The sequence below is a fragment of the Mastigoproctus giganteus genome, chromosome 11 (assembly GCF_048544385.1).
Source record: "Mastigoproctus giganteus isolate SK-2022 chromosome 11, ASM4854438v1, whole genome shotgun sequence".
Taxonomy (NCBI): Eukaryota; Metazoa; Arthropoda; class Arachnida; order Uropygi; family Thelyphonidae; genus Mastigoproctus; species Mastigoproctus giganteus.
This window is the reverse complement of record NC_143585.1, coordinates 136,608,343-137,082,280: the sequence shown is the minus strand read 5'-3', so window position 1 is coordinate 137,082,280 and position 473,938 is coordinate 136,608,343. Positions and strand designations below refer to the sequence as shown.

The 473,938-nt window shown below is 37.8% G+C and overlaps 1 protein-coding gene across 1 annotated transcript; it reads left to right on the top strand.

Moving 5' to 3' along the window:
• The first annotated feature begins 10,020 nt into the window (after positions 1–10,020).
• Positions 10,021–452,469, top strand: LOC150078459 (neuroglian-like). The gene is made up of 26 exons (XM_090385067.1): positions 10,021–10,163; positions 52,089–52,153; positions 115,597–115,690; positions 173,389–173,561; positions 210,368–210,588; positions 234,045–234,232; positions 243,551–243,704; positions 258,135–258,295; positions 273,487–273,592; positions 285,106–285,293; positions 301,566–301,697; positions 310,436–310,585; positions 321,110–321,261; positions 328,285–328,405; positions 343,577–343,858; positions 351,963–352,150; positions 357,916–358,095; positions 362,580–362,817; positions 371,941–372,059; positions 396,338–396,524; positions 398,083–398,205; positions 417,903–418,091; positions 427,877–428,008; positions 433,422–433,580; positions 445,278–445,491; positions 452,218–452,469. Exons 5-26 carry the CDS (start codon positions 210,383–210,385, stop codon positions 452,426–452,428), a joined length of 3,780 nt encoding a protein of 1,259 aa, XP_090241193.1. The 5' UTR covers positions 10,021–10,163; positions 52,089–52,153; positions 115,597–115,690; positions 173,389–173,561; positions 210,368–210,382; the 3' UTR covers positions 452,429–452,469.
• The last annotated feature ends 21,469 nt before the right edge of the window (positions 452,470–473,938 follow it).

Below are 473,938 nucleotides of genomic sequence, written 5' to 3'. Positions count from 1 at the left end.
CTGGATTATATTGGTGTTTAAAACTTATTTTATTTTATATTTTAGAAGTTTAACAGCCACAATCCTTAATGAACTTCATTTTGAAATGTGATATAATCAGTACAAATCGAGAACTGCCTGCGATATCTTTTCCCCTCCTTATAGTTTAGTGTATAAAGATGCTGATAGATGGCATCACTAACCCATGTTCTACCAATTTGAAAACAGCTAATCCGACCACTATACGTTTAATGTAATCAGCGTGGCATGTCCACACTGATTTCATTAAATTTATAGCACAAATATTCATAATGCCCAAGCCATTTAGGGAGAGGGAGTTACGAGAGCTGCAGCCCTGGCTTCAGCTGTGATAGAAGCTCCAAAATGGGTTCATGTATTCGGGCAATCTAGGGCCTTAAACTGTACCCAGCCTCCGGCCCCCAGAGTGTTTAAATAGTGCTTGCATAAACAAGAGGGCAAATAACTCCAAGGTCAGAAATGTTATAAATCTCAGTAAGGGAAGAACCATTCAGATTATACTGATACTGTATCTTAGAATGGGTACGATCGGAACTGCTTGGGAAGGGTGGGGATAGGCGGATCAAAGAATTAATATTGTAGCTATCCAGTCCTTGTCTGGATTCAGTGCCTTTTCAATCTGCGGTTCGTATGTTTTGCACCATCTACACCTTCCTTTTTTAAGACCGGCCCAGACTATAGTAATCAGTTACACACAACATTTATCTATGTGACGAAGTAACCCATGTCTATATACAATCCAAAAGATTATTGGCATCGCTTACTATTTCATTACCATCACCTATATCAGAAATAGACTGCTGTAATTTCTAACATCAGCAGATTAGGATTACCGGAGAGGACAACGTAAACTCAATAAACTGCTTGTGTTGTTTTCTGATCGATTTGCCTGTTTTAGGACAAAAAAATTTAGGACTCTGGGTCAGTCGGTCTCACGCGACGATCGCCTGAGACCGACTGACTCAGCCACGCTGTAAAAAAACCCATAAAAGGCCTTCTCTTCATCGACCGAACTGTAACTCTAGTCTTTTTTACACAGCATCAGCATAGGTAAGAATTTTTGTTCTGTCTGAAAGAAAACTCCTCGCTTTAGCGGACTACACATACTGTATATGGGGGGTTAGTGCCCTTCCGGTAAAGCCGCTTGTCCATTAACGAACTCAATTTGCGTACAAGATTGTAAGAAATAACTGTGCTATAGGACCACAGGGGTATTTCAACGCAGCGGGTGAAATCAAATCAAAATTTGTATGCTTTTCCTTCGTTCGATTTCGATCGTGGAAAGAATGTCCACCCTAACTGAAGACATAGCAAGAAGAATGCTGTTTATCTCTAAGTTGAACATAAGACTCGGCGCTAACGCTTTGGCTTATGTTCAACTTGGAGACAAATATATTCTATCTCCAAGTTTGAACACAAGCCAAAGCCTTATCAATGTCAATAACAAGTTCCCTGAACTTGTGGTTGACATTCTTATATATGACCTTGTTATACAGAAGTTATGCCCAGAGAATGTTAATTACCAGTGTGTGTATTGAGTTCATTAGTTCTATGATTTAATGAACACCGAAGTTAAATTTTCAGTTGAATCCAATCCCGATTTTATATGTTGTATTTATCCAGAAGAGAAATTATAAATTCTGTTCTCTCCTTCCTCTCTAGACTACCGAACAAATTATTATTATTATATTAGGGTTGCCCGTAATTGATTACATAAACCCGTATTCGTGTCTGTAAATTGCGTGTGTTCTCCAATCGATTTGCCTGTTTTGCTGGATGAAAAAACCCCAATTTCTGGCGGAAAAGATCTTGCTGTCAACGCGTGAGACCGACTAACTCGGCCACGGAGTGAAAAAAAGCCCATTAAATTTCCTCGCGTCATCGACGGGATTCGAACCCGGTGTGCCTTTTCCACCTGGTGTGCGGAGGACAGTAACGATACTACTGTGCTAACCGCACAGACGAACTGCGTGGACCAGAAGAGCTTGGTAATTTTGCCGTATGGTGGAGTAGTAGTGTAAATTCTAAACCATGTTCTTAGTTCCAAGAGCTCTTCAGTATCGGCTGAAGATTCAGATGACTCTTTACTAATGTCTATAGGGAGTCATCCCAAGGATGGAGTATAAATTGACCGCACTGCAGGCTACAGAAAGATGACTGTACGGAAACTCTTGACAGTAAAAATATTTTAACTGATGGTAACTGTCATCAGACTGAGGCAGCTATGTCTACTTGTTTTGTCTTCAGTACCACTGACCTATGGTAGTTGGTACTGAAGGCTATCATGTTGTATTTATCCAGAATAATTGTACCGATTTCCATTCCTTGTTCTGAACAAGCCCAATAACCTGCCTACCTATTCCAGCACTCTGTGGGAATCCACAATAGATATCTCCATAGCCACATGATCCATTTCCAGCAATATTTCTGGGTGGCAGGTCAATGAGGCCTGGACCACCTCAGATCACAGAGCTATTACATTTCAACTCACGAGATCCATTGATCTAACTCCACCACCTCACTACAATATTAGTCACTATGCCATTAACAAGGCCAATTGGGAAATCTTTTGCTCCACGCTGCAAACCATGATCCAGGACTACAACTCTTCTGATCTTCCAGCACTGGACCCCGACCAACATCAAAAGCTCACAACAGAAATCATCATCCAGGCCTGCAATCAATCAATTAGAAAGAAAAGACCAATGCCAAATGCCGTCCCATGGTGATCCTCAGAGCTGGAGCACCTTCGCCGAATTGTACACTCCAAAAGAAAAGCCTTTCAGAGAGCTCGTAGCTCTTGGCCCCCAAATAAGGTCAACACCCTCCGTGAAGAATATCGAAGAGTCAGAAACGACTACACCTCCCTTATAATGCAGCGTAAAAGATCATCTTGGGAACGACTCGTGAAAACGACTGGCAATACTGAACCCTGGGGGGTGGTGTATCGCATAACCACCAACAAGCTCCCCAGGGGCGAAGTTATCCAATCCACTCTCACACCACAGGGCACTATGACTACATCGTGGGAGCAATCTATGGCCAATATTCTGGACACACTTTTTTGGCACAGATACTGATCCTCTGACAGTACAACAGCAAGAAATATGCCAGGTAAACAACACCTACTTTAACAATGCTGTAGAAGACCAATTTACCACCGATGAACTGAGCAGGCTCTTACCAAAATGAAGGAGAAGGAAATGTCCCGGACCAGACCTCAATGAACCCGAAGTCCATAAAAAGACCCCCCAAATCAACGTCCAGTTTCTACTCGACCTCTTCAATAAGTGCTTGTCCCATGGATCTTTCCCAGAAAAATGGAAAAACGCCAATGTAAAACTGATCATAAAAAATCCGTCTAAACCGCTCCAACAACCAGAGTCATATCGACCCATTGCCCTTTTATCCATGGTCAGTAAACTGTTTGAACGTCTACTCCTAGTACGGCTCCAAGACCATTACACTAAAGATGGGCTCCAGTCCAACTTCCAGTTTGGATGTCCACCGGGTTGTTGCACAGAAGACGCTGCAAAGGATCATCTCTGCAGTCTCAACTTCTACCTTCAAATGCTACCTACTAATAGCAATAGATTTTGCAGGAGCCTTCGAGAGGCTCTGGTGGGCAAGTATCCTTCGCAGACTTAGGCAAGCAAATATTCCATTAAATTTATACAAATGCATCGAAAACTACTTATCAAATAAGAAAATTACAATTGCCTCAACGTACCGAAGAATCACCAGGTCTATCTACAGAGGTTGCCCCCAGGGTTCAGTCCTTTTTTGTGGAACATTGTCCTGGATGAGCTCCTTGGACTGGACTTAGGTCCTGTAGCTATACAAGCCTTTGCTGATGATGTGACCATCTCGATTGAGGCTGACAGCAGAGCTCCTCTGGAAGCCAGAGGAACCTGCCCAGTTCTGAAAGATTTGAAGAGGAAACTTCAAATCCTTCAGAACTGGGGAGCCCTACACAAACTAAGACTCTCACCCCCAAAAGACACAATCCATTCTCCTGAAGGGATCACTGCAGCCTACTAGAAACCCCACTATCAAACTTCAAGGCCAAACCATCAAGCTAGTTTCTACGTTAAAACTACTGGGAGTAGTACTTGACCCTAAGCTCACTTTCTCTCCGCATCTTGCACACCTCCACGCGAAAGTGAGAAACTACACTGCTCTCATTGCACGGGTGAGTCGTCGTGATTGGGGATTGAACCGATGCACACTTAAGGTTCTGTACAAATCAATCTTCCTTCCCTTCATAACGTATGGATCAGGGGTCTGGTTTCGCAAGGCAACTCTTTACAACAACAAACGTAAACTGGGAACCATCCAGCGCACCATCCTTCTTACTATTACAAGGGCATGCTGCACCCAGCCTTTCAGGTTCTTGCGGGCGTCCTTCCGCTTGATCTGGAGGTTATTCGAAGGGGCTTCCACTACTGTGTATCCAGGGGCATACAAGCAACTATCCTTGGACACTCCATCAATAACCGAACGAAATCAGGCAGGAAAAGAAACAAATTGCCACCCTACTACTTCAGACCTGGCAGGACAGATGGACTGCTACCGACAAGGGCCCAATTACCAAGAAATTTATACCTTGTGTGAATGCCATATTTCCCAAATCTCCAAATTGGTTTTCTCCTGGTCTTTATACCACCTACCTCATTACTGGACACGGATCAATAAACCATAAACTAACATCCATGGGAATCATTGACAACCCCTACTGTGCATGTGGTGAAATAGAAGACTGGAGCCATCTAGTATATACCTGTCAACACTATGAGGACCTCCGCAGCATCCTGTTTACTCGTATACAAGATAACCCTCAAGGAAAAGAACACTTTTTCATCACAGAAGAAAACTACTACTATGAGTTTACCAAGTTTGCACAAGCCCTCTTCACAAGACGGAGCACCCTATTGCCAACACAAAATAGGAACAACCCAACCGATCTTAACCTGGATAGGATCAACTGGCGTACGGGCCACCTGATTCCTCAGTGGCAACTTACACGCAGCTCTCTTGCTTTGTCTTATTTATCGTCCTTCCCGGGTTCCCCTTTCAACTGATGGCGCTTATTGCTCCATTGATAACCTGGAGGATGCCTTCGCCTACATCCTCCATATTTCTAGCTATACCCTCCTTTATTGCGTACACTCTGTACTTCCCCGACTCTACCTTTTTTTTTTTGTCTCCGTCCAGGAAGCTCTGACGACCCTGGCGGAGACAAGCCAAAGAATAATGGGCAGACTGGCTACCTCCTAGTGGTGTGTGCGGGCAACGTGGAGTCCCACCAGGGGCCCTGCGGCCAAATGTCAGGACACACAACAGAACCTAACGCAATATGTCATATACAGCACACAACACTTTTCTGGCATTTACAGTATTCCTTCACAGCGAACATATGGCGCAGATGTGGGAAACCACAGGTGGTGCCTGACCCTAATACTATGCACACTATGTACCGATTTGCAATTCTTGATACGTCAATTTAAAATCGCACTGTCACAATTTTTTTCACTAGAGCAATTTATTTCAGCTTTCACATTGTGTGGTACAAACGAATAAAACGACCTCGGGTCCGAAGTGGAGGATTTGGTCCATTTTCAGCTATTACATCCCACTGCTGTTCTAGACCTTTCGATTGTCCTCTCCAAGGCCAGAGAATGACTTATGTTGTAAGTTACACAACTTATCCATCTCGTATAATGACATCATTGAACTCACTGTTGATGAACTGCAAGCCTTTCCCATTCGTGGCAGAAATGCTGGGATCATTGATGCTCTTAAGAATTATATTTTAGATAATAAAAATGGTCCACAGGCGGTCGACTGTGGACCATTTTTATTATCTCAAATATAATTTTATTATTTTTATTATCTCAAATATTTTTGCTGAAGATCTGCTTTCAGCCACACGACTTCTGTCATCTAATTAGTATGCTCTGAGCTGAGATTGCTGCCCAATGTTTTTCACCGTTTCAAACAGATCAAACACCTAACCTTAATATAGTTGGCTGCATTAACTAGCACGATTAATTCTGGATTCTATTTAAAGAGAACCGCTACCTGTTATTTTTCTGCTATGTCATCACCTGAAGCTTGGACCTTCACTACACAGTAGGAGGAAACGTCGATGTCTTTATGTATTCAAACTCACATCCCCAACCACACTGGATTAGATTGTTTCTATGTTTATCTCCAACCACAAATAAAAAGAGTTCTGGAATTAAGCGAAGTCACTCATTCCAGATGATTCGTCGCTGCCGCTATTAGCGACCTTCACACACGTATGTGAAGGTCGCTAATAGGGCAATCAAGTATGTTTATGGGGAGCCATATGCCCCCCATAAACATACTTGATTGCCCCATCAGAAGAGATCACTAATTCTGACTCTTTATCAAAGTTTGGAATAGTGTAGGATGATTAAGAAGAGACACGATTGCATAAGCTCAAAGAACCATCAGGTGTCAGTCCATTAAGGTCCGAAGTCTTCTGTAAAAAAATGCCCGCTGGTGATGTGTTTTAAGCACCAAAACAAGCCACAAATAAAGCCATGAAATTGCCATTTTTTCGCTCTATTCAGCGTTGATGAATTTTGCATTCGTCATATCTAAACTGTGTGCAAACAAATGTCCAGGGGCCGACTTTATCGACAACCTCTTCTTCAAATAGTTTTTCTCATTCATTCCTAACATTATTTTTCAGTTTTGTAACAAGTGCCTTTCCACCAGTCGAAATGCCACTTCCTGGAAGCTTGCCATCATAATATTAATTTTTAAGTACGATAAACCTCTGCAGGATCTTCGTTGTTACAGGCCAATTTTGCCTTACTTTATAAGAGAGGATACCAGAATAGCTTAGAACTCTGCGGCTCTTCACTCTACAGATCAATGAAAATTGAAAGTTTACATTTCAGTTTGGATTCGGACCAAATATTGATTTCGAGAAACAACGCCCACTACACAAACGTAGCATCATACTCATCCCTGGCCATTTTAGAAATTTATGATATCATCACAGAGAACTATGTGAATTATAAAGAAGATCCGGTAATTCTATGACAATGGTTTATGGGCGATTGCGATTCTATTTGTGCTCTTTGGATGTAATCTGGTACATCTCTTCGTATGATGCCCCTGCATGTTGTGCAGAGGCATCATACGAAGAGATGTGCAACTGCTCATTGTGCAACTAATGGTGTCTCTGTACGGAATTGTTGCTTCAAGAAAGATCTGCTCAAATTGGTCTTCAAAAACAAACTGTTCAATCTATCCCTGTGCTTTGGAGAACCTGTTATTGACACATGATTTGGACCCAAGCTCCTACTGTGACTTTTTTGTTTAAGGACATATATATGGAAGGACTCTGTATGGAACATTGGATCCTGTAATCGAGTGCTCCAGTCTTCCGATTAAAGACTTTGAAAGGCAAATTAAGACTCGGCGCTTAAGACCTGACGTAGCCGAGTGGTCATGAGCGTGAGTGCAGTAGCACGCGCTCTTTGAGTGCACCGGGGTTCAAGCCCGTGACTACTAAATACGATTAACATTTGTATTGATGATTTATTGTGAATTCCACTGACCTGGTGGTCGTGCCGGAGTATAAACAAGAACATTTATTATTTAATCAATATTGGCCTTTGTACATAACAAGGGGTTGGGGGCGATAATTTCACTGTTTGTGCATTCAGAGTGGTATTTACTCCATTTTCATCCCATTGTGATTCATTTTCACAATGATATTGTAAAGGCTATCACCAGCCTTCCAAAATATATACGAGGTGTGACAATAAAGTTCAGGGACTGGTGCTATTGTGGTCATGGGCGATGAATTTAAAATAAATGGATGAAATCGATGAAAATAAATGGAAGTGTTATGTTGTAGTTCAAACTTTCTCCAACAGATGGTGATGCAGAGATTGTCCAGTAGGTTGACAGGTTGCAAGTAACAACCAGTTTCGTTAGTAGCGTTAACTTTCAGTGCTACGATTTTGCAATGGAGCGACGAACGAATATGAAATTTGCTTTAAATTGGGAAAATCTGCAATAGAAACGTATGAAATGTTAAAAACTGTTTATGGTGATGGAACGTTAAGTTGTACCAGTGTGTTTCAATGGTACAAGCGGTTCAAAGACGGACGTAGCAATGACCCAAGTAGTGGGCGTCCGTTAATCTCTCGAAATGAGGATAGAGTTGCAGAAGTTCGGAGGTTATTGCAAGAGATCGTCCATATGACCTTCAGAATGATGGCTGATAAGTTCGATATGAATAAGCAGACTTAGGGAAAATGAAGATTTAGGGAAAAGGAAGGTCTGTGCAAAAATGTGTGCCGCACAGTCTTTCACGGATGAGCAGGGGTAATGATGTCATTATGTGAAGATTTCATCCAGACTTGTCAAGACTCCTAATTTCCTAAATTAATCTAATCACTTGATATCAATAAAACCAGATGTGAAGTATTTTCACTGGAGGTGAGTGTTGGGTGTTTTAGTACGATCCAGAAACGAAGCATCAGAGCATGCAGGGAACTTCAAAGTTATTACCAAAGCCCAAAAAGTTTCCTTTACAGAAGTCCAGGATCAGTATGGTGTTTATTATGTTTTTCGACGAATAGGCTGTGATTTACAAGGAATTTGTACCTTAAGGGAAAAGAGAGAGAGAGAGAGAAAATGCTGCGTTCTACGCACAGGTGCTTCAAAGACTATTGAAGCCCATTTCGACAATTTAGAGAAAGACAGCTGGTTCTTGTTGCATGACAATACCTCCCCCATTCAGCGCTTGTTCTGAAGACATTTCTGACAAAACATTGCATTGTACAGATCAACCATCCACCCTATTTTCACCAGCGGACTGCTTCCTCTTTGCCAAGGTGAAAACTGGCCTCAAAAGAAATATTTTATGATATTGAGGACAAAAAGAAAAGCGTAACAGGCAGAACTGAACATCATATCTTTGGATTCCTTCGCTGACTCTTTTCAGAAACTTTTAGAACGGTGTAATAAGTGCATCCAATCAGGTGATGCCTTTGAATAAAAGTAAAACCGTTATTCAGCTCCTTCACTTTGTGTTCTTTTTATTACACCAGTCCGGGAACTTTATTACCACGCATGGTGTATTAAAAAAAAAAAAGGCTCACACGAGCCCATTACAGCAAACCCTCTGTGTATGGGTGAACATACTCACTGTATAGCTTAAATTTCTTAAATAATATCTGCATTAACAGATGGAATTAAGCAGATTTCGTGCCAATCTCCAAAGACATTTAGCTATGTTTAATTAAAAATCTTTCTTTACAGTATATGTGTGGAAAGGGGAGTACCCATACCCTCATTTTCGATTAGTGTATTTAGGAACAATCACCAAAGTGGGATTCAGTGTTTTTAATAAATAAAACGAACATCCAAAATTTTCATGTCGGGGAGGAAGAATCGATGATTAGGAAAAATTATTAATTACTTAATAATTTCGCTCCTTCGATCTCCTCCTAATTATTAATTAGGAGGAGATCGAAGAACTTTCAGAACACGCTTTCACTTCTCCATAACACCTGTGACCTCCCCCCCCCCACCTTCTCCGGTAATCATTTAACAAAATACTTCAACTTTAAGGATTTTAATTTAATTAAACACATCATGACAAATATTTGATCAACAGACAGATGGAATCGAAAGAATCTACCATGATAATAAGAATGTGTCATTCAGATGTAACTTTTTAGTTTGTTGAGCGTGTAAAATAAAGAAGCAAAAAAAAAAAAAAATTCATATTTAGTATCTTAAAGACCTTATTCATATCACGGGGCCCCGCCCGTCCGTCCGTCCGCCCTTTCCGACCGAATAATTCACTCCAATTTAACATGTTTACTCAGAATCGCTCGAAGCGCTGTCTAGCCCTCCTTCGCTTCTCTCCCTCCTTCCCTCCCCGTCCCTGTGACGTCACGAGGAACGTCTCGTGCGCAGAGGGGAAACAGACGCCGTGCTGCTGCCGCACCCGGCTGTTGTTGCAGCGATCTGCGTGTACAGCTAGTCAGTTGGGAGGCAGGGTGTTGTTCGTGTGTGCTCTAGTGGTGATATACTCGGACTTGGACAGTTGCACATCTGCAATAACACAAGTGCTGACTTCGCCGAAGGTAAGTGATGTTTGCGGACTCGCTTTTCTCGACTGTGTCTACTCAGAGGGGGGGATTCCTAAAGGCCCTTCCAATAGCTTCCAGAGTAAAAGGACCGTGCATCTGTTGCGGGCCTCAGTGATCGGCACACGGCCGCACGTTTTGCGTGAACACAATGCAAAGAATGCGAAGCATTCGTGACTGTGTGTTCTCATGTCTCTTCCTGATTTTATTTTCCAAGACAGATGCGGTTTCCACAGCTTGGTTGCTAAGGTCGCGGAGTTGCACAGTTCTGAAGCTAATGGACTACACCTACGGTGCCGTTGGTCTTACCCACTCTTAGGAATCGATAGTGTCGGATTCGTTTGTTGTTTTTTTTTACTCCCATCTCTAGCTTACTACCAAATCCTCAATAAAAACCCTCTTAAACAGAATGGTTTATTCCATTGCGTGCCTGGAATTAAATGATTTGTTGCCCATTTAATTCTAACTAGCGGTGAAGTTATCCAACTGTCTTGTAGTATCACTCTTGAGAGGTACTGGAGTCTTGTTGTTGCTTTCTGGGATGTGTGAATCTTGATGGGTGAATTGTTTTCAAAATAAACTCCAATATCGTTTACAGATGTACGATTTCAATCGAACGTTTAAAGAAACATACGAAGTGTTTTCTTTATCTCCGTTTAAATGAAAATAAACCAAAAAACAATTATCCGGGTTTAAAGACGGATATGATGAGGGTGGCAAGTGATCTCAGATGGAAACCTAACAAGTCCTTCGAGTTTAAAAATGTTTATATTCTCAATTGCACGTTTTAAAATGTCGCGTAGTTTTTAAAGTTTCCTTCTGTACAATACTTAGTATTGTACAGAAGTAAAAACAACAAACATGGCGATCGATTCACGCTCTTACACATTCGCAGTTTATGACAGCTACTTCACTCTTGGCAACCGGCGGCGTAGCAAGACAAAGGCGATGGGAAGACTTCCCTGGACGCCGAAGCAACGGGGAAGGGCGACAAGGCTAAGTAGAAGTGCCACGATTACCATCGTGATAACTCCGGTACTGCAGTCTTGGCACATGTCGGGTTTGTCCAAGAAGTTAAGATTCCTCGCGATTAAGTACGGACGTCGACATCAGCGTCTACGATGTAATAGGAGGGTGCACGAACTGAAGCGTGTGTAATGCAGGGTGTCAGAGTGAAAGTTCTATAAATGAGAATCCGCCATAGTGATCTGACAAATTTTAAAATACAAGACGGCAATGGAGAATGCTTTATTTATAAGAGATGGTCAGCTGAGATAATCACGTCGGTTCAAATTCGAAGCTCTTGCAGACCATGGCACATTCCAAGCAGGCTCTTGCAGACCATGGCACATTGCAGACCATGGTTCATTCCAAGAGATTACATGGTTCGGAAACAAATGCTGAAAAATATCAATCGACATGAGTTACTGTCCCATCTTTTTTACCCTACAAGATGATTATGCAGTCTGGTTCATACCCTTAGACGTCCTCATTCATAGTACAGACTTTGCAGTCAAACTCGCTGTTTATAATGAATCCGAGGACACACGAATAACACAATATTTTCCTCAGTAGTTTACCCGAAATTATTCTACACATCAAGAGGTCTCATGAATAAAATAAAAGCAAACATTCTTCAAGGCAGAACACTTGCTATGGACATTAAAAAATCAAGCAGCTATCCCCTTCTGCCACCTAGCATTGTATCCAATGAAAGAGGTTCATATTCGTTTAACCAGTGCGAACACGCAACCAAAGCCCATACCGACCCGCCGAGTGTGTAATGCATCGGCTAACCACTAAAGAGTTCATGTTTTCTTTTGAGCCACGCAAGCTAACTGGCAGTGCATACAAGCCAGTTATATACATACATATTGATCCCTAATATTATATTACCGTATTACAAAGTAATACTGTAAGAGGAAGGGCAGGATATCATAAGATCAAATTGACTCCCAGCTCAATTACCACACTTCGTTAACATAAACTTATCCAGTCATGTACGTGATGGAGAGCTAATACCTCTTCTCCTCGCCGTGTCTGTTTAGAATTAAAGAATGTCTGCTGCATATATTTAAAACAACTTTTAGTATCCCAATGATTTTTGGAAGCAAATTCTTGTGTTCATCATCCTTTAAATTCATTTATGCTATTACTTTGGGCGAATTCCTTAAAATTTTAAAACTACGTTACCACTCTGCCCTACAAAACGGGAGACAAAATGAATAGTGATTCTTTGCACGTCTATCATCAACGTGAAACCTTTTGCCAAAAATCATTGACGGCATCGCATTTCAAAACAGATTAGATTCTTTAAAACCATAATGGATCTGAAATTTGATTGTAAGATCTGAATGATCTTTAAATCCATCATGGCTTCCTTGGAGTTCACTCGACCGACTAGTTTCTTGATCATCAATATTTGCCAGAAGAATATTGGATTATAGTCTTTGGTTAGATCATACTGGACGTCTATACTGGTCATACTAATGGACACATTTCAGTTGTCTTCTTTAATATGAACAGACTGCACGACAAGAATCGATGGATGTATATTTCCAGAGTAAAGCAATAGAGCTTTAAAGCTTTTGCTTGAATTTTCCATGAAAGACTCCATTCTTATAGATTGTGATCAATGCCAATTTCTTCATCAATCAATCAAATCAAACAACCAAAACGTTAGCGAAGGAATTCTGAAATAAGTACATGCACATGCACATGAGCATATCTTTCTGTATGTGCAAGTATACTGCTGGAATCTAGTAGATTTCATTATATTAAACGAGATGGCAAGAGCTCTGCATTGGATTTTGTTAGATCCCAGTCGCTCACTAAGTCTTCCAATTTTTGCTGATTAGGGAAATGTGTTGCTTTACTTGACCAAGTCTCTGAGGAGATGCCAATTATCCTGTTCATCAGACTCATCGTTCATTTCTGAAACCTCTTCTGTGGAAGGTGGAAGGTGGAATGGGAACGTGGCAGGTCTTTGCTGTGTGGAACTGAAGCATGGAAGGCATAAAGGATGCAGCAATGTTGGGATATAGTACAGCTTTTTGATCCTCAGACTTTTTAATCTTTGGTGTATCTACCATACAAAAATAGTATTCGGCATATGGTCTCTATTTGTCTATACAGATACGAGTATATATATATAGGGTGGTTATAAAGTCCTTATGCAACTTTAAACTTTTAACTTTGGATTTACGCGTGGTAGAAGCACACTATAAATGCCATATAAAAGCTGAAATCTTAACGTTTTAAAGAAATACAGTTCGATTTTTTAACCTTCAGCATAACAGTCATCATTTTTGACACATTTTTCAAACCGATTTTCCAAATCTTTGAAAACATTCCTTAGTTGCTGCTCGGTAATTTTGTGAATTGCATTTGTGATCTTGACCTTAAGTTCATCCAAAGAACACGGTTTTGTTGAGTATGCAACAAATTTAACATATCCCCATAAAAAAAGTAGTCCAGTTGGGTCCAGATCATACGAACGAGGTGGTCAAGCAATTGGTCCAGCTCTACCGATCCACTTGTCTGGGAAGGCGTCATCGAAAAACCATCGCACAGTCGTAGAAGGATGCGCCGTCTTGTTGAGAGAAGGTGCAGTCTGAAAGATTTAAACGTCTTAGTTCAGGGATGAGGAAATTCTGCAGCATTTTTAGATAACATTCACCATTGCTTCTTTAAAAAAGAAAGGACCGATAATACATGACCTCCTGAGGGCGCACCAGACATTGATTTCGTGGGAGTTTCTTTCACACTGCCAGACTTCTTGAGGTTTATCTATTCCCTAAATGAGGAAATTGTGGCGGTTGACTTTGCCACAATGTGGAAAGCAGCCTCATCGGAAAACGTCAACTTTTCAAGAAAATCGTGGAAATTGTTCATTTTTGGTTTCATCTGTTGACATTTTTGATTTCATCTGTTCATCTGATTTCATCTTCTTCCTGTAACATTTGAACCACCTGAATTTGTAAGAATCTTCGTGCAGTTTCAATCTTAGAATTTTGTGCACTGTCGATTGCGGAATATTTAGTTCAGCAGATGTACGCCACACCGACTTGCGTGGACTCCTTTCAAATGCTTCCTGGACTACGGCCAATGTCTCTTCGCTGATTCCTGGCCTCCCGGATCGTGATTTGTCATTCACAGACCCAGTTTCTCTAAACTTTTGCATCCAATTGTTAACTGAGTTCCTATGTGGTGCATCTTTCCTGTAATGAGCAGTGAATCTTCTCACAATTGTTATGGACTTCATTTCTGCGAACCATAACATACAGTTGACCTTTTCTTCTTCTGTCGGCCTTTTCAATCTTTTGAAGGATCTGAAAAGAAAAAAATTAATTAACTCAAAATTAACAACACTAATACATACAAACTTTAAGAATTCACCTTTGATATGCCATTTATAGTTGGCTTCTATCTTGTGTGTACATCCAAAGTTATTAAAGTTTAAAGTTGCACAAGGACTTTATAATCACACTGTATATAATTTTTTTTGACATTTTTTATGGTATTAAGTTCGACAGTTTTGTTTCTTACAGCATTAAAAGAACGAAGGAAACTGTAAGAATGAAATCGAATGAGACTGCAAAAGATAAGCCGATGATAATGAAAAATCAAAATTCCTACTTTTTTAACAACGTTCAATTTTGATCATGGGAAGGCTTTTCTGCTCTAGCTGAAGAGCGAGTCCTCGGTTTGGCTTATGCTTAACTCGAAGACAAATACTATTATCCACGGTTCTGCCTAAATTGCTAACATTTTTGTAAATTGTATAATATCACCTGATTTGATTAATCCGCTATACATTTAAAAATCTGAGACACATCCAAGAAGCTGTTTTGAAGTTTACTCGCTTCTCATCAGCTGGTGATATAAGAAATCTCATTATAAACGCTCATAACTTACACTGAGTGGCTCTTTTATTAAGTACACACCTACATAGCGAGAAGGGCTCCTCTCTAGCCCGCAGAACAGCTTGGATTCATCGTTACATAGACTCAGTGAAAGATAAGATAGACAGCGTGGCAGTAGGATCTTCTCAACTGTTCGCCACAGTTGCGTATTTCCACTTCGAAGAGCTCGTCTCATATTCACTCAAAACGCGTTCACTTTTTTCTCTGGCGCTTGACCACTCACCTACTGAGGTCTTTCAACTCGAAACAGGAGGGATCGGGATTCGTCAGATAAGTTAACGTTTTTCCAGTTCTCTCCTGTCCAGCGTTGATGTCCACGAGTCCATTGTAACTGTGCTTTTTTTTCTTCTTTTCTGGTGACCTGCAATACATTGGAAGAAAGTAAACTATGGATTCCCTATATTGGCCTCCAGGATTAATAATCAGACCATTTACAATCTACACGAGTACAAATAATGTGGAGAAGAACGATAGTTAGCAATCACGGTGCAGATACAACTCTTGTTCTTCTCTTTTGCAGACCTCTACTGTTTCTATCGATATAGGGACAGGCGTTGATGGCTACCAGCAATCTCTTCATATATATTATCAGAACTGTACGAGTCTAGTGAATAAAATTGACAAATTCAGAATCTTGCTTTGCTCTCTGGAGTTTGATGTATATATCTTCACAGAAACATGGCTACATGATGGGATTCTGGATTCGGAAGTGACAGCAGTGGGCTATACTTTCCTCAGAAGAGACAGGGGATCTGGAGGAGGTGGAGTCGCTTTCATTATCTCAAATCAATTTGCAGTAACAATGCACAGGATTTTCCATAATATCGAAGAAATCTTTTGTCAGTTGGAGGTTCATAACAAACCTGTTCTCAATGCAGCTACCTACCATCCGACCCCGGTCGATCTTCTTGTTATGGATCACAAAGCGCTGTCCCAAGCGCTCTGTGAGTTTGAAACGTTTTTTCACCAGTCGGATGAGGTTTACTTGTTTGGAAACTTCAATATTCAACACTCTCCACTAGGCATTGAGGAGTCATCCGCTACAACTAGGCTGCTGTATGACATCATGTCTGAACTGGGCCTCAAGCAGTATAATAACATTTGTACTAGAGGCAAGGCGTTGTTGGATCTCATTTTTTCATCCAAGCAGATCCTTATTTTAGAAGAAGTTTCATTTCTGCCGTCTGATCACAATGCTTTAATCTCTCAAATAAACATATCACAGAAAAGTAGATGCACTACTGTTACAGCCAAACTGAACTTTAGGAGAGCAGACTGGCAATTATTAGGACGTGAACTTGATTGGGTCTCCTTCCCATAGATTAATGATATTGACGCAATCACCGCAATCATTTTTATTAGCACAATCTCCTCTATCATTCAAGACTTCGTACTTCTCAGTAAAAATTACAGGAACAGATTCCCCTCATTGTTCACGACAGACATAATTGCGATGATCTGAGCCAAAAAACATTTCAGAAAACACTTCAGGGCGACACATGATGAAGCATATATGCTACTGTTCAAGGAACATAGAAGCAATATTTAAATGGATGATAAGAAATCAGTACGCTCGTTTCACCGTGAATGGAGACCTGAAACCATTTTGGAACATGCTTAAAAATTCTAATAAGTGATCAACAGGAACCAGGATCATTGATTCCGATGGCAAGCCTACAACCTGTGGCCAAACTAAAGCAGATCTTTTTGCAATCCTTTACTCCTCGTTTTCCGAGAAAACTGCAGCTACGGCTGCTTCAAGTTATCAATTTCAAGTCATTAAGGATGGCACACTCAATAATATCTCGGTGGACACAGCCGATATCATTCAAGCGCTTCGGAAACTTACTAAAGATTTTTCAGCTGGACTAGATAAGATTCCATTTATCTTGCGGAAGAAATGCTTTCCACAACTTAAATATATAACATTGCATATATTCAATCTTTCTGTTAAGACTGGTATTCACCCACTCACTTCAAAACAGTCAATGTTATTCCTGTCCCAAAGAGCAGCGCAGTCCACTAACTAGAGAATTACCGTCCCATCTGCCTTCTAAACTCGCTGGAAAAAATTCTGGATACTGTCATTCACAACCGATTAATGGAATATGTTCAGCACTTCATCTGCGATAGCCAACATGGCTTCACCAGGGGCCGCTCAACTACCACTAATCTTCTCACTATCTGGCAGCAGTTTATAGACACCGTCGATCGCAGACGACAGGCTGACGTGATCTACGCAGACTTTACTAAGGCTTTTGACAGTGTCCCACACAATCTACTTGCTAAAAAACTAAGCCACTATGGAATACTTGACCCTCTACTATCCTGGTTGATGACACTCTTTCACTAATTGATTTATATTTCACATTGCAAACATAGGGTGGTCATCGGACAAACGTCAAGAGAATTTTTTCCATCAAGAGGAGTACCACAGGGACCATCTCTTGGGCCTCTTTTATTTATCATATTTTTCAATGATCTACCGCAATTTGTTGAGAGATGTGATATTAAGATCTTAATGTTTGCCGACGATGTGAAACTATATTCACACATCAACAGTCAAGATGATGCAGTTAACCGTCAGGCAGCTCTCAACTCTTTCACTAATTGGGTTGCTTTGAATGGTCTGGAGATTAATCCTAGAAAATGCAGCTCTATTTCCTTTGCAGCTTCGAGGAAAACTAAGGTTTTAGATAACCAATATTACATCAAGGAGATGCCGATTTCCAGAGTTTCCTAAGTTAAAGATCTGGGAGTTAATTTTACCGCTGGATGTGGATTTGATAAACATGTTAGAAATATATTAAACCAAGCGAAAAAACAAATTGGCTTCATTAAACGGCAGACGTACAGATTTCAAGATCCTCAGTTTTCTGTGCTCCTATTCAAAACAACTGTACTCCCTATACTGGAGTTTGCTTCTCCTATATAGAACCCACACTATGCATACTTGATACAGAAAATAGAATCGCTACAAATGAAATTTATCCACTATATTTCCAGACATAATCCCATGTTCTACCAAAGAATTTTCTACCGGAATCTCTGTTCCTACTTCAATCTTCAATCTTTGGAAACTCGGCGAACTGTTCTTGATCTCAAACTGTTGTACCATATCTTCGCTGGTTCAACCTTCCTGCTGGATCTTTTATGCCATATTGATCTTCACGCTCCAGCGGTGGCTACTAGACAGAAGACTACATTCCACATCGGTAACTCTAGATTAGAGATATCCAGGAACTCCTTCAAAAGAACATTGGCACTCATGAACAAGTTTGATCTGGGTATGGCTGTGAACAGGAAAGAGTTTCACAGAAATATTTGTAGTAGGTTGACTGGATGATGAATGAGTTCTGAGTTAATGACGTCCTTCCTGATTCGTGTGTACGTGATCATATCTCCGGCAGAAACCTGCTCTCTGCGATTTTCTTCATGGCGCTGGACTTGATGTCATAAATACCTTTTATTTCCTTGAATTGGACTGTTCCCTTTTGAGGAACTCTCATTGTACAAAGTGTGTTATTCTACTATTTATTTTTATGTTTTGTACGATCTTTGTTCTGTTATCTTTTTTCTGCTCTGTTATACACTTTAACTGGGCGCATGCCTGTTGTAAATATTATATGTTAAAAAATCAATAAATATGAGTGTACTGCGTCTGGATGATCACCTTGCATTCCGCAATGAAGTGCTGGAATTTTTGTGACATCAAGGTGGCATCATCGACATGGATCATCTGCCATCACTCCTGAGTCCTTGGTGATGTGTTTTCTGTAGTTCTTGGTGTTTGATTACCTGGTCTTTGATGGCGAACATGGATGCTTCGATCTCCGGGAAGGGGGGCGTCTCGCTGGTGAGCTGTGCGTTGGAAGCGTCCTTATCTGGTCTTCATAGAGGTCATTGTAGTGCTTGCCATGGAGTGCCTTATTTGCCCATTTTTCTGTCTGGGTGGGTGGATGGGGGTCTCATCATTCAAGTTGAGCGGGGTGTGTCGTTTGTCTATCGTCCTTATATCCTGGCAGATCGGCGCTGTATTTTTCTGGATGTAATTATTATTTTAAAATTGGATAGTTGAAATATACCTGATTAATTTAAAGTATAAATTTAAATGAGGTTAAACACATAGCATAATAATAAATTATATATTTTTAATATATAATTATAAATAAATTAAATTTTTCAGCCTGGTCTATGCTTGTTGATAAGAAAGACTGCTTCTACAGGGATTGGGTACACTTAATTAGAAAGGGTGCAAGAATATTTGTTGATGCTATCGAGGCAGTGTTAGGTGGTTCGGAAAACTGCTAGCTTGGGGAGTTACACAGACTAAAAAGTTAACAGTGGCCGCAGGCAGAGGCAAAAGTGATTTTTGCACTGCTTTTATTACAACGAGCAGCAGCCTGGAAAGCAAGGCAATGGAGATTACCAGGACTGCTTGGGGTCATAGTGGAACAAGTAAATACATGGGCTGTGTTAGGGTAATCAAGAGTAGGAACAGGTGAATGTATATTTGTATGTACACCAATGCTAGGAGTATAGTTAATAAATTCGATGAGCTTGAAATGCTAGTCAAGACATCAAAAGCAGATATTGTTGGGATATCAGAGACGTGGTGTCACACAGATATAAGGACTGCAGAACTGGAATTTGGGGAGTGCAATGTGTACAGAAAGGACAGACAGGACAGGAAGGGAGGAAGGTTTATGCTTTTAGTCAAGAAACACAAAATCTTAGGAAGTGCATCCAATTGATGTTGGTGGACAATGCAATGTTGAGTCTGTTTGGTGTGACATAAGCACTGGGAAAGGAAAAATGAAAGTAGGTGTGTGTTATAGGCCTAATGAATCTGATGAGTATAATCGTCAATTGTGCAGAGAAATAGAGTGGGTCAGTAAATTAGAGTGTCTTATAATGGGGGATTTTAATTTCCCAGATATTGAATGGAATTTGTGGGTTGGTCACTCGCATACTAGCAAGACTTTTGTGGATTTATTGGATGACTGTTTTCTACAGCAACTTGTTCGAGAGGCAACCAGAGGAAGTAATATTCTTGGTCTGATTATCAGCAGTGATTATTCATGCATTAAGAATTTGCAGATAAAGGACCCACTGGGTAACAGTGATCACAATGTATTGATGTGGGAATTATTTAAAGATGTAACTACCATCAAGGGTAAAGGAAAGGCTTTTGTTTTCATAAAGGTGACTACAGAGGTCTGAGACAGTTTTAAATTCTGTACAGTGGGATCAACTGATGATGTTACCAATGTTGAATTCTAAATGGGGACTTAATTTTGGAGGCTACTAGGCTTTTCATTCCAACTAAGAAATACTGTTCAAGGTTTAGGCCTAAATGGATGTCAGATGAATTAATGAGGCTCGTGGCAGAGAAGAAAAATATATGGGATGCATATAAATTATCAGGCGACACAGAAGCCTATGGCAGATACAAACTAGTCTGTAATCAAGTCACAAAAGAGGTTAGGCAGGCGAAGGCAGATTATGAGATATTTTTGGCAAAGAATGCAAAGAAAAACAGCAAAGAGTTCTTTACTTATGTAAACTCTAGAAGGAAAGGGATGAATCAGATTGGATCACTTAAAATAGATGGTTTCACTATTGGTGATCATGCTCAGGTAGCTGATAAACTGAATGAGTATTTTGCATCTACATTCACACATGAGGAGTTATTCAATGAGGAGTGCCAGAAGTTTATCAAACTCTAACAGGGAGCAAAGTGATTTTGTAATAACTGAGAGCAAAGTGGAGGAGAAATTGTTGAGGTTAAACATAAAAAAGACACCTGGAGTTGATAGGATCCATCCAGTTATATTAATGGAGGCAGCAAAGAAGTAAGCAAACCCTTAGCTGGCCATAATTATGAAAGCTTCCTTGGACTCGGGGGGGAGGTCCCCATGGACTGGAGGTGTGCAAATGTATCACTAATTCACAAAGGGGATTCAAAAGGTAGCACAGGTAGTTTTGTGTTCCGGGCAAAACAATGGAATCACTGGTTAAAGAAGCACTGCAGGATCATCTAGGCAAGTCTACAGTAATAGTTAAGACACAGCACGGGTTTGTTAAAGGGAGGTGTTGTCTGACCAATTTGATTGGATACTATGATGTGGTCACAAAGGAACTGAAAGCCAAAAATAATTTTGATATCATATATTTGGATTTCAGGAAAGCTTTTGATACTGTTGCACATGGAACACTGCTTTCCAAATTGGAGAGGTATGGCATTAAGGATAAGTTGCTACAATGAATAAAGGGATGGTTGAGTGGGAGACGACAGAGAGTTGTAATCAATGGACACTGCTCTTCGTGGACAAATGTTATTAGTGGAGTTCCCCAGGGTTCGGTGTTGGGCCCATCGTTGTTTTGTATATTTATCAATGATATTGGTGAAGGTATATTAAGTTTAATGTCCAAGTTTGCAGATGATACAAAATTTGGAAGGGTTGTTAACAACAGTAAAGATAGTATGCTACTCCAACTGGATCTAGATAAGTTGGGCAAATGGGCTGAAAAGTGGCAACTGAAGTTTAAGATTGACAATTGCAAAGTACGGAATATGGGTAGCAATAACTGAAGAGAAACGTACCAACTGTGTGGTACTACACTCAGGGAAGTGGAAAGTGAAAAAGACCTGGGGTAATTGTGCAGTCAAATATGAAGTTCGCTGAGCAGTGCAGAGGGGCTGCCAGGGCAGGTCATGGAGTCTTGTCAATGATATATAGGAATTTTGCTAAAAGGGACATGATTATCCCATTATACAAGGCAATAGTCAGGCCACACCCAGAGTACTGCGTACAGGTCTGGAGGCCTCATTTTAGGAGGGATGTAGAGTTGCTAGAACGAGTACAAAGAAGGGCAACAAGATTGGTGAGGGGAACAAAGGGGTACTCGTACCAAGAAAGGCTTAAATTCTGCAAATTGCGGCGCCTGGAGAGTAGGCACCTGCGAGGTGATCTGATTAGGTGTATAAAGCCTTGAATGGGTTGAGCAATCTGAATGCTGATGGGATTCTTCCTCTTGCTCACACTAAGAACCTGAGGGGGGGGGGGCACAGTTACAAATTGAGGAAAGATAGTTTTAGAATAGATGTGCGGAAATTTGCCTTTAGTCAGCGGGTAGTTGAAGTGTGGAACAGACTTTCGTCTTTTGTTGTGGAAGTTGATAGCCTAAATAAATTTAAGGCTGAGCTAGACAGACATTTGGAGCGAATGTAGGGGTGAAATGGGAGGTTTTTTTTTTTTTCTTGGCTGATGCTGCATAAGCTTGCTTTCTTGCATCATATGCCTCTACTAATGCTAATGCTAATAACTGCACAACAATCGTTAAAAAAGTTTTCGAGCAACATCCAGATAATTAGTGCAAGAATTACTTTTAATTTTTCCATGAAATGTTATCTTCTGGGACTATAACAGAAATATATTTTGGACAGTAAATCAGGAAAATCCACCCTGTTCGTCACTAACTTCTTCAAGAAAATCAAATCTAAGAATTTCGTTCGATTAACAAAAATTAAAAGTTGAAAATGAATTCATTGTTTTTGGAATCGTAATTTTTGTAAACTTAAATCGAAAGAACGTAATAAGCTTAACCTGTTCACTGGTGATATTTAACATCTTAAAAAATAAATTTAAAAAAGGTTAATGTTCGCAGTGCGTTACATTCCAGGCGCATTTGACTTTTTTTTTGTTAAATTAAATTATATTTTTTCATTTTCTGTGGCAAACTTAAATGAAAAGTATGTATAGCTATCTCCTTATCAATTAATTACTAAATTATAACTTAATAGAATACTTAATAAAACTCTATAGGTTCACGTTCTATAAATCATTTAGTTTAATTTAAACTAAATAATATTTATTAGTGTTCCTCATATACTTTTACGTCTCTTTTCTCTGTTCACAAGTGACATCACATTCACGAGCCTTGCGTGAGAATACACGCGCGAAGCATTCACGGACTGTCTGCATTTAAAACTATATTTTATCTATGGATTTTTTTACGTACAAATTAATACAAAATACGCCATAAAATAATAATAATATTATTAGCCACATAGTGAAGGAAGCCTGAGGCTTATGCTGCACCAGCCAAAAAAATTTCCGAGTTACCCTGAGAAAGAGAGAGAGAGAAGAATGATGATCTCCTACGATAAAAATGAAAGAAAATCAGTGATACTTTTTTTGTGACAGCCTACGTATTCGATTTTGCAATATGCGTACCACTGTTCATTTACGTGCTGAAGAAATTGGTCATCCACATCGCTCCATGAAACTGGATCAATGTTATGAATCTGACACATCTGTGGCAAGTATGTCATTTGTGAGACCTCAGTATTGCCCTTTGATCGACAACCTTTTGACGTTAAATCCCATCCAGCTTCTTTCCAACATATAATATTTTTAATTTAAATATATAATCTGTGTAAATATGTATGTTCTTCTCCTATTTCCACCTTTTAGAGTTACGTGCATGAGATTATTCATATTATTCTCAAGTGTAATCATGCGCTCATGTGATAAATAATATCGTTTCTAGTACTGCCTGTATCATGCTTAGCAATGACGATTATTTATTCATTTAAATGGAACAGAAAAGGTTAATGCTACTAAACTGGTTGCTAGGTTATATATCAGCCATCACGATGTTCTCTTCGGTTTAGAAGAATGACATTGCATTTGGGTGGGTATCTGTACTGTACTATAACACAATAAAATGCAGAACACTACAAATTCCCTTCCTTCTCCATTAGCAATGCAGAATGCGTTCCATATCGTTCCCAATATCGGCATCAGTTGTACGACTTGTTAATGTTAAAACGCGCCATATTGATTATTGGTAACCATTATTACTCCAGTAATTTTGTGGAAGCCCTGATGTCACTTTCTTTTGCTACTAAGCTGTTTGTTTCTTATTTAGTTAGTTTCTCTACTTCACTAGAATAAATCTTGATGCTGTTGTTTTTATTTACTGTAAATCAACAACAAAAATCTTTTTCTTGAAAGGCTGTTCATCACTTGAATGCCCTGGTGTCTGCCGACATTAACTGAACTTGTATTCTACAGTTGGATATCCTTTCTGATGACCGCAACACCAAAGTACTCGAGAGACCTACGGTATTTCCTTATTGGGCTATTTCTTTTTTGCTGTTTAATGCTATTTCTTATTTTCTCTTGATACCTGTCTCCTTTCTGATAACTTTTAACTGATAATGGATTTAAACGACGAGTTAGATAATGGTGACATTCAAGATCACTTTAGCATTGCTTCATGCCGTGCTTCCACCGAGTGGTTATGAAACACATGTTGACAGTTTATTTACTACTCACTTTAAGGTTACTCCACTTTAATATAATTTTCATATAATCCTTTTAACAGAAAATTCAGTTGTAGGCATTAGTATAAAGGATTGCAGTTGGAGTACCAATCATGTTTTTTTCCCCTGTCATGCATAAATCCATATTGTGAAACCATTAAACATCTGGTATGTTTCAAGGCTACCCTGTTCTCTTTCACCCTCACCCTGGAGTCCCATCCATCGCCTGATTCACAATGTAACTGTATTGTCGCAACCCTGTGAGTTCACCCGAGTTATTATGCGGTGCCAGACTGTCTGCCTAGCCCAGAGTGACTAAAGCCACGAGTCTGGCGTCAGGCAGAACACCCTCCAGAGTTCGTAATACGCTGTAATATTTGGCAAATGAAACGGTGCTATTATTTGGATACTTTAATTCGTATTTGCACTGATTATCAATCGTGTTGCTGGTTCTGATTTCCTCTACTTCAGTAAATTTCTGAGGTAAGTCTGTTCTTTCTATACTTAGAGGCGTCCAACATTTTTAGGCATGTCATCCTAATTATGGTATTAATATATTAGATCGCAAGCTGCATACAAAATGTGTTCTTGAGGTTTTCTGAAGCTTTTACTACTCCAATCATAGTGTGCCAAGCCAATTCATGTGGTCCTACAGAACTTTCTTTCTCATTTGAGACACCCTGAAACAGCCCCTGGTTTGGCGAAGGCAGTGTGACCAGACTTCAGAGTAGACACATTAACAGTCAGGTTATGATGTTAATGTACTCTGTTATGTCATAATTATTTGATAACTTTCTTAACAAAAGATTAAAATACGATACCTCTATCACAATGTTAGAAAATATTAGAATTCACACTTTTATGAAATTATCGGGACTACATGTACAGCTGTTGGGAAGAGTCCGTACGCAGAGTTTTTATGATTAATTTTTAAATAGTCTCAGCGTGTTCACGGGGGGAAGAATTTCTGAAAACTATCCAATTTTGTTGTCTTGCTCCTCAGAGATCCTGAAAACCTGGATCCAGTGGTCAATTTAGGAGCATTATCTTATCAGTCAAGGCATTACCAGGTTTTACAATGATCTGCTATCAAGTCCTCCTTGACAGTATAGTGGTTTCGGCTTCTGGGTTCGAGTCCCGCCGATGAATGGAAGAATTTCTAAAGGCCGTTTCGATCGAAGCCGATCTCAGGTGGTGGAAGTGGAGTTTTCTCCATGATTTATTGCAGATTTTTCATCCCATATAACATGGAAATTGGGCCTGTGAAGATATCCTTCTACAGACAGGTACATACACCAATATGAGCGACAGATCCCGGTGAGGTTGAAATAATTATTTGAATTTGTGCTTTCAGCTCCTGCGTACAAGGAGTCAGTTCTGCTCAATAGTCTGAATAACCATCTAGGAATAATTTTATAACCGGAAGATAAATAAACTTAATAGTTTCGATTAGAGTCTGTATGGATGAATTAGAGTTTCTATTAAGAGTCTGTATGGAAGTAAATTGTTAACAACCGATGTGTGTTAAAGGAATAGGCGAGTAGACCTCTAGAAATATTCATACAGGTTTTTTTTATGCAGTAGTGTATTAGTTTAATTATGTATTAAACATTATCTAGACAACGTTATTGTTGGTGTGAAAATATATTACATCTACCCTTTAAATAAATGTAGTCGTTGCCTGTGTGTTTTCACGATGGCGCATATTTAGGCAACAAGGTGTTTTAAATTTATACCGGGTGAACGCCCGTTCAATACGATCGTTGCGACTCCAACAACGGTGCTCTGGGGAACTTCGGCGAAACAAAATGCTTGCACGTGTGCACTGGGTTTTTGATCGATCTGAAGGAATACACTTTGGACCGAAGCATCCAGTACTGCACTGTCTTCCGTAACAAAGGACTTACGAGTGTTAAGTTTGAAATATAAAATAAAGGCACGCTGTAAATTAAGCCTCCAGTGACTTAGTAAATCGTTAAAATAAACAAAGTAAGATATCTTCTTTACTCAATGATAGGAAAGATCGATAACAGCATCCATTAATCTGACGAATGAAATGAGGTATTGATGGCCAAGGTTCTGATTTTTTTTGTTGCAGTAAGCTTACGTTACTAACTGGTTAATTTTTCCAGTACTCAGGTGAAACATCTCTCTGTTGCTGCTCAACCGGCGAAGGATTTAAATTGATGATTTAGTTAAATGTAGTAAGTTCGTGTGGATTTCCTTTCTGTGAATATGTTTATGGTGAGATTTGGCATAAATTCGGCATCAGGGCCGTATTTTTGCCAAATTCTCTCAATCAAATCTTACATGAATGATTTTTGAAAAATCATTTAACCTCTTAGAGGATCGCGGTATCACAAAGTTGGAGAATCCCTGGTCTAGGGTCTTTAATTCGATAGTCCCATATTCTGTTTCGTTAATTACATTAATCAGAAATCTTTAGAAATTAGGCAGGTGTAAGGGTTGCTTCAGATCAGCGTGTGTACACTTATCATACCATTTTAAAAAATAAAATCGTGAAATTAGCGTTTCATGAATCATTCTTTAAAACTTTTTGCTTGCACCCCTTTTGTAATGGCCTTTGTGGGTGTCCGTTCGGGGAGTGTGCGTCAAAAGTAATGTAAAAACAGCAAAAAAAAAAGAAATCCCTCATAATAATTTAGCCATATTTGCATTCACAAAGACACACCACTCATTTCCGGAACTGAGTACTTTTTAAGCTGGTGGTTTGCCAATTTTGAATTTACTGAAGCAGCCTTCAGATTTATTAGTCTTGTGGATAAATTATTTCTTCCAGAAGTCTTAACCTAAACTAAGATTACGATTTTTTATGAGAAACCCGAGCATGAAAGGTATTAGAAGCTACAATAATTTAGTACTACATGGGTGGAAGGTTGAGAAAACGGAAGATTCTTTTTGACATCGGACTTGAATTTCTGTAGATTGTAGTTTTCGGGAAATGCACGAGAAGGAGGGTTGTTCCAGAGAACAGAAGGGTTATGAGGAATAGAAAAAGTTAGTGATGAGTTTGGAGTTGGACAGTGAATAGGTATTGACTGGTCGCAGCATGGACTGGTTTGGAAGACAGCGATATAATTGCAGATGCCAATTCAAAAAAATAATGCTTATGAAAGTATGTCCAGAAAAGGCATGGAGCTGAAAGTGAAATGAGGAAAACAATATTTCAAGGCAGAGCAGATTTAAGATTTGTACAAAGCCTTTAAGATTTGTACGAGCTGTTTAGAAAAAAAATTGCGCTGAGAGTGAAAAAGAAAACCTAATTTTTTTTTATGCGCAGAAAGAAATATTCGTAATGTGCATATGCATAGATTAGAAGTCAGGATAATTCTTAATAGAGATATATGATTTTGTCTATAAATCTGAGTGTTATCGAGACTCCTTGTTTTGTAGACCCCTTTTTTGTGAGTATAAAACAGGACTGAGTTAATTATCTTCTCCCAATTGGAGAATTACTTTGAGATCGGCATTTAAAAAATTTCTGGTGGATAATCGAGAAGTTAAAGTTGTTCGGGCCCAGCAAGGTTTTTCAAACTGGAAGATGTATTGTAGTGTGCTATTATCAGAATAACCATGAATGGATTTCCCCCAATGGATGGTTACTGTTAATGTACAAAGGGAAAAGAGTGGGATAAGCAACTGAAGTTGGTGAACACTAGGAGCAGTTGAGAAGTTGGAAGGCACAGAGCTGTTTACCATCTCCTGCAGTCAGGAAAAAATTGGCTACTCAATTGCAAAAAAGCAGTCGGCAAACCAAAGATGGAATCTTGCCTCAAAATCTTAATGCCAAACACGATAAAAAGCCTTGGAAATGTCTTAAGCAACTGTTTCAGTTTCACCAAACTTTTTCATCGAATTTTTCAAAGATGAGTGACGTGCGCCGATTCATCGCCAGTGGGTGATATATAATTTTATTTTTAATAAATAATAATAAGGTTAATAATAAAAATAAATATTAAAAAAATTAAATTAAACATCCTGGTAGTTGTCAGCATCAACTACCTACGGGGTTAACTCATTATTACAGTAATCAACAACTCGATGACTAAACTTTGTACAATCCAGTCTAAATCATTTTTCCCTTTATGGCTCCTAGTTCTGGAATCATTTATAACGGGGAAAATTTCGCCTTCGTTAATATATATGTATATATCCTAAAGACCTCAGTCAGAGCCCCTTCAAGTGTTTATTTGCTCTATAGCCCACATATTCGAAGTCCTTGCAAATCTCACCAAGCAGGTTGCTCGTCTTTGGACCATTTCAAGAGCTCAATGTCTTCTTTAGGTCTGATATCCATACTCGGACAAGCTATTCCAAGAACGGACTTATAATTGCCTTACACAGTGGGATCATGACCTTCCTTTTTCCGCAAATGACTTCTTTGTCTGTTCAGGGAAGTGGATGTCAGACGTTTATCAAACTGTAACAGGGAGCTAAATTATTTTGTAATAACTGAGAGGAAAATGGAAAATAAATTGCCGAAGTTAAACATTTGTTAATTAGTTTTTTTCCTGCCTATATGGTAACAATGGTTGTTATCTAAATACGTAATGTGCTATAGCTTCAGTATTATTAATCTTACATAGTTAAAGAGTGATTAATTTAATTGAGCTGTTCATTTATTGATTCTTTTATCCCTTTATACTGCTGGATCTGTTGTTACTTTTCTACCTATAATATCCTGATTTACAATGTCACTTAGTCTTTTACGAAAATGCATTAGTTTCGTATTTAAAAATTAATTAATGAAATGAAGTTGACACTGTCATAATCCATCGGATTATAGTGTATATATACTCTTTATTGTGTGCCAATTTGGTACAATAATTTAATGACGTCATGGTTAGAGGCTGATATTTATGAATAATCCCACCATTGTTTTATATTTCCTCCTCCCATCCAACTAATTGAACATACAATGCTGAAGGGTAACAGAACACATTTACTACTTAGTTTAGGTTTACAGCTAGTTACAGTACAAATTTTTAATTCATAATTTTTGTCATTTTCTTACTGATTCAATTGCTTATTATTTAGAAGTCTTAAGTGACTTCAATTAGATTTAATTGGAAAATTTTGTTTTAAATATTTTCCAGTTCTTTTTGTAGTCCATTTGATAGTCTTGGCATTCCCTCAGTTTTGTTGACCCAGTGAATTGTCTTTCCACCTTTTCTGTATTCCTTTGGCTTTGCCATATTTTTGGTGACATCGTAACCTTATCTCCACTGTCAGAACTATACATTATTCAGAGAATATGTCAACCGGCGAGATATCTGTGGCGTAGAACCCTGCTGTTGAAACCAGTTTGGCGTACGAATTGGTTTGCAATAAAGAATTCGTTCTATTTTTGCTGGTGATAGCTCGATGTATCACTAGCTAAAATAGAAATAGTACGAATTGCATAAGAATTTAAGTTACATGAAAGAGAAAGAAAACTAGTATTTGACATAAAGGACTGATCGAAAAGTATCCAGACTAGTTCTACACACCCATAAATCGCACTTCGCGGCTTCGATGAATGTCTGTTAATATGTCACTGGATATCCAAGCTGTGCAACTCTGTTCCCTTCCTCTTCTATCGGTCCTCGTGGGTGTAGCACAGTGGTTATAATCACCGTCGTCACAATACCGAGTGGTAACGACCTCAGTTCTAATCCTGCCTTTTTTGTTACCGTGTCTGTATGACTATAGAGTGATAATTTGGAATCAAAGACCACGTATCGAAGCCTAAACCACTATGGTATACCACCTAGTGGGTTTAGGGGATTTATTTTTTTAAAGTGAAGATTATTCGTTTAGACGTCAGTAGATTGAATTAAGACAGGTACGCTGCAGAATTCCTAATAGTTATATTTAAGATAGATGATTGTTAAGATCTTGAGGCAGTCTGCATAACTGAAGTTATTGTCTCTTGGATGATATGAGTGGTGCCATGATTCATGAATAAATACTTCCAACAGTGCAATTCGCTGTATTACACTTCCAGTGATAGTCCACGACGACAATAAACATGTTCAAGGGTGTGACTATAGCCATTTTCTGCGAGAATTCTCATGTAGCAAGGAATCGAGAAACTAGAGGGTGTATGGAAACTAACTGGACTGCATAGTCTTTTATTTTCTTAATAAATACATTATTGCTCTTGTAAGTGACGTTGTGTGCTCCATCCATTCCAATAAGGACCATGCTGAGGAAATGTCGCGAGCTAGGCCATAATGTCTATGTGTCTGCAATTCTGCCCAGACACGATAGGAGGGATTATATGTTAAGAGCCTTGTGGATTAACTCAAGACTTGAAGGAATCTGCAAGGCTTCAGGGGGTAAATTTCTATCAGCATGGCCCACACTTGTAGGTAGAAGGAATTTGTTTTGTAGAGACGGGATACACTTAAACAAAGGTGGTGCAAAAGTTTTTGCCAGTATTATTGAGGATACCTTAAAGGCTCAGGGAAACTGCTAGTTAGGGGGGATGTGGGTAATACTGACACGCGTTTATCTGATAATATTGGTCAATGTAACTCTTGCACGTACCTTAAGAGTTCTTATCTGTTACCCCAACTGGACGTATTATCTAGATATTCTGGGGGCAAAGACGTTTCACGTGAGCAGGTAGCTAATATCAGGGAAGAGAGCCTAAAAAACTTCAAGGGTTGTGTTAGGGTTGTTAAATATACAAGAACAGTAAATCTTAATTGTTTATAGAGTAACGTTAGAAGTGTCGTCAATAAAATGAGCGAATTCGAACTGCTGGTTAAAACAAGTAACGCGGACATAATAGGGCTTACAGAGACGTGGTGCCACCCGGAAATTGGGGATGATGAGTTTCAGTACGGATTGTATAATGTATTTAGGAAGGATAGAGTAGATAGAAGGGGTGGTGGGGTAATGCTTCTTATCAGAAGCAGCCTGAGTGCGACGATAGCTTTCCCAGATTCAGACATTTCACATGCTAGTATAGAGTCTGTATGGTGTGAGATAGTTGGAAACAAAGGTACAATGCGAGTAGGCGTAATCTACAGACCAGGTGATTGTGAAGACTATGACAAAAGCCTCTACATGCAAATGGAATGGGCAAGTAAGCGTCAATGCCTTATTATGGGTGATTTCAATTTGCCTCTAATTGATTGGAGTAAATGGGAAGGAAACTCGACATGGGGAACAAAATTTTTAAATCAACTAGATGACTGTTATTTGTATCAACATGTCAGGGAAAGTACTAGAGAAAAGAATATCCTAGACCTCATCATCACACATGAATCAGATGACATAACAGGGCTGACAGTAGAGGAACCAGTAGCAGGAAGTGATCACGGAGTTCTACGGTGGATGATGACGAGAGAGGTAGCAGAAGTAAAAGGCAAAGGAATGGGTTTTAATTTCAGAAAAGGAAATTACGATGCCTTAAGGTACTACATGGCCTCTATTAACTGGGTAGATATCGCGCAGAGAATGAATACAATTGAACTGTGGTACGCTTTTAAAACATTAATCACAGATGCCTTGAATGCGTATATACCATTAAAAAAATACTCCACGAGAAGGGTTCCAAGTTGGATGAATAGTGAAGTTGCCACATTACTTGAGCAGAAAAAGGTGGCATGGAAACGTTACAGAGCAATAAAAAGTACTGAAGCCTATAACAGCTACAAGGTGATATGTAATAGAGCCACAGAAAAGGTTCGACAGGCAAAGGCAATTTATGAGAAATCACTAGCAAACAGAGCAAAGAGGGGGGATAAAGAATTCTTCACATATATAAATGCGAAGAAGAGCAGGACAAACCAGATCGGACCTTTACGTAAGGGAAAGGGGATAGTAATAAATACACCAGCTGCCGTTGCAGATGAACTCAACAGTTATTTTGCATCGATATTTACAAATGAAAAGCCTTTTGTGGCAATGGGAAATTGTGGGAGCGAAGTTAAAAAATATGTAATTAATGATATTGAAATTTCGCAAGATTATTTAATGAAAAAACTTTCAAGCCTACAGACTAGTAAGGCTCCTGGAGTTGATGGAATATACCCTATAATCTTGAGAGAGGCGGCAAGCGAGTGCATTGAACCACTGAGGCTGGTTATGCGAGCATCACTAGACTCTGGGGAGATTCCCTTGGATTGGAAAAGTGCAAATGTATCTCCCATACATAAGGGTGGCTCTAAAAGTGAAGTGGGAAATTATCGACCTGTCAGTCTGACTTCAGTAGTAGGGAAAATCATGGAGGCATTGATCAAGGGTGGAATTCAGGATCATTTGGATCGAATTGAAATTCTCAAGGATACTCAGCATGGTTTTGTAAAGGGAAAATCATGTTTAACAAATCTGGTTCGCTATTTCGAAAGGGTCACTCACGAGCTGGATTTAGGGAATAATTTCGACATTGTTTATTTAGATTTCAGCAAAGCTTTTGACTCAGTCCCACATGAGCGGTTGCTTTATAAGCTGGAACAGGTTGGAATCACTGGGAAAATCCTTAGATGGATAGAAGGATGGCTTCAGGGCAGGAGGCAGAGGGTTGTGATAAATGGCTATTCCTCAGATTGGGTTGATGTAAGAAGTGGGGTTCCCCAAGGATCAGTATTAGGACCACTGTTGTTTTTAATTTTCATAAACGACATTGATGAAGGGATAGAGGGCGTGATGTCTAAATTTGCAGATGATGTTAAAATTGGTAGAGTAGTTAATGATCACTGTCAAGCTGAGCTTCTTCAGAGAGACCTAGATAGACTTCAAGAATGGTCAGAAAAATGGCAGCTGTGCTTTAATCCAACAAAGTGTAAGGTATTACACCTGGGAAACAGTAATCCCAAAATAACTTATTCACTTGGTGGAGCTCAACTAAACCCAGTACTGGAGGAAAGGGACTTGGGTGTTACGATACGGTCAGACATGAAATTCTCTGAGCATTGTAAACAGGTTGCAAGGAAGGCCCATGGTGTCCTATCGATGATCTATCGAACTTTTGCAAGTAGAGATAGGGACGTGATAATCCCATTATATAAGGCCTATGTTAGACCACACTTGGAATACTGTGTTCAAGTATGGAGACCGCACCTAAAGAAAGACATCGAGCTTCTTGAAAGGGTGCAAAGAAGGGTAACTCGCCTGGTGAGATCGGCAAAAGGGCGTCCTTATGAAGAAAGACTTCGAATATGTGGGTTGCAGAGTTTGGAAACTAGACACCTTAGAGGAGATTTGGTTGAGGTGTTTAAGGCTCTGAGAGGCATCAGTAAAATGAATGAGGATAAAATTTTCAAGATTATAAATGATGCTATAACTAGGGGACATAAATTCAAGTTACGCGGGGAAATGTTTAGATTGGACTGCAGGAAGTTTTATTTTAGCCAGCGAGTTATAAATTACTGGAATAAGTTGCCGTCATGGGTGGTAGAGGCCGGCAGTTTGGGGAAATTCAAAGGTCATCTGGATAGTACTTTCGGGTAAGGGAAGCGCATAGGATGATAGGATTAATTTCCTTTTTATTTAATTTTTAATTTCATTTTATTATTTTTATTTATTTATTAATTATTATTATTTATTTATTTAATTTTTGTTTTTATCATTGTTTTGTTCGGATTTTTTTTTTTTTTTTTGGCTGGTGCAGCATAAGCCATAGGCTTTCTTGCACCATACGGCCGTTACTAATACTAATACTAATAATTTCTACTGCTCCCAAAAAGGAAGAGGAAATCATTCGCTTTAGTCCACTCAATCCACGTTAAGATTTTTGTATCCGCTCAGTCCATTTCCCCGAGTACAGATTTCTTTCTTCTTTCTTTCAGACTTCCAGTTATTCCAAATTAAGGTGAGCGAAATCCGAACCTTTAGAGTTGGTTGTCTGTTCTTTAATCCTTTGAGGAAAAATGTATCTCTGAGGCTGTGGGTTGTTGCGTTCCCACCTGTACTCAACAACTTAACTTTGATAGCAAGGCCTGTGTTAAGTTTCGTTTCCATAAAGGCCTCTTGCCTTTATGGCCCTCAATAATGTTGAATTTTTTCACTGCAGCGACGGGTAATGATTGTGGCACACGGCCACCATATGATAATAAATGTTCTATCGGTTTTCTCTTACCTCTGCACTCAAAAATCTCATCAGAGCATGTTGGGCTCTTTAGAATTTCACTGTTTCCGCTTGCCCATATCCGACAACACTATTCTAACAAACCTGTCCCAACTGTTTACTTCAAAAGTCTGTTTTACTTGAAAGATCTTATATGTTGTGAGAACTTGTTTTGATATTTAGAATAGGATTATTTTATTTCTGATTTAATTATTTGCGTGGAAAATGTTATCCCCAAGTCTCTTTTGCGTTGCAATGTTGGCATTTTAAATTTAGTGGTGCCTGTACAGTATTCTAAAACAAAGGGTGCACTGACGACTCTATTGACTCCATCACGGTGATATCACTTCTACTTTTTAACTGGTTGAGATGCATTTTGACGTGAGTCATTACGGCTGGAAATCATCTACGAAGATAGAACTTATTCGGTCGTTGCTTTGGCATCTAACCGGTTTTGACTCGCGTGGGATCTTTTTACCTTAAGAATCAAAGCATCGCACAGGACTCCAGGCTATACTATATTGCTAGCTTTTGTTGGAACACTAGATATCGCAATAGCCTAACTTAGATGAATGCTATTTCCAGGAAAGCTATTTTGTATCTTTAATATAAAGGGTTACCGTAAAATTTGTTCCTGTATTTTGAGTGACCTGTAGGTCTGAAATCTTTATGGATTAAAAATGAATAAAAATGTAATCATTTCCTATGCCCAATTAAAAAGAAAACGTTTGAAATATGTATAGTAGTAATAGAACAAAAATATCGTGGGCAAAGGTTTGTATGACTGGACTTTTGAGTTCGGTATTAGGAGCTTTAATTCGACGGGAGATGCAAAATGCGATTTTAATAGGAATTTTAACAGACAGAGTAAGAGAATATATAATACGATTTATAGAGAAGGTTGTTGAAAAAAAAAAAAAAGATTGTTGATAACACAAGTAGAGGTGTAAGGTGTAAGGTGTATTTAGTGTCAGACGGCACCAGGGGTTTCCCCCATCTCCGTGTTGCTTTCATTGTGGGTGTACCAGTTCACTGGGAAATGCCAGAGATTTAAAAGTGTGTGGGCTTTGTATCTGTGTGATGTCCTGTACCGTTGTTCATCTGGTCGTTTAGCCGCTGGACCCCTGCTGAGGCCCAACGTTGCCCCACCTTCGCCCCGTGGAGGCAGACCAGGAACCCAGTAGTTTTAGTTTCACTCTGGCAGGTCCTGCCACCTAATTTCCTGAGATTTCAGAGGCTAACACAAGTAGAGAGAGTGAGTGAGAGTGGGAGGATTTATATCCATTAGAAAAACATATAAATACGCAGCAGAGAATACAGTGGACAAAGGAACCCCGCTGAACGTTTGACGAATATGAAATTGTTGCCTGGTCCGACGAATTCCGGTTCCAGTTGTTCAATACTGAACATCTTCCGTGACAGCTTAGTTGGCATGATACGTCGTTTGGGGAGGTCTGGGTTCGATTCCCGTCTATGACTGGAGGGATAGTCCTCGTCAATCGAGGCAGTGTTTAACTGATCTCAGATAAAGGGTGTGGGGTTTTCTTCATGAGTTGCTCCCGGTTTTTCAGCCAAGACATACAGATAGGTCTGTGAACACACGTGAGCGCACGCTTTGTGGGGGGGGGGGGGTTGTTAATACCAATATTTATTTAATGTCCAGTGACGACTGCATTGATAAGACTATGGCGATAGTAGACGAATCAGTGGACTCACATGAAAAGTGGCAACACTGAAGGCTCGAGATGAAAATTTGATGATGGATAGTTTTGTATCACACTTTAGGCTTCCTGGTACCGGTGAATCAACATATGAATAGCAGAGCCTACTTGAATATTGTTGGTGACCATAAGCATCCTTTACACTTACAGTTAATCCACGTGGCAACGGTTACTTTCAGAAGAATAATGTGCTATGTAACAATACATGCGGGGGGGGAGGGGATTGCTAGATGTGAGTCTGCATGGATTAGCATTCCTCTGGAACACTTTCATCACCTCATGGAGTACAGGCCTGACGACTTGCGGCTGTTCGGAGGAATAAAGAGAAAGGCTTAGTTTGGTTATTGTGCCTAATAAACTGGCTACTTAGTGTATGAGAATAAATGATTAACCTATAAAAACAGTAAGTTATAATACGACCACGTGAGCATGACAAGGCATCCAGGGATGAACGAGAGGTACGTCCCGGATCCAAGCCATTCAAGGGTCGTCTTTTGGAGTTCGTAGGGGCCTACGTAATCTTCATCCCAAGATCTATGTAGTGACATTACATCAAACATTTAATATGCCGTTGCGTTAATAATTTTCTGTTTTTGAAGAAATCCTGAAGCATTTTTATAAATTTGGCTTTGAAGTTACTTCACAACAATTATTTCAGCACTAACTTATTCACAGTACGAACTTTGATGTTGTTAATGATTTTTATAACAGAAAAAAAGCCAAGGATCTATGGATGGAATAAAATCGTTGGAGTTCAATTTGAAATTATATTTTTTCCTAGTCCCGGTTTTTTTTTTTTTTTTTTTTTTTGTAGGCACTAGACACAGTGCCTAAGTGAGGCCCGTCGTTTTCCAGTTTTACAACACCACCGGTTTCTTTGATAACGATTAAAACATATATTAAATTGAAATCTCACTTATTCAAATGAACTTAATGGCTGCCAAAATATCCTGTGGAAAAATGTCTTCAGAACTTCGGATTAGTGAACCATGCGGGATATGCATGAGTAATGGCAATATTCATAGTTCATTTGCCACTTCAGCGTGACCCGTTAGCACTAACGACCTGCTACAGTCAGGAAACACTTCCCGACTTGTCTGAGAACAGGCTGAGAGTTCTGAGAAAGGAAAATTCAAGAGGTATGCTATACTTATGTAACTGCCTCAATTCCGTGAGTGGAAATAACAGCTGGCGTAGGAAACACTACAGATATTAAAGTAAAAGCTCATTAAGTTACTGCAACCAGAATGGCCAAATTCGACACTGGAGAGTTAGGCCTCTGTAGCCTTGCGCGAGTAAATCTCCCTTCCCCAACGTTTTCTTTTCGAAAATCAATGGAACAAAAGTAAACAAAACTAGTCTGTAAAAGATAAGCTTTGTTTATTGTATCCATCCGTAGATATAGTGGAGTATTCAAGCTATATATCCATTTCTTTGGATTGCCCAGATATCTGAAAATAAAGCCCATACCCCTTTTGGGTCCTTGAACTTCAGTGAATTTAAAAGGTAAGAAATTAACAATATGTAAATTAATTTCGGCTTGTTCTCGAGACGGCTGACACCAGAAGAAAGGAAGTAAAAAGGATTAACTTTCAAACTTATCGTGAATAAGTGACCAGTCTGGAAACCAGTGAATGGTAATGGAATTTTAACTCCTACAATGCAGTAATTTCAAGATTACGGTCAGATAGTTTTATTGCAGTACTTTATATAAATAAATAAATACATTTTACTCATCTTCCATTAAATATTTATGTTATTTACTACCAAAAACCGATTTTTTTTAAGTAAGCAGAATGGCAAATTGCGTATCCCTTGGTCCGTGTAAATCTGTACAAGTGCTTCATCCTAGTTTGTAATTGTTTTCCAAATCTTCCATCCAAAATAGAAAACGGTCAGACAAAGCAATGGATAGTAAATACAAAAAATGTACTTTAAAATAATTGTGATGCAGCAGTTGATATAACTCTTTTTTAGATGCACATAATTCCCTCAGCTTACACGTTTTTGTGACTGTGTTAGGTACAATAAGCCTCTGTTATAGTCTATTGCATTAAATAGCATAAAGGTCTTAAGCATTGTTCTTAACAGTGTGATTAAGACCTTCATCTTCTACTTCCCTTATGCTAACACACCATCTGCAATTAGTCCAGGCGTGTCTTAAAGATGCTCCAGACCCTTGATCTTCATTAAAATGTCGCAACATTATTTTAAGAGGCTCTAATTATCTGTTTATTGGAGACCTCGGTTATGCTGAACGCATGAAACGGCTCCTTTTCTTGAACGCCCACATTTTGACCCTGAAAATCGTCCTTTTAAATTGTGTCAAACTCTGTACATCTACAGTCTGTATTTGCGCGTGGCAAACACTAGTTTGAAAGTAAGCCATCTGAACGCTGTTGGCCAGTGAATGAAGTCAGAGGTCACGACTGAGTACACACCGTGTTCTTCATCACTTTTCATGTTCCGTCTGCGAGTGGCGGAGTAAGCAATTGTAGCGGGAAGAAGTCTGTGTGTACGTAGGTGGGTGGAACGCTAAGAGCTTCTAGAATGGTAAACATACTCTTTAAGTTGATAACTTCCTCATTGTACCTCACAGGCAAAGTGAATTAAAGGTTTATGTATAAAACCGGCTGAGGAAACATAACTACAGTGAAGGGAAAACTTAGGGAAAAATTCAGATACGATTCCTTAAAAATAAATGAACTGGAAAAGAATTTCCAATTCATTTATTTTTATATAATTCATTTGCTTACTAAAAGCGAATTTTTCAGTATTTTAGCCGTGCCCTAGCACATTATTCTTTTTATATAATTTTCTGCCTGATTTTATAACCGTTTTTAGCATTGATTGATGTTTCTCTGTAACAAGAAAACTCAAGGTCTCTTCCTTCAGCTTGACGAAAGATTCAGAAACGTTGGTTCAAATTAATTTGGTAAGAGACTATTCGGGAAAAGAATGTTTTTCATGGTGTTTTCTTCAGTTTGTTTTAGTTGGGGTAGGTAACTCAAATAGCTGCAGTTGTGGGTTATCTTGTCCAGTGAATTGCAAGCCGGAAATTATTTGATTAACTTAAAAATGAGAGATATTTGCTTTCATGGATCGTCATTTGATAATTTTGCAAAAGAAGCATACCAAATTCGTTCCGATTGTGTTTTTCCAAATTCTTGTGGCTTCATATGCGAAATTTATCAGGGAAAGGTGCCATTGCTCATTAATAAAAGCATTAATAAATGCCCAAAAGAAAAGCAGAAAAGATTCTACCAAGGAATGCGAGCTGCATCCTTAAGCATTCTAGTAAGCTGTTTTCGGAATAACAGTAAATCTAGAAGCTTACGAAATTAAAAGAGGAAATACGTGCATATTTATCTCTCTGCATTCTAAACATCGTTCGTATACCATCAAATTATGTTTTTAAATATGTCCGCACGCGATATACAGTATCAGAATTATGCCTATGGCAGTATTGTATTGAAAATTGAATTGCATTTGATGAAAGCTGATATTGCAACGATGCCCAGTTCCAAAGGCGATATTTTCTTGACGATTTGAAATGGAGGCCGGTAGCAAGGGTGGATGGAGGCTGTCCATCACGGAACCAGACAATGCATGGCTTAAGCGAACCAAAGAGACGTGTGCGAGTTGTTTAGCGGAGAGAGAGAGAGAGTCCACAGCACAGAAAGAGTTCTAATGTAGCACGAAAAGAACAGTCTAAAGCTACTATCCTTTTGTTACCCGCATCTGTCAACAGCAGGGGCTCGATGCATTTAGTAGATTAACGTCCTGTCACCTAATATTTGTTTCAAATGCAGCCACAACAGCCTTAAGGCTTCCATGGCTGCATTTGAGGTCTAGTAAATGCAGCTCATCACCAGACATTCAATAGAACAGAAACCATTTGCTGGATTAAAAGACTAATTCATAATAGAAAGCAGTTCGCCGAAAGTGAAAGTACAGGCCAAAAGAAGAGGATTGAGTCAGATGTATTGATTCGCCTCCCTTTTTGGAGCTTAACAGTTCTATAGTCTACGTTGACCACATCCTTTTTAACATTTGCATAAACAGTATTGAGGGAAATACCACTCCGTTACCAACTGTTCTGTGAAGATTGCGTTTAAAAACTGGAATAAAGATTCCAGCTGTAAAGTATATTGCTTTTTATTTAAAGTGTATGCCACTACCCAGACCCGAGGTTTCTACTCTGACTGTAGTCTTATCCGTGGGCAGGTAAACATTTGTAAAGACCTGGACAACATAGTGACGAGATATATCCATAATATGTGAAGTGCAATTCAGTAAAGTGGATATAGTTACGTATAGGGCAAACGCAGAATCGAAATCTGGGTATGGTTAGTGGCATACACTTTTAAATAAAAAGCAATACACGTCTCCATTGGAGCAGTGCTTTAATTAGATTAATATAATACCAAGGCGTGGTGGTGGTGAAGTTCTTCCACAATATGATATGATGTACTTAAGTTGCAAATCCAGTTTGCTCATAGTGTTACTACTATTAAATACAGCATTCTTTTCCACAGAGAATAATATTCATCTTTATTAACAAAATTGGATTACAGTTATAGTTCCTCTCACAGGTTTCTAGAGAGGGATCTCACAGCTCAATAACAACAAGTATCTAAAAATGAGTAAAGATTGCTTGCAATGAATAGATTGTTCCATTTTATTTCATTAGTTCTTGAACTTCTAGATTATCTCGCATCATGGGATCATTGAACCACATATTCAAGCCAAGTGGCATGATACTTGATGTGAAAAATGTGGCATTTGGAACCTATCTTTTAAAACTAGGCTGTGTGTTCCGCTTGGGTCAAAGTACTGGCAAACTTTTAAGGTGTCTTGCTGTGATTCTCCGACCTACAAATATCCCAGATGTACGCGTGGATAGGTTGAGGAACGATTTCATTTTCTGTAATGAATATTGTGCGCTGACAGTTTGGGCACAGTGTTGTCTTCGAATCTGTGTATATGGAAAGTGTTCCATTTAACACCCAGAACTCGAGTCGAAACGTTCTGCGAGATACATTGACTTTTAGCTGATCAAATCTCTGCGTCACTCTTCGGAATCTTACAGGCTTGCAAGGAATTCTTCGTGAACAAGAAATTTTACCAAGACAACCAAGGCCATAAAGGAGCGGTGTATTGCCTGCAAACTTCGTATATTCCACTATCGGTCTGCCTGTTTGAAAAACCGGGTAAAAAAATTGTACAAATCTCGCTCGAAACTAAACAAATCGGTTACTGTATAATAAAAATAAATTCCTTCTACCACGTAGAAAAGTTCTGAGATTTGAATCCCGGCCCTTTCCACTTAATAACAGCCATTGAAATCACTGTATTTGCTAGAAGAGTTACAGCTAAAAGATACACTTACCATTAATGATATGTTGCAATTCAAAACTTATATTTTTTTGATGTGTCCGGATTTGGGCATAGTCCAAAGAATTTGTCTTTCTCGAATTTAAATTTGTCTTTAAAAATTTTGTCTTTCTCGAGAAAGACCAACTTGTTTACGTACCGATTGCGCATTTGAGCGTCGCTATGCCAGTGTTTTTGTCGTTGTTGGATATGGTCTAGATCAGTATACATGAAAATTCTGAATCAACTTATGTGTTCTGATATATGTACGGTTTTTGTTGGAAATCTGATATACACTTACTCATACAACCATGCTAACTGAAAAGTTGGCATGGTTGTACGTGTAGGTGTCTAGATAGAGTAAGTTTTTATAGCGCACTTTTCTAAGATGGAAGAGTCCGGACGCCCTCTGACAGCAATTTTTTTTTTCGATTAGCCATATGAAAAAAAACTTAAGATAGGCCCTATTTGGAACTTCTTGCTTTATAGTATTGAAGTTAATGTGCCACATTTCCCATCCATATTTGATATTCTTATTTTCATCGGGCTTTTAATAACATAAAACTTTATGCTAAGAAAAAGAAGCCACGCTTAATGATTCATATCCTATTCAACGTTCGTTCCATTACCTCTTCCGGTTCATACAACAGAGCTGTCTCTCCACCCACAGCAGTCTGTTCAGAACACTTCAATTAACAGTTAAAACTTCTAATACTGGGATCGCCAACCTTTACCGAACAGTATGTCATTTTTCACTATAATATAGGGGCTTGGGTGTTGGATTCACTCAGTAAAGGGACTTTGGGGCTAGTAGCACCATAGACCCAGCCGCGACTGAGACCTGAATTATTTCTATTTTTCTTTTTCCCTTCTGCTGTAAGCTCAAAGTCCTAGTGCAGCTGCACCCCATCCTTAACATAAGATGATATGAACTGTTTTTGTCCTTTATAAGTAGTGTATTTCATTTCGAGGAAAATGAAATATTAATAACGGACCTCTCAGCAAACTACAGTATAATGGCGAAAAGCACCCACCACCCGGACGAATGTATGCAGACCATAACAGTTCTGGCAAAATACCGGAAGTTATTAAGGAACATAACGTCAGATCCTCTGCGGTTCCGAAGGTGTACCCTAAATATTAGATGGAGTAAGTGGGTGCCATTATTGTTGTCTAACACGGGCCTCCTCCCGACAGGATACTGGTAACACCTGGAGGAAGCAGACTGTATACGAAAAGTGACGAGAGAGGGCTTGAGGCGTTTTTTTTTTCCCCTTCATTCTAGGGTAAAGAAGAAAAAGTCCGGAAATGCTGGTATTCCTGAAGTTGGCGTTTATCTTTTGTTGGCTTCGAGGATTTGTTTTTCAGACACAAAGGCCGTTCAAAAACAAAGGTTAAATATTTTTCAGCTTTACCAAACCCCTAATTAAATTATGGTTTAATTAAAGCGTTTCCACACCAAAAAAAAAGAAAAGAAAAAAAAAAGTGCAGTATCTTTTAAAAGAAATCTTTCTACAGATTTAATTAATTTTGCTACAGATACCAACGCAGATATAATTAATATGATTTTAATCTTGCTAATACATTTTGAGTTTTAATGTGTTAAAACTCAAAATGTGTTAAAAGATCAACAAATGAATTAGCATTTGAAAGTACCGTGAATATTAGCAAAAGTAAAACCACTAAAATTTAATTTCAACACTCTTAAAAATTCGGTCATATTAAGCTGGCGTGAACTTTAGTTTAATTACGATATTACTCTTAACTGTAGTAATGTAATTAAAAGTAATATTGTAATTAAATTAAATTAATTATTTACTGACTCGGATTAAATTGCGAATAGTTGTACTAAACTGTAAGAAGAATGTTGACTGGGATTTTGCTATTTAATTCTGGAAGGCCATTGTTGCGTCTGTTTTTAAAAATTAATTTGAATTCTGCGCATTCCTGCAAATTTTTACAAAATTTTCAGAATTAAATTTTGTAAAATATACTTGCCCGAACAGAGCTTATTGTTCGTTATCGCATAGTTTCTACGTGCCTTTAATTTAATTAACGTTACTTAACAGTTTAAAAACATAATTATATTCTAATAAACACACTATACTAAACATGTATAGTGTGTTTATTTATGACGCTATTAACAGTTTATTATCAGAATTTCTTCTGGCTCATTATATATCGTCTCTAATTTGGTTTTAAACTATTTGAGAGATTTTAAGGACATTCTGTAGTAATAATAGGTTACATTTCAGACGCATTAGCACGTAGTTTTCGAGAACATTTCGTTTCTGCGCATTCACCACATTGCTCATTCATTTCTCCAACCAGCGCATGGCAACAAACATAACCAGTGCCTCAATAACAATATATATGGATATGTATGGGGGAAAATAATAATAATTGCCATATTTCTAATGACCAAATTTTTAATGAATTTTTTTTGAAAGCCTAGAAAAATATAAAATTTCAAGAAAATCCATCCATTGGGACTCGAGTTGTTACAAGAGGATGGACGGAAAAAGAAATGATAATTTATGGATTTCTATTGGCCCGATTTTAACGAAATTTGGGATCACACGACATATCTTTTTTTAAGGCCCAAATATAAAATTGCATGAAACTCCATCTGCTGGGAATTGAGTTATTACATGCTGACGGAGAGACTGCTTACACTCCGGGATGGCTTTTCTGCGAAAAGGAGTGTTAACATACTTCTGTTTCATAATCTACCTGTCATGAACTTCCATCTCATTTCCCTCACGAATATACCAGAAAGCTTTAACCGTGTTTTTCCCCCTGAGTCGCACGTGTTACAGATGGTGTGTGACTGCCCAAAAATGCTGTTCCGTTAGCTGTTGTTAGTAGCAAACCCTGTTCACATCGATGTGGTTGTAATTACTGTTGGCGTGGGATAATCGAAGCTGGTAAATTACTCCTAATATTGTTAGAAGTCGACGTTGCGAGGTACAAATCGTTACACCAGGTTCGTCCCTGTTATTTCGACAGAGAAAACTAGCAGGGTAGGTTGGAGTCAGCAGAATACGCGGCTAATTTGCTGGCTAATCGCCATTATTTTCTCGTTAGAAGAAAGGTCGAATGATTCATCCTACAAACCCCAAACGACTCTGCTGATTTTGCTGATAGTCTGAGTGATTCAGTAGTCGAATCTTTTCTAGATGCCACGTGTGATTCCAATGAAGGGATGGTTCGTTAACAAGTTTGTCTTCAGAACGACTCGATGACTTGGAGTTGCAGTTTTCTCCCCCGGAAAGTCGAGTTTTTGATCCAGAATAACTGGCAGAATGATCATAAACTACAAGCAGTCTACAGACAGAGCCTGATAACTTCAGTTTCTGTGTTGAAGATTTAAATAATGATTGTATTGACAGTTGCATGGAGATGAGTAGCATCGGTGACAAATTTACACTGGTCCAGGGCCTTCATGTCTGACTTCACTTTCTTCGGGGAAGGGGAAGAAAGGTTGTAAGTGAAATTTTCCGTGGACTCTTTTATCCCTCGCAATGCCACAAGTTGCAGCTGTGTATACGGTGATTATTTACGCCACAAATTGATGGGATTCGAAAAACAGCATTTCCACATGGTGTAGTAGAAGAGTGATTATAACCACTGCGACACTTTCGAGGAGACCATATGTGTATTGTAATACTGGCTGCGGTTTTAATTTTCAGGAATATTAATGATAACATCTGTTTAGGAGATTTCCGGTTAGGAAAGGCGTGCTTGGCACTCTCTTCCAAAACGTATTGGGATGCCCCATCCCTGGGAAGTAATGGTTAATTTCAGAGGTAAGATGACAGGTAAATAGCGGTTAAATGTAGGTTATCGAAGGTAACAACGCACGCTAAAACGTAGATGGAGTAGAAAGGGATGAGAAAAGAACCTTCAAATAGGTGTGGTATTAAGTTGTCACACAGGTATGTTTTGTAACAACAGTTGAGAACCAGAACGAGACGTCCTAGTTCACGTAGAGCATTAACTGCAGCCTTATGGAAGGATGGAGCAAGATTCCAATCTTGACATACCAAAAATTTGTAGAGAAGAATCCCCCACAGAGGGTTACCTATGCCATTAAAGCCCTTAGACGTCCTACTCTACATTAAAAATGTCTTTATTCTGAACAGATGCATTTCATGTCATTTTTAGTATGCGAATAGTAATTATTGTATATCAGTGGAGTTGAAAGCAAAGTGGATTAACATCTAAAATTAAAGCAGAAAATCTTATTCTAAATAGGATATAATTTTCTTATCATAAGGTGGATTAACCTTTCAGAATTCACGCGTGAAAAAATTATGCATTATCAAGATTACTTTAAGGTTTACATCACAAGAATCAAATTAAAGAAAACCAGTAGAATAAAAAAAAAAACCTTTGTTATTGTTTAAATAATCGCTTTGACCAGCGACACACTACAGAGATTTCTTGTAAACATTTTTTAAAGGTGTGTGGACATGTGTATATATAAAGGGCGACTCCTGGGAACGTTTGTTCAACTCCGCCTCGTATCTCTGTGAAGAACAGTAGCACTACAAATGGGCCAGATATGTGTGTGACGTCGGTTTGTGTGTGTGTTCTGTTGTTCTGTTCTGGCCTCTTGGCTACCCAGAAGCATCAGTCACCTGGACAGATGATTCTGGGTTCTCGTCCACACCACGGGAAGGTGGGCTAGTCCATGTAAAGCACGTACTGTCTCAAGAGAGACTCTGACCCACCTGATGTTGTCAGAAGGTAGGCCAGGATCCTCTGGGGGCCCATTCCAGAGGAAAAAAAAAAAGAAAAAAGCCAAATAAATTAGAAAACAAAATAAAAAAGTGGTGCTTTTTTTTTCTTTTTAATATATTAAAAAAAAAAAAACGAGAAAGAAAGCACTTATTTTGTCTGCAGGCCGAGGAAAAATTTCACTTCTTGAGGATTTGAGTTTATATATTATTAAAGGGAATCTAACCAGCTATGCATCAGCAGGACCATTGTGCTGCATTCTGTTGAGATCTGTCGACACTGAACGCCTTCGAAGAAATATGCTTTGAGCGAAAGCCTGAAGAATCTAATATGACTCCGAGCTTTGAAGCAGAGACGACTCCTGTCCTGGTTGAAAATTAGTAAGTGCATGAAGAGGAAGTCTGAGATCATCATACAGGGAGCAATGAAACAAGATGTGATCCCAACTCTCTGGTGATCCACACGAACAGAGGTCTGTTTGTGATAAATTGAACCTAAAAAGACTCTGGTTCATCGATCCATGTCCTGTCAACAGGTAGGACGTGAATATGTCCATGCAGAACCACAATCGAACACGTTTATCAAGGAGAAATGAAATTTGTGGTATAAATTTTCTCGTTGTTGCACCAATGGGAGCTGTATCCCATCGAGACTGCCAGATGTTAACTAACTCGTTCCACAGTCTCCTCCTTCTTTCTCTTTTAGCATCATCTTGAAGGTTGATGGTTATTCCAAGAAATTCGGTCTCAATCTGCTTTTTCAGTCTGTATAAATCCTCTATAAGTAACTTGCAAGTCTAAAGGTAATGTTCCGACTAGTACTTGCAGAGCTTGCGTCGAGACTGTCCTGCATGCCTTAACACCGCAAGATGGTTCTCTGCAATGAGGCGAGTTTTGCTTTGAAGTGTTTGAGCCGTGCCCTGTGAAACCATGCACCGGCAGAATATGTGATTAGAGGGAGGAAAACTGCATTGTAATAGATCCTTAAAGTTTTTCTGGAGAGCCCCCATTCAACACGGGACACCCTAACAATTGCACCAGTAAATCTACGTATTTTAGATAAGTTTGTCAAGTGAGGAATAAAATTGAGACTGGAATCAGTTACCACTCCTAGAACCTTGTACTCTTTAACTATGGGGAGACGAATGTTGTTTATCTTGACCAACGGAGGACGAGAGATATCCAACTTTGATCCAAGAATCATCATCTTTGTTTTTGACAAGCTGATTTTAAGCTTATTGGCCACTGTCCAATCGTAGAGATCCCGGAGAACAAAATTTGCGGTAGTTTCAAGATCGGCCCTAGAGTTACCATTTACCAAGATGGTGAGATCGTCTGCATACGCTATTATCTTGACGTTATCGAAAGATCGGGAGAGCCACTGCTGCAGCACCATTTTCCATGTAAAATGACCCAATATAGAGCCCTGTGGGTACCCTCTAGATACTGACCTTGAACTTGGCTATGTTTAGCCCTGACTATTATGGTTCTATTGGCAAAGTAATTACGGATTAAAAGGTAAAGGTGGTTGGAGCACCTAGCCGATCGCAGACGCTCCAGGACGCTCTCCCACCAAAGGGAGTCGAAGGCGCCCTCGAAGTCGATGAAAACGGCCAGGGTATATTTATGTACCGAGTTTTGAACTGAAGAGACAAAAGTCCACAAGAGCATCCTCGCAGGAACGTCCGGGACAGAACCCATATTGACTCCTTAAAAGCAGATCCTGTTCTACCAGTAGGGTATTGCTAGAGCGACTAATGGCCATTAGTCGCTCTAGCAATTTACCCAAATTAGCTAGCAGAGCGATCGGCCTGTACGATTTAGCCGCTCCAGAAGGCTTATCCGGCTTTCTGATCAACTTAACTAGAGCCACTTTCCAAATTTCCGGAAAAGTTTCTTCCTGAAGGCATCTGTTGAATAAGTTCAGAAGAACATAAGGTTTTAATTTCAAGACTCTGATAATAAAAATGTTTTCTACAAGATCTAGTCCTGGGCACTTCTGAACATTAACTTTATACAAGACAGCCTGCAGTTCATCCAACGTAAAAGGTTCGGTGGTTGTTGAGGACACATAAGATTCATTGTCTGATCGGAGGTAGGATCATCCAACTGAAAAAGAGCATCTAAGATTCCATTTGCAGATTCATGCCAGTTCAGTGTTTCCACGGAGTCCGCCACAATTGAGCCAAATATGTTAGAACCAGAGGTTTTTCCTCTTACAATCTTGTATAGAAGACCCCAAGGGTTAGCATTTCCAGAGGTGTGAACGAAATTCATCCACGTTTCACGCTTTCGAGAGGCAATGACCTTCACGTAGCTTTTCCTCAATGAAGAATACTGCTGGTAAAAACGATTAACGTCTGCTTGGGGCCAGTTTCTATGCCTTTGGTAATACCTACAGGCTCGATGAACTTTCCTTCTTAACTGGGATAACTCCTGCGTCCACCATGAACACGTCTTCTGATTAACCCTCTTTTTCCTGGAAGACTTATATGACGCTTTTATTATAGCATTTTGAATATAGTTCACTTGATGAGAAATAGGCAAGGTTTCAAAAGAAGCAAGTTTCTGTTCATCAAGGTCCAGAAGAATGGAAGAGTCAAAGGCATTCCAGTCAATATTTCTGATGGAAAATCTTATTAATTCTGGCTGTGAGAAAGTGTGTGAAGATGGAATGGCAGAATCAGGGGAAAGCATATAATAGATGACTCTATGGTCACTGGTGCACCAGTCCGTATACACAGTCCAGTCAGTAAGCAGCAAATCGAAGTGAGAGTTTGTCATCGTTATATCTATATTAGATTCACCTGCATAACTTGGGAAAGTATGAGGGTGATTAGGCTTGTTGTGAATTGAAACACAATGATTAATTATGAAGTCCTCCAAGAGAAGGCCACGTGCATCTGTAGAAAAGCTGTGCCAAAAGTTTGATTTTGCGTTGACGTCCGATGAGATCAATATATTGCTATTCGGTCCCAAACTATTTATCACAGTCTCAAGGTAAGCTAGAGAGTGATTAAAGTCCTCCGATAGAGAGAAATTAAGTAAAAATTCATTACGGAGTGTGTGACTAGAACGCAGGTAGAGAATTGAGTTCAAAATCCACGAAGAACCGTGATGTCTAAAGAGCCATTAAGAATTAATATACAAGATTTGGGGTTCTGGTCAACAGGCTGTATTATTCTCATTTTCAACGAGTAACCCAGGATTTTAGACTGTGGTCCAGACTGGACGCGTGCAAAATAAGGCTCTTTTATAGGGACAATGTCAATACAATTTGTCTCGGCAGAAAGCCTAATCTTGTCAACTACTGCCCGAGATCGCTGCCCGTTTATCTGCATAATCCTCAGACGCCCTGTCTCCCTCACTGAAGAAACTGGCGTAGAACCGTTTAGAGAAGTAGTGTTGTTTTCATTATGTACAGAGTGATGAGCCAAATTACTCATAAGCGGTCCTTATTCTTGCGGTTTCTAATGCTCTTTTATATTCAGGACATTCACTGTCCTTTACAGAATGGCTGTACTCCCGTTTACGTCGCTTGCAGTTTGCGCAGCAAGCCGCCTCTTCCTTATGAGGCACTCAGAGAAAACATGACCACTGCGGGCATAGTGACCGCACGAAGGGGATTCGTGGGAACAAAACTGTGTAGTGTGCCCATATCCTAAGCAAAGGTAACACTTTGTTACAATTGTAAACCGACGGAATTTGTGAGAACTCCAAGATAAGAAAATCCTTTCTTGTGACAGAAGGCGTTTGTACATTCTTGGCGGGAAGCTTATTACCCAATTCACAAGTGACGACGATCTTGCACGGGTAGTAAATCTGAGAGCAATTTCCTGTTTACATTCCTCTAAGGAAAATCCATTGTCAGCCAAGTTTTTCACATGAAGATTTTCGATTATTTCGTCTTTAGTTAAATCCTTTGGAATGTCGTAAAGAAGCAAAGACGGGTTTCCCATGCGAGGGAGTCCGAGAGAGACGCCAGCCGAAGTAAGAGACTAAGAAGCAGATAAATTTTCTAAGCAGTTTCTATAATAATTCCTTTATTTCGTATCATGCGTAGGGACTTAATTTTAAGTCTTAAGATCAGACTTGAGGGTCTTAGTAACGAGATTTTTAACTTCGCCACTTGTTTTGCATCCACTGGTGTCTGAAGCCCGAAGGATAATAACATTATCAGTTTTAACTTTCGGTTGTCCAGTATTTTGTACCGAAATTCGAACAGTGTCTGCATATGATCTTGGAAAAGGAGAAGCAGGTAGTAACCCAGAATGATTAGGTTCTGAACATGACAGGTCTGGTTCCCTTATCAGCTGAGAATCGATAACCTCGGATCCCATCAGATCCTTTGATTTCTCTCGTCTGGCCGCATCTGAATTCATCACAAAGGCCGGGCAGGTATTTTGTATAATCCTATCAAGGAGATCTGTTCTGTTTTGTACCACCTGATTAAGTGCCTTTAGTTTTTCGTTATCAATGAGAAGTGTCATTGTCACGGTTTCCAAATTGTGCCACTTTTCTCTTAGGATGTTACCAGCTGTTTTAGTAATCTTGTTTCCCTCTTGGGAGAGAAACCCAGAAAAATCATTATGCAGTTTAGATATGGTTCCCAGAATGACAGGTGCGTCCATTTCATTTAGCTTTGTTTGTAAGTTCAATTCACCTTCGGAGCCTGTATCCAACTTGTCATTCGTTGGCTCCCCCCTTGAGATATCACTGTCCAACTCTGATTGTATATTTTTAGCCAGTGTTTTTTGCGTTGCAGAGTCCTGCAATGAGCCATTCAATTTCATTTGTTCAGTGGAAAAAGATTTCTGACGAAAAGTTTCATCTTGCGAAGACTCAGAATCATCCGATCCCTCGAGGGCAACTTGTGGATTTAATAACCCAGAACCTTCAGCCGTAGATACTGCCGGAAGAAACTCCTCAGTATTAGGAAGTTGTTTGTCATCCATGTGTAGGTTTAAGCGGGTTAAAGAAAACACACGAACTAAATGCAGTTTAGTTATGTCCTCTTCAGATGTCTTCCACTATAAAGTTTGTCCCTTGAGGCACACAAAAGGCCACAGATTCCTAAAATATCTCACAGCAAAGCAACTTCCTGCCTATGAGACTAATAGAAGAAAAGTACAGTTGGGGTGGGGAGGGTTTAATCCCTAACTTTGTTGCCACGTGACGTTGTCCTTGACCTTGTCAACTAATAGACTGACTGTTCATTACAACAAAAAACCGAAGCATGCATGCCTAAAAATTAAATATTACCTGTCCAGGATTCCTTTAGCAGACTCTATATCCAAATTCCAGTCATCATAAGCTCACTGTCAATATGTAATTCGTGTATAATCCTTTCAGGTTTACTTTGATATTTGAATATTTTATCGGAGCACTGAATTCAATAACTCACTGTTCACCGCCACCTAGCCTTTTAAAGGTGTATGTCCATTACAAATTCTTTTGTCACAATGCAAATTGTTTGAACAACAACAGCTCTAATACGACTGTGTGTGAACGACTAACGATACGCAATGACCTTGTAAAGGGGGGGCAATCACGTAGGGTAGAAGGAAGTCGCAAGGTCGCTTTTGCACTTAATTTTGATTAATTTTCCCTTAAACCTTACCACCTCTGAGTTACACCGTGTAAGATTTATAGCCTTGATACATTTTTACTGCTGAGATTGCTGCAATTTTGAACGCGTTTTCTTTAATTAATTTCTTCTTTTCTTTCTCTCTCTCTCTTACAGGTGGCCACCACGTGTAGATCGTTAGACAGAGTGGAGCGCTTTTGGATAAATTTTTGAATAAAAAGGTGAGGTCTGTTAAAGCTGGTCTAATTGTTTTCTTCTCTTTGTGACGAGCATCTTGGACTTAGCAGACACGGCATGATAAGAAAATCTTTGTCTTCATAAATATTTTGCTATTTAATGGGATTCTCCCTTTAGGGAGATGGAGTTCAATATTGAAAACTAAAGTTTCCACCCACTGGTGATGCCAAAATCAAAGAAGGTGTATTCTTTGATTTTGGCAGATGAGAGATTTATTGAAAGATGAAACATTGCGAAAAAGTATTAAATCCTTTGCAACTGGATACTTTGAAATCTTTCAAGACAGTTTGTGTTTTGTTGTTGCCCTTTTTTTGAGCAACAAACAAATATACAATTATTAAAAGCTTGATTGAGAATATATTATAAGGCCACCAAAACACAGTTGCAATGTCTTAAAAATACACTTCCCCCGTTCCCATTTTAACCGTCTTCCCAGATAATCTTGAGCACGTTAGTGATGGATATGATGAACGTTTTCATTGCCACCTTGAAAAAACATTACCAAGAAAGGTGGGCCCAAGCAATTGTGCTGGCTTGTGGACATGTGCTGTATCTTATGTAGGGTGGCTCCAAAACATTTGTTCAACTCTCTCTTGGTACACTGATAATGCATAACTGAAAGCTGGCCAGAAATGGGTGATATTTTTTCTAATTTGGCTACTACCAAGAAGCAGCGATTTCCTGGACAGTTGCTTCCCAGTACCCATCCATGCCTTGAAGAAGCAGACCACAACAAAATCATACAATTTAAAAAAAAAAAAAAAAAAATCCAACTTTCATGTCGTCGGTTGCATACTGATTGTCCCGAAAAGTGGCAGCCAATGGGATGCCATCAATGGTGGAAATCCAAAGGGGTCCATCGATGCAAATAAAAGATTAAATAAATAAATAATACTTTGTCCTGAGAGAAGAATCTCACTTGGGCCCACAGGTTTCCCGAGCCTCTAGGAGCTCATGTCTCCTGAGAGAAGTGTAAAGATTTCTTTCGCGTCCATAAGTTTTTGTTAGTATTAGTATTAGCAATGGCCACACGGTGCAAGGAAGCCTATGGCTTATGCTGCCCCAGGCAAAATAAATAAATAATAATAATAAAATAAATAACAATAATAATAAAATAATAGGACAAGAATTTTGTTCTTGTTCAGTAGCACTTTAAATAATTTTGATATCATATACTTGGATTTCAGGAAAGCTTTCATACTGTTGCGCATGGAAGACTGCTGTACAAATTGGAGCAGAATGGTATTAAGGGTAAGTTGCTAAAATGGATAAAAGTGTGGTTGCGTGGGAGAAGACAGAGACTGGTAATCAATGGATGCTGCTCTTCTTGGACTAATGTTATTAGTGGAGTCCCCTAGGGTTCAGTATTGGGCCCACTGTTGTTTTGTATATTTATCAATTATATCGATAAAGGTATATCAGGCTTAATGTCCAATTTTGCAGATGATGCAAAGGTTGGCAGGATTGTTAATGACAGTGTGCTATTGCAACAGGATCTAGAAAATTTGGGCAGATGGGCTGAGAAGTGGCAACTGAAGTTTAACATTCACAAATGCAAAGTACTACATATGGGTAGAAGTAACCCCAGAGGAACGTACCAACTGCGTAGTACTACACTGGGAGTGGTAGAAAATGAAAAAGACCTGGGAGTAATTGTGCAGTCAGATATAAAGTTTTCTGAGCAATGCAGACAGGCTGCCAGAGCAGGGCATGGGGTATTGTCAATGATATTCAGGAATTTTACTAGTAGGGAAAAGGAGGTGATTATCTCTTTGTATAAGGAAATGATCAGGCCACGTTTTGAGTACTGCGTACAGGTCTGGAGGCCTCATTTTAGGAAATGATGTAGAGTTGCTTGAGCGTGTACAGAGAAGGGCAACAAGATTGGTGAGGGGAATGAAGGGATCCTCTTACCAAGAGAGGCTTAAGTTCTGCAAATTGCAGCGGCTGAAGACTAGGCACCTGTGAGGTTATCTGATTGAGGTGTATAAGGCCTTGAATGGGTTGAGCACACAGAATTCTGATGGGATTCTTCCGCTTGCTCAGATTACGAGCCTGATGGGGCATAAATTCAAATTGAAGAAAGACATTCGTAGAATAGATGTGCGGAAGTTTGCCTTTAGCTAGCGGGTGGTTAATCGCTGGAATAAACTTTCTGTTGTTGTGGAAGTTGATAACTTAAATAAATTCAAGGAGGGAACTGGACAGCCTTTTAGAGTGAATGGATGTATGAAATTGTTTGGTTTTTTTTTTATTTTTGGCTGATGCTACATACTTCCTTGCATCACATGCGTCCATTGATACTACTAGTAGTACTTATGTTAGGTACCGTGAAGTGAAGCTGCATGAGGTCCAGATAAAAGTAATGGTGGTCGATAAAGTGAGACCAATAATCCTCCAGTTCCCCTGAAAGGCAACTATCAGTGTCAGAGAGCTCCAGTTGATGTAGCTTGTGATTCAGGGATCCTTGGCCAGACAGGAGGTAAAAACCATATCTGTTTAGATTGTGCCAAGTTTTCGCTTTTGGACATTGATCAGGGAGGATCGTGAACATTACAAAAGAAGCACAGAAACTTTCATTTTTCTCTAAATCTCTGCGTTTAGGCAATATTTGATTTCAAATTTGGATTCAACTCATCAAAATCCCCATATGTACCATATTTCGGAAGACAGAAACTAAAAGCTTAAAATATGTTGTTCAATATGATCAATTAGAAAAAAAAGTACTTGGTTATATCTTCACATTTACGAAGCCCGTGCAACTTAACATCGCTGGACTGTATTCATCAGTGTGCAAAAAAAAAAAAAGAAAAAAAAAAAAACGCATCATTAATCGCCGTGAGTCGACACAGTTTTTTTTTTTTTTTATGTCAGCAACAGAAAATCAAAGGCACCGTCTTTAAGGAATATTGCTGTATCATGTGAGATCCGCCGTGTCCCTTCGTTTTATTTAAAGATAATTAATCAGAGCTCACCGTCTTCGAGAAGTCTTTAATGAAAGCACTGAGTAACATTAGCGGTACGCTAAATTTGTAAATAAATTTAAAACAGTACCTGAGTCACAATAAAAATTTAAGTTGAACACTCAACATAGTTTAAAAGGCTATTAATTTTAAAATTAAAAGAGCGAGTTAAAATAAAATATGCGTTAAGTTGCACTAAGCATATTTAAAAACACAAAATTGAAGGGAAATCAAAGATTTATACGACGAAACAGAAAATATATCGTAAATTAAATCTCAGATCAATAATCTAATTAATAAATATGCTCGGGTATGTTAGTTATTTGTGGATAATGTATTAATGAGTAGCGAGAATGATTTTCTCTCCTGCTGGAAATTTTAAGTCACTGGGGCCATTATAGTGGAGTTATGGCGTGCCGCGATATCTTATGGTATGGCCTAGGACCTTTCATGCGTAACTCATGAACGCTTAATATTTTGGTGCTCCGTAGGATGTGCATTTAATTGGTACACAGATCCACGCTTGTTTCAACAGGATAATGCCCCATACATTTCATCCTTGGCAACTTTTTCCGAAGACAACCTCACCCCAGCGGTTCTACCGTTGATAGAATTGCTGCTGCAAACTGTGATTAAAACGCTGCTGGAATCACGAGTAGAAAAGATTCCTCCAGATATGCGCGAATCATTGTGGAAATCATCTATTCCAGCATGAGGACCTCAGTAAACGACTTTTCATTCTTTGGCTTGTCAACCTGCACTATTATAAACAAGTTGTAATCAGTTATAACGAAGAAAATCGATACGAAAGTCAGTTGGAAACAATTTTGCCTTTTATTGTGCGGAGATAATTTTATCCGATTTCTAAGAATCTTGAAAAGGAATCGAAGAAACAGAAAGATGCATCGAGAAGGAGATATTCAATTTTTAATGACTCGAATATTCTTTTCACAGTCGCTGTACACGTAAAAACTGATCTCGGTCTATTGAGTGTAGCCAAGCGAGACTTCCCAAGGTCGGTTAATTCTTCATTACAAATCTCCCTGTAACAAAACCTTTTCATTCCTGGTATAAGTTACCATTTTGCGTGCCCGAGCACAAAGGTAGGTAATTTCTGAAGTAGTTCAGGGTAGCAATTGAAGTGGCACATACGCTGCAGCAAAATATATATATCCATCCCACCCTATATAATGCATCACGTGACAAGTTGTTCAGGCGACTCTTTCTCCCACACACACTCTGAGAATAGTACCTTGTTTCAGAGGGAAGGTCGTTTGCTGTGCAGTTCGTACCAAGATGCACGCACACACGAGTTTGTTAAACGGAGAATAGGCGGAACAGTAAATCGAAGAGTACTGGTTATTTCCGGACATGACGTGCATGAGACTGTTAATCTGTCCCCTACAGATGGTATAACCTCAACATATATTGAATTTATCCACTTCTCTCTGTACACCTTCGATCTCGTTTTAATTTCAGTATTGAACTCTACTGTACGTTTATTAAAACCGTTATTAAATGCATGTTGACGATATTGGTCACGAGTCTTGCATCAATAATTAGACTCGTTTTAAGCATTTGCCAATATTGGCTATTATGGTAATGATTATTGTAATATAATAATATTACAATTGAACAGATAATAGTTATTAGTTATTATTCAATAATTCCACGGATGTAGTCTGAGATTACTGCTGGAAATCAGTCTCTCGTTTTCTTTTAATAATACCTGAAACCTCAGTTTTATTGAAGTCAACTCCGAAGTCCAAGGAAATCCATCACAGATGTTCTTCAGGCCTCTCCCCTCCCCCACCGCCGAATTATTTCAAACTATGTGAAGCCCAGAAAATTTTAAACAGCGAACGCGAACGGCACGTGCTTTCTGTTCTGCAGCGTTAGTGCAGCACTATTTTGGTATATGATCCCTCCAGTGCACTCAGCTTTCTGTGTCTTCAGAAAGTTCGAATCACGAGAGCTTGCTTTATTGTTACTGCGACCCGGCTTTGGTGTCGTCATTTAATACTCGCCTCTGTTAAACGATACGGTCCAGATGGTGCCAGATGTTCACCCCCTTTTACAGTAGGTTTGCCTTTCCTGCCTCTGTCGTTCCGGTCTGCTCCACACTGTCCCTGGTGAGATCTGCTTCAGGGGAAAAGCGATAACTTAAAACCAAAACTTTTTGTTATCAGATCTGTTACTTCGTTGGCTGATAAAACTTAGATAAGATGATTATAAGATTACTGAACGATTGTCAGGCTATGAAACCTACTTCAAATTTTATTATTTTTGGATACTTGAGTAAGTTTCTTCGTTAATTTACATCATCTAGTCTTTCCATTGAGTATCTCATATGCGAATAGCAGAGAATGAGGATGATATTATTTTAACTGGAGTATTATTTATTTTTAAACCATTTATTATTTTAAATACAATAATTTCAATGCTTATGGCCTTCAAAGTACTCTTCAGCCGCGTCTCTGCAGCGCTCCATTCGTGATTTCCAGGATCAAAACAGCAGCGGAAGTCCTCGGAAGAGACCGCCTTTGATTGCTGCATTGTCTTCTTCTGAATGTCTGCTAAGTCCTCAGATCGTTTTCCTTTTAGATGGATTTTAATTTTCGGGAACAGAAAAAAGTCGTCGCAAGGCGCCATGTCTGGTGAATAAGACTGGTTCTCCAATGCTGTGATCTTGTTTTCGTTAAAAACTCTCTCACTGCGACTGAGGAATGACCCAGCGCATCGTCATGATGAAAAACCGTTTGTCCGGCCGAATATATTTCGAATTTTTTCACAAAGTCTCCCTAGAATCTTAATGTAACGTGTCTGATTTGGCCTGACGAATTCATGGTGAACAACACCACGGCAATCAAAGAAAATGACAAGCATGGATCCTCGATCGACACAGCCTAGCTTTCTTTAAATGGGAAGAAGGGGGAGTTTGCCACTGCAGGCTTTGACGCTTGGTTTGTGGATCATACTGAAAGACCCAGAATTCACCTCCTATTATCACTGAATCCAAAAATTGAATAACGATTCTTTGTTATGCCGTAGGGTTAAAACACTGATTCACTTAAAGACGCACAGTTCAATCAAAACTTAACCGATTTCAACGAAACAAAAGCTGATCTGTACAGGATAAAACAAGCTACAGCACCATATGAAAGCTGTCAACATGTGTAATAGTAAGGCGTTGGTAAGCAACGATTCTCGTTTCACTTTAGCCTCTTTGTATAAACAGTAAGAATTTAGTTAAGCCCTGAAAGTTTGTAACAAAACTGTGGACATACCACATAATTCAAACTTAATCTTGAAAGGCTCAAAAATCCAGAAAGGCACAAAGACTGCTCGACCATAGATCAGTAATAAAAACAAATAATCTTTATTGGAAACTCTCTCTTGAACCACAATCTCTTGAATATCAGGATGTGGAAATAATATTTTTTAAATTTTCCCAATGCTATTTCCAAAAATTTTGAAAAGTTTATTCAAGAATAGCACACCTCGTTCTGAGTTTCTTAAGTTTTAAATTACTGACAAAGCTGACCATTCCTTGTGATGGAATATTTGACCGTGTTAGGTGAGATGTTCAGTTAAACGATTCTGCAGTTTCTCGAATTGGTTGAGGTCAGGCGTCGTGGATACCAGATATAGTTTTATGAGAAATTTACTGTCAACTTCACGGGAGTCCAAAGTGGCGAATTGCACTCCATAATCAAAGCATGCAATCAAATATAAATATGCTGTTTTATGGAAATTATAAAATGTTATGCTTGTGAGAGGATTTAACTTTAAGTCAGTTTTTGTAACTATTTGTCCAATAACAGTGAGTATTTATTTAGCAATAGGTAATCATTCATAGAATGGAAAGAAGTATAGATTTTTATATCATTTTAGGTTAATATTTTTATTTCACAGCTTTATTTCGATTACTGTGTCATTTTGATAGATTGAGAATAATAATGGCCCGAATTCTCAAATCCTTGAGAATCATTCTTGGGGCCATTATACTTCTCGTTCACATTTTATAAAGGTAGGACTTTGGCCCAATACTTTAATGATAATATTGTTTTATTATAAATTTTCTTAATCAGCTTAATGAAGTCCTTCTACTCCTGTAATTTTTCTTATAAAATATTATGCTTGGCAGACTCAAAAGCTTTAGAAATATCTAGATATATATAACATCTTATTGAAAGCCATTTTCCAAATCTATTTTGAGATCAAAATCAAATTTTAAGCGATTTAAGAATGGACCTACCGTGTGTGTAAAACCATGGTGGTTTAGGAGGTGATTATCCCCTTGTACAAGGCTATGGTTAGGCCGCATTTTGAGGACTGCATACAGGTCTGGATGCCTCATTTTAGGAGGGATGTGGATCTGCTTGAACGTGTGCACAGAAGGCCAACGAGATTAGTGAGGGGAACAAAAGGGTGCTCTTACCAAGAAAGGCTTTAGTTCTGCAAATCGCAGCGTCTGGAGACTAGGCATTAGGCATGCGGAGATCTGATTGAGTTGTTTAAGACTTTGAATGGATTGAGCAAGCTCGATGCTGATGGTGTTCTTCCTCTTGCTGCTCAGACTGCACACGAGGGGGCACAAATTGAAATTGAGGAAAGACGGTTGCAGAATACATGTGCGGCAGTGTGACTTTAGCCAGCGGTTGGTTGATTGCTGGAACAGGCTTCCATTTTCGCTAAACTATTACCTGCGCAGGTAGGACCATAATTATCTGGTTCTGATTTGTCTCCTTTTTTTAAATTAGTTTGAGAAAACTGTTAAATAAACTAAGTGGTATTGTATCTTTTTTTTGTTTGTTTTAAATGAATGATTAATAAGATTTAAGGGCTGATTAGCCACATCTACAAAGGAGTGCTTCCAAAAACAATTGGAATCAAATCGGACACATGATCGTAGCGCAAAGCTGCTTTTTAGAAAATTAATTTCAATCTTTCGCAATCAATATCCTACTTAGAAACAGAATCAGTTTTCCTCAAGTAAAATGCATGTTGCAAATTACTTCCGATATTTGATTTGGAATATAGATTCTTATAATAATTTAAGAAATCCTTTAAAGAAGGACTATTATTTGAATTTACATTTTTGTCTTGGTTAGTAGTAGAATTCTAGTATAACCAAAATCAATTTAGATTTTTCTGAGTTAAAGCTTACATAGTTCGCGCAGTTCTTTATCAATAGATTTTTTGGATTTTTTAACAAAAATCCCAGTTATATTACGTCAAAATAATGATTTTAATAACGATCAAAATAATTTTTCTTGAATTCATGGCTGAACTTTGATTTTTCTGTGAATTCATTTGTCATCTAGAATTGTCTTGACTATCTCGGGTGGAGTTTCAAGCAAATATTTCGGGATTGGATTGGTCATGAAAGGAGCTATTAACACAAGCATTGAAAATAATTTTTCTGCTTGTACTTCATCAAAGATTCTAATACAGTGTGATATAATGAAGGTAAAATAAACCAACAACATGAAAGCTAGTTGAAAAGTCACTGATAAATTCGGGCATATGTGTCACCGATGAAAACAGAAACAAGAGTATAGTGCCAGAAGGAACTAAGATACTTTGTAAGTGTTGAAAACTCTGATACCTGCTGTAGCAGTTTCTCTTTCTGTCAACTGAGAGTTCACAAAATAAAACAAGTTCATCTCTGATTCACTGATTAATTTCCTTCGACAGTGTACCCATATTTATTTGGTTGGTGACACTCCAAGAGTATTCGTTAATTGTAACCAAGAATTATAACTGTAAGAGCCAGTAAGCAAAAGTTCAGTCTAAAATGGAAGGAAAATTTGATTTAGGAACCTTCGAATAACTCTTGTCCTATTGTCAACGTGTATAGATATATATTCTTTAGTATGTTAAGTAATGGATCATTTTTTTAATACTCTAAGACGTCGAGAACTCCCTGAGTTCTAATCGCACTCACTCTCTCTCTCCACTTGAAGAAGAATGTGTATTGCGGCATTTTTGGCACGAGCGTTAGCGTGACACATCAGCTCTTCCTCCCTCTCTTTTTTGCAGGTCAAAGAACTGTATACGATGACTGTATTCCACGTTGAAGCTGTTGTTTGCAGAGAGTTAATAGTAAAGATACGGCCTTTGATTATAGTGACATTGGGGATCCAAGATTATACGCTGCTAACTTTAATTAGACAGTAAGAAAGGGCCAGAAATTGTTTCTTAATTGGCTCATTAATTCGGTCAGCGGAGAAAAGTACATTAATATTAGGTGACGCTCCTTTTATAGTAAATGATGCAAGAATACTAAACAGACTCGGTTAAAATTCTGGTTTTAACGTTTCCATGTTCATTGTGTGTGGGACCTTGTAATTCTTGAAATAAAAATTAAAAAGAAATGGACATTTTGTCTTAGCTTTAGAAATATCAAGGGAAATTTGCCATATGAATTGCTTGTCAGAATGTAGTGACAGTCACGAAATGGAGCACATCGATGGAATCCCTTTAAATACGAAAGTGCAAGTGGATGATCTTTAATCAGCATTGTAGATTGGCTAATCGAAATTGATTTCACTGATGACAACTAATTGTAAAAAAATGATAATTCACGCGCACATGCACGAATCACGACACACTTTGTTTTGCACTGATGGCAGGCAGAAAATGTCACGAGAACCTCACGAAGCGATGGACCCTGCTTTCCTTGTTAAGACAACCCAAACATTTTGACGTGGTATCATGGTATGGGGAATGTTTTGTTGGCACGGACTGGGTCTGTTGAAAGGTCGAATGTCATCCAGAGAGTACCTGAATTTTATATAAGATCTTCTGCACCCTCAACGTTACACTTTTATCCCGAAGGTGATGGGCACTTTATGGATGACAATGCATCGTGTGAGAATCCTACCGTCTTCCCTGGCCCCACATTCACTAGATCTCAATGCTATGGCGGATGTGCGGAATATGCTGTAGAGAGCTATTCGGCAACGAAGTCTCTTCCTTCAACTTCTTTCAGCTACGCAATATTTGCTGGCAGAATGGTTACAATTAGACCAAAGCAGTAAAGCACCTTATAGAATCCATGCTGCGCCGCACACTTGCTGTGAATTCTGTATTCACAGAATTCACAGCAATGTTTCGTACAGGAGGCTATCGAGTAGCCTAGGCGGATGATGCAAACTGTTTCTAAGCTAGTAGAGAAATTGTGGAGGTGTTTGGAAAAGAATAGTATAGGTATGAGTTCCGAAGGTCGCGCTGGAAACGCGATATAGAAAACGGTGTTCATTCCATACAAGTACAACGGTCAACCAGTTTAGTGCATAGGGGTCCAGGATGTCATCTTTATAATTTTGTGGTCAGTTCCTCTCCTCACTCGATATGCCATCCAAAGAGATTCTTATCCAAACATGAACACTTCCCTCTCACTGATACGTGGCCCTTTCAATAACTCGTTTGGGAATTCCATCTCCTTGGCTCCTTCCAGATGAATATAAGTCTGGAATAATTCTGTAGATCAAATCGAGACTCATTTGGAACCAACACACAACTAATTGTCTTGGAGACATTGTGCCCGCACCCTCCGTCAGAGAGAGAAAAAAAAGAGAACAGATATCATCAGTTGCCTTGCATAGAGAGCGCTTTCGTGTAATCTCCTTCTTATGATACAGGAGATAGAGATGTTTCTGTGGTAGACATGAGGTCCGAACTCAGTCGAAATTACAGCAACTGTGTCCTGGTGTCAATAATTGATCTCTTGCGGTTAGCACAGTGGTTATAGTCGCGGTACTGCCACAGTGTGTGCGTTGAGGGTCAAACGGTACCAGGGGTTTCTCCCATCACTGCAGTCCTGCCACACTGCAAAAGCCTGAATTCGAATCCCGTCTCCAATTTTTGTAATTTTTTTTCACATCTTGGCTTATTTAATGGACCTTTGGCGCAGGTCGCATGGTTTTAAATGTCTCGAAATCTAGGGTTTTCATTCAACAAACAGGCAAACCGACAAAAAAATACACGTTATTATACTGACTCCTCACAGCCATAGTCGCTTTGGTGTTTAACATTCCACCACCTGATTGCAGCAGTGGAAGATATTTACCTCCAAGTCGCTGATACGCCTAAAACCCAGCAACAACAACAACATATTTATCTCCATTCAAGTTTGTTGCCCTAGGCTTACTTCCACCAGATATTCTGATACTAGACCGTCGCTCCTGGAACCTTCTCCAAAGCCTGTGGACATTCCCACGATCAGCATTGAGCCATCTGACTACAGCTACTTGGAATTGACCAACTTTCATCCCTTCGGAAGGGACTTTTCGGCTGAAAGATTCAATGACTTGATTCCTTTCAGACATTAACACACTAATCCCGACGTGATTAGTTGGTTCGCTTAAAGAGGGTTAAGATTTCAGATCGTTTTCCTTCCCGTTCGCTTATAAAATGCTGTTCCAAGTGGCCGTGGAGTCAAATCACTAATTTGCATTCATTCTTTTTTCATTTGCATTCAGATTTTTCAGTCGTAAATTATGAATATATATATACATACCGTTATTGAGATTAATATATGTGGAAAATAATTTTACTGAGTAGGTGCTTTGCTTAAGCTTTGTAAAAGAATGTATTTCTTGCTTTACACGGGAATGAATCAAAGCATTTCCAGACACGTGCTAGTAAAAGAGAAGAGACGCGAAAATGCCATTCACTGCATCTTCCTGTGTAATATAATATTAGAGGCTTCATATTTTCTTAATAACCGGCTCGGGAGAAGAGTCAACGCCCATTATCTTTCATCGCAGGAAATGCGGCGAAAATAAATTTTAAATGACAAATGGCTTTCACGCAATGCGCAGTAAATTTGTAGCACAATAGATTTGTACCACAGACATGTACAGCAAAGTAACCTAACAAAGTGGTGGAATAAAAATATAAACGAAAAGAACCCTTAACTCATTTTAACAATAACGACTGGACCTTAAAATGCTTTTAGTTGGTTGGACTCTGCTGACGCCTGAATGATTGCATAATGCTTTGTGTCACGCAGCTTTAATGCACGGTTACGTGTCGAGTTCAACAGGAAAGCAGCGGCACGCAACCAAATATAATTATCTTAATCTCTTCTCACTGGATATTTATCCAGTTGCCTGGAATGCCAGGTTAATCAACACAGTCTGTGTATTTGTGGTCAAATGACCTTTCTTTTCGTCCTTATAATGCCAGTGAACTTCCTTCACCTTGTCATACGATACCGAGCTGTGTATAAATACGTTTCGTTGCGTTTTGGTGGATAAAGCCGTTTCGTGGAGCGATTCACAACCGATACGATGAAGTTTATTCTCAGAACACTTCTGGATTTCGAACTCGGAATTCGGCATTGCTGCCCACAGACAGATGGGACCACAATGCCAGCGGAGATAATTTTAATTGCGCATAGTTGATCAAATACAATGAAAGGTGTCCATTTAATTTTGTTTTCCACCTTGTCTTCATTCTCATCGTATTTCCTAAAGGATTTAAAGTTTTAATGGCCGCGTTTGCGCATTCAGCACGAGAATTGCTTATTTCAATAACGAGATAAATAATAAAAATATAAACTATCAAACTATTCCTTTAAAAAGCAGATACACAGCTTGTTGTAGAACCAATAGAAAACATTTGAATGGTATTGTATTCAGGTCTCAGTCTACTTTGCCTTCTGAGAAGCACTTCAGCCTACGTCTAGCGCAGTGATTTCCAATATATCTTCAGGGATCGCTTTTCCTCTTATTATGATGGTTGTGAGTACACCATGAAATGATCGAAGCGAAATCATTTTGTCATATATGGATATAAGATAAATGCCCGGGGTAGGATCAGGCCTTCCAGCCACCCATATGTTCATTAATGTCGCGACGTCACTCCCTTTAGCTTAAATCTTTCACGGAACCCCGCAATTAACAGCATTCTTTCTGTGCACTTAATTGTTTGCAAAAGATTGTTGAAGAATTCCCAACATTATTCGTGGAACCCTCCCCCCCCCAAAACAGTGTTTCTCAACCTTTAATAGCCGTGGAGCACCACAAAGTATTCTAATTTTGGCGGAGCACTAGAACAAATACATATATAAGATCTCGCTCATATTTTGGCTTGAACGAGCGTTTTGAATAAATTAATGCTATTCACAAAAAAAAGAGGAACAAATATTTAATAAATAAATATAGATCCATTTTCCTTTCTTGTCATTTTTTAATTCCATTTTATTTTAAATATTTCAATAAAATATTCTTTATCACTCCGTCATATGTCTTAATACCATCTTATTTAGCATTTATTCGCTACAATATGAATAAATATGCTTGTTTTCTTTAATTTAATTCTGGAGAAATTCTCTTAGATTGGAGAAGCGCCAGTGTAACGCTAATACAGAAAGGCTGTTCTAAGAGTGAAGTGGATAACTATAGACCAGATAGTCTAACTTCAGTGGTAGGGAAAATCTTAGAGCCAATGATTAAGAGTGCAATCCAGTGATATTTAGATAGAAATGGTGTCCTGATGGACACACAACATGGTTTTGTTAAAGGAAAATCATGTTTAAGTATCCTAGTAAGCTATTTTGACATACTATTCTAACAATTACTCATCAGCTCGATGTTGGTGACATGTAGGGAAAATTTCGACATAGTTTATTTATATTTTAGCAAAGCATTTGATTCAGTTCGTCATGAGAAGTTACTGTATAAGCTGGAACATGTTGAAAACAGATCAATGATTCGGTTCCTGTTTCTTCAAGGGAAACATCCAAAACAATCCACGAAATGGTCGCTGTTTATGGAGAAGATTGCCTAGGTTATAGTGTTGTTATATATTTGCATAAACAATTAAAATGTGGAAGAACCTCACACGATGAAGAAATCCCAGGACGTCCAGCAACTGCTGTAACAGAAGAGTGTTGCAAAAATTCATGCATTAATCTTGGCAGATCGCCAATTAGTGTCAAAGATCTAGTTACAGAGCTCAAATTAGTGTAGGGTCTGTGGCGAACATCGTCCATCAACAGTTGCATTTGGAAGTGTCTTCTTGATGGGTTCCCAGACTTCTGACCGCTTACCAGAAGAAAGAAAGGGCACAACGTGCACATGAAATGTCGTCGATGTGCCAGGAAAAACTGAAATATTGCTGCATCCTACTTATTTCACCGACCTTGCACCCTCGGATTTTTTCCTCTTTCCTGCTCCGAGGTCCTTTCTTGCGGAAAACAATTGGCTGCTGATGATGAGATGATTTCTGCTCCGAGTCTTGGTTTGAAGGACAGGCAGAGGACTTCTACAAAATTTTCTTGCGGAAGTGTATTGAGATGTATCAAAAATGTGGCATTTTGTCTGGTAACTATGTTGAAAAAGTGTAATACATGGTGTTTCTTTCAACCTTTTATCACAACTACTTCTGGGTGAATACAAATCTTTTTGAACCCCCTTCGTTGGTAAAAATGAAGCTTCAATATATATCTGAAGGCAAACCAAAGGATTAAAATTAATATGAGGTAGCATTCATTGTTTGAGCTCTTCGGTTTTAACCGATATAAAATTCAACATTCCGTCTAGAATTATCCTGAATTCAACCATGTTCATTATAACATTCTACCATGTTCATTAGCAGAATATGAAATAAAGAGTCATCTTAATTGATTATTAATTTGCTAGATCAGCATAAACGTAATTCATTTTCCACTTGTCCGATGTACTCATCTCACTTAAAGAATATTTATTTAAGCCTAGTATAATTCAGTTATGCATAATTTATAATGGTGTACCTGAACTTGTATGTCTATAATCACTGTTTTTAAGTGTACTTAATTCATGTTTAACGTTGTTTACAATTATTTTAACTTTTAGTATTGGAAAAATAGATTATAAATATTTATATTATGGTTATTTTTAATATTCATAACGTAATATCGCTAATTTTTTCCCCAAACCACCTTTTCGTCTTCTCTCCTCCTCCTTCATTTATTCTTTCTGTTTTTATTTTTTGGAACCTCCCTCTTTTGAATTTCATTGTATCTCTAAGCCGGCTTAAACCTGTAACGTACAGAAATTAAACTGAAATTCAACATTGCCTTAAAAAAGGCAAAGTTGAATTTCAACTTTGCCTTAAATCCAGCGCGAATAATAACAAAATGTGGAATTAATAACGAAACGAAAAGTGAACAGCGTAAAAATAATGTACACATCAGTCATCTGTGAATAAGGACATTTTAGCGAGAGAAATCGCACATTTTTATAAAAGGGAGAACTCATGTAATTCACCATTGCCTTTCACACGCCGGTCTTTGAACGATGAACATTTGTTTGACTTTGAAAATTCGGTCTGAATTTTAGGTGAAACGAGATCAACAGGTAGCCCGTGTTCACGGCCTCTGAGTACTGAAATAACTGCGGTGTAGCCTTTCAAGGGGGGGCCCCACCTCCCCGTGCACATCTCAAGGTTCAGCGCGTCGGTCAAGGAAGTCACGTAACGCAGTAGGCATGCACGTGTCCGATGGAATAGACATGCACAGGCGGGATAATCGCCTCTAGCTCACTATTCGTGTCCGGCTCTTCACTCTCTCCCACGCCAAAAACCACGGCATCCAGCAGGTGAGGTAGCCGTTCATACTCACGTGAATATCCCCGGGATGTTTGCCGTCGGAAGGCAACCCTCTTTCCTGGCCACCCCTCTGCACTGATTATGCTGAGTCGTGATGTCAGATCACAATCTCGGTAGACTGGTTTCGCCACACTCGTATCAACCTTGTGGCGGAAGGTGGGGGGAGTAAAAGAGGGCCGGAATAAGTCATGGATCACCTTTTAATTATTGTTCGGTAACATCAGGTAAGGAACTGGCGACCAAGCGCGGATAATGTTAGCCTCAGACCACGTGATGGTATGTTTACTTCTTTATAGACTCGGGAAGTCGAAGTCTTCCTGTTAATGGCTGCGTACGATGAACGCTTGTCATTAGCGACGTGCACATCTGAACGGGACCGTGGATTATCCGGTTTTTGGACGAGGTAACATAGATGGGGTCGCGCATCGCGAGCACTCCAAGTGCATCTTGAAGCGCTCGTATCTCTCGAACCACCAGAAATATAATATACCAGGTCCATTGTTCAGTTCCAGAAAACAAATCCCTGCAGCAATAATAATAATCGTAAACTTCTTTTAGATTCTCAGTTTACATTTTAACCCTGATTATCTTTTTTATACAGTAGATTTAGACCAACTTTGCAACAGACCAAACAGAAAGAAAGAAGGGTTAATGAACTTGTAAATAATCACTTCTTGACTATGCTTTTTTCAAATCTGAGCGTTACCTTCCTTGACTATTTTCAGCCGATATGACAATAATAATGTCAGACATAACCTGCTGGAAAAGCATGTGTTATTATTAATTTAAATTTATTGCCAAAAGCATATCGTTCTGATGAGGGTTATATATAGTATAAGGTCCCACAATGGTAATTTTTAGTACCAACAAGCACTATTTATTCTAATTAGATTTTTAAAAATGTTTAAGTAAACGCAAAAGGCAGAGTAATTATTCATCCCTTTATGGCAGGTGGACTATCAGACATTTCTTCCTCTCCTTGTCTGACTGTCACTAGGTTGGAGATTAGTCTCCTTAGGCTGAATTTAGAACCTGACCAGTGAGTTAGATCAAGTTTGTTCCCTGAATTTTTTAAGGACACGGTATATCAGAATCTATTTTGAGTGGTTATAGATATCAAGGACGTTGGTTGGAATGGTCAAACTTTTTAAGCTGGTTCACCCGTTCATTTTGCAGCTTAATGAGATGACTTGATTCTTACATGATCAAAAAAATAGGTTTTAAAATCGTAAAAGGAGGAAGAGATCGTGCCTGTTAGCCATTATTGTCCAATTTTGGCTTAAAAAGCCAAAATTCTCGGGGAATTCAGATATATAAATAGACATGGAAGGAAGTATTACACAGCTATTTGTTTTTACGATTTTTACGGATTCATATGCAAGTTTTAAAAATATTTGATTTGATTTTTGAATTACTTCTCTGTAATATTGGGCAACTAAGCCAAAATAAGAACAAATTATAATTATTTAATTTGAAGTTTTATAACTTTTTTTAATAATTATATTTATAATTTTTAAAAGCATTTATATACAAAGTTTTCACTTTACGGAATCTTGAAAATTTCGAAAAACTCTTCTATTAGGGCCCACACAGTGTTTAAACCCACTCGTGAAAAGGTTAATCCGACCAATTGTGGATGGAGACCATAATCCTGATGAATACTCTCTAGGACTGGCAGATTTATCATACAATAGATCTTAACCATATTGTTATTATCGCAAAAGTCTCTAAAGCAGTGCTTCTTGGTTAATGACAGTAATCAGAGAATGTTACTGCAAGAGATCTACAAAAATTAAACAAATGAGCCGAGAAGTGGTACTTGAATTTTAACATTGAAAAAATGTTAACATTCAAGTTGGCAATGGTTAGTCCATATTTCGACTACTGCATATAGGTCCAGAAGCCTCATAGGAAGAATATGGATCTGTTGAAACGGGTTCAGAGACCAACTAGGTGGTATCCTCCAATTGTATCTCCCCTTGACCTCAAGATTACTGAGAAGAACAAAACGGTGCTCTTACCAAGAAAGACTTCAGTTCTGCAAATTGCAGTTGGAGGCTAGACACTTGCGAGGTGATCTGATTGAGGTGTTTAAGGATTAGAATGGACTGAGTAAATTCACTGATGGATTCCCTCTTGCTCACACTACGCACGTGAGGGGACATGAATTCAAATTGAGGAAGGATGGTTTCAGGACAGATTGTGCAGAAATTTATCTTCAGCCAGAGGGTAGTTGATTACTGCAACAAACTTGTGGTGGTAGAGGCGGGTAGTTTGAATAAATTCAAAGAAGAGCTAGATAAACTGTTAGAGAAGATTAACAGGTGATATGGGAAGTGTTTTTTTTTTTTATGGTTGATGCTGTATAACCTTGCTTTCTTGTATCATCTGCTACTAATACTAATATTTTCTTCTTGAGAATACCAATATGCCACTGTTCTTAATAAGACTGCATACTACATGTATATCTGTGAGCTCGGCGATCCAAATGTATATTTATATCTAGTTTTATGAATCTAGATAATTCTTTTCCCTCTGCTGTAATTCAGTGCTGGTCGCGATATAAACGATTTTGCATAGCCTAAAGTTTGATTTTCTTACAAGAAAAGCAAAAGTAATTATATCGATCGAAGCAATGGTTGTCTTGTTCAATTTTCCTCCACTGCCGCTTAATACTATGACCCGATACAAAAACTCTAAGAGTTTTGCAAGTAGCATACGATTCCAGATTAGACAGTAACTGGGAATTTTCCCAGTGATAAAGGCGAATAATGTGGATACCCTGTTTCCTGTGCCACTGAACAGCGCAAGTTGAAGAGCTAGTTCAGTTAGATGAGCCATTTGAATATTGTGGACCATTTTACTTTGGCAGGGGAAGGTTAATTTCTCTTCTTTTCTTTATTAACTTTCTAGTTTCTACCAGGGACTGCTTTTCTCGTTTATCGTGAACTAAATCTATGGAAGTTACGAATAATAAGAACTAACGAGGAACCTATCACATTTCCCTTTCATCCTGTGATGTGGCACACTTTTAATCAGGGGTCGCTTCGTGATACAGCGCTTATTTCTAGAAGTGTGTGGGAAGGAAATGGAGAGAAAGGGGTTAGAGGCAGTCTGGACACTGTCATTGCCGCTCTGGTTCATGTGGCACTTTTCCTGGTAACCTAAAAAGACATTTTCGTATCGGAGATTAAGCACCGTCCTCATTTCCGGTGTCAAAGCAACGAATTGACGGAGGCTTAAATTACCGGAGATAAGGTTCTTGATTTTGTTTGCGTTCTGTGAAACACAATAATGGAAATATAACCGCTTTCTTCTTTCCAATTCAAGATCCTTTCTGCTGTCACGATGATGTGTGCGTGAAGTCCTTTGAAGCAGCCAACATTCTGATTATCTTTGTTTCATTTTTTTATCCTTTCACGTGTTATATTTCTGATTTGACTGGGCGTAATTTTGGGAAGGGGAGGAAAAATAATGCTGATTCAGAGATAGTTTTGTCAAGTTTTGCGTAGTTTTCGGAGAAGCAAATATTTGCCCAGTATCCATTTAATGCAAGTCAAAAAATGATGTCTCTGAATCTCCTTATTAATATACCATGGTTCTGATGTTTCTAGACGGAAATCACCCGATCCTTATCGAATTTTGGTTCTGTTCATTTATTCAGAGAGCCTTCAGAAAATAAATCGGATAAGGAAAAGATATCTTTGGTTTGCACATGTGAAAAGTAAACAGCTTAAAATTTCTTTTAAAATCTTCCTTTTTGTAATACTTATTCGCTTTATATATCCACTTGCAATCCTCTTTCCTTGTATACATAAATCCTGACGAAACTGAGTACTTTGAGTTATTTTAAATCGTATTTTCTGCATATGGTTTTAAATTCTGTGCTTGTTCAACTTTGTAGTCGTATAGAGATGCCAAAAATTTACTTTTTTCTTTTAAGTTAGGATTCTTCTTGTTGAGTTCTTTCTGGAAGTGACGAATTTTTGCACGCTGCTATCTGTATTGAGCTTATCTGAAATAACTTTTGCATTTATTTAATGCTTATTTTTATTTATTGTGCTCTAATTTGATTATTGCAAAATGAACTTTACAATCTGTATCTTCGTGCGATTTTTTTCTTAACTTATTGAAGTTTATGACTCTTCCGCCATCTGTACAAGACATAAATTATGTATTAAACTCAATTTATTGCCTCCCGTGGTTAGGTGACAAATGAAAGCGGCGGCTTCTTTGAGCTCTTAAAAGATGTCCTTCCGTGCTAGAGACTAATCAAAACTCTTTGAGAGAATTTGAAAATTGAAACTCTGAGAGAACAAAATCTGTGACTTGGCTTCAAACGAATCTAAAAAGACATTTAACTACGACTCTTTAATGCAAAAGTATAATAATGCAAATGTGCCTGCAGAGAATGATCAGTTCCTTCCTCATGAATTAATCAACATTCAAGTGTCCAGTTGACATGCAAAAGAAACGGAAAGGACATACGCCATTGGCGTAGCAAACTGGTGCAAAGCACCGGGCCACCAGCCAAAGGATTTCCCCAAACGCCCCTGACACCCTTGTACTGGACCGATAAAATCAACGGTAGGTGACTCCAAAACCAAGTTTTGGACTGAAACCCCAGTGCAAATTTCGTGTAGAGACTACATCTCACTGTGAGTCCCTGGAGAAACTGGGAAAACCTGTAAGTGTTTCCAGGAATATGGAAAGCTGCACGTTATGCATTTTCATGGAAGGGCTGCATCCCAAGAAGGTACACCGAATCTAGATTGTGGGTCAATGGAAATCATGTCTTGTCGAGCGAAGAATGACATCTCTTGTGTCAGGACCATTAGAAGCCATGATCTGTGGTGCAGAATTCCTCATTCCATTATTCAATGGAATAATGAATTCTCCGTACTACATTGATGTTTTGGACAATTGTTTGCGCGTCCCCCACATTGTGACAGCTTTATAGGGAACGGTCCTTGCACCCTTCAATACATTGTTCCATGTTACACAGCAAGGATTGCAAATTCGTGGATTGAAGAGAATAATATTGGAACATTGCTTTGGCCACTACAGAATTTCGATGTCAATCCAAATGAATGTCTTTGGAATGAATTTGAACTAAGAATTTGGTCAAGACAAAGACGATCTTTGTCTTAGCTGCGGCTTATAGCTTGGACAATTCTAAAAAGAACGATACCTGCTACAATCGTTAGATTTATGAATAATTATCTTAAACTTTTATGGACTAAAGGTGAAAATAATGAATAGGTTTTCGTCAAAATGTTCTGCCCCAGTCTCATACGATAACTTCTTTGGCACATTTTAAAATCATGTTGCAGAAGAAATAAGATGTGAATAATTTTATTTCGTCTTTCCTTCTGCGCACTGATGTTCTCCTCCCCCAAGCTTTCCTGTCCTGCCCAGATGGAGACTTGGCTTGAAGTTGCTTCATTTCAATGATTATGAATTCTCTGACGATGTTAAGGAAGGAAAAAAAACAAGTGTAGTGTGTGTTAACACGCAAGTTCATTTTAATTCTTTAAAAAACTATTCGATTTTTGATTCGATTTTTTCTTGAAAAAATATACGAAGTTATTAGAGCGTATTTTAGCATTCTATGAGATATATTTTAACTCCTTTTTAGAGCTTAGCTTTTGCATAAACGTAGTTTTTTTTTAATGCATGTAATTCTCTCTTTCTAATCGTATATCCAGCTGTTTACTTTGCGTCGATGCAGAAGTGATTTATGCCAGGCTGGTAAACTGTTTCAAGTAGTATGAGTTGGGAGTAAATTTATAATGACTTTATCAGTTCTGTGACCATGAAAAAAAGAAAAAAAAAATGGAACTGATATAGTTTTACGTTCTGTTTGACCGAGCTTTACTCCAGACGGGTTGTGACCGCGACACTATGGACTTCCGGGAATTATCCTTTACGTCCGGTTTATCAGTCTATTCCAGGAAGTCGATTAAAAAAAGAAAACTTCTAAATATACGAAACAAACACGTAATTTTATAGACCTGGGTATGTTCATTCTATATTAAAATTGCAAATTGTTTTCATCTGTGGAAGATAGAGTTATTTACTACTGTTAAACAGAAAAATGAAAGAATTGTTTAGAAACTAGATCTATTTCCATGCTGTGAATGCGACAAGAGATGTTTCTGCCTTTTATTTATCTTGACCTTTCTTATTTTTTAATTATTTATGCTGTAATTGGTTTTTAAGAAACATTGATTTCGAGTACTGCGATATTTCTGTAGGGAATTCCAACTTCTCTCTCTGTGTGGACAGCACTGTGGCAAATTGATTGTGTTAAGGTCCTCAAAGTACCTTGTAAAGCAGGATTTCCGCATATGTATATACAAAACTATGCCATTATACCTTACGAACAATAGAAATCCTATTTTTCTGCTGGAGTGGGATGAAAACTTGTCTTGCCTGAGTTATTTCAAATGTGTAGCTTCCGACTTCCCATTTCCATGGGCCGAATAGGGTTAAGGATTTCGCATGAAGAAGATACGAAAATTCCTCCTTTATTTCTTTTTCTAATGAAGGACAAGAAGACTCCTTCCCCTCTCCAAACAAATGTTCTTATTTGGTTCGAAATAAGAATGAAGTATATTCCAAACTGCCTTACAGCAAAATCTCCAAATCCTTTCCGATTAGCCTCTGCAAAGGCTATTTTCATTTATGGTTGCTGGTCCATTGCACTCGCATTTGGATAATTCATTTCCGTAATACAGTTGGTTTTATTCTTTGTTATTCGAATAAATTACTGTTTTATAATACAAAGAAAAGTGTTTTTGAGTGTCTAGAAATCAAGATTCGTTCTAAATTATTTTTAAAGGAATATGCTTTTCTAGATGTGAATTTCAGAAAGAAAAATAGTTAAAAACCAAGTAGCAGTTTAAATCTTATGAACAGTACCCCGAATTAGTTCAACTTATGGTAATTTCATTTTGATAATAAATGATTTGAAAAGTCGACTGTAGTAAAAGATATTTGAGAATGCGTGTTATAAATGTTAAACGTTATTACTATAATTACATAATTAGTGTACTTCTACAAACACATATGCAGAGCAATCATTTTGCTTTTAGAGAAGTATGTCCAGATTCTGTGATCGAATTACTGTGATACCTGTGGTCCAAGTTGATGGGAGAATGCCGTTGAAGGTTGTCTGCAAAGGTAAAAAAATAAGGTTGCAGGGGTTCAACGGTTAGTTTATTTTATCAATAAATTTCCGCCCTCGTGGGTGGAAATTTAAGGGTCCTCAAAGTACCTTAGGTTGATATAATCACTGACCTCCCCGCACCGGGGATGAAAAAGACCTTAGTTTCTGATGCACCTCTACATGGACAAAAGCAACGACAGCATTAAATTTCCTTTCCGATGACATGCTGTTTTATTTATATCGCTTCGTCCAATATTTCTGATCAATCAATCATAGAGTAAACAGGCATTGCATTAATAATTCAATTACTATCGCTGTGTTTATAATGTCCTGATTTACGATGCTAGTTTGTCATTTACGCGAATGCATCAGTTAATTTCTTAATTAAAAATTCTCATCAAATTCTGGTTGATATCATAAACTCGATCTCTGTTTGAGACATTTCGAAAGATGTCTGATTTATTTTTATAGATGCAAAATTCACTGACAATATCGTGAAAAAACAAATATCCAAGGACAGTTTGATAAGTAATAGATTAAACGAATTACGTATTTTAAGACATATGAATGAGCACACTAAAGAAAATACCATAATGTTTATTATGGTAGAGTTTGCATTATACATGAAAATCTTTTTCTGTCGATTCGGATAGAGAAGATTTATGAAATACCAGAAGCTCAATTTATGAAATACCAGAAGCTTTGGACTCAATGAAAGCTCGTACGTTTCACAATGGAATGAAACTTCCACCTCGTGGTATGTGAAGGCTCGTTACTACACTCTACCACGATCCTTTTCCATGTTTTTATATCTTTATGGTAGTTTTGATGGTCCTACATGCCACCCTAGATGCTCTATGAAGGTCAACTGACTAGTCTCGCCAGGTTCCGACAACAGGAAAGTGCCGGAAAAGAAACATGCTTCTGACAGATGAACTTTCGCAAGAAGCTTAGTACATTTGTGAACTTTAGGCATGATGAGAGGATTTTATGGCCAGAATAAAGTAGACGTGATTTTATAGCGAAACAATCAATGGGTTTTGCATATCGAATTTCCATGTTGGAATTATTTCATGAAATTTAAGAAAGACATTTAAAAATCGGTGAACTGCACGAGACAATATGAAGCGTTTGAATCTTGTAGGAGTCGACAGTGTTCAAACATCCAAGGAGGCGATATTATACTTTTGAAGATTTCAGCGAATGTATAACTTCTTTAGCAGCACTCCATGAAGATGGGAGATTTTAAAGAAACAGTATAAAAATGACGACAGAAATATGAGAAGGATATTTCACACGAAATATCTGGTGAGCTGGTTCCTTTCCCAATTATATTACAACTGATTTTTATGAAGAAAATTTACAGGAAAAAACTTTAGTCCAGAACTAACTCCAGCGAATTTGTTACAGAAAAAATACTGGAAACTAACCTAATTGAGTTGTTTCCAAATTTCTCTGTAGACTTAGAATATTTTGGAGTCTCCCCCGCTTCTGTTGCTTCCGTGGAAAGAAGTTTTAGCGTCATGAAGAGAGTGAAGTGTATTAACAGATATACAATGTCTGAAGAAATGCTAAATGGATTATCAATTCTTCACTCTCTTATCGCTTCCAGCACGGGTACTCCTAACAGGCAATAGATTTTTTCAAATTTGCAAAAAAAAAAAAAATAAATAAATAAAATAAAATAAAGCTAGAAAAGCATTTTTAAAATACTGTAATTTTAATTCCTTTTAAATTTCAATTCGGGTAATGTTAATCAGATCCTCAAATTGTTTATCAAAATAAATGTAAATTTTGTGGAAATTGTGAAGCATTGTAATCGGTATGATAAATGATTTTTGTTATTTAAATTAAAGTTTCTTTTCATAAGTGGTGAAAAATCTGTTTTTATTTGTTTTGTTGATTTTATTCATATATATTTATGGATTTTGGAGTGGGATGGGATGGGATGGCATTCCATATAACTGGCCCTGGCTTCATCTCACCTCTCTCAGGCCCTGGGTGAAGTTACTGGACTGGTGTTGTTGCGCTCGTGTTATGAGTTCGAAAATAAATGGAAGTGGTACGGTGTAGTTCAAACCAGGTGGTGGTACAAAGATTGTCCTGGCTGATAAGTTGCAAGTAACAACCAGTTTCATAAGTAAGGTTAACGTCCCGTGTTACGATTTCGCAATGGACCAACGAACGAATATGAAATTTTTAAACTGAGAAAATGTGCAACAGAAACGTATGAAATGTTAAAACCCATTTATGGTGATGAAACCTTAAGCGGTTCAAAGGCGGATGTGAGGATGTTCGCGACGACCCTAGAAGTGGGCGTCCCTCAACCACTTGAAATTATGACAGAGTTGCAAAAGTTCGGGAACTTGTGGCACGAGGCCGTCGTTTGACACTCATAATGATGGCAGATGAGTTGGATGTGAATAAGAAGACGATTTGTCAAATCCTGCATGAAAAGGAAGGTCACTTGGCATTATACAAATCAACCATCCAACCGTACTCTTCAGATCCAGCACCAGCGGACTTCTTCCTCTTCCCCAAGTTGAAAACTGTCTTCAAAGGAAAGAGATTTCAGGATGTTCAGGACATAAAGGAGTACGTCACAGTCGAACTGAACATTACCTTTTCGCTGACTCTTTTCAGAAGCTTGTAGAACGATGTAATATGTGCATTCAATCGGGTGGTGATTACTTGGAATTAAAATCATTAATGACCTCCTTTACTTTGCGTTCTTTTTATTGCACCATCCAAGAACTTTTTTGACACATCTCTTATGGAGCTGAATCTAAACAGCTGGAATACCTTTAGAATCAGTGGATTGAGAACAATACTGTGAAAACGTGCCTTAACCACCCAATCGCTCGCTCCTAGTCCAATTAAGGAACTCTGGGATGATTTAGAACAAAAATTTAAAATCACTTCAAGACTGAACTTCTGTGGATGAACTGCAGGCTTGGGTAGGTGGTTTCGGATAAGCACTGAGGCAAGGCCTTGATGGGTCAGTATGCAGTGTCTGTTAGTTGACTGTAAGGTGTGGTTGGTTTTAACAAAATTCAAATATCGAATACAGAAATTTATGAGAATGCACTCCGTAGGATTGCTGTGGTCTTTGAAACCCGTAGCGACCATTCACGATTTAAAACTTTTGCTCTTCTCAGTTTATGCTATTATCATAATTTAAGGTATCAACAAAATTTAGTGCAATTATTATACCAAATGCAAGTGTGATGACAAGATCTGAAATTCTGCATAATTCAGACCTTTAATAGTGAGTACAATTTTTTGATAGTGAGGAAGTTCGTTTCTTTACCGATGAAGGAAAGGAGATTGCTATTTATGTGTAGCAAAACAAAATCTTTTCATAGAAATACGCATTTATATGAAAAATCCAATCAAATAACTACCTCACGCAAGATTTGGCTAAGAGAATGTTGGACATACAGCCGTTGATCAATAGAACATCAAGTGGCGCATGCACTGTATGCGCATACGCAGAATGGCACGTCACCCAACCATTGATCGTTAAAACTCGACCTCATTTGCAACCGGCTGTCCCATTGCATGTCACGTGTGAGATAGTTATTTTTGTCTTAGTTAATATCAATTTCAAGCTACCGGAATATCGAGTGCATTTCGTGTAGATATATGTAAGGAAACAAAAAAGCACTTTAGTATTTTAGTATTGTGTTTGTGTTCTATTTGACTAATTTCTCTTAAGTAGTCAAAAAATCCTAACAAATGGAATTAAAAGAAAATAAGAATCCTAATAACGAAGCTTTTTTTCTCCAGTGAGCAAGAATGCTGATATTAAATCATTCGCTAGCTCAATAATCCTAATAACGAAGCTTTTTTTCAAGAGTGATTTCCATCCCGGTGGTATAGAGAAATAAAAACAAGATAATTTTGCTAACTTCTGTTACATGAATATTTTCTGATTTTCTCTACAGTCTAGTACCTAAATAATTGTCAAATTTAATATCAACTCTGAGGCTGGCTTGTTGTGAGAGACTGTCAGTACTAAGCGATCAAACGCATGGACTTAGGATGAAGAAGCTGAATGTGAAAACGATCTGAAGAGATGGTTGAAAGAATCTATGAATCCACAAAAAAAGAGTAGATTTTCTACCTTTCTTTTTCGAAAAGCTGTGTTCCTTAGAGATCTCTGGAGTAGTAATTGGATCTGCAATGCTACTATGAAGTTTCAAAAATAGTCTAATTCCGTATCTCGTTAATTCGAAAGTGATTTCTTTTAGCAGTGCAAATTTATCTCCCACGTGTTTCCTTTTCTCTGCTGTAATTTGAGATATCTACTGTTCTTTGGAAAATTTTCTCTAGTCCGTGCTTGTTGTGAAAGAAAAAAGATATCCCTGTTATCTAATTTCCTAAAGTTTTTTCGTTGTTTGAAAGATCTCTTTTATATTTTTTAAATCTACTATTTATTGAGAATTTTTGTAGCGTTGGTTTGTGGAAAAATAAAATTGTTTTAAAAGTATAACTACTTACTATGGACAGGTTTCGATATTTTAGAACGAGTTTGGTTTTTCATAAAAAGGCGAATTCAATTAAGAAAATACATTGATCAAGGGTTTTCAGATTTACCCGTATAATGAAACAATTACTAATAGTGTATGAGAGAAAGACCAGAATGACCAAAAGTAATTTGACCGAATAATGAAGCAAAAGGAAGACCATTAGTGGAACCTTTTTAGATCATCGATCTTGATCTAAATAGGTTCCACCAGTAGACCGAACTGTGCCATTTGGATGGAATACGAATGTCAATCCACAAAAAAAGTAACTGGCATTTTGTTGGTATGGTGTTAATAAATAACAAATAACCATTTTCTTCTAAATGCTGACGTTGCATGGCCTTTTATTAAATGAAAATCATTTTGAGTAGAGTATTCTCCTTGCTTCCCCTTACCAAAAAAAAAAAAAAAAGAAAGAAATCCCTCTTCAATAAGTAACGCTGTGATGCTTATCCAGAAGGGCTACTTGGCTTTTCGTGATCTAAGATGAGCGGGTAACAGCGCTTCCGTACAACTCCCAGCATTTTCATCGTGCAGGGTGAGTTGCTGGCACGTGTCCAAAGCGCCATTGGAAGTGCGTTTCTAAGTGCGACACGCGTCTGGTTACTAGGCAGCGGAAATCGGGGAGAATCGAAATGAGCACAAAGGCTTCAGTTGGAGACATTCCTGCGAAAGTCCTTAGACTTTAAGGGGCCGGCTGATTTACAGAGCGACGACCACGGTACAGAAGGGCAAACAGTTCGAACATTAGCTCCATCGCGGGATCGAAGAATTCATTTTCTTCGTTAACTGAAGAATTCCTTCATTATTTTTACCCTGAGCATTGTAATCACATCCGTGACTGAAAGGCTTTAAGGAATTTTGCGATTTTTAATGTTCTTATCGAAAAGAATTAATTCCCAATTAGAAAATGATGCTGCATGTTAATTTTATTTTATATATTTCTTCATTCACTCATTACTGTTTACACCTTATATGCTTTCGATTTTTAATTTATAAATGAGAAAAAATATATTTTCTTGTACAGCAAATGTCTCCGTGGGTATCATAGTGATTGAACCGCTGAAAGAGGCCAGGGTTTGAGGTCAGTCAATGATGGGAAGAACTTTTATGGACTTCTTTTTTTTTCACAATGTGGCCAAGTTAATCGTTTCCGGGGGTTGCAAATTTTTTCTCCCGAAAATTCGGGTAATTTTCTTGAAATTTTCTTTGGGATTGATTTTCTGAAAATGAGATATAGACTTGAAGATTAAAACATGCTTTTTGTTATCTTCAGTATAGACTAAAAAGGGTTTAGAGATTTATGTTTAAATTCCTTCAGTCTCTCTTGTCAACAGCTTTGTTATTCGTAACCAGGTGACAAGCATTTTTTTTGTGTGCAAAATCTTTTGATTTATTCGCTTGATTGATAGGTACTGGGTGTTGATAATTTGAACGAGTACAAAGGTAACAGAGTTAAAGGAGAAAATAATCAATCTGTTCTTCCTCGATGAATAAATCTCTCGAACCGTAACTGGCAATTTTTACATCGATACGTTCATTTCAAAGTTAGTTTTTCTTGCCTTCTAACTATAACTACCATTTCAGGGATTGCACTCTCATCTTGTTTCCCTTTCCATTAGTGCTAAAAGCTTTCTCCCGTTTATAGAACGATACAAGTATTTTCTCTTGTAATTCAGCTCTGTTGATGCTTTCAACCGTTCTGCCGTCCAAACGTTTTAATTTTACTTTAAGTAAGAAAGAACTCTCACCCGACATCTGACAATGCAAATTTTTCTCCGGTAATTGCAAATTGGCGATGGTGCTTGCAAGATCGAACAACGTAATGCCCATGGAAGATTGCAGCAGTAATTCCCATAATCAGTACGACGTACATCAGATTTAATTCGTCCTCAACTCGGATGTCTCTGTTAATGAATATTTTTACTCATACGAGCAAAATTATAAGATGTGAAGAATTGCACGAATATTGGTAGTAGACGTAATTTTCAAGTATCCTGAAGTGACTTTGTCGTTAAGCGAAGTATAACTTTTTAGTTTCGAGAGCGAGTCACTTTTCAAGTTGGTAACTTGACTACTTTCAAGTTTGGTAACTTGGTAAACCAAGACTTTGTTTTCATATAGCTGCCGAGGATTCTAAGACTTATGTTTCAAGTTTTGGGGAAAATAAAATGTTACCATACTGCAGCATTATAGGAAAAAATCAATACTCGGATTCTGAATATTAGTAATGTCGCGGGCTGCTCAATATATTACTTATGTATATGTTGTTTTTCAGCCATTTTTGGTCCTGAAGAAGAAGAAACCACGCAACTCGTGCTTGAGATCGACAAACGCTACCACTGTGAAAAAGCTCATAAAAATCTTCATATTATTGACAGAACTCAGGTCTTTTCGACCTGATGATTACCGATGTGCCTTCAGGGCCGTTCATAGGAAATTACACTGGCACACAGCCATTCATAAATACACTTACTGGCACAAAAATTAGACACCTTTATTCAATATCTAGTGGAGCCACCTTTTGTCCGAATTGCAGCCTGTATACTTCGTGGTGTGGATTCTGCTAGGTGTCTGAGGGAGTCTAGCTCCAGGTTTGATTATTCTTCCATCAGGATATTTGTCATCTGCTGTATTGTAGTCGGTAGAAACTGCGAAGCCGAACTGCCCTTTCCAACATATCGCAGATATTCTCTCAATTGGATTCAAAAGTGTAGAATTAGGCGGCCAGGGTTGATGTTGGAAACCTTGGGAATGTTCCTGGAACCATTCAGATACAGTTTTTGCACTTCATATGAGATATTTGTTGTCTTGAAAGACTCCATTGCAATCTGGGTAAAAGTGAAGCACTGCATAATGAAGTTGGCTCAATACGACAGAAAGATATTCATTGCAGGCAACGCCACCTTCTAACGATATGAGCGGACTCAGGCTACCAACAGAACGTACCATGACGCCACCTCCAGCGACTTGAATGTTAAACTCGAGGCAGTCTGGATGCATGGCTTCATGACGTTCACGCCACACTTTCACCCTACTATTGACAAAAAAGTGTAAACCAAGACTCTTCAGATCACGTGATCTTTTTCCATTGTTCCACAATCCAGTTTATGCGCTGGCGGTGCCATCCCAGTCGAATCTTTCGAGATTTTTTACAGAAAAAAAAAAATGGATTTTGTTGGGACACATGACTACCAAATCGCACCCCAAATATCTCCTTTAGAAATGGGTCGTTGTTTGCATAAACTTAATTTCTAGGTCTGGTTCCTGCTGAACGTGCTTGCTCTAACTTCTCTGAAGATTATAAAGATCACCTGTCTTCTCCATGACCGGACCCATTAAGAAGCCCCAGGAAATCGCACAGTATTCTCTGATACTGCAGAACTTGTAACCATACCACGTGATACCATATGTTTAAATGTGTCTTTACGCCGATTGCAAAAGGTTTCGCACTCGTGGGTAGCACAGTTGGTAGGATCGCCGTCCTCCCCACACTGGGTGAAAAAGACCTGAGTTCAAGACCCGTCCATGAGGGGAGAATTTTTATTGGTCTTTTTCACAACATGGCTGAGTTAGTCTCAGGCAAGGGTAGCATGGTCTTTCATTGCAGAAACTGTTGCTGGGTTTTTCGTCCAGCAAACAGAAAATCGACCTCAGAACACACGTAATTTACAGACAATATACACGGAGCAGTATGACCTTAGTCGCTGATGTTCCTACAACACAACAGCAAAAGGTTTCTCATTTTTGCCCAGTAAGTTTAGCTTATACTGTGAAAAGTTTTTTATATTTTTATTTTAAAGCAGATTTATTTTAGAAACCTAATAAGTTTTTCGTCCTGCAACACAGGAAAATTATTATCTGTATTTATTTCAGCTTATTTGGTTTAGACTATGAGAAAAGAGCTATAACTACAGAAGCAATACTGGCTCGGTGTGCTCATTTCCACGTAACAAGATCTGGTTTATACTCTGGCAGACAAATGCACAGACGAATAAGAATATGGGATAGGAGATTAACCGTGCCGCTCCAGTAAGTTGAATAAACCAACTGGGAGGAGGGACAGATGAAGAAACTCAGAGAACAAAGGTCCTGCTAGAGGCACAGTTAAATTGGCGTGATGGACTGATAACGAAAAGTAATCCGGAGTTCGACAGACTTTGGGCCCCAGCTGCTGTTGCCAACACTCTGCTCTTCGTATCAAATTCATAAATAAAATGACCACTTAACAAGTCTTTCCTCTGTCTGAAATACAAAGGAAACTGTCAGCGCTTTCTTTTAACTAAGCTTCATTGAAAGATATTATTTATCCTGTTGTGATTCATTTCTGTTGAGTAGTTGGTCTAAATTCTAGGACTTGGTTACACAGAATGGGCTAGTGGGAGTGCCGGGCGAGACCTTGAGGAGTTTCTCTTTTAATAATAAATCATTCTTTGCTGGCGAGCGTCTGGAGTTTCATTCACAACCACAAACAGAGACGACTTTCATGGGAGGCAGACACTATCCACTACAATATTAATATTCGTACTGGACTTCCCTTCCTCTCCCACCGGTTATTATCAGGAGTTTTTTTTTTTTTAAACAATTTTCAAGATACCGCTGCCTGTTGTCTGGGGATTTGTGGAACGAGTGCAGCATTACTTTTGTCAGACTGGGTACAAAATATTTGCACTTGGTGAATTCGAAAAGCCCTCTTTTTGCAATTCAAAAAGTCGTTTTTTTTTAAGTAGTAAGAGGGGTGCTAACGGCATAGCTAAATGCAGTATTGAGATGTAGAAATGCAGAAAGCAAAACTATGCGAAAATTTTAGATGGGGTGTCTGTAAACGACAGTTTTCAGGAAAAGTAAAGTTTGTTGGAGTTGGGGTAGTTTTTTTATCAACCCAAAAATGAAAAAACAGACTTTATCTCTCTTATGCTTTCATAACGAACACAGAACAGATCCAAAGAATGGGTTTGGGTGTAAAAGAACAAATAACGAGTTTTCTTTACAGCTTGGAAAACAGTTTTTCAGAAACATAGCTCGTTTCAGTCTTTGGAGAAGTTTTATCAAAGTATAAATATTCAGATGGTGCTTTTGATGAAGCACTGTGTCTAATCGAGGATTGCAGGGGATATTTGACCACGTGTCTGTTCGAAAGTTTCCGGCCAGAAACTTAGGAACAGACCGTTGAAAACAGACAGGAAGATAGCCAGGTGGTCCTCTTATCTACCCACGGAACTTACTCCTGCGACCTCATTTACAAAGATGAAATTGAAGCTCAAAGGAAAGAGATTTAATGGATATCTTGTAAGTCTTTGTAGTATTACTTAAAAAAAAAAAAGAATTTTAGATATGCTTTCAGCATCGATAAAATCACTGGGTTCGGTGCATTACGTTCCAAGGGGAGTACTTTAACTCGGATATGGTTCATTATTGGTAAATTAAACAAATCTTTGTGTTTAAATAGGTTCTCAAGGGATTTTTCGTTGATGACGTCCCCATCCAGTTGGACTAAGCTTCTACTAGTAGACATCCTAACTGATGTATTTATTCCGCCATTTTTAATTCTTATCGGAAATGTCAGAATGTTACCTCGAAGCTAGAACAGAATGTTGGATGGTTGTCCATCTCAGAGATTAAATTTTATTCTTATAGCGCTGTTTCAGAGTTATGGGAGAAGCTAATTCCTAGTTTTCTAAACTACGGATTAGGGAGAATTCAAAAAATTATTGCTAAAAAAAGTATTTATCTATTTATTTTCATTTTTCTTTAGGCTGAGGTCTCTGACATGTACAAAGAACTGTTCACTTTATCAGTTAAGTCTGTTGCATTTTTCAATGAACAACTGTGAATGATTGCTGAACTGCATCTGGTTGTTGAACAAAACACGTAGGTCAGAGCAGTGTTTGACCAGGAAGATGAGTACCATATCCAGGTTGAGCGTTATCTCCATAGTCTGTTTTAGTGAGAATTGTAGTTATTGTAATAGGAGCATCAGCGACTAAGGCCATATTGCTTCGTGTATATTGTCTGTAAATTGCGTGTGTTCTGAGGTCGATTTTCTGTTTGCTGGACGAAAAACCTGAGTTTCCGGGAGAAAAAAGCACGCTACCCTCGTCTGAGACCGAATAACTCAACCACGTTGTGAAAAAGGCCATAAAAATTCTTCCCGTCATCGACGGGACTCGAACTCAGGTTTTTTCCAACCGATGTGGGGAGGAGGACGATTCTACCAACTGTGTTACCCAGGGGACGTTTTAGTGAGGAAAGAAACAATAATGGTTGATGACTTCGGTTATAGTTAATAAGTTAAAGTAGCAGATTGTTGCGTGCTACAGCCGCTACATATTCAAATTGTCAGCTTATGCGGCAATTTACTGAACTTCTAACTCACTGAATTGGAAGTCATCTTGGGTCCTGCTTTAGTCATTGCCTTATATCGGGGGTATAGCGTATGAATTGTCGTCTTTCTTGTAGAAATAGCGGAAATTGAGCAGTGAGCAAACCGTGAAAACACACACAGTTTGTTCACTGAAGTTTACCGAGAAAGACATGGCTGATCAAAAGATGTGTTTTGTCCCATAAGAGAGGTAGATTATCCTTCTGAAGTGCCGCCCTTCATATTCGATCTTATATGTTCTATCTTAAACTCTTCTGATCCTATCTGGATGTCAAGGAATATAAAGGAAATTTTATTTTAATTCGAAGTTAAAATAAACCCCAGAAGGTGAAAAATTCCTACGCCTGAGACCGACTAACTCAGCCACTCCTTGGCTGAGTTAGTCGGTCTCAGGCGTAGATAGCAAGGTTTCCCCCCCAGAAGCTGGGGTTTTTCGTCCAGCAAAACAGACAAATCAACCATAGAACACATGCAATTAACAGACATAAGACACACAGGACGGCAGATGAATTTAATTATTCGGGTGGCCTAAAAACAGTTGTTGTTGTTGCGAGGATCAGAATATGGCGAAAACAGTATGAGTCATTGGAGCCATCCTGAGAGGTGTCAACAATGCAGGCACTGTAATGCTGTTTGTGTAGGGGAGTATTTGCGTGGTGCACGTTGGGCCTCCTTGATACCAGCGGAGCGCCGACCGGGCTAGCCGAGTGGGTAAAGTACCTGCCTGGCAACCCAAAGGTCGCGGGTTCGATTCCCGCCTCGGGCTTGGATCAAAGTACTGCAAAAACCTTGGGAGGTGCAATATGGCCACAGAAGCCGATGCGCCAACAACTACCAAATCAAAAAAAAAAAAAAAAAAAAACCAGCGGAGCAACACTTGGATGCCATAGGTAATCTGAAAAGTGTCGACTAGGCGCATCCCTTCGTGGCTACTGTATATCCATCTGAGAACGGGTTCATCCAACAGGATAATGCGCCACATCACAAGGCCACAATTGTTTAGAACTCGTTCCAGAAACACGAGAGTAAGTTCAGCCTCCCCTGTCAATAGATGTCATTCTAGTTGAGCACTTGCATGATGAGGTGTAACGAGCTCTTCAGAGTAGAGATTCGCAGCCATCCAATTTGCAACAACCGTCGGAAGTAATTAAGCCAATATGGACCAACGTCCCTAGGAGACGCTTTCGATACCTCGTTGTGCCCATGCCACGATGAATCGAGGCTGTTCTAGTGCTGGAGAGGTGGGGGACCTTACTTGCTAATAGGTTGGTATGACTAACGAGTAGAGTTTTGGGCAGGTTTCATTGTGTACTCGTACTTTGAATTCTCTGTGGCATCAACTTTAGTATAATATTTTTTTTCATGCTGTTGAACTCAATATCTTAACTATTGCACACCATGCGACCATAGCGGCTCTAATTAAAGGTAGGCGTGTCTCCTTCTTAATTTTGATTACATAAGGCAGATTTTTTGCGCCTTATGTAATTAAAATCGTAATATAAATTCTTTTTTCACTTTGAACAGTCTGGAACATGCATCTACACAAAAACTATTAATATGAGTAGTTTCTGAGCTAGTAATTGAGGTGCTTGTGTAAGGTTTATTCCTTTTAGAATTTCGTCGTATTCGTATCCTTTACAGTGGTGTTCACATCGTTCTATTCGGACCTGCCTCGGTCTTTCCTTTGAATGGATTTGCGGTACCAGACGTGCTGTAGCGAATATCATTTCCTTTTCCCCGCAACTCTTTATTAAATTTATTCGGACTATTTAGGTGGATAAGAATGAGAAGTTACTGAACCGTGCCTTGTTAGGAAGCTCATTAGGTACTTCCTTTCTTGGCTGCAAGAAAATTCTTAACCCAGGTAAAAAGGAAGCTCTTTAAACGTCTCATATTACTAAAGAGGCTTCACTACCAATGAGATGATAGTTCGGTAGCTCCAAATGAAAGCCTTGAATATTTTATTCAGTTCAAGTTTTGAACGTTACTGCTCTCGCACTGAAAAGAAAGAAAGGTTATCAGTATCCAGAGTATACTAAACGATGCACTAAATTTCTAAAAGTATATTTTAAAAGAATCAATAATCAACGCTTTCAAACTCGCCCGCAATAACTAAATATCTGTTCTATAAAACGTATTTTTAGTTTTATTTTAACGCTGTTTGAAATAATATCGTGGCTCCTTCTGCTGTTAATACCATGGCATTACCATGGCAACGTGAGACGTTTAAACTGGAAAAGCTACGAATACGTTAACTATATTTTCGTCTAAATAAACTTTTATGAAAAATTATTCACGGTGTAAAAATATCCGTATTTGCCAAAAGGTTTTGCGTGAAGTGAGTAGTTCTTCAGTTTTGAATTTTCTGCTCCTCTGCCCCTGCTTCCTTTTTCTTGTTCCTGTCACTGAACAGACACGGTGTATATCTCGAGTTTCTAAGCCCTCGATTTTAATATCGTTCCTTATAAAAGTCGTAGACGGTATTTGCGCGATAAAAAATTCACTCTTCCGAAAAGGGCATATTGGAAACGCCCTGACAGCAAACATTCGCTAACCAAATCATAGAGGGAGCAGCTATCGGTTTTCGGTAACCATAGAAACGCATGCTGTGTTGGCTTCGCTTTCAACAACACTCGAGATATCAGCTAGTTTCGAGTGTTGGAGACCTTAACTGCGCGGGTAGAGTTACATTTAAAATTAGTAACCCGCTATTAGAGATAGTGTCGTCCTCTATTTGTGACTCTGGGTACTAGCATGCTTTGCGCATGCGTGCTAAAGACACTGTGTAGTTTCTTCAGTATCCACGCTTCGTTTATTGGTCTCGTTTCTGATAAAAACGGAGATGTTACCAGTTTTAAACAGGCATCATTTTTAAGTTCCTAATTACATTTCAAAACAAAATTATGCTAATTTACCTCTCCTAATTCAATTGAATTAATGTGTATGGTCGTTTACAAGTGTCCTGAGAGTAATGAGAACAACCGTCTTTTTTTTAAAAGTTCCTTCTTTTTTTATGTATCAGGGCTATCACTAAAAACAATTTGTATATTATTATTGTGCATTACTACTATTTTACATTCTATTGCTGCTTATTACTCGCTGTTTTGTAATGTATTTATTTATGATAGCTATTAACCCGCTTGTCCTTCGCGCTTGTCATCGTGATGGACAATGCTGTGTTTTAACTGCATCGCAATAAAAATTTATTTTATTTATTTTTAAATTTTAACTCATATATTCTGGAACGTACACGTGATAGGTTCTGACTTAGCGGTTTCTTCCTTGTATTATGGGGTGTATTATAAACGGGTTACTCGGGGTACATTAGTACTGTTTTTATATTAATGAGGCCAAATGCTGCAAGGAAGAGAACTTATTCTGTATCAGTCAGCCCTCGAGGATAGTTGGTGAGTTCGCTTTTCCTCCCCGCACCGGGTGGAAAAGACCTGAGTTCGAGTCACGTCGGTGACGGGAGGAATTTTTATGGGCCTTTTTCACAACGTGGCTGAGTTAGATTGTCTCAGGCGAGGGTAGCATGGCTTTTCCTCCCGGAAACCAACAGAAAATCCACCACAGAACACACGCAATTTACAGAAAATATGCACGGAGCAATATGGGTCCTAAAAACCCTAATACAATAATAATAATAATAATAATAATAATAATAATAATAATGTGTCAGTCAAAAAAAAAAAAAAAAAAACCTCTGAGTTCATCATGGTTCATCATTTATAAATAATAAAAAAAAAAATTCTAATAATAAGGATCCTATTCCGCCCCGAAACTTGTCAGATTCAACTACACTGAGAGGCAACTTGTTTCCAGTAATTATCAACACGCTGCCCGAAGGTAATCTTCATGAGATTTTCTATTACGTACCAAAATTTTGTTTGTGTCCTCTTGTTCTTCTTTCACCTACCAACGCGAAAAGACTCTCGTTAATTCTGTTTATTCCTTTAAGGACTTGAAATACGTATGTCAGGTCACTTCTGAGGTGTCTGGTCTCCAGTCTTTGCTGTCTGCATCTTCCAAGGTGCTGTGGACAACTTTCAAATCCAATCTAGTTGACCTCTCCCTTGATTATGCTCCTTTTAGGCGAGGATTCGTGACCTGAATACAATATTCTAAATGAGATCTCACCATCGTTCTATAAAGAGGAATAACAGATCCTTCTCCTTGCTAGCAAAGATCCTATTGATCACTGATATAAACCCTAAGCCTTCCTGCCCGCTGTTTACGATATAAGAAAAACTTCTTATCTGCTTGTATCATAACCCTTTAATTTTTCGCATCCTGAACCATCTTTGATCCTTTTTTCCCTGTACTGTAGGTCACCACCGCAAAATTGGGCAGTGTTCTCTGTACACCATCATCAATATTGTTCAGGAAAATCAGAAACGAGGCCCCCAGTTCTGAACTCTGTGTCTGAAGAATGTCCATTAATTAACATTCTGAACCCTGTGTCTGAAGAATGTCCATTAATTAACATCCTCTCGTTCTTCTTTCACTAAGTCTACTTGAGAATTTTCCCAGTAATTCCAGCACCCTTGCATTTCTTGTCGATATGTATTTGCCTCCTTAACCACCGATTACATTATCCATTACCTTATCTCACTTAGCCTTTTTCCTGAATGAGCTAGACATTTGCACTACTCCAGCCCAAAGGGATCACTGGATTCAACAAATCTGTCCCAGGAATCTTACACTCTTTCAGTAGTTTCTCTGAAACATGCTTTTCATTGTAAAAAAATAGATGAAAATACTTATTGATTCGTCTGAAATTCCCATGTGATGTTATCTTTTCGGACTTGGAAAAGACCCGTATGATTTACCGCTTTATTTATTTATTTGCATTAACATACGAGAAAAACTCCTTATTTCTCTTCTTAGTTCAGTTATATATATAGAAGTGAGAAATAGCAGAAGTGAAAAAAGTGAGCAATAGCAGCTGATAACGCGTCAGTTTCCCCTCAGGTTTGAGAACTCTTACTGTCCGGCGTGGAACTGAACCAATAAGAGAGTGAATAGTTACTGCAGATATTCTTTCTATCCACAGAATTTCGAAGTGGTATTTCGACTATAACACAAATATAACGTTGCATAAACAGGGAACTGTTCCTTTAACGATACATTACACAAATGAGAGATCGAAGTAGGGAAGTTTTTATAATTTACTCTTTTCTCCAGAATGCTCTTGTTGTTATAGGGTTTAGGAGTATTAGCGACTGAGGCCATATTGCTCCGTATATACTGTCTGTAAATTGGATGTGTTCTGTGATCGATTTTCTGTTTGCTTGATGAAAAACAAGATTTTCGGAAAGAAAAAATCGTGTTATCCCTGCCTGAGACCGTCTAACTCGGCCACGTTGTGAAAAACGCCCATAAAAATTCCTCTCGTCATCGAAGGGACTCTTTTCCACCCGGTGTGGGGAGGACGGCGATTCTACCAACTGCACTACCTACGATGGATTTCCAGAATGCCACTCTGTGTTCGGTAAGACTGAGATCAGGAGGCAACGAGGGCCAGGACATCTGTTAGAGTTCACTGTTAGCTTTTCAAACAATTCATAATTTTTTTGTTTCTTATGGATCCCAAAACCTTGTTGGATTGTTTGAATTTGTAGTCCTGGAAGATTCCATCATTTGTGAGAGAGAGGAATATCATCCTACGATGAATATGGACAGATGAGGTGTCCAGGTACGTTTGGGAAGTAACCGAACAGATTCACTGCTGTGAATTCCCTGTTTATGCACCTTTATATTTATGTTCTAGTCAAAATATTACTTCAGACTTCTGTGGAGGGAAAGAACGTCTGTCGCATCTTTGCCTATTTATCGCGGAAACTCATTAGACTTCGACCATCCCTACCATCGAGCTTAGTGTTTCTGTCAGAGTCGTGCTTGCTATTGTACGTTTGTGGAATGTCTTTTCCACATGAGGAACGCCTTAGAGGCTGTCTTCAGTGATGCATCAACTAAATTCGATGTAGCATGAAGATTTTCACCCAGATTCACCAGTACCTTAAACTAAGCTCCTTTGGAGGTCACTGTCACCTGTTTAACCCGTGCTGCTTATCATGAATGGCGGTTTGCCACTTAGCACACTCTTATGTACATTCGTTGAGTGCTGTTTACTTTGCATTAAAAAAAAAGCACGTGTGAGGATTATTTTTGTCAAACATCGCTGATTCTCCATTTCTTGTCTTGATACTGTATACGAAAAATGGGATTTGCTGTATTAGATTATCCTTTTGAATGCTCCATCTCATAAAATGGAACTGAAATGAAAGTCAAAAGATTAATTATGATAAACTCAATTGAAACAGTTAATAAAAAATAGTTATTTTAAATAAACGATTTCGGATAAAAAATTATCCGAGAATTATCCAAGACTGCGGAAATTGAAGCGTGATTTCAATAGATCCAAAAATGCGTATTTCCCCTGAGAAACGTATTTTAATCCATCCGAGCTGCACCCATTTTATGTTATTCCTCCTCTTCCGTTCTCTTCATCCTTGACAATGAGAGTGAGAAAAGGGAAATGATATTCATTGTATTAGTGGGCCTTCAAAGCATCATTTTGATCGCTTCCATAAACTTGTAAAATAAGTAAAAGATGCTTCCTAAGACGTATTACTTTTAATTCAAGACCGATGCATTGACTCACTCTCTGATGCGCACCCTCCTTCTGCTGTTGTATTCACGCTTTGCCATGGGCGAGTCCCATTCTCTCATCTAATTTCTTGCTGGAGCTGCTAAAGGGGAGATCAATATATCGTCGTCATGCGTCACACGTGCTTTGCTACGTGGCTAAGGCCGACAGGGCATCCGAGTGTAATTATGTTGGAGGCGTTTGCTTTACCGTCGTGTGCCCGTCTACGATGATTGCTTTGGATGGGTCCGAGCGTTGGTGTTCGTCCTAGGAAATGGTGTGTGTGTGTGTGTGTGTCACGTCATGCGAGAAGAGGTCAGTCACAGTGCAGTACGACTGTCGGTTCGGGTCTGCTTTGTCAAGAAAAAGGGACAAACTTCCAATTATATTTCAAGGGAAAGCTTTTCAAATTCTTCTCTCAGAGCGGCGGTCTTGCATTTCAAATGCGATTTGCTAATCTTGGAGAACAAATTACTAATCTCTCTCTTTTCTGATCTTTCTCTTTCTGCTGCTCTCTTTTTAAAGGATTTGCGACCCATCATGATGAAAGACGAGGTAAGAAAGTTCGTAGCCGTTGGGTTTCGAAATAATGGGATAAATTCTCAGTCCATAATAAACGCCGATATATTTCCAACTTGTATTGGAAACTTCACACTGGGAAGTAGCGGTTAATTCCAGAGGTCATATGACAGGTATAGAATGGGATCAGAAAAGGATCTTGATTCCATACGAGAGGTCTGACACAGGTGTAAATTTTCACATAGTTCATTTGCCACTAGCATAAATAACAGCCCAAAATCAACTGTTGTTTGCATCGGACCCCAGTGGATGAGAAGAAAACGTTACCATTCTTCCAAGTACAGCTAAACTACTATTAATTATTCTCAAAGCATATCGGAAGATTAAACGGATATTGAAATGAACTCAAAGAAGCACCATTAATAAGCTAACCCACGAATCCGTTGGCAGAACTGGTATAAGCGTAGGACAAATAACCATAGCAAAAAAAAAAAAAAACACGTTATGGGAGTTAGTTACCATGGTTGCGCATCTACTCGGGGGCCAACGGTCTCCCAGCAGTAACACGCCTATCATCCTAATGCAAAGATTGTAAATATTGGACATTTTAGTTGCAGAATGTGACATGGAGTGATAAATTTAGGCATCAGATGAATGTACCTGTTCTAGAAAACGGTTTCATTGTATTGCACTAACAATGAAGTCTTGTATTATAATTCTAAGTATGTGATCTCCTATAAGTACCAAAGGTAGCAGCAAAGCAATCGAAGCAAACAGGAATCGAGATTTGGTGCCTACAACGCACCGAATGAGGACCTTCCGATCGCTTCGCTTGTTCTAATCCACGAAATATGATAAAATTCTTGTACTCTCTATCTTGTTAATTGTTCTCACCCTACGTGATCATCCCAAAATACAGAGACAATGTATTCATTTCTTTTTATTTTCATTATTGGAAGCTTGAGATGGCTAAACGATGCTTCGACTTCAAAGAAAAAGCTGTGTCTTTCCTTTTATCTCTTACCTTGCAGTTTGCGGCTCTTACTAAGAAAGGCTTCAGTTCTGCAAATTGGCAAATTGCAACGTCTGGAGACTAGGCACCTGCGAGGAGATCTGATTGAAGTGTTTAAGGCTTTGAATGGATTGAGCAAGCTCAATGCTGATGGCATTGTCCCTCTTGCTTAGACTATGCGCATAAGGGAACATAAATTCAAATTGGAGAAGGATAGTTGTAGAATAGATGTGCAGAAGTTTGCTTTCGGTCAACGGATGGTTGGTTGCTGGAACAAGCTTCCATCCATTTTTGTGGGAGTAGATAGTTTGAGCAAATTCAAGGAAGAACTAGACAAACTATTGGAGGGGATGGATTGCTGAAATGGATTTTTTTTTTTTGGCTGATGCTGTACTGTATACGCTTGCTCTTGCAGCATTTGCCGCTACTAATACTAATACAAAATTTTCTAACGAGATCTCAACTCTCAATTTCCTTAACCACCGCCCATCTCCTTATTTCTTGCTTGGATTCCTTACATACTCTTTTTATTTTTCAATTTTATTTGAATCTCCGTCAAGTGTCCCATTTCTACAAATTATTCAAGCATTTTCACACTCTTTCCTTGGAAAGATAATCAAAATGTGTTCCAAATTTCTAATAGCTGAAGTTTTTGCCTTTACTTATTAATGCTCTTATCGGTCACTTTTAATCTTTTTATCTCCATTACCACTTTCCTTCATACTCTTTTACAGATGTTGCGTATATAAAACTGTACTGATAATCTCTTCATTCAAACGTTAGGTACATTAGATCTCCCCGCATCTGTCAATGCAGTCTATTTGAAGTACTAAGTTATTCCATATTTCTGAAATGCAATAATACGTTTCAAGTGCCAGAAATTTCATTACTCCCAAAACAGCCTTCAAGGGAGTTGCTATCTATACGCACATGTGAATCTAAAGAACATATCCATGCGGACTGTTCAGCTGAATCACATAAATGCCCATACTGTAGAGGACCTCACCCTGCCTATTCAAAAGAATATGAATAATGGAAAATTAAAAAAAAAAGACTTTATAATTCAAGAACCAAACATTACTATCTGCCAATGCGAAAACATCAAACAAATGTTTCCTTTTCGTTGACCACTCGGCTATGGAGGCCTCAATTCAAAAGGCGGGGTTGACACTTACAAAATTAGCCCTGATGCAAATATATGTAGTTATCATCAGTTATCATACAGTACATATATGTACAGTATCATCAGGTATCTCTGAAAGAATTCAGTCTTACTATTAATTCAATAAATCTTTACAAAAACATGCAATCTACATATAACTTAAAATTGCAAATATCTCATTTCCAATGTCTCTGTAAACAAAGGAGCAGTATTTGACAAAAATCTTTAAATTCTTACTATTTGCATTCTCTGGTAATACTCTGACTTCTACTCTCTCTCTCTCTCTCTCTCTCTCTCTCTCTCTCTCTCTCTCTCTCTTGACATAAGCACATCACAAATATTCCTTCCTCATCTTCTGAAAAACTACGAGGTTTTTCTTTTTAGCTGTGGGAGTTTGCTTCTAAACAACTATTTACTCTGTACACATCTCAGATCCGCCTCAGACTCTATTCAAAAGAAGGCAGTCAAGTTAATTAATGACTTATTTTTTTACGAAACTTCTCCACCCAATCTCTGTTTCACAGGTCCAGTTTCTGCTACATGTCTGCTTTATAGATACTTCCATGAGCACTGTTCTTCTGAATTGACGTATATAATTCCTCCTTTCTCTTCCAAACCGGTCGGAACACATGCCTCGACCAATCAGCATCCGTTCACGAGTACCATTCCAAACTCAGAGAACCGACGTTCTCTCTCTTGTCCATTTAGCCGTTCTACTTCTGTTTTCCGGGACGATCTTCCTTCTCACATATTTCTCGAAAATTGCAATCTACAGAAATTCAAGTCAACAAGTACCTTCTGTCTCAGCATTCAACCCAAGCATGGTAATAAGTATTATAGGTTCTAATACCTTTCATCAGGCGTGGATCCCCCCCCCCGCCAGGGATTTTCTTGCTTTAAGGTATTAATTTGTAAGGTATTGGGTTTCAGGTAGCTGATTAGCAAGCTTTGTTTCCCCTATACAATATCCAGGCAACGGTTTTATAACAACTTGAAAACAAAGCCCCTTTAACAGATCACCAACGAGCCATGCTCTTGGCCAAGATAACTTCTGCATTCACCAAATATACCTTAACATAACAGCAGTTCCCAACAGAGAAAATTCAAGAAACTAGGAACAATGTGACATCAATCTTTTCCAGATTCACGAAAATATATAATCTTTAGCAATGATAAATCATTGCTAAAGATTGATCATTTCTCAAGTATACAGTAATCAAATTTTCAATCAGACGAAAAGGAATTCAAACAGCAGCAATTAGTTAAGAAGCACCTTCATCGACGGTGTCGTTGAATATACCTTTTATGAGCTTTTTTTTCAGAACTGGCTGAGTTAGTCGATTGCATGGTTTTATCTCCAGAAACTCTGGTTTTTCATCCAGAAAACGGACCTAAGGATATACGCAAATTCCCTTAATTGCTTAACACACACTTAACGATGTTATAATTTAAATAATGTTGTGTACATGAATTCTTTTCTCTTTGATAAATAAAATAACAAGTTAAGAAATCAATTTCTGTTAATAAAGCGTACATTTTCATACTTTTTTTTTTAAAGTGAGAGTAAGAGAGGATATAAAGTTTCTCTTACCCTGCTGCTAATCGAACTCAGTTCACATAATTTAAACGAAATAAAGGCAGATGCGCAAGATAATGGCGAGGGCTACATGATTTAGAGAAGTTAATGAATTTAATAAAACCATTAAAACTGTCGTGCCGTGAACTGAATATGGGCGAATTAATCGTGGTATTTTAATTGATAAGACCATGAAATTAAATAGTTTAATTGTCGCCCTGCTGTTAGTGACATTATTTAAGCATCCTAACTACTGCTACAACTTGCTTCATTATGTAATAAATATTAACGGCCTCACGTGATATTAATCTGCTTAACTAGTCTCATAATATTTCCGTTATTTTATTTTAACTCTTGAGATGTCAGAATTGGCCATGTGTTAATAATCAAATGAATTAATAATGACAGATGTCGCTCTGGTCAGAAAAATAATAGCCTCATTAAGGCAGCAAGAAGTGCGAGAATTCACTTGGCAGCACGAATGCATTTTTCTCCTATTGTTTTTAAGACAATAATACCATTAAAATAGCAGCTGTAGGAGCTTTTTAGAAGAATAATTAATCAGCTGACCTCTCAAAGGACAGAGCGTTTTGCTTATAATGCGTCTTATTAGGGAGAGGTAGTCGCCCTCTTTAGGTTAAAAATAAATGGAGTACTTCTGTTAGACGTGACAATGAAGGTACTAAACAAAACTACAGATAAGTTAGCAAAAAAAGGACGCTGCTTATAGAAGGAGAAGGCGGTGTACTTGTAAGTCCACTAAGCAAAAACAAACAAAAAAAAAAACAAGCAAACTGAAGGAAGCGCATTTAGAATAAAATAATTCTATCGCCATATTAGAAAATCACTCACGTTCTGTTTGTTGCTACTTCTTGTGAAGGTTTTGGGGTAGTTTTGCTTCAGCAATGGACTGAAGCAGCCATTTTGTCCATCATTGGACAAAATGGCTGCTTCAGTGCATTGTTGAAGACTATTTCCACTTGGTACTGCAAGGGGTGGTCGTTTTGGACTTGCTCTAATTATTTTTTTTTCCAATTCACCCCAAAAATGTTGAATACGTTTGAGTTCTGAGCTCTGTACTAATTAATGTAATGGCCGATGTTTTTCTCTTCAGGCCAAGTATTAATAAAATTTGCTTTGAGACATGAAACATTGTCGTGTTGTCAGGTTCTACTTCCATAACAATTTTTACAATTTATTTAGGGCATATACACGATTGCCGAGTACATCATTTAGCTCTCGGTATTCATGGTTCCATGCACACCTTCCCCAAGACAATGACCCTCTCAGCTTCACAACTGAGACACCACAGTTGGAAAAATAGTTGGAACGTGATTATGAACACTTCCGTTGGTGATAGCATTTATAATTCCAGTAGAGTGTGTATCCACAAGCATTCTAAAGGCAAATGCCGTACCGTGAGTGTGGTAATATACAGTAGTGCTCAAAAAAACTGCGATACCTCAGTTTTTTAGGTTGTTTGTCTTTATAGTGGCAGCTAATCTTTTAGAAATAGCTGAAAGGACACATATGGAACTATTCATTGCAGAAAAATTTACTTTTATGCCTTATGAGTAAATATACAATGAAATAAGTGCTTTTCTCCAAAATAACAGCGCGTTACTTATGGTTCATATAATAACAAAACTTCTATGACAGCAGTAATTGTTTTCATTACTTTACTTATTATAGGACAACAGGCAACTATATAACTAAAAAAACCAACAAAATGCGCACTAATATTTCTTTGCGCCACCCCTTGCTTTGATAACTGCTGCAAATCGTCGTAGCATTGACAAGATAAAGTTCTGAATGTATTCCTGTGAAATTTCTTCGTATCAAACACGTATCGATGTCTCCAGCAGCTCTCTGAGTGTTTTGGTTTATTTTGAATTACTGAAACACCCATTTTGTTCCAACAATTTTCAATTTTCAACTGGATTGAGGTCTGGACTGTTCCCAGGCCACTTTATCGTGCAATCATTTTGCATCTATGGACAGTAAAGATAGCGAAATTAATTATATTTATTTAAGCAAGAGTGCAACGTTTCATAAATTTAAAACATTTCCTAATTTTATGGTTTTGGTTCTATGACATGGAACAGAGTCCTCCTGAAAAATGCAATTGGCAATATCACCATGGTGATCTCTAATTTGGGAAGTAATTTTTCTCAAGAATGTCCTAGTAACCTTTAAAAATTCAAGACGACCAACTCCTCTATGTGAAATACAGCCCCATATCATTTTGGTTGCGGAATGTTTCACTGTGGAGACGATAGAGTCAGGATGAAATTCTTCGCCTCTTCTTCGTCTAATAGTCTCTGGCCGTCCGACCCATGCAAGTCGAATTTCGATTCATCAGAGAAAATAACACGTTTCCTCTGATCCTCAGACAACTAGCATGCTCTTTTGTCCACTTTAGACGCTGGGTTTTTTTTTGCACTAAAAGTAGTTTTTTTTTTGGGCAACATGTTACTAATCCCTATTGGAAAAGGCGTCTACTTATTGTAGCAGTACTTGCCTTCACTCCTGTATCTTCCTCCCATTCTGTTTTGAGATTTATCAATGAAATGAGAATCTTCTGTTTTGGACACACAGACCGAAAATCTGTCCTGCGGTAAAGAAGATATTCGTGGACGCACACTTCCTTTCTTTCTGTTTAGACTACCAGTTTCTGATAATTTTACTAATAAACGAACTATGTTGACTAATTACGGTGAATCATTTTAGCTATTTCGTGAATAGAATGTCCCTCTGCATTCAACGCAGTGGCAACACTTTTCCTACGTGGTGTTAATCGTGCCATTGCAATAGCGCAGAATGCTGGACTCGTGGCATATGCAGTGTATTTATACTGCCTCTAGGGTTATGTAATCATGTGTGGCACGTGACATTACCCAAGAGAGCTTGCTAGAGATGGATGGTTCCATAGCGTAATGCTATTAGAAAACATATGATATATTGCCAAATTTCCCACAAATTCCGTGAATTTTTCAGGTGATGCACTTTTTTTTATCACCATTGTATAAGTAAATTTCGATGCTAAAAGAAAAAGAATAAAATTATCTTTGTTCTTTCAGGAAACAAAGTATGGTTAATCTGATGTGATCATTGTTTTATTACTATGAGTAATCCATGAGTAAGGAAACTGTTTTGCATAACTTCTGGTGTATAAGTTATTTGAAAAATAGTTTATAAACTTTCTTTTATTGTTTCAGAATAAGTTGAACATAGGAAAATTACCATAACCCTTACAATGAAGGTGAGGATTAAAATTGTAATGGGGCATTCAATGCTGCAGAAGTTGCACGGCAGTTCAAGTCTTTTTTTGACAAAAAAAACCATCCACAATAAAGACCATAAAGCAAATTGTGAAGAAGTTTGATGAAGTGGAAACAATGTATAATCTACCAAAACCTGGTATACCTGTATCTCAAAGGCATCTGCTAATTTGGAAATTCTTAGAGAGGACCTGAAAGAACTCCACAATAATCTCAAAAAAAAAAAAGAAGTTTGGAACTTAACATACCTAAAACAGTATTAAATACTAGACTCATCAAAGTTTATCGTCCCATGTTGACAATGTTGGAATGAGGACGACCAACAGAATTTGGAACTTGCCCAACGGTTTTTGGCCGCGAGTGTCACAAACCCAGATTTCGTTTAAAATATTTTGTGACGAAGTCGCATGTAAACTGAATGGAACTGTTAATCGATAATTGTGTTTAACACTCTCTTAACACTGCTGTCAACAAGGATTTAAGCGCTCCTAACTTGACACTCTTTGAATTTGAATTTGGACAGGAGATATTCTCCGATCTTTTTTCTTTGAGGGAACCGTGATAGGAGAAAGCTACCTGAAACTGCTAAAAGACGAAATCATTCCCTTAATTGGTCAAAAATCAATCTTCAGCATTACTTTTTTGTGTGGGATGAAGCACCAGTTCACCATGCAAAAAGTTTCCTCGAATCCTTAGACGAAAAGTTCCTAGGTTTCCATTGAATAGCTCCTTGAATTCGATACAACCTGCGATTACTTTTTTGTGGGTATTCTTAAAGTATTTAGTAATAAGCACAGTTCTCTTCTGGAGGTTCAGAAGTCAATAGTTAGATCATTGGAGAATTTTCTTAGGAATTGTGCTTTTGCTGATTATTGCTATCTGCCGAGAAGACTACAGTTTTGTAAAACCCAAAAACGCCATATTTAATAGATGTAAATTTTTTTCTTTAATTTTATGTATGCCCTCTGTATTGTGCTAGCATTAATTGAAACATGTTCTTATAGTGTTCTTGTTCGCTGTCAAACACGTTTCTTTATTTATGGACTACCCTGTACAGGTGTAAACAACTGATTATTCGTTGTGAACACCTTATAACCTCTGAGAATTTCGTGTTGAATATAACGGTGCCACTTGAGCCTATTGTTATATTCTCGCTGGAGCATGTCGACACTCGACTACTCAATAATATGTTCGCTGAGGCCAAGAAAATGAACTTGTGCAATATAACCTGAATTTTCCTAAAATATATAGTATTATGGACTTATTACAAAGAAGCAAGAGTTTTTATTTAAAGCGATAGTCCAGGTTATCTTGAAGATTTCCTGAAAACAACCAGTTTAAGCCAAATTACGAATTTTAACAAACATAACGTTAAATAGTTCTTTGATATAAATTAAAAGCAGTCTGGAACAGTGCGTTTTCCGGTGTCCAGACACATGGATTACAGACGAGGAGAGAGCACAACGACCATACAGGAGCCCTCAAAAATTATAGCGCAGAAAGGCGAGAAATGTGTGGAGAGCCACCTCTGCAAAGGAGAAACTTTAATGACAATACACTACGCTGTAAATGGTTTGGAAAATCGTTCATCCACCCCCACCACTAGGCTCATATTCCCTAAGATAAATTGCAGAGAATACTTCGTACATAATGTTCCTTTTGGATGCGTCGGAGATGTCTGCCCTGGTTGACAGATCATTTTGAAGTTCATGGAACATTCCATCCACTAGATTCGTCCCGCCTGTTATACGTTGCTAATAAATAAAGTATTGAAAATAACTTTTTTCCATGATTTGTTTGAAAATCTTCGTTCTGTAACAACATAACCCAAAGGAGAATCAACTTGTCCCGCGATGAGAGATATATTTTACTAACCGCGCTCTCGTAAAAAAACATTTCTTGCTCAAAATTGCGAACTAACTTAATTAAGCTTTTTAGTAACTAATGACAAATATCTAGTGTTCGAATGAGCACATCAAGTAGCAACGCTGTTAGCATATCTGAGAAAAAAAATATATATATATATGAAAAGTGAAACGACTAGTCATCATTGCGCCAGGCTATGATTATTCGGTTTGTTGGTATGTTGCGAAACGTTCGTTTGAAATTCCTCTGAGACGAGACTCGAACATAGACCTTTCCAAACGCATTCCAAGTGACAAAACCAGCGCGTACTGACATAAATATTTTACTAAATAATGAATAAAGTAATTAATTATACGAGAGTACTTTTTCCTTTTTTAAAAATTAATAACTCGAAAACTGTCGTGTTGAAAAACGGGTTTTGCATTGTAATCAGTAGACATCAGATAATATGCACTACAATTTTTGCATTTATTACAATTAACTGAAACACAATTTCTTTGTATTCAATATATTAAAGTAATGAAACTGTTTATGAAAAGTTTTAACGTCCTTTTTGAAAGTTTTCCTTTTTAAACTCACAGCTGGATTAATTTTTGTTACAATACACAATAATATATTTCTCAAAGTGGTCAATTGCAAATTTGTGGGGTTTATTGGCCAAGATCATTTTTTTATCGGCCAAAATCAAGGATTGTGCTCTAAAATATGAGCTTCTGACTTAAAAATGTGAGCTTTTCAAGCCTCTACTTGAAATGGAAGGTTATTTCCTTTCCTGTTTATAAATTCATTTATTTTCCTTAAAGTGTGAAATCCTGAGTTATTTTCTAAACCATTATGATGTTTTCTTCTTCTGTGCCTCCAGTCACGGTTGAAATTTACAATTCAACTTTTTCCATTTCTCCAATTGCGCTGCTCAAAGAAAGTTCTCACTTTTCAAGTTCTGTTATACAACTAGATAGCATATTTCTGTAATTTGCTATTCACGAAGGCGCAGTTAAGTTAGGCGATATTGGAGTGCAAGTATGTGGAAAATGGCGACTGATAATTCGCTCTTCCGTGAAGGTTACTCTTAGGAGCTGTTTGATATTATTTTCGGTATGGGGCATCCCGCTATCCTGCACAAAATGCTTTCATGTGAACCATGTTCTTTTATAATATGAATATTTTCCACAGTAGGCTATGATATCGTGTGCCATTAATCGTTCGTCTCTCAAAATGTCCTCGATTGTTAATGATTTCAAAGATAAAGGGACAAATAACAAAGCCTAAATCCACCAACCATACTATAACCTTTAATGAGCGGAGAAATCTTTCAACGTGCACATGAGAGTTTTCTCTAGCCTAAATTCGACCGTTTGTGCCATCAGAGATCCATCAAGGTGAAAATGTGCGTCCACGTATTGTGACGTTGATGGACCCATTTCTGGATTTAGGAGTTGGGTAGATTTCTTCGAAACGTGTTACAGCATTTAATAAGGTTTGATTTTTTGAACAACGAAGCCTGGAAACATTTTTCAGTCTTCGGCAACGTTTTAGGCAACGTTATTTAGGCAACGTTTTGAAACGAACTTAACTTAATTTGGTTACTTCACTTAGGGCTACGACTTCAGATATTTTTTTATAACTAACTTTTTTGCTAATAAATATTTATAAATATGATTCACGTGATTTGGTGTAGCTTGCATAGTTATGTCATTTAGGCATTTTATAAATAAGTAAACTGCGTACTTGGAGGATATTTGTGTTGAAGAATCCTACGAATAAAATATTAAAATCTGTAGTAGCTATTTTAATGTAGACATCTTAATAAGGTGTTTATGAAATAGCGTGCTAATCAGCGATGTGACTAATCTTACGCTGTTTCAAAACTTCTTTCCTGTATTCTTAAGAACAGATTTTCTTTTTCCTGTTTCGAGCCCATAACGTCTCCTAAAAGTGCACGGATGACGTACAGCCACCTAACGTCAGAGACATTACATTATTGGAGTAGGTGGCGCTAACGTGATATGATGGCCACCGGCAGATCCCACACCCGAGATAATGAGTAGACGTAATGGATCGTGCGACAGCTCATCTGGTGTATAAGTTCCGGTCTCCGAGGAACGGAAAGTGATTCAGAAGTTGAGGGCGGTTCTGAAAACGTTTCCTTCTAGGATTAGAAATTAATGATGGACGAATACCAGCGCTGCTAGCATGATGCATCCATCAACCAGAAAAGAAAAAGTCAGTCATGAGGAATTCTGTACCCGCATCGAATATATTGCAAAGTTTTGTATTAGTTTTCTGGCACGAAGTGCACATCAACCTTCTGCACAAGATGTTTAATGCCAATCTTCTCAGCTAAAAATAAAGACGCAGAATGAGCTGGTAAAGTACAGTACTTTAGACATTTTGGATGGTGGATTTCCATAAGAGACATGCTGTTGGGGAGTCACTAATAGAATTATACTTAAGAATTTTGTGCTCAAACATCAGTATTAAAAGATTCAAATTATCCATATTTTATAGTATTCAAAAAGTGGGTAATATTATTTCTAGGTACGAGTACATGAGTACGTGTTTTCAATTATCTTCGAATTTCATGCCCTTGTTGGTGGTGAAGAGAGTTTAATCACCATCCTCCTACAAAAGGTCTGAGCATTGGAATCCCGGCAATGACGCCAGAAAGTTTTATAGGTTTTTTTATTTAGTTTGTGTCGTGCGAGGGTTGTATCGTTTTTGTTTTTTTTTTTCCTCCCAGCAACTAGGGGTTTTCTTGTAGCAAATCAACAAAAGAATACACGCGATGACACACACAGGGATTATTAATTATACCCCCGATAACCTTTTTTTAGACAGCGCACAAGTTTAAAAGAGGTTTTGAGCACACCACTCTAGATGTAAAAAGAATACTCCATGGTAGAGTGGATTTATGATTTTTAAAAAGCCAGTAGCTGTATAGAATGAAACTATTGCAGAGAGTATTAACAATTTCAAGTGATACAAGTTTGTAATATGTTTATGTGAAGAAAATTTAGAATTCAGAGTTCCCTCCTTTCTCCAGTAAAGATATGTGATCTTGTCTAGAAATCTAAGTATTTCGTATTTTAGATCAAGATGATCTAAAATATGGTTTTCGAAAAACTTTTAGCTAAAGCTTTAAAAGTTCAGATAAAGGATGACATCCTTTATCTGAACCATGTATTTTTTCAATTTTTTTCATACGTAGAATCATTTCAGTGATGCAATCTCAATAGATATTGATATGGGACTATTCAGTGCAGTAGTCCAACCAAGGAAGAGGAGTTTAAATCTCGCAGATCATCCCTTTTCACGTTATTATAATTTCACCGACATGAATCTAGGAATGGTAGTGAGTTGAAAGCTTCATGAGGAGAAGAAACCACCATACATCTGAGGAACCTAGAAGAACAACTAACGTTAACTTGTCCTTTGAAGTGTCATTGGTGAGGAAACAACGAGGTTAGAGGCAGAGCCGGACCAAGGTATTTCTGCGCCCTGAGCAGAAAGGTTTTTCCGCGCCCCCTTATTAATTATATGTATTTGCATATTTCTCGCCTCATTGTTCTTCTGTTTTTGGCACCCCTTAAAGAATGGCGCCCCGGGCAAGGACCCAACTAGCTCGTGCCTTAATCTGGCACTGGTTAGGTGTGTGTGTGTGTATGTGTGTTAAACGCCAAAGAAATTAAACCTGTAAGGCGTCAGTATATTGTGATTGTAATTTTATAGATCCTCTGCAAATTTGCTGAATGAAAAATACGATTGTCGCATGAGACCGAATAAGTGGGCCACGCTGTGAAAACAGGACTATAAAAATTCCACGCGTCATTGACGGGATTCGAACTCAAGCCATTTTGTGAGGAAATAACCATAACCAACAGTGTTGGTGTATGTGGTAAGGATTGTCTTATATTCGGTAGTTAAAGGAAAATAGGTGATTTTCAGTTTCGGATTATATTCCAAAAATGAGTTAAATTTAGTGTACACGTTTCACACAGCGAATTTCTAAATATGAGGCAAATCACCTTAAGAGTATTTCATGGTGTGGCCACTAGCAAACCGTAACTGTAGATGCGGCCAAAAGTAGTAAGCCAATCAGTTTTATGCAGACAAAATCAAAAGTAGGTCCATATTCCCAATGACAACTATTGTCGTGTTAGCTGCTGCTTTATAGAGTTAAAGGCAGCAGCCCAGAGAACGATGTACTGTATATAATTTTATTCTTTTATTCTTGTATATAGAAATACTATAATGATTAACAAAAGGACTGAAAAAGAGACCAATATACCTGGATATGGAAATTACTTTTAAAATATTTGAAATGCATTCCTTTCTTGTTTATATCTGGTACTGCTTATATTCTAAAAGTAAACACTTAAGATATCTTGAATTTTAGTGCTTTTGCAATTAAATTCTACACGATATGCCCCTTTTGTTTATTTTCAGGATTGTTTCGCTTTAAATACCAAAGATAAGAGGAATGCAACACAAGAACTTGGTTTTTTTTTTTTTTATTGGGCTGCTAAAAGACGAGTCTAATGTAATGAAAACCAACGTCTAGACACTTGTTTTGGTTTTTTTTTTTTTTTTTTTTTTTGGTGGCTGAATATCAAAAGCCAAATTTTTTTGGTATTTAGAGCAAAACAGTTCCCGATCGTTTTTAAATAAATAAAAGGGACGCATGTCTTGGAGTATTTGGTTATAAGAGTTCCAAAATTAATTACATCTTATCGTGTTTTAAATGAGCAGAACCTGTTATCAACAGGATGGGTAAGAGTTTCAAATAATTTTTAAAATAAAGATATAAATAATTAATGTTTAAAAAAATATATGATATTAGGGTCCTCCGTAAATGATTACATCTACCCATAATTTATTTGTCTATAAATTGCGTGTGTTCTCTGGTCGATTTGCCTATTTGCTGGACGAAAAAAAAAAAACCCAGTTTCCTGGGAAAAAACCTTACTATCTACTACGCCTGAGACCGACTAACTCAGCTATGGAGTGAAAAAAGACCATTAAAGTTCCTCGCGCCATCAATGGGATTCGAACCAGGGCCTTTTACACCTGGTGTGGGGAGGAAGGGGACGATACTACTGTGTGCTACCCCCACAGACTAATTAATGTTTAATAACATTTGAAATTGCTAAAAAAAAAAAGGGTTTATGGTTGAACGCCTCAGAGTACGGAAATTTACTGTAGCACAATGATTATAATTGCCGTCATCCCCAGGCGCCAAAACTTCACAGAATGGGGCATACCTTTCATCTCTTCAGGAAATGCAATACATCAAAGGCATAAAATTCGATATCAGTAAACGAACTCTAGAAAGCTTGCCCTCGTGGGTAGCACAGTTGGTAGGATCACCGTCCTCCCTACACCGGATGGAAAAGACCTGAGTTCGATCCCTTCGATGACGGGAGGAATTTTTATGGGCCCGTTTCACAACTTGGCTGATTTAGTTGGTCTCAGGCGAGGGAAGCATGGTTTTTTCTCAATGAGACTTTTTTCTTACAAAAAACATAAAATTGACCTCAAAACACACGCAATTCACGGACAATATATACGGAGCAATATGGCCTTAGTCCCTGATGCTCCTAAAATCCAACAACAAGCAAGCAACAACTAGGAAGCTTCTAATAGTGTCAGAAGAGAATCGTGTAGAATTGCCCAATTCTACACGATTCTCTTCTGATACTCTCTTGATTCTCTTTTTAAGGGAGAAAAAAAGCAAATATTTATTAAATTCAATTTTAATTTGCTTTGACTTCATTCCTAGAACTTTGTAACCACGCCTACGTAGTTGTATAACCCTAAACACCTATATTCAGAAACTACTCCCCTACGGCGTGTGTACAGTAATGTCATATAATAGTAATTACATTAATGAACCCAGACTCTGTATAATAAACTCCTTTCGCTTTTTCCTGCTGTCGTTTCAGTGAATAGCAGGACCTGTGCCGTTGTTGACCTATGCTTTAGAATGGGGTCAGTTGCCCTCACTTTGTACTGCAAACCGGTGAGCTGTAGCTGCGAAGTTATCAAGCCATCCTGCTTTGACCTGAACCTCCAAAGTGGGAATATGCAATGTGGAATTTTATATTGACAGAGTAGAGGTCAGCCCTTTTGTTCAGAGTCTGAAACGAGAACAGAAAATCGATAGGAGGCCAGCAGGCTAAGTACTTCTTGCAGCGGTCGATACATCCATCAGCAGACGCTGCGCCCACGCCCTTGTATAAATGGAAAAGGGTTTAAAGAGGCATTCATAAAAATTGCGAACCATGTTTCATCATTTCGGAGTGAATTTCTCGGTCTAAAGACTAAGAGCATTAGAGAAACTGAATCCAGTTCGACGAGGACTGCATCAGCAAAGGATTGAAATATATAATAAAAATAACGAAAACTCCTACTTAAACACTAGTTCCGGGACTTAGTTTTTTACTCTAAATAGTCTAAAACATTTCTGGGTTCGTCAGGCTTTAAACATTCAGACAACTAGTTGCTGTAATCATTGATATTCAAAGTATATTTCGTTAACTTCTTGTAAGAATGAACGACTTCAGTATGCTTTATCTTGAGACTTAAATACTTCTCAGTTTCATTTTTTAAATTATGGGAGTGATTCAAATGAAAGCAAATTTTAAATACATAATACTTACAATACTTATTAAAGTCGGTGGTAAGGAACCTCGTAATTTTTCAACATACTGTACACCTTTTGCAAGTACTGTCCAGTCAAAACGTTATGACCACCCTGTTATTTCAGTAATCGGCTGTTCCTTCCCCGGCTGGTGGCACACGTGTCGCGTCGAGAACTGGTAAATGTGATGCTACAAGTCATACGATGCAGTTGATCCACACAGGCAAGGGATGTGATCTGACGAACTTCGAAAACGGGACGATTGTCGGGTATCGGTTGGAGGGCTGCAGTATTACGGAAACTGCGGATCTTGTGGCCTGTTCGCGGACTGCTGTAGTTAAGTTGTTTCAAGAGCGGATGGATAGTGTGACAGAGCAGCGTGCGCCCATTCTCATCGATAGTCATGATGAACGTAAGCTGTCTCGCTTTGTGCGAGCCAATGGGCGGAACTGGTGATCGTGGACTTTAACTAGGGCGCGACCGGCAGTGTTTCCAAGACCACGATCCAACGAATCCTCCTCTTCCATATGGGCCGCTGAAGCAGACGCCCAGTCAAGGTACCCAGCTTTCGGCCACCCATCGCCAAAGACTCCTAAAATTTGCACCTGAACAGCATCGTTAGACCATTAACGACTGGAGAAAAATTGACTTTTTCCGTTGAATCACGTTTTCTGCGATGCCATGTGGACAGTAGTTGGAAGGTACGGCGATCAACTGCAGAGAGAGGAATCACTCCGATATCCTGGTCCAACAGAAACAGCCAGGTGGCTGCAGTGTTGGGGGACGTTTTCCTGAGAATCTTTTGGAGCTCTCATACCCCCCAGACCGCACTCTGAATGCAAAAAACTGCTTATTCGTGGTGGTTGAGCAGGTACGCCTCTTCATGGTGCTGTCTTCCCGGATGGCATAAGGACGTTACAGCTGGATAATGCGTTCTGCTACATTGTCTGCTTGGTTCGAGAGAGGTTTGCCGAACATGAAGGTGACTTCCAAGTGCTACATTGGCTACCGAATTTTCTGGATTTGAATCCCATGGAACATCTTTGAGATTAAGTGTATCGACAGATCCGGGGTTTAGATCCTCCACTACTGACTATCGCAAATGTGCGGGACGCAATCCTGGCGACATGGTGCAACATATCTCTGCTGAGTCTGTCTAGAAGCAATGTGTACAGAATGTGCCTTTTCATATTTAATGAACATAGCTACTCCTCTTCTGGAACATGAGCAAGATGTGAAAAAGGCCTATACTCCGCAGCTTCGGTAAACACACAGAATTGTTTCTGCACTGATTCAGGCCAGGTTTCTGTAATGCAAACTGTCTGCCATTTCAGAAAATAAAAATAAATTAAGTTATTTTTAGGGTTAAACATATAATTTTAATTAAAATACACAAGCTAGTATACCACCAGTGACCGTGATATACTGGCTTGTCCATACTGTGTTTCATTGATTAGATGGAAAGTTTCTAGATAGTCTAGGAGTTGGCGGTTAATAGATTTCTCTTTTACTTTAGAAAGAGTAGGAGTAAATGCAATGGGAGGATGATTGGATGGGAGGGATTTAGATGGGAGGGATTTAGATTTTAGAGGACTTTCTCTCGAACTCCCGGTTCACTATCCTGAACAGACCACACCAGATGCCTACATTTTGTAATACCCTGTGGGAGGCGACTATTGATGTCACATTGTCCACGAGAAACCTTGCAGGTTACGTTGATGATTGGATCGTCAGAGACTCGTGGACGACTTCCGACCACAGGGTGATTACCTGCCAAATCAGAAGATCATTAAACAGGCTACTGATACCTAAACAAACACTAAATCGCTTCGCCATCCGCTGGGCGAACTGGGAAAGGTTCAGAGAGGTTTTAATGCCCGCTGCAGCCCTACACCTGGAAACAACAAACCAGAATGGGGATCCAGACGAGAATCAAAAGAGGGTAACGGAAATAATACTTGCGGCGAGTGAAGCATCAATGAAGAGGAGAAATCCCAAACCGGGAGCAGTCCCGTGGTGGACTCACGAGATCCAGCAACTCAGAAAGGAGACCATGAGAAGAAGAAAACTCTTTCAACGGGCAAGACGCACATGGCCTGCTGCTGAGGTCCAGATACTAAAGGAGCACTATAGAGAAGCAAGAAACAGATATACGGATGCGATAAACAAGAGCAAACAAAGAGCCTGGGAAAACTTGGCAGGCATAACAGGAAATAATGAGCCATGGGGGGTAGTCTATAGGATAATCACAAACAAACTCCCCAGGGGGGAAGTTATTTCTACCACATTGACACCACAGGGGAGCCAAACCACCACATGGCAACAGTCAATCACAAATATTCTGGGCACTATTTTCCCGGAGACTGCCATGCCTACTTCACCTGAACAGCATAGAATATGCCAAGAAAATGACATATACACCACTGACTCCCGTGAACCACCGTTCACGCTAGATGACATCAAATCCGCGGCAAATCACGTAAGAAATAATAAGTGCCCTGGCCTCGATTATCTCGAACCGGAAATTGTCAAAAAAGTAACGGATCTGACCCCCGAACTCCTTCTAAATCTGTTTAACAACTGTTTGCATCAAGGCATCTTCCCAAGAAACTGGAAGACTGCGGGACTGAAGCTGATCCCAAAAACACCCACGAAGCCTCCACAACAGCCAACCACTTACAGACCGATAGCTTTGCTACCAGTGATCAGCAAACTATTTGAGAGAATGCTATATGCCCGAATTGACACACATTACAAGAGTGCTGAACTGCACATGTCTACCCAGTTCGGCTTTAAGCCTGAGTCTTCGACAGTAGAGGCACTTAGACATCTGCTGCACGGTGTGGCCAGTTGCAACAGTAAATACTACCTAATCATCTCCATAGATTTTGCCGGGGCTTTCGACACCATTTGGTGGCCAAGTGTCCTGGCAAGGCTAAGGCGGGCCAACCTTCCCTGCAATTTGTATCTCACTATCAAGTCTTACCTTACCGACAGGAATATTAGTGTCGTGGCACCCTATGGTAGGGTAATCCGCCGTGTCTGCAGGGGTTGCCCCCAGGTTCCGTCCTGGGGTCGTTGTTGTGGAACATTGTCTTGGATGAGTTCCTGGCCATGGACCTTGGTGACGTCCAAACCCAAGCTTTTGCCGACGACTTAATCTTGAAAATTGCTGCCGACAATAGAACCCAGTTGGAGGTAAAAGCAAACCATGCCATCAGGATACTACAGGACTGGACCATCTTACACTGCCTAAAAATCTCACCAACTAAGACATCCTCAATCTTACTGAAAGGCTCCCTTGACCTGCACAGGCCACCTCAAATAAAGGTGAACAACACCACAGTGAAACTCCAAAGCCAGCTTAAGTACCTGGGGGTGATATTAGATTGTAATCTTTCCTTCAAGCAGCATCTCATACATTTAAGAACAAAGATAAGGAAGTACTCTGCACTGTTAGCACGTGTGGTTCGTCGGGACTGGGGACTTAAACGTCGCGTGCTCTCCTTATATTATAAAACGACATTCCTACCAGCTATAACATACGCCTCTGCGGTTTGGTATCACAAGGCATCAACCGCCGTAAATAGACGCATAATCGACTCAATCCATAGAACTATCCTGTTAACCATTATCAGAGCCTGTAGCACCACTAGCACTGTTGCCCTACAGGTCTTGGCCGGAGCCCTTCCCCTTGACCTGGACATCATACGTACTGGAATAGCCTATTATATAACCAAAGGAATGCCTTGCACCCACCAAGACTACACAGTGGATAACAATGCAACCCACAAGGCTGAAAAGAACAGGCTGCAGAAATACCTAAAAGAAACCTGGCAATACCGCTGGACAAACACAACAAAAGGGAACATCACCAAAAAGTTCATCCCGGACGTAGACAGAGTATACCCCATTCTTCCAACCTGGCTGCAACCCGGACTTTACACGACCTACCTCCTTACGGGTCATGGGGCTTTCAATGCAAAGCTTACAGCATTGGGAATAGTGGAGGATCCGCGTTGTACTTGCGGGGAACAAGAAAGCTGGGTGCACATTATGTTTGAGTGTGTCCAATACGAAGACCTTAGATGCAGACTAATAACTAGAGTTCACTATTTACCGAGGGATCTCGAGTCACATCTACTAGATACACAAGAAGAATATTTAGCCTTAACTGATTTTGCCCAGGGATTATTTAGCAGGCGCCAAACACTAGCCGCCATATACCGAAGACCTTAACGGAATGAGACAAAACAAAACTGCAAATAGCAGCGAGACGACACAGAGGAACCGACTATACAGACCTTGGACTGACTACAAAATGCACTAGGAAAAGACAAGTGACAATAGATTGTCGAACTACAAGAGTCATGATTACCGCCAATAGAAGCGAAAAAACACCTTTAAATAGTCGTGACATCAGAACAAAGGGACACTGCCCCAAGACCTTGCAGCATAGACCCACTACATAATGACAAAAGGTAGTGTAAGGACTAGCAAACATCACGGAAGGGATAAAACCCCATAATGACAGCCAGTAGACTTGATTATGACCCCAAGATAATGACCAGAAAATAAGCCCCAGACCACATGCAGTCTGGAAGGATGACATCCAGATTTAACCCCCTATTAGTGTCCCACCTAGATGAGACTCAACGGCCAATTTTTTAGGGCCTGCAAACTGATGGAGACGACATACGTGGCACTCTCCCGCCGGAACAGCCTATTGGCGACCCAAATCCGCACTCTCTTGAGCGGATCTTTCTTTCCAAACTCCTGGGGAGGAGAGGCTTGCCTCCCCAATTTTTTCACTCTGGTGGGGCACGGGCATGCCTCACTACCTGCAGGGGCCATCTACTCTGTCGGCCCCTTATTTCCAATTTCTTCCCCCCAGTCTTCATCCTCCCCCCAAACTTTTGTCTTGCACAGCGTTTAGCCCTACATGTCAAAATCAAAAGAGAACATCAAAATTCTTGCCCGAACCTATTTGGTTTTTAAAACTCACTTTCACCGCACAGCCCCACGTCGCGCACTATTAATACTAACTTGTAAAGTATCACTAATATCAACCTCGATTTTTTTTTTTTTTTTGGTCCTAGCCACTAAAATCCCAGGAAAGTAAGTGGCAAGACCAGCCAGAGTACAAATATTGGTAACACCCGGCCGGCCTCCCTGTGGCAGGTATTGGTAACGTCGGGTCTCACTAGGGGCCCGGCGGCTAACAGGCCGGACGAACAATGGGCACAACAAACTACACAGTACATATCCCACACACTTTTAAATCTCTGGCTTGTCCGATACAGAGAACATACGCGGAGATGGGAGAAATCCCAGGTGCCGTCAGACCCCGAACATACCTAATACCTAATACCTAATATAGGAATTATAGGAACTGGCTGCAAATGAGCAAATTTCTAAACAGAAGGAACACACCAGCTTAGGCAAGAGACCAGAATGCTCGATTACCGTTTGGACATGATACAAGTTTTCTACTCTTAGCCTTTTCAACATCTAATATGAAAACAGTTTTCCATGGTAGGTCGGATTTGAGATTTGTAGAGTGATTAAGTGTTTAGAAGAAAAGTAACGCTGAGAGCGAAAATAAAAACTATTTTTTTTTTTCGATGTATATAAAGTGATATTTCTGATTATGAAAAGAGATTAGAATTCAGGGTAATCCATAGATATGTGATCCTGATCTATGACTCGACTCTGAGTGTTTTCGAAGATGATCATAGCAGCAGTATTTTTGCGAGAACTAAGCCAGGAATGAGTTTTAGAAGTATTGAAGTTGACTAAGTTTTCTTTGCACTATCTAAAGATTATCTGGAGTTCGGTATTTAAAGATCTGGTATTGGATGTTCGGGAGGGTTGTGCTGTTTATGTATGGCAGGGTTTCTCAAAGTGGAAGGTGGAATGTAGTGTCCTCTCATCAACAAAACTTTGGATAGGATTTCCAGTCAGTGGAAGAAGATCGTTAATATACAAAAAGAAAAGGGTGGGAGAAAGATGTCTGCTATCAATCGGAGTGAGCGGTCAGAGAGTGAACTGGATACCCAATTGCAAGAAACAGCATGCAATTCATGCGATGGGAGCTTGTTTAGAAGACCTTTATGCCAAAAGCCTCATAATATCATGATCAAAAGTATCAAGCGTACCTGCTGGAGTTTCAATCCCTTATTCGATTTCAAAATTTGATGACATACGGCAATATATCACCAGTGGCTTGACACTGATGGGATCTATATGGGTGATTGTTGATTAGATGGGAGATTGATATAATTTTAAGTATTAGCTTTTGATGGATTTCTCTATTACTTTGAAAAGAGAAACTAAGGGGAGGGATTTGTCGCTTTTTTTTTTTTTTTTGAGAAACTAGCTAGCTATGAGCAAATTTTCAATCAGAAAGAAAAACGCCAGTGGATTTTTAAAAAAGTGCAATAAGACAGCACAAAACATAAGCAAGCTCGAGAGCACGGGTTTTGAAAAAAAATGGAAAAATGTCATCAGGGTCTGAAGTTTCTTTGCATCAAGATTGTGTATAATTCTTCTAACCGTCCTTTTGTTGTAAGACTAAGGAGGGTATTGAGTGGAGTGTACTAGTTGTGGTAGAAGTTTTTTTCTTTTTTGCTAAGATCGTCATTACAAGAGTTAGAAGAAAAGTAGGAAGCTAGTAAATCGGCTTTATCTTCAGTTGAGAATGCAACAGAACCATAGGGTTGTGAGGGTTGATTTGATTTGATTTGATTTTGGTTTTTATGGTGCAAGGGCAACTAAGACCATGATGCGTCCAACTCCAGGTTGTAAGAGAGGTGGGACTAGAGATGGAAAGAAGTTGCGGCCAAAGCATATTTCATTTGAAATTAAAAAAAAAAAAGTTTCTTTTCATTTGGTTTTACGATTATAAAGTTTCAATAGTTCTTAAGCCAATATTTGCTGAATTCTAACACGTTGAGGTAACGATACTTAACGAATATTTTTCACTGCTTAAGCGAATCAGTATGATTCAATAAAGTACTATAATCCATTAGTGATTTTTATTTTGTTTTTCATTTTTATTATTTTTTCTAGTTTGAACACCCTCATAGGGTGTATGAGGTGGTATTTCGAAAAGGTCATTAATAGAACTGTACTGGATCAACTGTTGGCAGTTTCTAGTGAATGAGTAAGTAGTATGCATGTTTTCAAGTTTCTTTATTCTGCTGTGTGATTTATATGACCAGTTTGAAAATTTGATGTTGAACTTTTTTCACAATTCAAAGCTTTTCAATCTGCGTTATTTGGGGCTTCGACATTTACCTGATCATTTCGGTTGAGAACAGCCCAATATTTATTCTCTGAAATACTTAGTTTCTCACAAAAAATGTTCAAAAAGATCGCCATCGTGACCATGATGAAAGTCATGATTCATCATAACTGAATGCGACGAAGCATGTCCGAAAACATTGCCCGTTGCTGGAACCACACTTCAACAATCTCTTCCTCTTCAGCGAGGTGCTCCAGTAATTCATGGACTGTGTCAATATACTACGGAGAAGTTATGGTTTTTGTGAACAAGATATTCCAACAAACTTACGGTGTGTCATTGCACGCTTCAGTCTTCACAGGATGTAGAAGAGTTTCATGTGTTCTAATGGAAATTTTCCGCTTCGTTATTTATAATCTGAGAGTTTACATACCGAATCATATGAAATCAGGCTTGATCAGAGAAGAAAGACCACACTAACATCTGAGGGTCTTCATCATCGTTAACTTTTTCCAGTAACTATCCACAGTAATGGCTTTGTTTTGCAAAGTCTGGTGGCAAAAGTGGCTGAATGGCTTTGTACGGAAACTGTTTTAATTTCTTCATCGCTGCATGAGAACTTCCATACCACATACCCTTTTGTTATGCAGGCTCTCCTTAACCTGGCTAAAGGTTACTCAGTCACAGTAGTTGGAGTGAACAACACTCGCAACGTTCGCATTCCCCCTCTTCCTGAATATTTTTACACGCTTCCATTCGGATTTTGAGGGTGCCTTGCATCGGAATTAGCTACAACTGACTGATTTAAATTGAAGGTGATTGTCCACCATGAATACATACTGAAAATGAGATCATTTTCTGCTTGCATTGGCCATTTGTAGTTTTATAGAATTTGCTTTTTGAGAAAACACCAAACACGAAAGGTAATAGTACTTAGTGTGCATAGATTTAAGACTAAAAAGACAAAAGTGAAGAAGATAGGATAGCGAAACCATGCACAGAATAAAAAATGTCACTTGTAAATTCCTTATCTCTGAAGTTATTCCATTATCGATCGAATATTAAGTATGTACAGCCTTTGCAAAACTGCTCTTTTTCTCTAGCCACCTCTTTCTCCAATTGTAGAATAACATTTATGCGCAGTGAATGTTCAGTTGTAATAATATTTTTAAAAAATATTATTATACTACATGCAAATGTAAATATTTTACATTTGCGTGTAGGTCCAGACTGACCTGTAGCCGAATAGGTAGTTTCTCTCACACCATTCATAGCAGAGTCCAAAGTTTCGTTTCCATCGTCAAACATAATTTTACTGGTTAGTTTTAGCCAGTCCTGAATCAATTGATAACAGATCACGAGTCCTGCCCTACACCTTCCTCGCCGATAAGCTGTCCAGGAGATTGAGACCAATGATGGTGAATAAATCGATTTTTAATTCATTCAAGATTGTTAAATTTTCTCTAAAAACCGAAAAAAAAAAAAAAAACATTCATTTTAGAAACGCAATATTCAGAAAATTCCAAAGATTACATAATCATCGTCAAATACCAAGAAGTCTAAACATCAGTTGAACGAAGGGAAGGTTACATGGAGTTGAAAACCAGCTCTATCTCAAAATAAGTCGTAATTAGTTGGTTTCTTCCGACTTAATCGACTTTTATATCGCCAAGACAAGGTTGAAAATGTGTCCTACCTGTTATTGATCTCTGTAGGGTAAAAAAACAGAACATGAGACCGTAACCTTTCTGAAGAAGGTTAAGAGTCTCTTACACTCTATAGTAATCAACGAAAACTGTGCTTGATGACATCTTCAGGCCACTCTGAAGCGTATTTATTGACTCATACAAGATTAAGTAAAATTATGCTATCCGAGTTTTTGTGGTTGATCTGTTTCTTACGGAATATCTATTAAGATAAGTGACAATTATTTTTCCATTCATATTATCTGACATTAACTGAAAAATAGTCGCTTTTGCGATTGGCTTGAAATTCGGTTGTCAAGGTCTTAACCTCAAAAGCTTGTTTCCCAATTACCATTATAAAGTTCCTAATATGAGATCCCGTGGAGTCTGCAATAAGAGGGCCCTCGTGGGTAGCACAGTTGGTAGGATTGCCGTCTTCCCCACACCGGGTAGAAAAGACCTGAATTCGAGTCCCGTCAATAACGGGAGGTATTTTTATGGGCTTTTTTTACAACGTGGCTGAGTTAGTTGGTCTCAGGCGAGGTAGCATGGGTTTTCACCCGGAAACTAGGATTTTTGGTCCATCAAATAGAAAATCGACCTCAGTCGATTTACAGACAATATACACTGAGCAATATGGTCACTGATGTTCTCTAAAACCCTATTAAAATAACAATAACTCCTATAGGAGTTATTGTTATTTTAATAACAAATTCATGTCAGGAGAAGTTATTTTTAAGTAAGCAGACGTTTATTGTCACAAATCACAGGTTTCAGGATAAAATTCACTCTGGGAATGTAAATAAACTTGTTATTTACGTTTCTTTCTGTAAAAAAAGATTCCTGTTCTTCACTCATACCATAACGTACACTGAGCTTTCTCTTGTACTGTCGCTATCTTACTGACGCTAGTCCTGCCACCCTGGCATAAACAAGGAATATTTAAGAATTTATTAATAATTAATATATGTTGTGATAACAGCACGTACAAATATGGATATTCTCTGTGTAATAAATTTCTTAAAGATCAAATAAATACTCGCTTTCATTGTAATGTTATAGAAAAAGGGTCTAATATTCGACTACCCTTACGCTATAAATTGCAAACTTGTTAAATATTAGTGACTTCCTCAAGGAACTATTGAAACACAGCAGTGAACTGGCAGCAATATAGAACACCCGTCTCCTTGCAATAATCCCAGACAAGACTAGCGCCACTGTGACATTCGTGTCTAAAATGCCATTCTTCATTTTCTGTTTTTTCTGCCTCGCAGGTCTCGATCTTGGAAACCGAAAGAAGATTCCGTAGTTGGGCGCCGTTTCCAGCTTTATTAGCTTATTTAACGTTCACCTTATTCATTTATTACAGATGCATCCTTTTCATCGCATTCGCAACGTAGCTCCACTCACTCAGATCGATGAGTTTAATTTTCCTATGTCATAAAAAAGATTTGGAGGAGAAATTCCCCGATTAAAATAGAGAAGAGGCAAAAATTGAAACGGTCTGAGATTATTTAAAATGAAGTGCGTTGCGAGATAAAGAAAAATGAATGTTTATTTCGTTTTATTATTTTAGTTTGTTGGGAAGGACGGAAGGTAAAGTGAGAAGATTCTTGCATGTCTGAATTGAATAATGAGAAACAATACGGAATAAAAGAACCATTTCAGGTTGCACGCACGCGTACTTTAATGACAGCCTAGGAACACACACAAACGCACAACGTCTGTGTATGTGTCGTGACTGCGTGCACGATTCTCCGCACAATTATTAAAGTAGGAACGTCCATTATGACATATTTCTGTACACCGAACTTAAATTTGCTAAATAATTGCCCAATCCCTTGAACATGCAATCGGATTCTAGCTTTATTTGGACCGATGCATATATGATGGTATTAAAGGGGCTTGTAGTTGATTATTAATAGTATTAATATTGGCAAAACGATGCGGGCTGCGTAAGGTCAGGAAAAAGTAACTAGTGTAATCCTCCTTCCTCACCACATTTTTTAACTATTTGTCCAATACCTCTAAGATCAACTTCAGCCTACACAAGGGAAGAGGAAAGTTTGTTTCAATAGGCAATCACTCTTTGATTAACGGAGCAATTTTAGGAAATCTCTATGCCCTCGGCGTTTACTGAACCGGTTTGAAGTCTTTTATATCTCCATCAACTCAATCCATGCCGGTTTTCAAACACCTCAGAGAACTGACGTCTCTCTTGATAAGAAATCCCATTTTGTACCATCTTTCCTTTGAACCTTCTCTAACTGATAACATCTTTCCTAAAATTGAGTCGTCAAGATTATGTAATATTCAAGGATTGATTTTGAGTTGTTTTCTCCCTTTGGCAGGCGTATCCCCATATAAATAACTTAAGCATTTTTATATAATAGAACAATCCTTGCCTTAGCAGAGTTCCTCTGTATCATTAACAGAACATTGTGAGTTGGCCTAATAGCATCTGTGTACTACTCTGGGTGAAACCATATCAGCAGGAATGTCCCAAGCAGGTACACTATCTGCTCTGCTTTTATCTTCTTTAATCCGCCACTACTTCAGAATATCTTCCCCATAATTGCTGGCGTAGATGACTTTAAGATATAGTCCACCTTTCATTCTGTGGAGGAAGCTAGAACAAATAATGATTTTATAAATGAATATCTAGATACTATCTACAACTTCTTTATTTCGGTCTCGCTCTAAATCCCCAAAAGTCTGTTCGTCTCTCTGTAATTACAAAATCTGTTCCACTTCAGTTTTCTCCGGTCATTGGCATCACTCAATTTCAAAAGGTTCCAGCACATAAAGACCTGGATATATATTTTTACTCTAAGCTCACTTTTTAACTCTGTTTCAAAAGCCTAAATTTAAATCCCTTAAGTGCGCTTGGAGTCTTAAGCGAATTCTTATTCATTTTACCGATCGAATCATAATAATGAAGTACATAAAAACTCACTTGCATCCATCATGCTTTATGGCTATCATTTGGCTTTCTGCTGCAAAATCCAGTCTTTCTCTTCTTCTGTCATCTAAATCTCACATTTTAAAATGGGCTAGGCTAACGTTAAAGTCGTAGACTTGTTTACCTGGCCTAGATCAGAAATGTTTAAAGCTCAAACTATGCTCCTGTTTCCAAATTAATCGTTCTTGACGCTCTGAAAGTCTTTGCTTCCGTTCTGTTTCCATTTGGGATAAAATTGTGGCATCAGAGAGTCATTCAGAGAAATACCATACGTGTCCATTACATAACAGAACCAAAACGTTAAGATAAATTTTTCTCCAATCCGATACCAAATGTTGTAGATGATTACTAAATCGACGTTTGCTTTGCAACTGAAAGTACATAAATCTAGCAATGTTGCCGAGATCCTTGAACAATAACTTGTCCAGGTATTTCTGTATGATATCTAAATTTAAATTGAGACTCTTGTATTAGTGGTACATGTATACGTAATCTCCAAAGTGTTAAATTTGGTTGATGTAAATATTTGTACTAAAGTGTTATTTATTTTTGTAATATTAATTTAGTTGTAGCCCTTCTGAGCATGTACCATCCGGGTCTGGTCACTTAACTCTGAGAGTGTTATTTCTCCATGATTTGTGAATAATAAACTGATGTTTATTTTATCTTGTGTTTGCCTCTGTGCCCAAGGAGTTTGCAAGTGTACCACAGCGGTTATAACCACCAGGTGAAAAGGCCCAAGTTCGAATTCTGCAATTCTCGTACATTTTGCGATTTATACCATAATAAATCACGTGGTACTGTACTGGACGATTATGAATTATTCGATACTATAGAGATCTCATTTTCGAAGTAATAGAGGGTCGCTTTACTCTTTGTGGTGTGTAGAAAAATGTGATGAAACCTTTATATTAAAAAAAAACCCTGTATTTGAATTCATACCATTAATAAGAACATACGTATTTCTCCAAAATAAACATTGCCAGTTAATCCCAAATTCCGATCCAGAAATGCACGACCCGTTGTCAACCGTTGTGCTAGTATATCGGCAGCAATAAAACAGTTGCGAAAGTTGTAAACTCCTTTGGTCCCATCGGGTTCAAACGGAAATTTATTTTAAGTTTAGGTGGAGCAATATCAGCCAGAAAATCAGTCTGTGGTTTGATCACAGGTTTCAACGGCTCTGTTTTATTGTTCGGAACTAGTTGGTGAATCGAATTATACGAAACAAAGGGGCTGTAACGTGTCAACTGAAAATGAAAGGACGAAATTCTCGGCCACCAAACACAATTCAGATCAATAAAAACGTGTAGAAAAGGGGAAACTTAAGAATAGCCGAAAAGTTTTGGAAATTTATAGGAAAGACAAAAAAAAAAAAGAGCAAGCCCAATAGAATGAATATTTAGAGCAGTCACGAATAAATCAACCTGCATTTGTCAAATGAGACACTAGAACTAAGTGAAAAGCGATTAAATCAATCACATGGATTAGCTGATAAGATGAAAAAGAAATGGCCAGAAAATTTAATAACACGTCACAGTTCTTTCTTAAAAGTATTCGTTATAACGGATGCTCGTTATATTCAACTTCAGTTAAGAAAGCACAAATTGAAAAAAAAAATTGACTTCTAATCTCCACCATTATAATAATAATCTTTATTGTAACCACGTTTGAAATCAGAAAGATCTGGACGCCGGCCCATTCTTCCTCGCAGACTCTTAAAAACTGATCGTCAAAAATTAGTATTGTGCATCGTCTTTCATCAGTTAGCTGCTGATTTGAAAAGATAGAAACCGAAAGGCAAGTCCTGTTATATTTTATCTATACTTTCCTACGCCCCTTAAATATCCGTTGCAGTCTGGGGCTGTCAATTTAACCTTCTCGACATGTAGAAATAACCTCAATACTTTTCTTTTAATTTCGTTGATCGTGCTAAATACTTCAATTTATTCAGCATTTCTGAATAATTCTAAACGTCTGCGCAGTAATTTTATATTTTATCGCTTGGGGCGCTTTTCAACAAATCATCTATGAGTATAATGGAATTAAACTCATACTAGTTATAGCAGAATTCTCCATAGAATGAACTAAAAAACTAACAGAACACACCGTGAACACTGGAGTCAACTCAAGAAATGTTTGGTTTCGGCAGGACTGTGTTCGGCACATAACGCTAATCTTTCCGTGGACACCTTAAAGGAAAATGTTTCCAAATCACATTATGTCTCGTTTTGGCCGCCATGATCATCCGACTTATCTGCTTGAGATTTCTTTTTATGGGGTTTCTTAAAATGCAAAGTTTATATAAACTGTCCACGGAAATTTGATCAATTGAAGGAAAACGTTCGTGATTAAATTAAAAGGATACCACCAGAAACATTACGCGGAGCAATGGATAATGTGAGAATACGAGTAGAGGATTGTGTTTGCATTGGTGGTGGCCATTTAAGGGACATTTTCGAGATGATGGAGTGCAGAACCAAACAGGCTCTTATTCGAACAGCCACATCCATTTCGTGACGGCTTTCCCCTTGAGATAACATCAATTGAATGCCGTGGTCATTCCAGTCGCCATATACAGGACGTGCGGGGTGACTATTAATGACTCCCACCGAACAACGCTGCGATGTGTTCCCCGAGTTTTTCATGGGGAAAAACGAGAGACGAATAAATATTTGTGTCTGGCACAAAACTGCATGAACACGACTTCCATAGTGATGAAGTCATGACGATATTCGATCCTGTTTTAATGTACCAGGACACGTAGATCCCTTGGATGAAATGAGGCAGAAATCTCCGAAAATATGAACCGTTTCTCCTTACAGAAATCCGTTAGAAATAGGTTTTTGTAAAAACCTCTTTCTAACGGGTTTCTCGTTTTAAACAATTTTCCAAATGTCTGATTTGAAAGTGAAAGTTCAGGAAATAGTACTGTCTGCACAGCCACCTGTTAGTAAATCATATATGATAGTTTCGATATTTTTCTTTCTTTTATTTGACACAAGATTAACGAATTTTATGCGCGATTTCATTCCTCCAACCAGCCATGGCAACAAACATTGTATCCAGTGCTTTGGTGACATTCGTATCTGGATAGCCTTTGTGATATGTTTGAAATAATAAATAATTGCCAGATTTCTTGGTCCGATTTTAATGAAATTTGGAAAGGATCGACAAATCGTTCTAGCAGAGCGAAATATAAATATTTAATAAAAAGCTTCCACTGAGAGTCGAGTTATTACATGCTGACGGACAGACAGACGGAAAAGAAATGTTTTTCAGATTTCTGTTGGCCCAGCTTTAAAATTTGGGATGGCCTTGATAAATCGCTGTAAAAGGCCAAAATATAAAATTAGGGCCTTGAAACATTTTGATATTCTTAAACCGCTTGTAAAAAAGTTTTAACATTTTGGTGTGTTCATAAGCGTAGACTAATGTGCCAGCTAAAAACAACTGGTGTGTGTGTGTTTTCTGTCAGAAATTCGAGTATTTACTGAGCAATAGTTTATTATCGAGACTCGCACTTCCCCATTGTTAGCGACTAGGTTTCGTACTCACACAATCAGCTTCCTACGGCTTCCAAAGGTTAAACCACTTGGTGTAGCTTATCGTTCATTAATCTTTGCTAAAGAAAGCTGCGAAAGACGTCGTAGGCCGCTGTCAACCTCAACACACAACCCATGTAAGCTGTCCCGCTTGACTTGGGTGGTGGGGCTGGTCTCTATTGTGAACAAACCGGACGTTGATGCCCAGTGGAAGATAAACTCGGCAATACAACAGCGACACACTTGGCACGCGCACGCTCTTTCTTTCTCTCTTTTTCTTTCAAAGAACCTAGTAAATAAAAGAATTCTGAAGAGAAACCATATGCAATTCCGATCTTCAAAGCCTAAAGTTCTGCTTTATTCTCACGTTGTAAAATAAAACCTACGAAGTTGTCCGATTTAAATGATCAAACGAACACAGGATTGAGAGAATAGTCTGCGCTCTTTCTATTTCTCATAAAATGCTGGAATGACGTAAAACTACCTTTTGGTACGCGCTATAAATTATACGAAAACTGCAACACGAAACTCTCGTCCACTCGTGTTTCTGCTGAATCTTTCAGAAGACACTCTCGCAGATAATTCAGCAACCACAAAGAAGTACCTCGCTATTTATTTCGATGCATATTTAAAAGAAATGATGTTCAGCAACCCGACACTAAGAGAACACGCTCACGCCACCTAGTGCAAAATACAGCCCATGCATTAAGTCGGCGGTGAGCAGTATTATCATTGATAATGACAGTAACCAACCGAGTTGCCCTCTTGTTTTTATTGATTCTTCGAGCGGGCAAGGGTGCTGAACTCCGGGTTTATTTCGCTGTGTACAGCGGCCGGGAAATAAATTTCTACGTGTGGAGGTAATTAAAGGTTTAAGTACTGTGAGGGCGCCAATATTTATAGCTAGTACTTAAAGTCTCGATGAGATAAAACTAATTGAATATTAATTAGCAAAGGGTTGTTTCTTTTTCTTTTCTTTTTTTTTTCGAGGTGAGCTCTAGAGGCGGGAGCTTCAAGGCTTCGATGATACGCTTAAAATTAAAAGACAAACGAAAGTGAAATTTAAAACTATGAAATTAAGAATGAAAGGTGTGTACATAGTTTAAAATTAAAATTCGTGAGCTTTCAGAATCGGACACATGTTTATAGAAACATTTCTTCACATTTCAGGTCCTGAATCGATCCTGAACGTGGTTATTGTTGTTGTTGGGTTTTATTTGCAACTAAGGCCATATTGTTCCGTGTATATTATTTGTAAATTGCGTGTATTCTGAGATAAATTTTCTGTTTGCTGGATGAAAAACCCGATATTCCGGGAGGAAAACCCATGCTACCCTCGTCTGAGACCGAATAACTGAGCCACGTTGTGAAAAATCCAATTCGACCATAAAATCACGTCATCGACGGGACTCGAACTCGAGTCTTTTCCTCCCGGTGTGGGGGAGGATGACGTTCTTACCAACTGTGCTACCCACTAGGGCGTATACAGAGTGATTTGCAGGTGTGCTGTTAGAAATTTCTTGAAGTTTAGGTTGGCCGTGTAACTCAGTCAAGAGAAATCTAGTAAGCGGCATCCAAGTAGGGATCGTTTTCATTAAAATCGTAAGAAACAATGAATGGAATGCCTCGCAGTTTCATTATAGATAAAGAGCACTCATCCTAAGAGAAATGTGCGGATATTTATTTGTGCTGCAATTCCCTACCTCAAACTGCCGTTTCGGTAATCATTGCCATCTCTTGAGTGACAAATTGGGCAACTTATTGTTGTGCAACTTATCTGTGGAGTTAGTCGGTCTCGGGCGAGAACAGCATGATTTTTTTACTGAAAACTCGGGTTTTTCATTCATCAAACAGAAAATCGAGCTCAGAACACACACGCAATTATCGTAGCCGTATCCCCCACAGAAGGAGAAAGTGATGCCACATTAAAAAATTTCCTCCAAAAAAAAAAAAAAAAAAATCTGTAAGAAGCGTATGTTTTTTTCTTAACTTTTTTCTTAATTTTACTCTTTAAGAAAACTTCAATATCTTTGGATTTAAATGTAGATTACGTATTTCCAGTGAATAAAGGAAATTTCTTCGTTAATGGTCCATTCTCGTTAACGATCTTAAATTATTAAATGATTAATTTCAGCCTCTTCCTCCCCCGTGGTTTAAAAATGCGAAATGACAACAAGGACGTGGCCTCCAAATTAATTCGGAGAAAATATGGCTTCGATTAGGAAATGATTTTGGGTTTGCCTTTTATCGATTGTACCGATTCTCGTACCATCCCTCTCGGGCAAAACGTTAATTAAACCGATATATCCATGTCCGAAGAATAAAAGCGGTGCTCTCCACTCACCCAGCCCACCCCCAATTACGAGGGTTGTGTCGTCAATAGACTTGTAAATTGGATTGGATAATGTAGAGTAGACAATGGACTCTAATATGATTCCTGCAGTGACCCTTCAATTGTAACGTTGTCCTTGGGTTGGTACATTTAATAAATATTATTTATTTATTGTTTTTCTCGCGATATTTCATACGTGAAGACACTCAACTCGCTGTCCTGGCTCCGCCCGTCAAACCATATCGCAGCTTGCGTTGCTCGATTTGAAATTCGAAAGTGAAATTCGCTACGCCGGTCCGTTGACAGTTGATGGGGACGTCGTCTTCGCCGAACTGTCATCCAGGCGGTCCGATTCGTCGAAAGCTACGTCGCTATTTAGCGGTGGCCGCCTAGCCAGGTGCGAACGTCTGCTAGCGTCGACACTTCGCCATCTGCCACGCACCACGGTTCATTGACCACTTCGTCGGATATTAAAGTAGCGGAGATCGATGGCAGCTGTAAACAATCGATGCAGCCATAAGCATAGCAGATGCTAGCACGTGGGCTATTGTTCCCCACATCAGTGCAATGCGTTGCTGTAGTTGGCCAGAGCAGATTTCCATTGGAGGATTTCAAATTTATTTTAGACTTGGGAATCTCTTTTGTCACACACATTTAAATCTCCTTTTTCTATGAGAAGAAGACTCTCTTCACAAACTTCTGAATAACACAAACGACCCCAATGATGGTTAGTGGGGCAGGCCCATGCCCCACCAAACTATTATATTTAGACCACTCGACTAATTAAATTCATCTGCCGTGCTGTGTCTTATGTCTGCCAATTGCGTGTGTTCTATGGTCGATTTGTCTCATCTCTGTATCCTTCAAATATCTACTTCTGTAGGGCGGATCTGTTGGACGACTTAAGATTCCGTATCATTTTGTTACAGGAACTTGGGAGTTATCTGACATGCTCGATATATTTATTCCCTACAGCTTTGAGAGCATTATAAACAAATATAGTTACTAGTTGAAGGCCACAACTTCGCCCTTGTTGGTAGGATCGCCGGCCTTCCCCCATCTGTTAGAAAAGACCTGAGTTCCAGTCCCATCGATGATGTGAGGAATTTTTTTAGGTATTTTTCAAGGCTCAGTGGCTGAGTTAGTCGGTCTCAAGCGAGAGTAGCATGGTTTTTTTCCTGAAAACTCGGGTTTTTCATCCAGGAAACAGACAATCGAGCTCAGTACACACGCAATTTACAGACATACACGAAGCACTATGGCCTTAGTCACTGATGCTCCTAAAACCCTACAACAACTTCAGCGGATTACAACAATGTTATCCATTGGTGGAATTACCATACCACTAAGTTCGCCACCTATGAGAATAAGTGTAAAGTGTGTTAGTTGTCAGACGGTATCCCCCTCTCCGCGTAGTATACATTGCCATGTGAAACTGAACACTGTTGAGGCCAAAGATTTAAAGGTGTGTGGATATTGCATGTGTTGTGTAGGTAGTGTATCGTTGTTCATCGGGCAAAGTTAGTCGCGGGATCCAACGTTGCCCACACTTGGGTCCGTGGAGGCAGACTAGGTACACCAGCATTTTTATTTTATTTCACTCTGGCAGGCCCTGTCACCTAGTTTCATGAGATTTCAGTCACTAGGGCCTATAAAAAAAAAGAGGGGCAAGCGCTAGAATCTAATTAGGCCGAAAAAGATCTATATGTGCGGTTTGAATTTGAATATTTTAAATTTTATATTGTGTGGGGCATTCGCTAGCAATACAGGTAGAGTAGGGTGTAGACTGAAGACTGGGGGGGGTAAAGTTAGAAGAATGGGGACGAAAGGGAAGGCGACCCCAATGATGGTTAGTAGGGCAGGCCCGTGCCCCACCAAACTATTATATTTAGACCACCCGAATAATTACATTATTATTCGGGTGGCCTGCCGTGCTGTGTCTTATGTTTGTTAATTGCGTGTGTTCTATGGTCGATTTGTCTCTTTGCTGGACGAAAAACCCCAGTTTCTGGGGAAAAAACCTTGCTATCTACGCCTGAGACCGACTAACTCAGCCACAGAGTGAAAAAAGCCCATTAAAGGTCATCGACGGGATTCGAACCCGGGCCTTTTCCACCCGGTGTGGGGAGAATTGTGACGATACCACTGTGCTACCCACGCAGCCATGCCCCACCGTATGTTGACGTACGTAAGGTGGCAGCTAGACTTAAAGTCCATCTCCACCGTATAATCAGTATCAAGCAGAACATCTACCAATAGAAAAAAAAAAAAAAAAAAAAATCACTCTGCAACCGGGGAGCAAACACCAAATTGGCGATTGCCTCCCGGTGCCCATCCCTAAAGCCGAGTCTGGGTCAACTGTTCCTGTCTGTGCCATGCGCCACCAGAAGGAAAAACGGGTGGGGGGACGGAAACCATCCCCTACCCCAGAGAAAGGGAAAGACAGCAGCCAGGCAAGGTGCTCGGATCAGAACGCCAATATAGCGTGTTGGCAGCAAGGCTGCGGTGTCTGATCTGTGGAGTCCAGTTTAGCGAGGCACCAATTCCAGTGTCTGTCGTAGGTCAGTTGCTATCCAGGAGGTGATCAGGGAGATAGCTAATGCAGATTCATTGTCTTGTCCAGGATTCTCTCTCTTTGTTCACGGTTTCAGTGTGGTCGAGTCAGATGTTGGCTCTGTTCATTGGTAGTCAATCAGAGGAGGCTGGGCCGACCGGGCTAGCCGAGTGGGTAAAGTACCTGTCCGGCAACCCAAAGGTCGTGGGTTCGATTCCCGCCTCGGGCTTGGATCAAAGTACTGCAAAAACCTTGGGAGGTGCATTATGGCCACAGAAGCCGATGCGCCAACAACTACCAAATCAAAAAAAAAAAAAAAAAAAAAAGAGGAGGCTGCAACTTTGCTGCTCCTCCTCTCTTTGTGAATATCTTGTTTCCTGGGCCGGGTTAGGATGGAGTATTGAGTTAGTACTACAGAGTCAGGTGAAAGTCAGTGTCTGTTTTCCGAGGGACTGTGTCGGTTGTGGATATGTCCTTCTTCGGGTAAAGAGATCCTGTGCATATTGCGTTAAGGCTTTGTAGTTGTCCTCACTTTCCAGGAGGTAATATTCTTGGTTTTGGGTATGAAGCGAAGTCTAGTGATGAGGCAGCATCGTAGATCCTCGTAGAGAGTGCAGTGGTGCATGAGATGCTCCCAAGTCTCTGGAGAATAAGCAAACATTTCCTAAGTATGAATACTCATTTTCCAACTCTGCTACCCACAAGGGCATGTATTCATACATGCCCTTATGGGTAGCAGAGTTGGAAGAATCACCGCCATTTTCACACCGGCTGGAAAAGGCCTGAGTTCGAGTCCCTTCGATGACGCGAGGGTTTTTTTTTTGGGCCTTTTTCACAATGTGGCTGGGTTAGTCGATCTCAGGCGAGGGTAGCATGGTTTTTCGTCCAGCAAACAGAAAATCGACCGCAGAACACACGCAAGTTACAGATATTTTATACGGAGCAATATGGCCCTAGTTATGCAAAGTTATCATTATTTTGTAAAATAATGATTTTGTAAAATAATGATAACAAACGATGAAGGCATTACAGTATATGCAGGTTAAAATTGCATTCCCCTTTGTCCATTATATACGCAATCAATTGTAAGATTCTTCTGGTCATCTATGTACGGAATCATTAATGTATCAAAGTTAATAAATAGATTGTGAATACCCTAACGCAGATAAATCAGCCTACTTACATATGACTTATATAACTAACTTAAATGACTGTAATTGGTTCCTTGGCTCCGTCGGTAAACTGCTTTTCCAATGGTGACTCATGGACCCCTTTGATATGATTCGCCATTCAGTTAAATCCGTTTAATGCGTGATTTTATTCGATGAAGTTACTCCTAAGACTTCTTGAAATATCTTAATCTAACCGAATATCACGGACATTACTTTTTTAGGATTGGTTTTGTTGTGTTATGATAGGTAAATGTGATTAACGAATTCACAACGAACGTGCAATCAATAGTTTGGTGACATGAATCCTTCTCTGTGTATTTGTTTGCCAAATTTCTTAACCTAACCTAAAGAAAAATATCCAAGGATGTGTTTGTGTGTTTTACGTTACCATCCACAATAACCATCTCAGAAAACATTCTGAGATGGTTATTGAACAGCCAAATTTAAAATAAACCTGATATTCCTTTCCTAAATTTTATCCATTTCCCCCCTAATCAGAGGACTACACCCAACCATACACATATTCCCGAAGGGCCGTGGGATGGACAGGAACAACTCGCTGTAGGAATTTATGTATTCCTGAGACGTTATGAGGGAGAGGGTGGGGCCAGAAGAACTCTCAATGCAGGTTTATAACTTGACAGAATGAAATTATGAATCAAAACGATTAATTGACAGATATCGGAAAAAACAAATTGTGATTGAATACGGCCATTTCTTACTTCACGGTAAAACACAGCATATTTGGACAGATTCAGAAGATAAAAATAAAAACTATCCGCTTCACCAAGAAATAAAATATATCGAAACGATGTGCTGGTTTTCCTATCTCGTACAGTATCTTTATGTCTAGCTAGTCTGTTGAAAGAATTTAATTCCTAAAAATGAAATCGAAAATCTCCAAGCGCTATTTATCAGGGAAAAAAAAAAGGCTAAGCTTCTTTTATTACAGCCCTCTATCCAGAAATATCTTAATTTCAACAAAGAACACTGACGCTAGATCTTCCCCCAACCCCTCCACCCCGATGACTTCATCTTAGCCGAGCTCCTTTGTCGGCGCCTCTGCGGTCCAAAGCTTATCTACTTACGATAATACTCCTGTAGTCTTTCTCTCGTAAACTCCTCTGACCTTCTGTAGTGGTCCTGGAGTATAAAAAATAAAATAAAATTCCACAGTAACTCTAAAGATAATCCAGACATTTTTAAGCCATATTAATGCATAGAATTTTTACTTATACAACGCAAAGGTTTATCCGGCATTGTATTTATGCTGTTGAATCCCCTGAAAGGTGACGTTGCTATAGAGATCGCCAAACATGGCTGCCCCTCGAATGTCCATCAGAATACGGACATTCCAAAGAGATAGCTATGCAAGGGCAATCGTGTAGATCGGTATGTCCGTTATATGGCTGACCTGGCGGCCAAATGCGCTGCGAATAGGCAGCACTGTCCCTATATGCCTTCTATAGTCGCTTATGGCTGTTTCCAATAGTCTCCACGTCGCATACCAAGAATTTAATAAGGGCAAGCTGCTTCTGACGGATATTTATGAATGTAGCCATTTTAACTGATACCATCTGAGGAAAGAGAGTTTAATTAGCATTATAACATGCAGGTTTTATACAGCGCATCACTGCTGTATAATAAATATAACTTTGTAAAAAAATAATAATGTAATTGGATTACTTTTGGAGTAACCTTCGCAAGCTCTGGAATGGATAGTTTTATTTATTTCTTTTCAATCCAACTGACTTTGGCTGAAAGGGTACCATTAATATATGCTTCTTAAAATAAACTGGTTGTTTATCAATATCCCTATGGCCTTAGGGATAAGGCCATAGGAATATTGATATATTGCGAGTATAAATTGAATGACAAACACACATCCCTTGCCGGATACCAACCAACTCGACGGTATGGCAAAACGTCCATAAAAATTTCCGGTATTTCCCGTCCTGAGGTATTTCTCAAATCCAACCAGTAACGGAAATCGAAACCCAAACGTTTTAGAACTAGAATAACGAAGTAAAATACAGTGTCCATAAAGTCCTTGTGCTCTTTAAAAGTGTAATAACTTAGGTTCTATGCGAGATAAAAAAAAAAAAAGATCTGTACAGTTAGTTTTTATGCACAAAAATAATTACATAATTTATTCTAACTTTTATTTTTATTTTTTTAAGATAATCTACTCTACAAGAGATGGCTTCAATAGAGGAGAAAGTGAAATGTGTCCTCTGGCTAGCAGAGCTGAAGTCGATATCAGCGGTTAAAAGAAAATTTACGGCTCATTACTCAAAGGAAGCACCGCACAAAAATTCAATTTCAAACTGGATGAAGAAGTTTAAAGAGATTGGTTCCGTTAATGATAAGTCGCGAACCGAAACGCCCATGAAAATCACTAAGACGGGCATCTCTGGAACTCGATTCTTAAAGCAACAGTGCACAAAACTAAACTCAGAGTGAAATTGCACAAGCGACCTTACAAGATTCAATTGCAACAAATGTTGGAAGAGGACAATCTGCAAGGTTAGCTTTCTGTCGCGGTTTTAATGAAAACATTGAAAGCGGCATCTTCGCAATTTGAGGGAGGATAGAAGAACCACAAGAAGTAAAGGAACAGGAAAGGGATTTCCCTAAAGTCACTCTCTGGTGTGCCGTGGGAAAAACACCTAATTGGAAACAGTTGTTAATGGCGATAGTTATCTTGCGGTGTAGGATTTTTTATTCCGAACTAAATCAATTAAGAACTGAAGCCAATACAGTTTTTCAGAATGATGTTCAAAGAATGATCAACAATTTTGAAACGAAATCTTCCAAACAGATGATTATTCGGTAGAGGTAGGCCAATTGCCTGGCTAGATCGTTCATTCGATCTGTCCCCCACTGGACTTTTTTCTATGAAGGCACATTAAAAGTGTGGTTTATTCCTCAAAACCTCGCTCTTTAAACGATTTTCTTACCAGGATCACAAATGCCATTAACGTAACTGAAACAGGGATAAATTACCTTTCCATTTCATTTTATAGATTGCTTTTATCTCACACAAAACTTAAGCTGTTGTGGTTTTAAAGTGCACAAGGACTTTAAGGACACCCTGCACAAGAAACATTTTGGAAGAAATAACTGGAAGACGGAAAATCAAAAGCAAATCATTTTATAATAAATTCTATTAGGTTTAAAGTTATTTTAAAGCAAATAAATTTACAAAATCAGTTTAATTATCGTTAAAATTACGATAAAATTTAAACCAATTTAAAAATTTGTAATTTAAAACAATTAAAAGTTTAAAAAAATTTAAATATAATTACTGCGCAACAGTTATGGTTAATATGAAATGTGTTTTTAATTTGTTTTGCCAAAATTAGACGCTTAACTCATGCTACTTGTAATAACAAAAATAAAACAACCCTTCATGGCGGCTTTAAAAAAGTTCCAAGGTTCAGAATTTATTTCATGTATAGTGCTTTCGTCATAGTTAATCCCGACCATAGCAGTCATCAAATAACACCCTTCCCACCCACTTTTGCGGGTGGAACCTTGCAACATTACATTTTCTCTCATTTACTTTGACGTAAAAAGGAAACAAAGCGGCTCTTCAGTTGTCTCTGGGGGTGGACGCTTATCCCTCCCCCTCCACCTTCCCATCTCGCTGTTGCCATCACCGTAAGCGGTTCCACCCTGTCTATATGAGACTTTTACGGTTTCGTAGGATGCATTTCCGTAAAGAATGGATTAAGAAGGGCGGCGATTCATTACTCCAGCCTTCGCGACGACTAATCGCTGACTTGCATGACCTAGGCAACAGTATACACCACTCTAGGTCAATGTACTGAGCTCTTATAAGCGCTTCTTTCAACTCATAGCTTCGTTTGAGTTGAAACGCAGTATTAATTGTTTTCATGCACTTTTAATATCCTTTTCGTTAGGCCTCTTCAAATCAAAAATGCTTTCATATCAGATTGTCCATATTTGTTTTGTTTAATACACTTTTTGTGAACATACACTACGAATGAACGTTTATAAATAATAAAAACAAAGATAACAGGAAAAAATAAATAAATTTCGGTGAATGCCTTACACAAATTATCTTTTACTGTTTTGCATTCAAAAATTATCCCAATTAGATAACCTCCAATATAATAATTCAAAACGTAAACCGTACTCGCATAAACGTATAAAAATATATCGACTTAAATTTTTATTAAAATAATTACAAATACTAAATAATGTAATACAATTGCTGTGTTATGTTTTAAAAACTTCTTTTAAATTTACTTATTTATTTGAAGCTTCCATCAGCCAAAGACAAATCTGTAAGTTTTTCCACTGCATGTAGAGAGCCGCACACCATGCATTTTCATGAGAGGTGCAGCCCAAAAACATTTAATAACAAATATTGATGTTCACCGTCGATTAGCATACTGCAAAGTCACACCGAATCTGCATTGCAATAGGAATCGGTCATCTGGAGCGAGGAGTGTGATATTCCAAACGGTTTCATGGTTCAGAGGTATTTCCTAGTTGATAGTCGCGATACACAGAGCTGAGAACACTATTATACATTGGTGTTGTGGACAATTCTGTGTTCGTTATATTGCGGAAGTTTTATGGAAGTGGCCCTAACACGGTCCAACACCATAACGTGCCATGTCACAAAGGAAGAACTGTGGTTTGGAAAAGAATATCGTGGAAACATAACGCAAAATGAGGAAAAGACCAAGGGAGATCCAATTAGATACTCATGAATCCTTTAAAGTAAGAGTAGAGAACAATACCATCAGCTTTCTTCCAGAAATAAGAAGAAAGTATGACTCATTAAAGTAATCCAATGTTGAGTCAACAAGCAATTGGTTTTTCTAAAATAAATACATGTTTTGTTTATAACTACAGTTATCCCATGACTTCTGCCAGGGCTGTGTATATTTAGGGATTTTATATGTGATGAATTCCTATTGCGCCAAAGTTGGGACGACTCCGGTAAATAACGTTTACCAGGCATCCGTCAGACGCAAATAAGATCAGATAGGAACGCCATGTACACTGTTTTCCAGTGTTCTACAGGCCAACTACAATGTGTATTATGTGGTGCAGATTTTTATGTATCGTACTTGTATTAATACCAGTTCATGTGGCTTTCCTGATCTTCTGTTGACAGTATTCAACGAGGATTGATGGAATCAACTACTCCTCTGAGCATCCTCCAATCTTTCGTCAATTTTTGCTGTCACAACATTTCCTAGCTGTAGCGGCATCATGACGTTTTTATCTGGTGATCACGTCACTGTTAATCTCAGCTAGGTTGTTGATAGCCTCCCCCCCCCCACTGAAAGTCACTAAGCTCAATGTCTCGACCCATTCTACTGTATTTAGTTCATCATCGTGCCTCTAGCATGAACGCAGTTGCATTCATACCTATTCCTGATACGTGAATGATTCCTTTTACCTATTTTTAAATTTTTATACATCTTACATTACTTATATTAAGATACAATACACACAGTGGCCAAAGAAATACGAATCTTTGTATTAAGAGATTCACAGAAAGAAGAAATGCGAATAAATGGAAATAGATGCAAAGAAAACTGTGAAGTGGGGTGACGACGTGTTGCCTCGTTGAGTACAGACTGTACAGACTGTTCGACTACAGTAATCTGAAGCCAGAATGGAAAAAATGCGTCATCTGATGGTGGGTGCACGTTTAGCAGGAGCCACGATTCAAGAAACTAAAGACATAACTGGTTTCTCAAAAACATTCATCTCAAAGGTTTTTAATGAGTGGAAAGCAAGCGGTTCTATCACATCTCAAAGGCGTAAATGTAGAAGAGAAACAATACCTGAAGAGAGAACCCGTCGTACTCTAAGGAGGACTGTACGGAAAAATAGGACATCCAGTGTGCTGCAAATAACATCTAAATTCAACAAAGCTAACCAACCAACCAGAACTGCCCTATTTCAACCCTTACCATGCGCAGGGAATTGAATGGAAATTGAGTATTGGCAGTCGCTGCCTATTCGAAAGTCACTTGTTTCAGAGAAAAACAGAAAAATCCGGCCCTCGTGAGTAGCACAGTTGGCAGAATCACCATCTTCCCCACATCGGGTGGAAAAGACCTCAGTTCGAGTCCCGTCGATGATGTGAGGAATTTTAATAGGCCTTTTTCACAAAGTGGCTGAATTAGTCTCAGGCGAGGGTAGCGTGGTTTTTCTTCCCGGACACTCTGGTTTTACGTCCAGCAAACAGAAAATCGACCACACGCAATTTAAAGACATAATAAATACGGAGCAATATGACCTTAGTTGCTGATGCTCCTAAAACCCTACTACTAATTCATAATGAAAAATTCTCTTGCACTGGTGCCAAGAACATCATGATTGGACAGCAGAACAATAGAAGAAAGTTACTTGGTAAAGCAAATCACGATACACTTTGTTTTGCAACGATGGTAGGCAGAGATAATGGCGAGAACTGCACGAAGCGATGGACCCTGCTTATCTTGTTAAAACAACCCAAGCATCTAGAGGTGGTATCATGACACGGAGAGTGTTTTGTTGGCATGGACAGGGGTCCGTTGGTACCGATGGTAGGACGAATATCATCCAAGGAATACCTGAATATTATGTCAGATTTACTGCTCCCTGCAATGTTCCACTTTTATCCCGAAGGTAGTATGGACGACAATGCAACAGCGCATCGTGCCAGAATGGTTCGAAGAACATGATATGGATTTCCACCATCTTTCCTCGCCCCCACATTATCTCAATCCTATTGAGAATATGTGAGATATGCAGGAGAGATCTATTCGGTAACTAAGTCCTCTTCCTTGAACTTTGTCGTAGCTAAACGATATTTTGCTGGAAGAATAGCTACAATTAGACCAAAAGGCACTAAAACATCTTTGAGAATCCATGTCGCGCCGCACACTTGCTGTTATTCGGAACAAAGGCAAATCTATTCGATACTCAATAAAGGTTCGTATTTTTTTGGCCAGTGTGTGTACTATCATCCAACATAATTTACTCAGTCGCAGTGCCTGGAGTTCCTCTGCTTGCTAAAAAAGAACAGGAAGCAACGTGTGTTGTGAATTCTTCTAAAAACATTAGAAAAAAGCGCAAAAAATAATGGAAAGAAAATAGAAAGTAATAAAAGAGATTAACAGTATAATTGCTGTATGGAGTGGCAAGATAAGTATTATGTTACTAAAAGGCGACTGAATTACTGTATGAAATAATAAAAAAATAGACATGAAAACTGTACCATATATGATGCAAAATGCAATTTTTGTCGTAGAGAAGAAAAGAGAAAAAATAAATAGAATGAAAACTACGTACCTGTTAGTTTTTATAAGAAGTGGGATTCTCCTTGGATTGGTAATGGGAACACTGTTTTTCATCTTTTTAAATGACATCGACTATGGGATAGAGGGCGTGATGTCAAAATTTAAAGTTGATGTCAAGAATGGTAGAGTAGCTAATGATCAACACCTAACTGTTGTTCTTCAGGATGACTTAAACTTCAGGGATGGTGATAAAAGTGCAGCTATGTTTTAATGCAGAAAAGTGTGGTGGGATTGAACTAAAAGCAGTGGAGGGAAAAAAGGATTTCGGGGGGGGGAAGTTATGATACGGTCCAACGTGAAGTTCTCCGAACAGTTTAGACAGGCAAAAGAAAAGGCCAATGGCATACAATCAATGACTTATTAAACATTTTCTTGTAGATAGAGAGGTCATAATCCCACTGTACAAGGCAAATGTACCACACTTGGAGTACTCTCTTCAAGTATGGAGGTTGGACCTAGAAAGATATCGAGCTTCTTGAAAAGGTCCAAAACATTGACACAATTATGTCTGAACATATCCGTACAGATCTGAAGCATGCTGCCTACAATGCTTTCCACAGGTTGGAATAGATGACGGTTGCGCGCCCATACACCTCCCTTCCCATTTCAAAACATCCCACATGTGTTCAATTCGACTGAGGTCAGGCGAATTTGAAGGCCAACCAAGATGGGTGATATCTTCATAGTTTTCCTCGAACCAAATTGTGTACAGTGCGGGCCAGATGATATGGGACATTATCGTCTTGGGAGATCCCATTTCTGTCCGCGAAAAAATGCAACAACGGGAGAGCGTACATTGTCTCCTAAGAGCTGTTGGTAGACTTTATCAGTGAAACGTTGGTACAAAAAGCACCAGGGGGTTCTACTTCTTGCCAGCAAATCGTGCTACATATTAAGCAACTACCCCCCACCTGCCTGGATAGTTGTTTGTTATTTGGTTTTTAGGAGCATTAGCAACTAAGGCCATATTGCTCCGGGGATATGCGGTGGTCATTCCCTGACCTTTCCGCATCCTCCGTATTTGGTGGTCACGGGCTCGAATCCCGGTCTAATCAAGAAGCGTGTGCTACGCACTGCTGCTCCTGTCCACCTGGCTATGGAGGCCCCTACGCCTGGAGAGTGGGCACCACCATGCACGATGGCATCCATGGGCGTGTTGCACTAGATATTTGGATTTGGACTCATCCGACCAGGACACTCGCTTCCAGTGTCCAACTAGCTTGTTCTTGACGTCACAGCATTCGCCGTCGACGACGATCAGCGGTGAGGAGAGGGTGTCTCTTGGATCGTCTGCTGTGGAACCCAATAACCCTGAGTATGCGGCGCATCGTCATTTGGGATATTGCGATGTCAACTGTCGCACAGTGACTGCTGTTGAGCCCGTACAACTCGCTGCACTGCACCCATCGCTCAACACGACCATCCACCTTGTATATTCCTTTATAGTTCATCGACGGGAGGTGGTTTGACCCGTTCGACACCATTCTTTGTATACCGTGTATATGTACCGTTTCCGATCTGGAAGCACCCGACGCAGGAGCCCCCACAATCCAATCCTTTTGAAACTCCGTGATATCTTTACTACGTCCAACAACTGCTACTTTATAACTTCGACTTCGACGAAATGCAAATTACCAGTGCGCCGCTGTTCGGCTTTTTTTAAAAACTGCGAGCAATGCGGCATAGTCCATTGCGGATGGGGTGGTCATAATTCAGTGATCACCGAGTGTGTATATATTTTACGTTTATAATTCCCACCATTCTGTCAAAGAAGCAGAATGTTGGAAATAAGTGAACTAACATGCATTATTTATTTCAAGTTTCCATAATTGATGATCGCCGGGGCAGCTTATTCGGCACCATACTTGGCTTTCGGCTACTCATTTGAAGAAGTCTATGGATTATTTTTGAGGTAGTCGTTTAGGGAATATTCTCTAGTCATATCAATTCTTCTAGTTTTCACTTGGATTTCGTATTCTTGCTAACCATAAGATGGTTTCCCTAACTGAAAATTCTTTAAAATGTCGCGTGTATTTATTTATTTATTACATAATTAAGGAACCAAATTAAACTACTTCAGCGGAATTTGCGTTACAATATCCTACTTATTTCAGTATAGGATTAAATTACTTTACAAGTGTGCTTAAGGGAGGAGGAAGGCATACTTGAAATTACTTGCGAACAAAACAGCGTCATAATCCAGGCGACATCCCGTTGAGATGTTTGAAAGTCGGTTGACAACCAAGCCTGAAGGAAGGGGACGATATTCCCTCTATGGTCTTGTGTGAAGGGTTTCTTCGGAGCTAATGATCATTTAATTAGCAATTTTGACTTGTCATTCAAACGAGCCAGTTGCCAAAGAGCTGTATAGCTGCGGTGGTTATGATGTGATTTATTTAGATTTTGGTAAGGCTTCTGACAATGTCTCGCCTAGAATTTAAAGATTAATATTTAATAAGTTCGGCGTGGGTGATCATAAAATATTCTTTAGTTAAAGGGAAGAGGACAAATAACAGGATGCACCCTACCAGTTAGTTAGGAGTCTATAATATTATAACTATAATATTTAACTAAAAACAGCAAGACTGGTATCGTTTTCAAAACAGCATGAAATGGAATGAATAACATTTTTCTTTAGAACGATTCCTATTGGTTAGTTATTTTTTAAATGTCAATATACAAAGGTGGAAACAAATAATTTTATATTGTAATATAAAACAGGTAACGTTCTTTGCACTGAGGCAGAAGTAGTAAGTTCATCACTCATCGTAATATTGAATAAGTTGGTAAGCCACCTTCATATTAGATGGTATTGTTAGCTTGTGGCATTAAGATGAGATTCGAGGAGAAGGATCAGGGACAGGGAAATACAACTCAAGGATGCGCCGTCTATATCCCTTGTCACAAGCAAACTTATTAAGGTCAACATCCAGTAACTGAGCACACGAAAGCAGCGGTAAAGGCAGAAATCTATTGGACAAGTGAAGGCAGCTGAGATGTGGGCACAGAGTTTGAGTCACTCTGAAAGAAGGTCAAGGGACTCTCCAAGAGCACAAATCCCAGTCGGAATTGTGGAAATCAGGCTAACGATCATTTTAACAGCCGTGTTAATAGCAGTCGGGTTCACCCTAATCAGCGTGGGGAACCACTGAATTTGTAGCAAACTGGCCATTTCAGTTGTCCTTAACTGTGGGGGAAGTTTATGGCCCATTTTAAGAGCCAAAACTCAGCAGCGAAAAGGGACCTAATTGTGCTAAGAGCAGCAGATGTCCACATCCCTGCAGCATATAAAAGCGGAGAGTATACCTTAATTTTTATATTTTTTCTGGTAGTTGTGACTTCATTAATATACTGTGAATGCTGTTTGGAAACCCATCGGAGTCGAGCTGCCTGGGTGGGCAGCTTGTCCATGTGGTTACTGAAGCAGAGCTTAGGATTAAAAATAACCCCAAGATCAGTATTGAGGATGGCTATAGGAGTATTACACAGTGTTGACTGAATATAGGAAGGCGTTTCCTTTAAGAATATCATAAATTCAGACTTTTCTGGGTTTATTTTTAATCCGAAATGGTTGAGCTAGTTTAAAAATTCCAGGAGTGTATTATTAAATGATATTGTTATTACAATATCGTCGTGTGGAGCAATCAGTCCGGGGAGCTTCATATCATCAGCATAACATAAAGTATCATGTCTGGACTCAACAAGTGTGGAGATAAGCTTTGTAAACAAGGGTCCACATAACACACGACCATATGGCACGCTTGTATGTTCGCCCATGGACAGCAATCCAGATTTTTCTATTTTGAAGGAGTGAGAAACCGTTTCTCCCTTGATCTGATAATGGTGTGAAAGTAGCTTAAGCATGGCAAGAACGTTTATAGAGTCTAAAGCTTCTTCGAGGTATACATAGTTCCGAGGTTTGCAAGCTCCGCTTGAGATTCAAACGCAGAGAGGATAAAGCTGGTGGTGGCTAAGAGGTTAGTCACAGTGGATCTATGAGGAAGGGAGTAATGGATTTCAGGAAGATGACGTGGAAGAAGTTGTTTAGTTAGAACTGAGAGGAATACCTTCTCAATGAGTTTTAGAAGACTTGAGCCATTGGAGATTGGCCAGTAATGCTTAATAAAAGTAGGAGATTGAATTTTGAGTATAAGGTAGATATTCCAGTGCTTCACAAGGTAGATATTCCAGTGCTGGGTAAAGAAATTACTTGAAAGAATAGTATTAAAATAGTTAGAAGGGGATCCAAAATATATTGACTAAGACATTTGATAACGAATTGGGGGATTCCATCTGCACCTGCCGTAGCAGAAGCTGGCATAGAATTAATGGAATCAATAAGCTCTTCTCTGGAATCTCGCCTGACACACTGCAGTCGGTGTGTCAGGCGAGATTCCATTTGTTGGTGTATGAAGATCAGAACATTGTTCCGGGTTTTCGAGGCAAATCTAGATATAAAGTCAAGTCATGTTCAAGATTTAGGGAGAAATCATAAGACCGCTCAGAGTAGCGCCATTTTCCTTTACGAAAGGTTATGTCCATATAATGCTTAATTGCTTGAGATTTGTGCTTGTTAAATGTTGCGCGTCTCTAAAGTAAGCCATCCTGTCTTGAACAGTTTGCGGCTGCTCCCACATTTTGTACAGATGCTGTTTTAACTTGAAGCTCATATTAAGATACGGAGTCCACCATGCTCTGGACCAAGGCATAATGAAAAACCTCTTTGATGCTGCAAAGGTCGCAATCGTCTTAAGCCAACTAGTAAGCAAATTCACTGCATTTTCAAGGTCACAGTTTTCTAAGCTGATACACTGGCACTTCTTCAGTCCAGAGGAATATCTCAGAAGTCCAATGATCTCTCATAATTAATCTTAATGGTACAATGCTTTTCGTTCAAAAGCTGACCACAGGATGGTAGCAGTAGCCTCAACACATTCAATAATTCTCAAGAATCTGGGATTAACTATCACTCTAGTATTATTTGAATTCACAACATTGAAGTTTGGAGCAGGTATGTGTAAAAGAGCAACAATTGGCTTGTGGTCCGAATTGAAATAAGTCTCTGGCAGGTAGTTAAGTGAGCAAGGAAAAGAGTGAAGGATGAGATCTAGTTAGTTGTTACCTCTGGTCTGATATACCTTTACAAAACCATTCTCTGTGTATCATTCTTGTATATATAAATGTTCCTACATTGCACTCTTTATCACTGCTGCCATGTTTTTCTCCTATCACTTAAATCATACTGACCTGTCTATAGTTATCCATTTCACTCTTATAACCGCTTTTGTGCATTCGCGACACACTGGCACTTCTTCAGTCCAGAGGAATCTCTCAGAAGTCCAATGATCCCTCGTAATTAACCTTAATGGGTTCAATGCTTTTCTTCAAAATTACTGGTGTATGCCATCGCCTCCAGGAGCCTCGACCTGCCTTTAGTCTCGAAAGTTTTGCTAATAAACAACGATCTGTAATTCCAGTATCCTCTTCATGGATACATTGCAGCCATATAGGATGTATCTGGTTGAACAAACATTCCAGATAACCCGTAGTAGTCAAATATTGCGCTCCACCGGTATCAAGGGGCTCACCTACATTGTTAACACTTGGCAAGGTGAGTCCATTGACTCATGCTCTTTTCCCCCATATTATGGTCCTTCCAAGAAGTAACAGTAGGAAGAAGGATTCCTAAAATTTAACTACGAAATAATAATAATATTCTTTATTAATCATAGGTTTACGTGGGTGACAAAGTAAACCATAATTTAATTATTCACTTTAAGTTGTACTGAAGGTCTGTTAAAATACTCGTACAAAGCATGTCCGTTATTTTAAAAAAATTACGAACACTGATGAATGAACACTGAAACATTTTTGAAATAGAGAGACTGTTCGCTTTGGAATCAAGAATGGACTTAGATGTAGAGCGGAAGCCAAACTGACCATACAGGAGAAATCCAAATCGATTGACAAATGCGTAGTTCATAAGCTGCAGTGTTAATTTGAACTAACTATCAGCAAGCTGAGGAAGTAATCACCGTGAAATTCATTAAATTTCGCTTCGCTGCAAATTCCCATTCATTACGGAGCTATTCCTTTGAAAATGTCTCCGAAGCAGGTTCAACAGTTATTAATATCCGAACACACAAAATACGATTGCACGTTTACATCGGAGTTACTTCGCTCACACCCGAGACTAATTAGCGCACTTTATAAGTTTCACAAACAGTTACCTTCACTTGTACGCTGTAACAAATCTCTCTCTCGAATAGATTTAATTATTACTGTTAGAGCGGATAAATTATTTTGTTTACAGCATCGGGCTCTGTTCTGCAACTTCGAGGCAAAAGTCTCTTGCAGCACCCGAAGCATAAAGAGTGCTGTTGTTATTATAGAAACCAATTGAGAAAATGGAAATAAAGACAGTTAATTAAATGTGCAGTTATTTCTCTCTTAATTCATATGTTAATTTAAAAAATGCTACGTTTATACTCTGGCACGTAGAATAGAGGCATTTACATCTAGTTATATGACAATATTGTTATTATTACTCGTATCACGTGAATATTTGTAGTCACGTGAAATCGAATCACTGAAAGTGTAAACGTTTGTACTACTGTACTTTACCTCTGACCAGCTGGCTACTCCAGACGAAGTGCAATGAAGTTAATGATTTCTTCTGTTGTTACTGGTACAGTACCTTTGCTAAGGCATAAAAAATATATATATTCGACAATTTTAAAGTTCTGTGAATGGAGTATGAAAGACATATATCTGGATTAACACATGAATTAGCTTTAAATTCTCGTTTTTTGTGACTTATTATGGGGGAAAAAAAGATCCTTGAGCATCCGGAATCATGTAGGTAAAATATTCTTTCAACCACCAACTAACACAAGTCCAAAAAAATATATGAACGTGGGCGTAGTCGCTCGTAACCTTTGTGGTTTTGACGGCTACTTCGCGCTATCTTATATTTTTTCAAAACATATAACACCACAAACAATCAATGACGAATAAAAGATTTTGGGCATCTTTTTGACGACGTTAAACATCGTCTTCTTGGACTCATTCATTTCTTGCCGTTCCACTGCAAAAACTGCCATCAGTGTTTCAGCTGCCTGAGGTCCGTAAGGGATTCTTTCCTCATGAATTCCACAAGATTGATACTTTAGATTATGAGGGTGCATTACCCGATCAAAAATATTTTAAGCCGGAATTCATGACTAAAGAAACCAGGACGGAATTCGAGTTATGGTACCAAAAGAAGTCACGCGAGACCTACAACCTGAAGTGCGAGGTCTTGGCATATGCCCCAGATGACGTTAGGGTAAATGAAATATAATGAAATAAAATGCAATTAAGAACTGATAAAATAAAATGGATATAAACACAGGAAATATAGCAGCAGTTTTCGAGATAGAGTGCCTTTATTTCTCAACTCTAAAGTTGACATGATATTGATCTCGCAGTCCCTGGTTTGAGTAGATCATGGAATCTAAGCGTCTTTGCTGGCCAATAAAAATTGCGAGCAGTGAAAACATCGATACCTTAATCGTTTCAATTACTAACTTCTTCAAAAACTAAAGTCAAGAAGTTCTGGTTAGGCCTGCAATATTACGGCACCAAAATGGTGGAACCATTTGAAATTAGATCTTGAGTCTCATTGAAACACCTCCTTTTAAGCAATGTTTTTAATGTGTCTCTTTTGAACCGTTCTTTGACCTTAATAAGGCCAATACCAGTTGGGAACAGAATCTGCCAGACACAATCAGGTCACTGAATCCAACTTGCAAAATGCCATGTTTGAGACGTTGTGTAGGAATTTGGTTTTTGTACTGGACCAGCGGGCGTGTGCAGTAAAAACGTGTATATTACGTAATGTCAAAAAATTAGAGCTTTTTCTTTTGTTTGAGATTATAATCTATTAGTAATTATTAATACTGCCTACCCTCATATCAAAATAAGCCTCCTTTAGTATTCAGTTATACGGCGAAGTTTTTAGGTCTTCTACTATTTTTTTTGAGTTTATTTATTTATTTATTTTTATTTTGGGCAAAGCCATTTTAACCATACAATACAGTGATTTCTCGAATAAAGTCCTTACGTACTTCACTGTTGTTATACAATCTGATCATATCATTGTACACATTTGACAATCAAGTACATTTCAGTACAATTTACTAGATATAGTTTGAGTATTATTCAGATGACTTCATCGATATATGGCTTAAACACAACATTAAAGGCTATTTAAAACGTGTATCGTGTGTACTTCATTTACAATATTTGTAAAAGAATAAGAGAAGTTTACCTCAATCAATTTCATTTACAATATACAATTATTACAATATTTATATTTATACAAAATATGTACACTTGACACTAATTACATTATGCATAATATATATGACAGTGAATACAATGCGAGAATTGGTAAGATCCAAAATGGGGAATGATGTGCCGTCCATATGGAACTAAAAAAAGGGATGCTAGAGGCAATCTACTAATTGAATTTTTGGAGGAACAAAATTTGTTTATCGTGAACTCCTTCTTCAAGAAAAAGGCCCAACAAAATTGATGTGGAAGATCCGTCTTGTAAATACTAGCGAACTTGACTTCATGCTGACAAACAATAAAACCATATTCACTGATTGCTCATACTTGAACCATTTTAATGTTGGAAGCCACCATCGCTTACTGAGAGCAAAATTCAAAATTGATTGTAAGAGAAAAAGAACGAGATAAATTGGTCAAGTCAACTAATGTGAAGAAGATCGACACTACCAACTAGTGAAAAAATCGTCAAAACTCTGAACTAGAACTGTCCAATCGTTTTCGTTGGTTTGCAATATATTCCTGACACAGATATTTCAACCGATAATGGCAAATCCATTGATATTATTGTAAACATTGTCTACACTCTTGCTCCTACTGTAAAACAAGAAAAAACAGAATATCAAAATAAACAATTGCAGTGATGAAAAAAAGCGAAGAGAAATGAACCAAAGTGGTAACATAAGAAAAAAGGTAGAATATGTAGAAATGTGCAAGACCATAAGAGAGCGCATAAAAGAAGAAATGTGCAAGTTCAACTTTGCTCTCGTCAGAAGAACATTAGAAGAAAATCAAGGGCGAAAGAAAGCAAAACGAAAAATGGTTACATGCAAGAGCCAAACGTTTGCTTCGAAGCTTTAGGAAGACACAACAACAAATACTAAGAGTAGAAGGATAAAAAAAAAACAAAACAATAACTGGATCCAACACCAGATGCAGAAGCTGCACCAGAAATTTTGATAGAAGAAGTAGAAGGTGCTATAAAATCAGGCGCCTCCATAGCCAGGTGGGCAGGAGCAGCAGTGCGTAGCATACGCTTTTTGATTAGACCGAGGTCGAGCCTGTGACCACCAAATACGGAGGATGCGGAAAGGTCAGGGAATGACCACCGCATATCCTCGGAGCAATATGGCCTTAATTGCTAATGTTCCTAAAAACCAAATAACAAACAACAAGCTATAAAATCAATGAAAACTGGAAAAGCATCAGGACCCGATAAAGTCACTGCTGAAAGCTCGAGGCCAGCCGGTATGTAAAGCTCAAGCCAGAGTATTTTCAAAATGCCTTCTACTTAACAAAGTACCTGTCGCACGGAAAAATGCAGAAAAAAAGTGTCAATGCAGCTTTAAAATACTACTGACCAATAAGCCTATTGCCAGTTTTCTACAAGGTTTTCACATTCTCGACAAGAACAGGCGCAATATGGCCAAAGTAGCTCTTGCGCCAAAAAAACCCAACAACAACAACAACAACAAGGTTTTCACAAAAACACTTTCAAGAAGAATAGGCACAATGCTTGAAGCTGCACGACCCAAAGAACAAGCAGGTTTCAGAAGCGGCTTTAGTACAATGGATCGCATCCAAACAGTGAAGCAAGTTATATGGCGACACAATATAGCTTTCATTGACTATGAAAAGCATTCGACTCAGTCACAAAAAAGCAATAATCAATGCCCTAATCAACCCGTGTGTAGTAGACAGAGCTTACATCAATATTCTCCAATCAATATACAAAAAGGCGACTGCATCAATACGGGTCAACAATGATGAAGTTCAGATTAACATAGAAAAAGCCTTCCGACAAGGAGGCACAATCTCTCCAAAACTATTTTCTGCCTGTTTAAAAGAAATTTTTTGCAAGCTAAATTGAGATAATAAAGGAGTGAAAATAAATGGAGATTATCTGAATCACTTATGATTTGCAGATGATATCATTCTCTTTGCCAATGATCCGGGAAGAATTGCTGAAAAACATTGAAGAACTGCGGCATGAAAGTAAAAAGTTCAGTTTGAAGATGAATATCTAGAAAACACAGGCTAAGTTCAACAAATTTACCAGACCAAAGAAAATCATGGCTGATGGACAGGAACTAGAAGAAGTGAAAAGGTATGTTTACCTTGGATAAGAAATTTCAACAGATGGAAATATCAAAATATCATAATGGAAATTGAACGGCGCGTAAGATTGGGATGACAAGAATTTGGAAAGATTAATATAGTTTTCAAGACAAATTTTCCACTCTGTCTCAAACGAAAAGTTTTTGATCAAGGAGCCCGGCGCTCTTGGCCAGAAGCTGAAGTAGAAGTCATGAGACAGCGCTACAAGGCTGCCAGAAACCTGTATACGGACTCGATCAGAAGAAGCAAAGGAAACTCCTGGGAGCAACTCGTCTCCAACATGGGAAACACAGACCCCTGGGGGGTGGTATATAAAGTTAACACCAACAAACTCCCCAGGGGGGAAATCCTTACTACTACCAGAACACCGCAGGGGCTGCTTACAACATCGTGGGAGCAGTCGATTGAAAACATCCTCAACTCCATCTTCAAGGAGCAGGTTTACCCGCAGTCCCAAGCACAACGCAGGCTTTGTAAAGAAAACGATGACTACGCCACTGACAACCAGGAACGGCCGTTCACCCAGGAAGAGCTTCAGAGCGCTGATGCGCAGATAAAAACTAGGAAATGCCCGGGCAAGGATATGCTTGAACCGGAAATCATTAAGGTGTTGTGGATTTAACACCAGGACTCCTACTTCGACTCTATAACTGTTGTCTGAAACAGGGGTACTTCCCCAAGGACTGGAAAATTGCCAATACTAAATTAATCCTAAAAAATCCTAACAGAAACCCAACTCTTCCGACCTTCTATCGGCCCATTGCTTTGCTGTCGGTCTTGAGCAAGCTCTATGAAAGACTTTTATACAAGCGGATTCAACAGTACTACCCCACAGCAAACCTCGAGGCAGCAAACCAATATGGCTTTAGGCCGGGACTGTCAACAATCGAAGCCATCAGGAACCTTATAAATACTGCCAATGCATTCCAAAGTAAATACTTTCTGGTGATCGCTGTGGATTTTGCTAGGGCGTTCGACTCTCTCTGGTGGCCGAGCGTCCTTGGCAGACTCCGCAAAGCGCATGCGCCCATAAACCTTTACAGTACTATCAAAGCATACCTGTCCCAAAGAAGAATTGAAGTCATAGCGCCCTTCCAAAGAATAACAAGAAATATCCATAGAGGATGCCCGCAGGGGTCCGTTCTTGGCCCCCTGCTTTGGAATATAGTCTTCGACGACTTCCTTGACATCAACTTGGGGGAAGTAAAGTGTCAAGCCTTCGCAGATGACCTTGCACTGATGGTGGCGGCAGACTCCAGGGCCCAACTGGAGATACAGGCAAACCATGCCTTAGAGATCCTACAACAATGGGCAGAAGAAAACTTCCTACAAATTGAACCGACAAAAACAACGTCGATCCTTCTCAAAGGATCATTAAATATCAGAAGACCTCCGCAAATTAAAATAAAAGGAAAAACGATAAAGCTTACCACCCAAATGAAATATCTAGGTGTCATCCTTGACAACAATCTCTCCTTCCAACCTCATCTCAAGCAACTAAGAATAAAAATTAGAAACTACTCTGCACTGGTTGCCCGTGTTACAAGGCGTGACTGGGGCCTGAAAAAGCAAACACTCTCTCTCTCTACTATAAGGCTACATTTATACCAGCAATCTCATATGCTGCTCCAATCTGGTTCCACAAGACAGCCATGGCCGTAAATAAAAGAATTCTTGATTCAATCCAGAGATCAATCCTTCTAACAATAACCCGCGCATGCAGGACTGTCAGTACGCATACGCTCCAGGTGCTGGCGGGTGTTCTCCCGCTGGACCTGGAGATTGTCAGGTGTGGCCTATCATACTACCTATCTACAGGGATGCCCGTCACATTCATGGGGTACACCATCGAACCTAGAAATGACAGAAAGACAGAAAAGACCCGATTATTGGGGCATCTAAAACAAGAATGGCAAACCCGCTGGACAAACAGCACCAAAGGAGAAGTGACAAGGAAATTTCTTCAGGACATACACAAAGAGTACCCTAAATCACCGCCTTGGCTCCACCCAGGACTGCACTCCACTTACCTCCTGACGGATCACGGACCTTTCAATGAAAAACTTGCAGCCTTTCGGTTTGTGGAGGACCCACATTGTCCATGTGGGGAACGCGAGAGCTGGCAACATTTGATGCACCAATGTCCACTGTACGACGACCTACGTGGAATCCTAATCACCCGACTAACTTACTTACCTCAGGACCGGGAACACCATCTCCTGGACAGCTTCGATGAATATAGTGCGCTCGCCAAATTTGCACAAGACTTATTTGCAAGAAGGAGAACACAAATTGCAATCAATAATGCACGCCGTTAGCCCAGGGCTCTCTGCACATGAGCATCCAAACTGAACCAGACTATGGCCGTTATGGTGGGACCTCACTCTCTCTCCTAGGATTGAACATCCATCGCAAATGATAGACGATCCGACACCATACATGCGGACTCCTACTAGACAATGATCTCTCTCTGGACGGGATTCTTTCTCCCATGTGCAACGCAACGACTGGACCACATGACCACAGCAACTCTGCTGCAGCACGTCGCCTGGCGTTTTGAACTGGGCATCTTTTCCCAGTTCACTTTTAAAACCCCATACCTAGGCAGGGAAGGGGAAGAGATGGGCCTCTGTCTCACCCCCCCCCCCATTTTTTCTCCCTGGTGGGACTTGCTCCACTGACACTCCTGGGATCGCCTTCTCTTTCGTTCCCATACTTCTACCTGTTCCCCCCAATCTTCAGTCTTCCCCCACTCTACCTTTACCGACCATGAATGTCCCACTGCAAGCTGCTAAACTTCAATGTGAAAAATTAACCTAACCTTCATTTAAAACCTATCTCGGCCTTATCTAAATCTTTAGCGTCTACCCCATTTTTTTTTTTTTTTTTTTTACATAGGCCCTAGCCACTGAAATCTCAGGAAATTAGGTGGCAGGGCCTGCCAGAGTAAATAATTGTAATACTGGTGTACCTGGTCTGCCCCCACGGGGCCAAGTGTGGGCAACGTTGGGCCTCAGTAGGGGTCCAGCGGCTAAATGACCAGATGAACAACGGCACACGACAGTACACATGTACAATATCCGTACACTTTTAAATCTCTGGCCTCAACAGTATTCTGTTTCACATGACAATGTATACTACGCGGAGATGGGGGAAAACCCCTGGTGCCGTTTGACACGAATACGCTTTACACTTTACTTTACTTGATCAGTGTATCCTCCCTCTCCTAACATATGGTTGCGAAACAAGGACATTGGATGTCAAAACTTTACAAAGACTGAAAGTCACACAGAGCAGTATGGAGTGCCGAATTTTGAACATAACCAACAGAGACCGAAAAACGTGTGCATTGATTTCAACAAACCAAGGTCTGTGACATCACTTAAAAACAAAGCATTTAAAATGGAAATGGACAGGTCACATATCAAGAAGAATTGAAAATAGAAGGACCAAGCGAATTTTGGAATGGATACCGCTTGACTCTAAACGGCCAAAAAAAAAAAAAAAAAAAAAAAAAAATACCAAAGTTGAGGTAGATTGATGAAATTGTGAAATTTACTGGTGGGCAATGCCAACAGAAAGCACAAGACCGCAGTTGCTGTAAATGTATTTAGAAGGCCTTCAGCCTGCAGCGGATTGACAATAGCCGAAGATGATGATGGTGATAATATATGACAATATAAATTTACAAGACTCAACCCTTTCTGTCATCCATTAGACTTCCTTCTTTTAAAAATGTTATCTACAAATTTTTAAAAAAATTCCCTGAAATACTGTTCACAATTAATTTACTAAGGTTTTCCTCTCTATTACCCTCGACCATCATATTCGGATTAAACCTCATGTCACTAATTCGGGCATTAATTCATTACACATGAACTAGACTTAACCTGTTCACAACACCATAAGTCGCTTTCTATCAAATTAAAGTATTTCAAACTTTCCTTGCTCCCCCTGACCAGTTATTAAAGTCACCATACTGGTCTCTAATACATATCACAACCTCTTCCTAAGTTCGACACTATCAACCTTAGAAATGAATCTGTAAGTGTTCCTTCCCTGATACACTTGATCCCAGCGATCCTACCATAATCTAAAAATACTTTGAGAAATTTTATTCCTAGCTATCTTTTTGAATAGGGTATGCTCCAGCTTCCCCCCCCCCCTCCCTCCACTTCTATTCCCATTAGCGTTGTCACGATTCGCTTCCTCATTGAAGTTTGAAGATATTGAAGTCACTAACAAATGTGGTGGAATCTTTCCGGATAAAACAGACATGCAGAGCATCATTCGATGAAATTCCGTTTATCGTAATTACACTCATTAGGGCTGATCTTTGTGCAGCTAACAACTGCCTTCTTACTGCAACATTATCAGCTTCGTGTACCCGTTCTCGGTCTTGTACTGTCGTAAAATATATCAAAATAGTAATCACTAACACATCTACAAAATCATGATGTAAGTAAGCAGCTTCCGTTTTCTCCAATCACTGTTTGGTTTTACTGCATTGGTCACCATGGTCAAAAGAAATCCAAAAGGAACTAGAGGTGAGGAGAAAGAATCATCTCACATTATAAGTACTAACTCATATTTCCTAAGACTTACCTTCTTATCTCTACTTAAATTATTAATAAGTTTAGTCACTGAAGCAATGAAAACAATTTGATAACTAGTACAAATTCTCTTTGGCTTCGAGAACTGGCGAGGTTTCCAGTAAGAAAGCACACCAATTCCAATTTCCAACAGAAGATTTTGTATCAGCAAAACCTTCGATCGTGTGCAAGCATTAACCCATGTTAATTTATCTTTTTCCGAATTGTTTTCTGCACTTATTCATGTCTTCTGTTGGGTATAACCATCTTGTTGGATAAGTAATATAAGGTCAGTCGTCGCTTGCTGACTTCGTATCTGTGTTATTTTTGCACTGAATGTTACGTTTTTGTTTCGAATTTGCGCAGAGACAAGTCCATAAAGCATTAGGATATCGTGTTTGTAAATTGCTCTTGTTTTCTGCTCTTGTTTTGTTTTCTGGATGAATACGACGAAATTCGTATTAAGCCTTTTCCCCATCCGTTGAAGGACAGCGATTATAATCAATGTGATAGCTACTGGATTGTTGAATATACTGTTTTATCTCTCCATATCCTACTGCATTTAGGCATAATGTTTTAAAGCTCAACTGCGAACGTTCGACCTGCCTTTAGCCTTTTACCGGTTGAAAGATAGAAGCCAGAATATCAAGTAGTAGGAATCTAGCAGTGGCCAATTCAATTTTCTTCTCTTTTTTTTACTTTCCCTGTCTTTTCTTTTTCTCTGTGCTTTGATACGAATATTTTAAATGTGCATTTGTAAATGTGAAGGAAATACTTCCCTTCCGGATGGGAGAAATGTTTTTTTTAATTCACGTTGGTCTTGATTAAGTATTATGTGCTTCTTTCTCCGAAAAACTGGAATTTTTCTCTCAAACAAAATAAGAGAACCAATCATGGAATGCAGGCAATTTATTAACGCGGTATTGCGATGCTTGGTGGCTTTAGTCGCTTCTGCGCAAATTTTGAAAAACTCACAACTGCCCACGTTCTATAACCCAATTGCATATCACGTCCTTCATCTATTCTTGCGTCTGGTCGTTCCGTTTACAGACTCAAATATAGGGGCGAACCTCTACATTTGAGTCTGTGCGTTATCATTATGTTTTCCAGGCGTAGCATCCTACTTGTCACAACTGTCACGTGGGAAATGACGCATTATGGGTGGTCATAATCTACCAAAGTAGTCGGCTGTATGTGCTTTAAACAGAATCCAACTCACGAAGATAAACAAACAAAAATTCCCCATCCTGTGAGGAGTAGATCAAGAACTTCTTGACACTTCCTATGAATCCGTGAGCAAGATAAATTCTTCTATTTTTCGAAGTATTCTTTCCTTTATACTTGAAGAAAGAATAAATGACATGGAAAACTGGTTCAGCCATTTCTCAGCGAATGTTGGTTTACTTTTCGAATCCGGAAATATGAAAAATTCTTCGAAATTTGAAATATTAGCCTCTTTTTTTTTTTGTCTTTCTGTTCTATGTCTACAATATTGATCTGGAAATAAACTGGAATCGGAAATGATGTTTTTACGAAGTATATTTTATTACTTACAGTGCAGTTTTAACTTTAGAAATGTTTTATCTGGAGCTGGAGTTGTTTAAAGTACATGCTAGTAATCAAAAAAATTTCTAATTTTTCTAGTTTTTTTCAACTTTTCAAAGCTAGAGAGGGCGCACGAAATTTTGTATTTATAACCTGATCTAAACCAAATTTACGGTACATTTGAGAGGAAATCTTGGGAATATCCAAATGGAATGTTTTTATTTCGATATGCCATTGTGAAACAATATGACTCTTGTTCGTGCTACAAACTAACCACTAAAAAAGAGGCATTTATACTCCTCAACATATCAAACTTCATATTCAAACTTAGCGTTTGAATTTCCTCGGGCCATCTTGAAAGAAGTTTGAAACAGCTTCCATTGTTCACCAAGGTTGAAATAAATTACGATACTGCTTTAAAAAATCGGTACATGATGAGGTTCGGTCTTGTTTAAAGATATAATAGTTCGTAGTACTTTGACCTTTCTCTGCATAAAAACAATGTAAGATAAAGTTGGTAATATACCGTGAAGCGTTTAAAAAATACTGGATTCTGTTTGTCCGATTTTAATGAACTTTGCAATTGCTCGAAATGTTTTTAAGTCAAATGCAAAATTTCTTAAAAATTCGCTCACTGGGCGTTGTGTTCTTAAGGACAGTTAGAGTAAATACCTTTTTGGAGCTTGTGCGATTAGGCCTGATGTAGCCGAGTGGTCAACGCGATGCTACAGTAGCACGTGTGTTTCAATTGACCTTTTGTTCTAGTTCATGTGACTGCTAAATAAGGTAATGTTCTTTTATCTTGTAAACTCCTCTGGCCCTGTTGCCATCTTGAAATATGAATAGAACATTTTATTTTATTTATTCAATATTCACAACAGTGTAATGTGAGACTGCCTGGTAGTGTCGTGTTCACCCGATAATTATATTGTGAGGAAATTCTTAAGATGAATTGTTTTGGAAATTTGTATTCCGATTCTTTTGAAAAATTGAGTTTATCTAGAGAGATGTTGGATATTAACAAAATAATGATTAATTAAAATACTAAGCCATAAATAATCCTTTTTTTTTAATGTGTGTGTGCATGCATGCGCATAGTAGAAATAATCACATATTTACCAGAATGGCAAGCTCTGAAAAGCATTTCCAAGTATCGCAAAAACACCGATCATTATTATATAAAGCTCTAACAGGACATCCACTCATCTAGGGAATGCGGGGAGGGCAGCACAAAAGAGTTTAGGATTCAGTAACAAACTGCATTTCCAATTGGCTTCCCAATTGATAAAGTACTTTAAATGAAAAGCGTGTGTCATAATAATTCTGAATTAGTTTATAACGCGACCATTAGTTCATTGAACCTTTGATGGATTACACAACTCCTTCACGCGGCGGTTCTAATATTTTACAGGATCTCTCTCTCTCTCTCTGTATCCCCCCTTTCTCTCTTCTGCAGCTATAATACTAATAAAATGAAGGAAAATGCATCATGTCAGCCTCGAGGTTGCTTTCAGACGCGTTGCTTCTGTTGCTTGGCAGAGAACGCCCATGCACACAAGTGCCAATCCATACCATTGCCGACTTCACCAAGAGCCAGTGGGGATGAGAGTGTGGGGGTGAGAGAGAGAGAGAAATATGTTCTCCAGCTGCAATGGAATCGCCTGCAGAGATACCCATTACACCGCTGTATTTATCGATTTTGAGCACGCTACAATACTTAGAGGCCAAATGGGAGGCTTTGGAAGACACAGCCGGGTTTGCAGACGTGATGAAGTTCGTGAATTCGTTTACAGCATTGTGGAGAGTTTTACAGAGTAAAAGATAACAGCGAGCGTACAAACTATCAAAAAGCTTATTGAAGTAAAGCACGATAAGTAATAGACAAAAAGATTGAGAAGAGAAATTTTATACCAGCAATGTTAAAACGATGCTAACTCATACGCTTCAAATCACTTGCCTGCGTCCCACAGGTAGATCGGAAGTCTACAGAAATTTTTCTTTACTATAAATTCTAGGATGCGCGATGATGGTTTACATTTATCAAGTTTTATAGCCGGGGAGACCTCTTAAAATAGAAATTTATCGTCTCTATGAAAAGAAAAGAAGGTTTTCTTATTTTGTTCTAGGGGATTTTTTTTCCTGGGCATTTGAGAAAAAATATTAAAAGCGGAAAATCGAACAATCAGCTTCACTGTCAATATGTGCATCGCCCATTATATGTGTGAAATAGTGGAGAAAGAAAGAACTCCTTCGAGAGAATTTAAGGCCTTCGACCTAGCCTTATTTCAATGATCTGATTCTTATTCCATCTCTCTCAACTAGAAACGGAGTTCAAAATGGCCTCTTTTATTCAAAGTGATCATCTTTGAGAATGAATTTTCATCCGTCAAAGTATAGCAATAAATTTCTATCTTTGTTTTTTTCCCCTGTGGCGTTGCATATTGTGGTGATCGTATTAAAATGTTTATAGAGATTTTCCTGTTTTAAAGACAACTTATCAATTTAAAAAATTAAACTTTTTTTCCACTTAATAAGGTTTAAATTAGATTTATACATAAATAAGGATACAAATATTAAAAGGTTTATAACACAGTCGGTCTCGATGCCTAAATTAAAATGAAGTCATTGCTGATTTCTGTCATCTGACGAGGTTTGGGTTCTGAGAACGTCTGTAAAGAATATCTTGGTCAAAGTTCCTGTTAGCTCAGTCCTCTGTGAGAGCTTAGTTGGCACGATGCATCGCTGCCACTCTGGATTGCCCTCGTGAGTAGAACAGTTGATAGAATCTTCCTCCTTCCCACAACGTGCAGAAAATACCCGAGTTCGAGTCCCATTGATGATGTGGGGAATTTTTATGGAAACTTTTCACAAGGTATCTGAGTTAGTCGTTCTCAGGCGAAGGTAACATTGTTTTTTTTTCTCCCGGAAACTCAGGTTTTCGTCCAGCAAACAGAAAATTGACTAGAGAATACACGCTATTTACAGACAGTATATATAGGGTGCAACAGTAAAGAGTATATAGGGAGCAATAGCAATAAAAACAACAACACTCTGGGTTCCATCCCCGTCGATGAGTGGAGGAATTTCTAAAGTCGTCTTCAGTTGATGCTGCAATGAAGGAGTAAGGTTTTCCTAGTGACTTATTCGGGGTTTTCATTCTGCAAGACATGCAGATCGGCCCCTGGACATACACTTCCATTAACAAATACACAAGCCAGATATGAGCGACGTGCTCCGGTGCCCCATAAACATAATATTTATTTATTTATTAGCTATTAGCGTATTGAAAGTTTCGTTCATTGCTGCCCACTTTTAGGTTCATCAATTCTATAAAGTTATTCAAATCAGAAATTCTAGAGATCCAAACCGTGGCCCGATGACAGAACTCAGTAACGTCGCCATTTTTAATTTGATATTGGAAATGAGCGGATCGAAAATGTGATAAAATTTGATCGATAAAAATTTTATCTTGGCTTACCAGTAAATCTAATTTAAAGCTGGAAATCTGATCTAATTTAAAACTAGAAAAAAATGCATTCTTCTGTAAAACTATTTCAGTATTACCACGCAATGTCCTTTTCAATTTAAATTAGAAACTTGTCAGGTTTAATTTAATTCTTTGTAAAGGCAGTAACTCCTGGACTCGAGGAAAGTTACACTTAAAATGAACATAATGATATATCTTTTACTGACGACACAAATTTAAATTAAATAAGGTTGGTTGTAGAATAAATGTGAAAACCTTTGCTTTCAGCCAGGGAGTAATTGATTTTGTGAATAAATTTACACCAAGCGTTGTGTGAACGTAAGTAGTTTGAATAAACTTAAAGATGAATTGAAATGTTTGTTTTTCTGGTGCTTTAATAAGCCTTGAAAAACTTCCCTTAATTTTCATATTTGAGTTTGTTCAGTAAATAAGGCTTTCATAAATTTTTCTGTTGGTCGAAGACTTCTTTTGGAACACTTCCTTCCTGTATATCCCATGGGAAATTGCTGAAAATTCTCTCAAAGTTGATTAAAGATTTTTATTGATTTCGTTGTGGATAAATATTTATTGATATGTTTATTCGCATATATTCTGATGAATAGCCAGTTAGATGAATATAGGATATATGCGCAGTTTACACTTTGGAGAGCCATCTTTTATTTCAGTATTATTATGGTATCCTTCGTCTTAATAATATCCAATCACTGGGTTTTAACAAAGTCAGAGGACTTCACGGATACAAAAATATCACCATATTTGATAGTATCACACGTATTTGAACGCATGGAATTCGTAACTCTATACCTTACCTGACTATTCAGCTACGGTCTGACTACTGAACTCCCTGTAGTAGAAGTGCAAGAAATAAACTTTAAAGGTAAACTTAAATCCCGATTTTTGAAATAATAACTGTCTTGCAGATTTTCAAAGAAACTATCATAATTCGAAACTCTCATTATTCTGAGATGAATTGGAAATTAACTGCACACATAATTAAAGTATTTACCATTCTTGTCTAAGTCCTTTAGAATCTGCTTATTTAATTCTTATGTGACACGCAGTTGAAGTAATTTATTGGATCCAGCAGACTTCGCATTCACTACTTCTGAACCTGGTATAAGGCTGAGTCTATGTGGCGTGGCCATTGCTCCTCTCCCTTGTCAATTGCTGACTTCATACTGTGCTCTCCACCTTTACATATGAAACATGGAATTTTAGTGTACCCGATTGTTGATTCAACAACATACATAGAACCTTCGGGTCTCCACAAAGTAGTAGTAGCCAGTTACGTCCTTAAAAAATTATTAAGAAGAAATATGAGGTTTCATACGTCTCCTTTCAGAGAACCGAGCGTGCAGTTGAAACTAACAGAACCATAAATGTTCTCACTGTGAAGGCAACTGCCTATCAGGCTAGTTTTGGAGGAATCGATAAATATTCTCCATCCACTCAATTATCATACAAGAACTCTTCTTAAGGCAGTCATTAATCCTGATATTGCTACACTAGACAAGTGAATCTTCCTGATTGAAGTATTCAATGAATCCTTTTTCATGGCCTTTGCATGTAGTAACTCGAGTCCAGTGGAAAGATTTTCATGAAATTTTATATTTTAGCTTTTTAATAACAAGAAGGGTGTGTATATATATATATATATATACAGTTTACTGAACATATAAATCATGAATTATTACTATTTGCGTATTATATTAATCAAAACAGAAACATAAAATACGTCTTGTGTTTCAACTGTTATTAAAATCCAGAAGGAAATAAATAAAGACATTCCAAAACATTGAATGAATATCACCTTTTGAGGTAAGTTCTCTTAAATGAAAACAATTACTTTTATGTACTATTAGCTAATTAATTATCAATGAATGGTAACAAGATAATTGTTATTTATCCTTCACTTTTATTAATCACATAAAAAGAAACAATTCAATTAATTTAGAAAATAAAAATCGAACGTGCCTGAAGTGTAACGCACTTCGTACTTTATACTTAACTTGTTATTTATTTTTGGCTGGCAACAGCACGCCAAGATCAAACATAATGCAGTTGATTAAATAATTGCCTGCTGCACGCAGCTGCAACGGTTTAAGGTTCACATTATCTGTTTAAATAGTGTAAACATCTGAGCGTCTTCTGATCAAAGAGGGTCCAGAGTGAATGGATATCTTTGATAAACCAACCGCCCTGAGCGCTGCTTTGATGATCGTCAGCGCACAATGTTATTTCACATTTAAGTATGTTTATGGCTTGCTAGGCTGCTTCAGTCATCCACGTTCGGCGTTTGAAGTCCCAGCGTTTTTTGTGATGCGCCGCATTTAGCCATTTCCGAAAGTCTGCACGTTAATCTTAATAGTATAATCACTACTAGGATAACACTATTTGCTAATTTTTGCATTTAAATCATTTGATGAAATTAGCGTATAGAGATACATGACCGATACCACGATTCTTGTATGTGGCTGCATCGTTGTAGAGCGGATCGAATATCTGTCGAAAAACATTTTGGACGACATACAACCCTCAGATACGATGAATCGGTAACATACTACTGCTGGAAATAGAAAGTTGAGAAGAAATTCTAAGAAGAATAAATAAAAATATTCCACAAGTTAATCGGCCTCCATCGCATTGGATATTACACCTTCGTGGGTAGCACAGTTGGTAGGATCACCGTCCTCCCCATACCGGATGGAAAAGACCTGAGTTCGAGTCCCGTCAATGACGTCAGGAATTTTTATGAGTCTTTTTCACAACGTGGCTGAGTTAATTCGGTCTCTGGCGAAGGTAGCATGGTTTTTTCTCCCGGAAACTCGGGTTTTTCGTCCAGAAAACAGAAAATAGATCACAGCACACACACGTAATTTACAGACAGTATATACGGAGCAATATGGTCTTAGTTGCTGATGCTCCTAAAACCCTAATACAACAACATTGGATATTACACTCTGTAACTCTTTCCTGAACTGAAAAAAATCTTATGAAGCAAAAGATTTGAAGATTTGGATAAAGTTAAACAAAACTCAACGGAACAGCTTTTACAGATTCCAAAAGTTGAGGGTGAAGAATGTTTCCAATATCGATAGAAGCTAAAGCGGATTAGTCTACTGTCCACGAAGTACAATATCTAAGGAACGGTTCCACTCGGTGATATGAATTTTATCCACGATGAAGTGGATAAAATTCACGCTTGTATTGTAGAAATTCTGTGGAGAAAGTTTGTTTGTTTTAGTTAGTTGTTGGCGCATCGGCTTCTGTGGCCATAATGCACCTCCCAAGGTTTTTCCAGTACTCTGATCCAAGCCCAAGGCGGGATTCGAACCCGCGACTTTTGGGTTGCCAGGCAGACACTTTACCCATCCGGCCAGCCTGGTCGGCCAGTGGAGAAAGGGATTCCCAACTGTATCAGCATGCAATGCCTCATGTAAACCAATTCAACAAATTTTTGCGCTCACTGCAGTGAAAGAGGTAGTTTTGCTAGCCCAGAACTACGACCTTAATCGAATTAAATACTCGTGGGACATTTTGAAGCTTCAAATAGAAGCCAGTCTAACTTTTTGGAGGTATAATCTGTACTGAACTAGAGGTATAATATGTTGAAGAATTTCGTTGCCTAAATAGAGAAGATTTTTTTTTCCACAGGAATTATTAAGCTCATAATGGTAGCACACGATATTATTAAATTCAGATTCTGTTAAGATTTAGAATAGAAAATTTTATTTCATGTACTTGCAGAAATATATTTTATAATCCTTTTACAATCATCGGCTCCTGATAAAACCCGTTCTTTTATAAACGAATAAATAACAGTAAATAAGCTTAACTTAATATCACTACAAGATTGGCGATTTACTTACTCTGGTAAGCGAGAGTGATTTGCAGTGAAACACTCTTTACGAGGGACAATTTTGTCCGGAAAAAAGGGTTGTCTTGAATAATAACAGAAAAACAGTCAATTTATTTATTTATTATTTGTTTGTTTCGATAAGGGAACTAATTATAGAGAAATTAAATCAAGTCTATTGTTATACATGTTTGCAATCCTCTCTCTCTGATTTCAATAAGGATGTAGTTATGTTGGAAAAGTTGCAGCGAAGAGTATTGGTACAAAAAGTCATTCAGAGGGTTACAAAGTCTCGAGATAAATGTCTGTGTGCAAACTTTAATTGAGGTATTTAAGGTTTTAACCCTTGGAGGTTAAAGCGAGGAAGAAAAAAATCCCTGTTTACTTCTACTCGTGTACCAATACAGCCAGCCACTGCTTTTGCGAAACGTGTGTTGGACTGGGATTCTACTTGGGAACAGGACCTCGCTCTCTGCAATCCCTTAAATATTTGTTTTATCGGTTATGTGATCGTGTTCTGCGAGCCTTTGTACCGGCAGAATGAGGGCACGGGTATGGGCGCTCTTGTTAGTACCTCCATTTGCCAATATTATTATGGAATCATTGGAAGAAAAGATATTTCTGAATGTGTCAGTACCGGCGAGGCTCTGGTGGAGATACAAATTTGTATATGGACGATGTGTTCGCGATCATTCCGTGGACCAGAGGTGCTGCTCCTCCAATATCTGAATCCCTTGTCACCCTATATTCAATTTACCATGGAGCCAGAGGGAGACCATGTTCTTACATTTTTATATGCCCTGGTTCAGCGAGAAGGTAACCGATATTTACATCAGTTTACAGAAAGCCCATGTGTAAAGGGGCGCCAGATGGGCAGGAGCAGCAGTGCGTAGCACACGCCTCTTGATTAGACCGGGGTTCGAACCCGTGACCACCAAATACGGAGGATGCGGAAAGGTCAGGGAATGACCACTGCATATCCTCGGAGCAATATGGCGTTAGCTGCTAATGCTCCTAAAAACCAAATAACAAACAAACCATGTGTAAAGGATAGTTTACGAATTGCAGATTAGCGCATGTCACAGAGCAAAATTGCACTACCCGTTCATTATTTAATCGAGGGTGGTCACATCGCAGTTCCATGGTTGACAGGAACAGTGAGATTTTCAGAAAGGATTTGCTGAAAAGTTGATATCTCCCTCAAGTTCTTCATAGATTTCAAATAGGGAGTGGCTAATCTTCTCACTTGAATTCTGACAATGAAATAATAACATTTGGAATAATAATAACTCTGAACGTCTTGCTGTTACAAGAAGTTACACTTAAAAGGTTCTCGGACAGAACCAGTTATCCCAGGGAAGATCCATTTATCAGATTATGTGCCGGCATTGTGGGACACTTATGTGGGTGTAACTGTCCAGAGGCATTTAATCAAATCTCAGACATGATGGGGCTATCAGTTGAGCTAATTTTGCACGTTCTGCTGTTGCGGAGCATTACTGCATGGTGCAGTAATGCTCCGCAACAGTTACTACGGTTAATCTTAATCCCAGATCTAAGTTGAGGTTTTGGACCATGTATATGACTATCGCCTTCTTTCGTGGATGGAAGCACTCCTTTTTTGTGTGACGGGTCCAAATGTTAATTAATCGAAACCGTGGGACCTGCATAAACCTTATTACGAAGACCGTCATCCTGCAGGATGACGAACTTTGGCGAATATCTTCTAATGTGGCCAGTACGGGTCGTCCTCTTTCCTCAGAACCTGACTGATATTTATTGTTTATTATATTATTACTGTATTGTTAGGATTTTATTTTTATTTTATTTTATTTACTTTTTTTTCAATTCTATTTCCCACAGTTTTTTCTCTCTTTCACCCTCTTTTGTACGAGAATTGTCCCAAAAGCAATGCATACTATATATGCCTTTGCGACAAACAGTTAGCACGATAATAATTTGAAGTTTAACATCAATATTGGTGCTCTGGAAACACAGTTCCTGTACTGAATGCTTGTGCTTCGGGTCAGATTACAGTTTGGATCAAAAATCTTTCATTAAAATTGAAAGTTTTCGAACGGAAGGCCGACACAAATTTATCAGTTGTTGCAGGAAGTGTGTGGTGAGTCAACAATAGATCACAGCACGATTTCATGTTGGTTTGAAATGTTTCGTCAAGGTCAGACCAGTATTCAAGGCAAGCAACGCTCACGTAGACCGAGAACATCTACAAACAACACATTGGCAGTCATTACCATTTTGAAGAAATAGCCAACCAATGTGGAATATCGAAATCATCTGTTCGCTGAATTTTAACTGAGGTGTTACAAAAATGAAAGGTCGCCGCCAGTTGGGTCCCGCATTTGCTGTCAAATGAACAACGAGGGCAGCAAAGTTTCGCATAAAGCGTAAGGAAGAAAGCATCTAAAAATTGGAATTACTTTCACGTTGTCGATAAGAACGTGAAGAGTTTTTAAAACATGTTGCAGCCATTGATGAGACATGGACACCCGACATGAGCGAAGCTTGCGATGCTAAATCATTCTGTGAATGAGCAGACTGGATAAAGTAAGCCGAAATTTTCAGATGATGTCGGTCGAAGGGTGAATGAATCAACTCCATGTATGCGGGTGGATGAGAATGAGAAGATTTGATACGCAAAGATGTGTGCCTGCAGCACGGATACTGTCGATCAACGTTAGAGATGATAATGCAGAAGATTCTGTTGGAAGCGTTAAATCACTCTTCAGACTAGATGCAGCGTATCAAAAAGCGCATAACAGTTTTTATGATTACAAGGCACCACATCGTAGACATTACGCAAATCTAAGAATAGTCCAATTTAGTCATATTGCGCATTCGTGAGAGAGAGAGAGAGAGAGAGAGAGAGAGAGAGAGAGAGAGAGAGAGAGAGAGAGAGAGAGAGAGAGATTAAGTAACATTTGCTGCTGTTTATTTTCGCATATATTTTAAAATAGAAAATTTCTGCTGTCTTGGAACTCTAGCTGAGAGAGTGATTTCAGGAGCATCTAATTAACACAAAAGGACGACTGTGGCTCCAATTATCAAATATTCTCCTTCCCTAAAATATTTGCGATCCAATTTCTTTGCGCACGTAAGATAAATTTTCTTTTTCAACAGTTCTTCTCTCCGTAAAAATGTTTTATTCATATTAATGCAGTTTCTTGAGAAGAAGTAACTAATTATGGCACACCACTGACTGCATTTTAAAATGCGTGCGAAGGAAATTCCCAACCCGCATTTACGGCAAGACAATCAGGCTGCAATCACTATTTCACAAGAAGAAGAAGAAGAAGAACTCTTTATTATATTTTCTGTGGTAACGTTTAATTAACTGCATGCAGATTCTCCTGTTTTGAACTGCATGGGAAGTATTTACACAAGTATCTATCTGATAATCGTTTCCTCCTGATAAAAGCTGTTTCGAAGTTCTCAAATTTAACGTTGATTACAGCAGTCAATGACTCCGTTAGATCAGAAAATAAGGTAAATAACCTTCTCACAGATGTCTCTAACAATGATATCTCTCTTTGGAAAAATCTTGGTGGCTAAGTTCAATTAAAGAGCACTTCACTGTTTGTTTTTGTTGCTGATTTCGACTTCAGCACACCAATCCGTGTGAAGAAAAATCAAGGCACAAGCAGAATCTTGGAATAATCTAAAAGCGATAGTAATTGTTCATAGATTACCGACACACATTGCCCAAAAAAACTTGGAAACCTTTATTGAATAAGGCCACGCACGGATTCCACTAGGTGTCTGAGAGAGAGAGAGAATGGCCAAAAATTCAGATTTGACTATCTTTCCATGAGGATATTTGCCAGTTGCTTTATTGTGATCGGTAGAGAACGGCGAAGCCGAACTGCCCTTTCCAACATATCCCAGACATTCTCAACTGGATTCAGATCTAGAAAATTATACAGCCGAGGTAGATGTTGGAAATGTTCCTCAAATTATTCAGTGTTCCACGTACCATATTGAGGTAAATTTCTCTTATTCTTCTACAAATATTCAAATTATTCAGATACAAATTTTGCACTGTGGATAATTGCGTTGTCGTCTTGAAGGAATCCATCGCAATCCATGTAAAAATGAAGCATTGCATGGTGAAGTTGGTCTGATACTACAGAAAGCTTTCATTGAAGGTAATACGACCTGCTAAATGGTTTGAGAGGACGCTGATACTCTCAGAAGATACCGTTACCACAGAATATATCCCATTCCTGGGTACCACCTCCAGCCGCTTGAGTGGTGAACACGAGACAGTCTGGATGCATGGCTTGATGCGGATTACACCACCCTTTCACCCTAACATTGGTGCAAAAAAGCATCAATTGAGACTCGTCAGACCACATGAACTTTTTCCACTGCTGAACAGTCCACTTTTTTAGAGTTGGCGGTGTGTTGTGTGTTTAGAGTGTGTTTAGTGTCAAACGGCACCAGAGGTTCCCCCATCTCTGCGCGAGTTGGTGGTACCACTCTAGGAGAATCTTTTGATTTTTTTTACAGAAAGAAGTCGCTTTCGTACACAACTACTAAATCTCAGATCCGCATAGTTCGGTTGGAAATGGATCTTTCTTTGATTCAATTGAACGTTTCAGTTCATTTTCTGAACATTGGACCTTTTATTGTGCCGCACAATTGGCTGTAAATTCTCGCGGTCGTCTCCTTCTTGTGGTACCAGCTTTCTGCTTACTTCTTTCTTTTAGAGCTGCATTTTTCTTTTATCTTCCACTTATTGTATGTTTTTCAGATGTTTGCTTTCGACACAGTCGTAGCATCTGCTGAAAGTGCTCCACCGACAACAACTTTCAAGAAATCGGAACGATCACCTGTGTTTCTTATGACTGACTGGATCGACTAAAAATCTCTGAAATGCTTACAAGATTTATCTGATACAAAGGAACTTTGTGATCATAAAATGTGACAACTAAAATTTGCATACTGTATTTAGTTATCCATTGGCACCAATTGCAAAGGGTTTCTAATATTTTTAGTGTATTTTAATCTTAGGGAAGGTAAGGCATACTTTATAAATCCTTCCCTAACTGTTAAAACTTTCAAAGAACCTTTTGAGAAATTTAGTGTTTCTTTTACAAATGAATTCACGGAAGTGCGCATGTCTTCTATAAGGATGATTCAATAAATAAGATGAATTTTCATTTTTCAAGGTTAATATATATCCGCATATACTTGTCATACTGTTATCATTGCATATCCTAACCTCATGATGTTATTGGTACGGTTATGCACTTTTCAAAATGGCAATAGATTTTTTGCATCACCAAGAAAAAAAGCTGGCATTTGTTTCAAATGTACCTATTTATGATATTTGTCGATTGTTCGGTATTGTGGCATATGCCTAAATTAGCTAATTATTGCGGGTGAAGAGCTCTTTTGTCCTCTCCTGAGTATCACTGTAGCGCTAATTAGTAACAGCACCATAATTTTAAGCCTTTAAATGAAACCACCATCGCTGTTAATTATAAATTCCACTGCTTATAATTTTCCTTTGATGCACAGTCGTATTTTTAAGCCGGAATGAGGTTCAGTCCCATTGCACGTAATCAGAATGAGTCACTTCAGTTTCACATATTTTTTGTATACAAGATGAAGAAGCACTATAACTGTGAAATATTGCTTTTCCATCCACGATCTTTTATTCCATAAAATTTAATAATTCAAATGCTCTTATTATTCATAGAAAAGTTTATTTTGATACCACGATGAGTTTTCGAGCAATTAGAAGAAACTCCTATTAGTATTCTTCATGGCTATAGAGGATGAAACATCAACCAACCGGGAATTTTCAGAGCAAGTAGATTTGTACCGTATGCACCATTAGATGACCTAAATGCTTTTCTGATTCAGCGGCGACTGTCGCGAAGCAGAGACGCCACAGACGAGCTCGTTTTCTTCATCCGTCTTGCGTTGCCGACCCCGGACCGGTTGACAGCGTTTCCTGTTCTTAAAACTAGAGTGAGGGCTGCAGAATGAGTTAGTAAGAACCGTCTATTCTCAACTGGTGGGAACGGACAGCTCTGAAGAGCTAGGAGATAGTCGTCGAAATAAATTTATCTCCCACGAAGTGAAGATAATGCCTAAAAGCCTTCACTCCTCTATGGCCTTAATTATCTTGGCACAAAATCCCTCTTACAGCCTTCGTTGCCTTGGGTTGACGACATATTGGCAGTCCACTCCAGAACTGTTGGTTAAGCAACTGCCACGGTAAACCTTGTCGAAATACGAGCTGAGATTGCGTAATGGACGGTGCCCTGTCCTGCTTAAATGTTTTCATCAAGATTTAAGCGTCAACAGTGGCATTAACGAGTTTTTCAACGTAGACAAATGAGTGTCTACGTTCACAAGGTCTCCAAAGAAGGCCTTTAATACCTTCACAAGGCCTTCAAAGAAATCAGAAATATATCTAGGTGATATTGCTGCCAAAATCTGGTATTACATCTGATAGAGTTTCATGAAGATGTTTATTTTTTGTCCTTTCAGAACAGATTTCGTATTCTAATAAATCTCACATTCATCAGAAATAAAAACTTTGCTGCGTTTTGAAAATTTGTTAAAGACGAGAGGTAGGAAATTTTTTAATGAACTGGAAACCAATAGGCAAGCGAAGTAGAGGAAGGCCAAGAAGAAGAAGAGGGAAAGATGATCTCTCCTAAATTTAACAAACTGAAAACCAATAGGCAAGCGAAGTAGATGAAGAAGAGGGAAAGATGATCTCTCCTAAATCCAAGAAACAGTTACACTTAATGGGAAAAAGAAGAAGTTAAAGATTTAAGGAATTGGGCGCAAACATTCTGTCTCTCTCTCCTCTGCATGTGGTCGTAACTAAGTTCTTTTACAAGTGATTTTCGAAATGGGTTGAAGCCAAAGCTCCGTAACCTTTTAGGTTACCTCTCGAGGTCAGCGCGACTTCTACACACTTCTTCTCGTGTATATATGTCGTTCAGATGTCGGGTTATCTATTAAACGTTCCTTTTTTCCCTTACTATTTTCATAGCTGACACTGCACCATGATCATACAGGGTAGGATTTCTTATACTATATAGTACGTAATTGCTCAGAAGAAGATTGCACAAGTTGGCCTGCTTCCACGGGGCTGGAACGGTTACCAGACACATACAGTTGTTTGCCGCTGTTGTCTGGTCTAAGTGACAAGTAACTCAGTACGAACAACATAACACAACAGTACATAGACGCTACCTAATTGGCTGGCTTTATCTAGTACGATATCTACATATTTTACACTTCGGATTTTTCCTGCTGGACCAGAACCGTTTATATTATAAAAAATTTTTTAAAACTATCGTTAAGACTACTCTTTAAAAAAAAAAAAAACCTTCTTGTGAGAGACAGCGTTATTGAATCATGCTTAAAAGTCATCTCTGAAGTATTTTATTGTCTTGCCGTTGATTACTGGGTCACAAACCCACTCATAGCTTGGTCTTTAGTACTGTACTACGACTGGACTGCTGTTCGTCAAATTTAAGACCAGAATCAAAACAGACAGAAACTAAACTAAAAATAGAATATAACAGAAGTGAACGAACCAATATCATATTGGGGGTAATTGGACTTTTGACGCATATTGTGAAGACAGCTCCTAAGCTTATAAAGGAATAACACGTGCCTCAGTGTCTTGTCTTCATGTCATGTGTGTGAGTACAGAAAGCCTTTTCGATGTATTGCTCGCTTATGATCAGTGATTATGCTCAGTGGTTAAGATTACATTTGATTTCCAAATTGTGCAAATAAGTTTTAATCCTTTATATCAATGGTTGCCAACCTTTTGGGCCATATTGAGTGGTCGGACCTCGAAATGAATATACGTGATGAGGAGCGTGTCCGATTTGGAATATGATAGTCAGATTGGAAATTTTTAATGTGGAGATTTGTGAGAGATGTGAAGTAGATTTATCGCGTTGTTTACAGAAGTTGATGGAATGAATTTTTTATTATGAATAAAAAAAAAACATAACCAGAAGCTTTTCTCCGCTTATATAAATAAAAGAAAGACGCATTTTATTTCTTCGTAAAGATCTGCGAGGCAAAAATTGCTTTTTCTGCATAACACGAATAAAAATGATCATTTATCATTTGGCTTGCAAAATATGCAGAACTCCTTCGAAGCAAAAGGCTGTAGTTTAGGTTCTTTTGAAGCGGGTTTCTTTTAATAACTTCCTTTCGCACATGCCTACCACCTCTCCAACGTTTTCTACTTAACTGGTTGACTATTGTATCCATGCTGCGTGATTAGTCCATTGATCTTCTAGAAGTGTGTACCAGATTCGCGCAAGATGCATAATCTGGCTCACACTTCATCTCAAACATCGTTTCTCCCACTTTTGAAAATCTTTTAATGTTCCAAAAGCGGAACCTCCCCATGTATGCGAAATATTCCTTGATGGTCCCTTTGCTGGATAGTTACTGTCGCGTAATGTAAGTCTAATTACCGAAGAAGTGGCACGTGCGTACGGTTTCTCAATTGCTATATCGATTTCACAATTGTCTCCTAGTTTGATGGCGGTCTGCGAGGCTTCTTCCATGACGTCACTAGCGAGTGCACGAGAAGGAAATAACACGTTGGAGTGAGCTTAGTTGACATATCGAAGTCCTTGTAGTAGTATGGTAGTTGAATGACTCGTGTTTCCGCATTTTTATGCTTGTGTGTATGTGTGCCTGTGCCTGCATTCGTCTGGGAAGCAGAGATGTGCCACTCGTATTAGGTAAGACCTGCTTTGTGGCTGTGTTAAGGTCACTAACCGACACCCTCTAATGGGGTGGAGCTTGTAAATTGTTACTTGCTCAGAACCGTGCTTTAGTAGAAAATTAAGTGTGTAATGAACTGAGAATTTGATGACTTATTATTAGCATGAAAATAACGAATTATGGTGGTAGGAGCAGGATTTATTATTGCTCACTAAACTGCTTCCAACTGCACACTGCGAAATATAGTATAACTCTATTTTGTTACTCTAAGAGGCAGATCCTTTTCCAGAATAATTCGTTAAATTTGGAATTGCTGTACAACTAACTATACTCTTACCATTTGTTATAAATTATTCATGCTGGTTATGCTGGAAAAAAAATCGAAATACAGTACTTTTACAAATGGCTTGTATTCTTGATTAGCGTGTGCGCATTAAGCACCGAGGAACTAGGCTCTGAGTGAGTATATTGGGCCTGTAAATTAAGTCTATTCTGTGGTTGAGTTACTGGAGGAAAAATCCTAATTTCCGGGAGAAAAAACATGCAACCCTCTCCTGAGATCGACTGACTTGGCCATATTTACAAAAGCCCATAAAATTTCTCCCGACATTGACGGGATTCGAATCGAGCATTTTCAACCGGTGTAGGGAAGATGATGGTTTTGTCCACTTCGCTATCTGGGAGGGCTGATTAGCGTTTTTGTTGTAGTAGAATTATAGGCGCATCGATGACTAAGGTCATATTGCTCCATGTATATTGTCTGTAAACTGCATGTGTTCTGAGATCGATTTTCTGTTTGCCTGACGGAAAATCCGAGTTTCCGGGAGAAAAAACCATGCTTCCCTCTCCTGAGACCGACTAACTCAGCCATGTTGTGAAAAAGGCCCATAAAACTTCCTAGCGTTATTGACGGGACTCGAAATCTGGTCTTTCCCACCCGGTGTGGAGAGGACGGAAATCCTACCAACTGTGCTTTAGCGTTCATTGCCTCGAAAAATGCAGACCCGTTATGAATTGTGGTTCCAGAGAATTCTGGCTGCCCTTAATCCAATATATATATACTGTATCTCAGGTGGAATCTCCCATATTGATATTTTGGAGAACATCTACATCTCAATTTGCGATAATGGTCTGGATTGGTCGCGAATAGGAGGTGCAGTTGCTTTTATTTATTTATTTATTCAGGCAAAAAAAAAGTTACATCCACCCCTAAACAGCAATCAAATGCTAGGAGGGTAAACACAGCTATAAAAAATTCATACAATATCCATGTTGGGTAAAATAAAATATACAGTGATCAAGCCAATAATTAATTACAGAAATTAAGACAGATTGTATGCAACATAATATTCTAAATACATACTCTAAGTACATTCAACGTCTGTCCAAGAAGAGTGCGGGGATGCCGGAAAGATGCTTCAGGAGAAGGAGCGCAAATCATCCTCTAACATAGAAGCCATGTAAGCGATGGTGAAATGAAAGATCTAAAAATGCAAGATTGTGTATGTATCAGGAAAAACTTTTGATCTGTAGGCTTTCTCCACGAAAATCACCTCAGGGTTGATATTTAGGTCGTTGAGGAGTCCAATCGTTTTTGCTGGGAACATATGGCTGAGCGAGCTGATTTGGTTGAAAGCGGGTCTAATCATAGATGTTTGCCGGTTAGTTATTCTGCTGTTCTTCATGGGCAGGATGATGAGGCTATTGATGCTGAGAGTATCCAGTCTACCCGAAATGAGCTTGGAGAGGGTAATTGTGTTGCGAGTGGTGATGATTTGCTTCCAAGGGGTCATTCCATGCAGCGAATGTAGTATACCCCTAGAGATAGTAAGGGGATGTCCTGAGGGATCAAAGAAGCCAATGCTCAATCCATAAGAACTACCGCAGGTAGGTTGGAGGGGCAGAGACCAGATTTGCGATGCGTATGGTGCTTCCGGTACCACGCAAGTTCGGACAAACCTAGTTATCAGCTTCCTGTTGCCGTAATCCACAAGTTCCTGTCTAGCTGACCAAAGGGCTTCGAAGAATTTGTTTCTTGCTTCCTTGAAGTGCTCCAAAAATAGACAGGTTCGAATCCCAGACCAAACCTAGGTCCTTGTGAAAGTTCACAAGTTTAATTTGATGTCCGTTTATATTGACGTGCATTGGATTTATTCTTCACCTCTTTGTAAACGTCATCTGGGCAGATTTTTCGGCATATAGCTCAAGACCAATGTATTAAAGAAAAGTGCTTATCTGAGAGATTTGCTTTGTTGCAGCTCTTTGAAAAGAGCGCGCTTGCTCCGGCTGTTCGTCGATTAGAACCTGTTTTAGTTGGTTCTTCTAGTGAAACTTGCACAAATTCTAGAGGAGAGGCAAATTCTATGAGTGGAAGGATAAGTGCTTTAAAAAACGAGGGCTCATGAATATGATTGTTTTTCTGTAAATGAATCCTGGTTGCTTCTTTTCTTGGAAAAGTATATTTCTGATATGGTGGGCTAATATTCGAGAAAAACCTTCCAAGATCTCTGGTTTCTGAAATCATGACAGTACTAGTGACACTGAGAGAAAGCATTTTCTAGTATTCACAGCGGTCTGCGCGTGTAGTACAGTGGTATCATCACCGTCCTTCCCACACCGGGTGGAAAAGGGCCGGGTCCGAATCCCGTCGATGACGCGAGGGACTTTAATGGGGTTTTTTTTTCACTCCGTGGCTGAGTTAGTCGGTCTCAGGAGTAGATAGCAAGGTTTTTTACCCCATAAACTGGGGTTTTTTCGACCAGCAAAACAGGCAAATCGACCAGAGAACACACGCAATTTACAGACATAATACATATATGGGTGTATATAAGATTTTATGGGTAGCCCTAATATAATAGTTTGAGTTTGTTTTAAGTATTCACAGCGAGCCTGTCCTCGTTAGCAGCTCAGTGGGTGGTTCCTATGATAGCAGTTATGTTCACAGGCCTGAAATTTTTGTCGTTGTCAGCCTGGATGAAAATCCGAAGTTTACTTGTTCAAATAAGGTTATTAACAAAGACATTGACTAGAAGAGAACCAAGAGAAAACTATTCATATTCTCCTTTTTAATGCTTAAGGACAGATTTTGCATAACTAAATTGGAAGATAATCCGGCCAACGCAATGAAGGTGTAGTTTTAAAGAACTTTATACCAATAATTTTCATATTTTATGCCGAATGTCTTGAAATATAACTGTACTTGACCCAATGTACTTTTAATTATTGCGTTAAATGTTAAATAAAGTAATTTAATTTTAATTTATTTGGAAATTTTATTTAATAGCGTATCCTTTTTATATTGCTCCTTCTGAATATCATTAACAATTTATTATTATATTTTCTTTTTATAGAAAATAAAGCAAATGGATGTGAAAGCAAACTTCGTGGTTAGACTACAATGAGCAGCAGGTATAGAAATAATCATTCCCATAGCAGCTGTTTTTTATAGATTGCTCTGGAAGGAAAAACAAAACTTTAAAATAATTTATCACCGAAGGTGAAGCTTCCTTTGAAGTAATCTCAGGTAAGAAATTGTATTATTTATTGCAACAATTATTCGATTTATATTATATTATTTCAAACAGTTAGAGACAATTTTATTTCTTAACGAAGTTTTATCATTGGTATGGATAGGGGAGGCAAATTTGTTCAAAATATTTATAAATAAAATAATTGCTAATCTAAAAACAAAAATAGCAAGAACTTTTTAATAATTCACGTCATAAGGTGTGATGTGAATTACCCTAAGGGGGTACTAACCTATGATATATCACTGTTCAATGTAGAACATTTTCTGTGAAAGATATATACTGTTCTATCAAAAATCATGCACATCTCTCTGATTACAGAAAACTGTGTGTGACTACGAAATAGAGTAATAATTTGGCCTATAAAAGTGATCTATGGTTAGTCCTGAATTCCTTTCAGACTTATGCACTGAAATGAGCAATAGTTAAGAGTTTCAAGGGAAGTGAATATCATATGAAGAAATTGTCTGTGCATGCCATTGTGCAGAATTACACTGATGTTCAAAGAAAGTGCATCACCCCTTGAAATTGTAATTGTCCGAATAACGTAAGTATATGGCAATATTTCTTGCAGATTGCATCAGATAAGATTGACACGCCTCGATGATGATGTAATATTGCATCAGCTATTACTTTCAGCTATATAAGCACGCTCTGCAAGAGTTGCAGTCATTCCTTGCTTGTGTCAGGATGGCGAGGTATATGCAGTTGCAGAAAAATGTTCTTCCCGTCATATTGCTTATAGAGTGTCTTGTAATCAGTTGACAGTGAGTAGATTTCTTTCCAAACTCAAGAATACTGGTTCTGTTGATAGGAAAAAAGGAACCGGACGCAAACGAGTCTCTATGCAAAAACAGGACCGCGTTTTAAGGCGCTTATGGCTTAAAACGCGGCACTCTGGCACTCCCCTCATTCAATATCTCCCCATGCAAAATACTCATTCAGTTTATCAGCTACCTGAGCATGATCAGCATCAGTCGAACCATCGATATCAAGTGGACCAATCTGATTCATCCCTTTCCTTCTAGAGTTTACATAAGTAAAGAACTCTTTGCTGTTTTTCTTTGCATCCTTTGCAAAAGATTTTTCGTAAGCGGCCTTCGCCTGCCTAACCTCCTATGAGACTTGATTATAGACTAGTTTATATCTGCCATAGGTTTTTGTGTCCCGTGATACATTATATGCATCCCATTCATTCTTCTTCTCTAACACAAGCCTCATTAATTCATCTGACATCCATTTAGGCCTAAACCTTGAAAAGTATTTCTTAGTTGGAATGAAAAGCCTAGTAGCCTCCACAGATTAAGTCCCTGAAGGTTTCCCATTTAGAATTCAACATGGGTAACTTCATCAGTTGATCCCACTCTACAAAATTTAAAAACTGTCTGAGACCCCTGTAGTTACTTTTACGAAAGAAAGCCCTTCCCTTTAGCCTTGATGGTAATTACATCGTTAAGTAATTCCCACATCAGTACATTGTGATCACTGTCAGCCAGTGGTTCCTTTATCTGAAAATTCTTAATGCATGAGTAATCACTGCTGATAATCAGATCAAGAGTATTATTCCCTCGTGTTGCCTCTTGAGCATGTTGCTGTAGAAAACAGTCATCGAATAAATCCGCAAATGTCTTGCTAGTGTGCGAGTGACCAATCCACAAGTTCCACTCAATATCTGGAAAGTTAAAATCCCCCATTATAAGACATTCTGATTTACTGGCCCACTCTATTTCTCTGCACAATTGCTCATTATGCTCATCAGATTCATTAGGCCTGTAGCACATACCTACTTTCATTTTTCCTTTGCTAGTTCTTATTTCACACCAAACAGACTCAGCATTGCATTTTTCCTTTTTTGGAAAGGAAAAATAATGCTAACCCTGCCTCGATAGCATCAGCAAATATTCTTGCACCCTTTCTATTTAAATGTAAACCATCCCTATAGAAGCAGTCTCTCCTGTCAATAAGCACAGACCAAGCTGAAAAAAAAAAAAAAAATAACTAGCTCCTTTGGGACTAGCACATTAGTAGATATGTTGATTGAAAATTACAGAAAAATGGGATGCAGCATGTCAATCAAGTTTCATTATTTGCATTCTCGCCTGGATTTTTTCAAATCTAATCTGGGCAACGTTTGTGAGGACAAATTAGTGCAGTGCTTCTCAAACTTTTTTGGATCACCCTCCCCCTAAAAAAAGCCGTCGCCAGGGCTTTTTTTTAGCCCACCAATATAAAGTGAAGCTAAATAACTGAAATGAATATTTGTCTGTTTGCCTCCAAAAACGTAAATGCAGCCCTGCATGTATGTGTGCGAATTATAAAGAAAACTATTTACTGCACTTTATTCCTTCTTCGTAAAAAATTACAACTACATAAATAAAGCCAGTTATGGTCACTTAAATTAAGTCGTAAAAATTAAAGTTAATTACATAAATAAGTCAGGATATTAATGGAAATAGTTAATTATATTTTAATATTTAATGCGATGGATGGGCTTGGTGGAGATTTATTAGCTTATCAGTATTAGGTTTAATATCTGTAAGTAGAGGTCGTAAATCGCCACGTTTAACAACATCCAGACAATTTCTTTGTTTTTTCAGCAATTGAGATACAGCACTGAAACCGGTTCCGACTAGATATGATGTTGGAAAAGAAATAAGTAATTTTTTTACAATTCCCACAATGCAGGATAATGGTCAGCGATTTTCTTTTGTAACAAAAATTCCTGATATGAATTTTGAAATTTTGGCTTCAGTTCAACTTCATTTTGTAACTCAATCAATTCTTCTTCTACAAAACGTTCACCATCGTCATTATTTAAAAAAGGATTTATAACCCAATCTGGAATTGTCAAATTAAGGAGATCTTCGAACCTTTCCTGCATATCTCTGTGCAACATTTCTAGATGATTACAAAAAGTTAGTAGAGTTTCATCAGCTATTTTTTCTTTTTTCTCTATTTCCAACAGATTTGGAAATTGATACAATTCACGTCGTCCTACGTTGCGCGTAAAAAGCTTTAATTTTGAAATAAGTGCTGAAATTTAAGTTTTCGCCTTAATAAGAGTTACATCTTGTCCTTGTAAATGTAAGTTCATTGAGTTGAATCTAGTAAATAAATCTGCAAGATAAGCAATATCAGTTTTCATTTTCTTGAGGTCATTACTAAGGTCGTTGTTCCTATCTTCAAAAAACTCGACAACAGTATCAAAGAGTTCATAAAATCTGTTGAGAAGTTGCCTTTTGACAGCCACCGAACCTCCGAGCGAAGTAGCAATCGTTCAAAATCTTCACTGTTTTGATCACAAAGCTTTCGAAATATACCATCATTCAAAGAATGTGATTTAATTTTGTTTACAGCAGTAATAACAATTTGTAGAGAATTGTGCAGTTGATCACCAAGTTTTTTCGCAACTAAATGCTGACGGTGAATGACACAATGAACAGTAATAATATTTGGCACAGCATTTTTTAAATAAGCCATAAAACCCTTGTAACGGCCAATCATTGATGCACAATCATTGTTGGTGCTCCATCCGTCTCCTGTCGCCCCCTTTCATGCCTAACGCCCCCATGGATAATTCAAACGCCGCCGGGGGGGATATCGCCCACTTTGAGAAGTACTGAATTAGTGTATAGACCTGTATTACACTATTATATAGAGAAATTTTGAAACTTAAATCCAGCACAAACAGTTGCTCCAGTCTCATCTGAATTCAGCTGAACCACATTTTTTGGCAAATCATTTTTAACTTGTACTGGTGGGAATGAAATCCACATCACTTGAAGTGCTGGAAGCAAGTGTGAAGGATAACGGCTGAATCTGTAAATATTAAACGGAAAATATCAGTAAAGTTTGCGTTAAGGAGTTCGATTGAGCTACTGAGCTTTTAGTTATATACCGCAATTGGAAAAATTGCATATTTACCCTTCCTCCTTCCAACTTTAATCTCACCTACGTAAGTGCGCTGTGAATATTCAAACTAAAATGTACCATGGAAAAAGATGAGCTATAAAAAAAATGAAATTTCTTCAAGACTTCTCAATTCATTTCAGAAATATACATGGTCTCAGTCCTAATATTATAATAATGTCCATTCCGCCTACAACCGTCTAATCCCCACTTTTTCTGTTCTGGAAGAATTCACCTACATGTTTCCTCGATCACACTCATCTTTTGTGTCCTGATCAGTGCCGGAAATGGGAGGAGACGGATGAACGCCGCCCTCCACCCACCTCATCTAAAAAGCTGTAGTGACTATATACTGATAGACAAAACTCTTGTTACTGGGAGTTGGGTCTATCCTCCTAGAGCAACGCAAGTAAAGGGTCCATCTAGTTCTGAAAAGTCATTTCAACTGGTCCTAGGTCCTTGCTGTGCGATTCCTCTCGTTTTAAAGTTGGTATACGTGTATATATGTCTGCTCTCTTAATTTGCCAGAGATTTCTTAAACTATTATCTCCTGTTGTAAAAAATCACATTTAATTTAAAATCTCCTTACCACATTCTCTCAAATTCTTGTCTCAATCGCTCCCGCGACGTGACAAGTTACTCAGAATTAATCGATTTCCTTCTTTGAAAATGTATTTTCTCCAGTCTGACTTTTCTAACATTGAAATAATTTTCCCAGGTGGATGTTATATTCAAAACCCCAGCTGGCTTTAATTTTCTAGTTGTAAAGATGCTGAGCTTTTGTTTACTAGGATATTAGACAATCCGAACCACACAGCCATCACACTCAGTTATTTCCTCACCAGTAACTCATAAAGGACCACAATTAATATTAGACACGTTCTAGGACTTAAAATCACAATTTGGCAATAATTCTTCTCCATTGGTACCTCTGGTCATTTTCAGCCACATGACAGTTGTCATTATAACAGTATCAATAGTTGACCCCAGTAATTTCCATACTAGGTTGTTAACTGTTCTTAACCGCCTGATTCAATACTTAACTCATCCTACTGAAATTTTCCTTTTAGAAGTGACTTTCTTTATTTCGTATTCTATTCATCTATTTCGTATTCTTCATCTAAACAAACGTTTTCTAGAAAAATGCTAAGGCTGTTCGGGATAAGAATAAAGAATGAGCAGTTTTTACTTAAACTAAAGCTCTCAATAATAATTAGTTATTAATATGGTTCGCTCTGTTAATTAAAACGCGATTTTGAAATCTCTGAGAGTAGGAAATTTGCTTCTTGTTCAAATGGAAATCGACTCTTCTTGTCTCTTTCCAGAATGCTGAACGAGATGTCTGTATATGCATTCTTCCACCTCTGTTATCCTGATGTAATATCCAACCATATTCATTTAAAGATAAAGCTGACTTACTAGCATATTACTCTTCCTCTAGCTCTGTATCGACAATAAATCTCCTCCTATCAAACCAAACACATCCCTTCGTTTTCCGACAGAAGGTTATTAGAAGAGTTCTGATACTATATCTTTACTCTTTTATATAAAAAACTAGTCGATAGTTAACTCCCGTTTTTGTCGCATTTTTGCGCTCATAATCCTTCTAGTGTTTTTCCTTTTACCTGGAAATTCCTTTTTATTCATCTTTGGCCTAAAAAAAAGGCTGACAAATATCTCTGATTCACTTATTACAATCATGTTAATATTTAATATTCTTCATCAAACTCTTATAAATATAATATATACAAAGTGTTCGATGAGTATGAAAATAAACGGAAGTGGAACAAAGGAAATTTGAACTATCCTCAAACAGATAGGGTACAGAAATTACCCAGTAGGCTGACAGGTTGTAAGTAACAACCAGAATATGAAATTTCATGAATATGAAATTTTGCTTTAAACTGGAAAAATCTGGAGCAGAAACGTATGAAATGTTTATGGTGATGAAATTAAGTCGTACCAGTATAAGCGGTTCAAAGAAGACGGATATGAGAATATTCGCGATGACCAAGAAGTGGCATCTGTCAACCTCTCGAATTGAAGACAGATTTGCCAAGTTCAGAAAATTGTGGCAAGAGATCGTCGTTTTACCCTCAGAATGATAGCTGATGAGTGTATGATATGAATAAGGAGACGATTCATCAATTTCTGCATGAATATTTAGGGAAAAGGAAGGTCTCTACAAAATTTGTACTGCACAGCCTCACGGATGGGTAGAAGCAACGAAGAGTGTCATCATGCGAAGATTTAATACAAATTTCCTCCTAATGACAAGCCTAATTTCCTCCACTGTATTGTTACTAGAGATGAATGTTAGATCTTTCAGAACTACCTAGAGACGAAGCATCAAAACGTGCAGTGGAATTCAAAATCATTACCAAGGCCCAAAAAGTTTCCTTTACAGAAGTCTAGGATCAATATGGTGTTTATCATGTTTGACAAACAAGGGGTGATTCACAAGGAATTTATACCTGAAGGAGAGAGAATCAATGCTTAGTTCTATGTACAGGTACTTCAATGACTATTGAAGCGCATTTCCCAGGTGCGAGAGAAAGGCAGAAGGTATTTTTGCACGACAGTTCCCCCGCCCGTTTCGCACTTTTTTTTGTGAAGACATTTCTGGCGAAACATGGCATTTATACAGATCAACCATCCAACCTGCTGTCCCAATTAGCAGCTGCGACCTTCTTCCTCTTTCCCAATGTGAAAAACCGCCCTCAGAGAAAAGAGATTTCAGAAGGATGTTGAAGACATAAAGAAGAACGTAACTGCCGAACTGAACATCATTTCTTTGGACACCTCGTGTATGCAATATATATGAAGAAGTTAGATGATGTACGCAGTTTTATATTTTAGGCTCGTTCGATTATCAGTTAATGTCTGTATAGTTAAAAACTTCTGTACTGTATTCGAAGTACAGTCTTTTAAATATTCCCTGAAATTAAAAAAAAAATGGAGTTACTGTTCCAAAAATCCTAGTAATGTTTATGTAGGGGCAGGGAATTAAGGAGGAGGGATTATATGGAACCGGACCCAAAACCTTCTGAAGGACAGTATATACCAAAGATCTGGTGTCGGATCTTAAATATACTTTCATTTATATATGTATAGATTTCTGTGAGGGGAGGGGGCGAGAAGAAGGCTGTGAAATTGCAATTGGACTAAAATGCTTCCCGGTTCCGAAAGAAATGTATGATCATCCGAAACTATATTCAGATTTCTGTATTGAGGGAGGGGTGCAATTGGAATTGACTCTGGAACCTTCACAAAGACTGACAGTACATACGCGAGAAATTTTGTATTTTATTTAACGAATAATGGCCAAAGGTGCAACGTACACTTCCCTATATACAGGGTTGTTAAAATTAAAGTATCCCTATGTAGAAGGCTCTGGAGCGAGTTCTAAGGCTCTTAAGGAAGAGAAATTTGGATAACAGGTACAATAAAGAATGCGCTCGTCATTTATTGGAAAAAAAAATTAGTTACAAAATTTGTCATTGTATGGCGCGTAAATATCTTAGTTACGATTATGCAAATAACGTAAGTTCTTTGCATAATCGTAAGTTGTTGCCACAGCGTCATTACTCAGCTCTGCTGTACTGTATAAAAGCAAAGCAGTCTCTCTTCAAAATCATACAGTAGATGTTGCCTGCATTACAGCAGCAGCAATGCCAACGTTGCAGGAAAAGGCGCTATTAGGTGCTATTATAAGAATAGTAACAATGCAGCTGCGGCTATCATAGAATTCCGGCGTCAGAAGCGATTAAGGCCCACGTGGACCTATGACTGTCTGTGCTCCCCCAAAAATTTATTGCTAAATTTGAAGAGACAGGACATCTTGGTGTTCAACCAGGAAGAGGTCGAAAACGAGTGGACTCCTCTCGTGTTGAAGATGTGGCTCTGGCTGTCGTGGATTTATCGAGTCAACTTCCGTGTGATAGTGCAAGTGTGCCAGCTGTTTCTCGAGAAGTGGACATGCCGTATTCCACTGAAAGGCTAGTAATGCGTCAGGTAAGGCTAGTAATGCGGTACTATCCTTACAAGATGCACATGCTACAGCAGCTAAAGCATGATGATGCAGATATTCGTTTCACATTCGCACTTCAGTTTCTGGCGCGAATGACAGTGGATATCACTTGGCCATGGAACATCCTTTGTAGTGATGAAGCCCACTTCTGCTTAAGTGGACAAGTGAATACGCACAACTGTCGCATTTGAGCAACAGAAAACCCTCAGTTATCCAAGAGGTCCCGTTGCATTCTCCAAAAGTGACAGTGCGGTGTGGATTTACAGCCACATTCATGATTGGGCCATATTTTTTTGAACGGGTAACACCGACTGGACCCGCACCTGTTCCGTCACTGGACAGCGATACAATGAAATGTTGGAAAATTTCGCAATACCAGAGCTGCAACAACGTGGGTGCCTTCAGGATACCATATTCATGCAAGATGATGCGCCACCCCACATCCACCGTTGAGTCCAAAGATTGCTAAGGCAACACTTTACAGACGAACGGGTCATCAGCCATTGTTTCCAGATATCTTGGCCACCCCGATCACTGGACTTCACTCCATGCGACTTCTGGTTGCGGGGTTTTTTGAAGAACCAGGTGTATCGGGATGTCAAACTCTGGCAGATCTGAAAGACAGCATTAGATGTTGTGTGCTGGCTATTCCAGTTGACATGTTACGTTCTGCTGTAGAAAATGCTGTTCTTCGAATGGAAACTGTTGTTGACCAAAATGAAGGACACATTGAACAATTGTAGCGCTGTTCAAGTGATTTGTATTGCCACAGCGCCATATAGTGACAGATTTTGTAACTAATTTTTTTTCCAGTAAATGGCGAGCACATTCTTTGTTGTACCTGTTGTCCAAATTTCTCTTCAGCACGAGCCTTAGAACTCGCTCCAGAGCCCTCTACATAGGGATACGTTAATTTTACCAACCCTGTATATAAAAATAGTTCAAAATTTTAAGTAAAAAATTCATTTTAAAAAATAAGAAAAAAAATTGCCAAATTTCTGACGATCCTATTTTAATGAAATTAACGAATCTTATAAAAGGCCCAAATGTAAAATTTTATGAAATTAGTCCTTTGGAGCTCGAATTGCTATTGACACTTTATTTATTTGCGGACGCCCCCAAAAGAGCACCCCTTTCTTAGAAAGGGGTCGACAGTAATTGCTTCGTGCCTTTTCTACAGAAATTTCCATATACGCTGTACTTCTAAATTCCATCTATTTCGAAGCCAATTTGAACATTTACATCGTCTGTTAACTAGATACACCAGTTGAGCTCCTAATTGGCCAAACTGACTTTTTTCTTTTCCTTATTTATCCCTTTTACCTCTATTCTGGAACAAACTTTTTTATTATGACTTCCCTGAAAATTACAAGTACAGTCTACAAAAACTGAAGTCCAACAGGTTTCCTGGGTTCTCAAATCCACGCATGGTATAGACCACAGGTTCCCATAAATATTCTTCTTTGTAATTACCTTAAAAAAAATAAATAAACAAACAATCTGCCTGCGAGAGAGGATATTGGTTATATGTTTTTATACTGACCATACGGTTTGAAGACTACGTGGTCCTTAAACCGTATGGTCAAAAAAATGCGAAGAAGACTACTGTTATTTTTTTTAAAGTGTTCCACATCGCAATAGGCAACGTGGAACATATCTGGGATGTAATAAAATAAAATACTTGCAAAATAAAACAAAAAAAAAATTTTTTAAATGCGATATTTTCTGCATTTAATTTTCTGCATTCGCATGTGTATAATTCTTCCATTATATCGTATGACACACACGTAAGTTTATAATATTATTTATTTGGAAGGAATGTCTTTTTGACACGCTTCAGCTGGATGACAGACCTGTATGAAAAGTCTTCTGGATTCTGATTTCTAAAATTTGGCAGTTATGCCACTTTTAGAAATCAGAATCCAGTAAAAAACCCTAAATGAGACCAGATCACTACTGTGGAAACGTCATTAAAATGGGATGGAAAGAATAAATAATCAGGAATGTAACTATCTAGTTGGATGAAGCGGAATCGCTTCTAGTTCCAATCCCAGGGGTCCAAAAAATAATAAATAAATAAAAAGTGACAAATAATATTAAACTTTATCATACAAAGAGCCTGCATATCAAATACCGAACAGCGACTAAGTATAAGAATTTTCTCTGAATAATGATAATAATACGCATTTAAAAAAAAAAAATGTCAAAGCATTTCTCAGCCAGTTACTTAAATTAGTTCATGCACTGCAGAGCTGTTAAAGTGCATGGTTATTTTGTTCTTCTACACTCCCCATCATAATCATAATGTGATAATTATTTTCTGAGCCTGCTGATGGTTGGATAATTAGTCTTTCTCTCTTTAGCACTTATCGATTTTTCCAGTTACTAGAGCCATCACCAACCGCCCATGCTACTGATAAGATGTTTTCATTTGTGTGCTGAGAAATAAAATCCGATAACATCGCTCGTGGTGTTACCATTACTAACCGTTTTTATCTGTCAAATGAAGAGACCGACATTCGCCAAGTGTTACCTACACCCAAACATAGAAAGGAATCAATTAATTTAAGTGGTAAATTATTAAACTGAGAATATCCTTATTAAAGTACAAGTTAGCTTCTATTTTCAGAGCTGTTTTTGTGATAACTTTCCTTCTCGGTTAGTAATAAATTGCATTTATTTCTAGAGAGAAATTACACTATTCACAACTGATTACAGAAGCACCATCTGTTATTTTAGAATCGATTATCAACTGGTACAATCGTTAGTAGAAGAAAAATCGAGAATTATCAAACTTTGGTGCTTAATAGTCCACTAAAGCAGTGGATGTTCAACCCAGAAGTTGGCCATCACTGCTATCAGGTTTTTCTGTGGACTAATGTTATTAGTGGAGTCCCTCAGGGTTCGGTATTGGGCCCACTGTTGTTTTCTATATTTATCAATGATATTGATGAAGGGTATATCAGGCTTAATGTCCAAGTTTGCAGATGATAAAAAGGTTGGCAGGATTGTTAATAACAGTAATGACAGTGTGCCACTGCAACAGGGTCTAGTAAAGCTAGAAAGATGGGTTGAGTAGTGGCAACTGAAGTTTAACATTGACAAATGCAAAGTACTGCATATGGGTAGAAGTAACCCCAGAGAAACGTACCAACTGTGTGGTACTATACTCAGGGTGGTAGAGAATGAAAAAGAACTAGGGGTAACTGGGCAGTCAGATATGAAATTTTCTGAGCAGTGCAGACAGGCTTCCAGAGCAGGACATGCTCTGGTCAATGATATACAGGAATTTTAATAGTAGGGATAAGGAGGTCATTATCTCTTTTTGTAAAGCAATGGTCAGGCCACGCCTTGAGTCCTGCGTACAGGTCTGGAAGCCTTAGTTTAGGAAGGATGTAGAGTTGCTTGAACGAGTATAGAGAAGGGCAACAAGATTGGTGAGGGGTGCGAAGGGATCCTCTTACCAAGAAAGGCTTAAGTTCTGCAAATTACAGCGTCTGGAGATTAGGTACCTGCGAGGTGATCTGATTCAGGTATATAAGGCCTTGAATGGGTTGAGCAGGCCCAAATCTGATGCGATTCTTCCACTTGCTCAAATTACAAACCTGAGGAGGCATAAATTCATGTTGAGGAAAGACAGTTGTAGGACACATGTTCGGAAATTTGTCTTTAGCCAGCGGGTAGTTGATTTCTGGAACAAACTTCCATTTGTCGTTGTAGTTGATAGCTTAAATAAATTCAAGGAGGAGCTGGACAAACTTTTAGAGGGAATAGATGTGTGAAGTTGGTTTTTTTTTTTTGGCTGATGCTACATAAGCTTGCTTTCTTGCATCATATACCTTTACTACTACTATTAGCAATGTAACGTAAAAATAAAATTAAATGAATGCAAGAGATGTTTGCTGTTTTCCTCGTGAAGATATAAATATCACTTACGAAGAGTAGGTGAGCATGTGGCCGAATTAGCTAGAGCTGTGGGTTGTACTGAGTGGAGTGTCAGGGCTCTAATCCGACTACCGATACTGTATAAACATGAACAATAATCGTTATGTGGAAAGAATTCCCTGCCAAGGCTTCCCTGGATTCACCGTTTTTTTGTTTTTTTTTATATTATTTTATTTTATTTATTTATTTTTTCTTGTTTTGTATTTTCCATCTGTTTTGATTTCTTGTGATTCCAATCAATGTAATCAACTCGAATTTGCATGATGTACACCCTTCTAGCCGAACGAGACTGTTCCTGGAGTGCCCACTGATGTGGAAATAAAATTATGTTAATAATACAGTAATACACTAATAATATTTCTTAGATAACTCATATAAAATATACGAGTTATCTAAGATAAAATTATGCTGTTTAGCAGCATAATTTTATCTCAGCCAATTTTTGATTGGCTGAGATAATTTTATCTCAGCCAATTTTCGCATGAACATTAGGAAGTTCATGCGAAATTACTCAGTCACTTAAATGAATTGCGCCGTAAAGCCCCCAAACAAACAACGACACTTAAATGAAAGAAAGTTGGATTTTATTACAGTAATTAGTTTTTCACCTGAACAAATCAGCAGCGATCGAGCTGCACCCTTCGATGTGAAGAACGGCTTAGAAGGTGCGGACCGCACAGCATGGCAACTAAACACCTCGGGGAAACAGGATTCTGATCCAGGTATCAGCCTGGAATCAGCAAAGTGAACGAGAAAGAAGAGAACCAGGGGTCACAAATACAGGATTTTGAGGAGTAACAGAAGACTCAATCTCACGAAGTTTACTTTCGGGCAGCGTGTTTTAGATCATTTGAATAAATTGCCTGCCAACTGGGGCAGATTTTTCTTTTTTTTTCAGATTTGTTTTTGCATATGCAGAAAAGTTTACTTACTTGCGTCATTTAGCCATTATGCTAATAAGGAAGCTTTTCTGATAATGGATATTCGTTGATAACACTAATAGTCGTTAAGCAGCAATCAAAACTGAAGTTTTTACCTTAACTAATTCCATCGCTGACGAGTTTAGGGATCACACTATTTTCTTTCAGCCGTCGGGTGAAATGTCTATAGCCTCCATGATTAATGCAGTGTTATGTCAATTGATTAACAATTTTGTATTAAACCCTCGTACATCATTTCTGTGTGCGACAGATCTGCTACAGTATTCAAGACATGCTAAACGAAGTAAATGGGAAAGTAGCAGAACACCTCGCTAATCATTTTTAAAGCGTTCTACTAGAGTTTCATTTTTAATACCTTCGCCCGAGTGCTTTCCACAAGAATAAAAAATAATAATAATAAATAAATAAAATCTGTAGCATAAGACTGTCGCTTTGGTGTTATTTTCCTTACTTTGAGTGATTGACCCTAACTGAAACAACTTGGCCTGATGACTGTCGAGAAACGGGTTCTATCGGCTAATACCTTTAATTATTTCATAGTGGTTGGGGGGGGGATACTCCTTGCTTAGGTTAAGTGGGGTATACCATTTGTCTAATCATCCTTATGGCCTGCTGCTGTGTGTTTCTGGAAGTAATCTTTCAGGTTAACTATTCAGACAGCGAAGGTTTGTGCTTTGCTGCAAAGTTACTTGTAAAGCAACAAATTATCTTTGTAGAAAGGCTCGCCATTGCATGGTTCGATGAATTAAATCTCTGTTCTGTTAACAGACATTGCAAGTGATTTTATTTATTCTTTTTTTTTTATTATTTTAGCAAAACTAATAACATTCTTTACCTGCTTGTTGTGTCGTTTTTGGTTCAAATTCGAGGTTAGGAGTTGGTTGGTTGCATATTTATTTCCCCTCCTCCACTTGATACTCACCAGAATTGGGATTTGTTTGAGCAGTTATGCAGCCGTAGCCGACTGGTCAAGCGCGTGGGCACAGAAGTTCAAACTCGCGTGACTGCTAAATACGGTAATATATCTTTATTTTCTCTATCTTGTGATCTCCTCCGACTTTTCTCCCAGTCGTCCCAGAATATAAACAAAAATTTTTATTTTTTAAATGTTATTTTGCGTATCGTTGTTATTGACTTCATCGATGCTAAATTTGAATCTTGTTACGTACCTTTCATTTACAATACGATTATCAATGGAGAGAAACCTAATACCAAGAAGTATAAACCTCATTCCTTGAAAAAGTAAGAGTACTGAGTTTAGTTAACTAAACTACATTAACAGGATTTTCAAAATTAAGCAGAAGTTATTTTCTATCTTTAAAAAATATATTTCGCAAAATACTTATACATTTTATTCTGCAGTCTAGATTATTTTATTTGTGAAGCTTCATTTTTCAATTATTTGAATGATCATTCAAATAGTAGATCTAATAGTAGACTAAGTAGATCATTCAAATAATGAAAAATGAACAGAAAAAGGAAAATATTAATTCTTCAAGTTGAAGTCTAACTGGACATTTGCGAGTAAGAGAAGAGTGGCATCGGAGAGTGCTTAGACTATTAAAAGAGTTCAGAACATTTCATATGGGGGGGGGGGGGGTAATTTCTGTTTTTTTTCAAATTAAGATAAATGTAGACTGAATGTTAAAAAAATAATCAGAAGTTATCAATTACTGGAAGAAGCTATGGAGCCTTTCACAGTCGCAAAGTTTATGCATTTGAAGAGGGATTAGGAACAAAAAACATAAAAACTAGGGAGACGCTTTTTTATGATGAATGTTACATAATTTTTGCTTTCTTGCATTGCTTTGCCACTTTTAAAAATACTGTAATCAATAATCGAACAGTTAAGGTGATGACAATTATGACTCTGGCATATTGACCGAAAAAGTACAATGAGGAAACACTACGACCCCTTCTACAAAATGTCCTTAAATTCCGTCCGAAAATCTTGAAATGGTTGTGGCCACCGTCCTGATCCTGCATGATAGTGTGATGCCACCTAAGGTTGCTACTGTAAATGATCCTGTGGGAAAGTATGAGTGAGAGTTCAAGTCTGACATCAGTCCATTAAGCTTGATTTGATCCTTACCACTTTTAAACTTTCAATGTATATATTGTTATTATTATTATTATTATTATTATTATTATTATTATTAGCCATGTGGTGCAAGGAAGCCTAAGAATTTTGCTGCACCAAACAAAAAAAACAAAAAAAATTAGTTTCCCCCAGAGAGAGAGAAAACAAGAGTCAGAAACAGAAGGGAATCACCAAGAAGAAAGAGAAGAATGTTGAAATATCCAGCTCAGAGAAGGAAGAAAGAACCTTTACACCCTCACCCACCTAGGGTGTGCCAAGTCGATACTCACCAGATGTGAGCCCCTGGGGTTAATATATTATTAACTTTGCTCTTATATTATTTCTCCCTTATTGGGGGTTCCACCTCGTGACGGGTATTGCTACCAAGTACACAGGGTGATTGTTGTTATGTCTGGTGTTACTGTTGGTCGAGGAACTCTGTGATTGTCCTACAGGTGTTCAGAATTGCGAGGTGTTTGCTGGGAGACCTATTGGTGCTAGGCTGTTCTGTACGATCTTTGGCACCATACCTATGGTTGACACGACGTTACTTGTTGCATATGCAACATCTCTTTGATCTCCTGTCTTAGGTTCGGGTACTTCCTTCCTGATTTTTTTCCCATGGGTTTTCTGCAGGTTGCCAGTGTTGGGTACTGCTATGTCAATCAGAAAGGTAGCCTTTTCCTTCTTGTCCACAAGGGTTATGTCTGATCTATTGTGCGGTATTGTCCTATCCGTTATTATGGCGCGGTCCCAGTACAGCTTGTTGATTCGAGTACTGCCTGGGATTCGTACTTGTAGTACGGTACACTTTCTTCGATTATCCTGGCTACCTGGTCGTGTCGATGAGTGTACTCAGTCTGGATGATCACCATGCATCCCACGTGATGTGTTGGATCGTTTCTGAGGCCAGTTGGCATCGTCGACATGTGTCATCGAACACTCCGGGTTCCTTGGTGATGTATTTTGCCCCCCCCCCCCGCATACACACTACTCGGACTCCCTCCAGTCACTATCTGGCAGAGTAGAGGTAGCAAGATTATACACTAGCTGATCCGGAAGCCTCTTAGAGAGTTACCAATAGGTTCGGTCCGGTGTACTAACTAGCGGCCGGCCTGCGCACACCGTTTTAGAGCTGTACCCTCGAAATGTAAGGAATATTGGATCTCGCCACGATGTTCATCATAACCTCAAAAGTCATCAACATACTGCATGATGGAAGAGATGGGGAAGGGTTGACTGGAACTTAGCTCTAGAGACTAAACATGGGTTCCACCACTTTAAGCCTCCAATAAGCAAAGTGGTGGTATTGCATCGGTTGATGATAGTCATCTACCACTTAGTACTGCCTGGTAACATAGAGAGGCGGCATTCTTCCATGTGGTGTGGGTGCTACACTTCGACCCCTGCTTACGTTGGTTCACACCTGGGTGGTCACCCACCACGTACTTGTGCATGGAGGTTATACCCAGGATTACCAACAGTCCCACCATCGTGAAGGTGCAAGCAGAGGATTTGGCTGTCACAGACCGTCCGGACTTCGCAGAAATTGGGTCCACTTGAGTTGAGTGTCACCCGAATATCAGTTCCATCAGCGTTTTAGACTCCCAAGTAGCAAGTACAGCTTGTCTGGAATATCTGAGAGAATGTCTGTGACAACCTCAAGGACCTCGAGTTACCCTGAGAGAGAGAGAGAGAGTTGTTGTTGTTGTTATTTGGTTTTTAGGAGCATTAGCAACTAAGGCCATATTGCTCCGGGATATGCGGTGGTCATTCCCTGACCTTTCCGCGTCCTTCGTATTTGGTGGTGACGGGCTCGAACCCCGGTCTAATCAAGAAGCGTGTGCTACGAACTGCTGCTCCTTCCCACCTGGCTACGGAGGCGCCGAGAGAGAGAGAGAGAGAGAGAGAGAGAGAGAGAGTCAGAATTAGAAGGGAATTACCAAGAAAGTGAAGAATGATGATATCCAGCTCAGGGCCCCAGGTTTGCCAAGCCCGTTCTCACCAGATGAGAGCCCCTGGTTGATATGTGTTAAATAAACGGATCACATATTATAGACTTAGGAATAATGTGGCATACTAATATCTCCTTCATTCTCCATTTCACTTTAATGAAGGAGAAAACGTTTTTGCTGAACTCCACTATTTGGATACCCCTTGTCACAGAGTAATAATATCTTTCTTCTCTGTGCCCCTTGTTTCTTGTCGTGGTCGCAGAACGGAATGATTGTACAGTCGAGTTCTGTGATTGGGTGATTACTATGAACGTGTAATTTGTCTTTCTGATTGTTTGATTGGATCACAGAGAAGTAAGATATGTTACCACTCTGTGGATTGGATGTAGATCCTCTGATTTGGAGGGAAAATGCGAACTTATTTTGCATTTGTCGAAAAAAAAACAAAAAAAAAAAAACACCATCTATGTCATATAAAGAATGTACTGACTCCTTATTCACTTAGCGAAGTTTAAAGAGCTATCAGTAGTACTGAATTCTTTGGAATTTCCACCAATGCAAACAACCATAAATCGGAGAACTCTCTCTCTAGGGGTCATTCAGAAATTTTTTTTTGGCTGTTGCAGCATAAGCCACAGGCTTTCTTGCACCATATGGCTAATAATAATAATAATAATAAATACGGTTCAAGAAAAAACAGAACAGAACATTTAAGGGAATTTTGTGCTACCGTTGATATAGATTGTAGAGTATAGAATATACTCTCTCGCTCGTAGACATTATTTCCTGCCATTGAATGAATTTTAAAAATTTTTAAAGGTTTGAAATCTTGTTTTTTTTCTTCATCCGAAGAAGCTTTGCACACCCAGGGCCTGAGCTGATATCATCATTGTTCTCTTTCGTGGTGATTCCCTTCTACTTTTCACACTTCTCTCTCTCTCTCTCTCTCTCTCTCTCTCTCTCTCTCTCTCTCTCTCTCTCAGGGTAACTTAGGAATTTTAGCTAATAATATAGCTAATAATAATAATAACAATAATAATAATAATTATTATTATTAAGTCGTGTATTGTGCTGCGGTAGCAGCCACGTGGATTAACAGGAGAGAAGCAAGAGACCAGCAGCAGAAGAACCGAAAACAGAAGGAACCACCAGCTTGGGAAAGAAGACTGCAGCAGAAGATAGAAGAATTAAGAGTCAAGATAGGCCAATTGATCCAGTACCAACGGGGCAATAGGAGTAAGAAATTGATTGGAAAGGTGAAGAGCATCCTCAAGAGAGACAGCGTCCACAGCAAACATGAGACAAAAAATTAGAGAATAAGAGAATACTTGGACACATTGAAGCAGAACCTCCTTGAACTCAGCAAGAGACTACGCCGATACAAAGAGAGCTCCCAGAGGAAAATGAACAACCGAATCTTCTCCGAGATTCCTTCTACAGGAATCTCGGAGAAGGTGGGAAAGAAGGGAACGGGCCACCCGAGAAGAAGACGATTGAGGAGTTCTGGGGAAACATATGGAGCAGGGAAGTAAGACATAACAGCCGAGCGCCCTGGATAGAACTAGAACGCAAGAAAATCAAGGATGTACAAGAAATGAGAGGGTGAGAGTTCGGGAAGAAGTAAAACAGACGATCAAGAACTCTCACAACTGGCGAACTCCAGGAATAGATAACGTCCACAGCTATCGGTACAAGAAGCTCACTTGCACACACACACACAAGCACCTGGCAGAGCAGTAGGTGATATCAGACCACTTGGAGAGCCAGAACATAATAGCCAAGCAGCAGAAAGTATGCAAGCGGCTGATGCAAGGAGCAATTAACCATAGATGCCGCGGTTATGGAGTAAGCCTACAAGAAGCGCCGCAACATGTACTCAGCCTACATCGATTACCGCAAGGCCATCGATTCCGTGCCTCATAGCTGGCTAATAGATGCGCTATAGATCTACAAAGTCAATCCGATAGTGACAATCTTCCTAGGAGAAACGATAGCGAAATGGAGTACCACCATTAAGATCGAAAACATCATAACCAGGCCAATCCCCATCCGGAGAGGAATCTTTCAGAGAGATGCCCTGAGCGCATTGTGGTTCTATCTAGCACTTAACCTGCTATCCACCATGCTCAACAATAGCAAGTACGGATATAACCTCAAAGAAGGAAAGAAGAACCTGTACACCCTCACCCACCTGATGTACATGGATGACATCAAGCTCTACGTGGGAACCGAGAAGCACCCCCCGCAACTACTCCAGATCACCGAAGAATTCAGCAATGATATTAGAATGGAATTTGGTCTAGACAAATGCAAGACCCACGGATTGCACCAGGGAAAATTAGTCAACCGAAACTACCAGCTGCAGACTGGTAAAGAGATCGAAGCCATGGCAGAGGAAGAGACTTACAAATACTTGGGGATGGTGCAGGCTCAACATCACAAGGAAATTAAGGCCTGACTGACCGAAAAATACCATCAGAGGCTCAGAAACCTGCTGAAAGCAAAGCTGAATGGAGGGATCACAGTTAAAGCCATAGACACCTGTGCAGTCCCAGTGCTAACATACTCCTTCGGGGTCATAGATTGGACTAACACTGAGCTGGAGGATATCACGAGAAAGACAAGGACGATGATGACCAAGAGCCGCCAACACCACCCAAGATCTGCCGTGGAGAGACTGACAATTGTCCGGGAAGAAGGAGGAAGGGGCCTGATAGACCTCATTGAAAAACAGAAGACAGCGATAGTTAACCTGAAGGATTACTTCCAGAAACACACAGCAGCACTCCACCAGGATATAAGGAAGGAAGATAGACAAGCGGTATACCCCTCTCAACCTAAGGTGTAAGGTGTATTTAGTGTCAGACGGCACCAGGGGTTTCCCCCATCTCCGTGTTGCTTTCATTGTGGGTGTACCAGTTCACTGGGAAATGCCAGAGATTTAAAAGTGTGTGGGCTTTGTATCTGTGTGATGTCGTGTACCGTTGTTCATCTGGTCGTTTAGTCGCTGGACCCCTGCTGAGGCCCACCTTCGCCCCATGGAGGCAGACCAGAAACCCAGTAGTTTTAGTTTCACTCTGGCAGGTCCTGCCACCTAATTTCCTGAGATTTCAGAGGCTAGGACCTAAAAAAAAAAAAAAAACGCGCGCGCTCTTTTATATGCACGTACGTACAGATAGATACATATATCCATCATCGTCGGTTTGATGATCGTTAGGTCAGGGGAATAATGCTTGCATAATAAAGGTCGAAAGAATGGGCGAACGGGAATTTTGACATAATTAAGTTTTTGTGTGTGGGACATTCGCTAGCATAAAGATAGAGTGGGTGGGAGACTGAAGGCTGGGGGGGGTTAAGGCAGAAATATGGGGATGATAGAGTAGGCAACCCCAGAAATCAGTGAGGCAGGCCTATGCCTCACCAGGAGAAAGAAGGGGACGCCGGGGGGGACCGTCCCACCACCGGCACAGAGGAGGGGGTGGAAAGGCACCAGGCAAGGGAGCCCGGTGCGATCGCCAACAAGCGTCTGCAGGAAAACTATACAATGACCCTGTTGGTGGTGTCCAATCTGGTGTCATGTCCGAGTTGTCATCCTTGGGACCTGGGTCCCGTCCATGTTAGTCCTTTACCTTAGTGTGGTTTATTTCCTAAGCTTTCCAGTTCTCGGGAAAGTTTAGGGAAAGCCTCTCAACCTAAGCGAGGAATCCTCCCCAACCAGGAGGTGTTGATTACCTGGTCCCAAGACCAGGTAATCAACACCAGAAATTATAGAAAATACATCGCCATGGAGCCCGGAGTGTCCGATGATACATGTCGACGATGCCACCTGGCCTCAGAAACGATCCAACACATCACCGCGGGGTGCAAGGTGATCACCCAGACTGAGTAGACTCATAGACACAACCAGGTAGCAAGGATAATACATCAGTAGCTAGCGAAGCTAGCACGCAGTTGACCAGTCTGCGTGGGTAGCACAGTGGTATCGTCACCGTGCTCCCCACACCGGGTGGAAAAGGCCCGGGTTCGAATCCCGTCGATGACGCGAGGAACTTTAGTGGGCTTTTTTCACTCCGTGGCTGAGTTAGTCGGTCTCAGGCGTAGATAGCAAGGTTTTTTCCCTCAGGAACTGAGGTTTTTTCGTCCAGCAAAACAGGCAAATCGACCAGAGAACACACGCAATTTACAGACACGAATACGGGTTAATGTAATCATTTACGGGTAACCCTAATATAGTAATTTCATACCAGTTGACCAAAGAAAGTGTACCATACTACAAGTACGAAGCAGAGGCAGTACTAGAGACCACAACCCACAAGTTGTACTGGGACCGCGCCATAATAACGGATAGGACAATCCCGCACAACAGACCAGACAAAACCCTTGTGAACAAGAAGAAAAAGACTACCTATCTGATTGACATAGCACTACAAAACACTAGCAACCTGCAGAAAACCTATGGGAAAAAATCAGGAAGTACAGGAACCTAAGACAGGAGATCAAAGAGATGTGTCATATAGAACAAATAATGACCATCCCAATCATCGTGTCAACCATAGGTATGGTGCCAAAGACCCTACATAACAGCCTAGCAGCAATAGGTCTCCCAGCAAACACCTATAAGGAACTCCAGAAAGTCGCAATCCTGAACACCTGTAGGATAGTCAGAGTTTTTCGACCAACAGTAACACCAGCATAACAACAACAACCCTGTGTATATTGCAGCAGTACCCGTCACGAGGTGGAACCCCTAATCAGGGAGAAATAATATAAGAGTAATAATAATAATAATAAACGCCTTCAGTTTTTATTGAGGAATTTTTTAATCATCCATTGGGGGAAGCATATTTGTGGACTGCCCACAGCGTTCTCAGTTTCTCCAATTAGCAGATATTAAAAATTATATATATTTTAGGGGTTAAAATAATTGTTGAAGAAAGGATTAAGATGTTAGATAATTGAATATGTGATCAATTTCTGCCATTTGAAGCTAGAAAAATTATTCAGTGTGTGATATAGAAAGCCGAAGAGTTCATAAGTTTATTAAAAATGAAATTATAGATTTTTTTTTCGACGGCTAAAAATTATTTATAAAATTGGTCGAAAACAATTCCAATTCTTAAACTTGATGCTAATGAAAAACATTCCAAAATGGGATATAGCTACGGAATCATTTGAAAAAAATTGAAATGAAGTTTGATGGAAATTTATTATATGACCAGTTTGGAGTTTTAAAAAAAATGCATAAACAAAGTCGAAAATAATAAAGAATGGAATACACTGAGTTGTGTTGAAAAATGAACAACATTACTCAAAAAATCGAATTCCTTGAACTAAAGAGTGACTTTATTAGATTATGTTCATATTTATTTGCAATTCCGGCTCAACGCTGGCTGCGAGCGAATATTTTCTCCCGTTATTAGTCTTTTGGGGTAATTTTTACCCGGTATAAGTTTTAACTAACTTATTCTATACTTTTTGCTCTATCCACAGAGCTGAAATTTTCAATAGCTGGAGCATGAACTGTTGGATAGAGTAGAGAATATAGAAATAATTAGTTAGTTCCAGGATGGTAATTTGAAGCCAAGCCCGACAAAAACGTTAAAAATGGACGGTACTGAAGCAGGGAATACAATGGACCAGAGGCGGGTCGTCCGAAGGAGCCATGGACGAGAGGCGGGTCGTCCGAAGGAGCCATGCACCCGGGCGCAAACGTTCAAGGGCCGCCTGAAAACCTGAAACTTACATATGAAGAAAGTTTTAAAGGGAGTGCCAAATTGCGATTGGAACCCAGGCGACACATACCCCAGGAACGCCCCTGCAATGGACTGATCACTGATGAGCGTAATAGGTTAGAGAAGTACAGTTAATGCAATTATTACATGTGTTTTTAATTTGAGAATTTTAAGAATAAAATTAAAAATAACCAAGATCTGTTAAGTGCTCTGCTAAACATATTAATAAAAAAAGTTTTCATATTTATTGCATAAATTTGTTGTTCAAATTTAAGAATTGTATTCTGTTTTTGTTAATTCTACGGTTTGAAACTAAAAATGAAAAAAAAAAAAAAGTATTTTTTTATTAAAACAAAATTCCCTCACTGTTTTTTTTCCGACAGATGGACCCCCCCCCCTTCCTCCGGTTACATCACCATAACGTAAGCGTCCCGGTTTCGTGTTCTTCTAATAGGAACACCCTAATTGTAGGTGACTTGTTCCAACTTTCCCACAAAACGCTGGCGTAAAGTAAATTCTGTACGATCTGCTATCGCTCCCTAAGATTTTGTAGCTACACCCTCTGGCAGAGGCGGACTGGGTCAAAAATTCTTATCGGAGAAAACAGTAGTGGCCTCATACTAGTGCTTATGGCCAAATTCACATCGGCATCTTCCAACCCCGGCTCACATGGGTTTCTCCGGTAAGTCTTATGGCCATTCCGTCTTTGTATTCCGGTTCGTGTCTCATTTACCAGTAAAAATATTCTTCCTTCGTTTGCTTCATGAAGAAGTTCAGTTTGTCTGTTTAACTTTGAAAGATTCTTTGAATTTTTGTTAACTTACTGTTCTAATGTTCGGTTTCGCTCGCCTTTAGCAATGCATATCCTGTATCCATGCGTTACGCTATTACCCCTCCCACCTTTGAACTTTTCGATGCGCTTTCTCGCAGAGTTGAATCTCCAGTACAATTATTGCCCGACAGACGCTAATATAGTTAGGTTACATAACCTAACTGTTTGTTATATTTTATTTCTTATGTCCGAAATCAGGTAATTGAATGAGCATTAAAAAAAATTACTATTTTCGCTTCTCAAAAGGAATCTTGTTTTTTTGGCGAATTCCTAGAGAATTTAAATGTGTTAATTACGACGAATACGACCGTCTATGTTAATTAGGCTGGTTACTAGAAGAGCATCGCATTTTTACGATTTTTTTTTTTCGCTCGTTTTACGATTTTTTTTTTTTTCGCTCGTTTTCTTGTTCAAGTATAGTTTGGTTTGTCCTTCGTACTGCTTCAAACTGGCCTAGCTAATAACGTTGTATTCATTTTTGATCGTTGGTGTATCCAGGGCCGTACTTATGAACAGGCATATGAGGCGATAGCCTCTGTAATCTCAAAATTTTAAAGTGATTTCTTTTTTTAACGCCCTGATCTAAACTAGAGCCCACTTGTACCTACCATGTAAACAGAGACAAGTGAAATTTACCGAAAGTGTGATTACCCATTTCTGCGAAAGAACAGATTAAATTACAGAATAAAGGAAAATATTTAAGTAAGACTCTCTCCTAATTCTCTAATAGGGTGTAACGGTACAACACAAGTTGACCACAGCGTATTATCTGCATTAGGAATATATTTTCTTTTCCACAGGCTATGAAGACAAGAAAGCAGTTGACCAGCACAACTTCTCAGAACAGTATGTGAAGTCAGTGTTGAATGCAGAGTGTTTGCACTGGGGAGGAGAATGTAAACTTCGGGGGGGGGGGGGGGGGTACATGTAGTATATTTTTTTATTATTATTTAATATTTACAACATATATATATGTTACAAATAAATCTGTATATTTATATTTTTGCATAAATATAAATTTATGCTATATAATATCAGTGTAAAAACACCATAGACATCTCCAAGGGGAAAACTACGATAGTAGTGTAAAGGGCATCATTTCAACTGTATCTCATATTGTGCTCATCCTTCACGACGAGTTACCATGTTTTGCACTACCTTGAATAAGTAATGCTTCACTAATAGAGAAGACTATTGTTACTTATTCTTAGTGGGCACCACCACCACCCTGACAGAACCATTTCAAGGGTTGTTTGTATATGTGTGGGATAATAACTCTACTATCCACTTGTCCCTATTAGACTGCAAAAAGTAGAGGGAAAGTTATAGTAGGAGTGGAAGAAGAAAAGAAATGGTGTAGAAGAATGAAAGGGACAGTAATTCCAACTCACACCACTCAAAAACTCATAAATTCCTCAAATAGGCAACACTTCCCCAGTAGAGAAGACTGTTGTTACCTATTCTCAGAAACTCCGTAAATATCAGGCTCCCTGGTGACCGTTTCAAGGCTTGTTGGCCCCTTATTGGTGGATGGTCGGGTACCCTGGTATTGCAAACATGACAACCCAGTTATGAAGATAATCTCACAATATGAGAGATACCAAAGGTGTAGGTGATCATATTTAAGTAAGACTAAATGCAACTAGGCATAATATTTTTAAGAGTTTTAGGGCGCCTCCATAGCCAGGTGGGCAGAAGCAGCAGTGCGTAGCACACGCTTCTTGATTAGACCGTGGTTCGAGCCCGTGACCACCAAATACGGAGGATGCGGAAAGGTCAGGGAATGACCACCGCATATCCCCGGAGCAATATGGCCTTAGTTGCTAATGTTCCTAAAAACCAAATAACAAATTTAAGAGTTTTAATTATCTATATAATATTGGTGTAAAAACACCATAGACAACTCTTAAAAAGGAAAAAAACTACGATAGTAGTGTAAATGGCATCATTTCAACTGTATCTCATGTGCTCATCCCACCCACCGATGAAAGGCCATCAAGCATTGAAACAGTGCCATCTGGGTGGTGGTGCCCACTGAGAATAAGTAACAATAGTCTTCTCTATTAGCGAAGCGTTACTTATTCGAGGTAGTGCAAAACATGGTAACTCGTGAAGGATGAGCACAATATGAGATACAGTTGAAATGATGTCCTTTACACTACTATCGTAATTTTTTCCTTTAAAAGTTGTCCATGGTGTTTTTACACCGATATTATATAGATAATTATAATAGGCAATAATTATCTTTTATATCAAGATATTTATGCCTAGTTGCATTAAGTCTTACTTAAATAAATGTATGCACAATATGTATAAATATACAGATTATGCATATTTGTGAATGTTATAATAAGAGAATATGAGGAAACAAAAGGAAATAATTATTATTTAACATCTAAATACTAGTAGTCAGTTCACAAAAACCACATTACTGAAAATAATGAGGTTTAATATGAAAATCACCAATTTTAAAATTTGCAAAAAAATCATAATCAAACATACAAGTACCGTATTGATATAATGTTATTCTTCTTTGCTTTTTCTTTGCATGTGTATCAAACATTTATTAATTTTTCCGATAACTCATTTGGGCCCTCAGCTTATCTTCTTGCAGTATTACAGTACAGATGCATATATAATAAAAAGGTTATAAAATGTATTGTTTATATTCTGCAACCAAACCGTCTCTTTTGCGGTATACAAAGGAAGAATTAGCCACAGGTATAATCTTGCTGTGAAAAAAAAAAAAAGGAATGTGAAAACCATAAAGTGAAACTACTGACAATTGAATTAGTGGCTGCAGACTCCCCTGAAAGCTGTGGGACACTTAATAATTACAATTACAATAGCATCTGTCAGAAACTAATTCAGGTGAATCTATTTGCTGCCTGCAATCTTGTTTGCAATATACAAACAAAGAATTAGTCACAAGTAGACCGTTTTAAAATTTATCATAAATATAACTAAAAAACTTACATTTGTACTCAATTAAATTTTTTTCTGTTTCGGGCAGTGGGCCCCCTTTTGGTCATGGGCCCCAATGCACCTCATTGGCATAGTTATGTCGCTGGCCATAGAGCTTGGCAACCAGGCACCTCAGAGGTGACCTGATTGAGGTTTATAAAGCTCTGAGAGGGATTAGTAAAGTGAATGAAGGTGGAAATTTCACTGTTATAAAGAATTCCAGAACTAAGGGTTGTAATTTCATATTACAGGAGTTGTGGTTTAGATTAGATTGTAGGAAGTTTTCTTTTAGCCAGTGAGTCATTTGTTACTGGAACACGTTGCCCTTGCTCATAGTTGAGACTGACAGTTTGAATAAATTCAAAGGTTACCTATATAGGGGGAAAGCATATAATTTGTATTTTCTTATTTACTTCTTTTTTTTTTTTTTTTTTTTTTACCACTGCAGCAAATAAATGCTTGTGGCTTCCATACACTATATGACAAATATTATACAGTATATTACTATTATTAAGTCAGGTAGATCCCTGTAAATGACCTCCATAATAAATATGGTCTACACTTGAAAAACCAAACATTCAACTATCAAACTGATAGGTTTAATGTTTGAAACAGAAGGTGACTGGAACTCTCATAGACTCTTAATTAACTGACTTGAGACAGTAGCCAGAACTAGGATTAGTGTAGGACTTAAAACCATCAGAAAAACACTTCATACAATGGATTACCATTTAGTTTTGCCCCCACTTCCTACCAGTTCACTGCCTATCATGGTACAGAAAATGGAAGCATTGGATACTACAACATGAATGGCAGAATGATGTGTCACATTGCACAATTCAGGCATCAGATGGACGAAGTTGGATGTGGCATATATCCAAAGAAGAGGTTCACCCAAATTGAAATGCACTCATAACGCAGTTCAGGGGATTGATGGTGAGGCCCTATTTTTTTTATTGTTTGGTTGGTTGTTAGGAGTTTTATGGTGCATCAGCATTTAAGGCTATTGTGCACCTTATTGTTTGGAGTTGGTCTGATAGTTGTCTTTGATGGAACCCTGTTTGCAGTTGTCGTTGTGGTACCGTAAACAAGTTTGCCTTACCTGCATTGTGGCAGCTATTTTGAAGCAGTCATATTTGTATCAGCGTGACAATGCTCCATATCAGAAAACACGGTCAGTACATCAATGGTTTAAGCAGAATTATTGTGAATTAACAATTTCCAGCTCACAGCCAAATTCAGATCCAGCTTGAACACTTTTTGAAAAATAATTGAGATGCAAAACTAGGCATCCTAGTTTAAGCAGAAAACTAGCTGTGCTGTTACGGGTGGAGTGGAGCAAGATTAAGATTCTGCTCTCCACATATTAAAATCTTATAAAAAGTGTTCCTCCCCACAGATGAATGTTAAAGTCCATGAGGATTTTACTCAATATTCAAAATTTCTTTTTTTCATTTAGTGTCTCCTTTCGTGTTGGAGGACGTGTATTTGTTAAACTTTTTGGTATTCTACGAATTTTGTTATTGATGTGAATGAAGTTTTCATTTCAGATCTTATGCAGCATACCTGGCCTTTTCAAATTATGCAGTATGAAGGGACTATTCATATAAAGGGATTGATTTCAGTTTTCCTGTTACAACAGCAGCTTCTTTTTTCCCCATTATGTATTCTGCTTACTGGATGTAGGATAATTCATCCTCATGGCCTTCCTCTAAAGTAGAGTGGTGATGCTACAGTAGAATCTGTTCAAACAGTGAAGTAAATGTTGTGCCATGTGGCCTAATGCTTAAAAAAAAGAACAAAACGATTTTATCTCATTGTGATTTAACATGTTAATCTCTGGTACACCATAATAGAAGTACTGGAATTGCTAAGAACATAAAATAAGAGCATACATGGGTTGTTCCACGAAAATTGAGTAGGAAGATGTTTTGTGTGGTTAACATCTGGATGAGCTTTGATCCAGAAAGTGAATTTAATTTTAATGCCTTTGTTCCTGTCTAGGAATAAGAGTGTTGTTGGAGTTGCCTCCCTGACCCTGTGGCAGAGAAAAGCCTATATCAAAAAAAACCCTGGCTTGGACACATTGGGATAGGGAGAGAAACTTGCCAAGGTCCTCTAGTTCTTTTTTTGTGCATACACATGGCAAGAAGATGGTTGTGGATGACTTTGTCTAGTGATGGGCTATTTTGTCTGAGTTGGTCTTTGGCAGGGATGGCAGGTTTTTTTTTCTGCACACAGAAAAACAAAGTAATAGTTCTATGGCTGCCCTCGGAATATGCAGCCTGATTTTTGTGTGCCACTTACAGCACCAAGGAGTGAAGTGACATATAATAATGAAAAAACGAATGCCAAATGTATGCTTATAGTCAACTTTGATGTTACATTGTCTAGAGCAATTTCAAGAAGAAATGATTTTATAGTTATGATGATAATACAGTAAAGCAGACTCGGACCTCCTTCAAGAAAAGTCTACACCACAAATAATTGTCTATTATAAAGTAATATAAGTAAAGGGTGTTGCAAATAATTAAACCAAACTAAAATTCAAGCATTATATCCAAAGGTATTGATTCCTGTTGTGCAGAGGTTACCAATTATAAAAAATGTAATTCATCATGATCCATACCTTTTTAGACATAAAATTAGCAAAATGCAAACATATAAATACATGTATTTTTATTTCCTTGTATTATAGAACACTTACTTGTTATTACAGAATGGGATGAATTATTGAATTTTTAAATGTGTTAAAGCGAAGTAACTAACAAAAATGCAAAACTAAATAATTAGTTAACTAAATCTGGTCTGTGAAAAATTGTTTGTACCTAAGTGACCCCTACTGTAGTTTTTGTTAGTTAAATTTGTGCTGGCCCTCACCCACTGCTTACCCAAATAATGTGAACAATGTATTTTGACAAAATAAATGTTATGTTATTTCATTATCTGCATCATATTGTATGACAACAATTAGAAGGAATTCAGTGATGCCTCATTTTGCCCAGTGGAGAGCATAATAATTGTCTGCATCACTACTAATCATTACATTTCAGTATATAAAATATAGTACTGTAAAAACTTAAGCTAAAGTGAAGCCCTAGGTCCATTTCAGCTTAAAGTCAGCTGTCATGCTGGCCTACTACTTCTATATTTGCATGACCATGCTCTGTGAATGTTTTCATTCATTTTTTCCACTACTTTGGGAAATAAATGTTTTGCATAGCATTGATTTTTTTAAACAGTGGCAGTGTTTGAGATAAAATTTATAAGTTTTATTTTTGCATTCCTAATTCAACTGTACCAAAGCAGTAAATTTTCTAGCCTGTAGAATTTAAGATTACCATTGTTTAAAAAAAAAACCTCCAGATTCATGTTATAAAAAATTCTCTTTACTTCTCTGAAATGCATTTATTGACAAAACAAATTGAAACATAGTATATCAAACAGTTTGTTTAACATATATTACTGATAGTCAATGAATTGTTGGTAGTAGCAATATTTACACATTGCTGCTGCTGCTGCAACACACAATGTTTTCTTGAAATAATCTCTTAACTGAATTTGAAATCAGCTTCTCACAGGATCACTGTTGATTTTAATGAATTCCTCCAGGGCACTTTCTGGAATATATATGCAAGAAGAGGATGTTAAACAACTGATGAAAATGAACTGTGAAATGAAAAAAATTATTTGGAGTGATAAACTTAATGTTTTACAGTGATTTTTCAATCATGATTATCCAGTTGGTTGTAGTTCTAGCTAATAAATATTAAAAAAAAATCTACAAACAAAAGTTTCTGGAAATCTGAACTATACCTTCACCTTGAGTGAGCACTCCATCATGTACATCATTTTATATTGATGTTGTTAGAGACACAGCATTTGATGTGTCTCTAACAACAACAATATAAAATTGAGAGAGACAGCCCTGGTTGAGACCTTGTATGTTTGATATATTACAGCCTAGTGATTCTGCAGAAACCAAATACATCACCTTCTGTGCTAATTGTAACTGGTCATAAACACTTTGAAGAACTGATTGTATAGACATATTTGTTTAATTTAAAATTTTTGAGGAGTGATTCTTTGTTATTTGAAACACACACACACACACAGTGGTGGTTACAGGATTTTCTAAAGGCTAAGAAGGCTAAAGCAGTGTTCAGACAATCAATAAGCTTTAAATTGATATTATTTTTATCATAATAGAGTTGACCATAGCCCCTACCTGGGATCACTACAGCATATATTTTTTTTTGTTAGTTGTTGCTGCATTGGCTTCTGTGGCCATAATGCACCTCCCAGATTTTTGCATTTACTCTGATCCAAGCCCGAGGCGGGATTAAAACTCGCGACCTTTGGGTTTCCAGGCAGGCACTTTACCCACTCGGCTAGCCTGGTCGGCACTACAGCATATACACACATGCAGAGAGAGAGAGAGAGAGAGAGAGAGAGAGAGAGATCATCAATGTAAATTTGTATGAAATATTTAATAATTAAATATTTCATCAAAAAGGTTTCATCACTTAAATTTAGACAATAATATAAATAAATAAAATAAAATAACAAATGAAAATTCAAGCTAGCTGTTGACCTAACTCACCAACATTAGTTAGTCCCCTCTATGAAAATGTGCCAGGAATATTCCATTTCTGTACTAGGAAGAGTCATATCATAGATGAAATTTAAACATGTATTACTGTATTATTACTGGTCATATATTCCTCTATATATGGGGTTGTACACAAGCAATTAACATTATACAAATAAATCAATTGGCATCTATATCAAAGTGAAAAAGAAAAATCTGCACATGTTTGAGATAAGAAAGTTATTCATTATTATTGACTATTTTGACTCTTGATTTTTAAGGAGTCCTTATGTGCTGTAATGTAATGAATAGATTGTAGGTATAACTTAGCTTCATTTTTCAGCACTCACCTCATAGTAATCCGCTTAGTTGGTGGAAGGTTTTACCCCATACATAGTGGTTATAAGATTCTAATAACTTACGGGGATTATGGATTTAAAAACTAAGTTATGGGGTTTAAAAATTTTGCTAAGAAAGGAAAGTGCACCTTCCATTCTGTGGTTGCCTAATTAAAAAAAAAAAAAAAAAAAAGAAAAAACAACTTTTTTTTTTTTTTTTTTTTTAATTAGGCAACCACAGAATCCCCCAGGGTTCAGTGTTGGGTCCATTGTTGTTTTCTGTATTTATTAATGATATTGATAAAGGTATGTCAGGCTTAAATATCCAAGTTTGTAGATGATACAAAGGTTGGCAGGGTTGATAATGACAGTACGCTACTGCAACAGGATCTAGAAAAGTTGAGCAGATGGGCTGCTCAACAGATCGCCTGGCAAGTGAAGTTTAACATTGACAAATGTAAAATACTGCATATGGGTAGCAGTAACCCCAGAGTAACATATCAACTGTGGTAGAGGTGGTAGAGAATGAAATAGACCTGGGGGTAATTGTGCAGTCAGATATGAAGTTTCCTGAGCAGTGCAGGCAGGCTGCAAGAGTGGCTCATGGTGTCTTGTCAATGATATACAGAATTTTTCTAGCAGAAATAAGGAGGTGATTATCCCCTTTATAAGGCAATGATCGGGAAAGGAAGATATTAAGGAAAATCTTTGGCCTGGTAAAAGTCGGGGAAGAGTGGAAAATAAGGACAAACCAAGAGCCAAAGGAACTGTATGGAGAACTGGATATAGTGGGAGTGATAAAGAGCTTAATACTTAGATGGGCAGGCCATGTGATACGAATGGAGGAAAACAGATAGCCAAGGAAAGCAATGGAAGGGCAACTAGGAGGAAGAAGAATGAGAGAAAGACCAAGAAAAAGGTTGGTGGATGACATGGAGAACAACCTATGACAGCTTAGGGTGAGACAATGGAGAACAATGGCCAGGGAAAGAGACAGCTGGAGAAAAATCGTTGAGGAGGTCAAGGTTCTACAAGGACCGTAGTGCCGTGGAGTAGTAAAGTATAAGGCAATGATCAGGCCACATCTTGAGAACTGTATACAGGTCTGGAGGCCTCATTTTAGGAATGATGTAGAGCTGCTGGAATGAGTGCAGAGAAGGGCAACTAGACTGATGACTGGAACATAGTTTGAGCATGCTCAATGCCAATGGGATTCTTCATCTTGCTCAGAATAATCAGCTCAGAGGGCATAAATTCAAATTGAGGAAGGACGGATGTCGGATAGATGTGCGGAAATTTGCCTTTGGCCAGCGGGTGGTTGGTTGGTGGAACCGACTTCCATCACTTGTTGTTGAAGTTGATAGCCTAAACAAATTTAAGGCTCAACTGGACAGGTATTTCGAGTGAACGGAGGGGTGAAATGGGAGTGGTTTTTTTTTTTTTTTTTTTTTTTTTGGCTGATGCTGAATAAGCTTGCTTTCTTGCATCATATGCCTCTACTAATGCTAATGCTAAAAAAAGGATAGGTGGAATTGCACCAAGGTGTGTCTGCCAGGGGCAAAAGTTGATGACATTGTAGTGCTGATGTCGCCCTTTAAGGGTACAGAGGGTGATATTGTTGTTCATTGAAAATAATAACATTAAGAATCGGAGATCTGCAGACTTACTTAGCAAGTACAGAGAGAGTTTGAGAAAAAAAAGTTATGATTTAGGGCTAAATCTGAAAGTGTCCGCAATTCATGCCTGGACATGAAATCAGGAAGTACATAGTGAGAGCCTTGTCAATCAATTCAGCCTTGGAGATATTATGCAAGGCTTGTGGAATAGAATTTTTCTCATAGTGGTCTATGCTTGTTAAAAGGAGAGACTACTTCTACAGGGATGGAATACAATTAAATTAAAAGGGTACAAGAATATTTGCTTATGTATTCAAGGCAATGTTAGGTGGGTTGGAAAACTGCTAACATTGTAGTGCTGATGTTGTCCTTTAAGAGTACAAAGGGTGATATTATTGTTCATTGAAAATAATTAAATTAAGAATCGGAGATCTGCAGACTTACTTAACAAGTACAGAGAAAGTTTGAGGAAAAAAGTTATGATTTAGGGCTAAATCTGAAAGTATCTGCAATTCTGCCTGGACATGAAATCAGGAAGTACATGGTGAGAGCCTTGTCAATCAATTCAGTTCTGGAGACATTATGCAAGGCTCGTGGAATAGAATTTTTCTCATAGTAGTGTGTGCTTATTAAAAGGAGAGACTGCTTCTACAGGGATGGGATACAATTAAATAGAAAGGATACAGGAATATTTGCTGATGTGTTCAAGACAGTGTTAGGTGGGTTGGAAAACTGCTAGCATGGGAGGATTCACAAACTAACATATTAACAATAGCTGCAGGCAGAGATGAAACTGATTCTTGTACTGGTTCTTTTGGAACATGCAGTAGCCTAGAAAGAAAAGTACTGCCAATATTTAAGGCCTGCTGTGCATTATCATGGAACAAGGAAGTACATGGACTGCATTAGTGTAACTAAGAGTAAAAACTTATGGTGTCACCCAGATATAAGGGATGCAGAATTTACAATGTTACTGAAATGACAGAATAGGATGGGTTATGCCTTTAGTTAAGAAACGCACAAAATCTAAGGCAGTGCACCCAGATGACATGGGGGCAGTGCAATGTTGAGTCAATTTGGTGTAACATAAGCACTGGGAAAACAAAAATAGGAATAGGAATGTGTTATAGGCTAAATCACTGGAATGAGTACAAAGAACAACTGTACAGAGATATGGTGGGCCATTAAATCAGCATGTCTTATAAAGGGGGGAATTTTGAGATGGTAACTGGAATTTGTGGGTTGGTCAGTCACACACTATCAAGTCTTTTGTAGATTTCTTGAATGACTGTTTTCTACAGAAGTTTGTTAGAGAAGCAACAAGAGGAAGCAATGCTCTTGATTTGGTTATCAGCAGTGATTCTACATGCATTAAGAAAAAGTAAAAGATCCACTGGGTGGTAGCAATCACAGTGTACTCATATGAAATTTAATTAAAGACATAACTGTCAGGGGTAACGGGAAAGGCTTTTACTTTCTTCAGGGTGACTACAGTGGTCTCAGACATTTTTAAAATTCTATGCAGTAGGACCAGCTAATGTTGTTGCCAACAACAATTTCAAAATGGGAAGCATTCAGGGAAATAATCATAGAAGCTACTAGACTTTTCATACCAAATAAGAAACATAGTTCAGGATTTTAGAATTAAATTGATATCAGATGAACTATTGTGATACATGGCAAAGAAGAAAAATGCATGGGATGCATGTAAACTCTCAGGTGATACACGAGTCTATGGTAGATATAAACTGGTCTGCAATCAAGTCACAAAGGTGGTTGGACAAGCCAAACCAGAAGTCTTTGACAAAGAGTGTCACGAAAAGCAGCAAAGACTTCTTTACTTATATTAACAGTAGATGGAAGAGGCTGAATAACATTGGTCCACTTGATGTCGATATTTTAACTGTGGATGGTCCTGCTCAGGTTGCTGACAGGCTGAATAGGTATTTTGCATCTATATTCACACATGAGGGAAGGGAATGTCAGAAGTTTATTAAACTCTAACAGGGAGCTAAATGATTTTTGTGATAACTGAGAGGAAAATGGAAGAGAAATTCAAGTTAAGCATAAAATAGGCATCTGAGATGGATGGGATCTAACAATTATATTAAGGGAGGCAGCAGAGGAGGTAAACAAACCCTTAGCCATAATTATGAGAACATATTTGGATTCAGCAGAGGTTCCTGTGGAATGGAGGTGTGCAAATGTATCCCAAATTCACAAAAAGGGATCAAAGGGTGACATGAGTAATTACAGACCTGTTAGTTTAGCTTCTGTTCTAGGAGAAATAATGGAGTCACTGCATTATTTCTGCAGGATCATCAAGACAGAAGTGCAGTTATACTTCAGTCACAGCATGGATTTGTTAAGAGCGGACCTTGTTTGACCAATTTAATTGGATACTATGATTTAGAGGGGATTTTGTGTGACCAATTTGATTGGGTATTATGATTCAGAGGGGATATTGTGGGACCAATTTTATTGGGTACTATACTTTGACTGGGTACTATGATACAGTGACAAAGGAACTGGATGAAAAAATAATTTTCATACTATATACTTGAATTTCAGGAAAGCTTTTGATACTGTTGCATGTAAAAGACTGCTATACAAATTGGAGCAGTGTGGCATTAAGGAAAGCTATTACCCACCATAAAGGGATGGTTGAGTGGGAGAAGACAGAGAGTGGTTATTAATGGACACTTCTTTGTAGACTAGTGTTATTAGTGGGGTTCCGCAGGGTTTGTTTCTGGGTCCATTATTTTCTGTATTTATTAATGATATTGATGAGGTTATATCAGGCTTAATGTCCAAGTTTTCAGATGATACAAAGGTTGGTAGTGTGGTTAACGACTGTAATGAAGGTATGTTGCTGCAACAAGATCTAGATAAATTAGGCAGATGGGCTGAGAAATGGCAGTTGAAGTTTAACATTAGCAAATACAAGGTACTGCATATGGGTTGCAGTAATCCCCAAGTATGTATCAACTGTGTTGTAGTGGAAAACTCAAGGTAGCAGAAAATGAAAAGAACTTGGGGATAATTGTGCAGTATAATATGAAGTTTTCTGAGCAGTGCAGATAGGCTGCCAGGATAGCTCATAGGGTTTTGTCAATGATATACAGGAATTTTGCTAGCAGGGATAAGGAGGTGATTAGCCCATTGTATAAGGCAATTGTTAGGATCTTAGTCACATCTTGTGCTGCATTCAGGTCTAGAGGCCTCATTTTAGCAGCTGCTATAAATGGGCACAGATAAGGGCAGTGAGATTGATGAAGTAAAAAAGGAATCCTTTTATCAAGAAAGTCTTCTGAATGAGGTGTTTAAGGCTATGAATAGCTTGAGAAAATTCAGTGCTGGTGGGTTTCTTCCTCTTGCTTACACTATGCACATTGAGGAGGCATGATTTCAAATTGTGGAAGGATGGTTGCAGAATAGATATGCAGAAGTTTGCATTCAGCTAACAAGTGGTTTATTGTTGGAACACGCTTCCATCTGTTGTTGTGAAAGTCATTAGTTTTAATAAATTCAAGGAAGAATTTTACAAAATGTTGGAGAAAATAGATAGGTGAAAACAGATATTTTTAGCTGATGCTGTATAAGGTCCTTTCTTGCATCATTTACCATTGTTAATACAATGCTAATCACCTTTGTTTGAGTCTTCCTTCTTGATTTGAATGGTTTAGTGTGATGAAGTTAATTTAAAGGTAATGATTAAATTTTAAAATGATAGTATCATCTATCAATACCTAACAATCCTCATTTTGATTTCTATATTATCTAGTTAACATATTTGACTCTTTACATTTAAGATATTAATAAATGTAATTAATTAGAAGAAATAGTATTAATTAGTCATTTCTTTGTAGGTAAAATAAAGAACCATGGTCTCAGTATTAGAATCAACTCTGCAGTTGTATATATCATTTATTCTTCTTTTACCAACATTTGCAATTACTACTGTGCCATTTCCACCAACCATAATTCTTCAGCCACCACACGAACAACTCTTCCAGGTTCCTCAGACCCAAGAAGAACCTGATAAACCATTTATGCTAGAGTGCCAAGCACAGGGTAATCCTGAACCAGAGTAAGTAACATATGAAAATCATATAAGTAACAGATTTTATTTTATAAGATAAAAACTGTGTTAAACATAATTTTATCATGAAGAGCATATTCAACTTTAGGTTTACTGATGTATGTGTTATTATTATTATTTATTATTGTTTTTTATTATTAGCCATATGGTGCAAGGAAGCCTGAGGCTTATGCTGCACCAGCCAAAAAAAAAAAAAAAAAAAATTCTGAATTACCCTGAGAGAGAGAGAGAGAGAGAGAGAGAAAGAGAAAAAACAAGAGTCAGAAGTAGAAGGAAATCACCAAGAAAGAGAAGAATGATATCTTTCCTTTATTCAGTTATGCCCATCAGCACACCAGGGTCTTGAGCTGATGATATCCAGCTCAGGACCCTGGGTGTGCTGTAGGGCATAACTGAATAAAGGAAAGGAAATGCTGATGATAAACATTTCACTGTGTGGTGAGGGAAAATTACTATGTTAATAAAAAATAACTGCTCCAGTAAATAACTTTAGCTAAATTTAGGAAACACAGTTTTAAGGAAAATACAAACAATAAGTCATTCATTGCAAGCTGGCTTTCAGCTCTTCTTTGGTGCCAAAAAAAAAAAAAAAAAAAACGCCTTTTGCATGATGTATAATCATGTCTGTGTGCTCCTTTGTTTTCAGATGCTCTGTACTTGAAGTAAAAAAAAAAAAAAAAAAAGACTTAACTGCTGAATGCTGTGAAATACTTGCAGTCTAATAATAAGCACTATTTTTAATAATACCGGAATAGCCACTTAGCCATGCTTCATTTGGAATGGGTTGAGCTCTGAATTCTTTATTAATATTTTCCTAATATTTGCTCAGTTCATGTCACTGAAATTATGCTTGCAGGGATGAAATCCTTGATTCCTCATTTCACCTTTTGCCCTAAACTCCTATCCTTTATTTAAATCTATAATTTTTCAAAATATGTGTTAAGCTGTTCATGATAAGAATTTGCATATCACTTTTGACTTCTATAGAAATTGTTTTCTTCATTTTTTGCTTGTACTAAAGATTGCAAATAGATTATTAATAAATCCAGACTCTTTCTGAAAAGTCTTAGTTTAGGAAACTTGTTTCTTCTCCATGTGGCAACTGTGCCTTCTGATCTCTTGACACAACCATTGGCTACTACCTCTCTCTTATACAACTAACTTACTAACAAACTGACCTCTTTTTATCACTGGTGGCAGGAAATGGCACCTTTCCTGCCTATATATGGCAGGGCTGGAAACCCAGGAGGAAGAGTCCTTGCTCCTGAGGCCTCTTAAAGGAATGGATACATGAATGGAGCCAACATTCTCCTCCAGGACTTGAAAATACTAAATGGATTACAGAAAGACCGGATGGTTTTAACCTACCTCGGAAGATCTGGACCAAAATAAACTGAATAAGAACTAGACATGGCAGGTGTGCAGATTTCCTTTCTCAGTGGAATAAGAGTTATACTTCACGATGTGACTGTGGTGCTGATAGACAGACTGTACAACATATTACCCAAGACTGTATCCCGAGAGCATTTTGCGGAAAATCGGAAGATTCCTGATACTGACTCCGGCATCAATTGAATATGTTATTAATTTGGATATACAATTGTAAATATATGAGTTTTTTTTTTTAATGCTGTCTTCCTTTTTTGTTATATGTATTCATTTATGTGTGTTTTTTTTCTTTTTCCCATACGATAAATAAATGCTCCTGAGGCTAAAAGGATTAAATATGAGAAAACACAAACATTTTGTTTTCAGGCCTATGAACCAGATGTCTAGACAACAGGATGTTCAGAATCCTTCAACTGTCAAACATCAAAAGAAAGATATGATTTCATCCAACTGGTCGTCAAGCTTTTCCTATTTGTAATACAGAAATGTTTAGAAACACTTCTGGCTTGTAAAAAAAATGGTGTAACATCTAAGATCTGGAGATTTACTAATATAAACTGCAAATTCATACATTCAGAAGGATTTATTCAGCTGACTGTCTTCAGAGGAATCTCATTTGAGGTCATTTTGTGTCTCCTGTGGATTTGCAGAACATATCCACACAGAATGTCCTGTAAAATCCTCATAGTGTCCATTCTGCAAAAATGACCATGCTACATGTTCAAATGATTGTGATATCCTTACCTTGCTCAATTCTGATGCCCATCTGGAAAAAAGAAAAAAAAAAAAAAATGGTCCAAATGGGCTAGAAACAAAATGAAAGTACAATTAAATATCCTAGGAAACTGCCCTTTAAAAAACAAAGAAGAAAACAATTGCAGTTGTTTTCTGCATAGGTTGTTTAAGTGCCAAAACATATTTCTCTCTGAATATATCCATATCAGATTGGGCCCACTCAACAACATCTTGAAAAGTATACACTTGTTCTGTCAGTCTACAATCAAGCTCCCAGTACTCCAATCACTTCCCCACCCCTCCCCAATATAGGTAACTGTACATGGTGCAAGGACCTCCCAGTAATGCTGCTGGTCCTACTGGTTAGCAATACTGTGATCCAATGCCCTCAACCTAGGTTCCAAGCTAACACAACACTTAAGAATCTGGGGTGTTAACCATATGCTACAATCCATGGAAACTCAGAAAGAGGAGAACCTGGTGTTTGAGGAGTCCAGCTTCAACACATCTCTTTTGCCCCTGCTTTGACAAGACAGGAGTTTCTGGGATCCCAGGATCAGTCAGCTAGTATATTTGTCTTTGAGGATCAACCATGTCATTGTCACATCCCTACCCTTGTGGTCCAGTGGACAAAGTCAGGTTGATGAAGGTGCAGGTATGGTACTTGGGTAGCCCTGGTAGGTGATCACCAATATCACATACTTTCAAATCACCAATGTCTCAGAATTAAGTTATAGCTGGGTACTTTTGACTGCCCAATAATGCCATATGTATCTAACTCACTAAATTTTTCAAGTTCCAGAAATATGGCACTTGAAAATAGTACCTTTATATGCACTCAATAAAGCACAAAGGACACAATATTTTCAGTTGTAATTACAGTATGTTCAGCCCCAAATCCACTGGTGAGTATGCCAAAGGGAGAGGGAAGAAAACAAAATAGACCTATGGAAAGACCTGAACATATCATATCAGGAGGCAGGAAAAGTGGTGAAACCTATAAATAGCAACAAACCTTCATACACTCAAGTTGCGGGGAGATGTTCTGTTAGAACATAATCTGAAATGATTGTTCCACCCAGAGTCATTTACTCCCATGGCACACTGTTTATTAACCCTGCACTGCTGGTGCAGGACAGTAATATCCTGCCCCAACAGCATATCTTCTCAAAAATAGGAGGATCATGTCAACTGATATTCGAAGATAAAAATCCATGATTTTCTCTACCTTTCTAAACATAAACAAGTTTTTACTTGGTATGTTTTTACTTTTCATGCATAGTAAAAATTAGTGTGGACTACTGATGTTATGGTACTGATACTATGGAGCTGTGTGTTTGTTTCTGGTTCAAGTTATATTATAGAACTCTCATGTGATCTATCAACATAATCGATAAGAGATGACACATCCCTTAAGTCACAACTAAAAAGCAAGTAAAAAGTGAAACAAAAACAACCAATAAAACTGCATAATGGTAATAATCCTTCAATGTAATTGTAGAATTTCACAATATAAAAGAATTTACATGATCTTATCGATCGATAAGAACCACTGGCATATCCTTACAGGAAACTTATTTAAATTCACCATTAAAAAGTATGCTGTCTTTAGGTAAGATAGGAGAATTAATTCACCACTCTGTGTAGAGGTGGTGGTTCTTGTTAGAAACAACCTTCCATCAAAACATCTCTTCAGACTCCCTTTTAGGTAGTGGCAGTCTACACTGTAATTGGTATCATTCACAATAACTTCTGTATATCTCCCTCCTAATTTTTTGTTCTCCTCAGATATGACCTAGAAAATATAGCCCATCTCAATTCTGCTTACTTGGAGACTTCAATGTTCATCATCTGCTGTGGGGATCTCCAACAATCGATAAGAGGTAAACTAATAGAATCCCTTCTTGATGCTTATCAGCTTACACTGTTGAACACTGGTGAGCCTACCTCTATTCATTTTTCTACAATGGATCCATGAGGGCAGTTTTTTCTCCCTCCCTATATACCAATACAGCGTGATCAGTTCTTGATAACCTGCTAAATAGTGATCATCTACCAAGTCTCTGCAAGCTCCAAACATGGGTAAACTTGTCTTCACTTGGAAATTTTGTACAATACACTGGAAAAAAAAAAGTCTATGTCCAGTTTGATAATGAAATTAGCATTAGCATTAGTTGAGGCATATGATGCAAGAAAGCAAGCTTATGCAGCATCAGCAAAAAAAAAAAAAAAAAAAAACCTTTCCATTTCACCCATCCGGTCACTCCAAAGGTTTGTCTAGTTCAGCCTTAAATTTATTTAAGCTATCAACTTCCACAACAACAAATGGAAGTCTGTTCCAGCAATCAACTACGTGCTGGCTAAAGACAAACTTTCGCACATCTATTCTACAACTGTCTTTCCTCAATTTGAATCTATGCCCCCTCAAGTTCTTAATCTGAGCAAGCGGAAGTATCCTATCAACATCGAGCCTGCTCAAACCATTCAAAGCCTTATACACCTCAATCAAATCACGTCTCAGGTGCCTAGTCTCCAGATGCTGCAACTTGAAGCACTTAAGCCTCTCTTGGTAAGAGCATCCATTTGTTCCTCTCACTAATCTTGTTGCCCTTCTCTGTACTTGTTCTAGCAATACACCTTCCTAACTTGACTGCACAACTACCCCCAGGTCTCTTTCATTCTCCACCTCCCTGAGTGCAGTACCACACAGTTTGTACGTGTTTCTTGGGTTACTGCTACCCATATGCAGTACTTTGCAAATAGTCCGATCCCAACCCATAGGTAATGTCACTGAACATATAACTAACCAGATATTACAAGCTACTATCTCTGCAATACCAAAATCTTTGCGTGGAGATGCAAACACAACATATACTAGTGGAATCGGGATTGCGCACATTCTAAACAGAAAAAAAATAAAAAATAGTGCTTGGAATTTCACAAATTTCCTACAACTAGTAACTTAATTAACTTTAAAAGGCTCAAAGCCAAGTTCTCCCAAATATGAAGAAAAGCAAAGAAAGATGCCTAGATTAGTTTTTCCTCAACTATAAATAAGGATATGGACACACTCATCTGGAGGAAAATTCACACTTACTGGCAAATATGTGAAGTCCCCAGCTTCAATAATAAGTTAAGAAGGGAAAGTTGTCCTCATCGGGAGAATGCTTTAGCAAATGCTTTAACCTGAATCTCTTGCCAGTGTATTGGCAGTATCCACCTAAAACCCAATCTTTCAGCAAATTAAAGAATCTGCAGAACAGCATAAGATAAATTTTTCTATGATGGTTTTACACCCATACAACCAGCCATTCATATTAACAGAACTATTAGAGTCTCTCAATCAAATATCCAGTAGTACTACTGGTCTAGATGAGATCTACTACATAATGTTAAAACAACTACACAACTGAGCAAAAATGACATTTTTAAAATATTACAATTTTTTTTTTTTTATGAAAATCCCAAACATGAGAGGTATTATCATTATCAGCCATATGGCGAAAGGAAGCCTGGGCTTATGCTGCATCAGCATAAGCCAAAAAAAAAAAAAAATTCCCGAGTTACCCTGAGAGAGAGAGAGAGAGAGAGAGAGGTAGAAGGGAATCATCAAGAAAGAGAAGAATGATGATATCCAGCTCAGGACCCTGGGTGTGCCAAGCCCATACTCATCAGATGTGAGCCCCTGGGGTTCTTTATTAGAACCCATAGTACTTAGTACTGTCCATGTGTTGGAGGTTGAGAAGACAAAAGAAGATATTTATTGACATTAGATTTGAACTTCTGTAGACTGTAATTTTCAGGAAATACTTATAACGGACGGTTGTTCCAGAAAACGGCAGTTAATTGAATAAACGAGGAAGATGAAAAGTTCATTTTGTGAGTTTGAAGTTGGACAGTAAATGGATGTTGGCTGGTGGCTGCATGTGTTTGGAATGTTTTGAAAGAGAGAGCAAGAATTATAGAAGCCAATTCAGAAGAACAGTGCCCATGGAAGTATCTGTAATAAAGGCATGCAGCAGAAACAGAATGTATTAGACAGAGAGTGGAGAGACTCTGTTAGAGATGAGTCATTAATTAGCCTAATTGCCCTCTTCTGAATGGAATCTAGAAGCCTGAGAGAGGTTTTGAGGGCACCACCCCAAATGTGGGAACAATATTCCATGCTAGGGCAGATTTGCGATTTGTACAGAATGAACAGCTGTTTTGAAGAAAAGTAACGCCGACAGAAAAAGAGAGAAACAAGTTTTTTCGATGCAGAGGAAGCTGTATTTGTAATGTGCTTGTGCCAAGAGAGATTAGAAGTCAGGGTACCACCCAAAAGAGATATATCATCTTGCCTAGAAATCGGAGTGTCACCAAAGATAAGCATAGGAGCAGAAGAATCCTTTTTTGCGAGAAAAAAGACAGGACTGAGTTTTAGAAGGGGTGAAATCAACTAAGTTGTCATTTCCCCACTGAGAATTGCCTGGAGACCGGCATTTAAGAAATTGGTATTGAATTGGCATTTAAGATATTCGAGAAGTTGAAGTTGATTGAGCAGGGAGAGGTTCCTCAAATTGGAAATTGGAATGCAATGTACTACCATCAGCAAAACTATGGATAGAATTTCCAGTCAATGGAAGAAGGTCATTAATATATTAAGAACCTGAGGGTGCATAGATTCAAATTGAGGAAAGACAGTTGTAGAATAGATGTGTGGAGGTTTGCCTTTAGCCAGTGGGTAGTTGATTGCTGGAAGAGACTTCCATCTGTTGTGGAAGTTGATAGCTTATATAAATTTAAGGCTGAACTAGACAAACATTTGGAGTGACCGGTTTGGTGAAATGGGAATGTTTTTTTTTTTTGCTAATGCTCTATAAGCTTGCTTTCTTGCATCATATGCCTGAACTATGCTAATGCTAATACAAGAGGAGAGGAGTGGGGGAAAGAACTGAACCTTGGGAGACACCAGCATTAGTGGAGAAGTTAGAAGATAGAGAGCCATCTACCATCACCCTCAGTGAGCAGTCAGAGAGAAAACTGGATAACCAATTACAAAAAACAGTTGGAAAACCATAGGATGGAAGCTTGTGTAGAAGACTTTTCTGCCAAACATGATCGAAAGCCCTTGAGATGTCAAGAGCAACTGCTTGTGTTTCACCGAACGTTTCCATTGAATTTGTCCATAAATGAGTAACTATATAATATCGGTGTAAATACACCATAGTTAACTCATAAATTTGAACTACGTATGTAGTGTAATAGGTATCGTTTTAATTATATCTCATATTGTGGTTGCCTTCACAACGAGATAGCTGCTATTGCATTACTTCAAATAAATAATGCTTCTCTAGTAGAGAAGACTGCTGTTATTTATTTTCAGCAGATACCACCACCCAGACGATTGTTTCGAAGCTAGTGGGCTTCATCATCAAGGATTTTGATGAATCTTGATGCTAAGAAAGCTCCAGGTCCTGATGGTATTTCTCCATTTGTTCTCAAAGTGATGGCATTCGTGAACATTAAAATCAAGGAAACTCACCTCACTGTTAAGGAATTTGGACTGATTAAAGTCAGGTTGCAAAGAGAGGAAGTCAAAGAGTTCCAAGTGATTAGTGGAGTTGGGAGAACAGTAGAGACAACAGATGAATTTGACAGGATGAGGTAGAGAGATTTTAAGCCAGAGAAGATCAAAAAGAGGAGATTCCAAATTACCAAGTCCCTTACAGGATATATCGGAACAGACATATACACAAGTACCACCTTTGAGGCAAAAGGAGTTATGCAGTGAATAATTTGGGCAACTGAGATGAGTAGTGATTGAATCACCCATTAACTGAGATACTGTCAGAAAAAGTACTTTGGGTTTGGCAGACTGTAAGTGGAAATGGATATCACTGAGTGAAACAAAATAGAATATTTTTTTAGAAAACACTGACCCAAATTCCTGGTGTCAATTGTCCTAGCTTTCCTGAAGCCAAGAAAGGATTGCACCTTTCCACATAACTATGAGTTGATTTCACTGACCAGCTGTTTTGTCCTTTGGGGGGGGGGGGGGGGGGAATGGTTCACAGGCAGCTAACATGTTCCTTGGAAACTAAAAGAATTTCAAAAGAATTGGTCTACTTTAGATGTGATGATAAAAGCAGACATCTGTAATTCTTGCATTAGAAGTTGCATAATTGCATAAGAAGACATCCGGTCATAATTAATCTTGATCTTCATTCTTTTGGCTTGAGAGGTCAGTTACCCCAATTTATAAAAACATTTTCTATGCCACAGAGCATTTCAGGTTCGATATATGAACATTCAGCCAAATCATTTGAACAAGAAGGAAGGTGTACTGCAGGGTTCCATCTTCAGTGCAACATTTGCAATGGAATTACAAACATGACATGGGATGAACCAAGTACAGTTGAATCATACATTTCTGCTGAAGATCTCATTATCTCTTGCCAATCACAAACTATGAGTACCATTGATGGGCAAACTTCAAATTTCCAAAGCCAAAATAGAATCATGGGTGCTGTGGAATAGTTATTCCTTAGAAAAGAAATCCACTGCAATTCATTTCTGCAAAAAATGCAGACTACGTTCAAATCCAGAATTATATTTAAAAAACAGTCTTATTCCTCTTAATAGCAATTTTTGTTTATTCTTCTTACTATAACTTCTAAGTGTAACAATTTTTGTGTATTGGGCTTATATTTAGATAATGAACTATGTATAAATATAGTGCAAATGCATCAGGAATACATAGCTATATCTGAATAAATCAGATTATTAATAAAACGGCATCGTTTTAAGTTATATCTCATATTGTGAATACCTTCACAACGAGTTGCCATGATATTGCACTACTTCAAATAAGTAACGCTTCACCTAAGGAGAAGACTAATGTTACTTATTCTCAGATGGATACCACCACCCAGACGACACCGTTTCAGGGCTATTTGGCCCTTCTTCGGTGGGTGGGTAGGTACCCGAGTGATGCAATGATGGCAAAACAGTTATGAAGTATAACTCCACAATACTTCATAACTGTTTTGCCATCATTGCATCACTCGGATACCTACCCACCCACCGAAGAAGGGCCAAATAGCCCTGAAACGGTGTCGTCTGGGTGGTGGTATCCATCTGAGAATAAGTAACATTAGTCTTCTCCTTAGGTGAAGCGTTACTTATTTGAAGTAGTGCAATATCATGGCAACTCATTGTGAAGGTATTCACAATATGAGATATAACTTAAAACGATGCCGTTTTATTAATAATCTGATTTATTCAGATATAGCTATGTATTCCTGATGCATTTGCACTATATTTATACATAGTCTAGACTCCTTCATAGCTTGAGGCTTATGCCCTAAACGCTTGAGTTTAGATAATGAACTTAATTTTACTACTCATATAGCTTACCTTCGGACAGTTTGTCTTAAAAAATTAAACAGCCTAAGAGCCAACTCCGTTATGTCCTGTGGTGCTGATAGAAGCTCCCTTTTACATCTCTGTAGAACCTTAATTCACCCCTGCTTGGATTATGGATCACCAGTCTCACTCTGCTAGGAAAAGTTCTCTATATATGAACACCACCCGGCATAGTGCCCTTAGAAAAGCTGTGGCAACCTTCAGAATGCCTCTAATCCATAGCCTATACAGGAACTCCCCAACTTACGTAATACTCAACTTGTAGAAATTTGACTTTACGTAAATTTTTTTTGGGCCAGCGCGAACTTAAAAAAATCGTGGAAACATATTTTGCATCCCGTAGGAAAAAACATCATAATGTAAATAACACATTGTTTTTTTTTTTTTTTTGTAATTCGTTCCAAGTCCTTGGAAGTTGAAAATTTCGCTATAGTACTAAACTATTTATCTCTCTAGAAGGTCATATTTATAATGGAAATTGCATTACCCTTTCATCGTTGTCATATGTTTCCGTTATAAGAATCAATTTTGAATGCCTTTTGTGATATTTTTCTAAAGCATGTTTCTGTGGAGGTCATGACCAAAAAACAGTAAAAACAATTTGCCCTTTCCAGTTTATTGGGCTTTTCTGTTAGTGCATCTAATTATAAATGCATAGTAAACTAGATCTTATTGCATTTGCAATAATACCGATAACTGCAATTGTGTCGGTTTTTATGATGAATTTCTCTTCCACTGAAATCTTTAATCATATAATAAACAAATTTGCAGAAACTTCTGTTCATTCCTATTTGCGTATTACAGTGATGAAGGGAAAGCGACCAACGAAAAGTGCAAGTGGTGGTAGTGCCAGGAAACGAAACAAAATTGATTTAGAAATGAAGATGAAAATTATTAAGATGTACGAAGCAGGACAAAGTTTGTCATCTATTGCAAGGAAATTAGGTCTCGCTGCTTCAACAGTGAATACTATTTTAAAGGACAGTGTGCGTATAAAAGAACATGTCAAAGGATCAATGCACTTAAGGTATAATAACCTCTGAGTCTAATGACCATTCAAGCAAAAGCAACAAGTATTTATGAAGATATTAAGGATAAGTATGGCGAACCCCAACCCAAGTTCGTGGCAAGCAACCAACGGGTGGTTTAATAGGTTCAAGCATCGGGCTGGTTTCCACAACATTAAAGTATGCGGTGAAGTTGTCAGTGCCGATTCTGCAGCTGCAGAGAAATTGTGTGATTTGTTGGAAAAAATTATTGATGAAGGCGACTATTCAACGCAGCAAATTTTTAACGTTGACGAGACTGCTTTGTATCGGAAAAAATGCTGGATCGAACATACATTGCCAAAGAGAAAAATACAATGCCAGGTTTCAAGACATCAAAAGATAGGGCCATGCTCTTGCTTAGGGCTAATGCCGTGGGAGATTACAGATTAAAACCACTGCTTGTGTACCATTCTGGAAATCCTCGTGCATTTAAGGGCATCAATAAAGCCACCCTACTCATGCATTTCCGATCAAACCAGGGAGCATGGATAACAATATCTCTCTTTGAGGATTGGTTTAAATGCTGCTTCATTCCCAAGGTTGAAAAATATTATAAAGACAATGACATTCCTTTCAAGATTTTGCTTCTATTAGATAATACTCCTGGACATCCTATGCATCTAGATGATTTCAATTCGAACATGAGCATCATATTTCTGCCGCCAAACACGACTTCACTTATCCTACCTATGGATCAGGGTGTTATTTTGAATTTAAAAACATGCTATTTATGCACAACATTTGCTCAGGCATTGTCTGCAGTAGACGATGAGAATAATTTTACATTAAGAGACTTTTGGAAATGGCCGACCGGGCTAGCTGAGTGTGTAAAGTGCCTGCCTGGCAACCCAAAGGTCGCTGGTTCGAATCCCACCTCGGGCTTGGATCAGAGTAGTGCAACAACCTTGGGTGGTGCATTATGGCCACAGAAGCCGATGCGCCAACAACTAACAAAAAAAGAAAAAAAAACTTTTGGAAATCTTACAATATTTACCACACCATCTTAAACATTAATAAGGCCTGTGCAGAAATTACTAAAAGTTGTTTAAATGGCGCATGGAAGAAAATATGCCCACGGCACGTAAAAGGCTTCAAAGGATTTGAAAAAGACGAATCATATGAAGAGGTTATAGATAAGATTGTAAAGGTTGCAGATCTACTTCAGTTAGAGGTTGATGCCAAAGACGTGGAGGAGTTAATAGAAGAAGAAGAGAAGGAATTATCTAACGAAGAACTTATTGACTTGCAGGCAGTGATAGTGAAAGAAGAAAATGCTGACGAAGCTCAAGATGAACCAAATGAGGAGCCGAGATGCTTTATCATCAGAGAGATGGCAGTGGCATTCATGAAATTGCATCGGCAATGGTGAGGTTTCAGAAGATGAATCCTGACAATGAACGATTCTTAAAAGTTAACAGAGGGGTGAATGATGTTCTTGCTTGCTACAAAGAAATCTACGATGAAAAGAAAAAAGCCACCATCCAGTCATCTATTAATATATTCTTTTGTAAGGTTGAGCGGCCGACCCCTTCTAAATCTCCACAGTCCTCACCCTCCGCAGTGGCATATTTATGAGCTGAAGATATCGATTCTTGCAATGATGCTCGAGTGGTAAAACTTACTGACGTTGTGCCTGTCTCCTCTTTTTTTTTATTTTATAATTTTGAAATTTTTTTTTTAAATTGCACGCTTTTGTAATTTTTCCTGCACATGAAATAAAAAAATTGAATAAATACAATAAGTAATTCTATTTACATGTTTGTCAAACATTTCTTTTTTGATTCAATCAATTCAGCGAGCACAGTTGCGAGTGCTGCACGAGCATGGGGGAAATTCTGACTTACGTAGTGTTCCGCGGAATGCAACCCTTATGTAAGTCGGGGAGTTCCTGTATATTGAGGCAAATGAATTCCCTCTGCATCTCTATAGAAAAACTGGCTAAGGTAAAGAAAGCCTGCACGAGAAGCACACAAAAGTTCGATGAAATTTACCAGTAAAAGTACTTTGCTGTAACGGCATTTGTATTGTTGCTCGCTCGGTAAACAGACGGTGGGTGTTATCAGTCTGGAGTAGAAGTTGAATCCCACGGGGAGCTTGAAACCCCTCCAAAGTGGAGGGGGGTAATCTGACCTTTTTTCTTTAGAATCACTAATTGAATCACGAACAGAGTCATTAGAAGTTCTGGCATCGTAAAAAATGTTCGTAACGTAGTTTCACCGGTAAACTTTTTCAAAAATTGCCGTGCTTCTCGTGTGGGCTTCCTTTGCCTTTTTTTTTTTCTTAATAAACAATTTATCCACTAGTTCACCCGTGATTCTAAAGAAAAAAGGTCAGGTTACCCCTTCCACTTCAGGAAGGTTTCAGTCTCCCATGGGATTCAATTTCTACTCATGACCGATAACACCCACCGTCTGTTTACCGAGCGAGCAACAATACAAATGCGGTTATGGCAAAGTACTTTTACTGGTAAATTTCATTGAACTTTTGCATGCTTCTCGTGCAGGCTTTCTTTACCTTAGCCAAAAAACTTTACTGTATAACTATGCAGCAAAAATTAAAAGTATTCCATCTCACCCCAGCTAGCAGTACTTGTTTGATCTTCAGTATGCCATGCTGTACCACAACAAGCCTGATGAAAACCATCCCCATGGGACTTCAATTGCAAGCCTCATTCTTAGTTGGGACCTTAACTTTTGGTACATTTTCTATGACATTGCCACTCCTGCACTTCCCTGGACTTAATTCTCACCTCTTTGCAACAATTCTTTTCTGAGATGGGGAAAATGTTCTCTAGCACACACACCAACTTTCTGCAGCTATATGAAACACATTCCCTGGAAAACTTTGAGAAAGTCCATACTATACTGATGTCTCTAAAACAGAGATGAAGTTGGTAAGTTCTGCAGCAGTTTCTTCCACCTTCTCAGTGGCTGTCTTTCTTCCAATTTAATGCAGTATCTATACTGTAGAATTGTACATTTATGTTTATTGCTTGTTTATGTTATCTAGTTCTAGATAACATAAACAAGCACCATATCAAGCAATCTCTGATATGTATACAGACTCCTTAAGTGCAGTCACTGCTAGTTATTCAGTCTGCTTTTTCTCTCCCTCATCCTGCTCTTAAAGATGCAATCTAGATTGTCACTATCAAACATCCAACTAGAAGGTCACCTTCTGATGGATCCCTGGTTATGTTGGCATCACAGATAATGAATATGCAGATGACACTGCTAAACCTGATGGTTAAAGATGCATTGCAGGATCATCTAGACAAGACTGCAGCAATAATTCAGACACAGCATGGGTTGGGTCTTGTCTGACAAATTTGATAGGATATTATGATGTGGTTACAAAGGAACTGGATGCGAAAAATAATTTTGATATCATATATTTGGATTTCAGAAAAGCTTTTGACACTGTTGCGCATGGAAGACTATTGTACAAATTGGAGCAGAATGGTATTAAGGGTAAGTTGCTACAATGGATAAAAGGATGGTTAAGTGCTAGAAGACAGAGGGTGGTAATCAATGGGTGCTGCTCTTCTTGGACTAATGTTATTAGTGGAGTCCCACAGGGTTCGGTGTTAGGTCCACTGTTGTTTTGTATATTTATCAATGATATTGAAGAAGGTATATCAGGCTTAATGTCGAAGTTTGCAGATGATACAAAGGTTGGCAGGGTTGTTAATGACAGTAATGGCAGTGTGCTACTGCAACAGGATCTAGATAATTTGGGCATATGGGCTAAGAAGTGGCAACTGAAGTTTAACCTTGACAAATGCAAAGTACTACATATGGGTAGAAGTAACCCCAGAGAAACGTACCAACTGTGTGGTACTACACTTCAGGTGGTAGAAAATGAAAAAGACCTGGGAGTAATTGTGCAGGCAGATATGAAGTTTTCTGAGCAATGCAGACAGGCTGCCAGGGCAGGTCATGGGGTTTTGTCAATGATATATAGGAATTTTGCTAGCAGGGAGAAGGAGGTGATTGTCCCTCTGTATAAGGCAATGGTCAGGCCACGCCTTGAGTACTGCGTACAGGTCTGGAGGCCTCATTTTAGGAAGGATGTAGATTTACTTGAGCATGTACAGAGAAGGGCAACAAGATTGGTGAGGGGAATGAAGGGATCCTCTTACCAAGAGAGGCTGAAGTTCTGAAAATTGCAGTGGCTGAGACTAGGCACTTGCACGGTGATCTGATTGAGGTATATAAGGCCTTGAATGGGTTGAGCACGCTGAATTCTGATGGGATCCTTCCACTTATTCAGATTACGAACCTAAGGGGGCATAAATTCAAATTAAGAAAAGACAGATGTAGAATAGATGTGCGGAAATTTGCCTTTAGCCAGCGGGTGGTTAATTGCTGGAACGAACTTCCATCTGTCGTTGTGGAAGTTGATAGGTTGAATAAATTTAAGGAGGAACTGGACAGGCATTTGGAGGGAATGGTGTGATTTTTTTTTTTTTTTTTTTGGCTGATGCTGCATAAGCTCATACATTTGCTTTCTTGCATCACATGCCACTACTACTACTACTACATCCTGAATCTGGATATTTCTGTCAACTGAAAGTGCACTATACTGATTACAAATCCATTATTAAAACAACATGTAGGAAACAGTGGTTTCAATTCTGGCATAATCAAATCAATAATAAACTGCTGCTAAAAAAAAATAATAATAGTAACATAGCTGTGGGTATTTAGTTTCAAGCGAAGTAGGCAACAAGTGATTCTGGCAAAGATTGTACATTGGTCACTCACATCCAACTCGTGTATTTATTTATTAGCATTAGCATTAGTAGAGGCATTTGATGCAAGAAAGCAAGCTTATGCAGCATCAGCCAAAAAAAAAAAAAAAAAAACCACTTCCACTTCACCCCTCTGTTCGTTCAAAATACCTGTCCAGCTGAGCCTTAAACTTATTTAGGCTATCAACCTCCACCACAAGGGATGGAAGTCTGTTCCACCAACCAACCACCCTCTGGCTAAAGGCAAATTTCCGCACGTCTATCCTACATCTGTCTTTCCTCAATTTGAATTTATGCCCTCTCAAGTGATTATTCTGAGCTAGAGGAAGAATCCCATCAGCATTGAGCATGCTTAAACCATTCAAGGCTTTATACACCTCTATCAGATCACCTCGCTGGTGCCTAGTCTCCAGACACTGTAATTTGCAAAACTTAAGCCTTTCTTCGTAAGAGCACACCTTTGTTCCATTCACTAATCTTGTTGCCCTTCTCTGTACTCGTTCCAGCAGCTCTACATCCTTCTTGAAATGAGGCCTCCAGACCTGTATACAGTACTCTAGGTGTGGCCTGACCATCGCCTTATACAATGGAATAATCACCTCCTTATCCCTGCTGGAAAAATTCCTGTATATCATTGACAATACTCCATGAGCTACTCTTGAGAACTTCATATCTGCCTGCACAACCACCCCCAAGTCCCTTTCATTCTCTACCACTGTCAGTGTTGTACCACAGAGTTGATACGTTGCTCTGGGGTTGCTGTTTCCCATGTGTAGTACTTTACATTTATCAATGTTAAACTTCATTTGCCACCTCTCAGCCCATCTGCTCAACCTTTCCAGATCCTGTTGCAGCAGCATAGTGTCAGTAGTGTCCTTGACAACCCTGCCAACCTTTGTATCGTCTGCAAACTTGGACATTAATCCCGATATACCATCATCAATATCATTTATAAATACAGAAAACAATAATGGACCCAACACTGAGCCCTGAGGGACTCCACTAATAACATCAGTCCACGATGAGCAGTGTCCATTGATTACCACTCTCTGTCTTCTCCCCCTCAACCACCCCTTTATCCATAGCAGCAATTTGCCTCCAATGTCACACTGCTCCAATTTGTGTAGCAGTCTTCCATGTGCAACAGTATCAAAAGCCTTTCTAAGATCCAAGTATATAATATCAAAGTTATTCCCTGCATCCAGTTCTTTTGTGACTGCATCATAGTATCCAATCAAGTTGGTCAGGCAAGACTTCCCCTTAACAAAACCATGCTGTGTCTGAGCTATAACTGAAGTCTTGTCTAAATGATCCTGCAGTGCTTCTTTAACCAGTGCCTCCATTAATTTTCCTGGAACAGAAGTTAAGCTCACAGGTCTATAATTACTTATGTCAGCCTTTGATCCTCCTTTGTGAATTGGGGTCACATTTGCACATTTCCAGTCTATGGGTACCTCCCCTGAGTCCAAGGAAGCTCTCATAATTATGGCTAAGGGTTTGCTTACTTCCTTTGCTGCCTCCTTTAATATAACTGGATAGATCCCATCCACACCGGGTGCCTTTCTTGTGTTTATCTTCAACAGTTTCTCCTCCACTTTACTCCCAGTTATTTCAAGATTCTGTAGCTTACTGCTAGAGTTGAATACACCTCTGGCATTCCCCTCGCTGAATAACTCCTCATGTGTGAATGTCGATGCAAAATATTCATTTAGTTTGTTAGCTACCTGAGCAGGATCATCAACAGTTGACCCATCAATATCAAGTGGACCAATCTGATTCATCCCTTTCCTTCTAGAGTTTACATAAGTAAAGAACTCTTTGCTGTTTTCCTTTGCATCCCTTGCCAAGGATTTCTCGTAATCTGCCTTCGCCTGCCTAACCTCCTTTGTAACTTGGTTGCATATCAACTTGTATCTATCATAGGCTTCTGTGTCATGTATTAATTTGTAAGTATCCCATGCATTTTTCTTCTCTGCCATATGCCTCATTAGTTCATCTGACATCCATTTTGGCCTAAACCTTGAACAATATTTCTTAGTTGGTATGTAAAGCCTAGTAGCTTCCAAGATAAGTTCTTTGAATGCTTCCCATTTTGAATTTGCTGTTGGTAACATCATCAGTTGGTCCCACTGTATAGAATTTAAATACTGTCTCAGTCCATCGTAGTCGCCTTTACGGAAGCAATAACCCTTCCCTTTACCCCTAATGGTAGTTACCTCTTTGAGTAAATCCCACTTCAGCACACTGTGATCACTGCCACCTAGTGGTTCATTTATCTGCAGATTCTTAATGCATGAAGAATCACTGCTGATAATCAAATCAAGAGTATTACTCCCTCTAGTTGCCTCCGGAACATGCTGATGTAGGAAGCATGTTCCGGTTATGAGAGGAACCCTCTTCAATGTTGTTTCTGCCAGTTCCAGCTAACAATATAGCATATCCTCACAGAATATGCTGATATCACAAATCCATTATTAAAAGAACATGTAGGAAACAGTGGTCTCGATTCTGGCAAAATGAAATCAGTAATAAACTGCTGTAGGAAAAAAAAACAAAAAAAACACAGCTGTGGGTATCTAGTTTTAAGAGAAGCAGGCAAGAAGTGATTCTTGGAAGATTCCACATTGGTCACACCCATTCAACTTGTATATTTATTTATGGGAGAGAATCCTCCAGTGTTGTCTCTGCCAGTTCAAGCTAACAATATATCATATCCTCACAGACTATGTTCAATAATAAACAATCTGAAAATCCAGCTTTAGCTCCCTATCCAACTTGCAGGAGCTCTTAACTTTAATACATATTCTTGGCAATAATACATAATTTAAAGAACTGTTTTACTATTTGAAATGCATATATTTTTTGATTGTCTCTGATCATAATAACATGTAGGCTTAGGCATAAGATCATCAACAGGCACAATATGTCCCATGAGGCCCTTATGTCGAAACCCCCAGATACAACAATCAAGCCATTGTATGAGATTGCTTTTTCACCTCCACGTTAAAGGTGTGCAGCTTGTCTGTTTATGTTAATTTTAATGGGTTGAGCGTTAATCAAAGGATTTATTAACATTAACTTGCTTTAAATTAATCTTTTGCAGTTTAATTTCATTTGTCTCCTGATATTTAAAATATCATTATAAGCCACATAGAATGTTATTAATTCCAAGCATGAATCTATCTCTCTCTCTCTCTCACAACATAAAATTAATGATACACCAATCCAGTACTAAAAATTCTCATTTTAAAATGTATATTAATTTTCAAGGTAGTAAATAGAATCGCTGTTATTTTTGCTTTAATTACAGATCTCATGGGACACTTTAGATGTTTAACTGTTGAGGAGGAAAGTTTCGAGCTAACAAAATAACTGATATTCATTATGAACTAGCTATAGCCATTCTAACTGAAATCTTTGCTATTTTAAGACTTTGGTGGAACCATGCTATATATTTCAAGTGGTTGGAAAAAAATCTTGTATACAAAATTTTAGAGATAATCTATCTGTCACTAAAATCTTATGTAAAATCTGTCACTGTCTTTGCCCTTGTTGGCTTTTTGAAGTTTAACAAAAAAAAACACACAAAGGTTATTGATTTCTATCCTTCAAAGGCCATAGCTGGATTGGATGGATCCTGATGTTTGTCTTCTGAGTTTCCAGCTTCTATCTTGTGGATACTCTTTTCAGAATTCTAGAACGGTGTTTTGTTTTTTCCTTTCTTTTCAATGCGTTTCCCATTTAGTGATTTCCATTCTCATACAACAAACTGTCAGTTAGGCATATCAAGAACTCTTACTGATTGTCCTAACTCAGTAATCCCTGATTTTCTTAAAGATTATAGAAAAAAAAAAATATATATTTTTTTGCTTTATGCCTAAAAATAGACATCGGGTAAATTCATATGATGGGGGGGGGGGATACTAGATAATTATCTGAGTTTCTTAATAGTAATAATAATGGAGGCATCTGATACAAGAAAGTAAGGGTATGAGCTTATGTAACATCAGCCAAAAATAAAAAAATAAAAAATTCACACATCCATTCCTTCTAAAAGTTTGTCCAGTTCCTCCTTGAATTTATTTGAGCTATTACCTTCCACAACAACAGATGGAAATTTGTTCCAGCAATTAACTAACCACCCGCTAGCTAAAGACAAATTTCTGCACATCTATTCTACAACTTTCATTCCTCGGTTTGAATTTATGCCCCCTAAGCTATGTAATCTGAGCAAGCAGAAGAATCCCATCAGAATTCAGTGTGCTCAACCCATTCAAGGCCTTGTACACCTCAATCAAATCACCTCACAGGTGCCTAGTCTCCAGCCTCTGCAATTTGCAGAACATAAGCCTTTCTTGGTAAGAGGACCCCTTTGTTTCCCTCACCAATCTTGTTTGGGAACAACAATCTTGTTGTTCCCAAAATGAGGCCACCAGACTTGTACGCAGTACTCAATGCGTGGCCTGACCATTGCCTTATACAAAGGGATTATCACCTCCTTTTCCCTACTAGCAAAATTGTTGTATATAATTGACAATACCCCATGATCTGCTCTGGCAGCCTGTCTGCATTTTTCAGAAAACTTCATATCTGACTGCACAATTACTCCCAGGTCTTTTTCATTTTCTACCACCCTAAGTGTAGTACAACACAGTTGGTACATTTCTGTGAGGTTACTGCTACGCATATGCAGTACTTTTCATTTGTCAATGTTAAACTTCAGTTGCCACTTCTCAGCCCATCTGCCTAACTTTTCCAGATCCTGTTGCAGTAGCATGCTGTCTTTACTGTCATTAACAACCCTGCAAACTTTTGTATCATCTGAAAACTTGGACATTAAGCCTGATATATCTTCATCGATATCATTGATAAATATACAAAACAACAGTGGGCCCAACACCGAACCTTGTGGGACTCCACTATTAATATTGGTCCACGAAAAGCAGCATCCATTGATTACCACTCTCTGTCTTCTCTCACTCAACTACCCTTTTATCCAATTTAGCAACTTACCCTTAATACTATACTGCTCCAATTTATATGGTAGTCTTCCATGCTCAACAGTGTCAAAAGTACTGAATTGTGGCCACCTACCTAATCCTGTGTTGGGCTACAGTTCTCATGGATAACAGTGGCTATTCGCCTATGCATTGACCCCGCTAGACATCTTTAGACATATAGTGTAGACATGTTAACAGAATTTGTGGTTTTGCTCACAGTTCTCTGATGCATTCGATGCAATTATAACAGGGGTCTGCAACATTTTTTTGAGTGAAAAGCCATTTTTGGTTTAATAAAAAAAAAAAAAAGAATCCGAAGAGCCACACTTCAGCTCTGGGGGGGGGGGGGGGAGTTTTTTAAGAAATGGAATAGTGGGAAAATGTTTTATTAAAAATATATATTTTTTGAAATATTATTTATTAATGCTCACGATACACAGGCAAACTAAACTGAAAAGTGTTTGCAACTTAAAAAAAAAAGTCAAGTGCAGCCATTATCAACCCACTGCAGGGTGGAAGCCTCCTCAACAACTCATGCTGAGGGAAATGGACCATAACACTAATGTTATATTTACGTCACCACCAGTGCCTGCTCTGTGGCGGTCTTGTCATGTGGGCTAAAATTTAGAGCTGCAGTTACATATTCAAAGAGTCACAGGTTGCTGACCCCTGATTTATAACTTCAACTTTATTAGTTTTATTGAAAACTTATTTTCATATCTCTTGAGTGGCGCCTCCTTAGCCAGGTGGGAAGGAGCAGCAGTGCGTAGCACACGCTTCTTGATTAGACCGGGGTTCGAGCCCGTCACCACCGAATACAGAGGATGCGGAAAGGTCAGGGAATGACCACCGCATATCCCGGAGCAATATGGCCTTAGTTGCTAATGCTCCTAAAAACCAAATAACAACATATCTCTTGACAAGTGTTATAGTTTAACTGCTTAGAAAAGAATTTGTGCAATATGACAGCTGTTTACAAGCAGTGCCATCCTAGAATTTTAGAGGTATCTGTAGTAACAGTGGCAGGAGAATCTTTTGCACTTTTATGTACAAAATTCAAAGCAAAAGTAAACGAACACTATCTCACCTGCTTATTTGTAATATTATCAAACCTTACTTATTCATAGCTTTGGTGATTCCTTTTATGTAAGCTATTAGAATTCTTTTCTAATCAGTCAAGCTGTAGCATTCTTAAAAATTGTTCTATAGCATAGATTCCTACATATCGCATTCAATTTTACACCAGGGGCTCACATCTGATGAGTATTGGCTTGGCACACCCAGGATCCTGAGCTGGATATCAGAATATCATCATTCTTCTCTTTCTTGGTAATTCCCTTCTACTTCTGAGTCTCTCTCTCTCTCTCTCTCACACATGCACACACAGAAACTCTCAGAAATTTGGTTTTGGCTGATGCAGCAAAAGCCTCACTATTATTTTCATTTTTTTTTTTTTTTCAAAACTTTACTTCTCATTTGCAGATGATATCATTTATACCACTTAGCCACCCTCAAGGAATTGAGCCAAGAAAATGCCATCCTTTTAAACAATGTTATCCCATTTTGTAAACTACTTAAAATTCTCTGGGATGATGTCCATTAAACCAAACAAATTGAATCTTATTAACATTAAATCTTTAGCAGACTTCGCCTTTTGGTTATGGGTATCCGTAGCGAGTGGTCAGGAGCGGTCAGTAGCACACGCTCCTTGGGTATACCTGGGTTTAAGCCCCTGACTGCTAAATACAGTCGATCTGTTAATCCGCACCAGATGAGCATGGCAGATTATGGTCTATTTCCCTCAACATGAATTGTTAAGGAGGCTTCCATCCTGCAGTGGGTTGATAATGGCTGCAGTTTACCTTTTTTTTTTTCACAGTCTGCTAATCACCAAGATGAAGAATAAATTCTTAGGTACTGATTGAAAATCTAAGCTGGTTAAATTCTTAGGAGCTATCTTGACCTTGTAACTCTCATTTAAGTCTAATTTAAAAATATTATGCACTATATAGACAAGGAATTTTTGGCCCCTTCACCAAGACTTACTATATGTCAATAACTCACATATTTTAGTCTTACTTTTGTTTTTCTTGATCTACTTGCATGTACACCGATGATAGAAGTATAGTAAATAAATTTGATGAATTTGAAGTGCTGATCAAGGCATCAAAGGCAGATATTATTGGGATATCAGAGACATGGTGTCTAACAGATATAAACACCGCTGAATTGGAATTTGGCTGATGCTGTATAAGTTTGCTTTCTTGCATCATATGCTTCAATTCATGGTAATGCATAAAAATATTATGCAGTATATAGATAAGAAATTTTTGGCCCCTTGACCAAGGCTTACTGTGTATCAATAACTCACATATTTTAGTCTTATATTTACTTTTGTTTTTGTTATCTCTCATTTTTTTATATCTCTGAAATTTATAATAAATCCAAATGCAACGAGTCATAATATTATAAGAGTGTAAAATAATCTATTAATTAATGGTGTAGATACATCATAGATAGCTCTTAAATGAAAACTACGAAAGTAGTGTAAAGGCATTGTTTCAACTGTATCTCATATTGTGATATCCATCACAACAAGTTACCATGTATTGCACTACCTCGAATAAGTAACGCTTCACTAATAGAAAAGACACAGATGGCACCATTTCAAGGCTTGTTGGCCTATCATCGGCGGGTGGGCAGGTACCCTGGTATTGCCATCACGACAACCCACTTGTGAAGTTAATCCCGCAATATGAGAGAAGTCAAAAAGTTTGTGATAATACTATAATAAATCCAAATGCAATGAGGCATAATATTATAAGAGCTTAAAATTATCTATGATACACCATGGATAGCTCTTAAATGAAAACTATGAAAGTAGTGTAAAGGCATTGTTAGAGAAGAATAGTTTTCTCTATTAGTGAAATGTTACTTATTCGAGGTAGTGCAATACATGGTAACTTGTTGTGAAGAATGATCACAATATGAGACACAGTTGAAACAATGGAAAAAATTTTATTTATTTATTTATTGTGTAAATGAATATTGTTTTCTCTCCTATATTTTCAAAGATAAGATTCTAATATATTATTAACTTTCATGGTTTAGATACAGGTGGACTAAAAATGGAGAGGAATTTGACTATACTTCATATGATAGACGCATCAGTCAACAGCAGCACAGAGGAACCTTACTATTCACTAAACCTGATGACATAGATGAGGGTTTATATAGATGTTATGCAGAAAATATATATGGTACTGCTGTTTCTAATACTGTCCACCTCCGCAAATCAGGTAAGCAGTAATTATGGACAGAATATGTCCACACTATATAAAGGAGATGAAATAAAATTTGAAATGATTTATGCATGTCTGAAATGTGCATGGGTGAACATGCACATTTCAGGCACATATATATATATATGCTTGAAATCGGCTTTAGATGTTTTGGAAAGCATCAGAGCATTTTAGACATCCTATGTGGAAAAACATCTTAAGTGGGTCAAAGTATTTTCGGCCAAATTGCATTTTGAGACTCAGAATAGGATTTTCATTAATTACCATATTTGTCGGCTTATAAGATGCACTTTTTTCCCTTATAAATACCTTTAAAAATTGCCCTGCGTCTTGGAAGCCGAAAGTAGCAATACGGCACATGCGTAAAACCGAGAGTTAACGTATAGTAGTTAACGAATAATTACCTACTATAGGTTAGTACACTTTTCAGTAATTATCCGGCTGCTGTTGGAGTAACAAGTGAATTCCAGTTATACATTTAAGCCCTAATCAATGGCACGCGCATCAAGAAGGCAAAATTATACTATTGGATTTAAGCTTAAAGTAGTACAATATGCCAAAGAACATGGGAACAGAGCAGCAGAACGAAATATTGTGAATGGGTGCTGAAGTCATGGCATGATGTTAAGACTGAAATTGTGGTCAAGCCCTATAAAAAACGTGGTATAAGTAATGCAATAAATAGATGATGCAGAAGATCATTTATGCTCAGAATAATCGCCTGAGAGGGCATAAATTCAAAATTGAGGAAGGACGGATGTCGGATAGATGTGCGGAAATTTGCCTTTAGCCAGCGGGCAGTTGGTTTGTGGAATAGACTTCCATCACTTGTTGTTGAAGTTGATAGCCTAAACAAATTTAAGGCTCAGCTGGACAGGTATTTCGAAAGAACGGAGGGGTGAAATGGGAGTAGTGGTTGTGTTTTTTTTTTTTTTTTTTTTTTGGCTGATGCTGAATAAGCTTGCTTTCTTGCATCATATGCCTCTACTAATGCTAATGCTAATTGTATGAGAGTGACAGTGATACTAGTGAAGAGGATGATGATAACGATGATGTTGAGGATAATGATGATCAAGTCAATTATTCAACTTCAGGTGCCTCCATAGCCAGGTGGGCAGGAGCAGCAGTGCGTAGCACACGCTTCTTGATTAGACTGGGGTTTGAGCCCGTTCCCACCAAATACGGAGGATGCGGAAAGGTCAGGGAATGACTACCGCGTATCCCCGGAGCAATATGGCCTTAGTTGCTAATGCTCCTAAAAAAAAAACCAAATAACAATAACAATATTCAACTTCAGTAATCTGAAGTTGAATAATACTAAAATAATAAGAGTAATATTCCAAAACTTTTCATTATTGGCTTTTGTGTTTTATTTTTATTGAATTTTAAATTTCCATTGTATTAACAATAAATTTTTTTCAAAAGAAGTTTTTTTTTTTCTTAAATTTACCGTTCCAAAATTAGAGTTCGTCTTCCATGCCGCAGCGTCTTATAAGCTGACAAATGCGGTACCAATCAGTTGTGTACTGTTATAGACTGTGACACACTAGTCAAGTTGAACAGACACAGTTGACAGAATTGGCAATCAGCTAACACACACACACGTGCACCCACACTTTGAGATGTATTACGCTCTTATGCTATTAAAACAGTTAGTAGTATAGTAAAAGTTGTTATCCAGCACTCAGATAACCAGAAAACTCTAGTAGCCAGCACATTTATATTCTGTACTGGGGTCACCAATTACAGCAATTTTATTCACAGTCCATATTAAAAAAAAAAGTAACTTATCACAGTTATTCTTATTTTTACATATAAAATTTCTAAACATTAAGTATTATAATAGTATATGTTATTTCCTTTTAATAAAATATGCTCTCATAATAGCATATTTTATTTAAAGGAAATGCTTATTATGGAACACAGACTATGTTATACTGAGGCACCTTGTGCCTTCAGTATAACATAGTCTGTGTTCCATAAAAAAAGTTGCATTCATTAGAAAGTATGACTGATTTTTAAATGTCACAATCAAATTAAAAAACTTCAAAATGAAAATAATTACAATAGAGTGTCAGTTATCCGGAATAATTTACATATTCAGATAGGTATTTTACTGCAGAATTTATATAGAAAAAATTTTAAGTAATTTTTTAAAATAACATTCGATCGTTTTTTGTTTTGTTTGTTGTGACCTATTTTTTGCTGCTAACTCTCTCCAGTTAGCTTAATGATATCATTAATTGCTTAATGATATCAATTTGATTATATCACATTCTTCCTGGTTTTCTGCCCATTTCGGTACTGTTTCTTTTCATTGACATTTTACCATAAAGAAACTGAGAGAAACAATAAATCGCATAGTTTTGGGCCGATATTATTCTTACCAAATCTGGAGCTAAACTAAACATAATATGAAATGAAGAGAGAAAAATATGTCATGGAAAATTGGGTTCACTGAAGAGAATGACTAAACTCTATCACTCATGATTTCCAAGAAAACCCATCAGTCCTAATCCAATATTTCAACAGATATGCTCCTTAAAAAAACAGACAGAAATACTCTTGTAGCATAATAAACATTTGTCTAAGATACCATAAATAAAAAAAAGAAGAAGAGATAAAATCAGCCTTTCAAATTATTCCAGATAACTGACTTCCAGATAACCAATGTTCTACTGTGCTTACTAATTGGTGTCTGTTATATAAAAGATGTTATTGTACAATAATTGAGTTTTTTAATAAAATATAAGTAATATATACATTCGGTTGTTTACAGTATGGTGTACACTGGTAAAACAGGCTGTTATACATTCAAAAATTTAGTTTTGCTATTGTCCATTGTTTTTTTTTTCCCTAGGTAAGCATTAGTAGAGATTTATAATGCAAGAAAACAAGCTTATACAGCATCAGCCAAAAAAAAAAAAAAAAAAAACACCCTTCCCATTTCACTCATCTATTCTCTCCAAAAGTTTGTTCAGTTCTTCCTTGAATTTATTTAAGTTATCAACTTCCACAACAACAGATGGGAGTTGGTTTCAACCACTTGCTGGCTAAAGGCAAATTTCCAAAAATCTATTCTACGACTGACTTTCCTCACTTTGAAATTATGCCCCATCAAGTGTGTAATACAAGCCAGAGGAAGAATCCCATCAGCAATGAGCTTGCTCAAACCATTCAAGGCTTTATATACCTCATTGCCGGTCTGTCTGTCTTCTCCTACTAAACCATCCCTTTATCCAAAGCAGCAACTTGCCTTTAATGCCATACTGTTCCAATTTGTACAGCAGTCTTCCATGTGCAACAGTATAAAAAGCTTTCCTGAAGTCGAAGTATATATCAAAATTATTTTTTGCCTCCAGTTCCTTTGTGATCACATCATAGTATCCAATCAAATTGATCAGATAAGTCTTCCCCTTAAACTCATGCTGTGTGTGAATTATAACTACAATGTTGTCAAGATTATCCTGCAATGCTTCTTTAACCAGTGACTCCATTATTTTACCTGGAACAGAAGTTAAACCAAGAGGTCTGTAATTATTTGTGGTATGCTTTGATCACCTTTTGTGAATTGGGGATGCATTTGCACATCGCCAGTCCATAGGGAACTTCCCTGAATCCAAGAATGCTCTCATAATTGTGGCTAACCGTTTGCTTAATTCCTTTTCTGCCTCCTTTAATATAACTGGATAGATACCATTCACCCCAGATGCCTTTCTTATGTTTAACTTCAACGATTTCTCCTTCACTTTGCTCTCTGTTATTACAAAATCATTTAACTCCCTGTTAGAGTTTGATAAACATCTGGCATTCGCTTTCTTGAATAACTCCTTATGTGTTAATGTAGATGCAAAATACTCATTCAGTTTGTCAGCTACCTGAGCAGGATCATCAACAATTGAACCATTGATATCAAGTGGATCAATCTGATTCATCCCCTTACTTCTAGAATTTACGTAAATGAAGAAGTCTCTGCTGTTTTTCTTTTCAAATCATTGCCAAAGATTTCTCATAATTTGCCTTTTCTTGCCTAACATTCTTTGTGACTTTATTAGACTAGTTTATATGTACCATAGGCTTCTGTGTTGCCTGATAATTTTTATGCATCCCATGCATTTTTCTTTTCTGCCACAAGTCTCAACCTTGAACAGTATTTCTTAGTTGATATGGAAAGCCTAGTGACTTCCAAGATTAATTTCTCGAATGTTTCCTATTTATAATTTGCTGTTGGTAGCATCATCAGTTGGTCCCATTGTATAGAATTTAAAAACTGTCTCAGACCACTGTAGTCACCTTTATGAAAGCAAAAACCTTTCCCATTATCCTTGATGTTAGTTACATTTTTAAGTAAATCTCACATGAGTACACTGTGATCACTGCCACCTAGTGGTTTATCGGGTGTGGGCAGCTGTGCGCCGCGACATGTGGAATTCGGAAAGGGGGATCATGGTGGTCGAGGGGCCCAGCCTTAATACACCACTTTGGCTCCTGCTTCGACAAGACGGGTGGTCCCGGACCAGTCCGACTGGGATCAATCAGCGGGTGGTTCTTACTGCTTGGGCCAACTGCGCTCCAATAAGTCTCCCTCCCTTTGGTCCTGGGATGGGTTAAGGCTTATTGGAAATGTGGGTATGGTGCTCCTAAGCTAACTTGGCATCCCATTTGTGTACGCAGGACCTGCTAGTTCACGAGTGGGCGTTCCCTCGTAGGGCTCCGTGGTGGGTTATGTACTTAGGGCATTTGAAATTTTTATCTTACTCATATGAGTAATTTAATTCCTATTTCGTCTAGGGCCCCAACAAGGCCCCTACCTAATCGAGATGATGACGCAGAAAAGAGCCAGAACTGAGTATACACCACCATCAGTGACACTGCTCTTCCTCATTCTCCATTCGACCGGAGAGCAGTCAATTGGGCACCTGCCAACCCTTCTTTATCCAGAAAGGATTAGAAGTGTTGGCAGGATCACCCAAATCTGTAAAACGACTGCTTTCTGGCGACCTTTTGGTCGAAGCTTCTACCACAAAACAAGCGGCAAAAATCATGAACTCTACATCCATAGGGGGAATGCCTATCACCGTAACCCCCCACAAAACTCTGAATTCTTCACGAGGTGTTATATCAGAGTGGGACCTTCTTCATGTCTCCGAAAAAGAAATCTGCTCTGAATTGAAAGACCAAGGAGTGACAGCTGTCAAGAGAATATCGATACGAAAGGATGGGAATTTTTCGTCCCTACCCGAGCTCTTATCCTCACGTTCAACACCCCACGGCCTCCAACACCCCACTTTCTCCGAAGAAGAAATCTGCTCTGAATTGAAAGACCAAGGAGTGACAGCTGTCAAGAGAATATTGATACGAAAGGATGGGAATTTTTCGTCCCTACCCGAGTTCTTATCCTCACGTTCAACACCCCACGGCCTCCAAGTTCCATCAAGGCAGGCTATCTAAACTGCCCAGTGAGGATTTATATCCCAAATCCACTGAGGTGTTTTAGATGCCAAAAATACGGCCAGTCACAAACATCTTGTCGTGGTAACCCTGCCTGTGCTCGATGTGGTGTTAAAGACCACAAGAGCAAGGAATGTTCCGCTTCAAAACCGATCTGTGTGAATTGGCAAGGAGAGCACCCCGCCTACTCTAGAGCATGTCAGCGTTGGAAGGATGAAAAAGAAATCCAAAAACTAAAAACAGAGCTGAATATCTCCTATCCAGCGGCCAGAAAACGTATCCAACCAATAAATAGCGGGAAACCTTCACATGCCCAGAAGGTTTCTGCTAAGTGTACTATTGGTACACAAGCTGAGATGACTATACCACCAAGAGAGTCATTCACTCCGATTGCACGTTATTTATTGAGTTCACAAAAGCCAACCAAAAAAACACAATCGGCTGCCACTCCTATATCCGTACCTCCTAGTGCTCAACCACTACCAAAACCAAGTGGTAAAGAAAAGCTAAAAAGTTCGGAAGAGTCACCCGTAATACCAGAAACAATAGATGTAGAGAATAAGGAGGTACCGGACGAATCAGTCTTGGAACTCTTTGCGGAGGAAGAAATGGACACGGGACAGTGTCCATTCTTCCCCAAAAAAGAAAAATCCAAGACTGACAAAAGTTAGCCCTCAGCACCTCGGAAGCCGCCTGATGGACTTACCAAGCCAAAATAATGGCTAAATTCCTACAATGGAATTGTCCTGGATTCCGGCGAAATACTGATGACATCAAGGTGCTCCTGCAAAAGCATGAGCCAGTTTGCTTTTGCTTGCAGGAGACTTATCTAAAGGCAAATGATGATCCCACCATGCATAACATCACAATTTTTCGTAAGGATAGAATTGCGGAATTGTCCTGCTCATGGAGGAGTGGCTATCCTTGTGGGCAACCAGACCCCAGTTCAGCGCTTGCTAGTTATAGAGGCTGTTGCAATTCACCTTACAGTGGTATTTTTATTAACCATCTGCTCTATTTATTTGCCACCTGGGACTGACATCTCCCAGGAAGATCTTGATGATCTTGTAGTTGCCTCCCCCTTTCTTACTTCTCGGGGATTTTAATGGACATAACACCCTGTGGGGTAGTGCTAGCATCAGTAGAAGGGGACGAGTCATAGAGCGTATGCTAAATGACAGTGACCTTTCCCTTCTAAATATTGGAACAAACACCTTCTTCCACATGCCTACCCGTACATTTTCTGCCATTGATCTCTCTATCTGCTCCCCTTCTCTACTCCCTTCACTCACTTGGGAAGTGATCACTTCCCTGTGATAACCTTGTTACACAGTGGGAGACCGTGTCTTCCTTTCAGGTTACCACAGTGGAAGACTGATCAGGCTGACTGGACTGCCTTCCAACATCAGGCAAATTTTGACCTCAGTACCGTCAGTCAGGAGCCTATTAATGATGCAGTAATGTACACTACAGAAAATATCGTCCAAGGAATGCCATCCCAAAAACATCTGCCCAGTTTCCGCCATTTCCCAAACCATGGTGGAATTCACAATGCACATCAGCAAAAAAGGCTCAAAACAAAGTGTGGGGGATATTCCACCGATATCCTACCACAACCAACCTTATAGCCCTTAAACGTGCACGAGCCAAAGCACGCTACATCTGCTGTCAGAGTCAAAAGGAGTCGTGGATTCGTTTTACTTCATCAATTACTCAGTCCACTAGTACTAAGTTGGTCTGGGATAAAATCCGGAAAATGAAGGGAAAATATACATCCCACACTTCTTCAATCCTAGATTATAATGGATGCGCTATTGCAGATCCAACTGCAATAGCCAATTCTCTTGGGGAAACATTCTCTAACATCTCTGCAACATCTTCGTATTCCCCAGAGTTCCTGATCCTGAAACATAAAATCGAAAAACAGGCACTTAATTTTAAGTCTAAGAGCGTTTATCCCTAAAATGGGTCATTCACTATACAGGAACTGAAAAGAGCTCTCATTCTTTCCATAGCAAGTGCTGTTGGACCAGATGGCATCCATTATGAAATGATTAAGCATCTTTCACCAAAATCTATGGATCATCTGCTCTTTCTATATAACAGAATCTTTATTGAAGGGCAGTTTCCGGATTCCTGGCGCAAGGCAATCATTCTTGCCTTTGCTAAGCCAGGAAAGGATCCAAAAGTCACTACTAATTATCGTCCTATTGCTCTGACTAGCTGTCTGTGCAAAATCCTGGAGAGAATGGTTAATTTTCGTTTAATATGGTATTTAGAATCAAATGACCTTCTCTCCAACATCCAGTGCGGCTTCCAAAGGAACCCGTCCACTCTGGACCATCTTATTAGACTGGAAACATCTATCCGGGATGCTTTCCTAAAACATGAACATTTGGTGTCTGTATTCTTTGACATGGAGAAAGTGTATGACACAACTTGGAGATTTGGCATCTTAAAAGATTTGCATAGCCTTGGTCTTAGAGGGTATCTCCTCATTTTTATTAAAAACTTTTTAGCCAATCGATCTTTCCAAATTCGTGTGGGTTCCTCACTCTCTCGTTCCTTCAGCCAAGAGGAGGGAGTACCACAAGGGTCAGTATTAAGTGTCACGCTTTTTCGCCATCAAAGTAAATTCCATCACAGAACAACTTCCTCCAACTGTAAACAGTGCCCTCTATGTTGATGATTTTAGCATATTTTGTCAGTCATGCAACATGAGGGTTATTGAAAGACAACTGCAAAAAGCCATTGATCGCCTAAATTCATGGGCACTATCTAATGGATTCAGGTTCTCCCCGCAGAAGACCGTTTGCATACACTTTTGTCGTAAGTGTAATCTTCATCCTGAACCTGAATTAAGGCTTGGACAAAATGCTATTCCAGTAGCGGCGGACACAAAATTCTTGGGACTCGTATTTGATAAAAAGCTGACCTTTCTGGATCACATCTGTCAACTCCGTACAAAATGCACAAGAGGCTTGAATATTCTCCGCTCTCTCTCCTCTACATCTTGGGGTACGGACCGATGCCCTCTTCTACGGCTTTACCGTGCACTTGTACGAACCAGGCTAGATTACGGGTCCCTGGATCTGATAGAGGTGTATAAAGTCCTGAATGATTTGAGCATGCTCAATGCCGATGGGATTCTTCCTCTTGCTCAGAATAATCACCTGAAAATTCAGATTGAGGAAAGATAGATGTAGGATAGATGGGCAGAAATTTGCCTTTAGCCAGCGGGTAGTTGGTTGGTGGAACAGACTTCCATCCCTTGTTGTGGAAGTTGATAGCCTAAATAAATTTAAGACTCAGCTGAACAGGTATTTCAAACGAACAGAGGGGTGAAATGGAAGTTTTTTTTTTTGTTTTTTTTTTCTGGCTGATGCTGCATAAGCTTTCTTTCTTGCATCATATGCCTCTACTAATGCTAATTTAAATAAGAGTGCTATTTATGACAGCATACCTGTGCTGACCAGTTTATATTGCTCCACTTATACCATGTGCTAATATGGTCATGAGTAGATTAAGGCTCTGTATTCTATTATTTCAGCATGGGAGAGAAGCTGGTATACTGCATTTATGCATTATATTTCTGTTTGTATCTTTAAAGTAATCTGTGCATATATATATATAGATAGATATATATATATTTTTTTTTTTTTTTGCTATTTTAATGTTCTTAGAAATAATGTGTATATAAATACCTCCCTTCATGTCAACTGTATGCATTACTTCCATTATTGGAAATACTTTACTGTAATTTTCAAAAGAGTTCATCACTACTGTGCTGTTTAAAGTAATAATGAATACTAAATAACACTTATTAACTAATTGATTTTATAATCTTCTCTACTTTAATTACAGAACTTAATTCCTTTTCTGATGAAGATCCCAAAGAGGTATATGTGATGGAAGGAGATCCTCTCACTCTAGATTGTAACCCTCCTTCTGGTTTTCCAAAACCTACAATATTTTGGATTATTCAGTCAAATAGTGGAGCACTTCGTAGTATAAATAGGTAAAATAAAAAGTTCTTATGGAAAATATTTTTCCCTTTATAATTATAAGAGCTTCCTTTACTCTATATTTACTTATCCTTTATTTTTACTCCCCCCATTTATTTCTGAGTTATATATGCTTCAGTGATATCTAAATATATGTATGTGTTTATAAGCAAAGCAGAAAATATTTACTACAAGCCATCTATATATAAATGTATACTGGCCCATCACAATAAATTCCATCATGTATTGCAGTGAGTATTGTTAAGATTTATAAAGATATAGTTTTTGTTGATCCCAAATCCATTGTACCAATAAGTTATTCTTACACCCATTGTTTACCCAGTGATGTGTTTTATTTACTTAGGTAAATAATGCATTATTTGTAGGCATGATAAATGGCATGTCACCTGATTAATTGCAATGCATTTACAATCTTGATACCCTTCTTTAGGGAAGAGTGTCCAGATTGGTGAGGAACTTCTAGAATGTCCTGTAACTTAACCCCGGGGGCTCACATATGGTGAGTATGGGCTTGGCAAACCCAGGGTCCTGAGCTGGATATCATCATTCTTCTCTTTCTTTGTGATTACTTTCTACTTCTCTCTCTCTCTCTCTCTCTCTCTCTCTCTCTCTCTCTCTCTCTCTCTCTCTCTCTCTCTCTCTCTCTCTCTCTCTCTCTCGGGGGTAACTCGGGAATTTTTTTTTGGCTGGTGCAGCATAAGCCTCAGGCTTCCTTGTACCATATGGCTAATAATAATAAAACTTCTGTAGAATTTATAGAAAGGGTTCAGACCTTTTCTTCAATTGTGGCATCCAGGCCTAAACATGATATTTTAAATGCAGTCTCATCATCATTTTCCCTACTTGAAAAAGTCCTATATATATCATAGATAAGAAACTATGTGCCTTCCTAGCCAACACTGTGTGGAAAATTTCATGTTTAACTGAATTGTAATTCCTAAGTCTTTTTTGCCATGGACATTTTTAACCCTACTTCCCCTAATTTGTAATTTCTGTTCCCTAGGTGCAGAATGCTATTTTTAGAAGCATTAAACTTCAGTTTTTCAGACCATTTGTATAACTGCTCTAATTCATTTTGAAGAAAAATGTCTCATTGTGGTCTTTAATCACTCTTTCTAACTTTAAATTTTCAGAAAACTTTAAAGATAAGAAACAGAAGTGGTCCCATCACTGAGGGATGCCACTTACTGCACTGGTCCACCCTGAAGTATGTCCATTTATCTTCTATCATCTACTCTATTCTATCTTCTCTCTTTTATCCAGCCCTTGATACAATGAAGGATCTTGCCATTAATCCCAATTTGCTCCAGTTTATATAATAGCCTTTCGTGGGGAATCATATCAAAAGCTTTACAGAAGTCAAGGTAAATAATGTCAATGTTTCTTCTTGCATCCACTTCTTTTTTGACTTCATCCTAATAATTAACTAGATTGGTCATCGAGTCTTTCCTTTCATAAACCCATGTTGCAATCCATTAAGGACACCATTCCTGTTGAAGTGGGCCTGTATTATATCCTTAATTAGAGACTCTGTGATCTTACCCACAACTATAGACCAGTCAAACTGACTGGTCTATAGTTGTCTGTCATATCTTTGTGGACTGGGGAAACACTACTACTTCTCTGGGCCAGGTGGGGTGGAGAACTCCTTGAAATCTAATGATGATCTTGTTAATATTCTCAATGAGATGACACACTCATGCAGCATTTTTATTTAATTAATGGATAACAGAGCAGCAATGGCTCAATAAATTCTACGTTATAAGTAAATTAGTTTAAAAATGGAAGAATTATCTCCATGGTGTTTTGCAGAACACTTCGGTGCTAATACACTCCATAGTTGGATAACTATACGAATCGATTAATTGTATTCCACTCTCTCGTAGACAAGATCAGTGATCCAATGCACCACGGAATCGGGAATCCATGGACCCCAAGCCCGACCCCAAAATACATCAAACCACCACCCCAATCTTGAACGAGAGAATACAAAACATCCGTATTTTTAAAACAATTTAATTGCTATGGGACCAAATAGATACATAGTGAATGTATACTTTTAATACTTTAAAACTAATATTATTAAGACATAAAAACATTAAGAATCCTCTGAAATATTAAGAGGCTAAGGAATTTTGCTACTTCCCTGAAGCAGACGGGGCTTTTTGACACAGGAAAGTGAAACCGTGGGTACTGCATTTCATTTATAATGGGTTACCCCTACCCATTATAAACAAAAATAAGGATACAAGCAATAAACAGATTATGTAATACCTCTCCTGCTATCAACAATAATAACATAAAAAAATATTTTATTGCTTTACCATATATTGAACAATGGTTCAAACAACTAAATAGTATTTTCAAAGACACAAAATTCAAAATCATAGCCAAACCCACAACGAAACTACATGCTGCCCTAAAAAACCATGAAGTCCAATCCACATACAAATTCCAATTAAATGACTTAGTCTACTATGTATCTTGCAAGGATTGCAACTCCTCATGCCACGGATCCACTAGTACTCAATACAAGAATGAGACAACAGTCAACATCTGTCCTCTCATCCCACTCCTCGGCTTCAGAACTCCATTCCATGCAATCAGTGAAGACCACATCTTTCTATTCAACGAAGCAAAAATTCTCAGCATCCAACATGATTACACCAAACTATTAATTTCGGAGACACTTGAAATTAAATTATATCAAAAGTCAGTCAATGTATGTCGGTCCTACCCCATCTCAGATTCATGGTCCTTCACGCGCATGCACCAGGATCGCAACTAATCTCCATGCTATAAAATTCCCCCCCCCCCCCAATACCTGCAGTTTCACTTTCCTGTGATCATGACTCTCATTGAAAAGTCCCGTCTGCTTCAGGGAAGTAACAAAATTCCTTAGCCTCTTAATATTTCAGAGGATTCTTAATGTTTTTATGTCTTAATAATATTAGTTTTAAAGTATTAAAAGTATACATTCACTATGTATCTATTTGGTCCTATAGCAGTTAAATTGTTTTAAAAATACGGACGTTTTGTATTCTCTCGCTCAAGATTGGGGTGGTGGTTTGATGTATTTTGGGGTCGAGGTTGGGTTCATAGGTTCCCGATTCCATGGTGTATTGGTTCACTGATCTTGTCTAACCCCTTGCAGACCCCTGATTCAAATGGTCTTTCAACAGTAAAGATCATTTCAAAGTACTTATTCAACTCATCTGCCACTTCCATGACTTTTCCAGTTGGATCAAATGAGAGACCTATCCGATTCTTCTCTTCCTTTTTGTATTAACATACAGAAAGAACTCCCTCCATTTTTAGCTCTCTTTACTAATGATTTCTTGTACCTAGCTATTACTTCTCTCATGGCCATAGTGGTTTTATTATATATATGCTTATAATTCTCCATCATGTAAATCAGTACATTGTAATATTGATTTCTGTGATTTTTTTCCCATGCTGTTTTTTTTTTTTTTTTTAGTTTGATCATACCCTTAACCTCTCTGCTCATCCACTTGGGCCTTCTTTTGTGGAACTTGTGCACTGGAACAAATGTAATGGTTGTTCCCAAATAAATCCCTTGAATACTTTTCATATCCAACAGCTTGCAGTTATTTCTCCACTTAATTGGAGCCCAAGAAATACTTCAATTTGTTATAGTCTCCTCTCTTCCTTTTTGGACACTACCCATTTTATGATGCTGCAGTCATTACTGTAACCTGTTATCAGTTACTACACTGTCAAATTTTGGATGCAGTTTGGATCCTTAGTGAGAACCAACTCAAGGATATCAGAGCACCTTGTACTTTCTCTGATATGTTGGAATAAATAACAATCAACTAAATTGCACAGAAATCTGTTTTCCCCATGGTGTTATTGCCCATCCATGATTTCAAGTCTATAAGAGGTAGATTGAAATTTCCAAAAATAAAGCAACTTCAGTTGTGAGTTTCAAATAGAATACATAAAAGTGAGATGGACAGTATGGAAGCCATATGAGCAAGTGATCAACTCTTCCTCCAAATCTGTCTCAGTTATCTTCCTCCCAATCATAATGACAGAAATATAATGGAGTTGCTAAATGGCTAGCAAAGCAAACTCTGCCAACAGTAACATTGATAATTGTAGGGGATTTTAACATGAATATCCCAAAGCATGCAGAGGCCAAAAAGGAGTTAGATGACATGTTTGAAATGCTTGGAATAGAACAAGAGACTGCGCCATTAATGAGATATGGCCAGGTGCTTAATCTTTTGTATCACAGCCTTCCCAGAATTGACCTTATACTCTACAGTTACAACTTCAAGTCAGTTCACAAACCAATAGTAATAGAATTTTCTCTGATGAGTGCCATGTCAGTCAAGTATACTATGCTGGCAAGATCTCATGATACCAGAATTGCCTTCAAATTCAAGTTATCAAACCTGAGGTTATCATTATCATCTTTATGCTTTTTTACTGGGACAGTCTATGCACAAAGCCAGTGGAAGAGGTAGTACAATGGCTGGTGGATGAGCTAACTAAAATTTCCATAAAGAGTGCACCCAAGAAAATTCTCATCATTCAGAGAACAAGCATATGGTTCCACAGAGATATTCACAGAAAGCAAAAAGAATAATAGGGGAAAAAAATTAACACTCCCTCAATAAAAAAAATTATGAAATTTATAGGAAAGAAAAGACAGAATAAGACAACCAGTACACAGAGAAGTAGCCATCTTGGTCCATAATCACATGCCTTTGAATACTCCAGAGGCAGTAGCTATATCTAGAGGCAATAACTGTAGGAATATGATTAAAATTTAGGGTAATCATATTTAATTTAGTGTACTTTCTACCAGGACCAGATATACCATTTGAAGAAATACAAGTAACTCCTGCTGTCCTTCTGTACAATGGGAGACTTAAATGAAAATAACCCTCTGTGGGAAAATGCTGATGTCAACAGATGAGGGCAAACTATAAAAAGATTAATAGAGCAACATAACCATTTTCTAGTAAAAATGGTAAACATACCTATTTTCACTTTCCCAGTCATATAACCTCAGCATATGTACACCTTCACTTCTGCCATAATTAACCTCCTCAACATTGGCACCTGTACATTGGGGGTTAAATGCTCTTGTATAGTGGAAGTGAAGTAAAACTACTCATGTATGGTGATGTGAAGTCCAGCAGCATCATTGGGAGGTTCCCTTCCCAATGATGCTGCCGAGCTTCCAGATTAGCTTCACTGGAATCCATTGCCCATACTTTTTTACCAGGATTACATCATTGGAATCCAGCATGTGCAGCTATGCACCATGGCCAGTGGAAACTTGGAAAGGGGGATTCTGGTGGGTGAGAGACCCAGCCCTAATACACTACTTTGACCCCTCTTTGACAAGATGGGAGGTCCTGGACCAGCCCAACTGGTATCAGATCGACAAGTGGTTCTTACTGCTGTGGTCAACTGCTTTCCAATAACTCTCCCTCCTTTTGGTCCTGGGACAGGATCAAGACATTATTGGAAATATGTGTGAGCCACATTTCTAATAATGTATCTTGGTAAACTTGTATGCCAAGTTTGCTCTAAGTAAACTTGACATACCATTTGTGTAGCAGTACCTTAGTTCACGAGTGAGCATCTCCTTTCAGGGCTCTATGGCAGGCAAGGTACTTAGGGCATCAGAAATTTTTATTCTGATCCTATGAGTAGTTTAAATCTCTCTTATTTTTCTAGGAGTTCCAGCAAGCCCCTAAAATGACTCAGAACGGATGATACAATATCACCAACACTACTTTTTCCTCATTCTCAATTTCAGCAGAGAGCAAGCAGTCAGAAAAATGTCACTCTTCTTCATCCAAAAAAAGATTAGAGGGGTTGGCAGGATCCCCAAAATCTGTGAAAAAGCTATCTGGAGATCTTTTATTAGGAAGCATCATGTGCCAAACATGAGGCTTCCACTAAACATATTCTGAAAGCCACATTGATAGGAGGAATACCTATCTCTATAAATTCACCCCCCCCATAAAATTCAGAATTCTTCACATGATGTCATATCAGAGTGGGATCTTCTTGTCTCTGAAGAAGATATCTATTCTGAATTAAAAGATCAAGGTGTGGCAGTTGTCAAGCAAATATCAGTGCACAAGAATGGGCTCCAATTCTCATCCTTACATTCAATACATGGTCTCCAAGTCCAAGGCAAGCTACTTAAACTGCCCAGTAAGGACATACATTCCAAATCCACTTAGGTGTTTTAAGTGCCAAAAGTATGGCCACTTGCAAACAGCCTATAGTGGCAGCAGCATGCTCAGTGTGGTGCCAAAGACCATGATAGCAAGGAATGTCCAGCTTCAAAGCCAATTTTTACATTTTGCCAAGGAGTATGCCAACACTGGAAGGAAGAAAAAGAAATTCAAAAACTGAAAACAAGAGCTGAGCATCTTCTATCAAGGGTCCAGAAAAATGCATCCAACCAATAAATAGTGACAAGACATCATATGCCCAGAAAGTTTCTGGGAAGTTTCAGGATCATATACTCCTCTCTTTCCATTTATTTGAGTTTGCTAAAACCAATTCAAAAGGCCAATCAGTTGCCATACTTATATCCATATCTCCTACACTACCACAAATGAGTGAAAAGGAAAAACAGTTAAAACTGCTCTCATCTCATCAACCACAAGAACAAATGAATGTAGAGGATAATGAGACAACAGAAGACTTGGTCTTGAATGCTTTATGGAAGAAGAAATGGACATGGGACAGAATCTGTATCTACCCTTTCCCCCACCAAAAAAAAAAAAAAAAAACCAAGACTGAGAAAAATAAGCCAGCAGCACTTCAGAAACCAACTGACAGATCCACCAAGCCTAAGTATTGACTAAATTGCTATTGTAAAATTATCACGGATTCCAGTGAAATACTGAAGACATCAAGGCACTTTTGCAAAAGCATGAACTAGCCTGCTTTTGTTTACAAGAGACTTATCAAAAAGCACATTACACCAGTATACTTAACTTCCCTATTATTTGTAAGGATAGAATTGTTGATGGCCATACTCATGGAAGAATCGCTATCCTTTTGGACAACCACACTCCATTTCAGCCTTTGCTAATTGCAGCCAACATAGAGGTGGTAGCAATGTGCCTTACTGTGGGGTTTTTATTAATAGTCTTCTTTATTCATTTGTCACCTAGGACTGACATCCCCCAGAGAGATCTTCATGAACTTTTAATGCAGTTGTTTCCCCCTTTCCTTACTTCTTGAAGATTTTAATGGACATAACATCCTGTAAGGTAGTGCTGACATCAATGGAAGGGGACAAGTCATTAGAGCATATGCTCACTGATAATTACTGCTCCCATTTAAGTGTGAGAAATGGGACATGTTCTTCTACATGACTGCCCATATGTTTTCTGCCATTGATCTTTCTGTCTGCTCCCTTTGTGCACCCTTCACTTACTTGGGAGGTGGAGGAGAACCCGTATGGAAGTGATCACTTGTCTGTGATAACAACCCTAATTAGTGGGGACTATATCTTTCTTTTAGGCCAGTGGTAACTGACCAGGCTAACTGGAATGCTTTCTAGCACGTGGAAAATTTTGACATCATTATAGTCAGTCAGAAGCCTATCAATGATGCAGTCACCTATATCACAGAAAGTATCATCCATGCAGCTGCAATTTAAATTCCAAAAACATCTACCTGGTTTCCACCATTTCCAAAACCATGGGGGGAATTCAGAATGCATAGCAGCAAAAAAGCACAAAACAAAGCTTATGGAATGTTTTGACGATATCCTAATTTCATATCCTTTAAATGCACATGCTAGCCCTCGTGGGTAGCACATTTGGTAGGATCGCCATCCTGCCTGCACCAGGTGGAAAAGGGAAAAGACCTGAGTTTGAATCCCGTCGATGACAGGAGTAGTTTTTATGGGTCTTTTTCAGAACATGACTGAGTTAGTTGGTCTCAGGCAAGGGTAGCATGGTTTTTTTTCTCCCAAAACCTGGGTTTTTCATCCAACAAACAGAAAATCGACCTCGGAACACATGCAATTTACAGAAAATATACACAGAGCAATATGGCCTTAGTCGCCAATGTTCCTAAAACCCAATAACAACAGCAACACATGTGCTAATGCATGTTATATGTGATGTCAGAGCCAAAAAGGAATCGTTGATCTGTTTTACTTTTTCTCTTACCCAGGCAAGTGGCTCTGAGGTGGTCTGGGACAAAATCTGGAAAATGAAGGGAAAATACACAGCACACCCCTCATTGGTCCTGGAATATAATGATTACACTATTGCAGACTCAACTGTGATAGTGCAATCTCTTGGGGAAACATTTTCTAACATCTCAGCAGCATCTCACCTTACTCCCCAGAATTTATAATCCTTAAACACAAAACTGAGAAACAGGTCCTTAATTTTACATCAAAGTGTATTTACTCATATAATGGGCCATCTATCACATGAGCTGAAAAAGCTCTCTCTTATGAAGGCAAGTGCTATTGAACCAAATTATATCCATTATGAGATGATTAAACACCTTTCACTAAAATTCATGGACAACCTACTCTTTCTATAAAACAGAATCTTCCTTGAAGAGCAGTTTCCAGACATGTGGCACAAAGCAACTATTCTATTTTGCTAAGAAAGGATCCTAAATTTTTAGAATCTTTTCATGGCTTAGCAAAACAAATTATTGCTCTGACTAGCTGTTTGTGCAAAATATTAGAGAGAATGGTCAGCACCATCTTTCATGGTACCTAGAATCAAAAGACCTTCTCTCCTGCATTCAGCACAGCTTATGAAGGAACAGGTCCACTGTGGGCCACTTAATTAGAATGTAAACATCTATTTGAGATGCTTTCCCAAAAAGAGAGCACCTGGTGTCCATCTTCTATGATATAGAAAAAAAAGTGTATGGCACAGTCTTGGAGATTTGCAGATCAGCCCATGGAATACAGAAAAAGCAAGCTGAATAAACAATATCCACAACCCCAACTTGTTTTCTATTTCACCCTTTTTTCCTGGTGGATCACAAATTGCAAATCACAATAATAAAGTTTGGAATAATTTCTGCAGGTATCTTACAACAGATAATCTCTTAAAATATAAACAACCACAAGCAATGGCTAGGTATACCCGGAAACAAGCCAGAAAACCTACTGGATGCAGTTTACTTCTTCAATAAACAGAAATAAGCACACAGATAATATGGAATAAAATAGTAACAGTAATAGTATTCACCTATAAATAATAAATAGTAACAGTAATAGTGTTATTCACCATATAGTGCAAGGAAGCCACAAGTTTTTGCTGCACTGGCAAATATTTGGCTAGTAAAAACCAAACAGATAACAAAATACAAATTATATGCTTCTCTCCTCTTATAGGTAACTATCCAGTTGGCCTTTAAATTTATTCAAACTGTCAGCCTTAACTACCTGCAAGGACAACTTGTTCCAGCAATCAGCAACTTACTGGCTGAAAGCAAACTTCTTGCAATCTAATCTAAACCCCAACTCCAGTAATTTTAATTTATGCCATATAGTTCTGGAATTCTTTATAATAGTGAAAATTCCACCTTCATTAATTTTACTAATTCCTCTCAGAGTCTTATAAACCTCAACCAGGTCACCTCTGAAATTCCTGATTGCCAAGCTCTGTAGCCCACATAATCAGTCTTTCTTTGTACGGTTGTTCTTTTTCCGATCTCACCATTCAAAATTGCCAATTTTTGGATCCTTTCAAGAAGCTCAATGCCTTTTTTCAGATGAGATCATCATACTTGAACACAGTATTCCAAATGTGGTCTTGCAATTGCCTTATACAGTAGGATTATGACCTCCTATCTCTACAAAGTAATGTTCTATAAATCATTGATAAGACACCACAGGCTTTTCTGGCTGCCTATTTACACTGTTCAGAAAACTTCATATCTGCCTGTATCATAACTCCCAGATTCCTTTTTTCCTCCACTCTTTTTAATTCAATCCCGCCAAGTGTATAATTTATTTTGGGGTTGCTATTCGACAAGTGTTAAAACCTTGCATTTGGCTGCATTAAAACATAGCTGCTACTTCTCTGACCATCTTTAAAATCTGTTCAAGTCATCCTGAAAGAGCAGTGCTGATTATTAACGACTCTACTGATCTTTACGTCATCTGCAAATTTTGACATCATGCATTCTATCCCTTTGTCGATTTGATTTACGAAAATGAGAAAAAACAGTGGTCCAAGTTGTTGTTGTTGTTGTTATTTGGTTTTTAGGAGCATTAGCAACTAAGGCCATATTGCTCCATGATATGCGGTGGTCATTCCTTGACCTTTCCGCATCCTCCGTATTTGGTGGTGACGGGCTCGAACCTCGGTCTAATCAAGAAGCGTGTGCTACGCACTGCTGCTCCTTCCCACCTGGCTACGGAGGCGCCTAGTGGTCCAAGAACCAATCCTTGGAAACCCTACTCGTGACATTACACCAATCTGAAGAATATCCATTAATCACAGTGCTCTGCCTTCTGCCCTGCAGCCACTCAGCAATCCACCTTAGAATTTTTCTAGTAATCCCAACCTGTTCCAGTTTATACAGTAACCTCTCATGAGGGACTGAGTGAAATGCTTTGCTAAAATACAAATAAACTATATTAAAATTGTACCCTGAATCTGCCTCATGAGTAACTGTGTCAAAATAGCCTACTGTTAGTTAAACATGATTTTTCCTTAACAAAACTATGTTGTGTGTCCTTCAGAATGCCATATCTATCTAAATGTCCCCAGACTGCACTCTTAGTCATTGCCTCTAAGATTTTTTTCTACCAATGATGACAGACTAACTGGTCTGTAATTACCAACATCACTCTTAGATCCACCATTATGTATTGCTGATTCATTTTTATTTCTCCAATTCAAAGGAATCTCTCCTGAGTCCAAAGATGCCTTCATAAATTTTCGTCGGTTCAATACTTTCCCTGGCGGTCTCCCTCAAAACTACTGGGTATATGCCATCAACTATGGGAGCCTTTCTTGCCTTTATGCTCAGAAGTTTTTCTAATAAATGGTTGTCTGTAATTACAAATTCACTAATTTCATATGGCTGAGCCTGACTTGTACAGCCTCTTCTCCTCAGCATGAAGGGTCTTTCATCGGTAAAAACTGATGCAAAGTACCTATTCAATTCATCTGCAACATAATCTGGGTTATCTGAGACTGTCCTACACAAAAATAAGACTTTCCACTTTCCTGCACTAGGACTTTCCCACACAAAAGAGTGGGAAATATAAAAATTAACCATCCTTAATATTTGCTGTAATGGAGAAAACATTACCTTCCCATTAGAGATAGATGATCTATTGGGAGAAACCTTTGTCAGAGTGTCAGTCATAGTCACACCACAGAATAGTTTTTGATTTTCAAGTAGAAAACTAAGAAAAATGGACTTAATTTTGATATAAAAAAATTTAATCATGCAATTGTGGTGCAGTAACATAAGCAAGACCAAATGCAGTACATTGTACATAGATCTGCCAACTGTCACCATTACAGTAGGCAGCCATACCCTCTTTTCAAATATTACTTCTTATAACATAGAGGAAGTTACTATTTGTCTTTTTTTTACAGTTTCTTTTATAATCCATTCTGTATATTTGATAATTGGGATTAATATCTCTCAGACCTTTATGATATAGCCTTAGATGCTAATGCGCCATAAAACTCTAAAACAAACAAACAAACAAACCTTTATGATCTCATTGGACAACTACCTTTTCTGTTCTTTGATTAGATAATTTTACTGTCCCAAAGGTTATTATGTTGGTATCTATTACAGTGTAGATACTGATGGGAGGGATCATATAATAGAGTGAATACTTAAAAATAATGCGAAATGTGGATAAACACTATCTTTTTAGTCTGCCTGAATTTTTTTTGCCATTGATCATCTATCTACTTCCTTTCTCTCCCCAAACTCTCTTTATTTACATAGGAGGTGGAAGACAATGTTTAAGGGAGTGATCATATCATTGTGGTATCCACTTTGAGACAAAGACCTTCTGAGCCGTCAAATATAACATGATGGAAATTTGTTAATGCTGACTGGAATGCCTTTGAACAGCTAGCACAGTCTGACATCACAAGAGTTGTCCAGGATCCTGTCAATGCTGAAGTAACATACATTACAGACAGTGTTGTCCATGCAGTAGTAGCTATAATTCCAAAAATATCTACACTTTCCACCATTTCTAAAACCATGATTAAACTCAGAATGTACAGCAACAAAACAATGTGTAGAAAATATTCTGATGATATTCCTTCACTGAAAATCTAATATACCTTAAATGTGCAGGTTCCAAAGCATGCAATATTTTACATCAGATACAAAGGGGATTTTCAATCTATTTCACTTCATTCATAACTCCAGTCCAATAGGACGAAAGTAGTCTGTGAGAAAATGAAGCAAAAATATCCATTATCATGGCAAGATCTGCAACTATACATCCATTAAGTTTTATAATTACCCTTCAGTAATCATTAAAACTTAATGGATGTATAGTTGCAGATCTGACTATAATTGCAAATATTCTAGGGAAGACATATGCTGGAATCTTTTGGTAAAAACATTTTGTAAAATCTCCACAATAATATTACCATCCCACAGTTGCTGACTCTTAAACAGAAAAGTTTTATGGGCAGCAACTCTGAAAGGCTTTTGTTGTGTAATGAGTATTGTATAACCAAGTTTTCTGTTGACATGGAAATTTAAAAAAAACACTCCACACAGTGCCAGAGTTATGTAGTTTGGGTTCCTGGCTTCCATATTTTTAGAAGCATTTTCTAATGTTTGCTACACAGAGTGCTTTTATATGAGTGGTATATGAAATAATGGATAATAAATAAATAGATTTAATCACAATAAATGAAAAAAGCAATAATTATAGTAAATGAAATGCATTTAAAAGCTTAAAAACTTCTTAATTTATTACAATAACTGCATTGGTCTGGAGCCACTGTATCCCAGAAAATCTGGCCTCAATTTCACAAAAGTATCTCTGTTGATTTACATTTTACTGTGTCTAATATTATTGTATGCTATGTTGTATTAATATCACTATTATTATATTTTCTCAGATGCCTCATGCACTAAAATAAGTATTGCAACTCCAAGTTTTAAGATATAAAAAGAAAAAAACAAAATTATGTGACTATTTTCTGCCAGCAGCACAATTTCCAATTTTTTTTGTGTGCTCTTGAATCGTTCTGTTTTTTCATTGTGAAATGCTTACAACGTGCCTTTAGTATTCATGTTTAGTAGAAGTTATATACAATACCTGACACACCGAATTGGCCCAATACCCACTATTTTTCATTTCCACTGGGGAGCAAACAATATCAGTGTTGTTACTTGTTTGTTTAATTTCCATCAAAAATCACATAATCTTATTTGAATGAATAATGAGCATTGCTAGGAAACAAGAATGTTTATTTCCAAAAGAGAGAAGCTTAAATTTTCATGCAGCACAAATTCCAGTGTTGGTAATAACTAGAAGACTTCTTTTAGGCTATGGCCAGATGGTCAGATAAAAATGCTGAAGTTAGTAAAAACTGTTAGTAAAAATGCTGAAGTTAATAAAAACTGTTAGTAAAAATTCTGAAATTAATAAAAATGCAGCATTTTTATTCTCTTGTCTAGCATCAGAAGAAATCTCAAGTTTCAGATTAAATTTATGAATAAGCCCCGTACCCAAATTTTTAGCTCCTCTTTTTTTAGAAAAAATAAAAAAAATAAAGGCTATTCAGAAATTACAGCAATAGCATTTATTGGTTTGAACAATAAATGCTTCTCTATGATACAGTATTTTCTATCATGATTTTATTTTTTTGTTACTAGTTTTTTTTTTTACTAATGACTTGTATTTGTGCAACAAATACAAGGCAGGTCCTGTTGAGCTTTCTGCTACAAAGTCATCCAGGAAGTCAATTCCTAGATGACTTACTATAGCCATAATCTAAAGCTGGTATAGAAAAACCCAGTTTTACTATAAATACAAATATATATATATATATATGTGTGTGTGTGTGTGTGCTTTTATAAACTAAATATTTGTACCTTTGTCCTGAATTCCTTTGTTTTATTTTAGTTAATTGTACACTGAATTTTCTATTGGGTTAAATATTTTTTCATAATTGAGTTTTGAGGGTTTAGTCTGAGATTCACATTTATGGATTGAGATATTGCAAGGACTTTTATTTTATTAGCAGTAATTTATTATTTAATACTGTGGAAGTGCCCCTCTTAATTTGTGTATATATACTTTTATAATATTAATATTTATAATTTTATAAAGAATAAAATACTTAGAAATACAAATTGCGATATATTTTTTGACCCCACCTTTTTTAATATTTATAGAACTGTAATAGTTTTTAATTCTCTTTTAGTTCCCGCATCACAGTTGATCCAGAAGGGGACCTCCATTTTACAAACGTAACTCTTACTGATGCTTTGGATGAAGCCATGTATGCATGTAGTGCTACTTCAGTGTTTAGAAATGAATATAAACTTGGGAACAAGATCATTTTAAGAGTGGAACCTTCTGGAAGTATGTACAAACAATAAAATATTTATATATTCTTGTTTAACACATTCGTCCCTACTATGGGTGCATTTTTAAAAAATATTTACATTCTAGCAGAAAGTTTTTTTTTTTATTTTTTTCCTTTTGATGTACTTAACTCAAAAATGAGAGATAGCATGATTTTGCATTAAATAACCATTAATTGCAACAACTCACTGATGAGTCACCCTGCCAGATGAATTTCACTAATGTATTGGTTGATATTAGCAAAGGCACATGATGCAAGAAACCAAGCTTATATAGCATCAGCCAAAAAAAAAAAAAAAAAACCCCTTATTTCACCCATCCACTTGCTCCAAATGTTTGTCATGTTCTGCCTTGAATCTATTTAAACTATCAACTTCTACAACGACAGATGGAAGTTTGTTCCAGCAATCAACCACCCGCTGGCTAAAGGCAAACTTCCGCACATCTATCCTACAACTGTCTTTCCTCAATTTGAATTTATGCCCTCTCAGGTGATTATTCTGAGCAAGAGGAAGAATCTCATCAGCATTGAGCATGCTCAAACCATTCAAGGCTTTATACACCTCAATCAGATCACTTCACAGGTGCCTAATCTCCAGACACTGTAATCTGCAAAACTTAAGCCTTTCTTTGTAAGAGCAACCCTTCGTTCCATCCACTAATCTTGTTGGCATTCTCTGTACTCATTCCAACAGCTCTACATCCTTCTTAAAACAAGGCCTCCAGACCTGTATACAGTACTCAAGGTGTAGCCTGACCATTGCCTTAAACAAGGGAATTATCACTTCCTTATCCCTGCTAGAAAAATTTCTGTATATCATTGACAAGACACCATGATTTAACAGATATTTATTTAAAGTATACCCAGTAAAATAAAATAAAATAAAATATTCTGGAAATATTTTATTTTATTTTATTTTATTTTATTTTATTTTACTGGGTATACTTTAAATAAATATCTGTTAAACTATGGACCCCAGTACTCCAGGCCCATTTGTCACTAAGACACCATGAGCTACTCTTGCAGACCATCTGCACTGCTCAGAAAACTTCATATCTGCCTGCACAATTACCCCCAGGGCCTTTTCATTCTCTACCACTGTCAGTGTGGTACTACAGAGTTGATGCATTACTCTGAGATTACTGCTTCCCATATGTAGTTCTTTACATTTGTCAATATTAAACTTCATTTGCCACCTCTCAGCCCATCTGCTCAACTTTTCTAGATCCTGTTGCAGCAGTGTACTGTCATTAGTGTCCTTAACAACCCTGCCAACCTTCGTATCGTCTGCAAACTTGGACATTAAGCCTGCTATACCATCATCAGTATCATTTATAAATACAGAAAACAACGATGGACCCAACACTGAACCCTGAGGGACTCCACTAATAACATTAGTCCACAAAGAGCAGTGTTCTTTGATTACCACTCTGTCTTCTCCCACTCAACCATCCCTTTATCCATAGCAGCAATTTGCCTCCAATGCCACACTGCTCCAATTTGTGCAGCAGTCTTCCATGTGCAACAGTATCAAAGGCTTTTCTAAGATCCAAATATATAATATCAAAGTTATTCTTTGCATCCAGTTCCTTTATGACTACATCATAGTATCCAATGAAATTAGTCAGACAAGACTTCCCCTTAACAAACCCATGCTGTGTCCAAGCTGTAACTGAAGTCTTGTCTAGATGATCCTGCAATGGTTCTTTAACCAGTGCCTCCATTAAATTCCCTGGAACAGAAGTTAAACTAACAGGTCTGTAATTACTTGTGTCTCCCTTTGATCCTCCTTTGCACATCTCCAGTCCATGGGTAACTCCCCTCTCATAATTATGGCTAAGGGTTTGCTTACTTCCTTTGCCACCTCCTTTAATATAACTGGACAGATTCCATCCACCCCAGGTACCTTTCTTGTGTTTATCTTCAACAATTTCTCCTCCACTTTACTCTCAGTTATTACAAGATTATCTAGCTTACTGCCAGATTTGAATACACCTCTGGCATTCTCCTCCCTGAATAACTCCTCATGTGTGAATGTCGATGCAAAATATTTATTTAGTTTGTAAAGTGGAACTGCTTAGACCTACATAGTAATATCAATGACTTAAATTATTTACTTTTTCAGATTAATCCAGTGGCTGTATTTTTACAGGAAACATTTTGTCCCTGCAAATTTCTTTTAGATTTCAGAATCATACTCTGTATAGTTGAGATAGGAGGTACTGAGACTTCTGCTCATGATGAGGTTTCAATTCTCTTATTGTGCCTTCCAGACATGTTCAGTTACAGACTTCCTTAGATGTTATAATAGTTCTCATTAGAATGTCAGTAACCCTTGCCTTCAATTTGTATTCCATGCATGATTCCTATAAGTTTCTGAATACCATCAACCAATTTTCAGTGTACTCTTTAAAATCTGGCACCCTCAGAGTTTGAGAGGTTCTGTATTTTAGCAAGGTGTACCTAGTGGTAAGAGCAGTTTTGGAGATGCAAGTCATTGAATATTAAGCATTAACAAATGAATGTATTTACATTGGTAAACATTTATAAAATTTATAAACATTTATAATGGTAATGCTAGTGGTTTAAAATGTAAATAAAAATTTAATTTGTTAAATAAAACAGTCACAACAAATGTTCTGACTTTGTAACCTTTTCAGAGATGTAACCTTTTCAAAGAAAAAATACTTTTTAAATGGAGAATAAAGAAAAAGTAACTAATCTTCTTGAGAGATAATTATTATAATGAAGCATGCTTTATCAATTTATGTGACATTTGTGGACTGTGGAAAATTTTCAATCAATTTCTTGCATGTAATAACAAAAATCATTCAATTTTATATTTGCCACCATTTATATCTATAGCAGAGAAAAAAGCAACAGGTGGTCAGGGTCATTCACCTGGCCTCTTTCATGGCATTAGTATAGAGCGAGAAGCCAAGTGCGAAGATGCTTGTTTTCTTCCTGTTTTAATCATGCACTGATTAAAGCAGGGAGAGAATGACCAGCTATAGGACTAGTTATAATGGCAGTAATAAAAAAACCTTAATTGTACAGAATTAAATAAATTGTTTGTTCACTTCAGTAAGTCCTTATTTATGGAAGAGATTAACCATAGATTTAATGAAAATACATTTTTAGGGATGTTAACATATGTGTGTAAAGTGCCTGTTCTCTTCATCCTGTCTATCCATCAAGTAATAACTTGATGCAAAAAGCAATAACTTTTATGTGCATAATACTCAATTTGTGCATAAAAGTTGTTGTCTTTTGCTTGTGTTTTTTATATATAAATCATGTATTATTACTATTTACTAACACACTTTAAATGTAATATAGTGCATATGTTAACTTTTTGCACCTGTACCTGCATTGGGCTTTTTTCAATCTCTCTCTTTGCTCGTAGCTGTCCTAAAGTGATGTCAAGGTCACCAGGCATGCATTTACAGCCACTCCCCAACTCCATCATCAGCCATTTTCAATCCACTGCAGGATGAAGGCCTTTCCAGTTCCTTCTGTTTTGTGCAATGGCCATCCATTTACTACCCACAAACTCATGAATTTCATCTGTCCATCTCTGTTGTTGTTCTCCAGGTTTTCTTCTAGCTCCTCTTGTGTCTCTTCTTCCAGTCACATAGTTCCCTGAGGAGCTGTTGTGGCCACCAACAAAATCCTCCAACTGCATCGATCATATGCTATACGAGCGGCATCACAAAATGTCACACCCAAAAGTTCACTGATCCCATCCTTCCACCTAGTTGCAGGTCTTCCTTTAACAGCAGTTTTTGGAGTTGGTTTTGTTATGGTCTCTGTGGCATCAGATAATGTGGTGGTATGCCACTGTCTACCACATGGCCAATTTTGAAAGGGGCCGGCTTTAATCATAGGAAGAGTCATCATGCATCCCATGAGATGCTCTTGAAGAGGAAAGGTGACTACAGCAGAGCTCCACTTAGTGCAGAAGGCTGATTACAACTTGTTTTCAGAGGTCATCTGACTGTATTATATCAAAGCCTCTTTCCCTTCAATCTTGGGTACCATTCTGTTATTTTCTTAGTCCATCTGTCATCATCTCTTTGAGCTATATGTCCTGCCCAAGACCATTTTAGTTCTTTAGTTTTAATAAGAATATCCTTTACCTGAGTTTGCTGCCTAATCCATGTGTTTCTCTTCTTATCTAACAGTCTGATTCCCAATATAATTTGTTCCATTCTTCGCTGTGTAGTTCTCAGCTTCTCTTCCATTCTTTTGGTGAGTGCCCAACTTTCACTTCCATAAGTCATGGTGGGGAGTATACATTGGTTCATTATTTTACGTTTCAGACAAATTGGGATATTGCTCCTCAGTATGTGACTATATTTCCTGAATGCTATCCATCCAAAATTTATTCTTCTCTTGACTTCCAGCCATTTATCATTTTTACAGCTAATGACTTGTCCCAGACAAGTATATGACTCCACCTTTTCAATTACTGCTCCTTCAATCATTATATCCCTTTCTGTGGCATACTTGTTCATCATTACTTTTGTTTTAGCCATATTCATCTTTAGTCCAAAATCCTTACTAACTCCCCGCATAACTGATTAAGATTTTTCTCTCCTAATTCTTTGGGATCGGGGCTTATGACCACAATGTCAACTGCAAATTGTAAATGGTTTAGGTACTCTCCATTCACATTGACTCCTTTCTGCAACCAGTCTAATCTTCTGAAAGCTTCCTCAAGGGCAGCAGTAAACAACTTTGGAGATAGTGTCGCCTTGTTGAACTCCTTTCTCAATTTTAAATTTCCTACTGTCTTTGTCTAGTCTAATAAAGGAGGTAGCATTCTCATATATTTTCTTGTGTATCTATGCCTTGTCTTTCCAGTGCCCGAAACATTGCCTTATGCTGTATGGAGTCAAATGCCTTTTCATAATTCACAAATGCCAGGCATAATGGTGTTTTACATTCATTTGCTTTCTCCGTTAGCTGTGATATTACGTGAAAGGGATCCATAGTTGAGGATCCTGTCCTAAAGCCAGCTTCCTCTTTCGGTTGATTCTCATCAAGTATTCTTTCTAATCTGTTAGTAATGACCCTTGTGAACAACTTGTAGATGTGGGATAACAAGCTAATTGGTCTATAATTTCTGATTTATCTCCTTTCTTATGCAGCAAAACTATGATTGCATTATTCCACTCCTTAGGCATCACACCTTTTCTAATGCATTTTGTGAAGAGTCTTGCCAGTTTTTGTGTCATGTCTTTTCCTCCAAATTTTAACAACTCTACAGTAACTTCATCTTCCCCCGGGGCTTTCTGATTCTTCGTTTTCTTCAACGCTTGTTCTACCTCATCAGGAAGGATATCAGGTATGTTGTATGTGTTACTAATTTGCGATCCATCTGCCCTACTGCTGGCATCATTCCCTCACTCCTTGTATAACTCTTTATAGTAGTCTCTCTGCTATTTGAATTATGCCTTCTCTTCTATTTATAAGTACATCATCACTGTTCTTCAGTCAGTATCATTTGTCTTTCTGTATTACTGCTCATGGCTGCTGATTTAAATCCTTTGTTTTCCCTTAATACTTGTTCTACTTTTCTTGTGTTAAATTTTCTTATGTCCTCTCTGAGTCTCTTTCTAATGGCTTTGCATAACAGCAATACTCAATTTTTCTACTTGTCAGCGTTTTTCTTGCTCTTCATTTGTTGTCTTCGGTTCATCATGACAAGTGTTTCTTGACTAATTTTTTCTTCTTTGGATTTCTTTTTACCTATAGGTTTTTTGGGCTTTATCACTTTCAGAAAATTGTAATATTCCTCATCGATATCTTGGTCCTGAGCAGTCTGCAGAAGCTCAAACTCATTCTTAAGTTCCAGTACATATTGCTTTTCTCCTCTTCTGTTATCTCAAAGACCTTTGTATTATTTACTCAAGTCAGTTTTTTCCTTTCTTTTCTTACAACTATATCAAGTGTGCATCTTACCATTCTGTGATCACTTCCAACATTTACCTTGTTCAGGACAGTAACATCATTCACGATATATCTTCTGTTAGCGAGGATGAAGTTGATTTCATTAGTTGTTAATCCTTTGGGCTCTTCCATGTCCACTTTCTGTTCACCCTTTTCTTGAAAAAAGTGTTTGTTACTGACATTCCTCGAGATTCTGCAAATTCCACAAGTCTTTCACCTCTTTCATTTCTTTCACCAATTCCAAAATTTCCTATAGTTCCCCTTTCTTTGCTGTTTTGTCTCTTTCTAACCTTAGCATTGAAGCCCCCCATAATGGGCACTCCATAGCCAGGTGGACAGGAGCAGCAGTGCGTGGATTAGACTGGGGTTCGAGCCCGTGACCACCAAATACGGAGGATGCAGAAAGGTCAGGGAATGACCACCGCATATACCCAGAGCAATATGGCCTTAGTTGCTAATGTTCCTAAAAACCAAATAGCAATAATAACCCCCATAATGATAGTGTAGTGAGTTTTCTGTTCATCTAGAAGACTCTCAATTTCTGTGTACATTTCTTCAATGTACACCGAATCATTATAAATCATTATAACCTTTAGTTTATACCTCTTAGAAATCCTGAGTAGTAGTCTTGAAACCCTTGGTGAATTACTTTTGAATTCCAAAATGTTGTTTTTTATATCTTTATGGACCAGAAAGCCAACTCCACCTTCAGTCCTTTCACTGTTTCCATTGGTGCACAGCAGATTTCCACTTGATAAACTTATAAGTGATTCATTTCTTCTTCTTGTTTCAGCCAAACCGATAATATTCCAATTCACATTTTCTAGTTCCTTTTCCAGCTCTAATATCCTGTCTTCACTGATGAGCGATCTTGTGTTGTAACAGGCCAAGATCAGTTTCCGTGCATGGCAGCCTGGTCGTACCCAGAGATTGTTAGCACCCTCTGCTTCCACTCTGATCTTCTCGCTGCCATAAGAGAGGGAGTGAAAGCCGCTGGGGACTGAGGGCCATTTGTTTTGTTGTGCTGTCATGTGCTGGAGGGTTTGGTCTCTTCCTCTTCACTCTGACTAGGCGTCTTGAAGAGAACCACTCTACACATTCGTTGCCACTTAAGTGACGTAACAGGGCTTATCATTGAGAAGGTGTGCATGAGTGGATTTTAGATGATTAGATGATTTTGTAATAACTGAGAGGAAAGTGGAGGAAAAATTGTTGAAGATAAACATAAACAAGGAAACCGGGGTGGATGAGATCTATACAGTTATATTAAAGGAGGCAGCAAAGGAAGTAAGCAAACCCTTAGCCATAATTATGAGAGCTTCCTTGGACTCAGAGGAGATACCCATGGATTGGAGATTGAAGATGTGCAAATGTGACCCCAATTCACAAAGGAGGATCAAAGGGCAACACAAGTAATTATAGACTTATAAGTTTAACTTCTGTTCCAGAGAAATTAATGGAGGTACTGGTTAAAGAAGCACTGCAGGTTCATCTAGACAAGACTTCAGTTATAGCTCGGACACAGCATGGTTTTGTTAAGGGGAAGTCTTGTCTGACCAATATGATTGGATACGATGATGTGGTCACAAAGGAATTGGATACAGGGAATAACTTTGATATCATATATTTGGATCTTGGAAAGGCTTTTGATACTGATGCACATGGAAAACTGCACAAATTGGAGCAGTGTGGCATTTGAAGCAAATTGCTGCTATGGATAAAGGGATGGTTGAGTGGAAGAAGACAAAGAGTTGTAATCAATGGACACTGCTGTTCATGGACTAATGTTATTGGTGGAGTCCCTCAGGGTTTAGTGTTGTTGTTTTCTGTATTTATGAATGATATTGACGATGGTATATTAGGCCTAATGTCCAAGTTTGCAGACGATACGAAGGTTGGCAGGGTTATTAAGGACACTAATGACAGTATGCTGTTGCAACAGGATCTAGAAAAGTTGAGCAGATGGGCTGGAGGTGGCAAATGAAGTTTAACATTGACAAATGTAAAGTACTACATATGGGAAGCAGTAACCCCATAGTTACGTATCAACTCTGTTACTACACTGACAGTGGTAGAGAATGAAAAGGACCTGGGGGTAATTGTGCAGGCAGATATGAAGTTTTCTGAGCAGTGCAGATAGTCTGCAAGAGTAGCTCATGGTGTCTTGTCAATGATATACAGAAATTTTTCTAGCAGGGATAAGGAAGTGATAATTCCCTTGTTTAAGGCAATGGTCAGGCTACACCTTGAGTACTACTGTATACAGGTCTGGAGGCCTTGTTTTAAGATGGATGTAGAGCTGTTGGAATGAGTACAGAGAATGCCAACAAGATTAGTGGATGGAACGAAGGGTTGCTCTTACAAAGAAAGGCTTAAGTTTTGCAGATTACAGTGTCTGGAGATTAGGCACCTGCGAGGTGATCTGATTAGGTGTATAAAGCCCTGAATGGTTTGAGCATGCTCAATGCTGATGGGATTCTTCTTCTTGCTCAGAATAATCACCTGATAGGATATAAATTCAAATTGAGGAAAGACAGTTGTAAGATAGATGTGCAGAAGTTTGCCTTTAGCCAGTGGGTAGTTGATTGGTGGAACAGACTGCCATCTTTTGTTGTGGAAGTTGATAGCCTAACTAAATTTTAGGCTGAGCTGGACAGGTTTTTGGAATGAATGGAGGGGTGAAATGGGAGCGGGTTTTTTTTTTTTTGGCTGATGCTGCATAAGCTTGCTTTCTTGCATCGTATGCCTCTACTAATGCTAATGCTAATAAACATTTAACTCCATGTAGTTTTAAGCCGAACTTTTATTTGTTGAATTTGTGCAAAGTTACAGATAAATCTATCTGTATGCATTTGTAGGAGCCAGACATTAGCATTAGTTGAGGCATATGATGCAAGAAAGCAAGCTTATATAGCATCAGCCAAAAAAAAAAAAGTTCCCATTTCACCCATCCGGTCACTCTAAATGTTTGTCTAGTTCAGTATTAAATTTATTTAAGCTATCAACTTCCACAACAACAAATGGAAGTCTGTTTCAGCAATCAATTTTTTATCTCCTGCTGGCTAAAGGCAACCTTCGGCACATCTATTCTACAATTGTCTTTCCTCAATTTGAATCTGTGCCCCCTCAGATTCTTAATCTGAACAAGCAGAAGTATCCCATCAGCGTTGAGCCTGCTCAAACCATTCAAGGCCTTATACCATTCAAGGTGTATAAAATTCAATCAGATCACCTTGCAGGTGATTAGTCTCCAGATGCTGCAACTTGCAGAATTTAAGCCTCTCTTGATAAGAGAACCCCTTTGTTCCTCTCACAAATCTTGTTTCCCTTCTCCGTACTCTAGCAACTCTACATCCTTTCTAAAATAAGGCCTCCAGACCTGTATGCAGTACTCAAGGTGTGGCTTGACCATTGCCTTATACAAGGGGGTAATCACCTCGTTGTCTCTGCTAGCAAAATTCGTACATATCATTGACAAAACTCCATGACCTGCTCTGGCAGCCCATCTGCACTGCTCAGAGAACTTCATATCTGACTGCACAATTACCCCCAGGTCTTTTTCATTTTCCTCCTCCCTGAGTGTAGTACCACATGTTGGTACATTTCTCTTGGTTACTGCTACCCATATGCAGCACTTTGCATTTGTCAATGTTAAAATTTAGTTGCCATTTCTCAGCCCATCTGCCTAACTATTCTAGATCATGTTGCAGTAGCATACTGTCCTTACTGTCATTAACAACCCTGAAACCTTTGTATCATCTACAAACCTGGACATTAAGCCTGATATACCTTCATTGATAAAAACGGCCTCCGTAGCCGAGTGGTCAGGAGCGGGAGTGCAGTAGCACATGCTGTTTGAGTAGACCGGGTTTCAAGCCCCTGACTGCTGAATACGGTAGATTTGCCAACCCGCACTGGACCAGCGTGGCAGATTATGGTCCATTTCCCTCAGCATGAATTGTTGAGGAGGCTTCCATCCTGCAGTGGGTTGATAATGGCTGCACTTTACTTTTTACTTTTACCTTCATTGATAAATCATCTCAGCACCGAATCTCAGGGGACTCCACTAATAACATTAGTCCACATAGAGCAGTGTCCATTTATTACCACTCTCTGCCCTCTCCAACCCAACTATCCTTTTACCATTGCAGCAACTTGCCTTTAATGCCATACTGCTCCAATTTTTAACACAGTCTTCCATGTGCAACCGTATCAAAAGCTTTCCTGAAATCCAAGTATATGATACCAAAATTATTTTTTACATCCAGTTTCTTTGTGACAACATCGTAGTATCCAATCAAATTGGTCAGACAGGACTTCCCCTTAACAAACTCATGTTGTGTCTGAACTATTACTGCAGTCTTGTCTTGTCTAGTGATCCTGCAGCACTTCTTTAAGCAGTGACTATTATTTTCCCCTGAACAGAAGTGAAACTAACAGTTCTATAATTACTTGCATCACCCTTTGAACCCCTTTTGTGAACTGGGGATACATTTGCATATCTCCAATCGCTGAGGACTTCCCCTGAATCTAGGGATACTCTCATAATTATGGCAAAGGGTATGCTTACTTCCCTCACTGCCTCCTTCAATATAACTGGATAGATTTCATCCACCCCAGGTGCCTTTTTGATGTTTAACTTCAACAATTTCTCCTCCACTTTGCTCTCCACTATTACAAAATCATTTAATTCTATGTTAGAGTTTAGCAAACTTTTCTCTCCCCTCCTTGAATAACTCCTCGAATGAATGTAGATGCAAAATACTCATTCAGTTTATCCGCTATCTGAACAGGATCATCAACAGTCGAACCACCAACACGAAGTGGACCAATCTGTTTCATCCCTTTCCTTCTAGAGTTTACATAAGTAAAGAAGTCTGTTGTTTTTCTTTGAGGCACCTCCATAGCCAGGTGGGAAGGAGCAGCAGTGTGTAGCACACGCTTCTTGATTAGACCGGGGTTCGAGCCCGTCACCACCAAATACGGAGGATGCAGAAAGGTCAGGGAATGACCACCACATATTCCCGGAGCAATATGGACTTAGTTGCTAATGCTCCTAAAAACCAAAATAACTAACTAACTGTTTTTCTTTGCATCCTTTGCCAATGATTTCTCGTAATCAGCCTTCGCCTACCTAACCTCCTTTGTGACTTGATTACTGGCTAGCTTATATCTGCCAGAGGCTTCTGTGTCACCTGATAATTTATATGCATCCCACACATTTTTCTTCTGTGCCTCGAGCCTCATTAGTTCATCTGACATCCATTTAGGTCTAAATCTTGTACAGTATTTCTTGCCGACCGGGCTAGCCGGGTGGGTAAAGTGCCTGCCTGGCAACCCAAAGGTCGCGGGTTCAATTCCCGCCTCAGGCTTGGATCAATGTACTGCAAAAACCTTGGGAGGTGCATTATGGCCACAGAAGCCTATGCGCCAACAACTACCAAAAAAAAAAAAAAAAACAGTATTTCTTAGTTGGTATGAAAAGCCTAATAGCTTCCAAATTAATTCCTTGATATCTTGCCATTTAGAATTCACTGTTTTTAACATATAATCAGTTGATACCACTGTATAGAATTTAAAAAGTGTCTGCGACCACTATAGTCACCTTTACGAAAACAAAAACCCTTTCCTTTACCCTTGATGGTAGTTACATCTTTAAGTAAATCCCATATTAGTAAACTGTAGTCACTGTCACCTAGTAGTTCCTTTATCTGCAAATTCTTAATGCATGAATAATCACTTCTGATAATCAGATCAAGAGTATTACTCTCTCTGGTTGCCACTCGAACGTGTTGCTGTAGAAAACAATCCTCCAATAAATCCACAAAAGTCTTGCTGGCATCCAAGTGACCAACTCACAAATTCCAGTCAGTATCTGAAAAGTTTAAATCCCCCCATTACAAGAGATTCTGATATACTGGCCCACTCTGTTTCTCTGCACAATTGTTTGTTGTACTCATCAGAGTCATTAGGCCTATAACACACTCCTACTCTCATTTAGCCTTTCCCAGTGCTTATGTCACACCAAACTGACTCATCATTGCACTGTCCACCCATATAAACTGGATGCACTTCCTTAGAATTTGTGCTTCTTAACTAACTAACTCCTTTCCTACCCTATCTATCCTTTCTGTACACATTGTACTCCCCAAATTCCAATTCTGCACTGCTCATATCTGTGTGATTTCTCTGATATCCCAACAATTGTCTTTGATGTCTTGATCAGCACTTCAAATTCATCAAATTTATTTACTATATTTCTAGCATTGGTGTACATGCAAGTATACATGCACCTGTTCTTGCTCTTAGTTACCCTAACACAGCCCATGTATTTACTTGTTCCATGATAACTCCCAGCAGCTCTTGAAATCCCTAGCAACCTGCTCTCTAGGCTTCTTCTCATTACAATAGCAGCTGCAAGGATCACTTTTGCCTCTGCCTGCGGCTACTGTTAATCTTTTAGTCTGTGAACCCCCAGGCTAGCAGTTTTCCAACCCACCTAACACTGACACGATAACATCAGAAAATATTCTTGTGCCCTTTCTGTTTAAGTGTACCCCATCCCTGTAGAAGCAGTCTCTTCTGTTAGCAAGCACAGACCATGCTGAAAAAAATTCTACCCCAGTCATATTAATACTATTATTAATATTAATAATGGCAAATAATCTAAGACAGCAAGCATATAGAGCATCAGTCCAAAAAAATAAAAATAATAAATAAATTCCCGTTTCCCCTATCCATCTTCTCAAATAGTTTGTCTAGTTTTTCCTTGAATTTATTCAAACTATCCACTTTCCACAACAACAACAGATGGAAGCTTGATCTAGTAATCAACCACACGTTTGTTTGTTATGTTTGTTTGTTATTTGGTTTTTAGGAGCATTAGCAACTAAGGCCATATTGCTCCGGGATATGCGGTGGTCATTCCCTGACCTTTCCGCATCCTCCGTATTTGGTGGTGACGGGCTCGAACCCCGGTCTAATCAAGAAGCGTGTGCTATGCACTGCTGCTCCTTCCCACCTGGCTACGGAGGCGCCCCACACGTTTGTGGAAGGCAAACTTCCACAAGTCTATTCCTCAACCTTCCTTCCTCAATTTGAATTTATTCCCCCCCCTCATGTGCATAGACTGAGCCCATCAGTATCGAGTTTGCTCAAGCCATTCAAAGCCTTAAATAACTCAATCAGATCAATTCATAGGTGCCCATTCTCCAGATGCCTGCAATTTGGTGAAATGAAGCCTTTCTTGGTAAGAGCACCCCTTTGTTCCTCTCACCAATCTCTTTGCTCTTCTCTGTACCCACTCTGGCTGCTCTGTCTTTCCTAAAATGTGTCCTCCACACCTGTATGCAGTACTCAAGATGTGACCTGACCAATCCTTATGCAATGGGATAATCATCTGCTTATCCCTGCTAGAAAAATTCCTGTATATTGTTGAAAAAACCTCATGAGCTGCTCTGGCATCCTGTTTGCACTGTAAGAAGAACTTCATATCAGACTGCACAATTACCCCAGGTCCTATTCATTTTCCATTATCCTGAGTGTAGTACCACACAGTTGATATGTTACTCTGGAATAACTGCAACCTATATGCAGTACCTTGCATTTGCCAATGTTAAACTTAAGTTGCTATTTCTTATACAACTCAATCAGATCACCTTGTAGTGCCCACTCTCCAGATGCCTGCAATTTGGTGAAATGAAGCCTTTCTTGGTATGAGTACCCCTCTTAGCTAATTTTTATAGATCTTGTTGCAACAGCATACCTTCATTACTGTCATTAACTACCTTGCCAACCTCTGTATCACCTGAAAACTTAGAAATTAAGCCTGATGTACCTTCATCAATATCATTAATAAATACAGAAACCAACAATGGGCCCAGCACTAAACCTTCTGGAACTCCACTAATAACATTAGTCCAAGAAGAGCACTGCCCACTTATGCCCACTCTGTTGTCATCTACTCAACCATCCCTTTTATCCATAACAGTAACTTTCCCTTATTGCCAAACTGCTCCATTTTTTACAGCAGTCTTTTCTGTGCAGCAGTATAAAAAGTTTTCTTTAAATCGAAGTATATGATATCAAAATTATTTTTTGCATCCAGTTCCTTTGTCACTGCATCATAGTATCTAGTCATATTGGTCACACATGATCTGTCCTTTACAAGAAGTATAACTGCATTCTTGTCAGGACGATTCTGTATTGCTTCTTTAACCAGTGACTCCGTTATTTTTCCTGGAACAGAAGTTAAGCTAACAGGTCTGTAATTACTCTTGCCACACTTTGATTCCCCTTTGTGAATTGAGTATACATATACACATCTCCTGTCCACAGGAATCTCCCCTGAATCCAAAGATGCTATCATAATTATGGGTGAGGTATTGCTTACCTCTTTTGCTGCCTCCTTTAATACAATTGGATGGATCCCATCAATCTCAAGTACCTTTTTTTTAATGTTTAACTTCTACAATTTCTCTTCCACTTTCCTCTCTGTTATCACAAAATGTTTAGCTCCCTGTTAGAGTTTTATAAACTTCTGGCATCCTCCTCCCTAACAAATTATTCATTTATGAATGTAGATGCAAAATACCTAGTTAGCCTGTCAGCAACCTGAGCAGAATCATCAACAGTTAAACCATGAACTTCCAGTGGACCAATGTGATTCATACCATTCCTTCTACTGTTAATATAAGTAAAGAATTCTTTACTGCTTTTCTTGGCATTCTTTGCCACAGACTTCTCATAATCTGCCTTGACTTTTGTAACCTCCTTTGTGACTTGATTGCAGACTAGTTTATATCTACTTTTGTATCACCTGATAATTTATATGCATTCAATGCATTTTTTTTCTCTGCCATGTATCTCAGTACTTCAGCTTACATCAATTCTTACTTCTTGCAGGATACCCATCTTTCTAGACTTCATTCAAATTTAGAAAGGAATTTAATGTTGTCTTAGATGAACAAGGTTTTTCTGTTTAATTGGAATTTGTAACTTTACAGAAGTTCATATAAACTAATAACAGTTTTGCTTAAAATGGCATGTGTTCACATGATTATTTGTTTTAGAATTTACAATAAATTTACTTAGACAGGAAATATATTTGTGATGATTTATTTAGTAAATAAAACAGCATAGATAATTCAGCATGAAGCTGTTAAATTTTAAAAAAGCACTTTTTGCTAAAATTTCCTAACTAATAATTATTATTATTTTCTTTTTTTCCTAGCTCCAGCACAAGGTGGCTATCCTCCAACAAAACAGTATGTGTCTTCTCCCAGCATTATTGCACTCAGAGGAAATAAGCTGGAATTGAGTTGCATATTTGGTGGAACGTAAGCTTTTTTTAAAATTGAAATCTACATTCTTTATATTTGTATGAAGGTAGTATGAAAAGTAATGCCTCTTGTTGCATAACTCTTGAAGAAATCAAGATAAATCACAATGAAAAAAAAATAATAGTTAACCCCAGGGACTCACATTTGGTGAGTATGGGCTTGGCACACCCAGGGCCCTGAGCTGGACATCATCATTCTTCTCTTCCTTGGTGATTCCATTTTCTCTCTCTCTCTCTCTCTCTCTCTCTCTCTCTCTCTCTCTCTCTCTCTCTCTCTCTCTCTCTCTCTCTCTCTCTCTCTCTCTCTCTCTCTCTGGGTAGTTCGGAAATTTTTTTTTTGGCTGGTGCAGCATAAGCCTCAGACTTCCTTGCACCATATGGCTAATAATAATAATAATAAAATTTGCATCTAAAAACATATTTGACTATCATTTTTGATACTTTTGACCAATACTTTTTTGACCAATTCTTAATAAATGTTTTTTATGTTCAAGTTAAATTCTTTTGGCTTAATGACTATCTTTCATGACTGCTTTAACTTCTTTGTTAGAGTCAGCAGTTGCTATATTTTTATGTTCAATTAGCATTGCTATATTACTAGGCCTTGTTTGATTATTATTATTTTTTTTAGCCTGTTCAATATCTCAGTGTACTGAATTGACTGTGTTCACTTTTTTTGAAACTTCAATGTTATCCACACTAAAGTATTTGGAAAAAGAGACTAATTCAAACCCACAGTCAAACAGTTTGCTGTTTTCTAGAATTCTAAGGGAGAGTTGCTAGATGAATGGTGTTCCAGCTAATTCCAAAGCTGAAGCAGCATCAGCCAGATCATTCTGAGGTGTCCAATTCTTAGGCTTAGAATTCTTCTTGGATGTGGAGATGTTTTTTGTGATATTATTTGAACTGTGAATTGCATTCTGGCTTACAGTCTCCAGTCAATTAATTGTCTTTTCATTTCTTTTACAAACTTCTTGGAGACCTGGTTCATTCATAATCTTTTTCACCCTAGCTCAGACAAAGTGTTGACCACATTTATTTGAAATTGCTAAAGTTACAGTGATATGTGATTGGTCCAATTCTGACAAACCCTGCTGGAAAAACTTTTATCCCTTCTTATAAATGGCTAGTACTCAGTGACAAGTCTGACATTTTTAACTTTCAGAAACTCGGTAACTGCATGTTGTTTGAACTGCATATTAAAAGGTGCTTCTTTTAAAACCATATCATTTGCGGTATTTTTAAAACAATATCTTGCAGTATCACTTCTGTATTGTAAATAAACAACACAGAAATGATACTGCACACATTATGACTAGGAACTGTTAGCTATTTGGTAAACCTAGTTGGAACATACTGTACTATACTTTAATGTATACAGGAAGGACAGACAAGACAGGAGATATGGAGGGATTATGCTCTTAGCTAAGAAGCATATTAAATCTGAGGCAGTGCATCCAGTTGACATAGGTGACAAGTGCAGTTAAGACAGTTTGGTGTGGTATAAACACTGGGAAAAGAAAACTGAAAGTAGGAATGTGTTGTTGGCCTAATAACTATGATGAGTATACCAAACAGCTATACAGAGAAATACAGTGGACCAACAAATCAGAATGTCTCATAATTGGGGATTTTAACTTTCCAGATGTTGAGTGGAATTTGTGGATTGGTCACTCACACACTATCAAGACTTTTGTGGATTTCTTGGATGACTGTTTCTACACCAGAATGTTAGAAAGGCAACAAGAGGAAGCGATATTCTGTGATCTGGTTATCATCAGTAATGACCATATCAAAGATAACAAAGGGCAGTATTGTATATATATTGAGGCAGATTCTTAATGACGATAACCAGGTCACTCTGTGATCTGGTTAATGATCTGGTGATCTGGTTGTGATCACCAGATCATTAACCAGATTACAGAGTGATCTGGTTACCTGACAGAGTGATCTGATTATTATCAGGTAAAAGACCTATTGGTTGGCAGTGAACACAGCATACTAATGTGCAATTTAATTAAAGACATAACTATTGTCAAGGGTAAAGGGAAAAACTTTTGCTTTTGTAACGGTCATTAGCATTAATAGAGGCATGTGATGCAAGTAATCAAACTTATATGGCATGAGCCAAAATAAAAAAATAAACTCAGAACTAGAAAGGCAGAACTAGACAAACTCCAAATGTTTGTCTAGTTCTGCCTTTGGAAGTTTGTTCGCAGTCAACCAACCCCTGGCCAAAGGCAAATTTCTGCACATCTATTCTACAAGTCTTTTCTCAGTTTGAAATTATCTCAGTTTGAAGTTATCTTGCCCAGATAACTCCCCTCACGGGAGTTATCTGGGCAAGAGGAAGAATCCCATCAGCATTGAACTTGCTCCATCCATTCAAGGCCTTAAACACCTCAATCAGATCACCTTGCAGGTGCGTAGTTTACAAACAGCAATTTGCAGAACTTTAGCTCTTTCTTTGTAAAAGCAACCCTTTGTTCCATTCACCAGTCTAGTTGCCCTTCTTGGTACTCATTCCAGCAGCTTACATCCTTTCTAAAATGAAGTCTCTGGACTTATATACAGTATTCAAGGTGTGGCCTGACCTTTGCCTTATACAACGGGATAATCACTTCCTTATTCCTCATAGAAAAATTCCTGTATATCATTGACACAACTCCATGAGCTACTCTTGCAGCCTGTCTATACTGCTCAGAAAACATCATATCTGACTGTACAATTACCCCCCAGGTATTTTTCATTCTCTACTACAGTGAGTGTAGTACTGCAGAGTCAGTATGTTACCCTGAAGTTACTCCTACCCATATGCAGTACTTTACATTTGTCACTGTTAAACTTCAGTTGCCACCTCTCAGCCCATCTGCTCAACTTTGCTAGATACTGTTGCAGTAGTGTACTAACCCTGCCAACCTTTGTATCATCTGCAAACTTGGATATTAAGCCTGATATACCTTGATCAATATCATTGATAAATACAGAAAACAATGGGCCCAACACGGACACCTGAGGGACACCACTAATAATATTAGTCCACGAAGAGCACTGTCCATTGATTACCACTCTGTCTTCTCCCATTCAACCATCCTTTTATCCATAGCAGCAATTTGCCTTTAATGTCATATTGCTCCAATTTGTACAGTAGTCTTCCATGTGGAACAGTATCAAAAGCTTTTGTGAAATTCAAGTATATAATATCAAACTTATTTTTTGCATCCAGCTCTTTTGTGACCACATTATAGTATCCAATCAAATTGGTCAGACAAGACTTCCCCTTAACAAATCCATGCTGTCTTTGAACTGTAACTGCAGTCTTATCTAGATGATCCTGCAGTGCTTTTTTAACCTGTGCCTCCATTATTTTCCCTGGAACAGAAATTAAGCTAACAGGTCTGTAATTGCTTGTATCACCCTTTGATCCCCCCCCTTTGCCAATTGGGGACACAATTACACATTTCCAGTCCATTTGGATCTCCCTGAATCCAAAAAGGCTCTTATAGTCATGGCCAAGGGTTTGCTTAGTTTCTTTGCTGCCTCATTTAATATATATATATTCCAAGATTAGTGAATGGAACAAAGGGTTCCTCTTGCAAAGAAAGGCTAAAGTTTTGCAAATTACAGAGTCTGGAGACTAGGCACCAGCGAGGTGATCTGATAGAGGTGTATAAAGCCTTGAGTGGTTTGAGCATGCTCAATGCCGATGGGATTTTTCCTCTTGCTCAGAATAATCACCTGAGAAGGCATAAATTCAAATTGAGGAAAGACAGATGTAGGATAGATGTGCAGAAATTTGCCTTTAGCCAGCGGGTAGTTGGTTGGTGGAACAGACTTCCATCACTTGTTGTTGAAGTTGATAGCCTAAACAAATTTAAGGCTCAGCTGGACAGGTATTTTGAACGAACGGAGGGGTGAAATGGGAGTGGTGCTTTTTTTTTTTTTTTTGGCTGATGCTGAAAAGCTTGCTTTCTTGCATCACATGCCTCTACTAATGCTATATAACTGCATAGATCCCATCCTCCCCCAGTGCCTTTCTTTCAACAATTTCTCCTCTGCTTTGCTCTCAATTATTACAAAATCATTTAGTTCCCTGCCAGAGTTTGATAAACTTCTGGCATTCTCCTCCCTGAATAAATACTCATTCAGTTTGTCAGCTACCTCAGCAGGATCATCAACAGTCAAACCATCGATGTCAAGTGGACCAATCTGATTCATCCCCTTCTTTCTAGAGTTTACATAAGTGAAGAAACCTTTGCTGTTTTTTTTGTTTTTTTTTCATGCATCCTTTGCCAAAAATTTCTCTTAATTTGCCTTTGCCAGCCTAACCTCCTTTGTGACTTGATTACAGACTAGCTTTATATCTACCATAGGCTTATGTGTTGCCTGATAATTTATATGCATCCCATGCATTTTTCTTCTCTCCCATGAGTCTCATTAGTTCATCTGACAATATTTCTTAGTTGGTAGAAAAAAGCCTTGTAGCTTCCAAGATTAAATCCTTGAATGCTTCCCATTTAGAATTTGCCGTTGGTAACATCATCAGAATTTGCTGTTGGTAACCACTGTATAGAATTGAAAAACTGTCTCAGACCACTATAATCACCTTTACGAAAGGAAAAACCCTTTCCTTTACCCCTGATGGTAGTTTCATCTTTGAGTAAATGCTGCATCAGCACACTGTAATCACTACCACATAGTGGTTCCTTTATCTGTAGATTCTTAATGCATGAAGAGTCACTGCTGATAATCAGATCAAGAGTATTACTCCTTCTGGTTGCCTCTCGAACATGCTGCTGTAGATAACAATCATCTAATAAATCCACAAAACCCTTTCTAGTGTGTAGTGACAAACCCAGAAGTTCCAGGCAGTCTCAGACAGTTTTTAAATTCTTAGCAGTGGGACCGACTGGTGATGTTACCAAAAATTCTAAATGGGAAATATTCAGTGGAGTAATCTGGGCAAGAGGAACAATCCAATCAGCACTGAGCAATTAGCATTAGCATTAGTAGAGGCATTTGATGCAAGAAAGCAAGCTTATGCAGCATCAGCCAAAAAAAAAAAAAAAAAAACCACTTCCACTTTACTCCTCTGTTCGTTCAAAAAATACCTGTCCAGCTGATCCTTAAACTTATTTAGGCTATCAACTTCCACGACAAGGGATGGAAGTCTGTTCCACCAACCAACCACTCGCTGGCTAAAAGCAAATTTCCGCACGTCTATCCTACATCTGTCTTTCCTCAATTTGAATTTATGCCCTCTCAGGTGATTATTCTGAGCGAGAGGAAGAATCCCGTCAGCATTGAGCATGCTCAAACCATTCAATGCTTTATACACCTCTATCAGATCACCTCGCTGGTGCCTAGTCTCCAGACACTGTAATTTGCAAAACTTAAGCCTTTCTTCGTAAGAGCACCCCTTTGTTCCATTCACTAATCTTGTTGCCCTTCTCTGTACTCGTTCCAGCCGCTCTACATCCTTCTTGAAATGAGGCCTCCAGACCTGTATACAGTACTCTAGGTGTGGCCTGACCATAGCCTTATACAAGGGAATAATCACCTCCTTATCCCTGCTAGAAAAATTCCTATATATCATTGACAATACACCATGAGCTACTCTTGCAGCCCGTCTGCACTGCTCAGAGAACTTCATATCTGCCTGCACAACCACCCCCGCCGACCGGGCTAGCCGAGTGGGTAAAGTACCTGCCCGGCAATCCAAAGGTCGCGGGTTCGATTCCCACCTCGGGCTTGGATCAAAGTACTGCAAAAACCTTGGGAGGTGCAATATGGCCACAGAAGCCGATGCGCCAACAACTACCAAATCAAAAAAAAAAAAAAAAAAAACAACCACCCCCAGGTCCCTTTCATTCTCTACCACTGTCAGTGTAGTACCACAGAGTTGATACGTTGCTCTGAGGTTGCTGTTTCCCATGTGTAGTACTTTACATTTGTCAATGTTAAACTTCATTTGCCACCTCTCAGCCCATCTGCTCAACCTTTCCAGATCCTGTTGCAGCAGCATAGTGTCAGTAGTGTCCTTGACAACCCTGCCCACCTTTGTATCATCTGCAAACGTCGACATTAAGCTTGATATACCATCATCAATATCATTTATGAATACAGAAAACAATAATGGACCCAACACTGAGCCCTGAGGGACTCCACTAATAACATTAGTCCACGATGAGCAGTGTCCATTGATTACCACTCTCTGTCTTCTCCCCCTCAGCCACCCATTTAATACTAACAAAGAAATACTGTTCAAGGCTTAGACCTAAATGGATGTCAGATGAACTATTGAGACATGTGGCCGAGAAGAAAAGTGCATGGGATGTGTATAAATTAAATAGGTGACACAACACATATGATAGATATAGTTTAGTCTGTAATCAAGTCATAGAGGTGTTAGGCAAGCTAAGGCAGATTATGAAAAGTTTCTGGCAAAGAATGCAAAGAAAAATAAAACAGCAAAGACTTCTATGTTTATATAACAGTAGAAGGAAGGGGTTCAATTACAATGAGCATCTTTATGTTAGTAAGTTATCTATTGATGACCCTGCTGTGGTTTCTGAGAAATTTGAATAGGTATTTTGTATCTACATTTACACATTAGGAATTCTTTAGAAGATTGTATGTCTGATGTGCATCAAAATCTAATGAGAAATTAAATGACTCTGTGATAAATGAAAGGAAAGTAGAAGAGAAATTTTTAAGACGGACATAAAAAAAGGCACCTGTATTTGATGAAATCTGTCCAATTATATTAAAGCAGGTGGCAAAGGAGGTAAGAAAAACCTTAGCAATAGTTGAGGTATATGATGCAAGAAAGCAAGCTTATACAGCATAAGCCAAAAAAAAAAAAAACACCCTTCCCATTTCACCCATCCGGTCACTCCAAATGTTTGTCTAGTTCAGCCTTAAATTTATTTAAGCTATCAACTTCCACAACAACAGATGGAAGTCTGTTGGAAGTGTCTTACTCAATGTCTAAGTGTACTAACATCTACAGTATCATCACCGTAAACATTTTTGAGACATGTATGGATTTCAATTGGTGTCACTTCTTGGTAAGAAATTCAATCACCACTCTTTGCTTGATACATATATCTGTAACATCCACCATTTTGAACTATCCTTGTGCTGCTCTCATGAGACTGATCACAGCGCCACTCAGTATCATGAAATTCTAGACCACTAGTGACCACTCAGTGACATAAAATGACCTATGGTGCCTCATTTGAAAGCAAAAAATTAGGAGGCATTACTTTCGTACTGGTCCTCATAATTTTACAGTTAACAAAGGTGTAAATTTACAGGTTTTTTACATTTGACAAACATATCCTCCTAGATTTCCACACTATCAAACTGACAGGACTATAGCATTTATCCTTGCCAAATTTATCCAAGCCATTAACACTGAGCTGTTATCTGTATATTATTTCTTTTCATTCTGTAAGCCACTTCTGGTGTATTGCTATCCAAAGCAGATCTATGATAGTGGTACTGTATGTAATTACTGTACTCTATTTCACATACGTCCCTTTGTTGTTTGGTGCACTATGGCCATAGTTGCCGATGCACCTAATAAATCCCCATACAAACAAACCTTTGTTGTTGACATGATAGTTATTTATTATTTGAATCATGTGGAAATAGTATTAGTAGTGGCAGATGACGGAAGAATGCAAGCTTATAAAGCATCAGCCAAAAAAAAAAAAAAAAAAAATCTTTCTGCTGCCAATTCCTTAAATGCTGATCTATGGTGTACTGATATGTGTGAATTAGTTGTTTGTTGATAAAAAACCAAAAAGTGTTGACTGCTCATATATTTTTGTAAAATAACAAGAGAAGTTTACTTCAATATGTAGAACACTTCCTTTATAATACCCTCCAGAAATTAAAATGAAAAAATCGAAAATCTTACATCAGAGTAACAAATAATTAAAAATAAATTTAACACAATTAAAAATCAATTTACACTGTGTTAAATTGATTTTTAATTGTGTTAAATTGATTTTTAATTATTTGTTACTCTGATGTAAGATTTTTGATTTTTTTCATTTTAATTTCTGGAGAGTATTATACGGAAGTGTTCTACGTACTATATTGAGGTAAACTTCTCTTATTATTTTACAAATATTGATATCAACATAGAACGTATTGAGCATTACAGCTCTGGTTTATACTATCTAATTTTATAAATAAAATAAAAGGCATTAGTTGCAATAAAACCAGAGCATTTCATTTCCTGTAATTTCCCTTACAAACATTTACATCCAAATATTCTACTTTATATTAAATCAAAAGTTTTATATCAAAAGTTATATTAAAATACATTGTATAGAAGTAAGACTAAAATATATAGATTCAACATTTTGTTGCATTTTGAAATATAAAATAATTTGTTTTTAGTAAACTAAAAATAATGTGAGCATTCTTCTGTGTGAGCATTTATCCGTGTGAGCAATTTTTCATGTAGCATTTATGACAGTGGGGGTTTTTCTGTGCAGAATTTTCGCGTGGGCTTTTAAATGTGTGCATTTATCTGGTCTCTGTCTCAGTAGTTCACCTGACATCCATTTAGGTCGAAGACTTGAACAGTATTTCTTTTTTTGGTATGAAAAGCTTAGTAGTTTATATGATTACTTCCCTGGAATTCTAAATGAGAAGCATCCAGGGATGCTTCTCATTTAGAATTTGCTGTTGGTAACATCATCAGTCATTCAGTTATTAAAGGAGGTGGCAAAGCAACTAAGCAAACCCTTAGCCATAATTATGAGAGCATCCTTGGACTCGGGAGGTCCCCACGGACTCAAGATGTGCAAATGTATCCCCAATTCACAAAGGGGATGAAAGGGTGACACGAGTAATTACAGACCAGTTAGTTTAACTTCTGTTCCAGGTAAAATAATGGAGTCACTGGTTAAAGATGCGTTGCAGGATCATCTAGACAAGACTGCAGCAATAATTCAGACACAGCATGGGTTTGTTAAGGGAAAGTCTTGTCTGACAAATTTGATAGGATATTATGATGTGGTTACAAAGGAACTGGATTCAAAACATAATTTTGATATCATATACTTGGATTTCAGGAAAGCTTTTTACACTGTTGCACATGGAAGACTATTGTACAAATTGGAGCAGAATGGTATTAAGAGTAAATTGCTACAATGAATAAAAGGATGGTTGAGTGGGAGAAGACAGAGGGTGGTAATCAATGGGTGCTGCTCTTCTTGGACTAATGTTATTAGTGGAGTCCCACAGGGTTCGCTGTTGGGTCCACTGTTGTTTTGTATATTTATCAATGATATTGATGAAAGTATATCAGGCTTAGTGTTGAAGTTTGCAGATGATACAAAGGTTGGCAGGGTTGTTAATGACAATAATGGTAGTGTGCTACTCCAACAGGATCTAGAAAATTTGGGTAGATGGACTAAGAAGTGGCAACTGAAGTTTAACCTTGAAAAATGCAAAGTACTGTATATGGGTAGAAGTAACCCCAGAGAAACGTACCAACTGTGTGGTACTACACTTAAGATGGTAGAAAATGAAAAAGACCTGGGAGTAATTGTCCAATCAGATATGAAGTTTTCTGAGCAATGCAGACAGGCTGCCAGGGCAGGTCATGGGGTTTTGTCAATGATATATAGGAATTTTGCTAGCAGGGAAAAGTAGGTGATTGTCCCTCTGTATAAGGCAATGGTCAGGCCACGCCTTGAGTACTGCGTACAGGTCTGGAGGCCTCATTTTAGGAAGGATGTAGATTTGCTTGAGCTTGTACAGAGAAGGGCAACAAAGAAGGTACAGAGAAGGGTGAGGGTAATGAAGGGATCCTTTTACCAAGAGAGGATTAAGTTCTGCAAATTGCAGTGGCTGGAGACAGGCACCTGTGCAGTGATCTGATTGAGGTGTATAAGACCTTGAATGGGTTGAGCAAGCTGAATTCTGATGGGCTCCTTCCACTTGTTCAGATTATGAACCTAAGGGGGCATATATTCAAATTAAGAAAAGACAGATGTAGAATAGATGTGCGGAAATTTGCCTTTAGCCAGCGGGTGGTTAATTGATGTAACAAACTTCCATCTGTCGTTGTGGAAGTTGATAGGTTAAATAAATTTAAGGTGGAATCGGACAGGCATTTGTTGGGAATGGTGTGTTTTTTTTTTTTTTTTTTTTGGCTTATGCTGCATAAGCTCATACACTTGCTTTCTTGCATCACATGCTACTACTACTACTATTCCCACTGCATAGAATTTAAAAACTATGAAATCACTATAGTCACCCTTACGAAAGTAAAATCCTTTCCCTTTATCCTTGACAGTAGTTAGGTATTTAATTAAATTCACATTATTACACTGTGATTGCTGCCACCCAACAAGCCTTTTACTTGCAGGTAATGCATGAAGGATCACTGCTGATAGCCAGATCTAGAATGATGCTTCCTTTTGTTGCCTCTCTGACATGCTGCTGTTGTAGAAAACAATCATCCATTAAATCCACAAGTCTTGCTAGTGTGTGTGTGTGTGTGTGTGTGTGAGTGACCAACTTACAAATTCCAGTCAACATCTGGAAAGTTAAAATCCCCACGTTTTACGACATTCTAATATACTGGCCCACATCTTTCCTTTGTATCGTTCTTTAGTATACTCATCACTGTCATTAGGCCTATAGCACACTCCTACTCTAAATTTCGTTTTTGCAGTGCTTATGTCACATGAAAGCAATGCACTAGTCACCCACAGCAACTGGATACACTACCTTAGATTTAATATGCTTCTTAACTAAGAGCATAAACTGTCCACCCCTCCTGTCCTGTTTGTCCTTCCTGTATACATTGTTCTCCCCATATTCAAATTCAGCATCACTTTTGTCTGAGTGATACCATGTATCCGCTATCCCTGCAACGTCTGCCTTTGATGACTTCAAATTAAACAAATTTAATATCATTGCTTCTAACATAAGTGCACATACACATTGTATTACTCTTAGTTACCCTATCACAGCTTATGTATTTACTTGTTCCACAATGAATCTTAGCAGGGACTCTAATCCCCAACACCTTACTTTCCTGGCTGCTGCACATTCTAATTGAACAGTGCAAGAATCACTTTCACCTTTGCCTGTGGTCTAGTTAATCTATTAGTCTGTGTATTCCCCTAAGCTAGCAGTTTTCTGACCCACCTATCACTGTCCCAGTTGCTTCAGCAAATATTCTTGCACCCTTTCTATTTAAGAGTGCTCCATACCTGTACAGTTTTTCTGTTAACAAGCACAGACCATGCTGTGAAAAATTCTACCCCATGAGCCTTGCAAATTCTCTCCAGTGTCTCTTTGTTTAACAAGATTTAGAATTATATGGAAAGCTGTTAACTGGTGATGCAAAACATGATTTTTCATGTCTGCTTACCATTTGACTAGGAGACATGCAGCCTCATACCTTCCTATAATAGAATTGTTTATTATAACATATGATTACTTCTTATATTATATAATTCTGTATTTTTGCAGGCCTGTACCTGAAATTGCATGGAGCAAAAAAGGTGGGAGCTTGCAGTCAAACAGAATGATATATGCAAACTATGGAAAAACACTTAAAATAAAACAAGTAGATTTTCAAGATGAAGGTACCTATGAATGTACAGCAACTAATGGAGTTGGAATAGCACAGACTCAATCTATGGCTGTAAATGTAGAATGTGAGTATTAGAAAAAAAGTTATAATTTTGAGTAGGCTATCACTGCCTTACTAAATTTTTCACTGATGCTTTAGTGTGTTGAAATTAAATATTAAACATATTTTTTTAATATTCATTAAATTGTAATTATACAGTTTCTAAACTTTTTGTATTTTTATTTTGGGAAATTGTATTTGAACATATAGTTTATTTTAAGATAAAAAAACAAACAAACTATCAGTTGAAAGTTATACCATAGATGCTGTTTAGTGATCTGTTTCATATAACTTTAAGTACAATATTTGGTTGGTGAAGATAATTTTGCTGTGTTGCTATACAGCCCACAAGTGTAATTTGTATTCATTCTTATTTTTAGCTATGTATGACAAATATCTACTTTAAAGGAGTTTGAATTCTGTTTTGTTATACCATCTATTTATTTACTTATTATATAGTGACATTTAGGTATTTGGCTTATTTGCAATGAACTAATGCTTATTATTCTATTGAATGAGGGAGTTTGAATTGGTTAGAACAACTAATGCTGACATAATAGAACTATGGAAACTTGGTATCATCCAGAAATAGGAGACAGTGTAGTATAGGAGACTTTTAGTATAGCATCTATTGAGAAAGGATAGAAAACAAAGAGTAGTACAAGGAGTGAAGTGGTAGGGCATGCTTCTTATCAAAAGCACACTGAGTAAGGAAAACACATTTTCAGTTTCTAATTTTGCATACTAGCATATGATTTTGTAGTGTGAGGTAGTCAGTAGCAAATGGAAAAATGACAAATCCAAATTATTATTATCATGGCACTAGTGTTTGTAACTCCTATAAATATAAGTGTATTTGTCTATAGATCTTCATGGGCTTTTTGAAAAATCCATGAAACTCAATAAAACCCATGAAAATTTATTTAGATTACAGCTTCTACAATACTAGATGTACATTTATTCCAACAATCAACTAGAGTTCTTTTGTTTCAACTGATTGTTGGAACAAAAGAACTAGCTGAAAGCAAATTTTTTTTGCATCTATCCTATGGCCTTCTTTTTCATTTTAAATATATATCCTCTTATGCATGTGTCGAGTAAGGATGTGATCAGCATTTGGTTTATTCAATCCATTTAAAGCCTGAAACACTTCAGTCAGGGCTCCTTGCAGATGCCTAGTTTTCAAGTGCTATAATTCACAGAACTGAAGTCTTTCTTGGCAAGAATACACTTTTTTTTTTTTCTTGTTTTATCTGGTTGCTCTTCTTTACACTCATTTCAAGAGATACATTCCTTTCTAGATACTTCATGTATCCAGTTTAAAAATTAAACTTTAATAATTAAAATTTGAAGAAATTGAGCAGTTTATACTGGTAAAAGCAACTAGGAAATCACAGTGTGTGCGCAAAAATGTGATTTAAAACAGAACAGAAGAAATATTCATTATAAGATGACATACACACCTTATTATGTAGTTGAAGATGAGTTCCAATCTGTGAATGTCAAAAACATTTAAAGCAGCTCAAGTGTCAATGTAATTGCAGCCCTTATTAGAACATGACACATCTAGAAGCAAAGTATTATAAGCATGTAGGAACAGTTTCAGCAACATTGCAAATGACATTGGCACGGACAACAACTTTAGTAGGGGTGTATGGCCCCAGCAACTTACAGTTGCATATTTTGCACCTACAGTGCATCAATAAAATCAAGGTATCAACAAGTTGCTGCTGGCAGGCTCTTCACTATTGTGTAGGTGATTAGACCGGGGTTCGAGCCCATCACACCAAATACGGAGGATGCGGAAAGGTCAAGGGAATGACCACCGCATATTCCCGGAGAAATATGGCCTTAGTTGCTAATGCTCCTAAAAACCAAATAACAAACAACAACAAACTATTGTGTAGGTGCTGTTTTGTGTCACTGGATAGTCCAAATAAATTTTAGTATGTTTTCATAGGACATCCCAGATGTGCTCAATGGGATCAGGTCAGGAGCAGGCAGATCAATCCATATGAATGATATCCTCATCCTTCAGCATGTTGTTGATCAGCTATGCCACCCTATTGGGTTGAGTATTGTACTGATGGACGATAAGCTCCTTGTCTGCAGTATCAGCATAGTGAAGGACCGTGGTTTTCAAGCTCTCACTTCAATATCCCCTCCCCTCGATGTGGGCTCCCATACATGGCAAGGGGCTCTCACTGTTGCAGCTGGTCCACCAGATTAGCATCACTGGGATCCAGTATTCACAACCATGGTTCCAGGCAGAAATGATAGGAATTCGGCAGGTCTGCCGTGTACTGCAACATGTGGAAATTCATAAAAGGGATCTTGGTGGTTGGAAGGCCCGACTTCAACATTCTGCTTTAGCATATTTGAAACAGCTTGACAAGATGGGAGATCCTGAGATGGCTTGCTCAGTATCAATCAACTAATAGGTTCATTTACAAGGGTCAACTGTGCAGTGCAGTATCCCTACTCTGCTGGTCCAAGGGGCAAGATTCAGACTGGTGGGTATGGATATTGTACCGAGATGACCGTAGCACTCCACTCCCAAGTATTTATTGCTTGCCAGGTAGTATATGTCTCTTTGCTCTCTGTGGTGGGTAGGGAGTCCAAATAATAATTATTATTTATTATTAATATATTAACAATGTCACTACTCTGTATGGTTTTTGATGTCTGTATACTAATAGCTGTTTTTAATTGGGTTTTTTACTCTGATTTCAGAAATGAAATGTTATTCCTTTTTTTTTTTTTTTTTATCATGACCCGTTTTTTTACAAATCACTTAAGTTGATGTTATGAGTTGTATTATTGAAAGTATTAAGTTAGGAATAATGCTGGAAATATGTAAGCAGAATCATTTGTTTCTTGACCTTGACAGTTTTATGTAGCGGTGTTTATCTGTGTGAGTTCATTTATTTTTGAGGTTATTTTGTCAAACTTGTGTTGAAAAGTGAGTAAAACATCTTCATGCAAGTGTAGCATTAGCATTAGTTGAGGTATATGATGCAAGAAAGCAAGCTTATACAGCATCAGCCAAAAAAGGAAAAAAAAACCTTCCCATTTCACCCATCCAGCCACTCCAAATGTTTGTCTAGTTCAGCCTTAAATTTATTTAAACTATCAACTTCCACACCAACAGATGGCAATCTGTTCCAGCAATCAACTACCCTCTGGCTAAAGGCAAATTTCTGCACATCTTTTCTACAACTATCTTTCCTCAATTTGAATATATGCCCCCTCAGGTTCTTAATCTGAACAAGTGGAAGTATCCAGTCAGCGTTCAGCCTGCTCAAACCATTCAAGGCCTCAATCAAATCACCTCGCAGGTGCCTAGTCTCCAGATGCTGCAACTTGCAGAACTTAAGCCTTTCTTCATAAGCACACCCCTTTGTTCCTCTCACCAACCTTGTTGCTCTTCTCTGTACTCGTTCTAGCAACCCTACATCCTTCCTCAAATGAGGCCTCCAGACCTGTATACAGTACTCAAGGACGTGGCCTAACTATTGCCTTATACAAAGGTATAATCACCTCCTTGTCTTTGTTCCTCTCACCAACCTTGTTGCTCTTCTCTGTACTCGTTCTAGCAACCCTACATCCTTCTTCAAATGAGGCCTCCAGACCTGTATACAGTACTCAAGGACGTGGCCTAACTATTGCCTTATACAAAGGTATAATCACCTCCTTGTCTTTACCAGAAAAATTCCTATATATCATTGACAAAAACTCCATGACCTGCTCGGCAGCCCATTTGCACTGATCAGAGAACTTCATATCTGACTGCACAACTACCCCCTGGTCCTTTTCATTCTCCACCTCCCTGAGTGTAGTACCACAGAGTTAGCATTAGTAGAGGCATTTGATGCAAGAAAGCAAGCTTATGCAGCATCAGCCAAAAAAAAAAAAAAAAAAACCACTTCCACTTCACCCCTCTGTTCGTTCAAAATACCTGTCCAGCTGAGCCTTAAACTTATTTAGGCTATCAACTTCCACGACAAGGGATGGAAGTCTGTTCCACCAACCAACCACCCGCTGGCTAAAGGCAAATTTCCGCACGTCTATCCTACATCTGTCTTTCCTCAATTTGAATTTATGCCCTCTCAGGTGATTATTCTGAGCGAGAGGAAGAATCCCATCAGCATTGAGCATGCTCAAACCATTCAAGGCCTTATACACCTCTATCAGATCACCTCGCTGGTGCCTAGTCTCCAGACACTGTAATTTGCAAAACTTAAGCTCTTTCTACGTAAGAGCACCCCTTTGTTCCATTCACTAATCTTGTTGCCCTTCTCTGTACTCGTTCCAGCAGCTCTACATCCTTCTTGAAATGAGGCCTCCAGACCTGTATACAGTACTCTAGGTGTGGCCTGACCATTGCCTTATACAAGGGAATAATCACCTCCTTATCCCTGCTAGAAAAATTCCTATATATCATTGACAATACACCATGAGCCACTCTTGCAGCCCGTCTGCACTGCTCAGAGAACTTCATATCTGCCTGCACAACCACCCCCAGGTCCCTTTCATTCTCTACCACTGTCAGTATAGTACCACAGAGTTGATACGTTGCTCTGGGGTTGCTGTTTCCCATGTGTAGTACTTTACATTTGTCAATGTTAAACTTCATTTGCCACCTCTCAGCCCATCTGCTCAACCTTTCCAGATCCTGTTGCAGCAGCATAGTGTCAGTAGTGTCCTTGACAACCCTGCCTACCTTTGTATCGTCTGCAAACTTCGACATTAAGCTTGATATACCCTCATCAATATCATTTATGAATACAGAAAACAATAATGGACCCAACACTGAGCCCCGAGGGACTCCACTAATAACATTAGTCTACGATGAGCAGTGTCCATTGATTACCACTCTCTGTCTTCTCCCCCTCAGCCACCCCTTTATCCACAGCAGCAATTTGCCTCCAATGCCACACTGCTCCAATTTGTGCAGCAGTCTTCCATGTGCAACAGTATCAAAAGCCTTTATAAGATCCAAGTATATAATATCAAAGTTATTCCCTGCATCCAGTTCCTTTGTGACTGCATCATAGTATCCAATCAAATTGGTCAGGCATGACTTCCCCTTAACAAAACCATGCTGTGTCCGAGCTATAGCTGAAGTCTTGTCTAAATGATCCTGCAGTGCTTCTTTAACTAGTGCCTCCATTAATTTTCCTGGAGCAGAAGTTAAACTCACAGGTCTATAATTACTTGTGTCAGCCTTTGATCCTCCTTTGTGAATTGGGGTGACATTTGCACATCTCCAGTCCATGGGTACTTCCCCTGAGTCCAAGGAATCTCTCATAATTATGGCTAAGGGTTTGCTTACTTCCTTTGCTGCCTCCTTTAATATAACTGGATAGATCCCATCCACCCCGGGTGCCTTTCTTGTGTTTATCTTCAACAATTTCTCCTCCACTTTACTCTCAGTTATTACAAGATTCTCTAGCTTACTGCTAGAGTTGAATACACCTCTGGCTTTCCCCTCGCTAAATAACTCCTCATGTGTGAATGTCGATGCAAAATATTCATTTAGTTTGTTAGCTACCTGAGCAGGATCATCAACAGTTGACCCATCGATATCAAGTGGACCAATCTGATTCATCCCCTTCCTTCTAGAGTTTACATAAGTAAAGAACTCTTTGCTGTTTTTCTTTGCATCCCTTGCCAAAGATTTCTCGTAATCTGCCTTCGCCTGCCTAACCTCATTTGTAACTTGGTTACAGATCAACTTGTATCTATCATAGGCTTCTGTGTCATGTGTTAATTTGTATGTATCCCATGCATGTTTCTTCTCTGCCATATGCCTCATCAGTTCATCTGACATCCATTTAGGCCAAAACCTTGAACAGTATTTCTTAGTTGGTATGTAAAGCCTAGTAGCTTCCAAGATAAGTTCTTTGAATGCTTCCCATTGTGCATTTGCTGTTGGTAACATCATCAGTCGGTCCCACTGCACAGAACCCAAACACTGTCTCAGTCCATCATAGTCGCCTTTACGAAAGCAATAACCTTCCCTTTACCCCTAATGGTAGTTACCTCTTTGAGTAAATCCCACTTCAGCACACTGTGATCACTGCCACCTAGTGGTTCATTTATCTGCAGATTCTTAATGCATGAAGAATCACTGCTGATAATCAAATCAAGAGTATTCCTCCCTCTAGTTGCCTCCCGAACATGCTGATGTAGAAAACAATCATCCAATAAATCCACAAAAGCCTTGCTAGTGTGTTTGTGACCAGCCCCCAAATTCCAGTCAATATCTGGGAAATTAAAATCTCCCATTATAAGACTCTCTGATTTACTGGCCCACTCTATTTCCCTGTACTGTTTCTTATTATACTCATCAGAGTCATTAGGCCTATAGCACACTCCTACTCTCAATTTTGATTTCCCAATGCTTATGTCACACCAAACTGACTCGACACTGCACTGTCCAGCGATGTCCACTGGCTTCACTTCCTTGGATTTTATGTATTTCTTAACTAATAGCATAACCCCTCCTCCCTTCCTATCCAGTCTATCCTTTCTGTAGACGTTGTACTCCCCAAATTCCAGTTCTGCATTCCTTATATCTGTGTGACACCACGTCTCTGATATCCCAACAATATCTGCCTTTGATGTTTTGAGCAATACCTCAAATTCATCAAATTTATTTACTAAACTCCTAGCATTGGTGTGCACGCAAGTATACATGCACCTATTTCTATTCTTAGCTACCCTAACACTACCCATGTGTTTACTTGTACCGCAATGACTCCCAGCAGTCTCTGAAATATCCTGCATCTTGTTTTTCAGGCTTCTGCTCATTCCAATAGAAGCAGTGCAAGAATCTCTTTCACCTCTGCCGGTGGCTACTGTTAATCTATTCGTCTTTGTCTCCCCCCAAGCTAGCAGTTTTCCGACCCACCTAACACTGCCTCGATAGCATCAGCAAATATTCTTGCACCCTTTCTATTTAAGTGTATCCCATCCCTGTAGAAGCAATCTCTCCTGTTAACAAGTACAGTCCAGGCTGAAAAAAATTCTACCCCTTGAGCCTTGCACAATCTTTCCAGGGCTGAATTGATCGACAAGGCTCTCATCATATACTTCCTCCTATTGTGTCTGGGCAGAATTGCAGACACTTTCAAATTCAGCCCTATTTCACGGCTTTTTTTCAACAGTGACCTGTACTTGTTAAGCAATTCTGCCGGTCTCCTACTCTTGATATCATTAGTGCCAACGTGTACAACTATATCACCTTTTGTGCCCTTAAAAGATGATATCTGCTCTACAGCGTCATCAACCTTTGCCCCTGGCAGACATAAAACAGAGAGAGAGAGCAGACAGAGTTGGTATGTTTCTCCTGGGTTACTGCTACCCATATGCAGTAATTTGCATTTGTCAATGTTAAACTTCAGTTGCCACTTCTCAGCCCATCTGCCTAACTTTTCTAGATCCTGTTGAAATAGCATACTGTCTTTACTGTCATTAACAACCCTGCCAACCTTTGTATCATCTGCAAAGTTGGATATTAAGCCTGATATACCTTCATCGATATCATTGATAAATACACAAAACAACAATGGGCCCAACACCGAACCCTGGGAGACTCCACTAATAATTAGTCCACGTAGAGCAGTGTCCATTTATTACCACTCTCTGCCATCATGTTCCCACTCAACCAACCCTTTATCCATTGCAGTAACTTGCCCTTAATGCCATACCGCTCCAATTTGTACAGCAGTCGTCCATGTTCAACAGTATCAAAAGCTTTCCTGAAATCCAGGTATATGATATCAAATTTTTTTATATCCAGTTCCTTTATGACTAAATCGTAGTATCCAATCAAATTGTTTAGATGAAACTTCCCCTTAACAAACCCATGCTTAGTCTGAATTATTGCTGCTGTCTTGTCTAGGTAATTCTGTATCACCTCTTTTACCAGCGAATCCAGGTAAAACTAACAGGTCTATAATTATTTGTGTCACCCTTTGAACCCCCTTTGTGAATTGGGGATACATTTGCACAGCTCCAATCCATGGGGGACCTCCACTGACTCTAAGGATGCTCTCATAATTATGGCCTAGAGTTTGCTTACTTCCCTTGTTGCCTCCTTTATTATAACTGGATAGATTCGATTCACCCAGGTGCCTTGTTTATGCTTAACTTCAATAATTTCTCCTCCACTTTGCTCTTAGTTATCACAAAATCACTTAGCTCTCTGTTAGAGTTTGATAAATTTCTGGCATTCCCCTCCTTGAATAACTTCATGTGCTCCTCATGTGTTTGAACAGTCTGAACTCATTTTTTTATATTTTGTGGAAGTTATGTAATCCTCAAACAAAAACAAGATATTAGAGAATTTGTAAAAATGTGTGTTGTGTTTATTTTGGCGTGAAACTCTGTGACCAAGATAAATAATGGTCTCCACATAAAGTTTGCTGAACCTGTGTTGAAGCACCGAGATTGTGGTAAAATAGTAAAAAGAAGGCTATACCATTTACAATTCGCACGATTTGGCAGGAACCTACAAGCCACTGTGATGACTGCTACTTTTGTTTGTTAATGTAGAGAGATAGAGTGCAAAGAGTAAAAAAGGTATTGTGTTTCCTAATATTCCGTATGCCATTAGACCATTTGTCATTTGAATGGGCCTTCATCCATATGCTTTGAACTGGTTGCATATGGCTTCCACCCATATGCAACCCATTCTCGGAAGTGACTTGTATCTCAATCTTTATCTAAGAGATGTAAATTATTAACTGAATAACAAAACATTCAATACAAGTTAACCTCAAAGTTCAAAGAACAAAAGAGATAGAACAACCATTTAGCATCGCAGTAGGGACAGTGTCCCACCCTCACCACGAGTAACCGTCCCCGCCATGAGGAGGTAGGCCGCCCTATCTACCTAACAGATCCGCGTGAATACATACTCTTAACATATTTGACAAATCTATCAAATAACATAAAGACAAAACAAAGCTCCACAACCGTGAGATATGTGAGGATGAGCATCCCACCCTCACTCAGAGGTTTGTATATTTTGGGCAAGTCAGCACGATGTGAAAACCAGTTTCCAGCTCTCCACAAGAGCACAATTCCTAGGGCATGAGGCCCAACTGGTGTAGCCTCAACCTCAAGCCATGTCCAGTCAGGACAGAACCAGATGGCCAGCCCAAACTGGAGCCAAGACCTTTTCCAGCTCACAGTATGAATGGAGGGGATAAAAGCATCATCTGCCTGTCCAACCAGGGCATGACCAGATGCTGAAGAACAGTCCGCAAATCCCTCTCTTCAAGCAGTACCTTAGGTGGGCCCAAGCTACCTGCAGATTAGCCGGCAACGTGCCGGCTAATACACACAAAGCATCAGTGGCAACTGTTCTACAGGACCTAGTTATACCAAGAAGAGCAGGTCTCTATGCAAAGAGAAGAATGCCATTAGAACAATCCCACATGGAGATAACTTGTTGTTCAGATTTCGTCTGAACAACCTCCACTTATATTATAGTAATAATAATGTATGTATATAGTGCATAGACTTTTGCTGCACTGGAAAAAAAAAAAAAAAAAAGAAAAGAAAAATTATATGTTTCCCTCCCCATACTGGTAACTATCCAGTTGACCTTCAAATTTATTCAAACTGTGCCTCAACTACCTGTGGGGGCAACTTGCTCCAGCAATCAACGCTTGCTAGCTAAAAGAAAACTTCCTACAATCTAATCTAAACTAACCCTTGCAATTTGAATTTTTGACCCCTAGTTCTGGAATTCTTTATAACACTGAGAATTCCACCCCGTATTCATTTTACTAAATTCTCTCTCAGAGCCTTATAAACCTCAATCAGGTCACCTCTGAGGTGCTTGATTGCCAAGCTCTGTAGCCGACATAATCAGTCTTACCTCATACAGTCATCCTTCTGCCAATCCCACCATTCGAGTTGCCTGCCTTTGGACACTTTTAAGAAGCTCAATGCCTTTTTTCAGGTGAGGTCTCCTTATTTGGACACAGTATTCCAAATAATGGAATACTAAGCTAATGGTCCTATTAGCTGCAAGTCAAATTTGGCGAGGTATTGTCCACAACAGAAACATATAGCTGTCATGCTTACAAGTACATATTTTTTTTTTTTATGTATGTTGGGTTGCACACTAATCAGACAGGTCATATAGCACATACTTCCTCTCGAGTGCCCACTCGTACACCCATGCAGCACCCTGAATATAAAATCGCATACATTTTTTTTTTTTTTATTTACTAGCCACAGTTCAGTCATACCAACATATGTGACACCTAATTTACAGCCACAAATTATTTCTCATCACAGTGCACAATCATAACAGTCAAAAGGATACACTCAAGTATTCCTTCTCTCAGATGAATTTGTAGATCTTGCACACAACACTTGTCATAGCCCTCTGAATATAGACAGCACACACACTTTTTTATTCACTTCTGCAAGTTAGGAACAGATACATAATCATACTCTCATGTTCCCATCTGCACTTACTCCAGTCATTCATGCATGCACAGGGACATCCACCACATGCCAACAATTTGGCTACATATACAGTCAATTATCAATATCAATCACACACTTCCACTCTTTCATTTACAAGCAGTTATTTACAAACGTTCAGTATGCACACAATCCTAAATCATACTCTTATTTGTACTCTTACTCATATTCACACATGCCTGTCTGAGCAAAGCCACCCAGGCTAGCAGCAAATCCTGCCACATGCACTTATGGAGTCCAAGCACACAATCATTCAGCTTGCATACTTACATTTTCATTGTTGCATATCACCTTTTGTGTACAATATACACTCAATCTTGTAAAATAACCAACATGCATTCACTGATATACACATGAGCAGATTAATCATTTACAATCTTCCATTAATATACACAATATACACACAGGTTTGTGGGCTTACTCTCAACTTCCAGAGTCCTTCCATTCCTGGTTAGTGGTCTCATCTTAAGCTCCTAGCTTGTGTATTTATATCACCCATTACTTTCAATTTTCACTCTCATGTGTGCAGAGGACATAGTGTTTACTGTCTTGCGGCACTGCGATTCCCCCCAACTCCATCTAGTGTACTCTGTGTTGCAGTACAAACTCTGTAAAGGCCAGAGATGGTGTGAGTTATTGTGTAGTCTACATAGTGTAGTGTGGGTTATGTTGGTATGTTGTTCCTCTGGTTGGAGAACCACCACAATTCCAGACTTGTGATAGTATCCAGACATTACAATATATATATATGACAAGACTACGAATCAGCAGAAAGTATTTGTCAGATGACGAATAGAAAAATCCAAGAATTTGAGAGCTACCTGGACTGCATTGGACTTTTTATTAATTTACAGAAGTCTGCCCAAATGCTTGTAACTAACAAGCTGAAGAAAAATGCCATCTCAATCTTTGTGAATGAATCTAGTGTGGCAAAAGTGCACTCTCTCCTGGACCAGGGTCTTAAGTGGGACGACAGGCTCACATTTGCTCAACACTTCGCTCACATGAAGTCAAAAATATACACTGCATTGTGGGCTACTAGACAGGAACTTGTAGGAATTAGGGACCCTCATCTAGGGACCAAGTACATTTTAAAGTATGGCCTTCCAATTCCGATGTATGCCTCTCAAATTTGGTCCTCAGCTTCTGACTCACATTATAAGTCTATCCTTGGGATCGGGTACTGGCTCTTGAGATGGCTTAACAGAGTTTCTGGCCACCCTTTTACTATCTCAAGGTCCATTCTCTACTCAAATCTCAGCATCACACCCTGGATGCAGTGGACAATCAACAGGAATATACACATTCTCACACAAATGCTCACAGGCAGATTGGACGTGACAGCCCTTAATAGTATTCTAGCTAAACCACGTGCCAAAGCTACACATTGCAGAGGGATAAATCTGCCACTTCATCCAATCCTCAACAATCTTAGTAGCCTATGAAGATTCTTCCCACCAAATACAGTAAAAATATTTTAATCTCTGCAGATAGATGCAGGAAAAACTCTGTGAGGATGCAACATACCAGAAAGAGATCTTCCAGAATTCTTATAGACTTACCAAAATATGAATCAGCTGTAATGCGACAACATACCAAAGAGTTGTGAGTAAAAGAATTGTGTTTAATGCATCATAAGCGAAACTTTCTTCTTTAAGAAAAAAAATAATTTGTAAGCTATTGACTGGAAACATGCCCTCTTTTGCAATTGTGTAAATATATAATTTAAATATGAAATTACTGACTTTTAAATGTATAATTGCATAATAATTTTTTCAGGATGAGACTACGTGCTCAGTATATGTAACTGATTGCCCTTAGTATCTCATACCCTGCATAGTATCTCATGCCCTGCATAGTATCTCATGCCCGTAGTATCTCATAATTAGCACCCTCCTGGCACTTTGCCATCCTGGGGTGGTTTCCTTTTGTGAAATAAACGGATAATAATATTAATACTGTCCTACATATTCAAATGAATGCAAACAATCCTTTAAAGTTGTTTATAGGACACATCACACCATTACCCCATCAGACCTCTTGAATGATAGAGATGCAATGGTCTACAAGCAAGAATTTGACTATATTCCAATATATACAGATGTGTATATAGTGCAATCTAACTCAGGGGTGGGCAACCTTTATAAATGAAATGCCAGGCCAAACAAAATGTCTGTGAGCTACATGCGGGCTGAATAAATAATTTTTTTTAGCTTTCCATCATTTTTAGAATTATTGAAATGGTGTATAATGAAAATTTTCATAAACAGTTTTATGTTATTGTAATATTTATACATACACATACATCTAATAATTAATTTTATTAATAAGAAAATTTAAATACAAATTCAAGACGAAATTGCAAAAATACAATTATAGTAACAAAATACAAATAAAATTTGTATTTTTATAGTATTTAATGAGAGATTTGATATTGTTTATTTTTATCAGTAAATTGATATGTGGATTGATATTTGTCATAGCAATGCACAGTATTTTCTAAATTTACATTAGAAATTCCATTAATTCAAAAATATATATAATAAATGGCAGGCCATTTATTATATAAATATTAATAAATATTATATATTTATTATATATAACCACTGCAGTCCGATTTGGGGTGCCTGCCAGAACATTATACACTCCACATGTACTCAGCCCATCTTATACACCAGTCATACTTATATATACACAAGTGAACATTTCTGTTTAGCTCAAAAACTGATATATGTTAACTGCCAAGGAGAATGTCATACCATTGAGCTGGCCAGTGGTGGAAAGGAGAAAATAGCAATAACCCTACATATGCTCAAAATGGCTAAAGGAAAGTTTTCCATCAGGACACAGATTAAAATTATTGTTACACCAAAGTAATCATTCATTCCCATTGCCTGCTATTCACTGAGTTCCCAAAATCCTGCACAGAAAACCCAGTCATTTGCCACTCCAATATCAGTATATATTCTAATATTCCATCTCTCACTATCAAAATCCAGTGATAAAGAAAAATCACAGAAAGTTCAAACACCAAGCATAGTACAGGAAATATTGGATGTCAATGTACCTGAGGACTCAGTCTTTGAGCTCTTTGCAGAAGAAGAAAGGGACACAGTTCAGTAGCATCCATTCTTCCTCAAAAAAGTAAGATCCAATTCTGAGAAAAGTAACCCCTCAATGTGTTGGAAGCCAACCAATGGGTCCACTAAACCCAAACAATAGCTAAATTCCTTCAGTGGAATTGCCATGAATTCTGGCAAAATAGTGATGACATCAAGACTCTCCTGCAGAAGATCTAGCCAGTTTGCTTTTGCATGCAGAAAATATACCCCTAAAGGCAAATTAAAATCTCTTTGTGCAACATTACTATCAACTGTAATGGTAGATTTGGGAATGGACATGCCTATGGAGGATTTGCTAACCTGACCCAGATGTGCAACCAGTCCCCATTTCAGCCTATGCTACTCACAGAAAAATAGGTTTTTACTAACAGTGCACTCCATCTATTTGTAACCTGGGACAGACAAACAGACCTTGATAATTTCATTATGCAGTGACCTTCTGATATGCCCATGTCACTTCTTGGTGATTTCAATGGATATGACTCCCTGTGAGATAGTGCTGGCATAAATGGAGAGGGATGTATCATAGAGCACATGCTCACTGATGATTCCTCTCCCTTCTAAATGTGGGAAGTAACGCCTGTTTCCATATGCCTACCCATATTTTTTCTGCTATTGATCTTTTGTCTGTTCCTTCTTTCCTCCCTTCATGTGGGATGTGAAGGAGAATCCCTACGGAAGCAATCACTTTCTTACCTGTGATGGCTTTGCTATTTAATGGGAGACCATGTCTTCCCTTTACATTATTTTGGTGAAGGATTCATCAGTTGACTGGAATGCCTTCCAACATCTGTCAGCGTTTGACCTCACTACAGTCAGTCATAAGCCTATGAATGATGCAGTGATGTATGTCACAGAAAATATTGTCCATGCACCTGTTATTATGGTTCCAAAAACATTTACATCAGTTCCACCATTTCCCAATTACACAATAGCAAAAAATGGCTCAAAACAAAGGTTGGGGAATATTCTAAAGATATTCTATCATATAATCTTGTATTCTTTAAATATGCACGTTATATTTGCTGATAGAGCCAAAGTAAATCATGGATCCATTTTACATCCTCTATTGCCCAATTTACCAGCCCTAACACATTCTAGGGCAAAATCGGGAAAATAAAGTGAAAATACACATTGCACCCCTTCATCAATCATGGAATATAATAGATTCACTATTGTAGATTCAACTGCTATAGCCAATGCTCTTAACTGCAATAGCCAGTGCCCTTGTGAAAACATTTTATAACATCTCTGCAGCATTATCTTACATCCCAGAGTTGCTGATTCTGAAAGAGAAAAATGAAAAACAAACATATAACTTCACATCAGAGCATTTTTATCCATATAATGGGCCATTTACTATATGCAGTTAAATACATCTCTAACTCTTATTGTGACATTTTTATGAAATAACTTCAACCAAAATATATGGATTATTGCTCTTTTTATACAGGATGATCCATAAGTGTGTTACCACTGTAATTGTTAAAAATATAAATACAAAATGCTATAAGCTATAATTCTTTTATTTTTTATTTTTTTGTGTATACTTATTTTTACTTTATTGCACACAGAATTTAAAAAAAACTTTGACATCGTTCTAATGTAAGCTTTTTTTTTTTTTTTTTACTAAAAGCAACAAGCTGAAACAAACATTCCAGTAAGAGTGGTAACACAGTTACCACTCTTATGGGAATGGTAACACATTTATGAATCACTCTGTATAACAGAATCTTTCTTGAAGAGCAGTTTCCAGATTCTAGTACAAAGCAACTATCCTTGCCTTTGCTAAGCTAGGCAAAGATTCTAAAATTCAACTAACGCTCTGTTGCTCTGACTAACTGTCAGAGCTATAGGACAATAGTGCACAATTCTGGTAAAAAATAGTAAATGCTTGTCTTATGTTGTATTTAGAAGCAAGTGGCCTTATTTCCAACATTCAGTGAAGCTTCCAAAGAAAGAGATGACCATTTGATTAGGTTGGAAACACCTGTTCAAGATGTTTATCACATCTTGAAAAGAAATTTGGAAGTGTTTTGTCATCCAAGATGCTTTCCATATCTTGGATGACAAAACAAAGTATTGTGACACAACTTGGAGATTTGGTACTTCAAAAGACCTTTATAGCCTTGATCTTAGAGTTCATGACCCTGTTTTTATTAAAAACTTTTTATCCCTTTAGTCATTTGTCAAGAGAAGGGAGTGCTCCAAGCATCAGTTTTAAGCATTGTACTTTTTGACATGAAAGTGAATTCCATTGCTGTACAACTTCATCCAACTGTAAACAGTGTCCTGTATATTAATGACTTCTACATATTTTCCAGGTCATTGAAATTCAACTGCAACATGCGACTGATTATCTTAACTGCTGGGCAATGGTTGATGACTTCTAGTTCTTGCCACAGAAGACCATTTGCATACATTTTTGTTGCAAGTGTAATCCTTATATAGAGACAAAATTCTTGGACCTCATATTTGATAAAAAGCTGACCTTGCTTCAGCATATTCATCAATCGTGCACAAAGTGCATGACTAATGAATATGCTGAAAAAAGAGTTAAATTATTGCCAAGCTCACTTTTCTATTTGGGGGTTAATTAATTATTTTAAGGGGTTAATTAAATACATGAAATATAATTAATTTTCTAACTTGTATTTTCTTAGCTGCACCATTTTGGATTAATGCTCCTAATAACACAAACGCTGCAGAAGATGAAACAGTGACTTTTGAATGTGTTGCTGGAGGAGAGCCTGCTCCACAGATTTTGTGGTATATTAATGGAATACCTCTTCAAGGTAAACATTCTAGTATATCAAAAGTATGTTACTGAGAACTTACAAACTGTTTAGTGCTGAGAAAGAGATTAATTGATTAATATGACTAAAATAACATAAATATTAGATGTAGTGAAAACAAAATGATGCTCTTAATCTTAACTAATTACTGGTGTGCTCACTAATATATGTAAGGTTATAGCAACCCCAGGCAAACTTTTATTATTGAAGTTAAAACTTATAACAGGATAAGTAATTCATTTTCTAAAAATGCAATTTATAATAGCCTACCTTTAATCCACAAGTCATGAAAAAGAATATGGTTTTGTCATGCATTTATGTAATAATGATTTTTTCAGTTTTTTTTTTTTAATTTTTTCATTCACAGGATACTTGCTGTTTTGCTGTTCAGATTGCTGCCTCTTTCTCCAAGATTAAATAATGCCATGTATAAAAGAGAAAGCACATAAAAAAACTATCAGTCATGATGAGCCTAATATTCAATACTAAATTTAATTTCACAAATGAAATTATTCAATTGTAGTTAAAGCTTATATTCAGAGGATGTAGTGGGAATCTTGGCCTGAGTTCATTAACTCTTTATTTATTTATTTATTTTTTAATCAACCAAACAGTAATATAGGCATAAAATTGTGTAGATAAAATATTTAATTATCTAATTTATATTTGTCCACAATAATTTAATATAAAAACAAACAAGAATGACAAATTCCATGTGTGCGATGAAATCCCTATTTAGGTTAGCATTAATAAATAAATAAATTTTCTGTTTATACTCCAGGACGACCAAACGGTCAGAGGAGTTCACAAGATAGATAGATAGAATACAAGAAACAGCACCGTATTCATTAGTAGAGGCATGTGATGCAAGAAAGCAAGCTTATACAGCACAAGCTTAAAAAAAAAAAAAAAAAAAAAAAAAAAAATCCCATTTCACACATCCATTCACTCTAAAAGTTTGTCCAGTTCTTCCTTGAATTTATTTAAGTTATCATCTTCCACAACGACAGATGGAAGTTTGTTCCAGCAATCAACTAGTCATTGGCTAAAGACAAATTTCTGTACATCTATTCTACAACTATTTTTCCTCACTTTGAATTTATGTCCCCTCAGGTTTGTAATCTGAGCAAGAGGAAGAATCCCATCAGCATTGAGCCTGCTCAACCTATTCAAGGCTTTATACACCTCAATCAGTTGTTGCCCTTCTCTGTACTCGTTCTAACAACTCTACATCCTTCCTAAAATGAGGCTTCCAGACCTGTATGCAGTACTCAAAGCATGGCCTGACCATTACCTTATACAAAGGAATAATTGCCTCCTTATCGCTACTAGCAAAATTCCTATATATCATTGACCCCGTGACCTGCTCTGGTAGCCTGTCTGCACTGCTCAGAAAACTTCATATCTGACACAATTACCCCCAGGACTTTTTCATTCTCTACCATCCTGAGTGTAGTACCACACAGTTGGTACATTTCTCTGGGGTTACTTCTACACATATGCAGTTCTTTGCATTTGTCAATGTTAAACTTCAGTTACCACTTCTCAGCCCGTCTGCATAACTTTTCTAGATCCTGTTCCAGTACCATGCTGTCATTACTGTCATTAACAACCCTGCCAACCTTTGTATCATCTGAAAACTTGGACATTAAGCCTGATATAGCTTCATCAATATCCTTGATAAATATACAAAACAACAATGGGCCCAACCAAACCCAGAGAAACTCCACTAATAACATTAGCTTGTGAAGAGCAGTGTTCATTGATTACCATTCTCTGTCTTCTCCCACCCAACCATCCTTTCATCAATTGTAGCAATTGCCCTTAATGCCATACTGCTCCAGTTTGTACATTAGTCTTCCATAATAGTATTAAAGTGAAATCCCACATCAGTACGTTGTGATCACTGCCACCTAGTGGGTCTTTTATCTGCAGATTTTATTGCATGAAGAATTGATGCTGATAATCAGATGAAGAGTATTGATTTCACTTGTTGCCCTTTTACATGCTAGTGTAGAAAATAATTATCCAGTAAATCCACAAAACTCTTGCTAATTGTGTGAATGACCAGCCCACAGGATCCAGTCAATATCTGGAAAGTTCAAGTTCCCCCATTATAAAAGATTGTGATTTACTTGCCCACCCTATGTCTTTATAGTTGTTAATTACAATCATTAGGCCTATATCACACTCCTGCTCTCATTTTTGTTTTCCTAATGCTTATATCATAATGACTCAATATTGCACTGCCCACCCATGTCTACTGGATACTCTACCTTTGATTTTATGTGTTTCTTAACTAAGAGCATAACACTCTCTCTTCTGTCCTGTCTGTCTGTCTGTCCTTTCTGTATCACAATGCAATTCTTTTGAAATGCATTGTGATGTTATTCGAGAGGATAAAGAGTTGGAGCAATTTGCAGTGCAGACTGTAAATTCGGCTAGATTCGACTTGGCCTTTTGTGCCAAGGTTGATGACGTGAACTGGGGTACTTTGAGTGTTGTTCAACATGTAGAAAAAGTGCAAAGTATTTTGTACACTGCCTCTAGGGGTAGTATGTGAGGGAAGAAATTTAGGAGAAGACCTGTAAATTGGTGGAGTAATGGTTTAAATTTACAGAGGCATGAATTGAGGACTGTCAGGAAACAATTCAGTTTTATTGTCATGTCGGTGGCGTAATAATGAGAGATGTATATAGTTTAGAGTATAGGAGATTATGCAAAGAGTACGTTAGAGCCATTTTTTTGGCAAAGGAAGCCTCATGGAGGCAATATATTAAAGAAAAAGGATCAAGAGACCCATAGTGTTCTATTTTTAAGTTATTGACTGATAAAGTTAGTTTTAATAAAGTTTGTTATACTGTGAGTAACAGAAATGTTCAAGCATTAAACTGGCACGAATCTACAGACATGTTCCTGAGTGGGCTCTTTCCAAATTTACAAATGAAGTGCAGCCAAGCATTGTCAGAGGTAATGCTTCATATCAGTCCCTGCACGAAGAGCAATCATTCTCATATAATGAGGTCTCAGATGCGATTGCACTTGCAAAGGATGACCAATTGCCAGGCCTTCACTTAATAGAGGTTAAGGTAATGAAGAAGACTTTTCAGTTAAGATCTGATGTACTAATACAAATGTATAATAAGTGTCTGAAATGGGTTTCCTTTCCCCTGATTTGGTGAATGGCACTACACGTATTGAGATTGATTATCAAAAGTCCTGACGAGAACCCGAGTGAGCCTGGAGCATACCATACAATTGCTTTAATGTCAGTAATGGCAAAGACATAAATGACTATGCATTAACAGAGTAATAATTATGTATATAGAGAAACACATGTCCTCTGATAGCCAGTTTGCTTATAAGAAAGGGAAGTCCATAGAGGATGCTATTTACCAGATGGTTAATTATATGCAAGAGTATGAGGGGTGGTATGTTCTAGGTATATTCATTGACTTTCATGGTGCATTGGACATACTATGGTGGGAGGGGATCCTATCCAGAATAAGGATTACTGAATGCTCAAATAATGTTTTCTGTTTTTAAGTAGTATTTTTGTGCGAGGAAAGTTATTGTTAGAACAGCATAAACAGAAATTATGAGAAATGTAGTTAGAAGTTGTCGTCGGGGCTCTGTGATTGTTCCTCATGCTTGATGCAAGACACTACATGAGTTTTTGAAACAAAATTATGTTGGAGCTGATATGATGGCATATGCCAATGACGTGCTAATATTAGTTTATGCAATGCATGATCACAGATAGAAGACTGTCCTGCACAACTACTAGGAGATTTTCTTGAATGGGCTAAAGTACATGGATTACAAATTTCAGAGAATTTGCAAATGTTGCTAAGGGGGCACTTAAGTATGAATAGGCCTCCATTAGTGAGGGCATTAGGAATGTCCATAAGATATAAAGCTGTTGGCATGTATTAGGTGTGAGTATAGGCTGCGAATGGAAAAATTCAGACACTATATGCCAAGCTTAAGCGAGTGATAAGGGTTGATTGGAGTATAAAGGACCGAGCATTGAATTTACTATATGATTGTCTGTTTGTCCCCATCATTTCCTATGCCTCTATAGCTTGGCTTCACAGAATGTCTTGCATAAAAAATATTTTATGCAAGATCAAAGATTTGCTCTCTTATCCATTAAAGTGTGCCGTACAGTTTTGACAGAGGCATTACAAGTGCTCTCTGGAAGATTACCAGAAAATCTGCAAATCATTTTATCAGCACTATTGTATTGCACTAAAAATAATTTGAGAAGGTCAATTTTGAACACAAGTTTATGTCCAGATCAAGAAAGGCTGTATACAAGACAGGATGTCAAGGAAGAGAAGAAAAGAATTTTGAGCTAATTGGTACAGGTCTGGCAAAGGAGATGAGAGATCTCTGAGAAGTGGCGAGTGACATACATGTTCTTACCCTGAGTGGACTTCTTGGAGGTGAGAAAGAAACCCTGGCAGCAGTTTGGGCTAAATGCAGCCTTTCTAATAACAGTCCATGGGTTGGCAAAGAGGCTTTTCCACCTAGGCCTTGTAGATAGTGAAAATTGTACTTGTGGAGAAGAGGAGACATTGGTTCATATAATGTTTCAGTGTAACAACTATGTTGACATTAAGAGTCAATTAGAATTATCTTTAGGAGGATTGGAACAACAGTTCCTCTGGAGCATGTTTGTGGAAAGGTTCAAATTTACTTACTTTAACAATTTTGTCGTTTCTATATTTAAAAGTAGAGGGCAGTTGAAGTTAGATAGTAGAGCTTGCCTCCCAGTAGCAGGGATGGAAACCTAGTCCATTGAGATGGGCAGGATATGCAATGGTTGTCCGGTCTAATTCCTCTTGACCAGGGCCAAGTGGCATGATCATTCTCTGAAAATTGAGTTGTGTTAAAATTTTGAAATTTCTTTTAGTTGTTAAAATGTTTTAAACATGGCTAAAGTTAGAATTGAGATGAGTCGTAAACCACATAAGCTACAGCTTGGGTGGTGGATTTGCTTAATCAGTATTTTGAATGTGTCCTTTCTGTATACATTGTACTTCCCATATTCAAATTCAGAATCCCTTATATATATATATGAGTGACACTATGTCTGTGATAACCCTACAATGTCTGCATTGGATGACTTGACCAGTACTTCAAAAGAGAACAAAAAAATAATAATAATAATTTTAAAAAAAATTGCAATAATTGTAATTCTGTAGACACTTAATTCCAGTAGAGATTATTATGTAATGTATAATGAAACATGCCACATCAGCAGTTCCAAATAAGATTTTCATATTCAATTTATCCATATTGAATTACTAAATTGTTGCTAATGTGTTACAATAAATATTTATTTATATTAAATGTCCCAATATATTGGACGTAGAACATAGTTGATACTCAGCACAATGCACAATAAAAAAAAAATCAGTTCTTTGTATGTGTTTTGCTTTTTATGGTGATCTTACGCACATAGGGTATTAGAACCTTTAGTATTCAAGTACTGTGTATTGTTTGAAGATTGAGAATACAGAAGATATTTGTTGATATTGGATGTGAATTTCTGTGAAATGTAATTTTCAGGACATCACATACAAAGGTAGGCTGTTTCAAACATTAGGCAGATTGGGTAAAGGAAGAATATGAAAATTAGTTGGGGAGTTTGGAGTTGAATAGTAAATGGGTGTTAACTAGTTGATGCATGTGTTTAGGCTGTTCTGAGAGAAAGAAGTGGAATTACAGATGTTAATTGAGAAAAGCAATGTCACTGGAAATATCTGTAGAAAATCCATCCAACAAAAACTAAACATCTGTGATGTACAGTATGGAGAGTTTGTAAGTGATTGGTTCATTACTCTTCTGGACTACATCTGGATTTTCAAGACTTCGATTTTTCTTTTCAGTAAGATATTATTTAGAATTTTTTTAATGTTTTCTTTTGGAAAATAAAGGGATGCATAGAATATAATTTGTTTGGTGTGGTAAGAAGAGATGCAAGAATTAGAGGGGAAAGTAAGGTGCTAATAAGTCAGCTTCATCTTTAGATGTGGACTATATACCACATATTCTGCCTATTATGTATAGCAGAAGTTGCAACCAATATCTTCAGCAAAATATCAGAAGGCTCAACTACAATTTAGATATATAAAGCAAGTTTCCTACTCTTAGATATTTTGAAATAGTTGATTTATTAATAAGGTATTTTCAACTGTTGCAAACTGTATTGTAGACAGAAATGAAGCTAGCAATTTGGATGCAAGTCTTTTGCAATATGCTGTATTCTTGTGCAATCTTAGCACTTTTATTGTAAACATGGTAGAGATAAAGAACAAGAGTTAGAGAGGAATGGGGAGAAAAGGATTTCCTCTCTACAAGTATAATTTCACTGACACTAAAAATACTAGTATCAGAAGATTTATAATAGTTGTCCAATGAAGAAAAAGTGAAATAGAAATTGTAGAATTCATCCCATTCTGCACACTTGTGATGCCAAATGAAATATGAGGCTGTGAATGGAGAATGGCCATAGGACTTCAAATTGGGAAGTTTTCATTGGAGATATGACCAGTAAATCAGAGGCTTATTTCACTGTCCAAAAAAAAAAGTAATAAACATTAATAATTAAAAAAAATAAATAAATATATAAAATATAGAAAGAAAATAACAGTGTGTTTCTCCCCTCATGTAAGTAACTGTCCTTTGAATTTCCCTAAGCTATCAGCCTCAACAACCCACTGAGGTAACTTATTTCCACTTATTAACAAATTGCCAGCTAAAAAAAAAAAAACAATCCAGTATAAATATAGTCTAAACCTACAGTCCAGTCTAAATCTCTTCCTCTAATTTGAATTTATGGTTTCTAGCTCTAGAATCATTTACAACATAGGCGCCTCCGTAGCCAGGTGGGAAGGAGCAGCAGTGCGTCGCACACGCTTCTTGATTAGACCGGGGTTCGAGCCCATCACCACCAAATATGGAGGAAGCGGAAAGGTCAGGGAATGACCACCGCATATCCCGGAGCAATATGGCCTTAGTTGCTAATGCTCCTAAAAACCAAATAACAACAACAACAACATTTACAACACAGAAAATTTTGCCTTCATTCATTTTACTATTCCCTCTCAGAGTCTTATGGACTTCAGTGAGGTCCTGTCTAAGGTGCCTGGTTGCCAAGCTTTCCAGCTCACACATTCAAATCTTTCCTTACGTGGGTGCTCATTTTTTGAAAATCTCACCAAACGTGTTGCCCATCTTTGGACTCTTTCAAGAAGCCCTATGTCTTTTATTAGGTGTGGTCTCAATACCGACACTGCTTTGAGAACTTCATGTCCAACCATATCATAATTCCCATATCCGTTTCTTTCTCTGTTATTTTTAATTCACCCCATCAAGTGTATAAGTTATTTTGAGGTTGCTGTTTAGATTATTAAATTATTTAAATATCATTGGTTTCACATAACATGTTTGAGTACAAACATGTAATTGGAGTAACCAATTAGTATACAGTAAGATCCCCCCGTATCTGCAGGGGATACGTTCCATGGCCTACCGTGGATGGCTGAAACTGCGGATATAAGCGAACACCTGCTGACCCCACATATAATGTGATTTTCTTGTACATACATACGTGTATAATAAAGTTTAATTGATAAATTAAACACACAATAAGACATATTACCATCATTAAATATGGTAATAATAAAGTCCAGCAGACTCTTGATTTACCGGGATTGGATTAACCAGGACTCTTCAAGACTCGAATTTAAAAAAGAAAACCAAATCAACCAGAAGTCATAAAATTCAAGTAATAACTAGATAGGTATAAACAGATATTTTGCAAGTTGTAAATAAGCAACAAGAACCGGTGTTATAAGTCATCATTGGGAGATTAGTGTACCTATTATCTTTCAACCCCTGCTGTCTTCACACCTACCTCTCAAAACAAAAAAAAAAAAAAAAAAGAGACAATGTTTAGTTTGTTTTAGTGCATCGCATCGATTGTTGTATTCCGTCGCACTTGAAAAGGACAAATTTTGTTTTGTTATTTATGCCAAGGATGTCGGAATTTTTTTTTTTTTTTTTACAGTAACTTTTTTTTTTTTGTTTAGAAATCACGAAAATGATGGGCAAACGCAAGAGTTGTGTTTTCAGATTAAACAAAAACTTGAACTTATTCAAAAGTTTGAAAACGGTGCATCTGTTAAATCTCTAAAGAACCATTATAACGTTGGTGACCAAACCATATGTGACAAAGGGAAACTATTCCATTTAAAATCAACATCATGAAAAATAACGGGAAGCATCGTATTGGACATGCGAGTAGTACGTGTTAAGTTTTTTTCCCGTGGTTAACCATGGGTAACTGAATTAGCACATAGGGGGGCACAACTGTATTAGCATTTCAAAAAACTGTTTTGAACGGTTTAAAAAACAGAAATTTTAGTTTTATTTTAAAAAGTAAAATTATTACTAGCCAGTTCATTTGAGTATGAATGCACCTGATGGTTTGCTTATATTGCATACGTTGTAACCAAAAATTTGTTTTTTCTTGATATTTTTTTTATTTCATTTGGGAATTTCATGTTTATTAATAGTAAATCTCCCTATTTAATTGATTTTCTATAATAATTGTTTAATAAATAATAATAAAAAAAATCAGAGTGAAATTTCAATGGCTAAATTAGGTTTATATATGTGGACTAGCTTCACTGTTCCATGACACTTGATTTCAATGTTTATTTCAGATGCAGAATCAAATCCTAGGAGAAAATTGGACATCCGTAGTAATATTCTTACAATAGAAGATCTGCACAAGTCAGACACTGCCGTATTTCAGTGCAATGCTTCAAATGCGCATGGGTATACGTTCCGTGACTTCTACCTTAATGTTTTAGGTAATGAGTTTTTTCCCTCATTATGTTATTTTTCATGCAGGTTTTTTTAACCTTTCAGCAGTACATATATAGATTTATGTGTTAAAGATCACTTAAAACAATGTGTGAAGTTTAAATATACACATATACACATTTTGCTAATATATGCTGCTGTCTCTTGTCTCTAATTTCAATTAATTGTAGACAGTTTATAAGAGATGGCAGCATGAAAATAGTTTTGAAAATCAGAGGAGGAGGAGGAAATCTTATCTGTTGATTTCAATTGTCTGATTTGGGACTTCAAAGCAAAATTGTAGAATTTCTGTGGATTTTAGATCCAGAATTTGATAAAAGTGGTCAAGTAATACATAACTAGATGTAGAAGATAATTTTGCACTGAAAAAAAAAAAGTAAAGTGGTTTTATTTACAAAATTATTATTGTCATTTAAAAAAATCATTTTTTTTAAAAATGATATGTTTAAAAATTCTGATTTTATTTTTGACAATTTCACTCTAGGGCTGAACTTTGAAATCAAAATAAGAAGAACTCATTGATATTTTAAGGCATTTATATACAAAGTTTTAAATTTTTACAAAATTTCAAAATTTCAGGAAAAAACTCACTCCACTGAGCTATCAAATTCACTGTGAGGAATCATTGTGCAGTAAACTCACCTTCAAGGGTCAATAAGAAAATCTAACAATTGAAATCAAATTCTAATATGTTTGCAATTATGACATAGTTAATATACATTAAGAAGAAAATATATAAGAAATTATATAAATATTAAAAACCTTCTAGGCTATAAACTCTCACAGTATGAAAGTCCATATTACTGTCATTCTATGTGGACTGGAAAAAACAAATTACATTTTATTGATACTTTATAACATTTACATGCATAATATCAACATTAAATATTATCTGGTTACATTTCAGGATTCTTTTTTGAAGCCTGTACTCTCTGGACACCAACTCTAATTAAAATGAAAAATTGTGGCCTTTTTGATAGCAGGTTCAGAACTTGGGGCTTCCCTTCTTTCTTAGCTCCCACTTTAAGTTTAATGATAAGAAAGAATCCAGAAATGTCACCAGCTAACTTAGTGTGATATTGTGTTTGTAAAAACAACTTTACTATTTTTATTCCATGTTATCTGATGTAAAATATTTGCACTATGTTATTAAAACTAATAACATATATAATGAAGTATTAACATATTTCAAATCAGTAAAATTGAGAATAATATGGTAATAGAAGAAACAGAGGAGTAACAAAAGACATGATCCAAAGCATTAAAGGGTACATAGCTGATATGAGGAAAACCTTTAAAAATGCTTTTGGAGATTTTCTGGAAAAGAAATAGAAACTCTAGAAAATTGAGGGGTAAAACTTTTCCCAAAATCAGTATGAGTTAATATCGCCACTTTGAATATTTATAGGTGGCTGACCATTGTTGAAAATTTTTGATATTTATAGTGTGATGATCTTGTTTAGTTTTTACCTAACACTGTTAACCTTCCCATTTTCATTGTCAGCATGCAACTTGATAAATCATGTACCTTTGCTGCTTACTGGCTGATTTTCTCAGAATCATCTTGCCAACATTTCTTGTAATGTGGATGCATACCCAGAAAATACCCAGATTTTCTGTATATATCCTGGATGAGGATAGTTCTGGCAACTGTGACATTCAGGTCTGTGTGATTGTCATGCTTCTCCACATTTTTCTCTCCTGTACTGTTTGTATAGTAACCTTCTTATGTAGCACTTGCTGAAATCATTCACTGCAGTAACAGCTTTGGTTCTTGTAGCCAATGTTTCCCAAAAGTTAGACTGTTTCTTTAGTGAGCTTTTGAGCTTCTTGTTTGGCTGACAAAGAACTGGTTCTTATGTTTTATGACATAAAAGGCTTTCTTGTTACACATTTTGTGCCTCATGGAATAACTATGAATAAGAAAGCATACTCTGAGGTTCTCAGAGTCAAGCTTCACTGAGTCATTCATGAGAAATGTCAAGAACTTTCCGATGTGAAGTGGTTTCTCCATCAAGACAATGCCAGGCCTCATACGGCTAATATTGTGCAGCCAGTGATCACTGTCATGGTTGCCAAGGTTCTTCCACATCTCCTTATTCACCGGAATTAGCCCCATGTGATTTCTTCCTATTTCCAGGTCTGAAGAAAACTCTGAAATGCAAGAGTGTGTCCAACAATAATGATTGCAGAGCCATATTGGAAGCACTTCACAGTCTTTCGAAAAATGACTTGCAAGAAACGTTTGATGCATGGGTACGATGGTGGGGAAAGTGTGTAAAGTTCAAGGGAGAATATTTTGAGGAGAAATCTACAAAAGATCTTGCACCAGTCTGCAAATTAAATTATCACCCATCGTATAATTAGTTCTTAGTTCTATTTGGAGACTCCATTGTCAAGGAAATGGAAAATATTTTTTGTAATAAGGATAGGTGGACTAGAATCAGGGTATATCTGCCGGGAGCAAAAATTAATGATGTCACTGACAGATTGTCTGATTTTAAGGAGGGTAAAGAGAATATTATTATTCGTGTGGGGACTAATAATATTAAGCGCACACAATCTGACGATTTGTTATACAAATATAAGACCATGCTGTAGAAGTGCAGAGAGTTAGGTGAGAATGTCTATGTGTCTCTGCAAGGCTTTTGGGGGGAAATTTTTATCAGCTTGGCCCACACTCGTAGGTAGAAAGAACCTGTTTTATAGAGATGGGATACATTTAAACATAAACATTTAAAGGTGGTGCACAAGTTTTTGCCAGCATTATTAAGGATACCTTAAAGGTTCAGGGAAATTGCTAGTTTGGGAGAACAAGGATAATATAAATACATGTTTATCTGATAATATTGGTCAAAGTAATGTTTGTACATACCTTGTTACCGCTACAGATCATATTAGCAAGATGTTCTGAGGTCAGAAATGTTTCAAATGAGCTGGTAACCAATGACAGGGAAGCAAGCTTAAATAACTTCAAGGGATGTGTCAGGATAGTTAACTATACATGAACACTGTCTTAATTGTGTATACAGTAACGTTAGAAGTGTTGTCAATAAATTGAGTGGATTCGAACTGCTGGTTAGGACAAGTAACGCTGACATAATAGGACTTATGGAAACATGGTGCCACCCGGAAATAGGGGATGATGAGTTTCAGTACAGTATGTACACCATATTTAGGAGGGATAGGGCAGATAGAAGGGGTGATGGGGTCATTCTTATCAAAAGCAGCCTGAGCTTGACAAAAGCTTTCACAGATTTAGATGTGTCGCATGATAGTTTGGAATCTGTATGGTGTGAGATAGCTGGAAGCAAAGATATAATGAGAGTGGGAGTAATCTACAGGCCAAGTGATTGTGAAGATTATGATGAGAGCTTCTATATGCAAATGGAATGGGCAAATAAGCGTGAACGTCTTATTATGGGCGATTTTAATTTTCCTCTAATTGATTGGAGCAAATGGGAAGGAAGCTCAACATGGGGAACAAAATTTTTAAATCAACTAGATGATTGTTATTTGTATCAACATGTCAGAGAAAATACTAGGTAGGGAAAAGAATATTGTAGACCTGATCATCACCCATGAACCAGGTGCTGCGAGTTGATCTGATTGAGGTGTATAATGCCTTGAATAGTTTGAGCAAGCTCAGTGCCAATGGGATTCTTTCTCTTGCCCAGATTAGTCACCTGAGGGGACATAAATTCAAACTGAGGAAGGACAGTTGTAGAATAGATGTGTGGAAATTTGCCTTTAGCCAGTCAGTGGTTCATTGCTGGAACAAACTTTCATCTGTCCTTGTAGACATTGACAGCTTAAATAAATTCAAGGCAGAACTAGACAAACTTTTGGAGTTAATTGGATGGGTGAAATGGGAAGGGTTTTTTTTTTTTTTTTTTTTTGCTGATGCTATATAAGCTTTCTTTCTTGAATCATATGCCTTTACTAATGCTAACCAGATGACATAATAGGGCTGACAGTACAGGATACAGTAGCAAGAAGTGATGAAGTGATCATGGAGTTCTATGGTGGATGATGGAGAGAGAGAGAGAGAGAGAGAGAGAGAGAGAGAGAGAGAGAGAGGTAACAGTAAGGAAAGGCAAAATAATGGGTTATAATTTCAGGAAAGGAAATTACGATGGCTTACAGTGCTACATGACCTCTATTAACTGTATAGATATCTCACAGAAAGCGAATACAATTGAATTGTGGTACATCTTTAAAAAATTAATCAAAGAAGCCTTGATTGCATATATACCATTAAAAAAATACTCCATGAGGAGGATTCCAGGTTGGATGAATGATGAAGTTGCAAGATTACTTGAGCAGAAAAAGGCAGCATAGAAAAGTTACACAGCAATGTAAAGTACCGAAGCCTATAACAGCTACAAATTGATCTGTAATAGTGCCACAGGAAAGGTTAGACTGGCAAAGGCAGATTATGGAAAATTGCTTTGCATATATATATATATGCAAAGAAGAGAAGGACAAACCAGATTGGACCCTTATGTAATGGACTTGGGATAGTATTAGATACCTCAGCCAGTGTTGCAGATGAACTGAACAATTACTTTGCATCAATATTTAAAGAAGAAAAACCCTTTGTCAATGAAAAATTATGGGAGTAAAATTGAAAAATATGTAATTAATGATATTGAAATTTCACATGTTTATTTAATGAAAAAACTTTCTAGCCTACAGGTGAGTAAAGTTCCTTGGGTTGAAGGTATATACCCTATAATTTTAAGGGAGATGGCAAGTGAGTGCATTGAACCATTGAGGCTAATTACGAGAGCATCACTGGACTCAGGGGGGGGGAGAGAGAGAGAGAGAGAGAGAGAGAGAGAGAGAGAGAGAGAGAGAGAGAGAGAGAGAGAGATTCCGTTGGATTGGAAAAGTGCCAATGTATCTCCAATACATAAGGGCAGTTCTAAGAGTGTAGTGAGAAATTAATGACTGGTCAGTCTAACTTCAGTAGTAAGGAAAATGGCACCTCCGTAGCCAGGTGGGCAGGAGCAGCAGTGCGTAGCACACGCTTCTTGATTAGACTGGGGTTCGAGCCTGTGCCCGCCAAATACGGAGGATGCGGAAAGGTCAGGGAATGACCACCGCATATCCCCGGAGCAATATGGCCTTAGTTGCTAATTCTCCTAAAAACCAAATAACAAACAAACAGTAAGGAAAATCAATTGCTGATGAAAAAAATTGCTGATATTTTTTTCAGAAATGGGTGTTTCTAAATCGTTTTCTTATGCTGATTTCAAAAATGTCTTACATTTGTTCCCATTGTGTCAGTTTTTTTCAAAAATCACGAGAGGAAATTTGATTTTTCACAAGCTTTATTAATTTTGGCAAAATTTGTGCACTGAAATTATAACAAAATGCTACTTTTACTAGACTTTTTTTTTTTATCTTTAAAATGTTGAAAACTATTAAAAAGGACAGTGTGGTAAAAAGTCAACTAAACACTCACCTCTCATTTTAAAAACTGGTCTACAATGGACCAAATTTTTCATTTATTTGATTTTCTTGCAGATCCTTCTACTTTACAGTCCCTCTTTAGTCATCATGTTGATATTCCACCTCCCCTGGTCCTCATTTCCATGTTTTCAATGTCCTGGTGAAAACTCTCACCCTGTTCTTCTCTAACACTTCCTAGATTTTCTGTGAAGTAGTTAGTGTGGGATTGTAAAAAATGTACCTTGACAATTTGTTGCAGCTCAGCTTCTTGAAGTTTGCCAACATATTTTCAACTATATTCATGTAGTTAGGATCCTAGTTATTCCCTGAGAAGTTCTCAACAACAGACCTGAAGCTAATCCACACTTGTTTTTTCTTTTATTCATAGTTCCCTCCAAATGCAGTGTGTGTGAAGAAATTAGGCATCAACTCAGCATTCTTATGGGCATCTATGAGAGTTTGAGGTGTAGGGTAGATGCCCTCAAAGAAATTAATATGAGGGTGCATCAATCTCTCAACTGCCCAACCCAATGCCAGAGCTCACTCCTGTGCATCAGGCAACACAGCAGCGATCTCCAAGGTAGAATGTGCTGGTCTCACAGGAACTAGTTATTGTCAGTGACTCTGTTGTCAGGGAGATGGGGAATATATCATTGATCTCATGCCAAAATCACGAATCTGCAAAAAGATAGTTTTGAGAAAAATGCATTTAAAGATTCTTTGACTATAGAAAAATCAAGTTTTTTAGTTTTTTAACTAAATCTTGCATTTATAAGTAAATGCTGTTTTTAATCTATATTGGTAATTTAAGATTGCCATTATGTAGAGGCTTAAAAAGCACTTTTGCAGTTTTGGCATTGTGAAGTTAGAAATTTTGTCAGATTCATAAAGAAACGAAAAGGTGAAAAAAAAATTTAACAAATTTTTGTTGGTCAGAAATGAATAATTTACTAATAAAATGAGGTTAGAATAACATATACATATAAATAAATGAAAAATTTATTAATAACACATGTTTAATAACAATAACATACAAGTTGGTATAAATTAATTTTCAATATCTTCTTCATATTCAGATTCCTCACTTAAATCTGGTGCTGGGTAAGTTATCCCCTAAGTGTACTGATGCTTTTAAATTTAAATAGAATTTGTGATACTCCTTTGGTATTATCAAATTTTGGCACATTTTCATTAAATCTTTAAGCATTGCTTTGAGATATGTGAAGTTCCTTGTTATAAGCTTTGGGAAGGTTGGGTCTTCCTTTTTTGGTCTTTTTAGGTTTACTGTTATAAATTCATCTTTGTAGTTTGCTTTGTAAAACATTGTGACATGCCCATTCTGTCTTTTTGGGATTCAAGGCAGCAGACTTTTCTCCAAGGAACAGCACCTTTTAAGTTGTTTGGTGAGAAAAGTAAAATTGTAAAGAGGCATCATATTGCATGATATTTTTACAGACTGGTGTTGTAGGTTTTAATCATGTGCCTCTAATTATTTGGGCCCATCCCTCAAGTAACATACTTGGCTTTTCTCTCAACTTTAGAGTGCATTGAATCACACTCCATTTCTGAATGGCCTGGCTAAAAAAATGTGTCTAACAGTTTTTAACAGTGATGAGTCACTATCATCATCGGAGGGTACATAATTTTTATCGTCGTCTGAAACGTCAAAGTCAAACAAAGCATCTCAATCTTCATCTTCTAAATCAGATTCCACTTGAAATGAGGAATACATTGCAAGAATTTTTGCATTCTTGTACTCATTATTTCAAATTTTACTTTTGACCACAGAAATGAGATGTTACAAAGGATAACTAAACAGTAATATTAATTGGCAAACTGAGACAAACAAAACCATACATGTAACAGCATGCACGAGCTGGCTTCCCCCCCCACACACACTACTCTACATGCCAAAAACATGAAAGTGGTACTTTAGTGAATTGCTCTGTCAGTATTTACCATGCCAAACTAATGAACATGCCACATTCGTGAATCTGCATGGTGAGAAGGATTTTTTTCACAGATAATTTAAAATGCATGTAACATTTTCAACCACTTGGCCTTGAAATACTCTTACACATCTTTGGCAGGGTCAAGTTGACTAAAAAAAAAACTTTAACAATTCATTTAGGTAAAAAAGTGCCAAATTTGCACGTTCGTGGTTTTGGCATGGTGCCGACGATATTATGCAAAAAGTATAGGCGGAACAGGACCAGGGTATGTCTGCAAGGGGGCAAAAGTTGATGACATTGTACAAAAGGTATCATCTTTTAAGAGCACGAAAGGTGATATTGTTATACACATTGGAACTAATGACCTTAAGAGTAAGAGATCAGCAGATTTACTTAACAAGTACAGGTAAATGTTGAAAAAAATGCACGAGTTAGGGTTAAATTTGAAAGTATCTGTAATTCTGCCCAGACACTTGTTGAGAGCGTTGCAATAAATTCGGCCCTGGAGAGATTGTGCAAGGCTCATGGGATAGAATTTTTTTCAGCATGGTCTGTACTTGCTAACAGGAGAGAGAGACTGCTTCTACAGGGATGGGATACACATAAATAGAAAGGGTGCAAGAATATTTGCTGATGCTATCGAGACAGTGTTTGGTGGGTTGGACAACTGCTAGCATGGGAGGATTCACAGACTAAAAGATCAACAGTAGCTGCAGGTAGAGGTGAAAGTGATCCTTGCACTGCTTCTAGTGGAATGAACAGTAGCCTAGAGAGCAAGTTGCTTGGGATTTCAAGAACTGCTGGGAGTCATCATGGAACAAATAAATACATGGGCTGTGTTAGAATAACTAAGAGTAAGAACAGGTGCATGTATGCTTGCATGTACACCAATGCCAGAAGTACAGTAAATAAATTTGATGAATTTGAAGTGCTGGTCAAGACATCAAAGGCAGATATTGTTGGGATATCCGAGACATGGTGTCACACAGATATAAGCAGTGCAGAATTGGAATTTGGGGAGTAATTTTCTGTGTACAGAGAGGATAGACAGGGTAGGAAGGGAGGAGGAGTTATACTGTTAGTTAAGAAACATAAAATCTAAGGAAGTGCATCCAGTTGACATTGGTGGACAGTACAATTGTTGTCAGTTTGGTGTGACATAAGAAGTGGGCAAGGGAAAATGAGATTAGGAGTGTGTTATAGGCCTAATGATGCTGATGAGTACAATGAACAATTGTGCAGAGAAATAGTGGGCCAGTAAATCAGAATGTCTTGTAGTGAGGGATTTTAATTTTCCAGATATTGACTGGAACTTGTAAGTTGGCCACTCACATGCCAGCAAAACTTTTGTGGATTTATTGGAGGATTGTTTTCTGCAGTAACATCTTCAAGGGACAACCAGAGGGAATAATACTCTTGATCTGATTATCAGAAATGATTATTCATGCATTAAGAATTTGCAGAAAAAGAACCACTAGGTGACAATGATCACAGTGTACTGATGAAGAATTTACTTAAAGATGTAACTCCCATCAAGGGTAAAGGGAAGGGTTTTTGCTTTTGTAAAGGTGACTACAGTGGTCTCAGACAGATTTTAAATTTTATACAGTGGGATCAACTGATGATGTTAAAAACAGCAAATTCTAAATGGAAGCTTTCAAGGAATTAATCTTGAAAGCTGCAAGGCTTTTCATACCAACTGTGAAATACTATTCAAGATTTAGACCTAAATGGGTGTCAGATGAACTAATGAGGGTTGTGGCAGAGAAGAAAAATGCATGGGATGCATATGAATTATCAGGTGACATAGAAGCCTATGACAGAGATATGATAGTCTGTAATCAAGTCACAAAGGAGGTTAGGCAAGCAAAGGCTGATTACAAGAAATCCTTGGCAAAGGTGCAAAGAAAAACAACAAAGGCTCCTTTACTTATGTAAATTCTAGAAGGAAGGGGATGAATCAGGTTGGACCACTTGATATTGATGGTTCGACTGTTTATGATCCTGCTCAGATAGCTGACAATCTGAGTGAGTATTTTCATCTACATTAACACATGAGGAATTCTGTAAGGAAGGGGGAGGACAGAAGTATATTAAACTCTAACAGGGAGCTAAATGATTTTGTAATAATGGAAAGCAAAGTGGAGGAGAAATCATTGAAGTTCAACGTAATGCAGTGATATGTATTATGCTATCTAGTTCTTACATTATACCTTATGCCATCAAGTTGGAGATATACGTTATCAAGTTACACTATACTGTAATGATCTCACAATGTTAAATTAGTTATATCCTTAGGTAAATACAAAAGATATATGCCCAACAAGTGATTAAAACCTTCAAAGTACTTTCTCATGATTAAAACCCTACTATTCTTCCGCACTTACTGGTTACATTCTACGATATTCGCGGCAAAACACCGATACAATAGTGGTATAAGCAGTGAGTTGTAGCTTACAAAAATCACTAGTTAAATTTAAAAAATAAGCTAATGAATGCTACTAAGCCTATTTAATATCTTTGTAAAACACAATTTAATATGTTAATTAATCAAGAATATGATAAAAATTTCTAAAATACTTATTCATTTTCAGGAACTCAAATCCTTACGTCTTGGTGCTTCTAATCTCGTTTCCAATCCTAGTTGTTAGAACAGCACCATAAATTAACCCCCAGTAAATTTAATTACACCAAGAACCCATCCCAAAAAACATTAGACATTACCACATATTCAAAAAGTTACAAACTCTTTGGTTTTGGTTTCAACTCTTTGCAATTCTGTGAACTTGTATGTTGATTGTCAGTGAATTTTTGCTACAAGTTACAATTCTGCAGTATGTAGATAATCAACTGCATGACTTCCACTTATATTCCACTTAAGCATGCAGAAACCAAATAAATTGCTTTCTGTCCATACTGTGACAGTGTTATGCCCCACAGAATCTGGCACCCTTGTTCTGTGAATGCATTTCACCCTCCTTGGCACAGCCCTGCTTGACCATAATGTTGTATACATATTTGATATTATTAGAAAATGGCTTATTTTGTATATATGCTTTAAACATATTTTATGTATGATATTCATAATATGAATTTTTATAGCTCTTCCTCCAACTATTACCGAAAAGCCAGAGCCAGTAACTATGACAGTGGTGACATCTGTTGTGACTTTGAAGTGTCGTGTATTTGGTGCCCCAAAGCCAGAAGTGAAATGGTTGCGAGAAGGACAAGATTTAGTTGGAGGGCGTTATCAGGTACTTCTATTGCACTTAAAATAATTCATTAACTTGTTGACATTTTCATGGAACTATACTTACCATATATTACAGCATTGTTTACTCTAGGCACATTTTTGCCCTATTCAACAAACTTCTCACATTTCTATTAGAGAAGATGTGACAAAATATACTGAAAGCATTGTGAGTTACTCTATAGTTAACAGAACAGCATGGTTGAGAGCAGCTTAAAAAATAAGCACATGTCATTTTAAGATATTTAACATAAAATTTGCCGTAACAGTTTTCTTAAATAACTTCTTTTATTTTTCCTCAAGCAACTACTTTTGCATAGCACCTGACATTATGGAAACTTACATGCTTTACAAAATTAATCTGTTGCAAACAAAACAAACAGGATTTTCACCAGATAAATAAAATAAAAAAATAAAAAAAATAGGCTGTTTTCTTATTCTTTGTGTTTTTAGTTTTTTTTCATATACAGTCAGACCTCTCTTTAATGAACTTCCATATACCGAATTTTTCTATTTAGCGAATTTTTTTGATCTCCCATTGGTCATTACACTGAAAATAGTTTGCATATAATGAAGAAAATTTCCATATAACGAACTGATTTTGAGAGACCTAGATATGCATTGTTTTGCACCTCTGCACTTTAGGCAATAGAACTGATGCTGTAGAAAGCACAAATTAAGAGCTAAAAGGATTAAGAATTAAGAACTAAAACATTCCACAATTTAGTGGTGCCTGTAAAATCTGTACAACCTCCTCTACTGTACCGAGAAGTCACACTGGTCAACTGCCATCTATGTGTCCACAGCCACTGGCAAAGATTAAGGCATATTCCTGATGTGGACATTGGCTCTGGCCAACCTGTTTTCTACTGTAAGCACCCTATTAGAGAATTAGGACAGAGTGATTTTCCTTTCTCCCGGAAAGTCATCTGTTGCCCTTTCGCAGAAATGAGTCGTCCACACTTTTGCTAAATTTTACCTGTCTCTGTTTACATGGTAGGTATAAGTGGTCCATAAATCAGTTTTGTTTTAGCTGCTGTGCAAGTAACCTTGCAATGTCTAAGAGAAAATCCTTGAGTGTAGTGGAAAAAGTGCTTAATAGTGTAGATTGGGGCATTAAAAAAAAAAAAAAAAGCTTTAAAACTTATCGCATGGTGCCTCCATAGCCAGGTGGGCAGGAGCGGCAGTGCGTAGCACATGTTTCTTGATTAGACCGGGGTTCAAGCCTGTGACCACCAAATACGAAGGATGCGGAAAGGTCAGGGAATGACCACCGCATATCTCCGGAGCAATATGGCCTTAGTTTCTAATGCTCCTAAAAACCAAATAACAAACAAACAAAACTTATTGCTGCCAGTGGTGTGTCAACCATTCTGAAAAACCATGTTTCCATTCTCAAACTGTTTGAGGAAATGGGACCCAGTCAGAAGAGTGTGAAATTATGCCTGTATGAAAATGTAGATGAAGCCATTTTTAAGTGGGTGAAGTTAATTCAAGAAAAGAAAAGGCTATGGAGTATGCACCTTTTCTGGGGCATAAAACATTCCAAGCCAGTTCTGGTTGACTGGGTACATTTAAAAAGTGCCATGGCTTACTTGAAAAAGTTATTTCTGTGAAAGTGGAGTTGTAATCGAAGAAGACTGTATTTGAAAGAAACAGTTTTGAAAAAAAATGTGGAGGACTAGGAGCCCAAAGACATATTCAATGTTGATGAAACTGGTCTATTTTTTAAGTGTTTGCCGACACTGAATTTTAAATGTGATAAATGTTTAGGTGGTAAAAATAGTAAGAAGAGAATTATTTTTGGCGCAAACATGGTTGGTAATGAAAAACTGAAGCTTTTGGTAACAGGCAAAAGTAAAAAACCCCGATGTTTCAAAGGAATAAAGTCATCAGAGTTGGATTACAACAAAAAATCTTGGATGACAACTGAAATTTTTGAACAGTGGGTTTTAAATTTCAATAGAAGGGAGACGAAAGAAAACAGAAAAATCAATTTGATTGTCAACAACTGCCCTGCCTACCTTCACTTGGTAATTTCAAAACTTACAAGTGGTGAAGCTTTTGTTCCTCCCTCTGAATACCTCATCTAAACTGCAGCCAATGGATCAAGGTATTATCAAAAATTTGAAAATGCACTACCTAAGGTGCACACTGAAAAAAATTATACTGAGAATAGAAACCAACCAACCTATAGATTCTGTTATAAATTTGCAGATGTGCATATCAGAGTTAGTGAAAGTGTGGAGTCAAGATGTGATGGAAACAATGATTAAGGATTGTTTTGCAAAAGCAGGTTTTGCTAAAATTCCAATTAACACTAATTAGAGGAATGAATTACTACAAGATATTGAGCAATCTTGGCAAGAAGTGCAAGCGAGAGGTTTGATCAGTGGAGAAACTGTTCTTGGCGAACTTTTAGGAGTTGATAATGATGTCATAGTAACTGAATATCTGAGTGACTAACATTTTGGAGAGTATTCAAAGAACTAGTTTCTATACTGAAGATGAGTTAGATGAAAATGAGGGCAACGAAGGCAATATTAAACCTTCCAAACATTGAAATGTTGGCAGCATTTGAAACTTTGCATCGAGGCCTACAGTGTGAAGAAAATGTGCCAGAAAATATAAATTTAAATAAATAATTGTTATATTTATACTCTGGGAGAACCACATGGTTAGAGGAGTTCAGAAGATCAAGAGAATACAAGAAACAGCACTGCTTGAACCCTGGTCACTCAAAGCATGTGTACCCTCGAACCTTACCATTTGGCTAATGTGAACATTTTTATGAACAATGTACAGTAAAATCCAGTGTACAACAAAAAGTAATCAAATATTTTACAAAATAATTCCTAAATGTACTAATATATTGTGCTCATCATGTAAGTAGTCAATTCTTAAATGTATGAATTAATTGTTTTAAGATATTAGAAAATTTATTCATTTCCACTAATTTCTGATTTATTTCCCATCTTTCTGAATGTTGGATTACTGTATTTTTCATTGTCTCATATTTCTTTATAATGAAATTTTTGTTTAACAAGTTTTTTCAAGTGAACAATCAATTTTGTTATATAAAGGTGCAACTGTATATCTTTAGCACTTTTAATCAGTGTATTTTCTTTTATTTAATATATTCTATTTAATTTCATGAATTTTTAACTGTAAATATTTTGTAATATTTTATTTTATGATAAACTTTGTTTTGAATTGGTCAGTGTCTATAAGAAAGTTATATGTACCACAAAGTATGATGCTACATTTAGTTAATGCTATGTTTAGGGGTTATTCTTAGCAAAGTGCTATATCCGCTACCTGAATACCAAGACACCACAATATTAAAAATAAATAAATAAAATAAAACACGAAAAAGAAACAGGCGAAGTGATGTTCATCCTCAGCAGTGCAAATGCATAACTCACCCCCTACCCAAGGAGATGCATTCTTAAGAAATAAAATTAACCAAAAACAAGAATCTTACAAGCACTACCTCTTTAAAAGAACATCGGTACTTGTGAATTTTGAAAAAGACCGTATTTCAGTTGTTGACCTCTATCAAGAAAATGTCAGTAGATGTCCCTATACAATGTAAACACAAAAAGAAATAACAAAATAAATCATTGGGTACACCTTAGATGGAAGGGCACTTGCATTAGTGAGGGTGCACGTTGTTTTATCTTTTTTTTTTTTTTTTTTTGTTATCTTTCAATTTTACTTGATTTTAATATGAGGATGTTTCAGTATTAAGATAGCAATATAGCACCTTGCCAAGAATAGCCCTAATTGTAGCATTAACTTGTTTTGGTAACTAATGTTTCTTTTTCATAATAGTGTTGAAGCCATAACCATGTTTTCCTAATTATAATAAAGGTAAATAAAATTGCAAAAGAAATTAAAAAAACAGAAAAAAAAAATAAAAACCCATTGTTACTTTTTTTTTTCAAGGCAGTAATATATACTACATTTATATATGTATTATTTCATTCAGTTTCTTGAAAACTTATGAATCTGAACTTGAGAGAATTTCTTCGATTTTAGCTTGTGTAAACTCACATTATCTCCACTTATGTCTGTATATGTAGTTGTAATAATACTGTAGATTTTCAAGACAATCTGTTGCATATACAGATGTAATTTTTTGATACTGCTTTGAAATAGCCTTCAAAACTTATATATACATGCCCACTTGTAAAATTGATAATGGTCTTCCTAAACCTAAGATATCCCATATAGTTGTTTATGGCATTTCTTTTCCCAGGAATTTTATAGTTGGATATAAAGTTGGTTCAATGTCGTTGCTTATGGCATTTTTTTTCCCAGGAATTTTATAGTTAGATATAAAGTTGGTTCTAGCATTATGAGCACAACTGTTTCTTAATTCTCCATTACTATTTTATGATCAGCCAGTTCCAGCTGTCACTATCATAATGTTAAAAGACCACCCCCTCCCCATCAGATCACTAAATTAGTGCTAAATTAATGTGAAAATGAAATAGGATATATTTGGCTTCAGCTAAGATGAAATAAAATTTCATTTTAGACATGTTCTGTGAATATGTGTGATAAATAAGGAAAAATAATATTAAATAAAAACTTTGAACGTTTCATCCAAATTATTCTACTAGGTAAATACATTGTTTAATGCTATTGCTACCGGCCTTTCCGATGACCCTTTTGACCTCGGATTGGAAATTACAGGATATTGAATCATTCTGGATTGGAGAGGGGAAAGACATTTTTGGACTTTCTTCTCAATATGACTGAACTAGTCAGCCTCCAGCAAAGGTTTCTTGACAAAAATATCCAGTTTTTCTTATATCAAATTGGAAAAAAAAGTTCTCAAAGTACAATGGTTTCCCTCCAAGTGGATTAAAAACCCAGTACCACAAATTTGCATAATGGAGCAGTGAATGTGCCAATGAAATAGTATTAGCATTAGGTGGAGGCATATGATACAAGAAAGCAAGCTTATATACCATCAGCCAAAAACAAAAAAAAAACCTTCCCATTTCACCCATCCATTCACTTCAAACATTTGTCTAGTTCAGTCTTGAATTTATTTAAACAGTCAACTTCCACAATAGCAAGTGTAAGTTTGTTCCAGCAACCAGCCACCTGCTGGCTAAAAGGTAAATTTCTGCACATCTATTCTATAACTGTCTTTGCTCAATTTGAATTTATACCACTTCAGGTGCAAATTCTGAGCAAGAGGAAGAATCTTATCAGCATTGAGCTTGCTCAAACCATCCAAGGCCTTATACACCTCAATCAGATCACCTCCCAGATGCCTTGTCTCCAGACTCTGCAATTTCCAGAACTTAAGTCTTTCTTGGTAACAGCAACCCTTTATTCCCCTCATTAATTTCTTTGCCCTTCTTTGTACTCATTCCAGCAGCTCTACATTTTTCCTAAAATGAAGCCTCCAGACCTGCATGCAGTACTCAAGGTGTGCCTGACAAGGGAATAATCACTTCTTTTTCCTTAATACCACACAGTTGGTATGTTACTCTGGGGTTACTGCTATCCATGTGCAACACTTTGCATTTGTCAATGTTCAACTTCATTTGCCACCTCTCAGCCCATCTGCTCAACTTTTCCAGATCCTGTTGCAGTAGCATACTGTCCTCACTGTCATTAACAACCCTACCAACCTTCATGTAATCTGCAAACTTGGACATTAAGCCTGATATACCTTTATCAATATCATTGATCAATTCAGAAAATATTAGTGGGCCCAATACAGAAAATATTAGTGGGTCCAGTTCCTTTGCAGCCACATCATAGTATCCAATCAAATTGTTATCCTTGTTATCACTTAACAAACCCATACTGTGTCTACACTATAATTGCAGTATTGTCTAGATAATCTTGCAATGCTTCTTTAACCAGTGACTCCATTAAAAATCCCGGAACAGAAGTTAAACTAACAGGCCTGTAATTACCCGTGTCACCTTTCGATCCCCCTTTGTGAATTGGGGATTCGTTTGTGCATTTCCAGTTCATGGGAACCTCCCCTGAGTCCAAGGATGCCCTCATAATCGTGGCTAATGGCCTGCTTACTTACTTTGCTGCCTCCTTTAAAATAACTGATTAGATTCCATCCACCCCAGGTGCCTTTCTTATGTTTAACTCCAACAATTTCTCCTCCACTTTGCTCTCAGTTATTGCAAAATCCTTTAGCTCCTTGTTACAGTTTGATTAACTTCTGGTATTCTCATCCCGTAATAACTCTTCATGTGTGAATGTAGATGCAAAATACTCATTCTGTTTGTCAGCTACCTCAGCAGGATCATTAACAATCGAACCATCGATATCAAGTGGACCAATTAACTCATTCCCCTTCCTTCTAGAGTTTACATAAGTAAAGAAGTCTTTACTGTTTTTCCTTATATTCTTTGTCAAAGGTTTCTCATCTGCCTTTGCTTACTAACCTCCTTTGTGACTTGATTACGGACTATGTTATATCTACCATCTGTGTCTCCTGATAATTTATATGCATTCTATGCATTTTTATTCACTGCCACGAGTTTCATTAGTTCATCTGACATCCATTTAAGCCTAAACCTTGAACAGTAATTTTTAGTTGGTATGAAAAGGCTAATAGCTTCCAAGATTAATTCCTCGAATGCCCTCCCATTTAGAATTTGCTGTTGGCAACATCATCAGTTGGTTCCCAAATTCCAATTCTGCATTTCTTATATCTGTGTGACACCATGTCAATAAAAATAGAAAGAGATAGTCAGTGAATTTATAATGAATGAATATAGTCATTAAATCATGCTGTCTAATAAACTAGTTTCATTATGCCTGTATAATTGTATCCTTCTGTGTTGTCTTGCAGTTGCAAAAGGGTGTTCAACAATGTGTACATGTGTTGTAATGCATAAATTTATTTACACTTTATTTGAATATTATGAATTGATTTTAAATTTTGTTCATTTCAGATAATGTTCAAAGTAATGCCTTGAAATTGTTTTAAGATAGATTTTTATGAATTGGATATTTGTATATTTATGTGCTGTAGATACTGGATAGTGGTGATCTGGAAATAAGTGACGTATTATCTACTGATGAAGGAGATTACACATGCTATGCTACTAATAAATTTGGTGATCAAGAGGCCATGGGTAGATTGGAAGTTAAAGGTAGGAAAGTATCTTCTAAGCATATTGTTTTTAGAGATTAATAAAAAAAAATAAGGATCCATAACATTGGAGCAACCATACCACTTGTAATGCACCATAAAATGGATTAGGCATTATAGGTGTTAGTGTTGGACAAATATTATGTAGCAGGGCTTCCCTTAAATTATTTTAATTTAAGTTATATAATAATGTATCCATTTGTATCAGCTTTGTACACATTATGTTAGTGCTTGCCAATAAAAACTAAGTAAGCTTATTATTCTTATATTATTTCTTCTTGAAGGGCGAGTTCCACCCTGTGATGGGTACTTGCACCAAGAGCACAAAGTGGTTGTTATGTCTCACTGTTACTGTGGTCGAGGAACTCTCTGATCCTTGACCACAGTAACAGTGGTCAAGGATCAGAGATCCTACAGGTTTATTATTATGATTATGAGTTTAATTAGCCTTTTTGTGATAGAATACAGACTCTTTTCAGCAAGCAGTTATATGCACAAGTTTTACCAAAATATTCTTCATTTTCAGAATGAAGAATATTTTAGATATCAAATAAATAACTAGCACTCTAACATAACAATAAAATACAGTGTATTCAAATTACTCTGTCTCTGAGAGGGAATATCACAGTGAACATATGCACAAGTAGCACCTTTGAAGCAAAAGGATCATACAGCGAATAATTAGGACACTGTGATGAGCAGTGGTTCAGATAACTGATAATTGGGCTTCTGTCAGAAAGAGTAAGTGGGGTTTGCAGATCGTAGGTAGACATAGATATCATTCAAATTGAAACTGACACCACGTATATTTGTGAAAATGAATAAAGAAATTTTTGTGAGGTTTAGATCTTTTTGCAGATAAGTTTGTTCATTAGTTTGACCATAATGCATGCAATAGATAAAGCAAAAGTAGAGGTGCAGGATATGATGCACAAAATAATGAAATTTTTGGATATGGCATACACACAACAAGAATATACCCAGCTTCTTGGCATAACTGGTCAAGTCATGAAAGGCCTTGTCTCTAATGTCATCAAATGCCACCATGTCTCTAATATCCATGTTGTAGATATTAGAGACATGATATCACTCAGATATAAAGAATACAGAATTTGAATATGGGAAGTACAATGTGTACAGAAAGGACAGACATAACAGTAGAGCGGAGGGTTATACTTTTAGTTAAAGATCACATTAAAATTTGAGTAGGTGTGTGTTATGGGCTGGACTTTGACGAGTATAATGAGCAGCTGTACAGATATTAAGAGTGGGCTAGTAAATTAGAATGTCTTATTTTCAATTTTATCTTTTCAGATATTGACTGGTATTGTGGATTGGTCACCCACACATATTTGTGGATTTGTTGAATAACTGTTTCCTACACTAGCATGTTAGAGAGGCAATACCCTTGGCCTGATTATCAGCAATGACCCTTCATGCATTAAGAATCTGCTAAGAAAATAAACAAGGAATAATCAATTAGAAATTCACTACAGATCTATTAGTGATATATCACAATACTTAGTAGTGAACTACAACAGTAGTACGAGAGGCATTGATTTTATCTCATATTGTGACTATCTTCACAACGAGATACCGTGATATTCCACTACCTCAAATAAGTAACACTTCAGCATTGGAAAAGAATATTGTTACTTCTTCTCAGCAGATATCCCCATCCAGACCTCACCGTTTCAAGGCTTATTGGCCTATCATCGGTGGGTGGGTAGATACCCTAATGTTGCAATCATGCCAACCCAGTTATGAAGTATAACCCCACAATATGAGAGATGCCAAATGGTGTACATAGTAATAATACTAAGAAAATAAATGCACAGGGTGTAATACACTACGAATTAGAAATTCACTGCAGAACTATCAGTGATATATCATAATACTTTGGTCATAGTGGTGAACTACAACAGTAGTATGAGAGGCATCAATTTAATTTTATCCCATAGTGACTACTTTCACAATATGAGATATGGTGCCATCTGGATGGTGGTATCCACTGAGAATACCCCAATGTACATCATGTCGAGTACAACTGACCATTTGCCATTTGTTAGTAGACTGTCCCCACTTTCAAAACATCTGCTTAAACGCCTTTAAATCAATTGCTAATAAACAGTCATCAATAAATTTATTGCAGATTCCATATTCACCATGAGAAAGACACAATATGGCCCCGGCAGCCTATGTATCATTAAATTCTATAACAACCACTGAGAATAAGTAACAATAGTCTTCTCCATTGGCGAAGTGCTACTTATTCGAGGCAGTGCAATATCATGGTAACTCGTTGTGAATGTAGTCACAATATGAGATAAAATTAAATCGATGCCTCTCGTACTACTGTACGAGAGGCATCGATTGTACACTGAACAAACAGAATTCATGGTATGCCTGGCTCCTGAGCAACGTGATGCTGCCACCCCTTTCACTAGTGGACAAACCCACCATTGGCAGGTATTTAGGTATGCTGCATCACTGCATTCACATAAACGGTAATTCGATGTCACTATGGATAAATGTCGTGAGCTAACCGACTTTGAAAGAGGGATGATAGTGGGTGTTTGATGATTGGGGTCACTCTATTGCGGAGGTGGTACAGAAATGCACTATCCCTGTTCAACAGTATCAAGAGTGTATCGGGAATATGCCATTTCCGGAATAACATCTCATTGTGGACAATGCTGTGTGTGTGTGTGTGTGTGTGTGTGTGTGTGTGTGTGTGTGTGTGTGTGTGTTGCGCGCGTGCGCGCGCTGTGTCGGGATGGTTCCTAGGCATTTGCCTATCTCCACCTAATTCACTAATAATTGACAGAAAAACTGTAAAGTGGGCCTGATAAAATAGAGAAGAAATAGATTTTTCAAAACAAGAGAAATTTTGAAATGATAACAATTTTGAGAGAATATCTAAAAAGTTAATAATAAAGTTTTTGTATAGTAAAGATTAAATAATGTATTAAAGAAATGTTTGTGAGTGTAGTATGTTGTTAATGTCAGGTCACTTTGCCATGAGGGAGCAGCTGCTACCTGATGCCCGTCCCCGGCACGTGGAGCCGGACCTGCATCTACTATTTTAAGCTGTAGTGCATTTTGAAAGAGAGATGATAGTGGGTGCCCAATGATTGGGTCACTCTATTGCGGAGGTGGTACAGAAATGCACTATCCCTGTTCAACAGTATCAAGAGTGTATCGGGAATAGGCCATTTCCGGAATAACATCTCATCGTGGACAGTGCTGTGGATGGAGAAAAGTGGTGGAGGAACGTGGCCATCAACGTCTGTCTCACATTTTTTCAGCCAGTGGAGAGCGACAGTGACACAAATCACAGCCGACTTCAACAATGGAAGTGCCAGAAATGTCCCCACCAAGACCATCAGGCAATCATTAGCCGCAATAGGTTATGGTACCCGCCAGAGTCCCATTGCTAACATGACACAGGACTCTACGCCTCAACTGGGCAAAAGAACATCGGCACTGGACCTCGGATGATTGGAGATGGATCTCCTGGTCTGATGAGTCCTATTTCTAGTTATTTCAAGTGGATGGGAGGGTGTATATCTGGTGGAAACCGCATGTACCCGTCATATCAACACAGAACTGTTTAGGTAGGTGGATGGTCGGTAATGGTCTGGGGTGTGGACCTCTGGTACGTCTGGACACATTTTTGAATGGTCCAGGTTATGTGTCCATCCTTGCAGGCCATCTGCATCTCTTCATGGTCATCATGCACCCACAGGGCAATGGACTCTTCCAGCAGGACAATGTGCCTCCCCACAAAGCTAGGTGATTAGAACATAGTTCGAAGAGCATTCCGCAGATTTTACCACCATGGAATGGCTTCCCCATTTACCTGACATGAATCCTGTGGAACGACTTTGGGATGCTGTGGAAAGATATGTTTGAGCTTTGGATCCTCCATCCAGGAATGTGACGGAAATATGGACAGCAGTGCAGCAAGCATGAATGGAAATACCTATGGAACACTTTCATGAAGCATTCCATAGGTATTTCCATTCATAGGCAGTCACATAGGTTCACCATGTGACTGCCCTTATCCGGGCAAAAGGTGGGCCTACCTGTTACTAGGTAAGTATCCCATGATTTCTGTTTACTCAGTGTAGTTAATTACTACGAACAAAGTATTGTGATATATTACTGTTAGTTCTGTAGTAATTAAAAATCTGCAGATAAAAGACCCACTGGCAGTAAACATAGAGCATTGATGGGATTTACTTAAAGATTTAACTACTGTCAAAAATAAAAGGAAGAAGGGTTTTTGCTTTCATAAATGTAATTACAGTGGCCTGAGACAGTTTTTGAATTCTATGCAGTGGGACAACTGATGAAGTTACCAACAGCAAATTCTAAATGAAAGCATTCAGGGATATAATCGTAGAAGCTTCTAGGCTCTTTTTACCTAATAAGAAATACTATTCAAGGCTTACACATAAATGGATTTGAGATGCACTGATGAATATGTGGCAGAGAAGACAAATACATATAGTTATTCAGGTGATCCAGAAATAAATACTAGATATAAACTAACCTTCAGTTGTCACAAAGGGGTTTAGGCACACTAACGCAGATGACAAGAAATCCTTGGCAAATAATGCAAAAATAAACAGCAAAGACTTCTTTACTTATATAAACATTAACATGTTCACTGCCTCAATGCATATATGCTTAAAACACACTAGGTGTGATGTGCCATAATGGACAATACGAGCAGTCATTCTTAAGCAGTCAACGAGTTCCATAAGTATTGGCACCTTGATTGAATACTTTTCAGCAGTGTTTGGCATTTGTTTGGAGACTAGGCACACAGTTTTATTTGTTTTTTGCTTGTGAAAAAACAAATAAATTAAGATTTGTTCTGATTTACAGCTGAACACTAAAGTGTTCGCGTTTATCAATGAGTTCCAAACTTTTAATTTTAACCATTATGTACGAATGTTTAGCTTTTCTTGTGTAATCGGCCTATAATTTCCTATTTGGAAAAGATCTTGTTTTACAACTACCTTAAATATCCATCATTACTTAAATGCCGATCTCCTAGTCATTTTCTAATATAGGAAGGTATTGTTTGCTTCAGTCCTTCAAACGTTAGACTGGTATTGTTAATCAAGGGTATTGTTTGCTTCAATCTTTCAATGTTTTGTTAGAACAGTGAGTTTCTGCTTTTTTTTGTATAAATTAAATCTGCCACAAATATATTTAAGGCAAATTCTTGTTGAGCAACATCGAAGGATGCTAATTTCCTCATTTCCTGGTGAGAAATCATTAGCTGGTTGCTTGACTCTCTGATTGCAGTTGCTACATGTCATAGATATTATAAATATCATTTGTAAATGTCTGTGACAAACATAGACATCAGATAGTAAATGTTATGTGGTAACATTATTTTAATATAAATGGAATTATCCAAACTGTGAATGAATTCACTATTTATTCAAAACTCAAGGCTCTGTCACGGCAATTGTTTTGAAACTTACTTCTCTTACTTAAGACAATGTGTAACCTCTGTTTGCAAATTTATGCTGACCTGTGAATTGTGTGTGGAATAAAATTTCTAATCAAATACAAAAAAAATTGTATACCTTGAACCCAATATTTGAGCTGTCTTGGTCCTTGCAGGAATTGAATAAAGAAGGTGAGGTTATATTTCAATGCAGATGTTGAAATAATTAAAAAAAAAAAACTATGACACACTGAGATGTCAACAAACAGCAGTTACAAAGCTGAAGTTTTATTTATTTATTTATAATAAGCTTTATTTATAATAAAACTATATTAACTGTTTAGATGCAGATAATGGTGTTTTTAATATTAGTAATGGCAAATGATGCAAGAAAGCAAGCTTATAGAGCATCAGCCAAAAAAAAAAAAAAAAAAACCCTTCCCACCTAACCTGCCCATCCCCTTCAATAGTTTTTCATGTTCTTCCTTGAATTTATTCAAACTACCCACTTCCACAACAGCAGATGGAAGTTTTTCCAACAATCAAACAACTGCTGGGTGAAGGAAAACTTCCACACCTCTCTCCTACAACCATCAGTTTGAATTTATGCCCCCCCCCATATGTAATCTGAACAATAGGAAGAATACCATCCCCAATGAGCTTGTTCCAATCCTTTTAAAGCCTTAAATGCCTCAGTCAGATTGCCTTGCAGTGTGCTTAGTCTCCAGATGGTGCAATTTGCAGAACTGAAGCCTTTCTTGGTAAAATCATCCTTTTGTTCCCTCACCAATTTCATTGCCCTTCTCTGCACCCATTCCATCAAATCTATATCTTTCCTAAAACGAGGGCACCAGAACTGTGTGTAGTACTCAAGACATAGCTTAGCCATTGCCTTATACATTGCTAGCAGGACTAATCACCTTCTTATCCCTACTAGCAAAGTTCCTGTATATCATTGACAAAACCCCCATGAGTTGTCCTGGCAGCATGTGTCTGCACTGCTCAGAGAATTGCATAGCTGATTGTACAGTTACTCCAGCTCTTTTTCATTTTCCAACATCTTTTCCAGAGTTGCTATGTTAATCTGGGATAACTGCTATCACATGCAGTATCTTGCATCTGTCAATATTAAACTTCAACTGCCATTTCTCAACCCATCTGCCTAATTTTTCAAGATCCTGTTGCAACAGCTTACTCTAATTACTGTCAATAACCATTCTGCCAACCTTTGCATCATCTGCAAACTTAGACATTAAGCCTGATATAACTTCATCAAAATCATTAATAAATATACAAAACAACAATGAACTCAGCACCAGTGGTGTATTCAGGGCAGAATGCACCGGAATGACATTCCGGTACTTTTTTTCTAAATGCCATAACAGAAAATCATTAAATTTATACACCTAATATTATGAAACAATGGCATAATCAAAGGGGAAGGAGAAATATCTATATTACCCATTGCTACTAAAAATATATATTAATAGTAATCTTTAAAATTAATAGATTTCCTTAAAAATTTATTTAAAAACAAAAATATAAATTCTGCAATGAAACCTGAACATTTCTTACTAAAGTATAATGTGTTAGATAGAGATCCAACAAACGATATATGCTGTGATGCATGCGAATGCTGCATTTTGATTCACCATGAGCTGAATGCTAGAATTGGTGGTTCTATGAACCACGAGTCTGAAGTCTGATTCAGTTAATGTACAATCAATGTACTATATGCATTATCATATAGTCTTCTGGAGAACGAGCATTCTAGTACTATTTTTTTTTAGTAATGCACCTCTGCTCAGCACTAAAACCTGGTGGGGGGTTCACTAATAACATTAGTCCATGAAGATTAGTGTCCAGTAATAACCAATCTGTCTTCTCCCAATCAACCAACCCTTTATCTAGAGTAGTAATTTGTCCTTAATGCCACACTGCTCCAATTTATACAGCAGTCTGCTATGTGCAGTATCAAAAGCATTCCTGAAATCCGAGTATACGAAATCAAAATTATTTTTTTCATCCAGTTTCTTTCTTTCTTACTGCATCATAACATCCAATCAGATTGGTCAGACAAGATTGCCTCTTATCAAATCCTTGCTGTGAATGCAATATAATTGCATTCCTGTCTAGGGGGTCCTCCTACATTACTTCTTTAACCAGTGACACCATCATTTTCCTTAGAACAGAAGATAAGCTGATAGGTCTGTAATTAGTCATGTCATATTTCGATCTCCCCTCTGGGAAATGGGAATACATTCTCATATATCCAGTTTATAGGGACCTGCTCTGAATCCAAAGATGCTCTCATAATTGTGACCTGTGATTTGCTTACCTCCTTTGCTGCCTTCCTTAATTATAATTGGATAGATTGCATTCACCCCAGGTGCCTTTTTTATGTTAAGCTTCAACAATTTTCTTCCACTTTCCTCTCAGTTATCACAAAACATTTAGTTCTCTATTAGATTTTGATGAAGTTCTTGCATCCCCCTCCCTAAAGAACTCATGCATGAATGTAGATATAAAATGCTTATTCAGTTTTTCAGCAACATGGATAGGATCTTCAAAAGTTAAACCATCAACATCAAGTGGACCAGTTTGATTCAACCCCATCCTTCTACTATTAATATAAATAAAGAAGTTTTTGCCAGACACTTCTCATAATCTGCCTTAGCTTTGCCTAACCTCCTTTGTGACTTTATTACAGACTAGTTTATATCTACCATAGGCTTCTGTATCACCTGATAATTGATATGCATCCAATGCATTTTTCTTCTCTGCCACAAATCTGATCAGTCATCTGACATCCATTTAGATTTAAGGCTGGAATGGTGTATTTCTTAGTGGTATGAAAAGCCTAGTAACTTCTGTGATTACTTCCCTGAATGCTTCTCATATAGAATTTGTTGTTGGTAATGTGATCATATGGTCCCACTGTATAGAATTTAAAAACTTGTCTGAGGCCTCTGTTGTTACCCTTATGAAAGCAAAAGCCTTGTCTTTACCCTTGACAGTAGTTATGTTTTAAGTAAATCGCACATCAGCGCACTGTGATCCGTGCCACCCAATATGGATCTTTTACCTGCAGATTCTTAATGTATGAAGAATCACTGCTGATAATCAGGTTAAGTGTATTGTTTCCTCTTGTTGCCTCTCTAACATGCTTCTCTAGAAAACAGCCATCTGGTAAATCCACAAAAGTCTTGCTGGTGTGTAAGTGTCCATCCCAGAATTTACGTCAGTGTCTGTGAAGTTAAAATCCCCCATTATAAGACATTCTGATTTATTGGCCCACTTTGTTACTCTGTATAGTTGTTTGTTATACTCTGTTATAGGCCTAATGATATCACAGTCATTAGGCCTATAACACACTCCTCTCATTTTCATTTTCCCAGTGCTTATATCACATTAAGCTGATTTAACATTGCGCTGACCACTCATGTTGACTGGATTAACTTCCTCAGATTTAATATGCTTCTTAACTAGGAGCAAAACCTACCCCATCCTGTCTGCCTTTCTTTACTTACTGTACTCTCCATATTCAAATTCTGAATCCTTTGTCTGAGTGACACCATGTGTCTGATATCCTTACAATTTCTGCATTTGATGACTTAATCAAATGCAGAAATTACTGCATTTGATGACTTAATCATTACTTCAAATTCATCACATTTATTTACTGTGCTCCTAGTATTAGTGTATATGCAAGTATACAGGGTGATTCACTACCGGTGTGACAAACTTGCAAGAGGTGTAGAGGGCACAAAGACGAATCGGAATCACATAGCATTGCAGGGTCCGAAATGCCTTTGTCATGCGGTAGAGGACGTTGAACGGGAGGTCGCGTGAACAGCGATCCCGCTGGAAGTCAGCATTTGCGAACTAGTTCCCGAAGCAGTAGGATGGACGAGTATTCAAACGTTGAACTGGCAGACATGCACCTCGCGTGTGGAGCTGCGGACTGTAACGGGCGCGCTGCTCTGCGCTTGTACCAGGAACGTTTCCCGCACAGGCGTGCTCCTCATCATACGATTTTTGCACGTGTGCGAAGGTTACGTGAGACTGGTTGTTTCACGAGAGGTACCATGAATCGAGAGTGAATGACGAGGATGCCAGACAATGAGGAGAATGTCCTACGTTTTGCAGAAGGCAATCCGAGTACGAGTACTCGAACGATAGGCCAATGATTGAGTATTTCCCAATCCACTGTATGGAGGATACTGTCAACAAACCAAATGAGTTCATACCATCTGCAACGCATCCAATCATTGGAGCCTGCAGATTATCCACTCTGGAGGACTTTTGCTACTTGGTTTCTTCAACAGAAATGGTTCGCAAATGCTGATTTCCAGCGGGATCGCTGTTCACGCAACCTCCCGTTCAACGTCCTCTACCGCATGACGAAGGCATTTCAGACCCTGCAATGCTATGTGATTCCGATTCGTCTTTGTGCCCCCTACACCTCCTGCAAGTTTGTTGCACTGGTAGTGAATCACCCTGTATATGAACCTGTTCTTACTCTTATTTACCCTAACACAGCTCATGTATTTACTTGTTTGATGATGATCCACAGCAGGGCTTGAAATCCCCAAGACCTTGATTGGGGATTTCAAGCCCCAAGAAATCCCCAAGACCTTGCACTGCTTCTACATGTTCCAGTAGAAGCAGTGCAAGAATCACTTCCAACTCTGCCTGCAGCTCTAGTTAATCTGTTATCTGTATATTCCCCCAAAGCTATCAGGTTTTCCAGCCCACCTAACGCTGCTTTGATAACATCAATGAATATTCTTGCACCCCTTCCATTTAAGTGTATTTATTCCATTCTTGTAAAAGTCTCTCCTCTTAATAAGTACAGACCACACTGAGAAAAATTCTATCCCTTGAGCCCTGCACAGTCTCTCCAAAGCCAGATTGATTAAGTAAGTCCTCAGATTTCCTATTCTTAATACCATTATTTTTAATGTGTGGGGCGAAACAGTATCACCTTTCCTGCTCCTAAAAGATGATATCTGCTCTACAATCTATATGTCTATCTGCTCTACAATCTACTTTTGCCTTGATAGACATGCCATAATTCTTTTCCAGTTCCTTGCAACAGAGTCACTAACAGTAACTACTTCCTGTAGTGTACTTCCTTCAAGGGGTAGAATTTTTTTCAGCCTGGACTGTACTTGTTAACAGGAGAGATTGCTTCTACAGGGATGGGATACACTTAAATAGAAAGGGTGCAAGAATATTTGCTGATGCTATCGAGGCAGTGTTAGGTGGGTCGGAAAACTGCTAGCTTGGGGGGAGACAAAGACCAATAGATTGACAGTAGCCACTGGCAGAGGTGAAAGAGATTCTTGCACTGCTTCTATTAGAATGAGCAGAAGCCTGAAAAACAAGATGCATGGTATTTCAGAGACTGCTGGGAGCCATTGCGGTACAAGTAAACACATGGGTTGTGTTAGGGTAGCTAAGAATAGAAACAGGTGCAGGTATACTTGCGTGTACACCAATGCTAGGAGTTTAGTAAATAAATTTGATGAATTTGAGGTATTGCTCAAAACATCAAAGGCAGATATTGTTGGGATATCAGAGACGTGGTGTCACACAGATATAAGGGATGCAGAAATGCAATTTGGGGAGTACAACGTCTACAGAAAGGATAGACAGGATAGGAAGGGGGGAGGGGTTATGCTATTAGTTAAGAAACACATAAAAACCAAGGAAGTGAAGCCAGTCGACATCGCTGGACAGTGCAGTGTTGAGTCAGTTTGGTGTGACATAAGCATTGGGAGATCAAAATTGAGAGTAGGAGTGTGCTATAGGCCTAATGACTCTGATGAGTATAATAAGGAACTGTACAGGGAAATAGAGTGGGCCAGTAAATCAGAGAGTCTTATAATGGGAGATTTTAATTTCCCAGATATTGACTGGAATTTGGGGGCTGGTTACTCACACACTAGCAGGGCTTTTGTGGATTTATTGGATGATTGTTTTCTACATCAGCATGTTCGGGAGGCAACTAGAGGGAGTAATACTCTTGATTTGATTATCAGCAGTGATTCTTCATGCATTAAGAATCTGCAGATAAATGAACCACTAGGTGGCAGTGATCACAGTGTGCTGAAGTGGGATTCACTGAAAGAGGTAACTACCATTAGGGGTAAAGGGAAGGGTTATTGCTTCCGTAAAGGCGACTACGATGGACTGAGACAGTATTTAAATTCTATACAATGGGACCAACTGATGATGTTACCAACAGCAAATTCAAAATGGGAAGCATTCAAAGAACTTATCTTGGAAGCTACTAGGCTTTCCATACCAACTAAGAAATATTGTTCAAGGTTTAGGCCAAAATGGATGTCAGATGAACTAATGAGGCATATGGCAGAGAAGAAAAATGCATGGGATACTTACAAATTAACACATGACACAGAAACCTATGATAGATACAAGTTGATATGCAACCAAGTTACAAAGGAGGTTAGGCAGGCGAAGGCAGATTACGAGAAATCCTTGGCAAGGGATGCAAAGAAAAACAGCAAAGAGTTCTTTACTTATGTAAACTCTAGAAGGAAGGGGATGAATCAGATTGGTCCACTTGATATTGATGGGTCAACTGTTGATGATCCTGCTCAGGTAGCTAACAAACTAAATGAATATTTTGCATCGACATTCACACATGAGGAGTTATTCAGCAAGGGGAATGCCAGAGGTGTATTCAACTCTAGCAGTAAGCTACAGAATCTTGAAATAACTGGGAGTACAGTGGAGGAGAAACTGTTGAAGATAAACACAAGAAAGGCACCCGGGGTGGATGGGATCTATCCAGTTATATTAAAGCAGGCAGCAGAGGAAGTAAGCAAACCCTTAGCCATAATTATGAGAGCTTCCTTGGACTCAGGGGAGGTACCCATAGACTGGAAATGTGCAAATGTGACCCCAATTCACAAAGGAGGATCAAAGGCTGACACAAGTAATTATAGACCTGTGAGCTTAACTTCTGTTCCAGGAAAATTAATGGAGGCACTGGTTAAAGAAGCACTGCAGGATCATTTAGACAAGACTTCAGTTATAGCTCAGACACAGCATGGTTTTGTTAAGGGGAAGTCTTGCCTGACCAACTTGATTGGATACTATGATGCAGTCACAAAAGAACTGGATGCAGGGAATAACTTTGATATTATATACTTGGATCTTAGAAAGGCTTTTGATACTGTTGCACATGCAAGACTGCTACACAAATTGGAGCAGTGTGACATTGGAGGCAAATTGCTGCTATGGATAAAGGGGTGGTTGAGGGGGAGAAGACAGAGAGTGGTAATCAATGGACACTGCTCATCGTGGACTAATGTTATTAGTGGAGTCCCTCAGGGCTCAGTGTTGGGTCCATTATTGTTTTCTATATTTATAAATGATATTGATGATGGTATATCAAGCTTAATGTCCAAGTTTGCAGATGATACAAAGGTTGGCAGGGTTGTCAAGGACACTACTGACACTATGCTGCTGCAACAGGATCTGGAAAGGTTGAGCAGATGGGCTGAGAGGTGGCAAATGAAGTTTAGCATTGACAAATGTAAAGTACTACACATGGGAAAAAGCAACCCCAGAGCAACGTATCAACTCTGTGGTACTACACTGACAGTGGTAGAGAATGAAAGGGACTTGGGGGTGATTGTGCTGGCAGATATGAAGTTCTCTGAGCAGTGCAGACGGGCTGCAAGAGTAGCTCATGGAGTATTGTCAATGATATACAGGATTTTTTCCAGCAGGGATAAGGAGGCGATTATTCCATTGTATAAGGCAATGGTCAGGCCACACCTAGAGTACTGTATACAGGTCTGGAGGCCTCATTTCAAGAAGGATGTAGAGCTGCTGGAACGAGTACAGAGAAGGGCAACAAGATTAGTGAATGGAACAAAGGGGTGCTCTTACGAAGAAAGGCTTAAGTTTTGCAAATTACAGTGTCTGGAGACTAGGCACCAGCGAGGTGATCTGATAGAGGTGTATAAAGCCTTGAATGGTTTAAGCATGCTCAATGCTGATGGGATTCTTCCTCTAGCTCAGAAAAATCACCTGAGAGGGCATAAATTCAAATTGAGGAAAGACAGATGTAGGATAGACGTGCGGAAATTTGCCTTTAGCCAGCGGCTGGTTGGTTGGTGGAACAGACTGCCATCCCTTGTGGTGGAGGTTGATAGCCTAAATAAGTTTAAGGCTCAGCTGGACAGGTATTTTGAACGAACAGAGGGGTGAAGTGGAAGTGGGTTTTTTTTTTGGCTGATGCTGCATAAGCTTGCTTTCTTGCATCAAATGCCTCTACTAATGCTCATGCTAATGCTGTGGAATTGACCCATTCTGCCTTGGAGATTGCCACTGTTGCCTGATCACAAGCATAAGCACTGGTGTTGAATTGAGTTGTGCAGCTGAGAGCTTAATGCGCCCCTCATTTTAATTCCTTTGAGGGATCCACCTTGTTCTTTAAGCTCTTGTAAATGCTCATCAGAATGCTGAGTTTGTTCCTAAGTTTCTCATACCCTTTATCTCAAACACACACACAAGGACATATTCCTTGGCTCTATCTTGTCCTGTTTTAGATATCCGCAAACATTGCACAAGTAGCACATTTCGTAAGGCTGTGATTCGTCTAAGAACCATCCCCTTCATTTTTCCCCCCAAGTCACTCCTGCTACCTTGAGCCCATTGCTTTGCTGCTCTAGTCTATGGCATGATCCCTAATGTGAGTATAAACCTTGAGGGACCAGAGTGTTCCCGAGACATAAATTGAATGCCAGTATGAACACAATTTTCAAATTAAAATTGTATGCATATTAATACCTACCTGTTGTCAATTATGCTCTGTGATCGAGCAATTTATTTGTCATCATCTATATGGAAAAAATCTAGGTGTAAAACCTGTTTATGATGTGAGAAACTTATTGAGGCCTCAAGCAGAAATAGAATAACTGTCTCAAGTAATGGTGCAAGGTTTTTCTGTCATTGGGGTGGTAATGCAGTCTAAGCTATTAAATTGAGTATAATAAATAGAGTATAAAGAATATGTTCATCTTGCATGGAACCAATGGCTACAAACTTAAATAGTTTATCAATACTGTCTGAGCATACTTTCATGAAACATCAGATTTCCACTAAGTAACTAAAATATAAATTGAAAATTTCAGGTAAGTACTGCTATTGTGTTTAAGAAGTTTTTGGTGCTCTACCAGATGAATACATTTTAATTTTCCTAACCATTAAAACTAAAGATCTTTTATCAGATCATTAAACTGTTGAAAATTTAGCTTTTCACTTTGTTAAAATTGCATCTCAGTATAACATGTGTAATTTTTCTGTATTCACTAAAATGTCATATGAGCATTGAACTCTATAAAACAGTTTGAGAGTGAACACTTGTCTTTAACAGGCACCTCCGTAGCCAGGTGGGAAGGAGCAGCAGTGCGTAGCACACGCTTCTTGATTAGACCGAGGTTCGAGCCCGTCACCACCAAATACGGAGGATGCGGAAAGGTCAGGGAATGACCACCACATATTCCCGGAGTAATATGGCCTTAGTTGCTAATGCTCCTAAAAACCAAACAACAACAACAACTGGTCTTTAACAACCTATATCAAACTGACAATAAAAAATATTGAAAAAGTAGTTTTTAATTGGAACTTTTTTTTTTTTTTTCATTTTCTCATATTTAGCCAAGACTAAAGTAACACAGCCTCCAGAAAACTTTGAAGTTGCTGCAAGTAAATCAGCAACGTTTCGATGTAGTGCAGAAGTTGATCCCACACTGGAATTATCTATTATGTGGCTCTTCAATGACAAGCCAATTGATTTTGATAGGGATCCTCGTATGGTACAAGCTTCAGATAATTCACTAACTATTACCAAAACAGTAGAACAAGATTCTGGTGTATATACCTGTGTAGCCAAAACAGAACTTGATCAAGATGAAGCTGCAGCCACTCTCACTGTTCAAGGTAATTTGCTTATAATTGAAGCAGCACTTTTTCTTTTCATTTTAATTCCAAATATATTAATGCAATAATGATTGTTATCACTAAATTACCCTTAGATTATTAAAGCAAGGCACCTGTTTTCTTAAGCTGGTTGTTACGCCTGTAGGTCCTATCCTTAGATAACTGTTTTCAACTGGTTTTCCATGCACATTGCATTTCTCAAATGTTTCTTGAAATATTCTGCCACCTGGGTAGGTTATACTAAAAATAAATTCTCATGATGTACTTTAATTTGAATAATTTTGCTTTAAATCGTAAAGAGTAAATTTTTTTTCCTATATTGGTAGAGTAGAACACCATATAAAGTTTATGAAAAAAGTGTTCCAGTATTCAAAAAAGGCTATCCATGTGGTATTCATAGCAATTACCATATATTTTGGCATATGAGTCAACACAGCCTGTAAGTTGACTGCTATTTTTTGGCTTGAAAATTTATACTTAATCATATATCCACATAATTATATTCCCCCATTTTTTTTATCATTATTTACATCTTGTGTAGTGATGTATTACAGTAAATTAAGAATCAGTCCACTTTTTAATTCTGCTATTTCTTTTAAAAGTTTGCATTGTAACATTTATTATACTATGCAGTAACCTGTGAAGAAAGTGCAATGCAATAGAAGCCCTCTTATTCGACCTGAGCTGGACCTGTAGCTGTTTCATTAATCAAAAAAGTTGGTTCAAGTGGGGAATCAAAAAAAAAAAAAAAAAAGCATACATACATACCTTAATCTTAAATTATAAGAGGAAACCTCATACCTTTTTAGTAGGACTGTAATTCTCTCAACATTCAATTGCAGATGAATACATTATTTTTATCCGTGATTGAGTGGATGAATGTATTATTTAATGTATTTGAAAACTAAATGCACAAGGCATAATCCTTATGGGTTTTGGTAATTAACTATATAATATCGGTGTAGATACACCATAGTTAACCCATAAATTTGAACTACTTATGTAGTGTAAAAGGCATCGTTTTAATAGAATCTCATATTGTGGGTTAACTTTTACACTACATACATAGTTCAAATATATTGGTTAACTATGGTGTATCTACATCGATATTATATAGTTAATTACTGAAACCCATAAGGATTAATACTTGTGCATTTCGTTTTCAAATACATTATTACCAACACCCTTTGGCATCTCTCATATTATGGATATAACTTCGCAACTGTGATGGCATGTTGCACTTACAAGGTACCTGCCCGCCTACTGATGATGAAACCCACTAGCTTCAAAGCGGTCGTCTGGGTGGTGGTAACCTCTGAAAATAAATAACAGTAGTCTTCTCTAATAGAGAAACGTATTTTATTTGAAGTAGTGCAATACCAACTATCTTGTTGTGAAGGCACCCACAATATGATATACTATTAAAATTATGCCTTTTACACTACATACGTGGTTCAAATTTATGGGTTAACTATGGTGTATCTACACCGATATTATATAGTATTATTTAATACATTCATCCGCAATTGAGTGTCGAGAGAATTACAGTCCTACTAAAAAGGTATGAGGTTTCCTCTTATAATTTAAGATTAATAATAATAGGACATATTGAGCTTCATTGCTCTTTCAAGTCTAGTTAGTAAATATATACCTTAAGAATTTTATTTTCATTTAAAACATATAGATAGACATATTCATTTACATAAAATCAGAAATTTTCATCTGTTTAGATGATTTCATCATCTAAAGGGATGAAATTTTTTGTAGAAGATTTCCTACTAAACAGATGAAATATGTTTATGAGCTTCACATTATTGACTATTGAATCAGGCTGTTGTTCAATATAATGTAAAACTGTATTTAGGTAATTTTTGGTCCTTATTTTATTTCATCTCTTTTTCTTCATATTTAGATCCATCTATTTCTGTCACAGTGTGCATGATTTATGCATCTTCCATAATTTCATTTTCCAACAAATCATCACCAATATGTTGGAAAAGAGGGTACAAATTCATGGGTAAAAAAACACTTTGAATAATGCAGAGTTCGTCCATGATAATTTTTGCAAATGGCAATAAACTCTAGGATTACTTGGTTTACTAATAACAAACAGATATAAAATGTGAATTCCAGTTGCATTACTTCAAGCTGATTCTTTCTTTGGATTTTTTATATCCTGATGCTGCAGGTGCCACTTTTTTTTTTGTCAATATTTTTGTAGGTAACATGTTATAATTTAAACCTATTTTGAAGACACAATATGGCCATACCAGCTCTTGTGCTACTAAACCTCAATCTCAACAGACCTGCTTTGTTCATATTGTAGAGTTGTTCTGCGATCAGTTTTTCTCTTTTGACAAATGACCTTAAATCTTTAAATTTTTGAGTGGCAGGCTGATCAGCAGATAATCTCCCACCAACTAATACTCAATATGTGAATACCATGACATTTTATTTTAATGTCCATGCCATACATTATTTTTTATAAAACTTTCTATGCCATCAACCATTTGATGGAAGTTCGAGGCTTTCCCCTTATTTGATTTTTTTTCCTGCCTTTTGCAGTTTTCTCACAATTCAACAATAACTTTTTTTTTAGAGACTCACGTTTATCAAGCCTCTCCACAACATCCAACTTAGTTTTCATAGAAACAAGGACTCTCTCTCTCTTTGTACATATTTTATTAATTACATGATATTTAATTAAATTACATACTTAATTACAATAACAAATTTTGTTGTAAAGACAGTTTGGAACAAACATACAACTGACTTCTTGAGAAGCATACAGTTCAGCAGGCAGACATAGTGTGCTACACTAGCCACACATGTACTGGACTAGTGTCCGCAGAATTCTGCAGAGAAGGGAAGCATTGATTAATCTGGGGAGTCTGTTAAGTGGAGATCAATTAAATGGACTTCTATTGTACTCCTTTATCACGAAACAAAAACTTAAAGCCATAGGTGATGATGATGTGGCATTGTTCTTATTGATATGATATATGTAATTTAATTATGTAACAAACACCATTCAGTCTTTTTTCTTGTTTAGTACTGTACTACAAATTGGGTTCTCTGTAAACAATGCCTCAATATGGAAGTGAGATAAAATAAAATCACAAAGCAGCAGTTTTGGAAGTTTACTTTTTGAGAGCTTGAAAATTTAATGCCTGATGAGTTTATAAGTTATTTTTGTCCAATAGAGAAGAGGAGCGAATGCTTGAGTTTTAAAAAGATATGCAACAATTTATATTTGTGTAAAATATGTATGTAATAAATTGTAAATACATCAGTAATTAATTCATATCTTTCTAACTCTAAGCACACTTTAATTCGAGTTTAGAATTTTATACTCATTATATAAGTTTACCTTAATTTTACAATTTTTTTTTTTTTTTTTAGTGCTTCACAGGTTGATTTATATGCAAGAATATATAGTATTTAATTAAAGAGTAATACTAACTTGAAGAACTTCCATTACAATTTTTAGAAATTATAAAATACAGTAATACCCCGAAGTTACGCGATAGGTGGGTCCGACGAAAATCGCGTAAGTCGAATTCGCGTAAGTCGGGGTACAACTTTGCATATAAATACATATAAATTTTGCTTAATTGGGACCAAGGACTAACAAAAACACTAGTTTAGAAGAAAAATATTAATAAAATTGCAGTTCTTTATACATATTAATACAAAATATGTATTAAAAAACAAATGACTTACGTTAAAAAGTTATTTCGATGTCGATGGCTTCATAAAATCTAACAAATTCGTCTGACGACACAGCGCGTTCTTTTTTTCACGCAGAATTTCTTCGTAGCAAGCTAATAATTTTTTTATTCCTTGCTTTGTAGCTATAACGCGTTCTTCGTTGGAGTCTATGTTTTCTAAAAATTTTAAGCCCTTTACAATTGAGCCCTTTTCAATTTTCAACCTGTCAAGTTTGCAATTGTCATGTGCTTTTCGCCGTTGCTTCGTTTAGGCCTGTAGCACGTGCAATATCACATGGTCTTTCATTTCGCTCAAAGCGTTTCACAATTTCATATTTTTTCTCTATCGACAGAGGCGGACTGGCCATAAGCCTTACCAGGGAAACCCCGGTGAGCCAGTGTGATTCTGGCCATAAACCATAGTATGAGGCCACTAAGAGTCCGATTGCGTTGTGCAGCAGATAAGAATTTTTGATCCAGTCCGCCTCTGTTTATCGATAATTGCTTTTCTTTTTCTCTCTGAATCTGCAGTGTCTTCACCAGGACGCTTCCTTTTCACACTTTTGATTAAGTATTTTACTCATTTTTAGGGAATAAAGCACAATTACAAAACGAGGAGGCACGCTTGATACGCATAAACAAAGCTGCGTGCATGTAGCAACTGAATAAACAACACCATAAAGGCAGAGATACACTATTAACACCTCACATTTCTAGGGGTTACTACCATAAAACAATAAAAATCCAGTTGCGTTTCTGCTAGTGAAATCTGTTATAAACTGGTAGTAAACTCGATCTAATTGCATTTGCGATTATACCGATAGCTGGAATTGTGTTGGTTTTTACGTTATTATGGTGAAATGTGTTTCCCCTTCACTGATATAAAAAACATAAAAGCAGCAAAGTTGAATATTGTTCATCTTTCGCTCTCATTCTCCGCCGTCGCACCGTATATCGATAACATATGAAAAACGACCTTGAAGATAGTGGGCGGCAGCGTTGCCAAACGAAAAAATCAAGAACCGCGTAACTCCGAGTTCGCGTAAGTCGGGGTAGCGTAAGTCGGGGTATTACTGTATACAGTTAAAGTAAACTTTCAGGATTCAGTTCCATTTTGAAATTTAGCTGAAATTGAAGTTATTTATTATACAACTAAAAGTATAAAATGTTCTTTTATACAGAGTTTATCATAACATGTGAGACCCACTTCAGGAATGGATTTAGGACCTAAAATCTATAATAAAAAGTCCATGTAAACATAAGTCTGATTTCGATTTGTTTCCAAGTTACAGTCATGTTTGTGTTCCAGCAATTCTTTCCACAAACTGGGTTAGTATAGCTGGCTCTATTCGACTGTTTGCAAGCACTGCTCAATATCTCATGATGGGTCTTGCTGTAATTATATAAACAAGATCGATCCCATACTGTGCTTTGAGTAAGTTTGAATAAGCTAGTTCTCCTGACAAAGTTACTACATTTGGAGCTTGTTATTAACATTTTGGTACTGTGTACATTTGCTGTAATAATTGGAGGCTTATTCAAATCAAGAGATGGCACAGACATGCATCTCATGTATGGACTTGCTAGATGCAATGCAGCCATGACACGACATCTGTATGCAGAAAACTTCCCTAATTGTCACATGCCAAATAAGACCTTTCAGCAAATACATGGATGTTTTGTGGAAACTGGTTCATATAGAAAAAGAGTTCCAGATAGTGGTAGACCCATCAGCACAAGAACAGAAAAAAATCCGACTGACATCTGGAACTTTTAGATGGGTGTTGAGGCATTTGCAGGCTTGTATTCTGGTACTCCCCCATATTCAAATTCGGCATCACTTTTATCTGAGTGACACCATGTCTCTGCTATCCCTACGATGTCTGCATTTGATGACTTAATCAGTACTTCAAATACATGAAATTTATTTACTATATTCCGAGCACTGGTGTACTTGCAAATATACATGCACCTGTTCTTACTCTTAGTTACCCTAACACAGCCATGTATTTATTTGTTTCATGATGATGATGCCCAGCATCTTGCTTTCAAGGCTGCTGCTATTCCAATAGCAGCAGTGCAAGAATCACCTTCACCTCTGCCTGCAGTTCTAGTTAATCTATTAGTCTGTGTATCCCCCCCCAAGCTAGCAGTTTTCTGATCCACTTATCACTCACTGCTTTGATAGCTTCAGCAAATATTCTCCTTCTATTTAAGTGTATCCCCATCCCTGTAAAAACAGTCTCTCCTGTTAAGAAAGCACAGACTATGCCAAGAAAAATTCTACCCCATTGGCCTTGCACATTCTCTCTGCGGCCGAATTGATTGACAAGGCTCTCAACATGTACTCCTTCCTATCATGTCTGGGCAGAATTGCAGACACTTTCAAATTCAATCATAACTTGCGTCTTTTTCCCAACATTGCTCTGTGCTTTTTAAGTCAGTCCTCAGATCTCCTACTCTTAATATCATTAGTGTAAATGTGTATAACAATATCACCTTTTGTGTCCTTAAAAGATGATATCTGCTCTACAACATTATGTACTTTTTGTCCCTGGCAGACATACCCTGGTCCTATTCCACCTATCCCTCTTGCACAATATATTTCCCATTTTCCTGACAATAGAGAAATTGATAATCATCATCTCCTTTGGGACCAGCGCATTCTGCCTTGGAGATTGCTGCTGTGTTGCCTGATGCACAGGTGTAAGCTGTGTCACTGAATTGGGCAGCTGAGAGCTTGACAGGGCCTTCCATTTTAATTCCTTTGAGGACATCTACCCTACTCTTCAAACTCTCATAAACGCTCATCATGGGAACACTAAGCTGGCATCTAATTTCTTCACACTTGCACAGAACACACACAAAGACATCCCCTTTACTGTATCATGGCCAGAAAGGTTGGCAAACATTGCACAATTGGCACATTTTGTTAGACTGTGATTAATAGGAGAATCGTCCCCTTTGGTTTGACCCTGACCCCACAGCATTTGCACTACACCATGATGGTTGCTTTTTTTGCTCTAGTCTGGGGCATGATTTTCATTTAAATACAATTTAATTGATCAACAATGAGAATTAATAAAATTAATGAACTTGGTGGCATACTGTTATTTGCCCCTATGATATACAATGTTAAATTTTATAGTCACCTCACTCATCTGTTTCTGCTCACATGAAATGATCCTCCTCAGTGCACGCACTGTTTGCAACTGCTATCAGTAAAACACATTCTGATTGAATGTACCTTGTTCAACACTGCCTGACAATTTACTTTCAGCTCCATCTCAAACCCTTTGTCACTCAACAGCATCATAAGTAATGATGCAAAACTCTGAATTTTTCACCTACTTGAAAAAAATTAAAATTTATGATCGATTCTAATTGCTCCCAGAGCAGTTATCACATGTAAACTTACTTACTTTGATAGGCACAATATGGCCTATTTAGCCCTTGCACCAGAAAATCCCACAACAACAACAACAACCTATATATTAAGACACATAGAGTTGAAACAAACAATTAATGTGCAACAGATATTTTTCCGAGGAGTCTATCATACCAGGTGTGACCATTGCTAGGTTAAATAAATCTCACATCAGTATGTGATTGGCGCAGTGTAGTTCCTTTAACTAAAGAGTCTTAATATATGGAACTGCTAATAATCATAAGATCAAGGTTTTTATTTTTCCTTGTTGCCTATGTGCTGGAAAAATGAATGGAAAAATAAATCCGGAAATATTCTGTTACTGAGTGAGCAACACCTGCATAAGTTCCAATTATTATTTGTAAAGTTAAAATCCCCATGTTAAGACATCCGATTTACTGGCCCACTTTATTTTTTACATAGTTGTTTATTATACTCATCATATAAATCTTTATTAAAGAGAATATTTTTTTACTGAATTTTTAAGTTAATTGGTTTATTTTGTTTTACTATGTGTAATTTTATAATCTTTACCCTTCTTATAATGGAATTTTAGTGAACTTATTCCAGATTACAACTATACTTACTGTACAGAAAGAAATATCTCAAAATATTTCTTATTCCTTAATCTTATGCCACATTAAATAGACAGCATATCTATTGAGAGATTGTAATAGCTAGTTATGTTCCTGGTTTGTATTATGTATGCATATCATATAATAACAAAAATATTCTGAAATAACCATATTAAACCACTTTTTTTCCTTTATTATAAAACTTTTGGATATTTTGTATAGTTAGGTTGGTTGGTTGCAGAATAAGTTATTGAAAAATGTAAAAATTTTCTGAAATGTTGGCTGGTTGAGGTTTTACAGCTGGAATCATATTTTTTTACATAGCCATTAATGTATTGATTATTTTCAGTATAAAGTTAAGTTTATTTCTAACAGCATTTATCCCATTATAGATGTACCCAATCCTCCTAATATAATGGGTGTTCAATGTGATGGATTAACTGCCCTGGTTGAATGGCAACCTAGTGGAGACAGACGTGCACCAATACTTAGCTATACAATTCAGTATAATACCAGTTTTACTCCAGAAACATGGGAGGATGCATTTGTGAATATTCCTGCACCAGATACACGCTTCAAGGTAACAGCAGTTAATAAATACAACTCAAGTGAGCAAGCTCCCAATGAGCATACCAGGTTTGATCAGAAAACTGTGGTGAATGATCTTATAATTCTTGAATGTGTAGCAGCAGCTACAACATTGTGTCAGAGCCCATAATAATATCTTTTGAGCATGTGCACACAAAATTTGAACTCATTATTATGTACTAATCTAACAGAAAGCCACTTTAGGTGAATACTTGTTTTTCATTTTTCATATGGCGCATTATAGCCTTAGTTGCTCATGCGCAAATAAATCCAAACCAAACCAATCATTTTTCATATACTCTGAAAGTTATGAAATTTGAACAGAACAATGTGACTAATAAATAATTTTTAACCAACAAAAACATTCTCGCTTTGCTGCACCCGCTTTATTCTCCTGACTTGGCACCAAGCAAATTCTGGTTATTCTCACAATTAAAACAGGATGTGCAAGGAAAATGATTTGAATTAATTCAAGAAATCCAATCAAAATTGATAGACTGCCTAAAAGCATTCATGAAATAAGATTCCCAAAATTTTTTTGATCAGTGTGCAGTTTCGGAAGGTTACATTGAAAAATATTAATAATTTAAGATTTATCATTGAATAAAATTAATTTTTTGCAACATTCAGTGAGCATTTTGATCAAACCTTGTGTTATTTGTTCACTCATTATGTTTAATGTTTTGTAAACTAAATGATAATATCAGATTTTATATATTTAACTTTTGTTTTATAGAATAGATCATTTTTATTTTATTATACATTTTATAATTAAATTATAATATGGGGATGTAAAATTTTTATAATAATGATATTTGAGTTACCTCTTTTTTTTTTTTTTTTTTGTTAGTTGTTGGCACATCGGCTTCTGTGGCCATAATGCACCTCCCAAAGTTTTTGCATTTTACTCTGATCCTAGCCTGAGGCGGGATTTGAACCTGCGATCTTTGGTTTGCCAGGAAGGCACCTTACCCACCTGGTAGCCCGGGCGGCTCTGAGTTACCTCATCTGTTATAATTAATATGTTAACCCTTACTCTCTTATCGATTTGCATATGTAATGACTGCTGTTGTAGTTGGTATTCTTTCCAAGAAATAAACTGATTTTGATATAATTGATTGATTATATAAGCAATATATATTTATCTCATAAATAGCTCACTGATAAAAATGCAGAAAAAAGCAGGACAAAAAGTTAGTTTAACCATTTATACATTAAGTGATATTTATAAAACGACTATAGTAACATAAGACCTTGAGACTCTTTAGCTCTTGGTACTATTTCTAACGAAAATTGAACAGAAATGTGAAAGCTGTTGAACTCTCAGTTTAATATTTCATGCAAAAATTTTAACTAAAATCACAGGAAGAAGAATAATCGTTAATGGATGTGATCAATATTTATTTTGAAAGGAGAGCAGTTTAAGTCAGTATTAATAGAAAAGCTTTTACAGAATAATGTGAATATTAGTGTCACACTTATAATGTACTTAAGGAATACAATATAAGTTTACCTTTTGATGAATGGTACTACTGATAGCCCAGGTGCCAAGCGATTTTGTGATCAAATGTCTTTACAAGTAAATTAGCGCTCTTTCTTGGTGAAATAAAATCGTTTCCTTATTTTCAGCATTACATTAACACTCAATTCATTCAGTAAAGAAAGCACTTTACTAGATCAGAAAAAGTAACCTTTTTCCCTCTTAATATTTTGTTTTATTACTAACCCACTACCGCTTGGTCACAAAGGTGGCACTGCTCCTGCCTCCACGTGGTGGGGCAGGTAACCTGGAAGGGCAAAGCTCTCCCTTCCAGGGCAAAAATAGAGCAATCAGTTCCTAAAACCCAGAAATCCACTGGTGCATAGATGAGACTCTTACAGGGTGAAAACAGTCGGAGCCTAATTTTGTTGCAGCTAAACATCAAAAGACTGATGTAGCCAAAATCAGAACACCAACCTTTCTTATCATTTACTTAACTGAAGAACAACCTATTGGCAAACCCTTGCCATTTCTAGTGCAAAAATGCCTAGAAAGCATAATAGGTACTCCCAAGACAGTTCAGCACTTAAGATCAGGAGACTTACAGGTTGAAGTTGCCACTGTTTGACAGTCTGAGCAACTACTAAACCTAAAATCTTTTGGTGGAACTTCCGTTATCATTTTACCACACATTTCTCTAAATGTGTCAAGAGGTGTCATCACCAAATGGGAACTCATGAACGTGTCAGATGATGAGCTGAAACAAGAAATACAAGATCAAGGAGTAATCAATGTAAGAAGAAGAACGACAAAAAAAGATGGCATTGTTGTTCCTACTCGGAACATAATACTCACTTTTGATAACCCAAAACCACCAATAGCGATCAAAGCAGGTTATCTTAATTGCCGTGTTAGAGCGTATTTTCCAAACCCCTTACACTGCTATAAGTGTCAGAAGTTTGGGCACTCACAGATAGTCTGCAGGGGAGCAGCTACCTATGCCGCATGTGAATCCACTGTGCACCAACACTGAATGCACAGCTACAGTACCTAGTTGTCCAAACTGAGAGAAGCACATCTGGCATTTTTAAAGGAGTGTCCCCTTTGGAAACGTGAAGAACACATACAGCGACACAAAACTGAACACAATGTCACCTACCAAGAGGCCAAAAAATTTTTACCAGCCCTGAATACTAATAAACCAACCTATGCTCAAGCAACCAAAAGACATATATCAATTGCAACTCAAATGGTGGTAACCATACCACCAAGCGAATCGCTATCTAAGTGAGCAAGGTCAGTATTGTCCACCACACCAGTAAACCAAACAACTAGCAAACAAAGTAAAGCCATAAATACTCCAATTACTATACAACAGATGCCTCCCCACAGAAAAACACTAAAGTGTTTTTCTTTAAAAACACTAGTCCTGATGCAAGCCAAACAGATTGCATGGACTTAGAAGATAGCTCACAGCAAGATGAGCACATACTAGAACTATTCACTGATGAGGATATGGACACTGGAAAACCATATTTTCCAAAGAAGGGGAAAGGGAAACCTGAGCGAAACAAATCGAGGATTCTACTAAACCCAAATAATGCTTACATTTCTGCAGTGGAACTGTAGAGGAGGTCGCAGTAATCTAAATGACATCCAAGATCTCCTCACACAATATGATCCCATTGCTTTCTGCCTTCAGGAAATCACCCTAACTCCACATATAACTGTTTTTCTCCAGGACTATATAATTCATCGGCAAGATCGTGTTGTACCCAACCCTAAAAATTGGGCACGTGGAGGTGTGGCATTGATAATAAATGCTCAAATACCCTCCAAACCACTCCCATTAAAAACAAACCTTGAGGCAGTCGCAGTGCGAGTCAGCATTAATTTTGACTTGACTATCGTCTCGCTATACTTGCCGCCTAATCAAAATGTAAGCTACATCGACCTAGAACAACTAGTGGTACAACTTCCTCAACCTTACTTCATCCTAGGAGCCCTCAATAGTCATCATCCGTTATGGGGAAATCAAAATATGGACAAACGAGGACAAATTATAGAAAAGTGACTTGACCAGCACAATTTGATTACTCTCAATAATGGTGCACACACACCTATACCCATTTATCTGCAGGATCTACTTCAGCTATTGATGTCTCACTATTCTCAGCATCCATATATCCTCTATTTGGATGGACTATTCATAGCAATCCACCGGGTAGTGACCATTACCCAGTGATATGCCAGATTGATGCAAACATCCTCTGCTTTTCTAACAGCACTATCAAATTGAACTTTTTCAAAGTGAAAGGGGATATATACAAAAAACTTGCAATACTGGAAGAAAAGCAGGTCCGGCAAGCATTCATAAACTTAGCCACAGAATATATATCTAACCAAATACTACAGGCATCAGTCCAAGTAATTCCAAAGCAATCCAACAAAATATCAGCACGCTCAAAATTTTGGTGGAATAATGAATGCAGCGCGGCTAAAAAAGAAAAGAACAAAGCATGGAACATCTTCAGGAAGTTTCCAACAACTGCAAATTTCATCCACTTTAAACAGGCTCGGGCAAAAGCAATACGTATTAGGCAGACAAGCGAAAGGGAAGCATAGAGATGTTTCCCCTCTACAATTACAAGAACTACAAAAATTCAAACAACATGGACCAAAATATGACATATGTACTCTAAACATCCACGCATCAACCTTCCCATGCTAACTGTAAATGGTTGTGATGTTACAACAAAAGTGGAGATTGCAAATGCATTGGGTGAATCATTCATGAAAATCTCAGCCACGGCATCTTACACACCTCATTTTCAGGTACGCAAAGCACAGGCTGAGAAATATTTCATCAACTTCGAATCAGTGTCTAGTGCTGCATACAATCTCCCCTTCACAATGACAGAATTGCACCATGCTTTAGCCACCAACAAACTCAGTGCAGCAAGACCAGATGAAATACACTACATCGTGATAGCACAACTTACTGAACCAGCTCTTAAGACATTGTTACTTTTTTATAACGGAATTTTCAAATAGAATACCTTCCCGAACAAATGGCATCACGCTTATGTTTTGGCATTTCCAAAACCCAGAAAAGATCCTACAAATCCACAACACTACAAACCTATTATGCTCACCAGCTGTATGAGCAAGATTCTGGAAAAAATTATCAGTGCCTGCCTATCCTGGTTTCTAGTCCAAAACAACCTTCTTAACCCAGTACAGTGCGGTTTCCATGAAGGAAGATCCACTCTTGACTTATTCATCATGGCAGAAATAAACATCTGTGATTCTTTTTGTACAAAAAGAACATCATGTCATGGTTCTCTTTCTCATAGAAAAAGCATTTGACACAGCTTGGAGGTATGGTATAATGCAAACCTATATGATCTAGGACTATGCGGACACCTGCCAGTTTATCAGAAACTTCCTCCATCATCGCTCATTTCAAGTTAGAGTCAACAACCAGTTATCTTCCAATTTTATCCAGGAAGAAGGGGTCCCACAAGGTGCTGTTGTTGTTGTTATTATTTTGATTTTTAGGAGCATTAGCAACTAAGGCCATATTGCTCCGGGATATGCGGTGGTCATTCCCTGACCTTTCCGCATCCTCCGTATTTGGTGGTGACGGGCTCGAACCCCGGTCTAATCAAGAAGTGTGTGCTACGCACTGCTGCTCCATCACACCTGGCTATGGAGGCGCCCCCACAAGGTGCAGTACTAAGTGCCACTCTACATTCTCTTTTGGGTCTTCCTTGTGGTCTCTTTATCTCTAATTCTTAGTCAGTACTGCATTAGGCAGCCTGTGTTGTTTCATCCGGTTCACATGTCCAAACCACTGAAGTTGTTTTTTGTAGATGTTCTCTATTATTTTGTGTTCAAAATTTAGATCTCTCCTTACTGGTTAATTAGTTTTATGTTCTCTCCAATTTGTTTTATTGATTTTCCTTATACATCTCATTTCAAATGATATTATTTTTTGCCTTTCTTTCTTATTTAATGTTTAAATAATTATGCACATTTATTTACCTATTTTTATTTTGTTCATAAACAGTTCAATCATGTGCTTCAGATCATCACCGATTTTTTTCTTTCTGAATTTATGTCCTGTCTCCTTTCTAATCATTCTCCTTTTCAGACCAAGTGTGCAGATTACAAAATAGCACAGGACCCTGAAGAATAAAACTTTGCTGCTGTCTCTTTTAAATATGCATTTTATTTTTAAAGTTAAACAGAATATATTTGTAATATTTTTATAGGTATCTATGACTCCTTGGGCCAACTATACATTTCGTGTAATTGCAAGGAACAAGATTGGCCCTAGTCTACCAAGTGGTCACTCTGAACGATGTACAACACCTCAAGATGTTCCATACAAAAATCCAGATAAGGTTATGGGAAGAGGAATACAAAAGGATAATCTAGTCATTTCATGGGCAGTAAGTAGCTTAAGTTCATGGCATAGATTACTTGAACTTTATTTTCTTTTATTCTTTTATCCACCAAACAGGAATAAATTACATGGTAGGGATATTGTTGCAATGTCCCTTCACAGCCAAAAGGCCAGGGGTTAACACTTATAGAGATGATAACAACCAGATATATTACAGAAATAAATAAATTGCCATTAAGGGATGTAGGACATTTAAATGAAATAACATCAAATGAAATAAGACATTAATAAGACGATACGACTTCCATAATGGCATTAGGTTACATAAAATATTAAGATCACATTAAATGAAATTACATTAAAAATTATATTAACATTTAAATTAAATGTTAATTAATTTAAATAAATTAATTAACATTTAATTACAAAATAAAATTACATTAAAATTTAAATTAAATTAACAAAATGACACTTGATACACTTGAAAGTCCCGATTTTCGTCTGCAGCTCATGAGAGAGAACAGCATGAACAAAGGCAGTTGATGCACATACCACTGGCTCCTTCCTTGGTATGCTCAGTAATTAACCGGAGCATTAAAGTGGCGAATGCAGGGCATGTTAGTTTTGGATGCGATGAAGAGAAGGCTTTTCATTTTACAGACTGTCCGGACCTTCATTGACTATTCCTTACTGGAGGAAACCTCAGGTGAATTTAATTAAATGATTTTACAGAAGCTGGCCTCTTTCACTTTACTTTATTTTACTTCCTTTTTTATACAATAATCTTATAAATGTTGTGAAAAGTAATTCTAATTTGAGCCAGTTTATTAGAAACTGCCATTACTTATGATGCACAGTGATAAGTTACTTATTCTGTCATCTCTTAACAAATAAGGTAGATTCCAGTGATAGTTATAAAAGGGTCCATGTTGCTTTCCCATAGTGTGTCACACACTATTAAAATAAGAGAAATATGAGGGGGATTGAAAAGTTTTTAGCCCAATTTAGATCGCAAAGGTTTTCATGAAAGACAATACTGCCAACCTATGCTGTGACTCTTCTTATGTGTTCACAGATAATTTCAGGTTTGTAACTATATTCTTCTCCTCTACAGAGGATGTTGAAGTGTGGAAGGTGAATGAAGATGCCCACTATTGAGAGAAACAAGCACTGTGCAGTGATTGGGTAGTACCTTCATTTAAAGGGATTGCTGCCAAAAGAAATTCATGAAGACATGCAGCAAACATTAGGAGAATCTTGTCTTTCATATGCCACAGTCAAAAATTATAGAATTTAAGCATGGATGAGACAGTGTTGAAATGCAACTGCAGTGGGAGGCTTGTTACTAACTATATCAGCACCTACAAATGTGGATGCCATTCATGACATGATTACACAAGACTACAGAAAAACATTGAAGCACATTGAGACTACATTCATCATCTTCCATAATTGAGCTCATGATATTGTGGTGATTGTTTCAATAATGAAGATTTCTTTGAGGTGGGTCCCTATAGCACTGAATGCAGATAAGAAACAGGAGTGTGAGGTGTTGTCATGAGATTGTGCAACATTTTTAAGCTAATGAAGCTCAGTTTTTGGGGGTAGTATGTCATTGTGGACAAAATGTGGGTGCACCACTTCAACCCAGAAACAAAAGAACGTTTGAAAGAATGGAAGCATCCCTCTTCTCTCCCTCCTCAAAAGTTTCAAGTGCAGAAGGCAGCTGGGAAAGTCACAGCATCCATCTTCTGGAAGCAGAAGGAGTGATCATGGTTGATTTCCTGGAATGAGGGCAACTGTCAGTGCCGAGTATTATTGTAACCTACTAAAACCTATTTCCTGCAAGGAATTGAAGCTGAGACATGGGGAAATTGGCCAAAGGAGTCATCCTACATCAAGCATTGCATCGACGCACAAAGTGTTTGTGACTCATGCAACACTACGTAACTGTGGGTTGGAGCTATTACAGAATCTGCCCTACCCATCAGATTTGGCTCCATTGGACTATTTTCTATTTCCAAATCTCAAAAAGAACTTGAAAGAACAGAAGCTCAGCAGTGACAATGCTATGATGGATGCAGTCAACAACTAGTTTGAGTCAAAATTCTCTGAATTTTATTTGAGTGAGTTACAAAAGCTAGTGGATGGTGCCAAAAAGTGTGTTACTTAAGGAGGGGGGAAGAGTATGTTGGAAAAAAATGGATTTTCACAACTTTCCAGCATACCATCTGTAAGAGGCTAAAAACTTTTCAGCCTTCTCATCTAAACTGTTGGCATGTGAGTACATTCTTTTTAATAATAAAGTTTCTCATAATAGTCTTTTTGGTGTCAGCAAAAAACTTCATGCCAGCAGACATGTTGGTATACAGAGCTCACCATTCAGCTTTTTTTTCTTTTTTTGCAAAAAAGGCTAGATTTAGTTTAAAATAGTAGTTTTCATGCCATCTCCTATTTTAGCAATATAAAGGAAACAATTATAAAATTCTATATACACTAAATGATCACTGAATTATGACCACCTACCGTATTGAGTAACCATTTACATGTTTTTTTTTTTTTTGATTTGGTAGTTGTTGGCGCATCGGCTTCTGTGGCCATATTGCACCTCCCAAGGTTTTTGCAGTACTTTGATCCAAGCCTGAGGCGGGAATCGAACCCGCGACCTTTGGTTTGCCGGGCAGGTACTTTACCCACTCGGCTAGCCCGGTCGGCCCATTTACATGGATAACAGCCACTATTCGCCTAGGCATTGACTACATGTCTGAAGATGTTCATAGCAATCAGGAAGGATATAGAAAGCTTTGCAGGCAACCATGCTGCCTGCAAAGCTTTCTATAATGTCAGAATAGATGTTTGTGTGTCCATATGCCTCACTTCCCATTTCAAAGCATCCCACAGGTGTTCAGTTCGATTGAGGTCAGGTGAATTTGGAGGCCAGTCAAAATGGGTGATATCTTCATTGTGTTCCTGGAACTACTCATGTACAGTGCAGGCCCAATGACATGCCACATTATCATCTTGGAAGATCCCATTTCTCTTTGGGGGAAAAAATGCAATGTGGCAGGGTGCACATGGTCTCCCAATAGCTGCTGGCAGACCTTACCACTGAAACATTGGTCCATATGTGCCAGAGGTTCTAGTTCTTGTCAGCAAAACATGCCCCATATTAAACAAACACAGTCCACCTGCCTGGATAGTAGGCACCATACACAATGGGTCCACAGACTCGTGTTGCTTGTGCTGCACATGAAGGCATCCATCAGTGTGTTGCACCAAGTATTTGGACTCATTTGACCAGCAAACTTGTTTCCAGGCCATCAGTGTTCAACAAGCGTGTTGTTGACATCACAGCATTTGCCATCGATGACAATCAGTGGTGAGGAGAAAGTGGCTCTTGGGTCGTCTGCTGTGGTACTCCATATGTCTGAGCATGCAGTGTATCATTGTGTGGGATATTATTCTTGCATTCACAATATTGTATTGGCCCCTCCATAGCCAGGTGGGAAGGAGCAGCAGTGCGTAGCACATGCTTCTTGATCAGACCGGGGTTCGAGCCTATCACCACCAAATACGGAGGATGCGGAAAGGTCAGGGAATGACCACCGCATATTCCTGGAGCAATATGGCCTTAGTTGCTAATGCTCTTAAAAACCAAATAACAAACAACAATATTGTATTGCAGTGCCAGCTGTCACACAGTAACTTGCTGTTGAACCTCTACAGCACACTGCACCCCTTGCTTACCATGAACATCCACTTTGCATAATCCTTTATGGTTCTGTCAGTGGAGGTGGTTTGACTTTTGACACCAATCTTTGTACACTTTAACTGCAGTAACAATTAACCAATGCGCAAACCCCCACAATCATGCCCTTTTGAAATTCTGTGATATCTTTACTATGCCCCATAACTGTTACTTTATCACTTTGACTTGCAGGACCAGATGCAAAATGCATAGGAAGCTGTTTGGTTTTTTTATACTGCAAAGTTATGTGGCATAGTCCATTATGGATGGAGATGGTCATAAATCAGTGATCACTGATTATAAAAAAAAAAAAAAAAAACACCACTTCACTTCCCACGTCACTTATCCAATCCATGTAATGGTTTTTCCAGTTCTTCTTTGAATTTATTCATACTACCTACTTCCACAACACCAGGTGAAAGTTTGTTCCAACAATCAACTACCTGCCTAACTGAAAGCTAATTTATACAATCTATCCTGCAACCATCCTTCCTCAGTTTGAATTTATGCCCCCTCAAGTGAGTAGTCCAAGCAAGAGGAAGGATGCCACTGGCATTCATTGGGAAATTCATACAATTAGACTCAAACGGTTCTGATAATTAGATAAAATTGGCTACATTTCAGATTTAATTATAAAAGTCCAGTTTGACCTTGTACACCAATAAACTAATTAGTGATTTCATGTAGAAAATTGTGGTTTGTTAAATATTCTTACTTATGAGTACTTCCATGTAATGGCCTCTTCAAGCTTAATTAAATCTTTCTCTCTTTCCTTTAATTAGCCAATGCCTTTAATTGAGCAGAATGCTCCTGAGTTCTTCTATAAAATATTTTGGAAAAGAGAAGATATCCCAAAAGCTAGTTGGGAAGTAAAGGAAATTAAAGATTGGAAGCAAAGTCAGCTAGTTATTGAAGATCAGCCAACTTTCAAACCCTATAGACTAAAAGTAGAAGCTCACAATCGCAAAGGACAGGCTCATGTAGCAGCTACAGAAGTAATTGGTTACTCTGGAGAAGATGGTAGGGAAATGGATATTTACTTTTAATTTATTAGTGTGACTTTAATAGCTGTGTGAGATATTTCCAAATAGCCAATTTCTTATTACAGTAAGATTGCAAGTATAAATGTAACAAGTACATGCAACTGGTTCACTGCATATTTATATACCCGTCATTATTTAATTATATTAATTGCATTTCTTTGGATTTAATTCATCACAAGTATAACCAAGCCTCCCTTCACCCCCACTCCTAACCAAATCACAGCGAGGGGTTATAACATGTGGCTCCCCCCTAAATACTTGTATAACAGAGTAATGTGATCATTTTAAACGACACCTCCTAAAATTGCAAATAGCTTCAAGTAAAAGGGTGCAAAAGATATTAAATTTACAAGTAATATTCCATATTCTCTGACACTACTAAATTTGTCAAAAAAATGTAAAAATTATCACCATCATGATCACAGTATAACTGACCATGATGAGTAATCTCTGAAAACACTGTCTGCAGCATATTGGGAATAATGTTAGAAATGATTCTGGATATGTTGCTTTTCAGTTCTTCCAGAGTGTGTTTATTATCGTGAGCAAAATGTGTAGATTATCGTGAGGCATTAATGTTGATGTGACCCCACAGAAAGAAGCCTGTGACAAACTGAATGATGGCCATATTCCTTTTGAATTATGTAATCATTGAAGAAAAGGTATAGCTTGACCATATAGATGCATACAAGTGTAATTTGTTTTGCTATCTTGCTGAAGCCATGTATTTTCTACTGAGGAATTCATAGACAGTGTCAAAGTAACTCTGAGGAAATTATATTTTTTGCGGAAAAGATGGACCCAACATTCATGTAGCAGGTCATTGCACACCACACAACAAACTTTATAGGATGTAGGTAAACTTCATATGCTGTATAGAGATTTTCCATATGTCACAGATGAGAATTCTGAAAATTTATTTATCCAATCAGATGAAACTAGGCCTTCATCCACCATTTCTCCAGTAACCATTCACAGTAATGGTTTTGTTTTCCGTAGTCTGGTGGCAAAAGTTACTGTATGGTATGCACTTTATATGGAAACAGTTTTAATTTCATCACTGCTGCATGGCAACTGCTGTATAACATTCCCTTTTGCTGTGAAAGCTATCATAGTGACTTACATTGACTTGCTACCAAGCTACACCTAACCTGTGCTGAATGTTTCTTGGTCACAACAGTTGACATGAGAACATGACTCACAACTTTCACAAGCACTCATATTACAGATTTTGGTGTTGTCTTATGACATTGAAATTGTCCATAAAAAAGCACGTTGCGTAGTCTTCAATGACTATTTTGAGCAAATATTTCACCATGAACACATGCCCCTTCATGCTAAGTGCAGTGTTCATTAGTTGCTTGCACTGTGCATGTGCATTCATAGTTTTACAGATTATCAACAGATAGTGACACCATGCACAGAATAAGGAGTGTTATTTGTAGATGTCATATCTAAAACATTCTTTTATGCAACGTCATTTGCATTTCTGTGGACTGTTGTTTAAAATGAATACCCTTGTATTATTTATTGGTTATATGTTGTTTTTTTACAATACAGCAAAATGTTCAATTATTGCAGGTTTAAAGAACCTGCTTTTAAAAACTGTTTCTTCAGACATGACAGTGTCATACCTTTCATTAACTATATTCTAGACACCCTTTTTTGCTGAATATATACTTACTTGCTTTAAAATATGCTGAAAACTAGAGACTTTTTTTGGAATTGTTATCAATTTAAGAATTAAATATACAGAAGTTTTCTCCTGTTATCATGTTTCATTGTTTTTCCTACCATTATATTTGTGGGACAGGGGAGGGGGGAGGGAGAGAGAGAGAAGAGAGAGAGAGAGAGAGAGGGAGACTATGTTTCTGAGAAACTTAAAAATCTAAATCAGATTGTTCTAGCAATCAAATTAAAATGTGATCTATTACTTACTTACTTCTATATATGTTCTATTAGCCAGTTTCATTGTTACTTTGATATTATTTATATGGGTAAATATAATCTGTATCTTGCACAAAACATCTATCGTTTTATGAATATTAAAAGACATCAGTAAGGAACAAAGCTCAGCTAGACATCAGTAAGGAACAAAGCTGAGCAAGCCCATACTCATCTGGTGAGTATGGGCTTGGCAAACCCAGGGTCCTGAGCTGGATATCATCATTCTTCTCTTTCTTGGTGATTCCTTTCTCTCTCTCTCTCTCTCTCTCTCTCTCTCTCTCTCTCTCTCTCTCTCTCTCTCTCTCTCTCTCTCTCTCTCTCTCTCTCTCTCTCAGGGTAACTCGGGGAATTTTTTTTTTTTGGCTGGCACAGCATAAGCCTCAGGCTTCCTTGTACCATATGGCTAATAATAATAATAATAATGCCAAACAGTGAAGGCTAATGTTCCAGTAATAAATCCTGTCTTCTCATAATCCATTTCCGCTGCCTGATATTACCAACTTTACATTCATGTTTTCAAGTATAAGTTTAATGCAGTGTTTTGGGAGGCCAAATACTGGCTTGTAAGAATAATTGAGCCTACCTGAGCTTTTAGCCACAGTAAAGTTATTTTCTTGTGTAACCTGCCGCCTCCATATGCTATGAGTTTCTCAAACACTTATCACTGCTTCTGTGGCATCAGCAAATATTATTCCATCTTCTATTCATTTGTATCCCATCTTTACAAAAGCAGTCCTTTTGTCAAGTGTAGGCAAAGCTAAGCTAATGCCAAACAGTGAAGGCTATCCTGCGAGTATGCCTAGACAAAATTCCAGACACTTTCACATGGAGTCCATGACATTTTCTCAGCTATGAAGTGACACTCCTCATTCCTTTGTTTAAGGTTTATTAATACTTTCATGTATAAAAAATCACCTTTTTTGTACCTTATCCTTTGAATATTTTTTGAATGGGCACATACATTAAATATGCAACATCAACTAATGCAGGAAAATGTGTTTGAATTTTTTAAAAAATATAGAAATTTTAGTATTCCTCAAGTATGGTAAAAGCATTCAGTTTGCATCATTAATTATATTTTTCATTGGAGAAGTATAGCTATAAAAAAATTATTTGTAAAAAATGTATTATGCCGACTCCAAAGGTGAGGCTGGAGTGGGCTTAATAAATAATACGTTTAATTTTCCATAGAGCTGTCAGCTGTTGGTTGAGAAGCAAGTGAAAGCTGCCTTAAGACAGCTAGAGGAAAATAATTTTTTTTTTTTTTTTCTGAATAGCAAAGCTATTGTTTCTAAAGATAATTTTTGATATTGTTATTCTATATAGTATCATAATTAAGAACAATTTTTCAAAGTTTCCAATTTTCAACTATTGTAGTTTATCACAAAAATCTTAATTCTACATAAAGGCACACCTCACTAATACACTGGGTTAGGTTTCAGACCACCGCCATAAAGCGAATCACAGCCTTTTTTTTCACTTGCCATATAAAAACCTAAAAACATATTTATGCTATCATTTATTAAGTGCACAATAGCACTAGGCCTAAAAAAATGATGCAAAAGTAAAAATAATAAATAAAAAAAAAATGCTACAGTACTGTATTGTTAACCTTAAAATATTTTTGTCCTTTGCTTATGGTGACTGACAGATGAACATATTAGAAGAAGTAATTATGGAAGAAAGGCCAAAGGAGATAGTGGAGCTTTATCGCCTGAGCCTTCAACAAATCTTATTTTCTTTGCTGGTGGAGAGAGAGTCTTGCCTTGATGTTGATGGCTGTTGAACGGTTGGGCTACTTGCTGTTGAAGGTTGGGGTGGCTGTGGCACTTTCTTAAAATAAGACACAAATAAGGTGCTTCATTGACTGATGCTTCCTTTTGTGAAGGATTTCTCTGTAGCATGCTATACTGTTTGGTAGTATTTTACTCAGAACTTCTTTCAAAATTGGCATCAGTCCTCTTAAAGCCTGCCACTACTGTATCAAGTAAGCCAACGCAGTGTTCTAAATCCTTCATTATCATTTCAGCAGTGCTCACTGGATCTTTGTCAGGAATAGATTCCATCTCAAGAAGTAACCTTTTTTCTCATCTACCAAAAGCAAGTCTTCATCTGTTAAAGGCTGATCATGAGGTGCCAGCAATTCAGCCACATCTTCAGGCTCCACTTCTAGTTCTCTTACCATTCCACCATATTTGCAGTTCACTTCCTCCACTGAAGTCTCGAACCCTTCGAAGTCATCCATGTGGGTGGGAATCAACTTCTTCCAAACTCCTTTTAATGTTGATATTTTGACCTCTCCCCATGAATCACGAATGTTCTTAATGGCATCTGGAATGGTAAATCCTTTCCAGAAGGCTTTCAATTTATTTTGCCTAGACCCATCAGAGGTATCACTATCTAAGGCAGCTATAGCTTTAACAAATGTCCATCTTAAATAATAGGACTTACTTGAAAGCAACAATTACTCCTTGATCTATGGGCTGCAGAATAGATGTTGTGTTAGCAGGCAGGAAAACAACATTAATCTCCTCGTACATCTCGATCAGAGCTCTTGGGTGACCAGGTGCAATGTCACTAATCAGTAATATCTTGAAAAGAATTTTTTTTTTACTCGGCAGTAGGCCTCGACAGTGGGCTTAAAATATTCAGTAAACCACCTAATAAACAGATCTGCTGTCATCCAGGCTTTGTTGTTTGATTTAAAATACACAGGCTGGCTAGCTTTAGCATAAGCCTTGAGGGCACTAGGATTTTCAGAATGTTCAGAAGGATAGGCTGTAAGCTAGGTTTGGCATGCCAAACCTAGCTTACGGCCTATCCTGGCATTCAACATGTCTTTCTCACTAAGTTTAATCATTTCTAGCTTTTGATTTAAAGTAAGAGGCTTGTGACTCTTCTTTTCACTAGCACTACACTTAAGAACCATTGTACTGTAATTAATAATTACTATAATAACAATAACACAAGTAAAAAGTTTGAAAAATTTTGATGATTGCCAGAATATGATACTGAAACACGAAGTGCGCAAATGCTGTAAACAGACTGAACACAGGTAACAAATTGGCTCTGGTTGACTCACTCGATTCAGCTCAGAGTCGGCTGATGTGCGCACCACTGCCAAAAACCTTCTTAAGAGCAAGGCAAGCACCGAAAATAGTAAACATGAATATAATTGAAAAGTGCCATATTAGCACAGCACCTTAAAGCGAGGTATGCCTATATATAAAATGCTATACACAAATGCACTTGCTCCTCTGATTTTAAACCAATGTTCACAACAAGTTAAAAGGAGGATAATTGTTCTACAATATCATTAACAATTGGCCCCGGCAATATTCCAGGATGATGGTCCTGTTCCAGCTACCTCTGTTACACCATCTCAGTAATAATTGAATCACTTTGAATTGTAATCACCTGTGGAACCAGCATCTTTTGCTGCTAGTGATCTGTTCCTGGAGTTAGATGCATGAGAGTAGGGTCCAGTGTTTAAGTGAACCCTGAGTTACTCTTTCAGAAACATCAGTGTAACTATTAACATACACTCAAAGTTGTCCATCAAAGTGCCAAAAGTTTCAATTCCTCACTCCCTCTTTGAATCTTGCATACACAGAAATTGTTGGCCACAGTATGATATACTAGACTTTACTCTAAAACTTCCACAGTCAGTGCAAGCAATAAGACTTTGACCCACAGGGAATAACCTGTAGCTGTTAACATTAGTAGAGGCAAAATGGTAAGGCATCAAGTCATTTAAAAAAAAAAAAAAATTCATTTTCCAGTCATTTAAATTTATCCAAACTCTCCACTTCCACGAAACCAGATGGAGGTTTATTCCAACAATCAATTACAACCAGGCCTCGCATAACACGAGTTCGATTAACGCATTTTTCAGTTACCACTATTTGAAAAAATTATACCACTTTTCACTTTATGCAATGCAAATTTCCATTTAACACGATCTTTTTTTTTTATGTGATAGTTGAAAAAGATTTGAATCACGCGTTAAGCTTACCGTGCGTCGGACGGGCAGTAAACCAACATTTGCCTGCTGCCCGCCTCAACATGTTCCATCAACAATCAGAAGAAGATGTGTTACTTGTTTGTCTCCCGCTAATAAAGTCAATGCAGACTTGCATATAAAAATTTTAATTTTTAAATGCAAGTCTGCATTTAAAATGTTGCCGTGAAGGAGATAATGGTAAAAGAACTAGATGAAATCTTTCATATTGCAGAGAACCTCAAATGAAAGGTTTGAGGTGCTCTGCGATATTTATTTCGCCAGAGCCCAGAGAAGATTGTTGTCGGCTATCGGAAATCAATTGAAGAAAAGAGAAAGTCAACACTGTTTAAATGACTCTGTTCAAATATTTCCATAAAAAATCATTTCTTCATTGTGTCAGAGGTTCCCAAACTTTCTCAGTTCATGGCACCCTTAGTGTCTCAGTAATTTTTTCACAGTGCACCCAGACCAAAAGAAATACCTAACAGTTCCGTTTATTAAGTAGTTAGATCAAAACAACTTAATAAGAAATGTTGAAACTGTGAACTACCTTGAGCTAGTAGTTTGCGCAGTGTCCGACAGATGTCGAGTATCCCTGTGTTTCCCTCGAAAATTTAAAATATTCCACATTGCACAGTTTGGGAACCACTGTTTCATGCAATAAACATTTAATTCCATAATTATTTTCATTATCTTTTACATTGTATACAGTTAAAAAGTTATTTAAAAGGTATTTTTAAAATTCTTTATGGACATTCCTGAAGGTCAAGGACCAATTATAATTTTCCCTATTGATTATTATATTCAATTAACACATTTCTGTTTAGCGCTTGCGGGACGAATTAATCGTGTTAATTGAGGTCAGCCTGTACTTCAACAATCTTGAACTGAAAGCAAATTCCTGCATATCTATCCTGCAACTTTCATTTCAAAATAGATATGCAATTTCATTTTAAATTTCTCCATTCCAAGGAATAGTAAAGATGCCATGAGCATTTAATTTGCTCAACCCAGTTGATACAAAGGTTGGCTGGGTGGTTAATGAGAAAATTAGAGCACACTACTGCAACAAGACCTAGAAAAATTAGGCAGATGGACTGAGAAGTGGACTAGCTGCAGTCATGAAAAACTTAAATCAGTGTTTACAAATGGTCTTGGAGGTACAGGGCTTATATATTGAATATGTTTTTGTTTGTATAGTAAATTCGTATTGCTTTCTTGTTTAATTACACCAAATTAATCAATACCAGTGCAGTACATCAAAAAAGGTAGGTCTTGAACTCAGGACCGTAATTACATTTCTTGGGGCCTGAGGCACTGAGCTCTTGTGGGATCCCCTTTAAAGATACCAGAGTCCAAAAAAATTGCATATATAAATATAATCAGAAAAAAAAACCAAATTATTTTTACCGATCTGTTTTGTTTTTGAATTTGATCTTCTTTTCTCATTGCCTCTTTCATTTATATGCTCCAGATTCATATTTTTGCTGCATTATTAACTGCTAAATTAAACTAAATTTTACAGTTTTTGGATCTGAGCTTATATAGATTCTGAAATATATGGGTGGTTCAATTAAAATAGTTTCCATATAACGAACAGATTTCGTGAGACCTGGGTACACATTGTTCACATCTCTGGCCTTTAGGCAATAGTACTGTTGCTGCTGCTGTAGAATGCACGAATTGAGAAACTAAAGGGGCATTCCACAATTTAGTGGTGTCTGTAACACATTTACAACCAACTCCCACGTACTGTTCTGAGAAGTCATGGTGGTTAACTGCTTTCTTGTGTCCATAGCCAGTGAAAAAGATTAAGGCATATTCCCAACACGGATAATATGCCGTGGTCAACCTGTGTTCTACTGTTATACCTTATTAGAGAATTAGGAGAGAGTGATTTTCCTTTATTCTGGAAATTAATCTGTTCTTTCGCAAAAATTACAGAAATGAGTCATCCACACTTTCAGTAAATTTCACCTGTCTCTGTTTACGTGGTAGGTACAAGTGGGCCCTAGTTTAGATCAGGTCATTAAAAAAAGAAATCACTTTAAAAATTTGAGATTACAGAGGCCATGTGAGGACCCCCTCTGTGGTGAGTCCCGAGGCCAGCACCTCATATGCCTGTTCATAAGTATAGCCCTGATCACACTGTGTTTTTTCTAAAACAGTGTTAGAGCAACCTTTATTTTATTTCACTAAGATCATGATGATTTGCAGGCTAGACGCAAAAGAAAATTTATCGTATAGAAATACAATAACAGTTGAAATTTAAAAGTCACACTTTTGCTTAGTATTGTGTACTATGAGGAACTAGAATTTCATCTTTTCAATAATGTTTCAAATTATATTTTTTTGTTATTTAAAAAAATATATAACTTTTAATTAAACAAAGAGTGGTTATTAATGACCACTGTCTTTGTGGACTAACATTATTAGTTCACAAAGACAGTGGACTAATAATGTTAGTCCACAAGATAATAATGGTTGCAGGATAGATGTGAAAAAATTTGCTTTCAGATAGAGAGTAATTGACTATCAGAACAAATTTTTTTCTGGTGTTGCAGAAGTGGATAGTGGTTTGATAAATTTAAAGGAGTGAACAGTTATTGTTTTTTTTTTTTTTTTTTTCTAATTCTCTATAAGCTTACTTCCTTGCATCATTTCCTACTACTAGTATAATTATATGGCTATTTGATTTGTTAAATATTTCTTCCCATTAGTTGATCCTTAATATTTAAAATGTTTACTTTTTTGAAAAATATCCCTATTTAAAAATATAAAATTTAAAAATAATAATTTTTACTTAGCAGAATTCATTTTTAAATGACACTAGAAAATCCAGATCACATGTGGCAAGTTACTCTCCACTGAGCTGTATCTGGCCATTATTATTAGATATTTTTGCAGCTCTTAGACCCTACTACATAAAATGTATCATATAGTGTCATCCCAAAAAATATTAGAGCTAAAGTATCACTTCTTTGTTTTACTGGGAACTAAAATTATTAACTAAAATTTGTTGTAATTCAGTCAGCTTGTTAAGTCAAATAACTTAACCTAGTTGTTTGAGCCCTTAACCATAGACTGCATATATAAAAACTAAAATAAAAGTGATGTTATTTATTATTTCTTTTTCTTATTTGTTTTCAGTACCACAGCTAGCTCCAAAAAATTTTAAAAGCTTATTAATTCATGATGCTCGTTCAGCCACATTTTCATGGGATCCTGTATCTCCAGAGTCTGTTAGAGGTCATTTCCGAGGATATAAGGTAACATATTGCTGTTCATTATCAGAAATATTTTAGTTTATAAAATTCAAGTGAATTGTATGGGAAATCTTGATTTCAAGTGTTAAGGTAATTACCCTTATGTGAATAATTTAAAACAAGAAAATTTTTTTCTTGATATAAATTTACATCAGCTGAGTTTACAATATAAATTTGACATACATGCTGAATTGTATGAACAATTCACTTTCTCAAAAAGAAGTACTAAACACATCAGTTAAAAAAAATAAATAAATTGAAAGATTCTGTTGCATATTTAGCATTGGGATTTACATGCAATTTGGAGATTTTTCACTTGACAAATGTCGCCTTCTGTAATAAAGGAATAGTGCCTTAATTATGGAGTTTTATTTATTTTTGTATTTATCTAAATATTTAGAAAGTTAAACATAAAAGTAAAGTCAACCATTGCCATCATGAGCATCAAATATTTAAGGTATGGTGGGAAGACCTAGAGGATAAGTGTTACTCTTGAATATTTTTTTGTGAGGTTCTGCTGATATATAATTAATATTATAGTGTTTTATAAATTTTGTTTTATATATATATTGTAATAGTAGTTGGGAATAGTGTAATATAATATTATTACTGTTGTGCTGGTGTATCACATGATGTTACTGTTTTAGCAGTTTAGTATTCAGGTTTAGGACTAGAGCAGTAAGGATGTCCGGCTGAATGGGAGGAGAGGAATTGCTGATGGCAGTTCTTCTATGAATCAAGACTTTAGTGCACATATTGTGTGTGTGTGTGTGTGTGTGTGTGTGTGTGTGTGTGTGTGTGTGTGTGTGTGTGTGTGTGTGTGTGTGTGTGTGTGTGTGTGTGGACACAGTGCCAAGCTGGACATAATGCCATAGGAGATGTCATCTGGCTGCATAGTGGAATGCAGGCAGAATAGGACCAGGGTATAGTATGTCTGCCTGAGAAAAAAAGTTAATGATATTGTAAAATGATAAGCATCTTTTAAGGACACAAAAGATGATATTGTTATGCATGGTACTAATGACATTAAACACAAGCATTCTGAGGCTTTACTTGACAAGTATGAGTTGATAACCTTCAAGTTTGGGTTGAATTTGAAAGTGACTGGACTTTTCTTAAGAACTGGACTTTTCACTGGAATTGCTATAAGAGGAAATTTGAAAGTTTTGTACTTTTGCAAGAAGAGGAAAGTTTAAGATTAGAGTCTTGTCAATCATTTCAGCCCTGGAGAGATAGTGTAAGGCTCATGGGATAGAATTTTTCCCAGCATGGCCAGTGCTTATTAACAGATGGGGTCGTATTTATAGGGAAGGGATACACTTAAATAGAAGGGTGCATGAATATTTCAAGGTAATGTTATGTTGGCCAAGAAACTGCTAGTTTGAGGGTATGCACAGACCAATAGTTTGAAGCAGCCACAATTAGAAGTGAAATAGATTCTTGCATTGCTTCTGCTTTGACATGCACTAGCCTGAAAAGAAAGGGAAGAAATATTACAAAACCTGCTGGGAAGTAAGAATTAGATGGGCTGTGTAAAGTTATTAAAAATACAAAAGGCACTCATTTACTTGCTGGTACATTAATGCTATCAGTATATTAAATAAATTTGATTTGGTTTTTGGTTAAGTCATCATATGCTAATATTATAGCTATAAGAGAAACATGGTGCCACTGATATGGGGAATGCAGAATTTATTATATGATGATTATATATCACCAATTCACAAAGGGGGTTCAAAAGGTGACACAAGTAACTATAGACCTGTTAGTTTAACTTGTGTTCCGGGGAAAATAATGGAATCACTGATTAAAGAAGCATTGCAGGATCGCCTAGACAAGACTGCAGTAATAGTTAAGACACAGTATGGGTTTGTTAAAGGGAGGTCTTGTCTGACCAATTTGATTGGATACTGTGGTGTAGTCACAAAGGAACTAAATGCCAAAAATAATTTTGATATCCTATACTTGGATTTCAGGAAAGCCTTTGATACTTTTGCATATGGAAGACTGCTGTACAAATTGGAGAGGTATGGCATTAAGGGTAATTTGCTACAATGGATAAAGGAATGGTTGTGTGGAAGACAACAGAGAGTGGTAATCAATGGACACTGCTCTTCGTGGACAAATGTTATTAGTGTAGTTCCCCATGGTTCGGTGTTGGGCCCATTGTTCTTTTGTATATTTATCAATGATATTGATGAAGGTATTAGCATTAGCATTAGTAGAGGCATTTGATGCAAGAAAGCAAGCTTATGCAGCATCAGCCAAAAAAAAAAAAAAACCCACTTCCACTTCACCCCTCTGTTCGTTCAAAATACCTGTCCAGCTGAGCCTTAAACTTATTTAGGCTATCAACCTCCACCACAAGGGATGGAAGTCTGTTCCACCAACCAACCACCCGCTGGCTAAAGGCAAATTTCCGCACGTCTATCCTACATCTGTCTTTCCTCAATTTGAATTTATGCCCTCTCAGGTGATTTTTCTGAGCTAGAGGAAGAATCCCATCAGCATTGAGCATGCTTAAACCATTCAAGGCTTTATACACCTCGCTGGTGCCTAGTCTGCAGACACTGTAATTTGCAAAACTTAAGCCTTTCTTCGTAAGAGCACCCCTTTGTTCCATTCACTAATCTTGTTGCCCTTCTCTGTACTCGTTCCAGCAGCTCTACATCCTTCTTGAAATGAGGCCTCCAGACCTGTATACAGTACTCTAGGTGTGGCCTGACCATCGCCTTATACAATGGAATAATCACCTCCTTATCCCTGCTGGAAAAATTCCTGTATATCATTGACAATACTCCATGAGCTACTCTTGCAGCCCGTCTGCACTGCTCAGAGAACTTCATATCTGCCTGCACAACCACCCCCAAGTCCCTTTCATTCTCTACCACTGTCAGTGTAGTACCACAGAGTTGATACGTTGCTCTGGGGTTGCTGTTTCCCATGTGTAGTACTTTACATTTGTCAATGTTAAACTTCATTTGCCACCTCTCAGCCCATCTGCTCAACCTTTCCAGATCCTGTTGCAGCAGCATAGTGTCAGTAGTGTCCTTGACAACCCTGCCAACCTTTGTATCGTCTGCAAACTTGGACATTAAGCCCGATATACCATCATCAATATCATTTATAAATACAGAAAACAATAATGGACCCAACACTGAGCCCTGAGGGACTCCACTAATAACATCAGTCCACGATGAGCAGTGTCCATTGATTACCACTCTCTGTCTTCTCCCCCTCAACCACCCCTTTATCCATAGCAGCAATTTGCCTCCAATGTCACACTGCTCCAATTTGTGTAGCAGTCTTCCATGTGCAACAGTATCAAAAGCCTTTCTAAGATCCAAGTATATAATATCAAAGTTATTCCCTGCATCCAGTTCTTTTGTGACTGCATCATAGTATCCAATCAAGTTGGTCAGGCAAGACTTCCCCTTAACAAAACCATGCTGTGTCTGAGCTATAACTGAAGTCTTGTCTAAATGATCCTGCAGTGCTTCTTTAACCAGTGCCTCCATTAATTTTCCTGGAACAGAAGTTAAGCTCACAGGTCTATAATTACTTGTGTCAGCCTTTGATCCTCCTTTGTGAATTGGGGTCACATTTACATATTTCCAGTCTATGGGTACCTCCCCTGAGTCTAAGGAAGCTCTCATAATTATGGCTAAGGGTTTGCTTACTTCCTCTGCTGCCTGCTTTAATATAACTGGATAGATCCCATCCACCCCGGGTGCCTTTCTTGTGTTTATCTTCAACAGTTTCTCCTCCACTTTACTCCCAGTTATTTCAAGATTCTGTAGCTTACTGCTAGAGTTGAATACACCTCTGGCATTCCCCTCGCTGAATAACTCCTCATGTGTGAATGTCGATGCAAAATATTCATTTAATTTGTTAGCTACCTGAGCAGGATCATCAACAGTTGACCCATCAATATCAAGTGGACCAATATGATTCATCCCCTTCCTTCTAGAGTTTACATAAGTAAAGAACTCTTTGCTGTTTTTCTTTGCATCCCTTGCCAAGGATTTCTCGTAATCTGCCTTCGCCTGCCTAACCTAGAGGGAGTAATACCAAGAGTATTACTCCCTCTGGTTGCCTCCCGAACATGCTGATGTAGAAAACAATCATCCAATAAATCCACAAAAGCCCTGCTAGTGTGTGAGTAACCAGCCCCCAAATTCCAGTCAATATCTGGGAAATTAAAATCTCCCATTATAAGACTCTCTGATTTACTGGCCCACTCTATTTCCCTGTACAGTTCCTTATTATACTCATCAGAGTCATTAGGCCTATAGCACACTCCTACTCTCAATTTTGATCTCCCAATGTTTATGTCACACCAAACTGACTCAACACTGCACTGTCCAGCGATGTCGACTGGCTTCACTTCCTTGGTTTTTATGTGTTTCTTAACTAATAGCATAACCCCTCCCCCCTTCCTATCCTGTCTATCCTTTCTGTAGACGTTGTACTCCCCAAATTGCAGTTCTGCATCCCTTATATCTGTGTGACACCACGTCTCTGATATCCCAACAATATCTGCCTTCGATGTTTTGAGCAATACCTCAAATTCATCAAATTTATTTACTAAACTCCTAGCATTGGTGTACACGCAAGTATACCTGCACCTGTTTCTATTCTTAGCTACCCTAACACAACCCATGTGTTTACTTGTACCGCAATGGCTACCAGCAGTCTCTGAAATACCATGCATCTTGTTTTTCAGGCGTCTGCTCATTCTAATAGAAGCAGTGCAAGAATCTCTTTCACCTCTGCCAGTGGCTACTGTCAATCTATTAGTCTTTGTCTCCCCCCAAGCTAGCAGTTTTCCGACCCACCTAACACTGCCTCGATAGCATCAGCAAATATTCTTGCATCCTTTCTATTTAAGTGTATCCCATCCCTGTAGAAGCAATCTTTCCTGTTAACAAGTACAGTCCAGGCTGAAAAAAATTCTACCCCTTATCAGGTTTAATGTCCAAGTTTGCAGATGATACAAAGGTTGGCAGGGTTGTTAATGACAGTAAAGACAGTATGCTACTCCATCTGGATCTAGATAGGTTGGGCAAATGGACTGAGAAGTGGCAACTGAAGTTTAATATTGACATATGCAAAGTACTGCATATGGATAGAAGTAATCCCAGAGAAACATACCAACTGTGTGGTACTACACTCAGGGAAGTGGAAAGTGAAAAAAGACCTGGGGATAATTGTGCAGTCAAATATGAAGTTCACTGAGCATGACCTGCCTTGCCCTGGGCTGCCAGGGCAGGTCATGGTGTCTTGTCGATGATATATAGGAATTTTGCTAACAGGGACAGGGAGATGATTATCCTGTTATGCAAGGCAATGGTCAGGCCACACCTAAAGTTACTATGTACAGGTCTGGAGGCCTCATTTTAGGAAGGATGTAGAGTTGCTAGAATGAGTACAAAATAGGGCAACAAGATTGGTGAGGGGAACAAAAAGGGTGCTCTAACCAAGAAAGGCTTAAGTTCTGAAAATTGCAGCGCCTGGAGAGTAGGTACCTGCAAGGTGATCTGATTGAGGTGTATAAGGCCTTGAAGGGGTTGAGCAAGCTGAATGCTGATGGGATTCTTCCTCTTGCTTAGATTAAGAACCTGAGGGGGCACAGATTCAAATTGAGGAAAGACAGTTGTAGAATAAATGTGCAGAAATTTGCCTTTAGCCTGCGGGTAGTTGATTGGTGGAACAGACTTCCATCTTTTGTTGTGGAAGTTGATAGCCTAAATAAATTTAAGTCTGAGCTGGACAGGCATTTGGAATGAATGGAGGGGTGACATGGAAGGTTTTTTTTTTTTTTTGCTGATGCTGCATAAGCTTGCTTTCTTGCATCATATGCCTCTGCTAATGCTAATTCTAATAATGTGTACGAAAAGGACAGACATGACAGAATGGGGGAGAGCAGTGATTCTATTTAAGAAGCACTCAAACAATATAAACAGTAGACATAGGCTACAAGTGTAATATTGAGTCAATGTGATGTGACATAAACACTGGGAAACAAAAGTGAGAGTTGGAGTCTGTGACACGCCTGTTGGCTGAGAAAAATAACAAACAACTATACAGTGTGATATCACAGAGCCTGCTGTTGACTGAGAAGAATAACAAACAACTGTACAGACAGTAGAGTGGTCCAGAAAATTAGAAAGTCTTATCATGGGGTATTTTAACTTTCCAGATGTTAGTTGCACTCTTGTGTTGGTAGCACACAGTAGCAAACCATTTCTCAATTTGCTAGATGACTTGCTTTTTTCCACCAACAAGAGATAACAATATTCTTGGTCTGGTTATCAGCAATAATTCATCGTTCAGTAGGAATATTTAAGCAAAGGAACATTAGCATTAGGTACATGATGGTACATGATGCAAGAAAGAAAGCTTATATAGTATCAGCCAAAAAAAATACACACACACACAAACCCTTCTTATTTCATGCATCAACTCGCTCCAAATGTTTGTCTAGTTCTGCCTTGATCTATTTAAGCTATCAACTTCTATGACAGATTCAAGTTTGTTCCAGCAATCAACCACACGCTGGCTAAAGGCAAACTTCACACAACCGGCTTTCCTCAATTTGAATTTATGCCCTCTCAGGTGATTATTCTGAGCAAAAGGAAAGATCCCATCAGCATTGAGCATGATCAAACCATTCAAGGCTTTATATACCTTAATCAGATCACCTCGCAGGTGCCTAGTCTCCTGACACTGTAATTTGCAAAACTTAAGCCTTTCTTCGTAAGAGCAACCGTTTGTTCCATTCATTAATCTTGTTGCCCTTCTCTGCACTCACTCCAGCAGCTCGACATCCTTTCTAAAACAAGGCCTCCAGACCTGTATGCAGTATTCAAGGCATGGCCTGACCATTTACCTTATACAAGGAGATAATCACCTCTTTATTCCTGTATATCATTGACAAGACAACATGAGCTACTCTTGCAGCCTGTCTGCACTGCTCAGAAAACTTCATATCTGACTGCACAGTTAACCTCAGGTCCTTTTCATTCTCTACCACTGTCAGTGTAGTACTCTTTCTCACCCCCCCCCCTCTTTCTCACACACACACCCAGTTTTATATATATATAAAACTTGGAAAAAAAAAAAATTATAAAATAAGAAAAAAGTAATAAAAATAAAAAAAAAGAGTGCAAGTAGAGTGAGAATGCAGAAATGAATGAAGTAAATGTCTCTCCCACCCCTTAGCCTGGTGGGTTCCCACTGCCAGCTGACATATCCCACCCCCAGAGCAGGATGGGCAGCTTGACCTTCTTACCGGATTCGACACTGCATGCACATGACAACCATCACCGACAAAGACATGCCATTGGCGATCTGAACTGGGTACTCTAACCCGGTTTCCTTTAAAACCCCATCCCAAGGCAGGGGAGGGAGGAGACAGGTCTCTGTCTCCTCCCCCATACTTCGCCTGGTGGAGTTCGTCTGCACTGACCTCTTTGGGGATGCCTACTCTATCGTCCCTATTCTTCTATATGTTTTCTCCCCAGTCTTCAATCTCCCCCCTCTCTCACTAAACCAACCGCGTACACCCTTAACAATGTCAGCAAATTCTAATCAACGTCTAAATTCTACCACTTTCATGTAAATCTCTAAGACAACTAACACTTATCTTTTATCTAGCGTATAGCCTCACTTGTCTAAATTTAATAACATCAAAATTTTGCCCGACTTATTAGGCCTTTTCACACATCTTTCTAGGGTTCAACCCCAACCAGCGATTTCCTAAGACAATCCCATAAAACATTAATGTCAAACGTGTAATTTTTTTTTTTTTTTTGTCCTAGCCACTGAAATCCCAAAAAACTAGGTGGCAGGCCAGAGCAACTTGTTTTGATACTGGACACACCCGGCTAGCCTCCACGTGGCAAGGTATGGGCAACGTTGGGCCCCACTAGGGGCCTGGCAGCCAATAAACCGGACAAACAATGGGCACAACACATCACACTGCACAGACATACAGACATGGCCCACACACTTTCAAGCCTCTCTGGCTTGACAGTGTACTGTCCTCGATACACGAACACAAGCGGAGATGGGAGAAATCCCAGGTGCCGTATGACACGAACATACCTTATACCTTGTCAGTGTAGTACCACACAGTTGATACGTTACTCTGGGGTTACTACTTCCCATATGCAGTACTTTACATTTGTCAATGTTAAACTTCAGTTGCCACCTCTCAGCCAATCTGCTCAACTTTTCTATATCCTGTTGCAGCAGCATACTATCATTAGTATCATTAACAACCCTGCCAACCTTTGTATCATCTGCAAACTTGGATATTAAGCCTGATATACCATCATCAATATCATTAATAAATACAGAAAACAACAATGGACCCAACACTGAACCCTGGGGGACTCCACTAATAACATTAATCCATGAAGAGCAGTGTCCATTATTCATAGCAGCAATTTGCCTCCAATGCCAAACTGCTCCAATTTGTGCAGCAGTCTTCCATGTGCAACAGTATCAAAAGATTTTCTAAGATCCAAGTATATAATATCAGAGTTATTCCCTGCATCCAGTTCTTTTGTGACTGCATCATAGTATCCAATCAAATTGGTCAGGCAAGATTTCCCCTTAACAAAACCATGCCGTGTCCGAGCTATAACTGAAGTCTTGTCTAGATGATCCTGCAGTGCTTCTTTAACCAGTGCCTCCATTAATTTCCCTGGAACAGAAGTTTAACTAACAGGTCTATAATTACTTGTGTCTCCCTTTGATCTCCTTTGTGAATTGGAGTTACATTTGCTGCACATCTCCAGTCCATGGATACCTCCCCTTAGTCCAAGGAAACTCTCATAATTATGGCTAAGGGTTTGCTTACTTCCTTTGCTGCCTCCTTTAATATAACTGGATAGATCCCCCCCCTCGAGTGCCTTTTTTATGTTTATCTTCAACAATTTCTCCTCCACTTTCCTCTCAGTTATTACAAAATTATCTAGCTCACTGCCAGAGTTTAATTCACCTCTGGCATTCCCCTCGCTGAATAACTCCTCATGTGTGAATGTCGATGCAAAATATTCATTTACTTTGTTAGCTACCTGAGCAGGATCATCAACAGTTGAACCATCGATATCAAGTGGACCAATCTGATTCATCCCTTTCTTCTTGAGATTATATAAGTAAAGAACTCTTTGCTATTTTTATTTGCACCCTTTGCCAAAGATTCCTCATAATCTGCCTTTGCCTACCTAATCTCCTTTGTGACTTTGTTACAGACCAGCTTATATCTATCATAGGCTTCTGTGGCACGTGTTAATTTATTTGTATCCCATGCATTTTTCTTCTCTGCCACATGCCTCATTAGTTCATCTGACATCCATTTAGGCTTAAACATTGAAAAATATTTCTTAGTTGGTATGAAAACAGCATAGTAGCTTCCAAGATTAATTCTTTGAATGCTTCCCATTTTGAATTTGCTGTTGGGAACATCATCATCATCAGTAGGTCCCACCATATAGAATTTAAATACTGTCTCAGACCACAGTAGTCACCTTTACGAAAGCAAAAACCAATCCCTTTACCCCTGAGGGTAGTTACCTCTTTGAGTAAATCACACTTGAGCACACTGTGATCACTGCCACCTAGTGGTTCCTTTATCTGCAGATTCTTAATTCTTGAAAAATCACTATGTAAATATAATATAATGAGATCAAGAGTATTACTCCTTCTGGTTGCCTCCCGAACATGCTGCTGTAGAAAACAATCATCCAATAAATCCACAAAAGTCTTGCTAGTGTGTGAGTGACCAACCCACAAATTCCAGTCAATATCTGGGAAATTAAAATCCCCCATTATAAGACTCTCTGATTTACTGGCCCACTAAATTTCCCTGTACAGTTGTTTATTATATTCGTCAGAGTCATTAGGCCTATAACACACTCCTACTCTCAATAACACACTCCTACTCTCAAATTGAGAGTAGGAGTGTGTTATAGGCCCAGTGCTTATGTCACACCAAACTGACTCGACACTGCACTGTCCAGCCATGTCAACTGGCTGTATTTTATGAATTTTGTGTTTCTTAACTAATAACATCACCCCTGCTCCCTTCCTATCCTGTCTATCCTTCCTGTACACATTGTACTCCCAACTTCCATTTCTGCATTCCTTATATCTGTGTGACACTATGTCTCTGATATCCCAACAATATCTGCCTTTGATGTTTTGACCAGCACCTCAAATGCATCAAATTTATTTACCAAACTCCTAGCATTGGTGTACACACAAGTGTACATGCAACTGTTTTTATTCTTAGCTACCCTAACACAGCCCATGTGTTTACTTGTACCGCAGTGACTCCCAGCAGTCACTGAAATCCCCTGCATTTTGTTTTCCAGGCTGCTGCTCATTCCAATAGAAGCAGTGCAAGAATCACTTTTACCTCTGCCAGCAGGTACTGTTAATCTATTAGTCCGTGTATTCCTCCCCAAGCTAGCAGTTTTCCCGCCCAGATGGAAGTTTGTTCCAGTAATCAACCACCTGCTGGCTAAAGGTAAACTTCCTCACAGCTATCCTACAATTGGCTTTCCTCAATTTGAATTTATGCCCTCTCACGTGATTATTCTGAGCAAGACTAAGAATCCCATCAGCATTTCGCATGCTCAAACCATTCAAGGCTTTATACACCTCAATCATATCACCTCGCAGGTGCCTAGTCTTCAGACACTGGATCCTTTAGGTGGCAGTGATCATAGCTTATGGTTAACGGTAAAGAGAGGAGTTTTTGATTTTACAGATATGACTGTAATGGACTTACATTTTTTTACTCTTTTCAGTGAAACCAACAAATGCTTAAAAATGTACAAATCAATTGGGAAGTATTAGTATTAATACAGTAAAATCTCGTTAATACAAACTTGGTTTATACAAAGTACTTGTTTATATGAAGCACATACCATTCCCCTGTGAAAGGATAGGCTTTTCTATGTAAATATATTTGTTTATTACAAAATTTGGTTAATATGTATTACAAAGTTCTTTTTCACCCCATGAGAAATAAATATTGTCATTTTGTATGTTTAATACAAATCTTGGCAGAGCAATCCGATTATTGCCACCTGGCTCCCTATTTCCCCGAAGCATGTCACTGACTTGTTAGAAATTAGTTTTGCGTAAACAAAACCAGTTTATGGTAGCTACAACGTGAAATGCACTCTGAAAAACATCTTTCTGAAGGATGAGTTGTTAAATTAACAAAAGAATAAAAAGTTTTTCTAAGTTGTTTACATGCACTCCCTTGCTCTCCATGGAAATAAGGTCAGTTGCACTTGTTACCCCAGCTCAAAGAGTCTTTTGCTATCCTATACAGCAATCTATTTTTTGTGCCATTTTATCTGAGCTGATGTCTTTTTCGGAACTTGTGTCTTTAAATTAATTTAAAATTTGTTTATACTAAATCTTATCTAGCAGTGTTATGGCGACAAAACGTAGACAGACAGAATTAAGTGTGGAAATTAAACTAAAAATTATACAAGAGGCTGATAGAATGGAAAGAAGCAAAACGGACATTGCAAAGGAATACAACATCCCCTTTACTTACTTTATCTACAATACTGAAAAACCGAAAAAGACTTGAATAAATGCATGACACTGGAGCAGCGAAGAAAAACAGGAAATGAATTCATGGTGCAAAACATGAGGAGCTTGAAACAAAACTTTTCAAGTGGTACCAACAAATGCATACATCTAATTTGCCAATATCTGGTCTGATTTTACAAGAAAAGGCAAATTATCTAGCTCAGCAACATGGGATTAGCGACTTCAAATGCAGCAGTGGCTGGCTCCAAAGATTTAAAGACTGGAATAACTTGGCTTCGCAAAATGTTTGCAGTGAGTTTGGATTAGCCGGAAAGAAAAGACTACAGACTGGTTGTGATCTGTACTGTGCATCATTGAAAAATATGAGGCAAAGGATATTTTTAATCTTGAAAAGACAGGTTTATTTTATAATTTGCTGCTAAACAAAACATTTGCTGTTCGAGGATAGTCTTGTCATGGTGGAAAATTAAGTAAACAAAGACTCACTCACTGTTCTGTTATGCTGCAATTCAGATCGCAGTACAAAACTATGCCCACTTGTGATTGGTAAGTTTTCCAAGCCAAGGTGTTTTAAAGCAGTTAACGAACTTTCCTGTGATTATGAGGCCATTAGAAGTGCTTGGCTAACGGTCAAAATTTCAGTCTTGGTTATCAAAATTGGACAGAAGAATGGCTTCAGAAAAAGGAACATTTTGATGATTGTGATCTGTCACAATCATCATATATATTGTATCACATTCTGTCGAGACACTTAAGTTGAAAAATATATGGCTGTTGTTTTTACCCCCCAATACCACCAGTTTAATGCAACCACTGGATCAAGGCTTTATTTATAACCTCAAGAGAGCATATAGAGCTCTCCTGATAAGATACTTGATCTGCAACATAGCAGGAGGGAACAATTTTCAGCCAAATTGGAATGTCTTGGATGCTATCTGTAATCTTGTTATTGCTTGGAAAAGTATTACATCAAGTGTAATAATCAACTTCTTCAGAAAGAGTGGCTTTGGAGAGAACATCATCGAAAAACATGGTCCAGCAGACGAATGTGATAGCAGCAGTGAGGAATGGAGGAATTTGAAGGAGCATATGGATTTTGTTGGTGAATTTGAAGAGTTTGTGAAGGTGGATGATGAAGTTGCTCCCACTGCAACACCAACACCCGAAGAGCTGCTGGGTATCAAGCAAAATGACGATGTTTTTGTTACCAGCAAAAGTGAAGAAGCACACATACTGCCATTTAAAAAAGATGTCCAAAATGCATTGAGCATAATAGAAAATGTGTTGACGTGTAGTATAGTTGATAAAGAAACAACTATTGCATTTGATAACGTTTGTGCTGTAGTTAAAATTGCATATAGGACAAAATCTGTGCAAATAACGTTGGATTCTTTCTTTAAATTAGATTAATTTATTAAAAAGTTAATGGTTTGTATGTCTCCTTTTATATTAAGATTGTAATTCTTTTTACTGTGATACTAAAATATTGTATATATCAAAATATATACTGTACAGTATTTTTATTTCCGTTAATATTGCTCTTCTCTTAGGTTATCTTACAAATAAAATAAAATCTTTAAAAAATATGTTATTCCTATTACTATATTTTTTTTATTATTTTGTTTTATTTTATTAACTTATTTTTGATATTATTATTCTTAAATATACAGTACGTACAAAAAAAAAAAAAAAAAAAACTGTAAAATTTTGACACTTTTGGGGGACCTCGTTACTACAAACCTCATTACAAAATGTGAAAATTTAAGTCCCTTGAACTTTGTATTAATGAGATTCCACTGTAGTAAGAAATGATGCAAGAAACTACAGCATCAGACCAAAAAAAAAAAAAAAAAAACCAACAACACTATCACTGAATTATGACCACTACCTAATACTTCGCATGACCTCCTTTTTCTCTCAGTACAGCAGCTATCCGACGTGGCATTGATTCAATAAGATATTGGAAGCATTTGGGAGGTATGACTAACCAAGCTGTGTGTAATGTGGTCAACAATGCAGGTATGGAGGTGATTGGCATATCCAGATGCCTGATATGCCTTTCCGTAGTGTCCCACAAGTGCTCTATGGGATTGATATCGGAGGAGTTCGGAAGCGAACTGTGTTCCTCAAACCATTCCTGCACAACAAGTGCCTGATGGCTCGGCGAATTGTCATCTTGGAAGGCACCTCTGACATCAGCCTTTCGCTGACCTTTGCTGTTTTGCTATCGGGTCGTTGTTTGACCATTTTGATGGCAGTCCTGGTACACATTAACAATGGTGGCTATTGAACACCCCACCAGTTCAGCCGTTTGGGAAATCGAGACACCAGCTCATTGAGTACCTACAATCTGTCCTTTATCAAAGTCCAATAAATCCTTCTTTTTTTACCCATCACGCTCAGAATTTTAATGCCTACTGAACCACTGACACCTTATCTATGCTACATAGGTCGACTAACTCCGCACTCTCATACCTCACGTAGTCAAATCGCATTCAGTTTTCATAGGGGTGGTCATAATTCAGTGATCACTCAGTGTATATTACCTGTTCATCCCCTTTAAAAATTTTTCTAGTTCTTTCTTGAATTTATTCAAGCTACCCACTTCCACAACACTAAATGGAAGTATTTTTTTCAACAATCATATGCCCACTAGCTGAAGGCAAATTTCACATATCTATCCTGCAACATCACCTTTCCTGAATTTATTCTCACTTATGTCCGTAGTCTGCAAAAGGGGCAGGATGCCATCAGCATTGAGCTTGCTCAATCTTTTCAAAACCTTAAACACCTCACCCAGATCTTTATACATGTACTTAGTCTCCAGATGTTGCAGTTTGAAGAACTGAAGCTGAAAATGATATTGACTTCAATTCTTAATCTTAGTTCAAGAATAAAAGAAAAATGTGTAGCATTGCAAGGTAACTATCACTATTAACCATTGTTTCTTCAAAAAAGGAAAGGGCCAATTATGTTCGAGGAATCCCTAAAGTCAATGTCTGGTGTTATGTTCCCAGATTTCATATAGTTTCTTTATCCTTCAAATAGGCAATTATGGCACTGACAATAATCTGTGATCTGTATGCCCTAGAAAGGAAAGAGTGCCTCAGGGATAATTACTCAGTGTAACCTTTTTTACCCTCTTAATTAATGAGCTTATGAAAGAAATCCCCACATCTGTACATGGATGATATATTCTTATCATGCCACTCACAAAACATGCCTTACCTTGAGCAACAGTTACGATTATTATTATTACCAGCCAAAAAAAAAATTCTTTAATACCCCGAGAGAGAGAGAGAGAGAGAGAGAGGAATCGCCAAGAAAGAGAAGAATGATGATATCCAGCTCGGGACCTTGGGTGTGCCAAGCCCATACTCACCAGATGTGAGCCTATCACTGAACATATTTCACCATTGGACAAGACAAAATGATTACTGCCTTTCTGGACAAAATACAATTGGAATTCATTTCTGTAAAAAACACCAGCTGCATCATGAGCCTGAACTATATACCTTGATCACTATAAAATAACTATGATGAACTGGAGTTCCTCGAGGATCAGTTCTGTGACTACAGTTGTTTCTTGTTTTTGTAAATAATGTCAATGAAGGGATAGAAGAAGTGATGTGAAAATATGCATATGTAAAGATTGGTAATGATCAGCACCAAATTATGCTCTTTCAGGACGATTTGGACAGGCTTAAAGGATGGTCAGAAAAGTGATATTATGCATGTTTTAGTGCAGCAAAATGCAAGGTCTTACACTTGGGGAATAACTCCAAAATAACTTATGCACTTTGTGCCTTTGTATTAAAGTAGTAAATGAAGAAAGATTTAGGCATTATACATGTGGTGCAAGAAAGCAAGTCTATGGCATCAGCTATACACTTGCCACACACTGATGCCACATTATGTAGCATCAACAAAAAAAAAAAAAAAAAAAATTTCACACATCTATTCCCTCTAAAAGTTTGTCCAGTTCCTCCTTGAATTTATTTAAGCTATCAGTTTTGACAACAACAGATGGAAGTTCTTACAGCAATTAACCACCCGCTGCCTAAAGGCAAATTTATGCACATCTGTTCTACAACTGTCTTTCCTCAATTTGAATTTATGTCCCCTCAGGTTTGTAATCTGAGCAAGCGGAAGAATCCTGCTGTGGCAGTCTGTCTGCATTGCTCAGAAAACGTCATATTCTCAAACTATCTTTTTCATTTTCTACCACCCTAAGTGTAGTACAGTAAACCCCCGCTATTTGCAGGGGTTACGTTCCTGAGAAATACCGCGAATACTGAGTTATGGCTCCCATAGTAATAAAGGGGTTCCATTCCAAAGTATGAAATATATAAGAAAAACTAGTCTAAAATTTTGTCTATGTATGTATTATATGTACCTTCATAATATGACTGTACATAGACAGTACATAGTGAAATGCAAGCATATGGCATCGAAATGAAAATAAGAAACAATTTAATATTAAATATAATATTTATTAGAAATTTCAAACAAATCTTTCAAACCAGCGTCTTTGCTAGCTAAAAAACTTATCCCGCCAGTGCTATCACCAGTTTCGCTAAAGTGTTGATAAAGGAGTTTTGCCTTTTCACGAATGATGAGTGAACTTAACGGAATTTTATTTTGAGTTTGGTCTTCTATTCACAGATTTAAAGCTTTTTCCATTTTTTCTAATTTAACATCACGAGTTACAGAGCAAATTTTTGAAGCAATTAGCGCGTTTTCACGGACACTACGGCGGATTTTTTCTTCCGATTTCTTATTTGATCGTACCGTTGACTCATTGATTTTATAATGTTTTGCAACTGAGGAGACACTTTCACCATTAGAAATTTTGTCTAATAACTCAATTTTATTCTCTAATGTCATCACCTTTGATCTTTTCACATTTCCCTTGTTATTCGTAGCCATATTTTTGTATGGGTTAGAAAGAACTTGTCCACAATAAAGTCACTTTCTTCCATTAAAACACTCAAAAAAGTCTGTTTTACACTGCAAAACGGTAGATTTATCACTTTTGTAAGCATATCAATTTATAAATTTAAACAATTTATAATGATATAAATTAAAAGCAAACGACGAAACCTTCCATGACAAGCACATAACACATACTGAACAAGGATTAGCGAGAAACATCCACGCTCGCGAGTTTGTCACCCCCCCCCCACCTACTGAGCGCTGTTTTGACCGGGAAAGATAATTTTAGCCACACCCATGTTTTTTTTATGGCGGAAAATGTTCATGGCGCTTTAAAATTCACATTTTTTCTGGTTTCATTTTATATTAAATCAGCAACCGCGAATACAGATACCGCGAATAGCGGGAGTTTACTGTACTACATAGTTGGCACATTTCTCTTGGGATATTTCTACCCATATGCAGTACTTTGCATTTGTCAATATTAAACTTCACTTGCCACTTCTCAGCCCATCTGCCCAAATTTTCTAGATCCTGTTGCAGTAGCACACTGCCATTACTCATTAACAACCCTGCCAACCTTTGTATCATTTGCAAACTTCAATATTAAACCTGATATACCTTCATCAATATCATTGATAAATATACAAAATAACATTAGTCCATGAAGAGCAGCATCCATTAATTACCACTCTCTGTTTTCTCCCACTCTTTTATCTATTGCAGCAACTTACCCTTTATACCATACTCCTCCAATTTGTACAGTAGCCTTCCATGCTCAACAGTGTCAAAAGCTTTCCTGAAATCCAAATATATGATATCAAAATTATTTTTTGCATCCAGTTCCTTTGTAACCACATCATAGTATCCCATCAAATTTATCAGACTTTCCCATTACAAAGCTATGCTGTCTGAATTAATCTTGCAGTCTCATCTAGATGATCCTGCAATGCATCTCTAACCAGTGACTCCATTATTTTCCCTGGAACCAAAGTTAAACTAACTGGTCTGTAATTACTTTTGTTACCCTTAGATCCCCCTTTGTGAATTGGGAATATATTTGCACGTCTCCAGTCCGTGGGAACTTCCCCTGAATCCAAGATTCTCTCATAATTGTGGCTTGGAGTCTACTTACTTCCTTTGCCCCCTCCTTTAATATACCTGGATAGATCCCATCCACCCCCAGGTGCCTTTTTTATGTTTAACTTCAACAATTTCTCCTCCACTTTGCTCTCAGTTATTACAAAATCATTAAGTACCCTGTTAGCATTTGATAAACTTCTGGCATTTTCCTCCCTTAATAACTCCTTGTGTGAGTAGATGCAAAATATTCATTCAGATTATCAGCTATATGATCAGGATTGGCGCCTCCATAGCCAGGTGGGAAGGAGCAGCAGTGAGTAGCACACGCTTCTTGATTAGACCGGGGTTCGAGCCCGTCACCACCAAATACGGAGGATGCGGAAAGGTCAGGAAATGACCACCGCATATCCTGGAGCAATGTGGCCTTAGTTGCTAATGCTCCTAAAAACCAAATAACAACAACATATGATCAGGATCATCAACACTCGAACCATCGATATCAAGTGTACCAATCTGATTCATCCCCTTTCTTCTAGAGTTTATACAAGTAAAGGAGTCCTTGCTGATTTTATTAGATTCCTTTGCCAAATATTTCTTGTAATCTGCCTTCGCTTGCCTAATCTCCTTTGTGACTTGATTACAGACTTTAGTCACCTTTATGGAAACAAAAACCCTTCCCTTTACCCCTGATGGTAATTATATCTTTAAGTAAATCCCACATCAGTACACTGTGATCACTGCCACCTAGTGTTTCCTTTATCTGCAAATTCTTAATACACAAATAATCATTGCTGATAACCAGATAATAAATAAATTTATTTATTTATTTAATAAATTTATTTACTATACTTCTAGCATTGGTGTTCTTGCAAGTATACATGCACCTAGTCTTATTCTTAGTTATCCTAACACAGCCCATGTATTTATTTGTTTCATGATGACTGCCACCAGTCCCTAAATCCCCAGTGCCCCCTCCAGGCTACTGCTCATTGTACTAGAAGCAGTGCAAGATCACTTTCACCTCTGCATGTGGCTACTATTAAACTTTTAGTCTGTGAATCCCCCCCCCCCAAAGCTAGCAGTTTGCCGAACCACCTAACACTGCTTCAATAGCATCAGCAAACACTCTTGCACCCCTTGTATTTAAGTGTATCCCATCCCTGTAGAAGCAGGCTTTCCTGTTAGCAAGCACTGACTATGCTGAGAAAAATTCTACCCCATGAGCTTTGCACAAGCCTTCCAGGACTGAATTTATTGACAAGGCTCTCATCATATACTCTGTCCTATCGTGTCTGAGCAGAATTGCAGACATTATCAAATTTAACTAACACAACTTTTTTTCAGCATTGACCTGTACTTGTTAAATAAATCTGCAGTTCTATGTTACTAGTGCATTCTGCATTCAAGATTGCTATTGTTTTGCCTGATGCACAATAGTGAGCTGTGGTGCTGATTTGGGCAGCTGAGAGCTTGATGGGTCCCCTATTTTAATTCCTTAAAGCGCATCTACCTGACTCTTCAAACTATAATAAGTGCCCATCAGAACGCTGAGTTGGTGCCTAATTTCTTGGCACTCTCTGCACCTAGCACACACAAAGACATTGTCCTTGACTAGATCATGTCCTGTTCCAGAGAGTTCTGCAAACATTTCACAAGTTGCACATTTTTTTAGGCTGTGATGTGTTGGAGAATCACCCTTCTTGGTTCCCCCCAAGTCACATCACTCCTACTACTTTGTACCCTTTGCATTGCTGCTCTAGTTCTAATTTCTTGACACTCTCTGCACCTATTCCAGAGAGTTCTGCAAACATTTCACAAGTTGGACATTTTTTTTAGGCTGTGATGCATTGGAGAATCACCCCCTCGGTTCTTCTTGAGTCATAGCACTCCTGCTACTTTGTCCCCGTTGCTTTGCTGCTCTAGTCTGGGCATGATATTGAAATTGACAATGAAAATTCATATGATTGATAAATTTATTAATTAATTATCAATAATACACTATTTAATAGATTCCTAAATGCAGTGATTCGTTTTACACATATCTAGTTTTATGTTACAGCTACATATTTACCACAATTAAAAATTTGAATTTACCTACCACTCGCTCTATACGAAAACAATGGCTGTAGGGTTCAAACAAAACAATGGTTTTGAGTATATTAAGTAGTAACCTAAAAAAACTATCTAAATTAAAAATAAAAATAATGAATGTAACTAGAACTATAAAGCTACTTATAAAGTACAATATAATATGACAGTTAAGTAAATAAAATAGCAAAATGGAGCTTGTAATTCACAGCTGCAACTTGTAAAGAGTCAGTTTGGTGTGACATAAACATTGGGAGATCAAAATTGAGAGTAGGAGTGTGCTATAGGCCTAATGACTCTGATGAGTATAATAAGGAACTGTACAGGGAAATAGAGTGGGCCAGTAAATCAGAGTGTCTTATAATGGGAGATTTTAATTTCCCAGATATTGACTGGAATTTGGAGGCTGGATACTCACACACTAGCAGGGCTTTTGTGGATTTATTGGATGATTGTTTTCTACATCAGCATGTTCGGGAGGCAACTAGAGGGAGTAATACTCTTGATTTGATTATCAGCAGTGATTCTTCATGCATTAAGAATCTGCAGATAAATGAACCACTAGGTGGCAGTGATCACAGTGTGCTGAAGTGGGATTTACTCAAAGAGGTAACTACCATTAGGGGTAAAGGGAAGGGTTATTGCTTCCGTAAAGGCGACTACGATGGACTGAGACAGTATTTAAATTCTATACAGTGGGACCAACTGATGATGTTACCAACAGCAAATTCAAAATGGGAAGCATTCAAAGAACTTATCTTGGAAGCTACTAGGCTTTACATACCAACTAAGAAATATTGTTCAAGGTTTAGGCCAAAATGGATGTCAGATGAACTAATGAGGCATATGGCAGAGAAGAAAAATGCATGGGATACTTACAAATTAACACATGACACAGAAGCCTATGATAGATACAAGTTGATATGCAACCAAGTTACAAAGGAGGTTAGGCAGGCGAAGGCAGATTACGAGAAATCCTTGGCAAGGGATGCAAAGAAAAACAGCAAAGAGTTCTTTACTTATGTAAACTCTAGAAGGAAAGGGATGAATCAGATTGGTCCACTTGATATTGATGGGTCAAGTGTTGATGATCCTGCTCAGGTGGCTAACAAACTAAATGAATATTTTGCATCGACATTCACACATGAGGAGTTATTCAGCGAGGGGAATGCCAGAGGTGTATTCAACTCTAGCAGTAAGTTACAGAATCTTGAAATAACTGGGAGTAAAGTGGAGGAGAAACTGCTGAAGATAAACACAAGAAAGGCACCCGGGGTGGATGGGATCTATCCAGTTATATTAAAGGAGGCAGCAAAGGAAGTAAGCAAACCCTTAGCCATAATTATGAGAGCTTCCTTGGACTCAGGGGAGGTACCCATAGACTGGAAATGTGCAAATGTGACCCCAATTCACAAAGGAGGATCAAAGGCTGACACAAGTAATTATAGACCTGTGAGCTTGACTTCTGTTCCAGGAAAATTAATGGAGGCACTGGTTAAAGACGCACTGCAGGATCATTTAGACAAGACTTCAGTTATAGCTCAGACACAGCATGGTTTTGTTAAGGGGAAGTCTTGCCTGACCAACTTGATTGGATACTATGATGCAGTCACAAAAGAACTGGATGCAGGGAATAACTTTGATATTATATACTTGGATCTTAGAAAGGCTTTTGATACTGTTGCACATGCAAGACTGCTACACAAATTGGAGCAGTGTGACATTGGAGGCAAATTGCTGCTATGGATAAAGGGGTGGTTGAGGGGGAGAAGACAGAGAGTGGTAATCAATGGACACTGCTCATCGTGGACTGATGTTATTAGTGGAGTCCCTCAGGGCTCAGTGTTGGGTCCATTATTGTTTTCTGTATTTATAAATGATATTGATGATGGTATATCGCGATTAATGTCCAAGTTTGCAGACGATACAAAGGTTGGCAGGGTTGTCAAGGACACTACTGACACTATGCTTCTGCAACAGGATCTGGAAAGGTTGAGCAGATGGGCTGAGAGGTGGCAAATGAAGTTTAACATTGACAAATGTAAAGTACTACACATGGGAAACAGCAACCCCAGAGCAACGTATCAACTCTATGGTACAACACTGACAGTGGTAGAGAATGAAAGGGACTTGGGGGTGGTTGTGCAGGCAGATATGAAGTTCTCTGAGCAGTGCAGACGGGCTGCAAGAGTAGCTCATGGAGTATTGTCAATGATATACAGGAATTTTTCCAGCAGGGATAAGGAGGTGATTATTCCATTGTATAAGGCGATGGTCAGGCCACACCTAGAGTACTGTATACAGGTCTGGAGGCCTCATTTCAAGAAGGATGTAGAGCTGCTGGAACGAGTACAGAGAAGGGCAACAAGATTAGTGAATGGAACAAAGGGGTGCTCTTACGAAGAAAGGCTTAAGTTTTGCAAATTACAGTGTCTGGAGACTAGGCACCAGCGAGGTGATCTGATAGAGGTGTATAAAGCCTTGAATGGTTTAAGCATGCTCAATGCTGATGGGATTCTTCCTCTAGCTCAGAATAATCACCTGAGAGGGCATAAATTTAAATTGAGGAAAGACAGATGTAGGATAGATGTGCGGAAATTTGCCTTTAGCCAGCGGGTGGTTGGTTGGTGGAACAGACTTCCATCCCTTGTGGTGGAGGTTGATAGCCTAAATAAGTTTAAGGCTCAGCTGGACAGGTATTTTGAACGAACAGAGGGGTGAAGTGGAAGTGGTGTTTTTTTTTTTTTTTTTTTTTTTGGCTGATGCTGCATAAGCTTGCTTTCTTGCATCAAATGCCTCTACTAATGCTAATGCTAAGACAGTAAATGCCCTCAAATTGTGTAGACAGGCAACAAAGAAGGCTCATAGTGTCCTACCAATAATTTATTGAAATTTGAAGATAAAGCAATCATAATCCCGTATTCCACACTATAAGTAGTTTTAGCTGCACTTAGAATACTATGCCCAAGTATTGAACATAACTAAATATCAATAACTAAAAATACATTGAGCCTCTTGAAAGGATCCAAACATGGGTAACCCACTTAAGTGAGAACTGAAAAGGGCTCCTGTATGTGGAAAGTCTTTGAATATGTGAAGTGCAGATCTTGGAAACCAGGCATCATAAAGGGGACCTCATTGAGTTGTATAAGGCTGTGTTGAGGGAAAGGAAAATAAATTAAGGCAAAATTTTCACTCTTATAAATAATTTCAGAAGTAGGGGCCATAAATTCAAATTATGTGGAAAGAGATTTAGACTGGATAGTAGGAAGTTTTCTTTTAGCAAGTTGTTTATCTCCATTGTAGTTGAGGCTGACAACTTGTGGAAATTCAAAGGTCAGCTGGATAGTTAGTTTTTATTTTTAGTTTTTATTTTTATTTTGTTTGTATTTATTTTATATTTTTATTATTTAATTTTGTATATTTATTTTTATTTAGTTATTTTATTTTATTAATTTATTTGGAGAGGGACAGTGCCAAAAAAGCCTGTGGCTTTATTGCACTATATGGCTAATACTAATATTAGTAAAGGTTGAACTCCCAGTGGAAAACTTTTCGTGAAATTTCAAATTTGGATCTCTTAGAAAGATTTGTTAAGGTGTCCCAAATTTCTTTAAAATTGTACTAATAGAATTACACTTTTTTTGTGTGTGTGTTCTATTCATTTCCAAGATTTTAGGAGAAATTTTGATTATATACCCTATACCCCCCCTCCAAAAAATGTACATAAATAGTTTTTGATGTTTGAGAATCACTCAAGAAGGAAAAGTTGGATTAACACCAATTAAAATTTTTAAGTGTATATATCATTCATGCTGCAAAAGTATGCTGTATGAGCTTGCTGTCTTGTATTATTTGCCACTGCTAATACTAATATTAAGTATTAATCTCAATTTGAATTTCATAGCCTGCCTGCCCCGATGCATAATGCAGCTATATGTGTGAATGAGAGGATGTTTAAGTCCTTACTCAAGAAGGAAAAGTTGAAAACTTCCTTAAGAATCTTTTGTTGATCCCTGGGGAAGTTTTTGGTTCATTTCTCATTCCGTAGATAGATCCCCCCCCCATTCTGTTTTCATACACAGAAACTGCTATAAGTGTGAAACAATAGCTCTGAACCTTTCAGAATTTAAAGACATGGTTATACTAAATTTCATAAGCCATTGTACTAAATTTCATCCTGATAAGTCCATTTCCATTATATAACTTGAGCTGTCTTTCCTTAGGAAGTAATGCTACACAACTCCCGCCTTGCAAACTACCATCACATGAAGTTTTTTTTTTAAACACTTAAGTACACTATAGAAGTTCTTAAAACTCTGAGGTACATTACTTGATAACATTTGTTTCTGTTTATTTAAGCATTTATATCCTCTTCAGATAATCTATCTTTTCTCTGATGATCCTGAAAAACATTAAATTGAAGGAATCAAGGCTTAGCTTCTTACTGACTGTTACTTAATTAATCAGTAAAACCAGGAATTGCATGACAAGCTTTGAATGATTATGCTAATTGCTGATAAATAAATTTATAATTATTAACTATTATTAAAAATAGTGTAATTCTCCATTGATGTTCAATATTATAGATCCAAACCTGGACCCCTGATGAAGGAGAAGAACGACAAAGAGAAGTCGTGTTGCAAGCAAATGTTACACAAGCTTTAGTAACTATCTTCCGCCCATTCTCTCGTAATTTAGTTAGGGTGCTTGCGTACAATGACATGTACAATGGTCCTCCCTCAGATGTCATTGAATTTACAACACCTGAAGGAAGTAAGTTAGAAACTGATTCTGGGATTTCTATTCACTGAATTACAGAATTAATAAACTTTTAACAGAAACAAAAATTATATTTTGATATTAATATACTTAGACAAAGAAACTGATCTTACTTGTTTAAATAGTACATGCTAATGTATGTGAGCTAAATGTCATCATCATCCCAATCTGTTGTACTCAATGGGTTTACCGGTCATGACGGTAGTATCAATATCTGGACTTTCAGCCTTCCATTCACTATCCGATTCGATTCTTTGATTCGATGCTATCCTATTATTATTTTACTAACTGAGGTTAGGCAGGATAAGGCAGATTATGAGAAGTCTTTGGCTAAAATGTGAAGAAAAGTAGCAGAGTTCTTTGTTTATATTAACACTAGAAGGATGTTGCTATGGAGTTTGGCATTGTGCTGGAGGAATTACACAAAAGTGTATTTCCTTCAGCACCACAGTGTAATTTTCATTTTTCTCTAGCATCACTCTTGCAGTTCATATCTCCACATAGTGAATAGAAATGATCTTGCATCTCTGGTCCCAGAAATCCACAAGGAATCCCCCCTTCCAATCTTGTCCCAAAAAAGAAAATATGAATTTTTTCATCAGTGAAACCTCGTGTTACCACTTCATAGATCATTGCTTTGACTCTGGTTCATAGTGGTATTCAGGTCTCATTGTCAATAATGATGTTGACAATATAATCATTAATCGTGAGGGGCGCCTCCATAGCCAGGTGGGAAGGAGCAGCAGTGCATAGCACACGCTTCTTGATTAGACCGGAGTTCGAGCCCGTGACCACCAAATATGGAGGATGCGGAAAGGTCAGGGAATGACCACCGCATATCCCGGAGCAGTATGGCCTTAGTTGCTGATGCTCCTAAAAAAAAACCAAATAACAATAACAATTACTCATGATTGGAAGAAGCTTGCACTCTCCTTCTTAGGTTGTGGCCTTAACATTCGTGGAACCCACCTGGCCCACAACTTCCTGTATCCCAGATTGTTTGGAATTGTTTTCATGCATTAATGCCTATTCTCACACACACATATTTCCCAAATTTGAATGCATCGGTCTTCATAAATCAGTTATCAACTCTTTCTCATTTTCTGCTCATACGTACATCAGTATCATTCTCCATTTTCACAAACTACTATAACTCTGCCACTTGGCATGTAGTGTTGAAACTTGCAGAATATTGGCAATAACATCTAAATTTTCATATGCTACCAATTCATTTTGTATGTGATATGACATAAGCAGGGAAAAAAATGTGGAGGCATTAGTTTGGAACACCTTTGTATTTGTGCTTATAATTAGCAGCCCCAAATAATTTATGATTGTATGTTATAGACAATGTGGAGTTCTTATAAACTGATGTTATTTATATAGGGTCTAAAGCTTCATAAATAATTTGGATATTTTAGTGTATTCTTATTATTATCATTATTATTTAGTTTTATATTTTAGAAGGCATTTTAGTTTTATTATCTTTCTCTCTCAGAAATATTTTTTATAAATAATACAAATTTTAATTTTGAAATTTGATTTTTTCCAGCACCAGGACCAGTGGCAAACTTTGATGCAATTCCTTTAGGTTCCAGTGCTCTTTACCTTATTTGGAAGAGACCCTTAGAACCAAATGGTATTTTGAATGGGTATAGAATTTACTATGAGGAAGGTAAGTGTGCAGACACTTTGTTTAAATCAAGGGCATAAGCAAATGGAAATTGAGTTGGATTAGAGGGCTCAGTGGCACAAAATCTACAAATGATTAAATTCTGTGTGTTACTGTAGAGTTTACTTTGCCAAATTGATCTCATTTCTAATAACATGACTCGGGTGTAAAGGTTCATGTATATGTTAACCCCTGGCACCTCTTGGCCCTGCAGGGCTTATACAACAGTACCATTCCATTTCTCTCATTGTGCAAAAAAAGTATTTATTTAAGTAGTTATGGCACCTCCGTAGCCAGGTGGGCAGGAGCAGCAGTGCATAGCACATGGTTCTTGATTAGAGCAGGGTTCGAGCCCCTGACCACCAAATACGGAGGATGTGGAAAGGTCAGGGAATGACCACTGCATATCCCTGACCTGACCACCAAATATGGAGGATGTGGAAAGGTCAGGGAATGACCACTGCATATCCCTGGAGCAATATGGCCTTAGTTGCTAATGCTGCTAAAAACCAGATAACAACGTTAAGTAGTTATTAGGAAGATGCAATTCTAATAGGATAATGAAAACATTTTTGGTTAAAATGTCTGTTTATGCTCCAGCATGACCACGAGGTCAATGGAGTTTACAATAAATCAATTGGTGCCAATGTTAATCATATTTAGCACTTACAGGCTTGAACCCTGGTCCACTGAAAAGAGTGCGTGCTTCTGCACTCGAGCTCCTAACCTATGCTAATGGTAAGTAAGGAATGGCATTGCAAATGGTGTGGTGCGTTGGAAGTGGATCTTACTTTAGTTGTAAAAAGAGATATATTAAATATGTATAGCCAACTCAAAATTTTTATGCCAGTTTTTGTAAACTGGAACTCCACAGTTTGTGGATTAGGAGAATTGAGGAAAGTGCTTTACCACATAACTGGATCTGGATGGATAACTAGAACTTTTTAGTGCTGTCTTGCAAAACATATGTAAAATTCAAGTTACATTTTGTGCACCCTATCATTTGCTTTCAGGATGCTAGAATTCTGCTCAGTCTTATACATGCTAGAAACCCTTCTGGTATATACCATGTATAAACATTAGGCTTTATCTTCTTAAGAAAAAGAAAGCTAATTTTAAATTAGAAAAAGTAATGCTCTTAATAATTTTGTTATTAAAAAAGTGATCAAATTAATGAGCATTATAAGAAGAACATTCTGGCAGATTATTTATAAATGCATTTATTCTGCTTAGTTTGATTTTTTTTTTTTTTTTTTTTTTTTTGTTATATATGATTTAGCATAATATAAAAACTCCAAATTTTTATTGTATTTTTAATTCACCTAACATCCCTGCCTCTACTTAGTTGCTTAGAAGAAATTCAAGTATGTGTGTGTGTGTGTGATATCAATTGATTTCTTAGTACTGAGGAATTTTAGTAAAAATTAAATAAAATAACACTAGTAATACTTGATTCCATTTAAGATAAGGAATTACTTAACTGTTCTGAATATTGGAATAATGTTTACCAAAACATCTACAACGTGCAGCATTCAAACTATCTTGCTTATAAAAAATAAAAAAATCTACAGCCATTGTCAATTTACTGCAGGATGGAGGTCTCCTCAACAATTCATGTTGAGGGAATGGACCATAATCTGCCAGGCTGGGCCAGTGTGCTTTGGGCAGATCGACCGTATTTAGCTGTCAGGGGTTTGAACCCTGGTCTATTCAAAGAGTATGTGCTATTGCACTTTCACTCCTGACCATTCATCTATGGAGACCATTGTGGTGAATTGCAGGGTGGCACTGATCAACATCTCTTTGAACCTAGCAGCACCCATCCTCGAGTACCAACCCTACATGAGAAACTGCCAATGGTTTAACTGTGAGTGGGCACAGGAAGTCTTCTTGTGCCCATGCTAGTAGTGTCGTAAACTTCATACAACAGTTCAAGCTTTTTAACCATACAAACAGGAAATTTTCTTGATATTTATATTATTTGAGAGCAGATATTACTGTTACTATTGGCAGTAGTGGCAAATGATGCAAGGAAGCAATCTTATACAGCATCAGCAAAAAAAAAAAAAAAAAAAACACTACCCCACTAATAATTTCTCTGCCTCAGGTATTCAGACTTTCCACTTTCACTGTTGGAGTTGAAGGTAGTGGTAGTGTAGGCTGTGTGCATATGCTTGAAGTGCTTGTCGGATTATTGAAAATTACTTTGAATAAACGGAGTTGTGTTTATTCTTTGTATAGTGTTAAAGAGGAAGTATTACTTGAGTTCTGGTTAAAATTTGGAAAAGAACTATAGTGAAGTTGGGTAGAAATTTTCATTTTTGTGTATTACCACTTCAAGTGATAATACCAAGATGGCCACCATGCAGTAATGCTCATAGTGAAAGTAGTCGTGGTGTTGGCAGGAAAGTGACTTTTGGCATTTATAACAACTCTAGACGTAAAAGGAACTTGTATTATAAACTTTCAAAATCTATTTTTGGAAAGAGAGCCATATGACACTGTTGTTATTATGGATAGTAAATTTCAAGGGAGGAAAGGTGCCAGGGGTTAAGGGAGTAGGGGGAAATACTGAATTTCTCCCTCTGCCTCCTGTGACTACAAGAAGTTTAAAATCTAAGCAGGCTGAAAATACAAAAAAGGTAGACAATAAGAGTTTAAAGAGTTAAGTATCAAAAATCCCATTTATTATGAGAGGAGAAGGTAATTTACGATCAATTAATAGTGAAGAGTCAGAGTAGCATGATTTGCAAAGAGAGTATTGTGCAGTCGGTTGAAACAATAACAAGTCAGGTGCATAGTTTCAGTTTAGAGAGCACCCCTAGACATACATTCATAGATGAGGAATTGCAGGCAGATGTTGATGATGAGATAGAATTAGGAAAGGATATTGGTTTTGATGATATAGTGGATTTCACATTTCAAAATGATTCTCACAGACATGTTTGGGTGAGTGTAAGAGAGAGTAAGATTCTTGCTTACAATATATGCGAGCAGCAAAGTTGTTATGATGATATGACATCTATTTATGAGTTGATAATTAAGCTTAAGAAACAGGTTACCAATTGTATGACTGATTAACAAAGTTAGTAACATGGAGGCAGACTTAGTTACTAAGACTAAAATGCTACTGATAATAAAATTAAGTAAAATGCTACAGAAAGAATGTTAAATGTAGAGAATGATCTTAAGCATAATGATGGTAATGTGATACAAGGGGATAATTTATTTGGAAATAAGAAACAGAATGTAACCATACTAAGAGCTGGGGTTAACTCTCAGTTTCAAAACAGCCAGGAAGTTAGAGATGTGGTAAATACAGTCAAGTTAGAGTTAGGAATATGCAAACAATAAGAAATAAAGCTGTTCTTTTAGAGATGGAAAATAAGGAAGGTGTTGAAAAATTATCAAATTCAGAATTATTAAGTTCAGTTGGAGTAACATATGATAAACCAAAGCTCAATAATCCAACAATTATAATTTATGATATACCTAAAGAGGTTACGAGTGGGAAAATGATGGAAGAATTATACCATAAAAATCTTAAAAATTGTGGATTTTGTGAGGAAGAAATATAAGAAACTCAAATTAGATTTTAGTCTGCTTCTAAAAGTAAATTGATAAATGGGTCCTCCAGGTTGGGGGTTAGGCCCAGGACTGACAACCCTGCCCTGTAATAAAACTTAACTGTTATGAATAACTTGACGAATGAAACCGAACAGCCCTTATGAAAACAGACCAGGTCTCAAAATAGGAACATGAGTTTGGTATTGATAACTGGAACTTGGAATGTGCGTACCCTGTTACAAGCTGGAGCTATGAACAGCATAGTGGAGAATGTTGAAAAATTTAAGATGGATATTGTGGCTCTTCAAGAAGTTGTGGAAAGGTAAAGATGCGATCATTAAGTCAAAATTGACAATTTATTACTCTGGAATTGATGACAGACAGGGAGAGCAAGGTGTAGGATTTCTGATTTCTAAGAGAATGCACGACCAGTTCTTGCCTTCACATTGGTGTCTGGGAGAACTTGCAGCCTTAGAATTAAAGGAAAATTTCATAATGTGACCTTTATTAATGTGTATGCTCCAACCGAAGACATGAACAATTATGTTGCAGATAGATTTTATGATGAACTCCAGGCTTTGTGTGAAGTAATTCAAAGACACGATGCTATTATAACTCTTGGTGACTTCAATGCTGTTCATGGGTCTATTTGGGAGAGACAGCCTCCATGAAGAAACAAACAATAATGGTCTTAAATTAGCACAATTTGTTGCTGCCAACAACTTTAAGGTCATGAGTACCTGGTTTCCAAGAAAGAATATTCATAAAGGTACATGGAAAATCTCTGGTACAAATTAGGCTAATCAGATCAATCATGTACTAGTCTCTAAGAGGTGGGCTACTGCAATTGAAAATTTCTGTTCTTTTTGGGGTGCCAGCTCTGATTCTGATCATTTTCTAGTGAGAGCCAGACTGAAGTATAAAATAGCTCTAATAGCAAGAGGAAAGGCTGAGAAAATTAAGCAGTGGAATGTAGAGAAATTGAAAGATAAACAAAGTACCAGACAGAGTTGGCCTGAGGACTACAGGAAGAGGAAAACAGTGACAAGGTTGAAGACAAATAGACTGTATAAAAGAAGCAATTCTAGGCTTGGGTGAGACCCCAGGACTGAGAAATGAGGAACAGTACCATGATTGAGTGGCGAAAAGCAGTAGAATTAAAGAGAAGTTTTATTTATGAAATGTTTGCAGTGGAATAGAGACCACTACAAGGAAAAATGGATTGCTGCAGCTAGGATGTGTAGAAATAAAAAGAGAGAGAGGCTTTGAGGAGGAAGGTTGACGAAATGGTGGAACATTACAACAAGAAGGAAAGTAGAAAGTTTCATAAGAAGATTAAAGAAAGTACACAGGAATTCTGATTAAAAGTTACTGCATGTAGAGATAGTGAAGGAAAACTTTCTGACTGAGAGAAGGAGGTTCTGAAACGGTGGAAAGAGTATTTTGAGAGCATCTTGAGAAGAAATAAGGCTGAACCAAAACAGTTATTGTACTATACAATAGAACTGTACATTGAAGATTCTAGCTTCGAAGAAATTTGAAAAGTTAAGTGCTTAAAAAAGCACCAGGAGCTGCTGGAATAACTGCAGAGGTGCCCAAGAATGGTGGAGTGACACTATGGAGAAGAATACATAATCTGATACTATTATTATTGTCTGAGGAAAAAATCCTGGATGAATGGACACTTAGAATCATACAGCCGATTCACAAGAAGGATGATAAATTGCTTTGTTTCAACTACGGAGGTATTACATTACAGTGCAACTTACAAGGTTTTGTCAGAAGTTATTTATAAAAGATTATTATTATTATCATCTCTTATATTCGCGCCTCCGTAGCCAGGTGGGAAGTAGCAGAAGTGCATAGCACACGCTTCTTGATTAGACCGGGGTTCGAGCCAGTCACTACCAAATATGGAGGATGCGGAAAGGTCAGGGAATGACCACCGCATATTCCCGGAGCAATATGGCCTTAGTTACTAATGCTCCTAAAAACCAAATAACAAACAAACAACAACAACAACATCTCTTATATTATTTCTCTCTGATTGGGGGATTCCACTCCGTGATGGGTACTGCTACCAAGTACATGGGGTGGTTGTAATGTCTGGTGTTACTGTTGGTAGAGGAAACCTCTGACTATCCTACAGGTGTTCAGGATTGTGATTTTCTGGAGTTCCTTGTAGGTGTTCTCTTGGAGACCTATTGCTGCTAGGCTGCTATGTAGAGTCTTTGGTAACATACCGGTGGTTGACACGATGATCGGGATGGTCGATACTTCTTGCATATGCCACACCTCCTTGACCTCGTGTCTCAGGTTCGTGTACTTCCTAATTTTTTCCTTGTGGGTTTTCTGGACGTTGCTAGTGTTGGGCACCACTATATCAATCAGGTAGGTAGCATTTTCCATCTTGTCCACAAGGGTTAAGTTCGGTCTGTTGTGTGGGATGATCTTATCCGTTATTATGGTGCGGTCCCAGTACAGCTTGTGGGTTCGGGTCTCTAGTACTGCCTGGGGTTCGTACTTGTTGCATGGTTTACTTTCTTTGGTCAACTGGTATTTCCTCGCTAGCTTCTGATGTATTATCCTGGCGACCTGGTCGTGTCTATGAGTGTACTCGTCTGGGTGATCACCTTGCACCCCATGGTGATGTGTTGGATTGTTTCAGAGGCCAGGTGGCATCGTCGACATGTGTCATCTGACATTCCAGGTTCCTTTGCAATGTATTTTCTATAGTTTCTGGTGTTGATAACCTGGTCTTGGATGGCCAGCATGAATCTTTCAGTCATGGGGAAGAGCGTCCCGCTTGTGAGCCATGCATTGGAAGCAATGTTATCGATGTGATCTTGATGGAGGTCATTGTAGTGTCTGCCCTGGAGTGTCTTCTTTGCCCATCTTTCTAACTTTGTTTCTTGTACCATCTGGGCGGGAGGGGGTTCCTCGTTTAGGTTCAGTGGGGTATACCGCTTATCTATCTTCCTAGTGGAGTGGTGGTATGTTGTTTTCAAAGTAATCCTTCAGATTAACTATCGCTATTTTCTGTTGCTCTATCAGGTCTATCAGGCCCCTTTCTCCCTCTTTCCTATCTATTGTTAGTCTCTCCACTGCTGACTTCGGGTAGTGTTGGTGGCTCTTGGTCATCATTGTCCTTGTCTTTCGCATGATATCTTCTAGCTCGCTGTTAGTCCAATCTATGACCCCGAAGGTGTATGTTAGTACTGGAGCTGCATAGGTGTTTATGGCTTTGTGTTCCCTCCGGTCAATTTTGCTTTCAGCAGGCTTCTGAATCTCTGATGATATTTTTTGGTCAGGCACCTCTTGATTTCCTTGTGCTCTAACTGCTGAGCCTGCATCATCCATAGGTATTTGTAGGTCTCTCCTTCTGTCATAGCTTCAATCTCTTTACCAGTCAGCAGCTGGTAGTTTCGGCCAACTAATTTTCCCCGGTGAAGTGTGTGGGTCTTGCATTTGTCTGGACCAAATTCCATCCTGATGTCCTTACTGAATTCTCCGGTGATCCGGAATAGTTGCTGGAGTTGCTTCTTAGTTGCCGCATAGAGCTTGATGTCATCCATGTACATCAGGTGGGTGAGGGTGTACAGATTCTTTCTTCCTTCTTTGAGGTTATATCCATGGTGGATAGTGGGTTGAGTGCTAGACAGACCCACAGTGGACTCAGAGCATCTCCCTGAAAGATTCCTCTTCTAATGGGGATTGGCCTGGTTGTGATGTTCTCGACCTTAATGGTGGTACTCCATTTTGCCATTGTTGCTCCTATGAAGTTTGTCACTATCAGATTGACCTTGTAGATCTTCAGGGTCTCCATTACCCAGCTATGAGGTACGGAGTCGAAGGCCTTGCGGTAATCGATGTAGTCCGTGTATAGGTTGTGGTGCTTCTTGTAGGCTTGCTCCATAACTACGGCATCTATGGTTAATTGCTCCTTGCATCCTTTCTGCTCTTTGGCCATTATGTTCTGACTCTCTAAGTGGTCTGATATTTTCTTGGTTATGCAGCTGGTCAGGATCTTGTACATCATTGGGAGGCAGGTGATTGGCCTGTATTTTGCCGGGTTTCTTGTATCTTCGTCTTTAGGCTTCCGATATGTGACTCCTTTGGTGAGAACTTTGGGACTGTCTCCGGGTGCCTTATCATTCGAGTGAACTGCTCTGCTAGGTGCTTGTGTGTGCAGGTGAGCTTCTTGTACCAGTAGTTGTGGATGTTATCAATTCCTGGGGTTCGCCAGTTGTTGTTGTTCCTGATCGACTGTTTTACTTCTTCTCAAATCTCCCACTCTCTCATATGTCCTTGGTTTTCTTCCATTCTACTTCTATCCAGGGTGCTCTGCTGTTATGTCTTACTTCACTGCTCCAGATATTTCCCCAGAACTCCTTAATCGTCTTCTTCTCGGGTGGTCCATTTCCTGCTTTCTCATCTTCACCCATTTTCCTGTAGAAGGCTTTTTGGTCCTCATCGAAGATTCGGTTTTTTATTTTCCTCTGGTAGCTCTCTTTGTATCGGTGTAGTCTCAGCAAGAGACTGCACCGATACAAAGAGAGCTACCGGTGTAGTCTCTTGCTGAGTGCAAGGAGGCTCTGCTTCAGTGTGTCCAAGTACTCTCTTATTCTCTGATTTCTGGTCTCATGTTTGCTGTGCGCTGTCTCTCTTGAGGATGTTCTTCACCTTTCCAATCAATTTCTTACTTCTATTACCCTGTTGGTACTGGGTCAACTGACCTATCTTGACTCTTAATTCTTCTATCTTCTGCTGAAGTCTTCTTTCCTAAGCTGGTGGTTCCTTCTGTTTTCAGTTCTTCTGCTGCTGGTCTCGTTTATTTTCCATTAATCCTGATAGCTGCTGTGGCAGCTCAGTATGCAGCTGTGTGGATAGCCTCCAGCATTGCACCATTGTTGTCAAGGTAATGTGGCATTATTTACCAATTGAGGTGGTCTGGTACTCTCCACAGGATTTTATTTGGCCTCTGCTTAGGTATCACGTGGGTTCTTGTGGGGTCCATTCCTTCAAATTCTGTTAGGGCCTTCTTCCACTCATCTTTTATTCTGGATATCATGACTTCATCTCTTTCCACTTCAGCTACTCTGGGTTGTATTTCTTCTTGCTGTTCCTCTTCTTGTTCCATGGTATGCTGTTCCTCCTCTGGTTCCATATTGACCATATTCTTTGTGCTTTGTAGCTGATCGCTGACATCCTGCTTGATTTTTTCAAAGATGGCAGGAGCTATTAGGTTCTTCGTGACAATGGTCCTTTTTTGGTCTGCTAATCGCTGTTCAGTGACCTGAATATCCGGGTACCGTTCCAAACACTTGGTATGTGGTTGCGACCTGTACGTTGTCATATTGGTCTCTAGCCTAGTTATTTCATAGTATGCTCGCATGATATATATATTCATTTCAATGATCCACTTCATGCGTTGCTGTTTTCTTCCTTCCTGGGTGGTCACTAGCGCAGGAAGCACTTCCAGTTGGTGGTGCTGGATGGTCTTGCCCTTCTCTTGTGGTAGCCTTACGGGGGACAGCGCCACTTGCTCCAATGTCTTGCTCGGGAGACTGTCTCCAACTTTTCGAACTGACTCCTCTGCCTAAGGCCCGAGCACGAGTGACTTTATCCTGCGCCACATTCGATGCAGTATGAATAATATTTCTCTGCAACATCATCCATCTATGGAGGTGGACTTGTTTAGCTTTGGCTTATGTCCAGTGGTTATTTTATTTATTTTTAGTTTTCGCCAGTGACACCAGATGGTGCCACTATCTGCCTCAGTCGTCACTCCGACCTTGGGGAAGGTAAGTCGAATGGAGTAACTTTCGCGATGTTTTTTTTTTTTTTTTTATCATTATTTAATATTATTATTATTATATCAATCTCCCAGAGTAATAGAGCCGCATTCGTCATCAGGCTGGTAGTCCAGTGTCTTAACCACTGGGCCATCGTGCCCCTATTATTATCTATATGGTGCAAGGCAGCCTGAGGCTTTTGCTGCACCATCCAAAAAAATCCTGAGTTACCCAAAAAGAGAGAGAGAGAGAGAGAGAGAGAGAGAGAATCACCAAGAAAGAGAAGAATGATGATATCCATTAGCAGCATATTCAGAGAAAATCGTTGGAGAATATCAGTGTTGTTTCAGACCCAATCGCTCAACACCTGACCAGATTTTCATTTTGAGGCAGATACAAGAAAAAGCATTTGAGTAAAATATACACTTATATAATCTATATGTAGGTTTCAAACAAGCTTTTGATTGCCTCAACAGAGTGGATAAATGATCTCCTTCTCTTAGACATACCTGCAAAGATTGTCAGGCTCATTAAAGTAAACTTGGCTGACTCTAAAGCATTGACAAGACTTTGACTCCCTTTAACATTAACACTGGTGTTAGACAAGGTGATGCACCTTCTACTGTGTTATTTAACTTGGTTTTGGAGGTTGCTGTCAGAAAATTGGAAGTAACTGGACACATAGGCACAAAGACAGTGCAGGTCTGTGCATGCCGACCGGGCTGGCCGGGTAGGTAAAGTGCCTGCAAGTACTTTGATCCAAGTACTGCAAAAACCTTGGGAGGTGCATTATGGCCACCGAAGCTGATGTGCTAACTTAAAAAAAAAAAAAAAAAAAAGTCTGTGCATATGCTGATCATGTCACTGTTATCAGTAGGACTAAAGGAGCACCAGAGGAAACAGTAGCCAAGCTGGATAGTGAAGCACAAAGAAGACGACTCAGGTTAAATGAAGTGAAGACAAAATATACAGAAGTTGAAGGTATTAAAGTGGGGGACCCATCAAACTCTCAGCTGCCCAACTCAATGCCAGAGCTCACTCTTGTGAATTAGGCAACACAGCGGCAATCTTCAAAGCAGAATGCGTTGGTCCCACAGGAGCTACTTATTGTTGGAGACTCAGTTGTCAGGGAGACAAGTATTATATGGTGTGCAGGAAGAATATGTGGAATAGGACCAGGGTATGTCTGCCAGGGACAAAAGTTGATGACGTTGTAGAGCAGATAACAATTTTTTTAAAGGCACAAAGGGTGATATTGTTGTACACATTAGTACTAATGACATTAAGAGTAGGAGATCTGCAGATTTAATTAACAAGCACAGGTCAATGTTGAAAAAAAAAAAAAGTTGTGAGTTAGAATTGAAAGCTTCTGAAATTCTCCCAGACATGATAGAAGGGAATATAGATGAGAGCCTTGTCAATCAATTTGGCTCTGGAGAGATTGTGCAAAGCTCATAGGGTACAGTTTTTTTCAGCATGGTTTGTGTTTGTTAACAGAAGAGACTGCTTCTACAGGGATGGGATACATTTAAATAGTAAATGTGCAAGAATATTTGCCGATGCTATCGAGACAGTGTTAGGTGGGTTGGAAAACTGCTATCTTTGGGGGATTCACAGACTAAAAGATTAATAGTAGCCACAGGCAGGTGAAACTGAGAAACTGATTCTTGCACTGCTTCTATTAGAATGAGCAGCAGACTATAAGACAAGGCACTGGGGATTTCAAGGACTGGTGAGAGTCATCACGGAACAAGTAAATACATGGGCTGTGTTAGGATAACTAAGAGTAACAACAGGTGCATCCATACTTCATGTACACCAATGCTAGGAGTATAGTACAGTAAGTCCTGACATACATAAGAGATAGATACATTCCAGGACTTCTTACATAAGTTGAGTTTTACGTAACGCGGCGAATTTTAATTTTGCTGCTACAATATTCCTGATATGCCAAAATTACAAAAACCACATAATGTCCTTAGAAGAATGAAGAAAAATAGTTATATATTTTTCAATTAATTAGTTATATATTTTTTATGTATTTGTTATATATATAGAAAAATAGTTGTATATTTTTAATTAGTTCGATTAAAAACTTTATCTTGGGATAATGGTGAAGTAGCCAGAGTGGCACATAAGAAAAGAAAACATAAAAGGAAGAAAAAATGCATGTTATTGGACTGTAAAAACTGGTATGTATTTCATAGCCTTGGCTATTATAATTGACTTCATTGGTGCTGATCCCTTCACCGTTTCTCGTATTCTGTCTTTGTCCTTTATTATTGTGTTCACTGACAAATCTAAATTCCGTGTGATATTTGTTAATGTTTGACCATTTTCATACATCCTTATTATTTTAATTTTTGTGATCCAAATCGATCACTTTCCTTTTCTTGGTAGATTTACTAGTTCCGCTGTCACTTAATCTCTTAGTGGGCACCATGATAATAATCAAAATGAAATTTTCTGTAAAGGACTTCTCATTGTTAAGGTGGAAACAAAATATTATCACCTCATGCGAGCTCACATGCTCACTTTTACTAAAGCACATTTCTGGAGGTCATGACCACAAAATAATTTGCAGTTTCTGGTTTATTGGGCTTTTCTGTTATTGCAATCAATTATAAACGGGTAGCAAACTCCATCTTATTGCATTTGTGATAATACCGATAGCTGGAATTCTGTTGGTTTTTGTAGTATTATAGTGAAATGTGTCTCCTTCACTGAAATCTTCAGTCACATAAACAAACATAAATAAATGAAAATTTTCAGAATCTTCTCTTCATTCTTGTTAATAAACTTGATAAATTTCATAAACTTGTTACTCCGTATCTCACTTGTGCAATTTGTGCGTGCTATGTTCATTGTTATTAATTGCTTATTGTTTTTTTTTTTTTTTTTTTTTTACTGTTTCAAATTTTACAATCCTAAAAAAAAAAAAATTTGAGTGCAAAAAAATTTACGTAAGTCCGAAGTTACCTAACTCGGGCTAACGTAAGTAAGACTTACAGTAAATAAATTTGATGAATTTGAAATGCTTGTCAAGACATCAAAGGCAGATATCGTTGGGGTATCAGAGACATTGTGTCACACAGGTATAAGCAGTGCAGAATTGGAATATAGAGTAAAATGTGTACAGAAAAGATAGGAAGGGAGGAGGGGTTGTGCTGTTAGTTAAGAAACAGTAAAATCTAAGAAAGTGCATCCAGTTGGCATTAGCATTATTAAAGGCACATGATGCAAGAAAGCAAATTTATGTAGCATCAGCCAAAAAAAAAAAAAAAAAAAAAAAAAAAAACCCTTCTCATTTCACCCATCCACTTACTCCTAATGTTTGTCTAATTCTGCCTTGAATCTGTTTAAGCTATCAACTTCTACAATGACATATGGAAGTTTGGTTCCAACAATCAACCGCCCACTGGCTAAAGGCTAACTTCTGCACATCTATCTTACAACTGTCTTTCCTCAATTTGAATTTATACCCTCTCAGGCAATTATTCTGAGGAAGAGGAAGAATCCCGTCAGCATTGAGCATGCCGAAACCATTCAAGGCTTTATGCACCTCAATCATATCACCTCACAGGTGTCTAGTCTCCAGACACTGCAATTTGCAAAAATTAAGCCTTTCTTTGTAAGAGCAACCCTTTGTTCCATTCACTAATCTTGTTGCCCTTCTCTGTACTCATTCCAACAGCTCTACATCCTTCTTAAAATGAGGCCTCCAGACCTGTAGGCAGTATTCAAGGTGTGGACTGACCATTGCCTTATACAAGGAGATAATCACCTTCTTATTCCTGTGTATCATTGACAAGACACCATGAGCTACTCTTGCAGCCTGTCTGCACTGCTCAGAAAACTTCATATCTGACTGCACAATTAACCCCAGGTCCTTTTCATTCTCCACTACCCTGAGTGTAGTACCACCCAGTTGGTACGTTACTCTAGGGTTACTGCTTCCCATATGCAGTACTTTACATTTGTCAATGTTAAACTTCAGTTACCACCTCTCAGCCCACCTGCTCAACTTTTCTAGATTGTGTTGCAGCAGCATACTGTCGTTAGTGTCATTAATAACCCCTCTGACCTTCGTATCATCTGAAAACTTGGACATTAAGCCTGATATACCATCATCAATATCATTAATATATACAGAAAACAACAATGGACCCAACACCGGAAGACTCCACTAATAACATTAGTCTATGAAGAGCAGTGTCCATTGATTACCACTCTGTCTTCTCTCACTCAACCATCCCTTTGTCCATAGCAGCAATTTGCCTCCAATGCCACACTGCTCCAATTTGAGCAGCAGTCTTCTATGTACAACATTATCAAAAGCCTTTCTAAGATCCAAATATATGATATCAAAATTATTCTTTGCATCCAGTTCCTTTGTTACCACATCATAGTATCCAATCAAATTGGCTGCTATAGAAACTATAGTATCCAATTTGATTGAATACTATAGAAACTATAAGATACTATGGATACAGTAAGAAAGAGTAAAATCTAAAAAAAGTGCATCCAGTTGATATAGATAGACAATATTCTTCAAACAGGCCTCTGGGGTTGGGTAAATTCATATTGTGATTTTAAGTGTTTCTCACCAACCAATTATAAAATAAATAAAATTTATTTTATTTTATTCAAAAATAGAATGCTAGTGAAGTTGTTTATAGTATTAAATGCCCAGATTGTGGGGAATGCTATGTAGGGGAAACAAAGCGCCGTCTCAAAGAACGTCTGGGGAGCACACACGGGCAATAAGAAATGCGGATTATGGCAAGTCCGCCGTGGTCGAACATTTTTGGGAGGAGCAACACCAGATCTCTCCGGACGAAGCCATCATCACTGATCGGGCACATAGGTTCTGGGACCACAAGTGGCTCGAGAGTTTGCGGATTAATTCAACAGAGAACATTAATAGAGACAAAGGTTTGCGGATTCATCCCCTCTTTGAGGCTACGATCCTCAGAACGGATGAACGAGTTTGTATGATGCGCTCCCGAGCCGCTTCCGGTCCCAGTACATAGGAGAATAGAACACGTGGCGATAAACATGTGATTTAGACCATAAACCTGCTGGTACTTAAGATGCACCGCAGTCCAAAGAAGCTACCGCTGAGGAAGAAGGCAGGAGCCTTCGAAAGCTACGGTCAGTTTTATCGCTTTTAACCCGGTATTTTAATGTATTTTATTCGATGTATATATATATATATATATTTTATGTATTTTATCCTTTTTAGTTGTAAAGTTATTTTAAATATATAATAGTAAACACATAGTTTTCAAAATTCCAGTTTCCGTGTTTTATTTATTTTATAATTGGTTGGTGAGAAACACTTAAAATCACAATAGATGGACAATGAAATGTTGATTCAGTTTGGTTTGACATAAGCACTGGGAAAGCAAAAATGAGGGTAGGGGTTTGTTATAGGCTTAATGACTCTGATGAGTACAGTGAACAACTGTTTTTTTTTTCCTCACTTTTTCCCATTATCTATGGGGGTCAGCATTTTTTTTATTGTTTTGGCATGAAATTTTTGCGGCTGGATGCCCTTCTTGACGCCAACCCTCACCCTTTATCCGGGCTGGGGATATGCAGTGGTCATTCCCTGACCTTCTGCATCCTCTGTATTTGGTGGTCACAGGCTCTAACCCCGATCTAATCAAGAAGCATGTGCTATGCACTACTGCTCCTGCCCACCTGGCTACGGAGGCGCCAGTGAACAACTATATACAGAAATAAATGGGCTAGTAAATCAGATTGCCTTATAATGGGAGAATTTTAACTTCCCAGATATTTACTGGTACTTGTGGGTTGATCACTTGCACACTAGCAAAACTTTTGTGGATTTATTGGATTACTAGCTGTACCTGTTGTGAAAATTTCACAATTGGTAGCAGAGTTTTTCTCTAGCTGCCCTAAAGAAATGTAGTCTATGTTCAGGTAAGCCAGTGTGTCAAATCCTTTCTCATTTCTTGTATCTGAGGAAACTTATAAATTTCTTTCATTTCACCATCTTTCCAATTATTCAAAATGTGCACATTGCATAACAATTTTACATGTACAAAATGTAGTACAGTCTCTATAATACTTCTTTGAAAAAAACATTTTTAATATTCTTGTGACCTTCTGGTAACCTTATCTTAACATGCTGGAATGATCTGACCCGAGACATTGCTACATACAATTGACCATGACTAAATACAGGTTAGTAAGTGAAATTCCAACTCTATCAGATGTTTGTCCTTGACTTTTATTTGTAGTCATTGCAAAGGCCAGCCAAATAGTAAACTGCCAGTCTCTTAAATGAGAATGGCAAAGTTGAATTGGATGAAGTAAAATCTACACGAGGTAAGAATACCAGTTTTCCTTTAGCTTCTCTTGTTATTATATCTAGATCCAAACAATTCTGATGCACAACTTTGATTGTAAGTCTTGTACGAGACTTGTAATTGTGCAGTGAGATATGAAGTTTTCTGAGCAGTGCAGACAGGCTGCCAGAGCAGGTCATGGGGTCTTGTCAATGATATACAGGAATTTTGCTAGTCGGGATAAGAATGTGATTATCCCTTTGTACAAGGCAATGGTCAGGCTACACCTTAACGTACAGGTCTGGTGGCCTTATTTTAGGAAGGTTGTAGAGTTGCTAGAACAAGTACAGTAAAGGGCAACAAAATTTGTGAGATGAACGAAGGGGTCCTCCTACCAAGAAAGGTTTAAGTTCTGTAAATTGCAGCATCTGGCACTTGAGGGGTGATCTGATTGAGTTGTATAATGGCTTGAATGGGTTGAGCAGGCTGAATGCTGATTGAATTCTTCATCTTGCTCACATTATGAACCTGAGGGGACATAAATTCTGGCTGAGGAAAGACAGTTGTAGAATAAATGTGAGAAAATTTAGCCAGCGGGTAGTTGATTGTTGAAACAAACTTCCATCTTTTGTTATGGAAGTTGATAGCTTAAAAAATTCAAGAAAGAACTGGACAAACTTTTAGAGCAAATGGATGTGTGAAATGTTTTTTTTTTTTTTTGGCTGATACTGTATAAGCTTGCTTTCTTTCATCATATGCCTATGCTAATGCTAAAGTCTGGAAAATGGCTGATAACCTTGAAAATTTAAGAATCAGTGGCTTCTTGAAGTTCAGAATTTTACCATTCACAGATAAATCAGTCCAACTTTATTACTAATGAAATTAACTCATGTATCCTGAGTGGAAACATGTTTCTATGCACATGAAAAACTATTGAAATCCAAAGTATTGAATAGACATTTAAAATTAAGAATATACAAAAGCCTCATTAGACCATTTGTAACATATGGTTGTGAAGCCTAGACATTAATGAGTAAAGATGGGCAGTTGTTGACAGTGTTTGAGCATAGCATTTTATGAAAGTTTTGGGGTCATACAAGATATTGATGGTTCCTGGAGGATCATAATGAACTATGAAACTCAACCATCTTAATCAGGGTGCGGACATTTTCAGATTTGTGAAGTGCCAGAAACTTGCCTGGTTGAGACATGTCATGAGAGTGGATGATAGCAGAACAACTAAGAGTATAATAAAATGGAAACCTACAGGGAGGAGGGTGAAAGGAACACCACGAATGAGATGGATAGTGACATAGGAAAGGACTTAAAGACCACGAGAATAAGCAGTTGGAGAAGTTTAACTTATGGGAGTGCTTATTGGCGGAACATTGTCGAGAAGGCTAAGACCCACCCACCCTGGATTATAACACCAGAAGAAAAAGATGATCACCGAATTATGACCACCTACCTAATACCATGTTGGGCCACCATTTACATGGATAACAGCTGATATTTGCTTGGTCATTGACTCCACTAGATGTCTGAAGATGACCATTGGGATCTGAAGCCATGCTGCCTACAAGGCTTTCTACAGTGTCAGAATAGATGATAGTTGCATGTTCATATATGCCTTGCTTCCCATTCCAAAGCATCCCACAAGTGTTCAGTTGGATTGAGGTCAGGTGAATTTGGAGGGCAATCAAGATGGGTGATATCTTCACTGTGTTCCTTGAACCACTTGTTCATTGTGTGGACCTGATAACGTGGTGTATTATTGTCTTGGAAGATCTCATTTATGTCTGAGAAAAGGTTCAACATGGCAGGGTGCACATGGTCTCCTAAGAGCTGCCGGTAGACCTCACCAGTGAAATGTCAGTCCATGTGCACCAGGGGTCTTAGTTCTTGTTAGCAAAAGATACCCCCTGTTGAGCAACCACTGCCACCTGCCTGAATAATGGGCACAACGCATGAGTCCATGGACTCATGTTGCTTGTGTCGCACACAAAGGCATTTGTTCGTATGTTGCACCTGGTATTTGGACTCATCCAACCAGCACACTCATTTCCAGTCCTCCAGTGTCCAACCAGCATGTTGTTGACACCACAGCTTTCACCATAGACAATGATTGGCAGTGAGGAGAGAATGTCTCTTGGGTCATCTGCTATGGAATCCCATATGTCGGAGTGTGCTGTACATTTTCATTTGGGGTATTATTGTTCATGCATTCCCCATATTGTATTGCACTGTAAACCATTGCACACATTGACTTGCCATTGAGCTCGTACAATGTGCTGCACCCTTCACTTACCACGAACATCCACCTTGCATAATCCTTTACAGTTCTCTCAGAAGGAGGTGGTTTGACCCATTTAACACCATTCTTTGCACTCAACTGCAGTGAGCTGTAAGCAACTGACAAGACATGCATTTCTGATACAGAAGGATCTGACACATAAGCTCCCAAAATCATGCCATTTTCAACTCTGTGACATCTTTGCTATGCCCCATAACTACTTACTTTATCATTTTGACTTGCACAACCAGATGGAAAATTACCACTGCTCTAGTATAGGAAGCTACTCAGCTTTTCATACTGCAAGCTATGCAGAATAATCTGTTACAGAGAGTGGTCAGCATAAAAGCAATGCAGAAAATGAACTAATTAAGATCTTACTCATATATACACAGACAATATATGTAAGTAAATTATGTAAAAATGTATTCTTCAGCATGGAATCCCAAGTGATGAGAACTCTCAGAGCACCAACTGAGAAACACTACTCTAGACCATCTCACTTCTCCCTAGCCCATAGTGTTATGCTCATGCATTATGGTTATGGCTTCATTTGTTATTACCTACCATCATCATGATACAATTGGGAGGAGGATTATTTTTTCCTGTTGTATGCAGAGAGCAGTGATGAATGGCAAAGTCCTTTAACTTAGCCATTGCAATTCTTGCATTATATGCACTCACACAGAGCTGTCACTATGTTTCTTGATTTAATTGGGGCTGGTGTTGAGTTCTATTAGCATATACAAAATTCCTGTATATCATTGAAAAGACATCATGAGCTACTCTTGCAGCCTTTCTGCACTGTTCAGAAAACTTCATATCTGGCTGCACAATTACCCCCGGGTCACTTTCATTCTCCACTTCCCTGAGTGTAGCACCACCCAGCTGATATGTTACTCTGGAGCCACTGCCACCTATATGCAGTACTTTACATTTGTCAATGTTAAACTTCAGAAAAGTTAAAGTTTAACTTCTTTTTCCTGATAAAGACAAGAGTTCCAATAACAATAGTTTTTTTTTATTTTAATAACAATCATACAAATAAATTTAACATGCAATGAGTGCTCAAAAGGAAAACAAAATGAGCTTCTTCTATTTGCATATGTTTTTCTGTTATAGATGTGAAGTAATTTGTTATGCAATGGGGTAAGACTTGCTGAATTCAACACAGCAAGAATCTTTATTAAGAAGTTATTCCTTCCATATGATGCACCAACTTGGCTGTGAATATGCAGTCATGTTATTTTTGGTTTTGAATTTTATCATTATTATTTTTTTATATCTACATTTGAAGCTATTAATAGTAACCTTCCTTTTTAACATCCTATTAGGTTATAATGAACATGTGGTAGGCCTTCATAATGTGGAATCCAGAAATATCACACATTACAGCCCGATGTAGTCAAGTGTGAGTGTGCAGTAATGCATACACATTTGAGTGGTTTGTGATTTGAGCCCATGGCTACAAAATGCAGTTAATGATTATATTCATTGTCAAAATAATTAATTATAAACTCCTCTGACATAGTGAGAGGAGTTTATAATTTTGTGCAGTTTTATTGGAGTTTAACTTTAATGTAATACTTTTTACACAATAAAATTCACTTGATAACAGCAAGTCATGTGGTTTTTTTGTGTTATTCACATTTAATTAATAACAATAACGTTCCTTTAACAAGTTATAAAAAAATTTTTGTCAGTTTTTCCCAATATTTTCTTTTTTAGTTGATGGAACAGATCTGTTTGATAAAGTTGAAAGGACACCTCGAATTACAGATCCTCGTGAAACACGAGCAAAATTAGCAGGATTGAAATCTGATACAAAGTACAGAGTGACTATCATGGCCACTACAAGCAAGGGAGAGGGTGTACGGTATTTCATTGAGACCAAAACCAATGAGCAAGCTGAAAGTGGTAAGCTGTATAATCCGAACAGATTTAACGATAAAATATTAGTAGTGAAAAAAAAATAAAGTAATATACTTATATTTTTACATTAAATATATTGTTTGTATATATATATTAGCAATATTACACACGAGTGGTAATGTCTAATTGCTAAGCAATGTCATTAGCACTACATTTAGGTTTCATTTTTGGTATTTCATCATCAGTATAAACACCTTGTTTAACTTTGTATAAATACATTAACCCTAGACGGGTAAGGCATCATAAAAATTATGATGCCAAAGCCTTGGTTTATATAAATTAAAGGGTTACCAGTGGCCATCATTCCTCCCATCTATTTTTTTTTTTTTTTTGCTTCTCTTTAAATACTCAGTATGCATTTAGTTCTTTAGGTGTTAAAAAAATAAATAAATAATAAAAAAAAAAATATATATATATATATATACATATATATTTCACTATTACGATATGTTAACTAGCTTTACACTGTACTCTATGGCCCTGGGTGCCAAGTATTTCATGGCCAAGCAATTTCACTGCATATATTCTATTTTATTTCAACTACCATTTTCTTTATTTATATACACTGAGTAATCACTGAATTATGACCGCCCCTATGAAAACTGAATGCGGCCCGTTGACCATTTGAGGTATAAGAGTGCAAAGTTAGTTGACCTACTTAGCATAGATAAGGTGTCAGTGGTTCAGTAGGTAGTAAAATTCCAAGCGTGATGGGTAAAAGGAAGGATTTATCAGACTTTGATAAAGGACAGATTGTAGGTGCTTGAGGGGCTGGTGCCTAGATTTCCCAAACGGCTGAACTGGTGGGGTGTTCGAGAGCTGCAGTAGTTAAAGGGTACCAGGACTGGCGTCAAAATGGTCAAACAACGACCCGACGGCAAAACTGCAAAGGTCAGCAAAAGGTTGATGTTAGAGGTGAGTGCCAAGTCCAACAACTCGTACAGGTGAACAGGCAGCACTGTTGAAGAGTTGACTCTTTTCACAAGACAGATCTGTTACACATAATGATCATGGAGGGTGTAGTCTTACTCCTGGATTTACAAATCCCTTGTAGATGCATTCCTTTACCAAGCTTTATTGAAGCTGTTCCTATGTGTATAGTAATTGGTATTACTTTGACACTTGATCCACTTGCTATCCAGTCATCTTTGTACCATTCACGAATTTGAAGTACTTATTCTGCAGTTACCAACTACTTTCTGTTTCATGGGCAACTTCAGTGGACACTATCCATTGTTGGATTCTCCCACAGCAGAGGAACAAGGACAACTGGTTGAAATCTCATTGACAGACAAAGTCTAACCATACTAAATACTGGCTCACTGACTTTTCTCCCTAAAGCAGTGCTTTTCAACCTTTTTTTTAATAACACCACCCCTAAGTAATTTATTTTATTTTGCGGCACCCCTACTCAATGTACTCAGTTTTGTGCCCGTTTGATCTGATTCTCTCTCTGTATACAGGGTGTCTCAAAAATATTGGTACAAATGTTTAGGGGAGGTAGGTAACATCTAAAGGAATGTGAATCGCATAGGAACCCATAACCGGAAATGTCATGGGAAAGTAGTATCAGAGGCACAAGAAGCAGAAATGACACAAGCCAGTATAATTAGTGGCAAACATTTATTTGACATAATATTAACAATGGAATACGAGATGGATGCATTTCATGATGTTACAACAGATGCTCGACGGTTCCACCATGAGACGCGATGCAGTATGGATTGGCAGACACAGTCGAACACACCTGGAGTTTCTTTGACAGTAGCAGCAGTGCAGACGAGTCTCGCCACGAGATCCATTTCCGTCTCCACAGGCAATTCATACACAATAGATTTGAGGGCCCCTACAGAAAGAAATCAAGGCTCGATAAATCAGATGAGCGTGGGGGGCCCAGGCAACGGCCAATCCATCGACACCCAAAACGCCTCTTCAAATGGTCACAAACACACCTTCCATAATGGGCAGACACCCCGTCATGTTGAAACCAAATGTTGCATCTCACATTTGCTGGAACATCGTCAAATAACCCTGGTAGAACTTGTTCAAGAAAGATCCGTATTTAGCGGAGTTCATGCGGGATGGTAACAGGTATGGGCCGACTAAGCAGTCACCGACCATACCTGCCCACACATTTATTTCAAAGCGATGTTGTGCCACATGGGGGTGCACACCGTGTGGGTTGTTGTGAGCCCACACATGAGCATTGTGCTGATTGAATAAGTCTTCCAGAGTGAAATAAGCCTCATCCATGAACAAAATATAGGCTGGAAAATTCAAGTCTTGAACACTTTCTTGGAGAAACCACTGTGCAAAAGCCACACGTGCAGTATAATCTTGGGGGAGCAGTAACTGAACCCTTTGGCGATGAAAGTGGTTTAAGGAATCATCGTGCCAGACACGCTGTACATTGCAACAAGACACTCCTAAGGCAGAGGCAACGGCACGTGTGCTGGTAGTAGGATTATTCTGGATGGCATTCAACACACTTTCTTCCGTGGCGGGAGTTCACATCGAATATGGTCTGCCCGCACTTCTCCAATTACCTCTAAATGACTCATAATTGCACAAATTTTGATGCACATGCGCAAACAAACAGTTGTCCGGTACATGTCTGTCTGGGAAGCGTTCTCCATAAATTCGTTGAGCGGCTCGTCCATTGCCCTCTGCTAATCCATACACTAGGTGCATGTCTGCCAGCTCACAGTTCATATATCAATGCATGCTCTTCGTGTGGCGACTACTGCTTGAATGAGTAAACCAGAAATTTTCCCTCTCGCGAACTGATGAACAGCGCCATCTACTGACTTACGGTGATGTTTCCGGTTATGGGTTCCTATGCAATTCACATTCCTTTAGATGTTACCTACCTCCCCTAAATGTTTGTACCAATATTTTTGAGACACTCTGTATATATATATGTATATATATATATATATCTGTATATATATATATAATATTAAAAATATATATATGTTATATGATAGTTATTACAATAATATAATTATAAAAATTACATTTCATAATACAAATTATATATATACAGTATATAATAATTTTATTCTTTATATAGAGGTACTAAGTAAATGTCAATTATGGATCACCACAAAATTAAAAAGATACTGTACACCTTTTTTATAATGAAATAAACATATAAATTTTAAAAAATAATAAGTTTAAGTAACGTAGCACCCCTGGAATGTTGTTGCAACACCCCATTTGAAACCACTGCCCTAAAGGAACAGCTGCTGCAATAGATCTCTCTGACCCTCTCTCCTAGTATTGAGTGGATTGTTCTTGAAAATCTGCTCAATAGTGATCATTATCCATTAATATCTAGAATTGAAACATCACACTCCATAATTCCAAAAAACTACATAAAATGGAAATTTTCCGAGGCAGATTGAGCAATATCCTCCATCCATATATCTTTTAATGATCAAATCATTGAATCTTTCCCTTTTCGCTGCTTACATTACAAAACAAATATCAGCCGCTGCATCTACCGTCATCCCACAATCACAGTCAAGCAACTGCAGAATAAATTATTGGTGGAACAAAGACTGTAAGAGTACAAAAAAAAAAAAAAAAAAAAAGAGAGAAAAGAAACTGAGCATGGAAAAAACTTAGTAAATCTCACCACATCAGGAAGAATTCTAAAAGAGACTCCTGGATTCAATTTGCAACTTCAATCAATAAAAATAAGGAAAGAAAAATTGGGCCAGAATGTCATTCCAGTTTTTCTCTAGTGTCAATATTTTGGTGGCATTTGTATGTATTACATGAGTGCATACCAGTACAGTGATATATAAGATTGTAGTATTCACATGATAAGTTTTGCAATTTGCTGTGGCTACCAGATGAAGGTGTACATAATCTCTAGACTTGTTCTGCTGTTTTTAGATGTTATATAGGTCTGAAGCAGGTGAAGTATAACATCCATTAGGGGCACCTCATGGTTTCATATTAGTCATAAATGTATGCCCTTCACTACCTTTTGAATATGGAAAGAGCCCACAAACTAACATGAGGACTGCTACTTTTGTATGGTAGTTATATCTAGATGATTTGGGCAGATGGGCTAAGAAGTGGCAACTGAAGTTTAACCTTGACAAATGCAAAGTACTGCATATGGGTAGAAGTAACCCCAGAGAAACGTACCAACTGTGTGGTACTACACTTAAGGTGGTAGAAAATGAAAAAGACCTGGGAGTAATTGTGTAGTCAGATATGAAGTTTTCTGAGCAATGCAGACAGGCTGCCAGGGAAGGTCATGGGGTTTTGTCAATGATATATAGGAATTTTGCTAGCAGGGAAAAGGAGGTGATTGTCCCTCTGTATAAGGCAATGGTCAAGCTACGCCTTGAGTACTGCGTACAGGTCTGGAGACCTCATTTTAGGAAGGATGTAGATTCGTTTGAGTGTGTACAGAGAAGGGCGACAAGATTGGTGAGGGGAATGAAGGGATTCTCTTACCAAGAGAGGTTTAAGTTCTGCAAATTGCAGTAGCTGGAGACTAGGCACCTGTGCGGTGATCTGATTGAGTTGTATAAGGCCTTGAATGGGTTGAGCATGCTGAATTCTGCTGGGATCCTTCCACTTATTCAGATTACGAACCTAAGGGGGCATAAATTCAAATTAAGAAAAGACAGATGTAGAATTGATGTGCGGAAATTTGCCTTTAGCCAGCAGGTGATTAATTGCTGGAACAAACTTCCATCTGTCATTGTGGAAGTTGATAGGTTAAATAAATTTAAGGAGGAACTGGACAGGCATTTGGAGGGAATGGTGTGATTTTTTTTTTTTTTTTTTTTTTTTGGCTGATGCTACATAAGCTCATACACTTGCTTTCTTGCATCACATGCCACTAGTACTACTACTACTATATCAAAGGTTAAAAAGCCTTTGGATGAAAAAGCTGTAGTGTGTTCTATCATCTCTCTTGCTCCACTGTCACAATGTGTGATAAATCTAGGGAAATTTATATTACACCTCAGAAGCCTGTTCAAGCAAAACTACATTTCAGTAATCAACAAGAATTGGATCACTTACTGAGATACTTGGGTTTAATCATTTCCAGTGCAGAACTTCTGGCATTTTTCTTAAAAGAATGGTATCTGCTAAACCCCAGCTGCAAGACATCCATATACAGAAAAACACAAGTTGCTTATCAATGTTTTTGTACTATTGATATTATTTTGATTTTATTAGTCTTTATGAAGAAATGAGTCACAATCCACAAGTGCAGTTTGTGACTAATTTCTAAAGCTGCAATGCTTCATAATGGGAATATACACCCATTTATTCCTGTTGTGAATGCTGTCATGTCAACCCACAGCCATGTACAACAGGGCCTTCAGCACCCTGCACAATTTCAGGGATGTCATACTGTTTGTGTACTCATGCCACATAGCTGAAATTCCCACTATTTTTGAAGAAAAGTGTTTTTTCTTTAATTTCTCCACTGAAAATTCCAGAATCTGTTAGATATCATGAAAATAGGAATAGGAAAAATACAGGATAAAGTTAAGCCTATTCTCAATAATTATATGCACATCTTTAAAAACAAGAATTTGAAATTAGCAACATATTTCATGTAATTATTGAAGCATGCTAGCTTTGCATTTTATGGCAGCACCTTCAATTGATGCACTCTCTAGCTTCATGTTATTGAAGAGTCTGGCTGTTGTCTGATTTGTTGATGAGGGTTTTTCAGTTTACATTTCACTCACCAGCAATGAAGATGATGATGATAAAAAAAAAAAAAAAACTGCACAAGGGGTTTTATTTTTTTTAAATAAAGTTTTTAATATAAAAAATGTATTTTTTATAAGAGATTGAAAATAAAGGTGGAATCAAAAGTGAACAATTTTGATTTATTTCTTTCTGATTTTTAAGGTTATAAGTGTGGTTACTTTTCCAAATGTGTGTGTGTGATCCTCAAAACACATTGGGGATGCATGCTTCTGGGCATAAAGAACACTATGGAAATGTGAAGCATGTGTTAGAGAAGATCAAGTATGACCACTATAAATGGGATGTCTGTGGGGACTTCAAAATGTTTAGATTCCTTCTGAGTTTCAAAGTTGTTTCAGAGTTCCCTTGTTTTCTCTGCCTCTGGGCATTAGATCAGCACTACATAAGAAGAGAATGGTATGCCAGAATTTAGTTACAATCTGTTGCACACAACATAGCAAATGATCCTTTGGTTTCAAGAAACAGTCTTCATTCTACCACTCCATATCAAGCGGGGGGCTGGCCAAGCAATATTTTTAAAGAATTAGGTCCTTATGGTGGTACCTTCAAGCATCTTCAATCTGTGTTTCCAAAATTGTCTGATAAAAAAAATGAAAGGTGGCATATTTATTGGTTTACAAGTTAAGCAGTTGTTTGCTTCAGAAAACTGGAAAACAAAATGATTGATGCTGCATCATATGCCTGGCAGTCATTCTGCCTTTTAGCAAATGGCTTTCTTGATAACATTAAGAGAGGATATTACAGAGCAATAGGTGACAAGTTTATTGAAAATTAGAAAACTGGGATGCATAATATCAATCATGCTCCATTACTTGCACAATCACCTGGATTTTTTCAGGCCAGATCTGTCTGATGTTAATATTAGCATTAGTAGAGGCATATGATGCAAGAAAGCAAGCTTATGCAGCATCAGCAAAAAAAAAAAAAAAAAAAAACACTTCCATTTCATCTTTATATTCAGGGGAGGTGCCAGTGGACTGGAGATGTGCAAATGTATCCCTAGTTATAGAGGGGGATCAATGAGTGACATGAGTAATTACAAATCTGTTAGCTTAACTTCTGTTCCAGGGAAAATTAATGATCACTGGTTAAAGAAGTAATGCAGGACCATCTAGACATGAGTGCAGCTATACTTAAGTCACAGCATGGGTTTGTTAAGTAGAGATCTTGTCTGACTAATCTGATTTGACACTATGAGGCAGTGACAAAGGAACTGGATGCAAAAAATAATTTTGATATAATAAATTTGTATTTCAGGAAAGCTTTTGATGCTGTTGCATAAAAGATGCTGTACAGTTTGGAGCAGTGTGAAAATAAGTGCAGGTTACTGCTTTGGATAAACAGATGATTGAGTAAGAGAAGGAAGAATAGTTTCAGTGGACACTGCTCTTCATGGACTAATGTTATTAGTGGAGTTCCCCTGGGTTCAGTGCTGGGCCCATTGTTGTTTTCAATATTTATGATATTGATGATGATGACATATCAGGCTTAATATCTAAGTTTTCAAATAATACAAAGGTTGACAGGGTGGTCAATGACAATAATCAAGGTAAGCTATTACAGCAAGATCTAGAAAAATTAGGCTGATGTGCTGAGTAGCGGCAGTTGAAATTTAAGATTTATAAATGCAAGGTACTGCTTATGGGTAGCAGTAATTTCAGATTAACATACCAACTGTGTGGTATTACACTCAGTGTAGTTGAAAATGAAAATAGACCTAGGGGTAATTGTGCTGTCAGATATGAAGTTCTCTGAGCATTGCAGACATGCTGCCAGGCCAGCTTGTGTAGTTTTGTCAATGATATGCAAGAACTTTGCTAGCGGGGATAAGGAGGTGATTATTCCTTTTTACAAAGCTAAGGGCCACATATTTAATGGCGCCTCCGTAGCCAGGTGGGCAGGAGCAGCAGTGCATTGCACACGCTTCTTGATTAGACCAGAGTTTGAGCCCGTGACCACCAAATACGGAGGATGCAGAAAGGTCAGGGAATGACCACTGCATATCCCCAGAGCAATATGGCCTTAGTTGCTAATGCTCCTAAAAACCAAATAACAAACAACAACAACATATTTAATACTGCGCAAAGGTCTGGAGGTCTCATTTTAGGAAGGATGTAGATCTGCAGGAACTCATGCAAAGAAGGGTAATGTGATTTGTGAAGGGAACAAAAAGGTGCTGTTACCAAGAAAGGCTTTAGTTCTGCAAATTGTAGCATCTGGAGACTAGGCACCTGTGAATAGATCTGATTGAGGTGTTTAAGGCCTTCAAATTGAGGAAGGATAGTTGCATGATAGATGTGCAGAAGTTTGCCTTCATCCCACAGGTGGTTGATGGTTGGAATAAACTTCCTTCTTTTGTTGTTGGAAGTAGGTAGTTTAAATAAATTCAAGGAGAACTAGACAAATTCTTAGAGGGAATGGACGAGTGAGATGGGTAGTTTATTTTTTTTCTTTGACTGATGCTCTGTAAGCTTGCTTTCTTGCATCATTTGCTACTACTGATTCTAAATGCCCATTCCACTGCTACATTTCACCTTACAATTTGAGAAACCTTATCCTTCACGGACAACTTCACCTACTTGAAATATAACTGAATTTTGTCTTATTTCTTGCAAAAAAAGCAGTCTATCCCTCCTATGGTCATCTTTGATGATACTCAGATTTCAAGGCAAGGTCTCATATCTCTATTAGACCTTGACTTCTAATGTCTCTTGGCATAAGGTTGTCATAAATACTTCTTTCTCTGCACAAAAAAAAAGGTTTCCTTTATCACTCTATGCAGAACTCTAATGTAACCTACCATAGAATATTGTTCCAATATCTGGATGGAACCCCAAACTCTATTCAAAAGGGTGATCCATCTCTTACCTCTCCACTCTCTTTCTCATAGTCATTCAGTTTCTGCTATTGGCCTTCTGTAGGTACTTCCATGAATTTTGTCCTTGTGAATTGGCATCTGTAATTTCCCACTTTCAAACTGGTCCTATCCAATCAGCATTTATTGTCCGACACCAAACTGACAAAATCAACTTTTCTTTTCAGTTTTCGAACAACCTTCCTACATTTTTATTTCCCAAAAATTACAATCCTCAGAAGTTCAAGTCTAATGTCAACAAGTATTTTTTGTCTTCTTGGCCTTCAACCCATGCACAGTAATCCATACTGTAGTTTTTAATAACCTTTTATTCTTGGTGCTTCATTTAAGGGGGGGTGCTGAGTATACCCCCCCTTCCACATTCATCTGATTTAACCTGACTCAACTTTTACTTGTAAGCCTACTTGAAGGAATTACAGCATATGATATAAAACTATTCACACTTCAATAATTAAAGGAATGAAATTAAATAAGCATGTGACATTATCCCAGCAGTTAAGCTAGAGAATTATTTTTATTCAGTTGTTTGCCACTGTGAATAGTGCCTAGAAGAAAATGGTGAACAATTTATATACCTGCACTAGTTCGCCATGTGCCACAAACTGTTCCAAACAATGAACTTCAGCTATGGATATCTAGTTTTCGAGCTAACACACATGAAGAAGTTATTCTCATGAGAATATGTATTGAACACAGTAACTTACTTTTAGATTGCCCTATACATCAAACGACACAGTGAACAGCTTTCCATTTCCTAGCAAAACTACAGGAATCTCTGATCTTAACACACATCATAGGTGAAAATTCAAACATAGACAAGATTTACTTTACCTGGTTTCTATAACCACATATAATCAACCTAATAATTACTCAGAAATAAACCTTGTCAGGTTTATTTCTGAGTAATTTGTGTGTAGCATGTTTCAAACCCGTATGTTAGGGACAATATGATCACAGTAGCTGTTGCACTGATAAACCCTCAAATAAAACAGCAATGTGGAATTATCTCTGCAGTGCAGTAACATTTGAAATATTACTTAATCTGTGTCTACCAACATCTGTTTCTTTTGCTTATAAATTGTTTTGTTTTAAAGTTTCCATTTCTGTTCACTTATGTGTATCATTTATATTCTACCAGCTCCAGATGTTCCAGACTTTGTATGGTCTCATCTCCCTGATGCAGATGGAAAAGCAGGTGTGAGAGTGACATGGGTTCCAGCTGTTGAAGGCCACCCTGGTAGCCACTTTTATGTACAGTATAGGAAGAAAGGTAACACTGTCGATGTGCTGCTGGCAACATTATATGAATTTTTGAGAATAGCGTGCAACTAATATTGAATGTCATATTTTCTTGAATAGTATTTTATTTTATCAATGCTGATGGAAAATATGAAATACAATAAATCAGTAAATTCTTTATTAGATTTTATTATCTAGAACAGACTGGGAAATCCAAATTGCACATTGGAAAACAGAAATTTCAGTCTGCATATTTTCTGGCAAAATAAAAGTATTTTGCCTGAAAATACCAAATTTATTTAACCCTCTAGCAAGTGCAGAAAAAAAAAAAATTATTACATTATCCAATGTTTTTATTTACATTTACTTTAAACACCATCTTGGTTTTTTTGGGATAAAGGTAAGAAATATTTGAAAATTATGTAAGTTATAATCTCATTCCAATTGCTCAGTGATGCAAATAAAGTGAAACTGAAGCTATGTAGCACAAGCATTTAAATTATCATTATCTGCTAAACTTATTTTCCAAATTTATTTTTGCCTATGAATTTCAGCATGAATTATTTTGTAGAAAAACAACTTACAGATAAATTGTTAAAAAAACATTTTTGGCAACAAATAAATCTCAAATTCGGAAACTGATTCTTCACTATATTCTTGTAATTTTAAATATTATCATATCTTCTCAGTACTTTAATCCAGCAGTTTAAAATATTGTTGGTTTTGTGAGCCTTAAAAAATCTTAGTAGGTCATAAACTACAAGCCCATGTACAAGTTATCCAAGTCTGATAAACATCATTCATTGCATTTCATTCCTGCAAATCACACATGTAATAAAACACAAACAACTTTCATTTTTTCATCTGCAGTTCACATTAATCTTACTAATTCACACATTAAAATTTGTATTTTTGCCAGCAGGTTTCCTTATAGCAGTTAATTCTAAGATTAAATGTGGCCAATAAGTTACCTTTGTCAGATTAACAGTGAATCTATTATTGGCCAGCCAAATATAAAGTCACTAATAATTCCATCATTTTTGTACCGATTATTGTTACTTTAAAAGAGTTATTTACTTTGTGGGTTATTATTTCTATTAAGAGAAAACTAGATTAAACTATTACGCCATAATTATTACCTTTGTTAACAGCATCACATTTGAGAAACTCTTCCAGGTCTTTTGTCACATTTACCACACCTCTTGGGGACCAGAGAAGAATTGTGCATGTGACAAAGGAACTGGCACGATTCTGTTAACACTTGTAACAAAGGTAATAGTTTTCTAGTATGTAGGTTTCTCTGGTGGCCCCTAGAGAATACTAATTATAAATAAACTTAAATGTTAGTTAATTTAACTAGTATTCTAGAATGATTTTATATAATCAATTGAAATTAAGAAACACTTAAACCATGAAATAGTTATGGCAAATCAGTGCAGTTTAAGTGTTTCATAATTTCAATAGCTTAGCATTAAAACTACATTCCACCCCCCATAGCATTAACAATGGTTGAATTTTGGATTTACACTTGCTAACTCATGGCTAACAGTCAGAAACAGCATGGAATAAATAATATAAATTAGAATTAGCAATCTCTTTAGATATCATTGTACCCACAAACTACCATCTGGTATTGTAGAAGTGGGTAGGTTTAAATAATTTAAGGAAGAATTAGACATACTGTTACAGATGGAATGGACAGATGTGATGGGTAGTGTCGTTATTTATTTGTTTATTTTTGACTAATGCTGTACAAGCTTGCTTCATTGTATCATTTATCAATAATAATAATAATATCTTTCCATTCATTAAGCACTAGCCTTTTTATGTCATAGGTAATTGCTAGGGGTATCTACTGAACTGTGAACTGCATGTCTTCAGAAATTAAACAACCATCGTGCAGTATCCTCAACATCTTGGGGGTGCTGACGAGCAGTTATTATTCAATTTATACTGCCTTAAACAGCTCACAATTAGACTATGGAGTTATAGTATAGAATTACTTCAGCTAGAAAAATGAAACATTTATCTTACAATAACTCAACACTATCCAATGCAGTGCTCTGTGATCTGTACTCGGTGCCTAAGAACCTTACCAATTCACAGCCTGTACCTTCAAGTGCATGAAGTGCAAGTGCAAGCGCTTTCTTTATCATAGAAGAAAATGCCTACTCTGTCAGTATGCTTCTAAACTATAGAGCTTTCCATTGCACTGTTGTTGGACATAACCTTTGTCTTTGGCCAATACTGAATGAACCTAAGCCCACTGTCACACACTTTATTTTCCATTACATAGTATGAAATGGTACAAAAAATGGCACATAAGTGGAAAATTGATCTCAGCAAAATTGAAGAAAATATAAACATGCTTTTACCTTCATGAGATGACATCAGTTAGACATTGTTCTGTATTTTGCTCAGTGGTCGAAATATATAATTCCATTCCCTAAAATTCAACAGCTACATGCTAGGCATTCTTTAGAACATACTGGGAAACATATAATGTATATGGATAGATTCTAAGTGCCTCTTACGTATGAGTGCAGCATACTTACTGCAGAACAATATACTATCCAACTTTCATAAAATTAAATGTCAGCAATCATCACTTTCTCTATCAGTATTAGTAATGGCCATATAGTGCAAGGAAGCCTAAGGCTTATGATGCACCAGCCAAAAAAAAATAATAAAATAAGTAAAATAGTATATAAAAAATAATTAATAAATAATAAAAGAAAAGGAAATAGATAACTTATGCATTTAGCACTAGCATTAGTAGAGGCATATGACACAAGAAAGCAAGGTTATACAGCATCAGCCAAAAAAAAAAAAAAAAAAAAAAAAATACCCTTCCCATTCACTCCAAATTGTTTGTCTAGTTCTGCCTTGAATTTATTTAAGCTGTCAACTTCCACAACGATAGATGGAAGCTTGTTCCAGCAATCAACCAACCGCTGGCTAAAGGCAAATTTCTGCACATCTATTTTACAGCTGTCTTTCATCAATTTGAATTTATGCCCACTCAGGTGTGTAATCTAAGCAAGAAAAAGAATTCCATCAGCATTGGGCTTGCTCAAACAATTCAAGGCCTTATACACCTTAATCAGATCACCTCGCAGGTGCCTAGTCTCCAGACACTGCAATTCGAAAAACTTAAGCCTTTCTCGGTAAAAGAAATCCTTTGTTCCACTCACCAACCTTGCCTTTCTCTGTACTCATTCCAGCAACAGTACATCTTTCCTAAAATGAGGGCTCCAGACTTGTATGCAGTACTGAAGGTGGGGCGTGACCATTTGCTTACACAAGGGGATAATCACCTCCTTATCCCTGCTAGCAAAATTCTTGTATATCATTACAATTGACAAGACCCCATGAACACTGTCAGAAAACTTCATATCTGACTGGACAATTACCCCCAGCTCTTTTTCATTCTGCACTACTGCACAGTTGGTACGTTACTCTGAAGTTACTGCTATCCATATGCAGTACTTTGCATTTGTCAATATTAAACTTCAGTTGCCATTTCTCAAACTAACTGCCTAACTTTTCTAGATCCTGTTGCAGTAAGTTACCATCATTCCTGTCATTAATAACCCTGCCAACTTTGCCATCTGCAAACTTCGACATTAAGCCTGATATATCTTCATAAATATCATTGATAAACATACAAAACAACAATGGGCCCAAAACTGAACCGTGGAGGATTCCACTAATAACATTAGTCACAAAGAGCAGTGTACATTGATTACCACTCTGTCTTCTCCCACTGAACCATCCTTTTATCCATAGCAGCAACTTGCCCTAAATGCCATTATGCTCCAATTTGTACAGTAGTCTTCCGTGTGCCACAGTATCAAAAGCTTTCTTAAAATCCAAGTATATGATATCAAAATTATTTTTTGCATCCAATTCCTTTGTGACCACATCATAGTATCCAATCAGATTTTTCAGACAAGACTTCCCCTTAACAAACTCATGCTGTGTCTGAACTATAACTGCAGTCATGTCTAGATGATCATTTCATTAACCAGTGGTTACATTATTTTTCCTAGAACAGAAGTTAGACTAACAGGTCTGTAATTACTTGTATCACCCTTTGATCCCCCTTTGTGAATTGGGGAAACATTTGCACATCTCCAGTCCATGGAGATGGACTGGAGATGTGGACAGTTCATAATTATCGCTAAGGGTTTGCTTACTTCTTTTGCTGCTTCCTTTAATTTAACTGGATAGATTCCATCCAGCCCAGATGCCTTTGTTATGTTCAATTTCTCCTTCACTTTGCTCTCAGTTATTACAAAATAATTTAGCTCCCTGCCAGAGGTTGATAAGCTTCTGGCCTCCACTTCCCTACAGACCTCCTCATGTGTGAATGTAGATGCAAAATATTCATTGTTGTCAGCTACCTCAGCAGGTTCATCAACAATTGAACTTTCGATGTCAAGCGGACCAATCTGATTCTTCCCCTTCCTCTTGAGTTCACATAAATAAAGAAGTTTTTACTGTTTTTCTTTGTGTTTGCCCAAGATTCCTTGTAATCTGTCTTTACTTGCCTAATGTCCTTTGTGACTTGATTACAGACTATCTTATATCTACCATAGGTATCTGTGTCTCCTGATAATTTATGTGCATTTTTCTTCTCTACCACGAGTCTCATTAGATCATCTGACATCCATTTTGGCCTAAACCTTGGACAGTATTCCTTAGTTAGTATGAAAAGTTTAGTAGCTTCCAAGATTAATTCCTTGAATCCTTCCTATTTAGAATTTGTTGTTGGTAACATCATCAGTTGGTCCCACTGTATTTAAATACTGTCTCAGACCTCCGTAGTGGACTTTACAAAAGCAAAAACCCTTCCCTTTATCCTTGATGGTAGTTACATCTTTAAGTAAATCCCACCACAGTACATTGTGATCACTGCCACCTAGTGGTTCTTTTATATGCAGATTCTTAATGCATGAAGAATCACTGCTGATAATCAGATCAAGATTATTACTTCTTCTGGTTGTCTCTTGAACATGCTGCTGTAGAAAACAGTCATCTAATAAATCCACAAAAGTCTTGCTAGTGTGTGAGTGACCAACCCACATGTTCCAGGCTATATCTGGTAAGTTAAAATCCCCCATTATAAGACAGTCTGATTTACTGGTCCATTCTGTATCCATGGTCAGTTGTTCATTGTACTCATCAGAGCCTAATTCCCTGTACTTCGCTTTCCAGGCTGCTGCTCATTCCAATAGAGTAGTGCAAGAATCATTTTCACCTCTGACTGTGGCTACCATTAATCTGTGAATCCCAGTTAAGCTAGCAGTTTCCAGATCCAACTAACCCTGTCTAGATAGCATCAACAAATATAGCTGATATCGCATCAATCAATATCGGCAAATATGCATTTATCATGTATATATTTATTTTTATTATTTTTTTTTTATCTTTGTACACAGGTGAAAATCAGTGGGAAAGCACAGAAGTGGAGGAAAATCAAGATACAATATCTGTTAAGGGACTTAATCTGGGATCTTTGTATGAAATGAGAGTTGTAGCTGTAGATGGACGTTTCCAAACACCTAGTAAAGTAGAAGAAATTGAAACTGGAGGACTTGGTAAGTAATAAAAATTAGTTTTTAAATTCTCTTTTTGAAATGTTAAATAGTCCTTTCTTCTTGATACACAATTTCCACTAAAAATTAACATTAAATCTAACATTTCAGATCATAATGATGATTGTTGACAACTTATGCCATAAATGCATGTTAACTTTCACATTTCATTGGTAATCACTCCCCCCCCCCCTGGCCGGGTGCCAAGCGTTCCGTGGCCAAGCGATTCTAGTGCGTCTGTAAAAGCGTTTTTTCTAAAGAGATTTTCAGCGAATAGATTCTATTTTTTGTTTCAACAACCGTTTTTCTTGATTTCTCGATCAAAGTAGCTCTTTTGCACTACAAGAAGTAGGCAAAGGCCCAGGAAGGAAAACCACCTTTCTGTTTCTTTTTATATTAATACTAACTTCCTAACTCAGCCGCTTGGTCACCTTGTGGCACTGCTCCTGCCTCCCCGTGGCGGGGCCGGAAACCTGGGTGGTAAAGCAAACCCCCAGGGCCAAAAGGAGCAAAACATGGACTTTGAAAACTTTCCCCCGATTCAGACAGCAAATCCAAATTCAAAGGATTTGCATCAACCTATTGATGACAAAACCAACCGAAAGAGACTGAAGACGGATGATTCCCTAATAGAACATCCGAGTTTCCTGATCCTGCATTCCTTAGGGAACCAGGCCCTAGGCAATCTATCGCCATTCCTCATACAAAAGTGTCTGGAAAATGTAGCAGGTTCCCCCAAAATGGTGCGCCGTCTCAAATCTGGCGATCTGTTGGTTGAGACTACAAGCTCTAAACATTCAGAGTACCTTCTCAAGCTCACAACATTCAATGGAATCCCTGTTAAGGTGTCACCACATGCAACACTCAATACCTCCAAGGGTGTTATCTCAGAATGGGACCTAATGAATGTCTCAGAAGAGGAAATTGTCAACGAATTGCAGGATCAGAAGGTCATACAAGCGAAGAGAATTATGATTAAGAAAGATGGCGAACTTATTCCAACTCGCAGTGTCATACTGACATTTAGTTCACCCAACCTACCATCATCAGTAAAAGCCGGGTATTTGAACTGCCGCATTCGCCCATATATCCCAAACCCGTTAAGGTGTTATAAATGTCAAAAATTTGGACATTCCCAAACTGTCTGTAGAAGTGATGCAGTATGCCCTAACTGTGGATCGAAGGAACATGCCCAAGCCGATTGTAAATCGCAGTCCTCACTTTGCCCTAATTGTAAAGGCAATCACCCAGCTTTCTCAAAAACATGTGATCAGTGGAAATATGAGAAGAAAATCCAAAAATACAAGATAGAAAAGAAAGTCTCATTTTCCGAAGCCAGAAAACAATTACAGCAACTAATACTGATGCCAAAACGTACATATGCCGACGCTGCTCAAAAATTTCACTCGATATCAGTTCAAACAGATACATCAATCCCGCCAAGCATCTCTATTTCTGAATGGGCTCGAACTTTACTCTCTACTGTACCTCAGTCCTCAAAGCAACAGACTTCTAATAGAGCTAATAACACACCAGTCACGATACCTCCTGTTACTTACGGGGCGCCTCCGTAGCCAGGTGGGAAGGAGCAGCAGTGCATAGCACACGCTTCTTGATTAGACCGGGGTTCGAGCCCGTCACCACCAAATACGGAGGATGCGGAAAGGTCATTCAGGGAATGACCACCGCATATCCCGGAGCAATATGGCCTTAGTTGCTAATGCTCCTAAAAACCAAATAACAACAACAACCTCCTGTTACTCTTACAACTCCTGTAAGATCTACTCAAACAGTAACAAGCAGCATGCTGAACCTTTCTTCATGGACACAAATGAGACTTGCTCTCATGAAGAAAGGGAAACCATTCCGGAAATTCATCCAGAAGATGTAATAGAGGCCAGACCAATATTTTCAAAGAGAGATAAAATAAAAATTGACCGACAGAAACAGATTTCCAAAAAACAGACAGACACAGCTTCTTCATTTAAATCCAACCAATGAAAAACATCATCCAATGGAACTGTAGAGGCTTTCGCAGCAATATCGACGACATCCACGAGATAATTAAGCGTTATAAACCAATTGGAATCTGTTTACAAGAGACATATTTAACACCTCAGGTGTCTATTTCGATAAAAAATTACACTCTCTTTCGGCAAGACAGACCTGCTACTAATAATGCTCACAGAGGGGTAGCAATACTTATAGATGGAAGAGTACCCTGCAAACGCATTCAGTTGCAAACCACTGTTGAAATTGTTGCCACACGAATAGCCATTGGCGTTACCCTAACACTTGCTTCAATCTACCTGCCACCCAGTCGCCCTTGTACCATACATGAACTTGAAGATCTCATTCAGCAGTTGCCAACCCCTTTCTGCTTATTGGGTGACTTCAATGGACACCATCCATTGTGGGGTTCTTCCAATACAGACGGACGTGGAAAAATCATTGAAATGCTTATTGAAAGACAAAATTTAACCATATTAAATACTGGTTCACCAACTTACCTCCACCTCCCAACAGGAACAGTCTCTTCAATAGATCTCTCTATCTGCTCTCCAGTCCTTTTCCCTAGTATCCAGTGGACAGCTCTGGATGATCCACTCAACAGTGATCACTACCCTATAATATGTAAAATTGAAACGTCACACTGCATACCTTCAGAAACTCACACAAAATGGAAATTTTCCAAGGCAGACTGGGCAAAGTATACCACTAACGTATCCTTCGACAATCAGATCATCAAATCTCATCCGATTGACACAGTTGCCAACCATATTACAAAACAGATCCTAGCAGCTGCATCCACTGCCATCCCACAGTCAAAGTCAAGCACTCGTAGAAACAGAAATTATTGGTGGAACGAGGACTGTAAGAATATAAAAAAAGAAAAAACCGTGCATGGAATTTATTCCGCAAACATCCTACCACCACTAACCTTATAAATTACAAGAAAATTAGAGCTAAAGCCCGTTATATTAGAAAGAAAGCAAAAAGAGACTCTTGGGTTCGATTCGCAACTACAATTAATAAAAATACTGATGTAAGAATTATTTGGAGGAAAATAAGACAATTAAATGGTAAATTTCCCCCTTTGTCGTCCCCACTTTTCACCGTGAATGGACAGGAGCTATCTACTCCTGTAGAGATTGCAAATGCTCTAGGGACGGTATTTTCACAGTTGTCTGACTCTACGGCATATGATCCATCATTTCAAAAGATTAAAGCTTTAGCAGAAAAATCCCATCCGAAATTTAGAACTACATCCTCTTTCCAATACAATACACCACTTACTTTGGTAGAACTTCAAGAAGCTTTATCCACCGCTAAGAACAGTGCTGCTGGCCCGGATGGAATATACTACATAATGTTACAACATCTAGACAATAAATCATTATCTTCGCTACTGACCTTCTACAATCGCATATTTATGGAGCATTCCTTCCCCAGCTTCTGGCGTCATTCTTTTGTACTGGTGATACCCAAACCAGGGAAAGACCATTCTATTCCGAACAATTACAGACCCATTTCGCTCACAAGCTGCCTAAGTAAAACCATAGAAAAAATGATACACCGTCGACTAACGTGGTATCTTGATTCCCAAAATATTATCTCTGATAATCAATTTGGTTTCCGAAAACACCGATCATCTCTAGATCTCATGATCAAAGCAGAAACAGACATCAGGAATGCGTTTATCCAAAACAAACATCTAGTAATGGTATGTCTAGACATAGAAAAGGCCTTTGATACCACTTGGCGGTTTGGTATCCTGAGAGATCTTCATTCCCTGGACCTGAGAGGACATTTACCGTATTTCATACAGAATTTCCTACAACACAGGACCTTTCAAGTCCGCTATCGGCAAGTACTTTCGCAAACATACATACAAGAAGAAGGAGTCCTGCAGGGCTCTGTACTCAGTGCAACCTTATTTGCAATTAGAATAAATCAGATGACAAAAAATATTCCAAAAGCTGTAAACTCTTACCTCTATGCTGATGATTTGACTGTCTCTTGCAGCTCGCAAAACATGAGCTTTATCGAAAGGCAGCTGCAAACATCTATAAATAACATTGAGCTATGGATGACACACAATGGTTACCGATTATCCTATCAGAAATCTAGAGTCATTCACTTTTGTAATAAACGAAAGATGCATCCAGATCCAGAGGTACAACTAACAAATCATCCCATCACAGTGGTGAATAGCATTCGTCTCCTTGGTTTAATATTTGATAATAAACTGAACTTCTTAGAATATATCACACATCTAAGGACTGCTTGCCAGAAAAAAATGAACTTATTAAGAATTATCTCTTCTACATCATGGGGTGCAGATCGTTACACCTTACTTCACTTGTACAGAGCCCTAATCAGATCTCGCCTTGATTATGGCGCCCCGGTGTATGATTCTGCTAGGGAAAGCGTGCTAGCACGTCTTGCCCCTATTCAACATTCTGCCCTCAGAATTGCTGTAGGCGCTTATAGAACATCGCCAGTGCAAAGTCTTTATATCGAAGCCCATGAACCTCCGCTCAGCCTCAGGAGAAAGATGTTGCTTCTGAACTATGCAGCCAAAATTCAAAGTCTGCCTTCTCACCCCAATTGGCCAATACTTAACAATCCACAGTTCCCAATGTACTACAGAAATAAACCTAGAGCAGTTCGACCTGCTGGCATCAGATTACAGGAATTATCACAAACTTGGAATATACATCTGGACAAAATCCTCCATGATCTGAACAGTTCAGATCCTCCATGGTCTTTTATTAAAGCATCCTGTGACAGCTATTTCTTAAACTGGGGAAAACATTCGGTTGCAAATACCAATATGCAGCAACTGCATGCTGCTCACACACAAAATTACCCAAATTTTACTCAAGTATACACTGATGGATCAAAGTCTGGTAGTAAAGTCGGTGCTGCAGCTGTCTTTCCCTTTAACACTATCTCTGTTTCACTTCCCACCGAATGCGGCAGTTATACAGCTGAATTATGTGCTATCAAGCTTGCCTTAGAAAATATTCTCCAACTGTCCATCCAAAAAAGTGTAATATATAGTAACTCACAGAGTTCAATCTTAGCCTTGCAAAATTCCTCCTCAACAACGCATCCCTTAATAAAATCTATAAAATCCCAACTGATGCATATCCATGATCACCAACAAGTTGTCATCTTTTGCTGGATCCCAGGTCACACTGGGATATCAGGGAATGAAAAAGCAGACTATGCAGCCAAACATTCATCCAACGTAGCATCGCCAGATTACTACGTTCCATATATGGACTACAGATCCCATATAAGAAATACATGTAAGGAACAATGGACACTTCTATGGCAATCTCAACTGAATAACAAGCTCCGTGAAATAAAACCTGAACCACAGTTATGGGTTTCCAGTTTTTGTGTAAACAGAAAGGAAGAAGTGATCCTGGCTAGAGCCCGGATCGGGCACAGTCAGCTCACCCATATTTTTCTTCTTACAGGAAACGATCCTCCGCAGTGTATGCACTGCAACTCTGTTCTCACAATAAAGCACATACTCATTGAATGTACCTTATACACTGATGCCCGAAAAGCTTCATTCAGTAATCTTCAACAACCTTTGACACTCCAACAGCTCATAGGTAATGATGCAAATCTCCCGGAATTTTTCCGCTTCTTAAAACGAATAAATCTGTATAATTGTTTCTAACTGTTTTTACAGACACCGTGAAATCCTCATCTCGTTTATAGGCGCAATATGGCCTAAGTAGCCCTTGCGCCAGAAATAACCATACCAATACCAATACCCCCCCCCCCTTTTTTTTCTCTCTTACACACACACATTGACCATAATTTGGACTTCAGTAGTTAATTACCTTTAATTTTTCTTCACCTAAGAATGTTAACATCCATTAATGAAAATAACTCCAACTACCCAAAATGAAATAATCTATCATTTTGTTATGTGGCTTAGATAGATACTAAATTTGTTAGTAACACAAAGGGTATGCTTGCCTCACAGAAAAGTATAGCTTTATTAGTTATTATTCATAGGCTACTGTGTAGATTCCCATGTGCTAAAATACTTATATCACAACTGTTCAGTATTTCTTACCACAACTCATCCTGCCATAATACACGTAGTAGAAGTTCACACTTTCATTTAACAGTCAGCAATGGGTTCGATTAAAGCTATAAATTTTCAATACTGTATTACAAATATAAAATTTCGGGTTTGTAGTTAGATTTTTTTTGCAAAACAAAACAAAATCTCTTACAATTTTACACTTAGTATTAGTAGGAGCAAATTATGCAAGAAAGCAAGCTTATACAGAAAAAACAAAAACACTACTTCCACCATAACCTGTCGAACCCATTTAATAATTTGTCTAGTTCTTGCTTAAACTTATTCAAACTATTCACTTCCAAGTCAAGGTGGAAGCCTTTATTCCATCAGTCAACTGGCAGCTGAAGCAAATTTCTGTGTGTCTATCTTGCAACCATCTTTCCCTAATTTCAATTTATGCCAATCTCATCTATATTTGTAGTAGTAGTTAATGGCAAATGATGCAAGAAAGCAAGCTTATATAGCATCAGCCAAAAAAAAAAAAAAAAAACAGTTCACCCTATTCATACCCTCTACAATTTTTCTAGTTCTCCCTTGAATCTATTCAACCCATCCACTTTCCACAACAACAGATGGACACCTATTCCCACAATCAGCCACCTGCTGACTGAAGGCAAACTTCTGCACATCTATCCTGCAACCATCCTTCCTCAACTTGAATTTATGCTCCTCACGTGTGTAGTCTCAGCAAATAGAAGAATACCATTAACATTCAGCTTACTCGATACATTCAAGGCTTTAAATACCTCATTCAGATCTCCCCGCAGGTGCTTGGTCTCGAGAAGCTGCAATTTGCCTTTCTAAGTGAAAATACCCTTTTGTTCCCTTCACCAATCTGATTGCCCTTTTCTACACCCGTTCCAGCAAATCTACATCCTTTATAAAGTGAGCCTCCAGACCTGTATGCGATACTGAAGATGCAGCCTAACCATGGCCTTATATAGGGTGGCCATTGAAAGACTGAAGGGTTTGAAAAAGTCATAACTTATTAATTTTTAATCTTTTTTATTTTCTTTTTATACAGGTTATAAAGCATCCCTTGGAGATTAAAATTATTTTTTGCATCCAGTTCCTTGGTCACTGCATCATAGTAACCTATCAGATCGGTTAGACTAGACTGTCCCTTGACAAATCCATGCTGTGGTTTCAATATAATTGCAGCCCTGTCCAAATAGTCCTGCATTAATTCTTTAACCAGTGATTCCATTATTTTCCCTGGAGTGTGACATTAAGCTAACAGGTCTGTAATTATTCATGTTGCCTTTTGATCCCCCTTTATGAATTATGGTTATATTCTCAGTTGTCCAGTCCATAGGGACCTCCCCTGAATCCAAGGATGCTCTCATAATTATCCTATAGGTTTTCTTTTATCTTCTTTGCTGCCTCCCTTAATATAATTGGATAGATTCCATCTACCCCAGGTGCCTCTTTTTTATGTCCATCCTCAATTTCTCCTCCACTTTCCTTCCAGTTATCATAAAGTCATTTAGCTCCTTGTTAGAGTTCGATAAATTCTGGCATCCCCTTCCCTAAAGAATTCCTCATGTGTGAATGTAGATGCAAAATACCTATTCAGTTGGTCCACAACGTGTGCAGGATCATCAACAGTTAACTCATAGACATCAAGTGGCTGAATGTGATTTAGTCCCTTCTTTCTACTGTTAATATAAGCATAGAAGTCATTGCTGTTTTTCTTTGTATTCTTTGCCAGAGACTTCTCATAATCCACCTTAACTTGCCTAAGCAAGAGGAAGGATGCCATCAACATTTAGCTTACTCAATCCATTCAGAAGCTTTAGACACATCAGTCATATCTCCTTGCCGTTATATAGGTTCCAGACACTGCAGTTTCCAGAACTGAAGCCTTTCTTCGTAAGACTACTCTTTTGTTTCCTTCGCTAATCTCATTGCCCTTATCTGTATTTATTTCAACTGATCCACATCCTTCCAGACTTCTATGCAGTATTCCAGATATGGCCTAAACATTTCCTTATACAGTACGATAATCACATCCATATCTATGCTGGCAGAATCCTCTATAACATTGACAAAACTCTGAGCTGTGCTAGCAGTTTGTTTGCATAATCTAAGATCAGTGTACCCCTGGTATGGTACACTGATCTGGGATTACTGCTACCCATATGCAGTCCATTGCATTTGTCAATATTAACTTCATTTGCCACTTCTTAGCCCATCTGCCTAATTTTTCTAGATCTTGCTGCAATAGCACACTTGATTACTGTCATTAACTACCTTACAAACTTAGACATTAAGTTCCATATGCCTTCATCAGTACCAAAAGGTAAACTGCAGCCATTATCAATCCACTACAAGATGGAAGTCTCAACACTCATGTTGAGGGAAATGGGCCATAATCTGCCATGCTGGTCCAGTGCGAGTTGGCAGATCAACCTTATTTAGCAGTCGGGCTTGAACCCCAGTCTACTCGAAGAATCTGCTACTGCACTTCCACTCCTGACCACGTGGCTACAGAGGCCTATTATCTTGGGTACTGTCACCTAAATAATTCAGAAAATTGTATATCTTAACTCGATTATATCTTAACTCTCTGCTACTAATATGGTGTTTGATAGATGCCACATTGTTAATGTTGGAAATGAAATAAAATCCTCCTATGTACCTTTTCCCACCGGTATTCTCAAAATAATAATTATAGTATTTTTCGTTTTCCTTTTGGCGTACTATGAATTATGAGAAATCATTTTTTTTTTTTTTTTTAGTTGGCATTTACCAGACACCAGCTAGTGTCTGTCTTTCTAATTAAAACAAAAAAAAAAAGTGTCTCACAGATGCCGCACAAGTTTGGCATTTGTAAGATTAAGTATATAGCATCATATTTATTAATCTGAATTGCAAACATCTGTAAATAATCTAATGTACATGTTTATGGTTTTCAACAATAAACATAAATAACCAGCACATTATTATACAAATAATCAAAAATAATCTACACTCACCTTCTGCCTTAATTCAATATTATGCTTATTAAACAGATGAATAAAGAAGACAAAGTATAGAAAAATTAATGGGATAAGGCAGAAGGCAAGCATAGACCTTCAGTTGCGAGCTTTGGTGTAGGCAGAAAATGAAACTGAAGAATTAGAAACAAGCCAATTACGATATGTAACATTCTTCTCTTGAACAGCCTTAGCACATTTATTGGAAAACCAAGGTTTAGATAAAGGACGAGATTTTAAAGTGGACTGTGGGATAAAGGATTCCATTCCTGCAAGAATAATTTCACTGACACGATCTGAGCAAGCGTTGACATCAGAAGTTTTGAAACAGTAATCCGACCAAGGAAAAGAAGAAAATAAATCTCGCAGGTCATCCCATTTTGCATTCTTGTAATGCCAAACAACAATAGGTTGGGAATAGCCATGAGATAAAGGCTCCATTGGAGAAGAGACAATCACCAAGTTGTGCCTAAAGGACCTCTCACTTCGACCGTGTACTTAGAAGGGTTGTTTGTGAGAAAAAGTGGTGAGAAAATACAACCTGGCTGTATGATTAGGATTGTCCGGTATTCTTGTAGGTAAATGAACAATCTGTGCCAGGTCATTAGTAATTGCAAAAGCCTCAGCATATCGATCAGCTGTCGGTGTGACTAGAAAACGGAAGCCAGCTTGAGTTGTGAACATTAAAATCACGAAGGAAAATTATCTTACTGTTAGGAAAGTTGAACTGGAGAAAGTCAAGTTTCAAAGAGAGGAAGTCAAAGAGCTCCAAGTGATTAGTGGAGTTGGGAGAACGGTAGAGACAACAGATGAATTTGACACCACATCTCCTGATATTCCAACAATATCTGCCTTTGATGTTTTGACCAGCACCTGAAATTCATCAAATTTATTTTTGTGGAAACAGGAGCTTGTTGTTTCTAGGGTCAAGCATTGAAACATCCATTCCTAATTAATTTACTTTTTTTAATTTCTCTGACAGTAAATTATTACACTCTAGCAAACTTCTATTTTGCAAAATTACTGCCTTCCACTTCAGAATTCCTTTTATTTTCAATTAAACTCATTTAGATGCTATTTCTTTTGTCATTGTTTGCATCAGGAGATACAATATTTAACTGACCTCATAATGCAAACATCATGCACAACCATCGTATATTTTCCTTTTGGAATTTTAAAATACAGACTCCATGTATATTTGAGAATTTCATACACAAAAGCATGTTCAATTGACATTAATGTTTTGGGACTCTGTTCTCAAGCCATGCTGATAGAAAAAAAAAAAAAGGTAAATTTAAGAATGTACACACGTTATTATTAATAGAGGTTTCTATAACATTTTTTGACTAATGAAATGCCACTTCGAGCTTTTAGGAAATTATTAATCTCATTTGGGTTGCCAATTAGTGGGAGTGCAATAGCACCTACTCTTTGAGTAGACCAGGGTGACTGCTAAATACGGTCAATCTGCCAACCTGCACTGGACCAGTATGGCAGGTTATGGTCCATTCCCTCAACATGACTTGTTGAGACCTCCAACCTGCAGTGGATTGGCAATGGCTGCAGATTAATTTATTTAATTTTATGTAGATAAAAACCTGAAGAATAAGTTAGGAATTAATAAATTTATACTAAAGGTTTCTTACATGATATTCTGTAGAAGTGACTGGACTCTTCAGAGATAGGTTGTAAACTGAGTCCACATAGAGTATTTTACCTTATATATCCCTGTAGCAGAAGTTTCTCGGAACCAGTGTCAGCTCATTAATGTTCATTCTTAATTATTATTATTTCATGGGGAAAATTCACTTTTATATCCTAAGAAAAAATAAAGCTTATGGATTTGTAATATATAATCAATTAATTTCTAATTTTAGAAACTAACTGATTATAAATTACAAATCTATAAGCGTTACATTAACTTCCTTAAGACATATAAGTGGGTCTATTTAGTATGTCCATTCATTTCCCCCCATTTCTTCTTAATCTGTTCTTAGAACCTTTAACGTGAATAATAATATGTAATTCCTGGTATGAGGTTAAGACTTAACATTGTTCAACTGAAATCAGTTTTAAGAATATATATAGCAGATTGCTCTTCATGTCTAGCATTCATTTGAGGGAGATATTATATTTTTATGCTTTATTTACAATTGCATAGAAAGTTGTGTTTATTCATCATTATACATAGAAGCATGTTTTTGTATAAAATTTTTTTCTTAAGGTGTTAATTATAATAATAATTAAAACAACTTTTGTGCAGTGATTCCCAAACTGTGATATGTGTGGTGCTAAATTGAAACAAACTCTTAATCTTATTACATTAAAAATTGGTTTTAATATGGATCGGAATTCTAAATCCCACTTCATATTATTCTTGTATGCAATACATTTATATTTCATTAGTTTATTAGCAGTCTTTATACTAGACACATCTGTTGAAAAACAGATGTGATGGTATTGCTTGTATTTCACATGCTAATGAAAATATATATATATATGTAATGTATATTGATCTTTATAACTTATGAATCAGTTAAAATGTATTTTCCATTTATCCATATAAGTATTGGTTTATTTTATTATCTTTTGGCCCCCAAGCAGCAGTAGCTGCACCAGAATCCAGTGAGAATTTTGCTACAGCTGCCTGGTTTATTGGTATGATGTGTGCAATTGCTCTTCTTTTGCTGCTCTTAATTATTGTGTGTCTCATCAAGAGGAACAGAGGCGGCAAATACTCTGTACATGAGAAAGAAGCAGCACAAGGTAGAGATCTAGATTACCCTGATGATGGTGGTTTTAACGAGTACAGTAAACCGTAAGTAGCTATTAAATCTATGATAATCAGATATATTATTTTTTCTACTTAACTTTAAATATTTCAATGATAGCAGTTTGAAATTTTGTAGGAAATGTAACTCATAATGGTTTCCTATAATTTTTTAGTATTAGTATTGGTATTAATAATGGCAAATGATGCAAGGAAGCAAGCTTATACAGCATCAGCCAAAAAAAAAACCATTTCACCTACCCATCCCCCTCCAGTAACCCCTTGACGTGGGCACCTGTACGTGGTGAGGGGACCTCCCAGTGATGCTACTGGTCCTCCAGATTAGCATCACGGGGTTTCAATGCCCATGGCCAAGGTTCCAGGCTAACGTCAATGGAATCTGGCATGTTTGCTGTGCGCTGTGACAATTCAGAAAGGGAGATCCTGGTGGTTGAGGAGGGCCCCAGCTTCAATACACCACTCTGGCTCCTGCTTTGACAAGACAGGTATTCCTGCAAGGTCCAGCTAGGATCAGTCAGCTAGTAGGCTGCACTGCGAGGGTCAACCATGTCAATGTCATGCCCCTACCCTCATAGTTCGAGAGACAGCATTCAGGCTGGCGGCGGTGTGGGTATGGTGTCTGGGTAGCCCTGAGTGTCCTTCTGGGCACTGAACAACTTCAGTTTATTCTGGGGCCGCAATGTGGTCCCTAACTGAAAACTTGACCGTTGACCAAAAAAATGTCGCTTCTGCAAAAAAGGCAGAAAACAGAAGATATATCAGGCTTAACACCTCGATTTTTGATAATTCACTCAACTAGCAAGAAGCCTATAGGGAAAATGTTGCCCTTCTTTATCCTGAAGAGTTGGTAGGCTCTAAAAATAAGTCTGTCAGATGGCTTTGCTCGGGTGACATTTTTGTAGAAACCAGAAGTGACAGACATTCAGAACAGCTCCTCCATGCTACATCTATCGGGGGAATGCTGATCACTGTCCATCACAAGACACTGAACTCATCCCATGGTGTCATCATGGAGAGTGGGATCTTATGGATGTAACTGAAGAGGAAATCTGTTGAATTAAAACCACAAGGTGTGACAGCTGTCAAATGTATGTTCATGCATAGGGATGGGAAACTTGTTCTCACCAGAAATATCATCTTGACATTTAATTCACCATCTCCTAATGAGATCAAAGCTGGCTATATTAACTCTCCAGTGCATCCATATGTTCTAGATCCTATACGGTGCTTTAAGTGCCAAAAATATGGACACTCACAGATGGCTTGTTATAGTGCAAAGGACCACAAAACAAGATCATGTTTGGCTGCAAAACCAACCTGCATTAACTGCCCAGAAGAACACTCAACTTACTCATGAGCATGCCAGAGGTGGAAGGAAGAAAAAGAAATCCAATAACTTAAGGCAGAGCTGAACATATCTTATCAGCAGGCAAGTAAAGCAGTGAAATCCATAAATACAAACAAACCCACCTATGCCCAGATGGTAGCAGGGAGATGTTCCATTGGAACTCAGACATCATCGCATGTTACCTGTTAAGTTCACAAAAACCCACACAGAAGGACCAATCTGCTGCCACTCCCATATCAGTACCTCTTAATTCTCCACCATTTAAAAGAGTAGAGAATAAGAAGCCTCGGGTATCCCCCCCCCCAATACCCAAGAAAATATGGAGGTTGAGGGGAAGGAGGTACCAGATGATTTAGTCTTTGAACTCTTTGCAAAGGGGGAAATGGATACTGGACAGCATCCATACTTCCTCAAAAAAGATAAATACAAGACTGACAAAAGTAAGCCCTCAGCACCTCGGAAGCCACCTGATCGACCCACCAAGCCAAAATAATGGTTAAATTCCTACAATGGAACTGTTGTGGATTCCAGCGAAACAATGACATCAATTGATACATCTTCGTATATGTGAACTTTTGACAAGGTAACCTTTTTTAAAGTTTACCAAACTCATCTTTTTCGTGACACACTATAGCCTTGTTGTTTTTGCCCCACAAAAATCAAATCAATTCAATCATTCCTCCAGTAATTTGTCAAGTTCTTCCTTGAACTTATTCAAACTATCAACTTCCACAACAACAGATGAAAGTTTGTTCCAGGAATCTGCAACCATCCTTCGTCAGTTTGAATTTATGTCCCATGATGTGCATAGTCTGAGCAAGAGGAAGAATCCCATCAGAATTGAGTTTGCTAAAGCCATTCAAAGCCTTAAACACCTCAATCAGTTCACCTTGCAGGTGCCTAGTGTCCATATATTGCAATTTGCTGAAGCGAAGCATTTCTTGGTGAGAGTACCCCTTTGTTCCCCTCACTAATCTTGTTGCCATTCTCTGTACCTGATCCAGCAGCTGTATATCATTTCTACACCTGTATGTGATACTCAAGATGTGGCCTGACCATTGCCTTATACCAGGGTTTCCCAAAGTATGGTCCACGAACACCTTATTTGAAATATATCTACATAAATCTATAAGAAAATTTCCGATCCTAAAATATCTTAATTTTATGTAAACTTTTGTTAATAAACAAAGAAATGAATTTGTAACATTCCGTAAATTTTTTTCACATGTTTACTTACTATTCAAAGAAGCTTAAAATTATTTAACTAAATTTGCATTTTTTACTGTCTATTATTAAGATATTTACTATATAAAACTGTATAACCATTTTTTTCTAAATTACTCAGTCTGAGCGCGCCTCCGTAGCCAGGTGGGAAGGAGCAGCAGTGCGTAGCACACGCTTCTTGATTAGACCGGGGTTCGATCCCGTCACCACCAAATACGGAGGATGCGGAAAGGTCAGGGAATGACCACCGCATATTCCCGGAGCAATATGGCCTTAGTTGCTAATGCTCCTAAAAACCAAATAACAAACAAACAAACTCAGTCAGACCTCTGTTTAACGAAGTCCTTTTATAGTGAATTATTTTGAATTCCCCTTGGAAATTACATTTAAAATAGTTTCTGTTGAGCGAAGAAAATTTTCATGTAGCAAACGAATTAGGCGAGAATTAACTCGATATGCACTGTTCGCATTTCTGGCATTTAGGCAATTAGTGCTGCTGGACAAATTAAGAGAGCTAATAGAATTACCATTCTACAACTTGGTGGTACCTGGTAAAACCTATCCGACCATCTGTCCCATATATGGAGAAGTCGCGCTGGTCAAGAGTGAGCAGTTCAAGGTGTATTCCCAATGGGCTCTGGCCCACCTTCTACTGTAGTGGTGTCCAACCTTTTCCCGTACAGTGGCCATATTCAAAAAAATTCAAAGTTAGATTTCTTTAGTGTTACATTTTCCATATCTCGTTGCAAGTAAAAGTAAAATTGAAAATAGTCGAAACTTTTATTAAGTACAATACACAATTACATTTACTGAACAAAACATTTAATTAGAATTTTTTTGATAATTAACAAAATTTAAAATGCTGTTTTAGTTCACTTTCCTCGTGGGCTGTAGGTTGGACACCTCTGTGAATCAATTGTAAGCGCCCTGTTTGAGAATTAGAAAAGTGATTTTCTTACTCTGACAAATGATCGTCTGTTGTTTTGCAGCAGTGCTTTATCCACATTTTTCAATAAATTTTCCCTATCTCTGTTTACATGGTCACAGTACCTGAATATCCAAATGACACCATCATTTTGGACAGTTTCAAAAAAAAGGAAAAGAAAAAAATTCAAATTTAAGAACTAGTGACAATACCAATGACGAGAGAAGGAAAACATGGACAAGGAAAGAATTAATTCTTCTAAACATGAATTGTTGGCATTTGGTGAAAATGAAGTTAGAAAATTGTTAATTAGGTTACAGTTAAATGCAATTCGGGGATTTCGGGGATACCTAATTGATAAGAAAGTTTCAGAAGAATTGAAGCATTTGATGAATGCTCTGAATACGAACAAATTTCATCGAATGAATGTGAACGAGGATTTTCACAAATGAATCAGATCGCCAGCCCAACCAGCACTTCGTTGATGACAAAAACAGTTTCTTAAAACTGTAGGCCCACTGCTAACCCGCTTCGATCCAGAAAAATATGTCAATTCATGGCTGCTTCGGAAACGTCATTCAGCAACCGATACACAAAGAGGAAGAAAAGAAGTTAGCATTAGCATTAGCATTAGCATTAGTAGAGGCATTTGATGCAAGAAAGCAAGCTTATGCAGCATCAGCCAAAAAAAAAAAAAAAAAAAAACCCACTTCCACTTCACCCCTCTGTTCGTTCAAAATACCTGTCCAGCTGAGCCTTAAACTTATTTAGGCTATCAACCTCCACCACAAGGGATGGAAGTCTGTTCCACCATTGCTTTCTTGCATCAAATGCCTCTACTAATGCTAATGCTAATTATGTACTCCCTCCTATCACGGGCAGAATTACAGAAACTTCCAAATTTAACCCAACTGTGACACCACGTCTCTGAAATCCCCACAATATCTGCCTTTGATGTTTTGAGCAATACCTCAAATTCATCAAATTTATTTACTAAAATAAATTTGATGAATTTGGCATAGGGTGTCCAATGAGAACTTAATGAAAATTTAGAATATTCTACAAAAACTTTATTATGAAATTATTTTTACTTATGTTATTATTTTTTACTTAATTTACTCACATTTTACTTATTTTTTATATACTTGAATAATAAATTTATGCTTAATAAACTGCGTTAATATACTTAATTTGTTGTTCTTATTCTAAAAACGTTACTACTAAAGTAACAATATCAGGGAAAACAATTTTTAGAGTGCTTTTCATATCCTTTTAATTTTCAATTTTTCCTGATAGCAAAGAATAAGTACCGGCACCTTTTTTTTTTAAAAAAAAGCACTGATTACTGGTATGTTGAATGTCCTAATGGTAGTGTCACTATTTCCACTACGAGTATAATTATTAAAAATACATTAATTTATAGCTATAGGTGGGCCACAAAAAAAAAAAAAATCTGCAAACACTGGTCCACACTTGAAAAAGTTTGGGAAACCCTGCCTTATACAGTGGGATAATCCCACTGTATAAGGCAATTGTAAGACTAAGACCACATTTGGAATACTGCTCAAGTATGGAGATCTCATCTGAAAAAAGACATCGAGCTTCTTGAAAGGATCCAAAGATGGGCAACTCGAATGGTGAGATTGGCAGAAGGATGACTATATGAGGAAAGACTGATTACGTGGGTACAGACATGGCAACCAGGCATATCAGAGGTGACCTGGTTGAGGTTTATAAGGCTCCGAGAAGGATTAGTAAAATGAATGGTGGAATTCTCACTGTTATAAATAATTCCAGAACTAGGGGCCATAAATTCAATTTACATGGGGAAGAAGTTTAGACTGGATTGTAGGAAGTTTTCTTTTAGCCAGTGAGTTGCTTGTTGTTGGCAGAGCTGGCCTGTTCATTAGTCAATTGCCTAGGGATGCATTCCAACAAAATGTAATTTTTTTTTAGTGGTTAAAAAAATTATTTATAAATAAAGAAATAACATTATCTAAATATTTTATCAAATATTAAGAATATATTTAAAAAAAAGATTAATATACAAAATAATCCTCTATGGTTTTATGACATTTGGGGTTGCTTTTTATCGGCACATCACTTTGACATTTAATTAAAAGCTTCCCAAAATATTAATAGAAAAAGTAGGGAAGAAGGGATAAGATTTTAAGTATTAGCTCTTTCTTTCAGCGTAGTAAATAGAGCATTGTAACTCCTTCCGTGGCAATGAATTTGATGACCAGAAGAGGAGGAATGGAGGACGATAAAAGTTTATTTTGTGATAATGTTGCATGTTGTATTCTTGCACTGTATTGTTATTATCACATCATACAATAAATCATAATAATATACAGCAAGCAGATAAATATTATAGATGAATGGGTGGGAACAGGTAAGCTTGTTGGTAGGCAGGGTGATGGATGGTACTGAATACAACTGGGGCGCATGAAACCCTTGCGCAAGCTCTGATTGTTGGAACAAGTTGCCCTCGCAGGTAATTTGGCTGAGATTTGAATAAATTCAAAGGTCAACTTGTGTGAGGAGGGAAGCATATAATTTGTATTTTTGCCAGTGTAGCAAAAGCCTGTGGCTTCCTTGCAGTATATCACAAATACTGTTACTAATTCACTGAACAGTAGTTCTCCCACTTTGACTATTTCACCTACTATCACAAATAATAACTGAACTTTTTGATATCCATTTTAACCAAATGGATATCAAAAATCAGGATTTAAAATTTGTTGATTTGACTTTTCCTTATTGAGTAATGCTCAAATCTTTGTTTGTAACCTGTGGATAATATTTCTCCGATTTTCGCTTATTATAATTGCTGTTTAATAGAAACAAAATTAAATTTGCAAATGTGATCACAATAACCAGCGCTTATTGTAATTATTTTATGGTACCAACACACAAAAATAAAATAAATGCTGGCTCATTTGGATTTTCGACGCTCTACTGTATTATGAAAATCCACTCACTGGGAGTTGGGTTGTTATATGTGAGTAAGCAAAAGGTGCTTTGTGCATTTGCAAATGAGCCTGAAAAATCAGCATTGTAATATTCATTACCTTTGTTCTCACTTGAAATGTCAACTTTACCTGTCGTCCCATGAAATTTTCTGTGTAAATGCATTTAAGTCATTAAATGAATATTATTCAGATATTTTGTAGTGATTATCAACATATCATTAAATGTAAATGGATCTTAAGTGATAAGATGACTTTTTTTTTTTTTTCATTCATTTAAATAGGGCAGATAATCAACAAAAAGTTCAAGGCAGCCGTACATCTCTCAATAGCAGCTTGAAAGGGCCAGAAAGCGAGACAGACAGTATGGTGGAATATGGGGAGGGTGAAGCAAGCAAATTCACTGAAGATGGATCTTTTATCGGTCAGTATGGTGCCAAAAAAAAAAAGGAAGAAGAATCAACATCGCCTTCTGCTCTAGCAACTTTTGTGTAATACTGACTTGTATAAGCAGCTAAGTTACAAGTGTGAAAAAAAAAAAAACTGGAAATGACATCTTTGTTTATTGGCTTCTGACCAGACAAGTGATGTGATCTGATTTTTTTTTTTTTTTTTTTCCCTGGTTAGCTCCTGCAGAAGTGATGGACAATGTTATTGAACAGCAGTAGCAGAAAAGCCAGTGTTAGAACACGTGTCATAGTCAGTCTCATCTGCAGAGTATTTTTGATCTTAGCACAGACTTCACTGTTCTTCCACTAGTTGCAAATGGCACAGGACAGTCCTGTCCTTTTAGTTCTGTGCCTGTAGAGACAAGTTGTCTTCATTAAATTATAGCTTTAATCCACAAACTGCTATTTGGAAATGGACATATGATTGTTAGTTTGTGGGACAGCTATTGTGGAAATAGAAAACTGAATGGTAATTGCAAATTAATATAAGTTCTTATTTATTTTATAAAGTTACCATTTGGGGGGGAAAATACAGAAAGTCTGACTGTACAGAATAATGTATATATATACAAACACACACACATGGCAAAGTTTTATACAGCTTAGCTCTTGTTTGCTTTCCTAATAACTTTGCTGTATTTTTATCAGCTGGTGGATTAATGTTAAATTTAATACAGATAGTAATGTGTAAAGAATCTCAGCTTTGCGTTGATCATAGTCATCACCAGTTTTATAGTTTTCTTAGAAAGTGATGTACAGAGTCCAAATAACTTGTCTGAGCTATAGACAGAAAAGTTTTGCCTTATTTTCTGAGTAAGATGGTCTAAAACATTCCAGCTCTTACAGATGCACTATTGGAATTGTTTATGTTGATTACAATACTTATGACATTTCATGTCTTGCATTTTGTAAAGAACAAAAGGCAAAGCATGATTATGTTCTTACAACCATATAAACAGTAGGTAAAAGTTACAGAATAAAATCTTAGATGAAAAACTAAGCATTTTACCTCTGGTAGCCACATGAACAGTGCTTTATATTGCACTTTCATACAGAAAGCAAAATCACTCAAAAAAAATCTCATTATAAGTAATATATTTATTATATAGTAAAAGGTTTGAATGTATACCTTTTACAGCTGTATATTTGTATCATAGAAGTGAAAATGTTACTTAAGAGTAAAGTTATTCTTTGATATTAGTGGTTCATAATATTTTGTTTATAGTTTTTCTTTAATAGGGTAGCCGACCTTTCCCAGCAAAATGCTTGCATATATTATTAGCTCTTTTGGAGTTCCAAATTTTAAACTTCATCTATTGTATGGATATATAGCAAAACAGAGTTAATGTGTAATTGTCTATATAAATCAAAAGACCTTTACTTATACATTTTTCTTATTAGAACAGATACTCCTGCCTTTCTGTTGTTAATGGCATATTCAGTTTCAGAATTGGCCTACCTGTTTAATAAATAAATCTTTATTTATTGTGTTACACTAAATCTAATTTGCACTAATGTATTTGGTTAGAGAGAATGAAAAACAGGGAACCTGTGGAGAAAGGTATCCTTGGTATAAAAGAAAATTTAAGAATTTGCTATCAAAATCCTGCTGGATTAGAAAGGAGTATAATTAAATTTTGTGCATTCTAAAGTTATAAAGGAAAGAAATTCCACAGTGTTTGTACTCATTATGAAAGTGGGAAATATTGTTTTTAAACAGTAACTTTAATTAATAACTGTTTTGTCAAGTGATATTTGATTACTTAGCTTATGAACAAATACAATACATGCCCTGATTATTTGCCACTCCCTGGTCAACTTTGTTGCAGAGGCGGCTCGTCCATAGGCACTGCAGCACCCCCAGCTATTTAAATCCAGATATTCAGTGAATGGAGTTATATGAAATTTTGTAAGAACAATACAACACAATGAATATTTTTATTAACAGGACCCATATATAGTATGCGCATCCTCTATTTCCAGTAATCCTTTCAATAATAAACAAATAAAAACACGAAATGATTTCCAACTTTGAAGTTTAATTAACCGTAGGCCTCACTGTGCGCCAGGCAGTGGCGCATTTTGCATTCCAGTGAATATCTGGTAGTTGGTTGCCATTGGCAACTTGGCAATATTGTATTGGTGCCTCCGTAGCCAGGTGGGCAGGAGCAGCAGTGCATAGCACATGCTTCTTGATTAGACCAGGGTTCGAGCCCGTGAGCCACCAAATACGGAGGATGTGGAAAGGTCGGAATGACCACCGCATATGGCCTTAGTTGCTAATGCTCCTAAAAACCAAATACAACAACAACAACAGCAATATACATTTTTTTATAGGTGAAACGAAACAAAGTCACTGTAAAGCACGCATCGTTGAGCATGATGGGTGTGTAGCCATCATGCTCAACCACAATGTTGGTGTCTTTTTGTTATTCGCCTGAATTCCCATTAAGTAACTAAATAATATCAGTGTTAAATCAATACTCAACATTCAACAGTGTGATTACAGCTTAATTGCGAATTGAGCTGGAACTTGTAAGTTGAAGTTATATTATGAGGTGATGTGTAAGTAAAACATTATTTCTATGACACACGATTTTGTGAAATTTGATTCGATCATGGCCCCCATGCTTCCCTATGAAGTAAATCTCGTGACGGTGAATAAAATTTAGCAACTTAGTTTTTCACAATTATCTCTCCAAGAAAAAAAATTATTAAAAAAGAAGGCCACCCTATACCAAAAATTCAATCTCTCAGTGGAGAATAAGTAATAATAAGAAATATTTGCAGTTTTAAAACTGAATGGTACCAAAGGAAAAGTTGGCTTTGTGGTTGTGAAGTTAAAAATGCATTGTTTTGTTTTCCATATTTACTGTTCAGAGGTGACTTAACATGGACAAAAAGTGGCTTTACCAACATTAACAGAATGAAAGAAAAAACTCTTAAAACATGAAAGTGTGAAGAAAAACATTGATAGTGTGATTTCACTATTGCTTTTAGGAAGCATAAATATTAAAGAACAGCTTAGTGAGGCCTACAGACTTTCAATCTGCAAACATAACAGAAAAGTTACCACAAATCGTGAGGTATTATCTAAAATAATAGACTGCATTAAATTTTGTGGGCAGTTCGAAAAAGACTATTCTAAAATCAGCCTGCACATTAGATTCCAATTTAAAGAACCATTTAGAAAGTAATGCAGCATTTAAAGGCATTTCAAAAACTATTTAGAATGATATTCTTGACTGTTTGCTGCAAATATGTCAGGATGAAATAAAAAGAGAAATTAAAGAAGCTTCATTCGTAGCTGTCATGGCTGATGACACAACAGATGTCTCAAAACATATACAAATGGTAATTGTTCTGAACTGAATGGAGACATTTTTGTGTTTTTGGGGTTTTTTCACTCCGTAAAACCAAACAGCAGACTGAATATCAAAGTGCATTCTAGATCTGTTATACATAATTCTCGAAGGAAATACTCAAAAACTGCTTGCTCAGACATTTGATGGCACAAGTGTGATGAAAGGGGGAGTTCAGGCTAAAATAAAAGTGTACAAAAATGCACACATTATTCACTGCTATGCACACCAACGTTATGCACACCAACTGAATCTGATTATGAGAAATTCAGCAAGTAGTACCCCAGATTCAAGGATATTCTTTTCGAATCTCATATCGATACCAGCATTTTTCTCGAGATCACCACAGCATCTGTCTGTTCTCAGAAAGCATATGGACAGCCATGTTGCCCGACCTTCCCCTACAAGATGGAACTTCAATATATGCACCGTGAACAGCGTTTATGAAAATTTTGAATACTTAAAAAAGTGCATGGAGGAACTACAAGCAACAGAAAATGCAGATAAGACGGTTTCAGAAGCAAATGGAATTTTGCACATCTCGAGTAATGAAAAATTCGAGTTCTGGTAGAACTTTTCCATCAGATAATGCCTCACATGGAAGTTATTTATAATCAAATGCAATCTTGAGAAATTGAGGCAGTTAAAATACATGAATATATAGGAAATGTTAAGAATGCCATTCTAAAAAATCAGGAATTCAATGTACTGTGAAAATCCTTAAAAAACACTCATGATTGAAGCAAAGGAAGTATGCGACTATATAAGCATTGACATAGGTGAGAGATACTCTTTTACAAAGCAATTAATTGCTGCTAAATAGTTTAAGAAGGAGAACTTTATTTTTCATATGAAAATGCCCATGGAAGAGGTATGGGAGACTGAGGCATACCCCATGATTGAAAGAGAAAAACTTCTTACAGAATTACAAGTTTTCTATAGCAGACATGATCTACACAATTATTGCAAATTAACTGACTTGCTGAAATTCATCTCAGAAAATAATCTAGCTGAAGTTCTTGGTGAACTTAAAAAACTCATAAAAGTTCTTTTGACCATTTCGATGACTACTTCAGAGCCTGAATGCTGCCATTTGACATTAAAAAGAATAAAAACATTTTTAAGGAGCACTATGAATCAGGAAAGGCTGAATGCTCAAGCAATGCTTTCAGTAGAGAAAAGTTTGGTCAACAGTGCACCAAACTTGAATGAAAAAGTCAATATATTTTCAACAAATAAAAACCAAAGAATGGATTTTGTTTTTAAATAAAAGTTCAAGTCTGTTAATGGTAAATGTCTAGTTAATGTTTTGTAGTATTTTTAACTTGCTTATTATTATTACTGTGTATGTCTACATGTCTTATAACCAAGGCAATTTAATGTAACTTTAAGATGCAGCACCCCCAAACATCAGAGTCACGAGCCGCCACTGCTTTGTTGGATATTTATCTATCACATGGTCATAGATAATGCTTGTCAAACAGTAAAAAGATAATTAAAAGAATGTTTTCTGTAACATGACATGATTTTAACTTCTGATCACCCATTCCTGTAACATAGTACTCTGAGTTAAGCCACATACTATTTATGTGAATAATCAGTGTTAACTATGGCTGCATATTCTCTTTCTGTACATGCCATTGTTGTGATAAAAATTCATACATAGGCAGTATGTTTTCACAATAAAATACTTAAAAATATTAACCTCTGAACTAAGTAATTGTTAGCATTTTTTTATAATAAAATTCACAATTTTCAGTGTTTCCCTAATAAAACAGAAGTAAAAAACTTCCTGCTCTTAAAGGTGACCAACAAATTGAAATACTGTTTTATAACGTGTTATTTTTGACGTTCAACTGTGTATACAGTTAAACATCAAATTTGTCACTGCCCATCTCCAGCTAATAGCTAAGAATTGTTAACTTTAGTTTTATGTGTCATTGTGTCCATACAGGTTGATTAAACCCTGTTTCTTCTGCCTGAGGAGGTCTTCAGATTTCTGCAGTGTTTTCCAAATGAGTAATAAGTGACAAAAATCACTGCACTGTTAGTCAGATTGTCCGAAGTAGAGCAGAGATTTTACCATGACATTGAGAAATTTGTTAGGAATGGAACTGTGCACAGATTTTCAATGATCATTAAACACATTTATAAAGATTCAGTAAACGTCAACATACAACTTTTGTCCATCTGTATTTGCTCATATGCTGCCTAAAAGGAATTGTGGCCACTGAAAATGCATATACAGGTCATTATCTATTATGGGAAAGGTAATATCAAAGACACTTGATTTTGTGAAACTTTCTCTCCAAAAATATACCAAACACAATACAGCATATTTTAGAAGTATTTCTGATGTTTGGCCACAGGCTTCAAACTCTTTGAAAGAAGAAAATAATTAGTGTACTGTGCAGTAAGTTGTGTTAAAGTATTTTTCACACCACCTGACGTCTAGAAAATTCTGATTTCCAACTTAAATATATTGTTTCCTGGGCTATGACTGAATCAATTGAAAACAGTATTTTGCATTCCTTCCAGCAGCATCTTTTTTGGATACAGGTTGTTTTTAATGGAATGACACATTACAAGGAAGCAGTATATGATAAATTTACTTGAAAAGTTCTGTATTTGATTAGAGTCTGTTACTTTGCAAGTAAATTTTTTTGTGATTAAGTAAATAAATAATCATTTGTTACCAGTTAATTATTTTCACTTCATTGCACATATCTCCAAAAGTAATAATCAAGAGTTGTGTGAAATACAATACATATTTCAGGTTCTGATTTAAACAATTGTAGTATACTGTCAATGCATTTTACTTATTAAAATCCAGGAAGAAATAACAATACTGCTGTGATTAACATAATAAGCAAACTGATAAAAAAATTTACTTTTACATATGAACTGAGAACATTTTGTCTATCCATTCTGCAGCAACAAATATAATATTCAGTATATGGATAGACTACATTAGGTCAGTTGTGTCGTATAATTAGAATTACTTGCAATACTACTCCACTACTGACATTTGTACAATTACTTTTCTAGATTTAAAACTTTAACCATCCTCTCAATATCATTTCTGAATTATCTCTCATTGTGATCTTACTGTTGTTATTATTATATAGTGCATCTAAGGCCAGATTGCAGCATTACAGAATTGTAAATCAAATTGACATTGAAAAATGAACTTTTAGAGAAGAACACTGACTTAGTTGCATCTGCTGTGGGAAATCCAGTAGCTTATGGACATAGGTCTCTATTTTCAAATCAGGATCCCCTTTGAGGTAATAAAGATTTGATTTGTGTGGTGCTTGGGTAACTGAGACCATGATGTGCCAAATCAAAGGAAATAAAATTGGGGTAGATTGTACTTTTGGCCAATTAAGCAATCTGTGTAAATCATCCCATTTTGTCCAGTCTGTTAGGTACATTCCTCTTCTGGTCGAGATTGGGAGTGATTTAATTCTTGCCACCCCTACAGCAAGCAAAAAGAATACATCTGATGTCCTCTTTTTTTCTGCAAAGCAGCTTGCCAAAAACAAAAGTTTATTTTTTTTTACTGATGTGCAAAAAATGTAATAAAATTTTGTTAAGGGTATAATATAGTGTAACTGTGTAGGACTCTACCCTATGTGATACATATAAAAAAAAAATAATGATAATATTTGGTGAATTTCTATTGAGCTGACTTGACAAATATTTTACACATAGTTAAAGTGCTACAGCTTAGCCTTCCAGCAATGAATAATTTTTTCCTGGAATTTAAAAAAAAAAAAAAACTTGGTGCAGTAATATTTTAACTTTATTGCTTGACACTAGAGTTAATAAATGAAACCCCATCACTACATGTATTATTTGATTTTATCAAATAATGGATATAATTCCAAAGAAGTTTTTAAAATCTGATAAAAACTATAATTAGTTCTAAATACAGATAAGAGATAAAGCATGTACTAGAAAAATTTCAAGAGGCCTTTAAAATTAGATCTATACTGCTGAAAGGAATCCAACATCAACATGAAATACATATAAGGTTTTTTGTGGGCTGTACTTTCAAGACCTGGAAAAAAAGTTGATATAAAAATGTGTCTGATTCTGGAATTTTCAATGGTAAAAAAAATAAGAATAACACACACATCTAGTAAAATGTTTGCTTATTACTATATTTTTTTAACTTATATTTTGAATCTAGTTGATATGCCCAATTCTGAAACACTTCACAGTCATGATTCTTTTTTTTTAAACAAATTTCATGATTTGTACCTCCCTGTACTGTGATAAGATGGAAAATACACATCTAGGAACAATATTAATTAATTTAGTCCATACTTTAAAATTTAACATTACATAATGATACTTTGGTCGATCAAAATTAAGCACATAATGTAAGTCATTTCTAGCACAAAACCCTTAAATTTACAGAAAGGTCCAGTTTGTTCTCCTCCTAAATTACTACTTTCTCTATACATGGACTGGTTCAAGCAGAAGACTTCTTTTCTTGCTGAACTCCAATCCTCAACAGTGTACATCTAATCACATGTTCTGATATATAGAACACTTTTTAGAAAAGTGGTTTAGCCTTTTCTGGAGTTTTTGAAGGTCATTTCAAATCTTCCAGTACATGCTGTCATCTCTAATTGTAGACAGCACAAAAATGGATCGTGTGATAAAAGTATTACATTTTAAAAAAATAAATAGTATTAAGTTGGTTTTTTTTTTTCAAATAATTTCACTCTAATATAAGAGAAAAAAAATTGTACATTGCTTTTAAAAATTTCACGCAGATAGAAGGTTAACTGTTGAAAGTACTTGGAAATTAAGTTTAGGATTCAGTAAAATATTTAATTTGAAAATAATTTTAAATTCACTTGTAGCAGACTGATATGTTGTTGGAACATATTAGTCTGCTGCTTTATCAAAGTAAATAAGAAAAAGTGACTTCATCTTTTTGTTATATGTTGGGTTGCATAATCATATAAAGATTGATGCAAAGGATGTTATCCAGGTAATTTTCCTTAGATTCATTAAGATACTATGGAACTTAAGTGACTGAAAACTTTTTATGTTTTCAAAATTTGGGTTCTGCAACTAAATACTTCGTGTTAAGTTTACTTCATGATAAGAAAGTTGATTTAAAGTCCTTTCTCTCATTATTTAATTTCCAAATCCTTTTAAAAAAATTAAATGCTCTGTTTGCATAAATTTATTTGTCCATTAACGGAATAACATATTTATTATTCACTCTGCATATTGTACTTGTGGCTACTATAAATACGAGCTTGAACTATAGTTTAGAAATGTTAGAAAACAAATGTCCATGTGTTCAGAGTTTTCTAACTTTGATAATTGCCATTGTCATAATTACTGTTCCAATTTTTTTTTAAACTTTGTTTTCCCATAGTATACCTTTTTTTATATATATATATATTCACATTAGCTGCTATGTATGCTGTAAAATGATTATTAATAACCTCTTATTTGCTCAATTGAATTTCTGGTATCTCAGCAGTTGTTGAATGTACTGGTCTTTGTTAAGTAAAGGAACACTTCATTCATATTTTATATTGGTCTTTATTATGAAAAATGGTAAAAGTATACTACTCAAATTAAAACAAGAGTTTACATTACAAATTGTTTGAAAGTTTATTTTGTATTATTTTTATTGGTTCATTAGAACAATTGGCACAACATGTCAGTCATTTATTTAATGAATAAAATTTATGAAAAATTTAATCTGAAAATGTGATAATGTAATTCAAATCAGTAAAAAAAAATTGCCACATGTAAGTACTAGTAGTGTTAGATATCATGAAAATGTAACTTTCTCTGATTATTACACATTTTCCCATTAAGAAAATGGTGTCCATCCCTAAAATATGAAACCTACCAAGAATCACACCATTATCATTGCTTAGTATGGGCTGCTAGAATATAATTAATTAGCATTACTAGATACATATGATTCAAGAAGGCAAGCTTTTATGGCATCAGCCAAAAAAAAAAAAACCTTTTCTTGTTTCACCCATCTGTTCACTCCAAAAGTTTTGCTCGTTCAGCTTTGAATTTATTTACCCTGTCAACTTCCATGACAGAGTAAGACCCCCATGAGCTACTCTCACCTGTCTGCACAATTACCCCCAGGTCTTTTTCATTCTCCACTACCCTGAGTGTAGTAATGCACAGTTGGTATGTTACTGCTACCTATATGCAGCACTTTGCATTTGTCAATGTTAAACTTCAGTTGCCACCTCTCATTAACAACCTTGGACATTAAGCCTGATATATCTTCATCTGTATAATGATACACTTAGCCCAATAATTTCTTGCTCTTGGAAAGCCATTCTATTAGTCATGTAGCAACTTGTGTTTTCCCTATTGAAAATTAGTCAGGAGTTATCAATGTAAGCGACATCCTAAAAATCAAAAATTGGCCAATTTGACATTGATAATATGGCAAACTATATTAAGTTTGACTCAGTGTTTATTTTTTTATATTTTGAAGAGTACTGAAATCTGCATAAATTGTACTTTGTATTTTCTAGTAATATATAACTTATATATCATTAATAGATTTTTAGTAAATTTTTCAAAGAATAAAAGGAATAGTACATATGAAAAATAAACAACACTGAGTATAACTATGTGGTAAAAGGTGATGAATATTCTGCTATGAATCAGCTTATTAACATCATTAACAGGTATAATATGATGCCAAACTTCTAGAATGTAGCTTACATTTTGCTAACTGCTGACCAATATTCAATAGGAACACAAAAATAATGCATTATTTATGAATATGACTGCATATCATCAAATTGATGCCCTTTCAGTTTAGGAAATAAAAAAAATCACATGGAGCCATACCTGAGACATTATTTTATAATTTTTTTGAAGTTGAGGACTTTCCAGATTATGCACTTCTGTCAGACTCCTTATGCTCTTTGAAATGATGTCGGCTGAAAACTTGTGTTTTGCTCATATGATATTTTCTTAATTTTAATACCCACATTGTTCAGTACAATCTTCATTATTGGCTGTCTGCATGGCAGTAAGGATGAGACTCATCATGCTTTGCACTCTGTTGTCTGAACCTTGAAAAGACCTCATATGATGTTCACACCCCCATCATGGCCATATCACTATGTTGCTTAATACGGGACAAAACCACATTTTACCTCCACCCCTCTCTACTATGAGTCACAGTAATGAGGGGTGGAGTGTAGCTTATCCAGTTGGTCTGGTTTTCTTTGTGGGGGGGAACACCTGTAGGGAGCTGGCTCAATTGATGTCTTGGTCCAATCTGCGGCTTCACTGCTGAGGGGTCAGTTTATCTGGACACAGCCACCTCTTTGTCATTCTGGGGATCTCTTACCTCAGTATTTGCCTGGAGGAGCAAATGAGTTTTCTGGCTCATGCAAACTACCTGTATTGATTGAGGTATGAAGGGGTGGGTGAGCTACAAACAGTGCTGTGAGAAAGTCCCTTCCTCCTGGCATCACCTGACATGTTAAACCGTCATTACAGAGGTGTTGTGTGCCCTGAAGAAAGAGGCTTCCAGGGAATTATTGGGTAAATTCTTCTGAGCAGAGGCAGATCCATGATGAATTGGATAACATCTGGCAAAGGAAGACATTTGTATGCTTTCTTGCCATGTTTGAGCTGTCAGCCTGTTCCTGCTGGCTTTGACTCAAGAAAATTTGTGACTTTCTTAAAGTGGCATTGTGGAAGAGGTCTGAAATTCTGTAGATAGTAGTGACAATCTGTCCCCACCATGAGGCCAAATAGTGGATATTTAAGTTGGCCCTTTTGCTAGTTAAAGAAAAGAAGGATTCACGTATGGGCAAAAGTCCAGGTGGCAATTACAATAATAGTTAACTTAAATAACCCCCCCCCCATTGAGGCAGTATCGCTATTTTCCTTTATAGAGTCAACAGATTTGCAGTTATAATGGGTACCATAAAAGACAACAGCCCCCTCAGATCACTGGACTAAAACAATCAGTAATTCTGTAGCAGATTGTCTTGCCCAGTGACTGGAGTGAGTCGGGGAACCAAGGCCATAAATGTTAGAGTTAAATGTACTTTGCTATGTGTATAGCACGTTTCACCCCTTCCTTCAAACTTAGTTAAATGTGTTTGTAATCTTAATATTATCCATGCATATCTACAATCCTCTAAGCTTCACTTGCTTTTTTATGGGAAAATATTACATATCTTAATTACATTCTGCTTTTAAAATGGTATCTGTGTATATATACAAGCATCAACAAAATCAAAAATATGAACATTAATTGCAATAACTAAATGCTAAACATTCATATATACAGCATTTCAAATCATGTGCAAGATACAAGACAGTACTACTGTGCATGCATTTGTTTGTTCAGGCAGAGATGAGGAGGGAGGTAGATCCAACTCTTAAAGGATTTTTATTGCATCTAAAATATGAAAAACTAACCTGAGACAGAATTAGAGACAAACATGAAGGGTGTTTGGAATAAACTCTGTTATCAGTTTATTGATAATTTTTAAGGATTTCAAAAACCAGCAGAGATTGTAAAAAATGAAACAGAAGTGGTCATTAATATTTCTAACTAATTGCAGCTTGAGGTTTCTACAACTGATGTCACTGATCTGCTTCAAGCGGAAAAATGTGAAGCAGCAGATTTGACAGCTGAAACTCCTGTTTGGTCCTTCACGAAGCTTTTCAACACAGAAAAGCAATTGAGATTTTTGAGCCCATTAGAAAAGTTGCTACAAATTTTAAAAAAATGCTTATGCATGTTATCATGACATTTATAAAGAAAAGAGAACAAACGACTCTTGAAGCATTTCTAAAGAAGGCAACTCCTTGTGCTTCCAACAAACCATCAACAAGTGCAGTGTGGGCAAAAAATTAAATTTGTTTCTTTTCCAAGTTTAGTTAAAGAATTGATTTTAAAATGTATCAAAATTGTGCGGGGCTCCTGTGAAACACAAAACGACTTTTTTTTAGATATGTTTAGAATTTTATCAATGAGTACGAGGATGCAGAAAAAAAGTGTTTTTATTTTTTAATTCATAATAGGTGAAAAGCAAAGTCTATAATTTATAAAGATGTGGAAATTTTGGCCGTTATCTCTTTTTACACATCCCTTGAAATATCAAAAGTAATTAATTTTCATACATGTATACCCCACCTTACTTATGAGTCAGACATAAGGTGGAGTATATATGTGTGAAAATTAATTACTTTTGTCCAGCACCCACTATTCGTGTGTTTTTATTTGAATAATTGTGCTCCTTATGTAGGTAAGTAAAATTTATTTTATTTGAGTTGGAATGCGACACAAATCCAGTGGCTTAACTAGGCCAATGCAGCTGCATTGAAGCCTGTGAAATTTGGAAGACAGATTCATTTCTCAAGACAATTAACAAATTTAATTTTTTTTTAAATTAAAGGAACACATTCTTATCGAAATATACATCACAGTCTGAACTTTATTTTGTGTTTTTTATGTGTACTCTGATTGTTGTTGGAGGGCAATATGTTTTATTTTACAATACACAAATTTGGCCAGTGTTGTCATTTCAGCACCTATCATACTAGATTTGGCTCTTTTCTTGTTTATCTGAAACGAAAAACTACAAGGACTAGGAATGAGTTATTACTATGCCGTTCTGGAACTGATCAGTGCAGTGGGAGGAACCCTTCCTGTAGTTAGCATTTATCCCGTGGTGTTCAAAGGGCGGAATAAGCAATGACCAGTCAGAGTAAAGCGTCATTTGCCATTTTCAGAACAACATTCTATTACATATTATAATGTTCGCTGTATAGTACAAAGTTCTGCAGCATGTACCATTCCATGATTGTACATTGTTTCTCAGTACATGAAAAAATTTACTCATTACCACCGTTTTTTTCTAACTTGTGATAGAAAGGCTGAAGATCTAAATTTATTATTCCTGTTTTCATTCACAAATTATAACAAATCTGAAGGAAGCTTACAAGATAAACTGCTTTAATCAAATTGTAGGCTTTGCAGTCTGTAAAAGAATAAATAATAATCTTTTTTGGTTTCTGAGGTTAATTTCTAAGAATTCCAAAGGACGAGTTAAGAAAACAGGCTGCAGATGCCAAAATCACTGAGGGCCGCAAATTGGTTAAGTCTGTGAAGCACTGAAACCAATTCTTTCAGAATCACGCTTCAAAAATATTTGAAAATTTCTTGCAACTATTGAAAGAACCACTGGATTTCCAAATTTATTCATATTGCTAAGAATATTTTTAACGATTCCAGCATCAGGAATTCAAATTTTGCCAATAAAAGAGCAAGAAAAATATCCTTCTAATTAGTTTTGTTTATATTATCAAAATGTCTGGTCAACAAACTGTAATAATAAAGAATTATTAATAGTTTTTCAAAATACTGAATTTTTCATAGGGCCCCTGCATTTGCTAAGGACAAACCATTAATGAGTGTGTATTTAGTTGATGAAGAACAAACATTCTTTACTATTATAATTTTCCTGATTTTAAAGGCTGTTTTCATTTCTTTGGATAAAGAAATGATTGTTTTGTTGACTTTTATTTAACAGTGCTATGGTCAAATTTCATTGTTGAGAACATTATGCTTTATGAGTTTTTGCTAGGAACTACTTGTATATGTACTCTGGAATAAATTATCTGCTGAGGTGGCTGCAACTTAGAAAGTTACTTTTCTCATATATGCTGAAAAGTTCATCATTGTGGCATTTTCTAAATTCACTTTCCTTGGTGAGTTTAGTGTTCTGGTTGTACCCTGAGTGGACAAAGATCATGGGGGATACCTACCTAGTAACGGTAGTCGCACGGCGAGGCATCAAGTCCACTAGTTCACGAAAGCATTCCACAGGTATTTCCATCCATGCTTGCTACACATAATTCTGTCGCATTTCTGGGTAGAAGATCCAAAGCTCGAACAGACCTTTCCACAGTATCCCAAACATGATTTACAGGGAGGCCATTCCATGGTGGTAACATCTGCGAAATGCTCTGGTCACCATGGCTGTGTGGGGAGGCACATTGTCCTGCAAGGATAGATACATAACCTGGACCAGTTGAACACACCTCAGACCATTACTAACCGTTGGCATGACAGGTGTGGTTTCCGCTCAAAGTAACTGGAAACGGGTATCCAAGGTCCAGTGCCATGGTGTTAGCAGCTGATGATCTTGGTAGTTTCTGGCACCTCCCTTGTTGAAGTCAGTGGTGATTTGTGCCACTGTCGCTCTCCAGTTGGCTGAAACAATGCAAGACAGTCGATAGCCATGTTCATCCACCAGCTCTCTCCACGATGAGATGTTATTCTGAAAATGATGTATTCCCAATACACTCTTGATACTGTTGAACAGGGATAGTGCAACTCATGCATCCGGCACCCACAACATTTATCCATACTGACATTGAATTACTGTCACATTGTGCAGGAACCAGGTATCCCACGAAGAGACTTTTTTCCAAGTTCATTTAACTAAATATATAAACAAAATTATTCTAGTAGGTATGTAATCCTCTGTTCCAACCTTACATTGATGATCTTTGTATCATTTCCTGTTACAACACATTCCATTCAGGTTCTTAAAAAATTTTCCACTTATCCAGCAGAGTTAAATCCTATTTTGTTTCTTGATTATTCACGGAAACTTGTCCATATCAGGGCCGTCTTGAAACCTATCTGATGCTTTCGTTAATCAACTACTAGATAAACAGTTTCTTCACTGACTGCTTACTCTGTCTTAATAATTGCTGGCATTTTCCGAGGTTCAGTTTTTTTTCACCTGCTCTTTTCCTCTTGTGTATTAATCAATTCCCATCAATAGCTTTGCTGATGGTAAAATATTTACACTTTCTTTCTTTCTCCACATAATTGGGAAGCAGCACTTTTTCTGACTAGTTAATGTCAATAACAGGATAGCCTTATTGCTTCTGATATGCAATGTCAATGTCCCCCCCCCCACAAATAAAAACTTCCATACAAGTTACCAAAATTTGATAACTATAAAGCCTTAATTAAATGTGAATAACAATAAAATTAAACTGGTGGATGTTCCTAACTTACAGGGCAGAAGCCTGTCTACTTCAGGAAGTTAGGCACCACTGCTGATACGATTCCATATGGAATCCAGTAACATTGCCAATTATTAAGTTGTTCTGTGGCAGTTAAATGCAACACAATAAAATTCATATGAAGGCTATACATGTTAGTCTTCAATATAGTTTCTATGATGCCTAGATTCCTTGGGAGAAGAGTTTAGCAGTTTGCATTATAATCTTATCCGGTTGATTGAAGAACAAGCATTACCATGCTGCAGCCAGCAAACAAAAACCTTTCTTTAAGATCCCACATATCAAGTTGTCATTCAGTTCTGGTGTTAAACACCAAGGAATCCATCAGGCACAGCTCCAGCACTAATCTCATATGAGTGCTGTAGGCATGACTGTATCATGGAGAATCCTCAACACCATTCTGAAATAAATATAGAGATATAATCCAAATTTGGATTATATCTAATATACCATAACGTTCTGTATGTTCACAGGGTGGGGGAACCCCATTTCTCTCCACCTGAGTGACCATTTACAAGAGTAAATTAATTCATTATGAACAATGATGTAATTTTCTCCACTCCATTTGAAAACTGTTTTAGATATGAGTAGCACAGAAGAGATAACAAAATTGCAAGAAAAAATTTGAGCATGGTTCTACCCACAGTTTCCAACACTTAAATTGAGCTTATTTTTGCTACTGACCCACCATTTTGAATTCCTGGGTGTCAGTGAAATCCCAATTACAACAAACCATTTTGTTAAATATCGAATATTTTAATTTTTTGCCCCCTCACAATCCAAAACAAAAGTGGTGAAACTGCCCTGTAAATCTGTGTAATGCTAGTGATAACTCTTTCAAGATATCAATCTGAATGGAATAAGGCTAGTTTGCAAATGACAGCTAAGATTCTATACATTTCACTGAGACTAATGCAAACTTACAGGCACTTCAAAAGATAAATAAAAAGGAATGCAGGATCCAACGTTCAATCAATTATTCTTAAGGGAATAGGGAAAATTTCCACATAATGAAGAAGCACTGCTATGGACAAATTTTGCATAATAAATGAAAAAAAAATAAAATAAACTGTTCAAATGTAGAGAATTTTGATATCCTGGATCAGAAAGATGGGTAACAAAGTGTGTGTGGAAACTTGGCCAATAAGGCAGAACACAAGTTATTTGAAACTGTTTGTACCAGCATATATTCTTCCATAATTTATAGAATGTGGTTTAAAAAAATTGACACAAGGTAAAACTTTTTTCCTTATTTATCCAAATATTTAGGAAGCTGTACCCTTTCTAACTTTCATAATTCATGTATTCCACTCCCCCACTGAATGCATCATTAATAGTCAAAGTTGTGTGAAAAGATCTACACAATATTCATTTCTCTTTGGCTCAAAAGGTGGCACTTGTGAATATGTGCATTCTGATGAGGCTTTTTGCTATGACCTAACACAGTCCATTCATTTACCTAGCAGAATGTGAGACAATCTGCGCAACTTCTTATTCCTCTTTTATCTAAACCTTGGTTTTTTCCCAATAAATGTGATAAGGCTGTTTAAGGAAATAGCATAATGAAATTTTTGTATCCAAATTACAACTACTAATCAACCAACAGGTCTTGACAGTTTTCTCACTCCAGTGGTGTCTTTCTTTCTGCTCATCCATGAGCTCTTACACCACCTCAAAACCTTCCAACTGTGTTAAGTTACTCATCTTTAGTAGAAATGTCTTCTAAATAAATTCCTGACTGCTTTATTAGAATGAAAGATTAGCCATATAATGGAGAAAAAAAAAATGTTTCCCCTCATGTAGGTAACACTCTGAATTTCAAACTGGCAGCCTCAACTCTATGACTAAAATAAAACTTTTTACAACCTCTTCACCTGTATTTGACCCAGGTATCACTACCCTCTCTAACTTGAAATTTACAGCAAATCACTGAATTTTTCAGATGAGATCTCCATATCACTACAAGATATTGTTCAGTAGGACACTGGGCTTTCCTGGCTGCTCACATTGTTACTCCCAGATCCCTCTCTCTATATATACCTTTGTCAGTGTAATTTAATAAAATCAGAAACACTCACATGTTCCAAATGATGCCTTTAGGCTCAAAAGTTTTTGTAACCATCATTTGTACTTTCATGACTCAGCCTTGATCTGATTCATTTGCCCAATTAGATGGCATGTGGTGCCTTAAAGGTTAAGTACTAAAACATCTTTCAACTAATGTTGAAACCAGGAGTTTGAATTTACCATTTTATTGACAACATAGCATTATTTTTGTTATACCTCATATTGTGAAGGCCTTCACAACACTTGACTAATGTTACTTATTCTTGTCAGTGGATGGGCCTATCTCCCGAGAATAAATAACATTAGTGAAGTGTTGCAATGGCTTTCACCTACTTCGGTGATTTACTACAAACTAAAATGAGGCTATGCACTAATTTGTTTGATTAGTGAATTTCAGCCCTGACACATCCCTTTGTTATTTAGGTTTGTTCCTGCTCATTTGAAACTTTGCCTCAGCAACAAATGAACCCTTCCCTCTCCTTTAAGGTATCTTCAATGATACTGGCAAAAACCCTTGCTTAAGTGTGGATAAAAATTTTTTTTATTTATCTTATCTTCGGTTTTCCTCTATTATTGTACATCCTTTAACATATCTTAAAAATTTCATTTCTGCATCACCATTACTTTTTAAATTGTTTCTTTCCTTGTTCATATCTTATATCACATCCTGGATATTTAAAATGTTTTACTTGTTCTAATATTTTAACTTTATATTCTTCGGTTTAATTATCTTTACTTGATCATCTGCAAATAACAGTATTATTTTTTTCTTTCATTTACATATATGTTAAACAACGTTGGTGACAAGCTACATCCCTGTCTAACTCCTTGATTTATTACCTGTATCTATTACTATTTTTGTAAGATGCTTTGGGTATCCTTTGTTATTCGATCAAATGCATTTCTAAATTAAACTCTTCATTTTAATATAAATATATTATCTGTACATGATCTTCCTTTTCTTCTATTATGTAGTATGCTAATCCCTTGTATCATTTCTATTTCCCCAACATTTATTAAATAAATTTAGTATCGTCTTTTAAAAAACTTCCTCCATACTTGATCAGATCAGTTCTGCATTTATACCATCCAATGCCTTTAGTTTTATTGTGTTCTTGTTTATGTATTTCTTCATTCCATATCTTTACCGCCCTCTTAATTTTTCCTGAATTATTCCAATCATCTTCTCTCTCCGGTGTTTTACTTATTTCGTCTTTAATCCTTTATAACCCAACTCCTCCTTCCCCTGAACTCTATTTTTGAAGCCATTAAAAAATGATCTGAATTAATGTTTTTTTTTTTTTTTTGTTAGCACATCGGCTTCTGTGGCCATAATGCCCCTGAATTAATATCTCAACATTGTTTTGATCACGTTTTCTAAAAAAACGTAGCAAAAATCTCTTAATTTATATCCTTAACATTTTTTATTGGCTTATTCTCTACCCAAGCATTATAATCTCCCAAAATAACTACATGGTCCTTTTTGTAAATAAAATTTATCTGTTTCTTCCATCTTCTGAAGCATAAATAACCTCTAATTTAAATCTTACTGTTGTTAATGTGTAGCTCTGTATTTTGGTTTATCTTTGCAATATTACCAATCTATTATTATTGCTACCCCTCCCCTGTATAATAATCTTTCCTGTTATAAATGTTCAAGTAGTTCGATTTCTTGATATCCTCCAATATTTAAAATGTCTTATTCCTTTTCCCAGTCCGAGTCATGTCCAGTTTTATTTTTACAAGGGGAGGGAACCAGCATGTTACTCAAGCCGGTAACATTTCGGGAAGGTTTTTTTTTATTTATAAAAATTTAATTTTATGCTCACTCCAAAAAATGTTGCCTGTTTCCCAATAAAATTAAATCTCTTTCAACCAGAGAAGTTACACTCCTTGCATTGGGTGCAAAGAAAAGAATTGTCAGTTGAACTTACAATACATGACATGGAGGTTGTAACTACCAGAAAAGTTAAGAATTAACTTCACACGCAATTTTTTTTACCAGATACCTGATGTTTATTCCCCCAGAGCCAACTTGAAACAAGTCTAGTTTCTTCTAACTTTACCCAAGGTACAGTTCTTTCTCCTATCCACAAAGAAAACTTGAATCTTTCTAATCTCTTTTGGCATAAGTACATTAGAAAATAGTGGGTTTTACTTTTTTTTTTTTAAAGAACTACTTACACTCTACAGAAATTTAAGTCAAATGTCAACAAGTATCTTCTTGTCACCAAACAACATAAGGTTTTATTAAGGAAGAGATGATCACTTACATTAACTGTGCAGGGCTTTCTTCTATTCTAGTAGGTAAAGTCGGTAATTGCAAAAGATTCAACATGTGTACATCTAGAAAACTGAAGGCAGTTGGAGTTGTAAACATTAGTTATATGGAAGAAAATTATAACAACTAAGACGATGCACATTTGTGATGTTGTGTAGGTAAACAGAACATTACAATATGCATGCCTCCTACAGTTACCAACAAGTTCAGTCTGGTAGACTACCTAAATTGTTTCAAATGTAAGGATGGTTGTATTTCACCATGATGCCTATCATAACAGTAGAAGAGCGGAACCAGGGGTGACTGAAAACCTTTAGCCTTTGATACATTAACAATTAAGCATTGTGAAATGTTTTTAATTAAAAAAACTGACCAGATGGTGCTCTTGAATGATTCACAATGTTTAAAGAAAGCCACTGTCTGTATTCTTTAAAAAAATCAGTGACCAACATATAACTATTTGTGTAGTTACTAAATGAAATCAGTATTTCTTATAGAATGCTACTCATAACCCAATCTCAATTAATTTGTCTTGCATGGTCAAAGTGAACTACTGGTGATTGTATCATGATTAATCCCCACAGAAAAGGCACAGATTTGAAATTCAAAACACATCTGCGTGTTGGAGACCAAATTAAAGTTGTTTGTTATATAAACCTTCCCAAACTTTAAGCATGGAAGTAATTAAAAACACTGACAATTAACTTCCATCTTGAGCCTAACTTTTAAAAAAAAAAAGCACAAGTGGATCATCTATAAATGGAAAAGGTTCATATGAGCCAGTGGATTTTTTTTTTTAAAGCATCAAAAAATGTAACATCCTCTGTTAGGTAATCCAATCAAAGTTTTCATTTTTTACAAAACTAATAATGAAACGGTTAATTAAAATTTATGATATACAACATGTATTTTTGCCACTCAGATCACTTATAATTAACTGCTAAAAACAAACCTTGGGATATCTATGTAGTATTGGGCAAGGCATTGAGTCTGCTAGTTCATGAAAGCTTAAATGGACACAGCCCAGACCATTACTGACTGTTCACATTATTGGTGTATAGCTTTGTGTGATTTCCACCCTCCCATCTGCTCGAAATAACTGGACCAGGAGACCTGTCTTCAATCACCCAAAGTCATGGTGTGGTTAATGATCTGGGCACTCACATTGAATTACCCTCTATGTGAATGCCCAGGAATCCTGTACTTTCAGTGTATACAGATATTGCAAAGTTATTGGCGCATAATGCACCTCCCAAGGTTTTTTTTTTTGCAGTACTGTGATCCAAGCCTGAGGCGGGAATTGAACCTGTGACCTTTGGGTTGCCAGACAGGCACTTTACCCACCTGGCTTGCAAAGTTATGCTCAATGGATTAATTAATAGCTTTTTTGAAGGTAGGTAAAGACTTTGTATTTCATGAATGATATCTAGAAGAGACTCAAATATTTCTCGACTATGGCATGTTAGGTCAATTCATAAAGATGTTGATTCCAAATCATATGTAAAAAAAAACTAGGTACTTCAGAAACATATCTGCAATAATAATCTTGTATGTTGTTAAGTAGTTCAGATTTCTGAAAGCACTCAGAAACTGCTTACTATCCAAATAGTGATACATATTTGAGAATGGGCATCATCTTGAACAGCATGGTGGTTAATTTAAGATCATGATACATATTTGTATTTCTAACTTCTGTGTTAGTTGAATCTACTCATTATGTAGTCACATATTTAGCTAAGGGATTACACCACTGTGC

Excerpts from the sequence above, each read along its gene's own strand:
- LOC150078459 (XM_090385067.1), top strand. The coding sequence starts at position 210,383 with ATGGTCTCAGTATTAGAATCAACTCTGCAGTTGTATATATCATTTATT. Across the intron at positions 258,296-273,486 it reads AAGAGTGGAACCTTCTGGAA|CTCCAGCACAAGGTGGCTAT; the intron begins GTATGTACAAAC and ends TTTTTTTCCTAG. Across the intron at positions 445,492-452,217 it reads TTTAACGAGTACAGTAAACC|GGCAGATAATCAACAAAAAG; the intron begins GTAAGTAGCTAT and ends TCATTTAAATAG.